This window comes from Pleurodeles waltl, chromosome 2_1 (assembly GCF_031143425.1).
Source record: "Pleurodeles waltl isolate 20211129_DDA chromosome 2_1, aPleWal1.hap1.20221129, whole genome shotgun sequence".
Taxonomy (NCBI): domain Eukaryota; kingdom Metazoa; phylum Chordata; class Amphibia; order Caudata; family Salamandridae; genus Pleurodeles; species Pleurodeles waltl.
This window is the reverse complement of record NC_090438.1, coordinates 538,201,008-538,777,723: the sequence shown is the minus strand read 5'-3', so window position 1 is coordinate 538,777,723 and position 576,716 is coordinate 538,201,008. Positions and strand designations below refer to the sequence as shown.

At 45.4% G+C, this 576,716-nt stretch overlaps 1 protein-coding gene across 1 annotated transcript; it reads left to right on the top strand.

Moving 5' to 3' along the window:
* Positions 1–139,302: 139,302 nt before the first annotated feature.
* FBXL2 (F-box and leucine rich repeat protein 2) lies at positions 139,303–542,496 on the top strand. Its single transcript, XM_069214254.1, has 15 exons — positions 139,303–139,394; positions 176,802–176,860; positions 225,250–225,304; positions 269,645–269,719; positions 280,461–280,555; positions 296,524–296,592; positions 296,679–296,774; positions 307,056–307,182; positions 394,935–395,009; positions 399,832–399,962; positions 427,818–427,878; positions 478,308–478,352; positions 485,976–486,032; positions 509,062–509,274; positions 540,267–542,496. The coding sequence occupies exons 1-15, from the start codon at positions 139,392–139,394 to the stop codon at positions 540,372–540,374; spliced, it is 1,269 nt and encodes a 422-aa protein (XP_069070355.1). The 5' UTR covers positions 139,303–139,391; the 3' UTR covers positions 540,375–542,496.
* Positions 542,497–576,716: the final 34,220 nt, after the last annotated feature.

The window sequence follows — 576,716 nt, the reverse complement described above, 5'->3', positions numbered from 1 at the left end:
ATGGTCCGGGCTGGTCATCAGGTTCCAGGTCGCCAGAGCTGCTGTCCTCACTGGGGGCCTGTTCCGGGGGTGGGATGGACATTTGAGGACCCTCCTGACCGGTGTGTTGGCGTTCGGGTCCTGCATGGGGTGAGAGAGTATGGTTATTGTTTCTGTGTGTGAAAAAGCGTGCAAATTATGGGTTCCCTTGTCCCCCAGTGCAGGCATTCCCTTGTGGGTGGTGTTGTGAGGGTGGTTTGTGGGGGGGATGGGTATGTGCAGTGGTCATGCTTAGGTAATGGGTGTCCAATGTTTGTGGTGGCATGCAAGGGTTGGTGAGGGGTTGGGTGGGTTGTGCTAGGGATACATTCTCAGGGATGATGTGTGATGGTGGGTTGGGGGTGAGGGTGGGGGTGTGGGTTGGCATGCTGGTGGGGTGGGGGGGATGAAGTATATGAGATAGGACTTACCAGAGTCCATTCCTCCGGGTACTCCAGCGAGGCCCTCAGGATTCAGGATGTTTAATACTTCCTGCTCCCATGCTGTGAATTCTGGTGGGGTGGGTGGGGGTCCTCCGCCAGTCTTCTGCACCGCGATGTTGTGTCGCGACACCATCGAGCGCACCTTCCCCCATAGGTCGTTCCATCGTTTGCGGATGTCGTCCCTATTTCTGGGATGCTGTCCCACCGCGTTGACCCTGTCCACGATCCGCTGCCAGAGCTCCGCCTTCCTTGCTATGGTGGTGTGCTGCACTTGTGAGCCGAAGAGCTGGGGTTCCACTCTTAGGATTTCCTCCACCATCACCCTGAGTTCTTGGTCCGTAAAGCGTGGGTGTCTTTGTGGTGCCATGGGGTGGTGTGGATGAGGTGTGGGGTGGTGTATGTGGTGATGAGTGTGTTGGTGTGTGGTGCTTTGTGCTACTATGTGGTGTGTGTGATGTTGTAGTGTGCCTCTGTGTGTCTGGCTCTCTATTCTCTGATGTGTCTCTCTCTCCTTCGTCTCTGATTTTTGGTCGTAGGGGTTTGTGGGTGATGAGGGTGTGTGTTTTATATTGTATTGGATGTGTGGGAGTGTTGTTTGTATGTGTATCAGGTGTGTGTATTTCAAATTGTCCAATGTGGTAGTGTTTTGTAAAGGTGTGGGTCTGTTGACCGCGGCGGTGTGTACCGCCAATAGACTACCGCGTTTGAAAGACCGCCGCGTGGATTTGTGGATCGTAATGGCATGGGCGTATTTCTGTTGGCGTGGCGGTGGAGGTTTGGTCATCTCCAGTTTATCGCGGGCCGCTGATGTGGCGGACTGCAATGGAGGTCGGATTTTTGGCGGTTTGGCAGTTGTGGGTCAGAATGACCGTGGCGGCTGTCCGCGGCCGCGGCGGTATTGTGGCGGTCTTCTGACCGGCGGTAAGCGGCTTTTACCGCCGAGGTCAGAATGACCCCCTAAGATTGATTTTTAACATTTGGGACAGGGAGATAAGGCTATGTTATTTATGGCTCATCCATTACCCCTCTGCCTATAATTTTACTGGGACTGGGTAGCATCTTAGACCATGTGAGCTTTACTCCCATTGTCTTTTAGATGTCATTTTAAATCGCTTGGTGAAAAACATCCCTGTTAATCACTGTTACCCCTCTATAATTGCATATAATAAATAACTGCATAGCGGAACAACTTATTTACTACACATGCTAAATAAACAAAAATTAATATAAGATCTTCTTTAAATTACAAAACATATTTGACATGTTTTTAAATCAATGTACAAGTGAACTCATGAGGTATCAATGCTAACAACTGTAACTCTCAGCCATGTACCTTTACTTTGTGCTTAGGGGCAACATTCTAATGTCTTATAGAGCTTCTATAACCTTAAAACATGGTCATTTTGCCATGTTGATGTTCGTGGTATGCCGTTTTGGCCACCATTTATCAATTTGAGCTTGGAATCAGTTGAGATAGGAAACAAAAATATTCAAAATAAATGTTGCCAAACAACAGTCGTGACTCAACAACTTGAGCCATCCCAGGCCTCAAGTATTTTCGTCTTCCAGGTAGGTGTATTCTGGTCCATACGTCAGTGCCTAGTGTGTAGCTTTGGCATTTACACCACATCCGTTAATGTCTTATCCTGTTGAATGCAAATTGCCCATGAGGAGATGGATGGACACCCTTGAATAAACCTAGTTTATACTTTTGTGTAAAACTCATTTTGACTTCAGCAAATAGATTAACTTGATATGGACAAACACCCATGAGAGAAGACAAGAATTTGTCAAGGATTGTTTCAGTGTTATGGAGGAGAATCATTTGTCTGTAATAGAAGGCTTTGTTCAGGGCCCTTTCTTATGAATTAGTGCCATCTACCTACCTAGACAAAAATGTTTAAAGCACTCTTCATGGTACAAAGACCCACTCAAGGAAAAGAACTATTATATCCACACCTGAAATTTAGATAATCATTGCTAAACAGAATACTATGCTGCAGAATAGCAAAAAGTACTGCCCCCATTCCAAAAAAAATAATCCATAGGAGGATCAGCCCTTTTAGTCGAAGCAGCAAAACTGTAAGTCCTTGACAGCTAAAATGTGAAGTATTGAAGAACAGGGAATCTGAACCTTGATTTCTTTCCTTAACGTGTCTCTGATCAGTTCGAGGGTGCTTAAGGAGTAAACAACTCATGCTGGGCAGACTGTTGGGACTTCTTAAATAGACTGGAGCATGGAACTTGAAGTGATAGTGCATTGTACTGAATGGGAGTATGGTGTAATACCACTGCCCGGTCAGAAATAAACCTTGAGTGCTGTGAAGACATTAAGCTGACATGGTCTGCATTGGTTATGTACTTTAACAGCCTCATAATGACCTCCACAGCATACCTGAGGAACAGAAAAATCTCCACCCTGTATGATAAGCTTCTGACACTGAATACTTTCATGTGTCCTCTTATCTAAACATTCAATATCAGGTAGATGGGTATTTATATTGGTTGATTAAGATATAACTCTGGCAGATGGAAAATGGGTGACTCTAACATAGTACATCCCTACAGAGCTCAAACCATACTAATATACTCATTCTCACTACCATTAATCATTTGTAGGATGACAGTAACAAGGTACATCTTTTTAGTAAACACACAAAGTTAGATAAATGGGTACTCATATTGTTTGAGATGCGTTTTCAGTGGGTGAAATAGATTCCTTCCCTAAAAATCCCAATCCATAATACATACTTGCTATCTCTAATAATAACTATAAGAAGGATGACCAACTCATAAGTCATTAAAGCAGATCTCTGGTCCCCCCTCTCTTAAGTGACAAACCAACCCAAGCCATCACACCTCATGTGGATACCCTTCTGCTGCAGGCACCCAGCACTATAAGGAACTGGTAAGAAAATTGGCAGCTCCCTAGGATCCGCATATTGAATTAGCACTACCAGCCAGTGCAATTTATATCAGTACCTTTATCTCTTACACCCTCCATGCTTTGCATTACTAACTGATCAGTAGTCTAGTTATTCATGCATGACATGAAAACACTTCCCACATAGGCTCACTCATAGACTGGGGAGGCACTTTGCACCCCTACATAGGGGTATGAAGAATGGTATAAATGTTTCCACCAATCAGTCACTCGTTCATTACACAGAACAGACACTCATTGAATTCTATCATTAATGTTGCCTTTACACAACATTATGATGAGGCTATCAACTTAGTGCTAAAGAACTGTTAGTCTTTATAATACATATATTAACACAGAGGGGGTAGCCTTTCATTGATAGAGTATCTTAACTGCAAAATGAGACAAATACCTCTTTTTCGCTCCAGTTTCATTTAAATGTTCTACTGGTTCATTTGTATACCGTAATTGGTTTTTAAGGTGCCCACTTCAGCATTTGATAGTAACATTTAAATGAGCTGAGTTCTAATCTTTCTCAATACTAAAATCTGGCCTGGCTGAAACTACTTGTCAGAATTTCACCAAATTATTTTTATAAATGTATACATATATTAACTCCCATTTAAGATTTTATGTCAGGTGACGTCTTTCCTATAATAATTATCTGTACTTTTTACATTCTTCTTAGTTTTATGACAAAGTGTACCCTAAACATAGTTTTTACTACTTTTCCATGCCACGTTTCCCTGTGCAATTCTTAATAATACCACTTTTTTATTTGCTAGCCAATATATAGGCATATGTATATGTACTGAAAAAAACAAAGGTTAAAGTAATGTTGTAGTTAGGAATTGTAAAAACATTTAACTTTACATTAAAAAAAACATAGAAATCCACTGTTAAAACACAGGTTATAGAGATGTTATAGTTAAGGGAAAATATCACCTAAAACATACCATTTGATACTAACAAAACCATTGAAATTCACCAGCTATAGTTATCGCAAGTAACTATAACTCGTGCCTCCACCATGCACATTATTGTCAACAATGATGGCATTTCCGATGTGATTAGAGATGTTATAAATGTAGTTAAAGAATATGTCATTAATGATTTAATATGCAAAGGTAAGAGCAGTGCATGGCGAGGGCGCAAGTTATAGTCAGTGGCATAGTATGAGAAAGCAGAAGTGGACTGATCTAGAGAGATCTGTTTGTGACATTTGGAGAGCTGACTGTGGGTGTCATCTGGTTTGAAGGAGTACATGTGTGAACTATCTGTGTTGCTGTCTGGAGGAGTGTGAGTTCATTATAACCTACAGTTATATTTTACACACCACCTTAAAATTACTATAACTCACGCACCACTGTACACAGTGCTGTTAACTCACTAGTCATGCTACATTAACTGTAACTTGCCACTCTACCGTGCACAATGTTCTCATACATGATGAAACTTTAGATGCCATGAGTGTGGTTATTAGTGCTATGATTTAACATGCTGTGATGTGATAACACTGGATATAAGCAGTGCATGAGGAAGGCACAAGTTATAGTTAATGTAGTGTGATCAGCAAGATAACAGCACTATGTACTGAGGTGCACAAGTTACAGTAATTTTCAGGCGGTACATAAAGTATTGCTATAAGTTCTAACTATAACTTTAGCATTTCTAAAGTTTGTGTAGTTTAAGCTGGTTTTGTATAGAAATAATAAATTAAGTTTTTCTAAAATATATACATATATATGTATATATATATTTTATGCATATATATACACATACATATATATTTATATATATATTTATTTTTGTATGTATATATATATACATACAAATATATATATATATATATATATATATATTATTTTTTTTTTCACTGAAAAATAAAGGTTAAGGGTATACTATAGTTAGGTGAAAATGTCTGTTAAAACATACAGTTTTAAAGTAACAAAATCATTGAAATACTTACCAGTTATAGATATCTCAAGTAACTATAATTCATGCCCTAAACTAACTAGTACTGCATCCCTGCTATGCACAGTGTTGTCATCAATATTGGTATCTCAGATGTTCCATTGATGTTATCAATAGTGTCATAGAACATGTCATGTGTGATTTAATATGTGAGGTAATTAGCAGTATATGGCGAGAGTTGTAGTTAATTTAGGGCATGAGAATTTTGTTGGTTTGTAAATATAAAAGGCATGTTTTAACATTTTCATCTAACAATAACGTCCTTTAACCTTTGTTTTTCTCAGTGAACTTCTAAGGATTTTATTGCAAATTAAGATATTATCACCATACGTAATTATAACATCATCTTAGCCTTTGTTTTTTCAGAGGATTTCTATTTTTTTTAAATGTGAAGTAATAGCTTATTATTATCTGGTCTTTAGCTTCCAAATTATTGTATTGCTAGACAAACATAAAAAACTGATATTTCTTAAATTCCTGTATTCTGTAACCCTAAATCTCGGCTAAGGGGTCTGAGATAATGCCACCCCAAAATATGGAAGCAGCCAGGCCTTAAGAGCTTGATATTTAGCTTTTTGGAATAGCAAAGCTTGCCCAAAGTGAGACGTGCTGTTTCAGTTTCAAGTGGAAGTCTTCCAGTATTGAATCGCACATCAAAAAACATGTGGAAGTTGTGTTTCTTCTCAACCTACTCTGACTTGATTTCTGAGGCTCTACATAATGCAATATCGTTGACTGTCTGAGAATTCACCAAAATTGTGGGTGGTTGTGAACCTTCCTTGTCATGTAAAATGGAATGCGATGAGCACCGGACACTCTTAGGTTACCCTGAAAATCAAGGAGTATAGAGTTAGTGATTAATTCCTTTATCAAATGTATTAACCACCATCATTTTTCTCTTGCTCAGGAAAACCCACAAAGTGCAGGACTGAGTGATGAGAATGGTTTTCTGGGTCTTCTTTATGCTTAGCTTTGATGGAATTAAGGTATGAAGTATAAGAAGCCTTTCACATCTGAAACCTGTTCCAAGTCATTTGGTTCTGCAGTGCAAGATTCTAACCTAGCAATGGTGTGCCACGTTTTTCTTGATAATTTGAACCTGTGGTCATCCTGTATTTCTTAACACTCTTCTCCTGTATTCCTAATTGGAATAAGCTCCTTCCCTTGAAGTATGAAAGATTTGGATGCCATGCCATGTATAGTAACAGAATGGGCAGTGACGAATTTAGAACGCAAAACAACTCCTTAAACTGTCATGCACATTATGTGCATTTCAAATAGGTGTGCTTCCAGCTATCAGTCACCTGCACCCAGCTTGTTTGCTAGCTGCACAATTCTACGCTCATGTTTATCCACTGCTATAAATAGAGTAAATAAATTCAAAGTTATCTCCATTAGACACTCCCCTTGGGACCAGATCTGTATTATTGTACGAAATATGGACAATACACAAAAGACTTCTCTTTTCTGCCCAATGTGCTTTCATGGATATCACCCAGGGACAGACTGGGAACCCAAAGCAGCATGGCAACATTGTCAGTCCAGCCCCCCTGTGGGTTTGGCGGGGTGCAAGTGTGAGGAATTGCTGCTTTTGTTACTGGGGCCGATATTGCAGCACTGCTGCAAAAATAGCCCCAGTAACAAAACAGGCCCCCACCCTTATAGCCTCCTGGGGAAACTCTAGATGCCAGTTGCGGCCAGTCCGGTCCTGATATAACCTTCCACTCCGTCATTTTTAGTCCCCATTATTTGAGGATTTCAGGAGAGTAAACAATAACCATAATTTAGTTGAACCCACACTTAGGGGGTCATTATGAGTTTGGCGGACGGAATAGGCCATCTGCCAAACTTCTGCGGTCAGGTTACCGCCAGTGTGGTCCCCTTCCCTTGGACCCCAATATGAGGTTCCCGCTGGGCCAGCAGGCAGAAACAGAGTTTCCTTTCCGCCCGCTCGCCCAGAGGGAAACAGCCAATGCTGCGGTGCGTGAGTTGCACCAGCAAAGCAGACAGTGAAAAGCGAAAGAGCCCTATTTCACTATCTCTGCAGAGACCCTCTTCTCTACTTAGAGGCATCACCCTATTATGAGCCAAGGTCAACCTCTTTGCATTATCTGCAGACTACTTTCATGAGAAGCAAAACTCTCTCTCCACCAGCCTGTACACCAAGTGATGCCTGCAAAAGAAAACCATGCTGTGTGTGCATTGTCTCAGGTCATACTCCTCAATCCTTTTCCTTCTCTTATACCAGAATCCACCCGCTCATTGTGAACCTATGCAAAATAATAATATCTTCCTTTGCTTTTTTATACAGCTACTCTTTGGGACACCCTACTGAACTCTGCCCATTACCAAGCATGCTAATCACGACCTTCAATTTTCACCTCTCACCAAATAAGGTTTTGTCATTCACTTCCGTCCACACTTTAGGAACTAGTACACGATAACTATAACAACCTCATCAAAAACCTTGAACAGCGACGGGTGTTTATTCAGCCTAAGAAATAATTTGCATCTGACTAAAATAAACATTTGTACTTACACCACCTTTTCTATGTGTGGTTGTCCACCATCTTGACAGGAAACATTTATGTTGGTCCTCTCGACCTGGTACATGACTTTCTCCTCAACTGAAAGTAATTTCTCTTTCCCGTTGCCATGAACATCTTGGCTGATGCATCCATGAATTCACTTACCCAAGCACTGGCATAAACAACCTTGCTTGAGATAGCCATCCTTTATGCCACTGGGGCTTGACCTACTCTTCTATGACGTTTCAAACCTTACCATCTCTGATCCCCTGTGTGAACTGACTTTATATGGCCACTTGTCCACAAGTACATCGCGCACTGCTGCTTATTGTGGGATCATTACAGGGAGAATAGAGGAAGAAGCTCCTGATGCACAATAGTGTAAGCCTTATGAGTAGAAAAAATAGAACTGCAACCGCCAGCTCCAGGAGAACCGTGGGAGAAAGTGAATGCACTTTACTGTACTAAACTAATCTAAAGAATACTAAACAACTGTATGAACTGTGACTGGCAACATACCACGGTAGCTGCTGACACTTAAGAGGAAGTAAGAGCATCTAATGAAAGGGGCGAAGTTAGAGTGGAGGGGCAGAAGAAATTAATGGAAAAAGGAGGTGATACAGCACCCAGCAAAAAAAAGTTGTGAGAATCGCAATGGGCACACTGCAAGTTCACAAAGGAAAAATTGGACAGGGGAGGGCCAAACGTCAATAAAGAAACCTCGTTGAGGAGGGTGATTGATGAAACATGACATAACCACTGTGAATTCATCAAAAACTCCCCCTATGAGCCGTAGTGAGAACACGTTCTCATCAGCTTCTAGAAGCACATAGCCACCTAGGGAAAGAGTGTCTCGGTGTGGGCTAGACGCCTGGGCGATATCCACGCCCATAGCTTGAACGTATCCATTGCAATGGATTCCACCTCAGCTCTTCAGTCATTCCAGCACCCATTTAAATACACAAGGTCGTCACTCTACTAGTTCTCTTTGTCCAATAATCTTGATGCAGTTTCAAATATAAAAACAGACCTCGCGATCTTGTGCCCGATCTCAAACACAAAGGGGGCTGCAGAGAGGATCCAAAGGCTCTCCCTGACCGCGACTGCCTGGTAACAAAAGAACCATCACACACACAACCAGCTTCACAATATATCGACAGGAACAGGACCCAGGAGCAAATAATGCAAAGACACATGCCTGTAGCACAACCACTGTAACTTTCTGCCAAAAGCCACCACAATTAATAAATAAATAACTATAGACACGTCAATGTACAGATTGGGCCAATGGGCAGTCCAAAGTACTAAAGGGCCAACGCACAAAAGCATTGTGTCGATGTATTTAGCACAGATTACAATCTAGGCCGCAGCCTGTAGATGGAACATAGACGTTGTTCTAAGTGTGGGTGATGTTGATGTGACCCCTTCACTACATTTTGATTCATATTTGCACAGCGCTTCACAATTTCCTACTTCTCAGACCATATTAGCTGGCCCTCGGTGTTTTGACTAGAGTCTTCTTACATCAGCTGCTATTCCCACCAGCCTATTTATAAACGCATTGTGACTAATACAGGAAATCTTTTGACCACCGCTGTTTCTAGTCTATGAATGCTATTATATTCTCATACTGCTATTGGCCTGCAAGTAGAAAGTTATTTGACATCACACACAGATACCTACCATCATCCCGCTTAGTGGTTTGCCCTCAGTTCAGAAAAATGTTCGGGTTTAATTTAGAGCGAATGTGAAATCAATTACAGGAGGGGAGCGTTTATGTCAAATATTTATTTAGCATCTCAGTACTGAGCTCACTTGCCAATCAGATAGAATTAGTTCCTGAATGTTTCCGCGCTCACATCATGTTCTCCCCTCCGAGCGCATTTATAGGCTGGGAGGTCACGTTTTCACTGGCCTTGTGTTTACAGTGGTGATAGTTCAAAATGTTAGGGTGTTTTCCTATTATCATGTCGAATCGGTGTTTTCTGTCACTAAAAGGTACCTCACTTGCGTCCCTAGGCTACTTTCTCAAAGTAAACCATTCTAATGCTATGTTTTATTGTTGTGCTTCAGGTGGAAGTTGCGCTCAGGATTTCACACGCTTTTCTGAACTTGAGTTTAATACTTTTTTAATTACGGATCCGCTGTGAGAAAAGCTGAGCAGGGGCTAGATGAGCGGAAGATAAAAGGAGGAGATAGTGAGGACATTCGGGATTGCCTCATCTACGTCAATTAAAACCGAGCAAATCTAAAACCAGCCGAGGCATACCACAGATAGGACAAAATACCATTCTGCTGTCTGCAGACAAATCTAACCTTCTTATCAAAAACGATATCAAACTTCATCTGCCTGTTATTTATTAATGTAGTGATGTTCCGCATAAACAACTCAACCAAAATAAAGAATTGAAAATCCAAAAGCCATGGAAGATCGGGAAGACTATGGAAAAATAAGTCCTTCGTCGAAAGCAAAGGGCATAATAGGTGGGTAGGTTTTTCTAGTTGGAAATAACGTTATGCTTTTTTTGTTTCTATTATTTTTAGACACAGCAAATAAGTCACGTGTTTCCCAGCACTACATGATCAACTTCAAGCATGCCCGAATGCCGAGCGAAGAGCAGTGTCTAATCAAATAGTACAGTCTTCGACTTCGTGCTGAAGGTAAATACTTTCGACAGTGGCGTCTCTAGTAGTGATTTTTAGTGGGGGAGGGGAGCGCTCAAGGGGCCACAGATAAACGTGGTTGGCCAACGACATTGGGCAATCATGAAGATTATCTATCTATCTATCTATCTATCTATCTATCTATCTATCTATCTATCTATCTATCTACACACATACAAACACACATACATCGGGAAATAATTCAGTGACAGCTGATTAAGTGTAAAAGGTCATTTATTAGGACAGGATTGCATAATTTACATAACCATTAACTTTAAACATAACCGTAACTTTAATAAAGCCCTCCCATTAACATCTCCTGGCTCATCCTTCCCCTTCAAACCCTTATCTCGTTTCCATTCCCCTACGCGCTCCCCTTTTCCTTTCATGCCCCATTTGGTTCGCGCCTACCCCCACTCAGAGCCTTCACCTGCTTGTTTATTTCCTGGAAGGGTGGCCAAGCCCGCATCTGACTCACCACCCTCCCCCATCTACTGCACGCTCGCCCTTGCTACCTGCCCTAACTGACAATTAACCTCCCCCTTAGCTAATTGACCCTAAACTTCCGTCCTTCCAGTCGCCCTTCTAATTGCCGGGTGGGTGGGAGGCCAAACTAATCCGCGCGATGGGAACGCGGAAAGAGGCCGGTCCCTCCACCCCCAACCCCTTTTATTCCCTCCCCTTAAACCCACCCCCACTTACCTTTTTCCCCAATCCCTGTCCTCTTCGCCGTCACTTCCTTCCCGAAAAGTCCAGCGGGAAGACTAGAGCGTTGCTCTGCTCCCCGCGGGCCCCTCCATCGGGAAATAATTCAGTGACAGCTGATTAAGTGTAAAAGGTCATTTATTAGGACAGGATTGCATAATTTACATAACCATTAACTTTAAACATAACCGTAACTTTAATAAAGCCCTCCCATTAACATCTCCTGGCTCATCCTTCCCCTTCAAACCCTTATCTCGTTTCCATTCCCCTACGCGCTCCCCTTTTCCTTTCATGCCCCATTTGGTTCGCGCGTACCCCCACTCAGAGCCTTCACCTGCTTGTTTATTCCCTGGAAGGGTGGCCAAGCCCGCATCTGACTCACCACCCTCCCCCATCTACTGCCAACCAGCAGAAACCCATTTGGCGTTTTGCTGCCCCACCCCCCTTAAGGCCATGCTACTGCGACCAGTACTTCTCATTTCTCGTTTGCAATTCACAATTTCTCTCCCCACAGCTCTTCAAAAACACAGTCTCAGATCTGTCAAATAGTATGCATTTCCCACTGTGGACAGGTGAACACCATAGTCCCTGAAAAGTGCAACCTCCTGCTCTGTAATGTTCCCATATTTCCATATTTTGCTCCCTTGCGCCCCGCAAAAAGCCCTCATGTCTCTGTTAAGTTTCCTACGAGCCCGCTTCATGGCTCCATGCTTCACTGCCCCTCTCCACACTCTACGTGGAACCAAATCTGTCCACCCCAAGCATGTACTATGCGTTTTTTTTTTTTTTTTTAAACTCCAAAAACCCTCTGCATGTATTGCAGTAGCATGAGCCTGATCGTTTCACAAGATCATTCTCTCCCAAATGTATGATTAACAAATCTGCACATCCCCCGCTCAATAAGTTAGCAGTGATGAAAGAAGCAGTTTATCCCACCGCATTCTGCTCTTTTCCCCCCGTAGCACCTCGTGCCGTCTGCTGGATAGTCCCCAGGCCCGACCAAACATCTGTTCCTCCGCGGACCTCGCCGCCCCATGGACAATTGAATGGCCGACCAGCCATGTAACCATCTTGCCCTGCGCTGGACCAAACTCGTCTCCTGCAATGGAAAAACAACTGTAACGTGTTTTTTTAAAATTTTTTTATATAACAAAACCTCTCCCCCTTTTACCAAAAAACCCCTTACAGCTGTTTCTCCCCACCTTTCAGGGTCTAACGTAATGTTTGCAAAACTTCGATCGCCCGTGGCCTATCGCCCTGATCTTAGCCCAGTCCCAACCCAAAAATGCGCCGCAGCCGTAGCTACACCAATCCTAAACGGATGCGTACCAAAAAACCCAATGGCCTGGCGACCCACACGTCCCAAACGCCATCCTTAAACCTCGTAAAAGCTGAAATCTATTAAGCTTGGACCCTGATCTGTGTACAACAAACCCCTGCTTCCTTGTTTGACATCCGTGAGGATTGAAAATTGCTCCATTCTGTAACTGGGCAAGGCAATACATTGCCCCCTTCCTCTAACTGTACCCACTTCCCTTTACCTAGCTGATTGGTTTCCGACCGTCTAAGTCATGACCCCCCAATCGATCGCCGTACACACCACCTCCTTGTATCGCATCCCAACTGCTGCCCCCCCCCAAACAAATCTGACACTCCAAAAGCTCCAAAAAACATCCACCTATGCATGCGCGGAAAAGTGCTAGTTCGCATTCGTCTGCGCAACTTCCCGGCCGTACGCGTAAACCTCTTTTAGTGACAAATCCAAATCAACGGGTTTCCTGGCCGTTCTACCCTCTACCGCTCTGATTCTGCCCCAAAGCCTTCCACATTCTTCTCAACGTTCATTTCTTGCCTGGTCGTGATCAAAACAATTTCCCATACAAAGATACACCTGCCAGTTTACCCCTGATCTTGGCCGCTGATAAACTTCTTCGAATCATGCACAGCCCAAATTGCAACGCCTGATGCTCTAGCCGTTATTCACTCTGTCCCCAAAAATTTCCTGTAGCCGCTCCAAAGCTGAAAAACCAACCATGCCAAACGAAAACATTGCTGAGTGGATTCCGCTAAGGACATCTCCACCAGTCCGTGATCATCATTCCCCCCCATACCCAAATGTCTGCCGGGTCCGCTGTCTTGGGCCACGCCTCTGCGCCCATCTATCCTCCCAGAAAAACCCAAAAAACATGCGCACCAGCCATACTGTCTCTTCCTCAGATAAACACTTGGATACCGTTGCATTGTTCCAGAAATGTTTCCCAACTTTAACCTCTCCTCTGAGTCCCACTGACCCTCCTATTCTGTGGTGTGTCAAAAGCTGCGCCCAAACGAACAACCTAGCCGCCTGCAAAAACGTCCTCTCCCCCTAAATGCCCTACAAGCAAAGTTAAAGTGCCCCGACAGCTTCTGGGCTGTTCTCCAATCTATTTTTCATGCCTCCCGCACCGTGGCCGAGAAAAAACAGCATCTCCGTTACTTCCTGTGCCGGTAATCTGGCCGTCATTGTACTGGAGTCTAACTCAAATACCCGGCATGGTGATAAACGATGAGGGTCCTTCGGTCTTTCCGAGTGCCCCAGCACTCCCATCTGCTGTGCCATGTCCTGAATTTATTATATATATATATATTTTTTTTTTATATAGCCGTCTGGCATTCCCCTGCATCTTTACTTCCTACAAAAAGGGTGCGTCATTCAAAAATAGTGGGTCACCGCCTAAATGCCCACTGCTCTTAACAAAAACCCACCGCATGAAGGTGTTAAGGCTTCGAACCAGGCACATGAAATCGCACAAAAACCCCTGGGCAGGACCCTGTCCGCGTGGCTCGCTCCTCCAAACTGCATCTCCACCAAATCAAAACTCCCTTAGATGTATCGGCAAAGCCTGCACGCTGATTGTATATCGCATTTTGCCAGTTCTGCCCCATGGCCACATGCCCTGACCAATTTTATAGCATCCTCCACAGATACATACACCACTCTGGTGTCTTCCGCTGCCATGAAATCGTTAACATATGTGCCCTCCAGCCATAAGAGGTGATGTTTCAAACTGATATCACCCGGGCCTTCTTCGGCACGATTCCCCATGTAGATATCCTCCAATTCTGCCTTGGCCATTCATAAATTGGGCCCACAATTCTGCCCAATGCCCGTTCCTTGTCCAAATTTTTTCTTTACCACCTGTGGTGTTTCTTTTGCAGACCGCAATTGTCCGCCCAACGTCTCACCCGTGGGCCTTGGTAACTGACCCTGCAACCTTCTTGCAAACCTTCTGTTAACTTAAAACAGCTGCCCTATACCGTGCATATACGCAGCCATGGGAAAATAAAGTCTAACCCGACTGGCGTAGGCCCCTTTTAGGCCGTAGCGCCCAGTGTCCCTCTGCCTTTAGCAGCCCTACCTTGTTCAGAGGGACTGAAAAGTGAAAAAACATTGTGTGCCCAGGTGACGGCCCCCGCTCTTGAAGCAGTCATGGTTACCTCTGCAAAGATGTCTGGAGCAGAAACCCCTGTTGAAGTTCCAGCACGCTCCTGTCGTGTTAGGTGTTGTTCTTATATCCCACAACCGCCCCCCTTGTGGTGGGACATGCCTGAAAACGTCTTATATACTACTGGTAACCCACTGGCCGTATGTGTCGATGTTGCAGATTGTGATGAAATCATCCACTGCATCCCTAATTCTGGGTCTAGGGCCCCCCATGGCTTATCTGTACTAATGCTCACTCAAGCTCTGAAATCCTCGTCCAAAATCAGCCAGGCTAAACCCCCAAAATGCATCTGCACTTCCCTAATGATGCCCCTGTATTTAAATAGTGCTATAGCCCTGTCAAGGTATCTCTCGCCATAAATGCTTGCAAAAATTAAAAACGCTGATGTCCCATTGCCCATATCACTTGGCACCCTCGGCCTACAGGCCAACTCCCACTCCTCTTCCTTATGACCTTTCTTTGGCATGCGTGTCCCTATGTAACAGTTTAAAACGTCTACGTACTCGTGTCTCCATATTCTGTCCTTTGCTTCATCCGCTATGTGTGAGCCAATGGCATAGCCAGACCCATATAGGGTAGCCTTTTCTTTGTTCCCCCCCTTCCTACTCATCTTTGCCTGAATTCTCTCCTGCAGCCTTGTCCCCGCCTTCAGTTGTACCTCTGGCTTGCAGCTCTGTGCCATTTTCCCCTCGCTGCTTATCTTTTCCTGTTAGTGTGTCAAATATCGAAAATTCCCTTACCCCAATGGACTTGTAATTGGAGTGTCGTCCCCTTTTGCACTGTCCCCCCCAAAACCGACCCCCTTTGCCCGTTACCTCTGCCAATCGTAGCCACCGGCCGCAAAAACCTTCCGGGCCCCTCGGCCCCATGCTTGTTCTTGCTTTCTTTCCTGTTGGCCACTAGTGTTGTCCCGCTCCTGCAAAAACGGAAAACAGAGAGAGGGGTTGCGCCGCTCCTGCGTCCCTTTCTCCTCCCCCTTGTGCCGTGCCCTCCGTTTCCTTGATCTCCCCCTCTTCCCATTCTTCCAGATCCTCTTCTCAGTCAAGTTCCAGCACACCCTCTTCGCACCCATCCATCCGTTTTGTACCACTCCCACTCCTCATCATGTAGCTATTAGACATGTCATCGTGACCCACATGGCGTCCGCCATCTCTGTGTTGTCCCCGATCCTGCGGAGTAGAGAATGCCGCCGGAGGCCCCTCTAGCGCTTCTGACCAACGCGCTGGGGCCGTCTTGCGCCCCGTTGGTATGGCTTCCTTTCTGCCAACCTCTTACGTCGGCATTAACCTTCCGCAAGCCGCATGGCCGTATGCGCCACTGGCTCCCATCACGCTGCCTAAACCACTATCCTCCCCGACTTCTTGTCCCCTTCCGCTCAGGCCCCGTACCAAATGCGAAACGCCGCTTGTGCCACCTCTACGACGCGGCTGTGTGCTGCGGCGCTGAGGCGGAGTTCCTACCCGGCCTTGCCTGCCTGTGCCCCCCTGCTGCGGGCCCAAAGGTGCGTTGAGAGAGCTGCAAGGCCCTGCCTAACTTGGTGCCTCCCCGGGTCCTGCGTAGAGCCTAGCACGGGGGGGGGTGTCCCGCTAGTGCGTTGGTTGTGCCTTGTGTAACAGCCACCTTGTGCGGAAACGTTGTTTTTTTTTTTTTTTTTTTTTTTTTTTTTTTGGGGGGGGGATGGGGCCTGTATTGCCCCTTGCTCACCTAATTGGGCCTTAAGGGCCGGTGGCGAGGGCCCCACACTGTAATGAGGTGGGCTCCCCCACCTAGATAAATATAGCTGCCTGGCCTGAGTCTGTCGCGTAGCATTATCTTTATGTTTATATATCTTTCTTTTTTTTTTTTTCTATTTTTTTTATTTTTTATATTAGTAGGATTTATTTATTTTATTTTTATTTATTTATTTATTTATTTTTTTTGGGCCTCACGCGGTCGGGGCCAGTGTACTCTGCCACCACAGTAATAGCCTGTTGGCCCATAGGCAAAAAGGGGGCCTGCTGGCAGGGCCCCCAGGAGCCGCGGTGACTTAAAAACCCCCACCCACCCTCTCCCGCGGCCGCGACGCCGCAAGTGCGGCCGGCTGGCCAACAAGACCCGTGCCTTTGTTCCTGCTAAAACGAGGGGGAGGGGCGGCCGCTCGAACGGGAGCGCTGGCCGCCTCCCGTAGATATGGGGAAAGGAGGAGGGGGGGCGCGGGATGAAAACGCGCCCCCGACCTACTGCATAAAGGGAAAAAGGGGGGGTACCCGTTTACCCCTTCCCCTTCACCTGCCACCCTACCTGCAACCCAGAAAAGAAAGGGGTCCCGCCGATACAAAAACCCCAGGGACCGGCCACTCCAAACTAATCCGCGCGATGGGAACGCGGAAAGAGGCCGGTCCCTCCACCCCCAACCCCTTTTATTCCCTCCCCTTAAACCCACCCCCACTTACCTTTTTCCCCAATCCCTGTCCTCTTCGCCGTCACTTCCTTCCCGAAAAGTCCCGCGGGAAGACTAGAGCGTTGCTCTGCTCCCCGCGGGCCCCTCCAAAGTCACAATTGTTTTAAACAGAGTACGAATCAAACAATATTAGGGGCTGTGGAAGGGGCCATGATCTTCGGACTATTACAATCACTCCAGTTCTACTATTCTCACCACTGTTTACTACAGTCTCTTGGTTAGACACATATGCTCTTTTTTCTGCTGTTATCTATTTGAAAACCTCCAGTTGCATATCTCACACCTCATCTATTTCCTCTTAAGCACTCTCTTTTCACTCTCTTCAGCTTCGATTTTCTTGTATCATCTTTCACTCACCTTCACCCCACACTATGCACCCACTCACTTGTAACCACTATCTTTTCTTTATCTTTCTTCTTGGCAACAGTTCAATAGCTGTGTACTTCCTTCCCATGCATATTTTCACATAAAATCACATTTATAATTGGCACATTGTATTTTGTTAGCTTAAAGTGGGCACTTAAAGTCCACCCATTGTTTACCATTGGTTGGCTTCATTGTCACTCTCATTTGCTTGCTTCTCTTTGGTAATCACACACCAGCTTCACTTCCCCTTCTCATGTTTGGTCCTCCTCTGGAGCATAGTCCATGTACTTATGTCCTTCCACTGCTTGCTCTTTTAGAGCTACTCTTTCTTTTTGTTGAAGCACTCCATAAGAACGCATGTGTTTGCCAGTCATCTTGCTCCTGTGCATCCATTTCACTGCGTCTTTGTCTCTTACCCATTTGCTTTTTTTCCCCTGTTGCTTTCTCTCTTCCACTCTCCATGGAATTGTTTGCCCCACCCTCTGTCCATGTTGTTGCTTGTCCGCACCCACTGTCTGTGTTGTTGCTTGGCCCTTAATAGGAGCATTTCCTCCCAAAGTCTATGTTGTTGCTTGTCCGCACCCACTGTCTGTGTTGTTGCTTGGCCCTTAATAGGAGCATTTCCTCCCAAAGTCTATGTTGTTGCTTGCCTCACCTGCTTTCTGTGTTGTTGCTTGCCTTCTTTCACCATCCCTGTTGTTTCTTGTCCACTTCAGACATCACCTTCTACCCTGTGTTGTTGTGTGGCCCCTCCCACTTGCTGTGGTGTTGCTTTTCCCCTCTGCCTCTGTGTTATTGCTTGACTGCTTCCACCCCCTCTTGCCTTCTGTGATATTGCTTGCCCACTTGTCGCACTCTAAGGGCTCCCCAGAACCCCAGATCCACAGTGGTTGGATTTCTAGCTCAATAGTGCAAGGACTAGGGGGCATATGTACGAACACATTTTCCCATAGACACAGAATGGGTAAAACCCGTTGATACATCTGGCCCTTAGTACTATAAATGCAGTCATAACAACAGTAATGAAAACAGTGCATTTCTTTGTGATTATCAGCAAGTAAATATGTTTCTTCATTATTAGTATGTAACTTACATTTACAGGTGTTTCAGCATTTGTTTAACAGCACCATTGTTGCATGAATCTGAAAAAGCCCCAGAAATGTTTACTTTATTTATTACCACCTTCAAATAGGTGTGTAGTGTGTACTTTCTCAGTCGGTCACATGAGCAGACACAGGATCTATACCCAAACTATACTCTCCAGTACAGGATATGCGGTAAAATTCACAGCTTGATGATCTCAATGTGCTCCACAAGAAGAAGAATGTGTTTGCAGTTCCTGAACCGCAGGAAACAACACAATTTTATCAAGAATATAGTTCCTATTTATAAGGAGCTAAACTGTAATAAACATGATAGTCTGCATTAAAAAGAAAACACTCCAGTAGTAAACCAAAAATAGGATTGTGGTCATAAAGGCATTTGTTATAAATCCAGCAGCAAACAAGAAGCCATTGGTGATGTTAAGCAGTTGTGAAGTGTGTGGGTATGTTGCCTAATAAAAAATCTGCATCAGAATTATTCTTGTACAATTTCTTTTAGTGACCTAATTTTAATTGATGTGGGCTCGGTTGGTAGTTTATAGTAAAACAAAGCTTCTAGGAGTAAATCCTTCAAAGCAGGGAGAATTTGAAAGGTTCTACTCTGAAGGCACCATGGTGTCAAGAGGGGTCTGCTGAACAGTACTGGCCACACAATGTTTTGAATACAATCATTGTTTTTCTGTGAGGCAGTGGAGGCAGTATGTATGCCTTCTACCCGAAGAACTGGAAGGGGTGGTCTGTAAGATGGCCTAAAACACTTGTTTATCAAGGCTTTCATTTTGAACTGTAGTGTGGCACCCGTCAGCAGTTTCAGAAACCTTTTCTAGAGTAGTGACAGGGTCACAATGCATCACTTTGGGTAGTTTAATTTTGACCCCTTGGATGTTTTGCAACAGCTTTTGATGAGTCTTTGGGTCAGACAACTTTGATTCTGCCTCATTGCCAGGGTGATCAAGACTAGATACATCTTTGGAGACTCGGAAGAGCATCTAATTTGGAGTGCAACCACCTCGTGCTCCTCTAGTCAGACTCCCTACAGATCATGCAGCCAACTCAGTTAATACCCTACTGATCAACACTTGCATTAGCATACCAGTGGCACATTTTCTTCAATGTCTTGTGACTAATGGATAGGTACAAAAATAGTAGGCATACTCCAAGAGCAGACCCTTAATCCATGACAACCATGGCAGTGAATGCAGGACCATCGTCTGATTGAAAGTTGCGACTGCTTCCATTGTCACTAGGCACTACAATTCTTTCATGACCACTCAAGCATCAGTATTTCTTTGTGGGAAAACCCACAGGAATCTGGAGCATAAATCAACAGAAACCAATATGAAATAATATGACCTGTATGAAGCCAGATGTGGTCAAGAAAAAAGTCACCCCAAAAGGGTGACCAAAGATTGTAAAGGGAGTCTGTGCTGGTCTTACAACCATAGAATGTTTTATTTGTTTACAAAATATTGCATTGTTGCACATATTTTTTAGTTTGTTTTCTTAAGGATATTCACAGTATCATTGCTGTAGGCTTGACATTAACTTTTTATGCCAGCATGTGCAGAAGTTGCCATCATTTAATGTAACCTAGCCCATCCAAAAATATGTCTGCCTCCCACTGTGGGTGTGAAAACCATTGGAGTGTAATCTGAATTGAGGGTGTAGGAGTGTTTAGAGGTCTGGAGAAGGCTTCTCCCTTTTAATGTTGCTTGAATAACTGCCAAAATATCTACGTCAATCTTGTTTTGAGATTGGGTTATCGCTGGAAGCATGCGATGCTGGTTGTGCAACTGCATTTGCTGCACAGTTCCCTTTAACATCATGGTCTTCAATTCTGTGGACCTCAGTGATCTGTACATAGACCAGAGAAAAATTGTCTTTAAAAGGCAGCCACCTTTCCTCAGAATTCCTTATTCTTTAATGGTTTCCCTTTTCAGTCTCTTAATCTATTTAGGTGCTAATGTTATTACATGTACGTTGTAACTTGGGACACAAAAGGCTGAACCCTACTCTAATTTAGTGAGAACTGAAGAATTAGCTTTCTGTAGTGCAGGTAAAATGGAATGTACATTTGCAAGCAGCATAGCGGAATCACCAAAAATTTTAGTTTGTGTGTGTGTAATGCCTTAAGGTTGTCACCTTCAAAACATTTCCTACGCTGCATCGTTGTGGAACATTTCTGTTTAGTGCCAACCTGCAGCTGTGTAGAGCCCCTGATGGTACGAAAGATGCTCTTCTATTTTTGTATGGGTATACTATTAGGAATTTATTAGAATTCATATTTATTTATTAAAATTAGCATTTTAAATGTGTTGCAAAAAATCTTACCTTCACAATATGAGATCATGTTTGAACTATATATCAACACCATTTAAAAAAGAGACTCAATGCACCGCAGAATTTTCTCGGTGGAATTGAAGTCTTCTTCAACTGTCATAATGTGATATAACCCCTTGGGTGCCGTGGACGTAATGGTAACCTCCTTGGCAGCACCGCTCGGGTGCTGAGGACGTAAACGTTATGTCCTGCACCTGGCCCTCGGGAGAAGTGCTAGCGCTCCCCCAGAGGGCCTCCCACCCCTCTCCCCTGGGCAGGGAAGGAAGGGGAATCACTTCCCCTTCGACCCACCCCCCACACCTCCTAGTGACGTCTGATGATATCAGCGCGCGATCGCCCGCTGTCCTCATCAGAGGTCTCCCCCATTGCGCTGCAAGCTGAGCTTCCAGCATGATCGGAAGAGAAATTAAAGCATTTCTCTTCCGATTGGGGGGTGGGCAGAGAGGCATCAAAGGAAAGGCTTTTCCTTTCCTTTGATGTCTTTCTGAGCATTTCTGCAGCCTGATCGTAAAGCGATCGGGCTGTAGGAATGGCCACTAGACACTAGGGATTTGTGTTTACTTTTGTTGATACATGAAGGGAGCGGCCCCTTAGGCAAGGGCCGCTCCCCAAGGGGGACATTTTTTTATTAGGCCTTTTCTGCCCACCCCATTTTAATCAGGCCAATCTGCCGCTAGACACCAAAGATCTTTTTTGTTTGTTTGTTGAAATGTGGGGAGTGACCCCTTAGACAAGGGTCACTCCACTGGGGGGCAGATAGTTTTTAGGCAATTTCTGCCCCCCCGCCCCCTTGGGGGCAGATCGGCCTAATTCTATTAGATTTTTTTTTCATGTCAATTTCACACAAGGGAAGTGACCCCTTAGACAAGGGTTGCTCCCCTGGGAGGCAAATTTATTTTAGGCCATTTCTGCCCACCTTGGGGGCAGATCGGCCTATTTTAATTAGGCCGATCTGCCCCAAGGGGGGCAGAAACCACTAGGCACCAGTGATTTTTCTTTTTTTTTTTTACAGATGAGATGTGTCCCCTTAGGCAAGGTTTGCTCCCCTGGGGGTCAATTTCTGCCCACCTTGGAGGCAGATCGACCTATTTTTCTTAGGCCAATTTGCCCCCAAGGGGGGCAGAAACCACTAGGCACCAGGGATTTTTTTTGTGCCAATTTTACGCAAGGGGAGCGACCCCTTAGACAAGGGGGCGCTCCCCTGGGTGGGGAAATTTATTTTAGGTCTTTTCTGCCCCTCTTGAGGGCAGATCAGCCTACTTTAATTAGGCTGATCTGCCCCCAATGGAGGAAGAAACCACTAGGCACCAGGGATTTTTTTTCACAGATCGGGAGCAACCCCTTAGGCAAGGGTCACTCCCCTAGGGGGGCAAATTTATTTTAGGGCATTTATGCCCCCCTTGGGGGCATATCTGCCTATTTATTTTAGCCCGATCTAAACCACTTAGGCAACAGGGATTGGTGTGTATGTGTTTTGTTTGGGGGGCAGCCCCTTGGGCAAGGGTCACTCCACATGGGGGAATCATTACTGTTGCCCATTTCTGCCCCCCTTGGGGGCAGATCAGCCTATTGATTAAAGGCCCATCTGCCCCTAAGGGCGGGCAGAAAGACCACGGGAGACCAGGGAAGATTTTCTTTTTAAAAAGAGGGTGGAGGTATGTCCATACCCTCATCCTAAATAAATGGGGACAAAGTTGTTCTGCCACCGGTGGGCAGATGGGGCAATTATCCCTGATCCACTCCCTGGGGGGGGGGGGGGGGGGCAGGAAGCCTACTAGATGCCAGGGAATTAAAAAAAATAGTGGGGTGGTGGCTACCAACCAGGGGGTAACAGTCTTTCAGCTTTCCTCCACACACTCCCAAAGGCAAGCAAGAGGACATATATTAGTAAAGTTTGTTTGACCTTGAATTGTAAACTACATATGCATAGCCTGAAGTGCTGGGAACCACTCTGTTGGACCTGGCCCCTTTTGCATGGTTATTCCCAAACTTTTTGCCTACTTCCTCCAATTCTTTTCTGACCTGTTTTTGTTAGCTTTAGGACTCTGGGCACTTTACCACTGCTGACCAGTGCTAACATGCATGGGATCTCTGTCTAAATAGAATTGGTGATTGGTTCATCCATGAGTGGCATATTTGATTTACTAGTAAGTCCCAAGTATAGTGCATCATGTGTGCCCAGAGTCCGTAAATCAAATGCTACTAGTGGGCCTGCAGCACTGATTCTGCCACCCACATGAGTAGCCCTGTAGCCATGTCTCAGACCTGCCACTGCAGTGTCTGTGTGGACAGTTCTAAACCGGCAGTTTGACCTGGCAAGTGCACCCACTTGCCAGGCCCAAACCTTCCCTTTTACTACATGTAAGTCACCTCTAAGGTAGGCCCAAAGCAACCCCATGGGCAGGGTGCAGTGCATTTAAAAGGTAGGACATGTACTGGTGTGTTTTACATGTCCTGATAGCGAAATACTGCTAAATTCGGTTTTGTTGTTGCAAGCACTATCTCTCCCATAGGGTACCATGAAGATTGCCTTGAAATATCTTTTAAGTGTAATTTCCCTTTCGGAGCAGATAAAGATGTGGAGTTTGGGATATCTGAACACAATATTTAAAAATACTTCTTTTGATGAAGTTGGATTTTAAATTGTAAAGTTTGGAAATGTCATTTTTAAAAGTGGGCATTTTCAAACTTAACCATTCTGTGTCTCTGCCTGTCTGTGGAATGCATGTCTGGGTCAGGATGACAGTTGGACTGTTTGTGAATTCACCCTAGATAGCCACACAAAGGGAGCTGAGGCGTGTCCTGCATATCCTGACAGGTCTTCCTGAGCTAGAGTGGTGGGAGAAGGTGACACTTGCACCTAAATAGGGCTTTGTCAGTCCTTACACAAAGCAGTCTCCAACCCCCTGGAGTGTGTCTGGGGCCAGTACAAGAAAGGCAAGGCGTTGTGCACTACAAATACTTTTCTTTGAAGTTTGCCTACTTCAAAGGCAGAAATGGGTATAAGTACTATACCCATGACCCCACAAAGTTAGAATACTTCTGGCTGAGGACATTCTGCCAGAAATAAGAGCTAGCTGCTGTAGGAGGGACTGTGACTGTGCCTGTTGCTTTTCTGTGCTGGCCTGCTGCTTACTGCTTTTGTCCTGGCAGTGAAAGGACTGGGCTTTGCTCACTTCCAAAGGTTCTCCATGGGCTTGGACTGACCTTGTCACCTGTTTTCTGTGCTGGCCTGCTGCTTACTGCTTTTGTCCTGGCAGTGAAAGGACTGGACTTTGCTCACTTCCAAAGGTTCTCCATGGGCTTGGACTGAGCTTGTAACCTGTTAAGAAGTCTCAGGAATGATGGCATCATTGTGAGCCACCACAGAGAAGATGAGCGAGGAAGGAGATGCTGGATGGATGCTCTCTCAATGTGAGTGAAGACAGAGACAGAGTTGAGGTGTAGGATGGATACTCTTCCAACGTGATTGGGGACAGAGACAGAGCAGGAGCGGAGGAGCAGAATTGCTGCTATATTTTCCCCAGTCCAGCGGACCCAGAGAGCAGGAGGACGCTACTGCTCCCAGCACCACACCCCATGAGGGCTGTGGCATCAAGCAAGTCCCAGTGTTACAAGTGTTCTCATTAAAAAGTTGGTGGGACAGTGTGCGGTTACCACAATAGGGTTATTTTGAGCTCGGAGAAGAGGGATTGAGATAATGAGCACCACCCCACAAAGATCATGAGCACGATGATGGGCACATTAGCCAGGGTATCTTATTCCCCATAACTGTTTATTTATCCTACGTTATATGGTTTGTTTTCGAGGGCCATGCTACTCCTGATCTCTGGTCCAGTGAGAGAGAAGACCTAGAGAAAAAGAAAACGGGAGAAGCACGGAATGGAAAGTCAAGACAGACCAGAGAGAAGTGATTACAAGATGGTAGAAGAGAAAGGAGTCCTTTGAAAGAAAGATGGACAGTATTCCTAAACAAACAGTGCTTGTAACATTTATAATAAATTTAGAAACCCTATCTGCAACTGCTCATCTCTATATGAAAAAGAGAGAAAATAGACAACAAATCCTGAAAGAAATTCAATTGTGGAGAGGAAAAACCAATACTTAGAGCAATCCTTAACAGCTAGATTATTAGGTTCAGGTCGTAGTTGGATCCATCACCTGTATGGAGTTTGGAAAGCATTAAACAATCTGCCTAGATGATCTCTGGGTGGCCAGACACCATAGGAAATCCTGTTTGGCATCCAGATGTATGTCCCAGATCTTGATGGTCCTGGTGCAGTGGCAGCAGATACACTTTTTAGGAAATAAATGAACATTTAGCTGTCTTACAGGAACCCCGAGACTTAATGGATGAGTGTGAAAACATACGTTCTGCCACTGAATGAGTAAAGGAGTAACCAGCACTTTCCAGCTGGATTCCAAAGGTTAGGGATCTGGACCAAGAAAAGATTGCGGTGAAGAAATAATTTGGCCCATCATACCATACACCTGTGCCAGTCTTTTTAATTCAGTGTACCAGAAATGTGATTTCGCCAACGCTTGCTGGTTGTAAAGACAAACGCTTTGTCTCCATTGATCCAGTAAAATTGCATCATGCAGCCGATGCTTCACAGTAAGCTGCAAGGACTCCCAGGTAGTTCTCTAACACCCTCAAAATACTCTATAGAAAATAACTCTTCAAGGATTAAACAACACCAATATTGTTTCACCCTGGCAAGGAAGGGCTTAACCTTTGCTAATTTCTGTTACCTCTACAAATACAAGAAGTACATCAGATGTAGGTCTACAGTTTTCTGTTACTACTCAAAGCAACAGAGTTGTTTATGCTGAACCACCTTGGAAGTGTCTACCAGTTCTCTTTTACCCGTTGAGGCTCATGTCTTCTCGCAGACCACTTCTGGTTACTTGGTCAGCATTACTGACTTCTCTTCTGTTTCTTCTCACACTTCACTTCATGGTATATGTGATTTCCTTCACTGGTTAAAATGCACTTATCTGATCTGCCCATGGTCCTACTTGTAGATTACACTTGCATTAGTTTCCCGGCTCTTATGAATTGGATTTGTGACTGTTTTCTTCTTGCGTATAAATGGGCATTATCTCCCAGAGCGCTGTGCTGTAGAACTGGTAACTGAGGTGCTGAAACCTCATTCGACTTTTCACAAAGTATAAAGAGACATGTCCCTTGTGCACATTTTGGATTTTCCAGTTCCTGATGGAATTGTGTGGGATAAGGTCCCCTATGATATTTTTTGTCCAACAAAGAATATACAAATTCCATATGTTTTTAAAGTTGCTATGGATGATGTGATATCTCCAGGTGTAACGTCAGATGAATGTTAAAAAAAAATTCTTCAACAGTTTCTTAAATGCTGACTGAGCTTGATTAGTGCACTGTATTTGAAAGTGGGGATCATCATCACAGTCTTAAGGGTGGTGGCGCAAAGTGCAGCAATTATTTTTGGGGCCCCCCCATGACCTTGTCCTCGGATTCCCTAACTACCACCCAGCAAACTTGCCCGTCATCGCTCAAAAGCACCTCTTTAAATTCATTTGTTTTAAAGTGCACCGAAGGGATTTAAACCTAACCTAAATAGTATTAGACTATAGAAATTTAAGCACACATACATTCATGCATGTGGTTTAAAGTGCCCATAACATAGGATAAATAATTAACCTAGTAAGAAAAATATAAGGCAAGCCTGGAGATTTCCAATGGGGTTTTCAGCTAAAACATAGCACCTGGAACTCAGCATTGTTACATGGTTTCTAGTGAGATAATAGGACTGGGTATTCAGGCAATAGAACTTCATAAAGTGGGAGACTAAGGAGGTCATTATGACCCCGGCGGATGGCGGTAAAATGGAGAAAAGTACTGCCAACAGGCTGGAGGTACTTTTCCCCATATTACGACATTGGCGGTTTAGCTCAAACTAAACCGCCATGTACCACACCGTCTGCCATGGCGGTAATGACCGCCGGGCTGGAGACTTCAGTCTGACATAACTGCAGGCAGGTTTCCAGGAAATAGTATGTACAGTTGACAGGATCTTTCATTTCACAGAACTATGGTGGAAATACATTCCTCTCAAGAATGATCGTCTTTATATAGCTTTTGTCGATATGAAGGCTGCTTTTGACATAGTTCTCAGGAACTTACTTTTGGGTGTTGTGAAACATGGTATTCCTGATCACCAATTGTCAATCTTAATAAAACTTCATACAGGAACATATGCCCAAGTAATGTGGAGGAACAGACCGGGAAGAATTTTGGCCCCTACTTTAGTAATCATTTATATCAATGGAGCTGTAGATTGGCTGAACAAATGTCTAAATGATGAAATCACGGAATCTTACCATCCTCGCGCTTATGTTTTCTGATGATATCCTACTTTTATCAAAAGCACAAAAGGGCTTTCAAGTACTATTAAACCAATGTCCACATTTTTGCACTTTACGAGGGCTTGAGATCAATGCAGGAAAAAAAAATACATGGTCATAAGCCCCCACTGTTTATACAAATGTAAGATAGTACTAACAGGGGACTCAATTGAAAGAGTACAGAGTTTTGATTACCTAGGATTTAAACTTGTGGATACCCTTTCTTGGGCTCCACAAATAAACAAAAGGAAGCTGGTATTACAACAGAAATCAAAACGTATAATGCCACATCATTCAGGCCATTATCTCCAGATTTAGCTCTATATAGAGCCAAGGCATTAGGAAGGAGCGATACATGGGGTTGAAATATAGGGTAATGGAGATTTGGCGCCTTTCAGCATAAGATCGCTGTTTAAACTTCCTGACAGTGCTACATTGATCCTATTAAGGGGGGGGTGGCCCTCCCTGCATAAAATTTTATATTTTCCCCAGGGTGGTGATGGTCCCCGGGGCTGCTGGAGGGGGCGGGCAGCCCCCGCTGCTTTGTATTGGATTACAGCCCCGGGGAGGTGGTGGTCCCCGGGGCTGTGTATATATAGATATATATATATATATATTCACTGAAAAAACAAAGGTTACAGGGATGTTACAGTTAGGTTCTGAATGTATTCATAAAAAAACAGAGAAATTCAGCAGTTATAGTTAGAGTTATTTCAAGTAACTATAACTGGGGCCCTAAGGTAACTATGATTTGTGCCCCTGCCAGGCACCATTTTTTCTTTTTTTTTATTTGTCTGCTAATGCTTCATTTATATTTTTAATAATAACGTTATAGAAATTGGCATGAGTGCTGTAGTGTCTGAAGTAATGAGCCCTGCATGGCGAGGGTACGAGTTACAGCTTATGATTTGAGTTATAGTTACTTGAAATAACACTAACTATAACTACTGACTTTTTCCAATTTTGTACGAGTAAGTTCAGAACCGAACTATAATGTCCCACTAACCTTTGTGTTCCTTCAGTGAATTTCTAAGGTTTTTTAAATTGTATTTCCTAACTATAACGTCGTTGTAACCTTTGTTTTTTTCTATGAATTTCTACCTTTTTTTAAATGTAAAGTAATTTTCATTACTATACGTTAAACAATCACCCCGAGGCATGGGCTTCGGCCGTGCGCAGCGGCAAGTGCCCGCAGTGCCTGGCCTGTGGCCAAGCCTACGGCAAGCCACTATAATGGTCTGGCATGCGGCTAGTCCCTGCAGCTAACCCATATAACATTCCAACCCTGCACAGCCCCTCCTCCCAAGGCTGATCTCGGCCCCGGGGATCCCATCCCCCAGGGCCCAGCCTAAGTATAAAATTTAGGGGGGGGGGGCGTACAGCCCCTACATACAATTACATGAATGCCCCAGAGAGGTGGGGGGACCCGGGGCTGTACCAAGCTCAGGAGAGGGGGGTGCACCCCCTCCTCATTTATCACATGCCTCTGGGACCTGACCCACCCAAGGGCTTTAAAAAAACAAGTGCAGGAGCCAGCGCTTGTTTTTTTTAAAGAAAATGTTTGCCACAAAATTTGCAAGTGTGCAGAAGAAAATGAGCTGAGGGGTCAGAGTATCTCTAACCTGGCGCTCCTTCTTTTTTTTAAATCTTTTTTTTAGGGACTCGGCAGAAGCCAAGTCCCAAGATAGCTGGCAACACTTCCTGGTTAAAGTGCTGGCAGCCAATCAAAGCTGTGCATTTCTCTGCACAAGCTCATCAATATTTGCAAAGGCTTCTCGACCAGAGATATACAGATTTGGATTTCCTTGAATTCCTCAAAAACTACTAAATGGATTTACACCAAACAAGTAAAAGTGTAATCTGGATACCGAAAGGTAGCTTTCTGCCAAATTTGGTGTAATTCCGTCCAGTGGTTCCGGCTGTAGTAGTGTCTAAAAATCCTATGGGAATTAACATGGGAAAAGCAACCTTTTTGATCCCCTTTTTCTCATCTCCCGCTTGACTACTCACTCCAAAACTTTCTGTGCGCAACAAGAATCACCAGGGCACTTTTTATAGATATATAAATATATAGAGAGATAGATGTAATACGCGGTCCACTCCACTGTCTGTGCCGACGATGGGGGCAGACCATTCCCCAAGGTTATTTCCAAACAATAACCTGAAGAAATCGCTGCACCAGAAATAGTGTAACCAGAAGCCATTGTTTGGAAGCTGTCAGGGATTGAACAAACTTTCTTCATATGCATGGCTCACCAAGGATTGCAGGCTTAAAAGACTGAATGGATGAAATCTGGTCAGCATTTCAGAATAAAATAGACTTCAAATCGCCTGATCCCGGAGCGGTGCAAATTCTTACTAAACGGCGGTGGCACGAGGGTTTGAGTGTCACGCACACGGACTCGGAGGACGCCACCTGATCGGTAGTCTCCCCAGATAGTAGCATGTCGAATTACATATGCAAGCACTATTATGTATCGATGAAGCCCGCAGATAGTACACTGCAGGCCTTTCTTTCCAGCACACTATTCTCGACTACACGAATTGTAGCAAACTGAAGGTGAGGCAGTGACTGAAATACTTTGTAACAATAATTGAAGCAAGAGCGGCTAAATGGGCTTGGATAGCAGAAACCTTGTTTACTTCTAACTAGACCACTGTCACTTCTAACAAGGAACTGAGGCACCGGCACCTAACATACAACATTTTTGCAAGCTGAGAAACTGTATTGTAAAGAAATTACTACAAGGTGGGAGATAATAACCCTGGAGGAATAAATTGAAATGAGCAGAGTGCCAAGGGGACTACCAATATTTACGATGCCTAATCAGCCTGATGTCAAACAACAAATGTTGATGGAATGGAGAGAGAATAATATGGCATGCTCAAAGAACAAGATGATGATGCTGATTAAATATGCTAAATTAGATGTGGTAGAAAGTATTTAATCTAGTCAGGAAGTAGAGGACAAACTATCATCATGCCCACAAAAAGATGAATGTGACAAGTTAAGGAAGAAAAGGGTATCTAGACTTGAAAAACATGAATCTGAAATAGAAGCTAGAAAACAAAGGAATTATGTGAATGATGAACAGGACTACCTCAATGGCATTGTATACACATTTGCCAGGCACCTTGATGCATTAAAGGGACAATATGTGACAGATAACAAGATGAAATTATTTATAGCACTTGAGGAAATCAATGAATCTGACACTGACAATAGTGAGGGGGGGAGGTGCTGCAGAGGGCAGAACAAAACCAACTTTGTTGGAGGAAATGCAATTGATATACTTAGATCACCAGTCCTCAAAAGGGAAGGGCCGAGGACGTGGCACAAGCAGAGCCTAATTAAGAAAAGACTTGGGAATTACAGGAAGTGCAGAACGAAGCATGGGAAGAAAAACGTACCCCATATGAAACATACAGAAGACAATACAATCTACAAACATGGAGAACAACTTAGTAGTAAACTTGTCTTGTCACCAGCTCACAAAGGATGAACTTTCACTTCTAAACAAATGCCTTTCGTTTTGCCCAGAGCAACACATTGATATTGTGGAGACAAAAATTGACATTTATAAATTCATCTGAAAGGTAAAACTTGGCAAGCATTTTGCCAACAGTGAACGCAAACCTGAACAGAGTGTGAGACATAAGGACAAATATGACCTTACAACTGAACAGAGAAGTGACATCAAATTACTCTTTGATTTAATACATGAGCTGGATGACGAAGCCACGAGACTCAAATTATGGAAGAATTGGATATGGAAATGAATGACCACGAGTATTGCACCTTCAAACCCAAATTGAAATTCTGCCCTACTCTGGCACCTGGCAATACAGTGGATGTGTTTTATGATGGGGTAATGAAAGACTTGGCAGAAATCAAAAACAAAAGCAATGGGAACATTAAAGAGAACCTCATGATATTAGAGAAGAATGCGCTACAACACTTGGCAACTAATGAGTCTTTGGTGTTTGAATCAGTGGATAAGGGTGGAAATATTGAGGTTTTGAATAAAGACTTTATGAAGGAGTTGTATCGGCAATTAAATGGCACCAACAACTATAAAAAACTGGAATATAACCCAATCATCATCATGGTCGTTAATCTTAATAAGAAATTAAGAGAATGACATGAAGAATCTTTGCTAAATGATGATGATTATCAGTTAAAAATATATATATATATTTCCTGAAGATAATTTCCTACTTTGAGTGGCAACTGGAATTTTTGTTAATAACTGTTGATGTGGTATCACTCTACACCTCCATAAAACACGACAATGGCTTGAATACAGTAATTTCCTTAAACAAGGAACATTAAAGGAACCAGACACTCAGCTATGCTGTTAGAAATTATTGAAATACGCTTACACAATAATATCTTCATTTTCAACTATGAAGTATATCAACAGACCTGCAGAGCGGCAATGGGAATTTCCTTCTCCCCTAGCTATGTGAATCTGACCATGAGCTAGTGGAGAGGGTAATCGCATGGCATGAGAAGCACGAGCATCACCTCTCCAAAGTAGTTATCTGGTTGAGTTATATCAACAACTTATTTGTAGTTTGGAATGGGACGATACAACATTTTGAGGAGTATTTCTAGGAAATAAACAAATAGATTTCTTGGATATTTGAGTGTATGTCCATGATGGCAAGTTAGAATCTACCACGTATAGGAAACAGACTGTTATGAATAGTGTCTTGCATGGGACAAGTTTCCACCCTAGAGCATTTACAAAAAGCATTCAATATGGGGAATTTATTCACACCAGACGTAACTGTTCCAAGGAGGATTACACAGTGATTCATTTCAATGAGGTGAAGAGGAGGTTCTATCAGAGGGGATATCCACCTTCATTTATTGAGAAAGAGCCAAATAGATCCAGTAATGAAACATGAGAACAGATTCTGAAGAAAAAGCTAAATGAACTGGAAGAGAGTACTGGGAATCTAAGGATGATCGCTGCGTATTAGCAAGGAAAACGAGGAAATCAGACACATCTTTCAGAGGCACTGGAACATTCTATTGAGTGATAACAACATCTTCAGGGCTGTGGAACCAAGAGCTCAAGTCACATACAGAAAAGTACATTCCCTAGAAGATAGATTGGTAAGAAGTCACTTTGTAAATCTCCAACCTGATAACTGGTTGAATAAGCAGAGTAAAGGATTCGTAAAGTGCAATGGTTCTAAAGCCGACAGGATAGGCAAAAAAGTCAACACCATATCAGATCGTAAAGGGAGATGAATACCCATTGAATACCGAATTACATGCAACACATTGAATGCATGTGTGGTCTAAAATATATTGGCAGCACAATGTGTTCCTTCACAAAAAAAGAATACTAGAATAAATACATGCAGTACAGCATAAGGACATGAGTTACACGGTTGCTAAGCTTTATGGTCTCACACACACTGAGGATTGCAGATCCATGAAGTACTGTGGGATCAGCCATATTCCATTGAATGAAAGGGTTGGTGACAGGACACTACAACTCCATAGGCTGGAGAGTAGATATATCATAAGGCTACAAATTAAGATCCAGTATTTCTGAACGTGGAATAAAATTGCGCTAGTTTTTGGAAAGATTGGTGTGGGGTGGTGTACAGCAATTTCCTCAGCTTTCCTGTGTATATACATACATATATACATATATATATATATATATATATATATATATATATATATATATATATATATATATATAAATCGTGTTCGTCCGTCCTTCTCGATGATGAATAAGGACATCACTTTGAGGAGGTTGACTGGGTAGGGTGTGTCTGGCTGTGGCAGATCAGTTCAATACCGGCTCAGAAAGCTCTGCTGCACGTCTGGCAGAAGTGGTCTGCTGGGTTGGTTGGCAAAGAGTTGGCTATGAATTTGCGCAGCTCACGCTTCTTCTGCACCTCTGCAATCCTGCTCTGCTCATAGGAGGTAGCGCCTTTGCTGATACAACTTTGCCAGGCGGGGTGGTCTTGTGCTAGGATTTCCCAGGAATCTGGGTTAATGACAAAGCACTTCAGAGAGACTTTCAGCGTGTCCTTGAAGCACTTTTTCTGCCCACCTTGTGTGCATTTGCCTTTCTCCAGTTCACCATAGAACAGTCTCTTGGAGAGGCGTATGTCTGGCATACGTACAAGGTGGCCTGCCCATCTGACTTGGCTCTCCAAAGCAGGGTGTAGATCCTTGGAAGACCAGCTTGAGAGAGGACATCTGTGTCTGGAACTTTGTCCTGCCAGGTAATTTTCAGCAGCCTTCTTAAGCAGTTCATATGGAAGCGATTCAGTTTTTTAGCATGGCACTCGTACACAGTCCATGTCTTGCAGGCATACAGTAGTGTGGGCAGTATCATTGCCTTGTACATCTTCAGCTTTGTGGACAGTTTGACTCCTCTCCTCTCCCACACTAACTCCCACAACCGTCCAAATGCAGAGCTTGCCTTGGCAATTCGTATGTCTACCTCATCGTCAATATGCACAGATCTGCAGAGTGTACTGCTGAGGTCTTTAAACTTGTCAACAGTATTCAGGATTTCTTCTTCAGTGGTGATAGTTGGTCCCATATACGTCTTCTGCGGTGTGGGCAAATGCAGAAGCTCAGTCTTCTTGGTTCTGATTGTGAGTGTAAAATTTCTGCAGGCAGTGGAAAAAGGGTTCATGCTCTGCTGCAATTGGGCTTCTGTGGCAGCTTTGAGTTTGCAGTCATCTGCGAACAGAAAATCGTGCACAGAGTCCTCTTTAACCTTGGTCTTGGCCTGTACCCTTCATAGGTTGAAGAGCCTACCATCAGTCCTATATCTGAACTTGATGCTGGTTTCTTCATCATTGCAGAAGGCATCTGACAGCATGGCCGAAAACATCATGCTGAACAGCGTGGGTGCCGGTACACAGCCTTGCTTGGCTCGGTTTTCCTGGAAGAAACCAGTACCCAAGCAAGCATGCCGTCATGAAACTGGCGCACCATAGTGATGAATTTGCCTGGGGAGCCAAAATTCTCCATGATCCACCATAGCCCCTCATGACTGACTGTGTCAAAGGCTTTGGTCAGGTCCATGAATGTTGTATAAAGCTCCCTGTTTTGTTTCTGGCACTTCTCTTGTAGTTGCCGTGCTGCAAATATCATGTCCACTGTCCCTCGGCCCTCTCTAAAGCCTTACTGACTCTCTGGCAGGTGTCCATCGTCCATGTGTTGAGTGAGGCAGTTGAGGAGGACTCTGGCAAGGATTTTCCCCGCAATGACCAGGAGAGAGATTCCTCTATGGTTGTCACAAGACTGCCTGTTTCCCTTTCTGTGGTAGAGATTGATGATGGAGGCATCCTTGAGCTCCTGAGGGATAACTTCCTGTTGCCACATGGTCTGAAAGAGCTCTGTGAGCTTCTGTAACAAGGCTGGTCCCCCTTTCTTGTACATTTCAGCTGGGATGGAGTCAGAGCCCGGTGCTTTACCACTGCAGACAAGCGTAATTGCTTCCTTAACCTCTGATTCCTTTGGAGGTTCTGCCAGAGAGGTGTTGATGGTGACTTGCTGCATGTGGTCAATGGCTTTGGCATTGATAGAGGAAGGCCTGTTCAGGACATTGTTGAAGTGCTCAGCCCATCATTTCAGGATGGCGTTCTTGTCAGTGAGCAGGGTGGACCCGTCGGCACTAAGCAGTGGTGATGTTCCAGAAGACTGTGGCCCATAGATGGTCTTCAGGGCATCGTAGAAATGCTTGGAGTTGTTTCTATCAGCGTACTTCTGGATCTCATGTGCCTTTCTGCTGAGCCAGGAGTCCTGCATCTCTCTGAGCTTTGCTTGCACCTTGCTTTTGATGGAGTTATAGGCTGCCTTCTTGGAGGCCTTCTGGACAGATCTGAAGGCTTCACACTTCTCATCCAGCAACTTCTAAATGTCTTCATCATTGTCGTTGAACCAGTCCTGGTGTTTGCATGTGTTCTTGTTCAAGTGAGCGATAGAGGTGTTGTATACCACATCTCTAAAAGCTGCCCAGTCCTCCTCTGCACCATTTGTGCCAAAGCTGAGTTGGTCAAGCTTACTGTTGAGGTCCTCACTGAGGTTCTGGTGCACAGAGTGCTGTTCTAACTTGCTGGCATTCAGTCAGTTGGTCAATTTTCCCCTGCGGGCGCCGTCTCAGCTGGATGTGCATGTTGAGTTTTGAGAGGATGAGTCTGTGGTCTGTCTAGCAGTCTGTGCCACACATTGCATTAGTCACTCTAACATCCTACTTGTCCCTTCTCCTTACTATGCATCCAGGACGTCTTGTTATGGTTGGGTTGGCGGAAGACTGTGTTTGTGATCAACAGGTCATGAGCTGCGCAGGTCTTCAAAAGTAGATGACTATTGCTGTTGATTTTGCCGACTCCATTCCTCCCAATGACTCCCTCTCAAGTCTGGTGATTTGCACCAACCCTGGCATTGATGTCGCCTAAGGTGACAAGCTTGTCATTCTTGGGCAAAGATGCTATGAGGGTCTCCAAGTCTTCATAAAACTTGTCCTTGAGGAGTCTGGGTTTGTCATGGTGGGAGCATATGCACTGATGACGGTGGGATGGTGCTTTCCTTTGAGGCGGAGCCTCAGAGACATGAGTAGATCATTGAATCCTTTTGAGAGGTTGGCTAATTTGCTGATCAAATTAGAACTGATGGCGAAACCCACTCCTGCTTCACGACGTTCATCGCTGCAGCTGCCACTCCAGACAAAGGTGTAACCAGCTTTGACTTCTGTCAGCTGGCTGGCCTTCATCTACAAACCTAGTCTCGCTGAGTGCAGTGGTCTGGATATTGTACCTGCCGAATTCTCTTGTGACAAGTGCTGTCCGTCTCTCAGGTCTGTCTGTTTCAGAGCTATCCATGAGCGTGGGCACATTCCATTTGCAAATGGTGAGCGAAGTCACCGATATTTTCTTCTTTTTGATGCGACCGAATGGTTGGGATCCCTGCCTGCCGCGGCCAACAGGCCAGGGGTAGGGTGAAGCAGGCTATGTTTAGGGCAACTTTTCTAGCCCCTTCCTCAGACCATGGAGGTGAGCAGAGTGATCCTAAATAGGGCTGACAGACACCCAGGGGGTTGCCCAAACCCACTGCTGCTTTGGGCCAGTAGAAAGTGACCCATTACCCTGGGGCTGTGGCTACAGCTTCCAGTGTATCCACACCTGATGCTTCATCACTCGGCCATCACCACAGGACTTGACAGAGGGGATTGGAGGGTGATGTCTTGACTTGCGTGTGAATTGGATTTTAATGAGGGAGAGCTGCGCAGATCTTCGGCCTCACTTTTTTGTCCCCACTTATCTTGATCCAGTTGCAGGACATAGTTGAGACGACTGGAGATAAGTCAGGATGCAGTGGATGACCAGCAGTGTCCTAATGTGTCTCACTGTGCCCTATTTGCACTCCACAGCACTTTGCTGAGTCCACCTTCCTGCCAGTTGAACCAATCTGGTGATTTCCTCGTGCAGTCTGCCAGATCCAGTCTTCGCATGCATAGGTAGACAAGCCTTAACTCACCGAGTGTTTCAGGCCCGTTGGCTACCCTCACCAGGTTTTGCCAGCCAGTCAAAGCCGTTGCCTGGGGTGTGGCCGTTGTTGCATGCAAACAGTCACGTGGAGCCACAGGTGAGAGATAAGTGTCAGGTCAGGTCCAAGTTGGATGAACTACTCCAAAGAGCACAACGTTTTTCCCCAACAGAGGTACTACCGCCCCTTAATACCCCATACAATATATATATATATATATATATATATATATATATATATATATATACATAGTGTCTAAGGGTCCTATAAAAGGACACTACTTAATTCAGTAAATGTGCTACTTTATCATTTGTAATTTTGTATGTCAAGATATGGTGCAATTCCATCAGACACAGACCAGTGGACCCTGCCAATATTTAGGGGATTACTTTACAGTTGCTACTTAGGGGACCTCTTCTAACATTTTGTGTATGGGGTATATTACCCCCAAAGCATGCCTAATGTTCTTGGTAACTCAGAAGGACGCCCAGGTCATGGTAAGGTACATAGTTAAAACCTGTGCAGGTCTGTATGTACAAATGTTGAAATGTTGGGATCTTATCATCAAACTCAACTTATTCATGGGTCGAGTAAAATATCCCTGTGTTAGGGACACATCTAGGAAAGGCATATTGGGCCAGATGCAGCAACAAACCAAATTGCGAGTTGCAATTTGCGAGTCCATCCGACTCGCAAATTGCAACTCGCAATTTGGTATGCAGTACGGTGTCTCAGAATATTCATGAGGTGGGTCGCAAATTGCGGCCCCATAGCGAGTCAAGGCACTCGCAAACATGGAGGCTTGCTGTAGTCAGCAGACCTCCGTGTTCGTGACTGCTTTCAATAAAGCAGTTTTTTTTTTTTTTAAGTGTAGCCCGTTTTTCTTAAAGGAAAACGAGCTGCACTTAAAAAAAAAAACGAAACCTTTAGTTTTGGTATTTTTTCAGGGCACTCCCTGCCCTGAAAACATAATTTTGGGTCCAGTCACAAACTGGAAGGGGTCCCATGGGGACCCCTTCCAATTTGCGAGTGGGTTACCATCCACTTAAAGTGGATGGTAACTGCGATGCCATTTGCGACCGCGTACGCGGTCGCAAATGGTATTGCATCCCACTGCGAGTCGCAAATAGGAAGGGAACACCCCTTCCTATTTGCGAGTCGGAAATGCATTTTGCGAGTCGGTTCCGACTTGCAAAATGCATTTCTGCATAGGAAACTGCGTTTTGCGACTCGGAAACGGCAAATTTTGCCGTTTGCGAGTCGCAAACAGTTTCCTACATCTGGCCCATTGTGTGTGTGGTACCCTGAAAGTAACACCTATCATGACAAGAGTTGCTTGCACCATCTTAACAAAGTGATTCAATAAACGTGAGAGTCAAAATTCAGAAAACAAAAGGGGGAATAACCTATCATAAGTCAAGCACCTGACAAACCTACAGTAAACAGGGTTTTCTTATTTAACCTGAAGAAGGGAGACAATATTATAACAGACGTGTATGTAAATGTAGAATAACTGCCCCCCCCCAGCGCTTTGAAACCCTCACAGGTGAGTAGCCACGCTTTACAAATCCCTGATTGATTGATTGATTGATTCTTGAGTTGGTAATTAAAAAGTACTCAAAGTCAAGAAGAATCTGGGGCCTGCTGAATGCCAATTATCACTTTCTGGGGTCTCCTGAGGGCTGCGGTAGGTCACATGTCTAGCTCCCTGGAATGGTTACATGCTTGCAGTCAGCCCTGTAACATAAATCCAGGAACTACAGTAGAACTCCATAATTCCTAATCTAGTGAACACAGTATTGAATGATGACATCACACAAGATAACATTAAAGGCAGCAAAGCATTTCATAAACAGTGAAAACAGCAGGAGAAAACTGTAACATGGTAGCTGAATTTTGTACTCCAAACACCCTTACTGGGATATTTCTAAGCGCTGCCTTAGTTCTAGCAGAATCAATACATATTAAGCCAATTCTTCAAGCTTCAGAGGTGGTGTGCATAGCTGATGTGGGACAACAAGGTATTTTGTTGTCTGAAACAGCTTGCCTGCTATCTTGGGCACAACAGCAAGGACATAGGGGGTCATTCTGACCCTGGCGGTCATCGACCGCCAGGGCCAACGACCGCTGAAGCACCGCCAACAGGCTGGCGGTGCTTCCTGGCCAATTCTGACTGCGGCGGTAAAGCCGCGGTCAGAAAAGGGAAACCGGCGGTTTTCCGCCGGTTTTCCCCTGGCCATAGGAATCCTCCATGGCGGCGGATTCCGACCCCCTTCCCGCCATCCTGTTCCTGGCGGTTCTTACCGCCAGGAACAGGATGGCGGGAACGGGTGTTGTGGGGCCCCTGGGGGCCCCTGAACTGCCCATGCCACTGCCATGGGCAGTGCAGGGGCCCCCTAACAGGGCCCCATAAAGATTTTCAGTGTCTGCTCTGTAGACACTGAAAATCGCGACGGGTGCCACTGCACCCGTCGCACCCCTTCAACTCCGCTGGCTCCATTCGGAGCCGGCTTAATTGTTGAAGGGGCTTTCCCGCTAGGCCGGCGGACGGCCTTCTGGCGATCGCCTGCCGGCCCAGCGGGAAAGACAGAATGACCGCCGCGGTCATTTGACCGCGGTACGGTCTTCTGGCGGATCCCGCCAGGTGGGTGGCTTCCGCCGCCCGCCGGGGTCGGAATGACCCCCATAGTATCTGTTTGAGAACCAATGGAGCCCTGTTACCAGTCAGTGCAGCTGGAGCCTTTCAAGAGTGTTACCAAAGCAGCCTTCGGTTAAGACAGTGGAAGCTGGTGGCATTTATATACTGTTTGACCTCCTGTTTTATCTCATATTTACAAAATAATACAGGCTTTGAAGATACTAGGGGCCTGATTACAACTTTGGAGTGACAGTAAAGTGACGGATATACCACCAGCCGTATTACGAGTCCATTATATCCTATGGAACTCGTAATACGGCTGGTGGTATATCCGTCACATTTTGGACGGATTAACACCTCCTTCAAAGTTGTAATCAGGCCCTAAGTCTACTGTCAGACTAAACTAACAAGGCACTAAATACATCAGCTCAATCCAGATGTTCACCTTAAGCATCCATCTTTCTAATATGTTTAAATTGTAAAGTGCCCTATTGCAATGCCTGCTTCCATTAATCAAAACAAAAAAAACATGTCAGCCTCTAGAGTGTTCGGCAATGATGATATAAGTATTTTTGGATGTGTTTCAAGAACTTCACACTTTCTACTAAAAGAAATAGAAGAATCTAACAAGGCATTTCTGAGAATGCCACACTTTCTATGAAAGAAATAGAAAAGACAAATGATGAAAATAGAAGAGTGAGGAGAGACAAATGATGGAATTAATAGAATCTGAAGGGGAGGGGTTATATTGTCTATGACCTCCCCAGAAACAAGTAAACAATAAACATAACACATCTGAGTGTTTTCACAGCTACTAATTGAACATTCCTACACCAAACAAACAGAAATATTTAACCATTATGAATGGATTTTTCAGAAGCTCGTTTATCACTATACTTTTCAGCAGAGTGGTAGGATATGCAACAAGTGAATTCATAGTTATTCACTTGTTGCATACTCAATAACACATGATTCATACCAAAATAAAAAGGTCTTCGCACTGAAAAACAAGGTGATCAAGACACACTGCCACTGTCCACTGCCCCTCACCCTCTGTGTTGTTGCTTGTCCCCTACTGCTCTCTCTCACCCCTCCACACTCTGAGTTGCATGCTCCCTCCCACCCTCTCCTGCCTCCCGTGTTGTTGCTTGCTCCTATCCACCCCCAAGTTGTTGCTTGCCTCCTCCTACATCAAGGTGGACAGCATTGCAAGTACAGAGTTGAGTTATGAGGGCTGTAAGATAACATGTTGAAACTGACTTGAATAAAATCACTGAGAGGAAATATGTTGGGTCTCCCAAACATTGGTACCTTGCTGGAGAGAAGGGAACCAATGTCTGAACTGAGGAACCAATGCCTGGTCTAGTGTTTGACCACCCATTGTGGCCCTGTTGTAGCTTGACATCAGATGGGTTCTGGAACAGCTATTAATTAGCTCAGTCTTTCTCTTGCCTCAATACAGTCCATTTCTTCATTAATGGAATTACACAGGTGCTGCAGATAAAGTTTATTTTTCAAATATGTGTTGTCCACCTTTAATTAATTGTGTGTTATGAATGTTGTGGTCATGCTGTGCCTCATTATTTCCTTTTGAAGTTGTATACAGTCTTGTGTTGCCATGTACTATTTGTTTCTTTGTCCTGACACTTCTGATTGCAGTATGTGACCTTCAGGTCCAGTGACTGGTCTTTCTTGCCCTCCTGATGGCTGTGACCTTTCCTTTCCCTTCTTACTTCGCCTTCGTCCCAGGGCCTCTGGCACAGGAGTCCACATAAAGGGTGGAAAGTTTAAGGGTTTCTTTGTGTGGTTTCTTCCCTGCTTGCTTCTCTTATACTGAGGTAGCTTAGTGTTAGAATCGTGCAAAATGTGATAAAAACCTGAAACTTTGCACAGGGCTTAATAATAAGGTAAAAAATAATTGATGATATAGACCTCAAAAATCGTATGGCTACTTAGCCTATATAACATCATAAAAGAAAATGACTGCTGCTATCATTTGTGTAGCGATTATGAATCTACTGTTAGACATCCATCACTTCATTTCACATGTTTCTGGTCGGGAATGCCAAAAGTGGTACAAATTCTGCAGTTTAGTTGACCTCTGACAAACTATGAGAAATATTTAATGGATCAGGTAAGTAAATAGCTTATGATGTAAATAGAAAAGTATGTTGTACTGCTATTGTGAATTAACTAATTATTTTTTATTGTTGCAGGTTTCTGAAATTGTGAAAAGATTATCCAGTGTCAATGAGTAAAAATGTCTACCAAAAGAAGATGTGAATTTGTAAATATTAATGAAGAGTTTATATCTAGTACACAAAATGTTGGAACTGAGATTGGTTGGGACCAGTGTGTACTGTGTCAACAAGATTTACCAGAAGTTTTAAAGTGTCCATCTAATCTATTAGTAAATGTTTTGATGAAGGAATTGGGTACAAAAGTATGCTTGAAGATCTGATAGGTTTTGAAGAAATAAAAGGACTTCCATCAAACATCAAGACAAAATTGTTAAAAAATCATGATGTAGTTGAACAACTGTTGAATGAAAACTGTGGAAAATTCACTAAAACGTGTAGAAACAAATTTGACAAATACAAGCTTGCAAGGTTATCAGTAAAAAGTAAACTAGTCAAGGCAGTTTTCAAGAGAGTACAGCAAGGTGTACGCGTGCTTCATTTATAGTTGGTGAATTGAAAAATACATGTTTCTTCTGTGACGAAGAGACAGGGGCACAGCTTATAATTGTGCGTACAATTGAATTGAAATGCTGCAGTTGCAAAAGTGACTCAAAAGTTAAGCTGTGGTGATTTGGTTGCAACAGAAGCATAGTACTACAAAAAGTGTCTTGTTAGTTTTTATAACCGGCTTTGTCAAATACAGAACAAAGAACAAAGCGAAGACAATACATTGACATTAATCTGTGGCATGGTATTGGGTGAAATTGTACACTATCTTGAAGATACACTTCAAAATTCTGAAATATTGGCAGTATTTAATTTATCTAACATCAAATCACTTGTAGTTCATTGTATGAGAGAATTAGGTTTAGAAAATGCAGACAAATATCTACGCAACACAAAATTAAAAGAAAAGATTTTTGCGTTCATACCAGAACTTACAGCTGAACCAAAAGGTAAAGATATTCTTCTAGTCCGCAAAATCAATATAGGAGGAAATATATTCAGCATCTGTAAACAAAATGCTCTTTAGGATAGTGTCTTCCTGGCCAATGCAGCTGCTATTTTTCATAAAGAAACGTTTCAACTAGAAGCAGATGGATTTAGTGGACAGTGTGAGCAAACTTGCCAAAAAAAGTCAGCAGGATCTGCTATGCTAAATCTAATACGAATGATTATGGAAGGTTGTAACATCTGAAATGACAGCACAATAAATTATAAGAGGAGTGCAGCTTTGGAAGTCTCACAGCTTGTTCGGTATCATACCAGCAAGTGCAAGAAGGCAAATCCTAAAGGAAATATCCGCCACAAAAAGATCATGAAACTCCACTATCTCATTATATTGGATTAATGGTGCATTGTAAAATTAGAAAAATGGGAATAAGTTGACAAACTGCACAAATTGGGTGTATGTGTGTCATGTGAGCGTGTTCGAGAAGTGTCAGCAACAATAACTAGCAAACAATGTAAGCAATTCTGCAATCAGAGGGTTGTGTGTCCAACAGGTCTTCAACTCTCCACTTTCACTTGTGCTTCAATAGACAATATTGATCACAATCCCTCGTCATCTTCGTCCACTCAGTCATTCCACGGACAGCCATATCTCTGAAACAGAGAAAATCAGATGCAAGGGTATATCATCCTTCTTAAAAATTTAGGAAAATGAGTGAACCAAGAAACATACTACATCCCTACCAGAGTGGTATTTGAAGTTACCATGTACAACACAAAAAACAGCCAAATTTACCTAGTAATATCAATGCCTTACAGACTCCTTCTAGTAATTTTTTTTATATCTCTTTATTAGTTTTGAGAAATTGGATAACAGTTTCAGGGTGCATATCTTTATCATACAATCATTCAAACATCTTTTTCATAGCAATGGCCTATGCAAGCATTATCTCACATAACTTTGTAACTGACAATTACAGTATTAGGTCCGTACATATCGTTTGGTTATGTGTACTAGTGCCTAGCTCACTCCTCGTTACGACTGGTTGTGGTAGGTATAACTTAAATATTGTATATTTGTTGAACCCATGAGTGATTTATGTATCTGATAAAGGTAAAAGAGAATAACTTGACAATATAGCTAGTAACAACTAAGGGTGCATTCCGGGTGTGTGGGTGTGAGAGGGCACGTATGTTCTAGCCTGCAGCTACAGCAGTACTCTGTTCCTTGGGTGGGCAGGACTGGCCATCTCTTTTTTAGTGAGGGCTCCTGTGTCCCGTGCCTCTCTAATCGCTCTGCTTGTTTAGGATTCTCTCGACTCCTTCTAGAAATGTTTCCCAGTCTGGGGGGCTGAGTGGGGGACCGCCATGTGCATGCGCCATTTGCAATACTTGTTGTTCTGCGAGTATTCCTCTGCGTAGGTCTGATAGCTATCCCGTGACTAGTGGTGTTATACTGGATTTCCAGCACATTGTTATCGGCGGTTTGCTAGGATCACCACTGGGTCTATGACCTTGTTAGTTGCCCTACGCTTCGAGGATCTTTGTGTTATCCCCAGTATATAGTGTGATCCATTCAGGTGTATTTCCCAACCCGTGCCACTATTCAGTATCTCGGTTATAGCTTCCCAGAACTCGGTTATATGGGTGCATGTCCATACCATGTGCAGAAAGTCGGCATCCTGGGCATGGCATATCGGGCACATGTTTTGTACTCCTGGGTACATTTTTACCAGTCTTCTGGGGGTAAGGTAAGTGTAATGTAAGGAATTAAACTGTGTATATTTGTAGCAAGCGTTTGTGGAGATAATCTTCGGGACTAGGAGGGTTTGCTCCCATTGTTTATCTGTGAGCAATATCCGAAGTGCTTTGTCCCAGTGTGCCCGGAGCGCCCTAAGAGGCTGTGTGCTGTCTATGTTCAACACATTGTATATATCCGTGTTCGCCTTTCTCTCTCCCCCATGGGTTAATAGTGTTTGCAACAGTGTTGATGTTTGTGGCTCCTCATGTATTGTGTCCCAATATTGTGAGGCATAGCGAGTTAATGATGCATAAGTAAGGAAAGTACCCGGTGATATGCCAGAATCCATGACCAGTCTGTCGAATGGGGCAAACATGTAGTCTTCAAAAATGTCTCCCCAATCTGCTATACCTGCTCTCTTCCAGGCAGACACCATCGACTTGTAATGTTTATCTGTGCATCCAAGCAGGACACAGAGTGCCAAGCGGGTGGCACATGAACCCCTGTGGAGTGTAGTGCGCGTGTCTTTGGTCCAGCATTTCTTGGCCGTGGACATTAATATATTGCTAACGTCTTCTGGTGGATATGGGCAGGGTTTCATGATCCAGCTCAGTAGCTTCGATGGGCTATAGGTTATTGGAGCTGAGCCGCTGCATGATATTGTTCGTAATATGGCGCACCTAGGCCACCCCTCGATATGAGTACGTATAGTTTATCCAGAGACACCCGACGTCTTCCTTTGCCCCATATGAGGGCTGCAAGTAATGACCGCATTTCGGTAAACCATTTACATGGGAGGGATACTGGGAGGGCTTAGAAGTGATATAATAGTCTTGGGAGCACCAGCATTTTGGATATGGCCAGTCTGCCCACTGGGGAAAGGGGACATCCAGAATTGTAGGGAGGATCTCTTGTCCGCCAGCGCCCTTTCAATATTTGTGTCTATAAGTTCCTTTCCCTCATGATATCTTCTGACCCCCAGGTATTTGACATTGTCACAAGACCATGTCAGTGGGGTGGCGGGCAGTTGTTCTCGCTGGGCTGCAGACAGGGGTGTAAGGGGAAATAGACAGGATTTCTCCCAGTTCACTCTGAGGCCAGATGCCCTACAACATTTCTGCAGCAGTGCAATCAGCTGGGGCAGCACCCTGACATCACTGCACAGGTATACCAAAGCATCATCTGAGTATAATGATATAATGTGCCAATTACCACCCATATTCAATCCCCAATCAGGGGTGCGCGCCTTGGTTCCATCACCAACGTGAACAGCAATGGCAACAGAGGGCATCCATGGCGAGTACCCCGCCTAATAGTGAAAGGGGCTGAGATCTGTGTGCCTGTCCACATCCGCTCTAACGGTGCTTGATGGAGCAGGGCTATCCATCTTCAGAAACTAGGTACGATGCCCATTTTTTTAAACACCCAAGTAGTCCCATCCCAGTGTGACAAATGCTTTTTCTATATCAAGTGATGCCACCCATGCTCCTGCACCCTTTGTGCACCCAGCTCATTATTGAAAACAAACGCCAGAGGTTCAGAAACGTGCTCCTGCCCGGGATTAATCTATTCTGGTCAGCATGGATCAGCCCTGTGGTTATGGGTGAGAGCCTGTTCCCTTGTATATGACAGAGTATCTTGTAGTCCGAGCTAAGTAGCGACAGGGTCTATATGACCCCATCATTAGGGGGTCTTTGCCCGGTTTGGGCAATACCACCAATGTCGCTTCTCACATAGAAGTAGGTAGGATCCCCTTAGCATATGCAGCACTATATGTCACTAACAATCTAGGGGCTAATACTGTCCGGTATGTAGCATAGAATTCAATCGGCCAACCGTCAGTACATGGAGTCTTTCCTCGGCTGTGTGTTTGATTGCCTCTTCTATCTCCGACATCTGTAGTGGAACCTCTAACACATCACTATCTTCTGGGGCCACACGCAGTATATGCAAGGAGTGCAGAAACGCTTCTATTTCAACACTCTCCATGCCCTTTCCTGGGGCAGTGTATAGTGTGGAGTAATACTTGCAAAATTCTGCGTTGATACCCTCCTGCGTGTTCAGCAGCTGGCCATTCCTACCCCATAGAGTGGTAATTGGGGTTTGGGTAGTCTCTGACCTTAGTAGCCAGGCCAGGAGCTTGCCCTCCTTATCCCCATTGGCGTGCTTACGCACATGGTATTCTCTATAATTCAGTTGAGTGAGTCTATCAAGTGCTTTTTTATGGGCAATGCGTATGTCCACCAGCGGTTTGGCTGTGGTATCATCTGTGTGCAGGAGTTGCTTGTAATGTCAAATTTTAGATTCTAGCTCTCGGAGCTCCTCACGCAGGAGTAGCCCAGTGCCGAAATTAGTTTTTATCGCGTGGCCCCTGAGTACCACTTTAAAGGTGTCCCATTCAATCCCCGCATCTGTTGCTGTGCCCCCATTTATCTCAAAATAAGTATTAATGTGCCCTCTGAGGAAGTCCCTATATGCTGCATCCCGCAAAGCTGATACAGGCATCATGCGGCCATGGTGAGGGGGGGTGCGGTTCCACTGCAACCAGATCCGTAGAGGTGAATGGTCTGATAGCGTATGACCAAGATACTCGGTGTTAATAATTTTTAATAAGGCTTCCGGATTACAATAAATAAGGTCAATCCTAGTGTGCAGGTCATATAGCCCTGAATAAAATGAATGTTCGCGCACAGTGGGTTGCAAGCCCCGCCATACGTCGTGCAATTGGTTGTGCGTTGCCCATTGACATAAATGCTGTGCGATCGATATAGATTGGGCGCCCTGCACCGTTGGACGAGATCGGTCCAGTTCTATGTCCGGGATGCTATAATAGTCACCACCCCAGTAGCATGGCGTTGCCAGGTTGTGCTGCAGAGTTGGAGTGAGTGAATGCGAGCATGTGCTCTGGTTAGCCTTAGGGGCATAAAGTTAAATTAGAGAGATCGGTGCCCCATCCAATTTCCCTTCTAGTATTACGTACAGCCCTTCTGGGTCTGTCCTGGTGTGTAGCATCTCCAGAGGAACCCCTGGTGCCACCCGTATAAGTGTCCCCCTGGCGTATCTCGAGTATGTGGTCCCTACTAATGTGCCCTGCCATCGCTTGCTCATCCTTTCCAGGTCTAGGGCAGTAAGATGCTCTTCCTGCAGCAACGCACCCGTGTATTTGGCATTGTCGTAAAAACTGGTATACCTTATATCTTTTACTAAAACCCGCCAACCCTCTTACGTTCCATGTCATAACAGAGTATTGTGCCATTTTCTTAGTAATGTGTAATGTTACCCATGACTTGGGTGTTGTGAGGTGGGGGCGACTGGAAGTTCTGATTTCACTTTGACCGCCCCCCACCCTCTGCTTTGCCACCCCTCCCATCGTACCTCCCTGCATGCACAACCATTCATAACTGTTAAAAACCAACAGAACAGACCCCTTGACATAACATAGGTATGACAGTAAACTCCACATCCCAGGCTGTGGCGCCAAGTGGCGATCAGGCAATGGCACTGCAATGCTTATACGGAACTAAACTATCTATTATTCAACTGTGAATACTCGTGGTGTATGTGGGGGATGCGTGGTTGGCTAATCAGAGGCAATTATCGTACTGTCACAAAATTTAATAGTGCTCAGCCCTTAGGATAAATATATCAACCCTGCGTCTCTATGTGTACAGTGGATCCCATGGATGCTGGGCCCGTTTCAGCTTCCACAGTATTACCAGTACAACAGCGTATCACATAGCAAGTCTTCGGCGGTTTACGGTGTTACAGGTGGGCCACCGCCTAATAATGCATGTATCTGCTCGCCATCCAGATCGGCTACATCTGCGTCCAGCTGCACCCTATTCACCCCAGGCAGAGGCGGGTCCCAGGCCGAAGTTCCAACTCGGCCACCACCTGTGCTCTCTCTTTGGCTGCTTGTTCTCTGGATGGGCTAGTTCCTGGTTGCTGTTTACTTGTACTCTGGTTTTTCCGTCACGTATTCCTTGATGGCTGTGTAGGCGTTTTTTGCATTGCATGGTTTATGCCTCTGCCTTCCAGCCATGTCCAGGCTTCATCTGGTGTGGTACAAAAGGTGGTGTTATTGTCCCTCTACTTTGTTATAGTGCTTCGCCAGAGTCTCGGGCCTACAACTAGGATCTAGGGCATTTAGCAATGAGTATAGCCCTTGGCAGCAGGATATATACATTATATTAAACTTCCTAAACCCATCTGAGTAATTTTCAGTCATTGCTAAACAAATCACATGCTGCATGTACCTCTGTCTTTGATGCACAAAAGGTGTTTGTTGGTTTCAAGTTGAGTCACTGCATGGATAGCATCACACTTCTCCTTAAAGATAGCCAACTAATAATAATGTTATATAATTATTATTATATTATATAATGATTCCCAAAATTTCTTGTAACTGATGACATGGCAGCTCTGTTTTGGCTCATAATTTTTACTAATAGTGTGTCGGCCACAGTCAGATACACACTCACATCCACTCACATGCACACACACACACATAGTCGCACCAACCCATCCACAAGCATACTCACTTGCACCCATCCATTAACAAGTGTGCACACATACTCACACCCACCCCATCAACAAGCAACTCACTCACACCCATCCATACACAAGTGCACATACTTATGCCCACCATTCACAAGCACACTTGCATACACCCATTCACACATGTGCAAATGCACGCACACAAACATTCATAAAGCAATAATTGGTCCACAGCAGTGATGGCAGGACCAGCAGGTGGCAGAAGGGAGAAGCACAAAAGTACAGGAACGAGCTGGTGGCTTCTAGAGGGAAGAATAGACAATCCTGCCACCTCCTCTCATTGACTACGCTTGTCATGGGACAGCCAGTGGGAGAAGGACCTTCTTTAACTCCTTATAGAGTAGTATAGGATCAGTGAGAATCACTGCTTCCACCCCACTATGTGACGATACCTCATTGATCGTCAGTCAACCCTGAGCACGTAAGGGCTAATAACTGAAGTATCCAGGGCTGACTGTATTGGTGTTGTTCCCTCTCATCGTGAGGGGGAAGACCTGACACGAATTTGCTGGTCTCATGAGATCACTGCCTTCAGGGCTCTGAAATCTTCAGTCCACCAAAACTTGGCTCAGGCAATCGGTGCTGCATATTCACCTGGGTGCCTGACCGTAACACCTGTCTGTCAGGCTGACCTTAGCTCTGTCTGACAGACATTCATGCTTTGGAAAATGGAGGAGGGCGGAGCCCTGCTGTCCATATTGATAGGCCACCCCTGATGCAGGTAATTATATGAAAACAGCATTATAATGTTATTTCATGTCCATAGCAAACAGATTGATAATTATTTTCACTTTTGTGCATGGCATAACAACTAAAGTTATTGCAACTAAATATTTAACAATACAATTGCCGTGGCTGATGAGCGGAACTTTCGTCACATGATACAAATACTAGGTAATCAAGCAACATTACAATAACCATAACCCTGTGAGCCATCCATAGTCCAAATACATAACAACAATGTATAATTTGCCTGGATAAGGGATTGAATAATATGTTTGTATAAGAACATTAAAAACTTGAAGATAAACAATATGACAAATTACATGCCAAACTGTAACCACTACACGCAACCTAAACACTAACAATTGGTCACTATAGGGTGCTATCCATCCCAAAGAGCTTCAGCGCCACTTCAGAGATTGTAAGCGGCATATAAATACCCATACATCCCTCAGCAACCCTATAACTGTCATGAAGCTGCTGAAGAGGAAGAAAACTCATAGACTAATGATTGGTGGAATTTGTCAGTTTCATGACACCCACTGAAAAACAAATTAGAACAAGAAGACAGTTTACATATTAGTTTACCAGAAGAAAAGTTACTAATCTGCAAAATTACATGTTGACGATATAAGGCAAAAAAGTCTACTCAATGAGACTATCGAAAACGTACATGGGGGCCAACAGTGTAGAATGCTTAAAGAAACTCAAACCTATCCGTCATGCATATTGGACGCATTAAGCAAATGACAGGCACCCACAATTTCCATGAATAATTCTAATGAAACGTGCCTGCTCTTAGCAGGATGGATCCACACGGTGAGGAAAAGGCACAATTTAAGAACAAAGAGCATAAAAGAACAACCTTTGCAGTGTTCTCTCCCAGTGGAGTTGGATAGCCCTATCATTAAAGCAGTACACAATGGGAATGTCGAGGATTTGGCAAAACATGAATTGCCAGACAAAAATATGGAAGGTTTGAAAAATTTACATTTAGAGAATTGAAGTGTAAGTGAGTAAAAGTCGTGCAGAGCACCACAAATCCTCTTCAGGAGAATGGAAATTTGCAAAGCCAAGGAATAGCAGAGAAATGTCACAGCCAAAATCCTGGTTGCCCTCTTTCCTGCGCAGTGGTAATCACCGCAATCCCGGGAGCTCTTTACAAGCCATTTACTTCCTATTTCCTTCCTAAAGCGTTGCTTCTTATTCTACCGCAACTCTCCCGTTTTTGTAAAAGTTATTTGTTATGAAACAAAATAGTTAAATGTTGCTTTATTCCTACAGTAAACGAGCATTCTGCTGAACTGTAAGAATGAGTAAAAACAGATAAATGGCTAGAGGACAGATGTGGGCAAATGTTAGGTGTGCTAGATGACATGGAGGCTTTGTATCAGACCGGATGTTTGTCTCATAACGCGCATCCGCCACTGAATTTAAGGGAATGAGACATGGGGTGAGTATCATAAGTGCTGGCTTCCAGCGCCTAAGTGTTTGGTCACTTTGTATGCACGCTTTGTAACAAAAACATACTTCTGGCCCAGGCCATACTTCCAGATTCCTTTGGCCAGAGCACCTCTCTACTGCAGACCAGATGTGATGTCATCTGGCGATTTACATTCTGCTCTTAGGCATGACCAATAGAGGGTATATTTGTTTTGTTTCTGTCAAAGTCCATATTTGGTTCCATGAGCTACTTCTATACTTATCTGGGCTGCGTCCATTACTCATGCAATAGCAGGGAGCTGGAAAGGCCCAGCAGCTGGGCGTGCTGCTGTTTTACAAAGTGCCCTGTTAAGTGATCCTCACTGGCAGACCAGGGCCTGTAAATGAAACACACAGCATGGAGGTCAGAGGTTGCTTGTTTTACCACATCTGGACACACAGAGAACAGACTATTGCAGACATGCTGTCTGGGAAGGAGGAAGAAAGTGAGATAATCTGACTGCGAGCTGCGGGCATTATTTTCTTTTTTGACGGTCCATTTGCAACCACATTTAAAGGGCAGCTGAATGTTACATTACAGTTTTACAATGTCATAGGCAAGAGGCACAAAGTGCGTCTTGCTGGAGCATATGGGATGAACTTTGAACATTCATCTTTTCTGCGTGATTGCAGTACACCTATGATTGAATGCAAAAATGAGTCAAAGGGTAGATGAATGGATGGATTAGCGATTGGATGCATGAGCGATGAATGTTTTCAATGCATATATGAATGGGTTGAATGGGTGAGTGCATGTGTGGATGAATGGGTGAGAGACCACAGGGACAAATAGCTGGGTGAATAGTTATGGATGGAAGAATAGGTAGGTCCATGAACAGCAAAAATCATGTTGGTGGCAGGACGCTATCCTTCAGTCCAGCCAGTGCTGCTCCCTTATCCATGCACTCACCTAGTCATTCATCCATTTCATGAAGCGTACTTTTCTGATCAATGTCTGTTCCTCTAAATGCTGATTTACTCCTGGCATGAATCAGTGGCAATGAAAGTATAAGTGGATTCATGTAAATTAAGAAAAACACTGCATATTCTCTGACACCGCATTTCTGGCAGCATTTCCCTTCATCATGAGGACTCATTTGCAGGAGTTGCTGAAAGCACAATAAAAGTAAAATAAAGATATTTAACTCGTGGTTCACAGTCTGTCCCATGTAAAAAAGGAGAAAAGAACCTACTCTGTATGACTCTCTCTGCACATTAATTAATTGAACATGCAGCTTCTGGTTTAGCAGCCCGATTTCTGAGCAATGTTTGATCATGAATATTTTTGTGTGCTACTTGTAGCATTCCAGTGTAGGGCCTCTTTTCCAGGCCATAGGTCTTAAGTGCACCCTGACTGTGCACCTCCTCTTTGTGGTACACAGCCATGTCTCTGTACCCACATCTGTAATATGGTGAGATTGTAAAGTCAAACGGTTCCCTCATCTCCAGGGGCCTTTGCCTGACAAATGTGGACATGTCCGCTTGGTATCACCCTGGCATGATCTACATTACAAAAGGTGCTACTCAGGCGTCTACAACCCATTATGTAACACCTTAGTGTCCAGGGGTGCAAAAACAGGCACAAACACCCTTTCATCCGCTGGGACCCTATGTTTAATACAGTCCCAGGAGGAGGAACCAGACAAGACAAAGTTTAGACTGGAACGTACGGGACCTGCAATGAGTTGTTTAGCCACCATGTACCATCAAACATAAGGAGTGCACCAGTATCATTGTGCAGTCACATACTTATTTGTATAATGAAAAGAAGTATTTTATTTCTAACTCTAAGCATTCAAAGTAACATTAACACACACACACCCACACACACACACATATATATATATATATATATATATACATATATATATATATATATATATATATATATATCATGTATATATAGAATAACATGTTTCCCCTTGAGGTCAGTGCTCTAGCGTTTTGCTGGGAAATCTCTGTCCCATCTGCTCTTCGTAATGTGGTAGGGATATTCCCGATCCACTGGTGGTCATATCCAGGGAATGCTCACTAGTAGGCCTTAACTCAAGAGTCCCCCCAACTCTTAGAAAGATAGCAAAAGGGTCTTGGCATCGTTGGGCCCTTAGCAGCAAGTCCGGTGTGGCACAATTGGCCCGTAACCAGTCTTACCCACTCCAGTAGTTTGGAAGCTTTCAGAAACAGGACCATTTGTGGGCACTCACAAATCTTTGGTTCTGTTCCTGAGAGTCAGCTGCATGCTGGAGGCACGTCAGTGCCCTGCACATGGGCTCTCCCCTCTGAGCTTACACAGCCAGCTCCAACATTGATCAGAGGTGCTCCAGGTCTCCTCCTGAATGGTAAGATTTGCACTCCCCATTGGTAGAGGAGTGTTGGATTCCGATGCTCTCAGTAGAGGTCCCAGTGATATTGCGCTGCACCCACAGCGTTCTCCTCAGTTCACAGGGGCAATTCAGGTAGAATCCTCGATGCTTCCTTGAGACCTATGGGTTTGTAACTTCATAGTTCTCGGGTGATGGCTTGACCCTCACAGCAACCTTGATATCAGCAACCCCTCCTGGCATATGGAGTTTTTGCAATGCTACTGGCCAAGCCGCCAACCCTTACCGCACATAAGTCTGTACCACGGCAGCTCCTCCATGCATACAGAGTCTCCCCTAGTCTCTGCAGAGACTCGGCCCTCGATATCGGGCAAGGTCTTTCATGGTGGCCCTTCCTGGCATACATGGTTGCCACAACATGGACAACACAGGCCTCACTTGCCTCGCATAGTACTCTGGTCATGGCTATCTTAATGGTGGCCTTCTGCTGGTATATGGGGGTCGCATACTGGGGTCACTGACTTGAATCTGCATACATGTATAGACCCCATCGGTGCAGCAGCCATCTCCTCACACCTTGCACTGGAAGCCCAATCAGCTGGACTCCCAATAGGACCTTGCTCTTTTTAGTGCTCTCCTCTTCCTCATATGTCAAGCTGATCTTGGCATGCAGGCAGGCGCTGGTGTTCCAGGCTCCTGAGCAGGTTGTCTTGGTTTCCATGGGTGATGGTCCTCAGTCCTGGTCACAGGCAGAAGTCTTGCAGAGCTTCCCATGCTTACACAGCCTGTCTGGCTGCATGGCAGTTGACACATGTTTGGGGTCTCAACCTCCCATTCTTTCAGTCCATTTCCAGACACTAAGGTGGTCATTACAACCTTGGCGGTATAAGACGCTTACCGCCGTGCAGAAGACCGCCAATACACCGCCGCGGCCGCGGTAGACCGCCACAGCTATTATGACACACATCTCGGAATCCACCGAAATTCAGACACCCACACAACTCCGCCACACCAAAGGTCAGCGAGAAACATGCAGAAACAAATCCTCCACCTCCACGCCAACAGAAACATCCCCATGCTATTACGACCCACGAATCCACGTGGCGGTCTTTCAACCGCGGTATTCCATTGGCGGTACACACCGCCGCGCTCAAAATACACACACACTTACAAAACACCGGCACATTGGACATTTCGAAATACACACACCTGATACACATACACAGACCACTCCCACACACCCAATACAATATAAAACACACACCCACATCACACACAAACCCCTACGACCAGAATTTCTGAGAGAAGGCCAGAGAGAGACAACACAGAATAGAGAACCCCATCACACAGAGGCACACTACACCATCACCCACACAACACCCACGCACAAAACACCACATACCACTACACTCACCACACTCATCAACACATACACCACCCCACGCCTCACCCACACCACCCCATGGCACGCCAAAGACACCCCCGCTTCTCCGAGGAGGAGGTCAGGGTCATGGTCGAGGAAATCGTCCGGGTAGAGCCACAGCTATTTGGCTCACAGGTACAGCACACATCAATAGCCAGGAAGATGGAGCTATGGCGCAGAATAGTCGACAGGGTCAACACTGTGGGACAGCACCCAAGAAATAGGGAGGACATCAGGAAGAGGTGGAACGACCTATGGGGTAAGGTGCGTTCAACGGTATCCAGGCACAACATCGCGGTACAGCGGACTGGCGGCGGACCCCCACCTCCTCCCCCACAACTAACAACATCGGAGGAGCAAGTCTTGTCCATCTTGCATCCTGAGGGCCTCGCAGGAGTCGTTGGAGTAACGGACACTGGTAAGTCAAATTTCAACTATCATATCCCCCACCCTACCTGCATGCTATCACACACCCCCACCCTCACCCCATCTCCTATCACTCCAAATCCTCACCTATCTACCCATGACACCAACCACCCATCCCAACCCCAAAACCTGCATGACCTAACTAAGCATGGATACCCATCACTAAAGCATGTCCACTGCACAGACCCACAACACCCCCCAACTATCACCACACAAGCCCCCACACAGGAATGCCTGCACTGGGGTACACGCACACCCAAATATTGCACATCATGAAACACACACATGAAATAATCATGTACTCATACCCCCACAGGAACCCGAAGGAACGTCACCACACCAGAGGGTCCAGACAACACCACTCCACCCCCAGAAGAGGCCCACAGTGACGACAGCAGCTCTGCCCCACTGGATCTTGATGACCAGCCCGGACCATCGTGGGCCTCAGGACAGTCGGTTCCCCTTGCCCAGCCACAGCCCAACACCGAACTGCCACCCTCTGGGAACACCAGCACAGCACCCACCCAGCGGGCCCAAACCTCCCTACCCAGGACAGGTCAATCACCGGTGTGTCCACCATTACAGGGCAACCAGGCAAACCCACCACCCCAACAACAACAGGGACCTGGGGGCAGTGGTAGTGGGCACACGGTCCAGGGGACGGAGGCACAGGAACACAGGGGAACTGGGAGGGCTGATGTGCGACAGAGGGAGGACAGGCCAAGGGAACCTACTCTCCACCAGGCCCTCTCCTCCATCATGGGAGCATACCACCACTCCCAGGAGACGAAGGCAACGGTACTGGCCAAGTTGCAGGAGACCCTGCGTCTGCAGGAGGAACAGTATTTGGGGTTCAGGGAGGAGCTCAGGACCATCAGCTCCACCCTGGGCACCATTGTAGGGGTGCTGACGGACATTCAAAAGACCTTGAGGGACACCGTGGCACTCCAAGGGGCCCCTGACACTAGCCCCGACGATGAAATGCCCACCACCTCTGCCGGCGCTAGTGGACAGGAGGCTCCACCAGAGTTAGTGCCCAGGAGGGCCCGAGTATCGTTACTGGTAAGGACCCCACCGCCAGAGTCAGTGCCCAGGAGGGACCGAGTATCGTTACTGGTCAGGAGACCACCGCCACAGTCAGTGGCCAGGAGGGACCAGGATCCCACAGCCCCGCTGGGCGATGATGGAACGTCATTCCACACCCCAATGTCCAGTGTGGAGTTCGTCATGCCACACCCCAATGTCCAGTGTGGAGTTCGTCATGCCACACACCAATGTCAGTATCTGAACCGCCATCTCAGGCTACCGCTGAACAGTCCATAGCCAGCCATGGCAAAGCACCGCTGAACAAGGCCAAGACCGCCATGGTGAAGACCGCTGAACAGTCCATAGCCAGCCATGGCAAAGCACCGCTGAACAAGGCCAAGACCGCCATGGTGAAGACCGCTGAACAGTCCATAGCCAGCCATGGCAAAGCACCGCTGAACAAGGCCAAGACCGCCATGGTGAAGACCACTGATCAGGGCAAACACCGTGTGGGTATGAATAGGCCGCCACATCAGGCATCCTTCTCCCATGTGCAGCTGGGACAGTGACAGGACAGGAACTTTCACGGGGAGACTCATCCAGTCTGGCCACCAGTCCCACCCAGTACCAGTTGAGAACTGCATCTACTTGCGTCAATGTGGCTTTGCACTCCCCAGGATGGTCCAGTGGGCAACCCACCCACTGTAGAGACTTGAGAGACTGTGGCTTTGCACTCCCCAGGATGGCACAGTGGGCAAACCACCCACTGTAGAGACTTGAGAGACTGTGGCTTTGCACTCCCCAGGATACATCAATGGGCATGGAGCCCCGTCGTGGATCTGGCTTTGCATTCATCTGGCTGAGGTGCCCCCCCTTCCCTTCCCCCTGAGGTGCCTGTAGTGTTTCAATCTGATGCCCCGGCAGTGTTCTCTCGGATTTTGGTCAGGTATCTATTGTGGGCCTCGCCCATGCATTTTTGGACTGTTGGTGCACGGACATTGTTGTGTGCATATCTGCACTACTTCTTGTATTGCATATATAAATATGACAGATTTCGAGATATGATTCAGTATATTTTTATATGACATGTATATTGGCACATTACAATATTTGAACGGATCTTGCTTTGTCTTTGCATTCTTCCGGGGGGATTGTGGGTTGTTAATGTGATATTTTTGACTGCATTAGTGTGTATGTTGTAATATGCGAGGGTGGGGGTGTTTGGTGGGTGTCCCCGTAACTTTTGCCTCCCCCCGTGTCGTAGATGCAGTACTCACCGGTAAGGAGCAGAAAGACAAGGACAGGTAGTATTTGGAGTTCCGGGTCCATGGAGTCGTCATTCCTCGTGGAGTGTGTTGAGGTGAGCGTTTTCCCATAGCAAAGGCTGTTTCCGCCGTGTTTTTATCCACGGTGAATCCGCCCCGGAAAAGGTGGCGGATTGGTGTGTTGTAATAGTGTGGGCGGTACTTTGTCTCCCACCTGTCTGTTGGCGGTGACCGCCACGCTGTTTGTCTGTACCGCCGTGGCGGGCGAAGTGTTAAAGTGGCTGTCTTTGTTGTCGGTTACCGCCAGCGTCGTAATTCCCTTTTTTTTTTCGCCGGACTGTTTGCGGTATTACCCCACCTTTTACACCGTCCGCCAGGGTTGTAATGACCCCTAAATCTTTGAAATTTTATTTTAGTGTTCTGCTTCTTTTGAAGTGCACCCTTCTTCTCTCCCTCTTAAAAGACTGTCTGTCACAGCAGGTGAGACTCCGAAGCAGATAGTCACACAACACAGGCCAAGAGAGTGAATAGAGTTCACACCTGGATGTCAGCTACAGTGATTGGTGCATCAGAAAATTAATCCTGTGCTTCCAGCCCTACTCTTTATGATTCCCTTATGAACCCCCTCTCCTTCCTGAGATGTTTCTGGGTCCTTTCCTTGTAATCTCTCACTGAATCAAAGGGCATTCTTTGAAGTATAGAGGGAAATACACTCTCTCTCCCTTTTCAGTGTGTCCCACCCAGCTCACAGGAATGCAGCAATACACAAATCTGTCGGGGGGGGGTTTCCTCTACCTCCTCATGTCTTAACCAGGCAGGCATGGCTTTCCGAAAATGGAACCCAGTATCCACCATGTAGTTTACCATTACAGGCACACTTGCACTCAGTGTATGCCAACAGAACACACTAACCATTACTGTTATCTCCATTTATTGTGTCACCCCAGGCACACATACATTCAGAATACACGTTCAATGTGTGCACTGCTCAGTATTGTAGCCTTTCTGTATTGTGCTATGGTGTGTCACTTACAAGCACACACCCTGCTAGCACACACATTCACAGCGTGCCGACTGCACAACAGTTCATCCTTCACATATTGTACTTCTCGCAGGTACACATCCACCCAGTACATACAATCACTGAGCACACACACAGCACTACATCTCTCATGCAATTCACTCATGTAATGTACTTCTCACAGGTATATATACACGCATTACATGCATTCATCATGCATGCACTGCACAGCACTGCCCTGTCCCTGTATGTACCATTACCAGGCATACATACATTCAGCGCAGAGTAACCACTTTTGTCTGTGCAGCACTTTACTTCTAACTGATGTAGACCAAGGGTGAGTGTCAGACCTGGCAGCCTTGACATGGTTTCCCCGTAACATTTGGCCTTAGGACACTGCACACTTTATGTTATGTTATGTTATGTTATTGCGTTTTATATAGCGCCAAACTACCCGGAGGCTTCGTGGCACTGAGAAGGACACTAGCCTCATAGCAAGCAGGAAAATACTGGATCACCAGGAATTAAAATAAAAAAAGCCAGGTTTTAATGGCTTTCCGAAATTCCATCTCCTGCCTAATCACCCGGATGTTGAGGGGAAGCGAGTTCCACGGTTTGGCTCCCTGGTATTTCAGCGATCTACCACCCCATCTTGCTTTTTTTTTACTTTGGGGAGCGCAACTAAGGCTTTGGAGGAAGATCTTAGAGCTCTAGTAGGGGCATAGAATGAAGCTAGAGTTTTCAATTGATGTGGGCCCCTACTATGTAGGGCTCAGTGAAAAATGCACAAAGATTTAAACTTAACTCTTTTCCCTACTGGCAGCCAATGCAGGGTGGTCAAAGCTTGCTTGGCCGATGTATGCTTTGGCATATTAAACAGTAACCGAGCAGCCGCATTTTCTACTGTTTGCAATTTCTTAATCACATATTTCGGTTGAACCCAGAAAAAGACTATTACCATAGTCAAGCCTAGATAGAATAAGGGCCTGTACCGTAAGTCTTCTGGCCAGGGGGGAAGCAAGCCCATAACCTTTCGGAGTAACCTTAATAATCCAAAACAGGAGGCGGAGAGCATCCTAGCTTGGTACTTTAGTGTTAGTTTGGAATCTAACCAAATTCCTAGGGCTTTAATATGATCTTTCGGAGGGGGTAAATGTTCCAACTGGATAGCCAGCAGAATATTATTCGCCGGGTTGGAAAGCTTTCCCAGGAACATTATGTCTGTCTTTTCTTTGTTGAGTTGGAGCCTGCTATCAGTCATCCAACTCGAGACAGCTTGCATGCAGGCTGCCAAAGCCAAATTATCTGCAACCTTCTTCGGGGAAAAAGACACCACCAACTGCGTGTCATCGGCATAGGATATCAGGGACAAACCAAAAGGTTCCACTAATTCTGCTAGAGGAGCCATGTAAATATTAAAAAGAGTAGGACTCAAAGATGAGCCCTGGGGTACCCCACAATGTGATCTAAACTGTTCCGACAAAAAGGAGCGATCTAAAACCTGGAAGGATCTATTTTGAAGAAAAGACCCCATCCATTTAAGTGCCTGGCCTTTAATTCCAGCTTTTTCCATTCTTTGGATCAGGAGACCATGGTTAACCGTATCAAATGCGCCACTTAAATCCAGCATTATGATAGCTGTTGCCAGTCCCTGATCCATCTGTTTTCTGGCCTCTTCTTTAACAGCTATCATAGCTGATTCTGTGCTATGGGCCGGTCTGAAGCCCATTTGTGTGAGATGCAGGATGTTATGATCTTCAAGAAAGCTGGAAATTTGACTATTGACATGTTTGTCAATTATTTTTGCCATAGCTGCAAGAAGTGATATCGGCCTATAGTTCTTGAATTCGGACCCATCTAGGTTAGTTTTTTTTAGCAGGGGTTTAACCACTGCATGCTTCCATTGTTCGGGAACACTGCCACTTTGTATGGAGCTGTTCAAAAGATCCATTATAACAGATGTTGTGGCAGCTGCTCCAAGAGTTAATATGTGAGGAGGAGCAGGATCTAGAGGTGAACCCGATTTCAGTTTGCCAAGAAGCAAAACAGTGCTTTCCTCCAAGATAGGTGAAAAACACTGTAAAATGGCTGAACTATCGTTACTATCACTGGTCTTCTCAAACATTGTCTCCTCTTCCCCTGGGAAGTTCTTATAGATATCCTCAATATTCTGTAGGAAGAATGTGTCCAAGTTGTTACTATGTTCCTCTGATGCTTCCATTACTTCAGGGCAGGTAGGAGAGTAACGCATCTCCTTCAGCACCCGAAAGATTTCTTTCGGGAATCCCGTTGCCTGTTCGATCTTATCCCCATAGTAGGCGGCATGAGCTAGCCTGATATCTCCATGGTAATGCCTGATTGCTTGTCTGTACTCTTCCCTATCTTCCTGTTTTAACGATTTCCTCTCCAGACACCTACAATTCCTCTTCAGTATTGTCAAGTGTGGGGAAAACCACAGGGTTTTATCCCTTCTCCTGTGCCCAGAAAGATCCTCATAAGGGAGCAGAGTATAGAGACAGCTGGTAATCCAGTTATTGAAAAGAGTGGTATCCATATAGTTATCCCTCACTTAGTCTTCTTTACGGTTCATTAAAAGTTTAATCCACTCTTCCGAATTGAGATTATGCCATTTCCTTGCCCTTCTGCATGTAGGCTGTTGAAAGCCCGATCCCTGGGGTAAATCCATTTTTAATGTAATTAAAAAGTGATCGGACCAAGCTAAAGGGGAAGGGGACGGAGCGCTGAGCGAGGGAAGATTACTAAAGACCAAATCAATAGTATGTCCTCTCTCCTGTGTCGGACCGCTAATTAGTTGTTTTAGTCCTAGCGCTTCCAAATCGCTCAGCAGACGTTTGGATGCAGTGTGCTCTAGGTTGTCTACTTGTATATTAACATCACCTAGCACTGTTAAATTTGGTTTCATGCAAATTAATTCTGCTACTTGACCTGGAAGGGAGTTCAGGAAATCTTCATACGGCCCTGGTGGCCGATACAATAGCACTCCCGTAAATGTAAAGGTGGGGTTAAAAGCTAAAGAGAAGCACATACCTTCACACCCCACTAATTCCAGTGGATAATAGCTAAAAAGAAAATCCTGTTTAAAAATGACTGCAATTCCCCCTCCCTTACCCGTCGCTCTGTCGAGCCTTGAAATTACATACCCTTTAGGTAGAGCTAGGGCAAAATCCGGACCTGAACCCTCATGGAGCCAAGTCTCCGTAAGAAAGAGGGCGGCCGGTGACAAATCGCTTAAAAAAAGATTTATGTCTAACTTATGTGCAGGTAGGTAGCGGCAAATTATCAGTTGGAGAACTAAATGGTGGTTGAGGTTCTGTGTGTCTAAACCTCCCGGGTCTTGTAGGACCCACTTACAAGAGGGACAGGACCAAACACTATTCACTAGATGCCATAACAAGCTCTTTTGCTTGGTCTGTACTGTCTGAATAGCAGGCACCCTTTAAACAGGATCACAGATTCATCTACAGCTATATTCTTTCCAAGAGTGTACATTTCTGGAAACCTGGCAATTAAATAGTCTGCAACAGTTGAAGTTTTAACAACCTGTCATGGTCTGGATAGTCCCGGGGCAAAGCTGCAAAATGATCACTGAAGTTCAGCATATGGTGCAATTTTAAATACCCATCTCTGCTCATGACCCATGCAAAGCTGGGTGTTGCCCAAACCATGTGAGTAGACCAGTAAAACTGCATACTTGGTTTTCCCATGTTGAGCGTAAGGCCCAGAAATTGTTTCACTCCTCCCCCTTGATGATGTGGGAGTCCACTGGTGAGCCCTCAGAAACTGTACAGCACTCAAATGTGGTTGGTGCACAATTTTCTCAAGGAAATCAACATCCAAAAAGAGATGGACATAGATAATAGGCAAACAATTAGCAGTACCAACTTTACATCCAGCATGTTCAGTGAATGTTGGGGAATTCTGGGCTGAAATAAACTATGGGGCTACCAAGAGAGTACTCTGTCTGTGGTTGCTACCATACATGCCTGTGGTTGCTACCATACATGCCTGCTGGGTTGGGCTACCCTACTGCTGTCTCTTTGCTGCACAGTTTATCCTTGCAAAGGAGCATAAAGATTACCATGACTATGTTCCTCAAAACCAGTGGAAGATGAGTCATCGGATGGGACTCTGCTGGCTGAAAAATCGCTTCTAGATTCTGCTCCATTATCCTCTCTTTCTGATGATGTCTCAGTATCAAATACTTCTTCACAGCAAGTTAGGGCATGGATAGCAGTCATTCACTGAGACGTCATCTCTGTTGACTGCCTAAAAGGTGCCTCAAACCTTCCTTCTGAAACACGTAGAAGGCAGAAGTATGCTTACATATCAGTGTGTCTGTATATTTACATCTATATATTTATATACATATATATGTACGTTGGATGTCAAAACAGAAAAAAGCACTTAGCATCTTGATGTTGCGATCAGAACTTCTCCGAAAATGCTAAATGAGGCAAAAAAAGAACAAAGTATTTATTCAATTTGCCACATGCGCAGTACTACAGAATAGTTAATGTGACAAGGAGTGAGTACATTCCAGTCACTGTTCATTAATTATGGTACTCACATGGAGCAGAGACAATGTTAGGCGAAAGATAGCTAAAACCAAGCCATAACAGAGTCAGACAGGGACAGAAACCAGGCCCAAGCACTACAACAAAAGTGTCACCATTAGCAAGCTAAATAGTTAAGCAAGCATGTATAAGCATCTCTTGCTGCACATTTATTATTCAATTTTTATGTTTCTTTGAGTGTCCCAGTTGCGCGCAGAACACCCAAACTTTATAATAGCTTTCGGGCTGCAAGGGGAACACCCAAGGCTCCTGAAGCCCCTGCCGGATCTCCAGCAAACACCAATATTGGCTCACATATTATATAGGGGTGAGCGGTGAGCTCCACTGAGCTAACAGAGTTTTTGGCACTCGGCGCTCAGCTTGATGTGCTGAGTTCGACCAAAAACTCTGCTAGCCCTGCCAGCAGTGTGGAGCTCACCAGGTGCACACTGCAGCCCAGTTAGGAGCTACACAGCGCAAGCGCAGACAGTCTACGCTTGCACTATGTGGCCCATCACTGGCCTGCAGTGCACACTCTCAGCCTGACGTCGGTAACATGGTGCTGCTGCCAACCCCAGCTCCAAATCCAGGCCTTCCTCCGCCAGCATACCAGGAGTAGGGGGCAGAGGGAGGCAGAGAGCCAGGCTGCTTGAAACGAGGACCCCCTGGGAGGACCTAGGTAACTCCTCGTTTTTTTTTCTTCTGTGCACACTGGTACGCAAGAGGCCTGAAATGGCAGCTTTCACTGCCTACAGCCCTGGCCTGAATTCAGTGGGTTATAGTTACTTTAGGGCATAAGTTCCAGTTACTTGATACAAGTATAACTGGTGAATTTCAGTAGTTTTCTTAATTTAAAACAGTTTGTGTTTTTGTGAATATTCAGTGAAAAAACTCAAAGGTTAAGGGGACATTACAATTAGGTGGAAATGTCACTTAAAACTGTTTTAAGTGAACAAAACCACTGAAACTCACTCGGGTGACACACAGCTCCATATTTTTGTGAGAGGCCACACAGGGAGCTGGTGCTTATCCAGGGCACCCACAAAATCTCCCACATGGGAGGTGGTGGGTGGAGCCGTAGCTAGCTTCTTTGCCAGCACCATATTGGGTGCTGGTCAGGGCCAGCACCATTCCTGTGATCCCACCTGGGTAGGAGCAGCATTTTTCACTGCTCTTGCTCGAGAGGGAGCAGCATTTCTTCACTGCTCTCGCCTTGGTGGGTACAAAGATGTGTTCGCTGCCGGGGAGAGTGAGGGTAGGCAGGGTATTTCTGCACTCACCTGGGCAGGGAGCCACAGAGTCCTGGGAGATGGAGTCCCTGGGACCTGTGCTCTGCCGGCTGGTGTCTGCAGAAGGGGGCCCTCATTCACACCCCACTTCCCAGCTAAAATACACTGGCCCCAGTGGATCTGGTCCATGGGATCTCTTCTGAGTATTGGGGAGGAAGGTTGTGTGCCACCTCCCCATATTATAAAAATAAGCCCCTGGGGATGGGGTTCCCGGGCTTCTTCAGAGGTTTGGGGAGGGAGGATCAGACACCCCCTCCTTGTATTATGAAAATTGGCCACAGGGTATGGGGGTCCCTGGGGCCTCTCCAAGATCTAGGGAGGTGAACCGTCCCCCCCCCCCAATAAAATACAAATTTGCTGTCCCTCCAGGCTGTAGCCCACCCCGGATTTCTTCTGTGACACCAATAAAAATAAATTGCTGCTTTTGGCCCGGGGGGGGGGGGATCTCTATAGGACCTCTCCCCACCTAGCATAGGAGGGCAGGGTATGTCAACCCAGCCCCTTACATCTTTTTTTTACTTTAATCTAGGGCAGGGGACTGAGTTGCTGTGTCTAAGATGGCTAACGCCACATCTTCCTTGGTATGGTAGCACCCAGTCCGATTTGTTAGCTGTGCGGATCCTCTTGAGTCTTAATTCGCCTAAAACCGCTGAACGTATTTACACCAAATCAAAAAAAACCACTCTCACTGGATCAATAACTTTCTGTCTGCCAAATCTGGTGTAATTCCATTCAGCAGGTCTGGCTATAGCTGTGTCTTTCGGAAAAAGGATTGGCTAAAATGATACCCCCTTTTTCTCAACCCCCAGTAGACAGATCACCCTGAAACTTTCCAGTTAGTAGCTGAGGTGGAAAAAACATTTTTTGGAAAGTTTTGTGAAGATTCATTAAATGGCTGCAATATATATATATATATGTGTATATATCCTATTATCTAGTGGTGGTCGCCAGTAGTAGGTATAGTTAGGACCCAGTTTCATAGAATAAGCATTTTTAACTTGGCTATGCCTTTGGCACAGCTTGACGAATCTTCACAAAAATGTTAAAAAAAAAGTGCCTTCTAGGGTCTTGGGGGGCATGGAAAGTTTCTGGATGATCCGTCAAGGGGGGGGCCGAGAAGAAGAGGGGTAAAAAAAAGTGTTTCCCAAGTTAATTCCCAAAGACGCTTTAGACATGCATGCAGCCCGAACTGCTGGACAGACTACACCAAATTTGGCAGAAAGGAAGCTTTTGGTTCGTAGAGGACCCTTGTTTTATTTGGTGTAAATCTGTTCAGTAGTTTAAAAGAAATAAAAGGAAATCCAAATTTGTATATAAAGGGTTGCGATGACATTGTGAATACTGCCGATCTTGTGCAGGGATCTAATTGGCTGCCAACGTTTCAACCAGAAGCGTTGGCAGCCATTTTGAGGCTCCGCTTCAGCCGAGTCGCAAGAAAAAAGGAAAAAAAAAGAAAAAAGGGGCAGGGTACATTAACCCTAACCCTCTAGCCTTGGTGCAGAGATACCCTTAGTACCACACTGCAGGGCAAAAAAAAAAAAATTTTAATTGATGTTTACATTCTAAATATTCCAAATTTCACCATGAATTAAAAAAGAAAATGTGGTTGCTTGTGTTTAGAAATGCTGTAGCTCCCAGGAGCGCCAGGTCCTGGGGGCATTATGGAGGCAAATAAAGGAGGGTGGTGCCCAAAACCTCACCTCCTAAGCTTTTACAAGCTCTGGGCACCACAACCTCTCCTGGGCTAGTCTGAAAAAATATGGAGGGGGTTGCGCGGCCCCCCGCACTCCAGGGACCACCACCTACCTGGGACTAATTAAATAATGGTTACAATAAGGGGGGGGGTGTTCAGCCTCAGCGACCACCACCTTCATGAGGCTATTCATACAAAGTATGCAGGAGGGTGACGCAGAACCTCCACCAAATATTATATATTTATAAAAAATAAAAGGGGGATCCTGTGGAAGCCCCAGGGACTGCCTCCTCCCGGGGATACATAATGGTTTTAGGAGGGAGTCTGCATGGACCCTTGTGGACCACCACCTTCCTGGAGCCACATCAAAAAAGGAGGGGGATCGCACAGCCCTCCTTGTGGAGCCATACATGGCCCTGGGGACCGCCACCCTTCAGGGCCAGCTCCTGCTACTTCCCAAGTTGCCCACCCTTGGGAGGGAGCTGTTTACTTATGCTTGGCGGAAGCTCACAAGCCAAGCAAAAGCAAACACTTTGCTTTCAGCAAGTGGGAGCTTTCAAACTGCTCCCACTTGCTGAAAGTGAAGTTTTTATCTCTTTCCCTGCCCAGCTGTTATTAAAACCAGCTCCCTGTGTGCGGTAACAATGCCGGCTCCCGCAGGTGGCAGGAGCCAGTCGGACCGCGGGGGCTTTGAGGTTCCCCCTGCAGTCCCCATTGTTTGGCATGGGTACCCTGGGCACCATTGCCTATGTGGCAGGGGGATGGGGTCCCCAGAGCTGAAAATGGCCAAGGGATGGGGGCCATGTGTCCCCCACTGATTTGTGGAAAATGTATTTGGTCCCTGGGATATTGTGGTCCCCTGGGTCCAGGGGGTCTTGCAGTCCCCTCTATAAATATTTGTTTTCAACAGGCCGGGGAGGTGGTGGTCCTTATCACACAAGTTACAGTTACTTCAAATAACTGTAACTATAACAGGCAAACTTCTATGGTTTTGAACGCTTAAAATGTGAGCCTATCTATAATGCTGATGTTAACCTGATTGACTGGCCATAACCTGTCAGAAAAGTATGGCCGCAAATTTTGTTTCTCGCATTGCCTGGGGGTGGAAAAAAGAGTCTAAAAACTATATGAGTGGTCAGTATACAGGTATCATGATCCCATAGGACACATGCAGGGTCCCTTAGGAACCCCTCATGGGCGAGAAATTGTCCATTTTTTTATTTACGACTGATCTGTGGATTCGAGGATCCTCCTTGGATTCTCCTCAGATCCTGGGGAAAAGCAAGGTCCTGATTGGCTGGCCACAACCTGATAGAAATATTAATGTGTGCATTAAAAAAAACATAGAAATTCACTGGAAACAAAACAAAGGTTACAGGGACGTTATAGTTAGGGTGATGTTGTATCCATACAAAACCATAGAAATTCAGCAGTTATAATTATAGTTGTAGTTATAGTTTAATTATCTGAAGAAACTATAACTTGTGCAGGGAAGTAACTTTGCGCAACGAGTTATAGTTTCTTAACATAAGTATAACTATAACTACTGAATTTCAATGGTTTATGTATATAGAATATTCCCGGGATAGCCTCCCTCATGGCTAACAACTTTCCGACATTCTCTCTTCTACCTCAGTCGCCCTTCTTCACATGCATTACATCTATCATCTTCTTTCAGACACTTCAGCCTGCTCTAAGCTCGAATGAACAAAGAAGGTGAAATCCCCTTCATTAGATTCTTACCTCCCTTTAACTAGCCCCCCTGCCCCATTTTTTATTTCTCCTCCCTTTTTACTTCCCTTACTGTGGGTACTCTCTTCCTTCCACAGTACAGCTCTCTTTCAGAAATTAAAAGATTGTATGGTTTACTGCAATCTCCAAGGCAGCATTAGCAAGGTGTCAGAAAATGTCCTGTTGCTTGGAAAAGTTCCATATTTCAATAGGAAAGATCAAGAGAATATTGGAGAAGTGAAGCAGTAAGCCAGAGGAGATTTACATTCAGTTGTGCCATAATCATGAAAGTTACAGATTTCAAAGTTGTTGTTTTTTTCAAAATACAACTGCTAGGTTTCCACCCAACTTCTTGTGAGCTATTTGTGTCAAATTTCAATATTACTAAGGGTTAAACCAATCGGCAGTGCCTTGCCACATAGCCAAGTTTATGTGATGGAGATGCGATCAGGAAATTAATCTGATGTAGGTGACTTATCTCAGGCTCAACTTGTTCATTTTTATGTGTTGATGAGTACACAGTTTACCTGGGGAAATGAGTTCAGAGGGGGTTAGTCAGTGGTAAGCTAACGTGGAAGGCGAGGAGAGAATTTGGAAATATAGGCTGAGATTTAAGTGGGAGGTTCCTTTTCAAGGTTCACAGGGGCAAAAGAGGCTCCTCATGGAGTTAGGGGTGGGGAGGGAGAACAAGCAAGATGATTAATGGAAGGAGGCAGAAAGGATGTTGTTGGGGTGAGGAGTGCTAAGATTTGCGGGCCACCATGTGTCAGTCCATGGCGAGGTGTTGTTCCCAAAGATGAGGACTTCCATTTTTTCGGTGTTGAATTTGAGACAGTTGTCCTTCTTGCTCTCTACTACGTTCATCATGCATCTGTCATAGTTAGCTTTTGTGGAGGAGGGATCTTCAGACAGTGAGAGGATGAGCTGTGTGTTGGTGGCTTAAAAGATGATGTTGAGTCCGTGTGTTATGACGATTTTGGAACTGTGGTGTGGCTGTGTCACATTTGTTTGCTTTTAAATCCTTGCTTCCAAGAATGCTGTTCCACAACCTAGTCTTGAGTCTGAACATCTCTATCCCATGAGGCCAGATCTTTTCACCAACAACTTGAAGGACAGCTCTGTTGTTATGTTGTTATAGGCTTGGGCTTGTAACATCAGTGTAAAACAAGGGACAGCATTGCTTTAAGAAGCTTGAGCTAGAAGGATAAAAACATTTCTATCACATCAAGAATTTCAATTCAATTAAGGACACAGAGGCAAGGATTATGCTCCTCTTTTTTACCTTAGAATTCACAGCTGCAAATCAAACAGTAAAGCACAAAAATTACATTCCTCATGACACCTTTGTATGAGCCACTGTCTATTGCACCAAGCACTGTGTCCTTTGCCCTTGAAGTAGCCTTGGATATCATCTTAGTGGCTCTTTCTCTGCGGCTCAAATGCTTAAGTAGTAGCATTCAACTGTAACTGTTCATCAACTTCATAACTATAAACAGGGTCAAATCATCATGAAGAACACAAGTTGAAGTTATCACCACAGCCCAGATATCGAACTGCACTTGTAGGACCCGCCACCAATTCTTTCCTGTAGAACTTCACTTGAGATTACTGCCAGTATTTCAACTAGCTACACTGGTGTTATAGCTTCCAACGTACCTTCTCATCCATGAGTCTCTGGTTGTTTCTGTTCTGACCCTGAAAACAGAAATGCACTATAATATTAAATGCATAATTTATAATAATTAATTATAGGGTGGGGTATTATAAATGAAAACACAACAATAACATGCATGTCTGTATTCACCTGAACTTGGGTTGGATAATCCTCACCCATGTGTCCTTAATAGAATTGAAAGTTCTTGATGGAACAACTAAACAATGTATTATTCTATGTCAAGATGGGAGGCTCTGATTATGCTTGTTTATATTTTTTCCGCCACAATAGAAGCAATGTCAGTTATTGGTTTACAATAAATTCTATTAAATGTTGAATACAAACACCATTCAGTGGCCCTCATAATATTCTCCAATCTAGAACCCAGCTGTAATATTTTAGATACCATAGCACCTGTGACAGAATGTGCACCTAAACAGTTACATCAATGCTCACTTCAGACATGAACCACCATCAGGCCATAGTGACAGCAACACTGGCTTGAAAGGTTCCTGCAGAGCAATCAACAGTTGCCCTCTATTATCTTGATTTATTTCTCTAATACAGCAGATCTGAATCTTTCCACTTCTGAGGCCCTATACTGAATCAATACTGGGAAGCTGGGAACCACCACCTAAGCATCTGAACAATTTCTATAATTTGAACCACAAAACAATACACAAAAATACAGAAACAGGTGCATATAAAAAACAGACAAATTCTGAAATATTTTGCCTAACTCACAAACATCACGAACAAAAAAAGCAAAATGCAAAATTTAATGAGAAGGTTGATACTTTTTCAAAATGTAGTTATGTTTCCAAAAGACAAAACAATGCTGTAGATGCTAAAATATCAATGTATCTTTTTATTTCTCCTAACTACTGCTCTCGTTTTGAGGGCACATACCTGTGTATACTATGTTTGCTGTACCTGCACTGCCCCTATGACTAAAGCTGAGGATAGCAATTTAATTTATAGGTACTAGTTTCAAATTACTTTACAAAGCGTTTTAGAACTTTCAATTTTGCTTTGTGATATATATGTACATTTGTTATTGTTTTATTAATATTTTATTTTCTAAGGAGTCGTGGAACCGCTAAGTAGGTGTCATGGACCCCAAGGGGTCCCTTGACCACAGGTTATGAACCACTGCTCTAGTACAATCTTCATAGGCATTTACCCATTGAACACAACTTATCCAGAAAACTGAGATAAGGTTCACATTTAGGAAAAGTTTTAGTACATCTGGAAATATCAGGATACCCTCCCTCGGGAGAACAAGTCCTACATGCTAGATCCAGAGGTCGCACATCCGAGGCTCTTCTGCATTATACCTGATACAAAAACATGGTACATTTTTCACATTTGTTTTCCTTCAAAGAGCCATATTAACTGTCCAACCTTGGAGAAATGTAAGAATAATAATCACATTTCACAACTTTTGAAAACAATGTAATGATAGATTGTAAGTCTCATTCCTCGCATCACTTACCAAAGGATGTTTGCCAATTGGTTTATGGTCTATTGGTGTATGCCCTGTAGAAATGGCAGAATAAAAATTATTTATTGACCTGTATTAAAATCTGGTAAATGCCAGTTCAGATAGTACGTTAATCACAAATTGTAATTGCACCTCCATAGTTTCCTCACCCTGTTTGTAGCACTAATAAACCAATCTCTTCCATGATGAAAAACACTATTTGTAGATGGTGCTCTACCAGGATTGCCAGATAAATGATACAGACTTTTGAGATAAGCCAGGTAAGAGCAACGACCTCTGAAACCGTCCAAGCCATTAAAAGTAGCTGTTCCTGTAGCACCAAAGGATGCTCAAGTTCTACCGGGCTTAACAACATCTCTGGAAAACATGGAAGCTCCACAGGACAATAGTATGATATCTCTAGAATAGCTGGGAACCATGACTGTGTTCTCCATATTGGAGTCACCAAAATAAGCTTTGATTTGTGGTTCCTCGCTTGAGCTGCTACTAGAGGAATCAGGGGCAAATGCATAATGAAGATGTCCGTTCCAATCCTGAAGGAACACAACCCTGGCTATTACCATTGGATCAGGTCTCCAACTAAAGAATTTCTCCACTTGCTGGTTCAAGCAGGAGCCAAAAAGACCTGAAGTCTCTGAACTATCAATGGGTCTAATCAACAATCACTGACATCTCAGAGATATCTGGAGTTCCAATCCACCACCAAATTTCTCTGACCTGGCAGACATTCTTCAACCACTGAAATCCTATTCTGTAGGCAAACGTGCCTTTGCTATTTCTGCTAAAATTCTGGATTTCGCTCGTGCAAAACAGTTTATATACTGAAACGATGAGACATTGTCCAACTGAAGGAGGATTCAACAATTTGTCTTCGGGAAAGATAAACCTTTTTGGTGAAGGAGCCCACCAGAAGTTCCAAATAATTTATATGGCGACATAACTCGAACTTAGACCACCATCCCCTGATAAAAACTGAACTGCATCCAGCTCTCCAACCAAAATAACTGGAGTCTGACTCAATGACCACCTCCGGTTGAGAGCCAAATATGGCCCTGCCTTTATATGTTGTTATGTGCCCCAGCCACCATGACAGCTCAGCTTTAGCTTCCAGGGACAATCATGCCTATTCTGCATATGAGAACCCATTGCACAGATGCTGAATCCTTAGCCTCTGTAATGGAGGGAACCTGGGAATATTGCTTGGATGAACGAGGCCAAGAAACCCACAATCCTAGCGAACACTCATATTGAAATAACCACCTTGCTCATAACTGTTTTCCACTCCTTCTTTGCTGTTTTCATCTCCTAGAATGGCAATACAAATTGTGAGGTCATTATGATTATCTGGAATTCCAAGAACTCTATGCATTGGGCTGGAATCAATGTGAACTTCTTATTCACTAAAAAACACAATTCTTGTAGAATAAGTATCATCCAAGACAAATGGGTCATCAACTGTCTCTTGACCTGTGCCATTAGAAGAATATTGTCCAGATAAACAATCAAACTCGCTCGAAGATTCTCTATTATCAGCTTGATGATCTTGGTGAAACACAAAGGGGCAGACACCAGACTGAATGGGAGGATTGTGATCTAATACCACAGATCATTCCATCTGAACTGTAAACACCTCTGATATGGCATGAAAATTGGTATTGCAACGTACTAATTGGAGAACTAAAAGGGCCATCCTTTGAAGTAGGTATCTGAGCAAATGCATGCCATCCATCTTGAAATGTTGTTTGAGAACCTAATCATTGAACTCTTCCAGATTCAGCACTAACTGGGCACCTCTGTCTTTCTTGCTCAGAAGAAAAATATTGCCAAAAAAACTTGTTTTGTGAGACCGAGCTAGACACACAAATTTCTACTGTAACAATCGTTTGATCTCTACCTCTATAAAATTCTATTCTTGACAGGACAAAGTGAGCTGAGAAGGGATCACATGTTGATTGGGCAAATTCTAAAATTCTTTTTTGAAACTCTGTATAGTTTCTGACACCCATGCATTGTTGTCAACAGATTCTAGTTGTTTAAAAACAACCAGATCCTGCCCCCCAAAGCCACCTACGATGCTTGAATAACATTTATCTTAATTATAGGGTCTTGCGTTGAACTACCTGGTCCTGCTTTATCCCCTGTGACGATATCTGCCTTGGCCATCACAGGACCTGCAGGGGAAGAATGCTCCCCTTATAGAGTCAAAATAAATGCCTCATCTGCAGTATGCAAACTCTCCGGGAAGACCTTGGTAGAAGGACCATCCAGACGATCTTCCTCTATATCGTCTGGCCCTTCCAAAAACTTTCTTCAAGGAGGCCTGGGCTTTATATAGAGTTTTAAACATATTTACAAATTTTCACTTTACAAATAAGTTGCAGAATGGGAGACCATTAGCCACCGTTCCAGCCTCTGCAGTGGTAAACTTGGTGAGCTTCAGATATATCCACATAAGAATTGATCTTTTGCACTCTATAGACAGCGCAAGGACGGCATTGACAAGCGTGGTCTATCGGTGAACCAGAATCTTTGCCATAGACTGTAATTTGTTAAATTTTGGAAAGCTGGCCAAGAAGGTGAAAGAATTTATGTTGACAGGACCTGTTAATGTTGCCATATTAGGACCCTACATTTCTGACACTTCGTTGGGTATTTATTAGGCCACGGGCATTTGATCTCAAGACAACTGCATCCTGTCATCATGTCCTTGCCTTTGCACAATCATGAGTGAACATATAAGGGATCCTAATCAGATGAGGTTGGATGGTTGATGTCATCTGGGCTAAATGCAAGGAAGTTAAACAAATCTGGGCATGCCCCTGAAGGTGTAGCTACTTTCGGATGGGACCATTTTCTACCCTTTGGAATTAGTTGTGGGGTATGCTTGGGAATCGTTCAAGTGGGAGGAATGATTAAATGAAAGGTCTCAATCATTGTTATCCTGGTGTGCCACGAAGTTCACCCAACTCGCTCATGGTTCCAGGATAATGTATTCATGGTCCACAAGGTAGCTTTTTGAAAGTTTTTCCATGGCATGAGTATGCAGCCAGGGTAAATTATGTGCATAACTTCTCAACTGACTCGTAAATGGCTAGCATGCATCAGCCAAGCCCTTATTTATAGATTGCTACTCCGAATCGTCTTGTGCTTCCATCAGGCTTGCCTCCATGAAGTAATCATCTTCACAGAATTTCTCGTTGGAATCTGCCCTAGAAGGAGTGGACTCAACTCGAGATGCCAATATAAATTCAAAGAAATGAAAGAAATCGCACCCGTCAGTCCAAGGGGTAATTCAATGATGGGTGGCACTGATGTACTCAAAAGGGGGAGCTGCTCCAAGCAATAACTCAGAAATGAACTAAGGCTCTTTTACAGGAGGTCATTAATATGCTTGCTCCTCGGGTTAAACCTGTGCCCTTCCATCAGACAACCCCAGGAATCCCTTTAGGGCATAGGGGAAGATTTAATCTCATACACATGTGTAATTAACACTACGGGGGAAACTGCCTGGATTGCTTTGGTCGCAAGTGAGAAGTATGACTTGGAATCTGGCCATTGAGTGAGTTGTGCGCTTCGGTGTGGAAACAGAGACGACTTCGCATGCTGATCTGAAAAGGCCCAGTGTGTGCGGCTGTTTTACGACCTCCAACAGAAAGCCAAGTTGGGTCAATAATTCAAAATTTGCTATAAAATGTCACAATTACTTAAAACCGCAAATAACATTCATAGGAAGAAGGGGAGGGGCACGACTTATCTTTGACTAAGATTGTGTTAACGCCTATTTCATGGGGAAGTTATATTGCAATTGGTGCAATGGACAGTTACTCATACAAGGGTGTCATGGGAAAGGTAGTTTTTGTGTTTAATGTTTGATTTGCTGCAGTGAATATTACAGTAAAAAAAGAGAAGCATAATGGAAGCCTTCTGTCCTGTTTTAATTTAATTTACATCTGCACATAGCTTTGTGAACCCATACGTTTAAGTTAAAATATTTTGAAAAGAGGACACCAAATATGTTGATGCCCAGTTCTCCATAAATCTTGAAGATGACTCACCAATTGCATCAGTTTAGCATAAAGTACCTGCCACTGATTAGGACATCAACAACTTCAAGTACAACCCAAAGAAGGTCAAGGTTTATTCTGTTGCACGATTAATTGAAATCATAGCAAACATTACAATGTATGCAAGCACGAAAGTAATAAAAACATTACCATATCACAAGCACTAAGAAGGCTTCTTTCAAAGAGCAATAAAACATAACCTAAAGGTCACAAGTAAAGAGTGAGAAAAAAGTGTGAATGCAAATCAGTGACTTCCACAAAGTAAAAAAAAAACAAAAAAACAATCAGACCCTCATCCTACATTGACCGTAGACAAAATTAAATTTAACCAATTAGTATCAGGGCCGCTCAAAAAGTCTAAGGAAGGACCTGCCAAAGAAGGCCGATGACCTAGTGCTTAGAAATGCAGGCTTTGTACTTTGAAATTTACATTCAATGTGTTACGTTTGTAAGCCTTTGATGAAGCAATCGCCAAAAAATGTATACATTTTGCAGTTGATTGGCACGGCCCAGCTTTCTGACATTCGATAGCAGCAGTTTTACAGGCCATGATGTCCATTTGCCTGAAAACCGGAAAACGCCAATAGCTCTAAACAAAGACAACTAGGGGCACTGGCATAAAATATGTGAAAGTTATTTCTGTCTGAAAGCACTGCCCCTACATGAAATGTCCTGGGTGGCAATCAGACAACCATACTTAAATGCTTTGAATGGGATTAGGTCGATTTGCAAGCTTAACATTTGAAGATTGACTTTTTCATTTATAGGAAATGATAAATATGCTGGAAGTGTCATTGGTTAATACACAGCAGTTTTCAAATCAGCGATCTTTTTTGAGTGGATGATGTTTTAATTTTCCTGGGCTGATAAAGGCCCTGCTTGCTTCATCTTTACCCAAGAGAGACTTTTTGGTTCCAACACAGCGTGCATAAGGTCTCTAGCAGCAAGAAGATCCATGGCTGCCTCGAAGAGCATGTAGAGATCGGATGTCGGATTTTGTAAAAATTTCCCACAAGAGTGTTTTTTACCAATCCCTGCTCTGCCATGACACGCTTGCAGCACAAAGATAGAAAGTTAGCATTTAGGACATATTTTTGACGGGGCAGATTAAACTCCAAATGGATCTGAACCCCTACTGTATAGGCCAGTAGCTTATACAGACAACAATAGCATTGACATTGATCTCAATCAAGTCAGCTTGGTATTCAATTAAGTAAATAAATGCTCCATATGGAAGTGATGATTTTACAAATTGCCCAGAGAAGCGTGGCTTCTGTCAGCCTGCTCTGATGTCTTAATGCACGTCTGCTCTCTTCAGGGCATGAGGCCAGTTTCCTATAAGCTTGGGGTGTTCACCCTCCAATGTATTCTCACTTTGTTCTTTTTTTGGCATTGCCATCAAACAATGCAGTGCTGAAGCTAGGGACATGCGCTACTTTTATCCATTTTAGCACACTGAATCATCACAACCACCTCAGTCAGCCTTGGCGCTATTCTGGGTAAATGTAAACGTGATCCAGAGCCCCCTGCTATAGGCATATGCCAGTCACCATTTTACTGGATTAAAATAGCATATCCTCAAGCTGTAGGCTAAGAGTGTATTTCCACTTCCACCTGTATGGCAAACTGTGCTTAGTGATCATCAAGCTGTGATGACCATCAAGACAAAAATGATATCCAGGATGTAAAGATATATTTCTTTCTTCAAAAATATTAGCTCTAAATTGTGGAAAAGCGAGAGAATGAAAACAACATTGCACACTAGCTCTCCAGTTTTACACTGACCCAATCCTCTTTGAAGCCATTCACAACAGGCACTACAAGTTGTTAGATAATGATGTTATCATTCAGGCCATCTGTGCTGATTCAATAGTCACTGGTGTAGCATGCATCCATTTTCTAAAGAAGTCTTGCTGAACATGGCCGGGAATAGCTGTTTTAGACCCCTGACACTAAAGACTTTGTTGATCTACAGACCAAAAGCCAGTTGAACTGTAACCACCCCACAACCCACTAAGCACTATGCACATTGGATACGTTTGACGTAACAGTCTACTCCAAGTGAAATCACAGGGTCAGTTCGTGGAATCCAATTTCTTCTTCGTAATGAAAAGGCACACTCAAGAACACTAGGAAATAAGGGATATATTTTAAAGATTTATTTTAAAATCAAAACTCTATCCCAGTGCACACAATATTATTAGCAACTATTATAAAAATCAATAATATAGTGGCAGCCAAATTTACTAATACAGTGAAGAAATTGTACTCTAACATATTGGTAAAACCATAAGATTCTATTATCTTGAATGTGCTAGACCCAACCTCATCACTTTGACTAACTAAATTCTCCCTAGCACCATAGAAACTAATTCTGAGTTTCAAAGACAGTTTACACCCGCATGCCTCCTCTGAAAAGTTAAGCCATTATTCAGTGAAATAGCAGTGGCTGCTATTTTTGCCTGGTTGAAAAGAAGGCTGATAAGCCCAAAGATTGAAGGCAAAGTGTGCCTCCCAGTAGCCTCCAGCAAAGGAACATAAGACAATTCTGTATGGTGTTTGTCCAGAGTCACTGGCATGAACTCCCCTCTCCCTTTTCATAATCTGTTCTCAGTTTATATAACATGTCTCTATTCATTGTTGAATCTTTCAGATCAAACAATTAGAAGAAGGCAGCTTTGGCACCCTTTCACTCACTTAAATTTTGTGAAACAGGACCTTTGCGCCATTCCAAACAATCACTAGAACAAGAGATTTCATGAAATAACGTGATTATATCCAAACTGAGTTCATTATCACGTGGCAATGAATAGTAGTATGAATAAATGTGCATTTTATGCTTCCACATTTGTACCTAATAAGAAACAGATATAATTTAACAATGGAAAGAGGTAGAATAAAAAAACATAATAATCATAACAGCTGAACTCGTTTCTTCCCAGTGCTGGAGAGACCTGGCGATGGTAGTCATTAGGATTGTTTATTATGCATTCATCCTATTGTTCTTTGTAACGAAAATGGAAAAAGGGCTACATTCTGAACATAAAAGGGATGACCGCAAAATAAAATAGAACACTTGAGGAAAAACACCACTACAAATTGTTATCTTTTTCTGAGTCATTATCTCAAAAGAATACAATACTAATACTAAGAATTCAATGACTTGTACATTGACAGAGTGACACTCTTCACAAAATGTGAGACTAAAGCTCAAACAACAATTTGTCATGACAAAGATCTTGCCCCCAAAACAATGTCTTTTAACACCATGGGAAGTAAGTGTATGGCAAAACGGAAAAGTGAAGTAACAAACAGGGTGGACCTTGAGGAGTATGCTGGTCTGTGGGACTTGCTCTACTTTTGTTATTTTTGTCATGGCCGGTGCCACTTATATGCATGTGAAGGGCCTAGAGTAATTTTAACATGATCTTATCCTTACATCCTTGGGGCACTCTAAAAAGTGTTTTAATTGTCATTGCTGAGTCCTATCACTTTATAGTCATTTCCTAAACTTTAATTCTGTAAAATAGACTCTATTTCTATGCCTAAATCATATCTTCGGTCATATATTTTGCCCTTTATGTCTTTTTAGGGCCACCTTTATGGCAGTTTATCCTGTTAGTTGAGGTCACATGATTATTTATTTGTCACTAGCCGATTCATTTATTTATTAACATTATTGAGAAACAATGTGCTTAACATGCAATAAATATTTTGTGTGTTTTAATTGTATGGTTCTAATTCTGCATTCGCTCAAACAAAAGATGCTTAGAAAAAGCAGCATAGTTTTAGATAGTCACATGAGTGTGCAAGGGAATACTCATACTATTTTTCTCATTTTACATAACGATTAAGAGGCTTATATTTCTTTAAAAATGACATCTAGAGTGATATATTTTAGCTGTTCATAGTCCTGTCATTGAGAGAAATCAGGACTTTGATGACATTCAAACTAGCAGAGCAGGGTGGTTGCGAGGCGAGTCATCCAAAAGGTGGCTTGCTCTTTACATTATTTCACAGCAGAGAAATAGCTAAGCATTGTTTTACAGACAACTCTGTAAAGTGAACAAACATAGATGAAGAACAATCATGAATGTGTATTGATTCTATTACAATAGTTACCCTCATTTTGGCAACAGTTTGATGCGTTAAGATTAAAGAAAGGGATTCTAAAATTGCACTATGTATAATATATTATTCATTTTCAAAATATTAAAATATATGCCTTACTCTGTTATTGCTATTTTACTTATGACTGTGATTATTTTATTCAATTTGTTCTGCACTAAAAACAGCTTAAAATAAAGTATTTAAAAATAACGGTGTGTGTTTCGTGTGTGTGTGTGTGTGTGCAATAATAAATAAAAATTCCTGATTGTCTCTATCATTGATATATGCCCGATATGCATTATTTCCAAGTAAGTTGATAGAGATGTGTAGGTCATACCTCGGCTGTTTTCACAGCCCAGAATCGATAAGTTGGCCAATACCTGTGCTTGCCTAGGACCCACAAGGGATCCACTGTGTTGTGCTTACACAATAATTGTCAAAATATAACACTGGATCTTATTTATGCTTAAGTCAGAGTAAAGATGTGTTCTTTAAGGATCCTTCCTGCACATCTTTGCAATGAAGAGGTTACCCCCGTCAATAAGTAGCTATTGAAGCTCAGAAATATTAATTTCTGGCATTTGGGCCTTCAATATTGAATATTTTGTTCAGAGGGCTTCAAGGTTTTTTTTTCATCTACTTCTGTTTTCATTAGCCTTTATTTCATTGACTACTTCTTTGAGTACTTTAGGCTTTGTTGATGGACTGACGGATCAAAATGACCTGTTTGAGCAGGCAATGCTGCCTTGCTGTAATTTACACTTCCTTTTCTTCTGACTGAGTCACTAAAGTCTCAAGTGCTCTACTTTCAGTGACTTCTCAGGGGAATCAGTGGGAGTGGGTCTTGAGAGCATTTGGAGCTCCTCTCCTGCTCCACAGTTTCTTCATTCTGCAATTCATTTAAGGCCAATAACTTTCTCCATGGCATTTGAAATCGCAATATGTTCTGGCTTCATAATCTTTGAGCAGACAAATCTTCAGTTAGAGTACACTCATTCTTTCCCCAGTACAGGGAAACTTAAAGCTGAATTGAGATGCATGAGCAACCTTGAATTATTAGGTGTTCTGAGGCTTCATCTGAGACAACTAAGTTTGAGTTTTAATCTTTGACTGCATTGTCTGAATTTCCATCTCTCTCACAGCTTGTTTTCCTTGTGATCACCACAACTCTCCTCCTTACCTGCTTCCATTTGTTGGAAATGTGTAGTAATTATGTTATGTGTGGAAGGTTACTAAAATTAGAACAACATGATGGAGTTAGGCTGCTACTCTTTGCTGGATACATCACTCGGTTGGTTGTGCATTTCTTTTAGGAAACTGCTGTCATTTTCATTTGGGCTTTTGTTGACCTTGGAGATTTTATGAAGTGAGCTCTTGCTCCTTTCCCTAGCTCTGCTTAATGGGAGTTTTTTCATGCCCACTTTGAGAACTGTTATTCATTGAACTGCTTTCTGGAATGACATGTGTGAGAAAGTAGCCTCTTTCTAGCCTTGTTACCCCCACTTTTGGCCTCTTTGTGAGTGTATGTCAGGGTGTTTTCACTGTCTCACTGGGATCCTGCTAGCCAGGGCCCAGTGCTCATAGTGAAAACCCTATGTTTTCAGTATGTTTGTTATGTGTCACTGGGACCCTGCTAGCCAGGACCCCAGTGCTCATAAGTTTGTGGCCTATATGTATGTGTTCCCTGTGTGATGCCTAACTGTCTTACTGAGGCTCTGCTAACCAGAACCTCAGTGGTTATACTCTCTCTGTACAAATTGTCACTAACAGGCTAGTGACCAATTTCACCAATTTACATTGGCATACTGGAACACCCTTATAATTCCCTAGTATATGGTACTGATGTACCCAGGGTATTGGGGTTCCAGGAGATCCCTATGGGCTGCAGCAGTTCTTTTGCCACCCATAGGGAGCTCTGACAATTCTTACACAGGCCTGCCACTGCAGCCTGAGTGAAATAACGTCCACGTTATTTCACAACCATTTACCACTGCACTTAAGTAACTTATAAGTCACCTATATGTCTAACCTTTACCTGGTAAAGGTTGGGTGCTAAGTTACTTAGTGTGGGGGCACCCTGGCACTAGCCAAGGTGCCCCCACATTGTTCAGGGCAAATTCCCCGGACTTTGTGAGTGTGGGGACACCATTACACGCGTGCACTATACATAGGTCACTACCTATGTATAGCTTCACAATGGTAACTCCGAATATGGCCATGTAACATGTCTAAGATCATGGAATTGCCCCCCCAGTGCCATCCTGGCATTGGTGAGACAATCCCATGATCCCCCGGGTCTCTAGCACAGACCCGGGTACTGCCAAACTACCTTTCCCGGGGTTTCACTGCAGCTGCTGCGGCTGCCAACCCCTCAGACAGGTTTCGGCCCTCCTGGGGTCCAGCCAGGCTTGGCCCAGGAAGGCAGAACAAAGGACTTCCTCAGAGAGAGGGTGTTACACCCTCTCCCTTTGGAAAAAGGTGTCAGGGCTGGGGAGGAGTAGCCTCCCCCAGCCTCTATAAATGCTTTGATGGGCACAGATGGTGCCCATCTCTGCATAAGCCAGTCTACACCGGTTCAGGGATCCCCCAGCCCTGCTCTGGCACGAAACTGGACAAAGGAAAGGGGAGTGACCACTTCTCTGACCTGCACCTCCCCTGGGAGGTGCCCAGAGCTCCTCCAGTGTGCTCCAGACCTCTGCCATCTTGGAAACAGAGGTGCTGCTGGCACACTGGACTGCTCTGAGTGGCCAGGTCCAGCAGGTGACGTCAGAGACTCCTTCTGATAGGCTCTTACCTGTGTTGCTAGCCTATCCTCCTTCCTAAGTAGCCAAACCTCCTTTTCTGGCTATTTAGGGTCTCTGCTTTGGGGAATTCTTTAGATAACGAATGCAAGAGCTCATCAGAGTTCCTCTGCATCTCTCTCTTCACCTTCTGCCAAGGAATCGACTGCTAACCGCGCTGGAAGCCTGCAAAACCGCAACAAAGTAGCAAAGACGACTACTGCAACCTTGTATCGCTGATCCTGCCGCCTTCTCGACTGTTTTCCTGGTGGTGCATGCTGTGGGGGTAGTCTGCCTCCTCTCTGCACTAAAAGCTCCGAAGAAATCTCCCGTGGGTCGACGGAATCTTCCCCCTGCAATCGCAGGCACCAAAAGACTGCATCACCGGTCCTCTGGGTTCCCTCTCAGCACGACGAGCGTGGTCCCTGGAACTCAGCAACTCTGTCCAAGTGACTCCCACAGTCCAGTGACTCTTCAGTCCAAGTTTGGTGGAGGTAAGTCCTTACCTCCCCACGCCAGACTGCATTGCTGGGTACCGCGTGATTTGCAGCTGCTCCGGCACACTCTTCCAGGATTTCCTTTGTGCACAGCCAAGCCTGGGTCCCCGACACTCTAACCTGCAGTGCACGACCTCCTGAGTTGTCCTCCGGCGTCGTGGGACCTTCTTTTGTGACTTCGGGTGAGCTCCGGTTCACTCCACTTCGTAGTGCCTGTTCCGGCACTTTTGCGGGTGCTGCTTGCTTCTGAGTGGGCTCTTTGTCTTGCTGGACGCCCCCTCTGTCTCCTCACGCAATTGGCGACATCCTGGTCCCTCCTGGGCCACGGCAGCATCCAAAAACCCTAACCGCGACCCTTGCAGCTAGCAAGGCTTGTTTGCAGTCTTTCTGCACGGAAACACCTCTGCAAGCTTCCTCACGACGTGGGACATCCATCCTGCAAAGGGGAAGTTTCTAGCCCTCTTCGTTCTTGCAGAATCCACAGCTTCTACCATCCGGTGGCAGCTTCTTTACATCCACAGCTGGCATTTCCTGGGCATCTGCCCACTCCCGACTTGATCGTGACTCTTGGACTAGGTCCCCTTGTTCCACAGGTCCTCTCGTCTGGAAATCCATCGTTGTTGCATTGCTGGTGTTGGTCTTCCTTGCAGAATTCCCCTATCACGACTTCTGTGCTCTCTGGGGAACTTAGGTGCACTTTGCACCCACTTTTCAGGGTCTTGGGGTGGGCTATTTTTCTAACCCTCACTGTTTTCTTACAGTCCCTGCGACCCTCTACAAGCTCACATAGGTTTGGGGTCCATACGTTATTCTCATTCCACTTTTGGAGTATATGGTTTGTGTTGCCCCTATACCTATGTGCTCCCATTGCAATCTATTGTGACTATACATTGCTTGCACTGTTTTCTATTGCTATTACTGCATAATTTTGGTATTGTGTACATATATCTTTTGTATATTTGCTATCCTCATACTAAGGGTACTCACTGAGATACTTTTGGCATATTGTCATAAAAATAAAGTACCTTTATTTTTAGTATATCTGTGTATTGTGTTTTCTTATGATATTGTGCATATGACACCAGTGGTATAGTGGGAGCTTTGCATGTCTCCTAGTTCAGCCTAAGCTCCTCTGCTAAGCTACCATTTTCTATCAGCCTAAGCTGCTAGACACCTCTTCTACACTAATAAGGGATAACTGGACCTGGTGCAGAGTGTAAGTACCCCTTGGTACCACTACAAACCAGGCCAGCCTCCTACAACATGGCCTTAATCTGTTGAACTTCATCTGCTTTTCTCAATTATACGGGTATACATTCACCAAAGCCGGAACACCTATCCCCAGAAGCGTTGGACCAAAGTATAGGGTGTTTTCAATCAGAAGTTGTACTCCATTATCAGCAGTTGCCACTTTGACCGGTGTTGTTTTTTATAAAACAGTGTTGTTTTTCCTTTTTAACATGTTAGCCTCCTTTCTCTGTGGCGAACACCTAAGAGAGGGTTGCTGGGAAACAGCAGCGGTGGTGTAAGTAGGACTGTTAATGGGGTGATGTACATTTCTTGGAGAAGGGCATCACTCACATTCTCACCCATCTGCACATGTCTTCCCCGAGTATCTCACCTCCACAGTCTGGTCAATGAAGATGTCTAAGGGGGTTTGCTGGAAAGTGGGATAGCCTGGCTGTTATTTTATTGAGCAAAGATTTGTATCCCAGGATATTGCTAGCACAGGAGTTTTAATAAAATTATTAATGAGTGTTCTTGTATTCTGAATAAGGGATTTATGTAGAAAATATAATAACGTAGAAAAATAATGCACACATTTGAAAATGTTATTATGAAGAGTGGCCGCCAATGTTCACAAAGTATATTGTGAAATGTTGAATATATGTTTGACTAATGTAGTAATACGTCATATTAAGGGTTATGCATTATGTCCTAGTTATGTTAATTGTAAGCCTTAACTTAGCAAGTGTCTTGGCCTAGTTGCCAGGCCTCATGTCAAAGCTGTATTTCTTAACGTTTAATAAATGGCTGTCCTGGGGAATTAAACTTTGATTTCCATTTTGCATTGTTTAAATGTGCTCATAGCTGAAGTCTTTTCTCATGAGAACGGACTGCTAGAAGTTGCTGGTCATGCTAATGTAACATTTTGTGTGCAATGTGTGTGAGACTGACTTTCTCAGGAGAAGAATAATGGAGATACTGACTGGAGAAGAAGCTGCAACAATTTTGTCACCTGACAAGCAAGATGATGAGGAAATTGCAGGACAAACCAATCAACGACATGTGAATGGAGTAATGGTAGAATTCATAGATTTGGAATTTTAGTTTTATTGGACAAAGTGCGAACGTGCGATTAATTGACCAATAGGGATTTGGGAAATGGTTTTACTAGTTTTGATTTAACAGCACTGCACTGAGAGAAGACAGATTAATTGCCCATTTCTTGCTGGCCGAAAGGTCAATATTTCCTTCTGTGTCTTGACAAGAGACGTGGTTAACTTTAATGCTTAAAGACTTTCGCCCTCATTAAAATATTGTCGGTAAATGTTGCTTACCGCCGTGCTGACGCCCACCATCATACCGTGACCACGGCGGTATACCGCTACGGGTATTTTGACCCACACAGAGAAACTTGCCACTATACCGACACCCACACAAGTCTGCCAGACCAAAGGTCAGTGATAAACTGGCTGTACCAAAACCCACACTGTTACACCAACAGAAATACGCCCACAGCATCATGACCTACGAATCACTGCGGCGGACATTCAACCGCGGTAAACCATTGGTGGTACACGCCGTGCTAAAAATATACACACACTAACAAAACTGCACCACATTGGACAATTCAAACTACACACACCTGGCACACACTACACCCACACACCCAATCCAATATAAAACACACACCCACAATAACCACAACCCCTTACAATGAAAACAAATATTGCCAGCTGAGAGAGAGACAAGCCAGGAGCACCCACTGAATCTGAGCCACATAACACCATCACCCATACACCTTCCACGCACCTCACGGCACACACCCCAACACATCACCCCACACACCCTCACACATACCACTCACACTACACCCATGGCACCACAAAGACACCCCAGGTTCTCAGAGGAAGAGCTAAGGTTCATGGTGGAGGAAATCATCCGGGTAGAGCCACAGCTTTTCGGATCACAGGTACAGCAGACGTCCATTGCTAGGAAGATGGAGCTTTGGCAAAGTGTCGTGGACAGGGTCAATGCCGTGGGACAGCACCCAAGAACAAGGGATGACATTAGGAAGAGGTGGAACGACCTACGGGGGAAGGTGCGTTCCATGGTAGCAAGACACCAGGTAGCGGTACAGAGGACTCGCGGAGGACCACCACCTCCTCCCCCACAACTAACAACATGGGAGGAGCAAGTCTTGGAGATCATGCATCCTGAGGGCCTCGCAGGAGTAGCAGGAGGACTGGACTCTGATGAGTCAAATCTTTACTACTTTATGTCCCACCCTACCTGCATGCCATCACAAACAACAACCCCTACCCTCACCCCCATCACCCCACCACCTCACATATACCCCACCATCACAACCCACTCATCCCAATACCATGCCCTGCATGCAACACAAATGCATGGACCCCCATCACAGATCTGCATGGACACCCATCACCACAGCATGCACACTAGTGACAATCACTTTGCCAAACCAAGCACAACTCACACAAGCTAAAGCTGCCTAGCTAATAACAACCATAGAGGGAAACATATCCATGCACAAGATGGCACACGCAGATACATTAACACTGCATTTACATCCCCACAGGACCCCCACTCAACGTCACCAGAGAGGATTCTCCCCCTGAAGAGGCCCACAGTGATGACAGCAGCTCTGCACGCCTGGATCACGATCACCAACCTGGCCCATCAGGGACCTCTGGACAGTCGGTGACACAGCCACAGTCCCAAACCACCACAGAGCCTCCCCCCTCAGGAAACACCACCACAGCACCCACCCAGCAGGCCCATACCACTTTCCCCAGGACACGTCAATCAGCAGTGTGTCCACCACTACAGGGACCAGGCAACCCCACAAACACAGAACGATCAGGGACCTGGGGTCAGTGGCAGTGGGCACACGGTTCAGGGGACAGAGGCACAGGACAACAGGGAAGCTGGGAGGACTGCTGTGCGACAGGGGGAGGACAGGCCCAGGGAACCGACCCTCCACGAGGCACTCACCAACATCCTGGGAGCATACCACAATTCCCAGGAGACCATGGGCCAGATACTGTACAAGTTGCAGGAGACCCAGCAGCTGCAGGAGGGACAGTACCTGGGGATCAGGGAGGACCTGAAAGACATCCGCACCACCCTGGTCACCATTGCAGGGGTGCTGGCTGACATGGCCAACACCATGAGGGAGGCAGTGGCATACCAACAGGCCCCTGACACTAGCCACACCGAAGAATAGCCCCCCATCTCCACCGGCGCTAGTGGACAGGACGCCCCACAACAGGACCAACAAGCCACCAGCACCCCACCCACTGCAGAAGGAGAACCACTCCGCAAACGGTCCCTGCGATCCAGGCAGAAGCCAGAGAACATTGCCAAGTCACCCTTCTGTCTCACTCTGTCACCCTATCCACCTTGAATTGCCATTTCTCCACTTCCTATGCCCCTTTGGACAATGCACCTGTTATACAAATAGAATGGATTCTACCCTGGACTTTCCTCCATCAGCAACGCAGCCCATTGCAATACCCCCTACACCGATTAGCACATAAATAAACACCCTTTGAACACATTGAAGTATGGAGTCTGTGAATTCTATGACAAATGTATTAGTCTCACAAACTGTAAACATTGCAATTCAAATGTACTGTAATATTAACATAGGTATGACCTGAAGTGGGCAGCAGTAAACACACAAGGAGCCAGAGTGGGGCACAGAGATCTGAAAATAGAGATGCCAAAGTGTATAGTAAGTGGACATAGAAATAGGGAAATCAGGCTGCCATGTTCAATGTCAAACACAATACTGCAATGGAAGGTGAAGTTACAGTGTCTTACCTGTGTTTCACTGGAAGTACTGTTCCCTGGAAGTACTGTTGAATGAATGCATTTCCGTTGTCCACATCTTCTTCCTCTGCCTCCTCTTCGTCACTGTCCACAGGCTCCACCGCTGCCACACGACCATCTCCAGGCTCATCCTCCTGCAGAAAAGGCACCTGGCGTCTCAAGGCCAGGTTGTGCAACATGCAACATGCAACGATGATCTGGCAGACCTTCTTGGGTGAGTAGTACAGGTATGGAGGCACCGGAATCTGGTTTGCAGGAGGCCAAAGGTTCTCTCAATGATCCACCTTGTTCGCCCATGTGCGTCATTGTAACGTTCCTCTGTCCTTGTCCTGGCATTCCTCACTGGAGTCAGTAGCCATGAGAGGTTGTGGTAACCAGAGTCACCTGCAAATATTCGAGGGACACCTGTTAGCCACACACTCACCCTTAGGGCCAAACCCACACCCATACCTACATCAACTGGGTGGGGACCATGGGCTCACCTATTAGCCACACCCGGTGCCTCTGAAGTTGAGACAACACATATGGAATGCTGCTTTTCCTTAAGATAAAGGCATCATGCACAGAGCCATGATACTTGGCATTGACATGGGAGATGTACTGGTCCGCCAAACACACCATCTACACATTCAGAGTGAAAACCTTTTCTATTTCTGAACGGGGGACAAATGCAATATGTGTACCATCAATGGCACCAATGATGTTGAGGATATGTCCCAGGGCATAAAAGTCAGCCTTCACTGTGGCCAAATCCTCCACCTGGGGGAATACGATGTAGCTGCACATGTGTTTCAGCAGGGCAGACAACACTCTGGTCAGCACATTTGAGAACATAAGCTGAGACATCCCTGATGCCATTGACACTGTCGCTTGGAAGAAACCACTTGCCAGGAAATGGAGCACTGACAGGACCTGCACTAGAGGGGGGATACTTGTGGGGTAGCGGATAGCTGAAATCAGGTCTGGGTCCAATTGGGCACACAGTTCTTGGATTGTGGCCCTATCAAGTCTTTAGGTCAGGATATTGTGCCTGATATTCACACATATGTCAAAATGAATATACATTGCTTCCTTTACAGAAACAGTATGTGAACTCGAGAGTCAGTTGATGTGCCAATGTCTGCTGTGCTGCAGTTAGCTGCCATGGCCTGTGCCCCCTTGAAATAGGGGCTGCCTGACCTGTGAGAAGAGACAAGTAGAAATTAGGTAATTCCACTGGCGTTGTGCGCCGCTGCGGTCGGCGGTCGACGACCACCGTGCAACATTGCATTGGTTATCATTGGGCCCTATGAGTTCCAGGAGCCAATGGCGATGCACGCCGGCAGTGACGGTACGCACCGCTGCGGACGTGGCCGCCATTTTCTATCTGTTCACTCACTTGCTACCTGACCTTCAACAGGAGAGGACCTACACTGCAAGTGATGCTGTGAACTGTGTCTGGAAGCGACAATGGCTCGAGTGTCCGGGGAAAAGGCCCCCGCCTTCACTTCGGAGGAGTTGGAGAGACTTATGGATGGGGTCCTACCCCAGTACACTTTATTCTATGGTCCTCCAGACAAACAGGTGAGTCCACTGTGAGCATGATGCGTGTGCCATGAATGTATGGATTGCTGTGTGTGTAAGCCCCGTGTAGGGGAGGGGTCTGAGGAGTCCTGGGAAGAGTGCTGCATGGATGGTGGGGAATGTATGTGCGTAAGGGGATGAGAGGGATATGGTGGGCCATGAGTATAACAGTCCGGACTGTATGACTAATCCATTTTCTGCTGTATTTTTACTGCAGGTCAGCACCCATCAGATAAAGCGTATTTGGCGTGCCATCGCCAAGGAGGTGTGGACCCTGGGGGTCTTTGACAGGCAGAGCACCCACTGCTGCAGATGGTGGGAGGACCTGTGCCTCTGGGCAAGAAAGACGGCGGAGGCCCAGCTGGGGGTGAGTACAGATTCAGAATCATGACTTTGCACGTGTTAAGGTTTTACCTGGGTGGGGGATGTGGTCTGTGGGTGCCCCTAGGCCAGGGCGAACATGGCAGGGTATGTTCAGTGATGGGCAAGATCAGATGCACTCCAACCCCAATAGTGTTAGTGGCCATCTACTACTGGGCAGGGTCCTGTGGGTTTCAGGTGTGCAGCTAATGGTGTTAGGCATTGTACCCCATGGGCTGGTGACTAACATTGTAACTGGTAGTTCATGGCCTAGTGCATAAGGCTGTTCCCTATGTGCTGTGTACGCCAACAGTAGTGTTGTTGCTGGCATTGACCAAATGTATCCTCTGTCTCTCCCCCCTGTTTTGTCACCCTGTCCTTGTGTGCATTAGCATCATCTGGCGGAGGAGCAGAGGCACCGGCGAAGGAGGGAGCTGCATCCCACATGGGCCTGGAGGCCAAATCCACCGACGGTGAGGGCACCAGTGGGACGGAGGGCGAGGGGAGCACCACGATGGAGACAGGAGGGGACACTACCAACAGTGACTCCTCCTCTGATGGAAGCTCCCTGGCGGTGGAGGACACCTCTTTGCCCACCCCAACAACAGGTACAGCCGCCACCCCTGTACCAGCACCGCCCTCCCAGCAGCCTCTCAGCGTGTTTCTCGTGCCCACTCACCCAGGAGGGTGGGCATCTCCTTCGCCCCAGGCACCTCAGGCCCTGCCCCAGTCAGCCCTGTTGCACTCAGTAAGGAGGCTATTGACCTCCTGAGATCCCTCTCTCTTGGGCAGTCAACCATACTGAATTCCATCCAGGGTGTAGCAGGGCATTTTCAACAAACAAATGCATACCTGGAGGGCATTCACTCTGGCGTGGCGGCCCAACAGAAAGCATTCCAGGCTCTGGCCTCTGCACTGTTGGCAGCCATTGTCCCTGTCTCCAGCCTCCCCCCTACAACTTCCTCTACCCAGTCCCAATCCCCTCAACCCCAGCCTATCACAAGCACACCTTCAGACCAGCAATCACCCAAATCAACACACAGAAGTGGTTCAGGCAAACACAAGCACCACACATCATCTCACAGGCACTCTCACAAGCACCATCCCCATGCAGACACACCAACATCCACTGCCTCCACTGTGTCCCCCTCCTCCTCCTCGTCCACCTCCCTCCCAGTAGCGTCTCCACTCACACCTGCATGCACTACATCCTCAACCACTACCTCCATCACCAGCATGCCTATCAGTACACGCCCCTCACTGGCAGTCACCACCCCCACTGCCATTCACACGTCCCCTGTGTCCTCTCCCACTGTGTCTGTGACCCCTCCTCCCAAAGTACACAAACGCAAGCACACACACACTCAACAGCCATCCACCTCACAACAGCATCCAGCCCATGCAGCTGCACCCAAACACAGCAGACTGACACCTACTACAACAACTCTCTCTTCCTCCACTCCCAAATCTTCACCCTCTTCCCGCCCCAGTGTCTCTAAAAAACTTTTTCTTGCCAACATTGACCTATTCCCTACCCCTCCCCCCATCCTTCACCAGGGTGGCCAGGACCCAGCCCAACACCTCAGCCACCAGTCTACGGCCACTGTGGTTCCTGCAGCTTTGAGAGGCTCCAAGGAGGCACCCGTCAGCCCAGCCAGTGTGCCAGCAACACCTGCCAAGGCCAAGAAAGGTCCACCACCTAACAAGGGCAAGAAGGGGACACCAGCCAGCAAGGGGAAGGAGGTAGAACCAGTCAGCAAGGGCAAGTCAAAGACTCCAGCTGGAAGAAGCATGGAGGCACCACCATCTGCCAAGGGCAGGAACGGGCACAGAACACCAGCCACAGCACTTCAGCCGTCCGACGCTGCAGGTGAAGGCCCAGAGGCTACCACCACCACTGCCTGCTCTGCCACCTTCACCACGGCCAGCACCGCCACTTGAACTGCGGGCAGCAGTTACACCTGCACCCCCGCCAGCAGCACTACTGCCAGCAGCAGCAGCCCCAGTGGGCAGCCGTCTGAGGCTGCAGGTGAAGGCCTGGAGGCTACCACCACCACTGCCTGCACCACCATCTGCACCACGGCCAGCACCGCAACCTGCACCACCGGCAGCACTGCCACCTGCACCGCCGCCAGCAGCACCACTGCCAGCAGCAGCAGCCCCAGTGGGCAGCCGTCCGAGGCTGCAGGTGAAGGCCTGGAGGCTACCACCACCGCTGCCTGCACCGCCACCTGCAGTGCAACTGGCATACATTGAGCAGCCGTCACCGCCGGTGAGCAGTGTGTAGTGGTGACTACATGGGCTGCAGTGGGTCCTGGCCCCTGCAACACCTGTCGGTGTGACACCCAGGTGAGAGACTGTGACCTTGCCCCATCCAGGATGAAGCACACAGGGCACAAGGCCCCCTCCAGAACCAGTGGAAAAAGGCATCCACTCAGTCCCTCCTTGCCAGGATGAAGCACACTGGGCACAAGGCCCCATCCAGAGCCAGTGGAAGAGGCATCCACTCAGCCGCTCCTTGCCAGGATGAAGCACACTGGGCACAAGGCCCCCTCCAGAACCAGTGGAAGAAGGCATCCACTAGAGAGACTGTGGCTTTGCACTCCCCAGGACCAAGCTGGCTTTGCACTCCCCAGGACCAAGCAGTTGGCAAACCACCCACTTTAGAAATTGTGGCCTTGCACTCCCCAGGACCAAGCAGTGGGCAAACCACCCACTTGAGAGACTGTGGCTTTGCACTCCCCAGGACCAAGCAGTGGGCAAACCACCCACTTGAGAGACTGTGGCCTGGCACTCCCCAGGACCAAGCAGTGGGCATGGAGCCCCCTCCAGGCCAGTAGCTTTGTACCATCTTCAGGCTGAGGTGCCCCCCCATTCCGTGCCCCCCTGAGGTGCCTGTGTGTTTTCGACCTGATGCCCCTGCAGTGTTCTCTCCGTATTGAGGCAAGAGTCAAGTGTGGACTTGGCCTATGTGTTATGGCCCAGTAGGCCACAGACATTTTGGAGTGGGCATTGTCCCTCCTTTTGTCTATATTGTACAAACTGTTTATCTCTTTCTGAACGTATTTCTAAAAATTACTAATATTACACTCATTTCAATCAATTCCTTTTGTCCTTGTGTTATTCCTGAGGGTTACGGGATGCATATGTAATGATGTTGCATGTGTTTGTGTGTATAGTGTTGGGGGTGAGGGTAGGGGTGGGAGTGTTGCAAGTTGCCTGTGTGTGTCACTCTCTTTCCCCCCTTCCCTGTGTCCTAGGTTCAGTACTCACCGTGGTCGTCTTCGCCTGCGTTCATGTTTCTGGTGTATGAGAAGGTAAACCAGCATGGGGAAGATTTGCAGTTCGGGCTCCATGGCGTCGTGGTTATTCCTTGAGTGTCGAGAGCTGAGTCATTTCCCTTCTGTGTTCTGTTTCTGCCATGCTTTTTATGGCAACGGTACTGCCCCGGAAAAGCTGGCGGATAGGCGTGTTGTAATGCAGTGGGTGGTACATTGTCTTCCGTCTGGCTGTTGGCGGTTACCGCTGAGGTGTTTGTTGCTACCGCTGTGGCGGTCAGAGTGTTATAGTGGCTGTGTGTGTTGGCGGTTTCCGCCGTGGTCATGATTCCATTTTTTTTTACCACAGGCCTGTGGGCGGTATTACCGCCGCTTTATCACAGACCACCAGGGTTGTAATGAGGGCCTTTGTGTTTTCTGAACTTTGATGTTGAATCCTGATTTCCTTGCTGATCGACTGATGTCCTGAGGAGGAAGACTGACTCTGCTTCCTGATCCACACTGAGGATAGGTATTATGAATTAGACTGTTGATTATTATGCATATTTGCTTTTCCTTTCTAGGTACCAACTGCACTGTTTTGATAGAGCCATAGTTAGATGTTTTCCAAATTTGTGTTACTAAATTATTTTGCATGAAGCCCAACATGCTGATGCTAATCTGATGTTAGTCAAGGATCGTCACTAATGTAATTAGGCTAAGAGGGAATAATGCTTGATGAATTTCTCTGCTGAATTCGAATGTATATAATCACTTTGACGCAGTTGACTTTGTTGTTAATTTGCACCATAACCTTAGAATGTGTCATGGTTCAAGTTTGATTACATCACGTTTCTTCCGCCGCTTTGGACAGCCAGTATTGTTTCTCTATGTGTTTCATTTGATTTTGAGATTGATCTACATGACCTTAGCATTGTTAACCCCTTCGCTGCCAGGCCTTTTCCCCCTCCTGTGCCAGGCCTTTTTTTGCCTATTTGGGGCAGTTCGCGCTTAGGCCCTCATAACTTTTTGTCCACATAAGCTAACCAAGCCAAATTTGCGTCCTTTTTTTCCAATATCCTAGGGATTCTAGAGGTACCCAGACTTTGTGGGTTCCCCTGAAGGAAGCCAAGAAATTGGCCAAAATACAGGGAAAATATCGTTTTTTTCAAAAACATTGGAAAAAGTGGCTGCAGAAGCAGGCTTGTGGTTTTTCCCCTGAAAATGGCATCAACAAAGGGTTTGTGGTGCTAAACTCAGCAGCTTCCCAGCTTTCAGGAACAGGCAGACTTGAATCAGAAAACCCAATTTTTCAACACAATTTTGGCATTTTACTGGGACATACCCCATTTTTGCAATTTTTTGTGCTTTCAGCCTCCTTCCAGTCAGTGACAGAAATGGGCATGAAACCAATGTTGGATCCCAGGAACCTAAACATTTCTGAAAAGTAGACAAAATTCTGAATTCAGAAAGGGGTCATTTGTGTAGATCCTACAAGGGTTTCCTACAGAAAATAACAACTGAAAAAGAAAAATATTGAAATTGAGGAGAAAAAAACATAAATGTTTCTCTACGTTTTACTCGGTAACTTTTCCCTGCAATGTCAGATTATCGAAAGCAATATACCGTTACGTCTGCTGGACTCCTCTGGTTGCGGGGATATATAGGGCTTGTAGGTTCATCAAGAACCCAAGGAACCCAGAGCCAATAAATGAGCTGCACCCTGCAGTGCGTTTTCATTCTATACCGGGTATACAGCAATTCATTTGCTGAAATATAAAGAGTAAAAAATTGCTATCAAGAAAACCTTTGTATTTCCAAAAAGGGCACAAGATAAGGTGTTGAGGAGCAGTGGTTATTTGCACATCTCTGAATTCCGGGGTGACCATACTAGCATGTGAATTACAGGGCATTTCTCAAATAGATGTCTTTTTTACACACTCTCCTATATTTGGAAGGAAAAAATGTAGAGAAAGACAAGGGGCAATAACACTTGTTTTGCTAATCTATGTTCCCCCAAGTCTCCCGATAAAAATTATACCTCACTTGTGTGGGTAGGCCTAGCGCCCGCAACAGGAAATGCCCCAAAGCGCAACGTGGAAACATCCAAATTTTTGGAAGAAAACATAGGTGTTTTTTGCGAAGTGCCTACCTGTAGATTTTGGCCTCTAGCTCAGCCGGCACCTAGGGAAACCTACCAAACCTGTGCATTTCTGAAAACTAAAGACCTAAGGGAATCCAAGGAGGGGTGACTTGCGGGGCTCGGACCAGGTTCTGTTACCCAGAATCCTTTGCAAACCTCAAAATTTGGCTAAAAAACCACATGTTCCTCACATTTCTGTGGCAGAAAGTTCTGGAATCTGAGAGGAGCCACAAATTTCCTTCCACCCAACGTTCCCCCAAGTCTCCCGATAAAAATGATACCTCACTTGTATGGGTAGGCCTAGCGCCCGAGACAGGAAACGCCCCAAAGCGCAACGTGGACACATCCAAATTTTTTAAAGAAAACAGTGCCTACCTGTGGATTTTGGCCTGTAGCTCAGCCGGCACCTAGGGAAACCTACCAACCCTGTGCATTTTTGAAAACTAGAGACCTAGGGGAATCCAAGATGGGGTGACTTGTGGGGCTCAGACCAGGTTCTGTTACCCAGAATCCTTTGCAAACCTCACAATTTGGCTAAAAAAACACATGTTTCTCACATTTCTGTGGCAGAAAGTTCTAGAATCTGAGAGGAGCCACAAATTTCCTTCCACCCAGCGTTCCCCTAAGTCTCTCGATAAAAAAGGTACCTCACTTCTGTGGGTAGGCCTAGTGCCCACGAAAGGAAATGGCCCAAAACACAACGTGGACCCAACATATTTTTTCACAGAAAACAGAGGTGTTTTTTGCAAAGTGCCTACCTGTGGAGTTTGGCCTCTAGCTCAGCCGGCCCCGGGAGTGGGGGGGGTAGAAATGCCCTAATATAAATTTGACCACCCCCAAACAGCCCCTGCCCGGGAACGACCCTTGCCTACGGGGTCGCTCCCCCTGCGTGACATTGGCGCCAAAAAACAAATCCCCGGTGCCTAGTGGTTTCTGCCCCCTTGGGGGCAGATTGACCTAAAATCGGCCAATCTGCCGCCAGGGGGGCAGAAATGGGCTAAATACAATTTGCCCCCCAGGGGAGCGACCCTTGCCTGATGGGTCGCTCCCCATCTCTAAAAAAAAAAAAAAAAAAAAAAAAAACACAATTTTTTTTCCCCTGGCGCCTAGAGGTTTCTGCCCCCCCCGGGGGCAGAAATGGCCTAAAATAAATTTGCCCTCCAAACCCCCCCCCCCGGAGCGACCCTTGCCTATGGGGTCGCTCCCCCTGCGTGACATTGGCGCCAAAAAACAAATCCCAGGTGCCTAGTGGTTTCTGCCCCCTTGGGGGCAGATTGACCTAAAATCGGCCAATCTAAATACAATTTGCCCCCCAGGGGAGCGACCCTTGCCTGATGGGTCGCTCCCCATCTCTAAAAAAACAAACAAACAAAAAAAAAAAACACACAAAAAAAATTCCCCTGGCGCCTAGAGGTTTCTGCCCCCCCTGGGGGCAGATCGACCTAATAATAGGCTGATCTGCCCCCAGGGGGGGCAGAAATGGCCTAAAATAAATTTGATCATCTCGTCCAAGGCATAGAAGCGGTTAATATAGAGAAATAAATATTCTAACGTTTACTAAATGGTGTGGTTATTTATGACTGAAAGGTCATGGGGTGTGATAATTACTAACTCCATTGATTAATAATGTTATTGATTTGTTGGTGATTATTTATATTGTGAATTGGTTATTGAGTATTAATTTGCATGTACTGGAGCTATGGTAAGAACATCTGAATTGCGAGTCAAAAGGTTCCTCGCCCTATTCGCATCCCCTTGTATGTTTACTTATAAAGGTCAGGTGCGCTAACAACAGCATGAAATACTTGACAAAACATTCTGTTGGTCTTATGCAAAAAAGATATGTAGTCACTGTGGCCATCTAGATTATGGTTCCATCTTCTTCAACAGTCAGTGCAAAATATGTTTGGTGCCTGTCATACATGACAGTGCCTAAGAAGGCACAATGTTCCTGAATTGCTCTATATATCTTGTCTGTCCAATTGAATCTAGGAGGAGGTAGCCATTGATTTATTTGGTCCCATGTACACTAGCAAGCATTTGTTTGCTGTCATGAATAACAACACCTAATTCACTGAAGTTGTGAGAATGCCAAGTAAAATTGCTCATGGTGTGAAACTTGCAGTAAACAGAATATTCCCCATGTAGGGTATGATAACAGTCGATAAATGTGACAACGTATCCCCTCTTGATGTGATGAGGTTTCAAGATTTTGTCAAAAACCTGGGCTTCTGGCATTGCAAAGTTACTTTGTGGTGTCCTCAGCCAAATGTCAAGTTGGAGAACTTCATAACAACCTTAAAGAGGGACACACAAGTTGCCACGCTCAGCAAAAATCCCATATCCTGCCTCCTATGTCAAAGAGTGAGACATTAATGGGGAAACTCCCTGCAGGACTGCAATTCTTGAGCCAATCTGCTGTTTGGTTAAATTAAAAAAAACACATCTGCATATTTGATCTTTAAGTCTATAGGATAATACAAAAGTAGCTCAGAGTGAGTCCCTGAGGATGTGGTGTATCAAAGACCATGCAGACAAATGTAGAATACAAAGACCATCTCCTTTCTGTGAAAGTTACACTTCTAGGTTCAATGTAAATGGGCACATTAGAATGACCTCCTTTTAACTCACACTTTGTGAGTCATGGGTCAGGTCATCTGATGAAGACAATTCAGACTGTGGGGATCTGCAAACTGAACATGCGTCTCTGGAGATTTTTGTCTACACAATAGTCCAACAATAGCACCACTACTGGCATCCAAACCTTGTTCCCAAGGTCTAGTTCACAACCACTTTCTCTCCTTGTCTGAGTTCGCAATCACCATTTTTGATATATCACAACTCCAGAACCACTCATATGTTATGAGTGGTTCTGGAGTTGTGATATATCAAAAATGTTGTGTTGTGTTGTGTAGACTGATTGCTGGGAGTATCTGCTTAAATGAGGGTAACATATTGCTATCACAGAACTTGACTTATGATGCTGCACACTTGTCAGCTGCATGGCCCAACACAGCACTCAGCGAAGAAGCCAGAGAGCAGGATGGACATGCTGGCTCAGCTCCCACATTGTTGTCTTCAAGCTTACAGCTGTGTGTGTAAATAGCTAATCAATAAAGTTTTGCTAACCTCAGTGGGCATGTGGGTAAGTGTTACCTTGAGATGACCCCCAAACCCGTAAGCATGCAAGGTTCCTTTTATTTATCTGTTTGCTGGCATCTGCGTGAGTGGGTCAACCCTACCAAGTACCATACTTCAAGGGTTAAACTAATGAATGTTAGTACTGGTGGCCACTTCACAGCACTAAAATGCATTAACTGCTTCATACACTGTGGGGATCATGAGGCAATCCAAAAGCTTCAAGCTGTGAAAGTGTACCACCGCTGAGCACTCAACATTATCTGCAAATAGCAATTACGATAGCCTGATGGCTGGCATGGGTAACTCATTTCTATGGTGACTGAGTCTTAGTTACAGTTTATGTTACTTTTCATTTGCCTCCGTCTGTCAGAAGTTCATGCCATGCAACAAACAAATTGTTCTGTCTCTGGCCTTCCCCTCTGAGACACAAGTGTGATATCAGACAGGCTGCTGGATCATCCGTTGAGCGGGGTGGCTAAATGAAGAAATAAACAATAATATACGCTGTGGCATTCGGTCTTTTCTTCAGATATTAGCTCTTTCAATGACCTGGGGATGACAAACAGGGCAAGTGATCATGATGTGCTAGGTGTCTTGCAATCTACCCCCCCACCCATTAAGATAATCATGTGGAAGGTAGCTGGGCTAGGCTCTAAACTTGATTGCCCTGACTGATCTTTACCCTTTCCAAGAGACTTGGCTAACCCTGTCAGCCTTTTGCAAAGCTTTGTAAACTTTAGCAAGGAAGTGACTAAAAAGGGAAAGGGCAGACCCTTGGGGGGCTTATGGTCTGGGTCTCCTAGCTGCATGGCAAAGGAAATTAAGATAGCTTCCCATGATACCTTATGTGTTAGCCTGGCTTTCGTTCAGAAGTTAGTGCTTTTTGTTTATAATGTGTATCTTAGACCTGTGGGGGGACAAATTGAATCTTCAACTACTGATCTGCTCATGTCACTCATGTCAGTTATGGCAACAATGCTGGCAGGTGCCTTTAAAATTGTGGGTGGGGACTTCAATTGCTAATTTGAATCCTTGGGCTGTAATAGTGATGATATTACTCCAGAGGAAGACTGAATCTAGTCCATTCTAGAACTAACAATCCCCCCCATTAAAAAATGGCGTCCTCTGGCTCTGCAACTAAACGTTTTAGTTTTAAATCAGTGCATTCAAGGCTGCAATTGCAGAACCCCTTCAGACAGGGATGGGAACAATACTTTTAATAGTATTCACTATACTTTTTTCATAGACTACATGTTGGTTGATGTTAGGCTATGATCGTTTCTTCTAGTCATGGTAGTTAGGTCTAGCCATGACATCTATCATAACACTGTAGTCCTTGCCATGGACCTCCCAGGGGGCTTGTGGGGGTTGTTGATCCTTGCAATAGAAGGTTTCCATTATCATCCAATCGTCTTAAAATAAATGGAGAGCATTGGTGGAGTCACAGGAGCTGGTTGGGTTAATCTATAAACAATTGGAGAGAACTCTTGGGGACGTGCTTTGCCTGGACTTGACCCTGGATCAAGGCAAGATTTTACTTAACATCAGCGACATTCATAAACAAACATTTGAGGGCTTGAAGAATAATTTCCTTGTGGATACTAAGCATTCGGTAGGTAGGCAATGTCCCTTCTCCGGGTTTAACCGATCCTGTAGAAGTGCAAAGCTATTACTCTTTACAGCCATGAAGCAGCAGGATAGAGAGGTGATACGAGAAAGAAGGGTGGGATACAAAAAAGGTGTTGCTGAAGCAAAAAGAGCCCGGGAAGAAGGGAAGTGGGATGCTTTGTTGGCTACTGCCAAAGTGGGAGACCATCGCGTCCTTTGGAATCTAGTGGCTACGGGGAGCAAGAAGGGTCACTGCCCCATGGAGAATAACTGCTGCTGGTTGGATTGCTCACTTCTGAATTCTGTATTCTTTGGCTGGAGAAATTGAAATTGCCCCAATTGTTGGGGCACATTCTAACACAGTAGGATTGAGAGGTGTGACTGGATGTCTGGTGTTCCCCATTATTATGATAAAGGAAGTGAGCTCAGAAATCAAGAAGATTGTCCCCTTCAAAAGCGCCGGGGATAGATAAAATCCTGGGAGATTTGTTCTTGGGAGGAGATTGACATTTGGAGCCCCTATTTTGTGTCATTTTTTTATTTTTTAGCACCATCATGCAAGGGTCATCCATACCTCCATCTTGGGTGGGGGCTGAAATAATGCCCATTATCAAAAAAGGCTCATCGCTTTTACCAACCAAATATAGGCCCATAAGCCTCATTGATAGTACACAAAAGCTGGTTAGCAAAATGATCTTAGAGAGGCTTTAGGACTGAATGGCAGCCAGCAGGATACTGGCCCCTCTTCAAGTTTGTTTTCAGGATTGCACCTCCACTGTAGACCAGGTGTTTCATCTACAGTTAATATTCTGCATGACTGTGGTACTAACAGGTGGCCAACCCTTTGTGCTGTTTGTGGACCTACGGTCTGCATTTGATCTGGTCCCCCAGCCCACATTGTGGGAGGTGTTAGCTGACATGGGGGTCCCCGACTATCTTCAGGCAATCACTGTTAGGCTACATGACCAGAGCTTTGCTCAGGTGAGGTGTGGTCAGATAAGCAAAATGACAAAGTCATTTTCTGTCAATAGAGAGGTAAGGCAGGGCTGTGTCCTTGTCCCAACCCTCTTTACACTGTACATGAACGATCTTGTAGCCCGTCTGAACCAATGTGAGTGTGATGTCCCTAGGTTGGCAAACATCAAGTTTACCACACTAATGTTTGCTGATGAAACACTCCTACTGTCTAAATCCCCAATGGGGCTACAAAGAACCTTTGACAATTTTGATAGCTTTTGTAGACAGAGGTGCTTGGTAATTAATGTGGCTAAAACCAAATATATGGTGTTAAATACTTGCTGCACTACTAGGCCCAACTCCACGCTGAATGGGGCACCGCTGGAACGGGTCCACACTTTTGATTATCTTGTGTTCATCCTCACAGAACAATTGGAATGGCATACCCACATTACAAGGCTCAGGCTAAACATTAAACACATTGGGTGGTTGGTGAAAGCCCAACGTGGCACCCTTTATCGACCAATTTGTCTAGTGATCTAAATCTACATTCATCAGGGCCTGGGCGCTGCTCTTTATGGCACAGAACTATGGAGGCATTTGAGGTATTTGAGAATCAACTCCTGCGGCAGTTGACGGAACTTCCTGTTAGCACTCCACTGGTCCCTCTCTGGCTGGACATTGGGCTCAAACAGATATCCGATGGGGCTGATATGGGAGACTGATTATGTATTGGAGGAGAACCTGGGCTACCCCAGAGTTTCTTTCCTATCCTTGGGGGCCTGAAGAGGTGCATGGAATCCCAGGAGTAAGAGACCTCCCTTGGATCTATTATGTTGGAGAGACCCTGAGCAAAGTGGGGAATGCAAGACTGTGGAGGGCTCTGAGGGTGGTACCCTCCATTCACAAAATAAATCTCTACTGTAATTATGGTCAATTTAAAATACACTCTCTCCTGAATCTGACCTATTTGGGCTCATTGACAGATAGTTTTCTCTTGATAAAGGTTGATTATAAAGCAGAGCAGTACCTAGATGACATTGAGCCTGCATTGACCAGGAAGTTTTACATACAATCTAGGCTCGGGTCTCTGCTTCTTCGCTTATATACTGCCAAGTGGGACCATACTTTTGGAACACCAGAGTGGGTGTGTTAGTCATGTGGTGCTACAAAGGATACATTGGAACATGTCTTCTTTTTTGTCAAGTATGTCACATGTCGGGGCCTTAACCTTATATACTTTTTTATAATGTGCCATACCTGTGACTAGACAGTGTAGCATCTTCCCCAGCCCAGGAGCACGCAAACAAATATGCCACGCATGGAGCTCTGTAACTGACATCTTTATTCCTCAACATACTTTCGTGCTCTGCACACATTGCATCATAACTTTCATAACCATGCCTTCATTCATTTTATCAGATTACATAATACATGTTTAGAGTCCACCAAAATCAACAAGGGTCCTAGTGCGTCTGATATCAAAGACGCTATATTTCCACCTTTGTTAGATAAAAAATGCAAACTACATTAGCATCATAATTCGTCAATAAGTCGCCGAAGCGCTCACACCCATCTGCCAGTTGTTATGAGGTAGTTGAGCTGCACTGTTATTAAGCATCAATGACACTGGCTCAGCTGTGTGATCTGAATGTTCAGGCAGGGTAGCCTCACTTGGGATCTCAGGAGCTGAAGAAAATGGAGGCAGGTGTTTAAAGTAAGATGAGTCCCATGTGATGGATTTTCCAGGAATATAAGCTGTCACCATTTATCCTTTGCACATCACCACCCTCAAAGGGTTGACAGCAGAGTGTCCGTTTCTGTTTCACCAGTACCAAGTCTCCTTTCCCAAAGACTGTCTCTTGGGTGCGTCGGCGCTGACCGGCATATGTTATCATTTTGCACTTTTGAGAAGTATCTGTGATGCAAACCTTATCAGCATTAATTGATCTGAGCAATGTCCATTGTAGTAGCTTGGTTCCAATAGCTCTCTCAAATAGTAAGGTGACAGGGCTCTCACCAGTTATGGAGTGAGGAGTTGACCAATATGCAAAAAGGGCTGGGACCAGGGCTTGGTTTAGATCAATAGCCTCCATTGTGCTCGCTGAATTACGCTCTTGAGGGTGCCCATAAATTGTTCAACAACACCATTGTACTCGGAGCCAGAGAGGTGTACTTTTTTGAGGCTTGACATTGAGTCAAATAATAAACTCTTTAAATTCTTTACTACTGAAAGGCGGGCCATTGTCAGATTACAGAACAGCAGGGATGCCCCACTCTGAAAAGATGTTATCAAGCAGCTTGATGAAGTTATCATGAGTTGTTGATGATAAGTCTTCCACCAAAGGAAAACAAGTGTATTCATCAATGACTACCATGAGACGACGTCCATTTTCTAAGGGCCCAAAGAAATCAACTCTCTCCCAGGCATTGTCAATGGATGCTGCTTCACCTTTGTGGATAATCAGTTACAAATTGCATGCTTTTAGCTCTCTCTCAATTCGTTCATCCAGGCGAGAGAGCCACACTTGTGCCCTCATTATGGCTTTGGCAGTCTCAAAGCGAGACCGCCCAAGCCATGGGTGCCAGAAGACCGTCATGTGCTGGTGGTCTTCTGCCCACCATAATATGGACACTGACAGATTTCTGCCACATGTAGGACAGAAATCTGGCAGTAGCCATGCTGGCGGACGAGGCGGCTGGGCGGTGCTACTAACTGTACCGCCCCGCCAGTAGGACGCCGCCAGCCGTATTTTGACCATACATTGGCCTTGGGGTGTTCTGCTGGCAGTAGCAGCGCCCCTTCCCGTTCCCTGCCGGACGACCTCCTCGCCAGACAAGGTAAGTTGGGTGTCTAACAGAGGAGGAGGGTGGGTGGTATTGTGTGTGAATGTGTGGTGTCTGTGTGTGTGTATGCAGTGTGTGTGCGTTTGTGTATGCGTGGTTGTATGCATGTGAGTGAATGCGTGTATGAATGTTACAGTCAGTGCTTGTCTGTATTTCAGTGTGTATGCATGTGAGTATGTGTGAGTGAATGTGTGTATGGATGAGTGTGAGTGAATCCGTGTATGGAAGTGGTGATGTATGGATGTATGCGTGGTGCGTGTGTGTGCATGATTGCGGGGGTGGGGGTGTGGGAGTTGGGGGCGCTGGGGTTCTAGGGGGAGGGTGCAGTGGGGAGTTGAGGGGGCGCTGTGATTCTAGGGGGGTTGGTGAGGGTTAGGTGATTGCTCTGGAGGGTTGGGGACCTTCTACTGTTACAGGGAAGGAAATCCCCGTCACCGGTAGCCCTACCGCTATGGATTTCATGGTGGTGGTACCGCCACGTAAAGCATGGCGGTAGGCCAACTCATAATACTGCTGGCGGTCATATGTGGGCCGCCGGGTCAGAGACGCACATCTCCGGCCCAGCGGTTCATACCGCCATGGCGTTATGAGTGGAGATGTGGCGGGTTGGTCACACTCATAATGTGGCGGTATCCACCGCCACCCTGTTGGTGGTGATACCGCCACATCAACCCTGGAAGTCAAAAGACCGCCAGGATCAAAATGAAGTGCCTTGCTCTCTTAGTGGTGGCTACAATGCTACAACATCCTTCATCGACTAGGTTAATGACTTGCTGTCTCAGGCTCTCCTGTATGACAATTCTAGAGTTCCCTAGTCAGTATCAACACACACCCTTCATCTTTGCTAGTGCTTGATAATAACATTGAAGAGACTTTATATGATGAATTTGACGAGGATCTACTGTGCTTGGTTTCTACTTGTCATAACTGATGTTGCCTTTTGGCCTTGTGGGCGTGGCGAGCATGGTTCTGGAAACTTGTGGCATCCATTTTCTCTTCTCGCTGATACACACTTGGTTTCTCTTTTGGATTGCAGGATGTCATGAAGTTGCTTTCCCGCAGCATTTGCGTCTTTGTCCTATGGCTGGACATTTACCTTTATAAGAACATGAAAATCCACATTCAAAGCATAACTTTTTCTTCAGAGAAGCGTACTTGTGTATGTCTATTTTGTGCTTTTGCTTGCTTTTCATGATCAACATGGAGTCATTATGCCCTGTCCCTGCTTCCATATCAGCAGCTTGTCGATCTGCTCATTTTTCTGCTCTTGCAGCCATTAACATTTTCTCTAAATTGAGTGGCTCTCTCAACATGCGTATTCTGAAGGAATCTGAAAGGCAGCCATCAATGAATCTCAGGTGCATGGCTTCTTCATCATTAAATTTACAAAACTTACAGTGTCTAAGAAGTGTATCAAGTCTCTCAACAAATTCATCCATCGTTTCATTAGCTTGTTGTCATGCTTGGTTGAAAATGTATCTCTCATAGTTGGCTTTTGGCATTGGATTAAACTTGGCATCCAACGCTTCTTTTATCTTTTGGTATGATGTTGCATTAGCATGTGTGACTTTCTTTAACACTTCTTTCACTCCATCACCAGCAGGTTTTTTCAAATAGTTAATGATTTTATCATCTTCTTCTACTAGAGTATCTATGAAATAAACAAACATTTAGATCCATGCATTCCATCTGGCCCAATGTTTCTGATTCTTTGCTGCAATAAGGTGGTGGCCTCAGGAATGTAGCCGCATCATACTTTGTTGCCATTGAGAGAGCGTGCTGTTCAGGCAGCGTTCTTCTTGTAAAATGGGACCGGCAACCTCTTCATGCAACACCCCATTGCTTGGGTCTGGTCGTCTCATCCAATTTTCAAGGTGTATAGCACTTCACTCATTTGTGCTGGTAAGTAAATCTCTGTTTTTGTGCCTGGTCATCACTGTCTTTAGCATTTGCTTTATATTGATGGTGGCTCTGTGTTATGTCGCAGCACAGTATCTCTTCTTTCAGCCTTACCAGTGGGATTTGGCAGGCTTTTCAAATGTGCTCCTCTGCAGGGCCTTCGACTTCCTTGGTGCCTGTGTATGGGCTTGACTAGGGCTTTGATTCCACATACACCAATCGGAGACTGCTGTGCATCAATCTGGGGTGTACGTGGCACACATTAGCAGTTTGCTGCACCTTTGCAAACTCTCAGGTAAAGCAGCTTTGCTTTTTCGGGGCACATATCCCCTACTCGCTGCCAATTGTAGTGTCTTTCCCAAACCAGAAGCATGCAAATGAATATGCCTCACACAGAGCTCTGTAACCAACATCTTTATTCTTTGATAAGACCCCAACATGAAATTAGAAAATTAAAAATCATAATATTAATCACCAACATAAGAATAAATCGCCAGGCCTAAAATTTGTTGCCGCCTGAACGTTTAAAAGCATGCTCTGAACTCTGTCTAACCCATGTGGCAGGACTTGTGAAACTTGCTTGGCTGGCACAATTATTATTTTTTAAATATTTCTTCTATAATCTCTTTATGACCTGTGAAATGACACTTTTCTTTAAAACAATACAACCAGTATTACACTCTTACCACCTACTAAACTGCTTTGGAATGCGCTGACACATATTTAGAAAGTAACATTATCTTAAGAGCAGAAACATTAACATTACATGAATGATGTGAATTATGTGGGCATTATACTTATTTATGCAAAATTGTCCTTACAGAATTCAAAGCGTATGAGAAAAGAAGCAACTGTATCCGATCCTTGCCATCGAACAAGACAAAGCACTGTCCACTTTAACAATATCTCAAGAAATTGTAAAAATCGATTTATTATAAAAGGTGTTTTAGGGAAAGGTAGGAGGACATCATTGACAGCAGAACACACATGAGCATAGCAGACAACACAATAGAGCTGAGATGACCATTGTGACTGAGCTCTAATTCTTGCCTCTGCTGCTGTTGGAAATGAGAGGATAAGTAACTAGAGAGCATTATCTGAATGATATAGAGGGTGTGAGGTGATGTTTTATGGAAACCATACTGAGCTTATTACTTCAGGGATTAGTGCTGAGATTACAAAGATTCATGGGAATTGTCTAGCTGCCAAGCAGTTAAATAAAACAGATTAATGTTGCTGCAGAGATTATATGGAGTCTTAGAGAGAGTTGAAAATTGTTTCAGAATAGTATAATAGCTGTAAGCACACAAGACAGATAACTGTGAGAAGTTTCATTAATGTAACCGACTGAACGTTCCATTCTAAACTTTTCCAGACTGAGAAAACAGAATTATTCAGACGTATTACACTTGTGGGATGAAGATGAATAGACTAGGGACAGATTCAGAACACTCTTCATGAGTGATTCTGTAACTTGAGAATTTTTTATAAATAAAGTATATTAATTCTACAATACATTATTTTGAGCTATTAAGAACTCTTTTGACTCCAAAAGAACTCAATTGTAAATTAAGTAATTATTATTCCATTTTAAGGATTATCCAGTCACCCTTAGATCCATATTGAGGGTTCAGTTAAAGGACATAATAGGGAAGTACACCCAGCAGTAGTTTCTGGTCGCAGAGGGAAGATTGAGTGCTATGGAGAAAAGTTAAGCTGCTGAATCGGAGAAGACTTTTAACGGACGTAAGTATCAATAGGGCTGTTGAGTCATTGAGTATAGAAATGTTTGAGTGATTGTTTGTTCTAATAAGAAAAGAGGCTATTAGACCAAGAAATAGTCTAAGATCCAAGGATACATAAGATAAAAAATAGAGTTATTTGTCTGCCAAGGTAAAGTGTACATCGTGCAACGTCGTTGATTACACAAACGTTAGGAAATTAATATCTTTTGTGTGGATGTACCAACAGGAATTGGTGATTGGGGAACCTGATGCACAAAGGTAACTTGTCGCTAATTGGGTGATTTCTCGCAGGTTGCAACCTCATTCGATTAAAATGTAGATTAACTTGATAAACTTTTCTTTTAAAGAAGAGTCTTGCTCAGATAGATTGAGAGAGTATCCTCTAATTTCTTTAGAAGAAGCAGACAAAGATTTGGTAAACTTCACATAATTAGTGTTTGTGTCTGTTAAGAATGAAGAGAAATTGTGAAGGAGGGGTAGCCGCTGCAGAGAGTGAGTTGTGACATAGTAGTGTGCTGCGCTGTTACTGGTGAAGGCTTGTGCTGGATTGATGGAAGTTCAACAGAGAAGACGCTCTTTTTTTTATCATTGCAATGAACCTAAGTTTTGATAACAATGAAGATTATAAAAGCAATAAGATGATTTGTAAGACGAGATGCTGTGATTCGGGTTAAAGAGACAGAAGAAAATCCCCCAGAAGGCACACCAAGTCATCATATGCTGGTTGAGAGGGGATTACATACATGTCTCTGGTTTCGAGAATGGAATAGAATTACAGAAAAGGAAGGTGTAATAAGATTCCAGAGACTGAGAAACTTTTAAATTGGCAATAATAAGATGTTTGAGAGAAACATTATGTGATTTAAACCCGCCTGTAATGCCCACTTAGTCTGAAGCGTTATGTGAATGGGAGAGAATGGCTTTAAAGCATGAAAGGGAAAGAGACATTAGACGAACAAGAACAGTAGTGACAAATTTGGAGGATGCTGTTTGGGACCGGAAAGCACAAATTTGGAGAAAGACTATAGCTGAAGGGATGAGATTTTACCCTGTGTGTATAAAGGAAGAGGACAGAAAACCAAGGAAGGACCTCCGAGAAAGACGTTTAAGGGGGAAAGTAAGATGCAGGCAGAGCAAAAGGCAGATACTGACACTGATTCAGGGGACGATATATTGAAGGAAATGTTATTAACCTTTCCCTCCTCCGTATGATGAATCCTCTGTAGGAAGCAATAGAAATAGTTTGAAAATGCAACTGCTCTTGTAAATCCTGCAGTATTGCGGCTTACTAGTCAAATGCAAACACTGATGCCTGTAAATATACCATCAGTAATGGAACAGCAGATACGGTCACAAGTAGTAATAGCCCAACCGATTGCTCCACAGCCTGTTCTCATGCATCACTTGACCCTGCGAGCTATAGTTAGTACACCTGCCCAGATCAGCACTTCAAAGTTGATATATCCATCTGGAGTGTCAGTTGGACAGGGTTCAGTTACTCAGACTACTGGGTTAGTATCACATCTAAGAGGACCTACACAGGTTACGCCAACTGTAGAGACAGCAGACTTCAGGGGATAATATATAGAGTAGATTTATCACAGAGTTAGCAAATTATGGCTTGGACACCACCACAGAATGTTATGACCTACTAGAGGGAACTCAATTTTTCTTTATGACATAACTTAATCATACAGAGAAAGTAATGAGGGAAGGATGGATTCCAAAATGGATACAGTAAGTTATTAGAAAGTACAGAAAGGCCAAAGAAGCAGAGAAACCAAACACTAGCACCAGTGTAGTCAATGCCAAGTCACATCCAGAATCCCAAAAAGAGAAATCAAAGAACATTCCTCAGTTAAAAGTAGAATTAGAAGAAATATTAAGAGGGTGCTTGAACATTGAGCATATTGCACAACATCAAAAAAAAAAATTAGTCTATTTATGTAAATGAATCACCAGAAGAGCAGCACAGGTGCATTGCATGACCAGTTGATAGCACTAGCAAACAAATATGAAATAGACATCTCAAAAAGTGTGCCCCTTCAGAGACGTTTTAAGGTAAAGCTAGATGATAATTCTATTGAAAACCTGCGCATGCCAGGTTGGCAAATGCATCTTACTGAATTGGTGAAATGTATATGCAAATGGAGTGAGGTGGAGAAGTACAAAATTAATTGGGCACAAAAACAGGAAAAAAAGAGACGCAAGCAGAGGAAGCTGGGGCAAAAATAAAAACAAAGAGCAGTCAGAAGAAAAAGAGATTACTACCACATATCCCTTGAGAGAAACACCAGGTGGGACATATATACCTGTACCACGAAGCAGAGGTGATCTTTTCTCATTTATTAATATTTCCCAAAGTTGAGAGACAGTCCAATGCAATGGTATACTCAAGTTGAAAGGTTTGTGAAAAAGTCAAAGGTCTTGTGGGTTGATTTAGATACCTTCTTTGATAAAGTGGCCCGAGTGATTTGTCGGCTGAATGTAAGGTAGCAGTTCAATAGCCAACTTCAGAGCCACAGAGGGAAGTTGGTACAAATGCTCATTCTCCTGTTGTAATGACAAACTATAATGAAGCAATTGAGTTTCTGAAAAGGAAGATTCCTCCTAAGGATCTGAATCATGTGAAATTAAACAGAATGCAGCTAGAACTTAAGGAGACTGTACATGGGTTCTATGGACGATTGACGAAACCTTTTCAGCAGCATACAGCAGTTATATCCAGGAGATATGGGTTTCTTTATTGCAACATTATTGCTTGGTATGTGACCTGAAATTTGTCAGCATATACAGCAGAATGTCATTTGTTGGCAGACACAGTCATTCAATGAGATTTTGAAATCTGCACAGTAGTGTAGTGATGAACAGGAAATGAAGTAGCGAAAGATTAAGGAGACATTCATGCTAGCTCAGTCTAAGTTAGCACAACAAGGGTTTCAGAATTCTGCAGGTGTTGACAATGCAACAGCTATTCAGTGGATAAGACGGGTGATGCAGACAGCAATTCAGACATTACCAGGAAAAGGAAGGGGAGTTCCTATAGATTCCAGAATAGGAACCGCCTGTCACATATGCAATAAGGTGGGGAACTAGAAGTGGGAATGTAGATCTAATCCTAATAAGAATCATGATAATTTGATGCAAGACATGAATCAGCTCCAACAATCAAATGTCCCTATATGACAAGTTCAAGCTTCTATACAGAATCAGAATCAATTGATGCCCATGCCACAACCCCCCTGTGATATAGCCTAATGTGAACAGACCCTGATTTAATCAAAATCAACTCCCCCGAATGTCCCGAAACGTAACCCAAATTCCTGAAATAATATCACAACTCCCAATGATTGAAGAAAATGAGGTGATGAATCTTGACACGTCACAATGAAGGTACCTGTGAGAGGAGGCAGATTGCATACTTGGTGCAATCTTAGCAGTAGACCAGAGTGGACCACATTTAGATGGAAATGTGAATGTTCACTCAGTGGTGTTTTTAATAGACATCTTTTCTTCCTGTTCCACTGTGATAACAGTGGAAGTACCACACCTAACCCTCTCGGGAAAAATAATACAAGTGATAGGTGTTGTAAATAAACTGGATACAAATCCAATTTCAGAAGAAGTTTTGGTAAGAATAGGGTCTTTCCGAGACAAACATCAGTTTGTGGTATGTGATTCAAATCCTGTTAACTGGTTAGGAAGGGATCTATTGTGCAAGATAAATTGCACCATTAGTTGCACTCCAGACTGAGTCATTTTTCAGATCCATAATGATGGTAAAAATGTGGAAATCAGCCCAGGTTTGAGAGATACTGTAGAGTTTCCAATGCGGGTATTAAGTCATTTGCTCTTAAAGCTGTTTGAAAAAGTGAAGGCAGATGTCTGGAACGTTACTGGTTTAGACAATGGATTAATAAAAGGAGTTGAGCCAGTACAAGTAAATGTTACACCAAGTGTGATTTTCCCCAGAACACCTTCTTACCAAATGGCATCAGAAACAATAGCAGGAATTACACCCCTGATAAACGAAATGTTGGAGAAGGTAATAATAAAAGAGTTGATTGGGAGTCCATGCAACTCACCAATCATGGGATTGCGTAAACCAAATGGGAAATACAGATAGTACAGGATTTGAGAAAAATCAATGAAATCATAATCCTACGTTGTCGCGTTGTACTGAATCTAACCACCATATTTTATCAGATACCATGTACAGCTGAATGGTTCACAGTGATTGACCTCTGTAATGCGTTATTTTTTGTAACTTTACAGAAGGACAGCCAATTTCTATTTTCCTTCATGTTTCAAGAGAAGGTAAGGACATGGTGTCGGGTCCCACAGGAGTATACGGAGAGTCTGTTGTTTTTTAATCAGATATTAAATACAAATGTTGAACCTTTGAAAATGCCATGTAACTCAGTCTTGATTTAGTACATTGATGATCTACTGATTGCATTTAGTACTGAAGAAAAATGTCACAAAGACTCCATAGCAATGCTGAACAATCTAGCTGAAAACAGACACTAGGTGTTACCCAGAAATTACAATATTGTCAAAAGAAGAACAGTATTTGGGACACATTATTGAGAAAGGGGCAAGGAAGGTGTCCAAAGAGAGTATTATAATGATACTGAAAATGAACACCATGGGAACACAAAAAGAGGTCAGGATATTTCTTGGAATGGTCGGCTACTGTAGACAGTGGAAACCCAAATTTTCCCTGGTGGCAAAACCTTTGATGAAAATGACTCACAATTATATTACTGATCTGATTCCATGGGACAACGAATGCATGAAGGCATTCCTAGAATTGAGAGAAAGTCTTTGTCCCGCACCTGCATTAGGAATGCTGGATTACACTAAAGAGTTCATTCTGTTCCTCAGTGAGAGGGAGAAGTGCACTTTCTCAGTGTTACCCCAAATTCACTGAAATGCAAAAGACCTTTTGCATACTTCTCTGTGACTCTCGATCCTGTAGCAGCTTCTTTGCCTCCATGTCTGTGTGAGTCTCGAAAAATGTGAAACATTGTGATGGGATTTTCCTTGACTATTATGGTCCCACATTCGGTTGAGGTATTACTAACCAAAACTAAAATGCAGCACCTCACGAATTCGTGACCAATCAAATATGAGCAACAGATATTGTTCGGAAGCAGTGTGGTCCTAAAAAGATGTCATGCATTGAATCCCAGTACTCTGTTTCCAATACCCGAAGAAAACATATCTGATCATTATGAGCATGATTGCCTTGATGGCATGGATTTGTGCATCAAACCCAGCCCAGACATAAAAGATGAGCATTTGATTAATCCAGATTATCTGCTTTTTATGGGTGGCTCATGCTTATGGAATAATGAGGAATGCTTTGGAGCAGCGTATGCAGCTCGCACTACACAAGAAGTAGTTGAAGCATCATGGTTACAGGGAATTAAACCTGCTCAGGTAGCAGAATTGATTGCTCTTACCAGAGCCTGCAAACGGACCAATGAAGTGAGAGTGACAATCTTCCCAGACAGTCAATATGGGTTTGGTGTCATCCATAATTATGGGCAATTGTGGTCGCAGAGAGGCTTCATGACCTCTGCTGGGACACCTATTAGATATGGGCGACAAGTGAAAGGTCTATTGGAGACTTTACAAGAACCCATTGAAATAGCTGTTGTAAAATGTGTGGCTCATAGGAGTGTTTGTGGCTCTGTAATTATCGGTAACAGGTATGCTGATGAAGTGGCATATTAATGTGTGACTATGTCATGTACTTACAACAGATCAGACATAACTGGAAATCCGGAAGGGAGCCTTCTTTCAATGATTCTAAGAACATCCAACAATTGGGATGAATTGAGACGCAAGAGGATGCACAGATTGAGGAGAAGCTAGGTTGGATCAAAGCAGGATGTGGAATTGATGACAATAGTGTGTGATTTCATTTTAAGGGCAACCAATTTTACCAGACAGTTTACTGATTCCAATGACACGACATCTACATGGTCAGGCACATTTAGGTAGTAATGCCATGATTAGAACATTCAAGCAGTACTGTTACAACCCAAGATTCAGAGCACAAGCAGAAGAAGTCTGCAACAGATGCATTGAATATCAGCAAATGAATGTAGGCAAAAGAAAACGTTACATTGAGTCATGTAGGTAATTCAGGAGGACCCTTCAACAGGATGCAGATGGATTTCATTGCATCCTTCCAAAGGGTTGAGGTACATTTTGGTGACTGTCTGCATCTTTTCCCGGTGGGTAGAGGCTTATCAACTATGAAATACAGAGGGTAATTGTGGGAAGGCAAGGTTCAGAAATAAACGCAGAAGCGCCAAGGGTACTTGATGACCCAGGAGAAGGTACAAGTTCCGGTTGCAGTCACAATAATGAAAGGACAATGACTGAAATCTGGGAGAGGAGTGCCAAAAATAAACAAAGATTGAGGCCCTGATTATGACTTTAGCAGTTTGCGAGCAAGACCGCCAGGTGAAATGCTGCCACCATACCACCAGTGGTGGCAGAACAGTAACCGCTGTATTACAATGCACAAAGAACAAACCACCCAAATACAGCCACAAACCAACACCGCCAGGCCGCCCGATGGCGAAATGGTGATTGACCTACCGCAGTCCCCGCCATGTCACACCAGAAGCACCCACGCTTCACAATGAGTTGCAGGTCATGGTGGACGAGATTGTCAGAGTAGAGCCACAACTGATGGGAGTCCAGGTCCAGCAAATATCACTGGCCAGGAATATGGATTTATGGCAGAGGATCGTCAACAGGGTCAATTCAACGGGTACCTATCCACGCACAAGGAAGAATATCAGGAAGAGGTGGAATGACCTCAGGGGGAAGGTCCCTTCCATGGCATCCAGGCACAAGATCGCCCTCAGCAAGATTGGCAGTGGGCCCCCACCTACTCCCTTTGACTTAACATCCTGGGAGGAGAAGGTCTTGGAAATCATGCATCCAGAGGGCCTCACTGGTATCAACAGAGGTCTCAACACTGGTAAGTCAACACTACCCCTAGGCACCAACCACTCCTACTCAGCATGCCTATCCACCACTTGCCTATCCCCCCATCCAACACTACTGCAACCCCACAATCACCCTTCGCCCCTCCCCTGCATGCCACACCACCCTTCTCCCACCATCCCCACACACTTCCCCTTAATGCATGGATTACAATCACAATGTGAAGAACCATAACTCCCACAATGCATCACAGCCCACACAGCTAAAATTCAATGTTCCACTTCACAGTGGAACTCCTGCCTGGATATCCATGTCACAGCCCACACCCACTGGTTGCTACAACTGCCTCCCAACACATGGCAATGGGAGCAATGCCAACCACCATGCACAACCCACCATGGCACATGGAAACAATGGCACGGTCCCCATGCCCAAATCAATGGCTGCAGTGCTGCATTTGTCATTGCCTTCATTGGGAAGCAAATCGAGCCACTGCATGCACCACACCATGAAAATGGCAACTACACATCCACATACAAACTCTCCTTCTTTCCATCCACAGGCAACCTTGCCACTGCCACCCAGCAGAGGATGCCAGGGCCAGACATCCCTCCCCGGGATGAAGGCCCCAGTAGATGTCTGGAGGGGACGAGTTGCCTGTGCCATCTGGGGTGACTGGTCACTACACTCCCAGCAGCCACACCCTGGATGCACTGGACTCCCCCTCCCATGTGGCTACAACACCTCAGCCAGCCCCTTTTCCCCAAACCTGTGCCCCACGGACCTCACAATCAGAAGTGTGTCCCAGAGTACAGGGGCCAGAGTCATGGGCGCACACCCTACACAATGAAGAGCCTGGTACTACTGGGAGTGGGCACACTGCGCCAGGGGCATAAGCACAGGGGGCTAGGAGCAATGGGAGGGGAGCAGTGGTCCAAGGGTCAGGGCACCCACAACAACCGACTGCCCAGGAAGCCCTCACACAAATTCTGGGTGCATACCACCAAACCCAGGACACCATAGGCCGGATGCTCGCCACTTTGAAGGAGACCCAGAGGCTGCAAAGGGAATACCATCAGGAGCCCATGCACCAGTGGCAGACCCACAATGCCACCATGGCCTCCATGGCAGGGGTGCTGAAGGAACTTACCATCATCCTACAGGAGTCCATCTCCCACCAGCAGGCAACTTCCAATAGCCACATCCCATCTGAGCCCTCCACATCAATGGCAACTAGTGGAATGGGGGCCTTGCCACAAGACCTGCAAGACACCAGCAACCATATCCCTGTAGCCGATGAGCCTCCACGTAAGCGAGGACGTCCAACCAGACATCCTGCCGGTACTGATGCCATGACCAAGACCAACACCAGGAAGTGAACCTCTCCTGAATATTCACTATTGTGTGTCACTGAAGCACCCTGCTCACTGTCCACTGTCATCTCTCCGGTCTCCGACGTCCACCATAGTGGACCACGACTACCCACAGCTGGTCCAAGCACTTGGATGATCCCAAATAAACACTATTGAGCACAGTCCCTGCCTATGTCTTTATTGTCATGAGTACGACAGATACTTCCATCACATGTGCATCAGTAAACCCAATGTCCTGCAAGTATATGTGTGAGTGACAGAGGGGGAACAATATGTAGCAAGGACAACAGTGGAGCAGGCAGTGGTTGGAGGGATGGGTCAAGGGAGGCAACAGGTGAGGCAGGGTCCAGAGTGCACCATAACAATGTCTTGAAAGCAGAACAAGACAGGGACATCAATAACAAAAGCCGTCACATATGCCAAATCAACACACATTTACTGTAACTACAGGAAGCCACGGCTGAGATGGCAAGTCAAGTCAAAAAACATATGACCATAACAAACCCACATTCCCAAGACACACCACCCACATGGTTCCTCCCTCACAGCAAACAGAGCCACAATGCCACCAACAGTAATGTTACACCGTCTCCCAATGTCAAATCCCAGGACAGGATGCAATACAGAGGAAACCACCTTGTGTAGCACACATATTGCACTGGATCTGGCATTTCGGGGAACAATGGTCTGGAAACAACGGTCCTGCACATAGATGTCACAAGTGCAGCAATAAATGGGTGAGATTAGCACTGACCTGTGCACAGTAAGTACCCAACTCATGGCCACATGTAACCCCCCCCAGCCCATCCAGAGTTAGAGCTCCAATATCTCCTTTTATTCTAGACAGCAGGTGGTAACATCTCACAAGGCAGACAGTGGAACAGGACACATACCATACATATGACACATACCTGTATCTCAGTGGAAGTATTGTCATATCAGCTCTGCCCTGGAGGCAGCTGCATCTTCATCATCTTCCTCCTCATCACTCCCCATGTCCCCTTCATCAGCCACTGGTACAGCTGCCACCTCCTCTCCATCCAGTAATGGAATGTGATTTCTTGGAGCCAGATTGTGTATCATGCAGCAAGCAACAATGATCTGGCACACTTTCTGTGGTGTGTAGAGTAGGGCACCTCTGGAGATGTGCAGACACCGGAATCTGGCCGTCATCAGGCCAATGGTCCACTCAACCACCTTCTTGTCCTACCATGGGCCTCATTGTAACTGTATTCCACAGCTGTTGTCGCATGCCTCACGGGTGTCAGTAGCCAGGGAAGGATGGGATAGCCAGAGTCACTTGTGAGGTAAGACCAATGTCAAGACCAGGAGGGTGTAGTACAGGTTGTGAAGAGTGTTGAGAGTAGAGGAGCACACATATATAGGGATACAAACCGATGAGCCAGGCCCGGTCCATCTGTAGAGGTGCCATCATGTGTGGGACGGTGCTGTTCCACAGAATGTAGGATTCATGCACAGACCCAGGAAACCTGGCCATCACTTGTGTGATATATTGGTCAGCCAGACACACCACCTGCACATTGGTGGAACAGAAGTTCTTATGGTTTCTATTCAGTTGTTCAATCCTCCTGGGTGGCACCAGGGCAATGTGGGTGCCATCTATGGCCCCTATCACGAGGGACATGTGCCAGATCATAGAAGGCAGCTTCAACAGTGGCCAAATCAGCTAATTTGGAACCCTGATGTAGTTGCGCATATGTTGTAGCAGGGCACATAGGACGTCCCTCAGGACGTTGCTGAATATGGGCTGTGACATCCTTGCTGCCAAACCCGCTGTCATCTGGAAGAACCCTGAGGCAAGGAAGTGGACGACTGACAACACCTGTACTGTGGGAGGAATGGCATTGGGATGACGTATTGCAAGCAATAGTTTTGTCTCCAACTGGCTCATTAGCTCCATAATAGTCTGACGGTTCAAACAATTGGTCTGTATGACGTGTCGCTCTTCCAGGGTCACAAGATCAACTAGGGTCCTGTACACTGGAGCATTCCTCATCCTCAACCTTCCACTGTACCTGCAAATAGGAGGGAGTCGAAATCATGATGTGCAGCATTGACTGTGTGGACGTAGTTGAGCTGTGCACAGTTCACAAAATGTCACCCATGATGCACATGAAATGCACCCTCAATACACATTGGACATGTAAAATGGCAGCCAGAAGCCAATGGTGATCACTGCCGGCATTGACAGTGATGTCCACGGTGGCCGTGACCGCCATTTCATGTGCTCTTGTTCACTTGACTCCTGACAGTTGTGCACGGAAGACCTTCACTGCGTGTGCTGCTGTGTTCAAACTCTGGCAGCCAAGATGCCACATCCAGCAGGAGATAGGGCCCCAGCCTTCACCCAGGAGAAATTGGAGAAGGTCCAACCCCTGTATGGACAGTCTTATGGGGCACCGGGTGAAGCCAATGTGACTGTCTTGTCTGTGAGTGGTGGGTATGGGGATGGGGGCCTTGGGATGAGGCAGAGTGACTGAAATTTGGACATGGGTCTGAACCTACGTGGATTGATGACATGTGAGTGTGATCATGAGATGTGTGCTGTCCACTGCTGTCCCTGTGATGCCACTTTACATGACTTTTCCCTTCTGTCTGTGTCACCCATGCAGGTCAGCGCCCATCAGAAGAAGCGGATATGGCGTGCCATCTTCAAGCAAGTCCGGACCCCGGAGCACCCACTGCAGAAAGAGGTAGGAGGACCTGAGACACTGGGTCCGAAGGACTGTGGAGGCCCAGCTGGGGACGTCCTCCCAACTTTGGAGGGATGCCCATCGGACCCTTACCCCCTGATGGCCCGCATTTTGGTGGTGGCCTACCCTGAGGGGGATGGGCACTTGAGGGCAACACAGCAGACACTAGGGCATGAGTACACACTCTCACTTACGATATGTGTTGCCATAGTGGCTCTGTGTGTGCACTATTGGGTAGCTGAAGCTTGGTTACTAGGTGGATTCATGTCCACAATGGGTATTAGACAGCCGGGCAGGATTGGCATCATAAATGTGTGTCAGTGAATGGAGTCAGTGAATGGAGGGGCAGTTACTTCCAATGTGGTAGCTGTGTTGTCAGCTACTCCCAAGAAGCCAACTGGATCACAGCATCTGTGGTGTCAGGTCATTGTAGTCAGTTGATGCCAAACACTGTGCCAGGGGTGAATGTTGGGTCCTCAATCTGTGACCAAGTACTGTATGTGTAGTGAGGCAAAGTGGGCCAAGATGTCACTGTGCAATTTGAGTATGGTCTAGTTGGCATGCCAACTAGCCATACCTGAATCTGTTGGTACTGTAGTCAAGGAATAGTGTCTCTCTATGGGCACTTGAAGAGGGCAGGTCCTGGGCAGGTGTGGCGGGTATGTCTATCATCATGTTCACATTTGCATCTGTATCAGCTTCAGTGGGACACGTGCATTGCTATGGTGACACCCATGGTGTTCCATTGTTGTAGAATGTGTAGGTGAGGGCATGGCGTGTCATAACATGGCATCAGAAGACGAAGTAGTTAATCTGTGTGAATGATGTGCTGGCATTGAATGATCTCACCCTGTCTCTCTCTCTCTCTTTCTCCCACCCACCCACCCTATCTCCCTGTCCTCCTCTGTCTTTGTGTGCATCAGTATCATCTGGCAAAGGAGAAGGGGCACCGGCGAGTGGGGATGCTGCAGCCCACAGGACCCAGGAGGCTGATACCAGCGGAGCCGAGGGGATCAGTGGGACGGAGGGGGAGGGGAGTGCCACGGGGGAGACAGGATCGATGACAACATCTTCGGATTCCTCTTCCGATGGACGCTCCCTGACGGTGGCAGACCCATCTGGGACCATCACAGCACCACCCTTGTCTGCCACCCCCCTTACCAGCACCGCCCTCTCTGTTGCTCCTCACCTAGTTGCCCGTGCCCTCTCAGGATGGTGGGTGTCTTCTTCGTCACAGGCACCTCTGGACCTGCCCCAGTCAGCCCGCTGCCCTCAATGAGGAGGCTATTGACCTCCTGAGGTCCATCTCTGTGGGGCAGACAACCATTGTGAATGCCATCCAGGGACTGGCATCCCAGATGCAGCATACCAAAGCATTTCTGGAGGCATTTGCGGTGCCCTGTCTGGCCTGCAGAGATCGTTTCAAGCTCTGGCCTTCTCCTTGACGGCAGCCAGTGTCCCTTCTTCTTCCATCCCCCTCCAGCTACCTGTTCCCAAACCCACTTCCCTCTCCCCTCACCCATCCAATCACACTTACTGACGCACATGCATCCACATCAACAGACACGGTACGCAAGGACAGACACAAGCACCACAAATGCCACCATCGCCATGCACACAAACCACATTCAGATGCAGACATGCCAACATCCACTCCCATCACCCACTCCCCCACCACCTCCCCCATGACAATCACAACACCACTCACACCTGCAGTCAGTACCTCATCAGCCCCAGATCCTGCCATGTGTGCCCACACTGCCACTGTCACCACAATATCAGATCCCCATACATGCAACCCATACACAACATGTGCAAACACCACGACTATCAACACCCCAACATGCAGTACATCGACCATACTTGCAGACACCACCCCAACATTCACTCACACATCCCCCTGCCATCTCCCTGCATCTCCTCCCCCTCCTCCTTCCAGTACACCTAAACTCCCACACTCACCCACCCAACAGTCGCCCAGCAACCACATGCATCCAACCACACACCTGTACCCAAGGCACCTCCACGTACACACCTCACAATCATACCCTCACCCTCCACTCCCAAATGTCCTTCCCACAACCTACCTTGTGCCCCTAAAAAACATTTCCTGACCAAGTTTTCCTCGTTCCCCACCACTGTCCCAGTGCCTGTTGACCCCAAGTGCTCTGCAACGCTTCCCAGACCCCTGCCTTCCACCTCCCAGGCCTATCTAGTCATTGCCATGCCCCTCCCTGCCTAAGACTTCCACCCCCACCAAGTCTACAGTTGCCCCTCCCAAACCCAAGGCCAAGCCCACTCCCACCACTTCCAAGGCCAAGCCCACTCCCTCCACTTCCAAAGCCAAGTCCAAACCCCCTCGCCCTCCCAGCTAAACAGCACCATCCAGTGGCAAGCCGAAAGAGCCCCCCTCCAAGCCCAGCCTAAAAGACTCCCTTCCAAGCCCAAACCACCCCCTCACACTTCCCCCACCACTCACCCCTAAGGTGCCTGCATGCCCCATTGATGCCCCTGCCCTGTGGAGGCCAGCACATTGCAGTCAGGATCAAGTTGGGGCGTGCTACTTTGCCCCTTGTGCTTGGGGCACTGATGAACTTTTGGAATGGCCCTTAGGCCCCTTTGTATATAGTTGGTTGTTCATTTTATTGTATTTTTAATATATCTGCACCACTGCACTGCTGGTGTAGATGGTAACAACCTTGTTGTGGATTTCGTTCAACGTGTATGTGTGGTGAATGTGTAATTTTGTGTTTGTGTGTGTGTTGTGTATGTGAACTAATGTCCTTCCCTCTAGTGAGTGCTAGGCTGGTATACTTACGGTTGGTGTCTTGGTCGGCGTCGCTGGTCCTGGAGGTCAATGGTCAGCAGGAGCATTGGGAAGACTTGCAGTTCATGTGCCATGATGTCTGTGGCCGTGTGTGTGTTCCTGAAGGAGAGTCTTCCCTTTCATGTTGTTAATTTCCAGCATGCTTTTCATGGCCGCAAGACTGCCCTGCAAATCCTGGCGGTGTGCAACCATGTAATACGGTCGTGGAAAACTGCCTGCCGTCGGCTGTGGGGGTCTGCCCACACAGGCAGTTCGGACGGAAACCTCGCTGTGTTCTGCTGTTGCCTTCGCCCTACTCGTAATGTGCGACCGCCACCTCCCCTGCGGTGGTCCACAGATCGCCATTCTCGTAATGAGGGCCTGATTGTGGACAGCAATCTACCACCTCTGGAGACGATCAAAGAAGAAAAAGAATCAAGTAGTTTTAGTGAAACAGAAAGATCATCAGACACACTCAGAAGGTCAAAAAGAACACATGTACCTTATCGAAGAGATTCAACATCTGTATGGACATACTATCTGGGACAAATATTGAATACACCAATCTCTGAAATAACTGAATGAAGCACAGAGCAGCTTGAACCATCTTGAAAGGAAAATAAACTGCACAAAGAAAAAGAGACATGCAAGAAGAAACTTGCCTAGAGCCAAGATTGAGAAGAATAAATTTAGGGATAGCAATTGAGAAGATCAGTGAGTAGGGTTAGGGATCGTCAAATGAAATAGGAATTGTTTCTCATTGCTGTTACTAACAGGATTGTTTTGACAGTAGATATGGTTGTAGAACAAATGTGTACTGTAACTACAGTAGAACTAGAGTTAAGATTATCTTATGAACACTCCTTATACTAATAGTATTAGTAGCTATACCAATTTTCTTAGTGATCCATTTCACGGCAGAAACTGATAGGATGGTATCTTTATTTCAGAATGAATCACAACCTCCTACAATAGACGAAGACAGACTAAAAACATCATTTGTAGATTACATGAAAGATGATTATAAAATGAATGTTTAGTCAAGATTAGTGCAAGAATACATTAGAGCTTTAGGTGTTCAGAATTGTTATGTCTGAGCGCACATGCCTTCTTCAGCAGATGAACAAGTATCTTATCATCAAATACAACTCACTTATGCTACTTCATGCAGTATATTCCTTAGCTTAGTGTATGGACTGTGCCATTTTGAGTATTATTTTTACATTTTTAAATTGGGGCTTTCAAAAGTACCTTTAATGAGAGAGTATATATTTACACCCAAAGGCTAGAAAAATGGAGATAGCTTGACATTATTTTGGACCCTATTATTCTATAAATACTACTAAAGCACGAGAGGAGTTTAACATGTAAAATGAATGGACAACAGAACTTTTATATACAAATGTTAGAGAAGAGCAATGAAAGGCTTACAAAAGCTGAAAACAAGAAAATGATGTACAAAACAATGTGTGGAAGGGAGGAGAAGCTGAATACAAGAAAAATATGGCTGTACCTAAATTAAGACTGGATGGGAGGTTGATTAGAAAGATATGTATGTATAAACAATGACTACAAGGAAAGAAAACATAAGTGGGAAATATTAACTGTGAAGACACTTTTGAGTTATCAGGAGGGGAATGGCAGATCTTGCAAAAGGATGAGTGAACCATATCAGGAGTATATTTTATTTGTGGAAAGAATGCATACTTAAAATTGCCTGCATTGTGGGAGGGAATATGTTATTTAGGACTATTCTTTCCCAAAATGTATCATGGGTGTTGGACCTGGCCCTTTTGACAGGGTCATTCCCCAAACATGTTGCCCTCCTCCTCCTAATCTTTCTGACCCTTTTTGCTAATGTTATGACTCTGGTCACTTTATCACTGCTGATCAGTGTTCCCTTATAAACTTGGTATTATTGGCTTATACCTGATTGGTGCATTTAATTTACCTGTAGGTCCCTTGTACAGTGGTATCCCTATACGCAGGGCCTGTAAATTGAATGCTAATAGCGGGCCTTCTTAACATGGCTACCCCCCTTTTTCTGTCTGATGTCAGTGTGCTTGACCGTGTTCACTGGGATCCTGCTAATCAGGACCCCAGTGATTATGCTCTCCCAAAACTCTGTATTTCACCCACAATTGGCATACTAGTGCACCCTTATAAGTCCGGAGTATGTGGTACATAGGAACCCAGGGCATTGGGATTCCAGGGGATCCCTATGGGCTGCAGCATATATTTTGCCACCCATAGGGAGCCCATGCAAAGGTGTCTGCAAGAATGCCATTGCAGCCTGTGTGAAAAGAAGCAAGCACTATTTCACTGCTATTGTTCACTACACCAGGTTACTTATAAGTTACCCCTATGGCAGGCCTTCTAGCCCAGAGGGCAGGGTGCAACATACCTGTATGCGAGGGCACCCCTGCAGTAGCAGAGGTGCCCCTAAGAACTCCAGGCCCATTTCCCCAGACTTCGTGAGTGCGGGGATGCCATTCTACTTGTGTACTGGACATAGGTCAATACCTATATCCAGCTACATAATGTTAATTCTGAACATAGGCATGTTTGGTATCTAACATGTTGGAATTATACCCCAAGGCTTTTGCAAGCATTGGTAGTATGGTTCCATGTACTCTGGGGGCTCCATAGAGGACTCCCAGTATTGCCATTTTAGCCTTCTGAGGGTTTCCAGGCGGCCCAAGCTACTGCCACCTCCCAGACAGGTATCTGCCCTCTTGTTGCTTGAAATGCTCAAGCTCAGGAAGGCAGAACAAAGGATTTCCTTAGGGAGAGGGGTGTTACAACCTCTCTCTTTGGAAATAGGTGTTACAGGCTAGGGAGGGATAGCCTCCCCAAGCCACTGGCAATGCTTTGAAGGGCACATTTGGTGCCCTCCTTGCATAAACCAGTCTAGACCGGTTGAGGGACCCCCAGTCCCTGCTCTGGTGTGAAACTGGACAAAGGAAAGGGAAGTGACCACTCCCCTGTCCATCCGAACCCAGGGGTGGTGCTCACAGCTCCTCCAGAGGGTCCCTGAGTTTTGCCATCTTGGATTCAAGGTTGGCAGGGAACTCTGGGAGCATCTGAGTGGCCAGTACCAGCAGGTGACACCAGAGCCCTCCTCTGATCGGTGCTTACCTGGTTAGGTGACCAATCCCACTTTCAGGGCTATTTTGGGTCTCTCCTTTGGGTGGTTCCTCCGATTTGGATTGCAAGACTCCAGCAGGAATCCTCTGCACCGTCCACTTCAACTTCTCATAGAAGAAACTGCATCTAGAGTCTTCAAGACCCTACAAGCTGTAACAAAGAAGAAAAGACACCTCCTGCAACATTGTATCTCCGGCTCCTGCCAGCAACTGCAACAGTTTCCCGGTTGTGCATCCTCTGAGGACAGCCTGTCTTCAGCCTGCATCAGAAGGAAGAAGGAATCTCCCTTGGGGTGAAGGAGTTACCCTGGTTCTGCAGGCACCTACTGCAATGACTACTGGCTGCATGGATCCCTTCTCCTGCTAAGCTGCATAAATCGTGCATCACGGGTGGTGGACTGAAGTGGTCCAGATAGTCCTTCTCTTCAAGCTATCCAACTTTGGTGGAGGTAAGACCTTGCTTCCCCACGCAAGTCAGTACCCCCGTGCACTGCGTCCTTTGCAGCTGCCAAGGCTTGTTGGCGTCCTTCCTCCAAGATCTTCATGCATCTTGAAGCTCCCGCCCCCCACTCTATCCTGCGATGCCCAGCTTCCTGAGTGGTTCTCCGGCAGCGTGGGAGCCTTTGTCATAGTGCTGCGTGGGCCTCTTCTGCAACTTTCTTGTCATCGTGCTGTGTGCACTTCCTGTTCTTCTATGGGCTCTCTGTGTCACTGAGGGCCCCCTATGACTTCCCCTCCTGGGTAGGGTCTACCTGGTCCTTCCTGGTCCCGGGCAATTCCATTTTCTGCTAACTGCAAACTTTGCGTGTGCCAAGGCTTGTTGGCAGACTCCGACAATGCAAACTCGGCTGCAATCCTCCATCTGACGTGGGACATCACTTGCACCCTCCAGGAACCCGACTTTGTCTTGGGTGCAGTACTGACTTTTCTTCTCCACCAGTGGTTCTCCTTTTGCCCATTCATCCTGGTTAGCAGGGGCTCCTGCTCTTCCTGGCCTCTCCTGTGCTTCCTGGACTTGGTCTCCTTCTTCCACAGGTCTTCTTGTCCAGGAATTCTCTGTTGGTGTCTTGCAGTCTCTTCTGGGTTTTGCATAATTATTCTTCTATTTGTTTCTCTGTGGAATCTGGGAAACTTACTGGGGTGGGTTGTGGTACTTACCTTTGGGTGTTTCTAGTTCTAGTTCTAGTACTCCCAGCTCCCCTCTACACACTACACTTGCCTAGGTGGGGGACCGACCTTTGCATTCCACTTTCTTAGAACATGGTTTGTGCTCGCCCTAGACCCATTTCTAACTGTTGTACTTTTCACTAATTGCACTGTTTTCTAACAGTTTTATGCCTATTTCCACATACTAGTGTATATAATTTGTGATTACTTACCTCCTAAGGGAGTAAAGCCTCTATGGTATTTTTGGTATTTGGGCCACCAAAATAAAGTACCTTTAGTATTGTAGCACTGAGTGTTTTCTTTTATGTGTGTGAGTACTGTGTCTACAGTGGTATTGCATGAGCTCTGCATGTCTCCTAGATAAGCCTTGGCTGCTCATCCACAGCTACCTGTAGAGAGCCTGGCTTCTAGATTCTGACTACACTACACTAATAAGGGATAACTGGACCTGGTATAAGGTGTAAGTACCATAGGTACCCACTACACACCAGGCCAGCCTCCTACAGGCCTGCAGCGCTGCTTGCGCCACCCACAGAAGTAGCCTTTCAAACCTGTCTCAGGCCTGCTAGAGCAGGGCCTGCATGCGCAGTTTACTGCACGGGGACCTGGCATCCAAATTTTACTTGTCGGGCCTGGAACTCCCCTTTTACTACACATAAGTCACCCCTAAGGTAGGCCCTCGATAGCCCTATGGGCAGGGTGCTATCGAGCGGCCGCCTCCTTAAGGAGCCTGTCAGTGCCACTCCCGCGGGATTCCTCCACCTTCACCACAGTGCACCAGTGAGGAAATCAGACCCTGCCCACACCTACTTTTTCTCAGCCGCTCCAGGAAAGAGAGCACAACCGAGAGTCCTCTGCATTGACAGTAAGAGGAGCGCAGGAACTCCTCTGCCTACATGAAATTTCACTCCCCGTAACTCATAAAAGAGAAGTGCGGGGTCGCAGGGTGCTCCCTCCTTCGAACCGCTGACATTACCGTAAATGCCCTAATCATCGGGCAATCATGGTTGTACCCCACTTCGGCCAGAACATACCATAATTACCTTAAAAGGAACCTGCAAATCACTTGTGAATCGAATTGCCACTCATAGGCTAATATAAGTGTGGGTGCTTTTATTATGATGTCTGGGGGGTTTATTCCGATATGTGCCATGTAGGAGAGATAGCCTAGCATGCATGATAATGTGTTTTCCATGGCATCTACATGTGTGGTATTAATCATGACAACCTGACTACTGCTTATGTTGCAGGACAACCAATAACCTATGTATTTTACTTGTCTACTGCCAACGTTTGTAGAGTATTAGTAACCTGTGTAATGTTCTGACAACTGCTTGGGTAGCCGGTTATTAGGGTATTACTAACATGTTGTTTTTGGCCTAAGGATGTTTTATGCAATACAGTTTGTTTTTATATAATGTAGTGTTGTGTTTCCTTTGTTGTGCATTTATTGTGCCATGTGTGTTGTGCAATCGCTTTACACATTGCCTCCGGGTTAGGCCTGACTGCTCGTGCCCAGCTACCAAGGGGTTGAGCAGGGGTTATCTTGAGTGTGTAACCCCCTCAGCCTGACTAGAGTGCGTGGGTTCTGCATGGCTTAGGTGCATACCCTAGCCAACCAGAAACCTAATTTCTAACAATGGGGATTCTTTAGATGCACTAACAATGACACCAGCTATCAAGGGATACACAACAGCTTTCAATGATGAGACACACATGGTGGGGGATATAATTGGAGCTGTTATTCTAGCTGTGGGAGTGGTACTGAATGATGAGAAAATAAGAAAACTTGCCACACTTGTAGATAGATTAGTAACAAGTACATATTGAGCAATATTATTAGAAAACACTGAGCTTATTGCTATTGTTTTAAAAAATCGATATGCTTCAGACATCCTTTAACCTGAGAAAGGCAGAGTTTGTAAAATGTTAAGAATTGAAAATTGCTGCATCTATGTTCCAGATGAAAGTAAGAAGATAGAAGCATATGCCAGCAACATTACTGATTTAAAACTAGATTTAGAACATTTGGAGATTTCAGTTATGGCTGAAATAATACCTAAAGGCTTTGCAAACATGGGAGCATGATTATAGGACCTGGGAGATGGGATCCTTTGTTATATACTAATTACTATTATAGTAGTGATAATATGTATAACTGCTTATTATTGCTTTTGTGCAATAATAATATCATTACTAATGAAAAAACAGAGAAAACAAATTAAAAAGAAGAATGGAAATGGATATAGAAATGAGTGAAAGCATTAGTGAAGAATATAAGAAAACAAAAGAAAGAGAACAAAGAAAATGAAAATGTTGGACTTTTTCCCTTTTGCAGGGTCATCTCCAATCTTTTTACCTCCTTCCTCCTATTTTGTCTGACCTGTTGTTGTTGGCTTTAGGACTCTGAGCACTGAGCACTGCTAAACAGTGCTAAAGTGCTTATGCTCTCTGTGTAAATTATATTGTTGATTGGCTTTCCATGATTGGCATATTTGATTTACTAGTAAGTCCCTAGTAAAGTGCACTAGAGGTGCCCAGGGCCTGTAAATCAAATGCTTCTAGTGGGCCTGCAGCACTGGTTGTGCCACCCACATTAGTAGCTCTGTAAACATGGCTCAGACCTGCCACTGCAGTGTCTGTGTGTGCAGTGTTTACCTGCCAATTCGACTTGGCAAGTGTACCCACTTGCCAGGCCTAAATCTTCCCTTTTCTTACATGTAAGGCTCCCCTAAGGTAGGCCCTAGGTTGCCCATGGGTAGGGTGCAGTGTATGGTTAAGGCGGGACATATACTAATGTGTTTTATATGTCCTGACAGTGAAATAATGCCAAATTTGGTTTTCACTGTTGCAAGGCCTCTCTCATAGGTTAACATGGGGGCTGCCTTTAAATATGATTAAAGCATAGATTCCCTTTGGGAGCAGATAGACATGTGGAGTGTGGGGTCTCAGAACTCACAATTTAAAAATACATCTTTTAGTAATGTTGGTTTTATGATTGTGTTTTTGAAAATGCCACTTTTAGAAAGTGAGCATTTTCTTGCTTAAACCATTCTGTGACTCTGCCTGTTTGTGAATTCCTTGTGTAGTTTAGTTTGACAGTTGGGCTGTTTGCATCTCTCGCTAGACAGTGACATAAATGGTGCTGGGGTGTAGCCTGCATACCCTGATGAGCCGTCTGTGCTAGAAGGGAGGGGAGGAGTGGTCACTCACACCTGAAAGGGATGTGCCTGTCCTCACACAATGCAGTTTCCAACGCCCTGGTGTATGTCTGAGGCCTAGCCTGGGCAAGGCAGGATCTCACAAACAAGAGAGACTTTCCTTTCAAGTAGGCCTACTTCCAAGGCAGAAAGGAGTATAAGAAGAGCACCCAAACACCTGAAAATTAGATCTCTGGAATCAAGAGGAGCCTCTGCCAAGGAGAAGAGCTGAAAAGCTGAGGAGAAGTGTTACCCTGCCTATGCTTTGTGGAGCTATCCTGCAGTTGCTGCTTCTGCCTGTGAAAGGGGACAAAGACTGGACTTTGTTGTGCATTCCTGCTTGTGAAGAATCTCCAAGGGCTTGAATTGAGTTTGCCTCCTGTTGTTGAAGTCTCAGGCCATTAAAGACTTCCCCTGCCAGCACCTGGACTCTCTGCTGAGACTCCTGCCCTGCCAAGTGGTGTCCTATCCAGTTCCGAGGCCCTTGAAAGGTGAAGCTGGCAGACAAAGACTGAAAATCCATGCAGTGCCGCTCTGGGTAATTTTCGATGCACCTTCCGTGATGCGGCTGATAAACGACGGGCCAGCAGCTTCGCATCCGAAATCAACGCTCCACCTCCATTGCGGCTGTAAGATTGACACAACGCGGCTGGAGAAATGACTCGCAACACCCGCTAACGGAGGCTGATAACAGCGCAACCCCACGCAGCGCGGTTTTGTGATACCGTACAACTGGATTTTCAAAGCAACATCCCTGGGCATGGAAAAACAATGCAAAGCCTGCCCGGACCCGAGGTGCCTGTCCTGTCTGGACGATCTACCTGGTCCATCCTGGACCACTGGACAGTCGGTCACCCAAGCCCAGTCACAGACCACCACAGAGCCTCCACCCATCAGGATCCAACACCACAGCACCCACCAAGCGTACCCACACCTCTGTCCCCAGGACACGTCAGTCAGCAGTGTGTGCTCACCTGTACAGGGACCCCAGGCCACACCTCGCCCACAAGGCAATCAGGGACCTGGGGTCAGTGGCAGTGGGCACACCATTTTGGGGACAGAGGCACAGGCCAACAGGGACACTGGGAGGACTGCTGTGTGCCAGTGGGAGGACAGGACCAGAGAACTGACTCTCCAGGAGGCACTCTCCGAGATCCTGGGAGCCTACCAACATTCCCAGGACACGATGGGCCAGATCCTAGACAACGTGCAGGAGAACAGGCGGCTCTAGGAGGGACAGTATCAGGGGATCAGGGAGGACTTGCAGGCCATTAACAACACCCTGATCTCCTTAGCAGGGGTGCTGGCAGACATGGCCAACATCCTGAGGGAGGCAGTGTCACACCAGCGGTCCCCTACCAGTAGCCAGTCATCTGAACAGCCCTCCACTTCCGCTGCCGCTAGTGGCCAGGAGGCCCCATCTCAGGACCAACAGGCAACCAGCACCCCTACCCCTGCATAAGGTGAACCACCCCACAAATGTTTCCTGCAAACCAGACAGAAGCCAGAGACACTTGCCAAGACCACTGCCAGGAAATGAGACTCTCCTGATTGTCCCCCTTGTGTCCCACTCAGTCACCTTGTCCACCTTGAACAGCCATTGCTCCCCTTCCTATGTCCCCATGGACAATGCACCTGTGCTACAAACAAACTGGAACAATACCCTGGAGTTTCCGCCATCATCACCCTACTCCATTGCACTTTCCCCTCTATATTTTAGCACTACAATAAACACCCTTGGATAAAACTCGACTACTAGTATTTCATGTATTGCAAATTTGTATTGATTGAAACAGCTACAAATATTGCAAATGAACTGTACACAGAATGAGCATAGAATGAATGACCTGTAGCTGGCTGTTCTGATCACACCAGGAGAATGTGTCATATCACCAACATCTGCAAAATGAATATCCAGAGGTAACAGTAAGTAGGGCAAAGAAGTGGGTAATGCCAGCATGGCAATGCCACACAGAATACACCAATAGTCATAGAAATGAGAAGTTCCACTGTCTCACCTGTGTCATTGGATGTACTGACGTATCACAGATGTTCTGTTGTTCACATCCTCATCCTCTGCCTCCTCATCCTCACAGTGCTCAGGGTCCACTGCTATGACAGGGTCATCTCCACTGTCCTCCTCCTGCAGAAAAGGTACATGACGTCTGAGGGCCAGGTTGTGCAACATGCAGCATGCCACTACTATCTGGCAGACTTTCTTGGGTGAGGAGCACAGGGATCCACCTGTCAGATGGAGGCACCTAAACCTGGCCTTCAGGAGGCCAAATGTCCTTTTAATGATTCTTCTAGTTCGCCAATGTGCCTCATTATAAAGTTATTCTGCCCTTGTGCTGGCATTCCTCACAAGGGTAAGCAGCCATGATGGGTGTGGGTAACCAGAGTCACCTGCAAATATTGAGGGACAACATTTAGCCACACACTTTCCTATATGGCCATCACCATAGGCACACACCAACATATACTGGGTGGGAACCATGGCTCACCTATTAGCCACACCCTGTGCCTCTGTGGTTGGGACATCACATTTGGGATGCTGCTATTCCTCAGGACAAAGGCATCATGCACCGACCCAGGATACTTAGCATTGATGTGAGAGATGTACTTGTCCGCCAAGCACACCATCTGCACACTCATGGAGTAGAAACTCTTACAATTCCTGAACACCTGTTCATTCTGGCGGGGGTATAAATGCAATATATGTTCCGTCAATCGCACCAATTATATTGGGGATATGTCCCATTGCATAAAATCCGGCCTTCACAGTGGCCAAATCCTCAACCTGGGGGAAAGCGAAGTAGCTGCACATGTGTTTTATCAGGGCAGACAACACTCTTGTTAGCACGTTTGAGAACATTGGCTGTGGCATTCCTGCTGGCAAGCCCACTGTCACTTGGAAAGAACCAGTTGCCAGGAAATGGAGCACTGATAGCACTTGCACAAGAGGGGGGATCCCAGTGGTGTGACGGGTAGCAGATATCAGGTCAGGCTCCAATTGGGGTCACAGCTCTGTGACTGTGGCCCTGTCCAGTCTATAGATGAATATTATGTGCCGGTCCTCCAGTGTATCCAAGTCCACCAGGGGTCTGTACACGGGGTATGTCTCCATCTCCTATTCATCCGCAGCAATAGGTATCTAAGGGACACAAGAGTGAGTAGGCTATCACAAACTGAACAATGGAGCCACAACAGCAGTCCGCAATGTGCAAACATGTTATGGGACAGTGTAATTATTGAAGTATGTGCCTATATTTCCTGTGACGCAGCAATAATCGATAGGTCTATTCAATCCCCCTGAAATGGTGACCGCCTGTCCTGTGTGCAGGGACAGGTGGAAGTGAGGTAATGCTGCTGACGTGTGCCATGGCGGTAGGCGGTCGTGAACCGCCGTCCAATTCCTCATTGGTTAAAATTGGGCCCTATTGGTTACAGGGTCCAATGGTGATCTATGCCGGTGGTGACGGTATGCATCGCCGTGGATGTGACCACCATTTTCTATCTGATTCCTCACTTGTTTCCTGACCTTCCATAGGAGAGGACCTACACTGCACGTGCTGCTGTGACCTGTGTCTGTAACCTACCATGGCCCGTTTGACTGGGGAAAGGGCCCCAGCCTTCACTTCTGAGAGGTTGGAGAAACTGGTGGATGGGGTCCTACCTCAGTACGGACTGTTGTATGGGCCTCCAGACCAACAGGTGGGTACACCCTGTGCACGATGCATGTGGCATGAATGCATGGAGTTATGTGTGAAGACCTCGTGTAAAGGGGGTGGGTGGATGTCCTCTTGGCGGTGAACATGTTGTGGGCTGGGCTATGTGTGTGCCAATGGTGATGCAAATTGGTATGGTGGGCCATTTGTGTGACAGGCTGGTCTGTTTGTCTAATGGTGTTCTCCTGTCTGTATTGCCTCTGCAGGTCAGCGCCCATCAAAAGAAGGGAATACGGCATACCATCGCCAAGGAGGTGCGGACCCTGGGGGTCTATAGCAGGTGGAGCACGCACTGTCGCAAACAGTGGGATGACCTGAGACGCTGGGCATGGAAGACCACGGAGGCCCAGCTGGGGATGGCCTCCCAACGAGGAAGGGGGGCCCGTCCGACCCTGACCTCCCAGCATCCACAAGGGGGTAAGTACAGTGGCTATCATTACAACTTACGGCTGGTGGGGTGGTATCCGGGTGGTGGTTGTGTGTCCTTGGGGGCCCCTAGGCCGGGCCAGACATAGCAGCATAGGTCTTCTGGTGGCTAAGGGTTTGAATGTGAAATACAGCTTACCTAGCTTGTTAGTATTCACGCCTAGGCAGGGCTGCGTAGGTTCCAGGTGTGCTGCAGTTGGCGGTGTGTGCCCCTCCTCATTCCTTGGTGACTAGCCATTTCACTGGTAGTGCCATGCAAGGTGCGTAGGCCTGTTCCCAGTGTGTGAGGGTGCTGTGTACACCAACGGTGGTGTTGGTGCAGTCATTGACCCTGTGTATCCTTTGTCTCTCTCCCCCCATTCTTGTTTTGTTTTCCTGTCCTTATGTGCATTAGCATCATCTGACGCAGGAGCAGAGGCACTGGTGACAGAGGGAGCTGCATCCCACAGGACCCTGGAGGCAGAGTCCACCGGCGCTGAGGGCACCAATGGGACAGAGAGCGAGGGGAGCACCATGGCGGAGACTGGAGGGGACAACACAGACTCTGATACCTCCTCTGATGGGAGCTCCCTGGTGGTGGCGGACACCTCTGTGACCATCCCAAGCACACGGCCAGACAAGCATGCACATAAGATAACACCCAAGAGTGGCACAGGCAAACACAAGCACCACACTTCATCCCACAGGCACTCATACAAACACCATTCAGTTGCAGACACGACAACATCCATTATCTCCACTGTCTCCCCCTCCTCCTCCTCATCCACCTCCTACCCAGTTACATCTACACTCACACCTGCATGCAATACATCAATATCCACTACCAGCATTATCACCACACCAAGCAGAACACACACCTCACTGCCAGAAACCCGCACAACATCCATGCACGCGTCCCCTGTGTCCTCTCCCACCGTGTCTGCCCCCTTCCCAAAGGACACAACCCAAGCACAACAGCATACAGCCCATGCACCTGCACCCAAATCCAGCAGAAAAACACCTCCAACAACCACTCCCTCATCCTCCACTCCCATTACTCCTCCCTCTTCCCGCCCCAACGTCCCTAAAAAGCTTTTCCTTTCCACGATTGACCTCTTCCCTAAATCTCCCACCGTCCTGCATTTATGGGCAGGGCAGCAAGGACCCAGCCCAGCACCTCAGCCAAACAGTCCATAGGCCCAGGGGTAGCACCACCTACTCGTGGTGGTAGGGATTCCAGACCAACAATACTGAAGGGGAAGGAGCCTGCACCAGCTGGTAGGAAGGGGAAGGAGCCTACACCAGCTGCACCAGCTGGAAAGAAAGGGAAGGAGCCTGCACCAGCAGGCAGAGGGGTGAAGAGCCCATCCACCCCTGCCAAGACGGGTGAGGGATCCCCAACCCATGACCAGGAGGAGAGAAGGCAATCTACGCCAGCGGAAGCTGCCAGCCAAACACCACCACCACCACCAGCTGTCACAGGGCCCCCACCACCAGCTGTGGGTGTGCAGACATCAGAGGGTGCAGGGGCTGAGCAGGAGCCTCCCCCAACCACCACCACGGTGCAGCCATCAGAGGGTGCAGGGGCTGAACAGGAGCCTCCCCCAACCACCACCACAGTGCAGCCATCAGAGGGTGCAGGGGCTGAGCAGGAGCCTCCACCAACCACCACCACAGTGCAGCCATCACCGCCGGCAGATGCCATATAGTCCAGCCTCCAAGGGCTGCTCTGTAGCCTGCCTCCACCAGAACCAGTGGGGTAATCACCCACTCAAGAGACTGTGGCCTTGCACTCCCTAGGACAAAGAGCAATGGGCATGTTGCCCCCTCCAGAACCAGTGGATAAGACACCCACTCGAGAGACTGTGGACTTGCACTCCCCAGGACAAAGAGCAATGGGCATGTTACCCCCTTCCAGAACCAGTGGGCTTGTTCCCCCGAGGTGCCTGCCTATTTGACAAGTGATGCCCCTGCAGTGTTCTGTTGACAACTGATGCCCCTGCAGTGTTCTATCCGGATTGGTGCACAATTCGAGTGGGGCCTTGGACTGTGCCCTGTGGCCATGTGGGCCCTTTGAACTATGAACTGGGCAGTGTTCTTTTTTTATACAAGTGTACATATCTGTTTCATGGCAGATTTCGATTGTTGCTTTTATTGTTGGACTGAATACAATCACTTTCGTCAATTCCTGTTGTCCTTACATTATTCTGCTGATTTTCGTGGTCATATTGTTTTTGTAAAGCATATGATTGTGTGTATGGCGTGTGTATGTCGGGTGTGTGTGGTGCGTGTGTGTGTCACTTTCTTTTTCCTCCCACCCTCCCTTGTGTGCTAGGTGGCTCTACTCACCGTCGTCGTCTTCGCCGGCGTTGGTGTTCCAGGTGGAGCATAACGTAGAAGTTCATCGGGAAGACTTGCAGTTTGCGTTCTATGGTGGCATGGTTCTTCCCTGTGTCTCCAATGGTGATTCTTTTGACTTTTGTGCTCTGTTTCTGCCAGGCTTTTGATGGTGCTGGTACCGCCCTGGAAAAGGTGGCAGATTCGTGGGTCAAATAGGGTGGGTGGTACTTTGTCTTCCACCTAGCTGTAGGCGGCTACCGCCATGGCGACTGTTGTTTCTGCCCTGGTGGTCGGTGTGGTACATTGGTTGTTTATTGGAGATATAACCGCCATGGTCATAATTTGGCGGTAATTACCGCCAGCCTATTGGCAGTATTACCGCCACTTTATCACCCACTGCCAGGGTCGTAATGAGGGCCTTATTCTTTTAAAATTCATAGCCATAACAATTGAGTCTGAGGAAGAGGACTACTCTCAGGAGGAGGGCAGTGGCCATGAGAGGAGAACAGAAAGAGGTGAATGGCTTCTAGTTCAAGAGCAGAGGCTGAGAGAGCTAGATGAAGAGCTTGAGAGGGCTGAGGTGGAGAGAGCCTTAGCCCTTGGAAAATAAATGTTTGCAGCTCAAGAGCTGAGCTGTGAAGAGCTGAAGCTGTAAGCCCTGAGGGCTGAGTCCAGTTCAGATGGTGGCAGCAAAAATCTTAGATTCAGTGCAGATGAAGAAGTGCACATGCCCAGAGACTTAGGGCCATATGTACAAACACTTTTTCCCATAGACACAGAATGGGTAAAAACCTTTGCTACATCTGGCCCTTAGTGCCCAACTTGAAGGAGTGTGTTGACACACACCAGGAGGTTCAGGGGTATGAGGTAGCTCCAGTGATGCACAGGGTCCCTGAGGTGGATTGGGGAACTGGCATGGGGAGTCATTTTCCTTGTAGTGGGAGGGACACTCTACTGGCTCTAGGTGAGAGTGACAGGGAGAGGAGTTCTCCCCAGGTAGCAGTTCTAGATATGGAGTGTGGAGACATCCCAGAAGAGTGTTGGTTGAGTGACAGGAACAGTCAGGTGCTGTCTCACCAGTCTCAGGAGGGTAATGTGGGGTACTTTTTCAAGGCTGAGTACTGGATGGTTCGGTGAAGGGTAGTTTGGTTAATTCATGTGAAGGGCTGAGTGAGCATATGTCCAGTCCTTATTTTCCAGAGCTAAGCCAATGCCAGGTGGAGTGTGAGTTCTCTGACCCCCAGAGAAATTACACTGTAGGCAGACCTCTGGGTGAGTACCAGAGAATCTGAAGAGGCATTTCGGGGTGCTCCTGAGGGAAGTAGTCTAGGTATTTTCCAACCAGGTGTGGTGGGAAAGGAATGCAGTGTCCCAGGTAGGTCCCAGTGTAGGGGGAAGGGTGAGGGATCCCATGTCCAGTCTCAGAGGAGAGGGAATGGGGTTGAGCTGAGGCCCAGGGTGCCAGAGATCCAGTCCCAGGTCCTGGAGGGTTCCATGAGGGAACGTCAGGAGGGGAGCCTAGCCTGTACCATAGGGCCATCCGCTGAGGGAGACCCCACAGTGTCAGGAGTACTTGGGGGGTGGCTGTAGCCAGCATCTCAACAGTTCTCGTGTCTGGTGGTACCACTCCGAGTGAGAGGGTGCAGAAGTCCAGACACAGGGTTGAGAGGGGGTTGCAGGACCAAGTGGAGAACCTGGGGGGTCAGGGGTTAGCTCTGAGCATTATGGTTTCAAACCATCACAGGGGGATTGATAAGGCCCCCCAATAGAAAATTAGAAGATTAAGAATCATAATATTGAATACTAACATGAGAATAAATAGCTAGCCATAAAATATGTCACTGCCTGAACATTTAAAAACATTCCTTGAACTCTGTCTAACCTATGTGGCATGAATTGCGAAATTTGCTAGGCTGGCACAATTTTTAAAAAACACTTTTCTTCTATAACCTCCTTCTGACCTGTGAAATGATGACCTTATTTAAAACAATGGAACGAGTATTACTTACACTCTTACCTACCCACTAAAATCCCTTGGAATGCACTGACACATATTTAGAAAGTAACAATGCCTTAAGAGTGGAAACATTAATATTACATGAATTATATGAATTACGTGGACGTTATACTTATGAATGTAAAATTGTCTCACAGAACTTAACGCGTGTGAGAAAGGAAACAACTGTATCTGATCCTCGCCTTCTAACAAGACAAAGCATTGTCCGCCATTACAACATCTCAAGAAATTATAACAATTGTAACAATCAATTTATAATAAAAGGTGTCCTAGGCAAAGGGAGGGGGGGTCATCATTGACAGAAGAGCACGCACAAGCATAGCAGACCTGACGAGAGAGCTGAGAGATGAGACGACCACTATGACTGACCACCAATTCCTGCTACTGCTGCTGTTGAACTGAGAGGACAGTAGTCAGAGAGCATTATCGGAATGATATAGAAGGTGTGAGGTGAAGTTGCATAGAAACAATATTGGGCTTATTACTAAAGGGAGTAGGATCGAGCTTAGAAAAGTTCATGGGATAAAACAGAGTATTCATTCTGCTGCAGAGATTGTATTGAGTCTTAGAGAGAGTTGATAAATTGTTTCTGAATAGAATGATATCTGTAAGCAAACTAGACAGATAACTGTGAGAATCTTTGTTAATGCAACAGACTGAACATTCAATTCCAAACTTCCTCTGACAGAGAAGACAGAATTATTCAGACATATTCCATTTGTGGGATGAAGACGAATGGAATAGGGACAGATTCACAACACTCTTCACGTGTGATTCTGTAACTTGAGAATTTCTGATCAATAAAGACTATAGTAGTTCTACAATAAATGATTTGAAACTATAAAGAACTCTCTTTATTGACTGTAAAAGAACTCAATTATAATTATTATTGCAGCTTAAGGATTCTCCAGCCACTCTTAGATAAAGAACCATACGGAGGGCTCAGTTAAAGTAATTAATGGGGGCGTGCATACAGTATCTCTTCTTTCAGCCTTAACAGTGGGATTCGGCAAGCTTTTCGAATGTGCTCCTCTGCAGGGCTTTCAACTTCTTTGATGCTTGTGTATGGGCTTCAGTAGGGCTTTGATTCCAAATACACCATTCGCAGACTGCTGTGCATTGAATTGAGGTGTGCATGTCACGCATCAGCAGTTTACGGTACCTTTGAAAACTCTCAGCAAGACCAGCTTTGTTTCTTTGGGGCACGTATCCCCTGGTTGTTGCCAGTTGTAGTGTCATACCCAGCCCAGAAACATGCAAATGAATATGCCACACACAGAGCTCTGTAACCAAAGCCATTGTCTTTATTCTTCAACATACTTTTGTGCTCTGCACTCATTACATCATAACTTTCATAACCACACCTTAACATCTCCCATCAGATTATGTAATTCCTGTCTAGAGTCCATCAGGGACCACAAGGGTGCTAGTGCGCATGATATCAAAGACACTACAGTCGGAACACAGATTTCTTCAAAAAATGAATTTATTACTAAGTAGATAGATGACTTTCCATTTTAGGGTTTTGCAGTGGTTTCAAGGTCCTTTAGAGCTTCTCATTGGTCAGTTAGGAGTAATTTGTGAATCTCTCCATGGACCTTATTGCTTGGTCATTATGATTGTCACATATTTGGATGTAGAATGCCACTCATAGGTACATTGAAACCATGGAGACTTCCCATACGTAATCTTAAAATGTGGCGGCTATGGTGGATATGCCTTCATCTTAAGGGGTGCATCTTTTCATATGTGTTACAAATAACATGTCAAACTAGTACAGAAATGTGTGTCAGTGTTGTACGCTGATCAGATGCTCCAAATAAGTCACTTCAGTAGAGTTATTCAGTATTGTTCAAGACACAGTTGTATAATTTCGCTACCATCACAGACAGCTTTCTTTTACGTAACAGAAGGAAAGGATAGTTTTTTGTCTTCTGTTGTGCGCCTTTTGCTTTAGTCATTCCTAATGATTTTAAGGTAAATAAATCTCAAGAATCGGAACCTTAACAACATTGACAATTACCTATTTTGTCTGGGGTGACATTTCGACATATTTCTGCACAGGTAACACGCATTAGACAGGATATGTTGTTAAAGCTTCCTATTTATCTGAAGTTTTACGCTCTGTGTATGAATAAGGAGTCTCTTACACGCACAACACAAACACTCAGTACCTGGACTGCAGCAGCTTTCTCGCGATTGGTTTTCCTTGCTCTTCCTGTCACTTGACCATTCGGAATTCACCAATAGGCGCCCCTCCTGGCCGGGAGGCTCCGCCCCTGATTCTCCACCTCGATTTGCCCGTGACAGTCGCCATCCACAGCTGATGAGTATCGCCGGGCGTTGGCTGCGGCTGCTCCGCTATGGTGAGTGCTTCCTCGTTCATCCTCCTCCTGCGACAGTGTTTGCTGCATGGCCCGATCTTAACTCCGACTCCATCCCAGGGGGAACTGCGGTCCATCTCTCTTGGTGTTTATTTTTCAGTCTGCACCCATCATCCTTCATGAGTGTGTCACTGGGAGGACTGATATCCCCTCACCTTTCTGCTTCAGGACACACGCCCATTACTTACCACTGGTCTGTACATATTCTCACACTTGGATATGGAACAGTCTTAAGAGTGGGAGTGCTGTCTTCTATGTTACAACAGTGAAGTCATGAATAGCGAAAAATCCAAGCGTTACAAGGACCAAGTGCAGAAGCTGAGCCTTGCACCTTAGCAGGAGAGTGGTAGTGGAGCAGTGTGTGTCCCGTGGTGCATTTTTGAGCTCACTGACCGGAATATGTTACTAGAGCATTTTGTGGTAGGGTACTACAATTACACAAAGAACACATTTAAAATGGCCTCTTGAAATGGCCACCAAATGTGCATCAGACACGCAGTTTTACTACTAAAGATATATGATAACAGGCATTAACTTGTCCATTTTGTTTCTGTCATGATACAATATTTGTTTCCGCTTCAGAATTGCAAAGAGACAACACGCCTCATTTACACTTTCCTTACCGCTAATATAATTTGAAATATTTATATCGCTCATTTATAATTATTTGGATTATATTATCTGTTAGGAAACAATTTACATCCTACAGCCATTTCTTGGTGCTCTCCGTACCCCAGCCAGGTTGTTACTTGGTTCACTACTGTTTTCTCTCACCTTGCAGTTAGAGAAAGGTAAAATAAGCAACAAACTCCATGTTATAAGAATAAGCAGCACTCTATCATTAGGCTTTGCCAGACATTTCACCTCTGCCTTCGAATGCACATCAAATGCAGCATGTTAAAAATAACATTTAAAGGTCTCTGCTGCTTATTGTCCCCCTGACTTCCTGCAAAGTTATTTTGTGAGTGGTGCAGCACCTCCCGACCCCTACTCCCAGTGCCCATGGTTAGACTTTGCAGTTGATTAATTCCAGGTTTGGTCGTCGTACCCTGCAAAATATTGTAGTGCATAAGTGCATTTCTGTCACTGCAAACAGCTGCTGGGCGACAGCTCATTCATCATAATGTCATTCAATAAGCACGGAATTGTGTTAGCTGATATTGGCTGTTGACACTGTTTATGGAGTTGCCACTTTGCCGTTTTTATTTACCAGAGAGGCCTGTTTTTTAAGTCAAGGCCACTAAAAATATTGGGAAAAGCAGTGAAATCAGTTTTTTTCCCCCTTCTGAAACATAAACCTAAAACAGCAAACAATGAAATAAATCAGTTAGAAAGTATTTGAGAGCTATCTAATTCTTTTTTTAATGCTTAATTTTAAATTTTGATACAACCGAACAAAATCCAGTGACCGCTTGTTCAGTTGTTGCATTTACAGAACACAAAAGGAGAAGCAATTACATGACTCCAATCTGTACAGGTCATACATAAATCAATACATGGTGTCTATTCAGTTGGCAACGTGGTATTGCATGGTTGGATGCCCATTCTTCACGCAACTTAGTCCACGGAAAGGGGGATTGTTAGAAATGGGGTCTTTGGTTGGCAGTCAGGTTACCCCCTGTCCAAGCAAGGACCCTCACTCTAGTCAGGGTAAAGGAGAATCGCCCTCAGCTAACCCCCGCTCACCCCCTTGGTAGCTTGGCACGAGCAGGCAGGCTTAACTTCAGAGAGCTAGGCGTAAAGTATTTGTACCAACACACACAGTAACTCAATGAAAACAGTACAAAATTATACAACACAGGTTTAGAAAAATAGGAAGTGTTTATCTAAACAAAACAAGACCAAAACAACAAAAATACAACATACACAAGTCAAGTTATCAATTAAAAACCAAAAACAGTCTTTAAATCCTTTAAAAAAACAATGCTGACACTGTCCGCGTTGAAAAGTACCTAGGTCGGTTAAAATAACACGCACGGGCGAGTGTGCATCGAAAAAGGTAAGCTGTGCATCGATTTCTCACCCGCAAGCAAGCTCGTGCGTCGTTACTCCTTCTCTGGTCAGATCGGCGTGCGTCGTTTTTTTTCCCTGCAGGAGAATGATGCGTCGATCCAGACAAAACACCTCGGGTCCATGCAGGCTTGCGTAGTTTTTCCATGCCCAGCGATGTTGCATCATTGCAGCCTCCGTCAGCGATGCCGTGTGTCTTTTCTCTAGCTGCGTGCGTCGATTTTCCAGCCGTTTTGCAGGTGGAGCATCAATTTCAGCCCCAAAGCCGGCGGCGTGTCGTATTTCAGCCGCGCTTTGGAGGTTGCATCAAAAATTTCCCCGCACTGCGGTTTGTGCGTGGATTTCCAACCTTGGTCTGCCAGCTTCACCTGTCGAGGCCCCAGGAACTGGATAGGGCACCACTTGGCAGGGCAGGAGTCTCAGCAGAGAGTCCAGGTGTTGGCATGGGAAGTCTCTGATGGCCGTGAGACTTCAACAACAGGAGGCAAGCTCAGGACAAGCCCTTGGAGATTTCTTCACAAGCAGGAACTCACAACAAAGTCCTGTCTTTGTCCCCTTGCACAAGCAGAAGCAGCAACTGCAGGATAGCTTCACAAAGCACAGTCACAGGCCGGGCAGCTCTTCTTCCTCAGCTCTTCAGCTCTTCTCCAGGCAGAGGTTCCTCTTGATTTCCAGAAGTGATCTAAAGTCTGTGGTTTTGGGTGCCCTTCTTATACCTATTTTGCCATTTGAAGTAGGGTTACTTCAAAGGAAAGTCTCTCTTGTTTGTGAAATCCTGCCTAGCCCAGGCCAGGCCCCAGAGGCACACCAGGGGGTTGGAGACTGCATTGTGTGAGGGCAGGCACCGCCCTTTCAGGTGTAAGTGACCACTCCTCCCCTCCCTTCTAGCACAGATGGCTCATCGGGATATGCAGGCTACACCCCAGCTCCCTTTGTGTCACTGCCTAGAGATAGGTGCAAACAGCCCAACTGTCAAACTGACCAAGACAGAGAATCCACAAACGGGCAGAGTCACAGAATGGTTTAAGCAAGAAAATGCTCACTTTTTCTAAAAGTGGCATTTTCAAACACACAATCTTAAAATCAACTTTACTAAAATATGTATTTTTAAATTGTGAGCTTAGAGACCCCAAACTCCACATGTATGTCTATCTGCTCCCAAAGGGAATCTACGCTTTAATAATTTTTAAAGGTAGCCCCCATGTTAACCTATGGAGAGATAGGCCTTGCAACAGTGAAAAACGAATTTGGCAGTATTTCACTGTTAGGACATATAAAACACATTAGTATATGTCCTACCTTTAAACATACACTGCACCCTGCCCATGGGGCTACCTAGGGTGTACCTTAGGGGTGTCTCACATGTAGGAAAAGGGAAGGTTTAGGCCTGGCAAGTGGGTACACTTGCCAAGTCGAATTTACAGTTTAAAACTGCACACACAGACACTGCAGCGTCAGGTCTGAGACATGATTACAGGGCTACTCATGTGGATGGCACAACCAGTGCTGCAGGCCCTAGGCACCTCTAGTGCACTGTACTAGGGACATACCCGTAAATCAAATATGCTAATTATGGAGAACCAACTACATACACATTTTATATAGGAGCACTTGCACTTTAGCACTGGATAGCAGTGGTAAAGTGCCCAGAGTAACAAAAACAGAGTCCAGCATACATCAACAACCTGGGAAACAGAGCCAAAAAGTTAGGGGAGACCACGCCAAGGATGCCAAGTCTAACAGGGATTAAGAGTGCATCTTGAGCCTAGACCTAGTAGGCAGCGCAAGCTCGCCGTTTATCCCATTCCTGCTGTCCATCCGCAGCCTCCCATTGTGTCACACACGGCACTTAAGGTCATCACACCCAGTTCTGCACCCCACCGCGAGTGGTTACACCCCCTCAGAACTCTCATCCACTTCATTCTTAGTTCTGGTTAGGAACTCCTGGTATGGTGCCCAAATGCCTCATGTTCTGCTTCTAACTGGTATTAACTAGTTATATGCATCTGACATAGTCTCAAAATACGCCACATCTACGTGCCACTCCTTTACCATGGGGAGTGGCCCCTTCACCCATCGCATTGCAGTTCTGCGCTTTGCCAGGAGGAGACCTATTGCTGCTAACCTCTATGGATATTTGGGATCCCTTTGTTGTAGCCTAACAGCTCCAGGTGGGGAGTCGGCTCAATCTGCTCCTCTGTTATCCCCCACAACTCTCGAAATATATTCTCCTAGTAGTGCCAAACTCTGAAGCAGTACCACACTACGTGAGCAAACGCTGCCTCTCCAGAAACGCAACTATGGCATCCTGGACTATCACTCAAACCATAGAACAGGCCAACATAGAACAACAGGCGGCCAGGGGTATAGAATACCCTATTAAGGCATTTGAAGTGTATCAGCCGATGCCTACTGTTAAGGGATACTGTCTTGATAACCAAAAAGCAGTGTGTCTGTTGTCTGCCATTTATAGCCACACTAGTTCATCTTGCCAATCTAGCCTCGCCTTGTTGACTCCCAACTGCTGCACGCTCAGCAAGTACTTGTAGAGTTTCGTGATGGTGTGTTTAATTTTGTTCAAGTATGTCAGAACTGGTAGCTCACTGGATTCCCTCAATTCCTCACCCAACAGCTCCCACATGGTGTGCTGTAGCCTAAAATACTGGAAAATGTCCAACGCAGTGTGATTGCCATTCGGTGCACATACCTGTACCCAGCTACACAGTGTCCCATTCTGGAAATAGTCGCCCATGCACTGCAAGTGCATGCCATGCAATACCCCTGCCGCTCCCTACTCTTTGCCCCTTTGGAAACCACATACACCAATCTACTGGCAGTAGCAGTGAATATAGGAGTAGTCAGTTCTGCAATTCGACCAGCCTCCTCCAGAAATACACAGTTGTGTTTATCAAATAAACCGTATTATAATGGTGCACTGGCTTATCTAGCAGTTTATTAGGGAGCTGATGCAGGAAGGCTGAGTCTTTTTTCTCTCCACAGATGTGGGAAGTCATTCAGGCCATGCAACCAGTAATGTGCAAAGATGCTTTTTGCAGCTCTGTAGTAGACCTCCAGATCGAGGACGTTCAATCCCTTTCTTTTCTATTTATGTATCTCAACTGACCCGCAGCTGTTTGCCTTCCCAGGCAGGTTGTGTCAGCAGTATCTGCAGAGTGCAAAAAAAAGTCTCTTGGGAAGAGAATTGAAAAGGAACAAGAATGGGGACAGTACCACCATCTTCATTATGGCTGCATGCCTGCTCAGAAGCAACAGGAGCTTAATCCAACCATCAATAGCATCCATTAACCTATTAATCACTCTTTCTTAGTTATCCAGCAGTACCACCAATGGGTCAGTGTGGACTTATGTACCCAAGTACTTCACCGAGTCCGCAGTCCACTGTAAGGAAAATTCAATTTCCACAAGTGTTGTAGCGGGTGTAGAGGGAATATTAATCATTTGTCCCAGTTAATACGTAAGCCTGAATACCCATCGAAGAGTGCAGTCTCGCAAACCACAGGTTCTTCGATCTTGCCTCAAGGTCTTCCTCCTTGACTTGCAGCACCGCAAGCGCCTTGTCCAGTTTCTTATGAGACACTTAGATGGACACCTGTTCATCCTTGACCATTGACACCTGTCTCTCCACCTTGTCTAGGCGTTCAGTTTGTTTATCCAGATGCTCTGACATTCTGTCCATTCTGAAGGATAGGGTGTTAATCTCCCCATCAACTTTGGTGAGACTGCACTACATCTCTGTCAGTATGAGCGGCAGGTCATTACTACTCTCCGGCTGACCCCGCCAGTCGACTCTTCTGCCATTGTGGAGACATTATCCTGGCGCCTGGTAGTTTTGCGCAGATCAAACTGCTGTTTGGTTTGAGACTTGTCTGATTTGCCCCTGGCTAAGAGACAGCATCATTAAGCTTGTGTTATCCTGGGGTCAGATCTGCACCTCACCAAAGCAGTGGCCACCTTTGAGATTAGTCAGTGGCTGTGGTGTGCAGCTCTCTGATAGTACTTTTACACAGTTTGTCTGCGGCAGCCCCTCCAGCTCACCACACTGCTGTTGAGGGGCACCTACCAGTCTCACAACTACGCCCATTTCCTGCCTCTGATCAGCTCTCTGGGGACACTGCTGTTCCTCAGGACATAAGAATCATGTACTGATGAAGGGAATTTTACGTTTACATGTGTTATGTACTCATCTGCATGACACATCACTTGTACATTGAGCAAATATGTACTCTTTCAGTTTCTGTAGACCTGTTCATTTGCCCTCAGAGGTACCAAGGTGATGTGAGTCCCATCAATGGCTCCTATTACATGTGGGACATTTGATATATTGTAGATGGCTGCTTTGACAGTGGCAATTCTGCACGTTGTGGGAATATGATGTACCTGTGCACATGCTTGAGTAGGGCATCCAACACATCCTGCAACACCTTACTGAAATTGGGCTGTGGCATCCCTGCAGCCAGTCCCACAGTCACCTGAAAAGAGCCACTTGGTTTTTCTTCTCATGCTTGTAGGAAAGTAGCCTCTTTCTAGCTTGGTTACCCCCAATGTTGGCCTGTTTGTCAGTGTGTTTGACTGTGTCTACTGGGACCCTGCTAATCAGGAATCCAGTAGTTATGCTTTCTCCTTCTAAAACTGGTTGTTGGTAACTGTTAACACAGTATTTCACCCATAATTGGCATACTAGTGACCCCTTATAAGTCCCTAGTATATGGTACCTAGGTACACAAGGCATTGGGGCTCCAGGGGATCCCTATGGGCTGCTGCATATATTTTGCTACCCATAGGGAGCCCATGCAAAGGCTTCTGCAGGACTGCCATTGCAGCCTGTGTGAAAAGGTGCAAGCACCCTTTCACTTCCATTCATACTGCACCAGGTCACTTATAAGTCACCCCTGTAGCAGGCCCTCCCGCCCTGAGGGCAGGGTGCAAAGTACCTGTGTGTGAGGGCACCCCTCTACTAGCAGAGGTGCCCCATGACCTCCAGGACCTTTTCCCCGGACTTCGTGAGTGCGGGGGTGCCATTTTACGTGTGTACTGGACATAGGTCGCTACCTATGTCAAGCTACATAATGGTAACTCCGAACATAGGCATGTTTGGTATAAAGCATATTGGAATCATACCACAAGGCTTTTGCAAGCATTGGTTGTATGAATCAATGCACTCTGAAGGCTCCTTAGAGGACCCCCAGTATTGCAATTGCAGCCTTCTGAGGTTTTCCAGGCAGCCCCAGCTGCCTGCCCATCTCCACCCCAAGGGGGGTGCTCAGAGCTCCTCCAGAGGGACCGTGGGTTTTGCTATCTTGGATTCCAAATTGGCAGGGAACTCTGTGAGCATCTGAGAGGCCAATGCCAGCAGGTGATCTGCTTACCTGTTTAGCTGACCAATCCCCCTTCCAGGGCTATTTAGGGTCTCTCCTTTGGGTGGTTTTTCAGATTCGGATTGCAAGACTCCAGCAGGAATCCTCTGCATCCTCCACTTCAACTTCTGACTGAAGAAACTGCATCTGGACCCTACAGCAACTCTACAAACTGCAACAAAGAAGCAAGAAGCCTTCTGCAACATTGCATCTTCAGCTCCTATCAGCAACTGCAACTGTTTCCTGGTTGTACATCCCCTGAGCTCAGCCCGTCTTCAGCTTGCACCATTAGAGCGAAGGAATCTCCCTTGGGGTGAAGGAGTCACTCTCCTGTTTCAGCAGCCACCTACTGCAATGACTACTGGCTGCGTGGATCCCCTCTCCTACTGAGCTGCATGGATCCTGCATCACAGGTAGTGGACTGAAGTGGTCCTGACGTCCTACTGTCCAACTTTGACGGAAGTAAGAGCTTGCCTTCCCACGCAAGTCAGTACCCCCATGCACCACGTGTTTTGCAGTTGCCAAGGCTTGTTGGCATCCTTCCATGAAGTTCTATGTGCATCTTGCAGCTCCAGCCTCCAGCACTCTATCCTGCGATGCACAGCTTCCTGAGTGATTCTGTGGCTGCGTGGGAGCCTTTGTCATAATGCTCCTGGTCCCGGGCAGCGCCATTTTCCACTAACCGCGAGCTTTGCATGTGCCAAGGCTTGTTGGCGGACTCCAGCGACGCAAACCAGACTGCAATCCTCCATCTGGCGTGGGACATCACTTGCACCAACCAGGAACCTGACTCCGTCTTCTTGGGTGCAATACTGACTGTTCTTCTTCACTGGTGGTTCTTCTTTTGCACCTTCATCCGGGTTAGCAGGGGCTCCTGTTCTCCCTGGACCCTTCTGTGCTTCTTGGACTTGGTCATCTTCTTCCACTGGTCTTTAGGGCCAGGAATCCACTGTTGGTGGCTTGCAACCTCTTCTGGTTCTTGCATAATCTTCTATCTAGTTTCTGTGGGTGTTCTGGGAAAGTTACTGTGTTTTTTACTCCTGCTTTCCTGGGCACTGGGGTGGGTTCCAGTAATTACCTTTGGGGTTTTCTAGTACTCCCAGCTCCCCTCTACACACTACACTTGCCAAGGTGGGAAACCGACATTCGCATTCCACTTTCTTAGTATATGGTTTGTGTTCCCCAAGCCCATTTCTAACTATTGTGATTTTCATTAATTGCACCGTTTTTACACCTGTTTTTTCATACTAGTGTATATCATTTGTGTATTACTTACCTCCTAAGGGAGGATAGTCTCTATGGTGTTTTTGGTATTTGTGTCACCAAAATACCTGTAACACTGAGTATTTTCTTTCATGTGTGTGAGTACTGTGTGACTACAGGGGTATTGCATGAGCTTTGCATTTCTCCTAGATAAGCCTTGGCTGCTCATCCACAGCTACCTCTAGAAAGTCTGGCTTCTAAACACTGCCTACACTACATTAATAAGGAATAACTGGATCTGGTATATGGTGTAAGTATGATAGGTACCCACTACAAACCAGGCCAGCCTCCTACATTGCTGTGGCCAGAAAGAGGTTAATGGTGTCATGGTCTACTGCTGCAGGTCTGTGCGGAAATGCCCCAGTAGGTTTTAGGGCCACCCTTGCCATTGTGAGTCATCAGCAGGTCTCGGCGAAGCCCGCGCTGTGGATGCCTGGCACCCAGAATACCTCTGCTTCACTGGAGCAGTACAGATGCTGCCTAGACCGCAGTCTGCCCGTCCCAGTGCCAACCCACGTAGCAGGACGTCAGTTGACTTTGGGGACAGTCCTCGAACTCGGCCCAGTTAGGTAGGGGTGGGTGCGTTCTTCTGCACGGCTCAGGGTCTTGGTAGGGTGGCAGCACTGTGCAGCTCTGCAGTGAGGGGCAGCGCGGAGCCCAGAGGCTTCTTCGCAGCCTTGGTAGGCACCAACACTCCACTCCCCCTTTCTCCACACTCAGCAGGACTCACAAGTGAAATGCAACAGCCATATTGTGATCAGTGGCGCAGTGGACTGCATCTCCCTCCCAAGGGTCAAGCAGGCGAGACAGCCTCAATGTTGTGGTGGCAGGGCCAGTAGTAAAACATACTGTATTTATTCTCACATTGCCATGCGGGAAACGGCACCAGAATTCTGCGGGATAGTTTTGTGGCCGAAGGAGCTCGCCTAGAAAGCCGCCATCTTCAGGATAGAGAAACTCCGTCCCCTAGAACTGTCTAATTCTTCATGGTGAATATTAGAGCCAATACACAAATAGTTTTTCATCTACCAGCTTTTGGCTGTTCTAGAATAGCAAAATGTAAACAAATAGCTGGTATTACTTTTTAAGAATGGAGGCAACCCTGTCTTGTCCACTATGGTCGATGTTTGTTAAGCACCTTGACTAAGTCTTCTTGGTAACTGTGGGAAGTACAGTGTGTCAGTATATAGTGACTAAGCTAGGACTACACTAGGTTTGAGGAACTCGGGGGAGTCACTGATCTTTGCTCACATTTTGTGTCAATTGGTTTTGGGAAACCTTAGTATGCCAGATGTTTTGAGGAGCATAGCGTGTTTTCAGTCTTTAAGGATTCCCTTGCATTAAGTTTTTGCTATTTCCAGGGTTAAGATTGGCTTTGCATTACCTAGAAGCCTGACTTGGGCGACTGGGGCTGTAATGTACTGTTATAATGTACTGCTTCCACAAATGAATAGATAATTCCTTTCATGCCCATTTATCACTGTCTACGGTCATGGATGCACACAGTATGTAAACACTCACAATTTTGCTGAGGACACCATTATTCCATTGTTGAACATTTTCATGCCATGCATGGCCACAGTAGTTCAATTATTACAACCTTTGTAGCAAAACCAGTGTTGGTACCAGTGATGGGGCATGGATGTCCACAATATGCCAATAATTACTGTCATTATGCTTGGGGCCAGTATTATAGCAACAGTGGGCATCACCATTGTGTGGATGCCCGCAACTTGCCAAGAAAGGTCCTCCTGTATGCCAAGAACAGTATTTTATGAAGGGTGGCTGTCACCACCACAGTGAGTACCCCCAGTATGCTAAGAATAACCACAGTTTGGTTTGACTATGCACATAGCAAGAGGATTGCATTCTTGCTGAGCTCTGTACTCTCGCCACTTCATCTGGAAACAATCCTTCTCAATAGATTGAGGGATCACCTAAAAAGGGCATCTGCAGCAAGCTATCCTTTATATGCAAGGTAAGTGGAATTATGCAATTTTGCTGCAGCTGCCCTTTCCACATCATTTTCGCAGAATTTGCCACATAGTCTATCATCTGCTGCATAATTGGCAGACACTAATAACAAAAAAAGTTTCCAGCTCAAATGGATCGAAAGTTAATTGAAAAATAGTGACCTGTTGCAGTGGAAGGCTCTTCACAAAGGTTGACTGACCACTTTTCCGTTGGTTATTGCTTTAATTTGAGGTTAAATCGGTACTATTGAGGAAAAACCTTCACCATAACAGTATTAACATGTGTAAAGGTGACAATAATGCAGTAATGTTATCTCAAAATAATTTGCATTATGTCTCATAATTTGCCTTTTCATGCTCCATAATGTAATCACTTTTGCCATATAATTTGGTCATCTGTGGCTTATGTTTCCAGTGGCCCTGCCTATATCGTATAGAAAGTATTTTTCTGAGGTGTCAGAATCCAAACAGCTGACCACGGTCTGAAAGAAGGTAGAGTCTTGCTGCTTTCGGTGTGCCTGTCTGCATGATTCTCCTGGGAGAGACAACTAAACAGTTCAGCAGAGGACCGAGATAGAGTGTCTGCAGGTTGTAGAGAAGGAAGGCCGAGAACCAGAGTTGTCCCTGACAGGCATAAATCAGCACTCTGAAAGCAGAGCGGTGGCAGGGAAGAGGTGAGGCTCAGTATTGTGTGGGTTGCCATGGGTGTCTTGGTGAAGGAGGAGGCAATTGGCACATGCCTTTGCTTAGACTCCAAGTACCTCCTCTTTCTATTCTGAAATATAACACAGTAAGATGGCACTCTAAAGTGCAATGCATAAGATGTGGGCATAGGGTTAAAATGAGGCCTGAAGTGAGACAAAGAGCTTAGGGACTACCAAGAGTGAGGAATGACCAGTGATACATGCAGAACATATACAGTTTAATTAAATGAGTGACACTGCCAGTGTGCACAATTACTGAACTTGCTGGGGCAATTAATGTGCACATAAACCCAAAGTGACTCTCAGTGACTGAGTGCCAATGTATGCGTGCTCTCCATCCTAGTGTGCCTGGCTATGAATTCAATGTGGTGGATCATATCTGGAAAACCTCAACTGATAAATATACCAGAATGAGAGCTAAGAAACCAAAACTAGAAGGAACAAGTCACAGTTGCATAATAGGAGGGTTTAGTATAAAACTTAATCAGGAGACTTCATAGGCACTACAGTCTACAAAAAATACTAAACACAGGCCAGCTGCTGCAAAGGTGAACTTGCAGTGCTTAGGCAGCACTGTGCAGTAGTGCTTGGGGGTTAATCCAGAATGTGTCTGTGTCAAGATGGGCGAAAATATGTTGGTAGGGCAGCAATAAGTGTTGTTTCAGCTAGAGTTTTATTTTTTAGTGAGGAAGTGAATCTCCTGTGCATAGACCTTAAAAAACATGAATGCAACAGTATTAGTAAAAAGGCACTCTTCTTTGATTTAACAACAAATGTAAAACATGTTAGGGTCATATGTGAAACAATTATTCAGGGTTTCTCTGGTCTTGCAACAACAGGGGGAGGGTGTGATATGATGCTCTTGTCGCAATAATGTACAATTTTAAGGAACACTAGAAATATCACAAGGACCAATTATAGAACTGTTCATTGAGGGTTGGATCAAAAAAGTGCACAAGCGGCATGCGATTCCACCTGAGAAGAATGTTCAGTGCCGCTTGAGCACTTTTTTGATCCAACCCTCAATGAACAGTTCTATTATTGGTCCTTGTGATTTTTCTAGTATTCCTACAAATTGTACATTATTGCGACACGAGCATCATTTCACTCTCTGATTGATTACCAAGAGGAAGACATGGCAGTTTGTGAGACCAGAAGATGATATGATGAACACGGGGCTGGGAGAAGCCTTCTCCCAACAAACATAGAGCCACTGAAAGTTTGAGGACATACAGGGGAAGTTTTGTCACCAGATACAATGACAGGCCAGCAGTAGGTCACAGGCAGATTGTATGGTGGGCTCTGTTTCTGGTGCAGGGGAATTTCTGAGAATAAAGGCAAATTGGTAGCTCCTGCAGACTTCTTATCAGGGTCAAGAGGAGTAGAGATATTGGTGAAAAAGTTCATTCAGTTGGTGATAAGCATGATTTAGGTGGATACCCAAGAGTAACATCCGCTGGGAGCTCTGATGGCGAAAAAGTGTTGATACATTTATTTATATTTCATATGAAGAGGGAGTCAGAAGAGATAGACCATACCATCTTTCAAATAGAAAATTGTTAGAAATGGGGTCTTTGGTGGGCAGTCAGGTTACCCCGTGTCCTAGGAAGGACCCTCACTGTAGTCATGGTAAAGGAAGATCACAGTCAGTTAACCCCCGCTCACCCTCTTGGTAGCTTGGCACGAGCAGGCAGGCTTAACTTCAGAGATAATGTGTTAAGTATTTGTACAAACACACCCAGTGAACCACTACAAAATGACACAACACAGGTTTAGAAAAATAGTTATTACTTTATCTAAATAAACAAGACCAAATACAACAAAAATCCACAACACACAGTTAAAAATATGAGTTTAGCACTTAAAAGCACAAAAATAGTGCCTAGAGGCACAAATGCTGCAAGTTGGTATTAAGCGGCATTGTGACGGAGTTGTTTCCTACAATGCAATGCCAATGGCTCTGTTTATAGTCTAGTTCGACCCCCAGCTACAGTTTCTTAGCAAACAAGTAGAAAGCAGGCCGGTGCACGGTGTCTGGGAGTGAGACACCGCTGGATCTGATGCAGCATCGGTTCTGGTACTATGGGGCAGAAGAGCAGCAGCCTTGGATCCTCATTGCAGAGCGGTGGAGGTGAAGCGGCGTCGGTTGCGAAGTCAGTCCCTTCGTTCCGACAGGTACGAAGTCTGGCAAAGTCACGATGCTGCGGGGCAACCTCATGGGGTCGCAATATTGTCATAGGGCTGCAGGCGCTGAGATTGTGTTGGATGTCATGGACATCAGACTTATGACACTCCGAAGTCAGCGAAGTCAGGCGGGATCAGCTACTGCGGCAACGCAAAACCTACAGGGTCGTCACACTTCTGCGAGGTCCACGGCCTTGGGGCAGGAGGCGTCACAGTTCTGGGCAGCGGCGTCCTTTACGAAGTCGCACGGCGTTGTCTGGCATCTTTAGACAGGTTTTTCTCCAGAATTTCACTTCTGGGGGGCAGGAACTGGCCTGGTACCTTCTTACAAGCTAGAGTCCACAGCAGGCAGACTCAGAACTGGATAGTGAAGCCTTTGCTGTCCCTGAGGCTTCAAAACAGGAGGCAAGCTCTACTCCAAGCCCTTGGAGGTACCTCTGAAGCAGGAATCCACAACAAAGTCCAGTCGCTGTCCCCTTGCACAGGTAGAAGCAGCAACTGCAGGATAGCCCAACACAGCACAGTCACAGGCCAGGGCAGCACTGCTCAGTTCTTCTCCAGGCAGAGGTTCCTCTTGAATCCTTGAAGTAATCTGATTATCAAGGAGTTGGGGTCCAATACTCAAACCCCTTTCTGCCTTTGAAGTTGGCAAACTTCAAAGCAAAGTCTCAAGTGTCTGTGAGATCCTTTCTTGTCCAGGCCCAGCCCCAGCCACACACCAGAAGGTTGGAGACTATGGAGACTACATTGTGTGAGGGCAAGCAAAGCCCTTTCACGTGTGAGTGACCACTCTTCCCTGCCCTCCTAGCACAGATGGCTCATCAGGATATTCAGACTACATCCCAACCCCTTTGTGGCACTGTCTAGAGGAGAGGTTGAAACAGCCCAACTGTCAAACTGCCCCAGACAGGGAATCCACAAACAGGCAGAGTCACAGAATGGTTTAAGCAAGAAAATGCCTACTTTCTAAAAGTGGCATTTTCAAACTCACAATCCAAAAGCCAACTTCACTAAAAGATGTATTTTTGAATTGTGAGCTCAGAGACCCCAAACTACACTTTTCTATCTGCTCTCAAAGGGAATCTGCACTTTAATAATGTTTGAAGGCATCCCCCATGTTAACCTATGAGAGAGAGAGGCCTTGCAACAGTGAAAAACCAAATTTGCCAGTATTTCCCTATCAGGACACGTAAAACACATAAGTACATGTCCCACATTTAACATACACTGCAGCCTGCCCATGGGGCTTCCTAGGGCCTTCCTTGGGGGTGCCTTACACACATAAAATGGGAAGATTTAGGCCTGGCAAGTGGGTACACTTGCCAAGTCAAATTGGCAGTTTAAAACTGTACACACAGAGACTACAGTGGAAGGTCTGAGCCATGTTTACAAGGCTACTAATGTGGTTGGCACAACCAGTGCTGCATGCCCACTTGTAGCATTTGAATTACAGGCCCTGGGCACCTCTAGTGCACTCTACGAGGGACTTACCAGTAAATCAAATATGTCAATCATGGGTAGCCAATTATACATACATTTTACACAGGAGCACCTGCACTTTAGCATTTGTTTGCAGTGCCCAGAATATCATAAACAGCAAAATGCAGAGGCAAAAAGTTAGGGGAGACCAAGCCAAGGATGCCAAGTCTAACAAAAATCACTTCTCCACAACAGAGATAATGCCCTGAACACTACTTAGTAGAAAACACCAGAACTGTTAATTAAGAAGCCACTTTTTGGGAGGAATATTAAAATGCAGGTGGATGTCAAAACTATTGTGTTGGTGACAGGTGAAAAGAAAGAATAAAATAAAAGTAACTGATTCAGCCTGTCAGGGACTCCAATAAAAGTGGTCACAGAGGTTCAGAGATAGCAAAACAGGCATGTAGTGGACAGTGTGTTTAGGACACCATTTATAAACTCCCAGAGACCTCTAAAATGTTAAATAAAGCTAGGATTTTGCTGTCCTGATAGTCCAGGAAAACATTAGAGGATATGGGGATTTCCAAAGTCAGGGATAACAACAGTTATATATCCAGATATGACTATCATTTTGTGTGGCTATTTGCTGAGCACTTCTGGGCTTTATACTATAATAGGCAAATACAGAGTAAATGAGAAATGTTGACGTTTGTGGAGGCGGTCCCAGTGTTTGGTCTGAGATAGAAATCTGATATGAACATAATAAAGAACAAGTTTAAAGTTGCGCTTTTTGACTTTCACCCTGACAAGGTCTCTCTATGGAATGTTGAAAGAAGAGACAATGTTATATGATCTTACAATGGCTATTCTAACTCTCATTCGTTAGAAAGGCAAACCTAAAGATATGCGTGACTCATATCTCCCGATTCCCTGATTAATGTGGTGTACGTGCAATTAATGTGCAAGGTACTTGCTAAATGATTATTAGAATGATAAAAACATTGGTATACCTCAACCAATCACGTTTTATGGCAGACAGGGCAACTAGAATTAATCTCCAATGTCAAAAAGCCTTTAATTATGGGAAATGGCCCTTCATGTTCCTGGTGCTGAAAAAACAGGACTAGGCCCTGAACATGCTGCAGGTTTCTATTTGACTCCCCCATAGCCACAGTTGGAGTAAATGGTATGCTTTTGCTCCCCGTCCCGCTGAGAGGAATTAAGAGGGAAGGTTGCCCCCGCTTCAGTACTTTAGTCTTGGTGTTAGAACTGCTGGCAAGCTGGATTTGTAGAGATGCATTGGTTAGGCACTTTAATGGTATTATTTTGGGTGGGAAGACACAATATTGCTGTATGCTAGTAATATTTGGATTCGTGTTACTAGTCCAGATTTTTTCACAGCTCTTAAGAGATCATTCACATATTCTGATAAGTTGCTGTACTTTTCCTGTTTAAAATACATTTGGAAAAAGGTCTACATTTTGTCCCATAAATGAATAGTGACCACATCATAAACACCCTCCCTGTTAAAACTAGAGATGTAGGATTGCACTCTGGGTATTGCTTGTTTTTGGACAACCATCACAAGCTATGTATATGAATCACAGAGACCAGTAGTGTAGAGTCTCACTAGCATGATGATATTTTACGTTTATAAATTGGCCATTGGAGTAAAACAATTACGTATGTAAACGCTGCTACCTATTTCTATTTTTTAATATTTGGTGATTTAAATTATTATTTCCTTTGGAGAAACCATGAGTAATCTATCCAAATAACTGCTTGCTTGCTTGCTGCATTCCAAATTCTGTCTACTTTCTAGAAATGTGTAGTTTTCCAAGGTCACGTATGGGTTTCACACGTTTCTGCCACAAACTACAAGTAGGCAGAAACAAGTATGAACAATTGACTAAGACTTAGAAAAATACAAACACTATGATTTAAAGTATATATTACTCTGTTCCTGAATGCTGGGAAGAGATAGATTTTAGCATAGCAAACCTTTTTTTGAGCTGGTCTCAGTCATCTCTTCTTTGCTGATACATCGCTGTTGCCTGTTTGCTGCCTCGTTCTCACCACATTCTCATCCTCCCCCCTGTTTTTCTGAGTGCTTTCTCCTGCCTTCTGCCTTGTTTTCACTGCTTTCTCCCTCTTTCTGCCTCCCTTTTTCTCTGTTCATTCCTTTTATCCATTTTCTCGCCTCCCACCTAGCCATGCCCACCACCTCCCAGCACCTCTCCATCTTCTCAGGACCTACTTAATGGAGGCTGCAGTGCGGGTGTGCAGCGGATGCGCAGCTGGTGCACCAAAGGCAAGCCTGTCTGCACTGGTCTGCTTCTGAACCGCGCCCAGCACCAGAACATCTGGCTCTTCCACCCCACGAAGATACACCGCTGTTGACCTTCTAGCCCTGGACCCCAGATGCACCAACAACCACTGCTGCCCCTCATCCCCGCGTCCCACGAGAGGACAGTTCGCCTGCCAACTCTGCTGCCACACTTTCACCACCGAAGCAACCAGCGCACCACCATGACACAACTCCAGTGCATCCTACTCAACGCACCTTCATTAGTTAAACACTCCACTGAGGTCTGGGACATGATCTCCTCCCTCACTCCGGCCATCATCTTCCTCACAGAAACCTGGCACCAACCCACCTCCGCACCAAATATTGCCACCACCATCCCTGAAGGTTACAAAATAACACACTGGGATTGAACCAACAAGCACAGAGGAGGAATCGCCGCCATCTACAGAGACACCATCCGCTGCGTTACATCCCCTGACGACCCGACACCGGTAATGGAACATCTCAACTTTCAGCTCCACACAGACGGAAAAAGCACCATCAGAGGCACCCTTACCTATAGACCAACAGGACCACACCCCAGCTTCTGCAATGCCATGCCAGAACTCATCACCCCGCAAGCAATCGACTCCGGGCACCACATAGTCATAGGGCCAGAAATACCAAAGATGGGGCATCATTGTAGCATGGACACAAAGCAGTGTTTTTTTCACAATGTTGCAAAATGTATGTGTGTAGAGACTGTCAATTTTGTTTTATAGTGTGTGCCCACCTTACACAGTGACCAACACCACGTACCCATACCATGCACCCATTGATTCATGCATCAATTCACCCTTCGAAAGTTCTTTCATCCACAAACCCAGATACCCATCAATCCAACCATGTATCACCGTACCTGCTCCTGCATCCAGTCTTTATTTGTCTGTCCATCAATAGGTCCACCAAACTACATCTTTACCCATTCTCTCTTGGCTCCATTTACACCCAGTCGCAACCATCTTTATCACAAACTCACCAATCAAATCTATCTAGCAAGCCAGTCTGTATATTAAATTGTATTGACCTTGAATTTATAGAGCGTTTACTACCCCCCAAGAAGGCTTTGAAAAAATATGCCATTCTGGTAGACCCGGCTGACATTTTATTTTTACATACGGGGGCGACGGCTCATTTAAAAGTTTGAAAATCATTGTGATAAATAAATATTTGCGTACTTGGTCTTGTGATGTGGGAATGAGGCGATTGAGATTTATCTGAGTTTATCTGGTGGGGCATAGATGTTCCCCATAGCAGGGTCCTGTGGTGCTTTACCTGGGTGTGGGTGGTGAGTCTTAACCATGGGCAGAGGGATATGGCCAGGGTGGCGCAAGCACCCTCATAAATGCATTTTCAAATTGGTGGTTGACCAGTGGACTCCAAGTGGAACTGGCCTGGGGATCATTAGCACTTGAGGCACATTCCACCAACTCTCTGTTCTTACAAAGTTTTTAGTTAGATCATCTGGCCCCAAACAACTGAAGACTGTGATTGAGGAAGGGTGATTAATTTGCTTTTTCTACCCAACAGTTCTGTAAAAGCTGAAGTAGAGAAGCATTTCACATTTAAGATTGTGCTTCTCGCCTTTTTTCCGTTGATAAAAATATATTTTCACATGTTTATTTTTTATCAGATGCTTTAAGGCTCACAGAATTACAGCAGAAAAAAAGATCTTGGAAATACCAAAGGTGCAAAGTTCCAGTTTTCTATACTTTTCTCTATCGTTCACGGTCAGGCAGGGTTAGAAAATAGGCTTGGGCATCAAGATAAAAGTACCCTTCCTCGGTGAATCAGAAAGTTAACAAGCATTTGCAATGCAATAGGTCTCGCATTTGTGAGAATTAAAGCGTAGTAAATGGTAGTGTCTTTTACCCATGTGTTTTCGTTTGAAGTGTTGTGGATGTATTTGGAGTGGAGTGGAATTATGTGGGCTGGATTGGTAGTTAGTGTGTGGTGTGTAGTGTATTTGTGTAGTGGAATTATGTGGCATGGTGAATAGATAGGCAGGGGTGTGGAATTTATTAAAATATCTACTTGTCCAGGGGACAGGTTGCTTCTCAAATCTACTTGTCCTGTAAAAAGATCTACTTGTCCCTTTGGGGCCATGTAGTGTGGCGACAAATTATGGCAGCAATCTCATTATGTAAGAGCTCTGATAATAGCCTCTCTGATTATGCCAGGGCTACTACCATAGTAGGGCTTGAATACTTGCAATTTCAATCCCTACTGTAGCAATTTCCTTATTTTGCCACCTTTCTGCAGATCTGCATACTGGGGCTGGAGGAAGCAGTAAGCAATAGTTCCAGGGCTGGAATGCCTTTGAGTCTGCAAACCTACTAACCTGCATGTTTTAAAGATTTTCACCAGCTTCTCTCTAATATTTTCCCATAATAAGAAAGGTTGGACATTTACTCCTGACAATGGCAGAATTAGAACTTCTTCCAGGGTTGGGAAGAAAGTGTCCGGAGGGAAAATGAACTTGCAAATGCTCAATAGATTTTCACATGAGCAAATCTACACATGCGTATTAACCCATGCTAAAATACAGTTCACAAATATTTTATAGGGGTACGACATATACCATGGGTGCACTTTTGTGACTTTCTTTAAGAATTTGGGGCCACATGTATGTAGGTTCAGAAATACTAGCATGCATCAACACATTTTACTAAATGACACTTCATTTGCATCTAATCAGAGAGCATTCTGGGAGCATTATACTTAGCCTCATAGCCTAAACTTTTCAAACATGTGTATATATTTTTTTTTTTGTACTGGAACCAACGTCAGTAGTGAAGTGTGACCTTAAAACATTTATTTACAGCACTCACCCTAATAATGAAGGCTTTCAAATAATGAACCATAAATACAAGTTCGAACAGCATTACTTTTTGGAAACACATTACCTCAACTGCAGAGAGTTCCACTCTCTGTAAACAGGCAGCCAAAGGGTTTGTGCTGTAGAGGGTTGGGCCTACTTGTCCCAAGGACAAATTAAACATTAAAACTTGTTGCCCTTGACCCCAAACAAGATGTCGATAGGAATTCGACATCCCTGATAGGGGTGAGAGCTGCAGAAGGAGAAAATCAAAACATCACTTGGTCACTGCACATGGCTAAGTCCTTGAGACAGTCCCTATATCTAAGGGGCTTACCCCTCCCCTATGACACATTAATGCACCTCCTAGCACATTTCTAATATGAATGAAGCCAGCTCCTCCACAAACTCCTCATAAAACACCACTGGACTGCACTGCAGTGCAGTCTCCACCATTACTCATAATCTATCACGTTATTGATTTTCTCCATTCTTCCATTCTCCATAATGTAAGACAGTTAAAAGCAGAGCACAGCAACATTATAAGGTCTTTGTAAGCATCATGAAAATAGAAGTTGAACAGCTTGAGGGGAAGAAGACATGTTAATTAACGTTTCCCTCCAAAATAAGGCAGCATTTTTTTCAGGCTGTATTGGGAGTCATTGGGGGTCATTTAACAAACCCAAAGCTGTTCTCCGGATGAGAAGAGTTTCAGCACTGAGAAGTGGTCCATATAGTCACATAAGTTGCTAAGGTGAGGTTAGACGGCAACGCCTCCAGCTAAGGAGTGAAGTGCTGGAGTGGTGGCTTAGTTCACTGCTGCTGTCCTCTTCCCATTTGATAAGTGCGCTCTGTGAGCATGCTCCTGTGCCATGAGAGGGAGACACTGGTGCAACCTGTGCCCCGAATTGTGCCTGTCACACTGCTGGATGAGTCTATGACCATGGTCTGGGATAAAGCGAATGCTCTGAATTTCTGAGTGACCTACAGGTCCTCGCAGAAGTCCCCGGTAGGCAGTGCAGAGCATTGCTTTCTGTGCCCATTTTACAGCGGCCTGAAATGCGTGCTTAAATAATAGAAAGAAAGAGTGCTGGCTATCCTTGCATAACTTCATAAAGCTCATCCGAAGTCCTTGTTGTGACAATCCTGAGACATGTACTGGCGCAATATGCCTAGAGGCTGCAGTTTAGGTGTTGAAATGTCTCTGATAGCTCCTCTTAAGGGGTCTCAGACTTACTTTACAATGCTTATTGACCAAGCCATTGATCACTATATATGTGTTCGCTGATTCCGAGCACTTCTTTCTTGGCCAGTCGGGGCAACCCACAGGCTAGTTTTGCAAGCCTAATGTTTTTCAAGACATTCTTGCTCAGGCCAGGTCTTTCAAATTTAGTTGTGGAGTTCATTCGAGAAGCTTGGGCCTTTTGACAAATAAAATCTCAACAGATCCGCTTGGACCCATTGGGTTTCCTGGTAGGTGGCAGGGGTTTTAAATCATCTTCTGTTCCTTTAGTATCAGAGACAAATTTATTGATCTTTCTGTGTGTGGAGGGCACGACTTACCATGCTATCAACCTTTACAGGTCCAGTATATCTGTGGATCATGTCCTGGACAACTGCACCCCAGCAGCTTGGATCTACTGCCCCTTGAAGAGTTTCCTCCTGTTGTGGTTTACTCCCTTTTGCTATAACTCGTTATAGGATGTTGACCTGGTGTTGTCTCTTAGTGAGTCAGCTTGCTATGGAGGTCATAGCGTTGAGGATGATCTTTATTAAATAAACTGTTTTTATTTCTATTGCCAGAGAGCTTTGGATGCCTCTACCCTGAAGGGTATAGACATAGGTTTAACTCCTTACAGGACAAAGCTGACTAAGGGCCTGATTTAGAGTTTTGCGACGGGGTTACTCACAAATGTGACAGATATCCTGTCCACCAGATTCCGATAGGCTATAATGGGATCATAATATGGCAGACGGTATATCCTTCATGCTTGTGATGGAGTAATTCCCTCGGCCAAACTCTAAATCAGGGCCTAAGTCCTCTCTGGATAACCCTAACTTTTGTATTTTTCAGTGCTTTTGGGACTACGAACAAGGAATGTAGACCTTAGGTCAGCCTCACCCCTCCTGTTGACGTCTGGTCTCCCTCCACCTCTCTTTTCTGATAGTTCCAGTATAAACATTGGCCTGTGGCTAACATGGATATGGGTAAGTACAGCGTGCATTCTGCTCATGGCGCCATGACCTCAAAGTCCTTCAGTTAAGCTGGTAGCAATAGACTAGGTAGACCAGTAGACCTGGTACCTTTAAGTCTTTTTATTTCAGAGTATTTGTTACTCCTGCTGCTAATATGAATGTAGGGCTCTGACCATCAAGACATTCTGCTTCTGAGCTTTGAAATAAAATATATACTTTTTCCTTGGTAACAAACCATAATTTAAAGAACGAAATGGATGCTATTTTTCCTTCTCATGTTATCTTGATCTCTCTTTTTTAGTCTCAGCTCCTTACTGTGAGTGGCTATTTTCCAAACTAGTTTTGGTAATGTGTGGTGCTTCCATTCATTGTGGGATTATACATGCCTACACTTTTGCAGCAAAAAAAGTGAGAATATAAGTGGAGGGAACATGTTATCGGAGAAGCTTCGCCTTTAATGCAATTCCCAAGACATATTTCTTATTTATCTTTGTCACTGTGGTGCCATGGTTGAGGGCAGTGCTACGCAAAGAAAGTAGTTGATATTATTAGCTTCTGTGGCTTTCTTAAAATTATGGTCAAGTACCACAATGGCAGAAATCTGCCTTATTTTTTTTAAAGGGAACATTTCACATCAATCTGAATTAACCGGCAATCACCTGGTAAGTTATTTGTTCCTAGTGATTAGTTCTGACATGTGAGTATTCTGAAAATGAAATGTGGGGCATAATTTCATTATTGATAACAAACGAGAGTAGATTACAAGATGAACAAGTATAGCAGTTGTATCTTGACAAAATGTTGGCTTTACCTAATGCACTCTGCACTTCATTGGGTTGCACCAGCAGCTATTGCTAGTACAGAAATAATTGATTTATTCATTTAATGATTTTTTTGCTGAACTGGTTATCACATAGAATGGAATCATTGTACTATAAAGTTCAAGTAAGAACTGGTCAATTAGGTTTGAGGTGCAAGTGTACCACCTTGTGCTGGAAACATGGTTTCTGTGAGTAAAACACCAGCATTATAGGAGAATTTGTATGCTGGTGTTGACTATAAGGATGAACGTCATGTTTGGAGGAGTGGGGCAGAGTTTCAGCCCTACATGGAGGAGGTATCTGCAGGGTTGTTGGTGAATTGGTATTGGATGATATGTGGGTTTTAAGGATGAAAATGTGATCCGGTAAGGGTGCTGAAGGAGAGGACCAGATAAAGGCGAATGCTGTGAGTTGTGGATTCAGATGGCGCAATTGGTTTCTAGGCTACACTTTTATGGGTATAGGTAAACGGGGGATGTAAACTAAATACATGGGACTCTGTAGCAAGACGCTGTTGCATCGCACAGAATTTGGTCACACCTAGTAGATTTCTCTGTGCGCCATTGGTGCCTGCCAGCAACGGAGAACAGAGAAAATAGATAGTTTGCGTGAACAAACACTAAAGAGATTAATAATAGGCTGTGAGAATATACATATGTGGCACAAAGAATATTGGTGGACCACTGTAACTGCTAATAATACAACTTAGGCATAACATTCTGATTATGTAAAGGGCATTATGCAAAGGAAATGTTATACAGCAGAGGTTGTGACCATCGGCCACAGGTTAGATGTCACATAGGCCTGACATAGAAGTAATAACAATGTAAATCCTACTTCTTTAGTTAGTGTTTTTCCATTGATTTCAATATTGGTATTCACCCTCCTAAGACTGTCGCCGTACTCTTCACACAGTTTAGCCTCTCATCACTGTTTGTGACAATTTATAGCAAAGATGAATACGAACATTCTATTCTATGATAAATGTTGGTGTTTTAACATCATGTATAATATGCCTTTAAGTCTAATTTATTATGTGACCTGCGCCTTTGATCACATGAAATATGAACATCCAGCTGTTAAACAAATGGTGGTGACTTTATATTGATTTTGATTGAAAGAAGATAGGAGTGCAAAGGGAAATCTGTATGTGGGCTTTATACCTCAAATGTGTCAAATTCATATTAGCTACTCAATGCATAATTGGAACAATGGTTTCCGGATGTCACATCCGTCTTATTTTAAATAGTAGGCTAATACAATGTTTATATTCAAAAGAGATTATTTACAAGAGATTTCCTAAAATGCTTCCCATTTGCTGTTCTTGCAGGCCGCTATCCCTGTGTTTGTAGCCAATCACAGGTGGTCGCAAATTGTGACATGTCTAATTAATTTAATTATGCAGATCGTTCAGTGACCAACCTTGCTATTGATCCTTTTCGGCAACCTGTTAGTCCATAGGTTGCATCGCAACCGGTTGCAAAACAAAATGGTGTAAAGTTTATGACGACTTTTTATGACCGTTCTCTCAGTAGTTCAGTCATTATGTGCAGAAGGGCCCTCTTTTGTGTAATGTTGAGAAAAGGTTTCCAGATAAACTTTCGAAATAAGAGCTTCATCTTGATGGCTCTTTCTTTTATAGAGACTTTTCTGATATGTTAACTCTGCTTGATGTAAGATTTGCTAAATGGCAACTAAATGAATGGAAAAAGACAACTTTCTCAAGGAAAAGAGTGTATTGATTTCTATAGAACTAGCACAACACCTTAGAGCATAAAGACTGGGTTAATTCCTCTTGGTCCAGCATCTCTGACAGCAAAATGCTCTCTGTCTTCCACTATCCACTGACTTGTAGCACAGCAAGGGTCCCGGATGTTAGGTTTTTTTCCGAGGTGAGGATTATTGAATCAGATACAAATTTGGCCCATGGAGTCATGTGCGTTTTTCAGTAGTCCAAGATATTGCTGGAAAGGTTATACTCTTTTCTTCAGAACTCTTATAAAAGATCTGTCTGGCAATACATTTCTTTCGCCTGTGCAGGACAATTCAGCACCTGTACTGAACTAGGACCTCTACATGTAATCCTCTGTACAGTATAAATATTTGTTGTCTCTGAGCCCTGTATCTGAATACATTATGTGTAGTCCACATTCTCTACTTAATGGTTTGTATGTGGCCTAATTTAATGTGCACATCTTGTCATTACAAAGCACATACTAGTAGCCCAGCCTCAAATACCATAAAGGCTTGCACACCATAGTACAAAGGACGTGAATCTGATATGAAATAGTCACCCATGTCGCTTAGCACAGCATTGAAACAATAGCCTAGCCTCTGAACCCTCATTGCCAACAACCACATGACTGGCAGAACGAAGGACCTGCACCGGTGCCTTGCCATTCATCATGTTAATGTACAGCTGTAGACTTTAAGCAAATGATGCATAAGTCAAATCATATCATACTTTAAATTTGAGTTAGGAATTACCTTCATAGGAATACATCAAAAGGCCAAAATGTTTATTTCATTCTTAATGTTTTGGGCCAGTGAGTGAAAAATCAGTAATTTAGTATAGTTGAATAAAGAACATCGTAGGCACAGTATTTAGCTTATAGATCACAACTATACCTGTTATCATGGCTTGGCTATACAACCATTACATGAGATCACGATTAACCACCGAATCATTCCATTCTTTTGTCCACTTTCCACTTTTCCAGTGTGGTATCATTGCTAACATGGTTGGTCACAAGGATATCAAGACCCACACTCTCATATTGTAATCATTAATAATCAGGGTTCCAGCATCTGTGCATCCTCTTGCACAGGTGCCCAACCTGGCTTACCATTCTTGCCTTCTCCCACCAACACCTGCTGTATTACTGTGGACCACACATAAATATCCTGCTTTGCTTTTTTATCTGTTCCGATTTCCCACAAAATTGTAAGTGGAAAGTGAATACCACTTGCACAGTACAGAGATAAGTTACCAATTATAGTCTTCACCGACCCCCCCCCTACTGGAGCACTAACCTGTGAAGAGAACACATTTGCATGCCCTTACCCCACAAAATTATGTTATGTTATGCTATCTGAATTTATAAAGTGCACGTCCACCCAAGGCCTCATGGCGCTGAAGCTACCGAAACTAAACTTCAGTTAAACACTCTGTCGCGATTAAAGGCCAATCTGAAGAGCCAAGTCTTCAGAAGTTTCAGAATTTAAGACAACAAGGAGCGGGCCTGACATCAGAAGGAAGAGTGTTTTCAAATGCGGGGAACACGTGACGAGAAACTTGACCCATCCAGCATCTTCTTTTTGAAGGCGGAGGTGGAAAGAAAATTAAAGTGAGAAGATCTTAAATTACGGCAAGGTATATATTTATGGATACAAGCCGAGATGAAGGCCGGGCTGAGACTCTGTAGGAATCTAAAGACATTGCAGCACGCTTTATAAACGGAGCATTGTTCAATTGGTAGCCAATGCAGTTCCCGCAACAGGGGAGTGATATGACACCTCCGAGGTAATTGGTTCAGAAGCCTGGCCACATGATTTTGTATTAATTGGAGCCTGCAGACCAATCTCTTGGGAACGCTCAAGTCGAGGGAATTAGCATAGTCGACTATCGAAATAACGAATGCAATAATGACCTGCGTAAGAGCTTCGAAGGAGAGAGGTCTATAATCTTCCTGATTTTGCGTGGTTGGAAAAAGCAAGATGAGACTGTGGCCCCGGCCTGAGGTTTAATTGACAGCTTAGAATCAATCAATACTCCCAAACAAGTGACTGAATTCTTGGGCTGAGTAGAGGTGCCCATTGCAGAGGGCCAGAAGGCATGCCATAGATTAGGTTGTTTTCCAATGATGACAATTTCTGTCTTTTCCGAATGCAGTTTAAGTTGATTACAGTTCATCCAGTCACGTATAAATAGCATTGTGCCCAGAAAGGCTGACATTGATTCCGAAAGAGTAGAATAATTGCATATCATCGTTGTAGTTATACACTTTGACTTGCATGTAATTCAGAGCATGCATTGTGGACAAATTTATAGATTAAATAGATAGCGAGATAAAGATTATCCTTGAGGGACTGCACAGGTTAATTTAACCTTAGGAAAGCAGAAGGAGGAAAGGCTCATTGACTGCGATCGGTCCAGTGCGGTGCCTTGAAAGCCTGCAGCTCTAACACGGTCCACCAAGACACCATGATCGACTGTGTCAAAGGCCACTGAAAGGTCAAGAAGCACCAGCGCCTGGGTAGCCACTTCATCAACAGCCCACGATAGAACGTCCACCACTGACAGGATGGCCGACTCTGTGGAATGGGCTTGCTGCAACCAGCTTGATAAGAATCAAGAAATGTAGTTTCCTCTATGAATGAACAGATGCAGCCATCTACATTTGGCTCCAGTACTTTAGCCAGGTAGGACAGAAGAGATATGGGCCAATAGTTTTTTAGTATGGAAAGGTTGTCCCTGGCTTTTTTTAGCAGGGGTGCAATTATAGCTTCTTTGAAGGCAGTAGGAACCATGTTCCATCTCAAAGACTGATTTAGGAGAGCTAGAGCTATATCAGGGAAGAGGATAAACACATTTTTTAACACCTTTGGCGCACAAGGGTTATCTGGAGATCCTGCCTTTACTTTGATTGATAAGTCTATCAGGATACTTTGATTAATACGTCTATTGCTGATCTGAGACAATTTTGAAATTGCCAGAGAGTTACAATCAGTCTGAGTCGTGGCCTGGTCAGAGGGTCTGGAAGGAGTGCTGGCTTTTATGGTCACGATCTTATTGACGAAAAATATTTTTAGGGCCTCGCATAGACTCTGGATCGGTGTAGTTTTAGCAGTCACCATGTTCAGACTAGACTGTTCAGCCACAATTGCAAAGATTTCCTTAGATTTATTGGTGGAATTGATGATCCTGTCTGAAAAGAAAGCCGATTTGGCCAGGATGATATGTCTCTTGTTGTATTTTAGCTGTGCTGAGAATGTGTCTTTATCACTAATGAGGTAATTCTTTTGTCATTTTCGTTCAGCTTGACGTAGTTTTAATTTATCTGCTTTTAAGTCATCAGAGACCCACTTTGATGTGTTGTGGCACCTAGGCGGTTAAGTTGATGGGAGAGGGGTAAAAGTGTTGCTAGCTTGTGCCAGCCACCTCTTAATCTCTCCCTCAAAAATGTCCACACTAGAGTTTCTAATTGGTAGAGAGATTGCTGGAGCACTGCCAAAGTCCTGCATAATGATTTTGGCCCAGTTTCTAGAGAAACAATTAGGGTCACAGAAGAGTTTAGGAAGGGTCACATCTGAGAGTACAAGTTTAATAAGCAAGTGGTCCTACCAGGCACCAGTCAGTATCACCATATTGGAAACTGATAGATTAGAGCAGGGGTGGTTCCTCAGGCAATGGCGGAGGAGCGTCGCCCCTCTGGCCAAGAGACAGGAGATGAAAAAAAAAAACAATAGTTTAATATTGTTTTATTTTTCATCTGCTGGCTCAGCCAGCAGTGCGGGGCGGGGCTGGGTCATGGGAAGAGGGGGGAGTGCACATGTGTGTTTGGTCAGCCGTCTCAGGCAACAGGAGGCGGCGATCTGCAGCGACGAGAAAGGTAAGGTTTTTTTTTTTTTTTTTTTTTAAACTTGTTTCCCCCCTCATCTGTATTTCCCCTCCTCCCACCCGACATCTGCGGCAGCTGCCACTGGATTAGAGGATCACATCTGCTTTAAGTTGTGACCTTTGATATGGGTCTGTAAAAACACATGCTGCGTAAGATTCAAACTACTCAGCAATTCTGTAAATTCCGTGGAGTGTTGCCCACCCGTGATTTTGTTTGACCAGTAATTAAAGTCCAACAAAAGCAAACTTTTGCATGATCAATAACTAAAGGAGAGATATGTTCCACTAAAATGTGTGTAAAGCAAGGGATATAGACCAGAGTTCTGTAGACCAAAACGCAGACCAAAAAATAAGTTGTGGCATCAAGTTTTATTACAGAGGTCTTCAATCTGTGGGTTGCGACCACCGAGGGCCGTGGAGTCCTGGGAAGGGGGTCGCACATTCCCCAGCTTTACTGTCAGCAGAAAAAGGATTAATGAAATACTGTCTTCCTACTTTTTGTAAAACAACAGTCAGGGGACGGTTAATTCCAATATTATAAATGCTTCAGTTGAAGTGTCATTCATGGAGTGTCCTGCGCTGTGAAAACGAACCCGAGACGACAGATAAACAACTTCCTGCCACGGTGCCTGCTCCCTGGAAGAAATGCAAATGTGCACTAAGAGTTAGTTGGCAAATGTAAAGGGTAATCTGCAAATGTAAAGGATGCTTGAGAATCAGTACTGGCTTTATTTGATCGAATCTTTGTGATACCAAAGATTTATTATTTTTCAGTGGTAGTGCTGTTAGCAAATGAGCTGTGATGTGAGTGATTTTAATTGTAATTGTACTTACATAGCACTTACTACTACGAGTAGGTGTTGAAGGGGCAGGTATGTAAAAAATAAAATAAAATTGCATTACACAGTCTGGGTATTGATAAAATCTGTATTTTGGAAGCACCATTTTATCATACAACGTTTAATGCATTTATTAGCAGTATATTTCATACTGTGTGTAATGCAAATTTAAAATAATGACTTGCATATTCACAGTGCCTTCTATCACAGGTTGTGACCTTGTAGGACTAAAAATACACGTCACTATTTTCCATTTCACCACCCAAGGTTTAATTGTGTGGCTCACTGGTTGCACACAGACCACTGTAATGCACTAAGTGATAGAGGTTTCATAGCGTACTATTGTGCATTTCCCATTGAGTAACAACTTTTTAAATTAAATTTCCTTTTAAGCTGTGTGTTATTTTATACGTAGCTACCAGACTGTGAGAGACTTAAAAAAATGTACAGAATATTGTGTTTTTTGCCCACCTTTGACCCCCCCACGCTCACTGACATCACCCCTATTGCATGCAGCATCTCAGTTCCCATGGTTGGCCTGGATGCTCATTCCTGTATGGATTGTGGGAGATTGGCAAGAACTGGAGCACTGCACTGTACACTGCGCCTCAGTGAGTACAGTTCACTCATCACTGGTCGTGCTGGCCTAGGGGCTCAGCTGCGCTAGCTGCAGCAGTCTTCCCACAGCTGAGACTCACTCAGCCTATGCGGCAAGTGGCAGTTGTGCTTCTTTTTCTTGCTGCTGTCTGTGCCTCCATTTTGGCGCATGTCTCATTGACAATGTGCAACCACTGACTTAATTGTGGGCTCAATTGAACCCTACATATGTTTTTTTTTAATGTGAGGGGCACCTCACCTTTAAGTCGTGCAGACATTGTCTGTCCTACAGTACTGTGCTAGCTGCTGCCACAGCTGCTCTCCGTCCAGACAGTGCCTGCCTCAGCATATGGCTGCACCCCTGCACCTAGGCCAGCTCTCACTCCCAGGCAGCAGCAGAAAAAGAAAGCAGTGTGTTGCAGGTGCACACAGTAGTTAAGCCCTATGGTGCATGGGGACCCAGCACAGGATGTTATATCACTGGGTCGGGATGCGCTACCAACCTCAAACATGACAGAAGCCAACAACAGCAGCAAACTAACATAACTAGGAGTCACCCACAAAACTCTGGTTTGCTAAACACTGGCTAACATTATTTCTCTACCGTAAAAATGATTTGCTTTGGGAATTGGGGGCATTTATGGTTGTCAATGAATAGGAGTACCAGGTTCTAGAAATGTTCGTTAGGAGGTGGCCCTTACGCCTAAAAAAGTTTGCCACGGGAGTCTTGCATCAAAAACCTTGAAGACTTCTGTTTTATTACAAAGCTGTCTATCCATGGGACGTCAGATGACTCAAGAGAGGAAAGCTTAAGATGTTTCTTTATGAAAGGAAGTGAAGGGTGTAGCTCAGTCAAGAAAAACCTCATATAAAACTCATGTAAAAAAGTAAACACCTTATTTGCAGAACCAGACTTTGTGCCTCACATATCAGGAAACTAAATTGCATAAAAAGCTGGTATTACTCCAGCAACCACGCTAAATTAACACCATTTAAGCAATCACTATGAAAATTAGAAACAAAATCCTAAATCTGTGAGAGCAAAGCACATACTGTTTTGCTATAAGAGACATGAATGAGCATTGCAAAAAAAAAAAAATTGTGCATATCAAACAATCAGTATGGCGGCATAAACACAGCTGCAGAACATATTAAAGCACAAATGCCAACATCACCAATCCCACACGAATGATAGACTACAGGGAAGATGATACCCCGCAAAAGGAGATAAACATCTTCAGCGTGCAATTTCAGCTGGTGCACACACTGATGAGAAATCTCAGAAGACGGAGGAGGACTCACAGGAAAAGATGCAAATCGCAACTCTCTGTGACTTTGTCTACTTCAAATAGATCATTATTCACCATTAGTATAGTAGAAAAAAGGCCCAGAGGATAGAGAGGGCAGAGCACTGATGCCCATCTGAGTGAGCCACACCTGATTAAGCGATACCAGAATCATCGGCTTGGTACAGGAGGACGATCCATATCCCTGACCAATACGGCAGACACACAAAGAAACACTGTTGAAGATTACCATGCCCCAATAAAATGGGTCACCTTAGCACCTTGCGTTTCATTGGTGTTAGAAGCTGGAGACTGAAAACCTTCAAGTAAGTTCTCCTGCAAAAGAATTTCTTGCCATGGTTAGAGGTGAACTATAATTCACTATGCATGAAAATGTCAACCAGTCTGAGGAAGTGAAATCTGTGTGATGGCTGGTGCATTTGCACGAAGTCACAAGCAATCAGATGATTGTTCAGGGTTGGCAAAGTTATAACCCTGGTATCAGGGGCTGGTCGCACCTCAGGCCTTCCCTCTGATGATGCACAGCAGTATTGCTGGCAATGTTAGGCCTAGGTGGTTTAGGCAATTCACGCTACAATGCTTTGCGTTAACTACCAGTCATCCTGTCACCACACCCTTTCCAAACTCACCACAAGATAGGGTGGGGTGGGATCAACAAGCATCACTGACCCCCACCCTTTGATTATTTAAAAAAGGAGGTGAAAATGTATGAGTCTATTCTGTAGCAGAAAGCTGAAAGTTGCAGTGTTGCAGTGTATCAGCGTGTATACGCTGTCATAGAGTCACATGCTCTATCCAGTGTGCTGAATGCAGCTGGCAGTTTTCTGTTTCAATGTTTCATGTGCAAACTCCAATTGGCAGGTAGTTCTGTACCCAGTGGAAGGGTCTGTGGAGCATTGTTACCAGAGAAACTGATGCAGGACTCTTACGCACAGCTGATCACTAGCCACCAGTGAGCCTAATCCCCAAAATAAAACCATGACCTGTACTTAACTCCGTTAACACTACATTGCTGGTTGGTGATCGCTACTGCTCCTCCTCCTCCTGCTGACGTGCTGTGTTGTGTATGTGCCTGTAAGTCCCTGCTCATGCCTGTCTGCTGACTGTGTGCTGGGAGTATTTCTGCTGGGCGTTCTGGAGTGCCCCAGAGAGAGCCGTAGGTCAGAGTGGGGCTGCAAGGAGTGCAAGCCCTGAAGCTGTGTACAGTCGGTGGCTGCTCCAGCAATCAGTTTGGAGCACGGAACATGTCTACCTCCTGGCACTGAGCGCGGTATAATCACTGGCCTGCGTTCTTCGGTGAGGAGGAAAAGGGGGCCTAATTAAAGCTTGGCCCGCGATGTGGGGGGGAGGCCATGTTCTGCTGGGGGAGGGTGGGTGTTGAATATCCCCAAAGTGGTGGCAGTGTTGGTAGCCATTGAAGCCAGTTACCTGACCGCGAATAGGGCTGGCAGCAGCAGCGTTGCAGCATTACACAGCTGAAGGCTTTAACAGCAGGAGGGAGAGGTAAGTGTTTTTGTGAACTGTTAACGATTAAATAGCGGCTTTCCATTCCTCATTGGTACGAGTTTGCCTAAGATGCTTCCTTTAAAGAAAAAAGGTGTAAAACCTGTGGGAGCAGGAAAAGGCAGGAATGTTTATGCATTTTAAACCACCTGTTCTGCCGGAGTATACAAATATGGAACATGTAGTTACTTCAGGGAATGGCTCACAGAAGTTCATGGAAGCACAAGGGAAGGACATTTTGGACCCTTTTGGAACCTCAGACTTGATTTGCCCTCAGCTTTCTTCCTCCCATGTTTGTTCCGCCCGTAGAGTTCAGCTTTGCAAGGGAGTGCAGAATGGCTCTCTCCAAGCAAGGGCGAATCTGTGGATGGACAGTTGAAGGGAGTGCTGTCAGGAGCACCTGATATATCTGGCTGGGGTCTGCAGGGTGGTGACCAAGGGACACTAGCTAGGTCAGTGGCAAATATTTACTCCTTATTGTAAGGCCCTTCCCCAATGTTGGACGTCCCTCTGTGAATGCAGAAATGCTTCTTGGTCTATTTGAGTTTCTCTTGCTGCAAACGATCACTGAGAACAGAGGCTGGTTTACTAAAAAGAGATCTTGTTATAAATAAAATCAATTAATTCTTGTATGCCCTTGTTGGCAAGACTAGTACTTTCCCAACCTGTGAGTAACAAGGTGCCACTTGTACCAGGCAACTATCCTTTGATAAGTTTGCTGGATGTAGGTGCACAATTGTATTCCAAGGTTATTCTCAGTTCACCAAAGAATTGGATAGAGGGTAATGGAATCGATCCAATGGAACAGGGGAGCTTTAAGCCCGGGCACTCAACTATAGATCATTGCTTTAGCTTGTGGGCCTAGGGGCAGAAGGCATAGGAAACATCTGGGAGTTTATTTTGATGTTTTGTCAATTTTAGCTCAGCTTTTCATTTGGTAGATTGGAGTATTCTCTGGGCTAAGTTAAGGCCGCAGAATATCCCCCAATGTCTATTGACGATCCTGTAGGAATTGCACTCTTAAAATTGTGTCCAAGTGGAACTTGGTTTGGAAGGGGCCCTTTCAAAAAGAATTCCTCTAGGAAATGGATTAAAGCAGGGTTGTGGCTTGGCCCCCATGTTGTTCTCTTTGTTCCTTGCCGACCTTCGGAGGTTGCTGGGGGTGACTCAATCCTGTTCACTGAAAATAGAGGGTAGACATGTGCTGTGGCTACTTCATGCAGATGATTTGGAAATTTGGGATCTGACCAAAGTAGGCTTATAGAGAAAGCTGATTAGATTCAATAATTATTGTGAGTTTAACAAATTAAAGCTGAACTTGGAAAAAACTAAATAATTCCCTTTGAGGAAAAAAGTAAAATCTTATAAATGGTTCCTAGATAATAGTAGGGTTGAGGTGATATTGTCCTGAAAGTATCTTGGTATGACGTTTACAAGACAGTTGAGCTGGACCCTTCATAAAGAACCGGTGAAGATGTGGGCAGCAGCAATGATTGAGGGCCTAGTCTGTTTTAAGAATACCTTTGGTGGCTCCTCCTGGTCTACACTTTTGACAGCCTACAATGCAATGGTCTCTACCTAATGTCTTTATGGGGTTGAGGTCTCTAAGTATGGAGGGAAGTTGGGAGAAATGTGAGAACAAGTTTCTGAAAAAACTGTTAGCCATCCCAAATAGTGCCATGAGCCAGGCAATAAGACTGGAAGGGGACTTGCAGGCATGGACATTTTGAGCTTAGAAAGCAACTCTATGATTTTGGGACAAACTTTGGTTCTTGAAAGGACAAAGAAGATATTGGCTGTATGTGCTGCTGAGATAGGAAGGAGTGGGCGTTGCAGGTCAGAAGAAGGTTAGCAGCTATTGTGGGAGCCCTAAAAATTTAGGAATTTAAGATAACAGAGGCCTCTCATCTTTCGAAGGCTGAACTAAAAATGGTCGGTAGAAGAGATTCCAGATTGGCTGATAAGGAATATGTAGGGGATAGACCCTCTGCTCAGTATATGGTAGAATCTTGGGAAAAACAAGAGGGCATTTCAGTACATATCAACTTTTCCTGGGGCCCAGCTATGCTTAGTCCTGTTAAAGTCTGGCTAGCTTTGAATATCTGATATATAAAGGCTGAAAGATGTGCAGTCCTCATAGTTGTAGAGAATAATTGTACATGTGGTTTGCGGGACCAAAATTTGAATGTTCATCCGGTGATTGATTGTCATCATTTTAATAGGATTCGCCGCTTGATTTTAAAGCCATTGTTTATAAGATATGATATAAATCCTAATGAGGCACTTGCACTTTTATTGAACATGAAATTTGTGGATGTTGCATGTGCCCTGGCAACAGTTTTAAAAATATGTTTGGATCAGCGATGTAAGAGGTTTGATCAAGAGTGTATGTTAGTTATTTTAGAGCTGGGGTGCTTCAGGAGAACATTTTTTATGTATTAAAAGTAGGTTATTTATGCCATATCTTGTTGCAGAAGTAATGGGGGTGGAGATGCAGGGGTTTAAATTAAATTATTTTATTTGTTTGAAATGTATGTCTCAAGGGCATTAACATTAATAAATTTGAATCTGACCTGATCTACATTGTTGGTTCATGTTGGCCATGGGATTTGCAGCAATTTGTCCCTTTGTGAGCATGTAAGCAACATCTTCCACTCTCCCATGCCACTGGGTACTTTTGGTTAACGTCTGAGGTGCATCATTTAGCTCCTTCTGTTAAATGTCTCTGGTCAGTGGAAATTCATTTGTACATATTTGATCTTGAGCTGGGCAAGTGTGCTGCTGTGTTTTGGCAGATCATGGAATCACTTGAAAGTGAGGTGCCACTGGGTTTTTCACAGTTCTCTCTACCTGTGCCTTGAATGGTGAAGAAGCTTCACACAGGGCTCTATTGCCTTTGCAAGGACGGGCATTTTCTCTGTGGTTGAATTATGGACCTTGCTTCTTGCCACCAGTCTTGTTTTCTTGGCCTTTGTGGGTATAGTCTCTTGCTCATTACTCCTTTGTAGAGGGTTCTCACTGCTGGGAGTCCTCTAAGGGAAATGAGGCTACCTGAATGTCTGGACAAGTATTAGAAGGCAGCTTGGTGGGGCTGCAGAGCTCATTGTCAGATCTGTTGGTGTGCCTCTTCTCGAGCTGTTTGCATCATTGAATTTTTTTTAATGTGATGTCCATGGCACATCAGCTTTTGAATTCATTGCTCTCTTGGCTTTTTGGCTTGCTGTTCTTTTATAAGCAGTTCAACAAGTTCTCTGCATTTCTTGATAGCAGGTTGCAGATGTTGCTTGAGTCAACTCAACAGGTAGATTTGCTAGAGTTGAAGTGCACCTGGCCTTGGATGAGCGTGGAATGACTGAAGGTGTATTTCCTGTTAGTGCACTGTACTCTTGTGTTTAGGTTTTGAGATATGGCTGCATGTGCATGTGAATATTCAACTTGCTTGATTATGCCCATTTTGTCTAGCCCTTGAAAGTGTAAGCAGTAATCAGCAGTAAAGCTGTTAATCCTAAAAAAAATTGACCCTCTCCTGGTTTCATTGTATCAAGTTGTGATGCAACCACTTCTGCAAGATATGTACATGTAGCCAAATGTTCATACTCCTCTGATCCAGATTTTAAAGTTACGTGAGGACAAGATTCTCAGTAGTGTGGAATCTGGATTAGCAGAGAAGAGAAAATCTTTGACTTTCATTGAACTGTTGCAGAGTTTATGGGCTGAAACCCATTGTCAGTTTTTAATCACTGTGTACACGAAAACACCAACTTCCTGATCCTTGCAAAAACTGACCACAGCCACACTTTAAGGATACCTGTGACCATGCATTCACTTTAACAACAGCCCCTTTCCATTACAGATATAAGGTGGACTTGGTTTTGTACCCAACTCACAATTCTAGAATAATACAAGCTGTATTATTGGGTTTGTTTTATTTGAACAACAGTGTTGAGTTTTTTTTTTTTATGTAGACAAAACATTTATTTATTTAAGTTAAAGTTTGCTAACATGCTGCCAAGGCCACTTCACAAAAACCTAAATATTCAAACCAGAACACAGCTGCATAGCTACATGGTTTGTATGTGATAGTTATTTTGGATGTCAATACCAGGGTGCCAATTTCACGTAAATCTACATGTCATTCATTCAATGATTGTTTTTTTAAAACCAGCAACCTACATCTACATTTAATAAGCTAAGCCTAGAGAGGGCAATGAAGACTTATAATACTTTAGTTGTCTATTCTGTTGTGTGTTATGTTTTTGTGTTTATTGAAAATGATAATGTGAAAGAAAAAGATTTGGGGACTAAGTAGGGTCTACAAAATAGCTATGGCTGTTCATCTCCCTCTCCCATAGTCCCATCGATATTTTTGATCTGTGTTTCATTAATTATGTAACATGTTTTTCTTTGTAGGTCTTTTTGAACGATGAAGATCTCATTAACAAAAAATTACCAAAAGAACTGCTTCTGAGGTAACTCTTCATAATTTAGACCCAATTTACAGTGTTTATTTTAGCTTGTCAATTTATATGTATTATTAATGGCCCTAACTTACATTTACTTTTTGGAAAGAGGGGCCAATACTCCAATCTACAGGAAATGCAAGAAGGAAATTTAAAGATTTGCACAATTTCAGGCATTGGGTCATCAAGAAACTATAGAACAGCTTCAAGTGCCTTATTTTGTATGATATGCAATAGGCTGTGTATTTTGTATGAGTTACATTGTTTGCATTTTCCATGACATATTATTATTATTATTATTATTATTATTATTAGTTTTGAAGAACAGTGAACTGAGCCTAGACAGGCTTGCCGCATACAAATCTGTCAGATGGGTTGCTGGTCCAGCAAAGTTGAGTACTGTGCAGTGAAGTCAATAAAAGTGTGGAACCAGTGCATCTGCGATTTACCAAGGGGAAACAGACCCTTGGAAAACAAAAAGTGGCACACAATCATGAAAAAATGGCATTCAACATTATAGCTCAACCATACAGCAATAATTAGAAAATGCATATTTTCTAAGATTTAAAAAGTTGCCTTTTCGGTTAAATAATTTCACATATTTTTTTAGGATGTATTTTATAAAGTTAACAATTATTTTAAAAACTTGAGTATCCTATTTTTTTTAACATTTTTAGACAAAACGTTTAAAAAAAAAAAAAATTACATTTTTTTTAAACTAAAATGTTTATATTTTTTAACATCATAGGTAGTTCGCTAATTTAGCAAATTGTTTGATGTTTTTGAATTGGCTTAACACTATTTTAAGAGTAATAAAACATTTGAATCGCACATTTAAATCCTAAAATATTGAAAAGGGTGTGCTAAAATTGGATTTGTTGTTATCTGTTCAAATGCATAATGTGTTTATATGTTTTCAGAAAATGTCCTAATTATACTGTAAAAAATTGGATATTTTAAAACGTTACCTTTTTTGGGCAAAAATAATTAACTATTTTTGGAAAAGCATGATTGAACTGTAAAGTGTCCAAACCGGTAAAATATAGTACGTGTTCAATTGTATTTGTCTTTTAAACTAGATATATAAATTTTCTAACACGTTTAGGATGTTATATCGCAAACGAAAAATAGGTAAACAAAATGTAATTGGTAGAAGGGTTAAAACAAATAATACGGAAAATTTGTAGACATTTGTTATACATTGTTCAAAAGACTTTCAAACCTTTAAAAACATAACAAGTGTTGCAAAATGTTCAAAGTGCACTTAGGTAGTATAATCAAGATGAAATATACATTCTGACTGGCTTAAGACTGTTAAACAACCTTCAGGTCTTTTTAATAATTGTCTAAAATGATTTTTAAAATATCTAAATCATGCTTTTTTTATTTAGTAATTTTAACCTTTAATTTAAATATAATTTTTTTTAAATGAGATTTTCTAACTACTGAATGCTATCAAATAGAAACGAGTTTACTTCCTGCCAAAATATTTAGTTTTATTTCTGAAATCTACTCCCAGTGTAACAGCCCTTCAAGTCTCCACCTCGCTCCTGCCTTCCTGTTGGTGCATGCAGTGCTTCTTCGGCTGTCCTTTCTGCATTCCACACCATACTTGGAAGGCCCTTGTCTGGTCGCGAGGAAAGGAGAAGGATCCCTTGAGCAGGCTCTTTTGCCTCTGTTATGTTGACACCATGTGATCAATGTTGACAGGGGTGTTTCGGCGTCCGCTACCACACAAGGGAAAAGTACACCCCGTGCGTTGAGGTTGGTGTGGTTGGGTCCTGATGTCAGGACCGAGGAAATAAAGTTGCCGGAGGATTGGCGCGAAGGCAGTAACTAACAGAATCAAGTGTGTGCGGTGTGTTTATTTAGCGCTGACTGTACTCCGATACACACATAACAAATTGGCGACAAGGGTGCGCAACGGACCGCAGATATGTTGACTATGGGTCGATCAAAGGAGTTGTCCAACGTACGGATGGCACATATGGAATCGGCACTCGCACAGTCCATCAAGGTAGAACCAGTAAATGCCATCACATCTGCGGCTACAGCAAAAAAAAAAGACAAACTGAAGTCCACTAACACGAGTCGCTCCTGCTACATGTGTGGAGGGCCCTACCCACACCAAGGCAAATGTCCAGCGCTAGGAAAACAATGCACTAACTGTAGGAAGCTCAATCATTTCGCCAAGGTAAGCCATTCCACAGCAGGGCCCAAGGGAGATAAACCCAAAACAATGCACGCTGCGAAAACAGTTCAACAACAAGAAGGCACCACAGACATGGATGATGATGATGAGCCAGAAGGAACGGTATACATTATTCATGCAACTGAACCAGACAGTCGGATTAAGAAGAAAATACCCAAGTGTAAGATACGGGTAGCAGGTCATCAGGTGACTGCACTCATAGACACGGGGGCCTCAATAAACATACTGGCTCAATCTGCATTCAGCCAACTACCAAATCGCCCCCAACTGCGTCATACATCAGTACAAGTGTTTGCATTTGTATCTACCACGCCCATTCCACTGGCCGGGGTATTCACAACAGACGTCACACATGATGACATAACCACCCAGGCAAAAATATATGTGACAAAAATAGGCACCGGAATGCTACTCAGTTGCCGTACATTGGAAGAACTAAAATTGGTAGTGTTTGCGTTCAGCATACATCTTGGGGCGTTGGAGTGCCTGGAAGAAGAGTATGCGGATCTGTTCAAAGGGATCAGGTGTCTGAAAAATCATCAGATAAAACTACACATTGACAAAACTATTGAACCAGTGGCCCTCAAACACAGGCGCATAGCATTTCACCTTCGACCCCAGGTGGAAGCGGAGCTAAGAAAGCTAGAAGAGGCTGACATCATCGAGAAAGTGGAAGGACCAACACCATGGGTGTCACCGATTGTGGTTACGTGCACACCAAAACAACCTGGCGAAGTGCATATCTGTGTTGATATGAGGCTACCAAATGTGGCCATCCGGAGGGAACGTCATCTCACCCCCACAGTGGATGATATTGTGGCTGAAGTCAGTGGATCAAGGTGGTTTTCGAAAATGGACCTTCGTGCAGGTTACCATCAGCTGATGTTGGCACCGGAATCCAGAGCCATAACGATGTTCTCCACCCACGTGGGGCTAAGAAGGTACCAGTGGTTGAGTTTCAGGATCTCCAGCGCCGCAGAAGTATTTCAAGACACCATACGAGGGGTGCTGGCTGGTCTGGAGGGTGTCATCAATGTGAGCGATGACATCCTCGTGCATGTTCCCACGGTTGAAGTGCATTTAAAGAGACTTCGTGCTGTGTTCCACAGGCTACACCAAAACGGGCTAACGCTACATAGACAAAAATGTGAATTCTTGAGGCAAGACATTGCATTCTTTGGGTATCAGTTTTCAGAAAAAGGAGTTCGGCCTGATCCCGAGAAAGTGGCGGACATAAAATCAGCACCTGCACCTACATCTGTCACAGGAGTCTGCAGCTTCCTAGGTATGGTAATGTACTGCAGAAGATTTATTCCGAATCTGACCTCACTCACGGCGCCTTTGAGAGATCTCACCAAAACCCACACCCCGTGGGAATGGAGTTCGACACAAGAGACCGCATTTCAAGCAACCAAGCAAGCACTTTCGGCAGACACCACGTTGGTTTATTTTGACCCTGCAAAAGGCACAGAGCTGTCCGTAGATGCAAGTCCTGTGGGGTTGGGGGCTGTCCTGTCACAAAAGGAACATCATGGCGAATGGGCACCGGTGGCGTATGCTAGCAGAGCATTAACAATGTCGGAGAGATGCTATTCCCACATTGAAAAAGAAGAGTTGGCTGTACACTGGGGATACCGTCATTTTCATCTGTACAAATATGGCCATCCTTTCGTGGTATCCACGGACCACAAGCCACTGATACCTTTATTCAGCAAAACGGGGTCTCAGCCTCCACACCGAATAGAAAAATGGATTCTCCTGCTGCAGGGATACCAACTTTCGGTGGTGTACAGACTGAGTACACAAAACCCAGCTGATTACCTCTCAAGACATGCCAGACCAGCCAAGGCGTGGGAAGACGATGTGGTGGAAACAGTTGAGGAATACGTGACGCTGGTGGTGGAAAGATCCAGGCCACGGCCGATGTCACTAAAAGAGATACAAGAGGCCACCAGGACGGATGAGGCTTTGCAACTGGAAATGTTGAGTGTTAGTGATGGTAGATGGCATCTGTTGAAATAGAATCTGTCTCTCAGAACGACTGAAGCCAGTGCAACACTGCAATCCCTGTTTTGTGTTCAACATGAACTGGCAGTTTCCTCCGAGGATTGCCTAATGCGGGGCAGTCGTCTGGTGATTCCTGAGAGTTTGAGACAAAAGTCAATTGACCTAGCACATGCCGCCCATCAGGGGATGGTAAAGACAAAAGCGAGGTTGCGGAGTAAGGTATGGTTTCCTGATCTCGATGCCCTGTGGAACAGACCATACAGCACTGTCAGGTGTATCAAAACCTGAGTCCAACGGAACCTCCCCCCCCATCATCACAGAACCAATTCCCTCCACTCCGTGGCTAAGGGCCAGTGCAGACCTAGGCAGCCTGCCTGATCGACGACCTATGCTAGTTGTCATCGATGACTTTTCAAAATACCCTGAGGTGGAAATTCTGGAATCCACCATCACACAGAGAGTGATACCCTGTTTGGAGAAGATAATGGCTACCCACAGGATCCTGCATGAATTGAGGACAGATAATGGTCCCCTTTTTTCAAGTCATGATTTTGCCTCCTACCTAGCTTTGCATGCCATTCATCACAGAAAAATCACTCCCCGGTGGCCCCAAGCTAACGGGGAAGTGGAACATTTTATGCGGACATTAAACAAAGTACTGAGGATCGCCGTGGCCCAGGGTAGGAACATGGAGTGTGCTATTTTTGAATTTCTAAGGGAATACCATCTGACGCCACACTGCACGACGGGAGTGGCTCCTAGTGTGGTTTGTATGCCCAGAGAAGTAAGAGACACGATTCCTCACGTGAGCGTTCCCACTGCGCTCTAAGATCAAGTGGCTACCCGGCTACACCATCGCAAAACACAGAATGATTGAATGTCTCAGAAGAGACGAGCTCGCATCCGAGATCTACAAGTAGGAGAATTGGTGCTGATGAAGAATCGAAATCCGGGAGGGAAATTCAGACTATCGTTTGAGCCCATTCTGTGGACTGTTGTCCGAGTAAAGGGGACATTGGTGACGGTGAACAGAGGTAACGAGAAATGTTTCCTGGTTTAAGCTGTACTATCCAAATGGGCTAGATCAGGGGTCACCTGGAATGTCAGAGGGTGGTGTCAGTAATGAGGAGGAAGGGGAACTGCCTTTTCCTGTAAATGATAAATCCTTACCTCGTCCTGAGAGATCCTCCACGGAAGCACTGGATGTGCTGGGGGCAATTCCTAATCGGGATCATGACTCCGATGCTCGTGGAGCGAATCCAGATGTTTTCCCTACGGGTTCGACAACAGTTGCAGCATGTCGAAAAGGAATGGGCCGATATCATTTACGTCCCCGGCCTTCTGCCACTATAAAGCTCAAGGACTATGTATGGTAATAACTGTGAACTCCTGATAGGGTTCCTAACAGTCCCATGATAATAACTGTGTTCGGTTTCCATGGTTGGGGAAGTTATGACAATGCATGTGTTTTGATAACTAGGTTCCGTTTTTGCGTTTTGTTCATTTTGTTTTAAGTTAAGGAGGAATGTTGTGTTGACACCATGTGATCAATGTTGACAGGGGTGTTTCGGCGTCAGCTACCACACGAGGAAAAAGTACACCCCGTGCGTTGGGGTTGGTGTGGTTGGGTCCTGACATAAGGACCGAGGAAATAAAGTTGCCGGAGGATTGGCGCGAAGGCAGTAACTAACAGAATCAAGTGTGTGCAGTGTGTTTATTTAGCGCTGACCGTACTCCGTTACACACATAACATGCCTCCAGCACCTACTATGTACCTGAAAACAGGATACAAGGCTATTCACACTGAGCACTGGACACTATGGTTTCCTTCACATCAAAGCTGCACATCCTTACTTGTGCCATCACAGCAGCAACAAAACACAGCAGTCCCAAAAGGGCCTGGCTGTAGACACTTGCTAAACATTATATCCTCGTTTTTTAGGTTAGTACTTATACATTTTTATCCTTTTCCTTGACTCCCCCCTTATACTTTGAACTTGGCTCCTTATTGTTCCTTTGCTGCCTGCCTCCTAGTTTGAATGTTTTCAGTCATTTTTGCAATTTTCTCCTTTTTCCTGTTGACTGACTTCATATTGTGCAGTTAAGTCCTATACATTTGAATATCTGAGCTGTATGCTTGGTTTTGTCAGTTACTTTTCCTGTTGCTTGTATAATTTTTTTCCCTTTCTCACTATAGTACTATAGAGTGGATTCATACTGCTTCTGAACGCCACTTTTTGATGACAAAAGAATTGCATTACTGCTCTCCAAGTAGTTGCTGTTTCCATGGTCAAAAGAGGGAGAAAAAGCGTATCAGTGGTTGGTTTTCTTCTCGCCTGTCCCTATGCTTTCTTCCCCAGATACTAGTACTAGTCTGACCATTCCATTCCTTGTGCTCCCCAGCTTCTGAATGCCAAAGCAATAGACAATCTGTTCATCCATTCCTGTGCATGCTGTTGTCTCTTAAATGAACTGGGCTCAGCTTGATCATGCAGACGTGAGTACTTTGGGTATGGCTTTTGTGTTTGCACCTACTCCTCTTGAGGGACCACAAAGCCCCAGTATTACACCTCAGCCTGACTCTAGTACTAGTGCCCATATTTCTGACCATACTTTGTTTCTCTAATTCTTACAGAAACCTATAGCAACAAATTCCTCCTCTTTTGAATATTTTCAAGGCTTCAATCTGGGTCAGGAAATTATTCAGCAGTATCTCTGCATGTCCGTAGGTGACATTGTTCTGCTTCTGAAAATTCGTTTGAAGCTTATATGGATGCCACTTCTGTGTGCTTCTTTCTTTCTAGGCCACCAGACGCAGATCTGAAGCTACCTCATGTCTCTTTTAGACACTTAACTAAAAAAAACAGAGTGCAAGGGACTTGTTACCTCCCAAAAAGACAGGTTTTTGGCCCTGCAATGACTGTCTTGAACTAGTGTCTGTGACAGATCCTCATCAGATTTACCTATGGTGCTGGGGTCAAGCCACTACTCTGTGGCCTGCAGTGACTGTGCGACGGAAGATGAACCTGAAGGCCAAACAAGACCTCAAGTTCGAACTTTACATCGCCAGGCACCGGAAGACTCCGCTGTGAGACTGATCCAAGTTGAAAATTCGGTCCTGGTCCAGTTTGAGATCATGAAATCACAGGTGTCATTCTTCTTTTTGATCAAAGTCTTCAGGCAAGTCAAAGAAAACACATAAAAAATCAAGGCATGACTCTGCACCTTCCTGCCAATTATACTCTCCTGAGAAGATGTGGGGGCGCTATTGATCTTGACCTTGCTTCTGAAGTCATTCAGCTTCAGAGCTGATACCACAACTTGTTCTGGCATAGCATGAGTTTCCTGGGCTTCCCGCTACTCCTAAACAAAGGAATTCTGCAAGGCCATGGCCTGACTCTTTGGATTCTTGCAGACTCCCTCTGTCACGCCTGAGGGCCCTATTGAGTTGAAAGTTTTTTCCCGCTGGATTACCAATGGTGGGTTCATCCTCTGCACCAGCTGGACCCTATTGGCTGCCTCCAATTTTGATTCCTGCTCCACTGTCAATGCAGGTTCCTGGTGATCAATGCTGATGCAGACTGCATCAGTGCTGGAAGACGAGGCCTCAATTGTCCTCTCTGATGCTGAGTCAGTGCTGCTTCAACCTTGACCGAGGCTGAGCTTGGCCACCGTAGAAGCCCTTGTTCCGCTAGGTCTGCCACCCCCTGGTCTTGCTACTGAGGAAAGTGTTACTTACGCCATGGTAATGAGTAGGGCAACCAAAGTCCTTGACCTGGAGCTCCAACACTGTGGAGGTAAAAAAATAATGCTCTTACAGAGGTCCTTCCACTGGGTGAAGCATCTACGGAGCCCCTCTTGCCTTTTAACAAGGATACTTTGTTGGGGGCATGGGCCAAAACTTTCTCTGGCCTCCTTGTCAGCCGCCTGGTTGCACAACGCCACCATCCGGCCCCAGTTCTGGATTTCATTGAGGTCAACTCTGAGGCTACTGGGCTTGATGCCTCTTGCATCCTACTGGTCAAGCGTTTAGGAGACATATGCAGGCTCTGCAGTGAGATCTGAAGTCTCAGTGGGCTAAACATCAAGGGGACCTGTCTGACCATGCTCAGATTTAGTAGGAGACTGCAAAAGATATGCATTGGTGGTTATTGGACCACAATTGGGTCAGTGAGAGACCCCCATCCAGAGCATCCAGAGCTGACCATGATGACCGATGCTCTTCTTCTGGGTTGGATGGCCATCTGAGACAGGTGTTGATCAGTTGACTCTGGTCTTTGGCACAGGCCCAGCTCCATATCAAATTTCTGGAGCTGGGGGCCATCCATTTGGTGCTGAAAGTCTTCATTTCATCCATTAAGAAGAGGTTAATACTCAAGGATATCACCATCATGTTCTGCCAACATATCGCCGCTGTGGCGAATATCCGTTCGCCATATTATGACACAGACACACACCAATCCGACAGAATACAGCCACATACACAAATCCTCCAGCCCAAAGGTCAGTGCTAAAGTTGCAGTACCAACACCCATACCGTTACGCCAACAGAACAATGCCCACCACATTCTGACCCACGAATCACCATGGCGAACATTCAATGGCAGTAAACAATTGGCGGTACATACCTCAGAATGGACACCCACATACAAAACAACACTACATTGGCCAGTACTAAAAACACACACCTGACATTCATACACACACCACACCCACCCGCAGCACTATAAAACAAACACCCTCATTACCCACAACCCCTTTACAAACAACAATAACTGCCAGGAGATTGACACGAACAGCACACAGACAACTAGACACACACACCACTTACACCCATACATCCCTCACACATCACACACCCCACCACATTACTCAACACACTCTAACCAACACACACCACACAACACCCATGTCCCCACAAAGGCACCCCCTTTTCACTGATGAGGAGTTAAGGGTCATGGTAGAGGAAATAGTCAGAGTAGAGCCACGGCTGTTTGGAGCACAAGTGCAGCAGATATCCAGCTTGGAGGATGGAGCTATGGCAGAGAATCGTGGACAGGGTGAACACCGTGGGACAGCACCCAAGAACAAGGGACGACATCAGAAAGAGGTGGAATGACCGCCACTAGCTCGCCATACAGAGGACTGGCAGTGGACCCCCACCTCCTCCCCCACAGCTCACAGCATGGGAGGAGCAAGTCTTGGCACTACTGCATCCTGAGGGACTCGCTGGAGTAGCCTGAGGACTGGACACTGGTCAGTCAACATTTACCACTTATCGCCCCCCCATACCTGCTTGCCATCACACCCCCTCACCCTCTCTCCACTCCACCCCACACACTGCACCAACGCAGATGACTAACTCCAATGCCAAGCCCTGCATGCCATACCAATGCATGGACAGCCCTCCCAGCCCTGCATGGACATCCATCACCAAAGCATACACAGCATAGGGAAACTAACAATCACACAATACATCACCATACACAAACAAAGGTGGCAGAACTACAGCAACCATAGAGGGGAAGCCAGAGATGTACAATATGTCACAGACATTAAACCTAATACATCACATAGATCTCCATAGGTGCCCTAGCCAATGTCAGCAGAGAGGAGGTGCCACAACTATCCAGTCCCCCAACAGAAGATGCCCCCAGTGATGACAGTAACTCTTGACTTCCGGGTCTGGACCAACAACCTGGCCCATCAGGGACCACTGGACAGTCGGTCACCCAAGCCCACTCACAGTCCACCACAGAGCCTCCCCCATCAGTATCCAACACCACAGCACCCACTCAGCATACCCACACTTCTGTCCCCAGGACACGTCAAACAGCAGTGTGTCCACCTGTACAGGGACCCCAGTCCACACCTCATACCCAAGACAATCAGGGACCTGAAGTCAGTGGCAGTGGGCACACCATTCAAGGGACAGGGGCACAGGCCAACAAGGACATTGGGAGGACCGTTGTGCGCCAGGGGGAGGACAGGCCCAGGGAACCGACTCTCCAGGAGGCACTCACCAAGATCCTGGGAGTCTACCAACATGCCCAGGACACGATGGGCCAGATCCTTGACAACGTGCAGGAGAACAGGCGACTGTAGGAGGAACAGTATCAGGGGATCAGGGAGGACTTACAGGCCATTAACACCACCCTGCTTTCCATAGCAGGTGTGCTGGCAGACATGGCCACCATTATGAGGGAGGCAGTTTCACACCAGTGGGCCCCTGCCACTAGCCAGTCATCCTAACAGCCTTTCACTTCCGCTGCCGCTAGTGGGCAGGAGGCCCCACCACGAGGACCCACAGGCCACCAGCAGCTCTCCCCCTGCAGAAGGTGAACCACCCCTGCAAACGTTCCCGGGGACCCAGACAGAAGCAGGAGACACTTGCCAAGACCACCGCCAGGAAATGAGACTCTCCTGATTGTCCCCCCTGTGTCCCACCCGGTCACCTTGTTCGCTTTGAACTGCCTTTGCTCCCCTTCCTATGGCCCCTTGGACACTGGACCTGTGCTACAAAGAGACTGGAACAATACCCTGGACTTTCCTCCATCATCACCCCATTCCATTGCACTTTTCCCTCCATTTCATAGCACTACAATAAACACCCTTGAACAAAACTTGTTTACTAGTATTTTATATGTTGAAAATTTGCATTTATGGAAACAGTCACATCTATTGCAAATGATCTGAACACTGTGAGAGCATGGAAATAATGACCTGTAGCTGTCTGTAGTCATCACACCAGTACGCAGTTCTTATCTCACCATCATCTGTGAAATGACAAGCCATAGGTGACAGTAAGTTGAGATGCAATGGAAGTTAATGCCATCTTGCTACAGCCACACAGAAAACATCAATAGTCAGAGGATTGGTCAAACTGTCTGTCTCACCTGTGTGTCATTGGAAGTATTGATGTATAACTGATGTTCTGTTGTCCTCATCCTCTGCCTCTTCATCCTCACTGTCCTCAGGATCCATTGCTGCCACAGGGGCATCTCCAGTCTCCTCCTCCTGCAGAAAGGGTACATGTCGTCTGAGGGCCAGGTTGTGCAACATGCAGCATGCCACTACTCTCTGGCAGACCTTCCCAGGTTTGTAGCACAGGGGTCCACCTCTCAGATGGAGGCACCTGAACCTGGCCTTCAGGAGCCGGAAGGTCCTCTCGATGATCCTTTCGGTTTGCCCATGTGCCTCATTATAACGTTCCTCAGCCCCTGTCCTGGCATTCCTCACAGGGGTCAGCAGCCACGATAGGTTTGGGTAGCCAGAGTCACCTGCAAGCATTGAGGGACAACATGTAGCCTCACACAATGATTTGGGGAGGACACCTGACGGCATACACTAACATACAGTGGGTGGGGACCATGGCTCACCTATTAGCCACACCCTGTGCCTCTTTAGTTGGGCCGTCACATTTGGGATGCTGCTATTCCTCAGAACAAAGGCATCATGCACTGACCCAGGATACTTAGCATTGACGTGGGAGATGTACTGGTCCACCAGGCACACCATTTGCACATTCAGTGAGTGGAAACTCTTTCTATTCCTGAACACCTGTTCATTATGGCGTGGGCGGACTAACGCAATATGTGTCCCATCAGTGGCCCCAAAAATATTGGATATATGTCCCATTGCATAGAATCTGGCTTTCACAGTGGTTAGATCTGTCTCCTGGGGGAAAGCTATGTAGCTTCACATGTGTTTCACCAGGGCAGACAAAACTCTTGCCAGCACGATTTAGAACATTGGCTTTGACATTCCTGCTGCCTAGCCCACAGTCACTTGGAAAGAACCAGTTGCCAGGAAATGGAGCACTGATAGCACTTGCACAAGAGGGGGGAGCCCAGTCAGATGACAGATAGCAGATATCAGGTCAGGCTCCAATTGGGCACACAGCTCTGTGATTGTACCCCTATCCGGTCTATAGGTGAGTATAACGTGCCTGTCCTCCAGTGTAGCCAAGTCCACAAGGGGTCTGTACACAGGGGTATGTCTCCTCCTCCTATTTATCTGCAGCAGTAGGTATCTGAGGGACACAAGAGTGAGTAGGCTGTCACAGTTTGAACAATGGAACCCCAACCTCAGTGTACATAGTGCATTTATGTGATGGGACAGTGGGAATGGCGAGGTATGTGCTAATCTAGGCTGTGACGCAGTTCAGGTTGATATGACCATTGTCCGCCAGCATGAAATGGCGACCGCTTGTCCTGTATGTAGGGACAGATCCAAGTGAGGTAACTCCGCAGACGTTGGGCGTCATGGCGGAAGTACAGTGGCCAAAGGGGACCTGCGCCAGGGGTGACGGTGTACACCGCCGCGGACGTGACTGCCATTTTCTATCTGATTCCTCACTTGTTTCCTGACTTTTAACAGGAGAACACCTACACTGTGTGTGCTGCTGTGACCTGTGTCTGGAACTTACAATGGCCCGTGTGACCGGGGAAGGGGCCCCTGCCTTCACTTCAGAGGAGTTGGAGTGTTTGGTGGATGGGGTCCTATCCCAGTACGAACGGCTGTATGGGCCTCCAGACCAACAGGTGAGTACACCTTGGGCAAGATGCTCGTGTGAAGGATGCATGGAGATGTGTGTGCAAGCATTGTGTCTTCAGGGGGGGAATGTCTTATGGTGGTGTACATGATGTGCGCCGGCCGATATGTGTGCCAATGGTGACGGAAACGGGGTTGGTGGGCCATATGTGTGACAGGCTGGATTGTATGTGTAATGGTGTCCTCCTGTCTGTATTACCTCTGCAGGTCAGTGCCCATCAAAAGAAGGGATTATGGCGTGCCATCGCCAAGGATGTGCGGGCCATGGATGTCCATGGATTGTGGAGCACCCACTGTCGGAAACAGTGGGAGGACCTGAGATGCTGGGCACGGAAGACCACGGAGGCCCAGCTGGGGATGGCCTCCCAACGACGAAGGGGTGCCCGTCGGAACCTGACTCCCCTGATGGCCTACATACTAGAGGTGGCCTACCCAGTGCTGGATGGGCGCTTGAGGGAATCACAGCAGTCACAAGGGTTTGAGTACAGTGGGCATTACTACAATAATTGGCAGGTGGCATGGGATCCTGGTGGTTGATGTGACTTAGTGAGTGCCCCTAAGGCCTGGCCAGACATTGCAGTGTGATCCGGCTCAAGGGTAATGGACGTATGGCAAATGTAGGTAACCTAGCTTGTTCGTATTCCATGTCAGTCAGGGCTTTGTGGGTACCAGGAGGGGTGCAGTTGGCGGTGAGTGGCCCTCATCTTGCTGTGGCATCTAGCCATATCACTGGCAGTGCAATGCATAGTGCTCAAGCCAGATCCCTGTGTGTGACGGTGCTGTGTATACCAACTGTGGTGTTGGTGCAGTAATTGACCCAGTGTTTCCTTCCTCTCTCTCCCCCTCCTTTTTTTCTTCTGTCATACTGTCCATGTGTGCATTAGCATAATCTGGCAGAGGATCAGGAGCACTGGCGACAGAGGGAGCTGCATCCCACAGGACCCAGGAGGCAGAGTCCACCGACGCTGAGGAAACCAGTGGGACGGAGGGCGAGGGGAGCACCACGACAGAGACAGGTGGTAACAACACAGACTCAGACACCTCCTCCGATGGAGGCTCCCTGGTGGTGGCGGACACCTCTGTGACCACCCCAGCTGCAGGTACAGCCGCCACCCCCATACCAACACCGCCCTCCCAGTAGCGCCTCAGCGAGTTGCCCGTGCCTGCTCACCCGGGATGGTGGGCATCTACTTCGCCCCGGGCACCTCAGGCCCTGCCCCAGTCAGGCCTGCTGCCCTGAGTGAGGAGGTTATTGACCTCCTGAGATCCATCTCTGTAAGGCAGTCAACCATAGTGAATGCCATCCAGGGGCCGGCATCCCAGATGCATCAATGCAATGCATTCCTAGAGGGCCTTCACAGTGGATTGGCGGCCCAACAGAGATCGATTCAGGCTCTGGCCTCCCCTCTGATGGCAGCCATTATCCCTGTCCCTACCATCCCCCGTCCAACTACCACTTCCCAGGCCGAGTCACCTGAACCCCAACCCATCCCATGCACACATACAGACGAGCATGCACACAAGACAACACACAAGAGTGGCACAGTCAACCGCAGGTACCACCCTTCATCCCACAAGCACTCACTCAAACACCATTCAGTTGCAGACACAACCACATCCACTGCCTCCACTGTCTCCCCCTCCCCCTCCTCCTCCTCCACCACCCTCACAATCTCATCCACACTCACACCTGCATGCACTGCATCAACATCCACCACCAGCATCACCACACCAAGCAGCACACACACCTCACTAGCAGACACCTCCACAACATCCATGCACACGTTCCCTGTGTCCTCTCCCACCCTGTCTGTCCCCCCCCTCCTAAAGGACACAAACGCAAGCACTCACACACCCAACAGTCATTCATCTCACATCAGCACACTGCCCATGCACCTGCGCCCAAGTCCAGCAGACATACACCTCCAACAACCACTCCCTCAACCTCCACTTCCATCCCTCCTCTCTCATCCCACCCCACCATCCCTAAGAAGCTTTTCCTTGCCCAACTTGACCTCTTCCCTCCCCCTCCTGCCCGTAAGAGCAGAGTCCCAATGACCCAGCCCAGCACCTCAGCCAAACAGTCCACGAGGACAGTGGTGACAGTGACAGTGGTGCAGTCCCACTCCACCAGCCAGGAAGGGGAAGGAGCCCGCACCTCCTGCCATGAAGGGGAGGAAGCCCTCGACCCCTGCCCGGAAGGCTAAGGAATACGCACATCCTGCCATGAAGGAGAAGAAGCCCTCAACCCCTACCAGGAAGGGTAAAGACCCAACACCTCTTGCCATGAAGGGGAAGAAGCCCTCGACTCCAGCGGAGGCTGTCAGGGTGACACCACCACCACCAGTGGTCATGGGGCCATCACCTCCAGCTGAGCAAATGCATCCCTCTCCTCCAGCAGAGGCTGCCCAGGAGGCACATTCACCTGCTGACACTGTGCAGCCCTCACCTCCAGATGACACAGTGCAGCCATCACCACCAGCGGAAGCCATGTAGGCCACCCTCCAGGGACAGCTGTACAAGGAGCCCCCTCCAGGAGCAGTGGGCATGTTCCACACCTGAGCGATTGTGGCCTTGCACTCCCCAGGACAGAGAAATGGATATCTAGCCCCCTCCAGAACCAGTGGGGAAGTCACCCACTCCAGAGACTGTGGCCTTGCACTCCCCAGCACAGAGTAATGGTCATAGAGCCCCCTCCAGCACCAGTGGGAAAGTCACCCACTCCAGATACTGTGGCCCTGCACTCACCAGCACAGAGATGTGGGCATGGATCCCCTTCCAGAACCAGTAGGCTTTATCCCGTATTCGGCTGAGGTGCCCCCCCCCCCGAGGTGCCTGCCGACTTGCAAACTGATGCCCCTGTAGAGTTCTATCCAGATGAAGACAGGATTCGAGTTGAGCCTTGGACTGTGCCCTGTGGCCATGTGGGCCCTTAGTACATTGGACTGGGCATTACCCCTTTGTGTACATTTGTACATATCTGTTTTTTGTACAGTTGGTTCATTTGGTAGCTGTTTATATCAATACATTCTCATTACTGCATTCTTGTTGTCCATGCATTATTCTGGCATGTATTATATGCCATTGTTTTTTGTCTGCAGCTGATTTTGTGTACGGTGTGTGTGTATGGTGTGTGTTGTGCGTGTGTGTGTCACTCTCCTTTTACTCCCTCTGTCCTTTGTGTGCTAGACGGCAGTACCCACTGTCGTTGTCTTCGTCGGTGTTTTTGTTCCAGGTGGAGCATGACCTAGATGAGCATCGGGAAGACTTGCAGTTTCAGTTCCGTGGCGGCGTTGTTCTTCCCTGAGTCTCCGATGGTGAGACTTTGCTCTTCTGTGATGTGTTTCTGCCAGGCTATTGATGGCGTTGGTACTGCCTCAGAAATCGTGGCGGATTGAAGGGTCAAAATATGGTGAGCGGTACTTTGTCTTCCGACTGGCTGTTGTTGGCTACCGCTGTGGTCAGTGTTGGTAACGCCTTGGCGGTTTTTGTGGTACATTGGCTGTCTATGGGAGTTTTCTCCGCCATGGTCATAACTTGACGGTAGTTACCGCCATTGTGTTGGGGGTATTACCTCCACTTTATCACTCACTACCAGGGTCATAATGAGGGCCTTAGTCAAGATGTCCTAGACAGTCATTTTAGGAACCAACCAGCATCCAGTATTTTTTTCACTCTCTCTTTTCCAATTCCGCTTCCCCTTTTCATTGTCTCTTAGTTACTTTTAAGTGTTTATAGTAGTCCCATAATAGATTATACTTTCATTAGGAAGAACATGCCCCCCAATTTTGCTGGTTACACCTTCATATCAAGAGTAGAAAACGATCACAACCCTCAGGAACTAATCCTACACTTGGCAAGTCAACGTATGCAAAAATCCAAGGTACTCCTACAGGTACCATCTGCTTAAAATCTGAAAAGACTGGTACGGCATTCAGATAAAAAGTCTGAAATACTGAGATTTTGCAGAATCTTTAATTGAATCAAGTGGTTGTGACAAGACAACTGAAGAATCAATGGTGGATAAATAGAAGGTCACCTATAAAGCCATAATTTACCAATTTGCGCCAAAAATGTATTAAGAGCTAATCCACTTAGACCTAATATTAAAAAATGATACACGCCCACACTTTTACAGCAAAAAAAGGCTCCCTAGAGAGCAGCAAGGGCAGTTTTCAATCAAAAACATTTGTTAACACACTGCTTTCTCAAAGGAAAACTGAGGGAGCTAAGGAGGTCCTATAACCAAGAAGTATGGAAGGCAAAGTTGGCTTACCAGCAGGAATTGTGGAATGGATTGCTAAGTGCTAGAGAGTCAAACAATTCCACGGCTTTCAGGATGATAACACTGCCTTGAAAATGGTTGGAATAGGGCCTGTAGTGCCAGTATTATAGAAACTGATTTGGTTGATTTTATCTCTAACTTGTATGTCCCTTTTGTTTTGGCGAATGAATATACAAAGTACACTGTTCCATAAATGAAAAATATAAATATACACAGGGCTAGTGATAGTCAGTGTTTAAGGAGAGCCCTCACACACCCAATAGGATGTCAAGCTTCATCACTGGGCAATCTCCTCGTCTGCAATGCCTGAAGGTGGTGGTACTTAACCGGAGATCATCTACCAGAATTGGTCAGACCTAGGATGAATACTGGCTATCGGTATATGTAGAAGAGAAGAAAAAATGAAAGTTAAAATTGGCTCAGAACCATAGACTTCACATTTAATAATTCAGGAATAGGTTAGGGTGAAGATTAAAAGTAAAGGGAGGAGTGCTGATGAAGGTAATGCTCAGCTACACTCCACTCAAGTAAAATAGGTAGTGCCCCAAATCCTGAGATACTAGGTCAACATGTTTTGCGTCGAAGTGGTCACTATTGATCCCGTGACGCTTCTTCAGGACCGCTACTACTATTTCTCCTATACTAATGTGAAAAATGTAAGTACTGGTCGGTCACTTACTTAATGTAGACTGCCCGTCAGAGTCAGTTTGGACTGCCAGTCGCCCATCCCATCACAGAGTACGGACTTCCTAGGAGTACGCAAGCCTCAAAACTAAGAGAGTAATAATTTTTATCCTCCTGGCATATGCCGTAGACCTACCCTGGGCCGCGCTCCTGTCGACTTTTGTTTTGGCCTCACATAACAAAGTCCACCTAGGAAAACTGCACCCCTTACTTATGTAAGGAATCCTGGGTAAATGAAGTTGATGAAAGTGCACAACTTTGAATGAAGTTAAGTAGCCAAACTGATTAATCAGTGTTACCAATTTTGAATCCTCTAAAGAAATAAGAAGTATCCATTCTACTAAGGTTTAGAGGAAATGGGGCCCCAGACCCAAATGGTCTCCCCAACGGCGATCAGTCAATCGACATTCTGTAAGGGCCAATCCACAATTACTAACTTACTGACCCTTTCCTTGCTGCCCGTGTGTAGTCCTTACAAAAAAAATAATCTATATGTTTGTTTTTTTATCTAAAAGCAGCATTTGACTTTGCTCCACAAGCCATGTTATGGAAAAATACAAGGATGGGGAGTTCCCTTCTATATACAAACCCCTGGGTCCAGGTCAAACTAAGGGATGGTCTTACTTTGACATGGCGAATCAAAACTTTTAATGGAGTAAAACAAGGATGTGTGTTTGCTCCTTATTTAGTCAATCTTTTTATGGCAGTTATGTATCAGCATCTGGATAAGATCAATGCCCATCCACCCAAATTTGCAAATTGTCAATTAAAATATGCGCATGACACAATTCTACTCAGTCAGGCCCCTATAGGCCTACAGAGACTAAACAATTCTTTCAATGAAATACAACTGTTATTAGTCTTGAATTGAACATCAAGTAAAACAAAACAAAGATCATGTTGATAGGGTTATTATTTGCCAAACCTCGAGTATGGTATGCTAGAGCGAATTTGGGATGGGGAGGGAGTGGGATTTGTGGCACGGGGTTGGAGGGAGTGAGAAGGCCAGACCCTGGAAGGACTGCTGTAGGCCAGACAGGGCTCAGTGAATGCCATCCAGGTAAGCCAGCTTCTTGGTATTCTGACCAGCAAGCCCCAGGATGGCATTCAATAGTGCAGCATGGCCTACAGCGATAGTCCTCAAAACATCAACAGCCTCCTGTTTTTTCTTTCACTAATGACCGAGCTGGAAAAAATCTCAGGAATGCACTTCTTAGTTTAAAGAAGACATTCATTAATATTTCACCACAAGGTTCCTAAAAAAATGAAGGAGATTAGTAGATCGAAGGCACACGTTTAAAAATAGTCATGACAATTAAAGGGAAATATATCAAAGTGATTCTCAACTGCAATGTACACAGCACATTATAGCATAATTGCGAAGTAAAGGATAAAGTTAAAATGTATCACTGTAGGGCCTGCCAAGCTCTTCATCTTTCTCATGCCAGCAAGTTGATGACCTGTTCAACTGCGAGAAAGAGATATCCACCCTCACAGGAAAATGTCAGGTATTTGACATCCAATCCTGAGCGAGGTCTCAGAAATTCCCTCGCTACTGAGCAGGGAAACCTCTTTTATAGCTTAAACATTCATGGAAAAAGCATTCTGAAAGGCCCTCCCCTCTCAGATGGAAATATTCAAACATGAGAAAAACAAAAAATATGTGCTCTCTTATCAAGAACTGTTCGTGTTCGGTGAGAGAAAATATGAAAAACACAAGCTTAGTTTACCATGTGGAAAAATACAGCTCATCTGCAATGTCTCAACTGCAATGTCTAACGCCACGATAAAGCCAATAGGCACCTAAACTGAATACAAAATGTAATCTGCAACTGGTGAACACTGAACAACTAATATGCACAGTGGTGAACCACAAAGTCAGTGGTCAAACCTACCTATTTTCAATACACCTCCTTATGGAGCGCAGCTTGGGAGACAGGGGCGGACAGGGAGGTGACTGCAGCGAAGGTGACACCAACCCTTTACGAAAGCAGCTACGGCAAACTGGGGGAAGTGATCGGGAGGGGGGATTGGAACGTGGGTGACGGACAACAATGCAAATGGAGTAGATGCACTAGGGTTCACCACCACTAGGGACTGGTCATCTGTGGAGACCACTGAAGAAGACAATTAGTCATTCATGGCCTCTGCGCCAGTCCCCTCACCCTCTGTGGCACAGAGTCCCTCGGTGTCGCTGGTGTCTGCACCAGGGCCACAGTGCCCAGCTCCTTCTCCGCTGAGGTGGCCACTGTCACCTTTGCATTGCCCAGATGATGCTGAAAAAATACGTACAGCAGTTTGAGTGTATCTCTGTCGATGGAGTTTAACATGAACTTTGCTCAGAAAACATTTGCCAAGCCTACAAATTACAGCAGCTTCAAGGGACTCAGTCTTCTTTATCATCAGTATCTCATGCATGTGGGAAGAATTCCACTTGCTATCTTCTCACAGTCTAGAAAATCCCCCAGCTCCCATACCATGTATGGCTTTTGTCCTTTATCCACTGTTGTTTTCTGCATAACAAATGGCATTAGTGAATATATAGGTACAAATGTTTCCAGTCCTATTGGTGCAGATGCTCATGATAATATTTTCAACGTGCCAACTTTCCAATGTAAAGTGTGAAACTGCAACTGTCTCACAAGTGCTCACTGTGCCATGTCACCAGTAATAGGGCCTGCATTACCTACTCCCCTCTGTGAGTATCACACCTGGCCTAATCCTCAAATGGGGCATGTTTGTACAAAAGTCCCTCATAACATGGAGAAAATTCAGGTACCTTTGTTTTGAATGCTGCCATGTGTCTGCTCTAGAGAATATTTGGCTTGTGATGAGGAATCTTGTGACAACCTTTGGTACAAAAATACACTCAAAAACAGCATCAGACACTGTCTGAAAAATGTACACCTCCAGAAATCCTTGGCTTCATTGGATGGTTGTCACCCGTAATGTTAGTGCCAAAATACATGATGTAAATTAAAAAGGATAAACAACCAGAATAGCTACATACAGCAACACACACCCTGGATGCTGCTGTTGGGCCCTCAACTGTCCATCAAGCTCTGGGTAGGCCACCGCAAGGATGCAGGCCATTATGGGGCTCAGGCTGCGGCTCACGCGCTTACCTCGTTGGGAGGTCTGGCCGAGCTGGACTTGCGCTGACTTTCTGTTCCAGCGTCGAGGTCCTACTACTTCTTCCTGCAATGTAGGCTGCACCGCTTGAAGACCCCCAGGATCCGCAACTTCTTCACAGTGGCCTTCCACAAATCATGCTACTGATGGACTTTGGCCTAAATGGATGAGAACAAATGAAAACAAAAGAGGTTTTGAGTGATTTTGGTTGTCTGTAGTGCAGTCACACAATTTAGTAGCAGCTCTCACAAGCATTCCCAGAACAGACAGTACAGATTATCTACAAACATTTCAAAGGTCCTTAGAAACACCAATTTACAGTGACCTGTGGACTAGACCCAACATTTTTTAACTCATGTTACCAATAAAGGACACAAACACCTTCTAAGCCAGAAGCTGGGAACTTGTAATTTAGTTAGATCATCTCCTGATTAGTCCAACTCATTGTGAGCTACTAAAGGCTGAACAACTTGTACATTATGTGCACCTAACCACAGGCACAGCTACATTTTCCTAATTCCTAACCTTCTAAGAGTCAGATACTATGGTTTGTACCACATACAACACCCAAAACCAAAGGGAGCATAGTTTTGGGTGATGTATGAACACGTGTATAGTAATGGGACATACTTGTATGGCTGATTGTAAGACTGTGTCATTTAGACTAGCAGCACAGGCAATACCTTTACCCATATGTGACACCATGACATGTTTAAAACAAAAGGTTACTACAATTCTCAATTATGGCCTGTACATTCACTTGACAGAACATCATCAGACAACTCCATAATTCTACTTGGATTTTAGATTTCTACCATTTCAACCTGGGCTGTAGGATTCCACTTAAACTAGTGGTTCAGTGCCTACTAGCCACTGGAATTAAGGGCCCTACATTGTGAACAATGTGCACTGAAAACCCAGCTAATTCTTACAGGTGACTTTTCATTACAATGCACAGGCATTTCTAACATCCTCACACAACACCCTGTACCCAGTTAAATCATTCAGGGCACTACCCTCGAATCACAATACATTAGTCATGAACAAGAAGGTACCAAATAGCATGTAGACCCAGAGGGAACAAGTTGATTTGGCAATTATTTCCCACTCAAACATGTACCTGCTCCTCTGGCATCCCATACAGCTGGCTGTACAGGAATACGACCTCCTTTGTGAAGATCTCCAGGCCCTCAGGGAAGAAGGCCGGGGCCATGTCACCTGCTTTGCCCAACATTCTGGCTCCCAGAGATCGGTAACAGAAGCAAAAAATGAGGAAGTACTGTTGGCTCCAGTGTTAGGAGGCAAGTGAACCTTTTTACCATACGCTGCGTACAGGTGCACGGCAGACGCGATCTGTGATGGAGACGGACACAGCCATCGGCTTTCGTGCATAGCCATCACATACTTTAGCTTATGGCAGGGTCTGTTGCGGACTGTGCCACCTACTACACTGTCAACATCCGCTGACCACCGTCGAGTAGCCAGTGTCCTGACAGCAAGGTCAGGCTGCTACCATTTGAGGGTGTGAAGTTGTGTATTTGTAAATTGTTAGTGCATCACCAGCACTCAATATGGAGGCTAGTTTCTATACAAATGTCAGATACGATAGGGCACATTAAAAAAGTGAACAATGGCTGTGTTTGACATCGATAGTGTCACAGGGGAAGTAATACCTCCTCATTTAACGGTATTTTGGGGGATAAAAGAAGAAAAAAAGTAGGTGCAAATAACACATTTCAAATGTATTATTTGCACATAATAAACAAATGACATGTAAAAACTAGATTTTTGAATTAAAAAATATTTGACAACATTGTATGTACATATATAACTCAACGAGATTCCTAATGTTACCAAGACTTAGATGTGTGTTGATCATCTAAGTACGATGTGACCATTTAAGGTTGACATTTCCTTTTCTATACATGCAGACATTTGAACCCAGACATGGGTGGGAGATGATGGCCTCAGGTCTTCAGGCCATTTCTAGACCTTGCCACCATGGAGGAAAGGGACGTTATTAAGACGTTTTGGTTAAATAGGCAAGCTATCCTGGATTTGTGTCACCAACTGGAGCCTGATCTCCTGCCTGATAATGGGAATACAGCAACAATAACACCAATAGTTAAACTCATGGCAGTACTTCATTTTGTGGCCACTGACTCTTTTCAGTATACTGTGGCAGTATCTGGAGGCATGTCCTATTCAAGTTTCAGTGGCTTGCTACAAGAGGTCCTTTCTTCAGTGCTGAGAGACATCAACAGCTACATCCAGTTCCCACGAAAATAGGATTTGGACACTGTGAATGGAGATTTTTATGCTTTGGGTGGCCTACAGCATGTGTCTGGAGCAATAGATGCCATTTATATTGCCTCAGTGCCACCACATGCAAGGCAACAGGTCGACTGCAATCGGAAGAACTTCCATTCTATCAATGTGCAAGTTGTCTGCTTACTTGATTTATACATCTTAAGTGTGTGTACCCGCCTTTCCTGGGTCAACACATGATTCATTTGTACTACAGAACAGCACCATACCAATGGAAATGTCACAACACGGACCTGAGATGGCGTGGCATATTGGTATATAAAATATGACTTGAGGATCATTTGCTTGAACCCTAGTTTAGGAAGGTCCACTGGCTTGATATATTGATCAATTGACTTTTTGCTTCCAGCTTGTTCTAACATACCATGGTTGTTAGCAGCACTGAAGGTGAAGAAGAAGGAATTGACCTAAGTCAAGATGTCATTAACCACTTCTTCACCTGACAGTAACTATACCTTTTCATATTGTTACCCCCAATGCCATAATAACTTGTGACATAGTGAACATATCAGTCTGCAATGGTAATTTGGTAGGAACAGTCAGTTTAGGAAAGTCTATGACAATAATGTTTGTATATCCAAGTTTCCCTACATTGTAGTCACAACTCCCAGGAGTACCTCATTGCTTCTGGAACCTTAGATCGCGTTTGTGGACACTTCAAGGGCCCTTGGAAGAAGATCCAGAAGTTTGGAGACGCTTGGAGCAACTGTTGAAAAAAGCTTCATAAATAGAAAAGGTGCATTGTGGGAGTTGTAGTCCCAGACCCCTAGAAGCAAACCAGAGGTCTTGAAGCATTGGCTGGTGCTGTGGGTTACTTTCCTGAGTCAAGAAACACTTCTGAAAGTAAGTGTAAAAGCGTTACATCATAGGGGGCCTGAACTCTGGACTTTGTCCCTGTCCAGTCCAACCTTTTTTAAACCTTTGAGTGCTATTTGCTTCTAAGAGCTAGTTTTACTTTTAAACTTTAAAAATTCATATCTCTTGTTCCCTACATTGGATTTTTGCCATTATGGTGTCAGTTTAAAGATAAACATATTTCCTATTTTTATAAATTAGTGTTGGAATTTTCCTGTGTGTTGTATGTTACTTATTTACTATTTTGTTGCTATTAAATGCTTTATACTCCTCTCTCTTAAGTTAAGCCTAACTGCTTCTGGGCCAAGATACCAAGGGTTGAGCATGGATTAATTTACTGAAAGCTTGACTGGACCTAGTGGGCTTTGTGGCCTATTGCTAAGTGTAGGTACCTACCTGCCCTTATAAATAATCCACTTTCCAACACATAGCATACTGTTCTTCCTTCACATTGGCTAAATCTTGAATTTGTGTTCAGTGTAGGTAGCTGTTGATGTGTCTCCTTATAGTTGATAGAACTTGTTTTAGTACACCATTGAATAGTGGTTGTGACATTGCACCATATACTGCTACAGTGTCCTGTAATTGTCATGTGGGCTCAACTTGTGTTGCCGCCATCATGTTGATTATTGATGGAGGATTCCTATTGTGAGGGCAGGATGTATAACTCCAGCTGAGGTCATTCATCAGTGATATTTTGCCTATTTAATTTGATCCCATATAACACTCCCTTTCTTCCATAGTGTCAAGGTTGCGAAGTGTCCACCTCTAAATGGCTCAGACTATTGGGGTTATGCATGGTTTGTAATACTCAGCTCTGATTTCATCTAAAACTTGTTACTTACATATGTATGACACAATACGTTGGGATTTTGTTTAGTTTAGTTTGAATGTAATCGGTAACACATTACCTCTTTGTCATTTCTAATTTTCCTTTGCAAGTAATTGCTCAAAAGATTTGACAAAATGATGTTATAAGACCGACATCAATCTTATAGTATGTGTCCATATCATCTGTTTGCATGACACCAAGAAACAGGAAAGTGTTTCAAACAATGAAAAAATGAATTATAAAAAAGTCTATCATGGTGTATGAAAGTATAGTAGTAGAGACAAAAAGGTTTTGAGTCCAATGTACAAAATACGACTGTCCTCAAAAAAGTTAAATGTGTCCCTGAAATAGTACACAGAGTGAAAGGTAGAACCACACTGGAGGAAATAGGATCTGTGTCTCTTGGAGGTGGTGGTGGAGGTCCTGCCATCCTCTCCTGGTGGTCCAGGTGACCATCCCCTCCAGGGAGCTGTGGGGGCACAGGTGGAGGGACTTGGATGGGAGGAGCTTTGCGTCTCATGTTGCAGGGCCTCTCTGTCTGTGGCTAGCAGTGGTGTACCTGGTACAGATGTAGAAGGACCACACACAGGGGCAGATGGTATGGGAAAAACCTTGCACATGTAGTGATAGATGTGAAAAAGCACCCCAGTTAGGGAGCTTGTTGTGTCATTGTGGTTGCATATTTCCAAAATGAGCTCCCTCAGCTCCACCATGACCTCCCGGAGCTCAGTTACAACCTGGCCCATCATGTCTTGGAACTCTTGTACCGCTCCCAAGACTTGGTCAATGGTGGTCTGGCAAAGACACAAGTGGCCTCACTTTGTTGGCCCACAGATTTCCTCCCAGGACCCCTACCCCCACTACCCGGTGCAATAGAGTCAGTGTGTCCCATTCCACTGGGTGCTGGCACAACTGGAGGCAGTGTTGGTGTTGTCTAAACAGCAGCCAGGACTGGAGGGGCACAAGATTGATGTGTAGTTCCTCGGTACACAGGAAGTGGAGTTACCCTGATGCTGAGATGTGATTGCAGTTGAGGTGGGAGGTGCAGGTATGGCCCATGTGCGACTCACTGGAGCTATCTGTCCAGATAGACCAGATGGACCAGGCTGCTTCCGACCATCTGGACTCACAGGAGTGGAGTCCTCACTGAAGGGTTGACCCTGGCCTGGAGTGGAGATGTCTTGAGTGACAGACGCTGGTCCCCTGGCCCGGGAGTGGGGGAGGTTGGACCTGACAAGAATGCAGGCAATATGATATTAAAAAATCTGGTTTGTACCTCATATGTGTCTTTAGCTGCAAATGGGCAACCTAAAAAAGTTAAATAAGACCAATAGAATGATTAGGCCTTTGTATGATTTTCATTGTTTTACACTTGCATGCTGATTTACAGAGATGGACATTCCAGTGATGATGTTGTAGAGAGGTCCTGGAATGCAAAATGTTACCTCTGAATTGTACATTACATGTACCACACATTCAAACCAATGCAGTGGTGAGTAGATTAGAGTACTAGATCATTCCAAGACCTAGCAGGCTAAAAAACATTAGACAAACTGTGGTTCAACTTAATAGAAAAACTGGCATTAGTCATCATATGGACAGTGCACAGTAAATTGTGTGTGGATAATACTTCTATTCAGCATGCCGCATCACATTGTAGGAAATATTGGATTCAACAGACTGTGAATTATGTGAATGTAGCTATGAGAAGGTGTCAACTTGCTTGAGGAGTACAACAACTTCCATTTTCACCCAAAGCATGATATAGAGAATGTCAAATGCACAAGTTCTTGAGATGTGTACACATATGGAAGTAAAGGAAGGTAGAGCGGCATTACATTGCACTATTGTTTTTCAGATACGAAAACAGGGCATCATGGTAGTTGTAGTCTTCTGTTGACACCATAGACAATAGTTGTTGAAAAGAGAGTTACTGATATCTATTTCAATAAGTAAGTGGTGGTGAACACACATTTACAACATGTACACAAAAAGAGGTATGATGTGAATCGGTGAAAGTACCACTCACAAGCAGTATACCTTCATGTGCAAATGGATGGAGATTTGGACCTGTTTTTGGGAGAACAACAACTTATATTGATAGAAAGCAAGGGATTAAGCAAATGCCACGAATGATCCATGGGGTACAACACACAATGTAAGCATATTGCACATTTTTAAAAAGAGAGATACAATCATGATGCTAGTAATTGGTATGAAACAATATATTTTGTGGAGTCAAGTTTAGATCTATCTGTTTTAATAAGGGTGTTTAACCATTCTAAACATCTAACTTAAAGATAGAACTCCATTTGTAATTGTTGAGAGATTGCTAAGTAGAACCTACCACTCTCCACTCCACCAAGGATTCATGTCAAGCCTTCAGGATGTAGGTAGGATCAGCTAGACCTTCTCCTCCAGGGTGGCTGGTCTTCCAGGTGACACTTAGAGGCTATGTAACGCACTCTCCCGTGCAGGTTGTTCTACCTCTTCCTAATCTTCTCCTGTGTGCACAGGTTGTTAGCTATGGCATTCACTCTGTCAACAATTGTGGCCTACATTTGCCTTTTCTGAGATATGGTTGTATTTTGTACTTGTGCTCCAAACAATTGTGGTTCTACTCTAGTGATTTCTTCCACCATGACAAACAACTCTCCCTGTGTGAAATATGGATTTCTCCTCCCTGCCATTGTGATTATTTGTGAAAACAAAATAGTGCCCAAAAAGATGAGTGATAATCAAAAAAAGTATTACTAACAAAAAACACAGAGGGAGAGAACACATAAAATATATGTCAACTGTGTGGCAGTTGGTGCTGGGAATATGGTCTGCTGCAGTGTGCTGGCACATGATCAAGGTCTGAAATAGAGTGTAATTTATAGTACGTTTTGCAGGTGTTCTCAAATGTCAAATATTAACAGGTTTGGGCTGTTAGCATCAAGCCAATACCCACAGCCATAGTACTATACCAAACAGGTTCAGTGGCGGACTCCCGCCTTCATGGGACCGCTGCTGATACATCGCCAGCATAACTGTGTTATCTAAATAGGCTCTGCAGGATCCCGCTGTCAAGACAGCAATGGAGTGCTAATCATCAGCATTGGAGTCCACTGCGTCGGCTGCAGGAAGCAGCTGGCCAGACGGAGTACAAGCCATCATGGCAGTCTTTGGCTCAGCTGTAACACATCTAAACACAGTGGGCGGACCACTGATGACTTGACGGTCTTTTTGGGCCTGCTGCAGATTGGTGGTGAGACAGTTAAGATATAAATCAGGCCCTAAGTGTAATCATGTCCTTTAAGTAATTAATTTCACATGATTAACTAAAATGGTATGTTTCCAATTGGCTTAAGCTCGTGGTTTTGTTGTTCCTTTCTTTGCTATATTTGCTCATAATGAATGTCTTATTGGTAAAATTTGTTTTTTATCTTGTGTTATTTGTAATGATTTGTATTAATCAAATCATATACTTTATTACTATTAATGTTAAGTGTTAATAATGTGGTATCAGCATCTCATTTCTAAGCCCACAGCAGTTTCCAAGATTAAGCATTGACTATTTGACTCCACTCTCACCTCAAAGTCAAAGTTTAACCAGCATTGGCAATGCCCATGGGTCTAGCTTTAAAGGAATGTTGTATGATAATATGAGACATTATAAATAGAATTAAAATGGATATCCATTTGTGTGGAAACAAAGAACTGTTGAATAGTTTTGATGTAGATTAAAAGGACATAGACAGTTGCACTGTCAAGCCAGACCTAAAAATCCATTAGGTTAATGACTGCTCTCCTTCCACGTGTGCTGCTGACAGATAAAAACATCATAACGTATCTAGGACACTCCAATAGCATTGCAGTGTCATATTCAAGCTCTGGCAACTGTATAGATAAACAAAATGATCACAACTGTGTTGTGGGCAAGCACTTTTATGGAGCCACACAACTTCTGAAAGTATGTGTCCCTTTTAGAATTATAAACCAAATTATAATCCAAATTAAATTAAGATTCTACCCATAGTGGTCACCCCAAAATGGAACTGAACTGTTGCCAGCCCCATAATGTTTAGTGGGAGCATATACATGTTGCATGTTAGGATGTGGGTAGCATGAAGAGAGGAGATTCCGAAAATTGGTGGCACCAAAATGGTTAATTAAATGCCTTGGAAAAAAATCACCATCCAATAGAAATTACTATGTTCTTCATTAGGTATACACATGATGATAAATAAATCACAATATTCACATTATGAATTTAAAAGCAAAAGAAAAGATTCTGTGAGAAGAAAATACAGAGAAAACTGTAATTTTCATAGTTCCTGAAAAAACAAATCAATTCCAGTAGTACTATAACAAAATTATGTTTTTTTAAGTTTACACCTTAATTTGGTACAGGTAATAGTTCGAAGAGAAAGTCAACATATTACTTACAAACAATATATTTTTTGTAGGTTTTAACAGGAAGTTAACATATATAGTTCTTGTTGGTTTCTCTGCGAACAGTGGGTTACTTGGTTACATGTTGTCATTTTTTTGTATATGATAAGTATACCTGTGCACTTGAAGGAAAAGACTGACAACCTATAGTAAAATGGTCTCATAATGCCAATGACAAGCACACACTGGCAGCAACTTATAAGTGGATTGTATGCAGGACCAATTATGTGTGCGATTGGTACACCTGCATGTACGAAGACTGAGATATGATTAGGCATTTCTCAATATGAAAGAACAGCATTTGGAGAAGAAATATTCCTTATAAGGAATTTGAAACGCTGGTATTATGGGGGTAAAAAAGGTGCATTTTAAGAAGAACAGCATGTGTTATTAAGGTGAGAAATTAGCATGTTTGCACCATACCTCTAGTTGTTCTTTGATTGATAATCAGGGATTTAACTTAGTCAGTGCGATTGAGGGGTGTGAATCTCAAATTTCCCAACTAAAAACACTGTGAGCTACAGGCTGAATATGAGAGGTAACCAATGTTTGGGATGAACTGTTACCATGAGGAGCGGGGTCAGTACTGATTTGACTTATGTGAACCTCTAGGGCTGGGAGTTTGGCACAAAGTATTCTGTTAAAACAGTGAAGGAGGACCCAAACTCAAGGTCCGCCAACCCAGTTTTGAGTAGGGCGGATCTAAGTTTTACGCTTACGGAGCAAACTTTACTCTATTAGTGTAAAATGTCGTTCACTGTCCACCCACAGAGTAGGTGCCTTCCAAAGTATGCCATCCGATTGTCTGCCCTATTTAGAGAGGACCGTTTTTTTTTGTGCCTTATACTGACAGGTATATCCAGAAAAATGGCACTGGGGGCGAGTTCATTATTTAGTTTTTGTTTTTGAAAAACAAACTCCTGGTGTATGAGTTTGTTTTTAAGAATAAAAAACTTTTGAAAAGTTTGACGATTAGACATCCATCAAACTTTTCCTACATTGACAGGAACCATGTGATACTGGTTCCATTCAATGTATAGAGATGTCTGCTGGAGTACTTCTCTAATTTGGCAAGCAGTGTAAAAGCATTTAAGCCCTCTGCCAACGTGTCTGCCTTTATTCCGTCTGCTAAACCTTAAATCTGACCCTCTCTCTAGAGTTGCACAGTGCGTGAAAAACTATGGTTTGTGATACTACCCCAAGGGATTGCTGCTACACTATTTGAAGTCACTCGTCACATCAACCTTTGGGTGTTTGATTGCCACAAGTATTTGCAGAAACCAGAGTCTGGCATAGCTTTCCAAGCCTACCACTGCCAATATTTGTGAATTCTAAAAAATAGTAAATTTGCATCCATTCAAGGAGTAATTCTGTGGCTACAGATGTGATATTTTTCTGGGGAACCAGTCACCTAAGGAGAATATTTACAAAGAAGTGGCACAACGCAGCATTGCAAGCAAAGTTGCTGTGGGGCTCCACCTGAAGAGAGCAGAACTATTCAGTTTCTTCAAATAACTGACTCAAACCTGCTCTCTCCATGAGCTGACACATTTTGGGCTGTCTAGCACCAGCACAGGCACCCTTGCACCATAGTGCAAGGAGTTCTGCATTATGGTCACAGTAGTTTTTGCTCAGGAAGTGTACCTTCCTAAACAAACACTATCCTTGGAAGCTTTTTCCTTTGTGTATGTGTGCTGCAGAATGCAGCACACATGTAAAGTGGAAAGAGCAAGGGAAAATAAAGCTTTTTCTCCTCATTATGCCAGCCTCAGGAATGTGGAACACTTTGGCTCATACTCCATGTATACAACTCTTCATAAATATGCGTTTGGTCAAAATTCATGGATGGATGCACAGATCATCCATGCACTATCTTTGGAATGCCTATCTGATGCAAAGAAAACAAGGCAGGGCAATGTGATGTGGTGCATTACCCTTTCTTACAAAGCCACACAAATTGACCTTTGTGTGGCTTTGTAAATATCACCAAGGATTTTGCGTTGGGCTGATGAAACTAAGACGCAAATGTTTTGTTAATCTGGGCCTATGCACGTATGTGTTTTCATTGAAATCCCTGTGTGGAAGCGTGAGACACTCATGCAGCAACCATAGAATGCCTACCAGATGCAAAGTAACGTAATACAGTGCAGTGCACTGCATTATATTTTCTTACAGAGCCATGCAAATTGACATTTGTGTGGCTTTGTAAATACCAAAAGGGGTTCGCATCTCAACTGTGTTTAAAAAAAAAAAAAAAAAAAAAAGTGACTTAACCTTGATACAAAATCGTTGTAAATCTGGGCAAAAATATATTTAAGTTCCTGATTCAAAAAAATGAACAAGGTAAAATGTTTTTGTTGAATCAGGATGATAAGAACAACTGATGCATACATAGTAGACCCGACCCAGGCCCCCTAGACCAAGCTATAAAGCCAAGAATGTACTTATTTGGGGTGTGTCACAGTGCAACACCCTCTTCCTCCTGAAGCTACAGCCCTGTGGATTATTCATGCTGTTTTGGGATAGTGGTTGCTAATGCCATGTCTTCATTTACGTGGTTGCAGAGGGGTGCGTTTTGTGCAGTAGAACAAATATTTGATGACTCTGGTGGCATTTGATAGCCTACACTGAAAACTGGTTAGGACATTGTTATCCCTCCCTGTATTGGTGTATTTGAGGCCCCTGCCTTTACCATTGATATAATGCAAGGGATATTTTTGTTGTCTGAATTTGTAAGGTCTCTGAAACATGAGTGGCAGCTCCACTTTCTCAGCCTATAAAATATGTCTTATTTCAGCAATATGTCTACTTTGTAAGGTGGGACATTTTTAGATAATCTTTCTATTCTCTTTGTCAAATTATATGAATTGTAATCTATTTCGAACTGGAAAATGTTGGTTTTGCTAGCAAACCAAAAGGTACTAGAATAATACATGATTTCTCCTTCAGAACAACTTGCAAAAACGTCTGACACCTTAGACAGTTTGTATGAAATGCATTAATAGGGCAAACTGTTCCACCTTTCTTTTTCAAGAGCTAATAGCATACACTTGTGATCTGGTAAAGCATTACAACCCATTCATCCCCTCACCCTCCAGTTGGAAAGCTTGTTTGTAAAAAGCAAACTTATCCTAGGAAGTGGGATATGTCACTATCACACACCTCCTGTGTAGGGGTTGCCACATGATTACAAAGACAGACACACTACCACACTGCTTTAAACGGGCAGAAACCTGCACTTTTTTTCATTTTAATGCAGGAAGGCCTACACTTCTCAGCAGAGGTGCAATAATTAAAATGGGAGAGAACCTGCACTTCTCTTTAGGAAACAGGTACTCCGAGATGGAGTATTTCTACTTTGAACACACTCCTCTCTCCTAATAAACCACAGTGCCAACATTTGTCCTTCTGACCTGTGGACAAGTAATTACTCACAGACAACCCATCCATGCCGTTAACTCCTGTAGAAATGGGGTCTCTATTTTTCAGTCGGTTTACACCCCGTCGAAGTAGGGATCCCCCCCTCTTGTCATGGTAAGGGAGTCACAGACCTATGACATCCCCTGCTCACCCCCTTGGTAGCTTGGCACGAGCAGTCAGGCTGATCTCAGAGGCAATGTACTAATTATTAGTACACACACAGTAACGCAGTGAAACCACCACAAAAGTACTCCACACCAGTTTAGAGAAATAGCCACTATTCCTCTGAATAAATCAAGACCGAAATGACAAAAATCCAACATACACAAGAAAAGATATGAATTTTTAAAGATTAAATCCCAGAAAAGTGCATAGAAACACAGCAGCTCCAACTGACGTTCTTGACGGAGGTTTTGCCAAGAGTCCGATGCCACTCATGAGGGAGTGAACCCCTGGTACAGTACCTTTGAAAACGATGAAACAAAGACGTTGCACAGAGTCTGGGAGGTGAGGCATCAATGAAGCTGGTGCTGCGTCAGTTCCTTACTGCTACCAGAGAGGTGAGGTGTCAGTTCCTTACTGCTAGGCAGGGGAGGTGAGGTGTCTGTTCCTTACGATTGCAGGGGAGGTGATGCAGCATTTGTTCCTTACAATCTGGCTTGGGTCGATGAATCCGGCGGGTCAAGACATGATGGGGTGACCTCTTGGGGTTGCAGCCACACCACAGGGCCACACGCACTGCAGCGGAGTTGGGTGTCATGGACGCTGGTGACATGGCACTAAGGACTCATGATGTCACGGAACTTCAGAGGCACTGCAGCAGTGTTGGGCCTGCGGGGTCAGTCCTGGTCATCACACTCCAGCGAGAACCCCAGCTTTGGTGCAGACGGAGTCGCCTGGAATCGATGTGCCTGGTTCTTCATGTTTTTATGCCAGTTTTCACTCCTTAGGGCCCAGGAACTGGAATGGGTACCACCTGGCAAGTCAGTGTCAGTGGAAAGTCTTTGTAGTGCACAAGACCCTGCCTCTCCCTGTCCTGGACCCAGACACACTCCAAGGGGTTGGAAACTGTATTGTGTGGGGACAGGCACAGCAATATTGAGGTGCAAGTCTCAGCTCCTCCCTCCACTCGAGCCCAGGAAGACCCATCAGGATAAGCAGGACACACCTCAGCTCACTGTGTGTTACTGTCTAGAGTGACTTAACAAACAGCCCAGCTGTCTGTCTGACCCAGACATGTATTCAGCTGACAGGCAGAGGCACAGAATGGTTAAGCCAGAAAATGGCCACTTTCTGAAAGTGGTATTTTCAAATTTACAATCTAAAAGTCAACTTTACCAAAAGATGTATTTTTGAATAGTGGGTTCAGAGACCTCAAAATCAATAACTCTAGCTGCTCCCAATGGGAAATTTAAATCCACTGCACTCTGCCCGTGAGCCTACCTAGGGCTGACCAAAAGGGAAGGTTTAGACCTGGCGAGTGGGTGCATTTGCCAGATTGACATGGCAGTGTAAAACTGCATACACAGACACTGCAGTGGCAGGTCTGAGACATGTTTACAGGGCTACCCATGTGGGTGGCACAATCAGTGCTGCAGGCCCACTAGTAGCATTTGATTTACAGACCCTGAGCATGCTCGGTGCACTATACTAGGGACTTACTAATAAATCAAATATGCCAATCATGGATAAACAATCATAATCACAATTTACACTGGGAGCTCTTTCACTTTAGCACTGGTCAGCAGTGGTAAAGAGCCTAGAGTACCAAAACCCAGCAAAAACGAAATCCAACACACAGTCAAAAATACAGGAGGCAGAGGCACAAATGTAGGGGAAAGCACGCCAAGGGGGCCCGGTTTAACAATTCCATAGCCAGTAATTAATGCACGTGGTGAATATAGGAGTAATCTCTTCCAGGTACTGGTGTGCCAGTGTTTATTTTTATTGAGACTTCTTTTTAATGAGGCAACAATACTTGTGACAAGAGGGAGGAGCTGGTTTAGACTCACAGCAGGGACCAATAAATACATCCGAGAACTGCATTACAATCATAGTTTCAAGATGTAGGTAAGTTGAATTTATGGAGACTTGCACTCCCTCTTGAGGCCGTTGGATTAGTCAGAGGCAAGAATGGTGGGTGCTGTCAATCACTGGACTTGGAGGGCCTTCCAGGTTGTGTGGAGGGGCCTTCCTGTTGAAGGTGAGCAACTGCATGGGTCCACCTTCCCATGTTCACCCGGTCCATTCTCTATGGTTGGTGGGAGATATTACCAAAACATCAACAAGTTGGGATTCATATCCAAAGCTAGGAAATTGGATCCTAAACCAGGATACAATGTGGGGACGTTGGTGCGGAAGTGAAGGGCCCTTTGTTTAGTGACTATTCCCGGTTGGTGGGGCCAGGCCCCATGGCACATGAATGTGTGTGAGACCGCACTCTGGATTTGGGTACTTTTGTTAATGATGACACATTTGTCCAGGAAGACCTCAAAAAATGGCCAAATCTGGTTTATTGAGATCATTTTGGCTTCATGACTCAAAGTTGCTGTATCTTCCATATTGTTCTTTGTTGTAGTGGGCGTACTAAGGGATCTAGGCAACCCAATTAGTAAGTCTTGTCTTATTGATGGCATGCTCTCCACATTTACAGCTTTGTAATTTGAGTCTTGTAGCCACTTGAGACCTCATTGTATCGCACACTTGGGTGTGACACACAGCATCTTTTTATCTGTTCAACTGTGGTTCCTGAGCACACAGCTATTTGTGCCTCATTGATTAGCACGTTACCAGGCAGACTGTCTTATTACTGAGTTTTAATATGCACTGACACGTTTACCTTATTTCCTGATAAGACCCCAGGACTTAAGTCAATATTGGGTCGGAACGTCAAATCCACATACAGAAATGGAATTGTCTAGCAACTTAAAGTCCAGATATTGAGCAGAGATTTAGATCTATACCAATTTAGTTACCCTCTCATCCTGTTATTTTTTTCTGCAGTTTACATTGTTGTTACTTATCTTGCACTGGGCGTCAGCATCGCCATACATTGTTGTTGATGACCCCATTAAATTTGAAATACACAATTTTTGATATTTTTTCTCATGAGTATATAGTGCAGGCTAGTATTTATTTTGTTGTTTTTTAGTTACTGACAACTGATAAACAATTGTTGCAGTATTGTGAATGGGATACCTTGGATTTGGGTAGTTTGTATCAATATAACTTAGTTATAATTGTTTTTGTAATAATCTTAGGTAACCAGGGTTTCTGCCTGTAGTACTACCCAGGTTCCCATGGAAGAGGGTTATGTCCTGGTTATGTGTTCTCTTGATATAGAGCAGTTCGAAAGTGAGCGTAAAGAGAAATCAGGAGAAGGGGTAACCTTACCTCATTCCTGTGTCTTTTATTACTCACTGAGTGTAAAAATCCATTTACACTGATTTTGGATCTGTGGGTTGCATGCAGCTTGCCAAATGTGTTGTGGAACCTCATGGTGAACCCTTCTTTTACAAGTCGAAAGAAGGGTCACTTGGAACGGTTGAAAATTGTCTCCTAGTAAAGTGCTATTATAATGTTCTCCCTATGGGAGTACTGCACAAAGTCTGGACGATTAGTAGTCTTCTGATGTTGTCCAGGCCCATCCTCACTACAGTAAGGCCCCTGTCATGCATAAAATGAGGCATGCATTTGTTTATCTAGTTGCATATAAGTTTCATAAGACTCTTAAATACGATATTGAGGAGGTGGCCTTCAGCTATGTATCAGGGAAACGTCTTTTGTCCACATTTAAGTGATGGCACTCAACAAGAACAGAGCCCAGAATGATACTTTATTTCTATATAGTCACTCTGTAGTTATAGTTAGGATTCCCAAAGATGGGAATTCCTCTGATTTTTGGTTGCTAATCGTTCTGCACCCGTTTGAGTAATCTCCACAAATCTTTCCAGACCTAGTCATTTGGCACCATGCATTTTCCATAGACTTGGTTCTTGCTTTTAGTGCAAAAACAGCTGAACGGATTTGGAGGACATTGAGCAAGAATATAGATTATGGTCTGTAGATGATCCTTCTTGGTAGCGCATGTAAGTAGGGTAAGTCTTTTTTAACATATAAGGTACTTTAACTTAATGATATCTGTTGCCACAGTCATTTTATGGTGTTTTGTGAAATTACTGCAGTACCTATTCATGATGAGGCATTATGTGATTGGCAAATGACTGCCTTTAGAAAAGGTAAAGGCGGCCCTGTTGTTTTAAAGCCCCTTTCCCTTTGTTCTGGGTTAAGGGCTTAGACATAGATATAAGATTTTATAATTTTCCCAGCCTTTTCCCACTGGAAGTGGTAAAGGATAGGGGAAAATTATATATAGTTTCTATATATTTAAGACATAATTCACAGAGTACACAGTACTATCAAGGCGGTACTGCAATACTAAAAGAAAAAAAATGAAGAAAAAGAATATCTGTAAACACACCACACCGACAAACCCACACCACTATAAAGCACACACCCACATTACCCACAAACCATTGGCATGAGACAGACACCACGACACCACGACCCCAGACAAAACCAGAGCCACACACTACCTACACCTATACACCACCCATGCACCCCACATCACACACCCCAACCCATCACCCCACACACCCTCACCTACACAACTCACCCAACACCCATGGCACCACAAAGACACCCCAGATTCTCAGAGGAGGAGCTAAGAGTCATGATGGAGGAAATCATCAGTGTAGAGCCACACCTATTTGGAGCACAGGTGCAGCAGATATCTATAGCTAGGAGGATGGAGCTATGGCGGAGAATCGTGGACAGGGTCAACGCCATGGGACAGCACCCAAGAACTAAGGGATGACATCAGGGAGAGGTGGAACGACCTACGGGGAAAGGTACGTTCCATTGCAGCAAGACACTAACTTGCTGTACAGAGGACTGGCGGTGGACCCCCACCTCCTCCCCGACAACTAACTGCATGAGAGTAGGAAGTCTTGACAATCCTGCATCCTGAGGGCCTGGCCGGAGTAAGAGGAGGACTGGACTTTGGTAAGTCAACTCTCTACTACTATCACCCCCCTACCTGCATGCCATCACATACCCTCACCCTCACTCTGCCACCTCCCACGCACCCCACCATCGCATCTCACTCATCCCAATGCCAAGCCCTGCATGCCCTACCAATGCATGGACATCACACACAGCCCTGCATGGACACCTATCACTAAAGCATGCACACTAGAGAGAATCAGCTAGCCCACCACATACCAACTTACACAAGTGAAAGCTGCCAGGGCAAATACAGCTAAAGCGGGTAAGCCACTGATGCACAATATGTCACACACAGAAACAATAACACATCATTTACATCCCCACAAGTGTCACAGCCAATGTCACAGGAGAGGAGGTGCCAGCAATATCCAGTCCCCCAACTGAAGAGGCCCACAGTGATGACAGCAACTCTGGTTGCCTGGATCTGGATGACTAACCTGGCCCATCAGGGACCTCTGGACAGTCGGTTACCCAAGCCCAGTCACAGACAACCACAGAGCCTCCCCCATCTGGAAACACCACCACAGCACCCACCCAGCGTACCCACACCTCTGTCCCCAGGACACGTCAATCAGCAGTGTGTCCACCTCTACAGGGACCCCGGGGCACACCTCAAACCCATGACAATCAGGGACATGGGGTCAGTGGCAGTGGGCTCACGGTTCAGGGGACCGAGGCACAGGACAACAGAGAAACTGGGAGGAGTGCTGTGCGCCAGGTGGAGGACAGGCCTAGGGAACCGACTCTCCAGGAGGAACTTGCAGAGATCCTGAGAGCATACCAACATTCCCAGGGCACGATGGGCCAGATCCTGGACAATGTGCAGGAGAACAGGTGGCTGCAGGAGGGACAGTACCAGGGGATCAGGGAGGACTTCCAGGCCATCAACACCACCCTGGACTCTATAGCAGGGGTGCTGGCAGACATGGGTAATATTATGAGGGAGGCAGTATCACAACAGTGGGCCCCTGCCACTAGCCAGACATTTGAACTGCCTTCCACCTCTGCTGCTGATAGTGGACAGGAGGCCCTGCCACAGGACTCACAGGCCACTAGCACCCCTCCGCCTGCAGAAGGAGAACCACCTCGCAAACGTTCCCTGCGATCCAGGAAGAAGCCAGAGACTATTGCCAAGACCCCTGCCAGGAAATTAGACTCTTCTGATTGTCACCCTTGTGCCCCACTCTGTCACCCTGTCCACCTTGAACTGCCATTGCTCCCCTTCCTATGTCTCCATGGACAATGCACCTGTGCTACAGACTGGGACTGTACCCTGGAATTTCCTCCATCATCACCCCATCCCATTGCACTTGCCCCTCAATATCTTGGCACTTCAATAAACACCCTTGAAAAGAATAGAAGTATGGAGTATGTCACATTTTTTAAGTATGTATAAGTTTAAGTTTGGGGATATGTCCCATTGCATAGAAGTCAGCCTTCACTGTTGCCAAATCTTCCACCTGGGGAAATACAATGTAGCTGCACATGTGTTTAATCAGGGCAGACAATACTCTGGACAGCACAATTGAGAAAATTGGCTGTGACATTCCTGCTGCCAAGTCCACTGTCACTTGGAAAGAACCAGTTGCCAGTAAATGGAGCACTGATAGAACTTGCACAAGAGGGGGGATCCCAGTGGGGTGACAGATAGAAGATATCAGGTCAGGCTCCAGTTGGGCACAACTCTGTGATTGTGGCCCTGTCAAGTCTATAGGTGAGGATAATGTGCCTGTCCTCCATTGTTGTCAAGTCCACCAGGGGTCTGTACACGGTGGTATGTCTCCATCTCCTATTCATCCGCAGCGGTAGCAATCTAAGGGACAAAAGAGTGAGGAGCTGGTCACAAACTGAACAATGGGGCAACAACAGTACGATGCATGCTGTCAAATTGTAATGGGTCAGTGAGAATTGTCCTGTATGTCCAAATTTAAACAGTGACGCAGTAATTATCCAGGGCCTGCCCCCTCACCCCCAAAATGGCATCCGTCTGCCCTGTGTGGAGGGACAGGTGGAAGTGAGGTAATTCTGCTGATGTTGTGCGCCGTTGCGGGAGGCGGTCGGGAACCGCTGTGCAACTCCTCATTGGTTAACATTGGGCCCTATGGGTTACAGTGGCCAATGGTGATGTACGCCAGCGGTGATGGTATGCACCGCCGCGGACGTGACCGCCATTCTCTGATATTCCTCACTTGCTACCTGACCTTCAACAGGAGAGGACCTACACTGCATGTGCTGCTGTGACCTGTGTCTGGAACCTACCATGGCTCGTGTGACTGGGGAAAGGCCCCCTGCCTTCACTTCGGCAGAGTTGGAGAGACTGGTGGATGGGGTCCTACCCCAGTACGGACTGCTGTATGGGCCTCCAGACCAACTGGTGAGTACACTGATGGCACGATGCATGTGGCATGAATCCATGGAGTGGTGTGTGAATGCATCGTGTAAGGGGGGTGGGTGGATGTCCCCAGGGCGGCGTACAGGTTGTGTGCTGGGCTATGTGTGTGTAAATGGTGATGTGAAGGGGTATGGTGGGCCATAAGTATAACAGGCAGGACTGTCTGACTAATACTATTTTCCTGTGTGTATTCCCTCTGCAGGTCAGCACCCATCAAAAGAAGGGTATATGGCGTGCCATCGCCAAGGACGTGCGGACCCTGGGTGTCTATGGCAGGCGGAACACCCACTGTCGGAAACGGTGGGAGGACCTGAGACGCTGGGCACGGAAGACGGCGGACGCACAGCTGGGGATGGCCCCCCAACGAGGAAGGGGTGCCCATCGAAACCTGACTGTCCTGATGGCCAGCATACTGGCGGTGGCCTATCCTGAGCTGGATGGGCACTTGAGGGCATCACAGCAGCCACAAGGATGTGAGTACCGTGCCCATCATTACAACTTACGCATGGTAGGGTGGTATCCGGGTGGGGGATGTGTGTCAGTGGTTGGCCCTAGGCCAGGCCTGACATTGCAGCATAGGTCCCCTGGTGGCAAGGGTCCATAAGGGATAATCCTGCTACCAAGCTCGTAGGCATCCACTACTGGTCAAGGCTGGGTGGGTCCCAGGTCTGCTGGATTTGCCGGTGTGTGCCGCTCCCCATGCCTTGGTGGCTAGAAATATCACTGGTAGTGCAATGCATAGTGCGTAGGCCTGTACCGTGTGTGTGAGTGTGCTGTGTACGCCAACGGTGGTGTTGGTGCAGCCATTGACCAAGTGTATCCTTTGTCTCTCTCCCCCCCTTTTTGTTTTGTCACCCTGTCCTTATGTGCATTAACATCATCTGACGGAGGAGCAGAGGCACCGTCAACGGAGGGAGCTGCATCCCACAGTACCCAGGAGGCGGAGTCCACTGATGCTGAGGACACCAGTGGGACGGAGGGCGAGGGGAGCACCACAGCGGAGACTGGAGGGGACAGTTCAGACCCAGATACCTCCTCCGATGGAAGCTCATTGGTGGTGGCGGACTCCTCTGTGACCACCCCAGCTACAGGTACAGCCGCCACCCCCGTACCAGCACCGCACTCCCAGCAGCCCCTCAGCGAGTTGCCTGTGCCCGCTCACCCAGGAGGGTGGGCATCTCCTTCGACCCAGGCACCTCAGGCCCTGCCCCAGTCAGCCCTGCTGCCCTGAGTGAGGCGGCATTGACCTCCCGAGATCCATCTCTGTAGGGCAGTCAACCATTGTGAATGCCATCAGGGGCTGGCAGCCCAGATGCAACAGACTAATGCTATCCTGTAGGGCATTCACACTGGCTTGGCGGCCCAACAGAAATCAATCCAGGCTCTGGCCTCTTTTCTGATAGCAGCCATTGTCTCTGTTTCCACCCTCCCCCCTCCAACTTCCTCTTCCCAATCCCATTCCCCTCAACCGCAACCTATCCCAAGCACACAGGCAGACGAGCAGGCACACAAGACGACACACAGGAGTGGCACAGGCAAACACAAGCACCACACATCATCCCACAGGCACTCACACAAACACCATCCAGATGCAGACATGCCAACATCCACAATTTCCACTGTCTCCCCTTCTCCACTTCCCTCCCAGTTCCGTCTACACTCACACCTGCATGCACTACATCCTCACACACTACCAGCATCACCACCACACCTAGCAGAACACACACCTCACTGGCAGACACCTCCACAACAGCCATGCACACACCCCGTGTCCTCTCCCACTGTGTCTGCCCCCCCCAAAAGTACACAAATGCAAGCACTCAGACACCCAACAACCATCCACCTCACAACAGCATCCAGCCCATGCACCTGCACCCAAAATCAGCAGACACCTCCTACAACCACTCCCTCTTCCTCCATTCCCAAACCTTCTCCCTCTTCCTTCCCCAATGTCCCTAAAAATATTTTCCTATCCACCATTGACCTCTTCCCTACCCCCCTCGTCCTGCACGTCTGGCCAGGGTGGCAAAAACCCAGCCAAGCACCTCAGCCACCCAGTCCAAGGGCCTAGTATTCACCACACCCACTCTTCGTGGGAAAGGATGCAGGGCACATGTCCTGAAGGTGAAGGAGCCTGCACCAGGCAGCCTCAAGGATAAGGAGCCTGCCCCAGCTGCTGCCAGGAAGACCAAGGAGCCTGCCCCAGCTGTTGCCAGGAAGACCAAGGGGTCTGGGGCAGGCACTCTGGCGGAGCCCCCACCACCAACCATGGTTGTGCAGCCATCCGTGGCTGCAGGGGATGGGCTGGAGCTTCCCCCCAGCAGCAGCACCACCCAGTGGGCAGCCATCCGCGGGTGCAGGGGATAGGCTGGAGCCTCCCCCCACCAGCAGCAGCAGCACCACCACCACCACCACCACCAGTGGACAGCCATCCAAGGCTGTAGGTGATGGGCTGGAGCTTCCTCCCACCAGCGGCTGAAGTAGTACCACTACCACCACTGAGCAGCCGTAACCGCTGGCGGATGGTATGTGCAGCCTGGCCCCTGCAAATCCAGTGGATATGACACCCACCTGAGAGACTGTGACCTTGCACTCCCCAGGATCAAGAGCACAGGGCATGATGCCCCCTCCAGAACCAGTGGGTAAGACACCCACCAAACCCAGCCTCCCCAGGATCAATAGCACGGGGCACGATGCCCCCTCCAGAACCAGTGGGTAAGACACCCACCAACCCCAGCCTCCCCAGGATCATGAGCACAGGGCATGATGCCCCCTCCAGAACCAGTGGATAAGACACCCACCAACCCCAGCCTCCCCAGGATCAAGTGCACAGGGCACGATGCCCCCTCCAGAGCATGTGGGCAAGTCACCCACTCAAGAGACTGTGGCCTTGCACTCCCCAGGACCAAGCACAGGGCATGTTGCCCCCTCCAGAACCAGTGGTCTTGTATTATCTCCTGGCTGAGGTGCCCCCCATCCCGCTGAGGTGCCTGTCAATTTATCCAACTGATGCCCCTACAGTGTTCTCTCCGTGTTGATGCAGGTGACAAGTGAGGCCTTGGAATTTGGCCTGTGGCCATGTGGCCCACGCAAACTGAGGACTGGGCAGTGTCCCTTGAACTGTACAGTTGTAAATATGTGTAGCATTGGCTAAGTTATTTTTATACTGTGTTGATATTATTACACTCACTTTAGTAAATTCATTTTGTTCTTGCATTATTCAACCGATTTAGGGGGAATAACTTGTTTTCTTGTACATCTGGTTATGTGTATGGTGTGTGTTGTGCATATGTATGTCACTCTCTTTTTCCTCTCCCCTCCCTTGTGTGCAAGGCGGCTGTACTCACCGTCGTCATCTTCGCCGTCGTTGGTGTTTGTGGTGGAGCAGCACGTAGAAGAACATGGGGAAGACATGCAGCTCGGGCTCCATGGCGGCGTGGTTGTCCCCCGTGTCCCCAATGGTGAGTCCTTTCCCTTCTGAGCTCAGTTTCCGCCAGGCTTTTGATGTCGTTGGTACCACCCCGGAAAAGGTGGTGGATTGGCATGTCTTAATACGGTGGGCGGAACATTGACTTCTGCCTGGCTGTGGGCGGCTACAGCCATGGTGCCTGTTGTTTCCGCCCTGCGGTTGGTGTGGTAAAGTGGCTGTCTATCTGAGATCTATCCGCCATGGTCATAATTTGGTGGTAATTACCGGCACTTTTACACCAACCGCCAGGGTTGTAATGAGGGCCTTAATTTTCTAGCAGCCCAGACTGCCGGTGTTCAGAGCAGCCCGTGGACTGGGTGTTGGGAATAAGCGTGATGCACAGAGATTTCAGGCCTGGACTGTGGAACAGGCAAAGGAAAACTGTTACACACTTTCCTACGAGACCGGCAAGCTGGTGCGTACCAGCTGTGGCACCGAGATTTCTAGCTTCGAAAGGTGGCGCAGTGGGACTTCCAGAGCATGATTAGCAGTTGTGCTAGTTAACTAGACAACTTTCTTTGAGGATCTGGCAGCTTTCTATGTGCATTGGCTCTTTCTTTTGCCATGGCAGTTCGACCACTCGTCTGCCCCCTCAGCTTTGTTGTTTTGTACCTTGTTTGGTTCCCCGAGCAATGGCCTTTCTTTGACTTAATTACGGATTTTATTTTAGTTTGTTGTCTCCCTGGCTCTTGTCTCATAGTAACCCATGTTTCCAGGATTGGTATTGACCTGGATTTCCTCTACCTTTATATCTGCTTCTTACGACTTTTACTTAGGTTCACAGCAGCCTGCCACTTTTAGCTAGTAAGCTGAAAATCTTATACTGCCAGAGTTTGTAAATGGTACTAAATATCTCTGTATTTTGTGCACTCTGTTTTTTTGGAAATACGTTCATTAGTTTTGTTATAACATTACATAAGCAGTGAACAGTGCATGCGCAGTAAGCACTCATGTTCCCACCGTAGATCTTCCCTGCTCCCCCTCTCGCCCCTGCTGATTACACAGTTTATGTATGCCGCCGGCATCTCTTCCAGCACAGTCTGTTTTATTGCGCCCTCCACGGAGGACTTTATGGTGATATCTATAACATACGTAGTCTACTTTTAGCCTGCCTTTGAGGGGCAGTCTTTGAGATCACAGTGGTGAGTGTGCTGAAGTGCGAGAGAAACACATCTGATGGGATTGGCATTATGGTGATCTCTTATGTCTCTGTTGCCGATAGCTCCTTTCCTCTAGTATTTAATTCTGCTTTTAGTATTTCATATCGTACCAGAAGAACCACATTCCAGGGAGTGGAGCAGATAGACATCAGACTCTGCTGTACACTATTTATAAATGCTTACATTAGGGCAGGGCCTATTTATCTTGTCACTGCTCATGGTTGAAAATGGCATTTCATTCAAATGGATTTGTTGAGTCCATAAGCACATCCTATGGCCTCTACCGTCCTAAGAACTTGATAAGTTGCTTGGTTCAGGGGTAAGACGTTGGGTGAAATTATCACTTTCTGGAACCGTTTGCGTATTATACTAAAAAGTTATATTTTCTTCTAAATATCCTGACTTTCTGAAAAGGAGTCAATGGATAACCGAACCTGAGAGACCTTTTATGAAGAGGTGAGTATAAGTTTTTTTATTTGTTCATTAACTGTAGTGGTGAAAGACTTTCTAAGGAACATCGAAACAAACTTTAATTAAGTAGTACTTTTCGATGTATTGCAATACATTTTGATTATTAAATATTGAACAATATTGTAAAATAGCCCATAAGTCCAGGTGAGTTGAATGCACCTTGAAAAAACATTTTCGAAAAGTAAGTTTAGTATTGTTGTTTTTCTTTCAGATAATCCTAAGCGATTTGAGCAAAACCTTCAAAGGGACTTTAGGGTTTGGATGGCCTATATCATCCAAGAAAGATTTACAACGAATGTTAATTGTTCGTGTTTATTGACTCACTTTTCAAACTCTAAGCTATTTGGCATTTCAGAACTTACCATGACATCCAGTTTCCCATGTAAACCCTCGTTTTACACAGTACATGGATAAGATACTAGTGGCTGTGGATGCTTCAGTGCTCCTTCTTGCAAGAGCTCTGGACCCAATAGCCCTGGACTTGCCTTATGTCCATTTTGAATACTACTCCTTTTGTGTGATTATCACATCCACCTAGGTGCGTAAAGGGAATTGCAAAAGTTAGTTGAGTTATGTGTAGTGAGTACATAAAAAGGTTGTCTGAGAAGCATCTTTATTCCTGGGGGGTATGGCGAGTGGAAATAAGCGTATGATGTGGATCATTATGACGTGCATCTCTCTTTGAAACATTTGTTGTTTGGTGAACGGCTACTCATTGTAAGGATTTTTACTAATTTGGGGACTTCTCAGAGACCTACTGACTAAAATTCAGAAAGAGGGAAATTCACACACTTGTCAATCGTACCCTGGTCCTTTTTTAGAAATGTAAACTCTATGTAATGGTGACTGACTAATGTTGCTTAGTAATGAACCTATATGTGACATTCTGAAATAAAATAGCTACTACCACTAGGAAATACCTTTTTCTTTCTACTAGCTAAATATTCCTCTGTCCAATGGACTTCTACTTCAGTGAGGATCTTTGTAAAACTCCCGACGTCCTAGCATTAACCTGGAAATATATAAGGATTGATTATGTTAACACTATTATTGTTTGTTCATAAGAGTGCTTGTCTCAGGAATAAGAGCTGTGAAACGAAGCTCCCTTTTACATGTAGGTGAAAATAAATAAACAAATAAATCTACAGTAACGCTGCGTAATTTAATAATATTGTTTCAATGTTTTGTTAAATGGTGGTGTTTTTTTACATGTCCGTTTTATCAGATATGTTTCGAACATCATTATATGGTTTGCAGTTTTGTGTGCTGTTTATGTTTATTTTCTATTATGAATGCAGTTTTGATTACCTTAGGTACATACAATATTGAGTACAAGAATTTGAAGAAATAGTTAATTTTCCTAATCCTGAGACGATCTTGTTAATAGTGAAGTTTTGGAGACTCCCTTTCAACCAAGTTTCCTATTTCAGATTCGATATCTGTTAAGAGTTTCAGAATATCCATATCTTGTTTGGGAGTATGTCAGAATAATTTTCATAGAAGTAAGGTTATTACAAGGATTACATAGTGATGTGAAAATGATTTATGTTTTTTATTAGCCAATGTTTGTTTCTCATTTCTTTTCCAAACTTCTTAATGTAAGCAGCATGTAGCTTACTTGCTCTAGATGCGAAAAGGGCCATGTAGTTCTCTAAGTCCCAAGTTTGATGATGTCAAGATAGGTCTTTGTAACCTTTTTGTAGTAATCTGAATAGCAGCTTGATGAAGCAGTGTAGTATTTGGTATACATTGGTAACTAGGTTAGATTTCACAAGAATTTGAGCCATCAATATATAACATTAATGAACAGTACTCCCACTTTGCAATGTAGCAACTTGTGAGCAATACATTCGGCCAAAAATGCAATATTGCTCTCAAAAGTTTGATTACCAGAATGCAGCCGAGTACTGTACTTAGCTGTTACTAAGCTCATTGGCAATCACCCCTCTAACAAGTAATGTGCATGTTGGTGTGTCTGGCTGTACTGAGAATCCAATATAGCATAAGGACACATTGTTACCTGTACCTGTAATTGTCCAGCGCAAATGCATCTCAAAGGATTCACACCATTAGTGGTATATCTCGGTATGACCCCGGGCAAATTGTCCGTGCTTTATTAAATACTTAGGGTCCTCACTTTCAATATCCTGATAAATCAAGCGGGAGGCAGGTAACAGCAGTTATTGGCCCCATCAAATTATTGTTTTATGTGGACAATGCAGACTTGTGGGGTTATACCTTGAGTCCTTCCCTGCTATAAGCAGGAGAAGTGTCCCTCTGAAAAGCATACACACATCTGCACAGTAAGTCCAGCTCTACATATTATTCGCGAAAAACTCATAATTCCATATTATTATTATGGGCCTAGAAAGCTAAAACGTGTGCACTGTGCAAAACAGCACTTTGAATTAATGTAGCTGATGCACTAAGTGTTGTGAAAAATGTACTGCCACAACAGTTGATGATCAACTACTATGGAATTCACAAATAATTCCTGCACTCCCCCTGCCATTCTGTGAGAGTAGTAGTTCTGGGATTCTAGGCGAATTCTATTTACTAAAAAAGCATAACCTTTACTAAATATGGTGTTCATCTATGCACGTCTAAATGATCCTATGCATAAGGGTAAAATGTACACTGCGGCGAAACCCTACCGATTTTCGGTGGTCTTATTCTGGATAGGGCCTTACTCCTGCAGTTGCCCGGAAACAATCTCCAACCCTATCCAGGAGTGTAAAATAACCTTATTAAGTGGGTCTCAAGACTCTAAACCTCAGGCCATAGTAGTTTTCTTCTATTTTCCACTCAGCATATTAGTAGAGGCATATGTAACTCGATTATGGATACCTAATGAAAAATGCAGTTCTTTCAGGTGAGTAGTAAGGCGGTGTTCTGTGAGCCATCAGGATTTGGTTTATTGGAATTTGTGATCTTAAAAGCCTATACAAACTGCTTTGAAAACATTTTAGACTTCAACTGTATGTTTTTATGTACACATCATATTAAACAATGTAGATGTGTGTGAAGTTACGCATAATTCCAATGAGTATTACAGTATAATATTCTAATATTTAATTCTGTATTTGTTTCTTAGAATATTTTCGTTTTTGGATGTAGTTACGCTATGTCGTTGTGCACAAGTCTCCAAGGTAAGGAATATTATCACAAGCAGAACCTTGTTTCCTTAATTAACTGTTTTTTTTTTGGTTTCTGAAAGATACGAACCATGATAGGTTATCACTACCCTTCGATACAGAACTGTGCGGACATGATTTGCTTAATTGTATCACAAAAGGCATTGCTTGAACTACGAGTTTGGAATCTTCTATCAAAGCTAATCAATGTATTTCTATTTTAACATAATTGTATACATCCGAACCAGTTTTCATTAAGGAAATCTATGTCTTGCAGATTTCAAAAGCCAACAATAATGATATTATAATCCAAAGACACAGTCAGTCTAAAAGTTTGAAGGATTGTCTCATGCTCAAAACATACTATCTCCTGGTCGTAGATCATCCCAAAATGAATTAGTCTAACAGCACAATTTGAATGAACAGTGATTCTTATGTGTTCAAATTGTAAAGATGCTCATAATGATTACCTTTCCTTTATGTCATTCCCTCTTAGGCTATGAACCACGATGCTTTGTAATTACTTGAATTCTTATTTTACTGTTTATTAAAGTTATTTTTTGTTGTGTTTGAAACCTGATGATGATAGTAAAGATGCTATGTTCTGCTTTTGTGTTTTCTGCACCGAAGATTTCTTTCTTATTTTAATTGGATTGGCTTTTGAAAGCTCCTGCTCATGGAGAGGAGAATATCCTCTCACTCTTAACGTACAGATGTCTGAGTCTCCGTGCGTGCCACTACTGCACAAAGGAAATCCTCTGATGGCATCCATTTTAAAGTCTAAGCACAGAACCATGCCACTGAGTGGCCTTGTCTCTAATCTTCGGTTCAGCAGAGATCTGAGCAAGCCAAAAAAATCATGGCCAGAGGACTGGCCTACCCAGCAGAATTATTTATGGCTCACTGTGTTTATGACCTAAATCAGAGCACACCCGTTTCAAAGCAATGTACATAAAAAACAATACTTTTTGGTTAGGAAGCACATCTCTATGGGACAGTCCTGTGGAGTGGAAGTGCCTGATTTGAGATGTTGGCTGTAGTGGTACCGCTATTGACTTTTCGACTGGAGCCCCATCCACCACCATGACTGTCAACTAGCCGGATTTAGATGTTGGTGGTCCTGTAGGCAAACGTCCGCGTTGACTGCTCCAGAGGGAAAAGTGGCTGAAGGCAGGAATCCAGCCACCTTTCCTGCTATGCAGATTTGGAAGTGGCCTTACAGGCCTCCATACTTGAGTTGGCAGATTAGGGGGGAAGTGAGGTTCAAATTGACCTTTTCCTACGATTCCACTTCCATTTTCAACTGGACACGACTGGACAAGACCTGCTGTCGCTGCTGCCACTGCCCCATGGAGAAAACACAACCCCCTCATCTGCAGACCCGGAGGTAGGGACGCACCATTGTCAGGGTATGTTAGGTGGGAACTGCACGTGAGGTCAGGACCACTGTAGGCATATACATGTTACTGTAATTTTTTTAATCACTGTGACATGCATATGTCTGGAACACGTGGGTCAGACATGGATGAGGACAGGCTGACAACACGCATATCGCGTACATACACACGTCATTGGGGTGACATTATTCATTGCCAAATGAATGGTGACACCCCAGTGACGGTACAATCACACTTGTCAGTGGTGTCCATGTGAGCCCATTGCAAGGCGATGTGTAGTGGTAAGGTTTTGCTATCTGTTGTGTATGTGAGTCAGTATGTCTATGTGTATGTGAGATTGGATTGGCTGGTTGAAGTGGAGGGAGCTGGAGTGGGTGATGTGGTTGTGTTGGTATGTGTGTCACTTGCATATGGGATCTATGTTGTGTATGTTGTGTTGCTCCGTGCAACATTCAGGTGAGTGTTGTGTGGCTGACACTGTTGTGATGTGTGTGGCTGTGCCTCGTGTGAAAGTGTTTGTGTAGCTGAGTGTGTTGTTGTGTTGGTTGTTGCAGTTGTGTGTGGGTGCAGTGTCAATAGTGTGTGTATGTTTTGTCATGGATTAATGGCAGTGGGTGTGTTCGGTATGTATGGGTTGTGTGGTGTTGAAATGGCAGTGGATGGTGATGTGTATATATCGTGTGTTGTGCTGGGGGAAACATGGCTAAGGAGAGTGTGTGTGTGTGTGACTTACCTGTATTTCATAGCCACTGCCATTGTCTGTTGTCCATTGGGTTCAGCAATGGGCTTCCTCTGTCAACAGTCCTCCGGTATGACACCACCTGCACAGCTGAAACATCTAATTACCGTTGGTGGGAACCCACCTGCGTGACAGCTAGGAAGGGCGATCTGTCATGACGGTCTGGGCCTCAGCCGCAATACTTTGAAATCTAGCGGGCGGAAAATCATTGACTTGACAGACTTTTTTCGGGTCAGCTTCCAACATAGCTTGGCAGGAAGGCCGTTAAGATCAAATTCAGCCCTTAGTTTGGAGGAAAAGATAAATGGCAGCATACTGTCTCTCTGTTGTGGATGTAGATTCGTCGCAGAGGGTATGAACTGTACTGGACAAGCAAGGGAATTAGGTACTTTGCTACATCTTTATGTATGTACACATAACTCACAGGCACACAGGTTTGTCCCACTTTGCAGAACTCTGTTTCAAGCAATGTGAAGTTTTGAGGGTGCTAACCCATTACCTGCGAAATCATCAACACCTTGACTGTGCTTCATAGCAGTCAGCAATGTATGTGCTGTACTTACTGTTTTCCTCCCTCTCGCTTAACTAATTACTTTACATTTGATCAAGGTTACCATTTGAATCTCATAAATACTTTCTTATGCTGTGTTCCCACCTCCTCTAAAATAAACCAGCCAAATGCCACTGAGTTTCTTTATTTTATTTTATTCATCAACAGCTTGTGTCTAGTGCACACAATAGTTCTCTGTTTGCTGTCAATGGGGGCATTCATTTTTCAAAATCTTTTTTGACTTATAATTGATTTTGATATTAACAGCAATTACCATCCATACAAGGCTTTGTTTGGGTAGACAAACCTTTCTAAAAATAGCAAGAGAGTTGCTTGAAAACATGCATTCTTTGGTCTTCATCTGACTAGTGAAAAACACACTCATTTGCTTACTCTCTCTCTCACTCTCACCCTCAGCTCACACAACATGCCTTTCCCATATCCACACAAACCCTTCTCTCACACACCATTCGATTCCCTCAGGATTGTGTTCATTTACAAAGTTGAATTCTGAAAGACATCTCCGTGCAATCGCAGGCTTGGTCCGATCACTCTTCTTTTGCTGTTATTTTGATCTTGCAGTACTGTTTGCAAACAGGCCAGACTTCTAGGCAACATAATAAAACCTCCAAACTGTACAGAACCTCTGTGCCAACAACAAAGAAAAGAAATCTCATTGGATATACTTGCCCCCCAAGATGGGAAAAAAACCAAAATGAGGTACTTAAAGTAAAAACAAGGTGTACAATATTGAATTGGCAGAACTGAAATAAGCCTTCTGTAAACTGGAAGAATAATGGCTGAGATCTTGGTTTGGTTCTGAGAAGACCTGATAAAATCTACACAGGCAGTTGTCACAATGCAACCAAGAAAGCAAGGAGCCTCTCTTAACTAAATGTGTCAACCTATGGCAGCTGCCACCAATCAAGGGTGGTGGGGTGGGAGCTGGAGGACTGTTGGTGGGTGGGGTTAAAAATAATAGTAAAAAAAAAACCTACCTGCCTGCTGCTCCCAGCCACCTGGGACCAGGATTGCCCTGAGCGGGCTGGTTTCACGCTCGCTCAGGCACCAGGATCCTGTGCCATTTCTCCAGTCCGTCTGTGTAACACAGCTGGGTTTGAGAAATGTAAGTGCGCATGTCGGTTTGGTCATCCTAAGACGGCCAGCCAAACTGACATGCGCACATTACATTGCCCACCACTCCTACTCCCTATGGCCCGGCCCGGCCCGCCCTAGATGTGCATGGCTCAGTCAGACAGTGACAAATAAAATATAATAAAGTTATTTTATTATCATTTTATTTGTCACTGCCTGACTGAGCGGGGGGGTGGCTCTACACTTACGGAGGAGCCACCCCTGGTGTTGACAAGGCATAATTTTCAAGCAAAGAAAACCTTAAGCATGTTCAAAGAATCCTCCTGGCTCTCTGTTATTTAAAATTTTTAAAAATGTACAAATTTCATTGTGACTAATGGACCGACCTCCTCCCTTTTCTCTCCATGGATAATAGATCTGCATAGATATCACAAAGCTCGCTCGAAAAAAAACAAATAATTAATTGTTACATATGATGCATGGAGTATATTGATTATCAAGCTGTTAATTTTAGAAGCTGACATCACTAAACTTAGAAAGGCATCCCTGACAAACATTGATGCCACATTTTCTTTAGAGAAGAGCATCTTTTCTTGGGCTGTCTTGGCCTTCTGGTCAATCTGCTGTACATCTGCTCGGACGATAGACACATCCTCTGCGACATGGCCACTGAGATTTTTCTGAGTATCCCACGTCAGAGAAGGAAAACATTTAAAGGTGAGTTTCATCAACACAGAAGTAAACCTTGCTCCCCACATCAAAGGAATGACAGTTGCTGTTAGTATTCAGTTTTCCATGCAATGGGGACTCTTTCCAACACAGGGGTCACTGACTTTGTTGCACACTTGTGTGATGGGCTGCACTTCATGGTGGCCTCTTTTCTGTTGACACAGGGGTCGCCGACTTTTGCACAGTTGAGCATCCAGCTCAGACTCCTGCACGGTCATGACCAGACCAGGCATCTCACACTTTGCTCACCGGGATCCATTTACCTAGATCCCTGGAAGTTTTTGATCTCAACAAGTGCTCTCCTACTCCTCCTCCTCCTCACAGCGTCCACTGATTTTGACACACTGACAGAATGCTGGTGCTTCAAGTTCAGGGTAAGTGGTCTTGACTTCCTGGATGATAGCTTTTCACCCAGCAGGGAGACTAGCAAACCCTTGTCACGAGTCCTGGTCCTGAGTCCAGCAGCTAGAAGTCTTGGGGATCATCTGTCTCCTGAAAAACAGTGTTGTTGAATAACTTGTGAGTCTCATGCTTCCACCTTTATAGTCCAACGTCAAACACAAATGTGATTTAGTGTCTGAGCCCTTGAAATTTAGAAGGTGGGTGTCAGCTTTTTTTTTAAAGTGCTCTCTCCTTTGCTCTGCCCTAGGTCAAAGGAACGGAGGTGTGGCTCCACATCTGATTGACCCACAACACAGGCCAAGAGATTAACTGTGATCACACCTAGCTGTCATTCTCCCCTGAAATATGCCTCACAAAGTTTAAAAAGGCTTAATCCTTCCGCTCTGTCAAGACTCCCTGGTCCACAGTGCCAAACTTATTAGTCTCACCATCTCACTGACATTGAGCACAGGCCTCACTGACCAGTAACTCTTTCTGGAATCAAAGATACATTGGATGTGCACAGAGGATGCTTAGCTTCCCTGCCTTCAGTATGTTTCCCACCCCAGCCCTCAGGATTGTCAACAATACACATCTTTCTGTCTGTGTGTTGCAGTCTTCACTTCTCCAAGCCTCTCCAGGTCCTGTGCTTTCGAAATGGAACCCACAGGCCTCCATTTTATGCACCATACACAGGTAGGTACATATCTCAGCACAAACGTATCACACCTAGTCTCTCACTACACACAATCCATGGAGACCAAAGGTGAGTTAAATACACAGCCATGGAACTTTATATGAGTGGGCTAGTAGGTACTACTCCAGTGATACAGGTAAAAAGGCCTAAAAAATAAACACTGAACAGGAGGTACCTGTTCCAAAAAAGTCTATTATTTGCAATCATAACCACAAGGTAGAGCAGTTGCTAGCAAGTTGTCGATTGGCAAGACACTTTTGGTGTGAGAATGTAAGGTTCAAGCAGATGACTAGCTCTTTTCGCTGAACGTTAAGCTGCGATGCCATCCACTCAGGGGGAAGTCTATTACACCTCGGGGCTTAATTTGTGATGAAGATAAATGTAAGCATTCTGAAGCTTTTTGCAGCCCACTACCTGTCCTGGTGAATGCCGGGGTTGCCAAATACCAAGGCTCCTTATTATTGATTTTTCTTTTTCTGCCTTTCTCTTGCTTTGGGTTCAAGTCCAAGGTTGAGATGTAAGCCCTATTCCCCAAAAATGAGTGCGATTGCCCACCACCTGCAGCCGCCAGCACAAACAGAGTGAGTCTAACTAGCACCCTTAAGGCTCATTGAACCGATGATGGAGTCTGCAAAAGCACAATCAAGGATTGTGCAATTGGTTATCTAGTGGATGGTTTTGCTTTGGGCATTTGATGGAGCAGTCATTTTAAGTGACCTCTTTTACCCTTTTCCTGATTCTTGGCTACTCTGTCGCACATATGTATGACTATTGGGGCTAGTTTTTTTCCTTAGGGTCTCTTGTAACAGTATTTAAAAAAAAAAATTTTTAAGTAAAAAGTGTTAGTATGTGTTTGATAAGAAGCTGAGGAAAGCATTTTTGGGATTGATTGTATTTTCTTTTGTTAATACCTTTGATACCCATGGATGAATCTGCACAAAACTTTCTTAAGAATAGGCTCTGCTGTTTCGGGTTTGGGAAGCCTAAGTTATATGCAGATTTCTAAAGGCAGGGAGGTGTGGGGGTCAAAAGTGCAGCGTATCTCAAATTTAACTCCCATAGAAACGATTACTTTACAATACAGAAAAAAAAGATATTGAACAGAAATAAACCAATATTAGCATGAAACTACTCAGAGAATCGTTCTGTTCACTAGTGTGTGAGAAATCATTGTTATAAAATGTGTTCCATGGTCTTGAAAGGGTTAAAATCTTAGAGCTATCTTGAAACGGAAAAGGTGTTTTATTGGCTTAAAACTGTAGCATCTTTAGACAAATTTGCACAAAGTTTGCCACTTGCTTAACATGCTTAGCTTACTCAAATATATGCAGATTTATCAAATGGGAGCAAAATCATATTTCCTAATAACTGTAACAACCTTTGACAAATCCACATGAAGCTTAGCAGACATGTAGAATGCTTAGGTTTCTCTGGGTATGGCATGTGTCATACAGTACCATCATGGAAGTGAATATAAAAGGGAGGACATACTCAGGAAAAAATTCAACTGAATGTCACTGGCATGGTTTCTTTGTCCAGGGCAGATTAGTCTGACTTCCTGTTCATGGGCTGTTTATTTCCTAATTATGGCCGAGTGGGCACAGTGTGTTTTTTTACTAATGACGTTGGCGCTGTTCAATGAATCTGCAGGTTGTTTGGCAGGCTGTTAACATGTTAAGACCACTGTAGGAATGGTTTCACGCAGAAGGGTGGAAAGGAAAAAGTTTGGAAGTATGGATTAAAAATATTTTATTTACTACTGACTTTGACACAGTTTTACAGATAGGCACAATATTTGGCAGACACTTTCCATGTTTAGCCTACTCTTGATATTGTGAATTTCATGGAAAATCTTTAAGGGGGAGCTTGAAGGAGACAGTGTCAAAAACAGTGTTTCCAATTTTTCCTCTTATAAAATGCTTTGCTGTCTGCTACATGAAAGGCATGTTGAATCTGAGAGAGACCCAACAAAACCCAATTATATTCCTTCTCGACCTTGAGGGAGGGGACCACAGCAAGAAAATTCAACTTATAGACTTTATAAACCAGGTGGGTAAGGTATCTGATGTTATCTGCTCCCTGGCTATGGTCTCTACATTTGATCTGGGTTAATTAAACTGGGGAGCATGTGATTAAGCATTGGGCAAGTATTTTAATGTAAAGTTTTGCAACTGTGTTTAAAAGAGCAATTGGGTTGTACGACACACACTCAGTTAAATGTTTGCCAGATTTAGGGATAAGTGTGATCTCAGCTTTGCACATTGTAGGGTTGAGACTGATCTGGTGTGTGAAAGAGTTAAAGAGTATGAGCTGGTAGTCCTTCAGGAGATGGAAAAAGGTTCTGTAAAAGACCAATGGAAGACCAGGTAGTTGAGGTAGATTTACCTCAAGCAGTGTGAGATTTAGCTTTATGAAATCAGATTTTCTGAACAAGGAAGGTGCCCACTTTGTCATAGAAATGCTGTTTAAAGATCAGCAGGGTTCGTTTGGCTTGATTTGTTTAATGTGTTCTCATCTGGCCTCCCAAAACAGCCAGTTGTTTGCTGGTGCTTTTCGATGGGTGTTGCTTATCAACTTATTCCAAATCTTGAATTTCCGAAGTTACATTTTGCTCGATCAGGTGTGCTTCTCTCTCTTAATATCTTGATGGCAGTGATTCTGCATCTGATAGAGACCTTGAATGCATCCCATAGTTTAGGGGATGTGTCAGGACCGGAATTGAGGTCAAAATATTCTTTAATCGCCTCTTGTATTGTATCTCTATCTACCGGGTCTCTGTGAATGCGTGGGTGCAAATGCCAATGTAGGGTTCACCTGTGACTATGGCCTGCTGGTAAAGGCAATATGTGCATGATCCAAAATTGAAGTATCAGAGATTGAGATGAATTCTAGTGAATGCAGGAGGGTATTGGTGAGGAAGAGATAGTGCAAGAGTATGAATCGAGTAGAATGAGAATAGAATGGAAATCTTTGAGGCCAGTGTGCATATAACACCACGCATCATCCAGATCCAGCTCTCTGATTTCCTTCTTTAAGAAACCTGACATAGCACCCATCTCCAGGTAGGAGTTCAAGTTCCTATCCACTCCTGGGTCCCAGACAAAGTTGAAATCACCTCCCACAATAATGTCTCCCTTAACATCTTATAGTGCTCCTTCGGTACTGGGTGGAGGAAGGGATCTTGTGAGGTATGAAGAACATAAATGATCAGCATAGTCAAAGTCACCAATTAGGGATAGTAAGTAGTGTGGAGGTGTCAGAAAGCAAAGCTCACAGCAGAGAGGGAACAGGTGAGTAACAGAGAATAGGGGTTGCGGAGAAATTGGACAATTAAAGCCATCCAGTCCTCTTCCGTCCCTGGCCACTCACAAGCCCCCTTCTGGTCTGCTTAATTCATAATCAATGGTAAGTCTGCTGCTTATCATTTGTATAATGCAGAAGGGCCTTCTTGAGATTATTTGCTTTTCATGCTTTTCAAATGTTGAATGACATCAGCTTTTGCTGACTCAGTCTATCCATACTCCCACGTGGTCTGAGCCTGCGACCTATTTATTACATGTCATTCAGGACACAGTTTGTAGCCTGTATCTACAGGGGGTCTAGAGTTAGACCCATGATTGTCTTAGCATCCGTCAAAGACAGGAAGAAACGTTTTCTATCTCTGAGTAGATCAGAATGAAATGGTGGCCCCATTTGTATTGGAGTTTGCATTCACTTAAAAAGTTTCTGTTCTGATGGGGCAGAAAGTCTCTGCTTTTTTTTAGAGAAATGGGGGAGGGGTCCTGGAATAAAAGAATTGTGGAACCTTTGCAAACCAAGTCTGCTCTCCCTCTAGCCACCTTTATACTGGGTTCCTTATTTGTGAAGGAGTGTACCGTAGCAGCTATGACATGCCTTGGAAGTGCTGCAGATCCTCTGCTGGGTTTCATAGTGATTTCAGTGTCTGGAGTCTTCTCGCATCATTGGTGGACAGACCACAACATCAGGGTTAACCATTTCCATTCCCACTAGCAGTCAGCTGTTTCTGTAGGATCAGCTTACTTATTCCCTCCTTGATCAGGTAGGACTCTGCAGGCATTCCAGGACAAGGAAGGCACTTCTTCGTCCAGGTAAAAACTCAGGTAATGTCCACTCACCTTTGGCGCTGGCTGTAATGCAGACTCCAGCTTTTATAGTGCAGTAGTCATCTGGATATTCTCCCTGCAGCATGTCCTCCTTGAGCAGAGATAATGTGGCACTGGAAGAACAAGGGGGTCTGCAGCTCCCACCTTTATACAGATACCGCAGTCAAGGGATGAGTATTGCCAGTCTGCATTTTCATAACCGGTTTGGGTCACTTCCCCAATTGTGTGCCCTTCTCAGGCTGTCCTCCAGACTCTGCCTTTGTCTTGAGTGATGTTCGTGACAGCAGGTTCATCCCCAGGCTAGAGCACCCACACAGAGGCACAAACAAATGAGCAGTCAGTCTGCACCTGAATTCCATAGCCACATCTGACAGATCACAAATAGACACAAAATGCTAGTATAGCGTGAGCCTGGGTCTAAAAATTCAATAAGAATTGACAATGCCAGTAGGTCTGGCTTTAAAGGAATGTTGTAATGTGAAGCATTACAAGTAAATAGCATGGGAATTAATATATATGTGTGTGGGAGTAAAGTTTAGTTGAATATAATTGGTATAGGTTAAAAAGTCAAATAAGAGTTGCACTGTGAAGCCAGTAGGTGAACAACTACCCTCTTCCGTGTTGCTGCCAGAGAAAGTCAAACACCATATTTTATCTAGTTATCTAAGATACTTTTACAGCATTACAGTGTCTTGTGTGTGCCCTAAAAGTTCAAGCTTAGGCAGCAGGATAAATAAACAAATAATCACAGCTGTCAAGCACTTTTTTTGTGGAAGCACACACCTTCTGCCTGATTAAGACATGTACTCCTGGCGCCCAACAAGGCAGTGGGACAGGTGAAGGAGCCGCCATGCCTGGTGCGGAGGGAGGCCAAATTCCTCTTGGAGCCATCCAAATGGCTTCAGGTCACAATCAACAAGGAACTGGTCAAGGCTGTGGATGGCCGCCATGGGCCCTTGTGTCCAGTTAAGGGTCTTTCCATCAATATGTAGGCAGTCATTGACCCAGATGGGGGCCAGCAAGTGGAGGTAGGGGTGTATATCGAGAAGACGATGGGCCCTGAGCCAAGATTTGTGCATGGCCTTGAGCATCGGGTTGGTTCGGTGTGTGGGAGGGGAGTATCCTTGTATAGGGGATTAAGACCTCCGTAAATTGAAAGTTACAGTCGTAAATTGGAGACCCATTGTGGTGGGTCCATCATCTCAGGGGGCATGTATGCCATTTGCAAAAGGTAGAGGGCCGGGGTGTATTGTTCTATCAAGGGGAGTCCCATACCCCATGTGAGGGGCGTGCCATGAGCTTAGCAGATGCTAAGGGGGGATGGGAGGATCCCCACGCAAAGCCTCGAATTTCTGCGTCTATAAGTCGCAGAGTCCCCAGAGGCACCAATAGGGGGAGTAAGCCCAGTACATAAGTAAATCGTGGTAGTGTGACCATCCTCACTGTCTGTACCCTGCCTCACATGGATAACCCCAGGTGCGACCACTTCCTCAAAGTCTTCTTTCATACAATCTAGACCCCCTGATTACTCAATCAGGGGGTCTAGATTATCTGTCATCATGCAGTCCAGCCCACTGTTGAGAATACCCAAGTACTCAAGGTGAGACAGTGGCCATTGGAAAGGATAACTATGAATGGCCCCCTCACAGTGGCGGTTGAAAGGGCCAATGCTTCACTTTGGTCCAAGGTCATCCAGAATCTGGACCTGGTCGCAAAGTCGTCTTTGATTCTCGGGAGCGCCAGCAAGTAGCTGCGTAAGTCCTGCAAGGTCAGTAGGATATCATTTGTATACAGGTAGAGTTTAGGCATCCAGCCCCAGAGGGGTATACTGCTGAGGATGGGCGATTGGCGAATGTTTGCCGACAGGGATTCCAGAGCCAGCAAGAACAAAAGTGGCGGGAGCAGGCAGCTTTGCTGTGTTCCCCTCTGGATTGAGAAAGGGTCGTCAGGAAGCCGCCACCGTTGACTTGGGCCGTAGAGTGGTCATATGGTAAACGGATTTTGGCTATGAATTGATATCCTAGTCCGAATCTGCACAAGGTAGGGAATAGATAGCCTCAATCTATGTGGTCGAAAGCCTTTTTGGCATCAAGGGATAGTGCCGTAGCTTCATTCGGTAGGTCCGTGGCCTCTCCGAGGGCATAAGATAGGGTGCAGAGATGGTTTCTAGAGGTGCGCCCCAGCACAAATCCCACTTAGGTGTGGTGCATCAGGGATGGCATGACCTGACGGAGGAGGACAGCCAGCACATTGGTGAGGATTTTGATATATCCATTCCGGAGTGAGATGGGCCAGTAGCTTCCGAACAAGAGGGGATCCTTACCTGGTTTGGGGAGGACTGCTATGACTGCCCTGTTGGAAATAGGTCCCAAAGAGCCCATCTGAACAGCCTCCCGAAAGGCATTGTGGAGGAAATCAATGACTTCTTCACTGGGCCACTTACAGAATTCCACGGGGATGCTGTCGTCCCCAGGCGCCTTGTATTATAGGAGCTTTGATGTGGCTTGCGCTATCTCGGTTTTGGTGCTCGCACCCTCCAGTAGGGCCCTGCCCTCCTCCAAAAACAGTGTGCTCTCCAGGAAGGCCTGCACCTAGATGATGTCGGCTACCATTTCTTGAGTGTAAAGTGTTTGGTAAAAGGCTGCAAACTCATTAACAATGTTTTGTGGATGGGTAAGGATAGTGCTGCTTGACGAGTGGATGACGTGACTTGCCTGCGCTGCTTCCATTTGACGCAGTTGGCCCGCCAGCAAGCATCCAGCCTTTTACCCCTGTTTGTAGTGGTGGTCTTTCAGGTGCAGTAGCGCATACTTCGCTTTAGATGTGAACAGTTCATTGAGAGCTACTCAGGCCTGTTCTAGTAGGATGCGGACAGGCACTGTGGGGTGGGCTGTGTATTGGCGGGTGAGGGATGTAATGTCAGTTTCTAATTCTTTTTAGTGGACCACCCTTTGTTTGTTAGCCAGTGCTGCATCTCGCATCATTTGCCCAATATGGTTGCCTTTGCAGCTGCCCACAGCATCCTTTGGGATGCGACTGAGCCCTTGTCTTCCTCTAGATAAGTAGAGGTATGCGTTCTCAGCCGTGATTTGCCCTGGAGGGTAGCACTTCACTGATAGGCGCCAGGGTTTACGACCCTGGGTGATAAGACCTATGTCTACAGACAGTAGGATGGGAGCATGGTCGGAGACAGCAACGGCAAGGACCCAAGAGTCCTGGACTTGGGCCACCAGTCTTGTCAAGACAAAATAATCTAACCATGATTGTGTTCCATGTACAGACGAAAGAAAGGTATGCTCTCTGTCTGCCAGGTATGCAAGTCTCCAGTGGTCCACCAGGCCTTGGTCTGAGAGTAGGTCCCCCAGTAGGGCCCTGTCCTGATTGTTGCTTTCTTCCAGTAGGCCTGTGCTGTCAAGCACTGCATCTGGGATGGGATTCCAGTCCCCCCCCCCCAATTGAATATCAAGAGGCCCCGATCTCAATGAGGAGACAGTTGAGTTGGAGGAAAAAAGAGTGCTTGGTGCCCATGAGGGCATGTACTGAGCCAATGAAAAGCGAGCTGTCCCCTACCTTCAGTTTTGCAAGGGCATATCTGCCATTTGAGTCAGACCAGGATTTGACAATTGTGACGGGCAGTGTTTTAGAGATCAATATTGCAACTCCGCATTTCCTGGTCATCCCGTTTTCTGATCTAGGCGGGGCTGGACACTTGCTGTGTATCACCTTCCACACACAATCCTGGCGTAGTTTATCGGATTCAAGGTCATCAAGGTGCATCTCCTGCAGTAGGGCCACATCTGCCCGCTTTGATTGGAGGTAAGAAAGCACCTTCTTGCATTTCACATAGTGTGTCAGCCCGTTAACATTCCAAGATAGCCCTCGGAGAGGGTGAAGGCAGTGAGAAGCTGGACTATCTATATCCGTGGAACAGGGATGTGCTGCGGGAGAGGGGACGATCGGAAGGAGGAAAGGTGAAGGGAAGGGAGCATTTAGTCTGGGGCTATGTCAGTCAAAATAAAAAGGGGGGACTTGGTAGCAGAAGGGGTGGGGGTGAGGGTTCCCATGGGCCCAGTCTGGAGCGGGGAGTGTTGGGCCGCAATGAGGGTGTAAAAGGAGAGGAGTATGAAATATGTTAATTTGGAGTAAAGCAGGAAGAGGGGAGGATAAGACAGTGTGGGGGGAGTCTGGGCAAGGTGGGGAGGGAGTAGAGCAGGAGAAAAGAAGAAGAGGATGGGCGGTGAGGGTAGTGGAGAACCCGACTCGAGGTTTGGGAGCGCTCCAAGGGTCTGGGTCTGTAAACTGTGGGTCCGTGCTTGTGGAGCCAGTGCACCGGGCAGGGATCCGTTGGGAGGCAGGGTGTTTGAAGAGGGTGAAATGCAATCGGGGGCCTGAGCAGGGAGAGGGGTTGTCCGGCAGTGTCAAAGGGCTAGCCAGAAGGGCTACTGGGATCCTCAGGGTCTCGCTGATATGGAGATGTAGGACATGAACTATTATGCATCCTGCATTTTGTGAGGAGGCACCTCCAGGGCTGTGCGATCTGGGGTGGCAAAGGTTGGGGGGGGTGTAACATTGGAAGTAGACAAGGTGGATGCACACCAGCCAGGATCAAGTGCTGTGGCAGGCAGGGTCACACAGGCTGAAGCGTGGGGTAAGTCTTGGCTTCAGTGTCATTTTCTGTGGGGGAGGGATTAGGGGGCAGACCAATGAGGCCAAATGATGGCCTATAAACATGTGTAACATTGCAAACCATTAAATAATTAAACAGTGAAACAGGTAATGCATTTGAAATAGCCAAGCATCACGTAAAGGTTCGAACACTTACAATACAGAGCAGGGCATTAAACATTGATACCGGCGAACTCCCCGAGTGAAAGCAGGGGTAGAATGGAGGGAAGGGGGAAAGAGTGGGAAAGCCACAGGATGATGTCCGGGTAGGAGCGAAAAGGCAGGGTAGAGGGTGACATGCAGCAGCATTCCCATGTGGGGTGCAGCCGAGACAGGATGCTGCCCACAGTAGTCAGAGCGTAAGTAGTCATGCATTAGGGTACTCAGCTGTCCGATGAATGCAGGATTCCATTCCCAACATCCGCACTGTGTCAGGAACATGGATAAAGTCCAGAGTACAATCAAATATTTGAGTCCATGTTGGGGACAGGCTTCAGCGGGGATCGTGATTTGTCTCTGTCTTGAGACAGAGTACAATCGAATCATCTGAGTCCAGGTTGGGGAAAGGCTTCAGCTGGGATCATGATGTCTCTGTCTTGATTTTGATTGAGGTGCGCCACTGCTTGCAGGGCCATGTCCCAGTTACCGTGGGGCCTAGTAGCTCTCTTGGTGTCCCTGCCCCTGTGATGGGATCCGCTGTCAGTGTGGCGTCGCCCATCCGATGATGGGATCCGCTGTCAGTGTGGCGTTGCCCATTCGAGTGGGCAGGGTGAGACTGGGGGGCTGTGGGGCCACTAAGCTGTGAGTGGGAGGAGCCCAAGGGGGTAGTGTCCATTTCATAGGGTGTGAGTCCATCTAGGAAGAGGCGCAGATCCTCTGGGTCAAAGAAGCCCCTGGACATGCGGTCCTTTGTGAGTCACATTTGGGATGGTTCACATAGGCCACATTTTATGTCCTGTTGGTGGAGTCGGGACCACAGGGAGATAAAGTCTTTGCGCCGTTCATTGGTCTCCCTGGAAAAGTCTGCAACAATGCATATCTCATGCACTTCGCAATGGTATAGTCTATGGGAGCGCGCCGCAGTGAGGAGCTGTCTGGCCTGCTCATGACGCAGAGAGCAGGCGATGAAGGGGCGAGGCATGATGAACTGCCTTGTCACAACTGACCCATGCGGTGCGCCCTCTGGAGCTCCAGGAGTGGATCAAAGTTGAGGCCAATGAGTGCAGAAATGGTGGTCTTAAGGAATCCTTTGACATCTGATCTCGCTGCACATTCTGGGAAACCGAAGAAGCAGACATTGTTCCTGCGGCTTATGTTTTCTAAATTGATGACTTTGATTCAGAGGAAGAGGAGTTCCTGATCTCTTGAGAGTATTGAGGTGGTCCTCCAGCACTGAGATACGATGCTCCAGGTCTGACACACGATTCTGGAAGGCTGCAATGTCCATGAGGATGGATTTGGTCTCTGCCAAGAGCATCAAGATGGTGGAGTCCATGCCTTCCAGCCGACGCCCCAACGCCGTATGGTCCACGGTGGGGTCCGGTGCTGAGCTAGTGGGGTCATCAATCCAGCCGGTCGCTGACAGTCCCTTTGCGATGGCCATAGGATGGGATTGGATGACATCTTCCGAAAAAAAGCAGTTGCTGTGCAGGCTTGCCGGTAGGTTTGCTGCTGGGTTTGCCAGAGAGGGGGCATCTCCAGTATGGACCGGTGAGTGGCAGCTGGGGGAGGAGAGCAAGGTGCGAGGAACACGTAGTCCTGTTTGGTAGAGTACGGCCCTCAGATCGGCTCTCACATTCAGGCGAGGCCATGGGTGAGGCAAATATCACAGAGTGTGCTCCGGCCCAAAAGGTCATTGAGGGACGTGTGTTCCTTGGAAGATGGGCCGCTCTGGGGTGCCCCTTGACCACACATGGGATGCCATCTAACAGGATGGTTACTGTGGATGGGGGTGATTGCCTGTGTCCCAGCTTGGTGGTTGGTGGGGGTGCTCAATAGGGGCCTCAGAGTACTGTCCTCCATCTGAGCTGGGGCCCCCAGGTGGGGTGGTCTGTGGGCAGCATAATTAACGTCTCCGAGGGTGGGCACTGCTGCTTGGCTGAAGCATGGTGCTGGGCTCAAGCAGGGGCATTCCAATTGGGCAGCAGTGCCCCCTCTTGATGTAAGTTGAGGAAGCCCCCATGCATTTTGACTAGCATAGTAGTGGTTTGAATAAGTCACTATATATTGGTTCCTTGTAGGTGGTCGGATCTGGCTACTGTCCCAGGGAGGGTGATATCCCTGATTGCTGCTGCTCCAGAGGAGTACATGTGGGGCGCGTGTGGGTGAGGGCAAAGAGAAAGCCTCAACTGCAAACCTGGCAACTGCTGATCCGTAAATATGGCATGCCAGCCCTTCGTCGCTTGGGGATCATCTTTGGAGGAAGGCGGGGTCCGTTGTTAGTCAAAGGTGTCCCTGGGGCAGTCCTTCAGGTTTAATCAGGCTCCCCTGTGTGGTATTATGCTTCCGGGCCCATTGTTGGCCAGAGGCATCCACGAGGCAGTCCTCTGGGCTGTAGTTCAGGCTCCCCCGCATTGTATTATGCTGCTGGGCCTGTTATTTGCTGCTGCTGTCCCTGGGGCAGTGCTTTTGGGTTTTAAACCAGGATCCCCCCATGTTGTTCTATGCCGCTGGGCCTATTGTTAGCTGTGGGTGTCCCTGAGACAGTCCTCCGGGTGTTAGTTCTGGCTCCCAATTTTACTGTCGGGCCTGTTGTTAGCAGGCTGGGTTGTGGAAGCCCTCCAGGTGTTAGTTCATGCTCCCCTGCCTTGTCAGGCTTTTGATTAACTGGAGGGGTCCCTGGGGAAGTCCCCCGGAGTTGAATTAACTTAACATTTTTAAAACCGTGAGAGTCATTTATACGTCTGGATAAAGAGAGTTTTAACTCTATTTGTTCAAGCATTACGTTGAATCTAGTGTCGACTGTATTTTATATGCTTAAGGTTATGTGTAAGTAAAATTGTTCTTGGTTTCTAAATGATGTCCATTTTTGACTTTCAGATATCAGTACTAAGAAAGAATGATTCGATTTTGCATCATTGCAATATAACTTTTATGCGTTTCATTGGTACTACACTGAGAGTTCATTTTCTTGTCAAATGTGTCACTCCGCTGCACTGAGATGCTTAGCTATAGGGTGTGCACACTTTTTCTTTTTATTGGTGATGTTTAAATAGCTCTGGAAACTCCTGCTCCTATGTTGCCAAGTGCATCATTAGTAGGCATTTAGCAAGCGGCTGCAGTTGCTCGGCACAGCTTAGTTGATAGACGAAACATCTGTAAAAGTTTGATGTAGATTTATATTAGCTGAAAGTCTGTTAAGTGGTAAAACAAACCTTGAGACTTCTTTCTTTGTGTAAGGTGTACCCACCTGTGAACATATGAAAGGTGTTATGCATGTTTTGGAACAGACTATTAGTGGCCGAGGTGTCTAGCCCGCTGTGATATTGTATATGTGGTACATGAAGCGCAAGCTTGTCACAGGAATGCTTCTTGACCTCTGCGTAGTAGCACCCACCTCACCGAGTTACCAGGGAGACTGATTAAATATTCTGGAAGCTGGAACCAAAATTTGAGTTTGCCAGTGATCTTGGAATACGTTTTTTTTGCCAAAAGTTAGTTTAGCATAGTGACTGTTGTGGGCTCATCGACGTAACAATCTTGTACCTTGGCCAGGATGCAAAAAAAGGGACATATGCACATATATTACATCAATTGAACATAAAAATAACCTCCATCCATTATATGGCGTTTAACGAACAACGGGTACCCATTTTCTAAAAGTGAAATTCAGAGTGTTTCTGAAAAAACACCTCCATGGACAGATGAGAAGGACTGTGCCTACTAGAAAGGTGCTACAGAAAGTAAAGGAGAAGGTAAAGAAGTGATTTATTGGACCCCAGGAAGTAAATCCAAAACAGCTAGCTGTAGACCAGCAGATCTCTGGACCTTCCTTACCTACTTCTGATCCTGCACTTGATGCATTGGAAGACATTAGGATTACCCGTTTCCAAGTTAGGATTTTTTTTTTTAATATATATTAGAGGATTTAGAATTATGAACTGATGTCAAAATGGGGCAATACTAGAGCAAAAATGTTGAGATCATCAAAAAGCATGTATGTTAAAATGATATGCGCCAATGAAAATTAAACAGGAGGAAGTACATAATAAGATACACAAAGAGAAGAAACAGATAACTATTTCATGCAATATTTTCTTAAGCTAAATTGTGAAATAACCCCTAAACATTGGCAAATACAGTACATTCAGTAATCCAGTGAAATATGTAAAAAGAATATCATCCAAGGGCCCAACCCAATATTCAGAGTGGGTGTCTTGTGAACTGTGGATAGAAAAGAGCTTGAGTTCATAAAAATAGAGAATGCATCTGCGGTATTCTCCAGGATGTTATGTGCCATCCCTTCCCTCATTACGTTCATGGTTTCTTCCTACTACATTTATCCCTTAAGAATATAAAGAAATATAGAATGTTGGTACCTTAGAATTCTATGATGAGCTTCACTAGAGAGAGTGTCCTGAAGTGATGGTTGAGGACCTAGCTGTGGCTGAGGAGTATTCAGTAAAGCTCATGTTCACTCTCACTAGCCTCCTCTCCTCATTTATACTTGATGAGTGATTTTTATAGTGGCAACGGGGATGGGATACATCTAAGATCCGTAGGAATTCACTTCAAAGCACTGCCAAGAAAGATCTTCTAGGATTGAGCTTGGTCATGAAGATGACAGAGTCTGGAAAGCACAGGACACTTGGATTCATTATATCTGGAGTAAAACCCCAGGTCAAGAGATGGGTGCACCATGGAGGCTTGTGAGTGCATGCGAGAAGTTGGGAATGACTGCGAGCACACACCAAATTAAAATGATTTGCTGGTGAACGCTTGTACAGATCAACTCTAGAGGGTGAGAATGTGAGTGCGCGCTGCTATGACCCTGGTGATTGTTCTGTGAGTTCCCTTCACTTTATGACAAGCCTATTTGTGGTGAAAAGCACAAGCAATGAGCTGTGGTCAGGAGGTTAGCTGAGAGGCATGCACATGATCGGTGCGGGAGCCACAACAGCTGTAGAGCATTGAGGAGATACAATTTTTTCCAGTTTTATACAGTGCAAACTGGACCAGAAGGTATCGGATCGCTTTACATGAGCACTAGTTACATTACATAAGGTCACATTTATTTTTTTGGTAGGCACAGGAAGATTATGGGGGTCATTACAACATTGGCGGTAAAAGCTGCTTACCGCCGTGCAGAAGACCGCCAACACACCGCCGCGGAATCCCGCCACAGCTATTATGACCCACATATCGGAATCCGCCGAAATTCAGACACCCACACAACTCCGCCACACCAAAGGTCAGTGATAAACTGGCGAAAACAAAACCTCCACCGTCATGTCAACAGAAACACGCCCATGCTATTACGACCCACGAATCCACGCGGCGGTCTTACAACCGTGGTATTCCATTGGCGGTACACACCGCCGCGCTCAAAATACACACACATCTCCAAAACACCGCCACATTTGACAATTCAAAATACACACACCTGATACACATACACACACCACTCCCACACACCCAATACAATATAAAACACACACCCACATCACCCACAAACCCCTACGACCAAAATATCTGAAAGAAGGCCAGAGAGAGACAACAGCAATAGACAACCCCACCACACAGAGGCACACAACACCATCACCCATACAACATCCACGCTCAAAACACCCCACACCACCACACATCACCACACTCATCAACACATACACCACCCCACACATCACCTACACCACCCCATGTCACGCCAAAGACACCCCAGGTTTTCCGAGGAGGAGCTCAGGGTCATGGTGGAGGAAATCCTACGGGTAGAGCTACAGCTATTTGGAGCACAGGTGCAGCACACCTCCATAGCCAGGAAGATGGAGCTATGGCGAAGAATCGTCGACAGGGTCAACGCTGTGGGACAGCATCCAAGAAATCGGGAGGACATCTGGAAGAGGTGGAACGACCTACGGATGAAGGTGCGTTCCGTGATATCCAGGCACAACATCGCGATTCAGCAGACTGGCGGCGGACCCCCACCTCCTCACCCACAACTAACAACATGGGAGGAGCAGGTCTTGACCATCATGCATCCTGAGGGCCTCGGAGGAGTCGGTGGAGGATGGGACACTGGTAAGTCAAATCTTAACTATCATATCCCCCACCCTACCTGCATGCTATCTCACACCCCCACCCTCACCCCCTCCCCTATCACGCCAAATCCTCACTAATGTACTCAATACACAAACCACACATCCCAACACCAAGCCCTGCATGCAACACCAAAGCATGGTCACCCCTCACTAAAGCATGCCCACAGCACATACCCTAAACACCCCCCCCAACCATCATCACACAAGTCCCCACACTGGAATGCTAGCACTGGGGTACACGCACACCCACCCATTGCACACAATGACACACACACATGCAATAATCATGCTTTTATACCCCTGCAGGACCACTACCCAACGTCACCAGACAGGAGGGTCCAGACATCTCTACCCCACCCACAGAAGAGGCCCACAGTGATGACAGCAGCTCTGGCCAACTGGATCCAGATGACCAGCCTGGACCATCGTGGGCCTCGGGACAGTCGGTTCCCCTTGCACAGGCACAGCCCAACACTGACCTTCCACCCTCTGGTAACACCAGCACAGCACCCACCCAGCGGGCCCATACCTCCGTACCCAGGACACGTCAATCAGCGGTGTGTCCACCACTACAGGGAACCCTGGGTAACCCACCACCCCAACAACAACAGGGACCAGGGGGCAGTGGTAGTGGGCTCACGGTCCAGGGGACGGAGGCACAGGAACACAGGGGAACTGGGAGGGTTGCTGTGCGACAGGGGGCGGACAGGCCAAGGGAACCCACTCTCCACGAGGCCCTCTCCTCCATCATGGGAGCCTACCACCACTCCCAGGAGACGATGGCGACGGTCCTGGCCAAGTTTCAGGAGACCCAGCGCCTGCAGGACGAACAGTATTTGGGGTTCAGGGAGGAGCTTAGAACCATCAGCTCCGCCCTGGGCACCATCGTAGGGGTGCTGAAGGACATACAAAAGACCATGAGGGACACCGTGGCACTACAAGGGGCCCCTGACACTAGCATGGATGATGAACTGCCCACCACCTCCGCCGGCGCTAGTAGACGGGACGCCCCGCCACAGGACCACCACACCAGCACCCCACCCCCTGCAGACGGAGAACCACCCCGCAAGCGGTCCCTGAGATCCAGGAACAGGACAGAGCAAGATGGCAAGACACCCGCCAGGAAATTAGACCACCCTGATTGTCCTCCCACTGTCCCACTTTGTTACCCTGTCCAGATTTGAACTGCCCCATCTCCACTTCCTATGCCCATATGGGCAATGCACCTGTGTGACTAATAGACTGGAGTCTGCCATGGACATTCCTCCACCATCACCCATCACCATTTTGCCACCCCCTCCAATAATTAGCACTTCAATAAACACCCTTGAACCACAAAACAATCTGGAGTCTGTCTGTGATTATGAAAATGTGTATTAACTATGACAATGGCAAAATCCGTTCGAAAATGTAATGTCAACATACCTATGTCACACATCACAAGTCCATGAAGGATGCAAGCAGATGACACACGTTGATAACCACACCTGTGAAACCGTCATGGAAATGTACAACTCAGTTACCATATACTGCTACTAATTGACAGACAGGATAGAGGTAGAATTGTGAAAGTGAATGTGATAGTTAAAAAAATTTCTCACCTGTGTGTCACTGGAAATATTGCTGTATGACTGACTCCCTGTTGTCTATGTCTTCTTCCTCAGCTTCATCCTCATCACTGTCCACAGGCTCCACAGCTGCCACAACACCGTCATCTGGACCATCCTCCTGCAGAAAAGGCACCTGGCCTCGCAAAGCAAGATTGTGAAGCATGGAGCAGGCGATGATGATCTGGCACACCTTCCTTGGTGAGTAGAATAGGGAACCACCTGTCATATGGAGGCACCTGAACCTGGCCTTCAGGAGCCCGAAGGTGCGTTCGATCACCCTCCTAGTCCGCCCATGGGCCTCATTGTAGCGTTCCTCTGCCCTGGTCCTGGGATTCCTCACTGGGGTCAGTAGCCATGACAGGTTGGGGTAACCAGAATCCCCTAATAGCCACACACGGTGCCTCTGGAGTTGACCCATCACATAAGGGATGCTGCTATTCCGCAGGATGTAGGCATCATGCACTGAGCCAGGGAACATAGCATTCACCTGGGAGATGTACTGGTCTGCCAAACATACCATCTGTACATTCATGGAATGATAACTCTTCCGGTTCCTGTTCACTCCTGCGTGCGGGGACCGGAGCTACATGGGTGCCATCAATAGCACCTATGATGTTGGGGATATGTCCCAGGGCATAGAAGTCGCCCTTCACTGTAGCCAAATCCTCCACCTGAGGGAAAACGATGTAGCTCCTTACGTGTTTCAGCAGGGCAGACAACACTCTGGACAGCACGTTGGAAAACATAGGCTGGGACATCCCTGATGCCATGGCCACTGTTGTTTGAAATGATCCACTTGCAAGGAAATGGAGCACTGATAGCACCTGCACGTCAGGGGGTATTCCTGTGGGATGGCGGATTGGTGAGATCAGGTCTGGCTCCAACTGGGTACACAGTTCCTGGATTGTGGCACGGTGAAACCTGTAGGCGATGATCAAATGTCGCTCCTCCATTGTTAACAGGTCCACCAGCGGTCGGTACACCAGAGGATTCCGTCATCTCCTCAAATGTCCCAGCTAACGGTGCCTAAGAAGGACAACAGCGACCACAGAGTCAACAAAATCCCAGGTATGTACCCACAGCTACACAGAACACGACGCCAAATACAAAACTCATCATGTATGTGTGTTGAGTGTAGGCCTAGGTATGTGGGAAGCAGTAGTAAATGAAGCCATGTCGGCCCCTGAAATGGCGGCTGCCTGACCTCTAAAGTGGGACAATGGGGTGTGAGGTATCTGCGCTGGCGTTGTACACCGTCGCGGTAGGCGGTCGTAGACCGCGGCGCAATGCTGCATTGGTTAACATTGGACCCTATGGGTCCCAGGAGCCAATGACTAAGTGCGCCGGCGGTGATGATATGCACCGCTGCGGATGTGACCGCCATTTTCTATCTGTTCAATCACTCGATACCTGATCTTCGACAGGAGACGACCTATAGTGCAAGTGCTGCTGTGACCTCGGTCTGGAAGAGACAATGGCTGCTGCGTCTGGGGAAAGGGCCCATGCCTTCACTGCTCAGGAGTTGGAGAAGCTAGTCGACGGGGTCCTCCCCCAGTACACGCTACTCTACGGTCCTCCAGACCAACAGGTAAGTACACAGGGAGTACGTTGTATGGGCTATGCTGGGTGGAGAGGGCTGGATGTCAGTAGCAAGGGGGCAGAGTTAAGCGTCCATGAAGGACTGTGAATGCATGTGCCACATGGCAAGGGTAGGGATGGGGGCCACTCACTTCAACGGTGCACTTGTTAATGACTTCTCTTCTTGTACATGTCATGTAGGTCAGCGCCCACCAGAAGAAGGACATTTGGCATGCCATCGCCAAGGACGTCCGGACCCTGGGGGTCCACCAGAGACGGGGCACCAACTGCCGGAAAAGATGGGAGGACATTCGCCGCTGGAGCAAGAAGACGGCGCAGGCTCAGCTGGGGATGGCCTCCCAACGTGGGAGGGGTGCCCGTCGCACCATGACCCCCCTGATGTTCCGGATCCTGGCGGTGGCCTACCCTGAGTTGGATGGGCTCTTGAGGGCATCACAGCAGACACAAGGGGGTGAGTACAACATCATTCTGCGGACTTTACGCACAGTGGAGGGGTCTGGGTGGGGGAGGAGGGCTGTGGGTTCCCCTAGGCCAGGGCGAGTTAGGTAGGCTAGGCCCCTCCGTAATGCATGCCATGTGGCACTCCACCTCACCTCTGTAGAGTGCCAAGTACAGGTATACATGCCCCTGTGTCATCTATGTGTGCAGAAGTCCACTATAGCCATGTAGGCCAGATCCCAGGAATTGCATCTGTAGAGGCCAAGAGCACGGCGTAGTGCAGGGGGCTGCTGTGTCTGTATTGTCTGGCAACGGTAGCGGTAAGCCATGCACTCAACCTGTCTTTCTTCTGTCGTTCCCCCCCCCCCTTTTTGTGCTCTCCCTGTTCTTTTGTGCATCAGCATCATCAGGCGGAGGTACAGTGGCACCGGAGCACGAGGGAGCTGCATCCCACATGGCCATGGAGGGCCACACCACAGACTCTGAATACACCAGTGGGACGTAGGGCGAGGGGAGCTTCACGTCGGTCACCGGATCACCAAACAGCGACACGGACTCGTCCGCCGATGGGAGCTCCCTTGTGGTGGCGGCACCATCTGTGCCCCCCACTTTTACAGGTACAGCCGCCACCCCCCCTACCAGCACTGCCCTACCAGCAGCCCCTCAGCCTTCGCTCCGTGCCCGCTCACCCAGGAGGGTGGGCATAACCTTCGCCCCAGGCACCTCAGGCCCTGCCCCAGTCACCCCTGCTGCCCTCAGTGAGGAGGCCATTGACCTCCTCAGGTCACTCACTGTTGGGCAGTCTACCATTGTGAATGCCATCCAGGGTGTAGAAAGGGAGTTGCAACACGGTAATCCATTCCTGGAGGGCATTCATTCTGGTCAGGCTGCCCTTCATCGAACCCTGCAATCTCTGGCCTCAGCACTGATGGCAGCCATTGTCCCTATGTCTAGCCTCCCCCCTCCAACTTCCTCCACCCAGACCCAATCCCCTGTACCCCAGCCTATCCCAAGCACACCATCAGACAAGCATGCACACACCCCAACACACAAAAGTAGCTCAGGCAAACATAAGCACCACACATCCCACAGGCACTCACACAAGCATCACCCACATACAGACACAGCAACATCGACTGCCTCCACTGTGTCCCCCTCGTCGTCGTCACCCTCCTCCCTCCCAGTGTCATCTACACTCTCACCTGCATGCACTACATCTACAGGCACTAGGACTCGCACCAGAACACCCAGCACCACACCCCGCTCACCTGCACTCACCACCCCACTACCATTTACACGTCCCCTGTGTCCACTCCCAGTGTGTCTGTGACGCCCCCTCCCAAAGTACACAAACGCGGGCACCCACACACCCAACATCCATCCACCTCACGACAGCGTCCAGTACCTGCACCTGCACCCAAATCACCTAAAGTCACACCTCCTACAACCACCTCCTCTTCCTCCACTCCCAGACCCCCTCCAGCTACCCATCCCAAGGTTCGTCAGAAACTCTTCCTCTGCGACGTTGACCTCTTTCCCCCCACCCCCACCCCTCCAATTCATGGGTCCCGTAGTAACACCTCAGCCAAAAAAAGTCTGGTACCAGTGGTGCGTGTTAAAGGTGTGTGGAGTGCACCAGGGCAGCCAGTGTGACACGGAGCCAAAGCACTGCCAGTCCACCCCCTGTAAAGCACCTTAAGTTGGAAAGTGGCCGACAGGAGAGGGTGAAGACTCCTGGCGGAAAAACAGCTCACAAGGTTCCCGGGGGGAGTGCTGAGTCTGCTGTGACTCCTCCCAAGGTGTTGAAGGGTCAGAAGAAGTCTCCAAAGTCTGGGAAGAGCAGCACGGCGGAGAATGCCACCATCCTCCCCGCCGGCCGGAACGCCACCGGCAGCAGTATCGTCACAGGCCCGGAGACCACCGCCGGAGTCAGTGCCCTGGAGGGCACCAGTATTGTCACAGGTCAGGAGACCACTGCCGGAGTCAGTGACCTGGAGGGCCCCGGCAGCCACAGCCCCACTGGGCACTGAGGGACCGTAATGCCACACACCGCTGCACAGGTCCGAGACAGCAAAGGCAAGCACCGCTGAACAGGCAAAAGACCGACATGGTGAAGACCGCTGAACAGGGCAAAGCACCGCCATGGCAAAGCACCGCTGAACAGGCCAAAGACCGACATGGTGAAGACCGCTGAACAGGGCAAAGCACCACCATGGCAAAGCACCGCTGAACAGGGCAAAGCACCACTAAATAGGGCAAAGCACCGCCATGGCAAAGCACCGCTGAACAGGCCAAAGACCGACATGGTGAAGACCGCTGAACAGGGCAAAGCACCTCCATGGCAAAGCACCGCCATGGCAAAGCACCGCTGAACAGGGCAAAGCACCGCCATGGCAAAGCACTGCTGAACAGGCCAAAGACCACCATAGCATAGCACCGCTGAACAGGCCCAAGACCGACATGGTGAAGACCGCTGAACAGGGCAAAGCAAATCCATGGTGAAGACCGCTGAACAGGGCAAAGACCGACATGGTGAAGACCGCTGAACAGGGCAAAGCACCGCCATGGCAAAGCACCGCTGAACAGGGCAAAGACCGACATGGTGAAGACCGCTGAACAGGGCATGGCAAAGCACCGCTGAACAGGCCAAAGACCGACATGGTGAAGACCGCTGAACAGGGCAAAGCACCGCTGAACAGGCCAAAGACCAACATGGTGAAGACGCGGAACAGGGCAAAGCACCGCCATGGCAAAGCACCGCTGACCAGGCCAAAGACCGACATGGTGAAGACCGCTGAACAGGGCAAGGCACTGCCAAATCAAGCATCGTTAGCCCATGTGCAGCTGGGACAGTGACGGAACAGGGTCCGTCACGGGGAGCATCCACTCTGTCTGTCCTTCACAGGATGAAGCACTCTGGGCACCAGTCCCCCTCCAGAACCAGTGGAGACTGTTATCCACTTGCGAGACTGTGGCTTTGCACTCCCCAGGATGGTACAGTGGGCAACCCACCCACTGTTATCGAGTTGAGAGACTGTGGCTTTGCACTCCCCAGGATGGTACAGTGGGCAACCCACCCACTGTTATCGAGTTGAGAGACTGTGGCTTTGCACTCCCCATGATGGTACAGTGGGCAACCCACCCACTGTAGAGACTTGAGAGACTGTGGCTTTGCACTCCCCAGGATACATCAATGGGCATGGAGCCCCGTCGTGGTGCTGTAATCCGGCTGAGGTGCCCCCCTTCCCTTCCCCCTGAGGTGCCTGTTGTATTTCTATCTGATGCCCCTGCAGTGTTCTCTCCGTTTGTGGACAGGTATCTAGTGTGGGCCTTGCCCATGCATTTTGGGCCCAGTGGTCTACGGACATTGAAATGTGCATACCTGCACTACTAATCGTGATGTATATATTTGGAAAGTGTATATCTATCCGTATATAGTAGGTTACTGTATTTTGATACATTACAATGTTTGAACTGATTTAGTTTTGTCTTTGCATTCTTCTGGGGGGGTTGGGGGTTGTTACTGTGCTGTTTGGAACTGCATTGGTGAGTGTGTTGTAGTGTGCGAGGGTCGGGTTGGGGGTGTTGTGTGTGTGTCCCCCTGACTTTTGCCTCCCCCCTCCCCTATGTCGTAGGTGCAGTACTCACCGTTGTTTTCGGCGCCTACGTTGCTGGTGATCGTACAGGAGCAGGAAGACAAGCGCAGGGAGTATTTGTAGTTCGGGCTCCTTGGTAGCCTCCTTCCGTCGTGGAGTGTGTTCAGGTGAGCGTTTTCGCATTGCAAAAGCTGTTTCCGCCGTGTTTTTATCCACGGTGAATCCGCCCCAGAAAAGGTGGCGGATTGGCGGGTTGTGATACTGTGGGCGGTACTTTGTCTTCCGCCTGTCTGTTGGCGGTGACCGCCGCGCTGCTTGTTTGTACCGCCGTGGCGGTCGGAGTGTTAAAGTGGCTGTCTATGTTGGCGGTTTCCGCCACGGTCATAATTCCCTTTTTAGGTCCGCCGGCCTGTTTGCGGTATTACCGCAGCTTTAACACCGTCCGCCAGGGTTGTAATGACCACCTAAGTGATTTGCCCAGAACCACAGGATGTTGAACCATCACAGAGACTCGAACCGTTAATGTTTCTATACTCATTTTCATGGTCTGCTCCCCATTTAATGAGAGAGTGCGTTTTTGTTACGCGTCACCTATTCCAACAAGGCATATATGTATTGTGTAAAGCATCTGCTGTCAGCCATGGTATGATTTTGCACTGCAAAGCACGCCCATGACAGTCATACATACAGGGCAGCTGACGTGCTTCCAAGAGATGAGTCAAAAGTTTTTAGTACAGTTATGTGAGTGCGCAATGGTCCTCTTTACAGATTTTTGTTGGAGTTTGAAAGGAAGTGTACATTTGTGGGAAACTGCCACTCGGGAAAAGCAGCACCTAGTTTCAATTTGTTTCTCAAACTTTATAGTCTTTTCAGAGAGAGAGAACAGTGATATTTGTCATACGGCGTGATGAGTCTGTGAAATGATTGAGTGTTACCCTTCAGTGCAAGTTAACTAGAGTTTGGCAATGTTTAAAGACACGCACGGATAAACGCTTACCAGGAAAATATTCCACTGGATAACCCCTCCCAGATGGGCTAACGGACCATCTTCCCTCCCAGACTTGTCTGCTTAGCTTCAAACTAAGAGGGAATGAGGCTAAAGAATGTAAAGAATGCAGCACTCTTAGTTTGAGTATTTAATTTATTAAGGCACTTCTCAGGTCTCAAACAAGGGCATACAAAAATATTAAAGTGAGAATTTAACTTGAATGCAGTAAAACACATGCAGATACTAAAATAATCACAGCAGTTGAATATCTATAGGCAGAAAAAGTGCAATACCTCAACAATGAATGTGTATGCAGTCAATATATATACATATATATATATATATATATATATATATATATATATATATATATATATATATAGATATATAGATATATATACATGCACACAGCAAAGCTAGATAATTGAGAATTATAAATGCATCACCATGGGGATTGAATCCAACATCATCCTTGTCCTTGCCAACATCAAGCTGTGGAACCCTGGACAGCTGAGACAGGAGAAACAGTCCCCAATGGGACTCATGAGCAGTGCGTCCACCCTCAAAATGAGTTCCTTCCCCCTCAGTGGCAAGCTTCCCCACCTTATATACCTTAAACAAACCCAAGAGGAAGGTTCTGGTACCCCTCCCCCTCTGTTCGGGTAAGTTGTGAAATTTAAGCGCTGGCTGTATTTGGTCTGTGTTGAAAACACAAAAAATAATTGGCCAGATCCAAATGTGCATTCCCAAGACAGATCTGTACCTTTCTCTGCTATAAACATTCTCATCCTGGTATACTCTTATCACATTCGCATCCCCCACGATATGTTCTCTGCTCTAGTGAGAAGAGAAAAAACACATTCTGCATGGAAAACAAGCTGTGCGTGGAAAAATACTTTCACTACCAATGTGACGGCATTTGAAGCTAAGCTAAACACAAAATGGAGTCAGTTGTCAGGATGAACACAGTGGTTAAATACAGATAGCATTACACAGACGTGCCATTGAATATCCTCCGCCTTCCCTTTTTCCCTGTAGCACAAACAGCGGGGAAACATAATTGAGATCCAAACAGCTGCAGTTTACTAACTTGTATATCATCAACACATAAACATAGCAATATAGGTCATTAACATCAATGCACACAGGTTTCTGTGTCCTCCACGTTGTCCTGTGGTCTGCATGTTTTGTTGTTTAACGCCAGTCTTGCAGCACTGCCTTTTGTCCTGAGAGACCTTTGGTTAAGCAATCAGTGCTTCACAGCTAGGCTTCCCTTGCTACCAAATTGCAGTAGGCGTCCCCTCAGCATTGGCCATGCTGCAAATGTGTGTCCGCCCATTGCTAAACCCTTGTTGGCCTTTTTTCTGCTCCACCCGTGTCCCTGCAATGAGGCATCCCAAGGACACTACCTGACCAGCTCTCCTTTTTTAGGCTGTTGTGTTCTCAGTCCGGCTGTGTTTTATCTCCATCATGCTGAATATGGTTACACGGCCACAGGCAGCTCCCCCTTTACCCTCTGCTCTACCCCAAACCTATTTGTTTCTACGCTCCCATAATGTTTTATGAGTCAGATGGCATCCACCTTAAAGGATTTGGCATGGACATGTTCTTGTTAAACATTATGCCAACTCCTTTAAGGTGGAAGCCATCTGACTCATAAAACCCTGGTATCCTAAAGTTGATGAACCTCTGCCTCACAAAACCCCAGGAGTTAGCCCTGCATAACTTGACCATGGCAATGTTCAATTTCCTTCTGGACCTCTCCACTGACTCATGATCCTTGGCCCCCCTCCACGGTGATCCGCTATCATTTCGAGCCATGTCAGCGGGGTATAATCATGCTACTGCTGTGAGGCATGATGCCATCGTGCCCAACAAGTCTTTCCTACCTAGGCAAGTTAGATTGTTCCCCCCAAGTGTATTACTACAGTGTCTGTTCTGCATTCCCGCCGCAAGGCAGTCTGCACAGTGGGGGCAACTGGGCCCATCTCAACTCAGGCTGGTCCAGCCGTGCTCTTCAACCCAAGTTCCCTGCTATTCTCTGCTGCCCACGGCTGTGCTCGCGATATGTACGAGTGGCCAATGATCCATACTCTGCGCCCAATGATTAGGAGGCCTGCCATGGGGAAAAAGAGGGGAGGGGGTTTAGCCTAAGATTTGGGAGGGGTGTAGGCCAGATGTAACCCTTTTATGTGCCCGACGCTCAGTGGCCCAGCCTTTTTATCTGGTCCTCGCCCAAATCTGGTGTGGGGAGAGCCCAGCTTTAGCAATGGCCATCTTGAGCACTGCTATAAAGCGGCTGAGGGAGTGACCGTCCTCATGCGCGAAAAGCAGTACACCACTTTGGATGCCTGGTCCCATGTATGACCACTTGCAGCACACCGGGCAGAGTGTGCCCTCCTCCAGACAGTAAAGGTGAGTATATTTCTCTTTACCCACTTGATCTGTCTTAGCCACCACAGGTGGATCACAGTCTGTCAGGCACCCATGAGTACATCCTACCCCTGGAGGCATGCCCTCCTTTGGTCTGACCATGAGGGGGCAGCAAGTTTGCTGACCCAATATGCCTCGAAAAACGCAAGCATAAAAGCCGCTTTGAATAGCACGACCTCTGGCTCTGTCATGCATACATTGCGAAGAACCGCTATCATTTGCTCTAGCATGAGGAATTCTATGGACATCTGCTGATCCTCGTGTCCGGGCTGTAGCCTACCCTGCAGTAGAAGAAGTTGGTTGGGTCCACACCCGGGGCCAGTTTTGCATAGTATGTGACCACACTTTACTCCGACCCTCTGTGAAGGTCCAGTCTATAAACCTCAGTATCTTCTTGATGGTGACCTCGCCCCATCCCTTCAAGCCTGTGACTTTTAAGAAGACCTCCCAGCACTTACTGTATCTTTATGCTGTCTTGGGGGCCAATGTGTTGACCACCAGCTTTGTTAGGGCACTTCCGCTAGTTTCCACAGCCACCTGGGTTCTGGGGTCATACATAACTCTGTGTGGGGAGCCAGCTCCCTGAACCTCTGCCATTGGAAATGGGACACTGTGATAGCCACAGTTGTCACACCCCGGTATGTGCTGCATTGTCACTGCAATGTTGTCAACAGGTTCAGGGCTTGGACCACTGTGTGGTTGGCAGACCACAGTATGATCTGCCTGTTTGCTAGTCTTTCCCCCACATTTTTAGAAGGCTACAACTATGGGGAAGAGTTCCAGCACTGTGATGTTCTTGGTGACTCCCCACGTCCGTCATGAGGCTGACCAATAGGCTGCTGTCCATGCCGAAACCTAGGACTGCCCCGAAGCCTTCTCCCCGCTGCATCTGTGAACAGTTCAAGTTGCCATACGGAGACTTGAGGTTCCCTCCAGATTAGTGTTCCATTAAAGCCCCTCAGGAAAACCAGCCATTGATTTAGGTCTTTCTTGACTCCCTGCGTGAGGTAGACCGTATGGTGCTTTTCCTTAAGGCCTTTAGTTAAGTACCTGTTGAAAGCCTACCTGCCAGCATCACCTTATTCGCAAAATTTAGTCTACAGAGGAGCTGCTGGATCTCGCCGAGCGTGACCTTCTTTGTCAGCATGGCCCAGTTTGTCCCAATGTAGCTCTTCTAATTGGGTGGGGGGAGCCTGCACACTCCTTCTATAGTATCCAGCTCTATGCCCAGGAATGACAGTCACGTGGATAGGCCTTCTGTATTTTTTCTCTGCCAAAGGTACCCTCAGTTCTTGTGCCATAAAGGCCTGCAACAGATCCTCACACTCGCTGGTGCCCCCTCTCCTGGTTAATAGGAAATCATCTAGATAATGTGTGCACCCTCTACTGGGGCACCTCTGAAGCAAGACCCACTCCATGAAAGCACTAAATGTCTCTAAAATGAGATGACGCAACCCATCGGCAGGCATTTGTCATAATAAAAGGTGCCGGCTAGATGAAAACCCAACAGATGGTAACTGTTAGGATGCTCTGGCAGGAGGTGAAGGGCAGATTCAATATCAGTCTTTGCTAGCAGAGTGCCCTTTCCCAAGGCCTTAATCCAATCCGCTGCCTCGACCACCATAGTGTAAGATACTGAGCAGCTGCCTGGGTTAAGACCGTTGTTCACTGAACCTCCCGGCGGGTATGATAGGTGATAAATAAGTCTGAACTTACGCTCCTCTTACTTTGGAACCACTCCTAAGGGGGACACTGTGAGGTTCTCGGGGGGGGCAAAAGGGCCCTGTAAGCCCATATATGGGATGTTGAATCCTGTTGTGAAGCCCTCTGCTAATAGCTTCCCTTCCTTGCTACTTGGATACTCGCTGAGTAAGCATAATAGTTGTTGAACATAGATGGAGGTGTGCAGTGACCCAAGGTTTCCTGGGTCCCCCTCTCCCTGAGCACTGCTTTGGGCGATCTACTTCTTGTTGGCATTGTCCTTCCTGTAACCTGCTCCCTTGGCTTTTCTACACTCGACTGCTGGGTGGACCACAGTTGCTGTACTATGCCTAAATTTGAAGGCCTGCCCCACCTACATTCATCTTTGTCGTGTTTAAAGAAAACTGTTGAGCGGGGCTTGCCTTGCTTGCTCCCTGCATGGTTCTTTGCCTTGCCCCCATTGGTGAACCCTTCCTGTTTACTTTTCCCTCTAGCGGGATAAAAATTATGCTTCCGTATGCTCACCCCCTGCCTAATTGCAACCATATGATTTGTGAAACCTTCTACGTCCTTCTGGTCCCACTCAATGACAGGCCATGTTTGTATCTTTTCACTGAACCCTTTGCCATAGCACAGTATTTCAACTCAGCTGCATGTACCCTCTGCTCATGAAGAAATAGCCCTGCTGCACTCTCTGGGATTTTTTCCACAAACATGCAAGCTAGGGTACGGAATGCTAGAAGCCAGATTTCTATAGATCTCTCTACCCTTGGCCGGCGCGTTTCTTTTCTGTCCTTTTCTTTTTTTATCATGTGTGGTCAAGTCCAATTCCCTCCCCCCCCCTTGCCGCCACTCGAGGAGGGAAATTATGTCTATAAACTCCTTCCTGAACATTATTGCATCTGTATGTCGTATTCTTATTAAAATCAGATATCTGTGTTGGTAGATCCCAAAAAATAGAGAATACGTTTAAAATTAGGAGAAAAAAGAGAATTAAAAACATGTGTATTCTTTCTAAATGCTACATATAAGTAAAGTATTGCCCATATTTAACCTCATGTTTATTATGCAGGTTCATAAGGATTTTAATTTATAGGTATAGGGTTCCATGATGTGTAAATGAATATTGGACGTGGAATCTGTCATCTTATCACTGCTTTTATAAAGAATTTGAGTATTGTGTTATAACACAGAATAATAGTTATGATGCAATGTGTTACACCTCTGTCAGAATTACGCTGCAGTCTGTGGACCAAATTTGGGTGTGGAACAAATGTTAGCTCTGCTACAACATTGCCTATGGGCAGAGATTCAAGAAATTTTAGAACATCTACCAGAGCTTGGTGCTGATGAGTCCAGAGGATTAAATGAGTATGAGATGTGTTTAAGAAAATTGGGCAATCATTTTCTGCCCAGGATTAGTACCATAATGGAGCATTAACACTTTCAAAAGCACAACCAAAAAGAAGGTGAAAGGGTTGAAGAGTTTGTGTCAGAGCTATGTAAACTAGCAGCCATTTGTAAGTTTGGTGCGGCATGTAAAGAATGTATAAAGGGAACTCTGGTTGAAGGATGATCCTCCTTTGGGTGATGTTCTGATTGTTGCTAAACAAATAGAACACATGATGCAATGCGTAAAGGACATTTGGCATGATACAGATGACAAAGAGAAGGTGAACATAGTGGGGGATGAGAAAGGTAATATACTAGTGATAAAGGGGGCAACCTCAGTACCTAAATATAAGAAAAGTGTCAGCACATATAATGGTCTTTGCTACAGATGTGGTAAAGTCAGGCACATGGCAAATAGTAAAGATTGTCCTGCATTAAAGGCAATGTGTAATAAATGTGGACTTTTCATGATTTGCTGTAGAAGTGGTAATGTTCCTAAAAGACCTTTAAAGTGTGGGGTATCTCAAGGGTATGAAGATATTGTGTTACAAATGACTGATGGAGGGTCTGACGACCCCAAAGATGTAAAAATTGTAGAGCATGAAGTAGAGTTAATGTTTGATTCTTGCTCAAGGTTAACTTTCCTAATAGAAAATGTCTTTGATCAAATGCTTAAAGAGGAACAAAAGTTAAAGAAAATGGACATATGTCCAGGATGTTATAGTGGCCAATCTATAAAGATAAAAGGGTATTTATTGGGCAATATTGAGTATAAAGACTGATATACCTTCAGCAAAATTTATGTGTCCCATAAAGGTGATAATATTTTGGGGTGGCCGGCACAAAAAGAGCTAGGAATTTACCTAAACCGCAACATGGATCAACAGTTGTTAATACAAAATATCTCTAAGATAGAAAGAAAAGTATCTGACCTTGTAGACGAATTCCCAGACGTATTCCCAGACCAATTACACTGTCTTTGTCCATAGAATAATATTAAAAGAAAATGCTCTACCAGCATCTGCTAAAGTAAGGCATTTACCACTAAGTATACAAGGAGCAGTAAGAGGACAATTGGAATGATTATGTAGTCTAGGTGTAAATGAGCCAGTAGAGGTCACAGAATGGCTTGTGCCGATTGTGATTGCGAAAAAAACACCAGATGGAATGATCCGGTTGTGTGTGGACCATAGAACCTTCAGTAAGAAGGTTGTTGTGGATAAGTTTCCATTCCCAAACATCAAAGAAATGATGACAACTGTAGCAGACACCACAGTTTTTTCAACATTAGATCTCACATCATCCTCTTATCAGATTTGCTTAGACCATGAATACCAGGAACCCAGTCTTTATTACACCCACTTATTGGGCATATAAATTCAAATGCATGCCATTTGGATTAGTGTTTGTGGTGTTAGTCTTTCAAATGGTCATGTCAAATATGCTCCAAGGGATAACTGGTGTATTTTGCTACCATGATTATGTGCAAGATCAACATGATGAGAGAATCAGGGAGGTTTTACAGAAGTTTAAAGATAAGAAGCTCACTGTAAATAGAGAAAAATATAATATACATTGTAGAGAAATGAATTATTCGGACCACAAGATCACTTCTCAAGGCATACAACCCAAGGCAAAGCTAGTAAATACTATAATGGAATTTGTAACACCTAAAAAGCAAAGATGAACTCTGGTCATTCTTAGGTCTGATAGAGTTTTATAGTAAATTTATCATCTCTGTAAGGGATTGAAGTATATTTTGAATGGAGTAAACAGTGCCAGGTAGAATTTGAAGATGTAAAAATGGCCTCTTCCACTGCTCCAAATGTAAAATCTTTTGTACTGGAAGAAAAACTAACCTCTGGTGGCAATTGACGCCAGTTCAAAAGGTCTTGAGACTGTTCTTATGCAGGAAAGTGAGAAGGGAGAAAATACCATTGTTTTCACCACAAGGGTGCTAAAACAAGCTAAAACAAGCTACTCTGTCATCAAAAAAGAGGTGTTAGCAGTATATTCAGCACTCAACAAATTCAGAAATTTCATTTGGGGAGCATTGTTTAAATTATGGACAGATCATAAACAACTTATAGAAGTTTTTATGATAGGTTTGGATTCCATATCAACTAGGATCAGAAGCTGTGTCGTCAGCTTACGAGAATTCACCTTTGAAGTAGATTATATTTTGGGAGCGAGACATTTTGCAGAGGATTGTTTGTCTTAAGAAGAGACCATTAACAATATCAAATGCTGAGGACATTGAGTTGGATGTCTCTTTAGAGGTACTAAGTTAGTTCCTCCGGTTTCCTTAAGAAACAAACTCATATTTATCGCACAAAGGCTATCTTGGGATCATCAGACCAAAACAGTATCATCCCTCAGCAGAGGAACTTGCTGAGGGACTGAAGGGGTTGCTGGACCCTAGTTACGTGTTTTCATTTACCCACCTGTTTTTGCACAAGCCTAGCCTACAGCATTTGTAGCCACCCCCCGCACTCTGTGGGCTATTTAAACATCTATGAAAGTGTTAACAAATAGCGTGCGCTCAGCTGTCGCTAGCAAGGCATGCCAAGGCAACCCTGTATGCACCCATCCGTGCTAAGACCGTGCTTAGCCCCACACCCTCTGGCACCTCCAGCTCTCAACAACTTCCTTCCAGGTTTCAGTATTCCCTTGAGGCACTCATCACGTTTAATACTTCAGGCAAGGACACAAACTCTCAAATGTAACCCTATTGACATTACCATCACAACTGCAAGGTGTAGATAGAATTCAGCAATGCCCTTACAGAGGTCATTGACACACATACTCAGCGATGACGTAAGTCAAATTCCATTACTTATGAATTAATTAATGCATGTTCCCTTGTAAAACACAAAGAATTTGCCGACTTTCTCAATGCCCGGATTCTAGACATTATCTTTGTGACAGAAACATGGGCAGATCAGACCTCAGTCCTTGGTCTTGTTGCAGCCATTCCTTTGGGCAGTGCTCTTTTTAGGCTAGCTAGACAGCAGAAAAAGTATGCTGGCTTGCCATTATCTGCCATGACATGATGCAAGCTTCCTTTCAACCTGCCCCCTTATTACCAAGCGAGGCTCTCTCATGTAATATTAAACTTACAAAAAACCTAACCATCAAGGGAATGCTTATCTAGTGACCTCCAGGCCCCAGAAACAAATTTCTACAGGAGGCTACCACCCTCCTTTAACCGTGCCCACATTACTCAGAATACACCATTTTAGGCGATTTTTATTTTTATTTAGAGCTCTTAACTGAATGACACTGAGGCCCTCATTACGAGGCTGGCGAGTCCTGGAGCCGGTGGTAAAGACCGCTGCATTACAAGTTTTGGTGCGTGGCAGAAGCCAAACTTCCACAATGCCACCTTGCCCGCCGGTGCGCTAGCACTGACACGGCTGGTGATAAGCATCTTCAGCGCGGTGGCAGGCCTCCGGTTACAAGGTGGCAGACTGCCAGGCTTTCTGTGGTGGTTACCCCGCTGCTAAAACCCTGGCAGTAATGCACCAGGCAACAGGAATCCCCATTCCTGTCGCCGGCACACACATGTACACATGTCCTCACACCTCCATGCACCCCCCTACCTGTCCACATACTTACAAACACCCCTCCACACACTTCCAAACACCCCCAACCGTATACATCCGTCCAGACACCTGCACTCACACTGACATACATACACCCCCACTCACACATACGCACCCCTCCGCAAACACGCACACCTCCCTCTCACCTGCACTGCATACATACAGTAACCCGCTCTCCCCATTCACTCACACAAACACATGTACACGCACACACGCACCCACAAACACCCCCTACACCTCCCATCCACAATCATTTACACCCTTACCACCTCCGCACATGCATACATTCACACAAACCCCACTCTGCATACACATATTTGCACACATGCACCCCCACTCACTCGCAGACTTGCACACATGCACCCACATTTGCACACATACATACACACACCCCACACCTGCACCCAACACTCCCCACCCCCCCTTTTTGGACAATCACCTTACCTTTTCCGGCGAGCTGGTCGTTCAGGAGGGAATGTGTCCTGGTGGTTTTGCACCACCAGCACCACCACGCCATCAAGACTCCACCAAGTCATATTATGGCTCGTAATATGGCAGCTGGAGTCTTGCTGCCGTGGCGGTGCTAGCAATGCACCTGCCTCTTCAACTCCATCGGCGAGGCCGATGGAGTCAGACTTCCGCCCATACATGGGCAGAAGTATTCCCACGACTAGAAATATGGTGGTCAGCAGACCACCAGCACCGGCGGTCTCTTGGCTGGACTGGCTTCGGCGGTCTTTCAAAAAGACCGCCAAAGCCGTAATGAGGGCCTGAGTCCTTACTTGATCATGCTCTGGTCTTACTCTGAAGGTTAAGGCCCCCACCCATTTGACAAGTCATATACTGGGTGATATTTTTACAAATAACTCTTCTTCGAAAATTCTTAACATCTTACTATTAACGTGGTTTGACCACATTGCCTATTTCCATATTCCGATCCTACCTGCCCACAGATGTTACTTCCGGTTCATAATAGGCCATGAGCATTTTCAGTTCATCGTGCTTCCCTTTGGCCTTACCAGCATCCCTTGGGTGTTCACCAAGGTGATGGCGGTGCAGCTCATCTGCGCAGGTCAGGGGTTTCAGTCTTCCCCCTACCTTAACAACTAGCTATTGAAGGCAGTTTCACCCCAGGCTGTCTTCTTTCACCTAGAGACTACAGCGGACCTCCTGCATTCGCTGGGGTTCACTATAAATGTGCAAAAGTCACACCTGACTCCCTCTCAGCCGCTCCCTTTCATCGGAGCTGTTCTATACATGATGCAGTTTCTGGCTTATCCTCCTGAGCGGCGAGTCCAGGCTATTCAGGCAACGATACCGATGTTTCAGCCTCTTTCCTGGATTTCAGTGAGAATTACTTTAAGGCTGCTGGGCCTCATGGCCTCTTGCATTCTGCTGGTGACACATGCCAGATGGCATATGCTGGCTCTGCAGAGGGACCTGAAGTTCCAGTGGATGCAGAATTAGGGGAATCTCTTCAACATGGTCCAGATCTTGAAGGGAACTGTGCAAGATCTGGTGTGGTGGCTCTCAAACTGCAGTTGGGTGAGAAGCAGAGCCCACTCTCTTCCCCAACCAGAACTGACAGTAGTGACAGATACTTCACTCCTAGGATCGGGGAGCCACATAGGAGGGACAGAGATCAGAGGCTTCTGGTCTCCGGCACAGTTCGGGCTCCACATCAATCTTTTGGAGCTCAGGGTGATCAGAATGGCATTGAAAGCATCCCTTGCCTCTCTCAAAGGGAAAGTAGTGCATGTGTTCATGAACAACAACACCACCACCACCATGTGGTACTGCAATAAGCAGGGTGGGATGGGGTCGTGGACCTTTTGTCAGGAGGCTCTTCGTCTCTGGATATGGCTGGAACATTACGGCATTTCCCTTGTGGTTTAACACCTGGGGGGGGGGGCTCTCTGAATGCCAAAGCAGACAAACTCAGTCAACAGTGCCTGGTCCATCACGAATGGCATCTCCATCAGCAGGTAGTGCAAGGTCTCTTTCAGCAGTGGAGAGAGCCTTTGTTAGATCTGTTTGTCTCTGCAGAGAACACACAATATCAGCAGTTGTGCGTGTTGAAGTTTTCGAGGCGGCACTCGCTTGGCGATGCTTTTCATCTCGAGTGGAGCTCAGGCCTCCTGTATGCCTTTCTGAACATACCACTTCTGCCAGAGTTCTCAAGAAGCTCAAGAATGACTGGGCCCAAGTAATCCTTGTGGCTCCTGACTGGGCACAAAGAGTCTGGTATCCAGAGCTATTGAGGATGGCCATCGATCCTCCGGTCAGACTGCCTCTTCGGGAGGATCGCCTGTTGCAGCAGCAGGGGAGGGTTCTCCACCCAAACTCGCTCATGGGCGGCAGTTAACAGCTTTTGAGTTTCCGCCCAAAGTATGTAATGTTATCTTGGCAGTGAGATATCCATCCACCATCTCATGTGTGCTCCGTTTGAGCCTCTTCACAATTGCCCTCTTGTGCTTCTAACATTAAAAACAGCCTTCCTTGTGACCATTACATCCACCAGCAGGGTGAGTGAGCTGCAGGCATTGTCATCTAAGCCACCCTACCTTTCCATCTATCCTGACAAAGTGGTGCTTCACACCAGGGCTTCCTTTTTGCTGAAAGTGTTTACGCTTTTTCATGTAGGCCAGTCCATCACCTTGCCTACTTTTTACGCACCTTCACATCCTTCTGAGGAAGAGGAGAGACTCCACCGATTGAGCCCAAAAAGAGCGGCATTGGCGTTCTATCTTGATCATACCAAAAAGTTCTGGATGGATGATCAACTCTTTGTTTGGTATGTGGGTGCGAAGAAAGGTCGGGCAGTGCAGAAGAGAACCATCCCTAGATGGGATATTCCTAGAGACCCTCCTCCGGGGATTGTAGTGCTTGGATATCTATTCTAAGGTAAGGAATCTGCAACTGGAAGTCTCTATCAGATGAACAAGTTACTTACCTTTGGTAACACCATATCTGGTAGAGACATATTCTAGTTGCAGATTCTTTACCAGCCTACCCATTCTGCCCGCTCTGCAAACTGATTTCTTGGGACAGGGACATCCCTTTCAGGGCCCTAGTTTTGATGCACCAGTGTTCAGTGTTCTTTATGGCTCTGCGCTTCTGGTGTGGAAATTCGTGAAAAGAAACTGATGTCAGCTCACTGGGTTGGCACCTATATAGTTCCTGTGATGTCCTTTCCGTGAGCACGATGCTGACAACAGACACAGAGCCGACCGATGCCATCTGACAGCGGGCATAGTACTGCTAGAGAAAAATATTCAGATCCAGCTTGATGCCTGGGGAAATTCTAAGGTGAGGAATCTGCACTAAAGTATGTCTCTACCAGAGAAGGCATTGCAGGAGGTAAATAAAGTGTTTGTTAATCTTTCAGCTTCTCTCTCACTTCTACGGCGCTGACACCCAGATTGTCGTTTCCTTAGCCAGTAATATTAGAAATGGCAACATCAGATTCAACAACAGCACGCTGGCAACCCATGAATAGATGAGTTCTAATTGCCTTCAACTAAATTGAGAAAAACAGAAGTCACTCACTTTGGTTAAGACATTTCTTTCTGGTCCCTCAGCTGGTGGCCTCAAGAACAAGGTAATCTCCCTGAACCCATAAAGAAAAAAATGGGGAGTGCAGATGGACAATAAACTGACATATGACAACCAAGTTAAAGCCGTCACGTCGTCTGCCAACTTTAACATCAAAACAGTAAAGAAAATTCTACCTTATCTTCCTGTGACATTATAGAAAACAGTTATGATGGCACTAGCCATGTCCAGACTAGCTTGCTGCAATTGCCTAATTTTAAATATCCAACATCAATTCCTCATCAAACTTCAAGTTCTTCAGAATACACCAGCATGTTTGATTATGGGCATCTTTAAATTTCAATCCACCAGTAAAGCTTCACATAAGCTCCATTGGCTACCATTCAGACAGAGAGTCATCCTAAAGGCCTTACCTATTACCCATTAGACCTGCCATGGCATAGGCCCGAAACATCTACAGAAGAGTTTCATCTGATATCGCCCAGCTAGACATTTGTGCTCTCTCAGTGCAGATAACATTATTGTTCCAATCTTCAGATGTTCTTTTTGGGGCAGAAGGAGCTTCATATGGAACACAGCTAAGCCGTGGAAAACCCTCCCGGCTTAATATTAAATCTGTCCCAGACAACTGATACTTCCAGAAAGCTTTGAAAACATGTTTTTTAGCTGTTAGGAATCTACTTTTTAACTGCATCATATTTCAGACATGTTGAAGCAGTACCAAGACACCCCCTGTATTTGCTGCGCTTTCCACATCATTTTAACCTAACCTAATAAAACATAACATAAACCAAGTTTGAGACTAGACTTTTGGTGGCCAGTTATTGGTCTGTGTATACAAAGAAATGTCAAAGACTGCTTAACTTGCTCAGCTAGTGATAAGTTGTTGAAATTACATACTCCACCTCTACATTGTAGGTCCCTCCCAGAAGGTCCTCGGGTGGAGGTATCTCTAGAAATTATTGGGTCATTAACTGGTGAAAGAGGCTCAGCCTATGTATTAATTGATCTCCACTCAAGATGGCCAGAGATTTAAAAAAAAAGAAAAAAAATCAACACTCAACTTTCTTAGTGGAAACTTTTCAAGAGAGGGTCTACCTAACACACTTCCTATTGACAATGAAGTTCAGCTGTGCTCCAAAGAAATGAATGAACTTTTACAACGAAATGGCAAAAAACACAAATTCTGTGCATTATACCACCAGGAACTAATGGGATGGTAGAAGGATTTAACAAAACTCTCAAGAGGCTATTCAACTGGCCAGAGCTAATGGGTTGTGCTGGAAAGAGGAGATAATGAAAGGATTTGAAGCCTATCACATAAAACCTCCTCAAACCACTTATAAAACACCATTTGAACATCTGGAAGGAAGAAAGGCCAATTTCAGGTTGTTACCTGGGTGGATGAAGTGGCATAAAGGTGGGGTAAAAGTCTCTGATAATGCACAAAAGGGAGAAAAAGAACTAAGATTACAGGCAGCTCGCAAGGAGAGGTATGATCAGACACATGGAGCCAAAATCATAAGATTCAAACTAGGTGATTGGGTTAAGGTTAAAGCTCCCACTTAAAGCATGAATTTGTCTAAATTTTCTGAGCCTTTAAGAATGATCAGACTCTTTAGAAATGCTGTAAAGACACTAGTTGGCAGGATTTGGAACCCAGGAGGAGTACTGAAGTATTTCTGGCCTGATCAAAATCCTGACAGAAGTGAAACTGGTAAAACAATAATTTCTGAGAGCAAACATAAGAGAGTTCCATACACAATAGTTTGTGTCGGATCAAGTGGAAGAAAGACACACCCGCCCAGTTTCCTAAAAGATTATATAGTTCAAGGAACGTAATGTAATTTTCATACCATGACTTTAGCCTTCAGCCTTATCTCATGTTGAGATGTGTGTATTTCTATCACTTTTTTTATCTGCTTTGGAAAAGAAATGTGGTTATTCCCATATTCAGCATGACAGTGTACAGTTTGTATTCCATTTCACTTTGTTCTTAACTATTTATTCCTGTGTTCCTTTCACCATATTTATTTACCTTGGACAACTTCTGATGAAATTGTATTACTTTAAAAAGAGGGAAGATGTGTGGTATTCTCCAGCAGAGTATGTGCCATCCCTCCCCTCATTAAATTCATGGTTTCTTCCCTTAACAATATACTGGAATATGGAATGTTTGTACCTTAGAATTCTGTGTTGAGCTTCACTGGAGATAGTGTTATGAAGTGACAGTTGAGGACATAGCTGTGGCTGAGGTGTATTCAATAAAGCTAGTGTTCATTCTCACACGCCTCCTCATCATTTAAACTTGATGAGTGACTTTTACAGCCTCGTTTCCCAGATCAGTTCCTGATGCAATCAAGCAGCTGTTCAAACTGCTTTTATAGGAAGGACAGACATCTGTTCAATGATTAACTACAAATGAGATAGTAGCGGGAATACTAATAAATCTTCCGGCTAAGGAAAAGGCTTAATCCCTCATGGATGCCATCAGAACCAGGGGATTGGGAGGCTTAACTGAGTGTGTCCTCATTTTTAAGTAAGTCTGGTGGGTAAATATAATCAGTTTTCTGGATGAAGCAATACGTTTGGTTTGAAAACTATATACGGAAAGCTGCCCATACAGTTTATAAGTGATCTTAAAAAGGAGAGTGAAATAGTTGAGGGTTTGAATTCATTTTCTGCTTGTCTATTAGACGGATACTTTCCTCATACTGTTTGTCGATTATCTAAATACAATAAAGACAAATCAAAGTGTATTAACAGGAAGTACTTTTTAAAATGCATTCAATTGTATTTTTCTCTAGGCATGGAATGTTCTGGCTTTGGATGGAAGCAACTGGCAAAGGATAGACCTTTTCAATTTTCAGACCGATGTAGAGGTTAGTAGGCTTTAGTCTCTAAAAATGTTTAAAAAATAACTAGTCTGGCCAAGACATAATGACACTTCTCATGTTTGCTCAAAGTTGATTCTGTTTTACATCTTAAATTTGTTGGGAAAATTTCCAATACAAATTGTAATATCCATGCTCTCAAGTAGTAATACTGGGTTGCCCTTTATTTTCTTATCTTGAAGTTTGTGTGAAGACAGGCGGCATGTGAGGAGAAAAAGATGTGAAGGGTTGGACATAATTTTTTTCAACAGTCTGCAACACCCTCTGATACAGCTAATTGGATGCCAGGCTGGCAGAAAAAAATGATTTTTCCCCCTTATTGACCAAGCATGACCATGGGTGGGGGACTCAAGGCAGATATGCCCCAGCTGCGGAGGAAGAGACGGTTTATTGTCCTTGAAGGTGTGCATGACCTCTGCCACCAACACATCCTCTTGAACCGTGAGTATCGTATGAACTTCCTTTAGTTCTCATTGAACTGATGGGAAAGAAAGGTCAGGTCCAAAGAGTGTGCCATAACATAGCTGTTCATGAAGAGTTCACCAAAAGGTCCGAAGGGAATGACTGCACATCCTATGAGAATCTTTGGAACCTGATCATGCATACTGCTTGATCACCACACTGGTGTTTACAGTGTATGTAACATAATCCATTGTGTCTAGACCAGTCCTCAAGACATATCTGGCTGCATCTTGTCCATCTTAGATTACCTGATAAAAGGCGTTTTGAAAATCATCAGGGATAGTCCGCAAAATCTCACTGGCCATGTCCCAGAGGGCTTATGTGTATCGTCCTAGCAGTTGTACAGCTTTAGGGAACCCGAAGGCCAAGATACATTAAAAAAAAGACACTTTTTCCAAAAGCGTTGATGTTTTTTTTTCCCCTATCCAGAGAAGTGGATTTGGATTAACTTTGCCACTAGATGTCTGAACTCCCAAGCTCTCTGGAGTTGGGTGCCTGGCCAGAAAGGCCGGATCGTCAGAGGAGAACCTATGACACCCAGTTATTCGGTGACTTGCAGGAGGGGCTGAACATGGTTTGGACCTGGTTGTCATCAAAATTAGGGCTTGGTTGAAGAGCAGCAAAGGCCTAGAGGAATCAGGCAGAGACTGTAAGATTTCTATGAATACATTTACTTTGGTTTCCATAATGGGGAGTTATAAGTCTGCTGCTCAAAGGATTGTTATCACAAAGAAGACACCCTCCTCTGTTGAGTGGCCCTACTGAGGAGTTCAGCCCTGCCCAAGCACAAGTGTCAAGTCGTCTGCCAGTGTGAGGATCTAGGTAAAGGCCAGCAGTGGTATACTGAGGGAGGGTAAGTTATTGTCTTCCCCATCATCAGTTTATTTGTCATGTGGTACATTGTGAAGCCCTTAAATGGTCTGATACAAACAAGGCTCCCAGCCTCCTCTAGAGTACTGGTGTCGAGGAAGGGGCTGGGGATCCTGAAACAGGCATAGGTCTGACTCTGGTCGAGCGAGAGGTTGGCTTTGGGACCCATTGTGATGCTGGCTATGCTGAAATCTGAGTCAGCACTTGGATGTTTGGCATTAACGAGGCCTCTGATGTCAGAGTGGAGGCATGGTCTGGCACTGGCAAGGACCCAGGTGAAGGCAATATAGAGTTAGTGTGCAACAGGGGCAGACCTGCCAACGGAAGTCCAACTGGAAGACTATGGCTCTATGGAATGTAAAGGTGTTCCTGAAGGAAACCGAATAACCCTGAACATTCTCAGCATTGCCTCCCTGAAAGAGAGATTTCAGATTCGCAGGGTTAACTCTGGGCACGTTGGGGAAAACCTCAGAATAGACTCAGTCAGACCTTTGCATGTCCTCAGTGTCAAAGCAACATGGAGATGCACCTCGCTTAGACATCCTGCACTTGTGACCTGACTTGTCGTTGGTCTTCATTTTAGACTTCTCTGACTCGGAAGGGGCCATATTTAGAGCAGGAATGGTCCCACAACTTGCTGCAGTGGCAGTTCTGATGTTTCGATTGTGACATACCTCTATTTTTGTGCTTCAAGATAAATAGTTTTGCCCCTCCCACTCAGTGATTGCCTTTGGGCGCATCAGAAATCATTTAACTTGGAGTCGTGCCTAGACCCTTGGCACCACAAGCACATATTGTGTAGATGCATGACTGACATCATGTTCCTGTAGTTATTGAAAGGTTTGAAGCTGGGAAAGACGTTTTCCTGGCAAATTGTATAAAAGGAAATTTTCACTGTGGTAAAAATCTAACAAAATAGGAAGCAGAGCTTCGGATCTTCATCAGCCAGAAAGAAAGAAACTGACCTCATCGAACAGGGCAAAGAAAGCCTCGATGCGGCTCTGCAGTGTCGTTTCTGGAGGTGGACAGACTCAAGTGGGACCACTTGCCGGTGCGGTGGAGGAACCCCTTTGAAAATTTCCAGATCTTGTATGGCTCCTGGGGATATTTAAAAGATAAGAGATCTCCAGTCATGTGTATCCATCAGGATAATAAATGCTGTTTCGTATTTTTTTTTAATGTAGCAGGAATCAGACAACAATCGATTAAGCCACTTCTATTTTATCGAGTTCAACAGACCAGCTTCAGTGCTTTCATTCTTCTGTCAATGAACTGTTGCTCAAATTGTTAATATCACTTTTTGTTGCTGCCCCCAAATTCCCACACTCCCTAACCCTTCACCTTTCTCTGCCTGAAGGCAATAATTTTTGTTTGCTCTTACTAATAAGTAAAGTCTGGCACATTTTTTCCTCCTGCCCACGGTTATATTGTCAAGAGGTAATTTAAAAGGGTTTTGTAAGATGGCCGGTGCATCTGGTCGGCAACTTTTAAGGATTTTTTTATTTTTTATCTGAGACGGCTATCCTAAAATATATTTCTAATTTTTAATAAATCCCAATCAGAGATGGCCACCTTGCATATGTGCACATTCACTGTGGCTATCTTAAATAAAAAAGCATTTGCTAAACCAAAATGTTTCGTACCTCAGACCTTTTGGATTTGCCAATCCATGTCTATCTTTTTAGCTACAAATCTGCTTGCTCGCTCCACCTAAATAAAGAAAGTAAATATCAACAAAATTAATTGTCTAGTAAACTGCTGCTCCTCATATTCCCTGTTAACAATCCCTTTTATACCGAAACTGCTCAGTAACTAGCCATGTTGAAATGTGAATCATTACTTATTTCCCTCTGTTCATTCTCTCCTACCTCACTTGGTAGATGTTCTGCAAATCTGAGGAAGACGCTGTGGCGTCATATGTAGCTCTGTTACGTAGGCAGGAGTAGCCTATGGCCATCAAGGGAGTCCATCTCATAAACTAAAATGTACAAGTGCTCCATAAAGCATTCAGCCCCTGCTCATGTGACCAAGGAGAGTGGGTGAATCATTGATGGGTCCAAGAATAGCAGAGTGAGAATGAATCAATATCCTTTTGGAGCCGACTTTATTGATTTTAATTTCTTGGATTACTCCACTTACCTATCAAGCATCCTTCAGTGCAGATAGTAGCCAGGCAATACCAGGACAAACTGGCTCCTCTTTCCCCTGTGACTCCTATCCTGACCAGATGTCAAGCCTCTTTGCACATCTGCATAGGGGAGGTCAGACGTTGTCACTTGAAGATGCTGAGTTCCCTGAAACTCTGCACACCCTTCCCAGTAAAGAAATTCCCACCTGCTTGAATAATATGTAGATTAAGCTTCAAGGTGCTTTATTCAGTTAATGGTGGTTGTTGGCAGACTGTATAGAATTTAAATTGGCCTATCCCAGAGATGGCTGCCACAAGTGAAAAAGCCTGGTCTTCCCAATAGGGGCTTGCAAGGATCCTCTCTTCCGGTTGCAATTTCCATGGCCATTGACTAAGATTCTCATCCCTTACGAGTCTAACCCTCTAATCACATTGCCTCCGCATGGCAGTCCTTGTCTCCACGCCTATGGTGAGTATTGCCCGTGCTGCATCATTACTGGAATGGGAATATTTTATTTTGCATTTATTGACAGTTTTTGTCTCCACTTTTTCGTGTGCCAGGCTGCTCAAGTAATTTTATGCTAAAATAAATGTTACTCTTGAGCCGACATCATGAAGACTAATTTCATAATGTCTTAGTTAAATAATGCTTCTTTCTCATGTCTGTGTAAGCATACCCTTGGTGGAGGGGAAGATTATAGACATCAACAGTCCAACTCATTCTATTCCCTAAATAACTTGCTGCTGTTTCTCTTGTAGCTGCACTAACACGCTCCTCATACAAATATAAGGATGCTTTTCACCACACCCACACAAGATTTTTCTTGTTGACACTGTACTCCTTTGCATAGAATGCAGCATCTCCCACTAAACTGGGTTTCAAAAATCACTATATTATGCTCTTACCCAGGTATAGATCTATGATTTACTCCGATCATAGATTGGTGCGGGCACTCAGACACTACATCACTTGTTTACCTACCTCTGCCGAGTCGGACTCATGCACTGATGTTTTTTTGGTTTGTTGTTAAAAGTATAGGACGGCCAACTATTAGTACCTTTTTCCTTAAAAGACAGCTGCTCACTCACAATATGGTTGAATATTAGCAGCTCACAAAAAACATTATTGGTCGGCGTAACACATAATTTGCTGTAGCATTATTATGCAAAATGACAACAGAATAGCTCTGTTTCTTAGTTCAGAATGCACCTTTGCATCGAAGATGGACCTGAGAATGCATTTTTCATTAAGAAAATGGCGCTAAATGCAACAGAACTCAAACAGCAGCAGCCAGTGGCTGCCTACACTTGTTAAATTCTTTGATCCTGTGCTTTTTGTAAAACATTACTCAAAGTTAAGTGAATTGATGTAATCACGTAATTTTCAGTAATCTCATGTCAAAAGAGTAACGAGAAATTACTCTGATTACTCCAGCGTAATTAAAATTCTGCTCAGGTAAAAAAATATTTCTGGGAGCGACGCATAAAAAAATGTTGCAAAATCCACCAGTGCCCACTGCTCCATAAAAAGTTGTCACATATCCCGCAACCCATTGCAGGGTTGGTCCTGTTGTCCTACTGATGCCATGATCTCACCCCCCATGCTGAGCCAGTGTTAGTCAGCCCTGTTTTGGTGAGCATGCAAAGAGAATGAATTTCACTTTTGGTAGAAGTCAGAATACCTTCTGCAATTTAACTCCCCTTTTTCAGTGACTTGCTGTACCATTGTTCTTAATTTTGGAACTAAGAGTTCTTCTAAACTTACTATGTGTATGTACCGGCAGTAGGTGGGCATAATCGCTGAGTTTGGCCATCTCCCCTTCAGTGCCCAGTAGCCTTATTTTAGGGTGGCCGTACAGTGTGAGATGGAAGATGAAGAAGTGCCAGCTGCCAGGATAATAATGATTCGGACTGGATTTCCTGCGGGGGGATGAGATGACTTCTTGTTCGAAGGAATGATTGAGGTCATTGTAGCACCTGGCAATCAGCCTGGCCACATTCAAGACCATTATTTTTGGGCTACTGTCCCACTCTAAACAGAGACAACTCTTGTTGCAGAGGGCACTGGAGTCCAGGAGGAAGGTGCAGCTATCCGTCTCATCCCACACCGCTTGTGAATTGCCTTCTCACATGAAGGGTTAATTTAAACTATTGAAGAGTATCTGCCATCCTCACCAAGTGAGCTCAATTTCTAACTTCTTAGAACAAGACCATCTAGTATTTGAGTGACGCCGGTTGTCTATGTTCCTGTGTATGTTCGTGTTCTTGTCACGACCTGAATGCTTCTTACTGCTGTAATCTGCCAGTCTCTGGGCACCACCAGGTTTCTTGCTTGTTCTGGATTGACCAAGGTAGGGGCGACCCTTTCCAGTAGCCACGGTGCTGCTGATAATAGAACACCAAGCATGCCGTAACCTCCAGAAGGAGTCCCAGAGGAAAAAACCCAACTTGGGAAAAACCTCATATCAAAGAACTCCTGAAAAAGATATAAAGAAAAGAAAACAAATGAGGCAAAAAAGTCTGGAACAAAAACTGCAGACAGGGAAAAGTAGGTGAAGTCCAAAATCACATGTTACAGGAGCAAGGAGCACAATGGAGACAGAAGTGTTTGCAACGCAAGGAACAGAAGACCAACTGTGCTTGTATACTGATAAACAGGAAGTGACATGCAGGAAGTGACATGCAGGAAGTAATGAAGACACCATATTGGATTGGGAAAAGCCACACTAAATTAAATAGCCGTAGTATAAAAGGTAGGGAGCAAGGCATGGAGGGAAGGAAACACAGACTCCTGGGATAGAGAAAATATGGCCAATAAGGTATGTGTCGGGGGCCTGGCCTGGGCAAGGCAGGATCCTGTGAACAACCGAGACTTTTCTTTGAATTTTGCCTACTTCAAAGGCAGCAAGGGGTATAAGTAGTGGGCACAACGCCCCAGATTTTTAGATGACTTCTGGACTCAAAAGGTAACTCTGCCAAGGAGAAGAGCTGAAGAGCTGGAGGAGGAGTACCGACCCTTTGCTTGTGACTGTGCTTTGCTGGGTTGGCCTGCAGTTGCTGCTCCTGCCTGAAAGAGGACAAAGACTGGACTTTGTGGTATATTCCTGCATGTGAAGTGTATCCAAGGGCTTGAATTGAGCTTGCCTCCTGTTTTAAAGTCTCAGGGCTGTCAAAGACTTCCTCTGCCAGCACCTGGACTCTTGCTGATAGTAAAAAAGGCTGGTCTCAGTAGAATGAAAAATCTTGTCTTCTTGGAGTCTTGCCCTCTATTCAGTAAACATCACATTCCATTTAGGCCTATGTTGGAGCTGGCAAAAACAAACTTTTATCAAACTTCCAAACAATATGAAAACACTTTTTTCTGACTTGGTCAACATCATGCTTCTAAATACATTTGGAAGATTTACCTACATTTGTAGATAACTTGGCCTGATTCATGGATATGGCAATCATGCTGCACCATCACACTTGGATGTTTTCCACTGGATTCTGAGGAGATATCCAAGTGCCCTCATGGACATGCCATTTACTCGCAATTGGCTGTTCATAGAGGAGAACTCTGGGGAGTTTCAGAAACAGCAACTCTGTTTTTTTTGGGTCTGGCCTACCCAGTGAAGTTACATCCATATAATAGTAAAAGTCAAGGCAGTGCTGGCTTTCTCAGCCAATCCAAGTGCTTCAATAGATGCACCACTTCTTTTGGGTCAGGACTGGATGAAGACAATCAGCAGACCAAGTCCTGCCATTTTTCCCTAGTTCCACTGCCACAAAACCTCCCTGACACCCTCCTTTAAGCCACCACTTTCTAGAGGGGTAGCAGGCCCCCCAGTTTTCCACCAGTTGGAAGATGATGGTGGCAGATCACTGGTCATCTAGCTGATTACACCAGGGCTACCCTACCCTACCCTTTCCATCTCTTCAGGCCTCCCTCCTTCTGCCAGGATGTAGCCTTTGGCACATGCCTCAATTTTAGAGGAGGAGGTTCTTGCCTTGTAGAACAAAGGGGCCATAGAGGGGGTCTGTCTAGAAAGAACTGCACAGGATTACATTTCTTTCACTTCTTGGATCTCAAGATGGCTGTAGGTCTGAAAACCTTTACTCAACATTCACCCTGAAACTCTTCTTTCGGCTCGACAAATTCAAGAGGTTGTTTGTGAGCAAAGTCCTGAGGGGACTTGGCTGGTGCCCAAGGACCTCACAGATGCCTACTTTCATCTTCCAGTTTTACTCGTCCACAGGCATTACATGCGATTCCCAACACTATCAGCTCATAGGACCATATTTGGGTACTTCTGTCTGAAGAGATGAACATGATATTCTACAGACTAGGGTATCCATATGTGGATCTATTAGCCATGGACCAGAACAGGGCAGGAAGTATCCTCGGTTTAGTGCTGTGCATTACCATCTGAATGGTTCCCTTTCAACTGGTCACAATGTATACTATTTTATTATTATCTATTCTACATCTGTTGAAGGTTCTCTGGATGGTGTGGAAACATCAAGTGCAGATGCTTTACCCAGTCTTTTTGGTTAGGTAGAGCTGGTACGCCAGTTTGTTGACGCCCTGTTTTCTGACTCTTGCCCCTCTCTTGCAAAGAGTGGATCTGCTTTTGCAGCAGAATGGTCAGCTTCTCCACACTAAAACCCAGACAATGCAGCTGCACAGATGGAAACAAGTTAGTATTGAGGTCTGAACCAATTTTCATCTCAACTTTCTAATAGTCTGTGTTTTGCACTGTTGCTTGCCTAGCAAGGTGAGTATTAGCAACTGTTAAAGGTTATTTAGCTGTCTGAACTATATGCCGGTGATGGCCGGTAATTTTACAAGGGAGGGGGAGGTTACACATGCACACATACTTCACTCACACCCATTCATTGACACACACACTCACACACCCATTCACAACACTCACTAACGAATAAACATACATTCATATATTTATATATGCACACATGCACCAAACATAAAAAAAGAACTTACCTCAAGAGCAGCAGCTCTGACAGGAAAGCCTTGGAGGTCCCAAGAGGGTTGGGACTGCGGCCTTCCCTCATTAGCTGACCTAAAGTCAGCCAATGAGGGAAGACAGCAGTCCCAATCATGTCTCAGACTGGAATGGGGTCATTGAGACTGCTGATCCCATCCCACTCTGTGAAGAGGTGTCACTGATTGACACACGGTCTTGGGCACTTCAGGGCTTAAAACTGAAGCACCCAGGTCTGTGGCAATCAATGGCAATCCCCCTCGTCATGAGGGGAAGGCCCTTGAGGCACATTTGCCGGGCTGAAGAGTCATGCCCACAGGGCTGTGACGTTTTCAGCCCAGCAAAGTTCAGCTCAGGCAGCCAGGAGTCTGAGCATTTAGCGTATGTCCAGCTCCTGCATGCCTGACCTGAACCAGAAGAGTATCTGTCAGGCTGACTTTTGTTCAGCCTGATAGATACTCTTCAAGTCACGAAAAAGGTATGGGGACATGGCCCCCTCAGCCCGTACCCATGGGCCACTCCTGCCATCTGCCTTCATGTGTCTTCAAGACCAGTCTTCTATGTTTAAATTCCCACTAGCGTCACATTTTCTGAAAGGTTTACTGTATTCCATCTCTGTTTATTGTTTCTCAGTTGAATTTAAATTTTGTGTTGACTTTTCTCATCCGGATGCAGTTTCTAAATTTGATTTCAGACTTTGAAGGCTGTCTTTTTGGTGGCAATGACTTATGCCAGCCGGGATGGTAAAACCCAACTCCTTTTGATTGCACCACCATTCATGGTATTCTGCCCATATAAAACGGTTCTTCACACCTACTCATCTTTTTCATCAAATGTGTTATATGCTTTTCACATGGGCCAGTCCATTGGCCTTTCACCTTTCTTCCCTCTTTCTCATCTCCCCAGGGACACCATGTAGTATCATATCAACCTTACTCAGCAGGCCACAGTAGATAATTTGCTCTTTGAGGACTTCACAAGATCCAAGAAAAGCAAGGTTGTAACCAAATGTGCTATTTCCAAGTGGGCCATCCTCTGTATAAAGAAGTTCTATGCATTGACAAGAAAGGCCCTCTGCAGGGTATTTGTGCTCATCCACCTAGTGCCATGGCTGCTTCCGTAGCCCCTACGAAGGGTGTTTACGCTGCTGACGTCTGCCTGAAGGCCACGTCGTCATCCTTACATAATTTTGCAAAATGTTACTGCCTCCCAGCGCAAGCATGCAGTGATAGATACTTTGCCAACTTTGTGCTGCTTGATAGGTGGATGATTGCCTTTTTGAGAGCTTTACAGTAGCCAAGATAGGCAACATGGTGACCAAATGCAACATTTTATATTGGATGATCCTGCTTGTAAAGATCTAAAATGCCTTGACAAAGAAAGTCTATCTGGAAGGTATTTGTTCCCACACCCCTCATGCTATGGCTACTTCCGCGTCTGTCAGGAGAGACGTCCCAGCAACTGACATCTGCTTGTGGCTCCAAGTCTTCCTTACATAATTTTGCTACGCGTTACTGCCTCACAGCCCAAGCATGCCCTGATGGATAGGATACTTTGCCAATGGTGTGCTGCATGGTGAAAGCACATTATACAAGCACCTATCATTGCAAGTTATGTGTTTAGTTTGTCTTTTCAGATTCCTCCTAACATTACTTGTCAGTTTTGATCAGATAAGAACTGGAGGTTGTGACATGAAGTCAGAAAGGTTGAGGGAAGCTCAGTAGTAATATTAATAATTATGGGCCTTATTACGAACTTGATGGAGGAGTTTCATCCATCACAAATGTGATGGATATCTTGTCTGCTATATTATAATCCATTTTATTCTATGGAGATTGTAATACGGCGGACGGGATATCCGTCACATTTGTGATGGAGGAAACCCCTCCAGCAGGGTCGTAATAAAGCCCTATATTTTAATGACATACAGTGAATTCATAGCCATAGATCAGTGCCCCATCATGAGTGAGTTATAATCAGTCATTTACATTCTGAGACAGACATATTAAAATGAGGCATTGATAGCAGGAGACCCCGGCATGATTAAGAGCTGCCTGTACTCTCTCGCTGTGTGTACCTTTTTGGTTACCCTGTGTTATGACCCTAACTTATCAACCAGACCTTTCTCACTTGCACCTTCTTTTCCCTCTCTGCCTCTGCTAATGGCATCTCCTACACTGAAGTAACTTGTAAAAGACATATTTATAATATTGATTACAATCCTGTTAAAAGAAAGGACCAGCATTTTAAACTTTCAACTATATTTTTTGTATATGATGTTAAGGGCCGTGTGGTGGAAAATATTTCCAGGCGATGCAGTGGCTTCCTGAGACAACTCAGTTTGAGAGGATGTCTTGGTGTTGGAGATGCTGCTTTAAAGTAAGTGACGGGAAATTATTTGAATATTCTGTAATAAGCATCTTGGACAAAAACACAAATGTAAACCATCTTTGTTTTTTTTCAAAACGATTGACTTGTAATTATGTATAATAACACAAAAAGTACATCTAGTGTCAGATAAACCCTGAGTAAAATGAAAATCCATTGTTTTTAACCATGCAAGAAAGCAAAGGTTGTAAGAATATGAAGAAATGCAAAAAACAAATGTTCAGGCTCAAGGAAAGAGGTCATAAACAGAAATTAAAACATTGGAGTGTTGGGAGCTCCATTCAAGTCAGTGGAGTGCTCCGGGCTTCTAATGGCCATTAGAAACCTGGGGCACCAACATTTCAGTGTTTTTGTTCATAGCTACTGCTATGAACAAATGCCTCACACAGCCCGACAGGATTTCAGTCCTGTTTGGCTCCATGAGGCTTTTGTTTTATTTATTAGAACATTCTTCCCTCTCATGGCAGAATGTTCTAATATTCTTATAGCCCTTCGTAGCTTTCTATACCGGCATTAAGGTCCCGCTCCCTTGTTAAAGGCCCTCACAAACGCTGAAGCAGGCTTTTAATGGCTGTTGTAGCCTGCGGTCTATAAGGCTATAATAGAACAGCTGTTCTGCTGTACAGAAACCGTGAATTATAAGAATCAAAGATTTAATTGTAGGGATCTAGTTAAAAAGTTAAAAGATATTGCAGTCTACTCTAGGAAAATGGGTTTAATCACGACTGAGAGGGATGTTTTTTTTTTAAGATGAAAACATCTAGAGGTGAAGATTTTATTGGATGATTGCAGGTACCTTGACTTTCTTACTTCTTGTTGGGGGTCCATAGAGTATAAATGTTTAAAAATTAAAGAAATATCAGGTTAGTCAACATGCACTTTTCCCACTGCCATTGCACCTCTTTAGGACTGACCTGTATACAGCTTTGATTGTGTATCCAGACTTTTTGAAAATGTAAGAAATATTACAAAATCAATAACAGTAATACTTAAAAATGTTTTTTAATAAGTAAGAGTGTGTAATTCCTCTTGCCTGGTATATAGGATATGTTATTTGAGGTTAAGGACAGCCATTGTTCAAATGTATTTTGTACACTGGATGAGTAGGCTCCACTTCTGAAGCACAAACGCTTTGGCTGCCAGTTTAGAGTACAACGATGTATTTGTGTGATAGAGGATTGTCCACAACTAAGACAAGATTTATATTTATATGTAACTCCTAACATGCTCTTGACAATTCCATTTTTTGTGTGATCAAATATGTAAGTGTGCCAGAAAGTATCCTCTTTCTGGCATGGTTCCCCCCACTTTTTAGCTGTTGCCAGTATGTTTTGACTGCGTGCACTGGGATCCTGCTACCCAGGACCACAGTGACTATGCTTTCTCCCTTTAAACTTGGTGGCTTGGACCAGACACACCCCACATTTGGCATATTGGTGCCCCCTTGTAAGTCCCTAGTGTATGGTACACAGGACATCGGGTACCAGGGTTCCCCCATGGGCTGCATCATGTATTATGCCACACATAGGGAGCCCATGCAAAGTATATCTGCAGGCCTGCCATTGCAGCCTGTGTGAAATGGGGCATGCCCTCTTTTCACTACAGGTCACTGTAAGTCACCCATATGCTAGGCCCTCCTAGCCCAGAGGGTGGGGTCCAACGTCTGAAATCCTCTCCTAAACCAGTGGTGAAAAAGAAAAGACTAACAGTCACATTGTCGACGACATCCTCGTCATTGAAATGATCGTCAACCACCGTGAAAGTTAAGTTGATCTCTGTGACACTGTTGATGACCAGCTCTCCGACTACTACATCGTCGGTGACAATTACCGCAACAGTGATGACAACTATGATGACGGCCACGTCTTCATCATCAACAGTGGCTGCAACATTGATGACAACAGTAACATCGACGAGGACCACTCCGTCAATGAAGAGTACACCGTCAACAAAGACCATACTGTCCACTAAGACCGTGTTGCAGACGAGAGCCACACTGTCCACAAAGAGCACGCCATTGATGAGAAAACCCATGTTGACGGCAACACAAGCCCAACATCTTCAAATAGAGGGAGACGTTTCCAAATTTCTGTCTACTCCCCCATCAAAGACTTCATCAAAGAGGCTGCATTCTACACCTTTGGTAGAGTGCCCAGGAATTACTTTGCCTAGCAAGGTGTCTCTTTTCTCACTGAGCCATTTGGTAGATGCTGATGATTCTGATGACATTGATCAGAGCCCCTTTGGTACGACCCACAGCCCATCAGAACTGCTGGTCAAATACCAGGAAGATGATGAAGAGTACTATGTGCCTGTGTATCAAGGACATCAATATGGTACTCAGTTACATCAGCCTATGGCTTAGTCTCAACATTACTTTCCACCACAGGATATGATCCAGGTACCAATATCCCTGGTTCAAGACCTACCCTATGCCACATGATTACTACAGACATTTCCAAACGCCAGCAGGAATACAGTCTGCTTCAGAACCTCTTCTCATTGCTAAATCACAGCGGCCAAGGCCGCCACCCACTCTGAAGATGACACCAAGCTCTCTCTTGGTAGGTAAATCCAAACAATATGGCACTGGAAATGTCCTTCCTCTCCCCACGTGTAGTAGGTCATAACAACAGACTCCTCGCTGGAGGGCTGGGGAGGTTATTTCCAGGATCTGCAAATACAGGAAAAATGAAGTTCCCAGCAGTTGAAAAGACACATCAGTTTTTTAGAACTCTAGGCAGTTTTTCTTGCTCTTCAAGCCTTTCTTCCCAGAATACAAGAGTTGTAAGTTTTATAGAAATGGACTTCAACTCATCGAATCAATATCAGAGCAGATATCTTACGCAGAACAACTTAAACGTCTCACGAAGCTGAAGCAAGTGATCCTCAACAAAATTTTCTGCAAATGATGGATGCCAGCCTCTTTTTGCAATAAAGGACAACAAAAAATGCCAGTTCTACGCAAGTTGGGGTCCCCGCAAGGGTTCTTGGGGGAATACGTATTTGATACAGTGGTCAGGGATCTTTGCTTACACTTTTCCCCCGATCCCTCTTATTCCGAGGCTTATCGAGAAGATGAAGGGAGAGCCTTGCCGGCTGATACTAATTGCTCCTCTCTGACCCAGACAACATTGGTTTATGGAGCTCCTGATACTGTCAGAGGAGTCTCATGTACAGCTCAATCATCAGAAGGATCTGTTATCGATGAATCACAGACAAATCCTTCATCCAGACCTGATTTCTCTACATTAATTGCATGGCTCCTGAACACAATGAACTCCAACACCTAGATATTCCTCAGAAGTGTAGGGTTATTCTGGTAAGAGCTGAGGAAACAATTAAAACCCATTGTTTGAATTGGAAGCATTCCTGTTTATGGTGTCAAAGCTTAAATGTACATCCTATCTCCTCACTTCCTGAACACGTGTTGCCATACCTACTCTCTGTTGCCAAAACAGGTCTGGAGCATTCTTCAATCAAAGTACATTTGGCAGTGATTTCTAGATACAGAAGGGTCATGGGTTCTCCTTCTCTATGGTCAAACAGACTAATTCTGCAGTTTCTCAAGGGGCTCTTCAGAACATTTCCTCTAATACGATTGCCTTCTCCGGTATGGCAGCCTAACTTGGTACTGTTGCATCTTATGAAAACACCTTTCAAACCAATTCACAAGGTAAAATTCTTGACATGGAAGCTTGCCTTACTTTTGGCTTTAACTTCAGCAACAAGATTAAGTAAGCTGCAAGCTTTCACACTTAAAGAGCCTTATCTTCGATTCAAGCATAATGGAGTTATACTTCAAATGAATCCTGAGTTTATACCTAAGGTACGGACGGACTTCCATCTCAATAAACCTGTTCTTCTTCGTACTTTTTTCCCGAATCCGCAGACACATGCAGAAAGGACTTTGCATACTCCTGATGGAAAAAGACGCTTAAAGTTCTTTATATAGCATACAAAGGACTTCTGCAAATCGGAACAGTTGTTTGTTGCATATGGTATCCATAACAGGGGAGGTCCAGTCACTACAGCCACAATTGCAAGGTGATTTGCATCAGCAATACAGCTCTGCCATTCAAAGGATGGCAGACTCCTTCAATCTAAAGTCAAGGTGCATTCCACTAGAGCAATATAGACAACAGCGGCTCTGTTTGCTGGAGTTTTGATTGACAGTATCTGCTGAGCTGCAACTTGGAAAACGCAATTTACTTTCACGCAGCATTATTATCTAGATTACCGCAGTGATGCAGCAGTGGGTCAAGCAGTACATCAGCATCTTTTCCAATAAGGTGAGCCTTTGTTACACTATAATGTATAATGTTGTACCCACCATACCCTCTTATATGCATGCGTATTTTTTCCATATCTATATTATTATATATATATATATATATATATGTATATATATATATATATATATATATATATATATATATATATATATATATATATATATATATTGCATTACCAACTACTCTGATTCAAGCTTGTGAATCTATGAAAGATACCCCTATACTGGAGAAATAATTTTGTAACTTACCTGTGACTCCCATTCTCCACTACTGGAATCTTTCATAGATTCAAATACAACCCACCATCCTCCCCTAAGAGCCTCTTCTTCTTGGCCAGTGAGGTTGATGTCACTAGTGCTTGGAAAATCTGAGGGAATATGCCTCTCTTGGGAGTGTTCTAGAGGGTGCTGTCGCCTGATTGGTCATTGTTTAACATTGGTCCTTTTTTTTAAAAGGACATAGATACACTATTAAGCTGAACTTTGTATTCCCTTTACAGCCTATTATACTGATATGTACTGCTTACTATGATACCGTGGGACCCCCACTTCGACAGTGGGGAATGATTCAAGCATGTAAATCTATGAAAGATACCAATACCGGAGAATGGGAATTACAGGTAAGTAGCAACATTTTTTTCCCTATATTATAATGGTCCTGTTAGGAAAACAGAAATAGATAATGTTTAAAGTGGGATTAGAGGGGTAAATAGCTGCTACATGCCCTTGACATGGTATTTTACGTAGCCCTCTTGGGATAACGGCCATAATGATTTCTAAATGGGGGGTGATGGGTGTTAAGTGGCTGTTGCATTCTCCTCCCACTATGGTGCAATGCTGTGTATTGAGGAAATGGGCGTGAATAGTGTTTTTTAAATAGGGATGATTGGGGTTAAATGCCTGGTGCATATACCCGATACTGTTATTTATTAACTGTTGAAGGTAAGTGGGCATAGCTGTGTTCTGGATGGGGGATTATTGGTGTTACATGATCATTGAATATATTTGAAAATGTATTAGGCTTGTTCAAGGTAGGAGATCGGGATAGGGATTTGTTTTGCATTGGGGCTCAGGTTTTACATGTATTTGCTACTGTACTTTCATGACTCCTGTAAGGACATGGTAGTAGCTATTTTACTCACAGGGGATTGTGGGCTTTGAACAGCTCTTGAACACAATGTCCCCTATATTATAACGGTCCTGTAAAGAAAACGAGAATACATAACTTTTACATGGGAATCTATATCTTGACATTATGTATTGTCTGTTGCAATGGAGTATACATACCATCAAGATTTTTGTCCGCCTGCCATTTTTAATATCATCAGGATCTCAGGTTTAATCACAGTGGAGTCTACTCTGTTTCCGCTCTGATTAAACCCATCCAATGGTCCTGTGGAGTAAGAGCTGTTGGAGGCAGACTTCTAATTACACTCACCTAATCTAACATTTAGCATGTTTACCCTGGAGGCATCAAATGTGTTATTGGGATCTACCAGACAAATCACTCCACCAACTAAGAATGGCCATTCACCACCACAGAATCGAATAAGAGCTATCAATAAGCCTATTCATTTGGTGTCCCCTCCAGGTGAGGTTTCCCATGTCGAGTCAATTAAGCCATAGGCTCCACTCCTGGTGGTGCTCTTCCGCTACTTGATTTAAGTTTCAGCTTTGGAAACGTACTCTCACCGGAACCCAAAGATCTTGGTTTCCCAAAAGCTCCTCGGCGGGTCATGGGAATAACGCTGCCAGATCGCCAGTTGCATCATTTATCGTCGGAACTACGATGGTATCTGATAGCCTTCGAACCTCCAACTTTCATTCTTAATTAGTAAAAACATTCTTGGTAAATAATTTTGCTTTGGTTCGTCTTGTGCCAGTCTAAGAATTTCACCTCTAGGGGCACACTGTGAATGTCCCTGGCTATTCCGCTTAATCACGGCCCCAGCTCTGAAACCCAATCAAATAGAACTAGAGTACTATTCTATTATTCCTAGCTGAAATGTTCTGGTGACAGGCCTGCTTTGATCACTCTAATATTTTCAAAGTAAATGCTTGGGATCCTCAGGAACCCAATAAAGAGCATGAAAGGGGTGCAGACAGGCATGAGCTAGAACAGGTGGTAGCCCATCTCACGTCATACTGCCAGCTCAAGCCCAAGATCCAAATACAAAAAAGTTTTTTAACTGCAACAACTTTAATATACGCTATTGGAGCTGGAATTACTGTTGCTTCTGGCACCAGACATGCCCTCCAGAGGATCGTCTTTAAAGAATTTAAAGTGTACTCATTTTAATTACAGGGCTACAAAAGAGTTCTATATTGTTATATGTCGTCCCTACCTTCCCGAGTTGGGAGTGGGTAGTTTGCACACCTGCTGCCTTCCTTGGATGTGGTAGCCGTTTCTCAGACTCCATCTCAAGATTCGAACCATGACTCCCCACTACTTGTGGTCACCATAGTAGGCACAGAAAGTACCATTAAATGCTGATAGGACAGGCATCCAAATGTATCAACACAGGGACATGTGATTGGCCAGAGATTATCTAGAGTCATCAAAGCTGCTGGGTGAGCCCAGATGGGTCTTGCTTTGTTAAATGCATGAAATTCGGGAGGCCAGCGTTCATCAGAGTTTATTAGCTCTAGAATTATTACAGTCATCCGAGTCAAAAGAGCCATAACTGATTGTTAGAAATGCGGTCTCTATTTGGCAGAGGTATGCACCCTGTCAGAGTTGGGACCAGTACTCTAGTCAGGGTAAAATGTGGTCTGTAGTTGGCAGAGGTGTGCACCCTCTCCGAGTACGGACCACTCTAGTCAGGGTAAGTCAGATACACACCTTAAATTAACCTGTGCTCACCCTCTGGTAGCTTGGCACAGAGCAGCTAGGCTTAACTTAAGAGGCAATGTGTGAAGTATTTGTGTAGCACTTATACTTGAGTAACACAGTGAAAACACCACAAAAAGACTCCAAACCAATTTTGAAAAATAGAGAATATTTATCGGAGTGGATTAAGACCAAGACAACAAAAGTCACATAAGTATTTCTCAACTTATCTCCTTAAATACACCAGGTAACCACAGTGCTTGAGGGGGCATGTTTGCTTATTTTATTTTCTGTAGGGCAGTGCTTTGAGCGAGCACGAAACCAGTGCTCCCTACTTGATTGATCAAGTTAATTGATGTCAGTCCCTCGAGACCGATTTGTTCTCAGTCAAACACCCAGCAGCCTGCGAGCACCCGAGGCAGCTGCAGAGGCCAGTTCAAATCACCCCATGTTCACTGTACCTTTGTCTGAAGTTGCAGGGCAGCCTCGTGACTCTTGTCTCTGGTTTTGTGTGTTGGAAGGATGTGCTGCAATGGGGCGCACTGGGTAATCCTTGGGCCAGAGTTAGTGGTCCGTGGACAAGGAGGAACAAGGGCCGCGATTCCCTGTCGATTAGGTTCCTTTTGCCTTAAAGATGTTGCACGCAGTAATGGTTTGGCCTATGTGGGCAGGCCAAGCTGACGCTGCGTTGCAGGAGCAACCCCAGTTATCAGGGCAAAGCTGAGAGGTCTGTGTTGCAAGGGCTTCCCTCAGTGCTGGCTGCGAGTTCTGAGGCGGCGATCATAATCAGTGTGGGGATCTGGCCCTCAAATGCGTTAGTTGCAGGTCAGAAGCAGAATGCTTAGACCGTTATATGGCCCCTTTTACTGGTCAGGGTTACTGCGTGCTCTCCTGAATGAAACTGGGCTGTTAGGCTCACAGGCTGAGTCGGGGACGAGATGCGTTCTGATCTTTGTCAGCAACCAGCTGTTGGACTCTCGAGTGGCTGAGTTCCACGGCAGCTTGCAAGAAGGGGAAGTCTTTGATCACCCTAAGACTTCAAAGAACAGGAAGCAAGTCAGCAAGCCCTTGTAGTCGCTCGGAGTTCAAATGAGATGAGTGTAGTTATTCCCAGGTCTAGTAGTGTACTGATTTGATGGGGTCAGAACCCCAGTACTTGCACCAAAAACGTGCCTTTGATGTACAGGTGACTTCAAAGGAACTCTCTCAAGTTCACAAGGATCCCTTTCAACCCGGTCCTGTCTGCCAGGCAATATTTGGGGGGTAATCAGACCTTTGTGTGGGGTCAAGCCACTACCCTTTGAAGTGTACGTGTGAGCTTCTTCGATCCTTCCTGCCCAGGAAGACCCATCAGTATGCAGATGAATGAAGATGCAGTTGAGTGTCCTGTGTTGTGGCTGCCTAGAGGAAATGCACAAATGTAGCTGTAACCCTGCCCAGTCCAGCTGTGTACAGGAGGCAAGCTGTCAGGCACACAAAGCAGTAAGAGCATAGAAGTGGTCACTTTCTAAAAGTGGCATTTCTAAAATAGTATTGTTAAATCCGACTTTACCAGTAAAGAAGATTTATCATTACCATTCCAATGGTATGAAACATGATGTAGCTACTTGTTTCTGATCAGAAATTACAGCTTGAACATATATTATGGAATTCCCAATGCTGGCCAATGATAGGAATAGGCCGCCCAGTAATGAAAAATTACTTTAAGAGCTTTTCACTAGCAGGACATGTAAAATTTAAAGTACAGGTCCTGTCTTTTACCCACATACCAGCCTGCCCTATGTGTTCCCTGGGGCCTACCTAAGGAGTGACTTACATGTAATAAAAGAGAATAAGGCTGTGCAAGAGGTTTTGTTTTAAATGCCAAGCCTGAGTGGCAGTGAAACTGCACACACAGGCTCTCCAATGGCAGGCCTTAGACATGTTTAAGGGCAATTGAAGTGGGTGGCAGAATTAGTGGTACAGACCCACTTGTTGCATTTAATTTACAGGCCCTGGGTATATGGTATACCACTTTACAAGGGATTTATAAGTAGATTAAATATGCCAGTTGTGTATACACCGAAGTTACCAGGTTTAGGGAAGAAGCGCACACACTTTAGCACTGATCAGTGGTAAAGTGCTCAGAGTCCTAAAGCCAACAAAAACATACAGCAAAAAGGTGAGACTCAAGGGCTCCTGCCTTTTGTTTAGCTACCTCGGGGCACTCCAGCCAGTGGAGATGCCTGCATCCTGGACCAAGCCCCACTTTTGGTGGCAGGTCCATCAGGAAAATTAATAAGCACAAGGAGGAGTGTCCACTCCAGCTGGGACCACCCCTAGGGTGCCCAGAGATGAGGTGACACCCTGCTTGCAGAATCCTCCATCTTGTTTTGGAGCCAATAGTCTTGTTTAGCCAATAGGGTTAGGTGTGTGCCCCCATCCCAAAGGGAGTGGGCACAGGAAGGGGGTAGCCACCCTCTCGGCCTGTAGCCATTGGCTACTGCTCTCGGACCTCTTTAATACTCCTAAATATAGTTATTAAGGGCACTGCTGAACCTTGATCTTCAGATTCCTGGCAACCTAAAAAAGGACTGAAGAGCCGCACCAGCAATGAAGACTCCAGACAAGAACTGACTTGGCCTCATCCCTGCTGCCTGTCTGCAGCTTCAAGACTCCTGCTACAAGAAGACAACTCATCCTGCAGGACCAGCGTCCTCTACCAACCCCCAGAGGCCTGTCTGCCTACCTAAGGACCAAGAACTCCAGAGGACAGCAGCCCTGTCCTCAAAGAAACCTCCAACAAAGACTCCAGAGCCCTCCGGATCCACAAGTCTTGCCCACTCTACAACCGATGCCCAGCTGACCAGAGAGAGACCCCAGGCGAGTCCAATCTTGAGTCCGCCCAGGTTGACCCCTCCTGGTCACCTCAACCACGCCTGCAGCCTGAATCCACAGGCCCCAATGACCGCGACCGAATCCGGTGAAGATACCGGACTCCTAAAGGTACCCCTGCACCCACTGCCCTCTGGCCTTGGGAAACCCAGCCAATGGTCATCGACATCCAGAGGAGCCTCAACTTACCGGTCCAGCTGTTGGTCTTCTTCAGCTGGCCCCCAGGACCAAGACTGCAGCCTCTTTGTAAACCCGGGGTTCCTCATTGAAAAGCATTCGGCTCCCGGCCCTGTGTTTGCATCCTGCACCCAGCCGCTCCTGTGCGGTGAGGGTGTGTGTTTGGTGCTGACCTGTGGAACCCCCCCTTTGCTGATCTGAACCCCCAGGTTCCATACCCTGAGGCTGCAGGTACTTACCTGAAACCCGTTCACTTCTGAGTGCCCCCAGTCTCCATAGGATTCCATTGGGCACCCGACACCAACTTTGACCTCTGCACCGACCGCCCTGTGTTGCTGGTGGTGCACCCTTGATGTTTTCCTAAACTTTGCCCTGTGGTCAACTCAACCCCCGAAGACTGGGACCATAAGACTAGTACTTACCTCCAAACTGTGTACGTACTCCTCCCCACCCCCCCTGGACTGCATTGCCTTCAATGAAATGTGCACTGTGTCTACTTTTGATATTGAAAAGTATTACTTACCTGATAACTGTTTTAACTGTGAATTACAAACAAAGTACATTTGATACTTGAAAGTGATGCATTCTTGAAACTACTTACTTGCAACAAAGATCCTTTTGGTTCTAGAAATAAAATAGCAACATATATATTTTGATACAAAAAACATTGGACTTGAGTTAGTCACTGAGTGTGTGCCTCATTTCTTCACTGTGTGTGTACAACAAATGCATAGCACTACACTCTGATAAGCCTAACTCGCTCAACCACACTACCACAAAAAAGAGCATTAGTATTATCTGCTTTAGCTTCTCTAAAACCTCTGGGGAACCGCTGGACTCTGTGCACACTTTCCCTCACTTTGGTATAGTATATATAGAGCCAGCTTCCTACATTCTTGACAAAAGGTCCACAACCCCACCTCGCCCTGCTTGTTGCAGTACCACATGGTTGTGGCGTTGTCTGTGAACACCTGCACCACTTTCCCTTTGAGAGAGGGAAGGAATGCTTTCAATGCAAGCCTGATCCCCCCCTGATCTCCAGAAGGTTTATGTGGAGCCCAGACTCCAACGGAGACCAGATGCCTCTAGTCTCCGACTCCATGTGGTCACCCCATCCTGGGAGTTGTACACCTGTCACTACTATTAGATATGGTTTCAGAAGGGAGAGGAATCTGCCTTTGACCCAATCGCGGGTTCCAAAGCCACCACTGCAGATTTTGTGCAGTTCCCGCTTAGATCTGGACCATGCCAGGGGCATTCCCCTGATGCGCCCACTGGAACTTCAGGTCCCACTGCAGAGCCCACAAATGCCATCTGGCATGTGTGACTGGCACTATGCAGTAGGCCATGAAGCCCAGCAGCCTCAGAGTCATTCTCACCGAAACCCAGCACAGAGGCTGAAACATTGGTATCATAGCCTGAATATCCTGGATTCTTCGCTCTGGAGGATTGGCTTGAAACTGCACTGTGTCCAGAACAGCTCTGATGAAAGGGCGCGTCTGAGGGGACGTCAGGTGTGACTTCGGCATGTTTATAGTCAATGCAGGCGGTCCACCATACTCTGGAAGTGAGAGACAACAGCCTGGGACGAGGCCGCCTTCAACAGCCAGTCATTGAGGGAGGGGAAGACTGAAACTCCTAGCGGGTGCAGATGAGCTGAGACCACTGTCATCACTTTCGTGAACACGTGAGGAGAACTGATAAGGCCAAAGGGGAGCACGGTAAACTGAAAGGGCTCATGACCTACCACAAACTGTAAGTATAACCTGTGGGCAGGCAGGATGGGGATATGAAAGTAGGCGTCCTGGAAGTCCAATGCTACAATATAGCCTCCAGGGTCCAGGGCAGATAGGACCTGAGCCAAAGTGGGCATTTTGACCTTCTATTTTCTGAGGAACAGATTGAGAGATTGGGGTCTAGGATAGGGTGGAGAACCGTGTCCTTTTTGGGCACCTGAAAGTAATGGGAATAACAACCACAACCTACGTCTGGCACAGGGACTCTCACTGTGGCTTCCTTGGCCAAGAGAGCCATAACTTCCTTCCGGAGAAGTGCCAAGTGATCCTCCGTCATCTGATTGTAGGATGGTGGCATGGTCGGAGGGGTAGTCTCAAAGAAGAGGGAGTAGCCTCTTTGGACAATTTGCAAAACCCACCTGTTCATCATGATGGATTCCCAGTGGGTCAGGAGATGGTGAATCCTGCCTCCAACTGGTCCTTGATGGAGCGACGAACTAGAAAGGTTTGGAGGCTGCAGTGGTTAATTGGAGGACTGGGCAATCCGCTGGCTCCCTGATCCACAGGATCATCCGTGCAGAGGCCAGGCAGCATGCGCGGCATGGTGGCTGGAGGGAAATGGACACGGTTGGGTGCCTCTTCCATAGCCATGAAAGGGGCAAAAAGCGGACTGGGGAGATGATGAGCAGCTGCGAGGCCAAGGGACCGAGCCATAGCCTGGGACTTCCTAAAGAGAAGGATGCCATCGAAGGGCATGTCCACATTCTCCGAAAAGCCAGATGTCCTCACCCAAACATGGCACCGAAAGGCCACCATCGATGCAACCAATCTTCCTAGTGAGTCGATCGTGTCCAGCCCACAATGAATCGTGAACTTGGCTGCATTCCTTCCATCCTCCCAACTTGGGAAAGAAAGGCCTGGGCCTCCTCCGGGGCATGTGGCAGCACCTGCGAAACAGTGTCCCATAAAGCATGGGAGTAGCGGCCCAAAAGGAATGCTGTGTTCACAGACCACAATGCCTGACTGGGGAAAGAGAATACCTTCTTCCCAAGTTGGTCCAGTCATTTTGATTCCCTGTCCAGAGGTGTGGAAAGGAATGCGCCGGAAGGGGAAGAAGCCTGGATTGACAAACTCTCAGGCGTAAGATGTTGGGTCAGGAATTTAGGATTGTTAGGTGCAGGCCTATGGCGGCGGGCAATTGTCCTGTTGAGTGGAGCACCTTTGCTGGGTTTAGACCACATCCCCAGCAGGACATCAGTGAGGGCTTCATTGAAAGGCAAAAGGGTTTCAGATGTAGATGCCCCGGGCTGAAGCACCTCCATCAGGAGGTTAGTCCTGACAGCCACGGATGGCAGATTTGGGGTCAAGGACATCAGCCAGTCTTCTCACCACCATTGAATATGAGGCTTCCGCCTCCGTAGCCACTGTAGGGGGAGAAAGCATGCCAGCATCACAGGAGGTGTTAAGATCACTGGCTTCAACAAACTCCTGAGCCCAGTCTACATTACAGTCATCTGGCTGGTATGCCAAAGTGTTCAGCGACCCTCTGTACTCCCACTGTACCCGTACCCATAGGCATAAGGGTCAGGATCCAACCTGGGGAGTGAGATTTCCTTCGAAGTCGGAATCGGCATTGAGTGACTTCATTCCAGCTCTAGGTCGGAGTAGGGAATCAGTATGGGGCCAATCGCGGGCCTGACTGACGCTAGGAGTGTCGAATTTCATACTGGTGCGGGGGAGGGTGGGATGGCACAACCAGCGTTGGCTCAGATTCGGTAATGGATCCTAGGATGCCCTCTGGAACCAAGGTGAAAGCCACCAGTGCTGAATCTGAGGCCCCCCCCAACCCTTCTGGGCCCCAAGGCATCACGGGAGAGTTGGACTGCCCAAATATGAGGCACAAGGCCACATAAAACTCCCTGAGTTGGGCAGGGGTGGCTCTGGCTCCCCGAAACTCAGGCAGGCGCGGAGCCGACCCAGAAGCAATAAAAAAACAACTGAGGGCAGCTATTCTCCAGATCTGCGCAAAGAAAAGAACTGACGTCAGCGTGCAGAGGTGGTGCCTGTGTACAACTGCAATGTCATCACGGTGACCACGACTCCAACGACAGATGCGGAGTCAACCAATGCCACCTGATGGCGCGCAAGGGTACTTCTTTAAGAAAAATCTCTGAATCTAGTCCGACACCTGGGGTTAATTCTAAGGTAAGGAATCTGCAACTAGAAGTCTATCAGATTTTCAGTTTGCACGTGTAAGTATTCAACTACACTGCCACCGGTGGACACTTAAGAGTATGCAGCCCAGCATCCTATCATCCCCAATTATCCTTTTAGTACCTCCCATAAGCAGTCAAGTCTGGTAACACATTTCACATCTAGGTGAACATGCACATTAGAAAAGGGATTTGTTAGAGCTGCACTGTAAAATCTAGAAAAAATAATAAGTGCAGAGAAATTGAATGACTAGGACATGAAATCAACAGTGTGGTCATTGTATGAGGTAATGGATGAATGATTACACATGTATAAGTAAAACAAGCACTGTGCAGATCGGGCAGTATAGGAAGTTGAAAGCGATTGTGTGAATGCATTTGAGACAACGGCAGGTGGGTTGATGAGTATGAGTAAATTAATGAAAGTGAGGAAACTAGGTCAATTTAACATAGAGTGACTGTGATTCTAGATAGGAGAAATATTGACCGTGTAGAAGAATGACTGGGGGAGTGAATGTCAGATGTATGGGATGAAAAAGTTATTGTGTGGAAGAGTCAAGATAAGTGGATGAATTGACGAATACTTGTGTTGGAAAGCAGTAACTGATAAGCGAGTCAGAAATTTAGATCACACTTCCTTTGCTCTTGGAGGCAAATGGATGGCAGGTGACGTTAACCAACGTATGTGGAAAGTGAAAGGATGTGACGCATTAACATGCAGAAGGATCGGCAGCTGATGCGCTTCCACGAAGCTGGAATGGCACGTCTCCTAATCCCACAACACCAACAGTGGCAGCGCTTTTGATAAATCTGGTTAGGTTTATTCGTGGGCGAAGCCATTCCCTACTTATCTTTTGGGTTAATTTAAGGTAATATGTGCTCACGCAGAGCAACGCAACTCCCCACTTTGGAAAGTAAGATGAGAGGAAGAGGAGGGAATGCTGGCAGTGGGTGTAATCAAACGGCTCATGTCGTGTGTGTTAAACCAGTCCTGGACTTTTATTATCCAGCCACAATTGTATGATGGGACACAAAGGGCTAAACATTTAATAGGCTGATGTACAATAGCATGTATAATAGCATATAACCAACCTAGTTAGTGATGAGATTGAAATGGAATAATCCTTTTGATGACATTCAAAGTTTTCTGTTATTATTTGCTGCATTTACAATACATACCCGAGGCTTCACCATAAACTTATTGGTGGTATGAAAAGTTGTATAAGAAAGATGTTTTCCCAACGCTTTGATTAGTAGCTCATTAACAATATGTTAATATAGACGAAACATATGATTTCTCTTTTGTCTGTTTAATATTGCAAAGAAGTTGTACCAATCATGTTGGCAAGAAGGAGTTTAGGCCTGATTTCTCATCTGGCTTGTTTTATGCAACTCATAAACATAATATCTAGTACTACACTGACCTCTACTGGCTAAAATACATATCTGAAATTCAGGTAAACCTTTTTCAAAGATTTTTCTTTATTGAGTTTTATACTGTAAGAAAATACAGTGATCTAACCAGTGAATTGACATAGTAAGCATATTCCGTCTTGCGAAAGAACAATTGCATACGTTCTAAGAAAAGGTCATATCGAGAAGGCGCCAGTACTGCAAGCATGAATCTTTAAAGAGTAAGGCTTGAAAGTATTGTAACCGAGCTCACGTAAAGCACTCTGATACCTTCGGTTCGAGTGGGTGCTTTATAACACCGCAAACAAAACTAGAAAGGGGTAAGAGCAGAGGGATAAAAAGGGGACGACGTAAGGGTAAAGGAGCAAAGACGAGCCACAGTTATTAATGTCGATCTTACTTTGTTGTCTTTACATCCATAGGACTTTTTCACAGAACTGTAAAAATATTGAATATTTAAATCTGAATGGATGCACAAAGATCACAGACAGGTAACTGGACAATATCCTCTTTTTCATAATATGTTTTAAAAGTTTTTGTGCTTGAAAGTATTGTAAATTTCTTTGTTATTTTGCAGCACGTGTTCGAGCCTTAGCAAATTTTGTTCCAAGCTGAAACTGTTGGATCTGACATCATGTGTTTTGATCACAAATTACTCTCTAAAGGCTTTAAGGTGAGGCTTTTAATGCTTCCTGTAATTAAATACTGAGCCTTTTACAGGTGCGGCTGGTATCGGGACAAAGTGGTAGGGTGGGGCACAAAACAACAACAACAACAACAAAAACGTACCTGCCACATCACTGCATCGGCTCTTCAGGCTCCACTGTCCACTGCAGGCACTGGCTCCCAGCCTGCCCTGCGGCGAATCCAAACGCTGCTCTCCTGCTTCTGGCAGCCTGAGAGCAGCGTCAGGATTGGCCTGAGCCCCCCTGATTTGCACTCCCAGGCAGACTGGGAGCCTGTGCCTACTGTATCCATCCCGGCAACGCAGCTCAGGTTGGAGACGGCTCAGTGCGCATGTCAGTTTGACCATCCTGAGACGGCCGACCAACCCCACATGTGCACTGACAGCAGTGCCATCACTTATCATCCCCCAAGGCCCGCCTCTAGAAAAATAAAAAGATAATAAACTTGGTTTATTATCGTTTTATTTTTCAAGTTTTGCAGCTGCTGGCCATTTATTTTGGACCTTGTTGTTCATTTTCAATCGAGACCATTTAGCAGGGCTGCCCTGGCCTTTTACTCCACTGGGCAGTTCCCTGGTGGCCTGTCGCCCTTGGACACAGTTTTGCTTTGTGCCTCTGTCAATTTCCTCAGCTCCCTTGTAGCTCTTCTTGATTTCGATCCTGTTAATGTCCTGGCTGCTTGTATGACATAGACCGCCTGGGCCGGTTAGTCGTTCAGCCTGGTTTGCTGCTGTTCCGGTTCCTGCTGCTTGGCAAGTGATGCAGTAGTTTCTCACAAAGAAGATCTGGAGGGACTGGCAGTGCCTGTCTTTAGATCGAGAGTGATCAGTAGTATTTCTTCAGTCCTTTGATGACACGGGTGTGAAGTGTAGTGTACCCTACAGTGGGGTCAGTGAGGAGGACGGATACAGGCTTTGCTACCTGTTGCATCGCACAGGTCCCAGGTCCCTGTACATCAAGGTATTCAAAGGCATATGAGAAACATAGGGCATATAGGTGCTAGTGATGATTTGACAATAATTTTAAAAAAACCTCTGTTTAGGAACGAGTCTGAAAGATATTGTATTCACATATTACTGTTATTTACTAGACTACAACATGATACAACATTTGGGTTCCGAGGTTGGATAATGTAAATGTGCTCGCAAACCAATCAGAAGAAACCTAGCAGTCAGACACCAGGTAATTGAATGGGTCTGCTCTGAAAGACAAGCCATCGCCACATAGCACGGTTCTGCTCGTTAGAAAACGGCATGCTTGAGAAGTATCGACCGTGAGAAGATTCAAATAGATGGTTTTTCGCTTGATGCAAACCAGAGAAGTAAAGGAACTGTGGTTTAAGAGTGACGCTGACAACTCTTAGAGATCGCAGGTAAAGGTAGCGCCTTTCTCACGTTGGTTGGGCCTCTCTTTTGGGTCGGCTTCAATTGATTCAGGAAGTCGCTGATTGCCATCTTTGTACATCTCCCAAATGTGATTCTTCCTCTCTGCTTCTGCCATTGTTTGCTTTGCTTCCGGTTGGCACCTGGGTGACATTTTAAGTTCCCTGCCACCCACCCCCTCCCCTGAAAGGCAACGCGTCTCCTTAGTGATTTGATTTGTAATATGCCAACATGCCGCTAAGGTCCATAGAACTGTAAGTAGGAACAGAGTGGAAATGCATTGAATCATCAGGTTTTAAGCTCGTAACATGTTCAAGACAGTGAAGGTGGAGCTTGCTAAGAAACTAAGGAAGGAGAATGGTTCTGGACTCAGAAAAACAGGTGCTGGCGAACCTATCTGAGTACTTTTGTTTTAGTCATGCTTTTTACCTGATGATCTCCCTTTTCTTGGATCGTTTCCATTCTCTTCCAGAGCTTCTGTCAAGTCTTCACCATCGTCATCTTCTGGCCATCAGATAATGCTCTAGTTTCCTGCCCACTTTTCATTTTCCAACCTCTCTCCTTCATTGTCTGATTTGGTTAGTGCACCCTCAGCTCACAGCTGTGCATACTTGTGTATCTAGTTGAAATGATGAGGCTTCCTCCACTATTAGTCTTGTGTCATTCTCATTTGATTTTGTGCTAATGGTCCAAACTTTTTTCAAAAACTGTTACTGTTTTTCAGGGTTATTTATGCGTCTTTAGGGATAACTATCTCAGACTTTGTCAATACTGGCTTTTCACTTAACTAAATGTCTCCTTCCAGCTGATTGCCACTTCGTGGTTAGTAGACACGCTGAACATGTATGGAATTGCACCTGATAATAATGACAGTCAAGAGCCTCTAGCCACTTTCCGACATGACTCTGCTAGCTTTGTTCCCACTGCCTCGGCCCCTGCCTTCCCTGAATGTGTGGTCATGTAGCCCATGTGGGGTGGTTTTTCACTTCACTGCTCTGGAGCACCAGGAGTTGCATGTTTTACACCTCTACCTTAAGTTATGTTTCCCTCGTGAGCCTAATCTCCGGCGGTGCATTCAGTGTTATGTTGGTGTTCAGCTGGTGTGAGCTTACTCTATAGGGTTGAAGGTAAGTTGTAAGGTAATGTTGAATATGTAGAAGACTGTTGAGAAGATAGCCTTGAAGACCAAGAGGAAGAGAGTTGTAGTAGGTGAGTTGCATTAGGATCACCACCTGTTCTACAATCTGGCATGAAGGAAAAGGTGAAAAAAGGATGATTTTATGCAGAAGGTTTAAGTGAAAAATAACAGTAAGAGGAGATTTTGTTGATCTGTGAGGAGAGAGCCTGATGGCTCCAGAAACAAATCTACGGAACATGACACGCTGGTGTTTTTCAGAGGGCCCTATTTTGAAGGCCAAACAATCTGCAGCCGCTATTTCGAGAGCTTGCTTAAGACAATCAGGATCTTGTTGGTCATCCACATAACAGCAGCAATCAGGCAAATCAGAAATTAGTTCAACTGGATGAAGAAATCTTCTCCAGGCACAAGAGAATCTGAGTGTTGTTAGCATGTGTGATGAAAGAGAATCAGAAAGAGCAAATTAGGTGGATAAGGGAGATTACACAGATATTGAACAGGTTAGGGCTAAGTGAAGAGCATTGTGGGACTTCAGATGTATTGTCTAAAAAAAAGTTGAAGTAAAAGTTGAATTTAAAGGAGGCAGGTGAACATCTTGTAATTGATCCTTGGGTTAATCCATAACTCAGTTTGGGGCATTACTCCTGATGCCTACTTGAGAGAAGAGAGCCAATAGGATATGGCACAACACCATATTAAACATTGTTGACAGACTGAGCAAGAACATGGGGGGGCGTGTTCCATCAGCAAGTAAAGATTGTCAAGAATTAATAAACAAGCACATTCAGTATAATGCAGAGAATGGAATGTGGATTGACAGGGATGCAAAATATAATTAGATTTGAGGAGTAAAGTATTCTTGATAGGGGGAGCAAGAAAACTGGGTGAAAATTTCTAAGCACATTGGGATCAGCATAAGCCTATTTTAATAGCTGAACTACCAAGGCCTGTTTCCATCAACTAAGAATCAAGCTATGAACTATAAAATGATAACCAAAGTAATTCATAATAGGGCCAAAAATCTGAGAGGCAGGCTGAAGAAACTGTTCAGGGCAGGGATCTAGGTAGCTGAATTTGATAGTCATGAGAAATTGAATGGTCTTCTCAATGGGAAGGGGGGAGAATTGCTGTAGGGAAGAAGAAGGATCGATGTCAGTGTAAGATTTTTCCGAACCAGAGGGGTTGGTACTGCAATCCTGCAGCAATAAGGATTCATGATGGAATTTACGATTCTAAAAATCTCTTTGGAAGGATTACATGAACGTGTAATATGCACCGTGCAGAAGGATGCACACACAATACCAATAGATTTTTTTATAGGAGCATAAAGCTGATTAATAATGAATATGAGTACGGGAGGTGTAAGGTGACTTCCCAGCTTTTTTACATTTAAGTTCTCTTGCCTTCAGCTCCTGATTAAACCAAGGAGTGGCGCAAAGACAGCAGTTGCACGTGGATGTTGACAAAGGAGCAATGATATAAAGGTTGGAGGAAATGCAAGATTAACACTAGATATTGCATGGTGGTATGAACAGAAGGTAGTGAAGGAGAATTGCTAAGTTATCTACAAGGGTGGATGACAATATCTTGTGCCAGGCTCTTTTGGGGGCTGATAGAAAAGAAGGGAATTAGTTGCAACAGACAGAGTTAGGAAGGGATAGTGAGAATGGACTAGCACAATGATCTGACCCCCAACAGTGGGATACGAGTGGAGACTTCTGCCTGATGTGATGAAGTGAATACCTTATTAAGGATGTGGCCAGCATTGTGAGTGGGGCAAGTAACAGTTTCAGTTAAAATAACAACTATCCAAAATAGTATTTCAAAGACTGTATAATTTGGCATGATTAAAGCAGGTCAGTACATCAAATTTGAGGGTCTCTTTAAAGCTCTCAACCAGGCTTCTAGCCATCTTTCTGGAGCAGGGGTGGGGGGCATGGAATGATTTGTGGTCAGGGAAAGTGGCTAAGGTATGGTCGTGAGCTGAGGCCTCATGAGGCCATCATTCAGTGAAAGAAAATATGTCAGGGCAGAAGTCTCTAATGAAATGGAAAATATCCAAGCTATGATTGTGCAGGGCGTAAGTATTGGTGAGGATATAAGCAAGATATGGAGAGAAGTATAAGCCTAGGAACTTAGAAGTGAGAGGCAGATGACAAGGAGGGGGATCTGTGAATAGGTGGGGGAGTGAGAGGGAAGCAGTGTTGTGAGGGGGAAAAAACTGGGATTGAGTCAAATGAGGAAATCATGCAAGTAAATAGGTGGGGGCTAACGTTAAGTAGATCAATTGCCTCAGAAATTGTACAGTTATTCTGAGGAGCACCTTTAGTTTTCAAAGGAATAAGGCAATCCAGTTTATGAGTACAACAAAGAAAGCAGGCAAAAGAAAGGGGAAACAGTAAAGAACAGAAAAGTAAAAGAAGAGGATGTTATTGGGGGAAATCAGGAGGTGTCCATATCCGGCATAACATCAACCCCTGTAGAAAAAGTAAATGCCCCCTTGATACATATCAGTATTCTGTATGATTAATAGGGGAATTTAGTGGTAACTTCATAATCAATCATAGCTGATGGTACTTTCTAAGAATGTTTGTGTCACCTTAGACTGTGTGAAAATGAAATATGTACTGGTCACTGATGTGTTCAAATTCAAAAACAATCTTTATTCGGATTTTACTCCATAAAAGATAAACAATCTCATTAAAGTGATAAAAAGGATTTACAATAAAATACTACACGAAAACTTTACTGATAAATAAATAAATAAATAAAAACCTTTGCTGCAACAGATTGGGCGGTTATTCATTCTCATATCGAAGTTTTTCTAGATACGACAGCTTTTTTCTTTGTTCTATGGCATGTAGAATAAATTTTATCACTGCTTCACATTTCTCATTGGTATCCAATTTAGATAAATAGTTAAAAGCTTCTCTACAATAAAATAATTTGTTAATAACAAATAAAGGTTTTAAAAATTGTTTCCTAATGTCATGATAGAATTTACAAGATATAATAAAGTGCATTGTAGATTGTGCAAATCGTCCCACGCAGGGGCACTACGGTAGACTTTTACTCCAAGTCCTCACCTTTGGGAAGGCTACCAAAAAGTGCAACATTCTAAAACGCAATCGAGTCAAATAAAATCTATGCTGAATGTTTGCAACTGTCAGTAAGTAATTTGCTATTACCTCATTATTTTCAGTCATATAAAGTGCTACTGTTGATTTCATGCATTCTCTGTTTTCTCTATCACTATCCCTCCATGCCATTAGTTGGTTTTTCAATTCTTTCTTACTAAATTGGAGGACAGTACCTGGGTTGTCCAAATTTGGAGATAGATTTATACCTTTCAACAAATCTTTTAAGTGCATAAACCATGAGATTCTATCCCAATATTCTAATGTAAGACAATCTTTAATAATCTTTTGGGTAAAATGCGTCCCTTCTTTAGACCAAATGCCATGCCAAGCCGACAACGCATTGGTATATATTAGATCTTCCACGTAAGGGCAGCCCAGTTCCTTATGTAACATGAATGTGGAGGTGGTATTTGGGACTGCAAGTAATCTGTTAAAAAATGTGTTCTCTAGCACTTGTAATGAGTGGATCTCGGGCATCAGACCCCAAAGGGCAGAACCATATGTAATGCTGCTGATTGATTTGCTTTTGGAAATTTGCAGCATTTCCCTAAGGGGTTTATTACCAATTTTTTTTGAAAATCTAAAAACAGCCTCAGTTGTCCTAATATACTTCATCTTGATAATTTCTAGATGTTGTTTCCAATGTCCCATATTAGAAAACTGTATACCCAGATATGTAAATCCATTCACCTCTTCACATTTATTGCCCTTAATAAAATAAGTTTTCTTCCTGGCCTTTCCCTGTCCGCAAGTCATTACCACTGTTTTGCTCATATTCAACATAATATCTCTTTCCTCCATAAATTCCACAAAGCCCTCGATTAACCGCTGCAACCCATTTGCAGTTTGTGACAGCAATACTGCATCATCTGCGTATAAAAGAATTGGGATAGAACATTCTCCTATTTTAGGGCTATCAATTTCTATATTTTTTAAGTGGGCATCTACTCCATTTATATAGAGGGAAAATAGAAGAGGTGCCAGAACACAACCCTGACGTATTCCTCTCCCTATTCTAAAACCTGGGGTACACTCGCTATTTCTTCCATATCTCACCCGCGCTGTTAGATGATTGTATAATTGCGCCAAGAAGCTTATTATATCTGAAGGCGCACCCATATCTGTTAAGACTTTCCACAACTTAGCATGATTCACCAAATCGAAAGCGCTGCTAAGATCTGCAAAACAAAGGAACACATGACCCTTCTTTGCTATTGTATATTTACTTATTATTAGGTTAAGGTTTATACATTGTTCCAGGGTACCAACCCTAGGCCTAAATCCCAATTGAGCCTCTGTGAGTACATGATTGTTGGTTGCCCATGATTCTAATCTTTCTAAGAGTGCTCTTCCCAGCAATTTAACAGAGGTATCTAAAAGTGAAATTGGCCGATAGCATTTGGGGTCACCTCTATCTCCCTTTTTAAAAATAGGAACAATTATACTTTCACTCCATGATGTTAAAATGTATCCCTTGGTCACACTCAAAAAAACTTGGGTCAAAATAGGGCACCATAAATCGACATGTGTTCAGTCTCACAATACTCCACAGTGATGCTTTGGTTTTCACAACCAAAATTTTCTTTTGAAGTACCTATACTAATTTTTTTTGTTGCGTGAGAGTACCAAAATCAGGTGACAAGAAGATCCATCCACATTTATTTTTCTAGCTCTGGTTTCAAACATGCTGCCACCCATATTTGGTGATCATTGTTTGGAAAGGCAAGATACTATGTAAAATATGCCTTCATCTCTTCCGTGACTGACATCTTCTTTGGCATCACTGGGTAGCATACATTTCTTTTATATTTGTTGCCTATCTCATCTTATCTGACATTTCACATTTGCCTGTAAGAGACAGCTATGCATGATAGGTTTTTTGATATGTATTTGTGGGCCTTTAGCTAAGAGTTCAGGTAGTCGCCCCCCACCTCACCATTTTTCAACCGAAATTCCAGTGAAAGTGTCAACACTGTACATCCCACCCCTTTTATCTCCATCCTTGTTAAACTGGACTCCATAGCTGCTGTCATCTTCTCCACCTTGTCAAGCTTTTTAAGGATGGTCTCAAGTGTTACCATCACTTTACACTAGTCACCTGGCACGGATCCACCATCCTCTTCACTGCCAGGAACCTGTTTCCTACAGAAATGGGGACAAACAAATCGCTCTTATTCTTCTTTTTCTTAAGTGTTTAGTTGCAGTTTTCAATAATCAATTAACTCGGCTGAAGCAAAATAAAATTACAAATAAAGATGAAAAATGATAAGAGGACCAATGAAACCTGCCACTAGTACTTCTCATCAGTGTACTAAAACAATACAACCTATTCAGATACAACACCCACACATAACAGTATTCTTGAAGTAAAAGCTCTGTGAAATATGTGCAGATCTTGCTATTTCTATTGTTTCACTGTATGCATCATCTCTCCTCCCGGGGCTGTAAGCTTAGAACTTAGAAAAACTCTTACTCTTACTGTACCCTCCCAGTCTAACCAAAGGTAACCCTTTTAACATTCCATACCGACAGGACACATTAGGCTGTTCCACCACTTCTTTATTTTCCTATTCTGCTTTTGTTTTTCCTCACTGCATGTAGACTCTGTAGAGAACTTCAGAGTCACACTGCGACACGGCCTTCCAGGGACCGCTTCTCTCAGGAATCAACTCCTCGTGCTTCTTCTTCCTCCAGAATCAAGCCCACACCAGCTCCTGAGGAGCACCAGTCCCTGCTCAACCAATGTGCTCGCTCTGTTTCATGCACGGACCCAGCACTTCATAAAAATGTGAGGCATCCTTACCTGGCAGACACGTGTCACCCCACTCACACCACCAGTGCCACTGTCCTTGGGGCTGCCTTCCTGACATGATCTTGCTTTCTGCGTAGCATTCTAGAGAAGGCTCCACCTCTTCAATCCCAATAGCTGTAGGAACTCCTATTCTTTAGAAAGTACTGTCCGCTCTGCATCTTCTTATTGCCACCTTTCTGTCTGTCAGACTGCAACCTCATGACTTCCTCATGTGTTACAAGCAACCAGAAGTCAGCATCATCCGCAGGAGTTTGTTGAAGATGCTACCATTGCCCTTGCCACCAGGCTCCACCAATTCCAGCATTACATTTTCAATTAACCCTATAATGGCAACAAAGAAGGTGTTTCTATGTTCAAACTTTGCCTACCTTTGATCTTACTACTGTAAACGAGTCACCATTTTACTATAGTCACCTTATCTTTAGTTCTGCCTTGACTACATTGTCATTAGGGTCGAGCGCAAAGCGCTCCGATCCTGCTGTAATCTCTCTTTGGACTTCTAACCACGCCCATGTCACGCCAGCCACTTTCATTGGTTTGTGGGCTTGCCTTTTAAAATCCGCTTGCTTTCATTAGTGAAAGGTATGCATACGTCATGCCTTTTTCGGTGTTTAGCCCTCCTTGAGCGCACCAGCCAACAGAAGCATAACAGGCTCTGTGTTTTCTGTGTGGTTTCTGGACTACATTTTTCCTTTATTTCGGATCGCGCTTGGTATTTTTTCCTATTAATGTGGCAAGAAAAGTCCGGTTAGGAGTTTACAATGCTAATAGCTCGACGAAATGCGAGACCCGTTGCATTGTAAATATTTAGTGCCATGTCAAATTGGCAGTTTAAAACTGCCCACACAGACACTGCAGTGGCAGGTCTGAGCCAGGTTTACAGGGCTACTTATGTGGGTGGCACAACCAGTGCTGAAGGCCCATTAGTAGCATTCGATTTACAGACCATGGGCACCTCTAGTGCACTGTACTAGGTACTTACAAGTAAATGAAATGTGCCAATCATGGAAAAGCCAATTACACATACATTTTACACAGGGAGTCCATCACACAATCAAAACATGGGAAGCAGAGGCAAAAAAGGCAGGGGAGACCACGCTAAAGCTGCCAGGTCTAACAGTAGGGAAGCATGATGCATTACAGCAATGAATCTTAACTTGTGGTCCTGGAACTCTCAGGGGGTTGCGGTGCGTAGTCAGGTGATCTGCAACTGCTTAGAAAATTAAATAATAATAACAGATTAATAAAGTGTATATAATTGAAGAAGGAAAACTGAAAATTTTACAACATTCTGTAAATGTAAAGAAATTTGAAATTAAAGGCTAAAAATTAACTTGGTATCCTCAGATAGATTTGTGAGCGCAGTCCATGTGGATGATACACATTATAGTATTAACCATAGGTGGCCTCAACTGAATTTGGAAAAGCTTCATCCTTTTGATTCAAATTAAAATTTAGCTTTTGTTATATTTGTGAATTAAATAAAATATTTCATAATTTGTGTATTTGTTTGATAAATACTTGTTTCTGTATTTTTTTTTATTGTTTTGCGGTTGAAATCATTGCCACTGCTTAGGCTGGCACCCCCAGATTCCAGTACTGACATCAGTTGGGGTCTCTGGATTTCAATAATGATTCAGTAGTTGTCCCCTCTTTGGCTGGTATCTGTACAGTGGCTTTAGTAGCATTTTTCTTCATTCTTTTTTTGACTTGCCTGAAACATGTGTTGTTAGCAAGATGGTACAACCCGATGTTAATGGTATGTGAACTGTCCTGTCTGTTTTTGCATTATCCAGTGAAGGTTGCAGAAATCTGGAACATTTGAATGTTTCTTGGTGTGATCAGATCACAAAAGATGGCGTTGAAGCGCTGGTTAAAGGATGCAGTGGACTTACAGCATTGTTTCTTAGAGGTTGCACACAGGTAATTTAGAGTACTTAACTAATTAGACATTTGAATAATTTACTGAGAGAACATGATGGCCATGTGTGCTCCTACATATGTACACAGAGGCCCGAAATGTTAAAAAATAATGATTTAATTTTGAGTACACGTGAGAGATACGACAACACTAAACCCCTCTGCTGTATACTTCTGTAAAATGTATTTGTATTACTTGTTAAAAAGTGATCGAAACAATATACAAACTACATGTTAAGTACCTCTCCAGGGCAAAAATGTTTTTTTGTATAAGCAAAGAATCCCATATGGGTTATCTACAGTGGCTAACAAAACTATGAGACTTAAAACGCTATGTAAATGTAATAGACACCTTTAGGCATTTTTAAAAAATAAAAATCTAATCTGCTTTTATTCTTCGGTTGCAATTGCTTGACAGTTCAGTTTAATTTCAAATTTGGGCATGTCACTGACCGACACTTGTGTGACGCTTATGCTACTAATAGAGCAGAGACCTGGAATAAATAATTTGTTAATCTGTCTCATTTAAAAATTGCACTTACTACTGAACCCTAAGCAGTGAGTCTTTGAGGTAATTAAGAAGGGGAGAGCTGCAAATTAAAAAACAACAAATACTCTCAATTTCTCAGTGAAATTTTTCTTTTAGGAGTCGTTGAGAGTTTTGGATTCTATTTTAAATCTTTTATTAAATCATGAATTCATCAGTATCCTCATTAGCAAATCAAATAAAGTCAGTACAACTTAGAGAACGATGCATATATAGGCCCTCATTATGACTTTGGCGGTCTCTAAGCGAGACCACCAGAGCCACGGGCGCCAGAACACTGCCAGTGCTGGTGGTCTTCCGCCCGCCATATAATGGGTACTGCCGGATTTCTGCCACACTTTGGGTGGATATCCGGCGGTAGCCATGCTGGCGCACTGGTGTTGCTACCACCTGCAACGCCCCGCCAGAAGGATGCCCCTAGTCATATTCAGACCATTAATATGGCCTGGTGGTGTCCTGCTGGCGGGGCGCTACCGGCGGTAGAAGCATCCATTCCTGTTCCATGCCGGACAAACTCCTCGCCAGACAAGGTAAGTCGGGCATCCAACAGGGGAGGGTTTGGGAGGATGGGGGGTGTTGTGTGTGCGTGTCTGAGTGTGTGGTGTCTGCATGTGTGAATGCAACTGTCTGAGTGTTGTGGTGTGTGCGTGGTTGTATGCATGTGGTTGTATGCATGTGTATGCATGTGTATGTTGTGGTGTGTGCGTGGTTGTGTGCATGGTTGTATACATGTGTATGCATGTGTATGAATGTTGAAGTGAGTGCGTGTTTGCATGTCAGTGTGTATGCGTGTGAGGATGCGTGTTTGGATGTTTGTGTGTATGCGTTCCTGAATGCATGTGAGTATGTGTAAGTGAATGCGTGGATGGATGAGTGTGAGTGGATGCGTGTATCAACGTGTATGTGAGTGGGTGTATGCATCGTGAGTGTCTGTGTGCATGTATGAGGGCGCTATGTGAGTAGGGGCGCTATGTAAGTAGAGAGGGTGGGGAGCTCTGTGACTGTGGGGGGGGGGTCAGGTGCTTGCTGGCGGGGGTAGCCATCTACCGGTGACAGGGAAGGCATTCCCTGTCACCGGTAGCCCTACCGCCAGGGTTTTCGTGGCGGTGCTACCGTTGTGGAATCCATGGCAGTGGGCGGGGTCCTGATATTGCCAGTGGTCATCTGTGGACCGCTGGGTCAGAGATGAACATGGTTGGGTTGAGTATGGGTGGAGATATGGCGGGTTGGCAGCAGCCAACCCGTCACACTCATAATGTGGCGATCCTCACCACCAGCCTGTTGGCAATGATACCGCCACATTAACCCTGGAGTTCGGAAGACTGTCAGGGTCATAATGACCACCATAGTGTCCCATAATTATCTAATCTCCATTCTAACCTATTTCAGTAAAAATATTTGCACTCTAATTTATCTACACCATCTAAGCTCTGTTTGAATAAATGAATCCCCCTCGGAGAAGTTTAAATCCAGGGAAGAAAGAAGCAGTAAAGCATGAGGCGAACATGTGGAACTCTGGACTAATACACAGTGGTTATTGGCCAATCATGGTTTAAGATTAACTTTCCCAGTGGAGCTGTGAAATGACAACATGCATGTCATGTTGCCATCCTGCTTTTTGGCTAGAAGGCCGGAAATGTTGCCGACCGGACCTCAGATCTGGCTTGGGACCTTCCCTTCTGTATAGTAGTTTCCTTTCATCTGTGTATTAAATGCGTAATTGCTTACAAATGACTGGTATTAGTGCAAAAATAAAACAATTGTAACCTAATGAAAAAGCACTTTAGCAAACTATTGTTCATATTTATTAACAATCTTTTCCTTTTTCTGTCGCAATTATTACTTATTTAAAAAAATCACCCACTAAAACATTTGTTCACTAACCACCTGAGAGGGTTTTACCCTGCAAAGTGAATTTGGGTATTACCTCAGCATTGACCTTGTTCTTTTAGTTGGTCCCCACCTTGGTCTTTATTGAAGCAGAGCCGCTGGATCCAGTTTTAGGATGTCCTCTAATTAATGCTTCTTCTCAGGTGCAAAAGTCCAGAAATGGTTTTTGGCACTGGCGACTTTGAGCTTGGAGACAGCTCTGCATCTTGAGAACATTTAGCAAAGTAATGCAGAGGTCAACATGAAGAATTCCACTGCCATTGATTTGGGCCATGATGTTACGGGCTCCCTGGTCCACCCTGGTCTCAACCCAACAATTAGTGCTCCTAATTTTTAGTCTAATAAATTAGATCTTAAAATTGATCTCCTTCAGTCCTTCGCAACATAATTCTCAGAAATAGATATAAAAATAGACAGTCTTAACTGTTTATTTTACGAGTCAGTAAAAAGGTGGAAATTCAAGCAAAAAGCTATGTCTATGCCAACAAACCTCCTCAACAGAAGTTTTAAGTGCTCTAGTTGACAAAATAAAAGCCTTAAAAATACAGATGAATCCCCTTTGATATTAATCTTTTAAATGGAAGTAAAGCTCAATATGCTGTTAAAAGGGAAGTCAAGAAAAAACATTTACAAATGTGACGTCAAAAGAGAAAGAGGAAAGATTAAGGAACATGCTAGCTGCAGAAAAGCCAGATTATGCAGGACACCCCAGAAGGGAACCAGCTATACAAGAATGGAGGAAAATATGTCCGGTTTTGCACTAACTTTGTGTGCAAGATTCAATGGACAGGGTGTGTCTTTCCATCTCACACCATCTCCACCAGTGACCACATATAATAGAACATGAGAGCCAGAGGTAGAAACGAAGCAAGGGGGATGAGATAAGAGAGAAAACTGAGGCATAGGACCCCACACTGTCAATCAATCAATGTATTTGTAGAGCGCGGCTATTCACTCGTTAGGGTCTAAAGGCGCGGGTGGGGCAGTAAGTGAAGGTCAGAGGGAATCGGGTGAAGAGCCAAGTTTTGAGATCCTTTCTAAATTGTGATAGAGTGGGAGATCTTCTGAAGTGGATAGGAACGTAGTTCCAGGTCTTGGCGGTGTGGTGGGAGAAGGACCTTCCTCTGGCTGTGGCTTTCCGGATGCGTGGGACGACGGCGAGGTCGGAGGAGCGGAGTTGCTTGGTGGGCGTGTAGAAGTGGAGTCTTTGTTTGAGGTATTCTGGTCCGGCATTGTGGAGGGCTTTGTATGCATGCTGGAGAAGTTTGAATGTGATTCTCTTGTCTATTGGGAGCCAGTGCAGGTCTCTCAATAGGGCGGAGGTATGGATGTGTTTGTGGGTGTTACTGATGAGACGGGTGGAAGCGTTATGGATGCTTTGTAGTCTTTTCTGTACCTTGGTGGTGGTTCCGGCGTTGCATAGTCCAGGCGGCTGGTGACGAGGGCCTGGGTGACTGTTCTTTTGGATTCAGTTGGGATCCATTTGAAGATCTTCCAGAGCATGTGCATGGTGTTGAAACAGGCGGAGGAGACTGCGCTGACTTGACGGTTCATCAAGAGTGCTGAGTCCAGGATGAAACCAAGGTTGTGGGTGTGGTCATGGGGGCAGGATGGCTTCCGAGGGCAGTGGGCCACCAGGAGATGTCCCAGGCTGAGGGGTTGTTGTCAATGACGAGGACTTCTGTTTTTTTTGTATTTGGCTTGAGGCAGCTCTCCTTCAACGAAGCTGCGACTGCCTTCATTCTGTTGTGGAAGTTGGCTTTGGCTGTGAGAGGGTCGTTGGTGAGGGAGACGATTAGCTGAGTGTCGTCGGCGTATGAGACGATGTTGAGTGCGTGGTGTCTGGCGATGGTGACTAGGGGGGCCATGTAGAGGTTGAAGAGAGTGGGGCTCAGAGAGGAGCCTTGCGGGATGCCGCAGATGATCTTGGTGGCCTCTGAATAAAAGGGTGAGAGACAGACTTTTTGTGTCCTGTCAGAGAGGAAGGAGGTGATCCATTCTAGTGCCTTGTCCCGGATGCTGGCGTCGTGGAGACGAGTCCGTAGAGTGCAGTGGGAGATGGTGTCGTAGGTAGCGGACAGGTCGAGGAGGATTTGAGCCGCGGTCTGATGTGTTTGGTGAGTTGTCTGTAGGCAGCTTTTTCGATGACCTTGCCTGGGAAGGGGAGTAGAGAGATGGGCCCAAAGTTCTTGAGGTCATCTGAGTATGTGGTTGGTTTCTTCAGAAAGGGCTTGATTTCGGCGTGTTTCCAGATTTCTGGGAAGGTGGCGGTTTCGAAGGAGCGGTTGATGACGTGCCGGAGCTTGGGGGCGATGGTACTGCTTGCTTTGTTGAAGATGTGGTGGGGGCAGGGATTGGAGGGAGAGCTGGAGTGGATGGAGTTCATGATGTTGAGCGTTTCCTCTTCGGAGATGTCGGCCCAGCAGAGTAGGTGGTGGGGGTTTGGAGGAGCTTGGGTGGTGGCTATGACGGAGTTGGGCATGGGATGGTCCTATGTCTGGAAGCTGTCATAGATGTCTGCTATCTTGCAGTGGAAGTAGGTGGAGAGGTTGTTGCAGAGTTCTTGTGAGGGGGATGTCCTTGGAGTTCACTCTGGGGTTGGTCAGTTCGCTGATGATCGCAAAGAGCTCTTTGCTGTTGTGTGTGTTGTTGTTAGTGCTTTCCCGGAAGGCTTTTCTCTTGGTGGTCCTGATTCGTTGGTGGTGTGTGTTTAAGGCTTTTTTGAAGGCTTTGTGGTTGGTGGGGGTCTTGTCGGTGCGCCATTGCCTTTTCAGGCTTCTGCAGTTTTGTTTGGACTCTTTGAGGGCTGGGGAGAACCAGTTGGCTTTCATTGATGAGCGTCTGTTGGAGGGTTTGTAGATGGGGGCTAAGGTGTTGGCACAGTCTGAGATCCAGTTGATGAGGTCCCGGGCAGCTGTGTTAGAGTTGAGGTCATCTGGGGGGGCGTGCATTGTTGAGGCTGGTGAGTAGCTGGTCCATTGTAGTTCGGTGATGTGGCTGATGGAGATGTGGTTGCTGAATGTGAAGTTGGGGTCGAGTGTGTTTCCGGCGGAGTGGGTGGGCGAGGTGATGCGTTGCTTGTGTCCGAGGTTGGTGAGGTTTTCGAGCAGCGTTGTGGAGTTGTTGTAAATGGCGTACTCTAGGTGGAAATGAAGGTCCCCGAGGAGTATGTAGTCCTTGGAAGCGTGCGCGTGGGTGGTGGTGATGTCAGCGATGATGTTGCAGAATGGGGGGTGGGGGCCTGGCGGACTGTAGATGAAGGTGCCTCGCAGAGTGGTGTTAGGGTTGGTTCCAATCTGGAAGTGGAGGAGTTCCATGTTGGTTGTGGAGTCTTCGGTGCTGGTGGTGAGGCGCAGGAACTCTTTGTGGACAATAGCGATGCCTCCCCCTGGGCGGTTGGTGTGGTCTTTGCGGATGATCTTGTAGCTGTCTGGAATGGCGATTGCGATGTCTGGAGCCGAAGAGGGGCTGAGCCAGGTTTCTGGGAGGAAGGCGACGTCCGGGGATTTGGTGTCGATGAGGTTCCAGAGTTCAACGGCATGCCTGTGGATGGAGTGAGTGTTGATCAGGATACATCTGAGGTTGTGTTCTGTTTGGTGGGTCTTCAGGGTGGGCTTGAGTGATGGAGGCTGGTGAATTTGCAGTGGCGACCGGTGAAGGGTCCCTTGGTGTTACTTGGTGATGCCTGCTCACAGTTGTTGTTGTGTCTCGGGTTGAGTGTGATGAGTGCTGCTGACGAGTAGCGGTGGTCGGCAAGAGGTCCAGGGGTCCTGGTGCTAGTCACAGTCGGGCGCAGGTGGGTTGGCCTTTGACGCGCCAGCGGCGCAGCCACACAGCGGCTGCCATTAAGTAGGGAGAGGGAGGAGAGGACAGCTGGGAGCAGAAAACAGCGTGAAACAGGGAGGCAGGCCATGGGGCAGCAGCGGCAGGGAGAGAGAGGAGGAGGGTGGGGTGGCAGGGGGACGAGGAGAGAGAGAGACAACGAGGCAAAAGGATGGAGGAAAGCCAGAAAGCGAAAGGCACAATAAAAAAACAGCGCACACTGACAAAACGAGGAGAGAGGACGGAGAAGAGAGAAGGGGCAGAGGGCAGCCCAGCAGAAGAGCAGAGCTCTCCCACTAGAAACCAGGGATGAGACGCAGGCAGAGCCTGTGGGTGGAGGAGGACCTCAAACTACTGACAGGGGTCAGAGTTCAGGGACAGAAGGGCTTCACTTACTGGTGGAGCTATGTGGTGGCAAAGCAGTTCACTGACCAGGTTAGTGAGGTTGCTCTCCCTACCGCACAGCAGGTGCCATTAAGTAGGGGGGGAGAGGACAGCTGGGAGGCGAGAGCGTGAAACGGTGTGAAACAGGGGGGCAGGGCAACTGGGGCAGCAGCAGCGGTGAGTGAGAGTGAGAGAGAGAAGGGAGGCGGGGCAGCAGCGGCAGGGAGAGAGAGCGAGAGAGAGAGAGAGAAGTGAGAATGAAAGGAGTGATAGAAAAAATGAGAACGAGGGAAAAGGATAGAGGAAAGCCCTGAAAGCAAAAGACACAATAAAAAACACATTCGGAGAAAACGAGGAGAGGGGACGGAAAAGAGAGAAGGGGTAGAGGGCAGCCCCGCAGAAGATCAGAGCTCTCCCACTAGACACCAGGGATAAGGCGCAGGCAGAGCCTGCGGGTGGAGGAGGGCCTCGAACTACTGACAGGGGTCTGCGTTCAGGGACAGAAGGGCTTCAGTTACCAGTGGCGCTATGCAGTGGCAGAGCAGTTCACTGACCAGGCCAGTGAGGTTGTTCTCCCTACTACGCAGCGGCCGCCATTAAGTAGGGAGGGGGGAAGGAGAGGACAGCTGGGAGGCAGGAGCGGGAAACCGTGCAAAACAGGGGGGCAGCAGCAGCGGGTAGAGAGAGTGAGAGAGAAGATGGGGCGGGCCCGCGGGGCAGCAGCGGTGGGGAGAGAGAGAGATAAGTGAGAATGGGAGGAGTGATATTAAAAACGAGAAGAACGAGGGAAAAGGATAGAGGAAAGCGCAGAAAGCGAAAGGCCCAATAAAAAAAAACAGCACACTCAGAGAAAACGAGGAGAGAGAGGACAGAGAAGAGAGAAGGGGCAGAGGGCAGCCTAGCAGAAGAGAAGAGCTCTCCCACTAGACACCAGGTTGAGGTTGTGGGTGGTGGAGGGCCTCGAACTACTGACAGGGGTCAGAGTTCAGGGACAGAAGGGCTTCACTTACCGGTGGAGCTACGCAGTGGCAGAGCAGTTCACTGACCAGGTCAGTGTGGTTGCACTGTGTCTTGTTACTTATAGGGGTGAAGGAATACTGCAGGTTGTTTCGGAACACTACAGGACGAAGAGACCCCTTTATTAAATTGTCATTGGAACAGTGAAAATCTCTGTATAAACAACTCTCTATGTTTTTACAGGTTACTAGGAATTCTTGAAAGCTAAATATAAAGAGACATTAATATCTATATATATATATATATATACACACACATGTACACCTCTTTCTCACTATATTACAATAACTACCTCAAGCACTGTCCCTATATGGGAAGCCGTTCATGTCAAAATTACAGCTCCCTATATAGGACACCTCATGGAATGCATAGCGTGTTGCAAAATGAATATTACATACACCTGAATGAATATACTATGGGGGTCATTCTGACCCTGGCGGCCGGTGACCGCCAGGGTCACCGACCATGGGAGCACCGCCAACAGGCTGGCGGTGCTCCCGAGGGCATTCTGACCGCGGCGGTTCAGCCGCGGTCAGAAAGGGTAAACCGGCGGTCTCCCGCCGGTTTACCACTGCCCTTGTGAATCCTCCATGGCGGCGGAGCGCGCTCCGCCGCCATGGGGATTCAGACACCCCCTACCGCCATCCTGTTCATGGCGGGAAACCCGCCATGAACAGGATGGCGGTAGGGGGTGACGCGGGCCCCTGGGGGCCCCTGCAGTGCCCATGCCAATGGCATGGGCACTGCAGGGGCCCCCGTAAGAGGGCCCCGCAAAGTATTTCAGTGTCTGCTTTGCAGACACTGAAATACGCGACGGGTGCAACTGCACCCGTCGCACCCCTGCAACTACGCCGGCTCAATTCTGAGCCGGCGTCCTCGTTGCAGGGGCATTTCTGCTGGGCCGGCGGGCGCTCTTTTGGAGAGCGCCCGCCGGCCCAGCGGAAATGTCTGAATGGCCGCCGCGGTCTTTTGACCGCGGTGCGGTCATTCGGCGGCGGAACCTTGGCGGACGGCCTCCGCCGTCCGCCAAGGTCTGAATCAGGCCCTATGTGTCAAAATAAATATGATACCTGGCAGAGTGAATCTGACTTGAACCAAACCAAATATGAAACCAGGCAAAGTGAATATGCTACTTAGTGATTATTATGTATAACTCACACTCAGAATTGAATAAGTGATATATATTTCAGTATATCTATCATACTGAAATAAATATAGCCCTCACTGTAAACAATAAAGCAATCACTAAAACACATACAATATTTGTCAAAAAGAATGTGACATTTCTTGAAATGACTGACATATGCCAAGAGGAATATGACACACATTGGAATGAATATGACAGCTTGAAATGAATATAAGGTACTGAAATGGAAGTGCATTATTCTGAAAGGAATATAATGTGCAATGAACATTACATTTATAAAAAAATGAATACTGTTTGCATTTAAGGTAATATGACACACATTGACATGATTATGATATGTGTTGCAATTGGAATGAGTCATGTTAAAATCAATATATGCGTTAATATGAATGAGACATCTATTGAAAGGAATATGGCACATGCTAAGATGAATATGACATAAAATGAATATGATCCCTTTTGAAATTAATTCAACATGCCTTAAACTGAATATGACTAATGCTGACATTTAAAATGAAACTTGTCAAAATGAATGTTATGCTTTGAAATCAATATGATACACATCAACATGAATATTGCATATATTGAAATGAATTTGACCTATGTTGAAATGGATATGACCCATGTTAAAATTATAATGTCAGGTGTTAAGATGAATATGACATCCACTGACACGAATATACCATGCATTTAAAGCAATATGACAAGTTAAGATTTATAAGAACCATTTTCAAATGAATATGACATCTGATGAAGTTGATATGACCCATATCAAAATTAATGACATTCATTAAAATTAATATGACACTTATTAAAATGGATATGAAACTATATGAGATAAATATAGCATACTTTGAAATGAATAAAGCACATATCGAAATGATCACAAGCCATGTGTAAATTAAAATGCTCACTGTTTAAATATGGCTTGCCTTGAATCGATGTTGCTTTAAAATTAACAATTAACAATACATATTGAAATTAATATTACATATTCTGAAAGGATATGATATGAACACAAATTAATTAACTAAAATAAATATATGTTTTCGACTATGTGCTACATTTAGTTTTTGCCGGCTTTCAGACCCTGAGCATTTTACCACTGCTGACCAGTGCTAAAGTGCAAGTGCTCTCTGTCTAAATTGACCTTATGATTGGTTTATCCATGATTGGCATAGTTGTTTTATCAGTAAGTCCCTTGTATAGTGCAACATGCGTGCCCAGGACCTGTAAATCAAATGCTACTATTGGGCCTGCAGCACTGATTGTGCCACCCACATGAGTAGCCCTGTAAACATGTTTCAGACCTGCTACTGCAGTGTCTGTGTGCAGTTTTAAACCTCCATTTCAACCTGCAAGTGCACCCAATTGCCAGGCGCAAACCTTCCCTTTTACTACATGTAATGTACCCCTAAGATAAGCCCAAGGCAGCCCCATGACCAGGGTGCAGTGTATTTAAAAGGCAGGACATATACTGGGGTATTTTACATGTTGTGATAATGAAATACTGCTGTAGGAAAGTACCATCTTCCTTGGCATTTTACCCCCATTTTTACCTGTATGTCAGTATGTTTTTGCCTGTCTCACTGAGATCCTGCTGGTCAGGACCCCAGTGCTCCTAGTTTATGGCCTAATGTGTGTGTCTGTATAGTGCTGGACTGTGTCACTGAGGCTCTGCTAATCAGAACCTCAGTGCTTATGCTCTCTCTGCTTTTAAATTTGTCACTGTAGGCTAGTGACTTCATTTACCAATTTCAATTGGCACACTGGACCCCCCTAATAAGTCCCTAGTATATGGTACCTAGGTACCCAGGGTATTGGGGTTCCAGGAGGTCCATATGGGCTGACGCATTTCTTTTGCCACCCATAGGGAGCTCAGACAAACTCTTGCACAGGCCTGCCATTGCAGCCTACGTGAAATAGTGCACACACTATTTCACAGCCATTTTCACTGCACTTAAGTAACTTATAAGTCACCTATATGTCTAACCTTTACTTGCTGAAGGTTAGGTGCAAAGTTACTAAGTGTGAGGGAACCCTTGCACCATCAAAGGTGCCCCCACATAGTTCAGGGCCATTTCCTGGGACTTTGTGAGTGCGGGGACGACATTACACACGTGCACTACATATAGGTCAATACCTGTATGTACCTTCACAATGGTAACTCCGAATATGGCCATGTAACATGTCTAAGATCATGGAATTGTCCCCCTATTCCAAATCTGGTATTGGGGAGCCAATTCCATGCATCCTGGGGGTTCCAGCATGGACACCCTGTACTGCCAAACCAGCTCCCTGAGGCTTGCACTGCAGCTACAGCTGCTGCCACCTCACAGACAGGGTTCTGCCCTCCTGGGGTCTGAGCAGCTCAGTCCCAGGAAGGTAGAACAAGGCATTTCCTCTGAGAGCATGGTGTTACACCTTCTCCCTTTGGAAATAGGTGTTACAGGCTGGGTAGGGGTAGCCTCCCCCAGCCTCTGGAAATGCTTTGAGGGACACAGATTGTGCCCTCCTTTCATAAACCAGTCTACACCAGTTCAGGGACCCCTTGTCCCCTGCTCTGGCGTGAAACTGGACAAAGGAAAGGGGAGTGACCACTCCCCTGTCCATCACCACCCCAGTGGTGGTGCCCAGAGCTCCTCCAGTGTGTCCCAGACTTCAGCCCTCTTGCTTTGCAAGGTGTGGGGGCACTCTGGAGGGCTCTGAGTAGACAGTACCAGCAGGTGACGTCAGAGACCCCACCTGATAGGTCCTTACCTGATGAGGTAGCCAGTCCCCCTCTCAGGGATATTTATGGTCTCTCCTGTAGGTTCTCTTCAGATTCTGCTTGCAAGTTTTCTTCAGCAATCCTCTGCAACTACTACTTCACCCTCTGCAACTACTACTTCATCCTCTTGTCGCGTGGGCTCTCATTATCCTAAATGAGACTACTAGATTTCTAGGCAGCAGGATCGATAACGGTGTGGGAGACTGAGTCTGACCCACGTGTAAGGAACTCTGTCACCCTAAATCCGGTTTTTGCTCCGGCTAACTAGCAGTGCCTCATTTCTCCCAAGGGGAAGAGATGATTGGGCAGCCGAGCGCATGACATCTTTGGAATTTCCCAGGGAAGTCGTGGTCACTCAGATCCAAACCAGCTCTCTCATTTACAATATGATCTCATATACAAATGACAGAGGCAGTTTAAGTTTTATATAATGTTTTAATAAAACGACTGCATTTTAGATATTAAGGCGTGAGCCGCAATAACCAGAACCATACAACACAGTAGGATTGAAATAGTCACGAGGAGAGTGAAACATAAGAATAACGCTATCATGGTGTTGACAATTTCTACTCTCTCTCAGCTAGTTCTATTTCGAGCACAGCATGTTAAGCTTTTAACTTGCATTTCAGATTCCCTGGGAAGACATCAACCCTCATACCTGAGCAAAGGCCTGTGATCTGGTTCAGCATCTGCAACGAGGCAGTCAGAGTCTAGTTGTGGTTCCCTGGTCGGAATCTCCCTCTCTCGTGTATTGGGACAAGGAAGTGTTTTTATAACTAACATGTCAGCGTGATCACAAAATGTCCCTACGCAGGAATGTCAAAGACTAAACTCCTACCACGTCTATCGGCAATGTACCAGACTGTATCCTTGACTGAAGCACAGAGTGAACAGGAATGTGTTATGGAGAACTCCAGTGCTGAAGTAGGCTAAACAGTGTGATATAAAAATAAAACAAGACTGTAGAACTGGCTATTTGAAAAATAACAGTACGAAGCCGAATAAAAGCATTTAGAGCAAAGTGCACAGAGGCTCTAAGCTGCGAGCAAAGGAATAAAATACATCCAGGGAAAAATGCACAAAGGCCTAAAGCCTGAAGCTAATGCGCAAAGGATACGTAAAACTGACCACACTACACCCTCCCCTTGTCGGTAGCAAGTGGTTTCAATATTATAAAAATATGCCCCAGATATAAACAATACATAAAAATATATATATATATTTCGACAAGGTCAGAGGACCACAAAGTCATAAATTTGGGAAGCATGTGACGATAAAGCCAAATTCAATATAATGTCAATTTGTGAGGAAAGAAAAATCCAATTGTCAGACAGAAGCAATAGAAAGCAGGAGTTCCTCCACTTCGATATATGTCAAGATCGGAAGATCCACGCCAAAAAGCACCATGGAGCTGGTGTGTTCCAAAGCCCCAAAACCATTCAGGGCGGCACCCCTTGCAGGGCCTATGAATGAGACAATACCATCTTCTTCCAGGAAGGGAATCTCATAAACTGCCTCACGAAGCAAACGCAACCGTAGTGCACAAGTCTGGGAATGAGCCCTAATCGGGAACATCAACAGATCAGCATCGACCACTGGGGGGCGCTGCAGTGAGAGACAGAGAGCCAGTGCATGTTCAAACGAGCACCAGAGGCACCGAAACACGGGTTGCACACAATCCAAAACCGGCCGGAATGTCAGAGACCAGTCACACTCCAATTGTCCCAGGAGTGTTGCTCCAAAATGCTGCATCATGCGTTCACGACACAGCTGCGCTGACGGGAGCGCCAATATGGGATCTTGTCGTGGCGGGACAGCCATTGCGGAAGAAAAGCAGCAACAGCAAAACCCCAGCCAATAAAGCCAAAGTAATCGGGAAACCCCCAAAAATGGTACCGAAAATAGAGTGAATAGCCGAAGGTATTAAACCGAATATAGAAGAGAAGGTGTGAGCAAAACCAACACCAACGGCTGTGAAAAAATTTGCAATTCCAGCAGTGCTGGACGCATTAAATATACGTCCCACAAGTTCACCAAAGTGACTCGGAAAGTTAGTATTTAAAAGGGACTGTATTTCCGCCGATGACCTTGCCACCTGAAGTGCGTAGGTCTCGCTTGCAGATGTAAGGGCCACATGCTTTTGAAACAATAGAGCCTTTAGTCGACTCAACTTGTCGAAATTTACCTTGGAAGTAGCAATATGAGGCCAGATGTCCGCTACATCCCTAATCTGAGTGGGGGGAAACAACACATTCCCGCAGCACGTAACGGCCTTGGTAACAACGACTACGTAAATTATTCCGGCACGCATGCCACAACAGGGTTCACTGTTAAGAAGGACGTAACTGCCGTTTGAAAGCACCTGGAAAGTGTTTTTAATTACTGGGACTGGGACTCCCTTCAGATAACAAGCTAAGTTAGCAATCGAGGCATTACATGCCCCGTGCAAGGACAGCTGTTTACAAACCATGGAATGGCTGACTGAAGTTTCGCATTCGCTACCGCTAAGAAAAACCTCCCTCAAACCATTAATACATCTGTATAGAAAGGGAAGCTCCCACACCTCGTGTATTTAACTGTCTCCCAACCATTCATATCTACCCACCGGAATGTGCTTTAAACAAGAAGTAAATTGCAGAGTGGAGATAGTCAGATTAATAACCCCATGAATCAACCACTCAGCTGACGGAATCTCAACAACCGTAAAAGGCAGTTTCTCCAATTTTTCAATATTTAACATAACATATGTTGCTTCCTTTTTAGCCATCAGCTGTTGTTGACGAGTAAAATTAAAGGAAATAAATATCTCCCTGGCACGAATGTTCTGCCACGGGACGCGACCTGCCTTCAAGGTCTGTAGAGTCCAACCCAGCTGCATGATGGACCGCGTCTGACTCTGCCCATGATATAAAGAAGACATATCCGATTTAATAATGTCTATAGCAGAGGAAACGATGTTGTCAATTGTGTAAACACGGTCTGAAAGGGTATGCATCCCATTATCCACAACAGACAAAGCCTGTATCAAATTTTCCTGATCAATTTGTCTCAACCGGGCGCTGCCTCTTGTTGTGAAAGCTTCCAAATCTCATTATATACTTCATATAAAAAACGCTTCTTCCGCGGCATTCTTGGTCCTGACAAAAAATCTTGTAAGTCAGTATCATTAGACAGTAACGTGAGATGTGACTTAACTGCATCCAGCGTGGATGACTTCAACCATTGCTGACAAAGCTTCCCCACGCTGTATGTAGTAATGATATCCGCATGTTCCGGTGATATGTAGCGAGGGTCCGCCCTACTAGTCCTGAACCCCCCTGAAGAGGTGACAAAACACTGATGACACCCATTAGTGTCTATGGGCCATAATAACCACCCGCCCGGATGTATCAATGAAGTGTTAAGCGTACCATTCTGGACCCAGTGTGTAAACTCACTAAACGTAGCATTAACATATCGCTGCCAATTGTTCAATTTGGAAGGGACAGGTATACCAGGCTGTAGGAGGCTGGACTGGCTTGTAGTGAGTACCAAGGGGTACTTACACCTTGCACCAGGCCCAGGTATCCCTTATTAGTGTAGAGGGGTGTCTAGCAGCTTAGGCTGATAGAAAAGGTAGCTTAGCAGAGCAGCTTAGGCTGAACTAGGAGACGAGTGAAGCTCCTACAGTACCACTAGTGTCATATGCACAATATCATAAGAAAACACAATACACAGATATACTAAAAATAAAGGTAGTTTATTTTTACGACAATATGCCAAAGTATCTCAGTGAGTACCCTCAGTATGAGGATAGCAAATATACACAAGATATATGTACACAATACCAAAATATGCAGTAATAGCAATAGAAAACAGTGCAAACAATGTATAGTCACAATAGAATGCAATGGGGGCACATAGGGATAGGGGCAACACAAACCATATACTCTAGAAGTGGAATGCGAACCACAAATGGACCCCAAACCTATGTGACCTTGTAGAGGGTCGCTGGGACTGTAAGAAAACAGTGAGGGTTAGAAAAATAGCCCACCCCAAGACCCTGAAAAGTGGGTGCAAAGTGCACCTAAGTTCCCTAAAGAGCACAGAAGTCGAGATAGGGGAATTCTGCCAGAAACGACAACACCAGCAATGCAACAACGATGGATTTCCTGACGAGAGTACCTGTGGAACAAGGGGACCAAGTCCAAGAGTCACGATCAAGTCGGGAGTGGGCAGATGCCCAGGAAATGCCAGCTGTGGGTGCAAAGAAGCTGCCACCGGATGGTAGAAGCTGTGGATTCTGCAAGAACGACAAGTGCTAGAAACTTCCCCTTTGGAGGATGGATGTCCCACGTCGTGAAGAGTCGTGCAGAAGTGTTTCCGTGCAGAAAGACCGCAAACAAGCCTTGCTAGCTGTAAGGGTCGCGGTTAGGGTTTTTGGATGCTGCTGTGGCCCAGGAGGGACCAGGATGTCGCCAATTGCGTGAGGGGACAGAGGGGGCGTCCAGCAAGACAAAGAGCCCACTCGGAAGCAAGCAGCACCCGCAGAAGTGCCAGAACAGGCACTACGAAGTGGAGTGAACCGGAGCTCACCCGAAGTCACCAAAGAGGGTCCCACGACGACGGAGGACAACTCAGGAGGTCGTGCACTGCAGGTTAGAGTGCCGGGGACCCAGGCTTGGCTGTGCACAAAGGAAATCCTGGAAGAGTGCACACGAGCCGGAGTAGCTGCAAAACACGTGGTTCCCAGCAATGCAGTCTGGCGTGGGGAGGCAAGGACTTACCTCCACCAAACTTGGACTGAAGAGTCACTGGACTGTGGGAGTCACTTGGACAGAGTTGCTGAGTTCAAGGGACCTCGCTCGTTGTGCTGAGAGGAGACCCAGAGGACCGGTGATGCAGTTCTTTGGTGCCTGCGGTTGCAGGGGGAAGATTCCGTCGACCCACGGGAGATTTCTTTGGAGCTTCTAGTGCAGAGAGGAGGCAGACTACCCCCACAGCATGCACCACCAGGAAAACAGTCGAGAAGGTGGCAGGATCAGCGTTACAAGGTTGCAGTAGTCGTCTTCGCTACATTGTTGCAGTTTTGCAGTCTTCCCGCACGGTCAGCAGTCGATTCCTTGGCAGAAGGTGAAGAGAGAGATGCAGAGGAACTCTGATGAGCTCTTGCATTCGTTATCTAAAGAATTCCCCAAAGCAGAGACCCTAAATAGCCAGAAAAGGAGGTTTTAGCTACCTATGTGAGAGGATAGGCTAGCAACACAGGTAAGAGCCTATCAGAAGGAGTCTCTGACGTCACCTGCTGGCCCTGGCCACTCAGAGCAGTCCAGTGTGCCAGCAGCACCTCTGTTTCCAAGATGGCAGAGGTCTGGAGCACACTGGAGGAGCTCTGGGCACCTCCCAGGGGAGGTGCAGGTCAGGGGAGTGGTCACTCCCCTTCCCTTTGTCCAGTTTCGTGCCAGAGCAGGGCTGGGGGATCCCAGAACCGGTGTAGACTGGCTTATGCAGAAATGGGCACCATCTGTGCCCATGAAAGCATTTCCAGAGGCTGGGGGAGGCTACTCCTCCCCTGCCTTAACACCTTTTTCTAAAGGGAGAGGGTGTAACACCCTCTCTCTGAGGAAGTCCTTTGTTCTGCCTTCCTGGGCCAAGCCTGCCTGGGCCCCAGGAGGGCAGAAACCTGTCTGAGGGGTTGGCAGCAGCAGCAGCTGCAGTGAAACCCCTGAAAAGGCAGTTTGGCAGTACCCGGGTCTGTGCTAGAGACCCGGGGAATCATGGGATTGTCTCCCCAATATCAGGATGGCATTGGGGGGGCAATTCCATGATCTTAGACATGTTACATGGCCATGTTCGGAGTTACCATTGTGAAGCTACACATAGGTAGTGACCTATGTATAGTGCACGCGTGTAATGGTGTCCCCGCACTCACAAAGTCCGGGGAATTTGCCCTGAACAATGTGGGGGTACCTTGGCTAGTGCCAGAGTGCCCACACACTAAGTAACTTAGCACCCAACCTTTACCAGGTAAAGATTAGACATATAGGTGACTTATAAGTTACTTAAGTGCAGTGGTAAATGGCTGTGAAATAACGTGGACGTTATTTCACTCAGGCTGCAGTGCAGGCCTGTGTAAGAAATGTCAGAGCTCCCTATGGGTGGCAAAAGAAATGCTGCAGCCCATAGGGATCTCCTGGAACCCCAATACCCTGGGTACCTCAGTACCATATACTAGGGAATTATAAGGGTGTTCCAGTATGCCAATGTAAATTGGTAAAATTGGTCACTAGCCTGTTAGTGACAATTTGGAAAGAAATGAGAGAGCATAACCACTGAGGTTCTGATTAGCAGAGCCTCAGTGAGACAGTTAGTCATAACACAGGTAACACATACAGGGCACACTTATGAGCACTGGGGCCCTGGCTGGCAGGGTCCCAGTGACACATACAACTAAAACAACATATATACAGTGAAATATGGGGGTAACATGCCAGGCAAGATGGTACTTTCCTACACAGGCAAATTCAAATTCCCAATCGTTGCTAAGCCCAAACAGCTAGTCTGTTGCACGGTGTCGTTGAGGAAAATCATTTGGACAGGAATAATACATGCCCTAAATAAAGTGTCCCTGCCTTGCATTTGCCAATTTTTCGTTCCCCAGACACTTTTCAAGTCAACATTCTTGGACCAATATTCATACCCCTCAACCGAAAGTTTAGATACAAACAAATTCGAATACAGCAATTTAGTATCGGTCAATAACATCTGCTTATTAGCATACAGAGTAACTTTAAAATAGTATTTAGCATTTTGTTGGTTATGCCCAGAAAAATATGCAAATTTATCATAATACGTTTTCGAACTCCCCTGTGGAGGAGTTGGGCAATGTTCCCATTGCACATATTCAAATATGGACTTAGGGCTGCTAGCTTTATGAATATAGTGGTGTCAATAATAGTTGTAGCAAAACATGTCACCATGATTATCTCTAAATAGGTAAGCATCTTCATCGTCATAGACAGTATAATATTGCAATTCTGTCAGCATAGAATCTACTGTCTTCACATCCCAATCATCAGAAACAATGCCTGGTATAACGATATCATTCATAGATAATTTGAGAACATACGGTATTTGAATCAATTCAGTAGGACCATATATATCAAACATTACTTTATCCCACACAATCCCATCCGGAATCGGTATCGCAGAAATGTTTACATTGGACAAGTCTCTTCGAACCATATGAGAAGAAAAATGTGGTTTTAACACTGTCTCCACGTGCTCAATGTCAGATCATTCAGGAAGAAAATGACCATGTATTACTAGAAAAAAAGTAACCACAAACCCCAACCACCAAAAAAGAGTCATTACAGCCATAAAAAGCCACAAATAGTTCCAAGGAAAAACAAAATATGTGCGTTTAAGCCAACACAGCAGCTTACGTGGACCTCGGATTGAAGATAGTGAGGACGAGGAGTCTGACACGGCATCATCAGTCTCGTTGAAGCAGCCAGAGGCAGTTCTTGCAAAAGGTGCAACTGTGAACAAAGAAGCCGATGGAGGCTCTCGCCTTGGCACACTGTAAACCACATGTTCAGAAACATCAGTAGAACATACAGCGACTTGATCAAAAGATTCCAAATTAATTGTTGTCTGTGGAACGATCGCAAGATCAGCGTCCACCCTCCCCAAGCTCGGAGAGGAAACAGCATTGGTGCAAATCACCTGCAGCGGGACTTCTTCCCCAGTAGTGAGAGGGATTCCAGAACTACTGGGTGTCCCTCTTGGTCTGCTGTGCAGAATAGGCCACATGTTGTAACTTAACATTATCAATGGAAACAAAGCGATTTCCTTTGGCCCCTTGCAGCGGCGGTAATATTACAGTTCTCGTGCCGCTAACCCCTAATACAGGGACTGGTGCTCGATAAGAAGGACCAAATTATTTCTTTACTGCGACTTTTTCACGCACTAGATCCCCAATCCTGGCTATCCAACCAGTAGACGTTACTGGCTCATCCTTAATTCCTGAGAAGGCAGCACTTGCAGAAGAGTTATCTTCACGGAATCGTTGTAAATCCTGCAAAACAGTGACACGATCATTTATGTCAAAGGACGTATCTGCCGCCTCCACACCAGTACCATCTAGATCCGGAACATACATTTGTGTTCCAAACAGGCACTCATATGAAGTACGACTCCCCAGGGACCTTCTAGGCAAGTTATTAAGTGCTCTCTGTACTCCATACAGGTGGGCTAGCCAACTACGACCGTACCTATAACTCTGGCCGTTAAGGATTGCTTTAAATCACGATTTAAACGCTCCACGACAGAATTTCCCTCGGGATGAAATGGAGACGAGAATTGGAGTTGGACCCCCAACGAAGCCATGGTGTCCCTGAATGCCTTAGAGGCAAAAGCAGGGCCCTGGTCCAAATGAAAAGCCGCAACTGCAAATGTATCGACAAAGATGCGCAAATCTTTAATAACAGTTTGAGCGTCAGCCGAGCGCTGTGGCCAGACCCACACAAATCTGGAGCACGAATCTACAGCAACCAATATATATTTGTATGCACTGTCTGGTGTCAGCGGACCACAGTGGTCCAAGTACACACACTGTAAAGGTTTATTTGAAATCAGAAGGGGTGCCTGCTGCGGGCGTCTAGCCGTCGAAGCTTTAATTTGTTGACAGACGTCACAACAAAGGACCTACTGCTTTGTCTCCTTATAGAGACCAGGCCACCAGTAACGAGCCTGTAAAAGTGAAATCGTGGCAGTCACTCCAGCATGTGCAGATGCCGCCCCCTCATGTGCTGCAGATATTAATCGAGGTCTCTCAACCTTATTGGGCATTTCACGTACACCAACGCCTGGAATTTTAACAACAGCATTTAGCATACTACCCAAGCAGTAACTATATTTAGAAGGGAATCCTTTAGGAAATGGCGTACCATCAGCCGTAGCTTGTATGGCAGCCGAAATCTCTGTGTCTGGTTTGGAACTCGAAGGAGTCACTGCAGCCACAGTGGCGACAGCCACTGCCCACTTCGCGGCTTCATCAGCCAAAGTATTCCCAGCAACGTGTATTCCAACGCGCTGGTGTCCAAGTGTATGTACAACATGGACTTTAGGAAGCGTTTCTTTCAGATCCGCAACCTTACCCCACAGCAATTTGTGTTTAATGGTGCTGCCTTTAGAATCTCTGAACCCAGTTAACTTCCAATAGTGTAAGTATTCATTGAAAGACTGAACACAGTAGTAGGAGTCACAGACCAGCAAGGTCAAAGTCGTCGGATCCGCGTGTTCCAATGCTAACAATAAAGCTTTGAGCTCAGCCAGCTGTGCCGTACAATCTCCCAAAGTTTGTGTATAGGTATGTCGGGGGCAGAACACTTCCCCCTCCATAGTGCCGCTTACCACTGCACATGCAGCAGAATATTGTTGTTTAGTCCCAACCGCTGGTTGCGCAGAGCCATCGGTATACATGACCACCTGATATTGGTCAATAGGCAATGTGCCAGCAGGAACTGGGTATTCCATTTCATATTGAAGAAATTCTTGAGTCTGCAGTTTAGGGTCAAATATGTAATCTACATCAGTGGCTGTCAAGGACGTAGCCCATTGTATCCATCACGGGTGTAGAGCTTTCGAATTAGGAACACTCGCTTTGGTAACAGCCTCTAAGGCTGGAATCGGGGAAACGACAATGATGCGTTGGCCCTGGGCAAGAGGTCTTTCTTTAATCACAGCCATCTGTACTGCAGTGAGTATTTTCTCAGTTTGTGCAAATCGTTGTTCTGCAGCAGAATACAAGTGGGACTTGTATGCTATCGGGACTGTCTCACCCTCATTAAAGGTGACATATGTAAACCCAACAGCCCCAGGTATCACCCTGATGACTAAATGCGTTTTATTGTCCCGTGTGTGTAAATGTTGAACTGCCAAGAGATCAGTTTGCAAATCTCGTAGTATATGTGTATGCTCAATCGTCCAAAATCTATTCGAAAAATTTGGTCGAATCAACTCGTATAAAGGTTTTATACGCGTAGCATAATCAGGAATGTAAGTTCTGCCAAAATTCAATAACCCCAACAATGACTGGAGCTTCCGAACCGTATTAGGAGGCTGCAATAGAGCCCATTTCTCCCAAAAATGTGGCACTAAGCTCTTGCCCTCACTTGACAACTCATATCCCAGGAAAATGACGCTGAGGAAGGCAATCTTCGATTTCTTAAAATTAAACTTATAGCCAATTTCAGCAAACCCCACAACAATGCATGCTACACGCCTGAGATGCTGCAGAATCTCATCGTCTGTCAAATATATATCATCAACATATGATAACGCTTCAGGGTCCAACTCGTGCAGAATTTCAGTAACACAAGCCGAAAATAGTCCCGGGCTATTCTTATACCCCTGAGGCAAACGACAAACCCTTTACTGAGAGCCAAGCGCATTGAAACTGGTATAGTCCCGACTTTCGGGTGCTATATTTTGGCAGAAAAATCCATTTGAGATATCCAATGTAGTTTTGTATTTTTTACGCACTATATTATTCATAAGCGCTGCGTTATGTGAATTCTGTATTGCATATGTGCGTGTATGTCCATTTAAGTGTCTGTAATCCACCACTATCCTATATGAATGGTCCGGTTTAACAACTGGAAATAAGGGATTATTAATCGGCGAGACACAGGATTCAATTACACCCTGGTACTCCAATTGTGTAAGAATTTTCCTGACCGATGCCCTTGCCTCAAATTTGATAGGATACTGCGGCTGCGGCTGAGGTTCGCCCTTTATTGGAATTACATGATAAGGTGATTGTCTATCCCACCCCACGTTATTTCTATATAGGGCGGGGGCTTGTGCTAGAGCCCATGATTTACTATAGGACTCCGCTAGTTCTCTCGGAACAAGTGGTGAGAATGAAGGTGTAATAACCTCCTCCCCAACCGGACAGTCGCGAACAAAGTCAGGTGGCCAATCTTGTTCGGCCAGCAGAACGTCATACGATTTTACCACATAGTCCCAAAAGATGGCGTGTACAATGCGGTCAATGTCCCCTTCTAATTGCAAAGTTACTTCATATACTCTATCGGGATCAGAGACACGCATATCTGCCGTTTCGACTTGTATGAAGTCTTCAGTTGCTTTCACCTCCAGATGCTCTAGAAGATTCCGGCGAACTATTGTGACCTCTGCTGCGCTGTCTAACAGTGCTAACGCCCACATCTTGTTCGTCAAGAGAACTCTCTTCTTGAGCGGCATGTCTAATTGAGACTGCTGCCACTTTCTTCTACTTAAATTGTTGCTTTTGTTGGAGCAGTTTTTCTTCCTGTTTAACAGAAACCTCCGTTGAGCGTTGTGACTCCTGTCTCGGTTTCACGTACTCAGTTCTCTGCTCTGACCGCCCACCTCTCTCACTTCTTTTGTCTGAGGAGTACTGAAAGGAACGAGATTGGCGTGTATCAGTATTTTGATATCTATCAGGCGTCTTCAAATTATCCCTATTCCTGAGATTATACCTATTCTGCGGGGTCTCCGGTTGCGGAGACTGTCCCCCATCTTTCTTAGGTGTTTGCTGTTTCTTTTCCCAGCGCTTTTTAGTACCCTCAGGTTGCTGTTGTTTAGCATTTTCTTTAGTATTTTTACCCTGTAGTTGAGGTTTTTGTGGTCTAGCCCCTAAGCTATCGCGACCAATACTAGAATATGTTTCCGCTATTATTCTCGGGAGTTCCCGTTCTTGATTAATCTGCGGAATGTCCCGAAGACTCATTCGCACTGCCAGTGCTACTGCCTCTCCCTTGAGATTACTCAAAATAATAGAAGAAACTGTGGCAAAATTGCCCATCAGCTGCATGCCTAAATCTAAGGCGGGGGCAGCCCCATATTCATCTTGAATTTGTTTAACCACCTCCTGTAGATTAGCCAATGTTGGAGTACCGTGTGCTGTAGTGTAGAGCGCGGCAAATACCGTGCCCCAGGTATTACAATCGTCCACTGTGGGAACCATTCCATACGGCGAACACATCGTCAATATTCTATGTTTATCCTGAGCTCCGGTATGGGGATACACTGCTTCCAGCGTATTAATTTTTTGCGCCAGCCAAAATGGAGTCTCCTCACGTTTAGCCGGTACTTTACCCATTACTGAGTGTACAGTGGCCGGATTGATACCCGGAACTACTGCCTGGGGGTGTGCTGGCGCAGCTCGCGCTGCATTAGTATTTAAAGCCTGCATAACAAACTGAACCAGTCTTCTGTATGTAGTTGCTAAGTCTATATATAAACGACGAATGTCAGCCACTGCCAAGTTAGCAACCGCAGGATATGGTGTGTATGTAGCCAATGTAGGCCAGGTCGGACCATCATTACTCAGTGGACCTAACCTAACTTGTGCTACTGTGTGTGGGAGGGCGCCATCAAGCCAATTATGGTGTTCTTGATAAGATAAAGGTATCTCTAGGTATGCATAAGCCCTGTACTGTCCAGGGACATTCGCAACAGTGTATTCGTGAAAAGTGTTTGTACCCCCATCAACTGCTGGAAATACGACCCAAGAATAAAAAAGTTCAGTTCTATAGGCTGCATGGGCGTCCCCCACAAAAGTGACCGGACCCCCCTGGACCGTTAGGCCATGTGCAATCAGATGTCCTGTGAGCGGTTGTCACATATTAAGCGCTATATTCACTACATTAGGATTCGCCATTTGTAAAAACAGCACAAGGTCAGAGAAGGCACACCAATATTGGGGTTTTCCTTTCAGAGTTCAAGCTTGAACAACCGACCACTAAGTAATAGGATGCACCTATCCCGTGGCGGCGGAAATCCTCAGCCCCACGGACGTCTCCGCTTATGGAATTGAGTAGTCAATATATATATGAGACCGAGAGAGTCAGCCGGACCCGAAAATTAGAGCCAGACCAATCGTTGGCGGCGCCATGTCGCATGGGCTCTCATTATCCTAAATGAGACTACTGGATTTCTAGACAGCAGGATTGATAACGGTGTGGGGGACTGAGTCTGACCCACGTGTAAGGAACTCTGTCACCCTAAATCCGGTTTTTGCTCCGGCTAACTAGCAGTGCCTCATTTCTCCCAAGGGGAAGAGATGATTGGGCAGCCGAGCGCATTACATCTTTGGAATTTCTCAGGGAAGTCGTGGTCACTCAGATCCAAACCAGCTCTCTCATTTACAATATGATCTCATATACAAATGACAAAGGCAGTTTAAGTTTTATATAATGTTTTAATAAAACGACTGCATTTTAGATATTAAGGCGTGAGCCGCAATAACCAGAACCATACAACACAGTAGGATTGAAATAGTCACGAGGAGAGTGAAACATAAGAATAACGCTATCATGGTGTTGACAATTTCTACTCTCTCTCAGCTAGTTCTATTTCGAGCACAGCATGTTAAGCTTTTAACTTGCATTTCAGATTCCCTGGGAAGACATCAACCCTCATACCTGAGCAAAGGCCTGTGATCTGGTTCAACATCTGCAACGAGCCAGTCAGAGTCTAGTTGTGGTTCCCTGGTTGGAATCTCCCTCTCTCGTGTATTGGGACAAGGAAGTGTTTTTATAACTAACATGTCAGCGTGATCACAAAATGTCCCTACGCAGGAATGCCAAAGACTAAACTCCTACCACGTCTATCGGCAATGTACCAGACTGTATCCTTGACTGAAGCACAGAGTGAACAGGAATGTGTTATGGAGAACTCCAGTGCTGAAGTAGGCTAAACAGTGTGATATAAAAATAAAACAAGACTGTAGAACTGGCTATTTGAAAAATAACAGTACGAAGCCGAATAAAAGCATTTAGAGCAAAGTGCACAGAAGCTCTAAGCTGCGAGCAAAGGAATAAAATACATCCAGGGCAAAATGCACAAAGGCCTAAAGCCTGAAGCTAATGCGCAAAGGATACGTAAAACTGACCACACTACACTCTGACCTTGGATCAACCGCAGCCTGCTCCAGGAACCGCTGTAACAGCAACAAAGTATCCACAAGGTATACTTTTCTTCTGCAATTTCAGCTCCAGCCAGCAACTGCAACAGTTTCCATGGTGTGCACGCTCTGGGGACTTCCTGTCTTCACCCTGCACCAGAAGTACCGAAGAAATCTCCAGTGGAGTGACAGAGTCACTTTTCTTCTCCAGCAGACACCTTCTAAGACGATGACCGGTTTTCTGGGACTCCTCTTCTTGGAACACAGGTGGTGGACCCCTTCGACACAGACTGTCCGAAGGTCCAGCTGTCCAAATTTAGAGGAGGTAAGAGCTTGCCTTCCCCATTTGCGAAAGTACCCCTGTGCACCACGTCATCTTCACCTCCTGAGGCCTCTGTGCACTATTTGCAAGAATCCTTCATGCACAGCCTGGCCCAGGTCCCCAGCACTCTATCCTGTGATGCTCAACTCGCTGAGTTGTTCTCTGGTGGCGTGGGACCTTCTTTTGTAGTGCTGCAGCAACTGGAATTTGCACCTTCTTTGTCCCCGTGTCCTGGGACCTCTGTGGGTGCTGCCTGGTCATCTGTGGGTTCCCTCCAGTGTTGGGACCCCCCTCTGCCTCCTCAGTCCGAGTTGAGGCCCCCAGTTCCCTCCTAGGTCCAGGCAGCGCCATTTTGACACAATCCGCAACATTGCTTGAACCAAGGCTTGTTGGACTAATCCAGCGCAACAACTCACCTGCATCCAACATCTCCGCGTGGGACACCCTTTGCATCATGCAGGAACCCACAGCCATCTTCTTTGGTGCTCTTCTGCAGACTTTTCCCAACCGGAAATCCTCTTTTGCACCATCTTCTAGGTTGGCACAGGCTCCTGTCCTTACTGGAATCTTGTGCGACTTCTGGACTTTGTCTCCTCTCTTTACAGGTCTTCGAGGCCAGGAATCCACCATTTGTTGCTTGCAGTCTAGCTTGGTTCTTGCAATAACTCTATTCACAACTTTTAGTGTGTCCTGAGGAAACTTGCAGTATTTTACTCCTACTTTCCTGGGCTCTGGGGTGGGGTATTTTACCAACCTTTGTGGTTTTCTTACACTCCCAGCGCCCCTCTACACACTACACTTGCCTAGGGGGGCAATTTGTGATTCACATTCCACTTTCTTAGTATATGCTTTGTGTTGCCCCAAGGCCTATTTCTTCCTATTGCATTCTATGGTATTTTCTATTGTTTGCACTATCCTATGACTATTTACTTACCTGATTTTGGTGTCTAGTGTATATATTGTGTATAATACTTACCTCCAGAAGGAGTATTGCCTCTAAGATAATTTTGGCCTTGTGTCACTAAAATAAAGTACCTTTATTTTTGGTAACACTGAGTATTGTCTTCTATTGTGTATAAGTACTGTGTAACTATAAGTGGTATTGCAGGAGCTTTACATGTCTCCTAGTTCAGCCTAAACTGCTCTGCTACAGCTACCTCTATCAGCCTAAGCTGCTAGAACTCTACTACATTTCACTAATAAGGGATAACTGGACCTGGTATAAGGTGTAAGTACCTAAGGTACCCACTACAAGCCAGGCCAGCCTCCTACAACAGCTCACAACCCACACACCTCAGTCACCATACCCCAGACACCACCACAACACCCACAGACACATCCACCACATTTGCTGTTGTTTTTCAATATCTGACTTTGTGGGAAGTGTTGGTCACCCAAGACAAGGGTAGATGTTCACTGTATGGATATGTGGGTGTTGATCCAATTGGGGTGTCATTGCATTGTGTTATGCTTGCTAGGGTAAGTATTTCATCTTGTGTTGGCCAATGTCAGCATGTATGGTGTAGATTTGTCCTCTGATATAGATTGTACTTTTGTCTCATGTGCAGGAGCTAGAGTTTTGTTTGTCCACACATGGAGGGTGTTAAATTGTAGTAGCTTCCTTTGTATTTGACTGACCATGTGTCCACTTTGATGTGTGTACCTTCCAGCTACATCATCTAGATGTCTGGACCATGCTGTTGCCGTTGTATTGTTTGTCCCTGAAATACATGAAGGGTCAGTTCCTATGCAAATCCTGCTTCAGGGGCATGTGCAACATGAAATGTGTCCGTGAATGCTCCTGATGTCGCCATCACTATTATGCAGGTATTGTTTGCATTGTGAGCTTTGGATATTTGTTTCACAACCTATTGTGCATCCCATTGACCTTCCATTGTGTTGCAATGTGGGTGCTGTGTGGGTCCATCGATGAGCAGCACCTGCGACAGGATGTGTGTGTGATGGGCTCCATGGCTGCACAGGTCATGTAACACTGCCTGCAGGTGAGTTGCTTCCTTTATGCTTTCCGTTTCCATCCGCTGGGGTGTGGTGGTTGGACTGCCACGGTCATTCTGGCTGTAGGCAACATCATAATGTTTCCATTTGAAACACTTGCTCCGTCGGCATTTTTGGCCTGCCTCGCCGCTGCGGTGGTCTGCGCTGCCTGGTGGTGCTGGCGGGACTGCGGCAGTCTTTCCCTATGGGACTGCCAGCATCGTAATACTGTGGTCTGACTGCCAAGCATATGGCGGTCACACCGCCGCCATGGTGTTGCACAAACCGCCAAACTCGTAATGCGACCCTTTGAGAATATGTAACATTGATTTCAATATGTAATATTAATTTTAAAGCAAATCAACATAAGTTCAGAGCAAGCCATATTCATTTAAACAGCAGTCATATTCATTTAAACATGGCTTGTGTTCATTTCAATATTTACCTAATTCTTTTCAAAGCATGTTACATTTATCTCACAGTGTCATTTTCGTTTCAAAAAGTGTGATATTCATGTTACAGAATGTCATATTACTTTTGATGTGGGCCATATTAATTTCACCAGGTGTGATATTAATTTCAAAGTGGCTCATATTCATCTTAACATGTGTCATATTCCTTTCTATGAACGTCATTCATTTCAATGGATGCCATATTCACCTTAACACCTGTCATAATAATTTTAACACGGGTCATATCCATTTCAACATAGGTCATATTAATCTCAATATATGCAGTATCTATTTTGCTGTGTATCATATCAGTTTCAAAGCATAACATATTCATTTTGACTAGTTTCATTTTAATTTCAGCATTGGTCATATTCAGTTTAAGACATGTTGAATTCATTTCGGTGGAGCTCATATGTGTTTCAAAGCATGTCATATTCATCTTAGCATGTGTCATATTTCTTTCTATGAACGTCATTCATTTCAATGGATGTCATATTCACCTATAATATAATTATAATAATTTTAACATGGGTCATATCCATTTCAACATAGGTCATATTAATCTCAATATATGCAGTATCTATTTTGCTGTGTATCATATAAATTTCAAGGCATAACATATTCATTTTGACAAGTTTCATTTTAATTTCAGCATTGGTCATATTCAGTTTAAGACATGTTGAATTAATTTCGTTGGAGCTCATATCTGTTTCAGTGCTTGTCATATTCATCTTAGCATGTGTCATATTTCTTTCAATGGATGCTTCATTCATATGAACACATCTTAATTTTAACATGAATCCTATCCATTGCAACATATATCATAATCATGTCATTGTATATCATATCACTTTTAATGCAAGCCATATTTATTGTGATAAATGTCATGATCATTTTAAAGTTACTCGTATTAATTTTTAAAACATGTAAAATTAATTTCAATTAAGGTCATATTCATTTCAACTCATGTCATATTCATTTTAACATGTGTTATATTCGTTTCAATCAATGTTAAGTTTATTTCAATGGATGTCATATTCATATTAACACTTGTCATATTAATTTTAAGATGCAACTTATCAATTTTAACAGATATCATATTAATTTGAATATGTATCATATTCATTTTAATGTGTCATATTAATTTCAAGGGGTGCCATATTCATTTTAACAAATCTCATGTGAATTTCAGCTGTGGTCATACTCATTTGAAGGCATGTCAACTTCAATTCAATGGGATTGCATTCATTTCAGCACAAGCCATATTCATTTTCATTCATTTCCTATTCACTTCTATGTGTCTCATATTCATTGCCATCTCGGTAATATTGATTTCAACACAATTCAAATTCATTGCAACATGTTTAATGTTCATTTCAATGTACATTGTATTAGTTTCAATGTGCATTGTTTTCTTTTCATAATATAATACATTCATTTCAATACTTTATATTATTTTCAATCTGCCATACTAATTTCAATGTATATCATATTTCTCTTGGCATAAGTCAATCATTTCAAGAAATGCCCCATTCTTTTTGGTGAATATTGTGTTCGTTTCAGTGATTGCTCTATTGTTTACAGTGAGGGCCATATTAATTTCAGTATGATTTATATATATTTCAATATATTTGTTATTCAATTTGGTGTGTGTGTTATTCATATTAATCACTAAGTAGCATATTCATTCTGCCAGGTTTCATATTTGTTTTGGTTCAATTCAGATGAACTCTGCCAGGTATCATAATTATTTTGACACATAGTACATTCAATCTGGTGTGTGTCATGTTCATCTTGCAGCACCTATACATTTCAGGAGGTGTCCAATATGGGGAGCTGTAATTTTGACATGAACGGCTTCCCATAGTCCCTATATGTTCTTTTGTGGAAGACAGATTTTACTTTACTGCTTTAAACTGAAAATATAAGAACATCACTAATGTCATGTGATTTACTATACTTAGCAATATGTGTGCATGCTCTATTTCCATTACCTTAAATACCCCTGGATTAACATTTGTATACATATAAAATGTCATTTTAGATTCAGGCCTGTTTTGTCAGAGGGCCTTTAGCAAAAGATGTACACTCCGTCTTTAAAGTTCAAACAAATAAGCAAATCTAGTTCAAAGTCCGTTGTTGAATCACACATGACTTCAGGAAACTTTGCCGAGAAATAAAATGTCCCTAATTTGATCCATAGGAAAGCAGAGACTTGGATCCTGAATACTTCAAAACCAACATCTTTGTAGTGATATCCAGCTGCAGCAACATTGTAGCACAGATTGCCTAGAACAGACACCAGGCACCATCAGGGAAGTTATACCTGAAGATCCAGGATGGCTGTTGTCAAGGGTCAATGGCACATAGGATATATATAGTTCAAGGATGATGCTCTATCTTACAGCGTGTTCCCAACACATGCACTGCTTGAATCCAGTCAGGGCCTACACACTGTACTGACCCCAAGCCTTTCCTCTGCTGCAAGGCCCCCTATCATAGATGAGCTCAAGGTTCTGCTTCTTCGTACATAAACTCAACATGCCGGTAAACAGCACTTCTAGTCGTACATGCTGACAAACTGCTACCAATTTTCACAACTAAAAGATGTAACTACCAAACAAACCCTTTAGGAAAAACATAGATCATTGTCATCAGTGCTAAAGGTGTTGTGCCAGCGGTCAACCTTCAGAGCTTGTATTGTACCCCACTTGAGAAAATCTGCCTTTTGACAATAGATGAGACCTTCATGCTAATATTAGAAATTGGTGCCAATATTACTTAACTATGATATCACATATTAAAGGGAAGCTGCTCTTTAATTTATATAATACAACTGGCCTGCTAATGAAGGACAACACCTTCATGTCAATGTATGAATTAAGACTTAAAGCCGCCCCAATTGCAAACACCTTTCCTGAAGCCTGTTTCTGTATGAAGCAGATAAAGTAAGGGTTCTTTACTTTCTGACAGTTTCATCAATTTTGGCATTGAGTAACAAAGCTGTCACCACAAGGCATTTAAGGCCAGAGTTGAAATCACTTGCCAACTGTGATGACTTTTTTTCCACCCCAGTTTACCACACACTTATTTAGAAAAATTGATGGGACAGCAGTGCAGTACCCTCTACACCATGAAGATTTAAATAAAATTATGTTAATAACAAACCCCCTTTCCGGATCTATGCCATCAAACTCTGTAGCAGTGCCACTTCATTGAACTTAACAGGGCCTCCTGAATATTTCTATGAACCGTATAAAAAAAAAGACATTGTTATTCAAATTACTCCTCAAGAAGACATTTTGACAGCGGGAATATTTTAAGATTTTTGACAAGGCACAGCAATTTCAAGTATATACATTCTAGTTATATTGCTTGTGCATGCTGGTAATCAGACAGATTTCCCAACTGGGGTCTCCTGTTCACCAGATGACACTACAAATTAACCCTAGATTTAAAAAACTGGATCATCACTATGGGGGTCATTCTGACACCCGCCGGGCGCGGTCACCGCGCGCCCGGCGGGAGCCGCCAAAATACTGTACCGCGGTCGGAAGACCGCGGTGGGTATTTTGAGGTATCCCCTGGGCTGGCGGGCAGCCTCCAAAAGGCCGCCCGCCAGCCCAGGGGAAACCGTCCTTCCCACGATGAAGCCGGCTCGTAATCGAGCCGGCGGAGTAGGAAGGTGCGACGGGTGCTACTGCACCCGTCGCATATTTCACTGTCTGCTAAGCAGACAGTGAAATACAAGCGGGGCCCTCTTACAGGGGACCCTGCAGTGCCCATGCCATTGGCATGGGCACTGCAGGGGCCCCCAGGGGCCACGCGACACCCCCTACTGCCATCCTGTTCCTGGCGGCCGAACCGCCAGGAACAGGATGGCGGTAGGGGGTGTCAGAATCCTCTCGGCGGCGCAGCAAGCTGCGCCGCCTTGGAGGATTCCAACGGGCAGTGGTAAACCGGCGGGAGACCGCCGGTTTACCCTTTCTGACCGCGGCTGAACCGCCGCGGTCAGAATGCCCTCGGGAGCACCGCCAGCCTGTTGGCGGTGCTCCCGTGGTCGGTGGCCCTGGCGGCCACCGGCCGCCAGGGTCAGAATGACCCCATATATCTTGAGCATTAGCTCCTTTATTACAGACCTACTCAAACTCAGTCAATAAAACACAAGACCGTCTCTTGCAATCTTCAGTCTTGAAAAGGCATTAGGTTCAGAAAAAGGCAGTTACACTAGTGCTATCAACCACTATCTTGCTAAAGGTTGGAAAGAACATTTAGGAAGATCCTGCTGTTTAAAGGGGGACTCCTTTTCAAGAACTGCAGTTGCGGATTGGGGAGGGCTTTCTTCTGAGCTCATGAAAGGAGGGAACAGAAGTACCCCCAGCCCTACTCTGGTTGCCGAATCTCAACACCTTTTAGTTTGCTGCTGGATTAACATTGATATCTCATACAATCCTGACTCGGAGTGATAAATTACTGCATTCTATATTATATATTTTTTCATTGGGAAATCTGCTATGACGAGAGGGAACTTAACTTTTCACTTGAAGAAAATTTTAAAAAGCAAAAAATGGCTGTGCCTGTGTTGATATATTTACACTTATTTCCCAACCTGCGATTTCAAGGTGTTAGTTGAAGTTGGTTGAAATACTTTATTTCAGCGGTTTGACCTATAGATAAACAGTAAAAACAAAATTCTCATAAAAAACAGCAAAGACTAATTGATATCTAGTCTTCTAAGGTGCTCCATTTCTTATATACGTTATATTGCTTGTCACAATATATTACTACTGCAATCTCTGTGAGGTTTTTGTTAGCTCCTCATGATCAGCTTACAAATCCTTAAAACCTTTTTAGCAATTAAAAACACCAGTTTAACACATTTATGCCCCACCTACAGTACCACCATTGCTCATTCAGAGCATGTTAGCTTTAGAACTAGCCCACTACCGCTCCTCGTAAAGTGGCAGTGCAGCAACAAGCCTATCAAGGTCCTTACTTTACCAGAGTCCTTAAACCCCATGTGGAATAACTCCCCCAGCCACCTCGCATGCCCCTCCTAAGCCAGAGCCCTATCTCTTCTGATCCACACACCCAGGAGAGAACGGCTCATAGAATAGACTAAAGTCTTGTCTGTGCTTGTCTTAAACAGGCGCATTGCCACTCGATAATCCCAGGGATAAGCAACTGGCCTAAGCCACCGCCACCTTGAGGCTCGGTGCCCAGGGCAGACAATAACAATATTTTTGACTGGCTTAGATGTACACAGGGGGCATAAGACAGATGGCCCATCTCCTCCCCATGAACTACAGAAAGCTTTTAAGGGCAAGCAGCTGTATCTAAATCACAGATACAAACTTTATGCCCTAGGTGGCGTAACATAGTCCAGGAAATCTTCAAATTTGGGCACAACTTTGAATTCCAGATATGTTTCTGTGAGATGACCCAGGTTAGCCATATACTGTTGGCGCTCCCTAATATATTGCCAGTAAGCCACCTTAACTACCTGTTTGTCTTCACTCCGGATTTTGTCCAGCTGTTCCCAAAGTGCCTCAAGCTTCAACTTTTTAAACCATGCAAAGACAAAACCCAGCCAAGGGACTTTCCGAGCTAGGTCTAGCCTTACCAAGTGTCTTTGACATGCATGGCCAACTCGGGGGTAGACCAAACCCGTATCCAATAGAGTAGGGGTTTTAGCTGTATTTGATCAATCACCTGATTAATACCCATGTCATATCTCAAGGGTATAAGCGGGGTAGGTGGTGCGGCCGCTAGTGCCCTAATAAAATTGTTTTCAGCTATCTCTATCCTATGTGATTTAGCATACCCCCATATTTCTGCTCCATAGGTTGCTGCATTGAGAGCCTTAGCTCGATAAGCCTCAACAGCTGGTGCGATAGAGCGAGTGCTTGTGGCTCTGAAGAATCGAAGAATAGCGTTAGATCTATGTACTAGTGTTAGGGAACTTTTTAATACTTGGGGGTCCCATTTTAATTTTGGGAACAAGGTAATACCTAGATAATCAAATTCTGACACCCTTTCAAGGTTGGAATCACCCACTTTTATGCTCCTCATTCTGACTGTAGAATTTTCAAAGACCATAACTTGGTCTTAGAGCAGTTTATCTCTATCCCCCTTTCTCTACAAAAGGACCCGAATTTTAACACCATGTTTTGTAGCCCCATTGGAGACTTGGAAATTAGCAGTGAGTCGTCTGCAAACAGAAGGATGGGGATTTTCCCTTCACAAATGGTGGGAGAATCATTTATACACTGTCCAAGATATTTGGTGATGTCATTCATATATGGAGAAAAAAGCGTAGGGGCCAGCACACAACCTTGTCGACCCCCTTGGCGTATCGGAAGTCTAGATGTCACCTCTCCTTGCCCACCCCACCGGACCTGGGTGTAGTTTCCACCATGTAGTCTAATCAAGATGTCCACTAAACTACTATGGACTCCCATCTTCCTTAGAATTTGCCACAGTTTATCACGTGGGATTAAGTCAAAAGCAGCTAACAGATCAACAAAGACTACATGTAATCTCTGACGTTGTAGGAGGACCTGTTTTTGTACACTACTGAAAACCTAAATACCTGATCGATGGTACTTGTCTTGAGCCGAAATCCTGCCTGCAAGGGTGAGAATATCTCTACGCTAGCTGCCCAGCCCAACAGTTTGTCAAGAACCTACCTAGCAAATATTTTTTTGAGATTATCCAGCAGGCTAATAGGACGAAAGTTTGCAGGGCAGCTTGCGTTTCCTTTTTTTAAATACAGGAATAATTTTGGCCCCTTTCCAGGTATCCGGCATTCTGCCCCGCTTACTATTGCATTGGAAAGAAGAGTTATATACCCTGCCCACATTCGTGGTTCGGACTTGTTTAGGTCTCCAGAAATTCCATCCAAGCCTGGAGCTTTAAAACGTTTCAGACTATCGATAGCTGCCAGCATATCTTCCATAGAAAAAAACATTAGAGGACTATCTGCCTCACCTGCCTCACCCAAAGCTATACAATGGTTTTCCGCCCCTAATGCTCTGTTAAGGTCTACTAAGGGGCTCCCAGTGTGTTGATGTGGAGTACCACCAGAGACCTCCCCCTTATCATTTACACTTACCGAATATAGAGCACCAAAGTGTTCCTCCCACTTATCTGCTGCAATGTTACAGCGCCTCAAAGTACCCAATTTACCAGTTTCATCTGATATTATGGCCCACAAGGCATGATTATCTCTTAGCTTCAATGCCTTAAGTAGCTTTTGCCAGCTTTCATCATCTCTTTCTTTCCTTGCCTTCCTTTTAATACATTGCTCTTGCGTACTTAATATCTGCTCGATTACACTCCCTTATGGCGGTTACCAGTACTCTCTTAGCCATCCTACAATCCCTATTAAACCAATGTGGATGTTTTTCTCCCGACCTATGGCTGCCTCGGTATTCACTAGAGAAAATCAATGTAAGTTTATGTAGGAAAGTACCATCTTTCTTGGCATGTTACCCCCAATTTTACGTGTATGTCAGTATGTTTTTGCCTGTCTCACTGGGATCCTGCTAGCCAGAACCCCAGTGCTCATAGTTTGTGGCCTAAATGTGTATGCCTGTGTGGTGCCTAACTGTGTCACTGAGGCTCTGCTAATCAGAACATCAGTGTTCATGCTCTCTCTGCCTTTAAATTTGTCACTATAGGCTAGTGACTACATTTACCAATTTCAATTGCCATACTGGACCCCCCTTATAAGTCCCTAGTATATGGTACCTAGGTACCCAGGGCATTGGGCTTCCAAGAGATCCATATGGGCTGCAGCAATTCTTTTGCCACCCATAGGGAGCTCAGACAAACCTTTACACAGGGCTGCCATTGCAGCCTCAGTGAAATAACGCACACATTATTTCACAGCCATTTTCAGCGCTCTTAAGTAACTTATAAGTCACCTATATGTCTAACCTTCACTTGCTGAAGGTTAGGTGCAAAGTTACTAAGTGTGAGGGCACCCTTGCACTAGCAAAGGTGCCCCCACATAGTTCAGGGCCATTTCCCTGGACTTTGAGTGCGGGGACACCATTACACGTGTGCACTACATATAGGTCAATACCTATATGCAGCTTCATAATGGTAACTCCGAATATGGCTATGTAACATGTCTAAGATCCTGGAATTGTCCCCCCATTCCAAATCTGGTATTGGGAAGCCAATTCCATGCATCCTGGGGGCTCCACTATGGACCCCTAGTACTGCCAAACCAGCTCTCTGGGGTTTTCTCTGCAGCTGCGGTTGCTGCCATCCCACAGACAGGGTTCTGCCCTCCTGGGGTTTGGGCAGCCCAGTCCCAGGAAGGCAGAACAAAGAATTTCCGCTGAGAGAGGGTGTTACCTATTTCCAAAGGGAGAGGGTGTATTAAAGGCTGGGAGGGGTAGCCTCTCCCAGCCTCTGGAAATGCTTTGAAGGGCACAGATGGTGCCCTCCTTGCATAAGCCAGTCTACATCGGTTTAGGGAACCCCAGGCCCTGCTTTGGCGCGAAACTGGACAAAGGAAAGGGGAGTGACCACTCCCCTGTCCATCACCACCCCAGGGGTGGTGCCCAGAGCTCCTCCAGTGTGTCTCAGACCTCTGCCATCTTGTTTCCAGAGGTGTGGGAGCACTCTGGAGGCCTCTGAGTGGCAGGTGCCAGCAGGTGACGTCCGTGACCCCTCCTGATAGGTGCATACCTGACTAGGTGGCCAATCCTCCTCTGAGGGCTATTTAGGGTCTCTCCAGTAGGCTTTTCCTCAGATTACGACGTGCAAGAATTCATCAGGGTTCCTCTGCACTTCTCTCTTTTCGACTTCTGCAAATGATCGACCGTTGACTGCTCCAGGACGCCTGCAAAACTGCAACAAAGTAGCCAGAAGACTACCAGCGACATTGTAGCACCTAATCCTGCCGGCTTTCTCGACTGTTTCCTGGTGGTGCATGCTCTGGGGGCTGCCTGCCTTCACCCTGCACTGAAAGCCACGAAGAAATCTCTGGTGGGTCGATGGAATATTCCCCCTGCTTCAGCACGCACCAAACTTCAGCTTCACCATTACTCTGGGTCCCCTCTCATCCTGACGAGCATGACCCCTGGAACACAGGTAGTGGACCCAAGTGACCCAGACTGTCCAGTGGTCCAACTGTCTGAATTTGGAGGAGGTAAGTCTTGCCTCCCCTCCCCAGACAGTAATCCTATGCACTGCGTGATCTGCAGCTCCAAGGGCTTCTGTGCACATTTCCAAGAAATCCTGCATGCACAGCTTATCCTATGTCCCAGCACTCCTTCCTGCGATGCTCAGCTCCCTGAGTTGACCTCTGGTATCATGGGACCTCTCTTTGCAGTGTTGAGACGACTGCTGTGTTCAGTCTTCTTGAACCCATGTTCAAGGACTTCTGCAGGTGCTTCCTTCCTGTCCGTGGGCTCTCTAGGTTGCTTAGGGCCCCCTCTTTCTCCTCTCCGAAGTGGCGACATCCTGGTCCTTCCTGGGCCCGGGCAGCACCCTTTTTCTCCAAACGCGACTCTTGCAGGTAGCAAGGCTTGTTTGTGGTCTTTTGCCAAGAAAACAACTCTGCATTCTCCATCACACCGTGGGACATCTTCTGCACAAAGAAGATCTTCCTACCTCCTTTTGTTGTTGCAAAACCTGCAGCTTCTTCCAACCGGAGGCAGCCATTTTGCACCTTCATCCGGGGTTTAGTGGGCTCCTGCCCCACCTGGACACTTTAGCGTCTCTTGGACTTGGTCCCCTTCCTTTGCAGGTCCTCAGGTCCAGGAATCCGTCTTCAGTGCTTTGCAGTCTGTTGTGGTCCTTGCAAAATCCTTTATCACGACTTTAGTGTGTTTCTCGGGAAATAGTAGTACTTTACTCCTTTTTTCCAGGGTTTTGGCGTGGGGTCTCCTTTACACCCTTAGTGTTTTCTCACACTCCCAGCCACCCTCTACACACTACAGTTGCCTAGGGGTGCCTATGTGGTTCGCATTCCACTTTCTTAGTATATGGTTTGTGTTGACCCTAGGCCTATTGCATCCTATTGTGTTTTACAGTGTTTGCACTACTTTCTGACTGTTTTACTTACCTGATTTGGTTAGTTGTGTATATTTTGTGTATGTTACTTACCTCCTAAGGGAGTATATCCTCTGAGATATTTTTGGCACATTGTCACTAAAATAAAGTACCTTTATTTTTAGTAACTATGAGTATTTTCTTTCTTATGATATAGTAGCTATATGATATAAGTGGTATTGCATGAGCTTTGCATGTCTCCTAGTTCAGCCTTGGCTGCTCTGCTATAGCTACCTCTATCAGCCTAAGCTGCTAGAACACTACTACACTCTACTAATAAGGGATAACTGGACCTCGTATAAGGTGTAAGTACCATTGGTACCCACTACAAGCCAGACCATCCTCCTACAGTTTATCAAACAACATACTATGAGTTTGTAAAAAAAGATTGGGGTCTACATGCCGATCTTCAAATTTGTCTAAAAACTGTACGAACCACTGTTAGATCTCAGCATGCGCTTCCCGATCAGCCAGGACTCTAGGCCTGTTCTTCGTGGCTGATTATTAGAGATACTGGGTTACGAAAGGTCTGAAAGTCCCCAGTTGGGAGACCTAACAAATTTCCCTCCATTAAACCATACTGCTAGTGGGCAATGGTCATGCTCAGTGGTGCTAAGTACCTCCATATCTACCAGATCCGGCCATAATCGCACATCCAACAAGGTATAATCAATCACCCTCCTCTGGTGCCCCTTTCTAAAAGTGGGCGCTCACGCTTGATCCAAGTTTGTCCTCCCATTACAGGCAGGTAGCCTGCCACCACTGCCACTATCTCCAGGGTCACGTGGGAAAGATGACTTATTTGCCTTCCTACCAGCTGTGGGACACCCCATTGATCATCCTCTTCCCTGATTACCATGTTGATGGCAAGACAAGGTTCAAATAAGGTATTGAAGTCACCAGCCACTATTAGGCTAGACGTACTTTTTTTCAAATTTCAAGCATGGCCAAAACCGAGGACTCTCTATTTGCTAGCAAAGTACGTGCATACACATATAATATAACCAAGGTTAATTTCCTTGGGAATTGTAAGCTAATGCCCATTAGGTCAGGGGAGTCTATCCTCAGTAATTCTTGCCTGCAGACTATGGCCCTCATTACAACCCTGGCGGTCGGTGTTAAGCAGCGGTAATACTGCCAACAGACCGGTGGTAAACAAAATTAAATTATGACCATGGCGGAAACCGCTCAGACAGACATACATTTTAACACACCGACCGCCACGGCGGAATCAACAAGCACCACAGCGGTAACCGCCAACAGCCAGGCGGAAGACAGTGTACTGCCCAGACTATTATGACCGGCCTATCCGCCACCTTTTCCGGGGTGGTTCCAACGAAATCAAAAGCATGGCCAAAACACTGCACAGAAGTCAAAGGACTCACCTGTGGAGACTCATGGAACAACCATGATGCCATGGAGCCCGAGCTGCACATATTTCTGCTGCATTATGAACATCAATGCCGGCGAAGACGACCATGGTGAGTACTGCCGCCTAGCACACAAGGGATGGGGGAGGAAAAAGAGTGACACACTCACACAGCACACACACACCCACCCCCAACACCATACACACAACCAGATGCAGTAATAATACATATTCACCCCGTACCCCTCAGGAATAATGCAAGGACAAAATGATTTGAAGAAAGTGAGTGTAATACGATAAAATAACATGAATAAGTGCATCAAAATACAAACGTATATACATATTTACAAATGTAGGGACACTGCCCAGTCCTCAGTGTCCGCGGGCCACAGGGCCGCAACACATAGGCCAAGGCCCCACATCACTCCTGCAACAACACGGAGAGAACACTGCAGGGGCATCAGGTCAAAAATACACAGGCACCTCAGGGGGATGGGGAATGGGGGGGCACCTCAGCCAGAAGATGGTTCAACACCACTGGTCCTTGAGGGGGCAACATGCCCATTACTCTGTCCTGGGGAGTGCAAGGCCATAGTCTCTCAAGTGGGTGGTTTGCCCACTGCTTGGTCCTGGGGAGTGCAAGGCCACAGTCTCTTTAGTGGGTGGTTTGCCCATTGCTTGGTCCTGGGGAGTGCAAGGCCACAGTCTCTCTAGTGGATGGCTTCTCCACTGGTTCTGGAGGGGGCATTGTGCCCAATGTGCTTCATCCTGTGAAGGATGGGGTGAGTGGATGGTTTCGTCCACTGGTTTGAGGTGAGTGGATGGCTTTTTCAACTGGTTCTGGAGGAGGCATTGTGCCCAGTGTGCTTCATCCTGGGAAGGATGGGGTGAGTGGATGGCTACGTCCACTGGTTCTGGAGGGGGCATTGTGCCCAGTGTGCTTCATAGTGGGAAGGATGGGGTGAGTGGATGGCTTCATCCACTGGTTCTGGAAGGGGCATTGTGCCCAGTGTGCTTCATCCTGGGAAGGATGGGGTGAGTAGATGGCTTCTCCACTGGTTCTGGAGGGGGCATTGTGCCCAGTGTGCTTCATCTTGGGAAGGATGGGGTGAGTGGATGGCTTCGTCCACTGGTTCTAGAGGGGGCATTGTGCCCAGGGTGCTTTATCCTGGGAAGGATGGGGTGAGTGGATGGCTTCTTCCACTGGTTCTGGAGGGGGCATTGTGCCCAGTGTGCTTCATCCTGGGAAGGATGGGGTGAGTAGATGGCTTCTCCACTGGTTCTGGAGGGGTCATTGTGCCCAGGGTGCTTCATCCTGGGAAGGATGGAGTGAGTGGATGGCTATGTCCACTGGTTCTGGAGGTGGCATTGTGCCCAGTGGGCTTCATCCTGGGAAGGATGGGGTGAGTGGATGGCTTCGTCCACTGGTTCTAGAGGGAGCATTGAGCCCAGTGTGCTTTATCGTGGGAAGGATGGGGCGAGTGGATGGCTTCTTCCACTAGTTCTGGAGGGGGCATTGTGCCCTGTGATGCAGATTGTGGGGAGTGCAAGGTCACAGTCCCGCACCTGGGTGTCAGACCCACAGGATTTGCAGGGGGCAGGACTACACACTGGCCCTCATTCTGACCTTGGCGGGCGGCGGAGGCCGCCCGCCAAAGTCCCGCCGTCAGGTTACCGTTCCGCGGTCGAAAGACCGCGGCGGTAATTCTGACTTTCCCGCTGGGCTGGCGGGCGGTCTCCTTCAGACCGCCAGCCAGCCCAGCGGGAAAGAGGCTTCCACGATGAAGCCGGCTCGGAATCGAGCCGGCGGAGTGGAAGCTGTGCGACGGGTGCAGTTGCACCCGTCGCGTATTTCACTGTCTGCGCAGCAGACAGTGAAATACATGTAGGGGCCCTCTTACGGGGGCCCCTGCAATGCCCATGCCAGTGGCATGGGCACTGCAGGGGCCCCCAGGGGCCCCGCGACCCCCCCTACCGCCATCCGGATCTCGGCGGTCCGACCGCCGGGATCTGGATGGCGGTAGGGGGGGTCGAAATCCCCGCGGCGGTGCAGCAAGCTGCGCCGCCGCGGAGGATTCAATGGGGCCGCGGTACACTGGCGGGACCCCGCCAGTGGTGCCGGTCCGACCGCGGCTTTACCGCCGCGGTCGGAATCCCCATTGGAGCACCGCCGGCTTGTCGGCGGTGCTCCCGCGGTCCTCCGCCCTGGCGGTCAAAGACCGCCAGGGTCAGAATGAGGGCCACTGTCTGTTGGCAGTGACAGCTGCTCAGTGGTGGCAGTGGCAGGGCTGGTGTCGGTGCTGGCAGTGGTGGGGGAGGCTCCAGCCGATCCCCTGCAGCCTCGATGGCTGCCCACTGGGGCTGCTGGCAGTGGTGGGGGGAGGCTCCAGCTCATCCCCTGCAACCTCGGACGGCTTCTAACTGGGGCTGCTGCTGCTGGCAGTGATGCTGCTGGCGGTGCTGGCAGTGGTGGGGGAAGGCTCCAGCCCATCCCCTGCAGCCTCGGACAGCTGCCCACTGGGGCCGCTGCTGCTGCTGGCAGTGGTGCTGGTGGCGGTGCTGGCGGTGGTGCTGTCAGTGGTGGGGGCGAGGCTCCAGCCCTTCCCGTGCAGCCTCGGACGGCTGAACCACCATGGTTGGTGGTGGGGGCTCAGAATGAGTCCCAGCACAAGGCCTCCTGTCCTTCCTGCCTGCTGGGGCAGGCCTCTTTCCCTTCCTGTCATCAGCTGGGGATTGCCCTTCCCTCCTGCAACTGGTGGTGCCTCCTTGCCCTTCCCTCCTGCAGCTGGTGGTACCTCCTTGCCCTTCCTAGACGCTGCTGGTGGTGCCTCCTTGCCCTTCCCTGTCGCAGCTGCTGGTGCCTTTTTGCCCTTCCTTGAAGCACCTGGTGCAGGCACTCTTTTAGTGTTGCTGCCTGGTGCCCGGGATCCTTTCCCAACTGCAGTAGCTGTCAACTCTACTGTGGCCATGGACTGGGTGGCTGAGGTGCTTGCCTGGGTTCTGACCACCCTGGCCCGACGTGAAGGACGGGGGGTTGGGGGGGAGTGGTAGGGAAGAGGTCAACGGTGAAGAGGAAAAGCTTCTTAGGGACATTGGGGCGGGAAGAGGGTGAAGGTTTGGGAGTGGAGGAAGAGGAAGTGGTTGTAGGAGGTGTCTGTCTGCTGTGTTTGGGTGCAGGTGCATGGGCTAGATGCTGTTGTGAGGTGGGTGGCTGTTGGGTGTCTGAGTGCTTGCATTTGTGTACTTTGGGAGGAGGGGGCACAGACACAGTGGGAGAGGACACAGGGAACGTGTGCATGGATGTGGGGGGGGTGACTGCCAGTGAGGGGCGTGTAGTGATAGGCGTGATGGTGTTGGTGGTAGTGGATGAGGATGTAGTGCATGTAGGTGTGAGTGGAGACGCAACTGGGAGGGAGGTGGACGACAAGGAGGAGGGGGCCACAGTGGAGGCAGTGGATGTTGGTATGTCTGCATCTGGATGGTGTTTGTGTGAGTGCCTGTGGGATGAAGTGTGGTGCTTGTGTTTGCCTGAACCACTCCTGTGTGTTGTCTTGTGTGCATGCTGGTCTGCCTGTGTGCTTGAGATATGTTGGGGGTTGATGGGAATGGGATTGGGTAGAGGAAGTTGGAGGGGGAGGCTAGGAACAGGGACAATGGCTGCCATCAGGGAGGAGGCCAGAGCCTGGATTGATCTCTGTTGGGCCGCCATGCCAGAGTGAATGCCCTCCAGGAATGCATTTGTTTGTTGCAAATGGGCTGCCAGCCCCTGGATGGCATTCACAATGGTTGACTGCCCAACAGAGATGGATCGCAGGAGGTCAATAGCCTCCTCACTTAGGGCAGCAGGGCTAACTGGGGCAGGGCCTGAGGTGCCTGGGGCGAAGGAGATACCCACCCTCCTGGGTGAAGGGGCACGGGAAACATGCTGAAGAGCCGCTAGGAGGGCGGGTCTGGTACGGGGGTGATGGCTGTACCTGTAGTTGGGGGTGGGCACAGAGGTGTCCGCCACCACCAGGGAGCTTCCATCGGAGGAGGTATCACTGTCAGAACTGTCCTCTCCTGTCTCTGCCATGGTGCTCCCCTCGCCCTCTGTCACACGGTGTCCTCACCGTCAGTAAATTCGGCCTCCTGGGCCCTGTGGGATGCAGCTCTCCCCATCACCGGTGCCTCTGCACCTCCGCCAGATGATGCTAAAGCACTTAAGGACAGGGTGACAAAACAAAAAGGGTGGGTGGAGACAAAGGATACCCTTGGTCAGTGTTGGCAACAAGACCACCTCTGGCATACACAGCACCCTCACACAAAGGGAACAGCCCTACGCACTAGGCAATGCACTAACAGTCACAATGCTAGTCACCAGCCCATGGACAGGGATACCTAATGCCAATTGCAGCATACCTGAGACCCACAGACCTCTGCCCAGTAGTGGATGCCTTCTACCTTGATTGAAAGAGGTTTACATCAGAACCTGCCCAACATGGGCCCTACCCTGCAATGTCTGGCCTGGCCTAGGCCCACATCCCCCGCCCGGGTGCCACCCCACCACGCGCAAGTAGTATATTGGGGCACTGTACTCACCCCCTTGTGGCTGCTGTGATGCCCTCAAGCACCCATCCAGCTCCGGATAGGCCACTGCCAGTATGCAGCTCATCAGGGGGTTCAGGGTACGACTGGCACCCCTTCCTCGTTGGGAGGCCATCACCAGCTGGGCCTGCGCCGTCTTCCGTGCCCAGCGTCTCAGGTACTCCCACCGTTTCCAACAGTGGGTGCTCTACGTGTAAATAGTTACTTGCTTTTCAATATATTCTAACATGAACACTGACAAAACTTATTAATGTTGAAGTTATAATCTTGAATGTTTTACATGCCTTATTTGCATAAATGAATGTGCAATTTTGATTCACTTTACTGAGCTTAAGTGAGGCATGCACGGCCTTGTTTCCTGACGGTAGAAAAAAGTGTTTAGTCCTTCTTGCTAGCGCGACTTCAGATTTAGTTTCAATGAAATGTTAGCTCAGTAATGGATGTTCTGTTGTTTTACGCATAGTGAGCCTGAGAAATTAATGTTGAGTTCAGTACATTCTGCAACTGTGGAAGTTGAATGTCTACATTTGTTTTGACCCGTACAGATGAGCTAAGATGGATAGCTTTCCCATGTTAGTAATGGGAATCTTTACTGATGTTGCATTTCCATGTTGTATGGTGGACTTTGATTGGACAATTGCACCTTCCAGAGTCATGTGGAGGGATGGATGAGCGAATCATCTTGCATTATGAACTTAATATACCGGTCCTCATTTGGATCAGTGGCAGTCTCTCTCTAGACCCCACTTGAGTATTCCGCTCCTCTTCATTCTAGACCCCTTGGATGCCAAGCGATACAGTTGTCTCTTCCTTTAACCCTTCTTTTACAATACATTGCTGGGACTTAGAATTTTGCCCCTGACCCAGAGAAGAAGACTCTTGATCGAGCTTCTGAAATATTTTTACCCACTTTTTGACAACTTTGGTTAGTTAAATTTTGCCCATATATTGTTTGTCCTTTTTCTTTTCACTTTTTGTCCACATATGTTTTATCCCAGCACATGGTTAAATTCTGACTTGCTAATTCTGTAGGGTTTCCTTTGCCCTAGCTAGCTAAGCTTAGGTGACTTTTAAAATACCTTAATGCTTAAAAGAACTGAACAGCTCTTGTGTTCCACCCATCAGGGTATTCTTCTGATGTTTTGTATTACTTTTGTCAAATGTTTAGTCCTTGTGATGTCAGTTTGTTTGAATGGTTTCCGGCACCTTGGTCAACCCTTGGTAATTCTGTATCTTTGTAACTTTGTTTGGGAACTGTCTACATAACTTTGAATCTGAGTTTGTAATAAAACCCCATAACTTTATTTCAGACCCGAGTTTTCCTTTTGTGGCCCCATGGGTCATATTGTCCTTTTAATTTGTATTGTTTGAAGGAATCCTGATTGAACTATTTCTCCACCCCTTCATGCTGGGTGAAAATATTTATTGACCTTGTGTAAAGCATTACAGAAAAAGTGCTTTATCAACAGTGTGTCTGCATTCAGTATCCACTAGCACTAAATGGGGTTGCTGATTATCGTGGATGATGCAAATGGATCCAGTTTCTGTCTGTCCTGACATATATATCCCACCTCATGTGTATCCTTTATCTCTGGGTTTCCTTCCAATCCCGGTCTTGGGAGAGAACCCATTAATAGGCCTCGCAATTGCAGTTGCCTTGGAAACTATTTGCTTTGAGGTACAGGGGAAGTGGTAGGTCAGGCTGGGATCTGAGATAGTAGTTTTGTCCTCAAGACAAGAGTTTCTGCGATGTGGTTATCCAGCAGCTGGTCTAGCCAGGATACCATTTTATAGTATAGTGATGGTAGGATCCTTTAACTTGATCCCTTAAGCTTAAAGCTACTCTAGCTCATTTTGTGGCTTGAGCATTTTGTTTTATAAAACTCTGTTGTTGTCACTGTCCTTTGCCTATTGTTTTGCCATATCCACCATAGGACTGCCATCATTCAAGTGGGGTCGAACTACAAGCCCATTTCTAACACCACAAAGGACAGAAACTACTGTGCAGGGAACTATGTTTTAATGATTGGAGTATTTTAATATGGTTCTTTGTCCCCCTCTCAGTATAACATTGGAAATATTCCAGTCTAGTATGTTCAGCCATTCAGGTGGGTTTCACAGGGATCTCTCTTCTAGTTTCTTGGATTGGTAATACATGCCATCCTAGAGTTTTACGTTTCACCCCTTGAAAGATAAGAGGCAAGCATGAGATCTATCTCGCGAGGGATAATAAATCCTAGTTATTCTGTATGTGAGATACTAGATGATGAGTCACCTCCATGTTTTTCTTTGTCATCTACTGCTAGCATATAGGCAATTCGGTAGTCTCACTTCATAAAGTACTCCTATTTTATTTGAAATGACCTCATGTATCTTCCTTGGTGATTAGTGCTTCCATATCTACACCACTGCTCCCCTCAAGTCTTTGTAATTAAGTAAATAAGACTGTTTTATATAGATATACTTTCCTCAAACAAGTGAGTGTTCAAGCCCCTTTTCTCTTGTCCTTTTGATATCTTTGATCCTGCGCAAACTCTTCCCCACTGTGCCCCTATACCTGTAGAGAATGGAGTCTCCTTGTCCCACTCTAGGTGGTGGCCAGTTTTTGAAGGTTTTTTGCTGAAGAACGCTACCTCTTTTCTTTCCGTACCTGTGGGATTTTTCTCCATGTCACTGTTTCTCCTCATATTTATTTTTCCTGAATTGAGCTCTTCCTGCCCCTACACTGCTGTCCTTTCTTTTTCTTACACTCTGTCACACTGCCATTGTTCACACCCCTACACTTTCTTCTCTGCCTTGTCAGTATTGTTCCTCCATTCTTCTCTGCTGCAGATGCCACTGGGATCTGATGTTGATTTATCCAGAAATTAACCCGAAGCTATTCTTCTTTCATTTCCAGTCCAGAAAGTTATCTGTTCAGTTTTCCTTTCAGCAATTAGGAAAGTGACCGGTCTCGTGTTTTTCTCCTTGGCATTCACATACTGAGATTGGCTTCTTCTCCAGGTGGAAATATTTTAAGAAGTGACTCAGGCACCCCTCTATACCTGTGTTTTCCATCCATGTAAATTTTGTGGTGTCCTGCTTGTTTCCACAGCATGCTTTGAAAAATTTTGCACTCATCAGGTCCACAAACACATATTTTTGTGCAGCTACCAGTCCGTTTATTCGATCTCCACAGATATTAGGGTCCTCGATTATGCACATTTTCATTTAGATTAGTGACCTATGACCTTTGGTCTCTGTGCCTATGGTTAGGTAACACAATGCACGTTTTATCGTGTAATTTCTTTCTACTATGAACGCTTCTTGTTTTGTGAGGTTTTTATTATGATTAGTTTTAGATCTCATAATTGATGCTTTGTTTGGTAGTGTGTATATATATATATATATATGTTCGATGGCATGTGTAGCTGCAGATACACATGCTGTGCACATCCCGCCATCTGGTGTTGGGCTCGGAGTGTTACAAGTTGTTTTTCTTCGAAGAAGTCTTTTTGAGTCATGAGACCGAGGGACTCCTCCCATTTCAACTCCATTGCGCATGGGCGTCGACTCCATCTTAGATTGTTTTTTTTCCGCCATCGGGTTCGGACGTGTTCCTTTTCGCTCCGTGTTTCGGGTCGGAAAGTTAGTTAGAATCTCGGAAAAATCGTCGGTATTGTTTGCGTTCGGTATCGGGTTAGTTACAGCAGATCGACACCGAATTAAGAAGAGCTCCGGTGGCCCTTCAGGGTTTTCTTCCATCCCCGTCGGGGCCTGGTCGGCCCGGCCACGTGTCTCTTCAAGGCTGATGGAACGGACCCCATTCCGCTTCTGTCCAGAATGCCATAACAAGTATCCATATACAGATCAACATCTGGTCTGTAACTTGTGTTTGTCACCAGAACACAAGGAGGGTACTTGTGAGGCCTGTCGAGCGTTTCGGTCCAGGAAGACACTCGGGGACCGAAGAGCAAGAAGACTGCAAATGGCGTCGCGCCGACAGGACAAGAGCGTTTCGAGGAGGAAACATTCTCCACCCGGGAGTCGGACTCTGAGGAGATCGATCCCGAGGAAACGCCGAAAACCGTGAGTAAGACGTTGAAAACAAAAACTCACGAGAAAAGCGCTAAAGCCCAGGGGACGCCACCGCCAACAGGCCATGGCTTAACCCAAAAAAGTGGTGACTGAGCCAAAGCACCGAAAAAGGGCACGCTGGTGTCAAAGTCATCCGACTCCAGTCGAGATACCGCCACACAGAAATCTCGGACCCGAGACATCGGCTCTGAGAAATCTCAGCACTGTGACAGCGTCACCGAACAAATTCGGCACCGAGACACCACCACGCCGAAAATTACAAAGGTTTCTTCGGAGCCTAAAAAGACCTCTGAAAAAGTTTCGGTTCCGAAACATCCAGCCTCGGAGCCGAGAACAGGTTCCTATACAGAGGAACAAGGATTAGCCTCACAAATGAAAAAACATAGGGGGTCATTCTAATCCAAGACTGCCAGGGCTAAAATGACGGGGGCACCGCCAACAGGCTGGCGGTGCCCCGCTGGACATTCTGACCGCGGCGGTTTGACCGCGGTCAGAAGTGGAAAACCGGCGGTCTCCCGCCGGTTTTCCGCTGCCCATTTGAATCCTCCATGGCGGCGCAGCTCGCTGCGCTGCCATGGGGATTCAGACAGCCCATACCGCCATCCTGTTCCTGGCGGTTCGCCCGCCAGGAACAGGATGGCGGTATGGGTTGTTGTGGGGCCCCTGGGGGCCCCTGCAGTGCCCATGCCAATGGCATGGGCACTGCAGGGGCCCCCGTAAGAGGGCCCCACAAAGAATTTCACTGTCTGCATTGCAGACAGTGAAATTCGCGACGGGTGCCACTGCACCCGTCGCACCTTCCCACTCCGCCGGCTCCATTTGGAGCCGACGTCCTCGTGGGAAGGTAGTTTTGCACTGGGCTGGCGGGCGGCCTTTTGGCGGTCGCCCGCCAGCCCAGTGCAAAACCCAGAATACCCTCAGCGGTCTTCCGACCGCGGAGCGGTATTTTGGCGGGGAAGTCTGACGGGCGGCCTCCGCCGCCCGCCAGACTTAGAATCGCCCCCATAGATTTGGAGAGGAACTTCAAGCTGTAGAGCCAGACTATACTCAAAGAAGGCTCCACATTCATCAAGACACAGGGAAGATAACCACTCTTCCTCCAATTAAAACAAAAAGAAAACTTGCCTTTCACGAAAAGGACAAGGAGCCACAGGCAAAGGTGGCAAAGAAAACAACTCCACCACCTTCTCCACCACCATCAGTGCACACATCACCAGTAGCAACTCCTCCACTGATGCACTCACCGACTCATACTGCCATGAGTCAAGATGATCCCGATGCATGGGACCTTTACGATGCTCCAGTATCGGACAACAGCCCAGACTCGTACCCTACCAGGCCGTCCCCTCCTGAGGACAGTACATCTTACACACAGGTGATCGCAAGGGCAGCTGCTTTCCATAACGTCACCTTGCATTCAGAACCAATTGAGGATGACTTCTTGTTTAACACGCTAACCTCCACTCATAGCCAGTACCAAAGACTACCTATGCTCCCAGGAAAGCTAAAACATTCAAAACAAATCTTTCAGGATCCTGTTAAAGGCCGAGCCATAACTCCAAGGGTGGAGAAAAAGTACAAGCCACCGCCAACAGATCCTGTTTATATTACAACGCAGTTAACTCCAGACTCAGTAGTTGTCGGGGCAGCTCGTAAGAGAGCAAACTCTCATACCTCGGGAGACGCACCACCTCCAGACAAAGAGAGTCGCAAATTTGATGCTGCGGGCAAAAGGGTTGCAGCACAAGCAACAAACCAATGGCGCATTGCCAATTCACAAGCGCTTTTGGCAAGATATGACAGAGCTCACTGGGATGAGATGCAACATTTGATAGAACACTTACCCAAGGAGTTCCAAATAAGAGCACAACAAGTGGTGGAAGAAGGACAAAGTATCTCGAATAATCAGATACGGTCTTCAATGGATGCAGCCGATACGGCTGCAAGGACAGTAAATACTGCAATAACAATAAGAAGGCACGCATGGCTCCGCACGTCAGGTTTCAAGCCGAAAATTCAACAAGCCGTGCTAAATATGCCATTTAATGAACAGCAGTTGTTTGGGCCGGAAGTCGACACTGCTATTGAGAAACTCAAAAAAGACACTGATACGGCAAAAGCCATGGGCGCACTCTACTCCCCGCAGAGCAGAGGCACCTTTCGCAAAACACCTTTTAGGGGAGGGTTTCGAGGACAACCTACAGAAACCACAACATCACAAACAAGGCCCACTTACCAAAGCCAATATCAGCGGGGAAGTTTTCGGGGGCAATATAGAGGGGGACAATTCCAAAGAAGTAGAGGAAAATTCCAAAGCCCCAAAAGTCCTCAAAATAAGCAGTGACTCACAAGTCACACATCCCCATCACATAACACCTGTGGGGGGAAGATTAAGCCAATTTTACAAACATTGGGAGGAGATAACAACAGATACTTGGGTACTAGCAATTATCCAGCATGGTTATTGCATAGAATTTCGTGAATTCCCTCCAACAGTCCCACCGAAAACACACAGTATGTTGAAACAATATATAAATCTTCTAGGATTAGAAGTTCAAGCATTGCTCCAAAAAGAAGCAATAGAATTAGTACCAAAACAAGAACTAAACACAGGAGTTTACTCACTGTACTTTCTGATACCCAAAAAAGACAAAACACTAAGACCTATACTAGATCTCAGAATATTAAATACATACATCAAATCAGACCATTTTCACATGGTTACATTACAAGAAGTAATCCCACTGCTCAAACAACAAGACTACATGACAACACTGGATCTAAAGGATGCATATTTCCATATACCAATACATCCTTCACACAGGAAGTACCTAAGGTTTGTATTCCAAGGGATACATTACCAATTCAAAGTGTTGCCATTCGGAATAACAACTGCGCCAAGAGTTTTTACAAAATGTCTAGCAGTAGTAGCTGCACATATCAGAAGGCAGCAAATACATGTGTTCCCGTACCTAGACGATTGGTTAATCAAAACCAACACGCAAAAACAGTGTTCACAACACACAAATTACGTCATAGAAACCCTACACAAACTAGGTTTCTCAATCAATTACTCAAAGTCACACCTTCTGCCGTGTCAAACACAGCAATACCTAGGAGCAACAATCAACACAGTAAAAGGAATTGCCACTCCAAGTCCACAAAGAGTCCAAACATTCCAAAATGTCATACAACCCATGTATCCAAACCAAAAGATACAAGTCAAATTAGTAATGAAACTCCTAGGCATGATGTCCTCATGCACAGCCATTGTCCCAAACGCAAGATTGCACATGCGACCCTTACAACAGTGCCTAGCATCACAGTGGTCACAGGCACAGGGTCAACTTCTAGATCTGGTGTTGATAGACCGCCAAACATACATCTCGCTTCAATGGTGGAACAGTATAAATTTAAACCAAGGGCGGCCTTTTCAAGACCCAGTGCCACAATACGTAATAACGACAGATGCATCCATGACAGGGTGGGGAGCACACCTCAATCAGCACAGCATCCAAGGACAATGGGACATTCAGCAAAAACAGTTTCATATAAACCACTTAGAACTGTTAGCGGTATTTCTAGCTCTGAAAGCATTTCTACCCATAATAACCCACAAATACACTCTTGTCAAAACAGACAACATGACAACAATGTATTACCTAAACAAACAGGGAGGAACACACTCGACACAGTTGTGTCTCCTAACACAAAAAATATGGCATTGGGCGATTCACAACCACATTCGCCTAATAGCACAATTTATTCCAGGGATTCAGAATCAGTTAGCAGACAATCTCTCTCGGGATCACCAACAGATCCACTAATGGGAAATTCACCCCCAAATACTGAACACTTACTTCAGAATGTGGGGAACACCACAAATAGATCTATTTGCAACAAAAGAAAACTCAAAATGCCAAAACTTCGCATCCAGGTACCCACAACATCAGTCTCAGGGCAATGCACTATGGATGAACTGGTCAGGGATATTTGCGTACGCTTTTCCCCCTCTCTCACTTCTTCCATATCTAGTAAACAAGTTGAGTCAAAACAAACTCAAACTCATACTAATAGCACCAACATGAGCAAGGCAACCTTAGTACACAACACTACTAGACCTTTCAGTAGTACCTCATATCAAACTGCCAAACAGACCAGATCTGTTAACACAACACAAACAACAGATCAGACATCCAAATCCAGCATCGCTGAATATATCAATTTGGCTCCTGAAATCCTAGAATTCGGGCACTTAGACCTCACACAGGAATGTATGGAGGTCATAAAACAGGCTAGAAAACCTACCAGTAGACACTGTTATGCAAATAAGTGGAAAAGATTTGTTTATTACTGCCATAATAATCAAATTCAACCTTTACACGCATCTGCAAAAGAGATAGTAGGATACTTACTACATTTGCAGAAATCTAAACTAGCTTTCTCTTCCATTAAAATACATGTTACGGCAATTTCAGCTTACCTGCAAATTGCGCACTCAACTTCATTATTTAGGATACCAGTCATAAAGGCGTTTATGGAAGGCCTAAAGAGAATTATACCACCAAGAACTTCACTGGTTCCTTCATGGAACCTCAACATTGTCTTAACACGACTCATGGGTCCACCTTTTGAGCCCATGCACTCTTGTGAAATGCAATACTTAACGTGGAAAGTTGCATTTTTATTTGCCATCACATCTCTAAGAAGAGTGAGTGAAATTCAAGCATTTACCATTCAAGAACCATTTATTCAAATACACAAAAATAAAGTTGTTCTACGGACCAATCCTAAATTTTTACCAAAAGTAATCTCACCGTTCCACTTGAATCAAACGGTAGAATTACCAGTGTTCTTCCCACAGCCAGATTCTGTAGCTGAAAGAGCACTACATACATTAGACCTCAAAAGAGCACTAATGTACTACATTGACAGAACAAAACTAATTCGAAAGACAAAACAACTATTTATCGCCTTTCAAAAACCTCATACAGGAAATCCAATTTCAAAACAAGGCATTGCTAGATGGATAGTTAAGTGCATTCAAACATGCTATCTTAAAGCTAAAAGAGAACTGCCTATTACACCAAAGGCACACTCAACCAGAAAGAAAGGTGCTACCATGGCCTTTCTAGGAAATATTCCAATGAACGAAATATGTAAGGCAGCAACATGGTCTACGCCTCATACATTTACCAAGCACTACTGTGTAGGTGTTAACTGCACAACAAGCAACAGTAGGTCAAGCTGTACTAAGAATATTATTTCAAACTACTTCAACTCCTACAGGCTGAACCACTGCTTTTTGGGAGATAACTGCTTATTAGTCTATGCATAGTATGTGTATCTGCAGCTACACATGCCATCGAACGGAAAATGTCACTTACCCAGTGTACATCTGTTCGTGGCATTAGTCGCTGCAGATTCACATGCGCCCACCCGCCTCCCCGGGAGCCTGTAGCCGTTCAGAAGTAGATATTAAACATTTGTACATTTGTAAATATATTACTTTAAACTTCATTATGTACATACGCATTCACTCCATTGCATGGGCACTATTACTAGCATACACAACTCCTACCTCACCCTCTGCGGGGAAAACAATCTAAGATGGAGTCGACGCCCATGCGTAATGGAGTCGAAATGGGAGGAGTTCCTCGGTCTCGTGACTCGAAAAGACTTCTTCGAAGAAAAACAACTTGTAACACTCCGAGCCCAACACCAGATGGCGGGATGTGCACAGCATGTGAATCTGCAGCGACTAATGCCACGAACAGATGTACACTGGGTAAGTGACATTTTCCATATATCACAAGGGAAACAAAACTGTCCATAACAGTGTGCCTAAGAGGTGTATAATTTTTATGGCTTACACTTACATCTCGCAAAATAAATGCGGTCTGTTTTCACATTTGTTATTTAGTGCAATAGTACTTAGGAAGCCCGTGCTTTATGGTATAGCTAGAGGGATAGCTGTTCTGGGGGACATTCTGAAGGACGGGCGCTAGATTCCTCAGCCCATGGACTTGGGAAAAATGTAAGAACTGAGCTCTGAGAAGGCAGCTTAGGAAAAGTTATGAAAATCTCAGTCCATTTCCACAGAGTGGCAGAAAATAAGACAGGATTCTGTTTGACTGTTTTTAGAAGATGCTTGTTGCTTTCTGTGCATTCTTTTTCTTGTTGTTTTCCCTTACTAAGGTTCAAATAATCAATACTTGTTTGTTATTTTTCTATAGTAGTTTAGCATAAAACGAAGATTTGTAGAGACCGTATTTTTATGTTCCTGAATTGTCCAAACAGGAGTGGTATCCCCTGCCTAGAATACCCTGCTAAAGTCTCTGGTTGGTCTCTGTTCCGACTGATTCTTTTGCAGTATCCCACCGGTACTTCAATATGACCCATCTCCAGTTCTCTGCAACCTGCATGTTCACAGTCTAACTACACAAATATGGAGTCAAGAGAGATCTTTTCAGGGGCTGAAATTCCTGCCAAACATCAGTGGCGCAGAATAGATGCCTCCTGATTTAGCTGTGACCCTCACAGGCCCTAACCCGGAGATCAGTCCAAAAAACATACTAAAGCAGAGTCATTCACCCAATTACTACTCATAAAATCCCCTCTTTTTTATAGGAAAGGTTTCCTCGTTTCTTCCCAGTTTTGTTAAGTTTAACAGTTAAAAAGAAAGCCCTGTTTAATCTCCTAGTACTTTTGCCTAAACCATTGCTGTCATAAAAGTGTAAATCAAGCACTTATCGTCCATCTCACTGAATGAAGTGTGCAAGAGGAGTGAGCTAATGTCACATTCGTGTTGGAAGCAGATTCCCACTACAGTCATGGGTAACATTTGGCCTGGGGCCCTTTGAAGCACTTTGAGGTACCATTAACGTGCCAGAAACATATGCAGTAATTTACCAGTACAACAGTTGAAGTACTGGAGGACACTGCTTTGACGCTGATTGTGGAGGAGTGGCCATTGTGCCGCAGGTGTATGCTGCAAGCCGCATCCGAAGAGCCGTGGGAGACCGCTGCACCATTTGCTGCCGCTGCCATTCCATCTGCCACCTGCTGCTGGCTCTGCCAGCTCTGGGTAGGCTCCCAGTAGGAGTGGCCAGGCCAGTCGGACTGGACTCCTGGCAGACACGAGCAACGAGCCACATGCTATGTTCCATCTCTGCAGGGCCCAAAGGGCTGCGGCGGTGTGGGTGACTTCTGCACAATTTTCAACTTCTGTAAGAGGTGAGGTGGGGTGCCGGGAGCAGGATAGCCTGAGCCATAGCTCCTCAGGCAGCTCTGACCTCCCACTGTTGCTGCTTTCTGCTGCCGGCCGCCCACCACCGACCTTTCTGCATGCCTGCCAGCCTGTAGCCAGCCTTTTGATGCCTGTTGCTACTCAAAAAGAATCAGAGTGGGGCTCTGCATAAGGCCTCCAGCGGCCTGTAGCAGCTTCTCAGCCCCACCAGTTCTTCACAAGCAATGAACCATAACAACATAATCACCTATAACCAAAAAGTCACGAAAGGGTACACACCGGAGCGGAGCAGAGAAGAGACGCCAAAGAGATTGAAGGAGGGGGATAAACAAAAGTGGCAGAGGGTGAAGAGAGAAACAAGGGGCGATGAGTTAGGCCTTGCCGCATGGTTGAGCCCTGAGCTGTGGAAGCGGCTCAGCTAGGCTCGGGTGTGCTCCCTCCCTCTGCATCTCCCACCCTGAACATCGCTACCTTTTACCAGTCTTTGCAGGTTGTGCCATCTCCTTGGTACTGGAAATCACACCAGCAATCACACCAGCTGGAACACAAACTGGAAGCACTCTCACAGTGTATTTGCAGCACTGAGGCTCAACGCTAGGATAAAAAGAGGCCAGAAAAATGCGCTATTAAGGCCTAACACAAGGCCCAGAACAAGGATGACCCGAAGCAGCCTCCCGCACACCCAGTGAATCTTGAATTTCCTGAGGACAACGTCACATCGGGGAGGACCATGAAAGAGTACCCATCAACGGGTCAGACAGTCCAGGCATCAGGTGAGAATTGGGAGGTCATGGCAGGTACCGGCTGGGCGAAGAGAAAGCAACCAGGACAGGCTTTGGCAGGCACTAGGATCAGTGTCCACAAGTATTCCACAAGCGCAAGGGTAGGCATCATGGCTTCGGTTGACAACACAAGGGAGGTGGAGCTAAATAGTAGACTTCTCTCTGCAATAGCTATCCCCTCTGAAAGTCTGACAGTAGCGGAGACAGAGGTAGGGAAGAGTAAAACCATTAAGAACCCCTTCACCTCAGGCAAGTCCACGGAGGTAATAGATGGCTCCTGATGACGTTGTACAGTAGATCGCCCCTAGTTGAACACTTAGACAAAAGATTTTAAGTAGATGACTTAAATGGGACAAGTTTGGTTGAGTTCCTGAAAAGACATCAGTTGAACAATTCACAGTGCCTGGAAGTTGAGAGGTATAAACAAGAATGTTTCACTCCCCCAGACAAGACAACTCGCAGGGGGCCCGGTGTACTGTAAACAACACTCGTGAGGTGGGCTTTGTTGGCCCCTTGGGGCACTCAGAATTTTCTAATTCTGGAACTCCATAAAAACATGCTCCAGAAGCATCTGCTGTGGAGAACTCAGTAAATATAGGGGAGAGAGTCTAGAGGATAACCGGGGATAACAGCACTGTGGGATTGCACCCGCAATACATTTCAAGCTGTGAAGATGCATCTGGAAGCATCATATATACCAATAATTCCTCTCTACTAGTTGTGCTTAAGGCCCTCACTTGGCAGTCGCACAAATTAAAACTCCAAGTGGAGCTTATACAGATGTCTGCCCTCAGCTTCTTGAGGCTTGACATGAAACTGGATATGCTAAGAGAAGAAAAATAGAATGGGGACAGTGCCATAATAGATAAATTAACCATCCTGCCTCAGTTGTTGACAACGCTAGTGAACAATTTAACAACTGTACAGCCTACCAATAAAAGTAGCGGAGACACCAACAATAAAAATAATTGCATACAAGAGGAGGATCTAAAGAGAGGTCTTGTTGGGAGCCACACCCACATTGAATCTGAAGAACAATGCAGCAGGAAACCCACAGCACCTACAGAGGCATCAAACATGAGGGTCAATAGCAAGGGCTCACAATGTGGCTCTAGTGAGAATACACAGAACAGACGCATAGCACCTATTAGTCATCCGTCAATCTTTGCATAAATTCAGAGGGCAGTTAAAGAGAGAAGAGGGCTGCGAGCTCCCACAGCGTGAGGAGGGCACCGAACACTCAGTGTGAAGACGGCAGTGAGCACACATAGTGAGAAGAGACAATACTGGCTCAGGTTAGAACAAGGCCCTGTGTATATGTAGAAGGCTCACCATCTGTAGGAGGCTGGCCTGATTTGTAGTGGGTACCTAAGGTACTTACACCTTATACCAGGTCCAGTTGTCCCTTATTAGTGAAATGTAGGCAGTGTCTAGAAGCCAGGCTGTCTAGAGGTAGCTGTAGGTAGAGCAGCCAAGGCTGAACTAGGAGACAAGCAAAGCTCTTGCAATACCACTGTAGTCACACAGTATTTACACACAAGAAAGACAATACTCAGTGTTACCAAATATAAAGGTACTTTATTTTAGTGACACAAGGCCAAAAATATCTTAGAGGTTATACTCCCTTAGGAGGTAAGTATTATACACAAAATACACACTAGTAACCAAAATTAGGTAAGTAACCAGTCATAAAATAGTGCAAATAGTGAAAATCAACATAGGTTACAATGGACATAGGGGGAACACCAACCATATACTAAAATAGTGGAATGCGAATGCCGGTTTCCCACCTAGGCAAGAGTAGTGTGTAGAGGGGCGCTGGGAGTGTAAGAAAACACCAAAGGTAAGTAAAATACCCCACCCCAGAGCACAGGAAAGCAGGAGTAAAGTACAGCAAGTTTCCTCAGAACACACTAGAATTCGTGATAAAGAATTATGCAAAAACCAAGCAAGACTGCAAGACACCAACGATGGATTCCTGGACCTGAAGACCTGAGGAGAGAGGGGACCAAGTCCAAGAACAGCTGAAGAGTCCGGGAAGAACAGGAGCCTCTGCTAACCTGGATGAAGGTGCAAAAGTGGATTCCCCAGTTAGAAGAAAAAGTCAGAAATGCACCAAAGAAGACAGCTGCAGGTTCCTGCTTAGCGCAAGAGATGTCCCACGTCGAGAACAAGAATGCAGGCTGGTTTTCGTCATTGGATTCTGCCATAAAGCCTTGGCCCGCGCAAAACACACGTTTGGCGGTAGAAGGTGCTACCTTGAGCCAGGAGGGACCGGGAGGTCTCAACTTGGACTGAGGAGACAGGGGGGGCTCCCAGCACTTCAGAGAGCCCTCAGAAGACCAGGCATCACCCGCAGAGAGTCCCAGAACACAGGGACAAAGGAATTGCAAATCGCAGTCGTCGCAACTCTACACAAAGGGATCCCACGGTGCCAGACAACAACTCAGGTTGCTGAGCATCGCAGGATAGAGTGCTGGGGACCTGGGCTATGCTGTGCACAAAGGATTCCTTTTAGAAGCGCACAGAAGCCGTAGGAGCTGCAAAACACGCAGTGTACAGGGGTACTGTCTGGCTCGGGGAGGAAAGCTCTTACCTCCACCAAATTTGGACAGTTGGATCTTTGGACAGTCTGGGTCACTTTGGTCCACCACCTGTGTTCCAGGATCCACGCTCATCGTCAGGAGAGGGGACCCAGAGAGGTGCCTGCTGAAGCAGGGAAGTGACTCTGTCACTCTACGGGAGATTCATTCAGTCCTTCTGGTGCAGGATGAAGACAGGCAGTCCTCTGAGTGTGCATGACCTGGAAACTGTTGCAGTTGCTGGCAGTAGCTGAAGGTACAGAGTTGCAGTAGCCTTCTTAGATACTTTGTTGCAGTTGTAGAGTTCTTGGAGCAGGTCTGCGGTTGATCTGCCGGTTGAAGGTGAAGCAGAGGTTGCAGAGGATTCCTGCTGGAGTCTTGCGAAACCAAATCTGAGGAAACACCCAGAGGAGAGACCCTAAATAGCCCAGAGAGGGGGATTGGCCCCTATCAGGAGGGGTCTCTGATGTCACCTGCTGGCACTGGCCACTAAGATGCTCCCAGAGTTCCCTGACCATCCTGAAAACAAAATGGCAGAACCCAGGGACACTCTGGAGGAGCTTTGGGCACCACCCATGGGGTGGTGATGGACAAGGGAGTGGTCACTCCCCTTTCCTTTGTCCAGTTTCACGCCAGAGCAGGGACTGGGGGTCCCTGAACCGGTGTAGACTGGATTATGCAAGGAGGGCACCATCTGTGCCCTTCAAAGCATTTCCAGAGGCTCTGGGAGGATACCACTCCCATGCCCATAACACCTATTTTCAAAGGAAGAGGGTTTAATACCCCTGTCCTAAAGGAATTGCATTGTTCTGCCTTCCTGGGATTGAGCTGCTCAAGATCTACGAGGGCAGAAGCCTGTCTCTGAGGTGGCAGCAGCTGGGACTGCAGTGGAAACCTCAGGGAGCTGGTTTGGCAGTACTGGGGGTCTATGGTGGAGCCCCCAGAGTGCATGGTATTGCCCCCCCAATACCAGAATCAGATTGGGGGTACAGTTTCTCAATCCTAGATACCTCACATGGCCATATTCGGAGTTACCATTGTGAAGCTACATATATACATTGACCTATATGTAGTGAACACTTACAGTCTGGGAAAATAGGCCTGGATGACGTGGGGGCACCTCTGCTAGTGCAGGGGTGCCCTCACACACAGTTACTATGCACCTAACCTTCAGGGTCTAAAGGTTGGATATACAGGTGACTTATAAGTGACCTGGTGCAGTGACAAATGGCTGTGAAATAGTGGTTACACTATTTCACCCAGGCTGCAAAGGCAGTCCAGAAGAAGTGTTTGTATGAGTTCCTTATGGCTGGCAAAAGAAATGCTGCAGCCCATGAGGATCTCCTGGAACCCCAATGCCCTGGGTACCTAGTTACCATATACTAAGGACGTATAAGGGGTGTCCAGTATGCCAATTTGGAATGAAATACTGGGTTACCAGTATGTAAGTACAGATTTGGAATCAGAGAGAGCATAAGCACTGGAGTTCTGATCAGCAGGACTCCAGTGACACAAGCAAGCATGTTGACAAAACAGTAAAACATACTGACATGTAGGCCACAAACTATGAGCACTGGGGTCCTGACTAGCAGGATCCAGCGAGGCAGTAAAAACACAATGACAAACACTGACAAACAGGCCAAAAATGGGGGTAACAATGCTAGAAAGAGGCTAGTTTCTCACACCATCAACAAGCAATATCGCAAGGGTGCAGACACTGGAGGCTATGAATGATGGTCAACCTCAAGTGGCTCAGAGTGCCCAAAGATCTCTCTCACTAAGAGAGAAGAAAAAATTGCGAAAGTCCATGAAGAATAGTAAAAGAAATAAAAGGCATGCTTAAAACAGTCATAGACTCATGTGCTGTCAATCACAAAGATTAAAAACCACTATGAATGTGAGGGGGCAAGGTGAGGACTGCATTCTGAAGGCGCTGACAACCTACCTAATTTTCCACAAAAAGACACAGCATAAGGAGATCACCAAACAGCCCCTAAAAGAGGATCAAGAAGAATGAGAGACTAAAGGGCCTCATTACAACATTGGCGGTATTGACCGCCTACCGCCATGGCTATGGGTGCAAACATACCGCAGCCGTGGCTACCAGCCGTCTACGCGTATCATGACTGCCGACAGTATTCCGCTAGAATGCTGGCTGAACACCGCCGACAGTCATGGCGGCGGACGGCGGTAAGGCGGCACTTCTGACAGCAGCACCACCACGCCAGCAAAACACAGCCGACCGTATCATGAGCAATGATGCGGCCTGGCAGTGTTTTGCTGGCGGACACTGCTGCTGACAGCAGCGCCACGGACAGTCTTCAGCCAGAGGACCCCCTGCAAGCAGGTAAGTCGGGTTCTCTGACCAGAAAGGGGGGTAGGGGGTGTTGTGTATATGTGGGGGTGTGTGTGTATGTTTTGGTATGCGTGCATGCGGGTGTGAGTCGTGCTGGATGCATGCGTGAATGAGTGATTGTGAGTGTTGTGAATGCATGTGTGTGACAAGGTATGTTGATGTGTGTTGCGGTGTGTGGTATGCGTGTGTGCATGTGTGTATATGGGTGCGTGTGTGTATATGTGCGGGGGGCCGGAGGGGAGGGGGATTGTGGGGGAGACCGCCGGGGAGGGGGAGGGGTACGGGGGAGATCCCTATCAGTGCCAGGGAAGGGATTCCCTGGCACTGATAGTGCCTACCGCCATGGTTTTCGTGGCAGTAAGTTTGGCACGAAAACCATTGCTGTAGGCCGGGTCGCAATCCCAAGGGTGGGATTGTGACGGCCGCCGGGCTGGAGACTGAGGTCTCCAGCCCGCGTCCGTTACCCCCCTGGCAGACGGTGTGTTAAAGTGGCGGTCTTGGATAGCGGTAACCGTCAGGGTCAAAATCCCATTTTGTTTTACCGCCGGCCTGTTGGCGGTATTACTGCCGCTTTAACACCGACTGCCAGGGTTGTAATGAGGGCCTAAGTCAAATATAAATCCTCCTGCACAGACAGACATCAACTCATCTGAGTATGCAGGGGCTTGGGTCGAGGAGAGGCACGTGGAGGGTATGCAGGGCCAACGTCCTTCTCACCAATGGTGGCTAATAACCGTCAAGGTAGGGTCCCTGCACAACCAAACCCTCTTCAGACATTGGCTGAAAAGGAGCAGCCTGACAATATGAGGATGAATGATCTACAAAGTACAACAATAATAAGGGTGATGGAGAAGGACCATCAAACCAACATCAGCATACTAGAGGCCAGCCTGATAAGGATGGAGGAGTACCAACAAGGGCCTGTCCCCTGCTCATCCAGGGCAGCCACGGACAAGGAAAAGCTACATTTGCCCCAATGCCAACAACCTTAATCTTCACCCCTTATATGGATTCAAGTGGAGCCTGGGGTACATTAAATAGGTCAAACATTTTACAAATTGTTAGTCATATACCCTCGTCAACAAAGCTTCCGTTGGACAAACTCAGATTAATAACATTTGAAACCCAGTCCCAGTCCGGTATTAGCTATAGAGAATCCACAGTGACAGAGTGGACAGACATTATGGACGTCAAAAATATCCTATGGAAAACAGACAACTTAAGGAATGGGGCATTCTCATTATTGAGCCAATGACAGAAAAATACCCTCATGTTCTGGTAAAGAGGCTAAATGCCCCCTCAGAACACAAAGAAGCCTGTAGTGTACTGAGAGGAACAAAGCATACAACTTCCCACACATGGGGAAAAAAGATTACTGTTTACCTGACAAACAGTCTGGGGGATAAGTCATCATATGGCACTATAAAAACTAGTACCCTCCATAACAAACAAATAAACTGGGCATGGCTCTTGGCCGCCCTTACGAACAAAGGCCAGCTGAGTTCCTAGCAGTAGAGGAAACCCCACGAAGGTGATCAGAACAACAATTATATTATTACACTTGGACATGGCAGGGTTTAAATACTTTGCTGGATAACAAGGGCATGCTTGAATATCTGAGTACAGGGGACATTTTATGTTTACAAGAGGCATGGGCCATTGAACCTATCTTAATCCCTGGGTACCATGCGATCCACGCAACAGCTCAGAAGAAGAATCTGTTTGGGAGATCTACTGGTGGTCTCTCCGTCTACGTGAAAATAAATCCACAGCTTAGAACAAAGGCGTTAAAAAATCCCATGCGTGACATTCAGGCTGTAGAATATGAAGATCTGGCTATGGATGGGAAAGCCACCCCCGTCACTTTGATAAACCTGTACATCAATCCCTGCAGGGATGAGTAAAGAAAGGTGGTCACAGACATTTCTGATCAGATAATGATGCTCCTGTGCGAACACCCAGGGCTTGAGTGCAACATGGCTTGCGACTTCAACACACACAATCTGTGCCAACCTGTGGTGGGGGGGGCAGTAAGGACATGCAGCGCAACATACTAGAGGCCTGCATCGGGGAGCTAGATCTGGGTTAGTGTGATCAAAAAGGTCCCCTGGAGAAAAAATTAAAACCCACTTTAAGGAAATATCTCAAGACTGGTTTACATCTTTCTGAATAAATATCTTTTGAGTAAATGTGTGGCATATCCAATTCAGACGAGAACGGAAAGTGATCATCACTGCTCTCAAGAGTGATTAACACGAGCTCCAAGCATCGCACAGCCCTCACCACAGCTAGTCAGATACTACCAATTAATGTCGGACCACTGCAAAAAAGAATAAAATGGGGCCGTAGCAGTACACATTTATACCAGAAGTGGAAAGCAACAGTCAAACCTCTCCAGTTCTTGATCACAAAATGACAGTGGAGAAGCATTGGGAGGCCGCAATAAGAGAACTACTTGTCACTTTAACAGTCAGTGAGTATCACACTAATTAGGGCCAAATGTAGGAACACAATTTCTCATAGATACAGAATGGGTAAAACCCTTTGATACATCTGGCCCTAAATCTTGTCATTTGATGAGGCGCAGATTCTATACTTATCCCGCAAATGAGGAGTTTGAGCTTAGCAAAAGGATGTGCCATCTGGCTGTCTTAAAATATAGATGAGAGAGGGGCCTAACCACTAAAAATGCCTTAAAAGAGGAAAGGATAAAGCATAAAAAGACAGTCTGGTCGCTAAAAAAAATACATAGAGGAAGAATGGAAACACATTACACCTTACTGGTCCCAAACAAGTCACTGGAATTCTGGAGCTACCTTAATTGTCTTACAAGTGACAGTACTGACCAAAACAGTGCTGTTTCTGCAGAAAAATAGGTTGACCATTGTCTACGTAGACAATATGAAACCAAGGAATGCAGTGGAGATCTTACTCGCTAGCCGTGGAGAGCAAGGAAAACCCAATTGTAATAACTGAAAAGGAGATAGCAAATGTACTCCAGGGCCAAATGATCTACCTGGTAGCATCTTCAGGGAGGACAACGAGTTCTGGACATCTTATATGTCCAAACTCTTTAACAACTGTATCCTCTCATCCATCATCCCTGAGTCACGGAAAGGTTCCATATTGCATCTAATTCATAAAAAAAGGCACCGAAACAACACAAGGAAATTACAGGCTCATTGCGCTCTTAGATGTAGATGATGAAGCCTTTGCGAAGGTGCTCCTGCGGGGACTGGAAAATTGGACAATGGCCAATAACATCATCCCATTCTTTCAATTATGTTTTTGCCCAAAAGCCTCGACCATGGATAATGGGATTGCCCTGTCCTACTTGGCCGCTAGTGCTGCCAAAAAACCTTCAAGCCCCCTCTCCACTTGCTTTATTGCTTATAGTGTGGCATTCACTGGTATAGACGGAAACACTCTATAGGCTAAACTAGCTGCTTGGGGTATCCCAAAACAACTCCTGGCCACTTGCCTTGTACACAGACACATGGGTGCAGATTAAGATGACTCAAACACGTCACCCTGAAAACCTACACAAACAAAGGCTCAGTGATGCATCATTGCCCTTATTTTGTTTAATCTACATATAGCAGACTTAGGCTAGGAACTGCAGAAATTTAATCTCTTTCCACCAAAGCTGGGGTCTAAAAGAAAATACCTATCATGCAATATGCGGATGACTTGGTGATCCTGGACCATACTCGCATTGGTACGAGGAGAACCTTGGGGATTCTGTGTATCTACAATACTGCCAACTCTCTGCTTGCGAACGCCACAAAAACAGTCTTGATCTTTGGACAAAGGGCCAAAAAACACCTGCTAACATGGCACTTGGGCCCCTTAACCATTTCCACAGCTTGTAGATATACTGACCTTGGCGTTAGGTTTGTCAGACAGTGACAAATCCTTCTACCAGGCAAAGATCATCAAAATAAAGCTGCAAAAACCTCTTTTGCTCTTACCAAACTTCATCATAAGCTGCAAAGCCCAACTGCTGAGGCAATTTGAATTGCAACACGTGCCAATATGATACCTGCCATAACCTATGGGCACCTTGCATACCCTGGTAGGCTCACAAAGACATTAGAGCACTGCCATAAAGCTGCACAGAGGTGCATATCTGGTCTCCCTAAAACAACAAGACAGACATTGATCCAACTGGGGTTTGGGCTGCTGAATATGGACATTGAGTGTTAAAAGGATATAATTATATTTCACCACCATGTGGTCAGAGCGGACGCAGACTCCTTGAATAGAGCATTGTGCCTGATATTCTAAGACAACAAAAGTGAATGGGCAAGGTAGCTTAAAAGTGCTATAACTACTTTAAATCTAAACACAGGATGCCTCATCAATCCAGCCATTATGCTGTAGCATTTGAAGAATACCCCAAACAAACAAGACGAGCTTCTGTCGAAGGAACAGGACCAAAATGGAGTTAGACATATTCTGGGTGCAGAGGAGCTTGTAGCGTCTCATGAAGATGTTCCGTATTTGCCATATGCGACAGCGGCAATGGGAAGACAAGCCTTAAGGAACATTTTGATGGTTAGGCTCTTGACACTTACAATATGTGAATATAGGGCCCACTGGAAGATAAGCCCTCCATGGCAAAATCTGTGCCGGTTGTGCCCCTACCCTTTCAAATCTGCAGAACATCTAGTTTGTTGCTGCACAATGCTGCTATTCCAAAGACAAATGTTACTAAGGTCTCTGTTCCTACAGCATGGCATAAGTACACGCAAAGAAGCTGTATTCTCCATTTACTTGGCTGATGTTCCCATGGAACTCTCTCAGATTGACAAGTTTTTTTCCATTGTAGGAAGGACACTAAGAGAGCAAAGCCCACATATGTCTGCATTAAACAAGAGCTTGTGAACTTGCAGCTGTCTTTTCGTCTGAAATATACTCTACTGCAGTGGTTCCCAACCTGTGGTCCAGGAACCTCTGGGGTCCGTGAAGCCTTCTCATGGGGTCTGCGACTGCTTAGAAAATTAAAAATTAACAACAGATTAGGTCCCCACCTTTTAGTTATGACTCACTGGGGGGTCCTTGGGTTCCAAAAATTATTCATTCGGGGTCCCCAAATTCCAATAATGACAAAGTGGGGATCCACAGAAGTCAAAAGGTTGGGAACCACTGCTCTACTGCATCCTATAGTTTCTGTGGGTTTAAAGGCCTCTCCCACGTTAGTCTCTTTTTAAGTCTGAAAGATATCCGTACTCGCTGATACTACACATTGCACTTTGTGCTAGAAGAATTGCTTCTAATACGAGCATGTACTGTACCGGCTTAACTGTTTAGCTCTTAGGCTCTCTGCCTTTTACCTGTTCCTAACAAAACACACTCTTGAGAACTTGCAGACTTCTTTTTGCTGTGGGCAGAATTGCTTTGTTTTTATTGTTTTTTTAGATTCCCTTTCTTTGCTAGCCGCAGCATAATTTGGGTGCATACTAGCATTACACAACTGCTAACAGTTCGTCCCCAACAGAGTTTCCATTGTAATGTCTTAAAAGTGTCTACTACTTTTTCTCATACTAGCATCTATTTGACACAGCATATTGCACTAGCTGAACGCATCCAGACCGAGTTTGAATAAAACTGTCTCAAAAGCTCTTATCACCTTTCTAGGCTAGCTGCAACCTAATCTTGGCATGCACTAGCATTAATGGACACAGCATGCTGTACTCCGTGCTAGCCAATCATTTTTAGGATGAGCGCACACGTGCTTTGACCTGCTGTAAGTCTTGTGGGCTTTTAACCACGCCCATCACTTTCACTCGTTTGTAGGCTTGCCTTTCAAAAATCCTTTGATATCATTGGTAAATGCTTTGCGTATGTCCCTCCTTGGGGCGGTTTTGTTACCACCTTGGACACCCACCCTGTTACATGTATAATTGCACGTTTGCCGATACGTTTGACTGCAAGCAAACTTATTTTTCCTTTTTTGTCTCTCCTTTGCGCTCATGCTCATGGCAGCTGTGGCATTTCAAATCATCTTGCTTATGTTCACTGTTTTACTTATCATATTCAATTTATAGTGCAAGAAACATCCTGTTAAGAATTTACAACGCAAATAGCTCTAACTCGGGCAAACACAAGACCCATTGCATTGCCAATGCTTGTTTAGACCATTTTTGCACCTCATTGTCCTAAATGCTTTCTCTCTTTTTTATATCGGAAGTCTGTTTTTAACTTGTCCTTTTAAACAAATCAATTGCACTGGCCCATTCGTCAAGTACTCTGCACCTTGAAGCACATTTGCTCTTACCTCCTTCATATGTTGAATTTTGTGTGGGCTGACCTTCATTTGTCATGGCCAGTTTTGGATTGTTCATTGAATATAAAATGTAATGTGATGTACATGAACAGATATTAATTACAATGCGACCATATGATTGTGTAGATGGATTGCATGTTTGACTGTTTGAATATTATGGTTTTGTAAAGATTTTAATTGATTATACAATAAACATCACTGACAATATGCAGTATTTCGGAAACCAATAAAGTTGCTTAAAAAAAATGAAAGGAGCAATGAAAATACTTATAAAAAGTTCAGACAGAACTAAGGATGTCTCCCAGAAGGAGATCAAAATCTCAATGTGAAAGAGAGTCCTGTGGTGGTTACAAATTAAAGATCGTAATCACCAGAACTGTATAGTCATTTGTGTGAGAGATATTCCTAATTTTCACAGGTTCAGTGGCATAGCAAATGCCTTGACATGTACTCTGGAGACAGAAGGAGTGACTGAATAGATGCCCGCAGGACAGTGTAACATTCACTACTAAAAAACCTCAATGTAGGTGTATGCCAGAAAATGGGACTCAGACATGGCTTAAAGTAAGGGATTAAGATGGAAGATGTTACTTTGAAAAGAAGACTTAGGCAATAGCATTATTACAAAACAAATATGTGCACTGTTCTGAGAAAGGGAACTAAATGGTGCCCTGGTAATTACCACAGGTCAACTAGGCACTTCTATAAATAGAAGCAGAAGCCCTCACACGCACCACTGCACAAAAGAACTCTTCAAAGTCATCAAAGATTTTGCCAATCCACAAGTAGAGATCAGTAACATCCCTCCATCCTAGGACCTCGGGGACAGACTAGCTGCCTTCTTCCATCAGAAAATCAAAGACATATATGGCGTCTTCGGACCCCTAGACTCTCCGAACACACTAATAATGTCCCAACCGGGATCCACCAAACCCCCACCACTCCTCCACGCCTGGACACCCCTCACGATGGAAGAGACTCACTCCATCATGAGCAGCATCCATTCCGGAGACCCTTCTGACCCCTTCCCCGACAACATTTTCAACAAGGCAAGTGCCTCGATCACACCCGAGCTCCGCAAGACCATCAACTGCTCGTCAGAGTCAGCAACCTTCCCCGAGGACTGGAAGCATGCTGATATCTGCCCGCTATTGAGGAAACCCACAGGTGACCCAATGGATCTCAAGAACTACCACCCCATCTCGCTGCAGTCTTTCCCAGCTAAGGTCACAAAAAAAGCAATCAACGATAAGCGCCGCCAAAACATCTAGGACAACAATATCCTGGACAGCTCCCAATCAGGATTCAGAACTAACCACAGCACTGAGAACGCCCTACTCGCCGCCACAGATGACATCCTTTCCTTCTTTGACCGTGGCCAAACAGCAGCCCTCATCCTACTAGATCTTTCAGCCAACTTCGATACAGTTGTCCCACTGCACCCTATGTGCCAGACCCTACACAGCAGGCATACGCGGCAAAGCCCTTTGATGGATACACTCTTTTCTGAAAGCAAGAACACAGAGAGTCAGGCTCCCACCACACCTGTCAGAAATCCAAAAAGAAAAAGGGAGCACACTGCCTTGCATTCAAGCGGAAAATAGCCCCAAGGCATCATGGTAAATGCAGTCATTTAAATATAAATAGCAAGAATTTTTCAAAAATTTGTATTCACCCTTAGTAGGTGCAGCAAGTGCCGTATCGCTGTAGAAAGTCTTTCACCTAAGGTAGGTGCAGCGAGTGCCGTATCTCTGGACACGTGTTTCTGGCTTTCGGCCGTCATCAGCAGAGAGCGTATGTAACTGAAGGGGTCGCTTGAAATGCCGCCAAACGTCTTTACAGGTTTTTGTACCACTCAGTAGGCACACAGGTGCATCGCCAGTGCTCGTCAGCAAGAGGCTCACGGGAGCCGTCATTTAGACATCCAAAAAGAAAAAGGGAGCACACTGCCTTGCATTCAAGCGGAAAATAGCCCCAAGGCATCATGGTAAATGCAGTCATTTAAATATAAATAGCAAGAATTTTTCAAAAAATTATTCACCCTTAGTAGGTGCAGCAAGTGCCGTATCGCTGTAGAAAGTCTTTCACCTAAGGTAGGTGCAGCGAGTGCCGTATCTCTGGACACGTGTTTCTGGCTTTCGGCCGTCATCAGCAGAGAGCGTATGTAACTGAAGGGGTCGCTTGAAATGCCGCCAAACGTCTTTACAGGTTTTTGTACCACTCAGTAGGCACACAGGTGCATCGCCAGTGCTCGTCAGCAAGAGGCTCACGGGAGCCGTCATTTAGACATCCAAAAAGAAAAAGGGAGCACACTGCCTTGCATTCAAGCGGAAAATAGCCCCAAGGCATCATGGTAAATGCAGTCATTTAAATATAAATAGCAAGAATTTTTCAAAAAATTATTCACCCTTAGTAGGTGCAGCAAGTGCTGTATCGCTGTAGAAAGTCTTTCACCTAAGGTAGGTGCAGCGAGTGCCGTATCTCTGGACACGTGTTTCTGGCTTTTGGCCGTCATCAGCAGAGAGCGTATGTAACTGAAGGGGTCGCTTGAAATGCCGCCAAACGTCTTTACAGGTTTTTGTACCACTCAGTAGGCACACAGGTGCATCGCCAGTGCTCGTCAGCAAGAGGCTCACGGGAGCCGTCATTTAGACATCCAAAAAGAAAAAGGGAGCACACTGCCTTGCATTCAAGCGGAAAATAGCCCCAAGGCATCATGGTAAATGCAGTCATTTAAATATAAATAGCAAGAATTTTTCAAAAAATTATTTACCCTTAGTAGGTGCAGCAAGTGCCGTATCGCTGTAGAAAGTCTTTCACCTAAGGTAGGTGCAGCGAGTGCCGTATCTCTGGACACGTGTTTCTGGCTTTCGGCCGTCATCAGCAGAGAGCGTATGTAACTGAAGGGGTCGCTTGAAATGCCGCCAAACGTCTTTACAGGTTTTTGTACCACTCAGTAGGCACACAGGTGCATCGCCAGTGCTCGTCAGCAAGAGGCTCACGGGAGCCGTCATTTAGACATCCAAAAAGAAAAAGGGAGCACACTGCCTTGCATTCAAGCGGAAAATAGCCCCAAGGCATCATGGTAAATGCAGTCATTTAAATATAAATAGCAAGAATTTTTCAAAAAATTATACACCCTTAGTAGGTGCAGCAAGTGCCGTATCGCTGTAGAAAGTCTTTCACCTAAGGTAGGTGCAGCGAGTGCCGTATCTCTGGACACGTGTTTCTGGCTTTCGGCCGTCATCAGCAGAGAGCGTATGTAACTGAAGGGGTCGCTTGAAATGCCGCGAAACGTCTTTACAGGTTTTTGTACCACTCAGTAGGCACACAGGTGCATCGCCAGTGCTCGTCAGCAAGAGGCTCACGGGAGCCGTCATTTAGACATCCAAAAAGAAAAAGGGAGCACACTGCCTTGCATTCAAGCGGAAAATAGCCCCAAGGCATCATGGTAAATGCAGTCATTTAAATATAAATAGCAAGAATTTTTCAAAAAATTATTCACCCTTAGTAGGTGCAGCAAGTGCCGTATCGCTCTAGAAAGTCTTTCACCTAAGGTAGGTGCAGCGAGTGCCGTATCTCTGGACACGTGTTTCTGGCTTTCGGCCGTCATCAGCAGAGAGCGTATGTAACTGAAGGGGTCGCTTGAAATGCCGCCAAACGTCTTTACAGGTTTTTGTACCACTCAGTAGGCACACAGGTGCATCGCCAGTGCTCGTCAGCAAGAGGCTCACGGGAGCCGTCATTTAGACATCCAAAAAGAAAAAGGGAGCACACTGCCTTGCATTCAAGCGGAAAATAGCCCCAAGGCATCATGGTAAATGCAGTCATTTAAATATAAATAGCAAGAATTTTTCAAAAAATTATTCACCCTTAGTAGGTGCAGCAAGTGCCGTATCGCTGTAGAAAGTCTTTCACCTAAGGTAGGTGCAGCGAGTGCCGTATCTCTGGACACGTGTTTCTGGCTTTCGGCCGTCATCAGCAGAGAGCGTATGTAACTGAAGGGGTCGCTTGAAATGCCGCCAAACGTCTTTACAGGTTTTTGTACCACTCAGTAGGCACACAGGTGCATCGCCAGTGCTCGTCAGCAAGAGGCTCACGGGAGCCGTCATTTAGACATCCAAAAAGAAAAAGGGAGCACACTGCCTTGCATTCAAGCGGAAAATAGCCCTAAGGCATCATGGTAAATGCAGTCATTTAAATATAAATAGCAAGAATTTTTCAAAAAATTATTCACCCTTAGTAGGTGCAGCAAGTGCCGTATCGCTGTAGAAAGTCTTTCACCTAAGGTAGGTGCAGCGAGTGCCGTATCTCTGGACACGTGTTTCTGGCTTTCGGCCGTCATCAGCAGAGAGCGTATGTAACTGAAGGGGTCGCTTGAAATGCCGCCAAACGTCTTTACAGGTTTTTGTACCACTCAGTAGGCACACAGGTGCATCGTCAGTGCTCGTCAGCAAGAGGCTCACGGGAGCCGTCATTTAGACATCCAAAAAGAAAAAGGGAGCACACTGCCTTGCATTCAAGCGGAAAATAGCCCCAAGGCATCATGGTAAATGCAGTCATTTAAATATAAATAGCAAGAATTTTTCAAAAAATTATTCATCCTTAGTAGGTGCAGCAAGTGCCGTATCGCTGTAGAAAGTCTTTCACCTAAGGTAGGTGCAGCGAGTGCCGTATCTCTGGACACGTGTTTCTGGCTTTCGGCCGTCATCAGCAGAGAGCGTATGTAACTGAAGGGGTCGCTTGAAATGCCGCCAAACGTCTTTACAGGTTTTTGTACCACTCAGTAGGCACACAGGTGCATCGCCAGTGCTCGTCAGCAAGAGGCTCACGGGAGCCGTCATTTAGACATCCAAAACGAAAAAGGGAGCACACTGCCTTGCATTCAAGCGGAAAATAGCCCCAAGGCATCATGGTAAATGCAGTCATTTAAATATAAATAGCAAGAATTTTTCAAAAAATTATTCACCCTTAGTAGGTGCAGCAAGTGCCGTATCGCTGTAGAAAGTCTTTCACCTAAGGTAGGTGCAGCGAGTGCCGTATCTCTGGACACGTGTTTCTGGCTTTCGGCCGTCATCAGCAGAGAGCGTATGTAACTGAAGGGGTCGCTTGAAATGCCGCCAAACGTCTTTACAGGTTTTTGTACCACTCAGTAGGCACACAGGTGCATCGCCAGTGCTCGTCAGCAAGAGGCTCACGGGAGCCGTCATTTAGACATCCAAAAAGAAAAAGGGAGCACACTGCCTTGCATTCAAGCGGAAAATAGCCCCAAGGCATCATGGTAAATGCAGTCATTTAAATATAAATAGCAAGAATTTTTCAAAAAATTATTCACCCTTAGTAGGTGCAGCAAGTGCCGTATCGCTGTAGAAAGTCTTTCACCTAAGGTAGGTGCAGCGAGTGCCGTATCTCTGGACACGTGTTTCTGGCTTTCGGCCGTCATCAGCAGAGAGCGTATGTAACTGAAGGGGTCGCTTGAAATGCCGCCAAACGTCTTTACAGGTTTTTGTACCACTCAGTAGGCACACAGGTGCATCGCCAGTGCTCGTCAGCAAGAGGCTCACGGGAGCCGTCATTTAGACATCCAAAAAGAAAAAGGGAGCACACTGCCTTGCATTCAAGCGGAAAATAGCCCCAAGGCATCATGGTAAATGCAGTCATTTAAATATAAATAGCAAGAATTTTTCAAAAAATTATTCACCCTTAGTAGGTGCAGCAAGTGCCGTATCGCTGTAGAAAGTCTTTCACCTAAGGTAGGTGCAGCGAGTGCCGTATCTCTGGACACGTGTTTCTGGCTTTCGGCCGTCATCAGCAGAGAGCGTATGTAACTGAAGGGGTCGCTTGAAATGCCGCCAAACGTCTTTACAGGTTTTTGTACCACTCAGTAGGCACACAGGTGCATCGCCAGTGCTCGTCAGCAAGAGGCTCACGGGAGCCGTCATTTAGACATCCAAAAAGAAAAAGGGAGCACACTGCCTTGCATTCAAGCGGAAAATAGCCCCAAGGCATCATGGTAAATGCAGTCATTTAAATATAAATAGCAAGAATTTTTCAAAAAATTATTCACCCTTAGTAGGTGCAGCAAGTGCCGTATCGCTGTAGAAAGTCTTTCACCTAAGGTAGGTGCAGCGAGTGCCGTATCTCTGGACACGTGTTTCTGGCTTTCGGCCGTCATCAGCAGAGAGCGTATGTAACTGAAGGGGTCGCTTGAAATGCCGCCAAACGTCTTTACAGGTTTTTGTACCACTCAGTAGGCACACAGGTGCATCGCCAGTGCTCGTCAGCAAGAGGCTCACGGGAGCCGTCATTTAGACATCCAAAAAGAAAAAGGGAGCACACTGCCTTGCATTCAAGCGGAAAATAGCCCCAAGGCATCATGGTAAATGCAGTCATTTAAATATAAATAGCAAGAATTTTTCAAAAAAATATTCACCCTTAGTAGGTGCAGCAAGTGCCGTATCGCTGTAGAAAGTCTTTCACCTAAGGTAGGTGCAGCGAGTGCCGTATCTCTGGACACGTGTTTCTGGCTTTCGGTCGTCATCAGCAGAGAGCGTATGTAACTGAAGGGGTCGCTTGAAATGCCGCCAAACGTCTTTACAGGTTTTTGTACCACTCAGTAGGCACACAGGTGCATCGCCAGTGCTCGTCAGCAAGAGGCTCACGGGAGCCGTCATTTAGACATCCAAAAAGAAAAAGGGAGCACACTGCCTTGCATTCAAGCGGAAAATAGCCCCAAGGCATCATGGTAAATGCAGTCATTTAAATATAAATAGCAAGAATTTTTCAAAATATTATTCACCCTTAGTAGGTGCAGCAAGTGCCGTATCGCTGTAGAAAGTCTTTCACCTAAGGTAGGTGCAGCGAGTGCCGTATCTCTGGACACGTGTTTCTGGCTTTCGGCCGTCATCAGCAGAGAGCGTATGTAACTGAAGGGGTCGCTTGAAATGCCGCCAAACGTCTTTACAGGTTTTTGTACCACTCAGTAGGCACACAGGTGCATCGCCAGTGCTCGTCAGCAAGAGGCTCACGGGAGCCGTCATTTAGACATCCAAAAAGAAAAAGGGAGCACACTGCCTTGCATTCAAGCGGAAAATAGCCCCAAGGCATCATGGTAAATGCAGTCATTTAAATATAAATAGCAAGAATTTTTCAAAAAATTATTCACCCTTAGTAGGTGCAGCAAGTGCCGTATCGCTGTAGAAAGTCTATCACCTAAGGTAGGTGCAGCGAGTGCCGTATCTCTGGACACGTGTTTCTGGCTTTCGGCTGTCATCAGCAGAGAGCGTATGTAACTGAAGGGGTCGCTTGAAATGCCGCCAAACGTCTTTACAGGTTTTTGTACCACTCAGTAGGCACACAGGTGCATCGCCAGTGCTCGTCAGCAAGAGGCTCACGGGAGCCGTCATTTAGACATCCAAAAAGAAAAAGGGAGCACACTGCCTTGCATTCAAGTGGAAAATAGCCCCAAGGCATCATGGTGTCCAGAGATACGGCACTCGCTGCACCTACCTTAGGTGAAAGACTTTCTACAGCGATACAGCACTTGCTGCACCTACTTAGGGTGAATCATTGTTTGAAAAATTCTCGCTATTTATATTTAAATGACTGCATTTACCATGATGCCTTGGGGCTATTTTCCGCTTGAATGCAAGGCAGTGTGCTCCCTTTTTCTTTTTGGATGTCTAAATGACGGCTCCCGTGAGCCTCTTGCTGACGAGCACTGGCGATGCACCTGTGTGCCTACTGAGTGGTACAAAAACCTGTGAAGACGTTTGGCAGCATTTCAAGCGACCCCTTCAGTTACATACGCTCTCTGCTGATGACGGCCGAAAGCCAGAAACACGTGTCCAGAGATACGGCACTCGCTGCACCTACCTTAGGTGAAAGACTTTCTACAGCGATACAGCACTTGCTGCACCTACTTAGGGTGAATCATTGTTTGAAAAATTCTCGCTATTTATATTTAAATGACTGCATTTACCATGATGCCTTGGGGCTATTTTCCGCTTGAATGCAAGGCAGTGTGCTCCCTTTTTCTTTTTGGATGTCTAAATGACGGCTCCCGTGAGCCTCTTGCTGACGAGCACTGGCGATGCACCTGTGTGCCTACTGAGTGGTACAAAAACCTGTGAAGACGTTTGGCAGCATTTCAAGCGACCCCTTCAGTTACATACGCTCTCTGCTGATGACGGCCGAAAGCCAGAAACACGTGTCCAGAGATACGGCACTCGCTGCACCTACCTTAGGTGAAAGACTTTCTACAGCGATACAGCACTTGCTGCACCTACTTAGGGTGAATCATTGTTTGAAAAATTCTCGCTATTTATATTTAAATGACTGCATTTACCAGGATGCCTTGGGGCTATTTTCCGCTTGAATGCAAGGCAGTGTGCTCCCTTTTTCTTTTTGGATGTCTAAATGACGGCTCCCGTGAGCCTCTTGCTGACGAGCACTGGCGATGCACCTGTGTGCCTACTGAGTGGTACAAAAACCTGTGAAGACGTTTGGCAGCATTTCAAGCGACCCCTTCAGTTACATACGCTCTCTGCTGATGACGGCCGAAAGCCAGAAACACGTATCCAGAGATACGGCACTCGCTGCACCTACCTTAGGTGTAAGACTTTCTACAGCGATACAGCACTTGCTGCACCTACTTAGGGTGAATCATTGTTTGAAAAATTCTCGCTATTTATATTTAAATGACTGCATTTACCATGATGCCTTGGGGCTATTTTCCGCTTGAATGCAAGGCAGTGTGCTCCCTTTTTCTTTTTGGATGTCTAAATGACGGCTCCCGTGAGCCTCTTGCTGACGAGCACTGGCGATGCACCTGTGTGCCTACTGAGTGGTACAAAAACCTGTGAAGACGTTTGGCAGCATTTCAAGCGACCCCTTCAGTTACATACGCTCTCTGCTGATGACGGCCGAAAGCCAGAAACACGTGTCCAGAGATACGGCACTCGCTGCACCTACCTTAGGTGAAAGACTTTCTACAGCGATACAGCACTTGCTGCACCTACTTAGGGTGAATCATTGTTTGAAAAATTCTCGCTATTTATATTTAAATGACTGCATTTACCATGATGCCTTGGGGCTATTTTCCGCTTGAATGCAAGGCAGTGTGCTCCCTTTTTCTTTTTGGATGTCTAAATGACGGCTCCCGTGAGCCTCTTGCTGACGAGCACTGGCGATGCACCTGTGTGCCTACTGAGTGGTACAAAAACCTGTGAAGACGTTTGGCAGCATTTCAAGCGACCCCTTCAGTTACATACGCTCTCTGCTGATGACGGCCGAAAGCCAGAAACACGTGTCCAGAGATACGGCACTCGCTGCACCTACCTTAGGTGAAAGACTTTCTACAGCGATACAGCACTTGCTGCACCTACTTAGGGTGAATCATTGTTTGAAAAATTCTCGCTATTTATATTTAAATGACTGCATTTACCATGATGCCTTGGGGCTATTTTCCGCTTGAATGCAAGGCAGTGTGCTCCCTTTTTCTTTTTGGATGTCTAAATGACGGCTCCCGTGAGCCTCTTGCTGACGAGCACTGGCGATGCACCTGTGTGCCTACTGAGTGGTACAAAAACCTGTGAAGACGTTTGGCAGCATTTCAAGCGACCCCTTCAGTTACATACGCTCTCTGCTGATGACGGCCGAAAGCCAGAAACACGTGTCCAGAGATACGGCACTCGCTGCACCTACCTTAGGTGAAAGACTTTCTACAGCGATACAGCACTTGCTGCACCTACTTAGGGTGAATCATTGTTTAAAAAATTCTCGCTATTTATATTTAAATGACTGCATTTACCATGATGCCTTGGGGCTATTTTCCGCTTGAATGCAAGGCAGTGTGCTCCCTTTTTCTTTTTGGATGTCTAAATGATGGCTCCCATGAGCCTCTTGCTGACGAGCACTGGCGATGCACCTGTGTGCCTACTGAGTGGTACAAAAACCTGTGAAGACGTTTGGCAGCATTTCAAGCGACCCCTTCAGTTACATACGCTCTCTGCTGATGACGGCCGAAAGCCAGAAACACGTGTCCAGAGATACGGCACTCGCTGCACCTACCTTAGGTGAAAGACTTTCTACAGCGATACAGCACTTGCTGCACCTACTTAGGGTGAATCATTGTTTGAAAAATTCTCGCTATTTATATTTAAATGACTGCATTTACCATGATGCCTTGGGGCTATTTTCCGCTTGAATGCAAGGCAGTGTGCTCCCTTTTTCTTTTTGGATGTCTAAATGACGGCTCCCGTGAGCCTCTTGCTGACGAGCACTGGCGATGCACCTGTGTGCCTACTGAGTGGTACAAAAACCTGTGAAGACGTTTGGCAGCATTTCAAGCGACCCCTTCAGTTACATACGCTCTCTGCTGATGACGGCCGAAAGCCAGAAACACGTGTCCAGAGATACGGCACTCGCTGCACCTACCTTAGGTGAAAGACTTTCTACAGCGATACAGCACTTGCTGCACCTACTTAGGGTGAATCATTGTTTGAAAAATTCTCGCTATTTATATTTAAATGACTGCATTTACCAGGATGCCTTGGGGCTATTTTCCGCTTGAATGCAAGGCAGTGTGCTCCCTTTTTCTTTTTGGATGTCTAAATGACGGCTCCCGTGAGCCTCTTGCTGACGAGCACTGGCGATGCACCTGTGTGCCTACTGAGTGGTACAAAAACCTGTGAAGACGTTTGGCAGCATTTCAAGCGACCCCTTCAGTTACATACGCTCTCTGCTTATGACGGCCGAAAGCCAGAAACACGTGTCCAGAGATACGGCACTCGCTGCACCTACCTTAGGTGAAAGACTTTCTACAGCGATACAGCACTTGCTGCACCTACTTAGGGTGAATCATTGTTTGAAAAATTCTCGCTATTTATATTTAAATGACTGCATTTACCATGATGCCTTGGGGCTATTTTCCGCTTGAATGCAAGGCAGTGTGCTCCCTTTTTCTTTTTGGACACCTGTCAGAAAGTACAGTTGTCAGCTGTGGAGTAGCCCAAGGATCCTCGTTGGGTCCCACGCTGTTCAACATTTACATGTCCCCGCTTGCCCCTATTGTCAGGAACTATGGTTTGAACATTGTCTTCTACAGTGATGACACCCAGCTGATAATCTTCCTGTCTGAAAAACCCTCAACATCCAAGAAGAATTTCAAAGATGGGATGGAAGCAGTCGCCTCCTGGAAGAAAGAGAGCTGCCTTAAGCTGAATTCCGGCAAGACCGAGATTCTCATCCTGGGACCATCCTCCTCAGCCTGGGATGACTCCTGGTGGCCCCAACTCTCAGCAGACCCCAGGCCCCCACAGACCATGCACAAAACCTTGATATCATCCTCGACTCAGCACTCACTATGACCAGACAGGTCAACTCTGTCCCATCCACCTGCTTCCACACCCTCCAACTCCTACAGAAGATTTTCAGAGGGATAAGAAGCCACTGCCGCAAAACCGAGACACATGCCCTGATCACAAGCAGGCTTGACTATGGCAATGCCCTCTATGCCGGAACCACCAAGAAGAACCTAAGCATGCTGCAAAAAATCCAGAACGCCGCCGACAGACTCTTCCTGAACATCTCCCACCGAGAACACATCACAGGACACCTGGGAAACCTCCACTGGCTCCCCGTCAAGAAGAGGATCAACTTCAAACTCCTCATACATGCCTACAGAGCCCTCCACAAAATCGGACCCAGCAACCTCAACCACTGCTTTCCCCAGTTCTCCCCTTCCAGACCCCTCCGCTCCTCCCAGCAGTCAGTCACCACAGTACCTTGCATTAAGAAGTCCTCAACTGGAGGAAGATCGTTTGCCTACCTGGCGGCAAAAGATTGGAACATCTTACCTCTCAACCTCAGACATTCCCCATTGCTACCTCAATTCAGGAAGGACCTCAAGACCTGACTCTTCGACTGAACCCTGAGGACATACCCCACAAGTGCCTTGAGACACTATGAATGAGTTATGTGCCCCAAAATAACTTATTGATTGATTTACCTTTAGGGAGATTGGCTGCAGTAGTTCATAATAGATGCACTCAGAAGCAAGAAAGTCATAACTGAAGCATTCTCCCTGATTGTACCCACAACACTACATGATTACTTCCTTTTGAGTGGACAAGGAAAAAAGCACCAGCTCATTATAAAAAATTGCATATTAGGATAAAGGTGTAACTCCCTACATTATTCCCTTTAGAGATATCTCTCATGTTTAGCACCATACCGTTTAAGGCCGAAGGTTTAACTGGATACTCGAAATATATTATCTCCATTTTAAAAGCGTGGTCATTCCCTGTCATTTTCCCATGAACCACTGGTGTTCTCAGGCTCCAAGCCATTCAGGACACACCAGTAGGAATGGATACTGAGAATCTTAAATGTCATAGCATATTAGGTGCTGCACAGGACTAAAGGCTAATCTAGTTCATATTAAAAAAATCAAAACAAGCTTGGATGTGGCAGATGGTTTCTTCAGCAAGTCTTTAGCTCCTACATCACAATATTGGATTTCTTTTTTTGCATTTGCATTTGCATTTGTAGGCCCTTAACTCACATTTACCTTTTTAATCATGGAAATATTGGAACAATACAGGTGTGTTCTCAACTAGAATTTTGGAAGTCCTGCATTGGGACCCTTAATTCGATGGCATAGCTTATAGGGAACTAGAATACAAAATACATTTCAGAACATCCAAAATAGCAAAACCAAAGTAATGTTCTTGGAATATGAACTGTCCATTGAAGGGAAAGTGTTAGCGCGATAATTTACCAATTTACAAAAAAAAAATCATTATATTAAAACCTCCAAATGAACTCCCTAAACCTCACCACAGTGGGTTTTCTTTTTTAAAATTTTCTTTTACATTTTGTCTTTCCATATCTGCCAAATTATGCTCAGAGATTTAAAATATTCTACAAACTAATATCAGCAACCTTCTCAAAAGATATCTAGACAGAAGACAACATTAATTTACCAAAATAATTGCAGAGAGGCCTGCTAAAAGCTTAGTATTTGCAAACCCATAAAAATAACTTACATTTAGGCACACACTTGGTTACCACTCCGGCTAACCAGACCTAGGTTCTTTACAATGAAAGACGAACAACACAAAGGGCTAGATGTATCAAACCATTTTGCATTTGCAAACGGTGCAAATTGCTAAATTCAACCGTTTGTGAATGCAAAACTCCCTTTCCAAATGTGTGAAAGGCACTGGCAGTCCCATTTTAGGAAATCTCACTTTTTTGCAATTCCCTAAAATTGTGACTCCAAATAGGGAATCACAATTTGTGGTTCCCTAAAAGAGGAATCACAAATAGGTTTTTCCTATTTGCGATTCTCTAAACACATGCAGCAAGCTTTTCCTAAATGCAAAATAGGCATTTAGGAAATGCTATTACCATCAACTCCAAGTTCATGGTAACCATGTGCAATTTTAAAAAAATGCATTTTCTTAAGTGCCTTGTAGTGTACACACATGCTCCTAGGCCATGTGTGCACTTTACATGCGCACACTTTATTTTAGGGGTGCATCAAAGGGGGACTTAGGCCCGTAGGCACCCTTGGTTTTGCATTTCCTAATTTGAGATTTCAAATAAGAAATCTAAATTAGGTAACACAAAACCATTCGCACCTATGGGCCTTTAGGACCATAGGAATGAATGGAGTCACATTTCCAAATAGCGATTCCCTAATTGCGATTAAGACTCTGTGGGAATTGCTATTAGGGAATCGCTATTTTGTTACATACCATTTAGCATTCCCAAATATCTATTTCTTAACATTTGCTATTTAGGAAATGCAAAATGGGATTTTGATACATCTGGCCCTAGTACCCATTTCATACATATCACATCTGTACACTACTCCAGCACACATAAAAACATTTTTCATGGTTACCATATTGAAGAGAGAGCAAAAGCCCACATGAAAAATATAATCATTTTGTCCCCTTGATCCACTTAGGAAATTGCCACAGATGCTAGCATACCTAATTTCAAACATGAGATGGACGGAGTGGCTATACTTTCAGTTGGCCACAGACATTTAATTTCAATATAACCCTTTACATAGCAATCAAGAGTTCATGCAGTGTCATTTAGTTGTTCTGACGACTTCCTATATAATGCCTTTACAGTTTTTCATTCCAGTTGTTCAGGGAAATGAAAATTTGACAGCGCAGAATTTGTCACTGTATAGTTATACTGGAACATTAGGTAACTTTACCACATAAATGGTGTCAATACTAACTTTTTTTGTTTCCCTTACAAAGAGCAGATCGGTAAGGCCCCACACTGATTGTTTCAGAATTACTCTTTGAGTACAGCATGGACTTGAAACACTTGCAGTGAAACAGTTATGGAGACTTAAAAGGAAGGCAGATTAAGCGAACCTTTATATAAGAAGGTATTCAAACAACAACAACAACAACTTCAAAGCAAGCACCCATTAAAACAAATGCACATCAGAGTACACTTCAAAGGAAATATTATATATGAGTCAGCTGTCAAGGTGGTGGGTGGTAACAATCATCAAGATTACACCATATTAAAAATTCCCCCACACACATCAACCATAAAGTCAACCTTTACAGTCGGGAGCCTACCTAGAAGCTTTCCTGTTTAAGAATATATGCACTCTGGGACCCAGAGGCAAACTTATGGTATTGATCCATGAAAATGGAGAGAGATTCTTTCCAAATAAATCTTAAGATGATGTTTTTACTAAAGCTGAGAATGAGGGCTGACACTGGTTCAAAACTGCTATGTCTTCTTTAAAAATTATTCAACTACAATACAGTTGGACATTAATGCTGAAGAATACTAAACATCATACAGTGGCTGATCTAAAAAGTAAAAAATGTCCTCTAATATGAGACCCAAACCCACTCCTTTCTCTAAGTCATTTCGTCTTTTTGAGGGGATGTACGTGGGTTATGTTATCCAAGTTTCTCTTGCCAGCAATGTTGGCAGCTATCTATTCTTGTCCATGATCTTGTGGGTTTGGCCACAGCACAATGTGAACATTTGCAGTGTGACATATTTTCTGTCCCATGATAGTGATGTGCTTGGTTCACACCTTTCACTCGGACACTGGCCCGGTTTTTGCTGCAAAAGCTCTCTAGTTTATTCTTTGACTCCTATAAGAGTGCCATTTCAATTCTCACATCTCTTCCATCACAGATGAATAGATTTGTTGAGAGGACAAATGAGACTTTAATGTAATCTTTGATGTTGTGAACTTTACTAACGTTCTGCTGAGAAATGTTTTCCAGAACCAAGCCATGTACCAAATACTTTGCAGTGCTCCTTTGTTGTCAGATTCCTCACGGGGAGTGGCATAGTCTCAACATTTTATGACACCTTCATCTGTTATGACCTACAAGAGGCCATAGATGCAAGACTCTTAACATGCCATGCTCAGAGCTACTGGTGAGGCTGAAAAGACATCTAAACCGGGTGATCTTGTGCAAGAAAAAAGACATGACAAGCAGATGTTTAGGCTTGCACTGTGCCAACCTCCACAGATAATAGTGGTAAAGAGACACACACACACTCTTACGATTATCCTGCCACCACAAACAGTATCAAATAATATTCAATGTTGTATTGATTGTATTAAGCTTCCTTTATGTATCCAATTCTTTTTAGTCGACCTTGAACACTGCTTTGTCTCAAGCGCGCTCCTGCACAGGACATTTCTCTTGTTGAGCTTTCAACATCCCAATAAAAAGTGCTCAACTCAGAATATTGACTGACTCTGCCCAACAACTACTCCTACACGTCAATGGAACAGGATTAATATCCTCAAAAACTACCTTAACAAGTATCTGATTCTGCCTTGAAGGTATGTATAGATTGCAGGGCCTGAATTGGCCTTCACCTCGTAGTTGATTATCAGGGGAATTTTTACTGAAATGACACATTAACGTCACTTGCCAGATCATCAACCTCCAGTTCTAGGTCAATAAAGTCTACACAGTCTCCGTTTGGATGATACCCTCGCCCCAGGTTTCTATGCAAGTCCTTGAATATTGATGCCAGTAAGCAAATATTGTCTAATCAAAAAGAAGCTTAGGATGATGATCCGTATATATGGACCCAAAATATTTACAAAAGCAAATTGTGTTACGAATATTGCTTGATTGGTATATTCATCAATCTAATGCCACACCTGATATTTCTAATTGCAGTCAATGTCCACAATGCCATACGTGGATGTTGCACAGTCATTTAAGAAAAGGCTTACTTATTGTGATAATAGTTCTAGACAAGATCAGCAAACCTACCTGTATTTACAAGCACTATGTTGTTTTCATTTTCATCATTGTCCCCCTAATCATGGCCTTTCAGACAAGCAGTTAAGTGGTTATGATTAAAAGAGGTACAGCCCTTTTGTCCAAGTAATCAAATAAGTGCTCACAGCACCAGTCACTAACAAACACATGCTAGATACATTCCGGTTACATTGACTTTTGCCATTTAAGGGCTCCAGCATATTCAATTGCCTCTATTAAACCTTACATTGTACGGTTGACTGATAACATAGACCTAAACTGTTCCTTTCAGGCCCAGTTTCCTCAGTGAGTTAAAAACATGAGGTGGTGCCTCCTACGTTATTTGTCCTTTTTTTGCTTGGCCTTCTTATTCAGAAAAGAAAATTATTAAATGCATTTTTCATTTTAAAAAAGATATATTCTGTCCTCATCTGGTTTCGCATTTGACACCAGTCCACTTAGATAAACTCACAAAACTGCTAGCTTTTGTAACCAAAAAAGATGTTGTATGTACTTTGTCTGCAAATTTTTAATCCATGCCATGCACCGAAACGTACTGAAAATATGGATTTTCTCCATGACCGCTGCCTAATTTTGAAGATTTGTTATTGACTGTTCTTGAGGAGTCAAGTTCCAAAGGCGTTGTGATGCATTTTTAATCATTTGTCACAGACTTGTCCATCTATTTGTTTTTCTAATCTATAACCAAATTCAGCTGCATATCCTTTAATGTGCATATCAAAGTGCACATTACTGCATTTTTGTAATGCATCTTCTAAGCATTGAATACCACAATGAGGGGCATTTCGATTATTGTCTCCATTCGGTTTATAAATTATATAAGTGTCCTGTGACTCTCCCACCGTGCAAATCTTTCATGAGGAGGCGTGGCAAGTTTTCATGTTGACGCAGAGTTTGTGAACTTTAACCTTTGACCTTTACCTTTAATAAGGGAACCTAAAATACTTTGAAGGGTAAGGTAAAATTAGTATTTCTTTTTGCTTTTAAAGACTTTAGGGGTGTTATATTCTATATAGGGGTGCTGGGATAGCTTTATTTATTAATTAATACTCTTCATAGGCCATTTGGTAAACGGGACTGTTGTTGCTAGTATTGCCCCTTAGGTGTTTATAATTCTTATTGTAATTAAAATCTGTAGAATTAAGTACTCTGTGTTGACCCCTTTTTTATTTACTTTAACACAGTATAAAAGTCCCTCATTTTAGCTTGTTGCTAGAGAGGGCAACGTTGTGCTGGTATATTTTGAATGACGAGCACCAAGTTCCTTAAATGAAAGTTCTATGTTTCCAGGAGACAGGAAAACATGTATAGGGTTGGGTGCATTTCACAGAATTGAAAAAAATAAGACTGAATTCTCTTAGACAGTTTTTTTAAATAAAATGCTAGGATTTTATTATTTGCTTATGCTAATATTCGTTTTATTGCTGGTGATTTCTTTTACATTAATTTAATATGTAATAAGGTTTTGTAGATTCCCTGTGTCAGGTACCTTCAAATCTAAAGAGAAAGGTTCTCAACCAAAAGATATCCTTGTAGATTTTTCTGCAGAATCTGTGCAATCTCCAATTCAACTATATTCTTTGTACTATCCCACAAGGTCAGTGGGATCACTGTGAACTCTCACAGGTGCAGAGGCTCACTGGCTACCAACAAAAGTCTAGGGACTAAGAAAGATCTACTGAGAGGGCTTAAATCTGAGGTCCATATCATTGGAATATGACTGAGATTTTATGCAGTAGCTATATGTGACAAATTGTCATAATAAACTCCGTTCCGTTGTCTGATCATAAAGAAGATCAATTCCACAAGATGTTCTCTGCTAAAATCTTTAGCCACTCTACCCACAGTCACAAGGGAGGGATGGTTAAGAATCTTCACGACTTTGATCCTGTAACACAAGATAATTTAGTTACGTTGATTCTTGATTACTGTATCACATGAAAGTTCTTGGGCGTATAGGCCCTTAACTTTGATTCATAGAACAAGGCAGCAGTCATAGACAACTATGGCTCATAAAGTTGTTTCGTATGAGAGTCTGGTCTAGGATCATTTTTCCACTACATCCTGTGATAAGCATTGATTGCTGAGGCTCCTGTTTAGCAGAAATATTCTTTAAAAAAAACTCTTTCCAGGTAGGTTATTTCTTTAGCTCCTCCTCTCCTAACATACAGGGAGACCTTGCTTTGTAATTGTTTCTGAACATAAACTATTTTGATGATTTGTACATCCAATAAAACGTTTGTATTGAAATGTTGAATATTTTTTGCAAGGCTTATCTCACACTCTCAAACATGAACGTTTTTTTGTCCTTTTACATGTTACAATGTTACCTGGTTATGATCATGATTAAAGTTGCTATGCATGAAATATGTAGTGTTTCAGAAAAATGATAGGGCCTGATTTAGAGTTTTGGCAGCTGCGTATCGAGTAGTCGGACCCACTGAGAACCTGTGATGTCCATAGATCCCTGCTCAGAGATTTTGGGTAGATGATGCACCCATTTAAGGAACTGTCTGAAAACAAGGAAAAAGTAGGTTAGAGAAAACCTGGACTGGATTTATTCTCTGGGATAATTTGTCTTTTCTGGCAAAGCGATCTAGGGACTTCTATTAGTTACCTCAAAGAGATTTTGAAACAGCTGTAAGGTAAGTAGAATACAGCAGATAGGAATATGGAAGAAGGTATATCGATGAGACCAGCTAGACTTCATAGACTGCTAAAATGGGGCAGAAACCCCCTGACACCAGAATACAGTGAGAGTCCGAATGGTAAGCAGGAAAACAGAAGAAGGCAGACAGAAGGATTAATGAACCTTGAAGGAGCCTAGGGGGGAAATCCTAATTGTGGGAAACTGGAAGTAAAAAAAAAAAAAACAGCAATGGTGCAAGGATGAAAAAATGGGTGTGAACTAAAGCAAATAATCACCACAACTATACAGTGCTGAACGTCTGCTACATCTTGAAAGGGCCTTAAATACTGACTCCCACTTATGCCCCAGAAGTCCTTAGACTAACATGGAATTGAAGATGTAAAGTTAAACTGTGTTGCCAGTTTAATGTTTGTGTTGGCCCAATTTTCAGTGCCCAGGCTTCCATATTTTCCAGGTCTTTTTAGCCCTCCTAATAACTTGATATCTGATAATCCAGAATAACAAGAGCAGCCTAAATGTCCATGTGAACATGAATATCAATCATAAACGTAAAACAGGCTTTCACATGGAACTCATGTTAGAATGAAAATTGCAGTGTTACTGAAAATATCTGTTTAGAACTAATCTGGTTCTCAAAAATAAGACAGAAGATATCTGCCATGAATCAATTAATGTCAAACCAAAGCATAGATCAACCGGTATGCCAGTTGATGATTGATATCTAACAAAGCAGGATATCTGTCAAAAAGTGACTGCCCTACTTGGAGAGTACAGATTTTTGTACCCACCAAATATAGCACAGGGAACGTCTGCCATATTTTGGCAGATGTCCCATATCTGCAAAACTCTAAATCAGTCCCTTAGTTTTCATTTCTAAATTGTGAGGTTATTTTACTCCATGTTCATTCTATTGACTTCTTCGATTTTTAGGTAACTATTTTCCAAACTTCATGAAAACTATCTTAAAGCCAGAAGGCATAAAAAAAAGTGAAATATACATTCTGAAACAAAAAGTGCCCATAATTTTGTTTAAATGTCAGACATACCTTTTTGGTAATTCTAGGCAAAACATTGCCATTTGTGAAAGCGAGCTTTTAGTAGCTGAACAACTGGTCTGCAGCAATTCAAATATTTTTATATATGCTTTTTTACAGTTAGAAGATGAAGCTCTGAAGCACATTCAGAATCACTGTCAGAAACTTGTGATATTGAATTTGCAGTCATGTACAGTAAGTGATACAAGCTGTATTTAAATCTTAATGTGCACAGCGTGTAAAGGAGAGATGTTATTTCCTAATAGAGGATGATTAAATGTAACAGTATTATACATTATTATAGAGACATGTTATTTGTGCTTTTATAGTTAAGGTTGACAGAGCACTCCACAGGAAAATGTTTTGCTTTGCTAAAAAAAACTTTATCTTCGCTTGATCAATTTGCACTTTAATTAGCACAGTTGCAAATAATGTTTTATCCTGACACACTTATGTAGAGTGGTCGACAGGACAAAGTTATTAAGGAGTTTCCAGATTTAATTAAAATTTAAGTAGGAAATTCTAGCCAGGAGGCCACTGAAGGAAAGGTCAACAATTTTGGCATTCAGGGACAATTTTCCTCCTTTCGTTACTTATATTGGCATGGTACATTTTCTTTACTTATTTTGGGAAATAAAAACAAGCTCCCCATTGAGCTTATGTCAGTTCTGTTTGTGTCGGTTAACATGTTAAAATGACAGGCCAGCTTTCACTTTGTATGCTGATCTGAAAACATTCTTATTGATTACTATTTTAGTTTATTTTAGTGTTTTGAAACACAACAGCTACACGTTGCCCCAGTGTCTCTACTTGCCTTCAAGAAGGATTCAGAAGGGTAGTAATGATGCTCATGCTCCTGTGCTTTAGACACTGCCAGGGATGGAAATTTTCTGAACAAGTTCTAGCTGTAACAACTAAGTACCTTGATTACCTAGCAAGGATTTCAATTATCAGGGTTAGCTGCACTAAAAAGCCTTGCACCCACTAAGCTAGAAACCCTTCCAGCTTATAAATGAATCTAAAAATACATAAAAATCTTTTATCACATAAATGCACTCGTGAAACTTTGTAATCCTCCAAAGTGTTCACTATTGAGTCATTTGACATCAGCATCATATTGCCCATCGAACAAAGATGTTTCATAGCCTCAACTCCATATTTCAAAGTTGTTACCCATCCAATGTGTGACTGAGCCTTTCAAGGTGCAGCCAACACATGTTTTGCAATACTGACACTTTCAGAGCTATAATTTACAATGTTCTTTCCTCCTACCGCCTTATATTGTGGCTTCTGCATGCCATTTGAAAGCAACTTCTCTTAGATTTCAGGGCATCCATGGTTGTGATAGCCTCTGAGGGTTGTTTCTTAGACCATCTGCCTGAGTTAAGCAATCCATAGACTTCTGATCCACATTCAGACATTAGCTTATTAAATCGCGTTGGATAGAAAGCTCCAATATTGCAATCTATGAAATACAAATTATTAAGTGTGATTTTAGTGCTCCAATGCCTATCTGTTTCCCAGCGAGGGTGCTATGGACTATGAGGAACTTATACTCTACGTTTCAAGATGGCCTCCACCATGTGTAAGTCTTGTGTGAGTCTGGTGGTTCCACTCGATGTGTATCCCTTTTAGTGTTCACTCAGGTGTTCAGCATACTAGTTCCATTTGAGATGCAAAGCCTATTTCCAGATGCCACCTATACTCAAACTTCCATCTTTTTCTGATCTGAAGACTCGTGCGTTCAGGAGATTTGAAGTAGCTCATCTCTGCATGTAACCAGTGGAAAAATGTAAGCACATCCCACGCATCCTGACAGACCCCAGCCACCCAAAGACTGACGCCTTATCGTCCGGGCTCCTGTTATATCTGGCTGACTGATGTAGAACTCTTGCAGCAGACAAGGAGCATTATGATTGGATACTGGTTCCTATGATCACTTCTCAAGGCTGAACCCTTTCCAATCCACTAAGGACAGCAGTTACCTTTTAACAATGTGTGCATCTAAAACTTTATGTACTTCATTTTCCTTTTCATCATTCGCCTTAATTGTTGTACAATTTAAAGGAAGGCATATTTTCCCACAACAGAGTTTAACATTGATCTTTGAAACAGGATGGATTTTCATAGTCTTAGTCAACCGCAAGTGTACAGTTAGAGGATTCACAATATGTTAATTGGTAAGTGAACTAATAGCCTTGAGTTGCAACTTTCTTCGAATGTAAACTCTTAATGAGTAATCATACATTATCACCCACTGAGTATTTGGGCAGTGGACTTCTTTTATAAGTATAGCTTTTCGTTAGTCTTGGCCTTTTCTAATGATTCTTATGCTGACTTTTGCTTTGCCTGGAGTTTATTTGAATGTTCTTTTACCGAGTGCACTGATACAGAGGAGGGTAAGTCCAATGGCACCAATCTATGTTGATATTCACACGTACATAAGAAGGGTTACATCTTTGTAGCAACATCTTCTGATTGTTATATGATAATTATGCTAACCACGTTATCTTACTCCAGTTTTCTCCTTGCAACAACGTTTATTGCCTCAAATACTGTTTAATTCATTAATTAAATTTGTTCCGTCTTCCCTTCTCTCTTATATCACATTTTCTGTGGTTCTGGTAAACGTCTAGCATGTGCCTAGCCCCTGATAAATAATACCTCTGTTCTTAAAATAGTGTTGCTTTATTGCCAAAAGTTCCTTGTCTCTGCAGGTATAATTTAATTCTGCTTGACAGGATTCAGAATAGATAGGCCTTACTGAAAAATATACAAGTCCACTTTCATTCACATAGAGGCAGGAACTCACTTGCTACATCCAATAAAGTCCAGCCAACATTTTTGTTTACACTGGTATGACATGGTATCTATGGAAAACATGAAGGTAATGTCTCTCCCAGGAAATCTTACCTGTCCGACGTCTGACGTTGGTGTTACCTTGACGTCTGTGGGTTCACTATCAGTATCCTGATTGATAAGTGTCCTTGTCAAAGCAATTCCTCCTTGCCCAACTGTAAATTTCACATCTCATTCAGTCTTGTTATTATTATATCATGCAATTATACTCACTTGCAATAGAAAATAATGTTTATATTTGTATGCCGACTGTCTTTAAAGAATGCTTTTGGGGATTATTTTCATACACTTCAGCGAGACACCCGGAAGTCACCACTTGTTTTTCCCTCTACCCCATTTTCCCTTTAGTGCTGATTGGGGCCCTATAATTAGTATTTTCTGAGCAAATTGGGGAAGATATACATTATCTCCTGGCTATTCATAAAACCTACTCGCACGCTTGACACTACTTGGAAAATGTTAGAGAAAAGTAGGCCAGTGTATGCACCTGTCCAATTGCAAGATTCTTCTGAGACAAACCCCCTCCCATACCTGGGCAGATGCCTGCATTCCTGCAAAAATCTGAAGTTTAACATTTGGGTGCGGCAAGATAGGTGCACTAGAAAAATAAAAGACTTGGACAGCCTCCTTGGACCACACAAAGAATTGATGAATAAATCCTCTGTAAAAATAGTCACGTCTAGCAAACTTTGCACTACATTTACAGGGGTAGATATAGTCCTATAAATTATTGATTAAACTTTCCTATCATCCATCAGAGAAACCTGAAGGGTGGTTATGTACCCCAGAAACTCTGCAAACGTGGTGTAAAATGCACACTTGTATGTGTTATTAAAAAGCTAATGATCTGCTGAAGAGGTTTGAGATTTTGCATCTGTATTTCCATGGAATCGGAGAAGGTCTGGATATCATATAACTAAAGTGCACAGTACTCACCCAGAAACTAAATCAGTACTTCAACAATAAAATATTGAAAGGCACCTGGAACATTGCAGAAACTGAAGGGCATAACTTGATATTCAAAAGTCCAAACTTGGTGTAAAATGCAGTTTTACACTTGTGCCCTCTCGTACTCTGACTAAATTATAGGCTTCACTGAGATCTAGCGGTCTAAAAATCTTTGCATGTTTAATGTAATCTAAAATTACAGAAAGGCAATGGAAGTTTGTTTTTAATGTAATTATGCAAATTGCTCCATAATCAAAGCATGCTCTTGGCTCATCTTGCTTTTTAAGCACAAACAAAGAGGCAGGTAACCGTGATGATCCAATAAACCCTTTAGCTACATTTTGTCTGTTTATTGTCTTGGGTGTTCCGTCTCAGAATATGTGTGTGCATTTATTAATCTACAAAGATTTGGTGCTCCAGTTTCTAGATGGATTTCACCATTGTAGCCTCAGTGTGATGGTAATATGCTTACTTTCCTCGAATCAAACATGCCATAATAATCTTTATAACAATTAGATGATATAGTTGTACAACCGATAACAAGAGGCAATAAGACTTCTGCAGATGCTTTTGAAGGGTGTCTATGGCACAGTTGACTGGCTGGTAAGCAATTGTTGGTACTATAATACGAATTTATTTGTAATGTTCTTGCTGCCCAATCAGTATTAGGATTATGCAGTCTTGACCAGTATCTGCTTGCCTCGGTTTCGCTAAACACGCATAGTTACCTACATTGCTCTCTCTGCATTTGTACATGAATTTTTAATCCATCACTGGGGCCGTGGATATTGTGTGTTCCTGTGCATGGCGCATAAACTATACATATGTCAATCTTATTGGTTTTCTTGCTTAAGTTTCCATTTCCCACTCTGTTGCAGTGCATATGTTTCCTTTCTCTTCCCCCGGCTTGTTTCTGTAGTCCAGGATGCTCTAATCTTACTCCTCGTCTATGCTTCCTGCCATGCTTAATGTTTTTATTCTTATTTATTTATTTTTATGAGTGTGCAGTACACAATATTGGATTTAAAAAGTAGATACAGTGACATGAAAAGGTATAGTGTAGCAATGAAGTCAGCGCTGTCAAACGTAGATTTTGAGTTTTTTTCGAAGACAGTTTAGACCTACTGTCCTTCCAGCCCCATACTGTTGATTGTGTGATCTCCTTAATTAAGTGTTTCTAAAATGAGACCCTCATGTTTTTCTGTTTCAGCTTATTTCCGATGAAGGGATTGTAAAGGTCTGCAGAGGATGTAACAACCTGCAAGCACTGTGTGTTTCTGGATGCAACAATCTTACCGACGCCTCTCTCACAGCCCTTGGCCTGAACTGTCCAATGCTGAAGTATGTCTTCACTTTCATTTCCTAATACAATCCTAATGAATAGAATTGTGTGAGACTGTGTCAGACAATAGAAAAAATAAATATAGATCATTATTTGTCAATTCCTTTTTATTTTAATTTAGGAATTCCCCTAATTATGCTGTTGTATTGAATTCTGATCATCGTGTAACTGTAGGCCAGTAGTGCTATTATTGTGTTGTCAGAAACCTTTTAACATTTAAAGTTTATTATCTGTACAGACCAACTGAGTTGAAAATGTCAAACTTTTCAAAGTAGACCGCCACCTGCCATTACTTAAAACAGAAGCACACCAAAAAGGACCCATCTAAATGTATTGCTAAAGCTGGAGTCAAACAATTGTAATTATAATGCCACCTCTTAACAGTGATAATGTAATAAAGTCATAGCAGCCCGTAATTCGAAAGCAATCCTGTCATTTCCCACTTGCTGCATTAAACACAACAGGATGTAGCATTGGTTTTACTGGTTTATTCTTCGGTTCCTAGAGCTTGTTGTAAAAAATAGATTGAACTGTAGCCAGTTGAGTTGTTAAGACCCCAAAGCTTTTTTTCCAAGGAAAGAGCAAGCTTAAACATTTCAACATACATTTTTTCAAACTTTAGAGGTTTGTATGAGTAAATTTAACAAGTGCGTTTCAGGTTGGAGCTAAGTCGCCGCCAGTTTAGTATTTCAATATTCTACCACTGGGTGCCCTAATCAGGCGCAATGGAAACTTGCACTGTGAAATAAAGCAGCAAAACATGAAAGTATGACTTTAACTAAGGCTAAATCTTGGCTACCTGATATGTACAATTATTACAAAGTTCGCAATAGCAACTCTGCAGTTTGGATTATTTTAGAGTTTTGGTTGAAAAGGCATTTTTTGTTTTCCTAATAACTTTAGAGGCATTTTATGGATCTGCACAAAACTTCAACAGTTTTTCCTCATTAATTCCTTTATTATCACTCTTTAAAGTGTGTCCCTTTGCTGTTTAATAAAGTGTGATTTAGCCTTATTTCGCCTTTACAGCTTAACTTCTGAGGCTATTAGGTCAGGCTTTTAGGTCAGAGAAGTTGGCAAACTGACCCTGCACAAAAAGCTGATACTTTCTCCATTGTAGGATCTGCATGTTTCATATAGTTGAAACTGAGAGCCAAGGCATATTTTTTTTCATCCTCTTGATGTCACTCACAGTACAATATTTCTGTTGAATGTTGTAATGTAATACGTTAAAATCAATTTGGTTTGGAACCTTGGAGTGTTAGTGGGAGGATAATCCCAAGGCAGATGGTTGGAAGAACTAGATTTGAACTGAGAGGTGTGACTGAGGTGTCTTCCAAAAGTACACACCAAGATTACTTGGAGTTGGTCTTTCCTTCCATAATCACTTTAGAGACACTCTCATCTGTGAAGTATGACAACTCAACATTCAAATCTAAAGTGAACTGGATTTTCACAAACAGTTGTTCACAGGACTTTGTGAGAGTGGATGGATCGCAGAAAGGCTGCAAGAACAGCTTAACACAAAGCAGCTTTGTGAGTTGAGGGGATCGGATTGGTGACAAAAGAAAAATACTGATTTGGTCACTTGGATGGCATTCTGTTCCATTTTGAGCAGCAGGTGTGCAGCCTACAGGCATTAAGTGCGTTGCATTTTATTCAAAGCTCAAGGAATTGTGGTTAAGAGATAGAGACTTTGAATAACATATTTCAAGGTGATGCGTTCGAAGGAAGAAGTGGTGTTATGTTATGTGCAAAATTCACCCACTGGTGGAATAGGAGGCTCGTAACGCAAAGCCTCAAGCTTACAAATTTGTGGGAAGAGATAGAGGCTCACTGTAATGCATTTCAAGGTGATGCATTCCAAGTAAGAAGTGTCACATGACATGCAATTATGATGCACAGAAAAGGAGACATCCGAACCCCGCATGCCAGGGTCTTTTAGCAGTGGTAATGTGAAAGTATGTGAACTGTATTCATGCATATAAGGATCTTCACAGTATCGCCTTCAGTGAGGTGCTGAGCTGTAAAGAGTACACACACTATCATTTTTTAACCTGTTTGAGGTTTTGTGAATGTGGCTTCAGCCTGTCAGTGATAGTTAGACTTTGATTCTATACCAGTAATTCAAAGAGTGTGAGTAGAAGAGAGAGTCTTAGCCCCCTGTGCTTACGATGCATCGGCAAGAAAAATATTGACTGTGGGTTGGTGTTCTGCTGCAAGCAAAAACAATTTACGAGAGTTTTGTTTATTATTATTGTAAGTCTTTGCATGCTAATTAACGTTCTGTTACATACTATTTATCATTCATTGTTGCTAGTGATGTGATTCTAGAGACTATAAGTATTTCTATTTCTTGACCTGGTGTATGGAGCAGGAGTTTTATAACAAAAGAAATAACACTGGCATTAGACAAGCATAATATCACTCTTTTATATGTAACCCTGGTTACCTGCCCATGTGACTAGCCACTTAAAAAAGGTATTTTAACGTTTTGCAAGGTTCTGTGGACTCAGCAGAGACATGGACAGAAAGATGGATGTCTCACTTCACATTTTAGGTGCTGAGGGCAGGAAGTATTGAAGGACCTTCCCGAGTTGCATAGAGACCCTGCAAGAGGTTTAAATGAGTATGAGGTTTGTGTTAAAAAATTTTATTTATCCAATTCTATTTGCAAGATCTCACTTTGGAAGTTGCAAAAAATTTAAAAGGAATGTGTGGTGGAATATGTGGCAACATTTAGAAGACTGGCTGCAACATAGAAGTTAGGTCATCAAAGTGATGAGCGAATTTGTGATCAGTTTTAATTAATTGTAACTGGTAGAAGGTGAGAGAAGAGATGTACCTCAAAAATGAGCCACCACTCTCAGAAATAAGTTTGGTTACAAAGAGAATCGAACACATTGTAAAATGTACAAATTCACTTAAAAGGACGATGCCAACTGTAGGAACAATAGTGGTGTTTTTGACTGTAAAGAGAGATAGAGAGGAAGAACATGGCAATAAGTTCAAGGAGCAGTGCTTCAGATGTGGCTTATCTGGTCACACAGCGATTAGTAAACACTGCCCTGCCATAAAAGTCAAGTGCAGCAAAAGTCAGAGAAGGGATCGCTATGCCAAATGCTGCAGGGCTTGGACTTTATCCAAAGAGAAAATGCATGGGATCAAAGAATTGTGTGATGAGGTAATTCTTCCAGTGAGAGGTTAGAATGATAATTTGGAAATCCTGAAGAATGGATAGTGATCAACAATAGAAGAGGTAAGATGATTTTTTACACCTCAGAGAAGGCATATGAAAGTTTTTTGAGAAGTCAGTGAGAATGAAACTGCTGGGTGTGATTCCTGGAGGGAATGGAGGTCATCCTGTTAAGATGTCAGGTTTCCTTGACTCTACTATTGAGTTTGTTGAGAAAATTACCATTTGAAAATAAATGTAAGTATGGCTGATGATAGGATATTGGGTTTACAACAAAATAAGAACTTAAGTATATGGTTTGTTTCTAATGCTAGTCCTCAGATACAAATCTAGCAGGTAGGGAATGCATGTGAAAAGTTCAAGAATATTTTTCTTCTCTATTTAACAATGAGTTGGCGTGTCTGAAAGGGTATATACACTGAAGTAGATTACATCAGGGTGATAAACCTATTTCTGCCAAAATAAGGAGTCTACTCATTTAGGTGCATCACATTAGCACCAGTAGTTTTAGTCAAGAAATTCATTGAGAACATGTGCCTATGTGTAGACGGTTTCGACCTCAACAAGGAAGTGGCGATGCATAAATTTCCACTACTCACCATAACAGAGATGCTTACATTGTGGGTGGGGGGGCTAAGTATCTCCTCACACTTGACTTGGCTTCAGCTTATCACGAAAAATCACAGGAATGCACAGGTTTACTCTTACCCAGGGATGCATTTAAGTGCATGTCTTTTAGATTAGTCACAATAGCTTCAATGTTTCAAAGAGTAATGCCAGCCTTTCTTGGTGAATGTCCTGGAGTGCTGTTCTACCAGGATCATGTGTTAGCATGTGGTATTACATGGTGTGAACAAAACCAAAGAGCTAAGTCGGTATTGAGAAGTTTCCAAGAACAAGGTCTCACTTTGAGAGCAGATAAGTGTTGTTTCGGTCGATAAGAACTAATGTATTTAAATCATAAGATCAGTTATGAAGGGGTGTGCCCAAAAAAAAGGTTTGGTGTAGGAAATTCAGAAACCTGAACAACCACTGAACAAGAAGGAGGTTTGGAATGGTGCAATAACATTCATATGTTGTGAAATATTTGTCATTCAAAACAATTGTATTGATAAGTTTGCTTAAAAACAATTCTGAATTTGTGTGGAGTGAGGAATGTGTTCAGGAATTCAATAGGGTTAAGACTTGGACAACGTGCGGTGTTTAAAAGCCTTTATGCCGGGAGAGGAATGTGTATTAATCACAGATGCCAGGTGTAAAGAGATAGGAACAGTGTTCTTCAGTTACTAAATGAGGAAGAGGGGCCAATTGCATTTGTGTCACATGTATTTAGGGGGTGGAGACTAACTACTCCATCACTGAGAAGGAAGAGCTAACTGTAAAATGGGAAATTGACAAGTTTAAGCTGTTAAAATAAATCATGAGCCATTGATTGAAATCTTCAAAACAAAATAGATCATAAGCCAAATTAGATTATAAGACATTGATTGAAATCTTCAAAACAAAGGGTCTGTAAACCATACATTAAAGTGAATGGCTCTTGCCATTCACTTTAAAATATGGTTTCGTATAGAGGCATATGATGTTATTAATGACAGGGTGACTGGGCAGAATCAATTGATTGTTCCTAATCCTGTAAGGTGATTTCTCAGTTATCGAGTGCAAATACTTGGCTATCATATACTAAGGATTGATGTACATATTGTTCCTGATCGTTTGGTCTAGAACAAAGCATGCTTGGGAAACTATTTTATTATTTGTACCATTTGAAGAATATACAAAAGTGATCTATTCCCAAGGATGTTGAATAACATTATGATGTTGTTCATAAGTGAAATAGATCTGGGGGTAGCACACTGTGGGTAATTGTAGGAGGCTGGCCTGGCTTGTAGTGGGTACCAAGGGGTACTTACACTTTGTACCAGGTCCAGTTATCCCTTATTAGTGTAGAAGAGGTGTCTAGCAGCTTAGGCTGATAGAAAAGGTAGCTTAGCAGAGCAGCTTAGGCTGAACTAGGAGACATGCAAAGCTCCTACTATACCACTGGTGTCATATGCACAATATCATAAGAAAACACAATACACAGATATACTAAAAATAAAGGTACTTTATTTTTATGACAATATGCCAAAAGTATCTCAGTGAGTACCCTCAGTATGAGGATAGCAAATATACACAAGATATATGTACACAATACCAAAAATATGCAGTAATAGCAATAGAAAGCAATGCAAGCAATGTACAGTCACAATAGATTGCAATGAGAGCACATAGGTATAGGGGCAACACAAACCATATACTCCAAAAGTGGAATGCGAATAACGTATGGACCCAAAACCTATGTGAGCTTGTAGAGGGTTGCTGGGACTGTAAGAAAACTAAACCTGTGAGGGTTAGAAAAATAGCCCACCCCAAGACCCTGAAAAGTAGCTGTAAAGTGCACCTAAGTTCCCCAGAGAGCACAGAAGTCGTGATAGGGGAATTCTGCAAGGAAGACCAACACCAGCCATGCAACAGCGATGGATTTCCGGACGAGAGAACCTGTGGAACAAGGGGACCAAGTCCAAGAGTCACACTCAAGTCGTGAGTGGGCAGATGCCCAAGAAATGCCAGCTGAGGGTGCAAAGAAGCTGCCACTGGATGGTAGAAGCTGTGGATTCTGCAAGAACGAAGAGGACTAGGAACTTCCCCTTTGGAGGATGGATGTCCCACGTCGTGAAGAAGCTTGCAGAGATGTTCCCACGCAGAAAGACCGCAAACAAGCCTTGCTAGCTGCCAGGGTCACGGTTAGGGTTTTTGGATGCTCCTGTGGCCCAGGAGGGACCAGGATGTCGCCAATTGCGTGAGGAGACAGAGGGGGCACCCAGCAAGACAAGGAGCCCACTCAGAAGCAGGCAGCATCCACAGAAGTGCCGGAACAGGCACTACGAAGAAGAGTGAACCGGAGCTCACCCGAAGTCACAAAAGAAGGTCCCACGATGCCGGAGGACAACTCAGGAGGTCGTGCACTGCAGGTTAGAGTGTCGGGGACCCAGGCTTGGCTGTGCACAAAGGAAATCCTGGAAGAGTGCACAGGAGCCGGAGCAGCTGCAAATCACGCGGTACCCAGCAATGCAGTCTGGCGTGGGGAGGCAAGGACTTACCTCCACCAAACTTGGACTGAAGAGTCACTGGACTGTGGGAGTCACTTGGACAGAGTTGCTGAGTTCCAGGGACCACGGTCGTCGTGCTGAGAGGGGACCCAGAGGACCGGTGATGCAGTCTTTTGGTGCCTGCGGTTGCAGGGGGAAGATTCCGTCGACCCACGGGAGATTTCTTCGGAGCTTCTAGTGCAGAGAGGAGGCAGACTACCCCCACAGCATGCACCACCAGGAAAACAGTTGAGAAGGCGGCAGGATCAGCGATACAAGGTTGCAGTAGTCGTCTTTGCTACTTTGTTGCGGTTTTGCAGGCTTCCAGTGCAGTCAGCAGTCGATTCCTTGGCAGAAGGTGAAGAGAGAGATGCAGAGGAACTCTGATGAGCTCTTGCATTCATTATCTAAAGAATTCCCCAAAGCAGAGACCCTAAATAGCCAGAAAAGGAGGTTTGGCTACTTAGGAAGGAGGATAGGCTAGCAACACAGGTAAGAGCCTATCAGGAGGAGTCTCTGACATCACCTGCTGGCCCTGGCCACTCAGAGCAGTCCAGTGTGCCAGCAGCACCTCTGTTTCCAAGATGGCAGAGGTCTGGAGCACACTGGAGGAGCTCTGGGCACCTCCCAGGGGAGGTGCAGGTCAGGGGAGTGGTCACTCCCCTTTCCTTTGTCCAGTTTCGCACCAGAGCAGGGCTGGGGGATCCCTGAACCAGTGTAGACTGGCTTATGCAGAGATGGGCACCATCTGTGCCCATCAAAGCATTTCCAGAGGCTGGGGGAGGCTACTCCTCCCCAGCCCTGACACCTTTTTCCAAAGGGAGAGGGTGTAACACCCTCTCTCTGAGGAAGTCCTTTGTTCTGCCTTCCTGGGCCAAGCCTGGCTGGACCCCAGGAGGGCAGAAACCTGTCTGAGGAGTTGGCAGCAGCTGCAGTGAAACCCTGGGAAAGGCAGTTTGGCAGTACCCGGGTCTGTGCTAGAGACTCGGGGGATCATGGAATTGTCTCTGGGGTGACAATTCCATGATCTTAGACATGTTACATGGCCATGTTCGGAGTTACCATTGTGACGCTATACATAGGTAGCGACCTATGTATAGTGCACGCGTGTAATGGTGTCCCCGCACACACAAAGTCCGGGGAATTTGCCCTGAACAATGTGGGGGCACCTTGGCTAGTGCCAGGGTGCCCACACACTAAGTAACTTAGCACCCAACCTTTACCACGTAAAGGTTAGACATATAGGTGACTTATAAGTTACTTAAGTGCAGTGGTAAATGGCTGTGAAATAACGTGGACGTTATTTCACTTAGGCTGCAGTGGCAGGCCTGTGTAAGAATTGTCAGAGCTCCCTATGGGTGGCATAAGAAATGCTGCAGCCCATAGGGATCTCCTGGAACCCCAATACCCTGGGTACCTCAGTACCATATACTAGGGAATTATAAGGGTATTCCAGTATGCCAATGTGAATTGGTGAAATTGGTCACTAGCCTGTTAGTAATTTGTAAAGAGAGAGCATAACCACTGAGGTTCTGGTTAGCAGAGCCTCAGTGAGACAGTTAGGCATCACACAGGGAACACATACATATAGGTCACAAACTTATGAGCACTGGGGTCCTGGCTAGCAGGGTCCCAGTGACACATAACAAACATACTGAAAACATAGGGTTTTTACTATGAGCACTGGGCCCTTGCTAGCAGGATCCCAGTGAGACAGTGAAAACACCCTGACATACACTCACAAACAGGCCAAAAGTGGGGGTAACAAGGCTAGACAGAGGCTACTTTCTCACAGTAATCTATTCCATCTTTTGATGTTGTTGAGATAAACACTTTATAGACCTCTGCTGTTCAAAAATCTTTTGGTTCACTGAAGGTTTTGACCAAAAGGTTTACTACTTTGTTATTGCAGATATTTTGAAATTGCCAGGGACCTTGCCAGTTGACATTTCTGTAAATGAAAAACGTTACTTTCATAGACCTTGTTCATCCAAAAAACACCACGCTTATGAGGCAAACATTTGGTATGTGCCTTGATTCTATGATTCTTTTTCTCTCCTGTATAAGATATTTGGTGTGTGGATAATAGGTAGTTTCATTTTTTCCCTTCAGACAAAGTTAAAAAGTCACCAGCTGCATACATGTTCTGCAGCCTTTGGTTTGGAATATTTGTTTATATACAAGTCCAATTCAGCTTAAAACTGCTTCAAGTACATGAAACCAGAATAGGTCATCCTTTGTAGAATCTTTGCCACTGAAGGTGTCAAATTGTATAGAACCATGTTTAGCAGAAGTTCACGTCCAAAAACTGTATGGCTGTAATTGAACCAGGTTAGGGAAATTAACATTAGCAGATAAGAGCCTTTTTTCATAAGAGAATAAAGGGAGAAAGATAGTGCCTCATTGCATATATAATACACATGTCTGTCCATTTAAGGCAGTATTCCAAGATATATGTGTTTGACAGAATTTTGGTGTCCTTGATGTAGGCCTGCACATCAAAATATGATCTAAGGCCAAAATATGCAAATAGACCAACTGGAAATTAAATGATGAATCATTTTTGACAAGTGATTCATGTAAACTCTCCAGATTCATAGGATTCAAATTAGGGCACTTGCATGGTTCTTATGGTAAACATGAATTTTAGCACCTAAAAATAAATGAATCACAAAATGATTGGAAAGTGTAATTTCTTTTTTTTTAAAGATGCACAGTATAAAACATAGATAAGATTAATATAAATGCATATAAATTAATTCATTCATATTAAACAAGCAGTGGTTAATAATATGATCTTCAAAACTATCACCAAGAATAAAGTGCTGAAATAGTGCAAAAAGTTGATGATAGCATATATTCTTCACATAGAAAAAGCAATTATCTGCTACCTAGCCATTTGCTAGTGGGGCTCAGAATAATTTACCGATCTTCCTGCGGGATTGACCCTTAAGCGCATAAGAACCCATCTCAAAATAAAACATTGAACAGAGACAGGCTAGCCATTGGTTAAAGGTCGGTGAAGTTGGTTTCAGCCAGTTTGAAGCAATGCAACACTGAGCCACTGACACAGTTAAAAACAAAAACCTCTGAGACTGGCCTACACACCCCGCTCCATCAATACCTAATAATAAAAGTTGAGGAATTATCACAATGTCCTGGTGCATAAAACTTGATTCTTGCAACATACCACAGATAAAAAAACATATGTATTAAATCAGCCGCCAAACTGTTAAAACAGGGGCATACCACTCTCCTCAACCTACCCCATTTAGATAGCTTAGCGGGGGTATAATATAGGTGAAATATTGTCTTATAATGCTGAGCTTGTGGCCCAGCAGCAAGCAAAAACTGCTGCATCTCTAAAGAGGCCAGGAACAAAGCTTCAGAAGCACCAATACTTCATCCCCACCTCTCTGCGTGTTTGCCCAAATCGTCAGACAATAGGTCCAAAGTAAGTGGATACAGCGAGCGAACCCGACAATTAGCTGACTTATCCAGAACCTCCAGAATTGAATTTCTATCCCGTAGTGGGCCATAAGAAGACGAAGACAGCAAGAAATCCCTTATTTGCAAAAATTTTAAAAGATCTTTGCTATCGAGCAAGAAATCAGTTTTCAGCTCATCAAACGATTTAAAATAACTATCTTTATACAAATCCCCAGTACGCCGGACGCCTCGTTGTACCCACTTAGCACAGCATTTATCCTTAAAAATGTCAGGGAGTATGGGTGTATTCCATATAGGCGTGTAGAAATTAAGCCGACCGAATTCAGTTCTACCTTTAATGCAAGACCAAACCTTAAATGCGGACTAGACAGTCTTAAACTTAACTTTTTAAAAATAGCTTGGCTCCACTAGTCTCATAAAAGCAGCGTTGGCAGTCTTACCCCATATCATACTATAAATAGTTGGAAAGAGCTCACCACCAGCTCTATCACCAGCATCTTGAATAATTAATGGCTGAATATATTGTAAGACTGCTGCCCAGTAATGAATATGAAAATTTAGGGCTGCCCATCCCCCTTTCTTTCTTGGAAGTAGTAAATACTTATATGCCCGCCACATTTTAAAAAAGGACCATATAAAACCATTTTGTTGGAAATGGGGTTTTTGGTTGGCAGTCAGGTTACCCTCTGTCCAAGCAAGAACACTCACTCTAGTCAGGGTAAGTCACACACAATCCAAATTATCCTGTGCCCACCCTCTGGTAGCTTGGCACGAGCAGTCAGGCTTAAGTTAGAAGGCAATGTGTAAAGTATTTGTGCAATAAATCATACAATAACACCATATAGCACCACACAAATACACCACACAGTGTTTAGAAAAATATAGAATATTTATCTGGATACTTGTAGATCAACACAATAAAAGATGCAATAAGAATTTGTAGGAATATCACTGAAAAGTACCTGGTTTGGAGTGGAAAATCTCCGCAGAGGGCCACAGAGGAGGAGATGCGTGGAAAAATGGTGTGTGCGTCGGTTTCGCCCCTTCACACACAGACTTGCGTCGTTATTTTTCACGCGGGGAGACGTGCGTCGTTCTGCGGGAAGAAAAATGGTGTGTGCGTCGGTTTCGCCCCTTCACACACGGACTTGCATTGTTATTTTTCACTCGGGGAAGACGTGCATCGTTTTCCGGCACGCGGGCCGACTCCTTCTATGGTTCGCGGGATAACCAGATGTCCCAGGGTCTGTGCGTGGATTCCTCGGCTTGTTATCCGGCTGCACGTCATTCCGGGAGGCTGTGATTGGAATTTTCTTTCTAACGGCAGGGGTTGCGTCGATTTCCTCTCTGGAAGCCGGGCGGCGTTGTCCATGCGAGGCTGTGCGTCGAAGTTCCGGTCGCCCCGTAGGCGTCGCGTCGGGCAGCGTCAGCGTGCAGCGATTTTCTCACCGCGGAGCAAGCTGTGTGTCGAATTCTTCAGCGCACGAGGAGTCCAAATGAAAAAGAGAAGTCTTTTTGGTCCTGAGACTTCAGGGAACAGGAGGCAAGCTCTATTCAAGCCCTTGGAGAGCACTTTGGAAGCCAGACAAGAGTTCAGCAAGGCAGTAGGCCAACAGCAAGGCAGCAGTCCTTTGTAGAAAGCAGACAGGTGAGTCCTTTGAGCAGCCAGACAGTTCTTCTTGGCAGGTTGCAGGTTCTGGTTCAGGTTTCTTCTCCAGCAAGTGTCTAAGGTGGTAGGGCAGAGGCCCTGTTTTATACCCAAATGTGCCTTTGAAGTTGGGGAGACTTCAAAGAGTGGTTTAGAAGTGCACCAGGTCCCCTTTCAGTTCAATCCTGTCTGCCAGGGTCCCAATAGGGGGTGTGGCAGTCCTTTGTGTGAGAGCAGGCCCTCCACCCTCCCAGCCCAGGAAGACCCATTCAAAATGCAGATGTATGCAAGTGAGGCTGAGTACCCTGTGTTTGGGGTGTGTCGGAGTGAATGCACAAGGAGCTGTCAACTAAACCTAGCCAGACGTGGATTGTAAGGCACAGAAAGATTTAAGTGCAGAGAAATGCTCACTTTCTAAAAGTGGCATTTCTAAAATAGTAATATTAAATCCAACTTCACCAGTCAGCAGGATTTTGTATTACCATTCTGGCCATACTAAATATGACCTTCCTACTCCCTTCAGATCATCAGCTGCCACTTCAACAATGTATGAGGGCAGCCCCAATGTTAGCCTATGAAGGGAGCAGGCCTCACAGTAGTGTAAAAACAAATTTAGGAGTTTTACACTAGCAGGACATGTAAACTACCCAGGTACATGTCCTGCCTTTTACCTACACAGCACCCTGCTCTAGGGGTTACATAGGGCACACATTAGAGGTGACTTATGTGTAGAAAAAGGGGAGCTTTAGGCTTGGCAAGTACTTTTAAATGCCAAGTCGAAGTGGCAGTGAAACTGCACACACAGGCCTTGCCATGGCAGGCCTGGGACAAGGTAAAGGGGCTACTTGAGTGAGTGCTGCAGGCCCACTAGTAGCATTTAATCTACAGGCCCTAGGCACATACAGTGCACATTACTAGGGACTTATGAGTATATTAAATAGTCCAATTGGGTATGATCCAAAGTTACCATGTTTAAAGGGAGAGAGCATATGCACTTTAGCACTGGTTAGCAGTGGTAAAGTGCGCAGAGTCTAAAAGCCAGCAAAAACAGAGTCCAAAAAGTGGAGGGAGGCAGGCAAAATGTTAGGGGTGACCACCCTAAGGCATGTCAGGTCTAACATGTGTCCCCCCCAGCTGAAAGTGGGGAGAGCTACCCAACCTCTTGGGAGCTCTCATCGCTAAGGCGGAAGTATCTGGAGAGACCATCAGCATTGGCGTGGTCAACCCCTGGGCGATGTTCCACCGTAAAGTCCATCCCCTGTAGGGAAATGGACCACCTCAAGAGTTTTGGATTCTCACCCCTCATCTGCATGAGCCATCTGAGGGGCCTGTGGTCTGTCTGAACCCGGAAGTGGGTCCCAAACAGGTAGGGTCTTAGGTTCTTCAGTGCCCAGACCACAGCAAATGCTTCTTTCTCAATAGAACTCCACCTTTGTTCCCGTGGTAATAGTCTTCTGCTAATAAAGACTACTGGTTGGTCTGAGCCCTCCTCATTTAGCTGTGCTAGAACAGCCCCTATGCCATGCTCTGAAGCGTCTTTGTGCACAATAAATTCCTGGGAGTAGTCAGGGGCCTTGAGCACGGGGCCGTGCACATGGCTTCCTTCAGAGAATCAAAGGCTTTCTGACAAGCCTCTGTCCAATTCACCAACCTAGGTTGTTTCTTGGAAGTGAGTTCTGTCAAGGGGGACACAATGGTACATAGACCTTGACGAATCTGCGGTAGTATCCAGTGAGGCCCAAAAAGGCTCTCACCTCAGTCTGTGTTCTAGGTGGTTGCCAGGCCTTGATAGTTCAATCTTGGCCTGGAGTGGCTGCACCTTGACACCACCTACTAGGTGTCCCAAGTACACCACGGAACCCTGCCCAATCTGGCACTTACTAGCCTTGATAGTCAGGCCTGCCTGTTGCAGAGCCTGAAGCACCTCCTTGAGGTGGAGCAGGTGTTCCTCCCAGCTGGAACTGTAGACAGCTATGTCGTCCAGGTAAGCTGCACAGTAGGCATCTTTACCAGCTAGGACCCCGTTAACCAATCGTTGGAAGGTAGCGGGGGCATTTTTAAGTCCAAATGGCATCACCTGGAATTGGTAATGTCCATCGGGGGTGGAAAATGCTGATCTTTCTTTAGCCCCCTCAGTCAGGCGGATCTGCCAGTACCCTGAAGTAAGATCGAACGTACTCAGGAACTTGGCAGCACCGAGTCTGTCAACGAGCTCATCAGCTCGGGGGATGGGGTGAGCATCAGTCCGGGTGACTGAGTTGAGACCCCGGTAGTCCACACAGAACCGGAGTTCTGGCTTCGCACCTGGGGCAGTAGCCTTAGGAACCAATACCACCGGGCTGGCCCAGGGACTACTGGATTTCTCAATAACCCCTAAAGTCAACATCTTGGAGACCTCCTCCTTGATGCTGGCCTTCACCTTATCCGACAACCTGTAAATTTTGTTCTTCACAGGGGGACTGTCACCTGTGTCAATGTCATGAACACAGAGGTGGGTCAGTCCAGGAGTAAGGGAGAACAGGGGGGAGAACTGCTCTAACAGCTCATAGCAGTCTCCTCTCTGGGTTAGAGTCAGGGAGTCAGAGAGAATGACACCCCCCCACTGACCCATCCCCTTCTTTGAAAGAGAGGAGGTCGGGGAGAGGTTCACTCTCCTCTTCCATGCCCTCATCTTTGACCAGGAGCATACTGACCTCAGGCCTCTCAAAGTGAGGTTTGAGCCGGTTGTGATGGAGGACCCTTAGGGGGTGCCTAGGGGTCTTGAGGTCCACTAGGTAAGTGGCCTCCCCTTTACGCTCCTTGATCTCAAAGGGGCCAGTCCAGCGGTCCTGGAGAGCCCTGGGCTCTACTGGCTCCATCACCCAAACTTTGTCTCCAGGTGAGAACTCAACCAGAGTGGTCTTCCGGTCATACCACTCCTTCATCACCTCTTGACTGGCCTCGAGGTTACTCTGGGCCTGCTCCCAGAAGCATGGGGTTTGGTTGCAGATGGCCAGCATGTAGCTGACCACATCCTGGGGAGGTGACTTGGGAGCTTTCTCCCAGCCCTCCTTCACAATGCTTAGGGGTCCCCTGACAGGGTGACCATAGAGAAGCTCAAAGGGGCTGAAGCCCACCCCTTTCTGGGGCACCTCTCTGTAAGCAAACAACAGGCAGGGTAAGAGGACGTCCCACTTACGCCTCATGGCCTCAGTCAGGCCACTAATCATGCCTTTCAGGGTCTTGTTGAATCTCTCAACAAGCCCATTGGATTGATGATGGTAAGGGGTGGTAAAACGGTAGGCGACCCCACACTCATTCCACATGGACTTCATGTATGCAGACATGAAGTTTGTGCCCCTGTCAGACACAACCTCCTTAGGGAATCCCACACGGGTAAATATTCCCAACAGGGCTCTGATGACCACCGGTGCAGTCACTGTTCTCAGAGGGATTGCCTCTGGATAGCGGGTGGCATGGTCCACCAAAACCAGGATAAACCTGTTGCCCAAGGCAGTTTTGGGGTCCAAGGGACCAACAATGTCGATGCCCACCCTTTCAAAGGGGGTGCCAACGACTGGGAGCGGGAGCAGGGGAGCCTTAAGCCGTTTCCCTGTCTTCCCACTATCCTGGCAGGTGGGGCAAGCTCTGCAGAAGTTATCTGAGGCTGTCCTCATTCTGGGCCAATGGAAGTGGGTGTCAAGCCTGTTAAAGGTCTTGTCTTGGCCCAGGTGTCCTGCCAGGGGGATGTCGTAAGCCAGACCCAGTAGGAAGTTCCGGTAACACTGGGGGACCACCAGCACATGGGCTGCCCCAGGACCTTGAACCTTACGCTCACTGTAAAGGATATCATTCTCCCAGTAAATATGGTGAGTGCCAGAGGCGTCACCTGCTGCTTGGGCTGTGGCCTGTTGCCTCAGACCCTCAAGGGTGGGGCATTCATTCTGCGCCTTGCAGAATTCTGCTCTGGTTGGCCCACCCTCTACTTGCCAGCCAGCAAGTTCAGGGAGGTTACCCAGGTCAGCTATGTCCTCCCCAGTTGGCTCAGGGGCCTCCTCCTCCTCAGGGGCCTCGTCCATCACCGTAGGAACATTTGAGGCAGTTTTCCAGTGCCTCGTGCCCTTCCTCTTTGCAGCTGTCTGGGCCATTTTTCCAGGCTCCAGACGCCCTTGACTCCCTTCCCGGGCAGCCATGGACCGTGTGGTCATGCAGACCCACTCAGGCAAACCTAACATCTCCAGGTGGGATCTGAGATCTACCTCTTTCCAGGCAGTATGCTCAAGATCATTGCCTAACAGACAATCTACAGGCATGGCAGGACTCACAGCTACTTTCAGAGTACCAGAGACCCCCCCCCCCCACTCAAAGGGAACCAGAGCCACCGGTAGGTGACTCTCACGATTGTCAGCGACTATGACCTGGTGGAATGTATTAGGGACTATCTGCTCTGATGACACCAGTTGACTCTTGATAATAGTCATACTGGCTCCTGTGTCACGCAGAGCCTCCACCTTTTGCCCATCAATGGTGACCTACTGCCTGTACTTGGAAGTATTTTGGGGCATGTGGGCTTTGGGCACCATTTCTCTTTCTCCCAGGGACACTAGGGAAACCTCTGCCTGTTCCCCAAAGCTATCTGGGTCCATCTCCCCCCCAAGCGCTACACTAGGCAACCCAGGTGTCTGTCCAGTAGTGGACGGTGCCCTCTTGGAGCACTGGGGGTCGCCTTTATAGTGACCATACTGGTAGCACTCTAAGCATTTGGGGTTGGATCTCCCTGATTTATCATAAGTCCCTGGCTTTTTCCCAAATCTCGAAAAGGAATGGTTGCCACCCCCTCCCTGGGAATTCTTTTGGGGGCCTTTGGAGAGTTCCTTATCTGTAAGTTTATCTCCCTCCTCTTTCTTCTGTTGGGAACCCTGACCACCTTTGTGGGTGTCCCCCCCAGGTACCTTTTTGGACACTCTGGAACTAACCCAGAGGTCCGCCTCCTCAGCAAGTGTCCTGGGATCAGTCAGCTTACTATCTACCAAGTGCTGGCGCAACTCTGTAAAAGTAGTATTGAGCATATGCTCTCTCAGAATCAATTCATATAGCCCTTTATAATTATCTACTTTGTTGCCCCGCACCCATCCATTCAGTGCCTTACTGGAAAAGTCAAAGAAATCTACCCATGTTTGTGTGGTTTGTTTGGTGCTGTCCCTGAACCTCTGACGGTATCCCTCTGGGGTCAGCCCAAACTTGGCAAGTAAAGTGGCTTTCTGAAGTGGGTATGTGTTTTGATCAGGTTGATCCAATGTGAGAAGTGTGTCCCTCCCCAATGGCGGCACGTATCCCCACACAGCTACCCCCCATTGCCCTTCAGAAACCCTTAGTGCAACTTCATAAGCAGCTAACCATTTATCTATGTCATCTCCCACCACAAAACTGGGCACCACATTTTTGAGTATACGAACCTTCTTTTCTCCAGCAGGTCCTGCCTGTATGCTGCCACCATTACTGCTGGATTCAGACTGTCTCGCCTTGATCTCCAGCTCCTTGAGACTCCGTTCATGAGCCAACAATAGTTTCTTTTCAGCCAAAGCTCTTTCAGCTTCCACCTGTTTGGCTGCTCTTTCAGCCTCAGCTTGTTTGGCTTCTCTCTCTGCCCTCTTTTCCTCCTGTTGGGCCTCAATTTTCAGTTTTACCAGTTGCAATTGGAACTCCCTTTCTTCTCTCCTTTCCTCTGCGGGCAGGCTTTACTCAGAGACACTGCTCCCTGGTCTAGAAGGGGGCACAATTGCAGTGGTAATATTACCCACTGATGGCAATAAATCCTCTGAGAGGCCATTTTCTGTCTCCTCTTACTCATCACTTTCCTCTAAATGGGCTTCTGCCCAGGCCCTCAGCGCCACTTGAAAGTCCTCCTTTTTGGAGGCCCCTTGGGTGGGTACTCTCATCACCCTGCAGAACCCTTTTATCTGTTTGACAGTATGTGTCTCCAACAGGGCTAGGTCCAAATCTCTTACTTGAGACCCAGCCAGAGACATGTTGAGTGAGGATTTAGTTTTTGAAAATTGTCAGGAAAAACGAATTTGCAAAAAGAGATAAAAATCAAGTTGTCCTTCAACTGTGGGTAGGTAGTGAAATACTTAGCTACTGTATGTCACTGCACAATTACGAGTCCTATCCTCACCACTGATCACCAATGTTAGAAATGGGGTTTTTGGTTGGCAGTCAGGTTACCCTCTGTCCAAGCAAGAACCCTCACTCTAGTTAGGGTAAGTCACACACAATCCAAATTATCCTGTGCCCACCCTCTGGTAGCTTGGCACGAGCAGTCAGGCTTAACTTAGAAGGCAATGTGTAAACTATTTGTGCAATAAATCATACAATAACACCATATAGCACCACAAAAATACACCACACAGTGTTTAGAAAAATATAGAATATTTATCTGGATATTTGTAGATCAACACAATAAAAGATGCAATAAGAATTTGTAGGAATATCACTGAAAAGTGATATAAAGTGTCTTAACTCTTTAAAAAAAAAAAAAAAAAAAAAAGTCTCTTTCAAGCACAAAGTACCTGGTTTGGAGTGGAAAATCTCCGCAGAGGAGGAGATGCGTGGAAAAATGGTGTGTGCGTCGGTTTCGCCCCTTCACACACGGACTTGCGTCGTTATTTTTCACGCGGGGAGACGTGCGTCGTTCTGCGGGAAGAAAAATGGTGTGTGCGTCGGTTTCGCCCCTTCACACACGGACTTGCGTCGTTATTTTTCACTCGGGGAAGACGTTCATCGTTTTCCGGTACGCGGGCCTACTCCTTCTAAGGTTCGCTGGATTACCAGATGTCCTAGGGTCTGTGCGTGGATTCCTCGGCTTGTTATCCGGCTGCGCGTCGTTCCGGGAGGCTGTGCGTGGAATTTTCTTTCTCACGGCAGGCCTCGCGTCGATTTCCTCTCTGGAAGCCGGGCGGCGTTGTCCATGCGAGGCCGTGCGTTGAAGTTCCGGTCGCCCCGTAGGCGTCGCATCGGGCAGCGTTGGCGTGCAGCAATTTTCTCAACGAGGAGCAAGCTGTGCATCAAATTTTTTCGGCGCACGAGGAGTCCAGATGAAAAAGAGAAGTCTTTTTGGTCCTGAGACTTCAGGGAACAGGAGGCAAGCTCTATCCAAACCCTTGGAGAGCACGTTGGCAGCCAGACAAGAGTTCAGCAAGGCAGCAGGCCAACAGCAAGGCAGCAGTCCTTTGTAGAAAGCAGACAGGTGAGTCCTTTGAGCAGCCAGGCAGTTCTTCTTGGCAGGTTGCAGGTTCTGGTTCAGGTTTCTTCTCCAGCAAGTGTCTGAGGTGGTAGGGCAGAGGCCCTGTTTTATACCCAAATGTGCCTTTGAAGTTGGGGAGACTTCAAAGAGTGGTTTAGAAGTGCACCAGGTCCCCTTTCAGTTCAATCCTGTCTGCCAGGGTCCAAGTAGGGGGTGTGGCAGTCCTTTGTGTCAGAGCAGGCCCTCCACCCTCCCAGCCCAGGAAGACCCATTCAAAATGCAGATGTATGCAAGTGAGCCTGAGTACCCTGTGTTTGGGGTGTGTCTGAGTGAATGCACAAGGAGCTGTCAACTAAACCTAGCCAGACGTGGATTGTAAGGCACAGAAAGATTTAAGTGCAGAGAAATGCTCACTTTCTAAAAGTGGCATTTCTAAAATAGTAATATTAAATCCAACTTCACCAGTCAGCAGGATTTTGTATTACCATTCTGGCCATAATAAATATGACCTTCCTACTCCCTTCAGATCAGCAGCTGTCACTTCAACAACATATGAGGGCAGCCCCAATGTTAGCCTATGAAGGGAGCAGGCCTCACAGTAGTGTAAAAACGAATTTAGGAGTTTTACATTACCAGGACATGTAAACTACGCAGGTACATGTCTTGCCTTTTACCTACACAGCACCCTGCTCTAGGGGTTACCTAGGGCACACATTAGGGCACACATTAGAGGTGTCTTATGTGTAGAAAAAGGGGAGCTTTAGGTTTGGCAAGTACTTTTAAATGCCAAGTCGAAGTGGCAGTGAAACTGCACACACAGGCCTTGCCATGGCAGGCCTGGGACAAGGTAAAGGGGCTACTTGAGTGGGTGGCACAACCAGTGCTGCAGGCCCACTGGTAGCATTTAATCTACAGGCCCTAGGCACATACAGTGCACATTACTAGGGACTTATGAGTATATTAAATAGTCCAATTGGGTATCATCCAAAGTTACCATGTTTAAAGGGAGAGAGCATATGCACTTTAGCACTGGTTAGCAGTGGTAAAGTGCACAGAGTCTAAAAGCCAGCAAAAACAGAGTCCAAAAAGTGGAGGGAGGCAGGCAAAAAGTTAGGGGTGACCACCCTAAGGCATGTCAGGTCTAACACATTTGCTAAGTTTTAAATGCGTTTAAGCCAGTAATTGCTAATTTCCAATGGGATAGTTTGAAAGAACTACAGAACCCTAGGGAGGAAGAACATTTGAATAAGGTTGCACCGCCCAATGATCGTGAGGTATAAATTATTCATACGGTGTAGTTTCTTTCTAGTTTTGGCTAAAACAGGAGCAAGATTGCTCTCAACAATCCGCTCCAGATTAGTCATTAATCTGGCACCTAAATAGGTCACTTTCTCTACCTTCCTGTAGTCTTCAAAAAAGACCCACACGTTACCCATTATTTGACATTTAGCCTCATTTGATAAATACCCCGACACCTCACCAAACTCCACGGTTGACTTCTTGATTCTTCTACCGCCATCCCTGGGTCAGGTGTAGTAATGGCTATATCATCTGCATACGCCAATATTTTAAACGTACCTTCAATCAATACCATAGGGGCAATCAAGTTGTTATCAAGTAGACTTTTAATTAAAGGGTCTATATAAAGTGCAAAAAGCAAAGGCGAGCAGGGACATCCCTGTCTTGTGCCCCTTGTAATGAAAATAGGCTCAGAAGCCACCCCAGCCAGTTGAATTTGTGCCATGGGCTTCTGATATAAGCCCTGAACAGCCCTAATAAAACCAGGATCTATATTACATTTAAGAAGTACTGCCCATAAATACTCCCAGTTCACCCAATCAAAGGCCTTTTCAGCATCTAGTAAAATTAATGACATAGGGGCTGCTGTAGCCTGAGATGTATCTAGCATGGCGATGACCCACCTCACATGATCAGCGATCCCTCGCCCGGGGATAACGCCTTGGAGAAACCAGCTTGATAATTACTCGACTCAATCTAGTCGCAATAATTTTAGCATATAGCTTAGCGTCTCCATTTATTAGTGAAATAGGGCGGTAAGAGCCTGGTAATAACGGATCTTTATCTTTTTTTTTTTTTAATACGATAATATGAGCAGATAGGCAAGAGGCCGGCGTCTGTGATCCATCCTGTACCGACTTAAATAATGCCAAAAGATCATCTTTCAATTCACCAAAAAAGATCCTAAAAAATTCCATTGGAATCATGTCTGGCCCAGAGGCTTTCCCACTAGGCAGAGAGCTTAAAGCAACAGAGATCTCCTCCAGCGTAATAGGGGTAGCTAATTGGCGGCTCTCATCCACCAAGCAATCTTGGTCCTGAAGTTTTACTCCGATATTGGCTGATCCTTTCTGCTAAATCGTAGGGATCTTGAGCTTCCTGCTGGTATAATGCAGAGTAATAATCTTTAAAAACCTTTAATACTGCTAGATCCCCCGAACAATCTGCCCTTCCTTGTCCTTAATTGAGATAATAACATCCCGAGTCACCTTTTGTCTAGTTCTATACGATAAAAGCTTACCCACCTTCTCACTAAGCTCATAACATTCCTGTCTACGAATCTGAGCTTTAATAATATCCTGATCTAGATACATCTGAATGACTCTGGCTTTCGTTACCACAATTTAATCGAAAATATCTTGCATAGGGAGGTTGTTCCTAGCTAGCCCCGTAATCTGTAGCTCCAAAAGAGCCAACTCGGTCTGTGCTGCGCCAATAGCTGAAATGCGCTGCTTTTCGCGATTTAGGGCATAGCTTAAAGTTTCCACACAAATGTCTGCCTTTAAAGCATCACAAAGCACCCCAGGAGGGGCAGTCCCCCTATTGAAGTTCAAAAACTCTGGTATCCATCTTTTCATCCATGCCACATAGGCCGGGTCCAACAATAATCCCCAATCAAATGACCAGTGTTTACAATGTTGCTCTTTGCTTAAAACAGAGAGTTGTACTACCCACCAAGGGGTTATGGGCAGACATAAATCTAGGGAATTTTTCAACAGAGAGCCCTTCACACAATGAGGCTGATAAGAAAAAATAATCTAAACGGACAGACTTCCTATGTGGGTGGGAAAAAAGGTATAGCCAGGATTAGAAGCCTTACAGTGCTGCCAGACATCCGCAAGTCCATGACTCTGCACCAAATTCTATAAGGCTTGAAAAACCTTCTGTTTTCTTTCCAAGTACTCTTCCTCATTCTGCAAGGGGATACTGGCCTCAATATGTATATTCAAATCCCAGCAAATAATAAGCAGTAGAGCCTAAGCTACAAGCTCCATATTCAGTGAGTTAATAATATCTGATTCATCAAGGTTAGAACCATAGATTGAACACAGGGTAAATCTAGATCGCCCCATAATACACTCCAGGATCACCCATTGGCCCAGGTTATCCACATATTTCTTAGCAACCACTAGCAAATTGCATCGTGCGATTACTGCAACGCCTTTCGTTGTAGTTCCTTGCGTAGTATAAGCCAGAAGTTGATACCCAGGAAAATCCAGCAGATATCTTTTAGAGGGAATAACATGCGTTTCTTGAATGAAGATTATATCCGCTCTCAATGTTTTCAAACCATGTATAACAAGGCACCTTTTCGTGGGGTCATTTAACCCACAAATATTTATCGTAGTTATACGTAAATTATTACAGTATCCCATTTAAATCACTATCAGCAACTACCTAAATCATAGCAAAACTAATCTTAAATATGCAATATTCCAACAATACTCTACTATGCATCTTTCCCCCCTTAAACCTACCCAACCCAATCCTCCCCTGCCAATCCCACCACCCCAAACCCCCCAAACCACCCACTTCCCAACCCTCACCACCCCAAACCCTTTCCCAAACACTACCAAATGAGACAACCAGACTGAAGGTCTGTAACATGGAAAAGGCCCCCTCCCCTCAAGGACTCCAAAAACAAACTCTTTTATCCTAGAGTCCGGAGTGATACCACCGCAGAGCTACAAAGAGCCCCCCCCCAAAAAAAAAACAAGCGATCAAGTAGAGGCAATAAGTGACCCCAAATATCAATAGCAATAACCAGCCATAAAATACACAGATCAAATAATCAGATAATCCAAAACACTCTAAGAATTTCCCCATCAAACTCATTTAAGTCAGGGAATGCAAGTACTCTTTAGCCTTTATCTCAGAGGAAAAAAAGTGGTTTCTGCCTTTATATATTGTCTTAACGCAAGCAGGATTCAGTAAATAAGCCTCTGCCCCTTCTCCTGAAAGGGGCTTATCATTTGTCTCAAAGGCCAGCGTCTTTCCACTGCGGCATGGCAAAAATCTGGGCGGTTAAAAAAAAGTACAACCCTCACAGTTAATTTTTGAGTCAGGACAAGCTTTCTCAAAAATTGCTTGACGCAGCAAATAGTTGCCAAAATAAACAATAATGCCCCTAGCTTGTGGTTGATTTGCCATGGATTCTCCCACCAATCGTTGCTTCTTCAAATACAGTGGGAACCAATGGGCTCTTTGTATCTCTTTCTCCCAGTCCCAGCCGACCAAATCAGGAAATGCAGCACTGAATAGCCTAACTCTAAAGGCCCTTGGATCCTGGCCTTCTGCTCCTTCTTGTATCCCCAAGATACGCAGATTATTGCAGCGTTGCCAATTTTCAAAATCCTCTATTTTCCACTGGATATCTATAAGTTGAGTGTCATGCAAGGCAGATTGTTGTGCCACCGTCCCTATTTCTGCTTCTAACACATTAGCCCAAGTCGCAATCGTGGCAATACGCTCACCAATCTCTGAACAGGTCTTTGCAATCTTACTTACTGCAACTTGCAGCTGCTTGGTGGCAACCCTTGCTTTCTTCTTATCGCCTTGAATCCGTTTATGTTGTGCCATCATAGTTTGATAAATAAGATGCAAAGAGGGAGGGGCTCCCTCGCTAACAGCATCAATTAACAGAGCCACCTGGACCCTCAGACATATCATCTGGATTATGCTGTAGTTGTTGAGTACCTGTATAGTCTCACGACATTGATCTCACCCTACTCGCAGCTTTCTTCTTTTTTTCTCTTCTCACTGGACTTGTTCGAGTTGGCTTCTGAAAAATCCACCTCTATCAACCCTTCCCGACGTTTAATTGAAGTCCGTCTCAGCGTAGAGGTCGAGGGGACAATGGAACTATTTTAAATCTGTGAATCCGTTGAGGAGCTAGTATTGGAATTATCCGAATCCCTAAATTGATCCGATTGCAAATAAAACGTTTCTCCAACATAACCATGTCCAGAGCAGCCCTCCTTCTCCACCCTGTTGTTACAGGCGGCCCATGGATTTTATCAGGGTTCAGAGAGTCTTCGCATATTAGAAAATGTGCTGGTGCTGCCCTGTCATGACCCTGCAAACTCTCAAAGTCTTGGGCATGCATTACAATACCAGGGAGCTAGGGCCCTGCAGAATGCAGCACCCTCCCTCCCCAGACATTGTAATAAGCCTTCACAAATGGAGCTGAGAGACGAAACATGTAGGCCTGACAAAGTAAGATCCCCAGAAAGTTCATTCTTATCCAAGCGCCCATTGTCATCGGCACTGACCTGAGACGAAGTATTGCTGTTCACAGGAGGCAGCAATTCACCACTGTAATCACCAAATTGTACCAGTTCCAGGGAACGCTTGACACTGCCGGCCAGGGGAGGTGGGTAGGTCGCAGATTGAGGATTTTTAAACATTTCTGGTATAGTTAGCCCACCCCATGCTGTCCAACACTCTTAGTCTCCATCCCTGGATCACGGTCTGCTGCTGGTACTGATGGTTTGTCCTCTAAAGTCCCCTGAATTTTTAAGGCTTCTTTCTTCCCAGCGTTTCCAGCATTTCCCAGGGCCAAAGACTGAGGCTGCCTTCGATCGCCGGATCTGGACTTCAGCCGGCAGCCGCGAACGGTTTTCGGGGTCATGAGCTCCGCCTGCTCCCGTCGTCCTGCCCCTGTTTGCCCGAGGGGCAGTGGTCCCAAAAGCCCGCTGCTGCAACAGCTCGTGCAGTCTGCAGAGCGCAGGCCAACACTGCGATGCGGGCGGCGAACCAGCACAAAAATGCCCAGCACTAACGCTGCACTCGCCTCCCGCATTTTCCGCATCTCATGAGGGGCGCGGGCTCATACACGGAGCTGGAGCCGCGAGGGGCGGAAACGCCTAGAGCCGCTAGGAAAACGCGGCGCCATCTTGTCTTGTGCTCGGAAAGTGTAATTTCGATGTTGTGGTAAATAATGATTATCATTTTAAATGTTATTATGGATTAACTTTAAGGAAATGTTTTTGAATACATGTTAAATTGATATTGAAAAATAGCATTCCTATGAATAAATTAACTCCAACAGTCTTCTTGAAGAAGTATTCATTACACTGCATGGACTTATAATGGGATGGTACTTTCTACATATTTCAGTGTAGTAATTGCATTGGTCAATTTTCTCCTTCCTCTAAACCTTGAGTATTTCCTCTCTATCTGCACTCTCAACTATTAATTCGGTATTTTGCATTTTGGGATACTATCCTTGAACACTCCAATTATGGATCCAGAAGTGAAAGATGGTTAAATTAATATGTAATAACTATTAAGGCCCACACCCCACCAGCGCCCAGCCTCAAAACACCTGTACATAAGTCAAGCTGACTGGCACCAAGCTTTGATTCATTGAGTTCAGCATTCAAAACTTGCCTCCTTTCAAAATGGCTGGACCTGCTTTTGTTGCTTCACCCTCACCTGTTCACATCAGGAAGACTCTCACTCTAGATTTTTTCATGATGTATACTTAAAGTATTACATTTGTAGATCCATATATGCGATTACCTCTGCAGATGAGCATTTTCTGGAGTCTTGTTTGTTTAGAAATCTGGGTTTGTCCCTGTAATGGCCTCCCTTGATTGTCTTTTCATATGCGTCTGAGCAGGTCTCTCCTATTTGTCCTAGTTTTTTTCCTGGTTTTAGAGCCTGTTTTAGAGTATTATAGTTCATCAGATATGTCAAAAGATATGATATGAGAGATGGGATCAGTTGTATACCAAATGTCGCACTTCCCTTAAGTAGACAATGTTGTTTCAAATTAATTGTGGTAAACTGCTTAACGGGTGAAAGCACTGTGCCTACCAGATTTAGTGCCTTGGGCAGTGAGAAATACTGTGAGAGATACTTCCACCTAAGTATCAACAAAGCAACACCCAGAGCAGAACAATATGTTCATGAATTATTGAAGGGTCATCCAGTAAATCGAGTTCCAACGAGAAATCAGTAGACAAATACAATGTTTATTCCATAATGGGCAGGCACCCGACACGTGTTTCGTCTTAAACTACTTTCTCAAGGCTAAGAATTTGATGAAAAGAACTGGATTAAACTGGATTTACCGAATGATACTTCAATGACTCATGAAAATATTGTTCTACTCTGGGTGTTGCTTTGTTGATGTCAAAAGATAAGTCATCCCAGTAATCCTGCGATTCAAGGTGTAATGCATAAAGAGGTAATGTTTCTTCAGGAGCAAATTTAACAGTAGAAAATCATTGTAATGTAAATAGACATAATCCAATAAAAGACATTTTAAGAGAAAATACATCCTTTTAATTGCATACATTTCAGTAGAAGTGGTGGCAGTATATAAAAAAGGTTCAACATTGCAGAATAGCAGTGCAAATAAGTAAGTTCAAGGTGTGCGCGAAAAACTATGTATAAAGTAAAACAATTAAATCTCATTAATACAGAGGGCTCGCATTTGAACAGAAATTATGAGTAAAGCTTCAAAACAATCTGCAGTTTGATGCAGTGACATTTCATACCCAAAGCAATGATTCTGATCATTTTGACACGGTCCCCTAGCCTGGTCGAGTGAATGAGGTGCAGTTGCAACTTAGGGCTCCCTTTGATTTGGACTCTTTTTTTAGTTTTCTCCCCACTTTCCTAATTTTGGTATTGATCACTGGTAAGAATACCTTTGCTCTTTGAATAGGATCTAACCTTACTGAACTATGCTGGTGGCTACTAAACGTTTGTGTCAGTTCTGAGGAAAACTTCACCCCTATTTTGACCTTGGGGACACATCAAATTGGAGATTCTTCTGAAACTTAACTCACAATTTATGTTCAACTGTGATTCTCTTAAATTAATAAGAGTTTGTGTTTTTTAATGTACAAATCGTTTTTCACACAGAATTCCCTCTCACTTATTTGTACTTGTTCACTGTGCTGTTGCATACCTACAAGTATCTGCATTTGTCTTATTTGATGACCTTTTAGTTGTTTCCTCTTGATTTAAAGACATTCTTCCCCATTCTTGTGTTTGCCCCATCCATGAACATTTAAGTGTCAGAGGGTTGACTAGGATCCTTCCACTATTAAATTTGCTTGTGATTGGTGAACTAATGCTTCCTCTTGTTAAACACTGCATGCGAGAGCTTGTGTTTTTTGCAGTTTCTCCTGTGATCTGCTTCCCCTTCCCTTCACTTTGGCCCTGCCTCCTTGCTCTCCATGTTGCATACCACAAGCCCCTGCTCCTTTGTTGCTATCCAGCCATTTCAACTTGTCATTCGCCTTCCCTCTACAACGTTATTTTACATTTGAAATGTTTTTGCCCCCCTAGACTTTCAGGAGACACCCATCTTAAAATAGGCTTTTACCCACTGGCCACGTGTGCACATGCAAACACGGTGGGCACCAAGAAGTGGGTTTCTATTATTTGAACAAACCCATTCAAATATTGCTGCAGCAGATATGTGTGCATCCAGTAGGGCCATCTTTGAATGTGTTTTTTTCAAATAATGCAAACACATTCTATAGTAACCACCATGGATCTATCCATTGCCACCATCTTTAAGTTGGTTTGTTCACATATTCCAAATGCATTCAAAGAACATTGAAATGTACTTTACAATGACCTGAAGTCTTATGCTTCTGAGGTACGAGCACGCAAGAGGGAACAGATAAAGATTTCTGTAGATCCAACCATCTTTCTTTTACCAATTGAAAATCCTATGCTGCTATCATTTCTATAAAAGTATCAAGATGCTGTGGAAATTGGGTATGTATTGACTTTCATGTATTCATGTAGTTCCAAGAGCTTTCTGTTTTTTTTCATGGCAAGCTAATCATTTGTTTTGACTTTAAACATCTAAAGATTAAATGCATGCAAATAAATAATAAAATTCTAGCATAGTCACTCATTTTGTTTCTGATGATTCTCTAGGATTTTGGAAGCGGCCAGATGTACCCAACTGACTGATGCAGGTTTCACATTATTAGCCCGGGTAAGGCACATGACGTTCCTAGTTGAGAGAAGATTGCACAATGTACTGTTAACTGCACCTATTTGTCGTTGCACACAGCAGAATGTACGTAGGGAGTTAAAAAGTGGTCAGGGTGCAGTAGAGAGCTGCTTGGTACATTCTTTTTTTATATTCCACTTACTGGAGTTTCCAAGTGCTTGAAAGCCCTAATCTGGTAATTGTCTTCAGTTTTAGTTTTTTTAATTTTATCTCTATGGTTTTGCTTTTCTTATTGTACTTTTCATTGCGTTGAATTCCATTGGGAAAAATTAGCTGAAATCTGCACTTTAGAGACTACAACATAGGTTTAATATGTTAGGAAATTAAGTTGTTCATTCATAAAAGCCATATTGAACAATATTTATTTGCATGCAGAAATCGTCACTTTGCCATCAGCACAAATGCCTCAGGGCCTTCTCTGAACCTTAAACCTTTCCACTAAGGCAGGTCAGATTGGAACTGTGTGTGAGAGCCAATTGTAATTAATTGATGGTTGGCTAATCAGAATAGCTGAAATTCCCATGTGACTCCCGACTCTCACTGAGCCATCATATAGGCCTCTATGCTGAGGACAGTCTAATTACCTCTCGGTCATCCAGCACAATCAGGGGAAATAGCCAGTATGTCATGGTCCGATTGCCTTGAGAACACCTTCGACATCTGAATCTACATGTGTAGACAGTGGAAAACCTTTGACAGCCATCCCTGACTGGTTTTATGTCCCATTTTGTGGTTCTCCAAATGTGTAGCAACTGTTATTGACTAAATATTTTTATTGTGCTTGTAAATTTTAATACTGTACAAACACTGTGCAAAAAGATGTGATTAAAAAAGGATTTTGAATGGTTGAAGCAGTGTTCACAAAAATATGCCGTTAACTTTGTAAAGATCCTGATAAAAATTGATTATGAGTTATGACGTTCAGTTTCACAGGTGTTAAACAAGTGGTTACTGCAGCTTCATATTGGCTCAGCAGAAATCTTCACAAATGCAGGGCCAAGTTGGCACTTTGTAGATGGTGCAGAATGGACTATGAATGATCTTATGAGATGATTTTCGTTATGTGAGTACTAATGATACGTATGAGCTATCAAAGTATAATCTGGCATCACAGTTGAAGCATCTTAATGTGTAGTTGAGGAACACACCACTGCTGGAAGATGTTTAGAGGGTAGCTCCTTGGCTGTTAAAATGTTTAAGGTGAGTGGTTCTTTGAGAGGTCTGGGACATGGTAGGGATTACATTAGGCTTCAAGCTGTTTCTGGGATAAGGCACTCTTATTCATCAGAATCAAACGTTCTCTCTGGTTGTATATGCTAAAGTATTTTGCAAGTGTGGATCAGGCAGATGGTGGGTGTAACTGTAAAGCTATGCCAAGCAAATAGATTCATGGTTTCTTCCATCAATGCAAGTAGGACTTTGGGAAGGACAGAAGGAAACAATTATATTACTTTCAAACACTCCACTAGATTGTGCAATTAGTAATGATAAAAGGAATGCCTGTAGGAAGTGTCATCTCTGTGGATTTCTCCTGGAACATGCGGCCTGATTGTGACCATGTACCTTAAATCAGAAAGGAGTGCCTATAAATTGTTGGAGCCTTACGCCTAGTCGGACCCTCCCTGGCGACCCTGTTGGTTTATTATTAGGACTCTCACTGTGTTCTCCCTCTAGTGGCATCCCTCATCATCGAATCCTTGCTACATATATTAGTCATGTCTGGAGAGGCTTAACCTTGAGAGTACAAGGGAGCTCTTTGAGTAGTACCTATTCTTTTTGGGAAGACAGGATCTAAACTTTACAATTGACACAGGACGCCCCTATCTATATGTAGTATTCTTTTATTTCTCTGATTAAAAAGAAGGTGTTGATGCTTTTTACAATTTGTATTATGTACTCTGCATCAACTCAGCCTAGATGTTTCATACCTAGCAAGCCCTGATTAAATATCAGATCCCTACTTGGAGTTGTATTAAACTAGTAATACCTTGTTTTGCTCTTTTGGTTTCACAATCATACAATTGTCCTTACGTGCCACATACACTTACTCATTCTCCTGAGGCACTTCCTCAGTCTGGTTAATTATAAGTATCATCTTGTGACCCCCAAAGGCACCTTGAAGGTGGCCTGACTTGTGGTCATACTTGCATTAAAGGTCTTGACTGGTGTTCTCACCTAATGTTCCCACGGAGCCTGCATCTGTGACAATCTATAGCCTTTTTCAAGACATCTTGGGAGCAACTCAACCAACACTTTGTTTACAAATTCAGTTGGAAATCAAGGCCTTGGTTGTACTGGAGCATTTACATGTCCACTGTATGTGTCACATTAAATGACGTACAGCTCTCAATTTATTCTGGATGGTATTACATATTAATAAGTAGGAAGAGCAGGGGCATCTCATAATGTCATCTGTATTTCAGTGGTGTGGCACAGTTTGTGGCTGCAATATGTGTGGTGGGAAGTAATTAAGATGATGCATGAAGGGACTGCTTTAAGCACCGAAAAAAAGGCCTTACTTCATGCTGCTGGAGGCAGGTAGGTGAGGTGAATTACCAGATACAATCCCCAGGTATGAGCAATTACACTGTAGGGTGTTTGTAGGCAAACTATAAAATACTGCCATCAGGTATGTACTAGTGGCCCTGCTAAGACTACTAACCCACCTGGTTGGATTGCCTTAAAAAACTGGCCTCCTACATTGCTTTTTTGTCCCACTGTAAAATTCTCAGGTATTACAAGTGGTAGGGTTTTAATACACAATCGACTTAAATTAAATTAAAGAAACATGATTTTCACATATTAGTATGCTAACAATTCAATAAAAAAACAAAATAACACATGAATAGCATCATTTTTATCAGACGATTCCAAACAATTATTCCTGTGCAGTTTTTCACACATCATTGGCCATAAAAGATTTGTGTCAACAGACTAATCCAATGGCCTTTCCTTGGGTAAATAGAACATGGCTCGTGTTAAGGTAACACAAGGAAAGCATCTCATGTTTTGTGGTATAGATCTCACCACTTCTTTATATGTGTTAGAAAATGGATTATTGGGTGGGGTAGATGGGAGTCTACTACAAGTAATATTGTCACTGTTCCTGTTATGTTTAGAAAAGGTTTCAATAGTTAAACCGAGTTCCACCCCTATTAGCTGTGGAACAGCGCAGGCTCTCTTAACTTAAGAAAATGTGTTCAGCATTTAGAAGTTCCCAAGCAGGTACAACACAATAAAAGTCCCACTCCAATTTGTAACAATATAGAATATTTTAATGAACAAAGTAGCATCAAAATAACAAAACTCCAATAAGGGGAACCAAGGATATGCTTTATTAAAGTTTTAAATACAAATTGCGACAAAAAGCGCAAACTGCAGCTACTGATCATGCAAGTCTTGGGAAAGGTAACATTTGAGACCAACAGCAGTGGATCGCAGGTCTAATACGAGGCCCAAGCTGATCTCTGCCAAAGAGTTACCTTCAGAATTAGAAAATCATCAAGAAGGTAAAGTCCTCAGCAGGGCAAGCCTGAAGGCTGTATTCCAAAGCTGGGGTCGATGAAGACAGGTTGATTAAGGACGAGGTCTTCGTGGAGCCAACATCAAAGGCGGATCAAGCTCAGAGCTGGAAAAGTTGGGATTTCTTGCCCAGAAACCTGTTAATGTCCATTGGATGCTGGTTAACATCATTAGGCAGGATACTTTCATACAACACCTGGTTTCAGAACCTCAGGAGCAGAACTTGGGGATCTGGTACCATCCACAGAACCCGTGAACAGAGTCCAGAGCAGATCCAATGGAAACTGTTCAGGAAACTGTACAACTGGGCTTCTCCAACAATGTGGTTTCCTGCAGCTTTTGCTTCCATGTATTTTAACAAGAGTTCTGCCAGCTGACCCTTGGTGTCCACTTCTTTGTCCTGGGTGCAAGTTCAATGAGGCTCAGGTTCAGTAGCATTCTGAAGAAGGTGCCTAGAGATGCCACATTTGTCCCTGTTACTAGCATGTGGATGAGGTGACTCCTGGTCCCTCCATAACCAATGTGGAAAATGTTCCTGGGGTAACCCTACCCCACCTGTGCAGAGCTCCTGTGCCCTCCCTCGAGATTTGGCTAGGGGAAGGAGCAACCCCTCATCTGTGGTTACTCAAAACCAATTCTGAGGGAGCTCCTCTCCTGGAGAGATAGATGTGGAGCACCTCAAATCTCCCTTCTGACATGGGTTCTGTACAAGATGCATGCATGCTTCTAATTACAGGCTGTTCATAACATAGCCAGTCTTTATAATGAGGATGAGGTAATTGCAGTGTTTTTGTAACAGCCACCACTTAACAGAGACATTTTTCTTATGTGTGAGTACAAATAAAGTTACTAGTTTTGAGTACCTAAGCTGTTAACCCCACCTCTTTGCTTAACCTCACCTTTTTTACTCTGTTGAAAAATACAAGTGCAGATGTTTTATCCAGCACTGAGCCATCCTTTGCCCCCTAAACAACATCCTGGTGAATACAGTGAAATAACAGCTTGTCATGTTAAGCATGAGGATTCCTCTACTTCATTAAAACCATTATGTAATATGCCTTATTGCTGTTCCCATTAAAAGGATACTATTGTAATTTTATATCCACAGACATAGCTAAGACTCAGGAGCAGCAAAAGATGTGCCTCAGCTTAAAGAAGCACAAACATATATATGTTTGTTCCTAAAAGCTGCACTGGTTTCCAGCAGAACAAAAAGGAAAATATCACCCTTTGTATTCTTAACAAGTGCACATATTTTTCAGAGTTATCCTGATAGAAGTATGATAGACACACCCTTTTTGCACAGTCCCTCGCCTTCTCTAATAATCTACATTTAACAACCTACATACCATCGGTTTGGAAATACTTAAACACCACTCCATCCAGCCAGTTCTTTTGCAGTTGGCCTTATGTAGCTGGACTCTCCTGTGCCCACATACACAGACCATACAACTGCCATCCAATATCTGTCAGACATCTAGTTCTTTCAAGTGGCTTTTTTTTCTTTTTAAGGGAAGAGGACTGTGACTCACTTAAAGACTCACTTAAAGATGAACACCAAACAAGTAAAAGATGGGTCTGCAAGGTTCTACTATTTGATAATGTTGTGTAAGGTATTGGCTGTGCCATAAAAACATTGGTCCATGCAGTGATATTGTCACAGATTGATCACTGCAATTAATTATATCGTGGGGTCCAAAGAGACTATTCAATGTTTGCAACAAATTCAGAACATAGTAGCAAGATTTTTAGTGAGGCTTCTCCCTTGCAGCTCAACAAATCAGCATCTTAAAAGCCTTCATAGCCCATAGACACTGGCCCGCCCCAGGGGACCTGATTTGTTTTCTGTGGCACCCAACTCTGAGGAGTTTTGTGGTGCAGGCCGCTACGGCCTCTTATGATGTAAGTGTTCTCCCTAGTGTCCCTCCGGAGATGGACTCCAGATGGCTGGAAACTTGTGGATGAAACATTTTCTCCTTAGCCCTGAGGTCATTAAATACTGCTTGTATTCTTGCCCGTTTTTCGTTGCCTTGTGGGATTCGGTTCCAGAGGAGATCCAGAACAAAATCTCCCAGACACTCCAGGATGGGCGAGAGGCAGCTCGGTTTGAAAGTATGGTATGGACTCCACATATTCAGTAGGTCGAGCCATGGCTTATTCTGTATCACTGTGCTATCATGCCTGGCTATGCCACTCTGGCTTTTTGGAGGCTGTCCAATACACTCTGAAAGACATCCCCTTCAATGACGCCCACCTGTTTGGCACACATGCCGATTCTGCATTGCAAAACTTTAAAGACAGTCGGGGCGAAAAAGAGTCTTAAATCTGTCTATTCCAATACTTAAAGATGGACCTATTCTGAACCATTACACCTTCTGATGGCAGCCTCTGCGATGTTCCTGCCTTCTGCATGTATTACTATTTTTCTTAAGGCTATCTGTGACAGCTTTTCATTGTTGCTGTCTGAGAAGTATATTCATTGTGGGACTAAGTGACTTTAGCCCCCCTTGAAACAGTTTTTTTCCTTTCCTCTGAAGACAGGCTACATGCCCAAGAAATAGTTACCAGTATGGTATGTTTCCTGCTCTGTTAGAGCATCTTCTGTATGCCTTGTAGGCGATAATATATTTATTTGTGGTGCTTTTGATATCCCTTATAGGGATCTTATCATTGTAACTCTTTTTGGGAACTTTGGTGCACGACTCACTGCTTGCACAAGTGCCTATTATGGTGCATCTATTGTTTATCCTTGCTTTACACTTGGAGCATTACATATGCTTCTCTTTCTGATGATGTTCTTCTCATAAGAGACTCTTGCTCGACCATCTGGAGCAGTGGGACAAGTGGTACCACTATACATGCATTCTTGCAGTTCTTTAGCGAGCTACTCTTGCAGTCAGCACTCAGCAGAATGGACTCTTGCCGCTAGTATCTCTGGCACCGGTGGTGCATGGGTGTAAATTCCTTCTTGTCTCTGTGTGGGTCATGCTCATGGCACTTTTCTCTTATGTTGCCGATCTTGTTGTCTTTGCACTGTTCACTCCTCACTGCAAAGATATGTGTGATAGCTTCTTATCACTTTGAGACACGTTCCAGTGCCTTGAATGCTACAAGCCCCTCTTAGGGAAGAGGCCACACATCATTCAGGGCCTCCAGCTGTCTACATATTTATTCTTGGGTGCTGCCATGTAGCCATCTTCTGTGTTGATGGCTATCTTCCATCTTACAGTGGATTATGGTACCTTACACATGTTCCTTCAACATTATGGTTAATTTCACTCTATTGTACAGGGTGTCCTAATTTTCCTAACCCTCCGGGGTAGTTACAACACTTCTTGTCTGGCATTCCTTACTTCATAAGGGAATATTTCCCTCTTGCTGTGTACCTTACTTCCTTTGGATGATGCCCATGCACATTAGTATAGTGGAGGCAGTAGGCATGCTTTGTCTTGTACCTTCCAGTGATTTTAATGTCTCCTATTTCCTGTAGGGACATTATTTGCTATAATCAACTATTGTTGCTCTTCTATAAGTCGACTTTGCAGGGTATTGTCCCTAGGGAACTATATGTTTTTACCTTTGGTTCCTTAATTCAGCCAGGTTTTTCTCACCTGCTGTCTTCTTTTAGCCTTTTGATGTCAGTGACCTGATTGTGGGCTACTCAGTCTGTTGGCATTGGTTTAGATGCTTCAACAGCCTTTAATTTACTAGGGTGTGTTATGTCCTCCACATTTATCAGCCTCTTATTTTATAATATATATTATCTTGCTGATTACTCAGCTTGGTCCTCATTTATATTTATGACATTGTAGTGATGGCTTCTGTCTGTGGCCAAGATATATATATCTATATGTATGTATATGTTTATATATATATATATATATATATATATATATCTCAAATGAAAAATACTCCCTTGTGTTTTCCATTATATATGTCACTCCCCCGGGAAAAAGCTGCATTGCGGCTATGCAGCCTTTTACTTGACAAAGGCTCAATAGCCAAAACGCAACATTGACATCCAGTAAACCAGTACACTGATCCCGGAGGAGTGCTCAACTTTATTTCTTGTTTGTGAGTTTTGAGGGAAAAAACAAAAATTTTGCCGAGCTCAATGCTCCAGGGTCCGGTCAGCAGGAGCCGGAAAAAGAACTGAAGCAACTGCCGCCTGTGCAGCATGATGGGATACAGGTGGTCCCAAGGTTCTTAAAGGCACAGTCTCAATTTTAGCCCATACAATGACAGCCTACAGGGCCATACTGCCCTGCTTTACTTCATCTCTCTACTGTACCAGAAAAGGGGAGACATTTATGCTGTTTTTAAAAAAACATCATGAAATTACATACATATATAATCTCCTGGCCCCTTTTGTAAGTACAGGATGAGGAATTGGGCAATTGTAGCCTGTTCCTGTAGGCTTCATAATATTTTTCTCTCTTAATTGACTCTTCAGGCCTTCCTGCAGAAAGGCGAACATCTACACTTAAGAAGATATACTGTGAAAAAGAGCTCTGGGGTCCCCGCACATGGGCGGGACTATTCAGTGCTTATGACTATAGTGGAAATTTCCCTATGAGAGAACTGAAGTTATAGGTAAGAAACTCTTCCTTTCTATGACACAGAGCTGTAGCTCAGTGGTGTTGGCTGTTGAATCTGGGCACCCAGGTACTGGCCAAACATGGATTCAATCCCAGTAGTTTTTATGTTCCTATTGTCTGTTTTCAACACATTTTTGTCCCACGGCCATGGTAGCACTCTAACATGCTTTTCAATGCTTTTATGACTTCATTTCCCTGTGGTCCTTCACACAGTTCTTATGGTGTAACATGTCTTCATCACCTTAATCCTTGAGAGTATTCAGTTCCTTTTCTCTTTTTCTAGACCTGCTTGTTCTAGTCAGTGACATTTAGTAGGGTCAGTTGTGATCTACATTGAAACCTGCTACGCACTGGCCAAGAAGCAATCTCCTAGAGCTTACGTGCTCTTTCTACCAGAGCCAGGTCTGTGGCCACTGCATTAGAATGTGGAGTTCCGGTCCTGAATATCTGTCGGGCAGCAACGTGGGCTCCCTACACACATTTTATTTACATTACTGTCTGGACAGTCTGGTCTATTGTGACTGGCATTTTGCCCATTCAGTCATGCAAGATTTCATGCCACTGGATTCAAGCTAGCCTGGCTGATGAGGGGTGAAACCCCGAAACCGGTCCCAGGATGCTTGTTTCCGGTCCAGTGAGGACCTGGCTTGGCAGTTCGGTCTGGACTGTTCCCATGAGGAACAGGGTCAAGACTGATTTGCACATGGCTGGGTCCAAACTGGGGTGGCATGGTGAGCAAAAGAACGATGGATTAAACCCAGATCTATGACTGGGGGTGAGTGTTTGACAATGTTCAGCATTCCGTCCATCACTTGTTGTTTTTGCTTTGTCGCCCTAAGTGGGAAGGGTATGCCCAGACGTGGGTCCCGTGCTTCCCATGCCACTGGATTCAAGCTAGCCTGGCTGATGAGGGGTGAAACCCCGAAACCGGTCCCAGGATGCTTGTTTCCGGTCCAGTGAGGACCTGGCTTGGCAGTTCGGTCTGGACTGTTCCCATGAGGAACAGGGTCAAGACTGATTTGCATATGGCTGGGTCCAAACTGGGGTGGCATGGTGAGCAAAAGAACAATGGATTAAACCCAGATCTATGACTGGGGGTGAGTGTTTGACAATGTTCAGCATTCCGTCCATCACTTGTTGTTTTTGCTTTGTCGCCCTAAGTGGGAAGGGTATGCCCAGACGTGGGTCCCGTGCTTCCCATGCCACTGGATTCAAGCTAGCCTGGCTGATGAGGGGTGAAACCCCGAAACCGGTCCCAGGATGCTTGTTTCCGGTCCAGTGAGGACCTGGCTTGGCAGTTCGGTCTGGACTGTTCCCATGAGGAACAGGGTCAAGACTGATTTGCATATGGCTGGGTCCAAACTGGGGTGGCATGGTGAGCAAAAGAACGATGGATTAAACCCAGATCTATGACTGGGGGTGAGTGTTTGACAATGTTCAGCATTCCGTCCATCACTTGTTGTTTTTGCTTTGTCGCCCTAAGTGGGAAGGGTATGCCCAGACATGGGTCCCGTGCTTCCCATGCCACTGGATTCAAGCTAGCCTGGCTGATGAGGGGTGAAACCCCGAAACCGGTCCCAGGATGCTTGTTTCCGGTCCAGTGAGGACCTGGCTTGGCAGTTCGGTCTGGACTGTTCCCATGAGGAACAGGGTCAAGACTGATTTGCATATGGCTGGGTCCAAACTGGGGTGGCATGGTGAGCAAAAGAACGATGGATTAAACCCAGATCTATGACTGGGGGTGAGTGTTTGACAATGTTCAGCATTCCGTCCATCACTTGTTGTTTTTGCTTTGTCGCCCTAAGTGGGAAGGGTATGCCCAGACGTGGGTCCCGTGCTTCCCATGCCACTGGATTCAAGCTAGCCTGGCTGATGAGGGGTGAAACCCCGAAACCGGTCCCAGGATGCTTGTTTCCGGTCCAGTGAGGACCTGGCTTGGCAGTTCGGTCTGGACTGTTCCCATGAGGAACAGGGTTAAGACTGATTTGCATATGGCTGGGTCCAAACTGGGGTGGCATGGTGAGCAAAAGAACGATGGATTAAACCCAGATCTATGACTGGGGGTGAGTGTTTGACAATGTTCAGCATTCCGTCCATCACTTGTTGTTTTTGCTTTGTCGCCCGTGGGTCCCGTGCTTCCCATGCCACTGGATTCAAGCTAGCCTGGCTGATGAGGGGTGAAACCCCGAAACCGGTCCCAGGATGCTTGTTTCCGGTCCAGTGAGGACCTGGCTTGGCAGTTCGGTCTGGACTGTTCCCATGAGGAACAGGGTCAAGACTGATTTGCATATGGCTGGGTCCAAACTGGGGTGGCATGGTGAGCAAAAGAACGATGGATTAAACCCAGATCTATGACTGGGGGTGAGTGTTTGACAATGTTCAGCATTCCGTCCATCACTTGTTGTTTTTGCTTTGTCGCCCTAAGTGGGAAGGGTATGCCCAGACGTGGGTCCCGTGCTTCCCATGCCACTGGATTCAAGCTAGCCTGGCTGATGAGGGGTGAAACCCCGAAACCGGTCCCAGGATGCTTGTTTCCAGTCCAGTGAGGACCTGGCTTGGCAGTTCGGTCTGGACTGTTCCCATGAGGAACAGGGTCAAGACTGATTTGCATATGGCTGGGTCCAAACTGGGGTGGCATGGTGAGCAAAAGAACGATGGATTAAACCCAGATCTATGACTGGGGGTGAGTGTTTGACAATGTTCAGCATTCCGTCCATCACTTGTTGTTTTTGCTTTGTCGCCCTAAGTGGGAAGGGTATGCCCAGACGTGGTCCCGTGCTTCCCATGCCACTGGATTCAAGCTAGCCTGGCTGATGAGGGGTGAAACCCCGAAACCGGTCCCAGGATGCTTGTTTCCGGTCCAGTGAGGACCTGGCTTGGCAGTTCGGTCTGGACTGTTCCCATGAGGAACAGGGTCAAGACTGATTTGCATATGGCTGGGTCCAAACTGGGGTGGCATGGTGAGCAAAAGAACGATGGATTAAACCCAGATCTATGACTGGGGGTGAGTGTTTGACAATGTTCAGCATTCCGTCCATCACTTGTTGTTTTTGCTTTGTCGCCCTAAGTGGGAAGGGTATGCCCAGACGTGGGTCCCGTGCTTCCCATGCCACTGGATTCAAGCTAGCCTAGCTGATGAGGGGTGAAACCCCGAAACCGGTCCCAGGATGCTTGTTTCCGGTCCAGTGAGGACCTGGCTTGGCAGTTCGGTCTGGACTGTTCCCATGAGGAACAGGGTCAAGACTGATTTGCATATGGCTGGGTCCAAACTGGGGTGGCATGGTGAGCAAAAGAACGATGGATTAAACCCAGATCTATGACTGGGGGTGAGTGTTTGACAATGTTCAGCATTCCGTCCATCACTTGTTGTTTTTGCTTTGTCGCCCTAAGTGGGAAGGGTATGCCCAGACGTGGGTCCCGTGCTTCCCATGCCACTGGATTCAAGCTAGCCTGGCTGATGAGGGGTGAAACCCCGAAACCGGTCCCAGGATGCTTGTTTCCGGTCCAGTGAGGACCTGGCTTGGCAGTTCGGTCTGGACTGTTCCCATGAGGAACAGGGTCAAGACTGATTTGCATATGGCTGGGTCCAAACTGGGGTGGCATGGTGAGCAAAAGAACGATGGATTAAACCCAGATCTATGACTGGGGGTGAGTGTTTGACAATGTTCAGCATTCCGTCCATCACTTGTTGTTTTTGCTTTGTCGCCCTAAGTGGGAAGGGTATGCCCAGACGTGGGTCCCGTGCTTCCCATGCCACTGGATTCAAGCTAGCCTGGCTGATGAGGGGTGAAACCCCGAAACCGGTCCCAGGATGCTTGTTTCCGGTCCAGTGAGGACCTGGCTTGGCAGTTCGGTCTGGACTGTTCCCATGAGGAACAGGGTCAAGACTGATTTGCATATGGCTGGGTCCAAACTGGGGTGGCATGGTGAGCAAAAGAACGATGGATTAAACCCAGATCTATGACTGGGGGTGAGTGTTTGACAATGTTCAGCATTCCGTCCATCACTTGTTGTTTTTGCTTTGTCGCCCTAAGTGGGAAGGGTATGCCCAGACGTGGGTCCCGTGCTTCCCATGCCACTGGATTCAAGCTAGCCTGGCTGATGTGAGGGGTGAAACCCCGAAACCGGTCCCAGGATGCTTGTTTCCGGTCCAGTGAGGACCTGGCTTGGCAGTTCGGTCTGGACTGTTCCCATGAGGAACAGGGTCAAGACTGATTTGCATATGGCTGGGTCCAAACTGGGGTGGCATGGTGAGCAAAAGAACGATGGATTAAACCCAGATCTATGACTGGGGGTGAGTGTTTGACAATGTTCAGCATTCCGTCCATCACTTGTTGTTTTTGCTTTGATGCAAGATTTCATTGTCTATAATTGGTCCGCAGACCTGCCTTCAGGGATATAAGGAATCTGCAGCTAGATGTCTCTGTCAAATGAACAAGTTATTTACCTTTGGTGACGCTTTATCTGGTAGAGACATAGGCCCTCATTACAACATTGGCGGTAAAAGCCGCTTACCGCCGTGCAGAAGACCGCCAACACACCGCCGCGGCTGCAGAATTCTGCCACAGCTATTATGACCCACATCTCGGAACCCGCCAAAATTCAGACACCCACACAAGTCCGCCACACCAAAGGTCAGTGATAAACTGGCGAAAACAAAACCGACACCGTCACGCCAACAGAAATACGCCCACACTATCACGACACAGGAATCCACGCGGCGGTCTTTCAACCGCGGTATTCTATTGGTGGTACACACCTCTGCGCTCAAAATACACACACACTTACAAAACACAGCCACATTGGACAATTCAAAATACACAAACCTGATACACATACACACACCACACCCAATACAATGTAAAACACACACCCACATCACCCACAAACCCCTACTACCAAAAATTAAGAACAAAGCACAGAGACACCACCAGCAAGTACCACAGCATCCACAGGCACATAACACCATCACCCACACAACTTCCACGCACCTCACACAACACAGCACTACATATCACCACCCCACACATCACCTACACCACCCCATGGCACGGCAAAGACAGCCCAGGTTCTCGGAGGAGGAGCTCAGGGTCATGGTGGAGGAAATCGTCCGGGTAGAGCCACAGCTATTTGGATCACAGGTGCAGCACACCTCAATTGCAAGGAAGATGGAGCTATGGCGAAGAATAGTGGACAGGGTCACCGCAGTGGGACAACACCCAAGAAATCGGGAAGACATCAGGAAAAGGTGGAACGACCTACAGGGGAAGGTGTGTTCCGTGGTCTCAAGACACCACCAGGTGGTTCAGCGGACTTGCGGCGGACCCCCACCTCCTCACCCACAACTAACAACATGGGAGGGGCAGGTCTTGGCGATTCTGCATCCTGAGGGCCTCGCAGGAGTTGGTGGAGGAATGGACTCTGGTAAGTCAAATCTTAACTATTACATCCCCCACCCTACCTGCATGCTATCACATACCCCCACCCTCGCCCTCACCCCTATCACTCCAACTCCTCACAAATGTACCTATATCACAAACCACACATCCCAACACCAAGCCCTGCATGCAACAACAAAGCATGGACACCCATCACTAAAGCATGCCGACTGCACATACCCATACACCCCCCTAAACCATCATCACACAAGCTACCACACAGGAATGCCAGCACTGGGGTACACGGTCACCCACCCATTGCACACCATGCCACACACAGATGCAATAATCATGCCTTTCCACCCCTGCAGGACCACTACCCAATGTCACCAGACAGGAGGGTCCAGACATGTCCACTCCACACACAGAAGAGGCCCACAGTGATGACAGCACCTCTGTCCAACTGGATCTAGATGACCAGCCCGTCTCATCGTGGGCCTTGGGACAGTCGGTTCCCCTCACACAGGCACAGGCCTCCACAGACCTTCCCCCCTCTGGAAACACCAGCACAGCACCCACCCAGCGGGCCCATACCTCCGTCCTCAGGACATGTCAATCAGCTGTGTGTCCACCACTACAGGGAACCCAGGATAACCCACCACCCCAACAACAACAGGGACCTGGGGGCAGTGGCAGTGGGCACACGGTCCAGGGGACGGAGGCTCAGGAACATAGGGGAACTGGGAGGGCTGCTGTGCGACAGGGGGCGGACAGGCCAAGGGAACCCACTCTCCACGAGGCCCTCTCCTCCATCATGGGAGCATACCACCACTCCCAGGAGACGATGGCAACGGTACTGCACAAGTTTCAGGAGACCCAGCGCATGCAGGAGGAACAGTATATGGGCTTCGGGGAGGAACTCAGAACCATCAGCTCCACCCTGGGCACCATCGTAGGGGTGCTGAAGGAAGTACTCAACACCAGGATGGACACTGTGGCACTACAAGGGGCCCCTGACACTAGCATGGACGATGAACTGCCCACCACCTCCGCTGGCACTAGTGGACAGGCCGCCCGCCACAGGACCACCACACCAGCACCCCACCCCCTGCAGAGGGAGAACCACCCCGCAAACGGTCCCTGAGATCCAGGAACAAGACAGAGCACGATGCCAAGACCCCGCCAAGAAATGAGACCACCCTGATTGTCATCCCACTGTCCCACTTTGTCACCCTGTCCATCCTTAAACTGCCCCAGCTCCACTTCCTATGCCCATATGGGCAATGCACCTGTGAGATTAATAGACTGGACTCTGCCATGGACACTCCTCCGCCATCACCCCTCACCATTTAACTTCCCCCTCCTAAATTCTGCATTTAAATAAACACACCTAAAGCACAAAATGATCTGGAGTCTGTCTGTGATTTCGAAATAGTGTATTTGCAATTACAGTGACAAAATGTTCTTGAAATAGTAATGTCAACATAACTATGTCACACAGCTCTAGTCCATGAGGAATCTAAGCAGATGACACACGTTGGGACCCACATCTGTGAAACCGTAATGGAAAGTGACAACTCAGTGACCATACACTGGGTGAAAACGACAGACAGTAGAGAGGTAAGTACATGTAGTAGGCAGGAATGTATTCTCACCTGTGTTTCACTGGAAATATTGCTGGATCACTGAGTCCCTGTTCTGCATGTCTTCTTCCTCTGCTTCATCCTCATCACTGTCCAAAGGCTCCACAGCTGCCACAACACCGCCATCTGGACCATCCTCCTGCAGAAAAGGCACCCGTCGTCGCAAAGCCAAGTTGTGAAGCATACAGCAGGCCACGATGATCTGGCACACCTTCTTTGGTGAGTAGAATAGGGATCCACCTGTCATATGGAGGCACTTGAACCTGGCCTTCAGGAGGCCGAAGGTCCGCTCGATCACCCTCCTAGTTCGCCCATGGGCCTCATTGTAGCGTTCCTCTGCCCTGGTCCTGGGATTCCTCACTGGGGTCAGTAGCCATGACAGGTTGGGGTACCCAGAGTCAACTGCAAATGGCGAGGGACAACTGTTAAACACACACTAACCTGTAGGGATAACCCCAGACAACCATTCCCACTGTCTTGCTTCCAGGGGTTCACCTAATAGCCACACACGGTGCCTCTGGAATTGACCCATCACATAAGGGATGCTGCTATTCCGCAGGATGTAGGCGTCATGCACTGAGCCAGGGAACATGGCATTCACATGGGAGATGTACTGGTCTGCCAAACATACCATCTGTACATTCATGGAATGATAACTCTTCCGGTTTCTGTATACCTGTTCACTCCTGTGGGGGGGGGGACCAAAGCCACATCGGTCCCATCAATGGCACCTATGATGTTAGGGATATGTCCAAGTGCATAGAAGTCACCTTTCACTGTAGGCAAATCCTCCACCTGAGGGAAAACGATGTAGCTACGCATGTGTTTCAGCAGGGCAGACAACACTCTGGACAATACGTTGGAAAACATAGGCTGGGACATCCCTGATGCCATGGCCACAGTTGTTTGAAAAGACCCACTTGCAAGGAAATGGAGCACTGATAGCACCTGCACTTGAGGGGGGATTCCTGTGGGATGGCGGATTGCTGACATCAGGTCTGGCTCCAACTGGGTACACAGTTCCTGGATTGTGGCACAGTCAAACCTGTAGGTGATTATCAAATGTCTTTCCTCCATTGTCGACAGGTCCACCAGCGGTCGGTACACCGGAGGATTCCGCCATCTCCTCACATGTCCCAGTGGACTGTGCCTATGAAGGACAACAGCGACCACAGAGTCAAACAACTCAGAGGTACGTACCCACAGTTTACCCAGAACACCAATCATACACAATAGGTGGCCTGTATGTGTGTTGAGACTAGGCCTAGGTATGTGTGACGCAGTTGGAAATTAGGCCATGTGGGCCCCTGAAATGGCGGATGCCTGACCTCTAAAGTGGGACAATGGGATGTGAGGTAACTGCGCTGGCGTTGTACACCGTCGCGGTAGGCAGTCGGAGACCGCAGCGCAATGCTGCATCGGTTAACATTGGACCCTATGGGTCACAGGAGCCAATGACGATGTATGCCGGCGGTGATGGTACGCACTGCCGCGGACTTGACCGCCGCGGACGTGACCGCCATTTTCTATCTGTTCAATCACTCGATACCTGATCTTCGACAGGAGAGGACCTACACTGCAAGTGCTGCTGTGACCTCAGTCTGGAAGAGACAATGGCTCGTGCATCTGGGGAAAGGCCCCCTGCCTTCACATCGGAGGAGTTGGAGAAGCTCGTTGATGGGGTCCTCCCCCAGTACACGCTACTCTACGGTCCTCCAGACAAACAGGTAAGTACACAGGGAGCATGTTGTATGGGCTGTGCCTGTGTGGAGAGGGCTGGATGTAAGAAGGAAGGGGGCAGAGTTCTGCGTGCATGAAAGACGGTGGGTGCATGTGCCACATGGCAAGGGTAGGGATGGGGGCCACTCACTTTGACGGTGCAGTTGGTAATGACTTCTCTTCTTCCCCTGTACATTTCATGTAGGTCAGTGTCCACCAGAAGAAAATTATTTGGCGTGCCATCACCAAGGACGTCCGGACCCTGGGGGTCTACCACAGACGGAGCACCCACTGCCGGAAAAGATGGGAGGACATTCGCCGCTGGAGCAAGAAGACGGCGGAGGCTCAGCTGGGGAAAGGCCCCCTGCCTTCACATCGGAGGAGTTGGAGAAGCTCGTTGATGAGGTCCTCCCCCAGTACACGCTACTCTACGGTCCTCTAGACAAACAGGTAAGTACACAGGAAGCATGTTGTATGGGCTGTGCCTGTGTGGAGAGGGCTGGATGTAAGAAGGAAGGGGGCAGAGTTCTGCGTGCATGAAAGACGGTGGGTGCATGTGCCACATGGCAAGGGTAGGGATGGGGGCCACTCACTTTGACGGTGCAGTTGGTAATGACTTCTCTTCTTCCCCTGTACATTTCATGTAGGTCAGTGTCCACCAGAAGAAAGATATTTGGCGTGCCATCACCAAGGACGTCCGGACCCTGGGGGTCTACCACAGACGGAGCACCCACTGCCGAAAAAGATGGGAGGACATTCGCCGCTGGAGCAAGAAGACGGCGGAGGCTCAGCTGGGGGTGACCTCCCAACGTGGGAGGGGTGCACGTCGAACCATGACCCCCCTGATGTTCAGGATCCAGGCGGTGGCCTACCAGGAGTTGGATGGGCTCTTGAGGGCATCACAGCAGACACAAGGGGGTGAGTACACTTTCATCCAGCTGACTTTGCGCGCAGTGGAGTTGTCTGGGTGGGGGAGGAGGGCTGTGGGTTTCCCTAGGCCAGGACGAGTTCCGTAGGCTAGGCCCCTCCGTAAGGCATGGCCCTGTGGCCCCCCCACCCCACCTCTGTAGAGTGGCAAGTACAGCTATTCATGCCCCTGTGTCATCTATGTGTGAAGATGTTGTCCATAGCCTTGTAGGCCATTTCCCAGGAATTGCACTGTAGAGCCCAAGAGCGCGGCGTAGTGCAGGGAGCTTCTGTGTCTGTCTTGTCCGCCAACGGTAGCGGTAATCCATGCACTCAACATGTCTTTATTCTGTTGCCCCCCCCTTTTTTGTGGTTTCCCTGTTCTTGTGTGCATTAGCATCTCTCCTCCCTCCCAGTCTTGTCTACACACACACCTGCATGCACTACCTCTACAGCCACTACGTCCCTCACCAGCACACCCTCCAGCACACCCCGCTCACGTGCAGTCACCACCCCCACTACCATTCACACGTCCCCTGTGTCCTCTCCCAGTGTGTCTGTGACGCCCCCTCCCAAGAAACACAAACGCAGGCACACACCCACCTAACAGCCATCCACCTCACGACAGCCTCCAGCGCATGCACCTTCACCAAACGTACACCTCCTACTACCACCACCTCTTCCTCAACTCCCAAACCCCCTCCAGCTACCCGTCCCAGTGTGTCTAAAAAACTTTTCCTGTCCAGCCTTGACCTTTTTCCCACACCTCTCCCACCCCGTCCATCTCATAGGTCCTGAACTAGCACCTCAGCCACAACATCTCCGGGACCAGTGGTGCCTGTAGTCACAGGTATGTGGAGTGCATCGGCCACCAGGACAGCCAGGGTGGCACCGAGCCACAGCATAGCCAGTCCCCCCGTGAAGCATCAGAAGTTGGCCAGTGCCCGGCGGGAGAGGGGGAAGACTCCAGCCACCCAAGCCACTCCCAGGGGTCCCGGTGGGAGTGTGGACTCAGCTGTGACACCTCCCAAGGTGGGGAAGGGCCACAAGAAACCCGGCAAGTCTGGGAAGAGCAGGACGGCGGAGAAGACCGCCATCATCCCCGCTGCCCAGGAGGCCACCGCCAGCCCCAGCTGCCCAGGAGGCCACCGCCTGCCCCAGCCCAGCGGCCCAGGAGGCCACCGCCAGCTCCAGCCCAGCTGCTAAGGAGGGCCCCGCCAGCCCCAGCCCAGCTGCCCAGGAGTGCCCCGCCAGCACAAGACCCACTGGGCAATGAAGGACCGCCAGCACAGGACCCGCTGGGCCATGAAGGACCGCCAACTCAAACACCGCTGGGCCACGAAGGACCGCCAGCTCAAGCACTGCTGAACAGGACACCGCCAAATCAAGCACCGCTGAACAGGGCAAGCACCGCTGAACAGGGCACCGCCAAATCAAGCACCGCTGAACAGGGCAAGCACCGCTGAACAGGGCACTGGCAACTCAAGCACCGCTGAACAGGGCACCGCCAAATCAAGCACCGCTGAACAGGGCAAGCACCGCTGAACAGGGCACCGCCAACTCAAGCACTGCTGAACAGGGCACCGCCAACTCAAGCACCGCTGAACAGGGCACCGCCAACTCAAGCACCGCTGAACAGGGCACCGCCAAATCAAGCACTGCTGAACAGGGCAAGCACCGCTGAACAGGGCACCGCCAACTCAAGCACCGCTGAACAGGGCACCGCCAACTCAAGCACCGCTGAACAGGGCAAGCACCGCTGAACAGGGCACCGCCAAATCAAGCACCGCTGAACAGGGCAAGCACCGCTGAACATGGCACCGCCAAATCAAGCACCACTGAACAGGGGAAGCACCGCTGAACATGGCACCGCCAACTCAAACACCGCTAGCCAATGAGCGGCAGGAGCACTGACGCAACTGGGACCGTCACAGGGTGAGTGATGCACTCTGAGCACCAGTCCCCCTCCAGAATCAGTGGAGACATGCATCCACTACCTATGTCCTTCACAGGATGAAGCCCTCTGGGCACCAGTCCCCCTCCAGAACCAGTGGAGACATCCATCCACTACCTCTGTCCTTCACAGGATGAAGCACTCTGGGCACCAGTCCCCCTCCAGAACCAGTGGAGACATGCATCCACTACCTCTGTCCTTCACAGGATGAAGCACTCTGGGCACCAGTCCCCCTCCAGAACCAGTGGAGACATACATCCACTACCTCTGTCCTTCACAGGAAGAAGCACTCTGGGCACCAGTCCCCCTCCAGAACCAGTGGAGACATGCATCCACTACCTCTGTCCTTCACAGGTTGAAGCATTCTGGGCACCAGTCCCCCTCCAGAACCAGTGGAGACTGTTATCCACTTGAGAGACTGTGGCTCTGCACTCCCCAGGATAATGCAGTGGGCAAACCACCCACTGGAGAGACTGTGGCTTTGCATTCCCCAGGATAATGCAGTGGGCAAACCACCCACTGTAGAGACTTGAGAGACTGTGGCTTTGCACTCCCCAGGATAATGCAGTGGGCAAACCACCCACTGGAGAGACTTGAGAGACACTGGCTTTGCACTCCCCAGGATAATGCAGTGGGCAAACCACCGACTGGAGAGACTTGAGAGACTGTGGCTTTGCACTCCCCAGGATAATTCAGTGGGCAAACCACCCACTGGAGTGACTTGAGAGACTGTGGCTTTGCACTCCCCAGGATGCAGCAGTGGGCAAACCACCCACTGTAGAGACGTGAGAGACTGTGGCTTTGCACTCCCCAGGATAATGCAGTGGGCAAACCACCCACTGGAGTGACTTGAGAGACTGTGGCTTTGCACTCCCCAGGATTGAACAGTGGGCAACCCACCCACTGGAGAAACTTGAGAGACTGTGGCTTTGCACTCCCCAGGATTGAACAGTGGGCATTGAGCCCCCTCGTTGATCTGGCGTTGTGCACTCATCCGGCTGAGGTGCCCCCCCCTTCCCTTCCCCCTGAGGTGCCTGTTGTATTTCTATCTGATGCCCCTGCAGTGTTCTCTCTGTTTTGATCTGGTATCGAGTGTGGGCCTCGCCCATGCATTTTGGGCCCAGTGGTCAACTGACTATAAATGGTGCAATACCTGGACTACTATTCTTGGTGTATATTTTGTTAATAGTGTATATATGTATATTTTTGCGTACTGCATTTTAATAGATTACAATGGTTACACTCATTTCCATTGTCTTTGCATTTTTCGGGGGGGTTGGGAGGTGTTACTATAATGTATAGATATGTATTAGTGTGTGTGTTGTAGTGGGTGAGGGTGGGGGTGTTGCGTGTGTGTCCCCCTGTTTTTTGCCTCCCCCCTCCCCTGTGTCGTAGGTGCAGTACTCACCGTGGTCTACGCCGCCGGCGTTCGTGCTCCTGGTACAGGAGCAGGAAGACTATCGCAGGTAGGATTTGGAGTTCCGGGTCCATGCTGTCCTCGTTCCTCGTGGAGTGTGTAGAGGTGAGGGTTGTCCCTTCGAAATTCCTGTTTCCGCCGTGTTTTTATCCGTGGTGAATCCGCCCCGGAAAAGGTGGCGGATTGGCCTGTCATAATAGTGTGGGCGGTACATTGTCTTCCATCTGACTGTTGGCGGTGAGTGCCGTGTTGTGTGTTTGTACCACCGGCGGTCGGAGTGTTAAAGCGGCTGTCTTTGTTGTTGGTTTTCGCCACGGTCGTAATTGCAAAAAAAATCCCGCCGGCCTGTTGGCGGTCTTACCGCCGCTTTAACACCGTCCGCCAGGGTTGTAATGACCACCATAATCTATTGCAGATTCCTTATGACCATCCCATCCTCCCTGTTCTGTAGGCCGATTTCTAAAGCTAAAGGTTCTCCCTTTCAGTGCCCTAGTTTGGACATCTACTGTGGGAAGTTGGGATACTATAATTGTACATCCGCACACTAAGGTGATGCCTACGAAAGTTGACTGCAGCCTCACCTCCGGCTTGGATGACGCTGACAGCGTCATGCAGGTCCCTTTTTTGGCTTTCATATTCCTTTGTTGGTAGTTCATCATTAATTGACATAGAGATGTCTCTTTTTTGGCACACAGTTTCCAATGGCAGTTTCTATAAGTGGCTCAGTGGTTTTGGTGCAGAAAACAATCCCGGAAGAAACTGACATCAGCGCGTCGGAGAGGGGATTATATGGACTCTGTTGATGTCACATCTGGTGTAAGACGTTGTGCGATGTAGCACAACGCCGTCTTCTGATGCGCAGACGTACTGCTGGAAAAAAGTTCCGGATCCAGTCTGGTGCCTGGGGGAGAATTTTAAGGTATGGAACATGCAGCTAGATTGTCTGTACCAGATAAGGCATTACCGAAGGTAAGTAACTTGTTCGTATATGCCATAGGACATGCTGTAAATGGTTGTCCTTTTTCTGCAACACAGATGGAAGTTTTTATACTCTGAATTACACATGGTGTTCCAAAGACACAAGACTAATGATGGTACCTAGAATCTGATTTTAGATTGACCACCTAGCACAGAAACACCATGTTTTATTCTGGTGGAAACGTACCGCTACCTATGATGGGTGACAATCACATGGAGCTCGCTGACGGAGAATGTTTAGGAATCAGGGCAAGACTATAATGGATGCCTTTTTAGGTCAGGTCTAGAAAAAGCTTTAACTGTCTCTTCAGACTTACATAATGATTATATAAAAGCAAATGCACCATATTAGTTAACATACATGGAGAAGGGCTTTGGCCCAGCCACTTTCAGCTATTGCTTGCTGAGAGTAACATTCACGTTTTACACCAGTCCAGTTGAATAAGTAATGGCTCAGGTCTCTTCAGACACTGGCTTTGTTGCTACTGGCATTCACAATCTGGGTCAGCCCATGGGACAGCAGGTGGGTCTTTGAAGTGTTAATCAGCTTGGCTGATGGAATTTTGCTTTATTATTATTTATTATGGGGGTCATTCTGCCCCCGGCGGTCAGAGACCGCCGGGGCCAGGGTCGGCGGGAGCACCGCCGACAGGCCGGCGGTGCCCCGCAGGGCATTCTGACCGCGGCGGTTCGGCCGCGGTCAGATGCGGAAAACCGGCGGTCTCCCGCCGGTTTTCCGCTGCCCTTGTGAATCCTCCGCCATGGGGATTCTGACACCCCCTACCGCCATCCTGTTCCTGCCGGGTCTCCCGCCAGGAACAGGATGGCGGTAGGGGGTGCCGCGGGGCCCCTGCAGTGCCCATGCCAATGGCATGGGCACTGCAGGGGCCCCCGTAAGAGGGCCCCACTTTGTATTTCAGTGTCTGCTATGCAGACACTGAAATACGCGACGGGTGCCACTGCACCCGTCGCACATACCCACTCCGCCGGCTCCATTCGGAGCCGGCTTCCTCGTGGGGAGGGCTTTCCCGCTGGGCTGGCGGGCGGCCTTCTGGCGGTCGCCCGCCAGCCCAGCGGGAAAGCCTGAATGGCCTCCGCGGTCTTTCGACCGCGGAGCGGCCATATGGCGGTTCCTGCTTGTGCACTAAGGTGTGACAAGCACAAGAAGGAAAAGGAGTAGATTCATAGAAGTCACCAATGTGCATTTTACACCAGCCTCTGACGCCTATGGAGTTGTTATGGGCAGTGCGAGTTTTAAGACTGGGGCAGCTGCACAACCCCTCTCATGGATGATTACTGCAGCAGTGAAAAGATAACAAATCATTATCAGTGGACTTTAACCAAAGCCAGTATAGCCACCCAAACCTCATTTAACAAGACTCACTCCATGGAGTAAACCGGCTCACATATGTGCATGTGCATTGTTGATTTTACTTTTTACTACATTTTTGAGTCTGGTATGTATTTTACCTGGTATTTCTACAGTGCAAACCTAGCCAAAGACAACAGAGGACAGAACATGTAAGAGAAGCCCTATGTAACGTACCACCCTGCTGTACCCCAAGGGATGGTGTCGTTGTTACCTATGTTCGCAAGGGCATTCGTTTGGTCCTGCATACCACGTGTATTGGAATAAAAGCGCAGGGGCATGAATAAATTGCTCAGTTGATAGCCTGCATGTAACCCAAGCAGTATCTTTGTGTCGTTATTACTCACCATCCACGTGTTGGCCCTCATGAGGCGGCCCGACACTACACTGGCAACAAGGCGGGTGTTCATCCTGCAGGGCCCCCTTTCCCAAAGACACATGATCGTCAGTGCATAGCTGCCCCTCAGTGAACTGCTTACAAGCGGTGCCCATGCCAGCAGAACACTGAAGGCCTGCAGCCAGTTACTGATTTGCCGATCAATGTGAGTGGTGCGTGCAACCCAGGGAGCTGTCCTGAGCATTTTACTGTCTCCTCGCGTCAGAGTTTAGCAAGAGTGTGAATGGTATAAATCAACACCTGTCAGGATGGTGATTTCCCACCCTGCCCCTCTGACCTGATGCTCCTCCCATGTGGCCAAGCAACTTAACACCCAAGTCAACGCACTTCTAAGGGCACTAAATCCTCACCATTTTAGCATGCCTAGGAATTTCACTGCCCAAAGGTGAAACCTCACAGCTGCAACACAGGCCTGTAAGGCTGCAAATTGAGCACATATTGCAAGAAGACACACAGAAAACAAAAAATAAAGGAAACAAAAGGGTGACAGTACAACTAACTACTACATGAAAAGATGAGAGAGGGAGTGACAAGCCATCACCAAACAGACACAATATTCCTCGACTTGCGACTGCACTACTTGCTCAGTGGTAGCAATGCTCGTGCTACAAGGTGATACCCCAGTGCCCTACTAGAACATTCATCAAACACATCACAGCACACCGCTACGCAATCATGACTGCGATCCCAGCCACAGATCCGTTTATTGTAATATATGCCCCTTCATTCCTGGCACACAAGTGGAAAACTGGGTAGAACGTCTCCAATTCTATTTTGGGGGTGCTGGCATCGCAGTTGAAAGATGCCGTGCTCTCCTGTTACATCTTAGGGAATGGGACATCCGCAAGATATACAGGACCCTAGTAGAGGCAAAGTCCAGGACATACACAACGTTAGCCAGAGATTTGAACCTGCACTTTGAACCTATGGCAAATAGAGATTATGAAATATTTGTTTTCCAACAGGCCTGCCAGGAGCCCGAGGAATCACTCAACACATTCCATAGTCGGCTCAAAGAACTTGGAAGTACCTGCGGGGTTTCATGATGAACAGGAAGAAATAAGAGGCCAAATTATAGAAGGGTTTTCATCAACAAAACTGAGGGAGATCCTCCTTCAAGAGTCTTGGAAATCGCTCTAAGACATCCTAACAGAAGGGAGGTCAAAAGAATAATCCAAAGCAAGGTTGCCTCACATAGAAGCACCCTTCACCAGACCATTAAAACTGAGCCAACCACACCGCAACCCTGCAGCTCAGAGAAGTCCCACAAAAAGACTAAAGGTATGTGGATACTACAGAGGGCAACCCTACAAACTAAGTTAGTACCACGCCAAGGGTACGAAACGTACTCAGTCTGAGGCAAACATAACCACTTCGCAAAGGTCTGCAGTTCATCAAAAGGCAGGTCCCTGAAAGAAGCTGTTTAGGCCATTGTGGAAACTCCCAGCGAGCCAGAAGACATGGACGATGATGTGGAAGACTACACTGTCCACACAGTTGTTACAGTAGGGGCAGCCAAGTCGGCCCATACCCACTCATGCAGTGCCAACTCAAAGTGGGGCCTCATACTGTCACAGCAACATTCAACACAAGTGCGTCTATTGACCTCATATCCGCAGATACCTACTGCGCCTTGCCCAAACCCCCACGGCTAGAAAAAGCGCAAGTGAGATTCTTTTTGTAAGGATAAGCACAACCATTACCTCTGCTAGGGTGCTTCAAATCATCACTGTCCCCCAAAGAGGCAGGCGTTGACACCACCGTCTATGTGGCAGCTGGAGGACATGGTATGCTAGTCAGTGGACACACAACAAAGGCATTAGAACTTAAATAGTTCAACTTTGGAGTCCAAGCTGAAGAATTGTCAACTGTCCTCAAAGAGTTTGCAGGCACATTCAAAGGAATCGGCTGTCTAAAAAGGAAAGAAGTGAAGCTGCACATTGAATGGTCCATACAGCCGGTAGCCCTGTGACACTGGTGCATCACTTTTCACCTCAGATTTAAAGCTGGAAGAAGAGTTGAAGAAGCTGGAATGCTCTGGCATAATCAAAAATGTACCACGCCCCCACACCCTCAGTATCCCCGATCGTTGTGGCGAAACAGAAGCAGCCAGGAGAAGTCCACATCTGTGTGGAACTGTGACCTCCCAACGTTGCAATCAAGTGGCAATGTCATCTTACCCTCATGGTGGGCGACATCATTTGGGAGTTCAGCAGAGCAAAGTGGTTCTCAAAAGTTGACCTTCATTCCGGTTATTACCAACTGCCACTCCACCCGGAGTCAAGATGCATAACAATGTTCTTCACTCACATTGGCCTGAGAGGATATTGGCATTTTAACTTTGGCATATCCAGCGCCACAGAAGATTTCCAGAACATGATCCAGAAAATACTTGCCAGCCTACCTGGAGTCAGTAATGTCAATAATGATATCATGATATATGCAAAGTCAGTGAGAGAGCACCTCGACCATCTCCGTGGAGTTCTCAAGAGGATCCAAGATTCAGGGCTAACTCCATTGGGGGAAATGTGAATACTTGGAGCAACGGATGAGCTTTTTTGGGTACTCCTTCCTGGTGATAGGATTAGCGCCAGATCTGGAAAAAGTGTGAGATGTGCAAGAGTGCCCACCAGCATTTCTGAGATACAGAGCTTTCTGGGTATGGTGAATTATTGTGGAAGGTTCATACCAGACCTCACAAATATCACCCAGCTCCTTTGGGAACTCACCAAGATGACCACCCCATGGACCTGGGGTGCAGTGCAAGCAGAAGCCTTCCGTAAGACCAAAGACACCCTGTCGGCTGACACTACACTGGGTTGCTTCGACCTGCAGAAACCAACAACCATCGGGATGGACACGAGCCTAAAAGGGATCGGAGCTGTTCTCACCCAGCTACAATGGGAGGATGCTTGGGTCCCCCTCGGGTACGCCAGCGAGCCCCTCAAGGAGACAGAACAATGATACTCACAAATTGAACGGGAAGCCATAGCCATCCACTGGGCCTGCAGACACTTTTATCTGTATGTGTATGGACACCCATTTGTGTTAACACCTGACCACAAACCCCTGGGAGCCCTGTTCCAGGGCTCAGCATCCAAACCACCTCCTCGCATCGAAAAATGGATGATACAGTTACAATAGTACAACTGTGATGTTGAGTACAGACCAGGTGCCACTATCCCATCGGACTACCTCTTCCACCACTCCAGTGCGGCAACTCCCAAGCAAGAGGAGGAGGCAGAGGAGAGGAGTATGTTTGGTACATTGCTGAGAGGTCCAGGCTACTACCACTATCCTTCGACACCATACTACAAGCCACTAAAGACGATGAATGCCTACAACTGGCAATAGCAGAAGCCTAGTCTGGCCAATGGCAAACACTAAAAGCACACCTGTCACAAAGGACCCTGGAAGCAAAGATGATACCATAATCCCTCTTTAACATCCGCCAAGAACTCTTGACGGACTCCAGTGGGCACCTACTGAGAGGGCACATCTCATAAAACTCTCCAGCCTCACCAGCCAGTCCGTGCAGTTGGCCCACCATGGCCACCAAGGGGTAGTCAAAACCAAGAGCAGGCTTAGCACGGAGATCTGGTTCTCAGGCATGGATGAAATGGTAGAAGCAGCAGTAAGGTCCTGTCGATGCTGCCAGGTATCCAGGTTCCTGGAAGCACCCACCCCAGTGCTCAGAGGCAGGCCTGCAGCAGCCATGGGTGTGTGCCAGTTTGGATTTTGGTCACCTTCCTGATGTGAGGCATGTCCTGGTATTGATCAGTGATTACACTAAATACATGGAGATTGAATTAGTAGGATCACAAACAGCCTCCAAAATCATTGCAAAAATGGAGATGATGATCGCCACTCATGGTCTCGTGAGAGAATTATGGACAGACAGTGGACCACTATTTCAGAGGAAGGAATTTGCTGACTACCTCCGGCCCTGGGGCATCCTGGCATCCTGCACCGCAAGATAACACCCTGCTGACCGCAAGCCAGCGGGGAGGGGGAACACTTCAGGTGCAACCTGAACAAAATGGTTTGCATAGCTCCTGCCGACTAAAAAACATGGAAAAAGCAAACTATGGGTTCTTAAGAGAGTATAGGCAAACCCCTTGTTCCACCACAGGTCAAGCTCTAGGACATGCCAGCATGGGGCACATCATCACTGACACCATTCCACACCACCCAGTATGGACACCAAGCCCCACTGATGATGCAAGAGTCATTCAAAGGAGGACGGAGACGAACAAGCGAGCAAGCACCAAGAGAAGGGCTCGGCTCTGACATTAGGCCTAAACTCTGTTTTCATTAAAGAAAGAAACCCTGGAAATAAGTTTTGATTACCTTTTGAATGTGACACATGGACTGTGGTGAGACTCCAGGGCACGATGGTCCGGGCCCACAGAGTAGAACTCACCCACAATATTTCTTGCTTCAGAAGAGCCCAGTGAGAGCTTCTAGATACTCCTGCACAGACACTGACCCCCTCTTGTATTATAACGTGAGGGTGATATCACCATCTCCTCCCCTGACCCAAAATGAGAACTCTACCAGCCCAAATGAGGGCAGTCAAGCCTGAGGTTATTAGAAGACAGTCAAGACACCAGCTCAGAAACTATGTCCGTCACTCAGAGCTCCTCAGTTTGCAGTAACCATCCACGATACCACCTCTGAGATAACCTTATGCCCTCTACCCACCTGAGGAACTTTCTAGTATGATGACCCAGTATGACTATGGGCTGACCCTTGCAGTGAAAAGATCCAGGCCTGGGGTGTGGTAGTTTTCTTTTTGTGAAACCTGCGCAGGCTATTGGTGAGAATACAGCGTTCTGGTTTTGTATTTTCATTAAAGTTGAGGAGGAATGTAATGTACCAACCTGCTGTACCCCGCAGGTTGGTCTAGTTGTTGTTACTCATGTACGCACGGGTATCAGGTTTGGTCCTGCATGCTGCACATATTGGAATAAAAATGCAGGGGCGTGGCTGAGTTGCGCAGCATGTAAGCCAAGCAGTGTCTCCATGTCATTATTACTCATGTGTCGGCTTGAGCACAGCACTCATGCCTTTACTTGCCTCAGGGCCCTCTTTGTCACAGACAGTAGTCCTGCATTATGACTGAAATCCTTCCTGCTTTGTCTTCTGCTCTGTGATGAATCTAACCCAGAATATTGCTCAAAGTAAAAGCCCTCATTAGAAGTGTGGCGGTCTTACGACCGCCTAACTCGCGGTGGCGGTCCCGCCCCAGTCCCAGTGGTAAAGACCGCCGCATTATGAGTTCGGCGGTTTGGCAGAAGCCAAACTGCCACAACACCGCTGATGCGGTCGGACCGGTGCGGCTGGCAGTGAGCTTCTCCAGGCCGGCTGACTGCCTAAGACCACCAGCCGTATTACGAGGCAGCAAACTGCCAGGCTTTTTGCAGAATTTGTCTCCCCACGAAAACCCTGGCAGTAACGCACCCGGCGACATTCCTATCGCCAGCACATGCATCCCCACGCGTCAACACACTTGTAGACACACACCCACACATCCATACACTTGCAGACATACATATCCACAGATCCACACACTTGAAAGACACACACCCCCACCCAACCACACACATACATACAGACACCCCCACCCAACTGAACACAGACATGCACCCCCACCCAGCCGAACACAAACAGACACGCACCCCCACCCAACCAAACACAGACACACACACCCACTCACTCATACACACCCCCTCTGCATACCTTCACACACACATACACCCACACACACACCCTCCGCATACATTCACACACACACCCCCTCCACATACATTCACTCACACACCACCTCACACACACACCCCCTCCACATACATTCACACACACACACACCACCACACATGCATGCAGTCACACACATGCACACCCATTCTGACACACACACACACACACACACATATGCTCTCACACATAGACACTATACACATGCACCTACCACACACACACCCCCAGCACCAACTTCCAGTCAGTCCACCTAGCTGTCTGGGCCACACAGCAGCCCACCTCGAGGTGGTTGTCCAGGAAGGGGGGGATGTCGGCAGTTTCAGCGCCAATGCCACACCGTCATGGAAGGACTGCCATGCCATATTACTGCTCATTATATGGCGGTGGAGTACTTCCGGGGTGGCAGTGCTGGCGTTGGAACCACCTCGCACCTGCCATCGGTCAGGCCGACGGTGTCAGATTTCCACCTGTTTATGGGCAGAAATCTATTGGTGACACATAATACGGTGGTCTTAATGAGGACCAAAGTCTTCCGTTTTATACCTTGGTACGAACGGTCCAGTTTCAGAGAAATGAGAGTGCAAGGGGCAGGCATCTTGTAATACTAGCCCATCATATTGTTCATGTTGGTCACGCTGTGGTGTATCAAGAAAAAGTGCCATCAGAAAATTTGGTTGTAATATTTAATTTCAATGTTAGTACACTTCAACCCAATTTGAGTGACTGCAGTAAAGTATTTGTGAAATACCGTGTTTATAATTATTAAAATGAATACTGTAGTTCAAAAAGATGTATTGAACATAAGTTTAAGATATATTTTGTTTGTTTTTCACCTTATCAGTTTTTAAGTTTGTGTATTTCCAATCAGAGATATGTGGTACTAAAGGGGCTCTGCTTGGTCGCTTTGCAGTAACCTTCCATCCAGGTCTTTCTTGAAAGCGTAGCTGTCACCATACCTTTTGTGATCGACAGGAAAAGAGCTTTAAAAAGCCTATGGGGAGAGGGCTTTGGCTCTGCTCACAAGTAGTTTTCCTTGAGTATATGATTTGATTGGCCAGAGTTTGTGTGATTCTGCTGAAAACGAATGCTGTATTGCTTATTCTCAATACAGCATGACATAGTTGGTTAATTTAAGAAACCACTGATCAAGGCTTTAGGCCCAATTTGCATATTATGAAAAGTTACAATAAAGGCAGTAAACCTGACATATTTATCGTGAAAAGCTTATGTTTAAGCCAATTGTCATTTAATTGTGGATTGCTGTTAAAGCCGTCAAAGGGATATTTAACTACACACATTCTCACAGACCATCATAAAAGGCAAATGTTTTGGTGTTGGTTGCTCTCAATGATTGTCCTGGGGGTAATTCATACTATCATAATCCTTTTTTAGCCCCTCTTAGAAGGGGTTGTATAGTGTTTTGCAAACTGTAATAGTGTATGTTTTTAATTTAGGACTGTATGCCTGACGGTTGCCTTATGGAAACGCTTGTGCACAATAGATTAGACCAATGTCAATGCTAAAGGTTGTAGGATCATAGGTATATTAGGAATAGTTATGTCTGATGAAGTAGGCTAACGTTTTGTGACATGAAATCATACAGTTTATCAAAATAGGGAATAGAGTTGGCTACTGCCTCTGACAAAGCTGGGTGTACACTGATAATTCTTGTTACCCCCTCCTGGGAAGCCTTGTATATGGTTTGCCAATTAATTTTGTACATATTTATAATTATATGACTTTATACCTGTTTATTGCCAGTCTGGGCAATAAAAGACATCTGACTCAGTTGACTGTGGTTACAAGCAAATGATATAGGCTATATGTTTGATTGGCTAATTTGGAAGTTGTTACAGATGTAATAACTCTATTCTGTTTATTATAAAAATAAAGTTATAACAAATGCAGTAGGCCTGACTTAACTTAGGCGAAAAGCTAATGTTAAAGCGAAAAGGTATTTAACTGTGGATTACACTGTAGTGGATCAATCAGGAGATAGCTTAGCCTTCTGGGTTGCAGGCCTGTGCCTCCCGTCACCTAGTGACTTTTAACCTACTTAGCCTGCTCTGTTTTAGCACATTTATTTAATTATTTCTTCTAAGATGGCTGCCATGTTTATAGTTCGGAAGATGTTTTGATTTCATGTTATCAGTTATCAGTGCCACTCTCTGAAGGGGTCACCATCAGCGTCGAAGACAAATGAGATACGTAGGTATTCACATCATGTACTTTCCCACTTAGGCATGACAGTAACATAATGTACCTTTTCAGTGAATTGTTTATATAATTGCCACTCCAGTTCTTATCTATTGTCTCGGAACATGCCTGTGTCAGGGGTCCTACAAGATCTTTATAAATACATCTCACGCAGACAGGGTTATCAGAGGGATTTCTACCAAATGCCATCAACGCTATCTATGCTACACATCACCTTCATGCAGACCCAGCCTTCGTGTCCCCACAGAGTCTGATCTAGAGACTTCATTCCAAGGTAACAGGAGCTGGGGGAGCTATTCTCATGGACATGGTACTGGCAGATTATTTTTAACACACCTAGCTCTCTTTAGGTTAGCGATTAGGTTTATCATCCTAGGATATTAGGGCCTATTTCCCATCTCATTTTATTGCAAGGTGGTGGGGGTCTTCATATTCATGACTCTTGTCTTTACATTTGTGCTTCTTGCATTGTTCAATATCCTAATCATTGCAGCCCATGTATTTTACAGTAGATTTCAGTCTTGTTAATAAAACCTATTGCAAACTTTACTGCATCTCCTTATTGCCTGTGTGTGACTGAGAGTTATTTCTCATGTTAGAAAAGGGTAATCTCTGTTTAACCATGACTCCTCTGAGATGTTGCACTCTAGAGTCCAAGCGTAAAGGCTGCCACAAATCACCTTTTACTGTTTAGGTTTTTGGTGAAGTACTGCTTGTGAGCTGGGAGAGTTGGGCTGACAGTTGTAACTTGTTGTAGGATTGACCTAGTCACCTACAAACAAAAGTGCTTTTATCCTTAAACCAGCAGTCTTGCCTAGAGTAAAGAAACACCTTGTGAAAGACTGTGGGTGGGTATTTTATTACACAGAATCTCAAAGTTGAGTGTATGAAGCAAGTATTTTGGTATTGGCCACTTCCTCTGACAAACCTTAGGGGTCGATGATATACGCTTTGATAATCCTGTTTAGTGTATTTTAGGAGGAGTTGCATGTTGTTTTGCCATCTGTAATTGTGCCATCTGTAATTATATTTTTATGACTTCATACCTTATGGTTGCTTTGTGGGAAAGTGTATGCTCAGTACAGTATGCCTGGGCTGGTTATTGTTATTTTTATTACATGCCGGAGATGTACGGAAATCCCCTGCTTCAGCTGGCTACCTATGTCCCGCACCCATTTATTTACTGTCCTCAAAGACTGGTTTGCACAGCTAATAGACATGCATTGTGACAACAAACCATCCTACTTCGACTTCTGCTCTCTGGTACTTGTAATCGAGGGATGAAGGCTCTAGGTAAGATTTGTGCATTAGCAATCCTTATATAAGAAGTCACTGGTCTAGTCAGTTTATTATGAAAAGTTTTGACAAATGTAGTATGGCTGACTTATTTATTGTGAAAACTGTAGGCAGATATTTTGTTATTTGGAATGTCACAGAGTACCTTAGTAAGGATTTATGGCATTTGTTACCCAATTTGACAAACCCTTTGAATAGCGTATTCGATTTGATTGACTCTCCTAGGATGGCCTGGTATGTTACGTTTTCTGCCACACTTTTGTAATCAAATGCATAAAAAATACATATATATATGTACATGCATACTTACTTACATATACATTCTGATGAATGTTTTTAACGCAGATTCTTCACCTTTAGAGTATCCCCAGGTGCCAGATGGAATCTGGAAGATTTAAACAGCATTGTTCTCAGGTGCTGATAGCAGGCTCCCTGTGATTTTGTGAAGTCCTCTCCTTACTTTCTGCACCTTCGTATGTGGATTTGTTGTCTGCTCCTGTTTTTTCCTTATGGTGGTTTAAGTCTCCTCCTAAGTCAAAGTCAAATCAGAAGAACAAGAAGGCCAAGGTGCATTCATCCCAGTTCTGCCACTTTCAGCCATTGAAGTTGCGAGGATGTCAGGGTTCCTCTCCATCTTGCTTCCAGTCCCCTGCCAATGAGCTGATTTATCAACTGATCCCACTGCATTCTGAGTTTCCGGGGCCATCATGTGATGTTGCAACATTTTGAGGTCTTTAAAGAGGCATTGTAGAGAATCTATGTCACTCTTCCGTTTCCCTCTAACGCACCTTCCTTTCCAAGGATCCGTAGAAGTCTCCAGTTGGTTTGCCATTGGCGTGTCTGCCTTTGGCACTATCTGTGCCTCCTGAACCCATCTCAAATTCCAGTCCGATACTGTAGCCGACTTACGATCCAACACCAAAATCCATGCCTGTCCCTTTGGCATCAAGGGCAGAGCTGATGGCACTGGAGTCAGAGGGAGAACCCTGTTCCAATCGTCCTGTCCAAATTTATCTGAGCCCCAACCAAGGTTGCACCCCGATGCCATACTGAAGCACCTGGTACCAGATGAATCTGACATGCCTTTACTTTAGAGTTGCAGCCCGAGCGCTCCAGCAAGCTTTTGATTCCCTCTCGGATCAGAGTCAACCAGCTTTTAGAGGTGAAATGGACCTGACAGGTAATATTTTCCCACCCACTGTTATGATGACAATCTGTTTATGGACTTGCAGGAAGTTATTGGTTTGGGTTTTTCCCTGGGCACTGGAATATCTTGACCCTTTAAGCCATCAATGGAAGAAAGTGCCTCATTTGCTGTGCTGATGAGAAGGCCAGCAGAGGTGTTAGACATATAGCTGCCAGTTATGGAAGTGAAAAGTAATATGCTAACCGAGATTTTGAAACCTGGAGAGACTTCCTGTAAGCCTTTACATACCATGCAGTAAAGATCTAACTTAAATCTTAATGGGCACATAGTCTAAGCTTTGTTCCTGTGTGCCCTGAACAGGCAGGCTGCAAGGCAGCACAGGCTGGCCCCAGATGACCCTAACTTCTTGAAGCAGCATCCTACACCAAAAGGTCTAGTAATTCAGATTCCACCTGATTCATTACCTATGACTCCTCCAAACACAGAGTTGAAGAGAATCAGGCATTCAGGAAACATGTTTTCCTTGGTCAGCCTAGCCCTCCAGTCAGTAAATGCTAGCAGTTTGTTGTATTAGATATTCCCACGCTTTATTATCCCTGACAAATTTCGAGCCATCCTGACGCAAACCATTCTGGATGGTCAAGATGCAGCCAAATAATTCTTCCACTCTGGGGACCACACGTAGCATGGTGCTTCTCCATCATGCTTGAATGAGATCAATGGGTTTTTCTGGTGACGTTGAGGCTTCGTTGGTGGATATGCCATTCAATGGATCTCACATGTTTGGTAAGAAAGCTGGTTCTGTACTAGAACGCTTTATGAAAAGCAGAGACACAGCAAGTTTCTTAGACTTTTTCACTCCAGAGAGACAGTGCCATCATTAGTGTCACCCCTTCCAAGACTACTTTGGGGGTTTGGCATACTTTCAAATTCAAGGCCCACCACCTCTGCAAGAGTCATCCTAGCCCTTCTGGAGTTCTTGATCAAGCAGACTACTTCCTGGACACAAGAGCAAAACATTTCCAAGTTCCCTGCCCTAATGGCATCAGCCTCCAAGATGCTTTATTTGCCCTTACTGACAAATGACTCCTTGTGAGAGTCATGATCAGACATTTGCTCCAAAGGTGGCTGGCAATATATAACATCCTACAGGTGGGTCCTTCATAGCATTCAAATAAGCGATACCTTGCCATTCCTTGTCGATCCGCCACATCTTCTGCCGATATCAGAGCATCTTTCAGAAGAACACTTTCCCATCTTGCTTCAAGAAGTGCAAGCTCTTGTGGTCAACAAAGATATGGAGAGGGTTTGTACCCTGGGAATAGGGATTGACTGTTACTCACACTATTTACTCATGCCGAAAATTCAAGAGGTTCATGTTGGCCCAGATTCTGTCTGACCAGGACTCAAGGGACTGGATGGTGGCTTCGAACCAGCAGCATGCCTACTTTCATGTACTCTGCCTGCAGTCGCACAGATGCTACATGCGTTATAATGTAGGCCATGAGCATGTTCAGTTTGCCATGTTTGCCTTCAGCCTCACCAGTGCCCCTCTGGCATTTACAGAAGTGCTGGTGGTGGTTGCAGCACACTTTTGGAGGTTGGAGGTTGGGGATTCCAATATTCCCCTACCTTGATGACTGGCTGTTGAGGGTGGGTACTCCACAGTCATTCATAGACTACCAGTAGATGATGGTGAACCTCCTTACATCGTTGTGGTTCACCATCAACATGCCAAAGTCACACCTGACTCCTTTGCAGAGATGTCCTTTCTTTGAAGCAATCCTGGATGTGGTGCAGTTCTGTGCTTTCCTTCCATTGCAACAAGTCCAAGACACTCAGGATTGGAATCTGGTGCTTCCGAATCTGTCTTGGGTTCTCTGTGAGAGTGGTTTTGAGGATTCTGAGCCTCTTGGCCTCCTGCATCCTTCTTCTTGACTATGCCTGATAGCATATGTTAGCTCTTCAGTGGAACCTGTAGTATCAGTAGTCACAGCACCAGTGAAACCTGTTGGATTCCATCCAGATTTCCGTGGAGACTGCACAAGACCTGCAATAGTGGCTGTTCATATGCAGTTGGACCGATGGCAGACCCTTTTCTCTGACCCACCCAGAACTAATGTGGTGACGGATGAGTTGTTGCTGGGATGGGGAGACTATCTGGCAGAGGTGAAGATCAGAGGAGTCTGGTTTCTGGCATAGACACATCTCCACATCCACCTCTTGGAGCTGTGGGCCATTTTTCTGGTGCTTAAATCCCATCAAAGTGAGGCTGATTCCAGTGCAATATCACTCCAATGTGTACTATAACAAGCAGTGCGGTTGTCGTCCCGGATCCTCTACCAAGAGGCACTCCTTCTCTGGAGCTTTTAACATCATGGCAGGCAAATTCAGCTTGCGGCGCCTGGCAGAAAACACATGGCGGGTGTAGGAGGCTGGACTGGCTTGTAGTGAGTACCAAGGGGTACTTGCACCTTGCACCAGGCCCAGTTATCCCTTATTAGTGTATAGGGTGTCTAGCAGCTTAGGCTGATAGATAATGGTAGCTTAGCAGAGCAGCTTAGGCTGAACTAGGAGACGTGTGAAGCTACTACAGTACCACTTAGTGTCATATGCACAATATCATAAGAAAACACAATACACAGTTATACTAAAAATAAAGGTACTTTATTTTTATGACAATATGCCAAAGTATCTTAGAGTGTACCCTCAGTGAGAGGATAGGAAATATACACAAGATATATATACACAATAGCAAAAAATATGCAGTATAGTCTTAGAAAACAGTGCAAACAATGTATAGTTACAATAGGATGCAATGGGGAAACATAGGGATAGGGGCAACACAAACCATATACTCCAGAAGTGGAATGCGAACCACGAATGGACCCCAAACCTATGTGACCTTGTAGAGGGTCGCTGGGACTATTAGAAAATAGTGAGAGTTAGCAAAATAACCCTCCCCAAGACCCTGAAAAGTGAGTGCAAAGTGCACTAAAGTTCCCCTAAGGACAAAAGAGTCGTGTTAGAGGAATAATGCAGGAAAGACACAAACCAGCAATGCAACAACTGTGGATTTCCAATCTAGGGTACCTGTGGAACAAGGGGACCAAGTCCAAAAGTCACAAGCAAGTCGGAGATGGGCAGATGCCCAGGAAATGCCAGCTGCGGGTGCAAAGAAGCTTCGACTGGACAGAAGAAGCTGAGGTTTCTGCAGGAACGAAAAGGGCTAGAGACTTCCCCTTTGGTGGACAGATCCCTCTCGCCGTGGAGAGTCGTGCAGAAGTGTTTTCCCGCCGGAAGGACGCCAACAAGCCTTGCTACACGCAAATCGTACGTTTGGCGTTTTTGGACGCTGCTGGGGCCCAGGAGGGACCAGGAGGTCGCAAATTGGCCCTGAAGAGAGAGGGGACGTCGAGCAAGACAAAGAGCCCTCACTGAAGCAGGTAGCTCCCGGAGAAGTGCCAGAAACAGGCACTACGAGGATGCGTGAAACGGTGCTCGCCGAAGTTGCACAAAGGAGTCCCACATCGCCGGAGACCAACTTAGAAAGTCGTGCAATGCAGGTTAGAGTGCCGTGGACCCAGGCTTGGCTGTGCACGAAGGATTTCCGCCGGAAGTGCACAGGGGCCGGAGTAGCTGCAAAGTCGCGGTTCCCAGCAATGCAGCCCAGCGAGGTGAGGCAAGGACTTACCTCCACCAAACTCGGGCTGAAGAGTCACTGGACTGTGGGGGTCACTTGGACAGCGTCGCTGGATTCGAGGGACCTCGCTCGTCGTGCTGAGAGGAGACCCAAGGGACCGGTAATGCATCTTTTTGGTGCCTGCGGTTGCAGGGGGAAGATTCCGTCGACCCACGGGAGATTTCTTCGGAGCTTCTGGTGCAGAGAGGAGGCAGACTACCCCCACAGCATGCACAAGCAGGAAAACAGTCGAGAAGGCGGCAAGATCAGCGTTACAGAGTTGCAGTAGTCGTCTTTGCTACTATGTTGCAGGTTTGCAGGCTTCCAGCGCGGTCAGCGGTCGATTCCTTATCAGAAGGTGAAGAGGGAGATGCAGAGGAACTCGGCTGAGCTCATGCATTCGTTATCTAAAGTTTCCCCAGAGACAGAGACCCTAAATAGCCAGAAAAGAGGGTTTGGCTACCTAGGAGAGAGGAAAGGCTACTAACACCTGAAGGAGCCTATCAGCAGGAGTCTCTGACGTCACCTGATGGCACTGGCCACTCAGAGCAGTCCAGTGTGCCAGCAGCACCTCTGTTTCCAAGATGGCAGAGGTCTGGAGCACACTGGAGGAGCTCTGGACACCTCCCAGGGGAGGTGCAGGTCAGGGGAGTGGTCACTCCCCTTTCCTTTGTCCAGTTTCGCGCCAGAGCAGGGGCTAAGGGGTCCCTGAACCGGTGTAGACTGGCTTATGCAGAATTGGGCACATCTGTGCCCAACAAAGCATTTCCAGAGGCTGGGGGAGGCTACTCCTCCCCTGCCTTCACACCATTTTCCAAAGGGAGAGGGTGTCACACCCTCTCTCAGAGGAAGTTCTTTGTTCTGCCATCCTGGGCCAGGCCTGGCTGGACCCCAGGAGGGCAGCTGCCTGTCTGAGGGGTTGGCAGCAGCAGCAGCTGCAGTGAAACCCCAGGAAGGGCAGTCTGGCAGTACCAGGGTCTGTGCTACAGACCACTGGGATCATGGAATTGTACCAACAATGCCAGGATGGCATAGAGGGGGCAATTCCATGATCATAGACATGTTACATGGCCATATTCGGAGTTACCATGGTGAAGCTACATATAGGTAGTGACCTATATGTAGTGCACGCGTGTAATGGTGTCCCCGCACTCACAAAGTTCAGGGAATTGGCTCTGAACAATGTGGGGGCACCTTGGCTAGTGCCAGGGTGCCCTCACACTAAGTAACTTTGCACCTAACCTTTACCAGGTAAAGGTTAGACATATAGGTGACTTATAAGTTACTTAAGTGCAGTGTAAAATGGCTGTGAAATAACGTGGACGTTATTTCACTCAGGCTGCAGTGGCAGGCCTGTGTAAGAATTGTCAGAGCTCCCTATGGGTGGCAAAAGAAATGCTGCAGCCCATAGGGATCTCCTGGAACCCCAATACCCTGGGTACCTCAGTACCATATACTAGGGAATTATAAGGGTGTTCCAGTAAGCCAATGTAAATTGGTAAAAATGGTCACTAGCCTGTCAGTGACAATTTGGAAAGAAATGAGAGAGCATAACCACTGAGGTTCTGATTAGCAGAGCCTCAGTGAGACAGTTAGTCACTACACAGGTAACACATTCAGGCACACTTATGAGCACTGGGGCCCTGGGTTACCAGGGTCCCAGTGACACATACAACTAAAACAACATATATACAGTGAAAAATGGGGGTAACATGCCAGGCAAGATGGTACTTTCCTACAGCGGGTACCTCCAGATATGACACTGGTCATCTTCCAGCAATGGGGAGAACCCTGGTTAGATCTTACCGAGACTGATAAGAATGCACAGTGTGTCAAAACTTTTCCATGCTGGAATTTCCAAAAAGGTTGTCTCTCTGGGATACATTCCTGATAGAGTGAAGCACAGGACTTCTGTACACCTTTCAGCCTCTGCCTCTCCTACCCGAGGTTGTGAAGAAAATCGGCAATGACTGGGCCTAAGCCATCCCAGTGGCTCTGGGTTGGACTGGGAGTGTGTGATCCTCAGAATTCTGCGCCTGAACAGATGTCCTCTGATCAGGCTACTACTCTTGGGGTTCTGTTGTCACAGCAGCATGGCATGGTCCTACATCCAAGCATGTGCAATATGCGCGCCTGTGCATGGTGATTGAGCAGCATTTGATCTTCCTCCTGAAGTTGTGGCTGTCTTCGCTGCTGCCAGGTGTCACTGTAGAAAGTCTGTCTACACCCAGCACTGGGACAACTTTGTAACCTTGTGGGGCACCCGCAAAACAGACCTGTTACAAGCCAAACTGTTGGATATGTTGGGGGGTTTTTTCTGCCCCAGCAAGAACTAACTCACAGTGAGATATCAGTGTGCTCTTCACTTTCCTCATATGAATGATATTTGAACCAATGCACAGCTGTCCCAACACCTCCTGACTCGGAAGACTGTTTTACTGTGTTACGCCGTAGGTGGGTTGTCAACCCACGGCGTTATATTCTCAGCCTGCGACGGGGCCCACGGTCTGTTTCTCAGCCCGTTGGGCCATCCACAAGCTGCATCCCTGCCTACAGCATCTCTCCTTTTTCTGGCAGTGAAGTCAGACAGCCCAGGGTCGGTCCGCGGATCTCACCACAGGTACTTCTCACCCTGCTCTTGCGCCACGGGTGTTCCCCACGAACACACATAATTGCTTACTTGTTCTTGGGCTGTTCTTTCCTCTGGACATTGGGGCCATTTTTTCCATTTTCCAGAATGCTATTCTTTTCCCAGCGTGCACTGTTTCCTTTTTCTTTTTCCCTTTTCAAGAAGGCATTCTGTCCAGTTTTCTCTATGGCACTTTCCCAATCCATTATGGCGTTTTCCCTTTTTTCTGTTTGTCACTTCCTCTCTATTGGTATATAAGGACCTTGGGTTCTTCTCTTCTTTGTGTTGCAACACTTCCTGTTGGTGGTGTTCCTCGCTCCTGCTTGTTGCTCCTGTGGATTTTCTCCTGCTTGTTTTCCCTGCAGCTTCCTGTTGTTTCAGTCCTTGGTTTCCTGGTTTCCTGCTGCTCTTTCTCCTGCTCCTTGGATGAGGTTTTTTCCCCTTTTGGTTTTTCCTCTGGGACTCCTTCTGGAGGGCACGGACTGCTTTGGCACCCACCTTGTCAGCAGCACCGTGGCTACCCGAAGAAGTCGCCCCTATTTTGGCCAGACCAGATCCAAAGTTTGTACCCCGCTTTCATCTGACAAAGGCGGTATGAGACGGGTGAAACATGACATCCTGTTCACAATAACTGCAGCTCGTCGCATGAGCAAAGTCCTAGCTCTCTTGGTGCAGCCACCTTACACTACATTTTACCCAGATATAGTATTGACAAGAATCAGAATGACCTTTTTGCCAAAGGTTGTAACTGCTTTTCATGTTGTTTCAATCCCTCAACCTGCTAATGTTCTTTGTTCCACCTCACCCCCTGAAAGAGGAGGAGAGACTATCAGCTGGACCCCAAAGGAGCCATTAACTTTTTCATCGATCTCACCAAACACTATTGGGTAGACAATCAAAGAAAGAAAAGGCAGTGCAGAAAAGGACTCTGCAAAGGTGGATATTCTTGAGAGTTAAAGTCTGCTGCACACTGGCTGAGAAGCAGCCTCCTGAATGACTGAGGGCCCATTCCACGAGGGCAAAAGCTGCTTCAGCAGGCATTCAGAGTGTCTACCCTTGACATCTGTCAGGTACATCATCACTTCCGGACCGGAAAAAAGTCAGCGCACTGCACTACCCACCGGCACACTGAAGAAATATGATTAAAATTTTCCAGCTACTCTAAAGGTAAGGAATCTGCAAATAGCACTAAGTACAAAGAGCAGCCCTGTTCATAAAGAACAGATTGTCTGGGAAGTCTGTGTTATAAGTGAGGGGATTCAAAGGATATAGATAAGTGTTTGCTTTTATCCCCCTGACTTGTCCTTTCCAGTAGGTAAGGAGAGTATAAATAAAATGTTGTGGGTTTTAGGCCTAAGGCAGAGGGACAGTTACAATAGCCCTTGCCTTTTTATTCTGCTGGACCCCAACCGCTCAAGTGCCTGCCGGTGTTGTGCTGCAACAATTTAGCGCCCTACACCTGGCAATTCCAGGACACCCTCTGGCAGTTTCTTGAAGAAAGTTTACATTTTTTGGGGAATCTTAATGGGAAGGTTTTCACCACATATAGCAGGCATGGAATGAAAGTCATTTTAATGCGGTTCATGTAGCTACAACATGTAGGTACAGTCCATCCCATCTGTACAAGAGCGTTTCCAACAATGTGAGAACATTACTCATGTAAAGAGCAGAGCAGTCATTTTAGATGATAACACCAGGGCATTGTAGCAGGCCTTCCATGTAGCAGGATTTTTATGTACTGGTATCTGCCCTTTTACAGATGAGGGTGTGCAGTGCCTAAGGGTCGGCTACTAGCATCCTTGATGATTTCGTTAATTGACTTTGAATCCCGATGATTCATAGAAAGTGTCTATCTCTGCAACCAGGGCTGGTACTGAGACAGTTGGGTCCTTTAAAAACATAAAAATACTGTCGCAAAAAGGACAGCCTTAGGTGGCCCAAACATAGTCGCAGACTTGTTACCGTTTATGCTTTGTACCAGCTGCTCCATCACAAGAGCAAAGATCGGGGTGAGAGGGATCCACTGTGAGAGTGCACCATTGGCTCTTATATGCACTGTCTGCTAAAACTGGATAAATTTTAGGATGTCATGATCTGACCTATTGACGTCTAAGTCAGTATCTTAAAAAAAAGCATGCCTGACATCTCCTGACAAACCCTGTCTAGGGCTAGGATGCAAGGATCAGACAAAACGGATCCATTTTAGTGATCAAAATTCTGGTAAAGACTTTCTGGTAAAGATTTTCAGTCATTGTTAAGGTGAGCGATAGGGTGGCATGAACTGCATAATTTAGGGTCCTTATCATGTTTTAGGAGGACCATGATAGTCAACTCCATCATCCTGTGACCCACAGCACTCATATGGTTATAAAGTTTTGTTAAGGTATCAACCTAAGCGTCCTAAAACTGTTTGTACAATATCATTTAAAAGCTGGTATGGCTGGGCTTTGGTCTGAAGCCTTTCCTAAATCACTATCTGCAGCTTGATTGGAGATATTGGGTGTTCCCAGCTCTGGAATTGTTTCCTGTTGTAAAAGTGGGGCATACAGCAAGCTAAATAAACATCATGTCTTTTGGGAGTGTCAATTCCTCAAGCCCACCTAAAATCCCCATTCTGGAGGCTGAAAGATCAATGAACTCTTCGAGCACCATGCTGAAATTTGTGCCCACCACTAGCTTAACATTTTGGGGCACATTGGAGAAAAATTGTTTTCAGTCCTCCTTCAGCCCATCAATGGATATGATAGTGAGGGCCCTATCCTGCAGTTTATCTCTAACTCCCACTATCTTACCCAGCTGATCTCTGTTCATGATGTCTAGCTTAAATGGTAGGTCGTTCCTCAACAAAACAGCCTCCTCTTTTGTTTTTATTAGCGTGAGTGTGAGTGGGATTATGTTGGGTACCAGTATGATCTAAGTCTGCCATAGTAAGTGTGTCTCCTGCAATAAGGCTACCCCTCTATCTTTATCATGGAACTATTTTATGATTGTGTAACATTTGGTGTGTTCAAACCTAGTGTGTAGAGGGAGACCATCTGCAGTTCAACTGCCATCAAGGGGAGGGATGGTGCCCACTTTGCACGACAGTCACAAAATCAGTTCCCCGGCCGTCCCACTTTCCACTCAAGAGAGCTTGTGCCTGGATTTGTACCCTCTCGAATACTTGTGGCTTGTGAGAGTCATCAGTAAGCTATTGTCTCTCCACTCACATCCAGCGATTCTCGTTTCATATCCTCCAAAACAGAAGGTATACCTGTATGATGCAACAAAAACATATTATCAGGAACACCAAAACTTCTTCTGTTTGGGTGCGCCATGACTCTTGAAGTGTTTTGGCACCACTTGGTTACCCACAATGGACGGGACCCAGGCAAAGCACCACACAAAGGGAGAGCCACCCGGTGGGGGAGCTCAATTGTTCTGATCCATCCAGGGCATTAGTGATGGCTACACCTACTGGTTAGCCATCCAACAAGGATAGTTTTCTAACTGTTGGCACTTAGAATATAGTGTCCTTAGGTGTAACTGGGAGGCTAGATATTGTGGGCATCTCAATACCTGAGATTTTCCTTCCCAACAGTCAGTTGTCGTTTTTGGCAGGTCCCAGTGTGTCAGTGAGCCTTCGTGTTTCCTCCAACAAGGGGTGAACATCAGTCTAACAGTATAGTCACACATAAAGGTAATCCACTTTTGGTGAAGGGCAGCTGTTACGTCTGTGGATCCTTTGTGTTTGATAACTGTAATAGATGATATATTCCGGAACAGAGTTAGCAATTAAATCCGGTTCCTTGCTTTTGCTCCAGTAATTATTCTCACTTTTAGTCTGAAAAGTGGGCCCTACTTCACACATCAGGCTCTGTTTAGTGTGATCTGCAGAAAAGACCCAATGAGTTCTTTACCTCTTTGGTGATAATGTAACAAAAGAGTGCCTTAATATATAACACTAGATGAGGGTTGGAGACACTAGAGTTGACACCCCAGATTGTGACATTGTTTCCTCTAGATAGATTTTCGCTGTCTACCAACTTTTCTATAATGAGGGCATGTTCAGAGTTCAGCCCTGTCACCCTTTCTGCCAGAACATCTTGTTTATAGGCTGCTTCGCTGTGAGGTTTTTGACCCAGTTAGGTCAGCCTTTGACTTTCAGCAGGACATGGTCGAGTACAGAGGTGGTTTTGGCCAAGGCTTGGCTCAGGGAGAAGTGTTCCACCTTAAATTTGTGAATGCAGCATGTCACACGTGTTGAAGGAGGTTTGGGGTCCTCAAGGTCCAGTGTGTCAGGGTAGCAGATTTGAGGCTGCCACCAACTTTTTGTTGATCCTTTGGGTCTTGTTTTTGGCTATGTATCAGGTATCATATCAAAGGAGCCTTGGCATGCTTGTTTTTTGGGATGACGTAGCTTATGATCTAATGCTGTGTATTATGTATTGATGTGCTTACAGGTCCTTGACAGGACTGTCAGTACCCATGGAGGCCATGCTGAGGAAAGTTCTTCAGAAAGATAGGGATGGGAGGGGGCCCACCCAAGAATGATCATCATCTGGAAAGTATGGTGTCTAAGTGCATTGACCTTGGACCTTATAAACCCCATGCCCAGTCCGTAACCATACCTAAGGTGGCGACTGAATCCCCATGGCAACGGGCAACAGTCATTCCAAATAGGAAGGTGGAGGATTGTGGGGTGCCAATACCTCGAGCCTCAGTAGACTGTCCCACGTGTCTATGGTCCTTAGTAGTAGCATTTTGAGATGTTCTTCTGAGGTTGCTCCTGTCCCTCGCCCGCACCCACTCAGGTATCCCCTTTCCAGTGAGTGCAATTGACTGCCTAATCTAACCGCTCTCTAAAGATTGTACCCTGAGAGTTTTCCCCTAAGGGACCCAGGAGCTGCTCATTTGAATCCCTTAAAAACCAGACAGGTCAGTTTAAAATGAATGCCCCAATTACTTACCAGTAATTGCATTACTCTGAGTCCTGTTTCCTTGCTTCCATTCATTACAAAATGAGGCCATCCCACCTCACCAAACCTCAATCACCACGCTATCTAAATAAAAAGATACTCTCCCCTCTCAACCCCTCCTGTTCGTTTTTCTCAAAGCTGCTGTTCTACCCTACTTTGGCTGGCCTGTAACGGGGGAGGGTGGGAAAGGATGTAATGAATAGAAGTGAGGGAACAGGGCTCACAGTAATGTAATTACTGGTACATGATTAGGGCATTGCCTCATCATCCTTACTCTTGCTTCCCTTAATTAAAAATTGAGATATACAAAGCAATATTAGGACAACCAAAGAGTTGGTGCATGAAACTAAATCCTAAATCTTTATTGATATAATTGGAAAAGAATGAGAGAGTACCACTATTACTCCTTAGTGGACAATACTCTAGAACCAAAAACATTACTCTTTTTGTATTCTTGCACAAATCTGTAGTGGGAAGCAAAGGTCGAAGGAGAGGACCAAGTTACTGTCCGGCAGATTTCTACTATGGAAGCCCTCTAAAGCTCTTCATTTAATGTTAACATACTCCCTGTAGATGTGCCTTTTACACATAAGGGTCACATCTGTCCTGAAGCTTCATAAGCCAATGAGATCAAGGGCCTAACTCACCTACTCAAAGGTGAGGTAGAAGGCTTTAACCCCTTTTTTACTGGCTCAACATTGACAGACAATGACTCAAAGAGCTGAAAGGGAGCTACTCTTTCCAAATAAAGTAAAAGACTTCTCCTAACATCAAGATAATATAGTCAGATCTCTTCCTCTCTAATAGGAGAATCAAAAAATGATGGTAAAATCAGTTCCTATTCCTTATAAAAAAAATGAGTATTTATTTTGGCAACAAAGGAAGGAAAGTTCTTAAAATGACTCCGCTCCGATAAATTCTGCAAAAAGGGTGCTTGAAGGACAAGCCACCCAATTCCCCCAATCACCTAGCTTATGTAACCGCAACTAAAAAGAAAATCTTAACAGTTAAGGTTTTAATATCTATAGTTTCTAGAGGTTGAAATGGAAGACCCATCAAAGCTTCTAGTATCAAGGTGAGATCTCAGGTAGGAAGATGTTTCCCAGGGGAAGGAAAATATTTCTTAAGCCCTTAAAGAGAGGGCAAGTCAAGCCTTCTTTGTTGGAAAGACTTTTTCAGGACCTCCTGAAGGCTATGATTGTTACCGACTGAAGTTTCAGTGTAGACACCTTCAGCCCCAAAGAAGCTTCATCTTGAGAAAAGACACTATACCAATATGGGTGTGGAATCTTGACCCAATGAAATGTTGGTCTTGAGTTGGATTTAAATTGGATTTTTACCAACTGATTAGAAAGCTGTACTGCTGCAGGACTGAGACAGCTAGGCTCGTGTGCTGCTAAACCAATTCCTTAGATGGAGCATGAATTATCCAATTGTCCAGATCAAGGTGAAGGAATATCTCTTGTTGATGGATCAATGCCACCAAAGGAGATAGAATCTTTGCAAACACCTGTGAAGCAGATTTTGGCCTGAATGGCAAAACTCGGAATTTAAAATGATGATCATTTATGGTGAACCATAGAACTCTTTGATGATTTCCTGCTATTGGAATGTGTAAATAGATGTCTTAAACATCCGTAGATGTCATATAGTCCTGGATGTTCACCAACAGAATGAGGGACTGGAGAGTTACTATTTTGAAGTGTACTCTCCTGACCCAAACATTCTCTCTGTATTGAATATCAGTGGCAATAATACCTACTCACTGCAGCATGCCACACTGCACAGCTGTTTTGAAGAGTTTAATCGGTCCAAACTTTACCTTTTGTATCTAAACTATGCCCAACATGGCATCCTCAGACCTCAGCATTGAGTGGAAAATGTCTTACACAATTGTGTTGAATTCTGTGAGTAGATCTAGAAAGGTTCAAGAGTGACAGAACGCCTTTGCCCACAACCCCGCACACATGATTGTGTAATGACATCAATTAGGTCTTGTCACTATAGTGGAACCTTAAGCTTAACTTGAGAGTATAAGAAAGCTTTGAACTGGTAGATGACTGCTTCCTCCTTGACTTCAGTTAAAACAGATTAAGCTACCTTTATGGCAGAAAAGAGGGTCTGGGTAGTGGATGTTTTTTTTTTAATCAGGGATATTAGATCACTTGATCTTTAATATTTAAAGGGAATGGTTTATTATTCTGGTACCATATGGTGCAATGACGGATACATTTTATGGTAGCAGCACAAGCAAACCCATGGTAATCATGAAAGCCCTGACTGCAGCCTTGGTGTCAACAAATTCTTCATTTTCTTATTTTCAAAGTAGTCTCTCTATTTCAGACATTTTACATAGCCTAATTAAAGTAATTACCTATGGATTAAATGTCTGGCCTTCTTTAATTTTCCAAGATCAGGTGTTGTCTGCCATAAGTTAATTAAGTAGCATATAAAATTACTGATTCCCTCTGACAGTACTTAGCTTCCACAGTTCTGGCTTTATCAAGCTGTGTTTATTCAGGATAAATGTTATCATGAAGTGGTATGACACTACCCCTGAACATGTCTAGCTCTAGACAATGAGATGTCACTACTAAGTTGTTGTAAGTTATAGGTGTTAAGTATGTCCTTGATTTTAATATTGAGGTTTGAAGGAATATTCATCCTTATGTTGAGGTCTCCAAAAACCAAGAATTGTGGCACTACCTTTAAGCCCATACTGTCTTTGAGAGAATCAATAAAATTGCTACTGGGGGCAGAGGGCTATACGTTAATAAAATCCTACTCAAAATTTGGTTGTTAATCATCAGGTTAAAGAATATGACTTTGGCAGCATCCAACTTCTTATATAACACACATTCTAAAATGTTTAGCCACACCACACTAACCCTCTTCCTTTCCTTAGGTCTGTAGTTAGCCAATACTTTTGATTTTACAAACATTATATGTATACTATACCTACTTATAGAGGCTTTCACTCAGCCCTCTTCATCGATTGGTCTGGTTTTGTGTCATTCACAATTCTCTTCTGCCCTGCACCTCTCACAGCATAAGGTATGGAACAAATGACCAGCCCACTTCAATCATTAGCTATCTTCACTGTGACTGACAGCATTTCTTTCTTTCACAAGTAGCATTCCACACTCAAAGTAGTTCTCCTCAGCGCCAGAGACTATTTCAATGTGTGTGATTTTTGAGACCGGAAAAAGGTTGATTTTAGACGGCGTGCTTTTTAGATATGAGAGGCCCCAACAGCTATCCTAAAAATAAGATTTTGCAAAAACCATAACAATTCAAGCATTGACAAAATCAAAAGGTTGGCAGCAGCGCCTGAGCAATTGACTTTTAGCAGTGCTTGTTGTTTTTATGTTACATGTCTAAGTTTTTTATATTGCATGTCTGAGGTGGGAAGCATGCTCCGTCACAATGGTGACGGAGTATTCTTACCGCCAATATGGTGGTCCACCCGCCAATATAAATGCTGGCGGACCTTTGGTGTAACCATGGCAGAGGCTACTGGGTGTTCACCATGGTTACACCCCTCTGATGACCCACTGGAGTAAAAGCCTATGGAAGGTGACCTCTATGTCTTCCCATCTCATTTAGATGAGCAGACATATAGGTCAGTTTTCATTACCCATCACTGTCTGGAAACCCTGTTGGTAAGGGAGCAGTGGAAACTATCTAATTCCCCCTTCATGGAGATAACTTTCATGGCGTGGGGGGCTTTTTTTATTTTCAAAAGCAAAATCCTGCTTAATGGTTTTCTTCTTGGAAATAAAAAAAGATGTTTGACGCATGGCTTTGTCATGCTGATGGAGCTGTGAGAATTGACAGAGGCCGCCATGATGGTGCTTCCTGCCAATGCTTCAGAAATGACCCCCGACTTGGCATTAATTTCTAAATTTGGCAAGCAGTTACTTTGTCAGGGTGTTGGAGTAATTTTCTTCATCACCATGATGGGATAAACTACACCCGCCATGTACAAATCACCCCCTGAGTCCCAAAACCTCTTGATATAATTTTACTTAAGATGGGTGCAGAATATTCCTACAGCCAAATGTCAGTGAAAATTAAACAATCCAGATCATCTCTGTGTAAAAATATTGATGGTGTAGTCAACATTAGACACTAATACAAATTCCAGCTGCTTCACAGTAGTATTTATTGTACATGATGTCTTACTCGGGATGTTATTCACAGAAGTTATAATACCAGAGCGAGAGAAAAGGCCTGGAATATTGAGGACAACTGTCCTGCCTTACTTTGAGGGTGCACAGTCCCCTTAATATTGTTCAGTCATTGCAAGGTGTTGGCATCATACTGTTTTGTGAAAAACATCTTAGCATTGCAAGACAAACCCTTGCCGTGTACCTGGAACAAGCAGCACAACCGCCTCCATTCTACTCTCAAACCCAGACAGGCTTTGTGTCCCCGCAAATGATGCTCAAACTTTTAAACCTGAGGTTGAGCACCAATCACATAACGTCCATGCGATCTCAAGTTACTTGTTCTGCTTATGCAGTGGAGTAAATTTGTGTTTTTAATTAAGCCCCTGCACACAGAGTTACACAATATTCCCTGCTTCAGCCCCACTGTTAGTTAAGTCAGGTCTTATGACATAAAATGCAATACTGCGGGTGGACCATTGTTATAAGGAAAGTAAACACTCTAAATTGTTCCTTTATGTGGTGCATCAAGCGTGCCTTGCATTTGTGTGTGTGATATGTTAATGGTATTTTAGAGACCTTATTTGTTTTGTTAAAATGTTTTCATGCTTTTGGAATTGAGGTAATGGTTGGACTATTAAATGTTTCCTTAATTTTGTTTTCCTTCAGAATTGCCATGAACTTGAAAAGATGGACCTAGAAGAGTGCATTCTGGTGAGAATTACCATGCTTTTTCCCAGCTATGAGAAAAATATTACGCCTAGCCCAAACTATTTCATGACTACATATAACGTGCATTCCACATTTTGCATGAGTTCTTTTTAGGGTAGGTGAATGTTTTACAATTTGTTTTAAACCTTTATGCATTTTCGTTTAACAACCCAACAAAAGGTGCATGGTAAAAGGTGTCACAGTCATACAGCAGAAGTTATGTATGCAATCTCTGATTTGCCAGGTATACATAATCAATATATTTGTCAAGACAGTAAGCAGATTTTAAATGTCATAAATCCATGTGAGTTCTACTCGGCAATGTCATCTCACTTAGATAGTGTGGGGTAGTATCTTCGCATAACTCTAGATCCCCTGAGTCTGAGTCCGTACATGTGTCCTTGGGTTCATTGAATGAGTCCAACTTCGCACCCCAGGCTGCCAAATCCACTGTGGCCTTATCATCTGTACAAGAGAGCCTCTTGTGTTGTTCCTCAGCGACTCCCCCATTCCAAGACATCCTCCACCCATAGGATCTCACTCGTGGGCTGTGATTCCATCCATTCTATTGGTATTTTACGCTTTGCAAGAAGTAATGCCAGTTATCGAAGTTTATACAAGAACTTGCGTGCCTTGGGTCACCGTACCCCCCGCAGCCGGTATGCACCAGGTGTCATAGTGATATCTATCTCTAATGCTTCAAAAAAGCGGGGTATGACTGTTTCCCAAATCCCCTGGACCCCCACACAATTCCCACCCAGATGAATGAAAGAAGCTCCTTTCTCCCGCAACAAGTGCACTTTACCTTCCTATTAGGATCAATATAGTTGAGTTTAGCTGGTTTTACATATGTGTGATGTAGGAAATTAAAGTGGAGTAGTTTGAACCGGTTGTTACAGGATACCAGTTTTACTAGACTGCATGCATGCTCCCAGTCTGGGTCGGCAATAGTTTTGCTGAAGTCTGCCTACAAGGTCGCCCTTGCTTTATATTCCCATTTCATGTGATCCTCACAGAGTGCTTTGTAGAACTGAGAAATAAGGTGCCTGTCCTCCCCCCAGGGACCCCCCCCCCCCCAGTGTCTGTGAGGGTGTAGGGGGACGTTGGGTGCATGTACCATAGTTCTTTTGCAGTGTTTTCCAGTTTGGCATAGTGTAGAAATTGTCACTGTCCTACCTCAAATGTAGCTTGTGCTTCCTGAAATGTGATGAAGGTGTACCCAGGCTATAAATCCCCTGCTAAAAGACAGCCACTCTTCCTCCACTGCTCAATGGACATGTCCCAGTCAATAGAGTGGAAGGCCTCCAGTTCCCAAAGGGACAACTCCCTATCGAATGGAGCTCTATACAGTATCTTCTTCACCACTGTTTCCCATAGAAGTGCTATATGTCTGACCTGATAAGGCATCAATGTGTCTGCCTGACCTCCCCACATTAACAGACGCTGCAATGTGTCCTCTCTCTTTGACCCCTGTAGGAGCCGCTTCTCCCAGTTGATACCATCAGTAAGCCGCCTGTCAGCATGCTGCATTACAATATAATTGTATATCTGACAGAGCTAAGCCTCCCTCCTACATGCCTCTTTTCAATACTGCTAAGGTGGCCCTGTTACGTTTCTCTGCCCATACCTATAAGATGAGTAGACTTTCTATGGTCCGAAAAAAAGTTTAATGCAGTGGAAAGGCCACATTTTGTATGGCATAAAGGCACGTATGGAGAAAGACAATTTTTGCCACTTCTGCCCTCCCCATGGCGGAAAGGGGAAGTGTATTTCAGAAAGCGACCGATATGGTTAGTCCCTGTACTACCCTGTCAACATTAATTCTGCTCCATCGGTCTCCTGGTGACCATAATGCCCAGGTACCGGAAGCTCTCCTGTTCCAATTTGATTCCTAGGTCTGGTAATTGATCCCAAGGTTCCAGGCCAGCTTCCCCAAAGGAAACAGTAGTGTTTTCCCAAGATTTATCTGTAAACCTGACATGAGTCAAAAGTTCGGTAGGTGCTGCGTTAGTACAGTTACTGCCTCAGTAGGAGAATGGATATACATCAGTGCATTTTCAGCATATAATGAGATGATGTGGGTTGTCTCGTTAGCTCTTATACCCCATGGCTCCAATTCTCTGTGTAATAAAATGGCCATAGTTTCTAGTGCCAAGGCAAATAATAAAGGCTCGGGAGGGCATCCCTGTTGTGTGCCTCGCTCAACTGACCAAGCCTCGGAAACGTCACCTCCCACCATGATATGGGCTACAGGCCTTGTGTACAACAGGCGTACCAGTTCCTGAAAGGTTGGGCCAAAACCCTTTCTCCCGGACCACCTTCATGAGGTAGCTCCACCTCACCGTGTCACATGTCTTTTCTATATCTAGCATCATGAGGGCAAGGCCCTGGTCCGACCCTTCAGTCTCATGAAAGATGTGTGTTAAGCGTCTCAGATTAAAGGTTGTGCTGCATGAGATCATAAAGCCACATTGGTCCTCATGGACCAGGGTATAGATCACTCCTCGCAGTCGTGCTGCCAGTACTTTGCAAAGGATTTTAACATACTATTGATCATGGTGATGGGTCTGTAACAGGAAGTGTCCTCAGGGTCGCCCCCTAGTTTTAGCAGAAGGCTAATGATGCCTTCACACGTATTTGGGGTTAGGGCACCAAGACCTCACACCTCAGAGAAGACTTGCATCAGTTTTTTCTCTCAGACACCTGATAGAACTCTTCGGGGAAACCATCACCTTTGGTGGCCTTTGCCCTACTCAAATCCCAGAGTGGTGTCCACAGCTCTTCCATGGTAAGATCATATCAAAGTCTTGTGCATCATCCGGTGTGATATGAGGTAGTACCTCTCCAGCAGAAAAAAAACCTTTCCATCCTTTCAGGATTTACTTCCCCGCTCTCTCGATGTTCAGTGCGGAAATGGGATGCCAAAGCCGTTGGTATGTCAAGGGGCCGTGTGAGGATATTCACCACCCCCCCCCCCCCCCCCCCGAATCGCAAATCCGTAAAATGAGTGGGATCTCTTGCACTCACCACAGTATCCACACCAGTAGTTGGTCAGACTTATCCCCCTCCCTATGCAGTCTTTGTCTATAGGAGATGAAACTATGTTTATCTAGGGATGCCCATAGTCCTTGTAGGACTTGTTGGATCCGCATCACAGCACTTCAAGTGGCGGCGGATATTGCTTTGTACTTATGTAATGTCACTAGTCTCTGCTCTTTTCAATGTAAGAGGCAGGTTGTCGCCGAATCCCACATGTTGTTCCGATACAGGTACCCCTCAGAATGGCCTTAAGGGCCTCCCACCGCGTTGTCCGAAAGATGGTCAATCCCCAGTTACCGTCTATGCATGTCTGGAGCTCTTCTTTCAGTGTCTCTTGACAGCCCGCATCTTTTAACACATCAGGGGACATTTGCCATCAAGCGGCAAATGAGCCTCCCCTCCAACACAAGGATATCAACACCAGAGTATGATCAGCCATGTATCTGCCCAAGTGCTCCACCTCCTGCAGTGCCTCAAAGTCAAGTCCTGTAATAAGGATTCTGTTGAGCCGGCAGTATTTAGAATGGGTCAGTGAATGACAAATATATCAACATGATCGTGGGTGTAAAGCTCACCAGCTATCAAGTATCCCCAGATTCTGCATGACTTGAGCTAAGGTGGCAGTCATTCGGGGTTTAGTGCCCTGTTTTGGTTGGTGCCGGTCCCATTCTCCATCTAGGATACATTTAAGGTTGCCATTCATATAATGGGAGATCCTATGCCATCTTCCAGTAGCCCTTACAATGTGATATTGAATTGCCCATTGTCTACATTGGGGCCATAAGGGTTCAGGATAGTTATGGCTTTACTATCTAGCATGCTCTGCAGAAAGACATGGAACCCTTCAATATCTGCTTCCCTGTAAGTTTGACAAAATGGTACTCCTGGGGCCACCCATATCACCACCCCCCTGGCATACAAGTAGTATTGTAGAAATAGCTGTCCTCTCCATTTTTTTTGCTAGCTTTTGCACTTCTGTGCTCACAAGGTGTGTCTCCTGTAGGCAGGCTATTTGGATTCTGTGCTATCTTAGATATGAGTGGACTCTAACGCTTTGTGGAATCTCGCAAGCCTCAGGCATTCCAGGTGAGAATATGCACTTCCTCAGCCATAACACTGTATATCCCCTGTCTGAGCCTGAACTCGCCCAGCTACAGGGTAGATTGATCGGAGGATTGCTCCATGAAAGGAGGTAGCTAAATGTGCACCTACCCATGCACAGTAACAAGTTTAATCTTTAAACATGAATAAGCTTAAGAATAGTAACCAACCCCCCACCCCAGACAAACCACATAATAAATACAACCAAGAATACTGTCCATCCATAGATCTTGACACTGTCAGAACTAGCAGCCTAAACCTACACCCCCTAATGAACTCCTACTACTAATGTGGGAAGGGCTCTCCACCACCCGCACTGCCATGAAGATTGCTGCATTGTACATAATTCACTGCTTCAACAGCATCAATAAGCATTTGCATCATATAACCACATTACCGCACTTTAAAGATGTTCTCCCCCCTGTAAAATAGAAAAAACATATAGAAGTGAAGAGGCGTGAAAACTGGACATATAGAGCTCCAACATCAGTCTCCTAACCCTTTCCCCCATCATATAGCAGGAGCCTATGTCATTGCAGGCAGTACTGGGCACAATTCAACATCCTACGACCCAGCCAGTGGCACCAGGGAGGCTTGTGCTATGGTGCCATCTTCCTGTACCACAATACACCCAGAGTCTCAGAAGTCTAGACCCTAAGTCGCCATTCTCTGTGGATCTCTACCAGGACCTCTAGTTTGGGCCACATGCCCCTTGCCCGGAGCTGGCTGTCAATTTCCATGTGCCCATCTTGTCACGAGGGACTTTTTCCTGCATCTCCATCCACTGCCACACCTCATCTAGAGAGTCCTAAAAGTGGGACTTGCGCCTCGAGATCACGCAAAGATGGGCAGAATATAATAACATGTATCGGGGTCCCATCAAGCACAATTTGCTCTTGACCGCTAGAAAACTCTTCTGGTTGTCTTGCACCTTGTGGTTATACTCAGGGTACACAGATATCTTGAGATTCTTGAAACAGGCGTTTTCAGTTTCCCGAGCAGCACGAAGAGTACAGTCCCTGTAGTTAAGGAAATGTGATATTATGGCCCTTGGGGGACCCCCAGCTGGTGAGGGGCGACCAGGTCATGATGAGCTCACTCAATGGCGAAGAATGGCAGGAGACCCATGGACTGCAGATTTTCCCAGATCTAGCTTTCAACAAATTTCTCTGTCTATGTTCCCTCCCCCCCCTCCAGGAAACCCCAGGAGGTGCAGGTTGTTATGTCACAAACATCCCTTCTGCTTCTTCAGCAGGAACTTCCAGGGTCTCAGTTTTTGTTGTGACGGCAAACAGCTGTTTTTTTAATGCCTCTGCCTCTCATTGTGGGTCTGAAATGAACCCTACCACCACCTGAACCCTGTCCGATACCTTCCGTAGGTCGGCACGGAGGACGTTTGCCTCCAGGGCCACAGTTTTGATTTTTCCCTCCAGCGCCACAAGATCCCTTGATAGCTGCCATGAGTTCCACCCTTGATTGCTCCTTCACCGAGGGGGCCACCGCGTTATTCCTTCAGGTACCCCCCTGGGGTGCCGGGATAGTCTGCATGGTGTATTGCTCCATTATGTTACTCTGTGGGGCTCCAGTGTGCTTAGTCTTGCCCATGGGGAGACTAGCCGCAAATGTTTTACAAAACTGATTAAATGTGCAGTTTGTGAAGTATGTTAACCTTGTAGCAACCATTTCAGGAAATGCTTTTCCTGGAATGTTCCCACATAGATATGGATTACATGCGTCCCCTAAATTCCATTGCGCTAGTAAATTGGGTCACTAAACCCATCACAATTTAAAGTTGTTCATTTCCATTCTGAAAGCAGTCGAAATCTCTGTGCGAAAGACTGGGGGAAAACTTGTGAAAATTCTTGTAGAAACATCAATTTCCAAATGCTAAACACTTGTAATTCATGTTATTTCCCCACACTAGAAATTATCTAGACCCCTGGTAATAATGGTTTACATACCATATGTACCTTGAGTTATGGCTAATTGTTTACATGAGGTGCTTTGAAATGTGTATTGTGTAGAATGTTTTCCAGTGTCAACTTATTTGAATGTGTAGGTTCCATTGGGCACTATTTACCTCACTTTCAGTCCTAGGATACAACAACCCCAGTCTAAAATGCAAAGGTCACAAACATTGACATCTTATTGCACCACCACAAGAAGGCTTTTTAGTGGATAATGTTGGTTTTTAGATTTGAGTAATTCAATGGGCATTTATTAGCATTTTATTGTAGTTTGGGCCTCTCTCTTAACAAGTATCTTTCTGGCAGCATAGAAAATCTGTACTGCACATCTGAAAGTGTTTGGTGCTGTAAAATTAAAGTCCCCGCGTCGGCAAACATCTTGGTTATTGTTCTAATGGTAGCTAGCATATATTTAGTAGATTTGTTAATCTCTGTAAATATTGTAACTCATTCTTGCAATGGTAGTTTCAATTGAGCATAACCAGCATCAATCCAATAAAATACATTTACAACATTGTACATTGTTTGTACTCTTGATAATGTTATCAACCCGTTGTTTAAAGCTATTATATTTAACTTATTTGTTTATCTACTTACCTTGTTTCTGCATATGAAAAATATTTTAAAGCAAGCCAAACTATGCATAATTTGTTTCATTGACATACACTAGGTCTCAAAAAATAAATTATAGTTTGTTACATTGTAAATTATGATAAGTTTACGTCCAACCCAGGAAGAGAACTGTTTTGACCCTGCCAGAAGGAATTCCCTAGGTGGACAGGTCTCCTAGACTGGGCAGATGTGAAAATGCTGAGTGGATCATGTATGCCTGTCTGTGTGCCCAGTGGGCACAAATATTTCCTCTTGATGGAAAGGAGCTATTTGGTCTCTGACATGTGGAATGACCCACTGTATCCTCTTCCCTTGGGATCCATTACATCCCCTGGCACCACCCAACATGCTGGAGTGCCAGGTAGAGACTCACCATGGTCCTCATAGACACTGTACACAATTAAACCAGAAAGGGGCTTGTCAAATCTAGAATGGTGTGTTTCTGTCACAGATGACTCTAATGCAGATTGGACATTAGTAGCTGGCGGTGATATGAGCAGGTAGGATTCACACTGTGATGCCTACTTGCAATTCTGTCTCTGTCTGCATGGCTACAGTGATTGGTCTTGACTCCAGAAGGCAGAATATTATCACTAGTGGGAGTATCCACCTAACACTACAACACTTTCCATAATTGGTGGTAGCTGCTCCACTGTGGTGGCCAAAGTTGCTGTCACGAGCTACCACTCTATTGTTTGTTGAGTGTCTTTGTCTGTTATGTTGGTAAGTATGCCATATGTCGATGCTTCCAGGGTAGCATTTGTCTCCAGAACTGCCGTAAATATGAGATAATGATATGTGGTATTACTCAGTAGTCAAACAGCATAATTCCGTATGAGAAAAATAAAATGGGTCTTTTTTACATTACTTACCTTTAATGTTGTTTTTCCTTTTCATCTTTAAATAGATCACAGATAATACTTTGATCCAGTTTTCCATACAATGTCCAAAACTACAGGCTTTGGTAAGTTTGCAATGTTTGGTTTGTGTGGCAAAAAACATCAGCAAATAATTATTCTAGCCCCCATGCGTGATAAAAATGAACTTGTTTACTGTCTTTCTACCTTTATCCTCTGACTAAATTGTATGTATTGCAGATGTCATTGAATGCGTAGCATAAATAAATTGTACTTGTTGTTTAGAATGTTTTCCAAAAGGGGGGAGTGGTGTTATTTTCCCCTCTGTTGGTGTAATTCGTCACTAATGTCTGATTGTTGAGCTTTTCATGAAAACACGACTATAATTCTTAGTATGGTTATAGAGAAAAAACAATTAATTGATAGTTATAAAGGTAAACACACTTCTACAGAATGAAAATTGCATGTTGTAAATGATCTTTAATTCCCCAATGCTGCATAATGCCCTATTTTCACAAGTCTACATATATCTTGTTCACGAAAATACCCCAGGCATGCGTATGCATGTTTTTAGGCATATTTTCTCAAAAAATATATATTCGGAAAGCACAGTATACTGAGAGATATTTCTCACTGCAGATTCCTTACTTTAGAATACTTATGAGGTGCCGGACTGGATTTGTAAAGCTTTCACCAGCAATGCTCCGAGCTTCAGGCAATGCCTTAGCAAACGTAAGCATTTACGGAGGCGATGCTGCAGATATTTGGCCCTCTTATGTTTTCTTCTTGCATGCCTTCAGGCCACAAGGATCCACAGGGGGCCTCTGTTGGGTTACTGCAGACGGATTCGTCTTCTTCACTATCTGACCCCCTTTCCCAAATTATGTGCTTTATAGCAGCCCCCTTACAGACTACCTCCCTAGCTCCATGACGTGCGCCTGTAGCTTTCTTGTCAATGCCTGTACCGATAGTTCTAGAGGAGGAACCAGGGCTGGTTACGATGTCTGACTCTGAACTAATACCCGCACGATCCTGACTGATGTGCACTATGAAATTATTAAACCAACCGCAACCAGTCACTCTACAGTCTGATTCTTATCGTATGCCTCTGCTAGGGCAGAGGTACTGTCAGAGGCTTCATTTTCTTTTTGGTTTTGAATATGATGAAAGCTTGCCACCACCTAGAGATGTTGATGGTGGTGACTGGGACGATTTACCCCCTCCTTATGATAAAGACAATTTTCCCATGGACTTACAAGAGGGGATTGGGCTTGATACTTCCCCTAATATAGGGTTGAATTTGCGATTTGGACCTACAGCAGAATAGAGCGTGTCATTTACAGTGGTATTTCAATGACGAGCTGAAGTCTTGGACCTACAGCTGCCCTCTATTGAAGTTGAGGCAAATGTCCTTATGGAAATCCTCCACATCTGAAACTTTACCCCCTTTCAACAAGGCCCTCGCTGTCACCTTAATAGACACAGGGTAAAGCTCTCTTCTTGCCTATTGGTGAATGGGCAGGTGGGCAGACGTTACAGACAGGCCCCTGGCAATCCTGATTTTCTCACTAAACATCCTGATCCAGAGAAATATCCTACTCCAGAGAGTTTGGTTGTTGAGCCTTCAACCAACATGGTGAACCTCAATGTGTTCCCCATGACTTCCATGGATAGGGAGTCTAGAATGATTGAGGCATTAGCAGAATGGAGTGGTTTCTTAGGCTAGCCTAGGATTAAGATTTGTCAATGTAGTATGTTTATTGGGTTGATGTATGCATGCCCTCTGGAACATGGGCAGCGAGATCTTGCTGACGGTCTTGGACACGGACGCAAACCATTAAAAATGCCCAAGATGGGGCCAAATACATGATTCGTACCAGCTTTGAAACTACCAATCTTCTGGGAAGTGTGATTGGCACCAGTGAGGTACTCCACTGCCATGTCCGGTTGTGCTCCACAGTATACTCTGAAAACATGCTAGCCTCTCTCATAGAGATGGCTTTCGATGCTGTTCTCCTGTTCAGTGGTAAAGCTGATTCTACCTTAGAATGTTTCAAAGAAAATAGAGCCACATCACGCTTCCTGGTCCAGTTTCCTTACCAGTTTAGGAAATTCTGAGGATACTGCAGGGGACTGACAAATAGGCAGCTTCAGTCTCCTTAGCTACTGCTGTAATCACCCTTGTCTTTTTGAGGTTGGGTACGTGGCTCTGGCTGGCAGCATGCAGGCCTAAAAGGGTACCAGTCTTACCATTCCTCTAACCCTGTAGCAACATTAGTGGAGCGCAACCACCCTGTGGGAGGCAGGACCCGGTATTTTCTCCCAGGGTGGCAATCCATCATGTCTGAATCAGAGAGAATCTCAGGGAAACACCTGCCCACTCAGTTGCAAGAGGAGCGAGTTTTACTTTCCCAAGGACCAACAAGAGAGTCTTAGACTGATATAGGGGATGGTTGCTAATGTTGCTATTCTGTTGTGCCGAAGCAGGATGGAGGCCTTCAGTGTAGCCTAGACCTTTGTCCTTTGAATGCCGTCTTGCAGAAGGACAAATTCAAAATAGTCATGCCGACCCAGATTCTTTATGCTTGGTCCTGAGCAACTGGATGGTGTTTAAATTTAAGAAGAACTGCACATGATCTGCAGTGACGACTACTCAACTGTTGTTAGACTAAGGGCACGCCCCTCTTCCTTCCCCACCCAGAGATGATGGTATTAATGGATGTATCACTGCAGGTTTGGGGATGTTTCAGGCCCTTTGCCTGGCATTGAAGGCCTTCCACACTCTCATCAAGGGGAGGCTGGTGCAGGTTATTGCAGACAATGTCACCTGCATTTTTTACTGCAACAACCTGGGCAGAGTAACATTTTTGTTTTTTTTATCAGGAGTCTGTGCCCCCCTGGAGTTGGGTGGAGCGTCAACTTATTTTCTTGGTCGTGAATCACTTGGAGGGCTCCTTGAATGCCAAGGCAGACAAGCTCAGCTGATGGCATTTGGCAGATCACAATTAGGCCCTCATTACGACCCTGGCAGTGGGTGATGAAGTGGGGGTTATACCGCCAACAGGCTGGCGGTAACTACCTCCAAATTATGACCATGGTGGTGATATCTCCCATAGACAGCCAATATACCACACCAATCGCCAGGGCAGAAACAACAGTCACCACGGCGGTAGCTGGCAAAAGCCAGGCGGGAGACTGCCCCCCATATTTTGACAGAGGTAACCACCACCTTTTCCGGGGCGGTACCAACGCCAACAAAAGCCTGGTGGAAACAGAGCTCAGAAGTGAAAGGACTCACCATTAGAGACACAGGGAAGAACCACACAGCCATGGAACCCGAACTGCAAGTTTTCCCGATGATCTTCTATTTAATGCCCCACCTGGAACACCAAAGCTGATGAAGATGACCACGGTGAGTACAGCCGCCTAGCACACAAGGGAGGGTGGGAGGAAAACAAGAGTGACACACACACGCACGACACACACCCAACAATCACGCACCCTCATATGAAAAACAATTTGTCCCCAAAAAATGGAGGAATAATGCAAGGACAACAGGAATTAACTAAAGTGATTGTAATCAGTTCAACATCTAAATTAGTAATTCGATTTGGCAATGAAACAGATATGTACACATGTACAAAAAAAGGGACACTGCCCAGTCCAAAGTTCCAAGGGCCTGTATGGCCACAGGGCACAGCCTAGGGCCCAACTCGAATCCTGACCACATCCGGATAGAACACTGCAGGGGCATCAGTTTGCAAATAGGCAGCCGCGTCAAGGAGGTGGAGCACCTCCGCTGGAGGCGGGACCAAGCCCACTGGTTCTGGAGGGGGCAAAATGCCTATTGCGTTGTCCTGGGGAGTGCAAGGCCACAGTCTCTCAGTGTCTTGTCTGCTGGTTCTGGAGGGGACAACATGCCCATTGCTTTGTCTCGGGAGTGCAAGGCCACAGTCTCTTGAGTGGGTGTCTTGCCCACTGGTTCTGGAGGGTGCAATATGCCCATTGTTTTGTCCTGGGGAGTGCAAGCAATGGGCATATTGAGTCTCTAGAGTGGGTGTCTTGTCCACTGGTTCTGGAGGGGGCAACATGCCCATTGCTTTGTCCTGGGGAGTGCAAGACCACAGTCTCTCAGGTGGGTGTCTTGCCCAGTGGTTCTGGAGGGGGCAGCGTGCACAGTAGCCCCGGGAGGGTGGACTACATAGCGTCTGCCGGCAGTGATGGCAGCATGGTGGTGGTGGTTGGGGGAGGCTACTGGGCAGCCCCTGCACTCACTGATGGCTGCATGGTGGTGGTGGTTGGGGAGGCTCCTGGGCAGCCCCTGCACTCACTGATGGCTGCACATCCACAGCTGACGGTGGGGGGCGCCATGACAGCTGGTGGTGGTGGCCCCCAGACGCCATGAACCTTTTCTGCAGGATGAGGAGACTGGAGATGCCCCTGTGGCAGCAGTGGTCCCTGAGGACACTGAGGATGAGGAGGCAGAGGATGAGGATGTGGACAACAGAACATTAGTGATCCGTCAGTACTTCCAATGACACACAGGTGAGACAGTGAAACTTTACATTTCAATGACTTGGGTTGTATTCTTTGTGGCATTGGCATGCTGGCACTACCCACTTGTTTCCTCTACTTACTGTCACCTATGGATTGTCATTTTACAGATGTTGGTGATACGAAAACAATGTTGTGATGTGATCACAACAGCCAGCAACAGGCCATTCATTCTATGCTCTCACTATGTACAGTTCATTTGCAATGGATGTAGCTGTTTCAATGAATACAAATTTGCAATCCATGAAATACTAGTATTCAAAAGTTTGTCAAAGGTTGTTTATTGTAGTACTAAGATATTAAGGGGACAGTGCAATGGAATGGGGTGATGATGGAGGAAAGTCCAGGGTATTGTTCCAGTCTGTTTATAGCACAGGTGCAGTGTCCAAGTGGGACATAGGAAGGGGAGCAATGGCAATTCAAGGTGAACAGGGTGACTAAGTGGGACACAAGGGGGACAATCAGGAGAATCTAATTTCGTGGTGGTGGTCTTGGCAATTGTCTCTGGCTTCTTTCTGGGTCGCAGGGAACATTTGCAGGGTGGTTCACCTTCTGCAGGGGAAGGGGTGCTGGTGGCCTGTGGGTCCTGTGGGTCCTGTGGGAGGGCATCCTGGCTACTAGTGGCAGCAGAAGTTGTGGGCTGTTCAGTTGACTGGCTTGTGTGTACGCGCCTGCTGTTGTGCTTTTACCTCCCTCATGATGTTGACCATGCCTGCCAGCACCCCTGCTATAGAGATCAGTGTGATGTTAATGGCCTGCAAGTCCTCCCTGATCCCCTAATACTGTCCCTCCTGCAGCCACCTGTTGTCATGCATGTTGTCAAGGATCTGGCCCATTGTGTCCTAGGTATGTTGCTAGGCTCCCAGGATCTCGGAGAGTGCCTCCTGGAGAGTCGGTTCCCTCGTCCTGTTCTCACTTTAAAGAACCCATAGCGAGAGTGGAGAAAAAGTGGAAAAACTCACCCCGTGACCCTGGCTTCTTCAAGGACCAGGTCCCCCTGATTCGTTAGTTGTCAACACTGCCTGCAAAAGGACTTTCGCCTGATAAGGAGAGCTAAAAGGTTGATGCAGTGGACAATTGAGTGGCCATAGGGGCAGTTACCCAGTGGTGCATAGCCAATTCTCTTGGCTTCTCTCCTTAATATGAGAGAGGCCAGTGGGAGGAAATGCAGGAGCATTTAAAACACCTTCCTAAGTAGTTTAGGAAGGAGGGGAGGAAATAGTCCAAGGGCAAAACCATCTTGAGCGCCAACATTCATTGTGTCCTCGATGCCACAGACACAACCTCTGGAACCAGTAACACTAGCAACAGTTTCAGATGCCACATCTGGCTCCCCATCTTCAATTTGAATTCCTGTAGCATTTCCTCAACCTCCCATTTGATGAGGACATGGGGAATGTCAAATGTATGGGAGACCTACAAACTCTAGCTGCCATGGGCTCCTTTCAGAAAAACAGCCCAAACAAAGCCAAGTCCACTTCCTCATATCAGTCACAGTTTTCACCAGCAAGCAGGTAGGCGGTTCCCCAGGGGTGTATATAGGATTGACAACAGAGGAAAGGGTAGTGATAGCTCAAGTAAAGTGCCTCTCCTTCCAAACTGTGGCTTGCCCTGCCTTCCCCCCACCCCCTATTCACTCATCATCTGTCGGGAAGACAGAGTGAGATTTCCTTTCTAGCTGGGAGGAAATCACATCAGACCAGCAAGTTTTAGTCATGGTTCACCACAGTTACTGCCTAGAAAATCTCAAGTCCTTTTTCCACAACCCCACCCTCCCTTCAACACACAACCTTAACAGAGAGCATCTTCGTCTCCTAGGGAAAGAAATGCAAGCTTTCCTTCAGAAATAGGCAATAGGGAGATGGCCTCCTCAGCACCAGGGCAAAGGTGTTTATTCTCTTTATTTCTTCATTCCCCAAAACAGCAGCTCCCCTAAGTCTTTCTTCAACCTCTCAACAGAGTATTTTCACACTGAAACCCTCAAGGTGATAACATGACAATGTTAGACCTCGAGGATGTCTACTTTTTATGCTCAGCCACCCTGCTTATTGATGATACCTTTGCTTTGTGATAATTGGACAGCACTACCAATTCAAAGCACTTCCCTTTGGGGTCACCACAGCTCCGTCATTGTTCATGAAGTGCCTAGCAGTAGTGACCACTCATTTACACAGGGGAAGACACTCATGTCTTCTCCTACCTTGACATCAAGCAGGTAGCAGTATCTAGCCCACCCCCAAGTTGCAATTTTCCTGCTCCACAGCTTGGGGTTCACCATAAATGCCACCAAGTTACACCACCAACCCCTCCAGGTTCAGTCTGTTAGAAATTGGGTTTCTGATTGGCAGAGGGTATGCACCCTGCTCAAGCAGGAACCACAATCCTAGTCAGGGTAAGTGAGATAAACACCATAAACTTACCTGTGCTCACCCCCCGGTAGTTGCCACAGAGCAGTCAGGCTTAACTTAAGAGGCAATGTGTAAAGTGTTTGTGCAACACTTCAAACAGTAAAACAGTGAGAACATCCCACAGAAAGACCTCATATCTGGTTAGAATTATAGGGCTCAATTATATGAGTAAAACAAGACCAAAATGACAAAAAATCCCATAAGTGCAAGTCGAAATATGAATTTTCAAAGATTAAAATGCAATATAGTGCTTGAAAGCATAAATTACAAGCCAGGGATATCTGGTCAGGCTAGACTGGGGTAAATCCAAAAGTTCAGGCCAACTGCAATGGAGCGCGGGTTGGATACAGTCCCAGGTAAGTCCCGCTGAAGTTTTACCTTCTCAAAGTTGAGCCAAAAGTCCTTGTGGGGAAAAGGTTTGCTGGCTGCAAGGAGAGTGTCGCATGCGGTGGTCCATGAACATGAAGAGTCGCCGGGGGCGACACAGGAAGCAGACTGGAGCCTCATGGTCAGATGTGAAGATAGGAACTTGTGGCAGCCCGCACTGATCCTTTTTGCGAGTAGCACGGTGCTGGTGCGAGTGGGCCCAGTTGCGGTTGCAAAGATCCAAAAGCTTTATTTCAAGGGCCACAAAACCAATTTCAGGGGCCCAGGACTGGAGGGGTGCCTGTTGGGGTCAAGAGCCAATTGAAGACGAGTCCAGGAGCTGGAGGAGGTGAGTTGGAAGTCTTTTGTGTCCCTGAGACTTCAGAAGGACAGGAGGCAAGCCAGCAAGACCTTGGCATCTGGGATGTAGAGATGCATGTCCAGACCTTCTCATTCCCAGGCAAGAGGCAGTAGGCATCAAGGCAGAGTAGCACCTTAGTAGAGGGGCTGTCCTTGTAGCAGCACAGAAGTCCTTCTGGATTGTTCCCATGGGGCGCAGGGTCAAGACTGATTTGCATATGGTTGGGTCCAAACTAGAATGGTGTGGTGAGAAAAAAACAATAGATTTAGGCCCAGATCAGTGGCTTGGGGGTAATGGTTGACATTGCTCAGCATTCTGTCCATCATCTGTTCTTTTTGCAACCTTTTTAAAGTGGCATTTTCAGAACTGTAATTTAAAATCTGCTTCACCATAGTTGTGATTTTAATTTGTGAGTTCAGAGATACCAAACATTACAAACTTATCTCTTCCACATTGGGCATTGCACTTATAAGATATAATACGGTAATTCCAATGTTATCCGATTGGAGAGATAGGCCTTACATTAGTGGAAATCGAATTTGGGAGTTTTTCACTCCCAGGGCAGGGAAAACTTGAAGGTACATGTTCTGTTTTTCAAATTTCAAATACCTTGCACCTTGCCCTGGATCTACCTTAGGGAAGATCTATATGGTTAGGGGCCTACTTAGGTGGGTGGCACAATCAGTACTGCATGCCCACTAGTAGCATTTAATTTGCAGGTCCTGGGCATATGTAGTGCACTTTGCTAGGAACCTATAAGCAAATTCAATATGCCAATTGGGTCTGAGCCAGTGTTACCATCCTTTAAGGGAGAGAGCACAAGTCCTTTAGCACTGGTTAGCAGTGGTCAAGTGCACAGAGTCCTAAAGGCAGCAAAAACAAGGTCAGGAAATCGAGGGTGGCAATTAGGGGGAAAACCTACGCCAAGGCTGTCTAACACAGTCCTTCCTATGGTTTGTGCTAAATGCGGTCACAGGGAACGCCTTCTCCAAACATTGGAGAGAGCTGGCTTTACAGCAGTTACTGCCTCTTTTTTTCAGCCCAATCGTCAGCCTAATGTCAGAACCATAATGCTCATCCTAAGAAAAATGGCTTCTGCAACACCATTTTACCCCATGCCAGGCATGCCTTGTAGCTCAACGGTCAAAAGTGAAGGGTCTTTGGGAAAATCTACTGCTAATAAAGGCCAGCCCTCACTTCTGTCTGTACTGGTAGGACAACAACAACCTTTTGCAGGACAGGTTTTTCTCAGACCCCCTCCTGCAGATAGGCCTTACCACGAGCACCTTCTCGCTGACTGGGAAGGGTGCATCTTAACAATATGGCTGTTGAAGGAGTGTTTCCCTTTCAACACTAGGGGTGCCAGATCAGCTGCCTCAAGCTACTGGCCATACACCTAGCTCTCATAGCCTTTGGTAATGCATTTGGGGGAAAATAGTCCTCATCAAAACAGACAACATGACCTCCACGTATTACATATACAGGGAGTGCAGAATTATTAGGCAAGTTGTATTTTTGAGGATTAATTTTATTATTGAACAACAACCATGTTCTCAATGAACCCAAAAAACTCATTAATATCAAAGCTGAATATTTTTGGAAGTAGTTTTTAGTTTGTTTTTAGTTTTAGCTATGTTAGGGGGATATCTGTGTGTGCAGGTGACTATTACTGTGCATAATTATTAGGCAACTTAACAAAAAAAAATATATACCCATTTCAATTATTTATTATTACCAGTGAAACCAATATAACATCTCAACATTCACAAATATACATTTCTGACATTCAAAAACAAAACAAAAACAAATCAGTGACCAATATAGCCACCTTTCTTTGCAAGGACACTCAAAAGCCTGCCATCCATGGATTCTGTCAGTGTTTTGATCTGTTCACCATCAACATTGCGTGCAGCAGCAACCACAGCCTCCCAGACACTGTTCAGAGAGGTGTACTGTTTTCCCTCCTTGTAAATCTCACATTTGATGATGGACCACAGGTTCTCAATGGGGTTCAGATCAGGTGAACAAGGAGGCCATGTCATTAGATTTCCTTCTTTTATACCCTTTCTTGCCAGCCACGCTGTGGAGTACTTGGACGCGTGTGATGGAGCATTGTCCTGCATGAAAATCATGTTTTTCTTGAAGGATGCAGACTTCTTCCTGTACCACTGCTTGAAGAAGGTGTCTTCCAGGAACTGGCAGCAGGACTGGGAGTTGAGCTTGACTCCATCCTCAACCCGAAAAGGCCCCACAAGCTCATCTTTGATGATACCAGCCCAAACCAGTACTCCACCTCCACCTTGCTGGCGTCTGAGTCGGACTGGAGCTCTCTGCCCTTTACCAATCCAGCCACGGGCCCATCCATCTGGCCCATCAAGACTCACTCTCATTTCATCAGTCCATAAAACCTTAGAAAAATCAGTCTTGAGATATTTCTTGGCCCAGTCTTGACGTTTCAGCTTGTGTGTCTTGTTCAGTGGTGGTCGTCTTTCAGCCTTTCTTACCTTGGCCATGTCTCTGAGTATTGCACACCTTGTGCTTTTGGGCACTCCAGTGATGTTGCAGCTCTGAAATATGGCCAAACTGGTGGCAAGTGGCATCGTGGCAGCTGCACGCTTGACTTTTCTCAGTTCATGGGCAGTTATTTTGCGCCTTGGTTTTTCCACACGCTTCTTGCGACCCTGTTGACTATTTTGAATGAAATGCTTGATTGTTCGATGATCACGCTTCAGAAGCTTTGCAATTTTAAGAGTGCTGCATCCCTCTGCAAGATATCTCACTATTTTTTACTTTTCTGAGCCTGTCAAGTCCTTCTTTTGACCCATTTTGCCAAAGGAAAGGAAGTTGCCTAATAATTATGCACACCTGATATAGGGTGTTGATGTCATTAGACCACACCCCTTCTCATTACAGAGATGCACATCACCTAATATGCTTAATTGGTAGTAGGCTTTCGAGCCTATACAGCTTGGAGTAAGACAACATGCATAAAGAGGATGATGTGGTCAAAATACTCATTTGCCTAATAATTCTGCACTCCCTGTAGAAGCAGGGTGACACACACTTTCCCCTGCTGTCACCACTGCTGTTGGGGTTCTGGCACAGGGCGATCTGCTGCAATTGATACCTTCTGGCGAAACACCTTCCAGAGATGGACAATGACTTTGGAGACCTGCTTTACAGGACACATCAAGTCCACAAGTGGAACTCCATCTGCAAATCCTACACAGTTACTTCCAGTGATGGATGGAGCACCCATACATAGACCTGTTTGCTACCTCCAAAAACGCGAAATGTCTAAACTTCACCACCAGGTACCTGCACTAACAATTAATGCTCTATGGCTGAATTACTTCAGGAATCTGGGATGAATGAATTGGTCAGAGATTTCTGCCTACTCATTTCCTCCTCTCCCAATCCTTCCATAGGTGGTAAGGAAGATGAGTGAATCATGCCTCACACTAATCCTGATTGCCCTAACTTGGGCCAGGCAACCTTGGTACTCTGGCTTCTGGAGATATCCATAAGCCCCCAGGAGAGGCTTCCAATCAGGCCAGACATCCTGATGCAGGGCCAGGGTCGAATCAGACACCCAGATCCCACACAGCTCAACTTAGTGATCTGGCTCCTCAGGTCTTAGATTTTGGCTATCTCATTCTCCCGCAGAGATGCATGACTATCCTCTGAGAGGTACACAGGCCTACTACAGGAGCCTGTTGTGCTGCAAAGTGGAAGAGGTTTGTCCAGCACTGCATTTCCAATAACCTGGACCCTCTAAAAGCCAGTGTCCATGAAATCATCTGCTACCTCTTGCATTTGCAGACTTCAGGCTACACTTTTGTATGGCTATATCCAGGGTCATTGCAAATCATAGAGCACTCATTGTTTATTATCCCAGTGATCAAAGCATTCATGGGGTGGTCTCAAGAGGGACGTTCCTGCCAGGGCACCTGCTGCTTCTGTGTTGAACCCTAATTTAGTCCTCACTAGGATCTGGGACTACCCTTCGACTTCTTCCATTCTTGCCTTTAGCGTTACCTTTCATGGAAGGTGGCCTTAGCAGCCACAACTTCTCTCAGGTGCATCAATGAGCTGCAGGAACTTACCCTGTAAGAGTCTTTTATTTAGGTTCTCAAGGATAGGATTGTCCTCATAACCAACTCTAAAGCTCTCCTCATGGTTGTTTCAACTTTACATATGAATCAAACCTCTTTCCACAGCCATTCCCAGCAGTGGAAAAGCCCTCCATGTTTTAGATGTTAAATTGGCTTTTATGTATTACAGGGAGTGCAGAATTATTAGGCAAATGAGTATTTTGACCACATCATCCTCTTTATGCATGTTGTCTTACTCCAAGCTGTATAGGCTCGAAAGCCTACTACCAATTAAGCATATTAGGTGATGTGCATCTCTGTAATGAGAAGGGGTGTGGTCTAATGACATCAACACCCTATATCAGGTGTGCATAATTATTAGGCAACTTCCTTTCCTTTGGCAAAATGGGTCAAAAGAAGGACTTGACAGGCTCCGAAAAGTCAAAAATAGTGAGATATCTTGCAGAGGGATGCAGCACTCTTAAAATTGCAAAGCTTCTGAAGCGTGATCATCGAACAATCAAGCGTTTCATTCAAAATAGTCAACAGGGTCGCAAGAAGCGTGTGGAAAAACCAAGGCGCAAAATAACTGCCCATGAACTGAGAAAAGTCAAGCGTGCAGCTGCCACGATGCCACTTGCCACCAGTTTGGCCATATTTCAGAGCTGCAACATCACTGGAGTGCCCAAAAGCACAAGGTGTGCAATACTCAGAGACATGGCCAAGGTAAGAAAGGCTGAAAGACGACCACCACTGAACAAGACACACAAGGTGAAATGTCAAGACTGGGCCAATAAATATCTCAAGACTGATTTTTCTAAGGTTTTATGGACTGATGAAATGAGAGTGAGTCTTGATGGGCCAGATGGATGGGCCCGTGGCTGGATTGGTAAAGGGCAGAGAGCTCCAGTCCGACTCAGACGCCAGCAAGGTGGAGGTGGAGTACTGGTTTGGGCTGGTATCATCAAAGATGAGCTTGTGGGGCCTTTTCGGGTTGAGGATGGAGTCAAGCTCAACTCCCAGTCCTACTGCCAGTTCCTGGAAGACACCTTCTTCAAGCAGTGGTACAGGAAGAAGTCTGCATCCTTCAAGAAAAACATGATTTTCATGCAGGACAATGCTCCATCACACGCGTCCAAGTACTCCACAGCGTGGCTGGCAAGAAAGGGTATAAAAGAAGGAAATCTAATGACATGGCCTCCTTGTTCACCTGATCTGAACCCCATTGAGAACCTGTGGTCCATCATCAAATGTGAGATTTACAAGGAGGGAAAACAGTACACCTCTCTGAACAGTGTCTGGGAGGCTGTGGTTGCTGCTGCACGCAATGTTGATGGTGAACAGATCAAAACACTGACAGAATCCATGGATGGCAGGCTTTTGAGTGTCCTTGCAAAGAAAGGTGGCTATATTGGTCACTGATTTGTTTTTGTTTTGTTTTTGAATGTCAGAAATGTATATTTGTGAATGTTGAGATGTTATATTGGTTTCACTGGTAATAATAAATAATTGAAATGGGTATATATTTTTTTTTTGTTAAGTTGCCTAATAATTATGCACAGTAATAGTCACCTGCACACACAGATATCCCCCTAACATAGCTAAAACTAAAAACAAACTAAAAACTACTTCCAAAAATATTCAGCTTTGATATTAATTAGTTTTTTGGGTTCATTGAGAACATGGTTGTTGTTCAATAATAAAATTAATCCTCAAAAATACAACTTGCCTAATAATTCTGCACTCCCTGTATATTGAAAGAACAAAGTCCTTTTGCAAGTTTGACCAGCTCTTTGTTTCCTTTTCAAAGCTTCACAAAGGTTATCCTATCTCTAAAGCTGGTATAAGTAGTACATCCAGTCTTACTATCACAAATCTTAAAAAGTCTTACCTGTTGGCCCCAGGGTGCATTCTTCCCATCAGAAAGGGGTAGCCATGGCTTTCTGTGCAAAATTCAGCTAGCTGACATATGCAAAACGGTCACCTGGTCAACATCACTCACTTTTACTAAGCACTACTGCATGGATATCTTTCCCCACCAGCAGGCTGTGATTGACCAGACGGTTCTGAGACCTTTGTTTAAAACATCTGCCTCGTCCACACCCACATACTAGCCACTGCTCATGAACGATTTTGCTTTACAGTATATGCAGAGCATGTGCATCTGCAGCAACACATGCTACACAGGGAAACTGTTACCTTTCCTGCAAACATCTGTTCATAGCGTTTGGTTCTGTAGACCGATATGCGCCTCCCTCCTCTCTAGAAGCCTATGTTTGTTGAGATCTCTTCTCATTTTACCCAGTTGACACTGCACAAAATACATAGCTCACCCATGCTATGTTTATTCGCCACTCTATATGTACTCTAGCAAACAGTGCAAAAAACAATCTAACATGGAGTCAGTGCCTATCCACATTGTTCACTAAGGTGGGAGTCACAGCACATTGTGTAACTCAAACAAATTCATTAAAGAAAAGCAACCTGCAAAAATCAGAGCCCTTCAGAAGATGACAGGAGTATACAAGCATGTGAACTTATAACGCTAAACACTATGAACATATGCCTACAGGGTAAGTAACATTTTCCACTTCTGTGGTAGCAAGCTAGGGCATCATAGTGAGGATTAACCACACCTGTGGACAAAGGCTGATATTTTGTTGCGCTTTTAGATTTATCTCAATAAAACAATATCAGAACATTTAACATGAAGTCAGAGGGATAACTTAAAATGTTCTATGTTCTGCTTTTTTACTTAAAATAAGCCCAGTTCATAAAAATAAACTAGAATGTAATTGAGTGAGCCACAAACCTCTAGGGGGCTAAGTGACTTTGTGGTCGGGGTGCCCAGAAGGGGTCAATGTCACACAAAAAATTGTTAACCTAGGACAAGCTACATTTTAAGACACCAATCTGCAGCTTCTAGTGTGCTTGTTGAAAACATATTGATAATTGTCAAAAAAGTATGCAGAACTGTCTTGCAGTAGAATATATGAACATTTGAACGTGTAGACCAATCAACCTCTCTCAGAATTCTCTCAAGACTAGCGCCTGCCAATAATCTTTAGGTGCCTCATCCCCTCTGGTGGAGTAAGCCCTGAAATAACTGGAATCTACCCCAGGAAAATGCATGTCCCATTTCACTCACCAAGTCCAAGTGGGAGTAGAAACTGAACCATGGGGTATTCTGAAGGAAATCAGAAATTGAGCAGAGGATGTTATTATGTAGCTCATGGAATTCCCCTATTCCTGGAGACAACGAGAAACACAGAATTTATGTTAGTCAGGAAATAAAGGATAGTCAACTCAGAAAGAAATTCTTCTGGAAATAGGAAGTAAAAATTCAGAATGTCTAAAAGGCTGATCTAAAGCCCTGACATCTGAAAACTGTTTTAACGGATACTAAACATAAATGTGTTGTTTGTCTTGGATAGGTAGATGTAAATCACTGTCTTAATAGTAGATTCAAGTTCCTTGATGATTATGTGGGGATTATTTGGAGAGAAGAAGATTTGTTAGTAGTCAAATGAAAGGGTGTTCATCTACTAGTTTGTTATTAACAGAACATTGTTCAAGGGAAATAAATTATCATTTACAGGTCTATATAATTTACTCTGTGATACTAAAAAGCGTAGTAAGGTAACAGTGTGTAACATTCAACAACACAAGATTTGTCTTTGATTCCACACACCAATGAAACTGTGTTCCAATATTATTTGTACCCATTTATTTTACAACAGAGTCTGAGGTTTTGATAAATCTGATAGATTCTAAAAAAATGCTAGGAATAGACAGAGCAGTTTGACCTAAAATCATCCAAGCCTGGTTCCATGATCTGAAGAGATCTTGAAACCGGCCTGACTGATGGTACTGGAGGCATTTGAAATTGAAAACTTTGAAGCACCGTGAAGTTGGAAAAGAAATTTGGGAATCCAAAAAGGTATGATTTGAAACTTAAGCCGTCATCAGACCTGGTTCACGTATCTTGATATTATCATGAATGGGGGAAAATAATAGATTACATCTGGAAAACAGCATGCGAGGGAAACATCTGTAGCTAAAGCCACTGGATCTAGTATCCAAATGTTAAATGTTTTGAGTTGAATATTGAGGCAAGATGCAAAGACATATATTGAAAAAGTGACCCTCAGTGTCTGCATTGACTGCAAAGCTGAAAGTTGTCTTTCAAGTTACCTACCACATTATAATGTTTTCCAGCTACAATCTGATACAGTAATTTGAAGGCCGGGAATCTGCTGTCTTCTTAGACATGTAATGCTGATAATTCCATAATTCTCAGACTTGTTTGGTTAATTCTGCTAAAATCTTTGACTTTGTTCCCTCTCGAGTGATTGATATATTTTACTGCAGTAGGATTGTCAATTATCAGAAGATGGAACAATGTACTGAATGTTTTGTGAGCAGATGATTTGGAAGGAATGAGCATTCTGAGCTCTTTCAATGTGCATGTGCCACTAGTTGACAATTGTCCATAGCGAGCCTCTCAACTGGCCATACTAGAACCTAAATACTAGTGGAGATCTGAAAGAGAATTAAAAATCTCATGGCAAAGGTATGTTAAACCACACTTTGTTTATTTTCCTTTTGAAGCAGCAACAATCCATAGCAACATTCTATAATGTTTAATACATTCTCTGAACATATAAAAACAAATGAAAATGCAACCACCTTACTTCTTTTATGGTTGCTCATGCTCTGATAAGTCTGTCATTGACACTGTGTAAGAAAGGTTGCATTGTGAATGTATTGTATTTGGGTTCCATATAATTCAAAGTATGATTAGAAAAGTGTGTGTTTAGAGCATCTAGTTTTAGGTTCAGAATGTTTTTCCTTGAGCTAATTGTTTGGTTTGAGAGAGGGGATGACAGTCCTTTTAAGACACATTTGTTTGTTTTCAGAATTTTCTAATAATGGGATTAGAGACAGTATTTGATTCCTATGCAACCTTATGTGACTCAGAATTCAGTTGAATGTAGGTACATTGAGAAAGTGGGTGCAAAGAACCGTGTGTTCATTCGGTAATGCAATTTCTATGTAAAGGCACACATTATGTCGATAGAAATTAATCATAAGGTAGTTGAAATAACTAGTACAGAAAAAGGTTAATTAGCACAAGGCATGGCAGTTTTCTAAAGGAACTGTCAACACACATGGGAAACTTTAGTACAATTTGTATGCCCCGTAGTGTCATTAGGAAAGTATTTAATGACAATATTTTCACTGGACTGGCAAAACCCAGTTTTGACTCCCTCTGCAGATGACAAGGCAATACCCAAGCATCATTCATGCAGGCTATAGACGCTTTTGGGAACAGCAGACTGCTTCAGTGTTTCCCACATAATCAAAGGAGCCAAAGTTAAGGGACTGGAGAAGAACAAAGGACAAGAATTGCTTCACATGTGTGGTCATTGAGACACTTTGTATACTCTACTAAAACTGTGTGGCAGACTTTCCCGGTTTATAGGAAGGTGGAGAACGATAACTCAGGATCCCCGGTTTCAAGAGACTTTTCAGGACTTTCACATGGGTTTCATGCAGGTACCTATGGAGGTGTAAAGTTCAAAAGAGGTCATTGTCAGTGCAAACGTTCAATCAGGAGGTAAAGGCGATCTGTCCGAAAGACATGTTTGTTCAGGCTCAGGTTACAGAGTTATGTTTTGTAGTCTATTTATTTTTGGAGGAAAGCAGAAAAATTGATGAATCCTATTAAATTAAAGAGACTGGAACAATTAGTTAATTTATTTAAATTTCAAGATGAACCGGTTCAATCTTCTAAGAAATGTATTGAGGGCAGGGGACTAGTTAACATGGTTGAATCTGAAGGATGCAAATTTGGCTGTTTCAGTTTGCAGAGATTTATGCCTCTGATTCACATCTCTCAGCAAGAAGAAGGAGGGACGTAAATGACTAAGGCAATGATCCCTTGACAAAGGTTTCCATTCCTCCAGTATGGGGTCCCTTGCTTCCTAGTACAAGGAAAAAACCTAAGGCCAGATACCGAAAGAGTGCTCGCATGCTTTGGTTTTGTTTGTTTTGGTTCATGTGTGACTGTACACAAAGAACAATAACATTTTGGAAACATGAAGATCATTCACTCCTGCTGAACATCTCCAGACCTTAATGGTAACTAAAAAAAGATTAGACATGTTGACTAAGAACTGGGTGGTGGGATACTTATTTCCCTATCATATCCCTATGTTTCTCATGAATACTTTTAACCCTTATATTTTGACTTTAAGAATATTCCCCAGGTGCCAGACTGGATCTGCACCTTTTTCGAGCATTGCCCCTGCATGCCTCCAGGTGGTGTTGTGTGGTTCCGCTATTAACTTTGTCTGCCTTAGAAGTGACAGAAGCAATTTACATTATTATATAAACTACAAATATTTTTACAGAATTATTTTGAGTCAAATAAAAAAAATTAATTGTCCCTGCACTTTGCGAGAATAAAATTCCTCAGTTGGGATGCATTGTTAAGTATGGGGAAAATTGTGAAAAGTTTATTAAATTTAGAAAATGTTTCCAAAAATATTCTATGTTAAATATCAATTACTTTTATATATTAATTCAAATGTAGAACTAAAGAAACAGATGCTACAGCACTAGCCACTTAATTTTAATACTAAACTTTAATGTGAATATGTTTAATTAAATTAGAAATATTTTTCAAAGTTTCAATTAAGAAATAAATTTGCATCTGAAGTAAAACATATATTGGGCATTAATCATTTTTAGAAGTGACATATTGAATTAATTAATGTAATCTAATACAATGTTAAATTAATGTTTGGAAGGCAAGTATAATAAAACATTTTATTATTAAATAAAATATTATTTTAGATATTTTTACACATTAAAATATGTTTATTTATATTTCTAAATATTTTAATTTAATTTACCATTATTTCCTATGGTGTTTTATTTTAAGTCCCTAGCTCCATTATTTTCTCTGGGAGGTGGTTGTTTGTGTGTAGTGCTAGACTTAATACTGTTTCTTTTTGTTTGAATCCTTAGTAGTAACTTACTCTTGTAAATGTATCTCCACCCCATTTTTCTGAGTATTTACATTCAGATTTTCTGCATAGCAAAAAAAGTAGTAAATATACCCAAAAGTGTAAGAGAAAATTACACATATATATTGTTCACAAGTGTAATGTACTTTTGTGAATAACCTTGTGAGTCTTTAGTTCAACATGAAACTCTGAAAGTTTGTTCTATCTGTGATAGTGCATTTACAGCAGATGAACCAATTCAGGAATCAACTGGTATATTGGTAAGGATTGTAGAAATTAGTATAAACTCAATCTTGAAATGCCTTAGTTACAGATGGTGGGTTGGTGCTCATCCACTCTGGTATATTCTTTAGTGTAAGGACAAGAAACCTGTCAGTTTGGTATAAAAAGAGATCTTAAGGTAGGGCTGTATATCATCAGCACATTGATTAGAGACAATTCCTGTTTTTTTTAGTTAAGTTGTGAAAAGCTTTAAATAGTGATTGAAGACAGTTGGAGCCAAGATAGAGCCTTGAAGAGCAACCTGCGACAAGGTTACAGAACTTGAGAAGCTGTACTAAGTTTGATCTCACATGAGTGGTTAGTCAGATAAAAAATTAACCAAGTAAGGATCTGTGCCATGAATGTCCATATTTGTTTTGAGAATATTAATAATCTTTGCATGGTCTCCATATTGAAGGTAACAGATGAGTCAAGAAGAACAAGTAAACAAAAGTTTCCCGCAGTTAGATGCAAAGAGCATCATCAAACATGAAGGAGGGTTGTTTCAGTACTACAAACTTGTCTGAAGCAAGGGTGGAGATTGTCAGTTAAATTATTCTCGGTTATGTTGAGAGAGTTGTGAGGCTGTGCATCTTTCACAGACCTCTGTGAAGAACTGATTCCCACCATCCATAGTTTGGTGTCTTCCGTAAAGAATTCTCAAACACACACATGCAGGAAACCCTCCAGTCTGCTCACTAGCACATACAGGAGGCCAAAGACCCATGTTAAGAGCAACCCAATGTACACCATAGATCAGTTGAATAAGCACCTGTATTTAAAAGGGCCACAGAAGTTCTATTCTTGGTTCATCGGACCATACACCATTACCGGCATGATCAGTCCAGTAACTTGTGCACTGGACTATCTGCACACCTTCATATACACACGGTGTTTCGCAAATTTTTACAAAAACTGTATCATGATACAAACAGATATTCCACACCACTTCCTTCAGTTATGGTGAATACATATATTGACTATAAAGTCAAGCCTGTGCTTGATTTCGAAATGATATGCAGATGATTATATTACCCTGTTGACTGGAAAGGTTAGGGTCTTGATGCCTGCTCATGGCAACCAGCCAAATGCATGTATACCCTAAACCTAGTACACCTTGTTCCTGCTTGTAACCCATCCACACCATGCACTGTAGGAGATCATTTGGATTGTGTGACACCATAGTTTGCACTGTCTGTCCCCAGTCCCATTGTGTTCCACCCAGCTATAACCCCCAAGAAATATCAAACAGCTCAGCAACTTCTATGGACTCATCCCCTTGGCTCCTTCATCGCATTTCCTTTCGGCCAAGTAGTGCACCACTGAAATTTCAAGAATCCAGTGTGTCACGAGACAGGCGCATTACTTTGCAGTGCCCAAGTACAGTAGTTGGCCTAGTACAGTAGCTGTCTTGGGGATCTTCACACTTTGCTGACTTTCCAGGTTTGTGGAAATCTCTTCTGTGGAGGAGGTCAGGTTCAGCCAAGGTGCTTCAGCTGGTTCCTGCAGCCAGTCAGCTGGTCTCTGCTGCTGCTGTGTTTTTGCTTCTAGACTTCAATGACGGCACTTCCAGACTTGCACAGCGAAAAAAGGATAAGACTAGTGATGGACCATGCATGTGTGTTTGCAGGGGAGAGAACCCATTTTCACGTCTGGCGTGCATGAACTGCCCACCCCGTCATTCCTGAACAGATGTCACTTGAGTTCCCTGGTTGCTTACTAAATGACCTCTGCTGCTGCCTTGAGTGCCTTGAAAATTTGATTATATGACTACTGCGAACATGACCCTACTTCTTGAAATTCTGTCCTGTGGGAGCCTGCTGTGGATCAACAGGCTCCTCACAGACCGTGATTACCATACTGTGACATCAGTATCATTCAGGTTGGATATCCGAAACCACAAGCTATTCAGCTGTGAGGGACAACCTCTTGTCTAGTCATTGTGTAACCTTTCCTTCTGCTTATGATTTGCAAGGTCTCAAAGGACTTAATAAGGCCCGCCTTGTGTGCAGCGTGAGTGATGGTCACTCTACCTGTTGCTGTTTCGTGTCATCAAGCCTACGTGTAGCCTGATGAAGTACCTGTACACCAGTCGTGAGAACCAGAACTCCGCGGCCCAGAACACCTAGAATATCTCCCGTGGCAGCCTCGTCCCTTTGCCCTTTGACATTTCCAACTCGCAGAAAGGCAGTGTGCGATGATGCTGCTGGAATGGAAGGAAGGTGACATTCACGCCGTTTCTAGAGCACATCCAGACCGCTCGTTATTGGCGTTTGATTTGACATCATGCCCTGTTTTTGAGGACAGAAAAGGCCTCGGAATAAATGCCCTCTAAACACGATTCCCAGTACAATTAACAATTGCCTTCATAAACAGAAAATAGCCTTTTTTACACGGGGGTGGTTACAGAGTTATCATTTTCACCAGTTCTAGAGTCGTTATTTATAATTAATGCCTCTTCTAGAGTTGTAATTGCGCATTGTGTAATCATTTATTCTTTGTATGATTTTGTTTACACTAAAGGCTTGGCAGTTCTTATGACACCGATAAAGTACAGTGGAATTGAATACTGAGACCACAATTAATCAAGCGGGGCCTCTGGAGAAGAGGGAGGATCCGTGAGGCAACTCCTTCTGAGTATAGGAGGCACTCACGATCTAAGGGAAATGTTCTGAAAGGATTAAGGGCCACATGTACATACCATTTTTCCTGTCGCAAATGACTCGATTCGCAGAATTGGACTGTTTGCGACAGGAAAAAAACATCATGGTATGTACAGACCCTATTTTGCGATTCGGTATTCTATTTACCGAATCACAAAATAGGTGTGCGAGTCGCAATTAGGAAGGGGCGTTCCCTTCCTAATTGCGAGTCGCAGTGCAATGTAGGATTATTTTGTGAACGTGAATGCAGTCACAAAACAATTACAGTTAGCACCAGTTTCAAACTGGTGCTAACCCATTCGCAAACGGGAACGGGTCCCCATAGGACCCCTTTCCCTTTGTGAATGCATGCGAAAATATTTTTTCAGAGCAAAAACTGAAAAGAAAACTTTTCACTTTTGTTTTTGAAATCCATCTCGTTTTCCTTTAAGGAAGAGGGCTGCATTTAAAAACAAAACAAAAAAAAACTGCGTTATTTAAAAGCATTCACAGACATGGTGGTCTGCTATCCCCAGCAGGCCACCATCCCTGTGAGGGCGGCCATTCCCAATGAGGTCGCAAATTGGGACCTACCTCATGAATATTTATGAAGTAGGTCATTTGCGACCCCATTGGGAGTCACAAACAGTGTCTTTGACACTGTTGTACATCAGGTTTTGCGACTCACAATTTGCGAGTCGCAAAACCGAATATTCATACATGTGGCCCTAAATGTAAGCGTGGTGGCTGCACAGCTGCCACAGCTCGAGAATGCTCACACGGAGACGTGGTCCTGAGGGTAAAGTCGTCAGCACGGGCCCGTTAAAGCACAAGGCTACAAACAGTCCATGTCAGCCACATTGTCCTGACCACCAAATGGTTCTAAGAGAGCCTGAATCGAAAACGTTCAAACAAATATGTAAACCAGTTTTATAAATTTATTAAACCTATGAATTAGTAAAGTGTATGCATCTAAAAGGTGTGGAGACTGACTGCTGCGAAAAGAAAGAAAGAAGGCAAGATGTGGCCGATTGCGCTAGTTATACCTCGGGGCTGGACTAACGCCGCCATCTATGCAGTTTGACTGCATGTCTAAAACCAGAGGCTGTTGGGTCTTGTAGTTTTCTCCGTTAATGCTCCTATTTGTTATTGCTTAAACTTGTTAAGGAGGCAGTATGCCAGACAAGCACAATAGGAGTCTCCCGTCTTGCCATACAGTTGGTAATCATCATTAATTGTAGCTTTTGCAGTTTAGTGTTGGGTGACATTGACGTATTTGCAGATACTGCCCTTAGTGTTCTAAGTATTCAGTGTATTGAGTTCACAAACATTAATTGTTCAGCTTCTGATCTACTCCTGTTTAATGTTTTCCCCAACTTTGATGCCTTCTCACTTTCTGCTATTTATCTTCTTTAGAGTTTGTCTCATTGCGAGCTGATCACAGATGATGGTATTTTTCATCTTAGCAACAGTGCGTGTGGTCATGAGCAACTGCAGGTGCTGGAACTGGACAACTGTCCCCTGATTACTGACATGACCCTAGAGCACCTGAAGAACTGTCACAGCCTGGAGAGAATTGAATTGTATGATTGCCAACAAGTCACTCGAGGTGGCATCAAAAGGATAAGGGTAAAATAGCAGAGAATGCAAATGTCAATAATGTCATATTAATTACACTTTATTTGATGCAGTAGTACAGTACTGAATCTCTAAATTGAACATACCAATGCAACGCCATATTTTGCTAAAAAGCAAACAAAAACGTATGATTTGAGATTTCTACAAATGTTTTCTTTGTTCCTATTTGCACACATAGATTTTCCCTACAGACGTAGTCTTCACTTCTCACTGGTAGCCTCTGTAAACCCTCGATCAACAAACCTGTGCAGAGTTGCAGTCAGGCATTGTTTTTGTCTCCTCTCCTGTTCAGAAGGGTGTGCATGTTTGTTATAGAAGAATAAACGCCATTGGCTAAGTCAAATACACAATGCTGCATTATTTCTCTTCACAGTACGTAATTAACAGGGGACCGAATGCTTGCTAGTCATCCTCCTTGCAGTGACTACCACTCTTTATAAGAAGTCCTGACACCGAGAGAATGAACCTGTTTCATGTAGCTAAGCAACCTCCACTGTACCTTTAAAAACAAAGAACAAAAAAAATGAGAAAATCATTTGGCTCCTCACCTTCCCTATACAATGTATAACTAGCCACCACTCACCTGGGTTTTTCTGTTTGAATACTAAGCAGTAATCCATGGCAGTCGAAGATATTAGCCCTTACCTAAAAAATGTAAAGAACAAGTTTTGTGAGGAAGAAATTAGTGGGTCTGTTTATTGAAGAGCATCAGTTAAGTAATCTCCACATTACCACATCATCACTTGGACCAGGGCACAAGTCCTAAGATTGCTGTGAGTTGACGCCACGCCAGCACTCTAGTATGTCGCAGGGGGCGGAGTTTCAGTGTTCACCAGCTGCCGGAGGCACTGCGGTTTGTGGTTCTCCCGCGTGAGGGGGCCTCCCACGTCCACGTCTGCAGGGATCTGTGGGGGTGTCTCGGCTGGCTCCTGGCCCCCAGCCTCCGGCCACCTTGGTCTTCTCCTCTGCCCCTTACCATCATTGGAGCAGCTGCGTTATCATCGCGGCCACACAGCCGGGCCGAGCTGCTGCTGCGGTGCTCCGGTGGTGCCCCGGTGCGCTTGGTAGGGCTGGGGGTGCCACACTTCCTGTCTGCTCTCGTGCTGTTCTTTGGTCCTCGGCCACCAGGTGCAAGGGGCCCAGCTTCTGTTTGCCCCAAAGGCCCTGAAGGCTCCCTGGACGGCTCAGCTGTTGTTGGTCACAGCCCCAGGTAGCCCCAGCCCATTGGTAGGCCCTGGTGGGGCATGGTGAGGACCCTGTGCTGGGTCGGTCATCCCACAACAGATGGCCCTGGTTGGGGTCGCTTGAGAGAATTCCTGGTCCTACACCGACTTTGATCCTTCTAGGACTTCGAAGGTGTTGGGGACTGAGCAAACTGAAGCTTTGGCTGCAGGCAACCGGTGTTTGACAGAAGCGGCTGGTGTTAGGCTAGTGTGTGTTGTCTGGACCGTACTGCCTTGCTCTTTCCTCCCCTTCCTGACCTTCCTTCTCAACTCAACTAAATGGGTCTCCGCTATTCCTCTCCTTATTTCAAGCCTGCAAACCTTCAAGTGGAGCACAGATATCCCACAAGAAGTGCCGCAAGCGTCTTTTTAAGAACTTATCTACGCTGAGTTCCGTCCTGAGCTTCTCCAGCTTGAAGGAAGGACTTTTGGAGCTTGTCTCAAGATAAGGTCTGGTAAAGTAAGGGACGAGCACCCCAATCCTCAAAAGCACAAGAAATGCCACTGCGGCAATGTCACTTCGAATTCGCTATTGGCCCCCAAAAAGTGGATCCATCCTCTTTCGCCTACTGTAATAACAGCGGCCACTCCCCCGCTCAATCCAGCAGCTTTTACGTCTCAACTTTCTGTTGTTCATACGCTGTATCTATGCTCTTCAAAACTCAGTGAGTCTTCTCTTCTGCTTATTTTAAGAAAAAAACTAAGCTGGAACTTTTTGCAAACGGTGAGGAGATGAAGCAGGCGCCAGGCTGGGGTGTCTCCACGGAGTCTGCAGTTACCGATGCTCTACCCTTGGCCTGTGGTTATTCGACAACAGTGGCACTGGTTTATCGCCCAGCTTTATCCGCCATCTCTCAGCAGCATCTCAGGATGAAGTGAGACATTCTCCACCCTAAGAGGGCCAGCCGGCCGCGCCCTTGTCAAAACACGAACTTTCACCAATCATTATTTCCAGTGATCATTCCTTCGATGCTGGGGAGTGGGTGACTCCTCTAGCTGCCTCTCCAGCTATTCTCCTCCGGCAGGACGGCCTGGCTGCGAGTTGCCACAACTCCCCTCAGGACTGCAGCATTCCCCGCTATTCAGTCCTCCGGCAGCACAATGGACCCGTAGTCCAACCGGCAGTATCCATTCAATGCTACCAACAAGGTCTTCCAGCAGCAGGGGATTCCAGCTCTCAAACTGAGTTTATCAAGGGCGAGCTCAATGACCAATCGCTCCTGGATCTTTCCTGCCTTCAGTCTGATTCCTTGGGAGGTGCTGACAGGGAACCCAACACTGTGCCCTCTTCTATGATCGCGGCAACCGGCTCGGTCTGGTCGCAGCTTTTGCAAACTCTCCAATCCACTGTGCTGGCCTGAACTATCACTCTGACAAGCTGGACGTCCAAGTCAATTTGATGAATACACTGGCCTCTTATGTAGCTGTAATTAACCAAAAAATAGAAAACGTTAACCAGCTAATCCCTAGAGCCCAGACAAGCTCTAATCGTGTGCAACCAACATGCTGCTGTTCTCCAATCATTGAAAGCCTCTCATTCCTGCCCACTCTTTTAAGTTCAGTTCTATGTGAAATCAAGAGTCTATCTTCAGCTCCTGCGCCTTCGGCGCCCCTGCCGAACTCAAGCTCCCACTCCGGTTTGGCTCAGGAAGTTACTAAACCAAAAACATTGGACAATTACTTCTTTCCAGTCAAGATTGCAACTAACATCAACCCCCCTCAACCAGTTGCCAATGGATTCTCGGACCAATTCATTTTGGCCAATTGTGTTCCCAAGACCTCTCCTCTACTTGATCTTGAGTCCACGGCGCTTGCCACCGCCCACTCCCCCCGTATCCCTGCACAACCAGTTTCAACACATCCAACGCCCATAGGAGCTGATTCCGTGGCCCACCATGCACTGAGTAAGAGGGAAAAAAAAAAGTCTCTGCAAACAATGGAACATAAGGCGGAGCCAATCCCCTCAAGGATTTCCAACGAATGCTCATCCATTGGAGGTGGTCCCCAAGGTGACTTCTCTGCCCAATCCCCTGTTGACCCCCCCGGCTGGCCTTCCTCCCCCAACTGAGCTCGCTGAGGCCCATTCGACAGGTATTACTGTGCAGGAAACGGAATCCTTCCCAACCGACCCTTTGATTCCGGCTGAGGAAGGCAACTCAGGCAGTGTATTGGACTCAGTAGCTCCTCACTGGGGTGGTGGAGTGCCTGCCCACTCCGCTGCCTCGTTGTTTGAATCTAAAACTGTTTATGGAAATACCGATGGAGAGGTTCTGGCTCCTGGTTCTCCCAATTCCCTCAAGCTGCCTCCTGATAACATAAGACGCCTTCCTGCAATTTTGCCACCAAGCTTCCGGGCTGTCCCTGCCGATATTCTGCCCCCGGGGGCCCTATGGGCCCATACAATGCAGCGGAACAGTTTCAGCCTTCGTTCCCCCTGTGTTCCTCAACGGCCCTACTGGAGTGCATAACTTTTAAACTTGTGTTCATCTCAGAATATCGCTCCAGGGGCCCACATGACATTTTGAATAGGGGGAACATTTTAAGGCTCTTTAATGCCATTTCGGATCTTAACAACATCGCCTCTAAAGACATTGCATCTATCAAATTTTTGGACTCAAGTGGGTCTTGCTCAAGGGAATCCACCCTGGTTTCTTTATTTTCTGCTTCAATAGCTCAGTCTATTTTTAACAAAAGAGACCTATTTCACTCGTGGGGTATTGCAATTATTCCCTATAAGGAGTCTGATTATCCTGCGTTACTATCAGAATTCTAATGTTCAATGGATCCAACAGTACCAAAGCCCTTCTCTATTTTGAAAAGGGCTCTAGGTGGAACTTCTACTTTCAATGGCACCCCTCGTACTGGTTCTGGGTCCCAGGTGGCATCTAACTGGGATTGGCTGCCCTCTACCCTTTTGCACAGGTGTGCCTATTGACCACCACAGGTGGGCGGTCCTGGGTCAACACCCGGATGTCTGTCCCTTTGCTCCTGGAACATCAACGGGATTGTGCATAAGTTCGCTTCGGCTGATCTCTTAGAATTCTTGAAGAGTTATGATGTAATTACCCTTCAGGAAACTTGGGTTGAGAACTGCTGTCCGCTGTCTGGGTATTTAGAAATATGGAAACCTGCCCATAGAACGTGCAAGAATGGCCGTGCCAAGGGAGGATTGGCCACCTATGTAACTGTGAAACTAAAGGAGAGTATTCTGCCACTGGTCTGGGATGATAATTGGATCCAGGGGCCAGTCAATCAGGAACGGGACTGCACAGCAAACTTTCATAGTAATTAATGTTTACATTGCTCCCGGAACAAAGGAAAAAAGGGGCAGGTTGTCTCGATTGATGCAGATTGTTGGCGATTTAGTGGGAGAATATCCATGTGCCAACTATCTCATAACTGGTGACTTCAATACGAAGCTTTTTCAGGACACATTGGAGGTTCTTAACAGTCCTGATCTCTGTAACCGCCAGTTAATTCCCAAACAATTGAGACATCAGGGTTGTCTGCATTGCCCTTTGGGAGAGTACACAGTAATGCACCTCAACAGTATGGGCTTTAAAGTCCTGGACGGCTGTTTATGTGATGATGTCCCTCCCCGGTGGACAAGATCAGATGGTCGATCCCACTCCTATCTAGACTATACCATTTGCAATATTGAATTGTTTCCTTTCATTGAAAAGTTTTTGATTTCTCACCAGAGCGAGAGTGACTATTGTCCACAAATTGTATCCATCAAATCTGAACTTCCTTTGCATGATGTTAACACGGGCAGTGAGTGGTGGCGTCTGCTCCAAGTCCTTAAAGCGCATAAAATGGAATCCTTCTATTGGCCGCTTACTGTTGTCTGAATGTATTAACTTCTTTGACTCTGAGGGATCAGGTTGTGTCTCCCCAATTAAGTTATGGGTTAAACTTTCCTGCCTTTTATGGACAAGGTTTCATCAACCTGTGCATAACTACACCCCACCCCAGACTTTATTTTATCTCTATGGAAACCAAGAGCCTAAAGAAAGCATGCAACAGACTAGCAAGGGCAATTAGGAAAAGTCCTGATTCTGAGTGTTTATTTATTAAATACAAACAATTGAGGCAAGATTACAAGAAGGCTGTTTATGATGACCACCATTCCTATCTTAATCAGTTTTGGGATAAACTTTTAAGTGCAAGTAAAGATCCAAATTCTATTAAATTCTGGTCCCTTAACAATCTAAATAGCAATCAAAGGGGCACTGTCAACATTTCAGAAGGAGTCTGGACGTTTTAACTGACTATCCACTTTTCTGCAAGTAGGCAGGATTGGAAACTGTTTAATGTGGGGGCTTATAGCCCTTCTCCTGTTTTGTCTAAGACTTGTCCCTTTTTTATTGGGCCTTTCACTCCCTTACAGGGAGTGAAGAAGTCCTTTCAATTATGTCTTCCTCGTATCATCTAGATGGCTAAACAATTTGGAGCCCCCGGCCCTAACGGTCTTCCTCAGGCACTGTTCAAACAGGATCCTCTCTTCTGGGCCAATCATCTTGCCAATCTCTTTGAGCACTGCCTCCTGACTTTAACAATTCCTGAGTCCTGGCATGGTGCCATTCTTCATCCTCTATAAAAAAGTGGTTCAAGGCCAGACCTCGCCAATTTTAGGATGATAGCCCTACTTGACGACGAGGCTAAGTTTTATGCTAGTATCCTGTTGCAAGATCTCTGCGTCTGGGTTGATTCAAAGGCTTTAGTTCCCATTGTCCAAACAGGGTTTTCCGCTGGCTCAGGCACTTCAACACATTTATTAGCACTTTCTATTTTGATCGACAGGGCGATTTTGTCAGGTCTAATGTTAAAATTTTAGTTTTGTTGATTATAAGGCGGCATTCGACCGGATTCTCCGGAGTCCTCTGTGGGCCAAATTACAAAACTGGGGTATTGCCTCAGTGCCCATGGTGCCATTAAAGAACTCCATACAAATACTTGGGTCCGTATTAAGCTCAGTGACGGGTGCTCTCTTTCTAGAAAAATCCCTACCTCTCGTGGTGTGAAATAGGGGTGTGTGCTTGCTCCCCTTCTTTTTAATTTATTAATTGCAGACATTTCAATGTCTTTTGACACTGTTAATTCTCATCCCCCTAAGATTGGTGGCCTCAGGCTCAGTCATCTGCTTTACTCCGATGATCTTGCTTTATTTAGTTACACTAAGATTGGCTTTCAACGGCTGCTTAATCAAATTGCATCTTATACATCCATGAATCAACTGGAAGTTAATCTGCTTAAAACCAAAGTGATCTCCTTTGAAAGGAAAAAACATTTGGGCTCCGGTTGGTACTATAAAAGCTGTAAATTAGTTTCTGACTAGTCTTACAAATATTTAGGGGTGCACTTCGATTCCAGGGTCAGTTTTATTAAACACAAGAAGGAGATCAAACTCAAAGCTGTGGCATTGCAAGTGGCCTTTTCCAAATTATCCAAAGTTTTAAAAGGGCCGACCCTCCTTCCCCTAATAGAAGTTATGAAAGCAAAGATTATCCCTTCTTTGGCCTATTGTCAAGAAATTATGTTGGGTAAAGGCTCTTGCCTATTCAATAGGCTGGTCAATAAAATCTATGAGTGTCTTCCATGTCCCTCACCTTGCTTCACCCGCGCAGGTATGGTTGGAATTTGGGCTTCCGGATTTGGTGGCAGTTGGTGCCTGTGCCATTTTTAAGCTATGTCATAAGCTGCGTCATGCCACGGATGGTCGTTTGGAGGCAGTCTTGTGGCAAGAAATCAGTGAGTCTAAATCGAAGGGATCATATTTCAGTTTTTTGGCTGAATGCAAATCGCGACTGGGTGCTGACGCTCTTTGGGCAAGTAATCCCCCCCATTCTCTGTTCAAGCTAGATGTAAAAAGGTTAATTCAACTGTATTCGTATCACTCAGTTCGCTTCCTCCTTGCTCAACGGAAGCATGCCTGGTCAGTAATTAAATCCTTTAAGCCAGGTGCGCCTTCTAGCTTTCTTTCCTGTTCCTATGGGTTCCGGTTGAAAAAGGCCGTTATGGCCTTAAGGATGGGCGATTGAGGTTACTTGAAACATCTACCTCAATGGCGGCTATCTTCCGGGGAAGGGTGACATGCAGAGGTTGTACTAACGCGGATGAAACTATTGATCATGTGGTTTCCTGTGCCCAGTTTTACTAAAGGAGCGTAGATTTCCGCTTAGGAGCAAACAGAATTAACTGGGAATTCACTCCTGTCGACAGGCCATTATCCAGTCTCTGGACCCGGCTAATTCAATGCGAAATGTGTTATTGATTACATTCAATAAAATTGCCCAATCTAAATTCAGTGGCACTGCGAGCAACGGATAAGCATAATTGGATTTTTTTCCCACACTATTGCCATACTGCCCGTTATTGGTTAGATTGTGGAGTTTTAATGGCATATGCTGGTATTTTCTGTAGTCATTATTAACGCACTACGCACTTTAGGGCCCGGGCTTTATGTATTTTGTCTTGTTATGTATTTGCTGAGCTCTGGGCTTGGTGGTTTATTTTATTTTCATATTCTGTTTTATACTTTTAGGCAGGAACGCTTTTTTTTTTTTTTCTTTTTACATGTCATGTGCATCCTAATCACAGTGTGTTTTTAGCATGTATTCAGCTTTTGATTGCATTTGTATTTCCTTGTTTTCTTTTTTTTTTTGTCTAATTGTATTGGAGTTTATCTGTACAATAAATTATTAAATTCAGAATTCACATCATCACTTATCATAGCCACAGTTTGTAGAATCTTAGCCATTACCAAGTGAATGTCCAGTAGATCAGCACAGGTATATGCCTCAAAAGTGAGATGCCGCAGCCACTAGTCACTTTGCACCATCCATGATGGTTTCAATGACAGAAACCCGAATAAGTACTGGGTGGCAACGCACCAGAAACAAAGTTAACAATTGTCTTAACATTCAATGTTTAGTCACTTAGTAAACATACTGGAGTTTGACCATGTGGTAGCATTCCAGTTATAAGGAAGGTATATGCCTTGTGTCTCTGCCCATGTTGCTGCCACCCTCCATTACTCACTCAGTAATGTGAGGCATAACCAGATCTGCTTTCACATATGTGATCGCAAGAGTAAGCTGGCTACAGGATTACGTACTTCATGCACTCCAGAGCAGGTAAAACAGAGTCTCAGAATGTGGGAGCACTTGGTCCTCGCTTGTAGGTGAGATTTCCCCTCATCCCTGCAGTAGCACCCAGATCACCAACATGGGTGACAAACCATGATGCAGACGGAGCAGCAGTGTAGAGTGGAGGCAGGGTGTTGATTGCCTAAGGCGCTAACAGTCTAGCTGCTGTATTCAATTGATCTGAGACTCCATTGGGGGAGTCTTGAGGTTCTCTTTTGTTGGCCCAACCAGTGAGCTTGTGATGGAGGGCTTTTTGACAAAATGGTTACGACTTGCAGCCTACATGTAGGAGCTGAGACAAGCAATGAACGTCCAGAGTGTGATCCCCTTTGAACTTGATGCCTGGCATGCTGAATGAATAGTTGGCTTGAGGTGAGAAAGTCAGAAAGGCATATTCTGTGCTGCTCTCATGAACAGAAACTTTTGCAGTACAGAAAAGGTTGGATGAGCAACACAAGCGGTAGCTGAGCCCTTGTAGCTGAGTGCTCTGTCTGGAATTTGGCCCAGTGGTGCACATTTGATGATTGCACAGCAGACCCCTGGAGATGTACTGCACAATCACATTGGTGGCCCTCTGTACCTCAGGAATGGGATGGCCAACCATTGGCCATATTTAATTTAGACTGGTAGGATATATTGTGCTTAACAGGTAGCAATGTATGAGTGGTGGAAACAGCGATAAATTAGACATTGACAACTCTGATGGAAAGTACAGAAAATTGTTGATAGATATTTCGAATAGCACATTCCTCACCTTCACAATATACTCCAGGCATCGTACTGGATCTGAAGGTTTTCCATAGCAGTGCTCCTGCATGTTGCTAGGTGGCGCTGTGTGACTCTGCATGGCTTGTTCCACCCGTAGTGATGGGGTAGACCCACATGTAGACACCACCTCTGCACCAACATCCATTTCTTTCATTCTGCGCCTTTCAACTTGGATCCGGAGCTCCACTCCCTTTTTTCATAGATGATGACAATTTTTCAAATTATAATCTAGTGTTCAAGGTAATGATGTCCTTACTTAAAACTACAGGGTTCAAACCATGGCATGGCCGTCGAAAACAGATGTCGTTAGCTGACCCGGATAAGCTGAGTATTTGGTGTTTGGGCTTGTGGAATGACTTCAAGTCATTCGATGAGTGTGCCCTCATGCCCTCAAAGTCAATACGGGACCGTGGATCAAGGCTGTACATCTAGGAACATGAAAAGAATTCACAGACCTCGCACAAGTCCTGCTCCATGTCAAGGGAGTGTTACCAAAGGTAAATACCTTGTTCAATAGCTGCTAAGGTGAAGGCGATGAAAGCTTCCTCCATCAGAGACTCCAGCCAGCCTACTTAAAAGCAACCCGGATTCCAGGAGGGCTGACTCAGGGCCTAAAGACTATGGCCCCCATTACAACCCTGGTGGTTGGTGATAAAGTGGTGGTAATACCGCCAACAGGCTGGCGGTAAGTACCGCCAAATTATGACCATGGCAGTGAGAACTCAGGTAGACAGCCACTTTACCACACTGACCGCCAGGGCGGAAACAACAGCAACCATGGCGGTAGCCGCCAACAGCCAGACGGAAGCCAATGTTCCACTCACTGTATCAAGACAACCCAATCCGCTACATTTTCCGGGGCAGTACCAACGACATCAAAAGCCTGGTGGAAACACTGCACAGAAGGGAAAGGACTCCCCATTGGAGATACAGGGAACAACCATGCCGACATAGAGCCTGAGCTGCAGATCTTTCCAATGATCTTCTACGTCCTGCTCCACCACAAACACCAACGATGGCGAAGACGACCACTGTGAGTACTGCTGCCTAGCACACAGGGGGGAGGAAAAAGAGTGACACACACAGGCAGCAGCCCCCCACCCTAACACCATACACACAATCAGATGCAGTAAGAAAACATATTTACCTCGTACCCCTCAGGAATAATGCAAGGACAACAGGAATTGATGACAGTGCGTGTAATAATATAAATACAGTAGAAATACGAAAATTCTATCTAGTGGTACATACATATGTACAGTTCAAGGGACACTGCCCAGTCCTCAGTGTGCATGGGCCACAGGACAAAGTCCAAGGCCCCACTTGTCACCTGCACCAACACGGAGAGAACACTGCAGGGGCATCAGTTGGAAGATAGGCAGGCACCTCAGGGGGACGGGGAACGTGAGGGTGCCTCAGCTGGCAGATGGAACAACACCACTGGTTCTGAGGGGGTAACATGCCCTGTGCCTGGTCCTGGGGAGTGTAAGGCCACAGTCTCTTGAGTGGGTGACTTGCCCACATGCTCTGGAGGGGGCAACATGCCCTGTGCTTGGTCCTGGAGAATGCAAATCCACAGTCTCTCAAGTGGGTGCCATACCCACTGGTTCTGGAGGGGGCATCGTGCCCTGTGCTTTGGATCCTGGTGAGGATGGGGTGAGTGGTTGCCTTACCCACTGGTTCTGGAGGGGGCATTGTGCCCTGTGCTCCTGATCCTGGGGAGTGCAAGATCACAGTCTCTCAGGTGGGTGATATTCCCACATGATTTGCAGGGGGCAGGCCGCCCAACAGCCCATGGAGGCAGGACTACAGACCGTCCGCCGGCGGTGACAGCTGATCAGTGGTGGTGCTGCTGATGCTGCAGCCGCTGGTGGGAGGAGGCTCCAGCCCATCCCCTGCAGCCTCGGACGGCTGCCCACTGTTGGTGGTGGTGCTGGTGCTGCTTCTGGTAGTGGTTGGGGGAGGCTCCAGCTCATCCCCTGCAGCCTCGGATGGTTGCCCACTGCTGGTGGTGCTGCTGCTGCTGGTAGTGGTGGGGGAGACTCCAGCCTATCCCCTGCAGCCTCGGATGGCTGCCCAACCATGGATGGCAGTGTGGGCTCCAACTGAGTCCCTGCACCAGGACCCTTGTCATTCCTGCCTGCTGGTGCAGGCCCCTTGCCCTTCCTGGCAGTACTTGGGCCAGGCTCCTTGCTTTTCCTGGCAGCACTTGGGCCAGGCTCCTTGCCCTTCCTGGCAGCACTTGGGGCAGGCTCCTTGCCCTTCCTGGCAGGACTTGTGGCAGCCTCCTTGTCCTTCCTGGCAGCACCTGGGGCAGGCTCCTTGTCCTTCCAGGCAGCACTTGTAACAGGCTTCTTGCCCTTCTTGGCAGCATCTGGGGCAGGCACACTTTCTTTGAGGCTGGCTGATGCCCTGGATCCTTTCCCACCTGAAGAGGGTGTGGAGACTATTGGGCCCGTGGACTGGGTGGCTGAGGTGCTTGCCCTGGTTTTTGGCACCCTGGCCAGGCATGAAGGACAGGGGGAGGAGTAGGGCAGAGGTCAGTGGTGGAGAGGAAAAGCTTCTTAGGGACACTGGGGCGGGAAGAGGGTGAAGGTGTGGGAGTAGAGGAAGAGGGAGTGGTTGTAGGAGGTGTCTGTCTGCTGTGTTTGGGTGCAGGTGCATGAGCTGGATGCTGTTGTGAGGTGGATGGCTGTTGGGTGTCTGAGTGCTTGCGTTTGTGTACCTTTGGGCGGGGGCAGACACAGTGGGAGAGGACACGGGACGTGTGCATGGCTGCTGTAGTGGTGTCTGCAAGTGAGGTGTGTGTTCTGCTAGGTGTGGTGGTGATGCTGGTAGTGGATGAGGATGTAGTGCATGCAAGTGTGAGTGTAGATGGAACTGGGAGGGAGGTGGAAGAGGAGGAGGATGAGGGGGACACAGTGGAGGCAGTGGATGTTGGTATGTCTGCATCTGGATGGTGTTTGTGTGAGTGCCTGTGGGATGATGTGTGGTGCTTGCGTTTGCCTGTGCCACTCGTGTGTTGTCCTGTGTGCATCTGCCTGTGCCTGTGTGCTTGGGATAGGTTGGGGTTGAGGAGAATGGGACTGGGAAGAGGAAGATGGAGGGGGGAGGGTGGAAACAGGGATAATGGCTGCCATCAGAGAGGAGGCCAGAGCCTGGATCGATCTCTGTTGGGCTGAAAAGCCAGTGAGAATGCCCTCCAGAAATGCATTTGTCTGTTGCATTTGGGCTGCCAGCCCCTGGATGGCATTCACAATGGTTGACTGTCCTACAGAGATGGATTGCAGGAGGTCAATAGCCTCCTCACTCAGGGCAGCAGGGCTCACTGGGGCAGGGCCTGATGTGCCTGGGGCGAAGGAGATGCCCACCCTTCTAGGTGAGCGGGCACAGGCAACTCGCTGAGGGGCTGCTCTTCGTCCCACTGGTACCCTCTGCGTCAGTGGACTCCGCCTCCTGGGTCCTGTGGAATGCAGCTCCCTCCATCACCGGTGCCTCTGCTCCTCCGCCAGATGATGCTAATGCACATAAACACAGGGTGACAAAACAAAAAGAGGGGGAAGAGACAAAGGATACACTTGGTCAGTAGCTGCACCAACACCATGTTGGCATACACAGCACACACACACACAGGGTACAGGCCTACACACTATGCAATGCACTACTAGTAAAATGCTAGCCACCAGGGCATGGGCACGGACACATACCACCAACTGAAGCACACCTGGGACCCACACATCCCTGACCAGTAGTGGATGCCTACCAGCTAGGTAGCAGGATTATCACTTCTGAACCCTGCCCAACATGGGACCTACTCTGCAATGTCAGGCCTGGCCTAGGAGCACTCACTGACACACATCCTCCACCCGGGTACCCCTCTACCATGCGTAAGTTGTAATGATTGTAACTGTACTCACCCCCTTGTGGCTACTGTGATGCCCTCAAGCGCCCATCTAGCTCCGGATAGGCCACCACCAGTATGCGGGCCATCAGGGGGGTCAGGGTTCTACGGGCACCCCTTTCTTGTTGGGAGGCCATCCCCAGCTGGGCCTCTGCCATTTTCCGTGCCCAGCATCTCAGGTCCTCCCACCGTTTCCAACAGTGGGTGTTCTGCGTGCCGTAGACCCCCACGGTCCGCACATCTTTGGCGATGGCACGCCATATACACTTCTTTTGATGGGTGCTGACCTGCAGAGAAATACACACAGGCAAAGGTATTAGTCAGACCATCCTGCCTGTTACACTCATGGCCCACCATACCCCTTCCCATCGCCATTTGCACACCCAGGGCCCAGCACACAAGCTTTCTGCAGCCCAGGGGCCATCCACCCCCCACACGAGGCCTTCACACACACCACTCCATGCATTCATGGCCCGTGCATCGTGCTCACAGTGTACTCACCTGTTGGTCTGGAGGCCCATACAGCTGTCGGTACTGGGGTAAGACCCCATCCACCAGTCGCTCCAACTCCACAGAGTTGAAGGCAGGGACCCTTTTCCCAGTCACACGAGCCATGGTAGGTTCCAGACACAGGTCACAGCAGCACATGCAGTGTAGGTCCTCTCCTGTTGAAGGTCAGGTAGCAACTTGTCAGGAATCCCCAAAGTGCCTCCTGCGTTATCTGTCAGCATCCCCAGGGATTAGGGTTAAATAATATCTCTGTTAAACCTTCATGTTTCTAAGTAAACATAATGTGCTGTGTTACACAAATGGTTTTATCAATGCTTGTTTTACCAATGCTTGTTTGCTAATGTGAGCAGGTGTAGACATGTGCTTCTAATTGGGTGAGGTGTAGACATGTGCTTCTAATTGGGTGTGGTGACTTATTCACATGTGGAAACTCAACTGCTTTCCTGATTGGCTATAAATAGCTGAGTGAAGCATGCCTCCCTGCTTGGCTTTGTTTTTGCTTCCTGATCTCAGCATCTGATTTGGCAGTCCACCCCTGCTGTCATCCTTGTATTCAGGACTTTTGAGGCAATTCTTTTCTTCGTTTCTGTACTAGCTGACACCAGGCATTCCTCCAGCACTCCAGAAAAGACTGCAGCTAACTGACTAGTATTCTCCAGGGAATTTGTTCTTTGAGCGCTGCACTTTCCTAGAACAGCTGGTGTATTTCAGACCTCGTATTTCGGCAGAGTGCTTATCTTGAAGAGACAAATGCATTTCTGAACATTCTACATTATTATTGTAGTTACTTGCCTAAATGTGCTTCAGGAAATCTGCTTGAACTCAAGTATTAAAAAAGTGGCAGTGCAATTCTAAAAGAGCATTTACGTGACTTTTCTTTCTCTAATATCATAACTCTTGGATTTAAATTGTGTCATTCATGCCTGTGTTTTGGGTTTGAGGTATTTGCTTTTGAAGGGTTTTTCACACACACAGTGAAACCAAACCGAACTGTGCCACCCTAACTGTTTAAACCCAGAGTGGACATTTGTATTTTTTGGATTGTTTTTGTTCCTTTTAGTTTAACCCTATGCATGCAGGAAAGTTATATGTGATATAATTAATGCCCTTGTTTGTCTTTCTTGTGCATGATAAGTGCAACCACAGTTCTAATTGTAGTATGACACAGTGAATCTCTGTGAAGCCAGCCCCAGTGTCGCAGTACTTATTGTTATGGTACTCAGTTTGGGTTTTTGGTAATGCAGTGTTGGTAATTGTGCTAACAGTTATTATTATCCAAGAAAGTGCTGGAGCATCTCTGTGTTCTTTTACCGCTCCTGTGCCTATATCAGAAAGAGAGATTCAGTTTCAAGGAAGTTGAGTGCACTAACTCTACTATCACTCTATCAACAACGACCTGCCCCCCCCCGAAGATACAGGGTGTCTGGCTGGACCGGCAAGATGTGGCAGTGTTTTGTCTCTTTCTCTTCCACTCCCCCTTTCGTTTTGGGACACCTGCTGGGGTTTCTGTGTCCACCAGGAAGTGCCGAGAGGTGTTCCAGGAGGTCGGGGCATACCTTCGCCCCTGCAGACATCTTACTTTTCAGGTGAGTGGGCCGTCTCAACACAAGTGAGGAAGCAGGTAAAAAATGGCTGTCACGTCAGCGGCGGTGCATACTGTCACCGCTGGCGTACATCACCATTGGCCAATGTACCCCATAGGGGCCAATATTATCCAATGAGGAGTTGCACTGCGGTTCACGACCGCCTCCCGCAACGGCGCACAACATCAGCGGAATTACCACACTTCCACCTGTCCCTCCACACAGGACAGGCGGACGTCATTTCATGGGGGAGGGCAGGGCCTGGATTATAACTGCATCACAGTACACAATTGGACATACAGGACAAATGCCACATATACATTAAAAATGGACATCATGCATTATACTGATGAGGCTTTGATGTACAGTTTGTGACCGGCTCCTCACTCTTTTGCCCCATAGATTGCTACCACTGCAGATGGATAGGAGATGGATACATACCCCCTTGTACAGACCCCTGGTGGACTTGACAACAATTGAGGACAGGCATATCATCCTCACTTATAGACTTGACAGGGCCACAATCACAGAGCTGTGTGCCCAATTGGAGCCTGACCTAATATCTGCTATCTGTCACCCCACTGGGATCTGCCCTCTTGTGCAAGTTCTATCAGTGCTACATTTCCTGGCAACTTGTTCCTTCCAAGTGACCGTGGGCTTGGCAGCAGGAATGTCACAGCCAATGTTCTCAATAGTGCTGACCAGAGTGTTGTCTGCCCTGATTGAACACGTGCAGCTACATAGTTTTCCCCCAGGTGGAGGATTTTGCCGCTGTGAAGGCTGACTTCTATGCAATGGGACATATCCCCAACATCATTGGGGCAATTGATGGAACACATTGCATTTGTCCCCCACCCCGGCAAAATGAGCAGGTATTCAGAAATCTAAAGAGTTTTCACTCCATGAATGTCCAGATGGTGTGCCTGGTGGACCAGTACATCTCCCATGTCAATGCAAAATATCCTGGGTCGGTGCATGATGCCTTTATCCTGAGGAATAGCAGCATTCCAAATGTGATGGGCCAACTACAGAGGCACTGGGTGTGGCTAATAGGAGAGCCCTGGTTCCCACCCAGTGGATGTTGGTGTATGGGTATGGTGTGGGCCATATGGGGTAGTGTGTGGCTAAATGTTGTCCCTCGATATTTGCAGGTGACTGTGGCTACCCCAACCTATCATGGCTACTGACCCCTGTGAGGAATCCCTGGACAAGGGCAGAGGAACATTACAATGAGGCACATGGGCGAACAAGAAGGATTATTGAACATACCTTTGGCCTCCTGAAGGCCAGGTTTTGGTGCCTCCATCTAACAGGTGGATCCCTGTGCTACTCACCCTAGAAGGTCTGCCAGATAATTGTGGCATGCTGCATGTTGCACCCCCTTGCCTTGAGAAGCCATGTGCCTGTTCTGCACGAGGTGGAGGCTGGAGATGGCCATGTGGCAGCAATGGACCATGTTTACAGTGAGGATGAGGAGGCAGAGGATGAGGATGAGGACAACAGAACTGCAGTGATTCGACAATACTTCCAATGACACACAGGTAAGACAGTGTTACTTCACATTTCATTGACATTTTTTTGTTTCACTTTGTCGCTGGCAGGCTGATATTTCACACTTCTATGCCTACTCACTGTACCCTTTGGCAACTCTTTTTGCAGATGTTGGTGCCCCACTATCGCTCGTGGTGTGATCACTGCAGCCAACTACAGGTCTATCCTATGTGAGCATTACTGTACAGTTGAATTGCAGTTTTTGAACCTGGATAAACGAATACATACTTAAATCATTTTACATACTCCATACTTGTATTTGTTCAAAGGGTGTTTATTGAATTGATAAGGAGGAGTGGGGCAAGTGTATTGGGATGGGGTGATGATGGAGGAAAGTCTAGAGTAGAGTTCCAGTCTATTTATAGCACAGGTGCATTGTCCATGGGGACATAGGAAGGGGAGGTAATGGCAATTCATGGTGGACAGGGTGACAAAGTAGGACACAAGGGTGACAATCAGGTCTCTTTCCTGGTGGGGGTCTTGGCTCTAGTCTTTGGCTTCTGCCTGGATCACAGGGAACGTTTGCAGGATGGTTTTCCTTCTGCAGGAGGAGGGGTGCTGGTGGCCTGTTGGTCCTGTGGTGTGGCCTCCTGTCCACTAGCGGCAGCGGAGGTGGAAGGCAGTTCAGATGTCTAGCTAGTGACAGGGGCCCGCGGTTGTAAGACTGCCTCCCTCATAATGTTGGCCATGTCTGCCAGCACCCCTGCTATGGTGACCAGGGAGATGTTAATGGCCTGCACGTCCTCCCTGATCCCCTGGTACTGTCCTTCCTGCAGCCGCCTGTTCTCCTGCACGTTGATCAGGATCTGGCCCAGCGTAACCTTGGAATTTGGTATGCTCCCAGGATCTCGGTGAGTGCCTCCTGGAGAGTCGGTTCCCTTGTCCTGTCCTCCTCCTGGCACACGGCACTCCTCCGAGTTTCCCTGTTGTCCTGTGCCTCTGTCCCCTAAACCGTGTGGCAACTGCCACTGACCCCAGGTCCCTGATTGTCTTGGGGGCGAGGTGTGCCCTGAGGTCCCTGTAGTGGTGGACATACTGCTGCTTGACGTGTCCTGGGACAGAGGTATGGGTACGCTGGGTGGGTGCTGTGGTGGTGTTTCTAGATGGGGGAGGCTCTGTGGTGGTGTGTGACTGTGCCTGGGTAACCGCCTGTCCGGAGGTCACTGATGGGCCAGTTTGGTCATTCCTCTTTACAGCGAGTTGGTGTCTTGCTGCTATGGAACGTACCTTCCCCCGTAGGTCGTTCCACCTTTTCCTGATGTCATCCCTTGTTCTTGGGTGCTGTCCCACGGCATTGACCCTGTCCATGATCCTCCGCCATAGCTCCATCTTCTTAGCTATCGATATCTGCTGCAGCTGTACTCCAAATAGCTGTGGCTCTACCAGGATGATTTCCTCCACCATGACCCTTAGCTCCTCCTCTGAGAATCTGGGGTGTCTTTGTGGTGCCATGGGTGTTGTGTGAGTAGTGTGGGTGAGGGTTTGTAGGGTGATGTTTTGGGGTGTGTGATGTAAGGTGCGTGGGTGGTGTATAGGTGATGGTGGTGTGTGGCTCTGGTCTTGTCTGTGGTCGTGTCTTGTGCCAATGTGTATCATAATGTAATGGGCGTAGTTCTGTTGGCGTAAAGGTGTGGGTTTGGATACCCTCAGTTTATCACTGACCTTTGGTGAGGCAAAATTGTTTCTGTGGCTGAATAGTGACGGATTGGTGTGTGTGTCATAATATGGTGAACGGATATCGGCTGTGGCGGCGGTATGTTGACGACAGTCACTGTGGCAGTAAGTGGGATTTACCACCAATATCATAATGAGAGCCTATATCTACAGATATCTCAGCCTAAGCTACAAAGCGTAACATCCTCCTTTTGATCAGAGTTTTGCAAGGACATAAACTCCTTGAGACGACTTTACTCAGTCACTTATTCCAAGAGGTTGAAGATGGGCTTGACAATGTTAAGATGAATTTGGTGAAACACTCTCATGAACAGGATCAACTAGCGGCAAGAATTACTCTTTTAGAACAGCAAGAAATGGTCACTTCAGCCAAACTAGATGGTATTCCTTCAAGCTTCTGATCATCACATGATTAAACTTGATAGGAATTTGGATTATTGGTTGAGAGGATTAGAGACCCAAACTCAGGCAGTAAGTAGAATCCTTGTTAGGAAAAGCATAAAAAGTCTCAAAGGTAGCCTGTTTTTAACCCTCTGGTAGCTCGGCATCAAAGCAGTCATGCTTAACTTAGAATCAAAGTGTAAAGTATTTTCGCAGCACTATATTAAAGTGAAAACACAGAGCAAAAAAAATCGCAAACCAATTTAGAAGAGTAGCATGAATTTTAATAAATAAATTGATACCAGAACCACAAAAGCCAATCAGTAGAACCTGAGTTATTCAACTTTAAATGTTTAAGTGAAAATAGCTCCTAAAACACAACGCACCAATTGTGTCACCTGGTTGTGCTAGACAAGGGGGGGGTGGAAATCAAAAGTTCAGGCCAACCACAATGGAATGAGGGTCAGATACTGGGACCAGATTTGTCCTGCCGGAGAGTTACAGTATTTGTCCAGCGTGAAGAGTTCCGTTTGCACTAGAGGGAGCCATGAGGAGCAGTGAGAGCATCGCAGATGGTCGTCGCTGTACACGTAGAGCAGGCCTGGCATTGTGAATGGTCATCCTTCTAGCGCAAAGATCTGGTTTGGCATAGCGGACTGTTCTTGCTGGAACTTTGCCAACCTTGCTGTAGCACAAAGTGCAAATCTTGTGTTGCTGCTCATCGCTTGCAGCTGCTGTAGTGCTGTGGGTCTCACTGGAGTTTTGTGTCAGCGGTCGTCACTGGCAGCCAACTGGCCTGTTTATGGTCACAAAGATCCCAAACTTCAGGATTTTACAGTTTCTTCTTTGGAAGAGCTCAACTGATGTCTGCCAATGGCCTATGACCTGGGGCACCTCTTGGGGATCAGGAGCTCACATCAGCAGAAGCCAGAGGGACTCAGACATGTCCATTTGCAGTAGGTCAGCTGGGCAGTTAAATGGAGGCCTCAGGAAGCTTGTTGTGTCCCTGTAGCTTATACAGGAGATCAGCGAGCCAACCTTTGGAGGGACAGTCTTCCGTCTCAGGCAGGAGGCAGTCCTCAAGCATCAGGGTGGTCCTTCCTCAGCAACTTCCACAGGTTCAGGTGTATTCTGAAGAGTGCTTATGTGAATCCATTATTTATACCTGTTGCCAGCCTTTGTGTGGGGGGGGGACACCCCGACCTACTCTCACATCTAGTCCTGGATAGTTCTTTCCTTCCCTTCTCAAGGCTCCAAACTGTCTGGGTTGACAAAAGGTTAGGAGATTTTCTATACCAGCACATGTAAATCCTAATCCCACATGTCCTACTTTTTAAATGCCATGCCCCCTGCCCTATGAACTTTGAGGGTCGACTTTAGAGGTGATTTATAAGTATTAAAAATAAATGTTTATTCTGACAAAAGGTTTATTTTGCCAGGACGAAATGGCAGTTTAAAAATGCACTACAGTCTGTAATGGCAGGCATGAGGCATGTTTTAAAGCGCTACTTTAGTATGTGGCACAATGAGTGTTGCAGGCCCACTAGCCAAAATTGAATTTACAGGCTCTAGGTACGTGTACTACCATATACTAAGGACTTAGAAAGTCAATTAAATGTGCCAACCAGTTGAAAGCCAATTTCACTATGTCTGAGGGATAAAGCACTTTAGCACTGTTCAGCAGTGGTCCTAATGCCATCAAAAACAAATTCAACAAGACAGGAAGAGGGAAGGCCGAAGGTTTGGGGAAGTACCTCACCAAGGATGTCAGGTCTACCACCATCCCATTCAGAGGTGGCATCACCATTTTTCTGAATGTTTCTGCAACAACCTTGGCCAGACCAAACAAGATAAAGCCTGAGACCCTGTTCATATGATCCAGTAACGTTTCGTGTTAGATGAGGTGTCCTTTTTTAACTGCTCTTTACCTGTAATTGCAAGCAATACCCTGTGACCTCACTGGAGAAGCATTTGAGACTACAACCCCAAGAAGCATTTGAGACTGTGGGCACATGAGTATCCATCTTTGCAACTACTGGTACAATGAATGTAGAGAGCGGCTAGAAGTTCTTGAGCCACCCATTGAGCATGCAGTATTTGGGTAAGACATTAAAAGAGGACTCTTCTGAGTGTGGCTGATGACCCCTTTCTGAGCATACAGCATTGCTAGATGATGCACCATGCACAATAAATAATGCCATGCAGGAGCGGGACTTAATCCTTCCAACTATTCTTTGTCACTGCACATAATGCAACATTCTAGAGAATGCTTTTTGAATATGTTCTGCAATGTGAATGTTTCATTATTTTCCTATAGTTTCCACATCTCACTAAGCAGTTTCCTTAAGTGTCCTCCACTGATAATTTAGGGATCCACCTTTCTAAGATTGTTGGGGTGATGGGAGGGTGGCCCTAGTTTCTTGTTGGTATCCTCTACCTCATTGGTTTTCGCCATGACGTCTGAAGTGTCACAGAGTGATATGCCACACCATACGAAGCAAGTGTTTTTGTTCCCTATACCCATAGCCTTAAACTCCTTAGGTTGGTCTCTTTGAAGGTCCAGTGTATCAACTCACCTGTAAAGTGAAGAGCACTTTTACATTGGCACCAGACAAGGAACACGATCCAGAGACACACTTACTGCGAAGATACACAACATGCTTGAAATCATATTGGTTCCCTATCCAGTTACATTCTAATGCATTGACATAAATCAAAGGGGTGGTTCTTCCGCACCGGTGTTTCACCTTTAAGTTTGCTTTTGATTATTGGAGGTGGCTTCAACACTACATTAAACCTTGCCTTTGACCACTCACACCACCCCGCAACATCTCCTTGGGGATCCGCCCCATCCTCTCATAAAAGGGATGCTTCATTTGAATTTGTCTGATGTATTTCGGACCTTATATGATGGCAAGAGAAATAACACATTTTATTTGATCCATTGTCCGAAGAGAGGTGGTTGCACCTTCGTTACACTGTGTTTGTGTCCAATGTCAGCTGAAGGAAGATTTGAAGAAGCAAATATTGGATCTTGAAACCCTATACAAGACTAACAGCTCTCGTAGAATGTATAGGGTGCCCCACACATCTGGAAAACCTCTTAATAAAGCTGCAAATTGGTATATATGCAACAGACATTTTATGAGAAGGGGGATAAAGTGGACAAATTGTTGGTCCATAACTTGGCTAGAAATGATACCCCCCTAACTAAGGGACTCAAATTGTATCTTACATGCCAAAGATGGGAGGGCTATGGAATTGTATAGGACATAATACTCAACCCACTTTAGCTCTCTGACTTGCCAGCCACATTGCGTTATTTGCCACATACCGCCTTCTTGGAACCACTAGCAGTTGCCAGACTCAAGGGGACACTGGGACTGCACCCCCCGGATCGTGACAGTAGGTATCTGAGCTACTTGGAAATATTCGTGCAGCGCTGACTCAGTGGCCCAATTTCTCCTTCCAGCATTGCCTTGATTTGCCTCCATTCCGCACTGAGGCGGGTCGCACCTGAGCTGCCCCCAAATTCACATCTTGCTACTTCATGGGAACATTATATTATTCATACCAGCACACTGGCGCCGTGCATAGGGGTTCACTTACTGGAGGCCTATTGGCTGCTCGATATAGCGTCTGCCTCCACCCCCCTGGGCACTCACCTGCGGGGTTGACCTGGTGGGTGCGTGCCCAATTAGGTGCTCCTGTCGAGGGTCCTCCCATGGCCTGGGCGGCCAGATGGGTAAACCCAGACGGGCCAAGACTCCTGCAATGACCATGAAGACGGCGGGGACGCCGGCTGTGAACCCGGACTTGACCTCCCAGGCGTTGCGCCAGATGGAAGTCACCCTACATAATCAAACATCACAATTTGAGAGGGTGCTGCAGGCCATACTAGACACTAAAACCACTCTCGAGATGAAGATTGATGCTGTTACACTTGACGTCAACCTCCTGCGTACCGACCACCGGGCATTGGTGGAGAGAGTGACAGAAACGGAGAGTGATATGGCGACACTGTCCCCCAGTGTGAAGGCCGTTCAGGAGAAGATGTCCCATTTAACCACGGAGGTGGACGAGCTCAGACGCAGGGCCAAAAATGCAGAGGGAAGATCGAGGCAAAATAATATACCCCTGGTGGGCGCAGAATTGTTCTTGGAGGGTTGGCTGACAGACACCATTCTACGGAACAAAGTTCCAAAATTCTTTTCAGTAGAATGTGCTCATAGAGTACCGGGCAGGCCTCCGCCACCGGGTGCTCCTCCCCGACCATTGATAGCCTGCTTCCTCAACTACCATGACAGAGACTTGGTGGTGCAGCTGTTCCGTAAGGAGGGCCCGCAAAAGTTGGAGAACGCATCAATATCTGCCAATCCAGACTTCACTGCCAAAGTCCAAAAAAGGCGTAGTTCCTTCTACACAGCGAAACAACGCCTCCGCAAGCATAATATCAAATATGCCCTTCTCTTCCCTGCGAAACTGCGAGTACAGGATGGTTCGGCAGTGCACGTTTTCTCCTCTTCGGATGATGCTTGGACCTGGCTGCACGCTAAGGGATTTGCCCAGCCCGAGCAACAGAGGGACGCAGAGGAGTCATGGTCTCCCCCTAAGGGGAGACGCAGACGCCGGGCTCGCTCTGAGATTAAACCTACCAAGGCGCAGTCAGTGGCGGAGTGCACCCTCCTACTGCGCAATGCCACGCAGTTTGTATCCAACACTTACTCGGCCTTGAGTGAACTAGCTGATGGCGAAGCCGACCATGCAGACTCCTCTGATGCTGGGGACTCCCATCGGGGCCCGTTACTCACCCCGCGTTCTGCAGATGACATATGACTTACATACTCTAAACTACCGCTCTCTCATTGGGAGTGGCCCCCTGCACTCTTTTTGCTCTCGCCTGCTCAGTGAGTGACTTGTTGAACCATGGAGTTTGTGTGCCCGGGCGCGGGTCACACCACCACAGTACTCTGGCTGGGCTTTGGAGGGGAGTGGCCTGCGCTGCTGTTTGGTTGGCCGGGAGTGAGACTCTCGCAGTCTGATACCTAACACCGCACCCCACATCATATGGACCAGTTCTCTCTTATGCCTGCTCGCAGGCCTAGTTCTATTTCATTGTGTTGTTTACTTATGACATATGTTGTTGTTTCTATGACTATCTCACTGGGGATTTCTTCTCTTCTTATACCCCCATTGGTTCGCTTTGTTATTGCCACGGTTTGTAGTCAGGGAGGAGGGGTGTGGTCGTGCTGGCGTCCATGTGCCAAGACAAATGTCCGGGGGCGAGGGCTTTCTGTGATTGCCCGAAGCATAGTGGAGAGGAACCCTGGGGCTCCCCCATTGCATTACATCACCGTATAGTAATGGTTGTACATTCTCAGGCACATATCCCTCATTACAACGTGGCCACATGGAATGTAAGGGGCATGTCCACTCTGCGCAGGCGTCAACACATTTATGCTTTCCTGAGGCGTCACCTGATCCATATTGCGATGCTGCAGGAAACGCACTTATCCTAAACCACGTTAGAATAAATTTGCGCAAGCTGGAGGGGTCAATTGGTGGGTACTACCTCCTCATCCTTTGCTCGGGCGTAGCAATTTGGATTGTGCCGGGGGTGCCGTATATGATTTCCCACACACAGATAGACCCTGATGGTCACCATGTGGTGATAGAGGGCTCCCTGGATGGTGCACCCTTGGCTCTTGTGGCGCTTTACACACCAATTCCACCCAAAAAAGCATTCCACATGCAATGTCGGCTGGATTATTTAGGGAACCTTCTGTGAAGAGTATTTGGGGAGGAGACTTCAACTGTGTTTTGGATGCCCATGTGGATCACTCCTTCCCCCCGCCTTCTGCCCTGAGTAGGCAGATTTCGCATGAGTTTGAAGCATGGATAGTGAGGAATGGCTTGTGTGATGTTTGGCGCTTGCGGCACCCGGCGGACCGTGAATACTCATTCTACTCCCTGGTGCATGACTTAAACACCAGGATAGACCTATCTTTGACACCACCCTTGTTGATACACAGGATTCGCGCCTCCGATTATCTGGCCCGTACTGAGCCAGATCACTGTCCCCTGCGGGTAGTTCTGGACTGGGGCTGCCCGAGAGCTCGGATACCTATGTGGCACTTGCAGCCGGAGGCCTTGGCGGATCCCCCTTTCCGCGCGAAACTCGCTCAATCCCTAGCCACTTACTTCTCACAAAACCACAACTCGACACGACGTAGGGCAACAGAGTGGGATGCTCACAAAGCAGTGATACGGGGCCACTGCATGGCTGCTTCCATTGGGGTCCGTCGTGTACTGGTCAGGGAGCTATCGGAGCTGTAATCTAAACTGCGCATGGTAGAAGTCGCAGTGGCTAGAGGTGAGGAGTCAGCAGGTATGCTTGCATCCTTGAGCGCAAGCCACAGGGAGGCCGACGATAGGCTGAGTAAACACGATTATCAGCATTATATTACACGACAATACGCAGAGGGGGACAAGGCAGGACGTTTACTGGCTTGGTTAGAAAGCGAAAATCCCCATTCCTCACCCATTGGGGCGATCCGATTGGACACTGGAGAGATAGTAAACACCCAAGAGGCGATTAACAAAGCTTTTTTTGCCTACTATCGTGAATTATACGCGCCCCCCTCCCTCGATGCGCCGAGTGGCTGGCTTTTTGAGCTCTTTGCAGCTAAGCCGCCTGCTCCCGGAACAGGCGGTCACATTGGAAGGCCCTATCGTTCTGGAAGAGATACGCCTTGCTCTATCCCAAATGTCCCGGAACAAGGCCCCTGGTTCAGATGGTCTCCCAGTTGAGTACTTTGTATCTCTGGCACCCCATCTCCTACAACCCATGCTTCAGGTGTTTAATGAAGCGCAGACCCGTAAGCAGCTGCCAGCCACGATGCACAAGGCCCTCACAGCGGTACTCCCGAAACCTGGCCGCGACCCCTTGGATGTACGGTCATACTGCCCTCTTTCACTGTTAAACACAGATTGTAAAGTGCTCGGAAAAATATTAGCCAATAGGCTCCTCCCATATTTTCCTCATTTGTTACATGAGGATCAATCAGGCTTCATACCCGGTAGGAATACCTTCCTGAATATTAGGAGATTGATCCGCATACTACATAATACCGCATCCGTGCCAAACCATAACAGAGTTGCCTTGTCATTAGATATAGAAAATGGGTTTGACACGTTGAGTTGGGACTTTCTTTTTCAATCGCTTGCTGCGTTGGGCTTTGGTGATGGATTCATAACATGGATTAGAACATTATACTCTAGCCTGTCTGCCCGGGTCAAGACGGGGCAGATTGTCTCTAACCCATTCCCCATCCCCAGGGACACTATACAGGGATGTCCGCTGTCCCCTCTGTTGTTTGCCATAGCTATGGAGCCCTTAGCCGCCCACCTCAGAGCACATGCACAGCAGTGGGGTAAACCAGAATTACACTCTCATAACATAATCTCCCTGTACGCAGATGACGCTCTGATCTGTTTACATGACCACACGCCGTCCATGTGTCGAGTTTTGGAGTCCTTGGACTCTTATGCTGACATCTCCGGCCTGCGTGTAAATAGGTCCAAATCTTGTATTTTCCCCCTGTCTCCTTTCCCTCCAGAGCTCCAATCGGCACTGCCAGAATATCACTTGCCATGGTGCCATACCACCTTTAAATACCTGGGCATACAGATATACCAAACTTTGGAGGACCTTAGAGAGGGCAATTTGGGCAGAGTTCTTCACTCCATAAGGTGCTCTCAGCCCTCTGGAGGGGCACTCCCCTTGTCTCCAATGGGAAGAGTTTCCATCGCTAAGATACTCCTCCTGCCTCGCCTACTTTGTTACTTTGCAGCACTCCCGATTGTCTTGCCACGCACATTCTTTAACATACTACAGGGCTTGGTGACAGATTTCGTGTGGGATAAAGGTAGACGACGCGCAGCCTCGTCCACGACACAATGTCCATTGATAGAGGGTGGTTTGGGTGTTCCCAATTTTGAAATGTATTATGCAGCCGCCCAACTACAGTGGCCAGCCGATTGGCTGGGCGAACGTCGCACAGCAGAAAAAGCAGTTCTAACTGACGCTTTGGCACCGTTGCCACTGTTGACTTGGTTGTCAGATAAATCTTTCCCCTCACCACATGGCAATGTCATATTAGTCGCTGCGAAGTCATGCTGGCTACGGTATGTTCATGGTAAGAGTCCCCGCACACCATATTCCCCTCTAAATCCTCTGACGCTTCTGCCTGCAGTGTGGACTTTGCTGACTCATCATAATATGTCTCCATGGAGAGAAGCGGGTCTTGGTACTTTGGGGGACTTTTATTCGGACAAAACACTATTGACTTACAACGAACTATTGGCGAGCACGAAGATACTGACTGGTAACTTTTTAGCATATTGCACTATATGACACCTACTTCGTACCACATGTGGCATCGGCATTGATGAGCCTTTGACGTCACAGATCCTTACACTGGTCCTTTTGCTGGGCAGTGCAAGAAGAGCGGTTTCAAGGTTGTATTCCGTGCTATTGCTGGGAGCGCTCCAGGGCTTGGACCATGTAAAATCTCGTTGGGATGAGGCGTTACCCATGCCTCTGTCATCGGCGGCGTGGTCGTCTGCGCTCTCTTCTGTTAGGAATGTCTCTCGGAATGCTAGACTCCGCTACACCAAATTTTATTATCTACACCACTCTTTCCTGTACCACTTTTGTATAAAGCGTATGCGTCCTGCGTCGGACCTGGTGTGCCCCTGCTGCGCGGACCGTCTGGCAGATTTCTATCATATGGTGCGGAGTTGCCCTCCGTTATCCATGGCTTGGCACTTCGTTACTGTTGCGGTATCTGACATCACTGCCCACGCCCTGCAGCTGACGCCTGAGTCCTGTCTGCTATGTCTGCGACATCGTGTCGGTAAGGACAAGCAACTCCATAGGTTCATTGATTTAGCATTCATTGTTTTCAAACGACAAATAGCCACCCACTGGAAGGCACCACACACTCCCAATCACGACATTTGGTTGCGAGTTTTGCTACAGCAGTCTCATGTGGAGGCCCAATCACTGCACAACTTACAGCAAAGAGGTCTAGTTCAGGGTGGGTCTGACATTTGGGACGCCTTCATCATTAACATGGAGGCCAAGGACGACACACGCCTGCCTTAGACTTATCGCAGACGTTGATACATGTGATTAACTTGTGCTCCTCTAGGATTGTATTCTCTTTGTGGTTGGTTGATGGGGTTGTCGCGGCCTTCATGCTTGAGGCGGCGCTAACAGGGAGGTGGCGCGTGGGAGTCCTCGACACCCTCATCGTCCTCTCCATTGAGACTTGGCCCATCCCACTCATCAGTTCATATTAATATTTCTCAACGCCACTCCACAAACATACCATGCCCTTGTGGCGCGCTTGGGTGCCCTACGTCCCCCCTCTTCCTTAAATTCCTTGCCTAGCACCTCCTCCATTCTGTAGAGTGGCGCCGAAATTCTCGACAAGTGCCATAGTTTACTGTTGTTGTTTAAATTGTATCTCGGTTTATATGATATATGGAATGTCTTTATTCCCATGCACCTAAACAGTCGCTGCAGGAGTGTTTCACTTTGTGTGTTACTGACGAAATAATAAAGAGATTTTTTTTTTTAAAACAGGAAGATGATGGTGTGGAAACCTTGTTGAAATTCCAGGAGTAGCACAGGCATGGTGACTCAGTTTTGTTGCAAAACCCTTATACTGCCTGGAAGAAATTTCTACTTCTGGTCATCTAGCCAACTGTTTTGATTACCACTTCTGATTCTGGTAAAAGGAGAAAGAAAGTCTGTAGAGCAGCCTGTAATGTCAACATTTCAGCCTATTAGTCCTAAGCTCCCCAAATGCACTGTATCTTCCCAGGGGTCAGGTTGCCCTGAAAAGAAAATGCCATTTGTATTTTGACAACAGAAAAATTATACATGGAATTGATTTAATCAGACTATCTACTAGACGCCATTACTTTGGACAACATTCATTTAGGTAGTTTTTAAGGTGACTTTGCCATTACACATGGAGAACAGCCATGTTTAAACCAGTCTCGGCCCTTCCCCAAAATAGGCCATCCTATCCAGACTGGTAGGCCATGTTACCCATTAATACCAAAGCAAGCAACCTCATGTGTCTTTTGGTCGTATTAGGCCTCATTTATAAAAGATGTAGTTGAAGCTTTGTGGCACAGTAACTAGGGGGCAGCATTTGTGTGGACCATGCAATTTAGGATGATTTACGTAGACAACAAAAGCTGATAAATGAAATTATTTAAATACAGTTATTGCATGGTATTATAGACTTTTGTTAATAGTGCAATTACAGACAGTGACCAACCATATTCAAGCCAGTCATGTGTAGAGCATGGCATTTTGTATTATCAAAGTTGTGAACCAAATGTTCAGACCCAAGAAACATTGTGTAACACCACACCTTTATACAGATTATCAGTCTTTTCATAAATGTAAGCATACTTGTCTCATATTAGCAGTAGATCATCTGGAAGCAGAGCCCTTTACTAGTACTCCATCAAACATTGAGCATATCTTTTCACAAATTCATAGACCAAGGTTCAGTCTGACTGTCTGGTACAGTAGCAAATTGAGAATAAAACTCCTTAAGCAATGACTGCCCTGCTTACTGTCACAGAGATTAACTTAAATCCAAACACTCACTTATTACTCAAGTACTGAAACTATTTGAGATGCTTCATTTCATTTGACTAGGAAGTTTCTTCTTTGCATTTGTGGAAATGGATTTTTCAATGGCTGTCATTTGCACCTTAGTCATCTTCACCAAGGCTTGCTCATTATTGATTCTGGGCTCTTCTAATTCTGCCAGAGCTAATATATAATATACTTGAAGTAATAATTGTTAAGAGATTAATATTAATGCTTCTGTTCAGATAGAATATTTTCTGGATTTGCTGTGGCGACTAACTTCACAGTTGAGGGCATGGTGTTTTTTTTTTTTTTTTAACAATTCCTAATCATTTGTCACTTCACTGGCTTCTAACCAAACAAAGGATCAAATTAAATACCTTGTGCCACTTGCGTAAGGCATTTAATGTACAGGCACCATCTCATCTCTCCACCCAAATGTAGCCACAGAGATTCAACCAATTCCAAAACAGACTTTCATACACACTTCAAAACAAACTCTGCATGCACCCATCAAGGTACAAATCTTTTGGGGGAGAGAATACCAGTGTATAATATTGCTCCCTTTGAAATAGGCTTCTGTTATCAATTTGCCTCGCAAATCTTCAGTCTTCGTTATGTCGGCAAGATGGCTGAATATGTGAATGTTCACCACTATCAGCTGTTGTGGTCTGCAGGTCATCATTTTGAATCCTGGCAAAGATAAAGGTCAGTAAATTGAGTACCTTTAACTTAAGTAACTGTGAGTTTCTTACACATGTACATATGTAGGTGTTGGTAAGTGTAGAGTGCTATGCTAACCTAGCTTTAAAGCAATGTAGCTCTAAACAGAGGGCATGGCCCCCGAGAAGATACAGTATGTATTCTAAGATGTTTTTTAAGTGATTCTTTCTGATAGTGTCTATCAAGACCATTGGTCACAACAACATGTTTTACAGAATAAGCGCCTGGTTCCCAACTATGTCATCATCTCTCTCTTCCACAAGTTGAGGATCTGACTCATGGCTGTCTTTATTTCTACATGCTTTCATGCGCTGACTACAATCCTATGGATTCCTCCTTTTCCATCAGATCACAGTATCTCCTTTAAAATCACCACACCTCCAGTCGGTTACCAATCTTTTAAACAACTCCTGATGAACTGGTCAGTACATAATCTTACCTTCTGTCGTCCGCACATGGTCTCTACAACATTGTTCAACCTACATTTCAGAACATCTTATGTCCAAGATTTACCGCATGATCTAACCTATTTTTTATATTTATCCCATCATGTGTGATATGTCCTATGATATTACTTTCAGCTCATAACCTTCAAAGGACATCTAGAAACTATTCTCTTCTCTAAATCTATAGTTGTTATCAATCATTGGCCATTAATAATTGGAGGATTCTGGGGCACATGTAACTAAAAGCGTTTCCCACTACTTCCTTCTAAAAAGAATCGGGGGCACATTTAGTGGTCTATTAAAATATATTTACTTTGGACTGATTAAAAGTCAAATTAAAACTATTCCTATTATGCTATGAAGATTTTAATACAGTTTTTGTTTTTCCCACCAGGCTCATCTCCCAGAAGTAAAGGTCCATGCATACTTTGCTCCTGTAACTCCACCTCCTTCGATGGGTGGCAGTGGACAACGACTCTGCAGGTGCTGCATCATTCTTTGACCCTCCCATGAAGAGGAGAAAGTGCACTGCACTGCATTCTTTGAAAACAGAATGTCCACTGCAAGGGGCTCTAGGGAAAAAAAGGACTTCCATAATGTCTTCGGGTGTTCGGTGCTCTGGAAATATGCTAATCCCTGGACTGTCCATTGTGTGTACTTTGAACATAAATTTAAGGATGGCAGATGTAACTTGCATACGATGATGCACAATGTCCCTGAGCATTATTCCACTTACATAACTTTCACTATGTCTGCCCTTCAGGGGAACTTTCTGATAAAATAATCTTAATAATGAGGTAATGCAGCAAACTGTATAGTGCCCATTTGAATCTAGGTTGGTGCTTATCGGAAAGACGTGCTCAGTCGGACTAGATTTTTGTTTCATCATGCACTTACGTTTCTACAAAATATATGTATATGTAAAACTTAGAATTTTTTATTTTTGTTTCTCATTTGAGATTCTTATCAAATGGTCAGACACCATCCCATCTGTGTTGGTCTGGAGCAGCACATTTGGGAATTAATATACCTTTCTCAGCAGAGGTGCTCATGGTTAATGTATTAAATTTAGGTATTACATCAGCATCGTCACAGACTGCAAAATCGTGACTGCTTCTTATACTTGAAGCAGAAAAGGAAAATATTTTTCTAGAAGTGTTCTTTCAGTTATAGGACCTGCATTCATCTTTGGCATCAATAAAAGCCAGTCCGGGTGTAGGTTCTACACAGCTGTCTGCCCTCTTTTACGTTCTTCCAAAAGTGTCAGCCAATAATTTAAACTAGACCTCTCTTCAGTTAGCATTTAATATCTCTGTTTAGTCCTTTCGCATTCTCTGCTTTATTTCTTATTTCACAGGTGCTGCAAATTTCACTTTCGGTCCGTGGGTTTTTGTATGATAAATATGTTTCCGATCGTGCCCTACTGCAACAGACTGTTGGATTAACAATGGCTTTTGATATGTATTTCACTTGAGTGACTGGCAAGATGTGTAGAAATCCTCCCACCATGCAAGTATGCTAGAAAATGTATATCTTGCATCAGAGATGATTTAATAGCACAAATTATCTACTCCTCAGAATATTTGCTTCAATTTAATACCTAAAGACTGTGTGCAATCCAAGTAGAGGACGAAAACGTGTTTTCAGCATGAGCATATGCTCCATTATCAAATTGATTTTCTCATTTTCAAGGTGTTGCACGGTTGCTCATTTTGCTCCTGGCACAGGAATAGCAGAATGGGACGAATTGTCTCCATTCTGAGGAAATAAATATTTTTACGTTACCTATGCAATCTGAAGAATGGTCACCAGGGGTACCTATACACTCCCAACCTTTTCGAAAGAAATTACTTATTTTTGCAGCACCATGATCTCAAAACTTAGTTCACTCAAAATTAGTCACTGGTACTCAAGACTTAATTTCATAATGTGGGTAGAACTTCCCCATCAACATGCCCATTTTACTTATAGTAGTTTTGTTGGTTCAATTAAGAGTTTCTCATTTCAAGACTGGACGCTCTGTTATAAGATATCCTTAGCGCCTGTTTTTATAGGAGCAAAAGTAACACATTAAAAGTGGAAGAAGGGGCTTCAAGAAAGGGACGTCACTTCAATTTCTATAATTGTTTTCACTTTTCCTGTGTACCGATATTTTGTTGCCCTAAGGAAGGAATTAAGGGCCACATGTACGTACCTTTTTTCTCGTCCCAAACAGGCAGATTCGCAGGATTGGTCTGTTTGCTACGAGAAAAAAGCATTTTGGTATGTACAGACCCATTTTTGCGATTCGGTAATCTATTTACCAAATTGCAAAAAGGGTTTGCGAGTCGCAATTAGGAAGGGGCGGTCCCTTCATAATTGCGAGTTCAAGTCCGATGTATGATTGTTTTCTGACCGTGAATGTGGTCACAAAACAATCGCAGTTAGAACCAGTCTGAAATTGGTGCTAACCCATTCGCAAAAGGGAAGGGGTCCCTATGGGACCCCTTCCCCTTTGTGAATGCATGCAAAAACATTTTTTCAGAGCAGGCGGTGGTCCCAAGGACCACTGCCTGCTTTGAAAAAACGAAAAGAAAACTTTTCATTTTTGTTTTTGAAATGCATTCTGTTTTCGGGCTGCATTTAAAAAAAAAAAAAAAAAAATACTTCTTTATTTAAAAGCATTTACAGACATGGTGGTCTGCTGACCCCAGCAGGCCACCATCCCTGTGACTGCCGCCATTCCCAATGTGGTCGCAAATTGCGACCTACTTCATGAATATTCATGAGGTAGGTCATTTGCGACCCCATTGCGAATCGCAAACAGTGTCACTGTTGTACATAAGGTTTTACAACTCGCAAATTGCGAGTCGCTAAGTCTTGCAATTTGCGAGTCGCAAAAATTGATCTTCATACTTGTGGCCCTAAGACTGACAAAGTATGTCTCAAAGTCCCTTGGTTTCTCACAGTAACTGGGTTTAGTTTTTTTTTTATAGGGGAACTTTTTTATCAGACCTCTGAGGCCATATGTTTCAGCATTAATAATCACCATTTCAAAATCGTGATTATTAACTAATTGTAATTTGGAGATCACTATTGCTAATGGCTGAAACTTTTACCTTTAAAATAACAATTCCTAGTGGGTCACAAATCAACCTAAATCATGTATATTAATGCAGTAGGTAAAAATTTGCAACCCATTGGGAATCAAGAGTATTAAAGGGATGATGGCCTGCTGGGGTCTACAGACCCCCATGTCTGTGATTGCTTTTAAATGAAGCCGTTCTTCTTAGGATCGAGCCTGCGAGTGCATGCGCTTACACATGCGTCTCGCTTGTGAGACTCTGTTGCGTACAGTAAAGAGCTTGGACCCCGCCTGTCACTCACCATTTATTTGTTTGTGTGGCACTCTTCTTTACAGCCTCGAAATTCGTCATGGCGTGCCTGGCATCATTTCCGTTCATCTGTGTGGAGCAAGGACCAAGCACTAATTGATTCAACTCAGTTAGTGCCCGTCTGCTGCTCCCGAAGTGATCAAGGTACTATTTTGTTCTTTTTAATTACTAGTGCCCCACAAACAGAAGGCTTGTGACTGACAAAAACGTACCCAGCAAGACAAACAAAATTGCAAAGTTTTATTTTTTAAAGCTAACTTTCTTTTATTTTGCCAAGTTGTCTTTTCTAACTTTCTACTCATGTTTTCTTTATTTTTTGCTCGTGGGAATTTTCTCAAAAGATGACAATTACCTTGTTCAAAATACTGCAAAGGGACAGTGTTTCTTTACTATGTTCAATCTCTGAAATAACATTTTAACACATAATCGTGCAGTACACACCAATCCATCCCACTCAAATCCACCCCAATTAAACCCACTTTACCCCACACCAATCCACCCCATCCCAATCCAGTCCACTCCAAACCACTCCACTTCAGTCATTCTAACCCACCCCATTCTAATCTGCCCCACTCCAGTTCACCCCACTCTAATCAATCTACCGCAGCCCACCCCACTTCAGTCCAATTCACCCCACTCCAATCTAATCCATCCCACTCCAGTCCAGTCCACCTTACCACACTCCAATCCAACCCAACCCACTCTACTCCAGCCATCCCACTCACTCAAATCGATACACCCCACTCCAATCCAACCCACTCTATTCCAATCCAACCCACCCCACCCCACTCCAACCCACTCCATTCCAATCCACCCAACTCCAATCAAGTCCATCACTACTCAGTCAACCTCACTCCAATATAATCCACTTTAATCCACCCCACTCGGTCCAATCCAGTCCTCATTAATCCACCCTATTCCAGTCGAATCATCCCACTCCAAGCCACCTTAAACTACCCCACTTCAATCCATTACACCCCCTCTAATCAATCCACCCCACACCAATCCACCCCATCCCACACCAGTCCAATCCATACCACAATCAACTCCACTCCATTCCACCCCAACCCGATCCACCCTACCCCAGTCCAGTCCATCTCACCCTTATCCAGTCCACCACACTCAATCCAATCCACCCCATCACACCCTAATCCACCCCACTCAAACCAATCCACCTCACACCTCTCTGTCCCAATCCGATACACCCGCTCCAGTCCACCCACTGCAGTCCGATTTACCCCCTGCCAATCCAATCCACCTCACCTCAATGTAATCCACACCACTCCAATCCACCCAATCCCAATCCACCTCATCCAGACCACCCCACCCAATCCATACCACCCCATTTCAATCCACTTCACTCCACTCCATTCCACCTCACTCCCATCCATCCCACTCTAACCCAGTCCAATCCACCCCACCCCAGTTCAGTCCACACCATTCCACTCCAATCCAATCAATCCACTCCACCTCCATGCAATCCATCCCACTGCAATCCACTCCAATCCACCCCAGTCCAATCCTTCATAATCCAATCCAACACAGCCTACCCCAGTCCAATCCACCCCACCCATTTACTATCCAATCCAATCCACCCCACTCCAATCACCCCATCCCACTCCAATTCACCCACTCACTCCAATTCACCACACTATACTTCAGTCCACCCACTCTATCCCAATCCAGTCCACCCCATTCCAGTTCAGTCCGCCCCACTCCAATCCAATCTTCCCACCCCAATCCAACCCAGCCCACCCTACTCAAATCCACCCACTCCAATGCAATCTGCACACTCCAGTGCAATCTACCCCACTCCAATCCGATCCACCACACTCCAGTCCAATCTAATCCACCCCACTCCAGTTTAATCTATTCCACCCCACTCCAATTTAATCCACCCCACCCCAGCCCTATCACTTCAATCCAAACCACCTACCCAATCCAAGATAATCCACCCCACTGAAATCCACCCAAATCCCATCCACCTCACCCCATTTCAATCTACCCCACTCCAGTGTAATCCACCCCAATCCAGTTCACCTCATTCTATGCCACTCCAATCCACCCCACTAACTCAATCCACTCCACCCTGTTCTACCCCACACCACTCTACAACACTCTCTGCTGCTGAACCCTACTCCCCTCTACTCAACTCTACAACACTTCAATCCTCCCCCTCCACTCTACGACATTCAAACAAATCCACTCTACGACACTCTACTCCCCCACTCCACTCTGACAATTCCATGCCACTAACTTTTAGTCATGCTGAACAGGAACCACACTGGAGTGCAAGATGGCAAAACACATTGCCAAAGGCAGTAGCTCTTGCATAGGCGAGTCGTATTGGCTTTGCCAATACTTCATTTAAATTCAACCCGTTTTCTTTCAAGCAAAATGGGATATGTTTAAAAAGAAAAGTCTATTTTCTTCCTTTATTTTGTCCAGTGGACCATTTTTTCACACTCATAATGGGAAAGGGGACCCTTTCCAATTTGCAAATGCATGACGACTACACTCCTGTAGTTGGTAAATTATTAATGTTATGCACCAGAAATGCTGTCGCAAAACATTTATACATAAAATTCCAATTTGGTATTTGGTAGCTATGGTATGTGGTTGCAAACCAAAATTTTGAATCGATATCAGTTTGGATTTAATACATATCAATATGTTTTTTTTGTTGGCACAAATAGTCCAATTTGCAGAGTCAGCCCGTTTACGATCACAAAAAAAGCGTCATACATCTGGCCTTATATATATATAAATGCAGCTAGATTCCTCTGTTTTCTAAATAGTCTCTTCTTTGGGAGGAAAGGAGGATTTTGTTTGGCGATCAAAATAAAGTTGTTGAATATTTTTGAATAATTTCCTTCTTTAAAAAAATTCAATATGGAGGGATTCACGTCCCAGTAGATTTTTTGTTGACTCATGAATAGGATAGGAAGGATATACCTAAAACATGGATATCTTTCTGTTCCCATTTGGCCTCCCCACCGTCGGTTTCTTCAGTTCTGTCAGATCAGAAGTAATTTCACTGACTGTCCATTGCAATTTCTGCATAGCCCCATAGTGCTTTATGATGTTCCTGAAACCGATAGTGGCCTTTTTGAGATCAGGGGGAATTAAGAATCAGCATGATTTTAAACAACACGCTATTCATTTCTCCATGCTAACTGCTTTAGTTGAATCAAGTGCATCTGGAAATAGCCGTCCCACAGCAGCTGTTTTTCATAATTATCATCATAAAGTAAGCATTAGAATCCATGCAAAACATTACATTTCTGGGTTGTGTGGTAGTCTCTGTCGTAAAGGTGATTCCTTCCTTGTTGAGGGTGGATGAGCTGCCTCTCAGGAGGTTATCCAGGTTTGTATGTTAAACAAAGCAGTTTTTCCAGCCCCCTTACACTCAATGATGTTTAGGCCCTTCATCACAGAAAGGTCCTTACATATTCTGCAGTAATAAACAGAAGAAAGTGTCCTGGTTCTTCTCCCAAGTGGAGGGGTGGAATGGAAAATTCAATTTGGCCAAGTTACCAATATAGTGGTAATTCAAATTCTAGGAGGGTAGATTGGGAAATGAGACGCTGAGAAATAGCTACAGTTTGAAGTATGTTCCAAGATGAATGACGGCGCATACAAAATGGTATAGGGTTCTGCAAATTAAAGAGTGCGATGTGAGGAATGATCAATTTTGACATCATTATCATCTTTATCTCGTAATAAAATATGTTGTAACACTTTAGAAATGGTCATCTCTAACATAGTAAATGCTCTCATTGCTTTAATCTCCTTTCCTTCATGTTGTAGTGTTATAATACATAAGTCTGATCAGTGAGTAAATTATGAAATGTCTCAGAAATACTGTTATGTCTCAGCATAACTAGGGTTGGGCCTAACACATAATTCCATGTAGCGTAATCACATGGAATTACCTAAGAATTCCAGGAGGTTATGCTTGAATTTTGTAAAAAGAGTTGGCGCAAAAATGCCCACTCGCATCCAAAATGGGCATAAGGGTGCATTTTGCGCTAGGAAACAGAATAGATAGAATATACAAATGCAAGCAGCTGCTCGCTCTTGCTAACTGTGGGGTAGGATATTCCCCTAATTTACTTCAGTCATTTAGCGCTATTTCCTTTGCGCAAATTGCCCTTTAATGCAAGGATGCATTTTGAGATAAGAAACAACTCTAAGTGGAGCTAAATATGTTCCCTCTGTAGAAATTTTCACCCCAAATTACTCCTAATTACACATGGAGGAGAAATTGCGTAATTATTAGTAATTACATGAATCGAAATTCTGCTCAGGCCTAAACCTAACATTTTACTTCACACGCACTGTTGGTTCAGCATCTCTCTCCCAGTGAACTCCTATTTTAATGAACTTGTGTTTCCTCACAGGCACATTTCCGAAATAATAACTGTTTAACATTTTGCAAATTTTACAGTGTTCAATTGAGCGGGAGTTGACCATGTATTCAACCTCACCTTAGAGAGGGGTGGAGGGTAGGCACGAAGTGTTCAGTAGACTTTAAGGCTGGGGCCTCACTGTGGAGGTACAGTGGATAACTGTGCATTTGTGTGTTGACTTTATAGTTAGGATTATTTTATGTGCACTGTCAACCATCTTTAGCTTGTGTACAGGTTCGGGGAGGACCTGGCATGGCAGTTTGGGCTCGACTGTTCCCTCTGGAGGAGGGTCAAAACTGATTTGCCTATGGCTGGGTCCAATCTAAAGTGGTGTGGTGTGAAAAATAACGATGGACTGGGGTGTGGCTTGGGTGATTATCTTTGGCAGAGATTAATTCAAGCATTCAATCTATCACTTTTTCATATACTTTAGCGTGTCACCTTAAGTGGGACTGGTGTGCGCAGACGTGGGTCCTGTATACACTGTCATTGGAACCAAGCTATACCTGGTTGATGAGCCCTGAATAGGGCAAAACAGGTGATGGGTTGCTTGTATTCTGGTTCAGTGAAAAACTGGCCTGGCAGTTCAGGCAGGACTGTTCTCAGTGGAACAGGGTCAAGACTGATTTCAATATGGCTGTGTCCAAACTAAAGTGGAATGGTGTGCAAAATAACAATTGACTAGGACGTGTTCCGGATTGATTACCAGTGGCTGAGATAAAATTAAGGATTCCATCCATCACTTTTTGTGTAGTCTGGTGTTCCCAGAGAGCAGGCAGGGATACAAAGCTGACATCCTTTTACAGGGTGGCCTGTTGGGGGATGGTTTAACCAGCACTGTACTCTGACCTGTTGGGCACGATTGGTTCATTTAGGTATAGACTACTTGGCAAACCTCAGCTGCTGTTTAAGCAAAGAGCTTCTATACCATTTGGACTGTCCAACTTGATTATCTGCCTCTTGTGGAGGCTACCCAGCAGAACAAAAGTCAAGCAGCATGGCAACTTTTGACCCCCACCCCCCCACTCTGGTGGTCTCACTAAAAGAAAAGTGGTGTTAGTCCTGGATGCTCCCTGGTCATCTGGGCCTGCGCGCCTGTCTGTTGCCCTTCTGCACCCAGCACATTTCTGCAGCAGCTCAGGCCGACCATTCCTTGGCCCAGGCCATTACTTTTGTCTTGCTGTGGATGTGCCTTGGCCTGCCTCTCCCTTCCACTGTTATGGTTCAGGCTAGACCTGCAGGCAAGCATGGCTTCTGAGGGTGCGAAGGTCGGTCCAAGACAGGCACGATTCTCCTTCTCACATCCAACAGGTGTGACTACCTGATTGATCCCATCAGTAGCACATGCATATGTCAAGAATTATGCCATGCAGGTGTAAGTACATAGGGGCCCGTACAGTGAAACTGGAGCTGGCTTATTAAATTGTTTATGGTTTTCTTTGATCATACCATCTGTTACTTAAATTACTTTTATCATTCTAGAGCTAATACATGCTGATGAATGTTGACCACCCGGGATGTGTGTATTTTTTAGACCAAGACCAATCTGGGCTTGCTCATATTTAGTAACTGTAGGTAACCTTGGGTTAATCGCACATCATCGTGACAGTGATGATATATTTGGATTCCTGTCCTATCAACTTTCAGTAGTACTTTCTGTGTATACCATGGTGACCATGGGTAACGAGGAATCAATGTTTGGTTCCAGAGAGGGGGCCTGAGAAACGGGACCCACAGTCAAGAAAGGCATCAGACACACAATTACCCACTCCCAATTAGGGAGTTAGTGATGAAAAATAACAATGCAGAGCTCTTGAGGTCCTCTAATTGGAATGATTACACTTTACATCTTTTAACATGGATTCATTGGTGGTCAAGTCTGGTGCCTACTGCCACAGTAATTCCAGCTGCAATTGTGTCTATTAAAGTCGATGTAGTTAAGAAACTTGTAGTTGGAACCTGAGATCTAGCTGGTGGTATGAAGTGAGACGAGCTACTGCCTGTCCCAGCCCTTTACTCTCAGAACACCCTTGATGCTCTTGAATGAGTGTCTTGGGCATCCAAAGCATTTGCTTTTATCTGAAGTAGATGGTGAACCTCTAAAAGTCATGTGATAGTCTCTAAGATGGATCCAGTTCACATGATCCATTCTGGCCATCAGACTTTCTCTCCAACAGAAAGTGTCCTACATTACAGAGACCGTATATAATTTCCTGCAGTTCTGCAACTCCATTATGGCTTGGTGGTTTTAGATGGTCGTGGAACTTCAGGCCTCTTGCATGGGTCCTTCTTCGTGCCATGCCATCATGTGTGATCCCTGCAACTTTATTCAGCACAGTAGGGCAGCCAGTACCAACCTGTACTGGTTAAACTGCCTTCCAGTAATGCATCTCTTTTTTCATTATTGGGGCGATACCCCCACGGTAGTAGCCTAGTAGTGGGCAGTGTCTTTCGCCTACTGCATGCGGTGTTGGTCTCAACAGACTCATTTACGCATAGTTGGGGCTTTGTCTATAAGGACTTTATGGGACACATCTGGAACATTCCTGTAGATAAATTGAAGGAGTTTAAAGCAATCTTAGCAAGTCTTCTTTCAGGAGTCAAGATCAAAGTTGATGATGATGTTGATGATATGTATACACACCACTGCAATGTTCTGCATCAGACAAGGCATCATGTTTTCCCTACAGTACAACTCGCATTGCAACGTATAGAACACCCCACTTCGTTTGTCTTTATAATTCTGATCTTCCACAACACAGGGCTACCCAACAGAGATATCACACTGTGCATGCCAATTACAGTTTTATGCATTTGAACAAATACATTATGAGGGCAATCTAATCGTGCATGTCTACAAACCAATACATTGTCCAAATACACTATTGTTTTACACATAAACCAGTATTTACTGCAAAAACAGCAATGCTTTAAACAGACACAGCAGTGTGCTGCTGATATATATATATATATATATATATATATATATATATATATATATATATATATATATATCGGGTACATAAACCGAAATGTTGTGCTTAAATACTGCATACTTTTTAACAATTGCTTTCTTACTTAATGTGCTTGATAGGTGTACCAATAGCTTATCTATTCATTAATCAACACATTGATTTCACAAACCAATTTTATTGTATACAAGAAGAGTGTATGCAAACCAACTAACGTGTGTGCACCAGTGCAGTATACTCCGAGGCACATCCAGTATGTTTCATACATTAACCAATGTAGATGCAATTTTATCCAGTATGGTTGGTGTAAGGCAATGTGTTTCACCTATATCGAGATTAGCTTGGTACTTCGTAGCTTTGGGTCGAACTTTTTTTATCCATTGGTCTGTTCATTTGTAATTCACATTTTGGTTCTGCCTAACATGGCATACAGCATGGCGGAATGGATCAGCCCACTTCATCCATTAGCTGGTTTGCACTGTGAAGACCGCATTTTGCCTGATCACTTGTGCACAGCCAGAAAACGACTTCAGTTAAGTAAGCGCCTTGGATGGTGTGATAGACCTGCCAGGCCTTTTTTATTTTCTATTTTTATGCTTGCCAGTGTATTTTAAATATTTGGGAAAAAATTCCAAAAATGTGCACCTTGCCAGACTTATTGGTTGGCAAATGGTTACTGTTTCTTACACTTGTCTCAGTTTTTTATGTGCTTGATTGATATACTTCGAAATGTGTGCTGTTACTGCAATTAACAATTCGTTTTTGCCCTGGTATTTATTCTGCTTTGCGTTTATTTGAAAATGAGCCATTTTCATTGTATTAGGTCGAGCCTGCAGGCAGCGTGCATGCATTGTTGCTAAGGTGACGACCTGTTATGTCGGAAAAAAACCCTCCAAAAAGGGACTTTTAGCCTGCCCTTACTTACTATTAATTGACATCATTATCATTCGTGTTTGTGGCCTACTTATTTTGCTGTCCGTGCAATGTCGTTACTTCTTTGTCTCCGTGTGCCGCGCCGCATGTACCATATACAGATTAATTTAATTTAATTAGTCTCACTCCGCCCCTTGCCCTGAGATTGAGGTACCATTGCCTTTTTTATTTTTTATTTTTTTGCATTTTAAAACAGCGAGAGCTCGACTCAACAGGAAGGTAAGAGACGATGTACATGAGCACCAGTGGACGCTGTACAGGAGGACCAGTATTACACAAGTTTGTTCATTTTTATTTCTCAAGGTGGTGCACTTAAGTGATTTGCCCAGAATCGCAGGCTGTTGAGGCGAAGCTGAGATTCGAACCTGGTTCCTCAGTTCAACAGCCCTTTCCCCGTCTGCCTACACTTCCCATAGCACCAGAACCTTCTCCTTGGCATTGTTCTCCGCAAACCAGAGAAGCACGTTTGGGACCAGATGTAGACTTTTGAATGCCACCTTGTTCCTAGGGAACATGCGCGTTCTGCACCATTTCTGGTGGAAGAGCCTTTTTAATAGTTCCGCTCCGCTCTGAAAGTACAATTTGTCAGTTCGTTCATTTTTACATTACACAAACTCAAAAACGGATTATAAATTTTTAAAAAACAGACCAAACAGAACCACTACATGATAACCGTATACCATACTGCCACTAGCACGTGTATCGGTTTGGGTGGCACACATGTGATAGAGCGGTCCGTAGTAATAATTTACCTGTGTTCGGACGCTCTTTAGGCCGATGAATCTTTTGACTAAGTGGGAACTCTCTGTACTCTTAATCGATCAATCTCATCAAATCGATAATCAATAACGAACATAAGCAATACCTTGATCAACATAACACTTAATGATTAATCCAGAATACATTTCGGCGAACCCTGACCTTTCAGTCAGGAATAACCACACCAGTTTATTGCAAAGTTAGTGAATTTATTTCCCTATATTAACAAAGCTAGCACAATATAAATGTGTCTCAACACCAAATGATAAACATAAATGAACATTAATAGCTGTCCATAACGTCGAAACAAGTGTAATCTATGTAGCATTTGAACCACAAGGCATTCGATAATAGCAATGCAAATCACTAATACGATAATCTGTAATGAACTAATGGCATACATTTAGTCAGCATAACAAGATCTCAAATTGCATCGTGCGACATATGGAATCCTCATCTAACCTCAAATTAGCATCGGCATGTGGGACTTCATGCAAAAACAATTTAGTAACATTAATTTAGAAAAAACTCCTAGCTCGGGCCCTTATCAAAATCAGCAGTTGGTTACCTAAAAGAAACACAATGCAATTTTACAATTTCCTTTCATATTTACCAATTACGATCAGCATACAAGGAAGTCTTCGTCTCACAGGTACCGTTCTTCGGTCATCATGGGTACCGTTTCGATCGGCATGGGACGGGACTAAGGGGCAGGGGTGGACGGGGCAATTGCCTCACGGCGGCAAGGTAAAACTACTACTTCATGCAAAGGGATCAAATCAAAGTTAAAGTCTCTAGGGCAAGAATCATTAAAGTCTCTTTCTCTCGACTAGAGAAAGCATCAAAGTCTCTCAAAATGGCGTCGCAGCAAAGTGGGCCATAATAGCTACGAAGTCAAAATGTCGGGTATCGAGCTGGTAATGGCCGTAATGATCATAATGGCTACCTTCTTCTCGTGCCCCTGGGTTTTATAGACAACAGTTCAAGTCCAGTAGGGTCTCCATTGGAGGGTTCATAGGTTAGCTTCAAATTGACCAATCAAAAACGACAGTTCTTAAGCTTTTACTTAAGCATACATTATCCTTGGAGATGGGTACGCAAATCGCAACATTGTCTCCCAATTAGCTCACTTTCAGAGCCTCCATTGTCCGCACCTGCAAGTCGACCTTGAATTAAAGAGAAAATATGCCAGGCTGGCACTAACTTTAAGATAAGCATGTGAACAGTTTCTGTGGAAAAGTACAGCTTCAAGCAGAAATACATGTTTAATAGCACATTGGAAAAATACGAGCATCTAAACCGTGAGACCAGGCCACTAGGCCAAAGGCTCCATTAAAGTAATGCTAAGCTAAAGCATTTCAAACAAGCAAATCGTAGCACACGTTTATGATTATGTCGGATTAGTGCAATTCTAATACACCACGTTATATAAAGCACGCATATAAATGATGGCAAACTACTCTGAGGGCACATTTTGTCCCCGTACAATCTTTATTAGTTCGGTTAATGTCACACATGATTATTTCAACACTACGTTTAAGCGTTAATAAATCAAAACCTTCATTTTCTGCTTCATCACATGTAGTAAATGTTTACCATAAAATTGGTGCCAAACTTGCATACCTCTTTGGCAAAATCTTGGCTAAACTGGCATTTCTAACTAAATAAGGACTCTAACCTTGGCACAGAAGCATTTTTTGTAGTTTTGTGTGGAATGTTACTACGTCATTTTTCATAAATTTATGGTGCTTTCATTGGTTTGAGCTGCACCAACATGGCACATACAAAAATAGTATTTTTTTGCTGTGTTGAGAAGCAATTTTTTCTTTTCCTGAATTTCGGCTGGGTGCATGTTTTCTTTGCTCCTATTACCCTTTTCCGTGGTGAAAGCAACATTTACCAGACAGTTTTTTCGGCATAGAAGAGATGCATTACTACTAAAATTATTATTTCTTTTTTGGTATGCTTTAGCAATCATTTACGCGCTGCTGAGAACGTTTGAGTGCACATTGAAAATCGACTACTTGAAAACCAGACATTGCAAAATAATTAAAGCACAAAGGTGGCAAATTACCTCTCTCCTATGAGAAAGGAAAATTAATGTATTTCTGGTTTTGTGAAGCAGCGCCTACTTTTTTATAAATCTGTAGCAGGAGTTTATTGAAGCTGTCCCTCCAATGTCTTCAGGGCTAAGGTTTGTAGGGACGAGGCAGGGCACAAAACAGGGCACATGTGGTACAGGGAAGGTACACAGCAGGGAGCACGTGGTGCAGGCAGGGTCCATGACAGGGCACACGCAGTGGATGCATCCAAAATTTGCACTTTGTGTACTACAGCGATAACCAGGAAGCAATGGTCTAATTTCTGTAGTTAACTCCTTTCAGCTTGATCCCGTGGCCACATGTTTTCTAAGAAGGCAGACACTTTATTACAGCCCGTGTACTTGACAGTTTTCAGTAGTTTACTGTTCACAACTGGGCGGTCTTGTAAAATGTCCAATGCGCAGATAATAGAGGAAGTCTGGTTTTTTTCCTCTTCCCATCCATCGTCATTCAAATTTCTTATCCCCCTTCAGTTCTGTACCTCTTTCTTCTAGCCTCCTACCTGCCCAGTCCCCATTTCACCTAACCCCACCCATCCTGTCACTGTTTCTTCACCTCCCCACACCTGACTCGTCCATTTCTTCTTCCCCTCCCAGCAGACAAAATAAAAAAACACTGATGCGGCCAGCGTTGACCACTTCATCACATGTTTTTCCACCATCCTGTTCTCCACCAATTTAACTGCCTACCCATTCACCACCCCCACAGGACTGACACAGCTAATACCTCACCCATATGTGAGACCTATTGGCTTTACTAATGCTTGTCTCCCTGATTTAATCATACACCACATCAGACCTGACCCAGAGCCAAGTTCAGACTAACACGAAGCATCACCCATCTGAACGAGTCCGCCACTAAGTCAGTCCAGCCAAGTTTAGTCTCAGCAGTCAGCTTGAATAGACAATATCCGATTCATCTTCATACCTGGGCAAATTACTTGAGGCCTGATTTAGATATTGGCAGATGGGTTGCTCTCTCACAAAAGTGACGGATATCCCGTCCGCTGTAATCTATATCCCATTATTTCCTGTGGGATTTAGATTTCAGCGGACATGATATCTATCACCGTTGTGACAAAGTAAACCATCTGCGAATATCTAAATCACACCCTTGGTCTATTTGTACCTCAGTTTCCATATTAGTCAACATTGGGAGAATGGCACTGGGTTAGTGTTGGGCACTATTAAAGGTCAGCAGAGAGTAATAAGAATGGGTTGAATTGATGGAACTTTGCATTAGCCATTGTGTATGATGGAATGCGTTTTCTCTGATGCCTCCAAGTATGCTCAGAGTGGCAAAGGACTGTTAAAGATGTGGTCCAGTGCAGACTTAAAATAAAATGCAGAATTCCATCCACAAAAAAGAAACAAGCATTTGCAATGCAATGGGTCTCGCATTTGCTCGAGTTAGAACTATTAGAACTGTAAACTCCTAACCGGACTTTTCTTGCCACATAAGCTGATAATGAAAAGTAAAACAGTTTCACTTATGCGAGCCAGCGGTCGCTATGAGCATGAAGGAGTCACAGAAAAGGAAACGAAGTTCGCTCTCAGTGAAACGTATCAGCAAAAGTGCAATTATCCATGTAACAGGCAAAAGTAGAATTATCCATGTAACCAGCAAAAGCATAATTATCCATGTAACAGGGTCGATGTCGTGCAAAGGGCTCAAATACTTCCCAGCAATATCACGCTGCGTAGGAAATAAAAATAAATAGTGCAGAAGCGATTTGGAAAACACAGAGCCTCATATGTTTTCATTAGTTTACCGGCGCTGTAGAGGAGGGCTAAACACCGGAAAAGGCATGACGTATGCATGCTTTTCACTAATAAAATCAAGCAAATTTTAAAAGGCAAGCCCACAAGTCAACCAAACTGATGGGCGTGGTTAAAAACCTACAGAGAGATTACAACAGGGGCCACAGCGCTTGCGTGCTCGACCCTTAAAATCAATCTGGGCTTGGTCCATGTAAAGCACCAGAGAAGAAACAGGAAGAGACGCCTGAATTGTGATCTCCAGTTAGGAGGCAGCAAAGAATAAGTGACACTGCAGTCAATGAAAGGTAACCAATAGGCAAGTTCCAAGCCCTTTTTGTAAACAAGAGTGTCTCACAAGCGAGAGTGCATGTACCAGCACATGGCTCATGTATTTTCGACCCTAAAAAAAGCAGCTGCGTACTTTTGTAGGCGCTCGCCAAAAGTTATTTTTACCATTAGCTATGCAGGACAGCATCTCTGCATGGCTACAAATTATTGGCAAAGCTAATAGGCCCTAAATGCAAGACCTATTGACTTTGCCAAAGCTTGTTTTAAATCCTTTGATGGATTAGCACTGCTGTTTTTCTTCAATCTTTTTACTCTGCTCTCCCAGCCACCTCGTCTGCTTTGAGTCCCAAAAACACATATCCAACATCAAGGCCATTTGCTCAGTTTGCACTGACATGCTTTCCAATAAGAACTGAAGGTCCTGACTTATTGCATAGGATTGTGTGTCAAACAATTTGTGCCTAGAAACACACTGATCACACTGTTTAATGAGATGTATCAGACTGGACATTTATGCTTAATGTAGAGGGATAGAAGTCTTACTCGGCCAGTGTAGTAATCCTGCCACTTTGGAAAAGAACACTGAAAGCTAGGGGGTCTGCATTCAGGTCAGGATAGGCTACTGTGTCCGAACCATGCCCACATGGCCCCATTCTAGTTATAGGTCTTTGCAGTGCGGAACTGATTTGAACAATTTTGCCAGGACTGACTTTGGTTTGCACTCTGTCCCTGAAGCCCGGGACATGTTCCCCTGAATGAAATGCTGTGTGTTTTTCGAGAATGTGTATAGTATTTTACGCTACCCTAAAGTCTTCTTAAAGGTCTAGAAAGAAGGATGGGAACAAAAGGCATCATCTACCTCTTCAAAACTGTGTTTTGCGGATTTGTATATAAACCTACCAAAGGGTGAAAAAAGTACAATGTTAAAAATGGTTGAGGTGTTGTAAAAAAATGCTGGCAATTTTTTTTTTAAAACGCATTGTTATGTTTGTGACGGGCTTCAGGAATTTCCTTCTTGAGCAGAAAACCTCAATATAAACACCTGCTCTACCTAACAGTTTATATGTGTCATATTCTTAACATGTATACAACATTTTGTGTAGACCTTTTCCAGAAGAGATTCTGAATCAACCAATGAAGAAATAAAAAGGCACACACAGACTCTCTCTCTGTCTCTCTCTGTCTCTCTCTCTCTCTCTCTCTCTCTCTATCTCCCTCTCTATCTCCCCTCCACCCCGCTCTCAGATATAATGTGTTTATAAATACAGAGTGGAGCAGTGGATGGAAAATGTGAAGCAATTGATACGGCGAGCCAAAACCAAACTGCCCTTCGTGATTTTGAACAGCTTTCAAGGGCAAAGCCAGTCTTTCCAGCTCACAGGAAAAGGATTATGTTAGTCATCTCTTCAGCCGTAATTTGATGCAAAATGAGAAATTATCTCGTTATGTCATGGTATCCCCTTCCCGAGGCTGAGCGGGCGTAGGTGTAGGCTGGTAGCTCTCACCAGAGCGCGACAGGGCCCTTCGCGGCACACAGAGGCATGAAGGCCCGCCGCAGCCTTGAGTTAGAGCTATTAGCGTTTTAAGCTCCGGACTGGACTTTTCTTGCCACATAAACTGAAAAGTAAAACAGTTTCACATAAGCGAGCCGACGGCCACCGTGAGCGCAAAGAATACACACAAAAGGAAACAAAAGTTTGCTCGCCGTGAAAAGTATTGGCAAAAGTGCAATTATCCATGTAACAGGGTCGATGTCATGTTAAGCGCTCAACTACTGCCCAGCAAGATTGCACTTCCTGCGAAATAAAGAGAAAAAGTAGTCTGGAAACCATGGAGCCTCGTATGTTTTCAGTAGTTGGCCGATGCGCTCGAGGCTGGCTAAACACCGGAAAAGGCATGACGTGACCATGCCTTTCACTAATGAAATCAAGTGAAATTTAAAAGGCAAGCCCGCAAACCAACAAAAGAGATGCGTGAGACCTGGGCATGGTTAAAAGCCCATAGAGAGGTTACACCAGGGACAGAACGCTTTGCGCGCTCGACACTAAAAATGGCAATCATATGGAAAACCCACATAACAGTGGCATAACGAAACTTAAGGGGGCACCCCTGAAAAAGTACTTGGAGGGGGCTCCTCCCCCTGGACTCAGTCAGGGGCCTGCTGCCCGCACACAGTATTCTGTGCTGAGGGGACACACTGGATCGCAGGGACCCCCGCACCACTGGGGCTATTGGGGTCTTTGTTCCACTACTGCCACCTCACATCAAAGATAAACCCAGTTGATGAACCTTTTGATTCGTTTAAGGTTGTCTTACCATGGTTCCAGTACAGAGACACTAATCAGTGCACAATAATCAATAATTATTTGTCAAATCAATAATCAATGGAGTCAGTAAAATTCACAAACCATGACTCTTCAGCCATGAATAACCACACCTTTACTTATAAGTTTAGAAAGTTTTATTTCCCTTATATTAACAATACTAAAGTCATGAATCTTAATCATCCTCTCAAATCAAACTAATTTAATAATGCTTGTTAATCAACAAGTCACAAGAAATATGATCTAATCAAGGCTTGAATCAAAAGACATTCCAATGCATCAGCACAAATCATTAGTAAAACCCATTTCAGCAAGGCTATGATATCCATAAATTTCAGCAAAATAGTCCGTCAACCATTTTCTGCAATTCGTCAGTCGTCGTGTGAATAATCTCAACTAACCCAGATTAGCATCAGCATGTGGGGTTTCATGCAAAACAATTTAGAACACAAATTTGGAAAACATCTACCTAAAGAAAGTATTAAGACAGCGCAGTTGGTACCTAGAAAGAAAAGGCTTAAAAATGTTATTCAGTCACATTGTCATATCTACCTATCCACGGTATGGGTCAGCAAGCAGAACCAGTCTTCGTCCTCAGGTCATCAATCGATCAGCAAAACATCAGGCTCTCAGTCAGAGTATAAGCCCAATGACAGAATCTCAAATCTCTTCCAAGTCTCTTCTTCTCGACAACGGTCTGCCTAAAAATCTGGCTAATTCTCCTCTGTCACGTTGTTATATCAAAGTCACCCAAACTATCCCCTAATTTCCAATTGGACAATTAATCATATGTTATTACTCTATCCAATAGAGTCCATATACCAAATCTATGAATTCTAATATTTCACACTTCACACGTCGTTGATTGGTCTGCTTTACTATGTTCTCATCATCCGGCTCATCAGGTATCCAATTTGTTGCAACTTGGTCTACAGTCAGTGTCTTTGCGTCCTGGGAAAGAACCCTTTGCACATTTCACACACAAATCATCACTTTGCGAGAGACCTCATCTCCTTTCTGTCGGTTCCCATAGAAAGCTTCTGCTAAGCATTCTATTAAACCAATGAGTATTTCACAGTTAGTTCACTCTGTCAGCATTTTTCATTAAACGCTAAGAAATACAGCTTCTGCATGAGGCCTGTGCCTAGGCCAATACATTCGCTAAGTTGAGGCCTACAATTAATAAGCATAACATAATTCATAACTCTTAATATGACATATTAGTACATTATTTGTAAATATTTTTCAATATTTTATATGGATTAATTATAAATTAGTACATTTCGTGAATATTGATGGCCATTCTTCGAGGTCACATTTTCAAATGTGCACATTATTTTTCTACCTTATTCATTTTTCTACATAAGTCATTATTCAAAATACGTAAACATTTCATAAAAAATTCTGATTAAGACATCTGCTTCAGCATAACCAACGGTGTGAATCAATGATACAATCATGTGCATCAATAAAATCACATTTTGAACAGTCCACATACAGTTCTAAAAAAAACGGAGTACTTCGTCAAAAGCCCCATTATAAATAGCTTAGAGAGCGAATTCATCAATAGTGCCTCAATGAATTAATTATATGTGAATATTTTAAAGCAGTAGTCCTAAAATAATAGCACTCTATTTTCTAGACTGTAAAAATAAAATACAGATGGGAGGGAAGGCAATATTTTTTTCTAAATACAAAACATGCTGTCAGGGTTATAATAGGATACCCTCACTGTCATAAAGTAGAGAATAACATTTTTCTCCGACAGCCTACTGTTAAGACTTCGTTCTAACCTAATAAAGAGGCCAAAATTGAAAACATATGTAATTCAGCATAAGATATCAAATACCTATCTTTATTCTAATATTCTTTCATACCATATCAGGCGAAGATTAACACCCATTCCTTTACTAGTGGGCAGCATTAGACTTCACTGCAAGACAAAACAAGCATTCACAAAGCTAAAAGGGTTGGCATTGGTTATCAAGGTATTTTCCTTTTGCAGTTTGAGCATGTTTTATATTTTTTAGTAAAGAATACCAAAAACTTTGAAATATTGCTGTCCCTGTGGACATATGCATGCAGATGCATGGATGACCATTTTGTAATGGTTTTGTTAAACTTTGTCAAACACCATTGAGCTTCAGCCCCAAAACATGCCAAAAATAACGGTACATAGCATCCAAAGAAAGTAAAGTATGTCAAGCATGGGAATGAGCAACAATCACTGAGAGAAAGCTATCAAGTACAGTGTTTAGAACAACACCAAGTCACACAAGTCGTATACCAAAGTATGTACAAGAAGGATTCACATCACAGGATCCAAACAGCCTTGCGCATAACAAGCACTACAGTACACACCGAAAACGTTTGTGAAGAAAACAGAAATGCACAAAGCAAGAATGGTATTTTTGGTGACGTTCCATTTTAAGGCAATCAGTAATAAGGCGTCTGTTAAGTGTGGTGACTGGATCAGTCCACACCGACAGGCAGAGAGGCAAGGGTGATCATTTAATCAGTATTCCAAATAACGCACACCAGCTCTTAATGACATGAGAAGTTAGGGCTGGTTGGGAAGAGTGCCTTTCCTGGGTAGGGCTGAATGGCCACTTACTTCCGGCTCATTTCATCTGCAGTGTGCCACATCCCACATGGCCACTTTCTCTAAACAAAGCGACCATTGTTAAGGAATACTGTTGTCCCTAGTGTATCATTATTTTACCATTACAAGATTGCCAATATGTTGATTCTTTAATTGGTAACCATGCTTGAACTTTAAAACAATGAAATACTATGTATAACACCACTGCAAGACGGACACCTGCTGCTGTGTTTATTTTCTTTATGCAAGCATATGCCTGCCCTGTATAGATTGTAGCGTTCTTTCTTTTTTTCCATGTGTATTCTTTTAATTTATCTGTCATATGTTTCGAGTTTATGTTTTTTGCAGTTTTGTCAGAAGGTGAATGCAATAATGAGTCAGTGGATTAATGAATTGATGCATGAGCCCAAGGAGGAGTGACTGGTTGCAAGCATCATGATTTATTGAGTGCCTAAACCTATCAGTGACAAAAAAAGTAACTTTCTTCATAAGCCAGAACTACTGCTTAGATGTGGGAGACCCACTAATGTTCGAGCCATACTCAAGCCAGATGCCTAGCTCTGGCTCAGCTCAAGGTCCTCTTCCACCATCAAGCTCAAAACAAGCCGAGCTTCTTTGCAGCTTCTGTCTGCCCCCCACACTCCAAAAGTATGTGTCAAAGATTCAAGCCAAAGCAGTGACCTTTCATGTTAAATGACAAAGAGAGAGAGAGATCTATTGATTGATTTGCATATTGATAAACAAGAAAACCTAGGCTCACTCCTGGCTTCCTCACTTGACAAAACTGTGTGATTCTAGGACATATATTTTAATTCCCCAAGTCTCCTTTTTCTCCATTATCACATAGGAGAACACCTTGAAATGTGAGCTCAGGATATGTGTTAAACAAAAACCTCTCATGTTTGATCAAATAGACTATGATGTTGCTTCACTTATAATAAGAATGTAGGCCACATATTTGATGCACGTGACACCTGACTTACCTCTTAGTTCATGAATGACATTGTTGTTAGGGCGGGAGGGGACAAGAGTGTTTTTCTAAACAAATGTTTAAAAAAGATTACTTTTAACAGCTACCTCTCAACACATATAATCTGATGTACTAAAGTGAATAACTTCTGCATGCTTTCTTATGAGCAAGCGTGTCACCACCTCTGCTTGCTTCCTTTGTGTGCAAGTGCGTCGGCTGCATTTGATGTGTGCTGCTATGCTTCTTTTTATATAGAGCGAGAGCGCTTTACATGACTACCAGTTACATTACACAAGAACACCTTAATTTTTTCTAGGAGCAGAATCACAGGATGATGAGCCAATGCTGAGACTCAAATCTGGCTCCCCAGCTCCAAGGTCAGCAGTTCTGGCTATTACCCAACATCCTCTGTCCTGCTCCTTCTCTTGGTATTTTCGATACATCTTGTTTTTTTGCATTCCAGTTCCCAGCTTGCCTGTCTGTCCCACCACCTCCCTCCCGTCACTACATGTCTCTTCGTTCATTGCTTGTTGTTGTCGCAGATCTTAAAATGTCTTTCATGGTGTTGGTTTTTACTCATTTGACAGTTAAAATGGTGCTTCGAGGCCGAATCGAGGACTCAATTCGCACCCCCAATAAAGTGCAACAAACGTGCATTTCTAAAGACCGCAGCCGTTGTGTCAGTCTCCTGTGTGGCCTGGAGCCCGGTTTCAGGTTTTGTAAAAAGCTGTGCTGAGATCCACGGAACATAGACTCTGACACCCTTGTTTTAGTGTAAAAGGCCATTTATTAGGACAGGCTTGCTCATCATAATAACACATCAATGTAACCAAAACGTAAATGACAACTTTTTATCTTTAACCTTGTAACTCCCCTTCTTCCGTCCTTATTTCAATCCACCACTTACTCTTCACTCATCCAAATTCCACTTCCATTCCCACACATCCCCCTTTTCTTTTTATCCCCTGCCTGACTCAGGCCTCCCCAAGTCTTTCATCCTTCACCTGCTTCTTTTTCCCCCCTGGAAGGGTGGACAAGCCCGCATCTGACTCTCCACCCTCCCCAATCTACTGCCACTCAGCAAAAACCCACTTGGCGTTTTGCTGCCCACCAGCGAACCCTCTGCAACACATCACGCCTTGTCTTCCACATTACTATGCCAAAAAGTTTCTCCCCATAAGTTGGTCAACAGAAAGCGCAACTCCATCATATAATGTGCATTCCCCATTTCCGAGAGATGCACACCGTCATCCCTGAAGAGCACCTGCTCCTCTTCCTTTATCCCCTCGTGTGTTAGTACTTTAATACCCTGGGCCCAGCAAAAAACTTGCATGGCTCTATTGAGCTTCCTCCAAGCCCTCTCGATAGCCCTGTGCTTTTGTGCTCCACGCCATTTTCTCCATGGCACGAGCTCTGTCCAGACCAGGCAAGTCCCATGCATGATGTGTTTCATCATAACCAAGTCACGTTGCATGTGTTGCAGTAGGGTGAGCCCAGAAAGATGGACCAGGTCATTCTCTCCCAGGTGTAACACCAAGACATCAGGACAGACCCATGTCGGCAATATTGATGTAATAAAAGAAAGCAAATTGCCCCACCTCATTCCCCTCTTTCCCCACCTGCTGCTCTGCTAATTTTGCAGCCCAATGAACAAAAGAATGCCCAACCAACCAGGTGATCGCCTTATGATTCTCCGGGCCACTCACGCAACCTGGAAAAGAAACAAGAGTCAGAATAAACAACACACTCCCCTCCCGCGTCCATGACACCACCCCCCAGACCCAGCTCCCCACTTAGATTGCTCATACAATGTTTTTCCCCTTAGCCAGTTAAGGCCGCATATAGCGCTCACAGCAACGCGATCTCCACCGTCCAATATGCCTGATCCTATCCCAATCCCATCCCACCCTGCTGCCTCAGTCGCTGCGCCAATCCTGATGGAGTGTGTACCAAAATTGCCCGCCTCTCTTCCCACGCGCCTTAAAACCATCCTCAGCACGAACAATAACTGGTACACTGTTACTTTTGTGCCATTCCCATGAATAAACACACTGTCTCTCTGAAACACCCCACTCATCCTGAAGGATACCTATTCCCGAACCGGGCATGCACCCGACACTCCCCCTTGCTCCAACCAGATCCACTTACCCTTACCCACTTAATCCGTCTTGGACCGTCGCAACCAAATCACTAGCCTCGCACCTTGACGTTGCACCTCACTAACTTTCAAACCCCCAGCTCTCCCCACCCCCAGCAATTCAAACACACAAAAAGCCCCAAAAAACATCCATATCATACATAAATGGAATAAAGCCACCTCGTTGGCATTGAAACAATCAACTGGCAGCACATGCAGAATCTCCAATAACAACTCAAATGTGATGGCTTCACGAACAAAAGAGTATCCTGCACGTATTCCCCCCCACCCTTTCAACATTTTGCCCAGGATGTTGTTTCTCGCAGGTTCACAACCAAAGAACAGCTTCCCATAAAAAGACACTCCTGCCAACTTGGCCCCAATCCTAGCCGGTGATGAACCCCTCCAAATCAAAAACACCACAAAACGCAGCACCCTAGACTTTAGCATTCCCTGAGCCTGTGACCAAAATTGCCCCTTGTTAACTTAAAAATCCTGAAATTCCAACCATGCTAGGCGGTAACTCCTGAGGGTTGAGTCAGCAAGCGACCGCTCCACAACTCTCATGACCATCACGCGCCCCACTCCCAAATGTCTGCCAGGACCGCTGTCTTGTGCTCCTCCGCGCCAGGTGCCAACTGCTGGAAACTCTGCCACTGCAAATGAAACAGGGAATCTGCAATGGAATTGTTTACCCCAGGAATGTGCGCAGCCTTAAAGATGATATTCAGAGTTAAACAACGCAACATAAACCTCCGGAGCAACCACAGTACCCTAAGATCCTTAGCTCTCTGCCTGTTCACCAGCTCTACCATCATCACATTATCCATGGGAAACATCACTGATCTGTTCGCCAGTTCGTCACCCCAAACTGACAAGGCCACCAGCAGAGGAAAGAACTCCAAAAATGCAATACTCCTCCCTTGCCTCAACCATTGTTCCGGCTATTTCTCAGCGCACCAACGACCATCCCAAAACAGTCCAAAACCGGCTGCACCAGCCGCATCGGAAACAAATCTGCACTTGCCAAACCATTTCCTCCTCCCGGAATGACATAGAAACCCAGTTGAACTGAGTCAAAAACAGGTCCCATACCTTAATATCCTCTCGGAGACCTATGGTTAACCTAATCCTGTGATGTGGGAGGGATGCACCTAACATCGCCAAACCCATGCACCTGCAGAAAGTCCTGCCCCACCGCACACCTCTACATGCAAAATTCAAAAGACCGAGCAGTTGTTGCGCTACACGCAGTTAAATTCTGTGCCTCACTCTGATCCCCTCCACCTTCCTCTCCGCTATGAACTCCCTCATGTCCAGCTCAATGCCCAGGAAAGTCAAAACAGTATTAGGGCCTTCTGTTTTTTCCGGGGCCAAAGGTACCCCAAAATCTTGTGTCAACTGCTCAAAATGCCGCAGAGCCCTGCCGCAAAAGCCGGACTGTGCAGTTCCTACAAACAAGAAATTGTCTAAATAGTGTGACACCGTCCGATGTCCACTCACTTGAACAAAAACCCACTGCAGGAAAGTGCTAAAAGCTTCAAACAGCACACAGGAGATCGCACAGCCCATAGGAAGGACCCTGTCCACGTATATGGCACCTCCCAACTGCATTCCCAGCAAAGAAAAATAATCCGGGTGAATGGGGAGCAGCCGAAAAGCTGCTTTGATATCACACTTGGCCAGTTCTGCACCCTTCCCGCACCCCTGGATGAGCCGCATAGCATCATCCACTGTGGTGTATACCACCTTTGTATCTTCTGGCAGGATTAAATCATTCAACGATGCCCCCTCAGGCCAGAACAAATGATGTATCAGCCTAAAGTCCCCACTGCTCTTTTTCGGTACCACCCCCAAAGGTGAAATCATTAGATTCTCCATGGGCCACTCATGAAAAGGGCCCCAAATCCTGCCCTCTGCCATTTCCTTGTTCAATTTCACTGCCACCACCTCTGGCATAGCCTTCACTGACTACAAGTTATCCGCCCATCTCCGAAACCGTGGCCCTTGATATCCCACCCGAAAACCCTCTCGGACACCCCATTCCAACCTTAGTGCTGTGTCTGTATCCGGGTACACGTGCAACCAATAAAGTAACCTCTCCAACCTAATTGGAGTAGGTGCCCTTTTGCCCAGGTGCTCCTGGACCCCCCCTCTTCCCCTGGTAGACCTCCACTGCTTTGCTGGGCTGGCGAGGGAAAAGCATTGCGTGACAGGGTGTTTACCCCCACACTTTGAGCATTCGTGCCTGAATTTACAGGGGTGCCTAGAGTAAAACCTCTTGTTGAAATTCCAACATGCTCCTGAGGTAGATGCCTGTGCCCTCTGAGGCATACCTGCCCCTCCCTGAGCGGGACGCTGCTGAAACGGCCTGTAGACTACCAGTAGCCCACTAGCTGTGTGTGTCGAAGCTGACGAGTGAAAGGATGCTATCCATTGCATCCATGATTCTGAGTTCACGTCCCCCCCAGGGCTTCTCCGGATTAATGCTAACTCTGGCCCTGAACTCCTCATCATAGTTTAGCCATGCAAACCCTCCAAAGTGCAGCTGTGCTTTCCGAATAATATCCATGTGTTTAAACATGGCAATGTCCTTGTTGAGATATTTCTCACAGTAAATACTAGCTTAAATCAAAAAGGCCGATGTCCAGTTGTCCATGGTGATTGTAACACGGGGCCTCCGCGCTAGTTCCCACTCCTCCTCCTTAGACCCTTCCTTTGCCTGAATATCCCTATGTAAGAGCTTGAAAACATCCACATATTCATGTTTCCATATCCTCACTTTCGTCTTGTCTGCCATGTGTGACCCCAAAGGCATAGCGAGCCCCATGTATGGGAGCCTCTTCCTGTGACCTGCACCCCCTTTCTCCTCATCTACCTTCTGCACCTGCATCTACCGCACCGGGATTAGGCTGCAAGTATATCGAATCCTCACCCAAACCAATAGATTTATACAGTGGCGCACCAGCCTTGCCCCTCCCTTCCCCCCATGGTGCCCACCATTCTCCTTTACGTTGGACCCCACGAGCAGTCGTAGCCGTGTCCAACCGTGGTCTGCGCCTGCCCCCGTCCTTGCATGAGACTTTATCCCACCGAGCAGTAGATGTTGAAGCCTGCAAAATATTAACAGAAGTGGGTGTTGCGTTGCTCCTGCACCCCTGCCCCTTCCCTTGTCCCCCGCTCACCTCTCTTTCATGAATCTCCTCTTCTTCCCACTCGTCAAGGTCCTCCTCATAATCCAAATCAATCATTTCATCTTCATCCACACCCATTCCTTCATCAGCGCCAGCTGCATCCACCATGTCGTACTCATCAGCCCCCTTGAAATCCTTCTGGCGTAAACCAGGCGTGTGTTTCCTGCATTCCCACACTGTAGAGAAGGCCGCAGAAGACCCCACTATCTCTTACGACCAACGACCAGGGGCCGTGTTGTGTCCTGTTGGCTTCGCCACCTTTCTGCCAGCCTCTGCCGCTAGCATTGACTCTCCACGCTGCCCTTGGCCGTGTGCGCCAATAGCCACCGTCACGCTGCCTATCCCACCAGCCGCACCAGCTGCCAGAGCCACCCTTTGCTGTTCGTGTGGAATCCACACCCAGCTACCCTTCTCCGTCCTGGGCACCTCATCCTGACCCTCACTAACCCCACTGATTTCCTCTTTGCCCTCCAGGACTTCCCCTCCACCTCACCCCGCTCCCTGCATAGCTTGGCACACCTGATTTCTGTGTCCGCACCAACCTCCTCTGCTCTCGAATCCTTGCCTCAATATCGACTGACGCCCAATCAGTAGTGATGGGTGGGTCGTGCCTCCTTCATCCCCTTGGACCTGCTGCTAATCTCCAATTGCACCCTTTCCTGTGGAGTAGCTGACGTACCCTTCTCAGCCAACGGCCCCCCGGGAGCCCCAACCCCAGAACTAGCCTTTTTTTCCCTTACCTTTATTGCCCCCAGCCCCTTCCCCTTCCCTACTCTATTGTCCTTGGCTGGGGCCACAGCCAGTTTGAGGTCTAGGGGCTGTTCCAGCCCCAACAGGTCAGTCTCCTCCTGAGCTGTCTGCCCAGCCGGCTCCTCCTGGGCAAGGCCCTGTGCCAATGGGCCTGCACCAGCCTCAATTGCCCCCCCTTTCCCAATATCCTCACCCCCCTGGCCATCCTGCCCTTCAGGCCCTCCCTGGGGCCCAGACTCTGCATAAACAGAGGGGGGGGGGGTGGATGCGCTGCATCCCCTCCCCTTTTTGGGCTTCTTCACTGTAGTTTTCTTCAGGTAAATAAAAGCGGCATTCGCTGCAGCAACCCCTAGGCGACGCCGCAGGCCTGGTCTAGGACACCAAGCCTGAGCAGGTCCTTATGGCCGGCCTCGCTGAGCAGGCAAAGCGCAGCCCTAAGTGCCTCAAAATTGTGGCCCGCGGCCATGATCACAACGGAAAAATTAACCTGAAAAAGCACACACCTCTGTAACTCCCAGATCGGCCTGACTCCTGAACGGTGTGACCTGCTAGCACCGAAGAGGCCGATCCCCTGCCCCCACTCCCTTTTATAACCTACACTAAGACCCTCCCACACCCACCCCGCAGCCTATCGTACCTGCGGCTGTCTGCATCTGGCCCGAGAGCTCCCGTGGAAAGACTGGACTGCGTCCAGCTCTCCACGAGGCCCATATCCCCCTGCAGCATCTTACTCGACCAGTGTGTGCTGCATTTGAATTTGTAATACATTTATTTTTCTGAAGAGGCAAATAACTTGTTTATAATGATGCAGTTCCAGTCCAAAACACTAGATGGCAATGCACAGTATGCGGTTCAAAAACAGATATCTATGTGTGTATGTTTATATGTAATGAATCCGTTTCTCTGGGCCTATTGCCATATCTGATTCACAAAACTGCTATCTCTAGCAACATAAGTAGGATTTCCAGAAGGATACAAGCTTAAAAATGCACGTCTGCTGCATTCACCTCTAGAGGGGTGTGGTGGCTCTGTAGAAGAAATTCTAAAGTGCCCTTGCATTCTGGATAGAACTGGTGCACAACAGATGCCCCATGATGCCTAAACATACTTTGTTGGAGGCAAAAATAAAACCATTGTAACTTGGGGACAGATATATGCAGAACAAGAGAAACTAACAATATCCTCTGGAGGCTGAGATCTGGGTGTATCCTTCCTCTCTTTTCCTTAAAAATACCTATGCTACCTGCTCTAGCACTGCCCAATAATCTCTAATATGTACATGTTAACGGAGGGGTGGTGCTGTACTGCGGTGCCCCAACTGTAACACTAAGCTACAGGGCTCTGACTGGGGCTGTCCTCGGTGTGGAAAAAAGCTGTAGCGATAAGTCACTCAGCAAAAATGAAACATTCAGGGCATTTGTGCAGAAGATGTGTTAACTACTACTATTTGCCTTTTCAAAACCATCCAAGTGTAGTTTAAGGAAGTCACAGCTCGAGGTCCTTCTTTCTGATACTTTTGTAAGTAAGACAGTGCTTTGGGATGTTGACCCAATGAGTGGTGGAGTTGAAGCACCCCAATGATTGATGTGTGCAGGGGCTCTTGTAGCTGGAGTCTCCAAGGGATAGGGTCTTCCAACCTAGATTCTATCTTTTCTCTTATTTATTCCCAAAAGCACTCTGCAGTTTGTATTTGTTGTGTTTTAGTTCTGCATCACTGTTTTTGCAAAGCGCTTCCCCTTGATAACAAAAGTGAAGCATTGAGAAAACATCTGCATTTCCTCTCCAAAATAATAACCCATCTGGCCTCTTCCCAACTTCTGCGTGCCTTAGAACATTCCTTCTTATAAACTTTTCTGGTTGTTCCCTGTTGGGAAGAGGCCAGATGGGTTATTATTTTGGAGACTGCTAAATCCAATGACACATCTAGGTTCTGGAAACTAATAACTGATGACTGTAGCATCTCCCCTGCCGCACCTGGCTCCTCAATTCTCTCAGCATCATGGGTAGAGCACTTTGGGCAACTATATGAAGGGCCTTCTGAAGCATCTTTGTGGGCCCCTGATGCCCCAATAAACCATGAGACTACCCCGATCACATTCTCTCTAACCGAAACAAGAGCAGCAATAGACTCATTGAAATGGGGAAAGGCCCCTGGCCCAGACAAGATCCCAGGCGATCTATACAAATCAAGACCAGATATATGGGCACTATATCTCAACCTTATCTGCAATGCTATTGCAGCAGGGGCCCCCGCTCCTCCCACTTGGAAAGGGGCCGAAATAGTACCCATTTTTAAAAAAGGAAATCCGAACATCCCTGCCAATTATCGTCCGATTAGTCTCCTTGATAACTCCCAAAAAATCTATGCTAAGCATCTTTTGCTCCATCTTGAGGAATGGATTATGGAGTCCGAAGCTCTTTCTGACCTACAAGCAGGATTTAGACCTGCAGTGAGTACAGTTGACCAAGCCCTAAGATTCATGTCAATAAAATGGAAGAATGTTGTCCTGGGGAGGGGTAATCTCTATGTGGTCTTCATAGACCTCAGAGCCGCATTTGATTTGATCCCCAGGAACCTGCTGTGGTCAACATTATCAAACATGGGAGTGCCATCTGGTCTCCTGAAACTCATTGCTCAACTGCATGAAAATACTTTCGCTCAAATTAGATGTGGCCAGGGGGGTGAGTTGACTGACCCCGTAGCTATTAAAAAAGGAGTTAGACAGGGATGTGTTCTGGCACCCACTCTTTTTTTTCTATATATCAATAATTGCATCCACTACTTAGAGAACTGTATAAATGACTCACCTAAATTGGTTGGGAAACAAATCCTGTGTCTGCTATATGCAGATGACACAATTTTGATATCTAAATCACCAATGGGAATCCAAAACCTGATCAACCAATTTTGTGTTTTCTGTAGTGACTATGGTCTGGACGTAAACATTAAGAAAACAAAACTCATGATATATAGTACCTCCAAGAAACGCTCGCGCGTTACCATAGAAATGAACTCGATTCCATTGGAGAAAGTAGAAGAGTTTGACTACTTGGGTTTCAGACTATCGACCACAGGCAAATGGATGGCAGCCATTGACAAAGGGGCTCTCATTATAAGCCAGAGAGGTGGGGCCCTTGTCCGTAGATCGAGAAAGGCTCCGAGTCCCCCCTTGAACATACTTGCAGAGATTTACAATGTCCAAATCAGAGCAGCGGCCCTCTATGGAGCGGAACTTTGGGGGTCCCACAAAAACCTTGATACTCTGCAAACCAAGGAAAACCATTTCCTTAGACAGATTGCCCGGCTAGGTATGGGCTCACCATTGACCCCTCTAAGGCTAGACCTAGGTCTAAACAGTATCAAAACCACAGCAGCCCTAAGGCCTCTCTCCTATTGGATTCGCTTATGGAAATCTGTTGAACTCGAACCATATAGGCTGGCTATAAGAGAGCTCATAGCCACCCCCCAGGCGATGGAGAAAATCCTATGGCTGAAGGAAATGAAATCTGCCTGGGTCAAAATAGGTTTTCCTTCCTACTGGAACTATCCGGATCAAATCCCCGACAATGCAAAGAAACTTGTCACAAAAAGATATTGGGAGAAAGTTAACGAAGACTCCTTGCACCAAAAAGGGGCGGGCAGGCTAACAATGGAATTTCTCCAATTCAAGCACGAGCCCTGGCCTGAGAACTTCTTGAACCTTCCCATGCCTCTTTACACCCGTGCTTTATATCTCCAACTAAGATATGGTACACTGCCTATCAATGGTTTTACGGCTCACTGGTCATCTAACATTGCTCCAAATGATAGATGTTTCTCTTGCCATAATTGTAAAGAAACAATAGAGCATATACTATTTTTCTGCCCTCTGTATAAAAGTCCCAGAGGGAGGTGGATCATTCCCCTCTGCAAAAATATGTCATTACATGATAGAGCAAACGCCACCAGAATCTGTACATACGACTCATCCTCCGTGGTAGCTATTACAGTTACCAAATTTTTAGCGGAGGCCTGGTACATCCGGCGTAGGCTCATTGTTTCAAAGGGCATGTGAGCCATCCTGACATTAGTTGTCAGAAGGAGTCTCAACTGTTATTTTGTTTGCCTCTATATGAGGATTGACGAGGGCCAGGTCTTACGGGGAAGCAATTGTACACATTGGTATGTTAGACAGAATTTTATATTCTAGTTTTTATCTCCTTTTATCCTTAATATTTTAGCCATGTCTTATTTATTGTACTTTTTATCTATAATCAAATACTTAGTCTTGTTGATCCTTTTGTTATACTGTCCTGATTATTACTGTTTTTTTTTTTTTTATTGTTATCTTGTTTTTTTTAACAAATACTATTTTATTATGTATGATTGTTATCTTTTGTTACTCAAAATGGCCTAGATCTCTAGACCGAATGAACTCAAAATAAAAATAAATTATCAAGTGAAGCATATTTAGGTCCTTTCATGTACTACATCATGTGTCATGTATAATGCACATCTATAGAGATGATCCCCATTTGTGTCCAGGCACTTGGGTGCGGTGTGTTTGTAGAGATGGAGTCTATGTGATGTTTGGGCATGGAGGCTGCATTCAACAGTAAATAGTCACCAGGCAATAGTGAAATTTAACTTAATGCAGAAACTGGTTTTGCAACTCTCTGAAGTTCAAAGGAGGTCTTTCAGTGCTTCCTTCAGTGATGCTGAAATTGCATTACTAGGAGTGAATGTCTGACATGCAAGGTACGGGATGGTCTTTCACTTCCATTAGATCCCAGAATCTCCTTGTCATTGTATGATGTGAGCATTTCCTTCCAGCCACTGTCCATTCGTACACAAGCTTTATTATTAAGTGATCAACTTATTGTTAATAAATCATGTAACGCCAAAGAAAATATTAAATGGTAGGCAACTGGAGAACAGTTCATTAGTGGTAATGGGCATGGAAGGGGTCTGCTGAGAAGTGAGAGGTATCAAGTTTGGTGTCTTTAAATTTGCAAAGACCTAGAACAGAGGATGGTCTTACTGAGTAAATCTGTATGAAGCTGGAGACATGAAGGGTCTGTGTGGAACAACAAACATTGCTGAGCCATTATCTGAGGTGATGATTTGTTCTTAAGAGGCAATGTGTGTCCGAAAGCTGCTCCTTGCTCTGTTTTATGAAATCATCTGAAAAATATCAAATATAGTATTAATGTGTCAGATAGGCCAGTCTCTCTCCTTTAGAGGACTTTCCTGAATTCTCATAGTTCTCACCTCACACATCTGCTGCATATTATTGTCTTGTTGACTGGGTTCACAGGGAACGGGTATCACACCACTGCCTGTAACACCACCTGCCACATTCTCTGTCCTAACTGGCATGGAAGCAATTTCCCAGATGCTGTGATGCTATTGATAATATTTGTAAGTTATGACATCATTAATATATTCCCATGTTTTGGTTTCTGTGGCCCTCTCATCCAATCAGTATCTCCCACATGCTAATGGTTTCCTAACCTGATGCTATGAAAGCACATCCAGAGACATGACAGAAAGAAATGCCTTGCTGATCCTCTCCAAGTGCTTTTAATATTTTCTCTGCTTCCTTATTCATCATTTTTGGGGAGAGCAAAAATTATGTGGATTTTGCGTGAATCGATCTGGCACATCGACTATTTGTGGTATGTAGGATCTGTGTGTCTGTGTACATCACCTATGTTAGGAGGATAACCTCTGCTGAAATGTGTTGCTGTTGCTTTAGGTTTTGCATGAGACAACGCATGCGCTGTTTGCAAAATCTTTGTAAACTAAAAAAAAAAAGCTGAAAACTAGATTAGAGCCCACCTGTTACTTAACATAACACCATTGGTTGGTTTTGATGTCACTCTTGTTTCCTTGATTCTTATTTGTTAGTGCCTCCTGCTTTCCCCAGGTGCTTCCAGGGTTTGGCACTGCCGTGGAGCATGGACCAAATACAGCTTCCTGTCTGTGGCCAGTGTCCTGCCACTGGCTGTATAATTCTGCAGGTATTTTTTTTTAACACTTTTTTAATGCTCCGTATGTGTCTGTAGTCCATCCCCCTCATTCCTCCCATCTTCTGTGCTCTTGCTCCAATGCTCCCCGACTACTTCTGTCCGTCAGTTGTGTTCCTACTCCTTTTCTCCTCATCCTCCTCCCCACTTTTCTCATGTTGCTTGCCCCCACCCTTCTCCTGCTGTCCGTTATGTTACTGCCCCCTTAACACACTTCCTCCTGCCCTCTCTAAGCCTCCGGCCTGCCACAAGAAAACATTAACAAAGCTAAAAAGCACTTTATATTCAAGAGTTATTTAGAAAATATACCATAGGCAAAATCTATTGGCTTTGCCAGTGCTTGTTTGAATATTAACAAAACCTTATGTTTTTCACATGATTGTTGTATGATTCAGCTGCTAAAACGTTTTGGGGCTCAGCGTGTACATGGGCACCTGTAGCCGAACCAAGGCCTCGGCCCGGCCCTGGCTCAGCACCCTCTTTTAATTTGTTGGCCTCCCACCTCAGCTATTGGCATTGCCAATACTTGTCAGTTATATCAGTGGTTGTTTAGCAGTTGGGAGCTATGCTACATTGATTGAGCTTGAGGCCCTAGTGGTTGTAGTGTCCTGCTGGACACATTCTAGTGTTTCCATCAGCCTCTCTGCTGAGAGATGGCTTCCACACTCATCCCACACCAATCCATCACTGGCTTCACAAGTCAGGTGATCCTGCCAATAAAAGAGGCCGGGCATCCGTGCCCGAGATCAGTTATATGAACCAACTAACCATGTGTCTGTGTCCTTTATATCGGTAGCATGAAGGCCTACTGCCCTCAACACTATAGTGGTGCATCAAGATCAGAAGAGAAAAGTTCTTAGTTTTCCACTAGAGGGTGATGGTTACTGCTACATGTAGAAAGCCTTGTAACTCGAACACTCTCATCTGGAAACAAACATCAACTGTGGACAATGAAGAACCAGTAATAAGGTCTCTTAATTGCACTGTTATCATCAACAGGAAGTATGCATGCATACAACACACCACTACCGACATGTATGAGTACTCAAGTTGGGGGATGGACACAGAAGGTACAGAGCAAACCGAAAGAAAGCAGATGAGAGCAGAAGACAGCGAGAAAGTGAGTGAAGAGATACAGCTTAAACAGAAAGAAAATCAAGTTAGCCAAAGTAAAATTTATCAGGAGAAAGCAATGTGGCAACTTGGTGATATGATTAACTATATTAAAGAGTCGGCTTATACATGAAAACTAGGTAAGTCGAAATTACACACTCCTGAACCACAGTCCTTGTCAGAGTAAACTACTAAAGACACTGAGTTAGGCTGAGCTAAACCCCATGGCAGCTAAGACACAGAGCACACCACCTTAAATTAGAGGCAATATGTAAAGTGTTTATGCAACACCAAAGCAGTAATAAAACCAAAACACAATGCAATAAAAATCCCCAACCAATTAAAAATAGTAGAGTATATATTAATAAATAAAATGACTCAAACGACAAAAGTCCAATAAGGTGAACTGTAGATATGAATTGTAAGGTTTTAAATAACAGGCACTAATCACAGTCAACTGTTTGTGGTAGACGGGGACCTCAGCGCAATTTGAAGCTGACCATGAAGGATCTGATACAGCAACCAAATTCAAACCAGTCAGAAGGTTAATCTTGGGAATTAGGTTTAATAATGAAAGTCCAATATCATCAGTGAGGCAAGGCAGCAAGCTGTGGCTGAGGGTGGTTTTATAGCCACCGTACAAGGTTCCAGTGAAGTCAATGGGTTTTGACTGGAAAGCTTCAAGCAGGAGAAATTTGAATTTTAAGCTTAAGGAAGCTCTCTTGATAGCTGGATACTTCTCCCTATCAAGATTTCTATGTTCGCACTGACACATTTTTGGAGCTCGAATTGCTCCAGTGGGGCAAAGCTGCAGGCTGTAGTGGAAGAGAGCTCCCAGAGTCCTGATACCTTCTTTGCCAGGTCCTGCTGAATTTTATGTGCTGCAGTGAAATGCTCTGAGAGGGAGAATCCGGAATCTTCCTCCCAGCAACAATGCACTTTTATCAGATCCACTTAGCAGGTTTGTCTCAGTACTCTGGAGGTCTTTGGAACCAAAAAGTGTCTCAGGCCCAGATTTATACTTTTTTATGCAAATCTGCATTTGCTCACTTTTGTGTAAAAAAGTATAGCGCTGGCTTGTGCCATTCCAGGACGCCAGCTGGGTGCTAAATTTATGGAATGGTGCAATCCGGTAGAAATGGTGG

Bases quoted from the DNA above. Each gene is read 5' to 3' on its own strand.
- FBXL2 (XM_069214254.1), top strand. The intron at 395,010-399,831 runs GTAAGTGATACA...TTTCTGTTTCAG, and splicing joins TGAATTTGCAGTCATGTACA to CTTATTTCCGATGAAGGGAT. The intron at 478,353-485,975 runs GTGAGAATTACC...ATCTTTAAATAG, and splicing joins ACCTAGAAGAGTGCATTCTG to ATCACAGATAATACTTTGAT.